The sequence below is a fragment of the Myodes glareolus genome, chromosome 21, assembly GCF_982192425.1.
Source record: "Myodes glareolus chromosome 21, mMyoGla1.1, whole genome shotgun sequence".
NCBI classification, from domain to species: Eukaryota; Metazoa; Chordata; class Mammalia; order Rodentia; family Cricetidae; genus Myodes; species Myodes glareolus.
The window spans coordinates 43,786,437-44,291,789 of NC_142046.1; the positions used below are offsets into that span (position 1 = coordinate 43,786,437).

General features: G+C 38.1%; 3 protein-coding genes and 1 long non-coding RNA gene across 11 annotated transcripts; 1 reads left to right on the forward strand and 3 right to left on the reverse strand.

Annotated features, from left to right (window-relative positions):
* Nucleotides 1–91,228: 91,228 nt before the first annotated feature.
* Nucleotides 91,229–97,639, reverse strand: LOC146890424 (uncharacterized). Its single transcript, XR_014998836.1, has 3 exons — nt 97,527–97,639; nt 94,834–94,936; nt 91,229–91,393 (listed from the first exon to the last, which is right to left on the reverse strand). It is a non-coding gene; the product is annotated as an uncharacterized LOC146890424 (long non-coding RNA).
* Slc4a10 (solute carrier family 4 member 10) lies at nt 97,599–329,326 on the forward strand. Of its 6 annotated transcripts, XM_048426118.3 has the most exons (27): nt 97,599–97,782; nt 197,730–197,811; nt 210,593–210,739; nt 216,375–216,513; nt 228,089–228,249; nt 232,739–232,927; nt 242,513–242,604; nt 243,504–243,593; nt 248,711–248,868; nt 252,567–252,654; nt 256,672–256,818; nt 265,146–265,246; nt 268,350–268,524; nt 269,043–269,176; nt 269,572–269,817; nt 283,656–283,761; nt 288,727–288,888; nt 290,818–290,931; nt 292,055–292,216; nt 299,949–300,200; nt 301,396–301,464; nt 305,778–305,951; nt 306,639–306,761; nt 315,904–315,971; nt 319,439–319,555; nt 320,380–320,418; nt 327,316–329,326. In XM_048426118.3, exons 1-26 carry the CDS (start codon nt 97,735–97,737, stop codon nt 320,390–320,392), a joined length of 3,357 nt encoding a protein of 1,118 aa, XP_048282075.1. In that variant the 5' UTR covers nt 97,599–97,734; the 3' UTR covers nt 320,393–320,418; nt 327,316–329,326. The 6 variants fall into 6 exon arrangements, with proteins under 6 accessions (XP_048282075.1, XP_085537172.1, XP_085537174.1 ...); XM_085681046.2 differs by lacking the exon at nt 320,380–320,418; XM_085681048.2 differs by lacking the exon at nt 320,380–320,418 and having other exon boundaries at nt 242,516–242,604.
* Nucleotides 329,327–333,753: 4,427 nt separating this feature from the next.
* On the reverse strand, nt 333,754–412,867 carry Dpp4 (dipeptidyl peptidase 4). Of its 2 annotated transcripts, XM_087900007.1 has the most exons (26): nt 412,716–412,867; nt 412,138–412,222; nt 388,841–388,936; nt 388,142–388,233; nt 386,916–386,996; nt 380,922–380,974; nt 380,741–380,813; nt 379,914–380,034; nt 376,172–376,332; nt 374,601–374,713; nt 365,368–365,503; nt 363,155–363,199; nt 361,054–361,161; nt 360,739–360,806; nt 359,745–359,798; nt 359,270–359,391; nt 357,713–357,760; nt 357,384–357,482; nt 354,893–354,962; nt 353,344–353,538; nt 349,808–349,862; nt 349,102–349,201; nt 346,292–346,356; nt 336,616–336,688; nt 336,274–336,347; nt 333,754–334,723 (listed from the first exon to the last, which is right to left on the reverse strand). In XM_087900007.1, exons 1-26 carry the CDS (start codon nt 412,719–412,721, stop codon nt 334,628–334,630), a joined length of 2,289 nt encoding a protein of 762 aa, XP_087756133.1. In that variant the 5' UTR covers nt 412,722–412,867; the 3' UTR covers nt 333,754–334,627. The 2 variants fall into 2 exon arrangements, with proteins under 2 accessions (XP_087756133.1, XP_087756134.1); XM_087900008.1 differs by lacking the exon at nt 357,384–357,482.
* Nucleotides 412,868–485,342: 72,475 nt separating this feature from the next.
* Nucleotides 485,343–494,378, reverse strand: Gcg (glucagon). 2 transcript variants are annotated; one of them, XM_048426046.3, is made up of 6 exons: nt 494,243–494,378; nt 491,263–491,366; nt 489,481–489,642; nt 487,734–487,871; nt 486,642–486,785; nt 485,343–485,813 (listed from the first exon to the last, which is right to left on the reverse strand). In XM_048426046.3, the coding sequence occupies exons 2-6, from the start codon at nt 491,352–491,354 to the stop codon at nt 485,807–485,809; spliced, it is 543 nt and encodes a 180-aa protein (XP_048282003.1). In that variant the 5' UTR covers nt 491,355–491,366; nt 494,243–494,378; the 3' UTR covers nt 485,343–485,806. The 2 variants fall into 2 exon arrangements, with proteins under 2 accessions (XP_048282003.1, XP_048282004.1); XM_048426047.3 differs by lacking the exon at nt 485,343–485,813 and having other exon boundaries at nt 486,638–486,785.
* Between the last annotated feature and the right edge of the window lie 10,975 nt (nt 494,379–505,353).

Consider the following 505,353-nt stretch of genomic DNA (forward strand, 5'->3'; position numbering starts at 1 on the left):
CTGTGTTAATGTGTTCAAGTGTACTTTTCATTTTCTTTTCTGTCAGGTTCAATGTATTTGACTTTATGTTGAGATCCACTTGGACTTGAGTTTTGTGCAAGGTGATAGATATGGATCTATTTGCAATCTTCTACATGTTGACATTCAGTTATGCCAGCACCATTTGTTAGAGATGTTTTTCTTTTTCCATTTTACCTTTTTGGCTTTCTTGTCAAAAATCAGGTGTTCTTATGTGTATGGATTAATGCCAGGGTCTTCAATTTGATCCATTGATCCACATGTCTGTTTTTATGCCAATACCAAGTTGTTTTTATTATATTATATTATATTATATATTATATTATATTATATCTCTATAATAGAGCTTGAGGTTAGGATTGGTAATGCTTCTGGAGTTTCTTTATTGTACAGGATTGCTTTTAGCTATTCTTGGGTTTTTCATTTGAAGTTGAGTAATGTTCTTTCAAGGTCTGTGAAGAATTGTGTTAGAATTTGGATGGGGATTGCATTGAATGTGTAGACTGCTTTTGGTAAGATTGCCATTTTATTATGTTGATCCTTCCTACTCAAGAGCATGGGAGATTTATCCATTTTCTCATGTCTTCTTCAGTTTCTTTCTTTAGAGACTTAAAGTTCTTGCCATACAGGTCTTTCACTTGTTTGGTTAATATTACCCCAAAATAGTATATATTTGTGACTATTGTAAAAGGTGATATTTCTCCAATTTCTTTCTCAGTTCATTTATTATTTGTGAATAGGAGGGTTACTTTTTTTGTTAATCGTTAATCCTGCCACATTACTGAAGATATTTATTAGTTGTTGGAGTGCCTTGGTAGAGATTTTGGGGTCACTTATATATACTATCATATCATCTATAAAAAGTGGTAATTTGACTTCTTTCTTGCTGATTTGTATCCCCTTGATCTCCTTTTGTTGTCTTATTGCTTTAACTAGAACTTTGAGTACTATATTGAATACATATGGAGAGAGTGGAAAACCTTGTCTTCCTGATTTTGGTTGTGTCGTTTTGAGTTTCTCTTCATTTAATTTGATTTTGGCTGTCGACTTGTTGTAATTTCTTTTATTATGTTCAGATATGTTCCTTGTATCCCATATTGCTCCATGACCTTTATCCAAAAAAAAAATCCAAAAAAAAAAGAAGGGATAATTGGATTATGGGATAAATAGATTTGTACTTGTGAGTTATTGCTTTTAGACAAACATATTGGTATCGATTCTTATATATTGATACAAAGTTAAATTATGTTGACTATTTTATACATGCATGCTTCATGCTTCTACCTCTGTTTAAAACATTTTTATGTATTTGTATATATATATTGTATTGATATATGTATATTTACCATATTGCATTGTACACTTCTACCTCTGATTAAGATACTTATATATTGTTTATGTATTGATATATATTTACCATATTGCAATGTATACTTGCACATTGTTTATATTTGGAGGTCTCATTGTCCTCATTTATTGCACACTTGTTTATTATCTCAGTCTTTAAGTTAGATAGATATTGAAAATTATATAGATCAACAGTCATCTAAGTTTGTCATTTATAATTAGACTAATCAGGTTCTTTAGATATATAGAGATTATATTCAATATAGATAGATAATCTTCAACCTCTTCAAAGAGCTGTAAAAAATGGCCTTTAATCTAATTCAGAGTTCTATGGTAGGGAGACACAATCACTCCTGGCAACACTGATCTATGCCCGAGAGAATGTTGAGCACCAAAGACACTCCACCTGGAGCCTTTCTTCTTGGCAGAACTGGCCTTTGGGTAAAGAAATGCTCATACCTCAACTACTAACAGAGTTACAAAATATCCGTAAATGGATAAAACAAGACTGTCATATCCTGCCAAGACAGGGTAAGATAGTTTTGAAGTTTCTTGCCTTTAAAAATGGTATGTCAATTACATCAGGCCTTAGCCAAAGTTGGTTGCTTCAACGCTGCAAATGTGACTTTGGGTGTTTGTCCAGGTAGCCAGTTGTCTCTGCGATTTGTTACATGTTCTGGAAGTTGTTTGATTGCACTTCCTAATTACTCAGATAACATTATTTCCCTTCTCAGATCTTCGATGGGATTGAAGATTATATAAATGTAGTTACTTTCCTTTCATGACTTGGCCAAGTTATTTGTTATACAAGACTTAAGCTAGTTAGAATAGGATATTTGTATTTATTGTATATAATTTCGTAGGTTTATACTTATTGTATATAATTGCGTAATAGGCTTAGAACTCTCTTACTTAAACAAAAGGGGGAGATGCTGTGGGAGTTCCTTCAGCTCCTTCAGCCAATCGCCGCTGAGTTACCAGCCCATTGGGGCATGGTCTCTCCCTTTAAAAAAAGCAGCGGCTGTCCTCCACTTTCTCTTTGTCTTCTGGCTTCGTTTCCGGCCCCTGGACTCCTTTCCTGTTCGCGCGGAGGGGCTGTTGTCTGGGACGGTAATCTGTAAGTTTTTTCCCCTTTGAATAAATAACCATTATATTAATCATAATTCCAAACTGGTGTGGGATTGTCTGTGACTTACGCCTTCAATAAAGGGGTGTTGGATTTTGTTGAAGGCCTTTTCAGCATTTAATGAGAGAGATGAATTTTCATTCAGTTTGTTTATGTGGTGAATTACATTGACAGATTTCCATATGTTGAACAAACCCAGTATCTCTGGAATGAAAGTGACTTGATCATGGTGGATGATTTTTTTTTTGATGTGTTCTTGGATTCAGTTTGCCAATATTTTATTGAGTATTTATGCATCACTGTTCATAAGGGAGATTAGTCTGTAATTCTCTGTCTTTGTTGCATCTTTGTGTGGTTTGGGTATCAGGGTAACTGTAGCCTCGTTACAGGAATTTGGCAATATTCCTTCTGTTTCTATTGTGTGGAATACTTTGGGGAGTATTGGTATGATCTCTTCTTTGAAGTTCTGGTAGCATTCTGCACTGAAGTCATTTGGTTATGGGCTTTTTTTGGTTGAGAGACTTGTAATGATTCCTTCTATTTCCTTAGGAGTTTGGGATGTATTTAAATTGTTTATCTGTTCTTGATTTAATTTTGGTATGTGGTATCTATCCAGAAAATTGCATATTTCTTTCAAGTTTTCCAATTTTGTGGAATACAGGTTTTTGAAATAGGACCTGATGAGTCTCTGGGTTTCCTCAGTGTCTGTTGTTATGCCCCCTTTTTGTTCCTGATTTGTTAATTTGGACATTCTTTCTCTGTTTTTTGGTTAGTTTGGATAAGGGTTTGGCTGTCTTGTTGATAGAGTCAACTCTTCGTTTCATTGATTCTTTGTTTTTATCTCTTTGTTTATATTTTGTTGATTTTGGTTCTCAATTTAATTACTTCCTGTTGTCTACTCCTCTTGGGTAAGTTTGCTTCTTTTTGTTTTTAGAACTTTCAGGTATTCTGTTAATTTGCTAGTATGGGATTTCACAAGTTTCTTCATGTAGGCATCTAGTGCTATGAACTTTCCTCTTAGCATTGCCTTCATAGTGTCCCATAAGTTTGGGTATGTTGTACATTAATTTTCATTAAATTTTAGAAAGTCTTTAATTTCTTTTATATTTTTTTTCTTGACCCAGTGGTGATTCAGCTGGGCAATATTTAATTTACTTTAGTTTGTAGCATTTTTGAAATTTGTGTTATTAATGAGTTCTAACTTTAAGCCATGGTGATTCAATAAGATACATGGGGTTATTATACTTTTTTAGTATATGTTGAGGTTTTTTTTGTTACCAAGTATGTGATCAATTTTAAAGATGGTTCCATGAGGTTCTGAGAAGAAGGTATAATCTGTTATGTTTGGATGGAATGTTCTATTGATGTCTGTTAAGTCCATTTGAGTCATGATATCTGTTAGTTCCCTTATTTCTCTGTTAAGTTTCTGTCTGGCAGACTTGTTCAATGGTGAGAGTGGGGTACTGAAGTCTCCCACCATTAGTGTGGGAGTCTTGATGTATGATTTAAATTTTAGCAATGTTTCTTTTACAAATGTGGGTGCTCTTGTATTTGGAGCATAGATGTTCAAAATTGAGACTTCATCTTGATGAAATTTTCCTGCTATGAATATGAAATGGCCTTCTTCATCTTTTCTGATTACTTTTAATTTGAAGTCTACTTTGTTAGATATTAGGATAGCTACACCAGCTTGCTTCTTCGGTCCATTTGCTTGGAAAATTTTTTCCCAATCCCTTACTCTGAGGCAATGTCTGTCTTTCAGGTTGTGGTGTGTTTCTTGTAGGCAGCAGAAGGATGGATTCTGGTTTTTTTTTATCCAATCTATTAGTCTGTGTCTTTTTTATAGGAAAATTGAATCCATTGATATTAAGGACCAGTGATTGCTAGTTCTTGATATTTTTATTTTTCTTGTTGATGGTGGTATTGTGTGCGTGTTTCCCTTCTTTGGGATTTCTTGGTGTGTGATTACCTATTGCCTGTGTGTTTTTTTTGGGGAGGTGTAGCTGGCTTTCTTGGGTTGCAGTTTTCCTTATAGTACTTGCTGTAAGGAAGGATTTGTGGATAGGTATTGTTTAAATCTAGTTTTGTCTTGGAATATCTGTATATGGTGATTGAAAGCTTTGCTGGGTGTAGTTATCTGGGCTGGCATCTATGGTCTGTTAGTTTCTGCATAATGCCTGTTCAGGACCTTCTGACTTTCACTGTTTCCATTGAGAAGTTGGCTGTAATTCTGATGCATCTGCCTTTATATGTTACTTGGCCTTTTTTTCATTTACTGCTCTTAATATTCTTTCTTTATTCTGTATATGTAGTGCTTTGATTAGTATATGGCAAGGGGACCTTTTTTTTTGGTTAAGTCTACTTGGTGTTCTGTAAGCTTCTTATACTTTCATAGTCGTATCTTATTTATTTACTTTTGGATTTTTTGAGATAGTATTTCTCTGTAGCTTTGGAGCTTGTTCTAGAACTAGCTCTTGTAGACCAGGCTGGCCTCAAACTCACAGAGATCCACCTGCCTCTACCTCCCAAGTGGTGGGATTAAAAGCATGTGCCACCACCGCCTGACCTATCATATCCTTTTTTAGGTTGGGAAAGTTTTCTTCTATGATTTTGTTGAATATATTTTCTGTGGTTTAGAGCTGGACTTCTCCTTCTTCTATCCCTATAATTCTTAGGTTCAGTCTATTTATGGTGTCCCAGATTTCCTGGATATTTTTTGTTAAGAATTTGTTGGATTTAACATTTTCTTTGACCGATGAATCTATTTCCTTTATCATATCTTCAGAGCCTGAAATTCTCTCTTCCATCTCTTTTATTCTGTGGCTTATGTTTGCATCTGTAGTTCCTGATCATTTACTCAGTGTTTCCATTTCTAGAGTTCCCTTGGTTTGTGTTTTTTTTTAATTGCTTCTATTTCAATTTTTAAGTCTTGAAACATCCCCTTCTCCTGTTTGATATCTTTTTCTTGGATTTCTTTAAGGGATTTGTTGATTTCCTCCAATTTTTTTGTTTGTCTCTTCCTCCAATTCTTTAAGGAAATTTTTCATTTCCTCTTTAAGGTCCTCAACCATCTTTATAGTTATTTTTAAGGTTATTTTCTTCTGCTTCATCTGCTTTGGGAAGCTTAGGTCTTGCTGTTGTATAACCACTAGTTTCCGGTGGTTGGTGCTGTCTTTTCTTTATGTTCTGAGTGTATGTATTCTTGCACTGTTGTCTACCCATCTCTTCATCCAATTGGCACAGGTGAAGCCTGTGCTTTAGGTCCTCCATTGGTGCAGTTGGTGACTGTGGTTCCATCCATCGCTCCTCCAGGAGCAGGCTGGCCTCTCTCTGGTGCTTCCCAGCTTGGGCCAGGGCTGCTGTCATGCTCCCTCTTTCTCTGACACTTCTGCTGTGCTCCCTCCCTCTCTCTGTCTGACACTTCTGGGCCAGGGTCTTCACTGTGCTACCTCTCCCTCTGATGCTTCTGAACTGTGTATGTTCTTAATATATTTTGGGTATTAGTCCTCTATTAAGTTTGGGAGTTTGTGAAAAATCTTTTTCCATTCTCTAAACTGCCTTTATGTCCTATTGGCAGTGTCTGTTGCCTTTCAGAGCGTCTCAGTTTCACAGGGTTTCAGTTATTAATTGCTGATCTTGATGCCTGCAGTATTGGCATTCTGTTCAGAAAGTCTTCTCCTGTGCCAATGAATTCAAGGTCATTTCCTACTATCTCTTCTGTCAGTATCAGTGTATCTGGTTTTATGTTGAGAAGTTCGACACATTTGATGTTGAGTTTTGTGCAGGATGATAGTTTTGGGTCTATTTGGATTCTTATACATGCATCCATCCAGTTTGAACAGCACCATTTGTTGAAGATGCTGTCTTTTTTTTTCCCAATATGTGTTTTTGGCTTTTTTATAAAAAGTCAGGTGTCTATATGTGTGTGGATTTAATCTGAGTCTTTCATTCAATTTGATTGATCAGTGTGTCTGTTTTTATGCCACTACAATGCTATTTTTTTAATTACTGTAACTTTGTAGTACAAATGAAAATTGAGAATGGTGAGGTCTCCAGTAGTTCTTTTATTGTTTAGGATTGTTTTAGATATCCTAGTTTTTTTGTTTGTTTGTTTTGTTTTTTTTGCATTTCCATATGAAGTGGAGAACTTTTCTTCCAGCATCTGACAAGAATTCTATTGTAATTTTGATGAGATTACATTAATTTTGTAGATTTCTTCCAGTATGATGGCTATTTTTATTGTATTCTGCTGAGCCTAGAGAATAGGCAATTCTTTCATCTTCTGATCACTTCTTCAATTTCTTTCTTCAAAGACTTGAAGTTTTTTTATCATACGAATCTTTCATTTGCTTGGTTAGAGTTATTCCAAAATATTTTATACTATTTGAAGCTATGATGAAAGATATTATATCCCTGATTTCTTTCTCAGACCATTTTTCATATGTATAGGAGGCCACTGATTTTTGTATATGAATTTTGTATGTGAATTTTGTACACATTTGTTGAATGTGTATTCATTCTAGGAGTGTGCCACTAGAATTTTTAGGGTCACTTATGTATATAATCTTATCATCTGCAAATAAAGGTGCTTTCACTTCTTTCCAATTTGTATCCCCTTGATTTCCTACATTGTCGTATTGCTTTAGTTCAGATTTCAATTACTATACTGATTAGGTATGGAGAGAATTAGCAGCCTTGTCTTGTTCCTGATTTTAGGTGAAAATGCTTTAAGTTTATTTCCATTTAGGTTAATGTTGGCTGTGGTATTGCAATATATTGACTCTATTATTTTGAGATAGGTCTCCTGTGTCCCTAGTCTCTGCAGGACTTTTTTTATCATGATGGGGTGTTGAATTTTGTTAAAGGCTTTTTCTGCAGCTAATGAGATAATCATGTGGTTTTTGTCTTTCAGTCTGTTTATATGGTGGATTATACTGACTGATTTTTATATATTGAACTATCCCTACATCTCAGGGAGGAAGCCTACTTGATCTTGAGAAATGATCTTTTTGATGTGTTCTTGGATTTGATTTGCAGTTACTTTATTGAGAATTTTTTAATCTATGTTCATAAGATAAATTGGTCTGTATTTTTTTCCTTTGTTATGTCTTTATGTGGTTTGGGTATCAGGGTAACTGGTCTCATAAAATGAGTTTGGCAATGTTTCTTCTAGTTCTATTTTGTGAAATAATTGAGTAATACTGGCATTAACACTTCCTTGAAAGTCTGATAGAACTCTCTGCTAAAACTATCTGGCCCTGTGCTTTGTTGGTTTGTGTTCTTGTTGTTTGAAGGATTTTAATCAATGCTTCTACTTTACTACAGATTATAGTTCTGTTTAATTTGTTTATCTGATCTTGATTTAGCTTTGGTAAGTGATAAATATTGATATCCATATCTTTTAGATTTTCTATTTTTGTGGAGTATAGGTTTTTAAATCATGTCCTTATGATTTTCTGCATTTCCTCAGTGACTAATGTTATGTTACCCTTTCCCTAATTTTATTAATTGGTATCTTTTCTCTTCACTTTTTAGTTAATTTTGCTAGTGGTTTTTCAGTCTCACTGATTTCTGTAAGATCCAACTCTTTTGTTTCATTGATTCTTTGTATTGGTTTAGTTGTTACTTTCATCATTTTATTGAGTTCAACCCTGAGTTTGATTATTTCTTGCCATCTACTCCTTTGGCATATTGGTTCTTCTTTTTGTTTTGAATCTTCTGGGTTTTGTTATCATAGTAAGTTATCATAAGGTGACTAATACAAGATTTCTCTACCTTTGGGCAGTAGGCACTTAATGCAGTGAACTTGAACTTGCCTCTTAGAAATGCCTTCATTGTGTTCCATAGTTTGAATATATTGTGTTTTAATTTCCATACGTAGTATTTGTTCTATTATATATGCCAATTATATATTATACTATAATTATATATACTAACTATATATATATTATATATAGTATATATAATTTCCAATATGTAGTATTTCCTTTTTAAAAACCTTTATCATGTGTATATATACTGTATAAAAGTCTGTATTAAGGCCTTTTTCTTGTTTTCCAGCTATGCTGGAGTATTGAGGGCCTTCTTTTGTAGAGTTGCTGGGTCCTAGCGGAGACATACTGCCTTAGTTTCTTAATGATTTTCTTGTAAGCTAGTTTCTAGGAGGATTCTGGGATTGGGAAGATTATAGGTCTAGGTGCTTATCTGAGGTAGGATTTCTATTGCTGTGAAGAGACACCATAACCACGACAACTCTTATAAAGAAAACATTTGATTGGACTAACTTAAAGTTTCAGAGTTTTATTTCATTATCTTCATGGTGGATGGCATGTAGGCAGACAGTGCTAGAGAAGGAGCTGAGAGTTCTATATCTTAATCTGCAGGTAGCTAGAAGTGTGACACTGGTTGTAGCGTAGGTGATCTCAAAGCCTACCCTCACCGTGACACACTTCCTCCAACATCAAGGTCACACTTCCTAAAAGTGTCACTCCCTTTGTGTGCCATTTTCTATCAAACTGCCACAGTGTTCACATCTGGTCTTGCCCTTGCTGGGTGGGCATTTTGTCCCTGGGTTACTTTTTCCATTCTGGATCTTAGGAGAGTGTGATGGTTGTTTTTTCCTGATAGGATAATTTGTGTGGACCTGATAGTATAACCCCTGGGGGTTCCAGGTACAATATTTTTTCTGGATATTGGAACATGATACTTATGAATGGGGAAGGCTAGGTGTCTGAGGGGGTTCATACAAGGGAAGAAAGCAAATTCTTCTACCAGGCTCTGCTTATTTAGTCTCGCTGGAATGGAGGCAGGGAGTGAAGGGAGACCACCATAGAATGTCTATTATAGAGCTGAGGTTGATCTGGAGGAACAGAAGGATGGGGTGGATCTGCAGTCTGCCTACCTGCTTCCCTGGTGGGACTGACTCGTGGGTTATCAGGAAGTACCTGTTGGAGTTGGTGGCTGGGATAAAGCAATGAATGGGAGAAGGAAGGTGAGAAAGGACAGGTCTATGGGATCCACAGGACACTTGAGCAGGGAGAAAAGGAAAGAAGCAGAAGTGTTCTGTTGCAGAGCCAGAGATGAGACTTGGAGATTGAATTTGAAGGAGAGGAGGAGTGATGAAGGTCTTTAGTTAACATACCTGTTTCCTTGGTCTGCTTATTTGGTGTGTTCTCAGGGAATGCCTGCTGGTGTTGGAGGCTGGGATAATAGGATAAGTTGGGGGAAGCAAAGTTGTAGGAGAAGGTCTTCCTGATCCAAATCGGGGTGGAGCCAGAGGGAAAAGGGAGACCACAGTAAGTATACTGCTACAGAGCTGGGGGTGAGACTGGGTGGGGAGTGGATCTAGAGGATCAGAAGGAGAAGTGAAAATCTGAAGTCAGCCTGCCTGCTTCCTGCCAGGAGTGATATCTATTCTTTCAAGAAAAATATTTGATGGGCATGACACATTCAAATTATTTACTAATTTAGTTTTTGTTGTTTGTTTGTTTTTTAAGACAAGGTCTCATTGTGTTGACCTGGCTGGCATGGAACTTGCTTTGTATACCAGGTTGTCTTTGAACTCACAGAAATTCTCCTATCTTTTCCTAGAATACTTGGGATTAAAGATGTGCCTCAACACCTGGCTATCTTAAAAAAAATTAAAAAAAATCTTGAACTATATCTAAAATAGGTGCCTTTCCTATATTTTTAAGTTTTCACCTGCTACTTTAAACCTTTCTTGCAGAAGTCTATCTGATTAATGTTTTTAATATACTATTTTCAAAGTGTCATTCTACATCCTATAATTTTAGTGGTTTTCATTATATTTTATTTTCTATGAATTAGTTATTATTGACCCTACTTTTTTCATTTCTGTCTTCTTCCAAAAGTTTCTTTAGTCTGTGTGTCTTATGTAAACACCTTTGCAAGTTCTTTTGGCTGTGTACAAAAAACAAAACCAAACAAACTAACAAACAAAAAACCCTGTGTTAGCTTTGTTGTGTACCTCAGCTCATCCACAGATGATGCTCTCTACTTTATATTTAAAGAAATCCATCTTCCTTTAATAGGGAGAAAAGAAGTGGATTGTGTCATGCTTAAGTCTAAAATTTTTGTGTGTCTAGGAAATGAAGTTACAGCTTGTGAATATTGGGGAAAAATTCATAATATCTTAAGGGTATAGGAAGTCTGCCTTGCTTTGCCCTTCAAATGTTCAACTCTGAACAGAACCTTTCTGGCACTGGCATTTTGTACAGTTTCAAGTCAGCTTGAAACAATGAATGTAGCATATCTGATCAGAAGCAGTTGATCCCCAGACATGTTTATTGATGGCACTACCAAGGAAAACAGCATACTGACATACAATACAAAGAAACTTGGCAGACGTTATAGTGGCAATTCAGTTTTGGCATTTATATTGGTAAAAACAGATTACAAGGCTTAGTGTAGCTCAAACCTTATTTAAGCTCACAAATGTCTGATTTGATCAGTTGGCATTGCAATGAGAGCACCACCTCTATCTCTAGGAATTCCTCTTTGCAGTTTACACTAATGCTGGTGTCTGTGCCTTACTTTGAGTGTGTGTTACATAATTGAATCTTTTTTTCTTCCCTGATTGACCCCATTCAAAAGATTCTACTGAGTCACCATGTCCCTGTCAGCGCAGTTTAAACAATTATAAATGAACAGTGACACTTAGTGGCTACAAATATTCATTGCAGTTCTTTTCTTTAGGATTCTTTATTAACGTGTCCCATAGTAATAAAGTAAATGATACCAAAATTTAGTCTTCTTGGCAAAGTAATATATAGTATTTGAAATGTTGTTGGTTTTGTAGCAGCTGTCATTCCATACCAATCCATTTAGTTAAAAAGCAAACAGGTGGCTCACACATATTGTTTTTACTACATAAATTTTAAAATTTTCTTCACTCTTATTGAAATAAGTGGGGCATTTTTTTTCTGTTGATTTCAGCTTACCAGAGAATATGGAACAGCACCATGAAGGCATTGTTAACAGTCCTGTTCAGAGTGCTTTCCTTCTTTCTAGCAGAGTCTATTTTTCCAATAAGCACTTCAAATTAAATAAGTAACACATGCTTATACCTATGAATCTAAAGAAAAATTCAGACCCATGATTTCCATGTCCTCAGTTAACCCCTTTGTTTTGTGTTGTGTTGTTGGGAGACTGCTTGTTGGTTCCCGGCTGCTCAGCCCTGAAATAAACACACAGAAACTATATTATTTAAAACAGTGCTTGGCCTATTAGCTCTAACTTCTTATCAGCTATCTTTTACATTTGAATTTCACCCATTTCTAGTAATCTGTGTAATGCCACATGGCTGTGGCTTACTGGATAAAGTTCCATCTGGCTCCAGCTGGGCTACATGGCTTCTCTCTGACTCCATCCTTCTTTCTTCCAGCATTCAGCTTAGTTTTTCCCACCTAGCTTCATTCCCTATAGCTCTGCTATAGGCCTAAAGCAGTTCTTTAATTTTCAATGGTAAACACAGCATACAGAAGGAAATCTCACATCACCTCCCCTTTTCTGTTTAAATGAAAAAGGTTTTAACTTTAACATAGTAAAATTACATATAAAAAACAGATATTAAGCAAGAATTACAGTTCTATCTATTTATCTTTTATCAAAACTAAGGAAAACTATATTATTACTATCTGTTCTACTCCATCAAAGATTCCAGAAGGATATAATATTACATATTATATTGCATTGTAAGCAACTTCCAAAACTCTAGAATTGACAGAGACATTTTGCTGCCTGGACAGTCACCCAACATTCTTCTGTACTGTTGGGGCATCCATCTTCAGCCTACAGGCCCATAGTATATAGCAGACTTCCACAAAGCAGGAAATTTCAAGACAGTTCCTCCTATATGGGCAGTTTGTCAATCACTTCTGTGGCCTGCAGAATGTCTTGCAGACTCTTTCATGAATCAGAAATCCCAAAGGACTGTCAAACCTTCTTTAGGCAACTCCAGCAGTCATTTCTCTCTTGGTCTTGTATGTCCAGTTCATTAAACAGTCCAGGTAAGAGCAGTTTCTTCCAAATGGCTAACCAACTCCATAAGGAGCCTCTTCAAAGCCCATCTTCCTCTTGAAGTAGATTGGAGTGATTGGTGCTGCCAGGAGCAGATGTGTCTCATTGTCATGAAAAGTCCTAAGTTCTTAAAACATTTAAATGCCATATTCCATAGGTCTTCGAAAGGTTTGAAGAACACCCATATAATTGAAATATGACTAGAAACTTGACTATTATAGATGACTATTAATTAACATATATTTCTTAATTATACATTATATTTTTAAATGAGCTATACAAACACAATACCTTAATTGAGAGCAGAAAAATACATATAACAAAATTGACCTTAAATTTGTATCAATAAACTAAGATCCATAGCAATGCAAATCTCTATATCATATCCCCCTTTAAATGTAAATAAACATTTATAGACAATATTTGGGAATATGGGTGTAGTTCTTCTCCTGCTTCCTGCTTTTTATTGGGTGAAGTAATCTTTTGAGTGATGTTCAAGGCAACCTTTCAGGAGGTCTTGATTCATCAAACCACATTAGCCTGAAATGAATCCTCAGGTTCTCATCCTCTGTGATAGCAAAAGAAGAACTTTTTTTCCAAAGCAAGATATCCTTAGATTCATATTTTGAAATCAAGATAGCTTAAAGTTTATATGTTGGTTTAGCTTAGCTAAATGTCCCCAGAATCAAATATCTCTCTTCAGTCAAAAAATTCAAAGATAACACAATAATATACATAATCCAGACTCTCTGTGCATTTTCCATCTTTATGTGACCTGTTTTTACTCTATTACTTTTTAATATTTATTTTATTATCCTTTAATCTATGACTGTCTGTACTGTCTCTTTAAAGACTTTGTTTTATTTTTTTAAAAAAACATTTAATTCCTTTCATAACTCTGTGTACTTTTTTTCTTCTCTCTCCCAAGCCTTTGTACATTTGTCCAACACTGTAATCCATTTAGAGGTCTTTTATGTCTGAATCTGTCCTATTGTGTATCTGTTTTACTGTCCACGAGCACTTCTTAAAATGCTAAGCCCTTCTTATGAACCTGAGAGACCACATTATTAGGGGAAATATGGCACTTCCTGATTGGCCTGCCCAGCCCAGCATGGCAGAGCTGTTTGTTTTCTCTGAGAGCCATGTTCAGAGCCCCATTTTTAGGCATACAGTCAATCGATGTTGCCATTAAGCAAGCTGTAGCTCACAGACTCCACTCAAATGCTCTGTAGTCGGACCTCCAGAAAGAGTCAGAGTTTATGCTGGCAGCATGGCCCAGAAAGCCAGCATTTCAAAACCGCCACTTTTTTCCTTCTACTGCTGATCAGGAAAACCTCTCTTAAAGGAGCTGTGCCTTTGCTTGCTTCTAGCAAAGAGCCCACCGAAGAAAATTTCACTACCAAACCATGCTTAACTCTGTTTTTTTGTGTCTAGTATTTCTTTTTAAGCTTTCTCAGGTTTTGCGTGGATTTAGTCCAATACATAGGTGCCAATTTGTTGTAAGGAGATTGCTTGTTGGTTCCCAGCCACTTAGCCCTGAAATAAGCTCACAGAAACTATATTATTTAAAACACTGTTTGGCCTATTAGCTCTAACTTCTTATTGGTTAGCTCTTACATTTGAGTTTAACACATTTCTAGTAATCTGCTTAATGCCACATGGCTGTGGCTTACTGGATAAAGTTCCAGTGGGGCTACATGGCTTCTTTCTGACTCCACCCTTCTTTGTCCCAGCATTTAGCTTAGTTTTCTCCACATATCTCTGTTCCCCTATAGCTTAGCTATAGCCCCAAAGCAGTTCCTTTATTTATCAATGGTAATCACATCATACAGAGGGAAATTACACATATGTTTTGGTACTATGGCATACAGGAAATTAAATTAGTGTGAGCTTTTTAAATGTTTACTTTAAAACCAAGAATTTCTTTCTTTCTTTTTTTCCCCCTTATTTATTTATTTAAAGAATTTCCACTTCCACCCCTCCTCCAAATACCCTCCCGCTCCCCCCACTCCCTCTCCTCCTCCCTCACCATTCCCAAGAGCAGTCAGGGTTTCCTGCCCTGTAGGAAATCCAAGTTCCTCCCGCCTCCCTCCAGGTCCAGAAAGGTGAGCATCCAAACAGACCAGGATCCCAAAAAGCCAGTCCATGCAGACGAAACAAGACCCAGTGCCATTGTCAATGGCTTCTCAGTCAGCCCCCATGTCAGCCACATTCAGAGAATCTGGTTTGATCACATGCTCGTTCAGTCCCAGTCCAGCTGGCCTTGGTGAGCTCTCATTCAATCAGTCCCCTTGTAACAGTGGGTGAACGCACCCTTCGCGATCCTGACATTCTTTTTCATGTTCTCCTTCCTTCTGCTCTTCATTTGGACCTTGGGGGCTCAGTCCAGTGCTCCAATTTGTATCTCTGTCTCTATCTCCATCCATCGTCGGATGAAGGTTCCCACTGGTTCTGCTTTCCTTGCTCACGATCTCCCTCCCTCTGCTTCTCATTTGGACCTAGGGAGTTAAGTCCACTGTTCCAATATGTGTCTCTGTCTCTATCTCCATCTTTTGCCATATGCATATGTGGTGACATGCAAAATATTCATCAGTATGGTTATGGGCCAAGGCCAGTTCAGACACCCTCTCCTCTGCTGCCCAGAGAACAATCTGGGGAACTCTCCTTGGGCCTGGGAACCCCTCCAGAATCAAGTCTCTTGCAAACCCTAAAATGGCTCCCTTAGTTGAGATATAAACTTCCCTGCTCCCATAACCATCCTTCCTCCCTCCCCCCATCCCTTTCCCCCAAGCCATCCCCAATCCTCCCCCTCTCCCCTCTGCCTAACCATCTCCCCTTACTTCCACCCCCACCCCCCGTGAACACAAGTTTGCCTGGCAATCTTGTCTACTTCTAATATCCAGGAGGATAACTATATGATTTTCTTCAGGTTCACCTTCTTATTTAGCTTCTCTAGGATCACAAATTATAGACTCAAAGACCTTTAACTATGGCTAGAATCCACTTATGAGTGAGTACATACCATATTCCTCTTTTTGGGTCTGGATTACCTCTCCCAGTAAAGTGTTTTCTATTTCCATCCATTTGCATGCAAAATTCAAGAAGTCATTGTTTTTTTACCGCTGAGTAAAACTCTAATGTGTATATGTTCCACACCTTTTTTAACCATTCTTCTATTGAGGGGCACCTAGGTTGTTTCCATGTTCTGGCTATTTCAGATAGTGCAGCTATGAAAATAGTTGAACAAATATTTTTCAATTTTGTAGTATGATAGGGCATCTCTTGGGTATATTCCCAAGAGTGGAATTGCTGGGTCCTGAGGGAGGTTGGCTCCCAGTTTCCTGAGAAACCGCCACACTGATTTCCACAGTGGCTGCACAAGTTTGCATTCCCACCAACAATGGATGAGTGTTCCCCTCACTCCACATCCTCTCCAGCATAAGCTATCATTGGTATTTTTGAGTTTAGCTATTCTGACAGGTGTAAGGTGGTATCTCAAAGTGGTTTTGATTTGCATTTCCCTGATCGCTAAGGAGATTGAGCATGACCTTAAGTGTCTTTTGACCATTCGCAGTTCATCTGTTGTGAATTCTCTGTTCAGTTCAGTACCCCATTTTTTAATTGGGTTAATTAGAGTTTTAGTGTCTAGTTTCTTAAGTTCTTTGTATATTTTGGAGATCAGACCTTTGTCTGATGAGGGGTTGGTGAAGATCTTCTCCCTGTCCGATGGTAGCCTTTTTGTCTTACTGACAGTGTCCTTTGCTTTACAGAAGCTTCTCATTTCAGTAGGTCCCATTTATTCATTGATTCTCTTATTGTCTGTGCTACTGTGGTTCTCCTTAGGAAGTGGTCTCCTGTGCCTATATCTTGTAGACTACTTCCCACTTTCTCTTCTATCTGGTTCAAAGTGGTCGGATTAATGTTGAGGTCTTTAATCCATTTGGACTTGAGTTTTGTGCATGGTGATAGATATGGATCTACTTTCATTCTTCTACAGGTTGACATCCAGTTATGCCAGCACCATTTGTTAAAGATGCTTTCCTTCTTCCATTGTATACCTTTAGCTCCCTTGTCGAATATTAGGTGTTCATAGGTTTGTGGGTTAATATCCGGGTCTTCTATTTGATTCCATAGGTCGACTTCTCTGTTCTGATGCCAATACCAAGCTGTTTTCAATACTGTTGCTCTGTAATAGAGTATGAAGTCAGGGATGGTAATGCCTCCAGAAGGTCCTTTATTGTATAAGATTGTTTTGGCTATCCTGGGTTTTTTGTTTTGCCATATAAACTTGATTATTGTTCTCTCAAGGTCTGTGAAGAAGTTTGATGGGATTTTGATGGGGATTGCATTGAATCTATAGATTGCTTTTGGTAGAATTGCCATTTTTAATTTTTACTATGTTGATTCTCCCAATCCAAGAGCAGGGGAGGTCTTTCCATTTTCTGGTATCCTCCTCAATTTCTTTCTTCAAAGACTTAAAGTTCTTGTCAAATAGGTCTTTCACTTCTTTGGTTAGAGTAACCCCAAGATATTTTATGCTATTTGTGGCTATCGTGAAAGGTGATGTTTCTCTGATTTCCCTATCTGCTTCTTTATCCTTTGTGTATAGGAGGGCAACCGATTTTTTGGAGTTGATCTTGTATCCTGCCACATTACTAAAGGTGTTTATCAGCTGTAGGAGTTCTTTGGTAGAGTTTTTTTGGGGTCACTTATGTACACTATCATATTGTCTGCAAATAACGAAAGTTTAACTTCATCCTTTCCAATTCGAATCCCCTTGATCCCCTTATGTTGTCTTATTGCTATTGCTAGAACTTCAAGCACTATATTGAAGAGGTATGGAGAGAGTAGACAGCCTTGTCGTGTTCCTGATTTTAGTGGTATGGCTTTGAGTTTCTCTCCATTCAATTTGATGTTAGCTGACGGCTTGCTGTATATTGCTTTTATTATATTTAGGTATGATCCTTGTATCCCCAGTCTCTCTAACACCTTTATCACAAATGGGTGTTGAATTTTGTCAAATGCTTTTTCAGCATCCAATGATATGATCATATGGTTTTTTTCTTTAGTTTATTTATATGATGGATTACATTGATAGATTTGCGTATGTTGAACCAGCCCTGCATCTCTGGGATGAAGCCTACTTGATCATAATGTATAATTTTTCTAATGTGTTCTTGGATTCGGTTTGACAATATTTTATTGAGAATTTTCGCGTCGATGTTTATGAGTGAGATTGGCCTGTAATTCTCTTTCTTGGTTGTGTCTTTGTGTGGTTTTGGTATCATAGTAACTGTAGCTTCATAAAAGGAGTTAGGCAATGACTCTTCTGTTTCTATATTATGGAATACATTAAGGAGTATAGGTATTAGCTCTTTCTGGAAGTTCTGGTAGAATTCTGCATTGAAACCATCTGGTCCTGGGCTTTTTTTGGTCGGGAGATTTTTGATAACAGCTTCTAATTCTTCGCGACTAACAGGTCTATTTAGATTGTTCACCTGTTCTTGGTTCAACTTTGGTATATGGTACTTATCTAAAAAGATGTCCATTTCTTTTACATTTTCCAACTTTGTGGCATATAAACTTTCGTAGTAAGATCTAATGATTCTCTGAATTTCCTCTGTGTCTGTGGTTATGTCCCCCTTTTCATTTGTGATCTTTTTAATTTGCATGTTCTCTCTCTGCCGATTGATTAGTTTGGATAGGGGTTTGTCAATCCCGTTGATTTTCTCCAAGAACCAGCTTTTTGGTTCATTGATTCTTTGGATTGTTTTCTGTGTTTCTATTTTGTTGATTTCAGCCCTCAGTTTGATTATTTCCAGTCTTCTACTCCTCCTGGGTGAATCAGATTCTTTTTTTTCTAGAGCTTTCAAGTGTGCTGTTAAGTCTCCAATGTGTGCTTTCTCTGTTTTCTTTAATTGGGCACTTAGTGCTATGAACTTTCCTCTTAGCACTGCTATCATAGTGTCCCTTAGGTTTGAGTATGTTGTGTCTTTATTTTCATTAAATTCAAGGAAGACTTTAATTTCTTTCTTTATTTCTTCCTTGACCCAGGGGTGATTCAGTAGTTGACTGTTCAACTTCCATGAGTTTGTTGGCTTCCTGGGGGTAGCATTGTTGTTGAATTCTAACTTTAATTCATGGTATCAGACAAGACACATGTGGTTACTAATAATTTTTTTTTATCTGTGGAAGTTTGCTTTGTTACCGAGTATGTGGTTAATTTTTGAGAAGGTTCCATGAGCTGCAGAGAAGAAGGTATATTCTTTCCTATTTGGGTGGAGTTTTCTATAGATATCTGTTAAGTCCATTTGATTCAATACCTCCAATAATTCTCTTATTTCTCTGTTGGATTTCTGTCTGATTGACCTGTCCATTGGTGAGAGAGGTGTGTTGAAGTCTCCTACTATTAGTGTGTGTGGTTTGATGACTGCCTTGAGTTCTAGAAGAGTTTCTTTTACATATGTGGGTGCCTTTATATTAGGGGCATAGATATTCAGGACTGAGACTTCTTCCTGATGAATTGTTCCTGTTATGAGTATGAAATGTCCATCCCCATCTCTTCTGATTGATTAGTTTGAATTTGATTTTGTTAGATGTTAGAATGGCCACATCTGCTTGTTTCTTAGGTCCATTTGCTTGGAAAACCTTTTCCCAACCCTTTACTCTGAGTAGGTGTCTGTCTTTGTGGTTTAGGTGTGTTTCTTGTAAACAGCAGAATGTTGGATCCTGTTTTCGTATCCAATCTCTAAGTCTGTGCCTTTTTATAGGTGAATTGAGTCCATTGATATTAAGTGATATTAATGACCAGTGGTTGTTGACTCCGGTCATTTTTTTGGGTAGTAGAGTGTATGTGTTTTCCTTCTTTGAGTTGTGCTTGTGAAGGATCGCTAGATTTCTGAGTTATTGTAGGCAGTGTTGGGAATGTTGGATTCCTTGGGTTGTGATTTTCCTTCTAATACTTTCTGTAAGGCTGGATTTGTAGCTATGTATTGTTTAAATTTGTTTTTATCCTGAAATATTTTGTTTTCTCTGTTGATAGTGAATTATAGCTTGGCTGGGTATAGTAGTCTGGGCTTGCATCCATGGTCTCTTAGTTTCTGCAGTACCTCTATCCAGGACCTTCTGGCTTTCATGGTTTCCATAGAGAAGTCTGGTGTAAGTCTGATAGGTTTACCTTTATAAGTTACTTGACCTTTTTCCTTTGCAGCTCTTAATATCCTTTCTTTAATCTGAATGCTCTGTGTTTTGATTATTATATGGTGAGGGGATTTTTTTTCTGATCCAGTCTATTCGGTTTTCTGTATGCTTCTTGAACCTTCATAGGAATATTGTTCTTTAGATTGGGAAAGTTTTTTTCTATAATTTTGTTGAATATATTTTCTGGACCTTTGATCTGCAATTCTTCTCCTTCTTCTACCCCTATTATTCTCAGATTTGGTTTTTTTATTATGTCCCAGATTTCCTGAATGTTTTGTGATGAGAATTTGTTAGATTTGCTGTTTTCTTTGGTCAGAGCGTTTATTTTCTCTATGGTGTCTTCATAATCTGAGATTCGTTCTTCTATCTCTTGTATTCTATTGGTTATGCTTGTTTCTGAAGTCTCTGTTCATTTACCTAGATTTTCCATATCCAGCCAGCCCTCAGTTTGTGTTTTCTTCTTTGCCTCCATTTCAGTTTTCAATTCTTGAACTGATTCCATTACCTGTTTGATTGTTTTTTCTTGGTTTCCCAGGGTATCGTTTACGAATTTACTCATTTCTTCAAACTTTTTGTTCTATTTCTCTTCCATTTCTTTACTCATTTCTTCAATCTTTTTGTTATATTTCTCTTCTATTTCTTTAAGTGAGTTATTCATACCCGTTTAAGAGACTCTATTGCTTTCATAATGACACTGTTTTCCACTTCTTCCGGAATAGGGTGTTCAAGTCCTTCTGTCATAAGATCGCTGGGATCTGGTGTTTTCATGTTGTTTTTCAGATTGTTGGAGGATTTCTTGCCTTGGCGCCTGCCCATCTCTTCTTTCAGATGCTCTCCAATGGCTCTTCCCTCCACTGGGTCTTCTGCTACAGGATTATTGCCCCTTTCTTGCCAGGAATCACTTTGCCTACAGTCCTACCTTGCTGCAGGCAGGCTGTTCAAACAAAGGAACTCCCTCCCATTTGCACTCACCGCTCTGTCCCAGCCGTGCCCTCACAGGCTGAGTTGTAGGATTTTATGCTCCGAAAAAGGGGGAGAGGAAGGGAAGGGGTTCCTGACTGAAAGCAGGGATGGGGTAGGAGGAGAGAGGGTTTATCTGGGGGAAGTCGCCCCTTCGAAATACCCAGGGAGATAAGGATGGCGGGAAAATTGTGTGTTCTCTTTCCGGGCTTGTGTGGCGGGTCAGGAGCACACTTACCCCTCCATTGTATCTTCTGCTACAGGATCAGTGCCACTTGCTGGTCAGAAATCTCCCTGCCTGCAGTCTTACTTTGCTGCAGGCATGCTATTAAAACAAAGGAACTCCTTCCTGTTTGCACTCACTGCCCTGTCCTGGTCGGCGGCTCCCATACAAGCTGAGTTGGAGGATTTTATGCCCCGAGAAAGGGAGAGAGGAAGGGAAGGGGTTCCTGGCCCTCCATTTTATCTTCTGCTACTCCATGTGACTTCTATTGGACGTTATGAACCTCAGTCTTGGAACTGCATCCCAGCCTCCCACCACTTTCCTCAAGCTCAGTCAGGAGTTTCAAGAATTTGTTTCTTTAAAGTTAAACTTTCTCTGAATTTTAACATATTTATAGTTTTAGTTTGAACTTTACAGAAGCTTCGGGGATAGCAATTATGTTTTATTTTTCTGTAAAATGAAAGCATGTTATTTTTCCTGAGGTTGATGTGTTTGTAAGCCTCCTGAGGTACTGTGATTGGATAGCGATTTAGAATATATCCTGCTGGTTTCACATACAACAGAGAGATTAGTAGAAGATATATGATTAGTGGGATGACAAAATACAGCAAGACAGTTACAGAAATAAATGTAAGCCGTGCTGTTTGACTCACACGTGAAACAAATATGGTGGCTTTTTTAAAAGACAGATCTGAATTATGGGTTAAGAAGGAGTACAGTAGTCCTTACAAGTATTGTGACCTCTGTCCCTTTATGTCTCAGTACTGCAAACTCAGGGACTCATGTTTGCTATACATGTGCTGTACCACTGACCTACATTATTATTCCACATTCCTCCTCTCGTAGTTTGAAACATGATGTTCCCATATAGCCCAGACTGATCTTGAACCCCCCATCTCCCTGCCTTAGACTAGTGAGAGTTAGGATTATAGACATGCCTATCATGCCTGTCTTTGGAGTTTACCCAGTGCCTTTGAAGTTGATTTTACATAATACACTAAGAAAAATATGAAACAAAGTTATAGAAGCATTTACTAATGAGTCAATGTAAACCCTCTATCCCCTCAAAGCATCCAAAACAATTAAAATTTTATTTTAAGTATTGTGTATAATGTGTGTATAATATGTATTTCAATGTGAGCATGCCATGTCATATGTGTGGAAATGTAAGGACAACTTTCTCAAAACACCTTTATTTGCAGATGATAAGATTATATACATAAGTTACCCTAAAAATTCTAGTGACACACTCCTAGAACTGATACACATTCACCAAAGTAGTAGGATACAAAATTCACATACAAAAATCAGTAGCCCTCCTATATATGTTGTAGAGGAAGGAGCTGCTTGTTCGTCCTGGCTGGCTAGTTTAACCTGAAATAACCACACAGAAACTGTATTAATTAAATCACTGCTTGACCCATTAGCACTAGTTTCTTATTGACTAATTCTTACATCTTAGTTTAACCCATTTCTATTAATCTGTATATTGCTATGTGGCAGTGGCTTACTGGGAAAAATTTGATATGCCTGTCTCTGGTGGCTCCATGGCGTTCCTTTCTCTGACTCTTCCTCCTTTTTCCCAGAATGCCATTTAGTTTTCCCCACCTACCTAAGTTCTACCCTATCAACAGGCCCAAAGAAGTTTCTTTATTAACCAATGAAACCAACAGAAAGACAGAAGGACCTCCTATACCATATACATATAACAAATGGTCTGCAAAAGAAATAAGGGATACAATCCCTTTCACAATAGCCTCAAAAATATATAATATGTATCTTGGGGTAAAGCTAATCAAGCAAGTGAAAGGCTTGTATGATAAACTAAAACTTTAAGGCATTGAAGAAAGAAATTGAAGTCAAATCAGTATCAGAAGATGGAAAGATCTCCCCATCTCTTGGATTTTTAGGATTAAATATAATAAAATGCCCATTTACCAAAATCTATCTACATATTCAATGCAACCTCTTTTTAGAAATTCCAACACAATTCTGCACAGATCTTGACAGGACAATTCTCAGCTTTCTATGGAAACTCAAAAATCCTAGGATAGCTAAAGCAATTCTGAATAATACAAGGACTGTGGGAAGTCTGAGTATCTCCAACCTCATTCTACTATAGAGCTATATTAATAAAAAGAGAATGGTATTGGCATAAAAACAGATATAGTGACCAGTGGAATCGAGCTGAAGACCCAGACATAACACCACACACTGTTGGACATCTGATTTTGATAGAAAATCCAGAAATACATATTAGAAAATGTCAGCATCTTCATCAAAATGTGTGGTCAGACTAGAGGATATATGCAGAAGAATCTAAAAGCATTCGTCCTGGTCACCCTGCACAAAACCATTCTCCAAATGAATCAAAGAACTCAACACAAAACCAGATATACTGAACCTGTTAGAAGAAAAAGTGAAGAATAGCCTTGAACTCATTAGCACAGCAGATGAATTTCTGAACAGAACATTGATAACAATTAATAAGTGGGAGCTCATTAAACTTACAAACTTTTGAATGGCAATGGACACTATAATTTGGGGAAAGTAGCATCTGAGAGAATGAACAAAGGTTTCCCCCCCCCCACCAATTACACATCTGATTGAGGGCCAATATCTAAATATATCAGTAACTAAAAGAAACTGAACATCAAGAAAATTAATAACTGTATTAAAATGGAGTACAGATATGAACAGAAAATTCTCAAAAGAAGGAACTCAAATGACTGAGAAACACTTAAACAAATGTCCCACATCCTTGTTCATGAGGGAAATGCAAATCAAAACTACTTTGAGTTTTCTTCTTACACCATTCAGAATGGCCAACATCAACAAAAAAAATTCAGCTCACATTGAAGAAGATTATGTAAGGAGAATACTCCTCCATTGCTAGTGGGAGTGCAAACTTGTACAGTTATGGAAATCAATTTGGTGTTTCCTAAAGAATCTGGGAGTTGATCTACCTCAAGGTTCACTGTTGGGTATATATCCAAAGAATCCTTTATCCTACTATAGAGGGACTTGCTCAAGTGTGTTCATTGTTGCTTTTTTTAATAACAGAATTTGAAAGCAACCTAGATGTCTGTCACTGAAAAAATGGATAAAGATAATGTATTACATTTATACAACAATAATAGAAATGGGTTAATTTAAGATGTAAAAGTTAGTTCATAATAATCTTAAGCTATTGGCCAAGCAGTGATTAAACTAATACAGTTTCTGTGTAATTATTTCAGGCCTGGGTGTCCAGGAATGAACAAGCATACTCCATCAACAAATTGGCATGCTAACGTGGTCTGAAACATTTGTGGTTATGCCCACCACCCACTTTGGGTCCAGGTGCTTGTGTACCCACTCAGGGTCTAGAGGAAAGTAGCTGAGATGATACCCATGGCTTGCTTAGTGCTCCCTGACTAAGCAAGCAGTGGGATAGATCTGCTAGGAGTGCATAGGCAGGAGATCATGGTGGCTTCCTGCAATCATACAGAGACAGATCCAGTGCACTGCATGGCAGATTTAGCTTTTATTCAGATAAAAAGGGTTTATATGCTGCATGGTGCTACCCAGAGTTGAGATAGTGAGGATGAGTCTCACCTGGCAGTCTCAGAGGCAGTGAACAGACCTCTGCCTTGTTGGACTAGGCAGAACCAAAATGCAAAACAACCCTAGTCCTAGCCATGGTGTTTAGTATTTTAAGAAGTGGTCCTGGTCAGAAAAGGATTACAGAGATACAATAAAGACAGATTCAGATGAAAAAGACCTCCAAATGGGTCACAGTGATGAATAAATATATGTAGGCTTGGAAGAGTGAAGAAAAAGAGTATAGACAAATGAAAAGAAACAGTTTTACAAAATAAAACAAAGTCTTTAAAGAGACAAACTACAGACAATCATAGATGAAAGGAGTAAAGAAATATAAGCCACAAAAGATGGAAAACACACAGTCTGGATTATATTATTATAATATATATATTTTATAATATATAATATAATATACATAATATTATAAATATATATATAATTATATTATATTATTGTGTTTTCTTTAATATTTTTGAGTGTGAATGAGCTAAGTACAGAGAGACATTTTATTGTACTGGCTGCTAAGCTAAACCAACACATATATTTTAAAGGTATCTTGACTTCAAATTTTGGGTCTAAGGATATGTTGCTTTGAAAAAGAGGCTCTTATTTTATATCCACAGTAGATGAAAAGCTGGGGGTTCCTTCTAGACTAATGTGATTTGATGAACCAAGACCCTCCAAAAGGTCTCTGGAGACCCTGAAAATTACTTCACCCAACAAAAAGCAGGAAGCAGTTTGAATAGAACTATGCCCAAATTTCCAAATTAGGTTTTCTAGATGTACAGAAATATATTTCAGTTGCATAGATAATCTTTAAACCTTTCAAATACTAACAGAATATGGCATTTAAAATGTTTTAATAAGTTAAGATTTTTCATGACAATGAGACATATCTGGTCCTGGCAGCACCAATCTACTTCAAGGGGATGACTGGCATCGAAGAGGCTTCTTATGAAGTCTGCTTGCCATTTGGTCAAAAAAACTGCTCTTGATGGTATGCTGTATAAATTGGCCATGTGGGATCCACAAAAAATTGACTGCTGAACATTTCAAAATATGGATGATCCTTCAGGGTTCCTGTTTCACAGTTGAAACTGTTAGACATTCTATAAGATATAGTGCTGAAGAAAGTAACTGACAAACTGTCAATATAGGTGAAACAGCCTTTAAAATTTCCTGCTTCATGGAAAACTCTGCCAGATACTATGGGCCTGTAGGCTGACGATTGAATGCCCCAATGTTACAGAAGAACTTTCCGTGACTGTCCAGGCAGCGAGATTTCTCTGTCAATTCTAGAGTTTTGGAAGTTGTTACAATGTACTTCCTATTAACTTAGGTAATATTATATTCTTCTGGAGTCTTTGATGGAGTTAAAGAATAGACAGTTATAATAGTTTTTCTTAGTTATGATAACAGATAAAGTAGATATAAATATTGTAACTGTAATTCTTGCTTGATACTTATTTTGTTTTATGTAATTTTAGTATATTAAAGTTAAAACTTCCTTTTTATTTAGACAAAAAAGGGGAGATGATGTGGGATTCCCCTTTGTATGCTGTGAATATGTTTTATTACCATTTTTAAATAAAGAAGCTGCTTTGGCCTAGGGCAGTGCAGGAAAAGTAAATTGAATGCAGGGAGAAAGAAGGTGGAGTCAGATGCCACATAGCTGCCAAAGGTGGAAGACACTGGAACCTTACTGGTAAGTCACAGCCTCGTGGTGATACATAGATTAATAGAAATGAGTTAATTTTAATATGTAAGAGCTAGCTAAGAATAAGCCTAAATCATTGGTCAAACAGTTTTGTAATTAATATAGTTTCTGTCTGATTATTTATGTCTGGGCAGCTAAAAAGAAAAGTACAATCACTGTATACATTAAATTTGCATAATATCAAAAGGTAAAGCAGCCATACTAGTCAGTTATACAGGCCAGGGAGTGGTGACACACACCTTTAATTTCAGGCCTCAGGAGACAGAGGCTGATGGATCTCTATGAGTTCAATACCACCCTGGGCTACATAAGATTGAATCTGTCTGAAAGTGAAACAGAGCTCACACAATGGTGATTCCAGTTCTTGGGATCACACTTCTTTAATCCCAGCATTAGGGAGGTTGAGACGGGATCAATATGGCTGGGCAGAGAGAGATATATGAAGGGGAAGAGATGAACACATTGGAGTGTGGAGTCTGAGGTTGGTGGAGATCATGGCATGATTTTCCTTTTGTTTGTCTGAGCCTTGGTAGAGGTAAGATCTCGCTAGTGATTTGGGTACTTAACTTTTAAGATCTTCAGACTGAACTCTAATATCTGTCTCTGGATTTTTAATTATTCCTGCTATACCATCCTATAAGATGGAACCCACCCTGACCTCTGAGAAGGAATATTCCACATTTTCCCCTTTTCTTCTAAATAAAAAAGTAAGGTTTTATTTTTAACATAGAAAAATTATATATAACAAAATAGTTATCAAGTAAGAATTAGGTTTACATTATCTAGTCCATTTGTATTTGGCATATTTAGAGAAGATACTATCTTTTTTAGTCTAAAGTTTTATACATAATTTACCTTTTTATCATAATTAAGGGAAATTTTAAGTCTAATCATTTAGTCTTTAACTTCCTCAAAGACCTGAGAACGGTGTAATGTTACCTAATAACAGGAAAATCTGGCTGCCTGAACAATCACCCAGAGTTCTTTTGTAATATTCGGGCATCCAACTTTGACTTCTAGGTCTAGTGTATGTGACGGACATTTTTGAGAAGCAGGGAATTTTGAAGGACTATCCTGTCTTGTCTTGGCAAAGTTTTGCAGTTCTCCTTTTTTCCCTACTGGTGCATTTTAGATAGTATCCTGCCAGCAATTGAGGCAAAGGCAGTTTCTTTGCCCAAAAGACTAGCTTTTGCCATAAAAATGCAAACTTCATATGGAGGTTCTTTGATGAACATTATCTTTTTTTTTTTTTAAGTAGATTGGTACTGTCAGGGGCAGACATATCTCACTGTCATGAAAAACCTCAAGTTATTAAAGATATGAAATGCCATATTATGTAGGTCTCTGAAGTATTGGAAGGGCATATATGTATCTAAATATATCTGTTTAACCTTTAAAAACACACCTAATGTTAGTATAAGTTTGATCATCATAGATAAATAACTGTTAACCTGTATTTTTAAATTATACAGTATATTTTTAAATGAGCTGCATAAACAAGAGTAGAAGCATATATTTAGTATAACAAAGTTAACTTAAATTTGTATCAATAACCAAAAACAATGCCATTGTAAAATACTTTTAGATTAGTTGTTGTTTCTTGGATTAAAGTAAATACAATAATCTACTCTCATTACCTATCATTCCTTTGTCACAGTCCTCCTTTTCCCTTTATAAAGAAACTTTTGAATTTAACTTTTATTTAGCTTTTCTTTGACTATGACCAATAACAATGTGTGACCCCCCCCAAAAAAATGTCAAACATCTCTAATATGTTGAATAACTAAAATTTACTCATACTCCTTATCTTGGGAATGTGGGTATTGATCTAGACTGTTTCCTGTTGTATGTGGGTATTGGTATCTTTGTGGAAACCTTGAGAAAATGAGGATAGTTGTTAGGTCTTGGCTGGAGTAGTTTGTGAGACTGGACCATCTCAGCCAGCAGCCTTGAAACTGTTTTGGATGCAGAATTTTGAGGAGACTGTAACAGAGATATTTTGAGACAGTGGATCACCTGGGTCATCGGCTTTGTTGTTATTTGATCTCTTGTTTGAAAATACATAGACTTTTAGAGGCAACATCCATGTCTGTATTAATATAAGTATAGACTGTGTGTTGTATATAAGTTAGCCAAAGATGATTTTTTGTTATGTTTGAGGAGGTCAAATCTATGTTACATGTTGTTTGGTTTTTCTAGGATTATTATTTTATGTCTGCAGTCAGGATTTTCAGGGGGCCTATTCCAATTAAACCTGATTCATATCAACCTGGAATATATACATAGACTTTCATTTCCTGTAGAAATAAAGGCATAATCTCTTTCCCAGTGTAACACATCTTTTGACTACCATTTTGAAGTGAAGATATTTTTAAAATATGTAAGTTGGTTTAGTCCTGCCATTTCCATAATCCAGTATGTTTTACCAACTGTCCTTCCTTCATCAGCACTCAGAACATTCAAAAACAACACAATAACGTACAGGATCCAGACTCCTAGTGTATTTTCCATGTTTGTGTGACTTTTCCCCCTTTATATTACTTTATTCTTTAAAGACTTTATAATTTTAAACTATTTTTCTATTATTGTTTATACTATTTCTCTTTGCTCTTCCAAGTCTAAAAACATTTAAAACACACTGTAACCCATTTAGAATTTTTTTCCAATCTGGATCTGACTTTTCTGCATATTGCAATATTTTCTGTCTGAATGATCAAAATTTAAACCAGCCATGTGGCTTGGTTCATGGTGTTGGCAGGGCTTGCTCTTGCAGCTCTTGCACTGGGGGTTCAAGCCCTCGGACAGAGACTGGGAAAAACATCTCTTTACCACAGCACCATGAGAGACATAAGACTAGGAAGCTTCATGTGGCTCCATTTTTGTGTGTTTAGGACCTTTGTTAACTTTCTTAGATCTTATGTGGATGTAGTTGCTGAATGTTTGGGAGCTATATGTAGGTAGACATTTCTGTCTATCCCTCCTACTAGCTCTGTCTCACCAGCTGCCCTCACCCAAATAACCACACAGAGACTTAATATTAATTATAAATGTGTGTCTAATAACTTAGGCTATTTAGTTAGCTTTTTATAACTTAAATCAACCCATTTCTATTAATGTGTGTGCTGTCCTGAGGCATATTTACCAAATGTATGTGATGTATTACAGAACTATAGTGCAATGTTATAACTAGGATATTTATATTTATCATTAAGCCATAGAATATTTCTATTTTTGTGAGGATTTTTTATGTTATCATTTTATAGCCATATCCATTTTCCCCACACCCTTCCTTAATGCACAATTACCTATTATATGATTATATATTTTGTAGCCTTTTGAGATTGGATATTTTTATTTATTATAATTCTTTGGAGAATCATCCAGATTATAATAGTAATTGAGTAATATTCTATTACATGGAATATGGTTTGTTCCACCCATGGGAGGACATCTCGGTTAGTTCCAGTTTTTATTAATATAAATAAAGCTACTCTAAACATTTGTGTTCAGATTTTGTTTCTGTTCCTCTGGGATAAATGCCCAAGTGGGCATTTGCAGTGTCCTGTGAAAGTTCAATGTTTAGCTATTATGAAAATTTCCAGATTGTTTTCCAGAGTGGTTTTACTCTTAAACACCCTTAATAGTACAATACATGATTGCTCTGGTTTCTTTCTTCCTTCTTTCCTTCCTTCCCTCTTTTTTTCCTTCCTTCCTTTCTTCTTTCTTTCTTTCATTCTTTCCTCCTTTCCTTTCTTTTTATAAAGATTTAATTTTTAGTTTTATTCAAGTATGTGTTTGTGTTTGTACAAATATATGTCATGTATGCAGAGATACTGGAGGAGTCAGAAAGTGTTAAATCTCCTGGGGTTGTAGTTACAGATTGTTATGAGTTGCTCAGAGTAGGTTTCAGGAATCAAATTTAGATCTTCTACAGGAAAAAGGATGCTCTTAATCACTGATCCATCTCTATCTGGTGTCTTTGCATTCTACCAGCTTTTGGTTTTAGCACTTAAAAAATCTTTAGTCCTTCAGTCAGCATATACTGTTATCTCATGTTTTAATTTGCCATTTCACTAATGGCTTATAGTGTTGAACATCTGTATATCTGTTTTGGTGAAATTTCCCTTATTTTTTTTCAAGAATTCTATTTTGACTTAAAATAGTTTCTGACTTAACATATTTTAATATGCAAGTTTTTTGTTATTATGCTTCTTGGAAATGTTTTCTCTCAGTCAAACATATCATTTTATCCTTAGTACAAACTTTTCTGTAGAGCAAATGTTTTAAATTGTTGTGAATGAACAGTTTGCCATTTCCCCTTTTTTTCTGAATTTTTATGACAAATCAACAGGAAGGGGTAAGGCTATAACTTTATACAATAAGTATAATAACTGTATACTATATAAAGACAATAAATACATCAGCAATGTCTAGTACACTTGCATTTGACAAATTCAGAGAAAATACTCTATATCTATTCTATCTTGATGGGTCTGAAAGGTTGTGCCTAATTCACTGTCTAATGCAAATTCTAATTTGCATTTTCAAATTATCTTTTATTTCTCCCAACCCTTTACACTTTACACATCTTTAGTGAGTTTCTTTTCTGAGTCTGGTAAACAAGTAAGCTATAACTGTAACTATCTCGTCTTCAACTACTTCAAGATCTGAGAAGGAAATAATATTAACTATATACAGGAAGTACAAGCAAGTGACTTCCAAAGATTGTGAGAAATGACAGAGACAGCTGACTGACTGGACAGTCACCCAAATGAAGCAGATTAATGAAAACTCAAACAGAAATTGGGGTTCAACCTGAAAATCAGAAAAATAAAGCAGTTAGCCACTGGCTCTTACCTCTACCTCAGTCCAGAAATGATGGTTCTTCCTCCAGGAAGTCTCAGAATGAGATGGTGTCTGAGAGCTGTTTCCTCCCGTTTTGTAATCCTCTCAATTCTGGGATTGAGGGTATGCACCATTACCTCCTGGGTTCTATTGCAAGATAGCTGGCTACTGGGATTAAAGGCATATGTCATTGTGGCTACTGGGATTAAGGGTGTGTGTCATTGCTGCCTGGTCTGTCAGGCTGGCTGTTGTGACTGTTTTGCTTTTCTGATCTTCAGGCAAACTTTATTTATTAAAATACAAATGAAATGGCACTACACCCAAAGTTTCTCTGCAACTTTAGGGCATCCATCTTCTGCTTACAGGCCTAGAATATTCATCAGACTTTTCTGTGAAGCAGGATATTCTGAAGGGCTCTCCTGCTTTGTCTTTACAATGCTTGACAGTCACTCTCTTTTGTGTTCTGCCTGTCCAATTAGTACAGCATACTGTCAGCAGTCAAGGCAAGGGGACTTTCTTGCCCAGTGGCTTACTTTTACCACAAAGAAAGTAAACTCCACATGGAGTTTCTTCAATGCCCATTATCTTCTCTGAAGTAGATTGGTGCTGCCAGGTGCAGACATGTCTTATTGTCATAAAAAAGGAACCTATGTTATTAAAACATCTTAAATGCCATATTCTGTAGATCTCTGATCTGTTTGAAGATGACTTGCTTTTCTAAAATAAATCTGTTTGACCTTGAACACATACCTAATTGACTACAAGTTCAATTATAATATGTGACTAATTACTAACTTGCATTTCCTACATAGTTGGTAATAATAACTTTTAATAACTAAAAATTTGCATTATATTGTTAAATGAGATGCATAGGTACAATACCTTGTTCAATGTACAATTGAACAAGATTGGGACCATATGTACAGTATGTTTTAAGAAAATTAATCTCAAATTTGTACCAATACACAAAATTTGTATACAATATAAAAAAGTTCAATCCAGTGTAAACTTTTTAAAACTAGTAGTTGCTCTCAAAAGTAGATTCAGTAATCTACCTTTTTATCATATCTATATCATCCTTTTTTTCTTTTCAGAGTAGATCCAATAATCTACCCATTTACCTATCTTTCCTGTATTTCCTTTTTTTCTTTTCAGAACAAGAATTCTGAATCTAATCTCCTCTGCTCAGCTTTCCTCCTAATTGTACCTGTAACAACTTGCAACCATGCCCCCCTGAACAATAACAAATATCCATAACCCAGTGAATGAGCAAAAACCATTCACTCCACCTGCTGGGAATGTGGGTGTCATATTCTTAATTTTCCTTGCGGCCGTTCAGGGTTGAAAGCATCTTTAGGGGATCCTGAAAAGAAAAATTTGGGTTAATTGTCAGGTCCTGGGAGAGGTAACTTTTTCATTTGTTGTCCAGTCTCTCTGTAATGGGAAAGTTTAGGGCTTGTCTCAAGTCCTGGCTAGAGTAGCCTGTGAGGCAGGATCATCTCAGCTAGCCACCTCAAAATTGTTCTGGAGCAATTTGTAGTCAAAGCCAATCTTCAGCTGATGTTTTTCACCTTCGTGGTGTTATCATAGTCCTAGAGGAATTGTCATTGTGGGGACCCATCCTCCTTTTGGAGACTTTAAAGGTCACTGTTAGGTGTGCTCATGGTTCACTACAGAAAACTGATAGAAACTCAAACCTGAAATCATATACAGTAAGTTAGATGAGTCTTTTTTTCTAGAATTAGTTAGTACTCTAATATGACCATTAATATCATGACTAAAAGTTTAAGATACATGAATTTATATTTATCTTATAAAATTTGTACCTTAAGAAAAACTGTTAAAGAGTCAATGTAAAACCTAAAGATTATGAGATTGGTGTCAATAAAATGTCCTTAAATATTTGCTTTTCTTCTGTCCCATATTAGGTTTCTCTTCTGACATGAGACAGAGATTTTGGAGTTTATAATAATAAATGATAAATAATAAGTATTCTTGGGTTTAGAGAAGGAGAGAGTCACACTCCAACTCCAAAGCCAGCCTTAATCTTTAACTGCAGTGGGACTAAAATAAGACAATTTGCATTCTATGTCTGTGGAGAATTGAGGAAACAAATATTTGGAAAGATTTACAAAATTTTTCCTCTTGGAAATGTGATATACCCATAAGCCAATTTCTTCTTTTCTTGGGACTTTTTTTCTGGATGATTTGTCCTTTTTTATTCAGATATCTCATATGTCCAGCCATCTTTGGATTCCTTAGTTGGATGTCTTCGTTCTTCTGAAAAGACAGAAACAAAACCCTTCCCCATCCCTAATTTTGGGGAGGTTCTATTTTGGCAAATTATATCACATCAAATGAAAAGCAATTGTTAGTTTTAGTTAAACGACCATGCTGTTTGATGAACTATCATCTCTTCTAATTAAGAGGTGTCTATTGTTCAAATTGAATCTTTATCAATTTTGATGGTATCCATCATTTTTCTTCTCTTGTGAAAACAAAAGCAAAACCCTTCCCCAACATATCACATGTCTTAGTTTCCAATCTGAGGTCAGTACATCTTTAAAGTGTATTGGCTGATTTAATTTTATAGATTTTTTCTACTATTCAATGCCTCTCCACAGCTGTTATTCCTCTCTTATTAGCATTTAGAAAATTCAAGGTTAATAAAGCATTATGAAATCTATTTCTTAGAGTGTTTATCATCCCTTTCTGTTTATTTAATATTACAATAGAGTTTGATTTGATCTTTCTAGAACTGCTTGGCCTGTAGGGTTGAATGGTATCTCTGTAATATGATTTATATTATAATAAGCAAAATAAAATATTTCATTTTTTTAGAGACATAAACTGGAGCACTATCTTTCTTTAGTCGTACAGGTATACCCATGCTGGCCATAACTTCTGCAAATGTGTGATAACTGCATCAGCCTTTTTCAAACTTAAAGCAGTTGCCCATTAAAAACCTGAATAGATATTAGTGGTGTGATGCATTTATTTTAGGTTTCCAAATTCTACAAAATGGAACACATCCATTTGCCAGATTTCACTCCTGAATCCCCTTTGGGTGACTTCCTGCAGCTTGTTGTGTTTGGTTGTATAAAGTACAAGTAGGACATTTCCTTATAGTTTCCTTGGCTTATTGCCACATGATGGAAGTCTTTTTTTTTAAGCCTCTGATATTGACATTACTTTTTAAATGAAATTCTGAGGCCTTCAACACATTTCCAATCAATAGTTGATCAATTTCTTCATTACCTTGTGCTAGAGGAACTGACAGACCTGTATGGGATTGGAAGTGTGTTATGTATATGGGATGATTCCTATTCCTGATTGTATCTTGTAAATGAATAAATAATTAAGTCAATTCTGTATTATCTTATATAAATTCAGTAGTTTCAATATGGAAAATAACTCTTTCTGCATATTGCTCATCAGTAACTATGTTGAGGCTATCTTTAAAATACCTTAGTACCATAAGAATAGCATATAATTTTGACTTTTGGACAGAATCATGAGGGCGTTGTTCTGCTTTACTTAAATTTTCTGATTTGTAACCTGCCTTTCCTGATTTATTTGCATCACCACACAATGTAGGGACCCCAGTTATTGGTGTTTCCCATACAATGTAAGGAAGGATCCAGCTATTTCTCTTTATAAATTGAATTCTCTTGTTCTTGGGCTACTTGTTGTTAATCCCTCCCTAAAATTACAACAAACTCTTTGCCAGGATCCACTTTCTGCACATAATTTTTCAATTTCTTCATTATTAAAAAGTACTAATTTCTGCTGGGTCTTTTTCTGCTAGTTAATGAAGGCACAAATTTCATTTTAGAATTAACTCAGAGACCTTTTCTAAATAAATTTTAATTTTTTAAATTCTGTTTATGTGGTACAAAGATCCATTCCAAGATAATATCTTCCCTCTTCATAAAAATTTCTGTAGGAGAATGCTTGGAGGTTAATATGACAGGAATGCAGTTAAACTTGAGATCCACAAGATCCACATGTGCCTTCTGTAATTTCCTTTCAATCAAAGCCAGTTCTCTCTCAGCTTCATCTGAGAATTTCTGGGATTATTCAAGTCATTCTCATTCTCTAAGGTTTTGTTTAAATTAATCAGTTCATCAAGTCTTATTCCAATATTGGACCCTAGATTGGAAATGTCTCCTAGCAATATTTGGAAGTCATCAAGAATCTGTAATTGATCTCTCCTAATTTTCACCTTTTGGGGTCTAATTTTTTGTAAATCTATTTTATATAATTAATAGACTCTTCTCTTTGTATTTTTTCAGGAGCAATTAGTAATCCCCATTAAGCCAAAATTTTCTTCTTCAAATATTCTATCTAAAGTATCTATATTTTAATCAGATAGTAAAATGTCATTCATGTAAATGATAAGATACAGATTCAGGAAACTGCTTATTTCCAATAACTGCTGTACAAAATATTTGCATAGAATGGGGGTATTTAACATTCTCTGTGGGAAATTCTTCCATTATATCTCTTAGTAGGCTTAGAATTATTTTAAGTAGGCTCCATAAAGGCAAATTTTTCTTTTTCTTTTTTCTTGTCAAGGTATAATGAAAAAACAATCTTTTAAATCAATAACTTAAAGGCCGCCCTCTGGTAATAGAGAAGCCAAAGGAAATCCAGAGTGTAAAGAGTCCACTGGTTGTATCACTTTATTAACAGCAGCTCTTGGATTTGTTACTATGCTTCATTTTCTAGATTTCTTTTTAACAATAAATATAGGAGAATACCAAAAGCTGGTTGACTCTTCAATATGCTAAGAGTTGCTGCTCTACCAGCTTTTCTAAGAAACTTGAAGTTTCTCTGTTGCTAAAGGCCATTTTGCAACCCATACAGGATTGTCTGTCAACCATTTTAAAGGTAGGGCTGTTTGTGCCTTTGGAAGAACAGCAGCTGTTGTGTCCTGTTCTTGAACAACCTTAATGGTCAGTGACTGCTCTTTATAAAACCTTCTAATATCTCAGAAACATACCTTAATTAATGGTTTGCTTCTATGATTGGTGAAAATGTTGATCTGGGTATTTTATTGCTGTAACAAATCATGTCCTCTCAAATTCATTGCTATGTTAAGAATATATGGCTTTAATTTTTCTCTCTGTCCTTCTGGTCTTATACATTTGACCCATCTCATGCTCTGTTTTCCCTGAGATAAAATTCTAATTCCTAAAAGCTGAACATTTACCTCTTGAAGAGGCCAATTTGGATGCCAAGATTCTGGTGAAATTGTTGTTACAGCCACATTTGTGTCTACCAAACCTTCAAAGACAATGCCATTTATTTGTATTTTTATTTTGGTCTTTATTCATTTATAAAAATTTTCCAAAATACTCACTTTATGGTTTCTCCTGATTTTTTTTATTCTCTTATCTATAGCTGTTTTATTATCTAGAGCAATATGGTTCCTTATAATAGGCATTAGGTTAATTGCTCTGGGAAGGAGTTTCCTTTGTGATAACAGATGATTGAACCATATTTGGCATAAGGGCCTACAAGAAGTCCCTCAAGGAGTTTCTCAATGGCAAAGTGTTACCTTCAATATCTCTTGTTGATCAACATTCACTAGTCCAATGCTTACCTTTGGCATACCTTCTGCATAATTTCAGTATTTCTATGATCTGTTTTAATAAGTTTTTCTAAGGCCTGTATCTTGGCACTCATATCAACCAACATTTTTAGAGATAAACCAAGAATTATCAATCCAACAATAAAGATTATTAAAATGATAATTAACATTTTGTCAATCTTTGTTGATTATCCTTTCTTTTAATTGTTCCATTTTTAAACCATGCATTGCATAATTATACAGAGACTTAATTCTCTCCCTTGTTACAGGGTTTCCCGTCTTTTAATGTAGAGAAAATACTCTTATTTAAATTATTCCCCCCTTTCAGAATTCCTGATTTTCTCACCAAATCTGCCAACAATGACAATTCAGATGATGATGAAGTGTGAAGCTGACTGCTGCTGCATAGAACAGTAGAAATGGGTTTCAAGAAAGTTACTTGTTTGTCAGGAGCCTGACAAGGGGGTGCAGGGAAAGACCTCAACCCACCAGGAGAAAAGAAGCTGAAGAGTTGGTCATCTCCCTGGGGGTCCATGCGAATGTGGCTAACTCCTGTGATGTTTGGAGCCCAAACACATCCTGTGTTTGCTGCAGAGAGGCTGCAAAGAAAAAAATTCCAAACTCTTCCCCAAGCTCAGAGACTTGGGGAAAAAGAGAGAGAAACCTTGCCAGCATGCAGTTTCAGCATGTGCTAGTGGCTGCAAAGCCATAGGCAAGGGGCATTTTTTTTGTTAATTAGTGCTCTAAAGTTGGACGCCAGATTTAGTGCAAATTCTAATTGGTCTTAATAAAAACCCAGAGTAAGATATCGGAGGGGATGGTGGTGAAAGCTGAAAGATCAGAGAAGTAAAGCAGTCAGTCACTAAAGTTCTTACCTTTTTGAAATTCTCAGACTGAAAAGCGCTGAGCTTCTGTCTCCTCCCACTTTTTTCCAGTAGTCTCTTTCACTACCATTCCTCTTCCCTCCAACCTAATCACTTACGTTCCCATTCCCACCCACCCAAAGCCCACTCAAGAAAACTCTATTTCCCCTTCCCAGGGTGAACTTGGCACCCCCCTCCATGAACCTTTCTTGTTACCTAGTTTCACTGGGGCTTGTGGATTATAGCATGGTTATCCTTTACCTTACAGTTGTTATTCACTTATAAGTGGGTACATACCATGTTTGTCTTTCTCAGTCTGGGTTATCTCACTCAGCATGATTTTTTTCCAAGTTCCATCCATTTACCTTCAAATTGCCTGGTATCCTTGTTTTTGACCGCTGAGTAATATTACACTGTGTAAAATGTACCATATTTTCTTTACCCATTCTGCAGCTGTGGGACATCTAGGCTGTTTCCAGTTTCTGGCTATTACGAATAAAGTTGCTATGGATATAGTTGAGCAAGTGTCCTTGTGGTATGATTATGCATCCTTTGGGTATATGTCCAAGATTGGTATAGCTGGCTTTTGTAGTAGATTGATTTCAATTTTTTTGAGAAACTGATACACTGACTTCCAAAGTGGCTGTACAAATTTGCACAAGCAATGGAGGAGTGCTCCCCTTGTTCTACATTCTCTCCAGTCTAAGCTGTTGCTTGTGTTTTTGATCTTGGTCATTCTGAGAAGATGGAATCTCAGAATTGTTTTAATTGCATTTCCCTGAAGGCTAAGGATGTTAAACATTTCCTTAAGCATTTCTTGGCCATATGAGTTTCTTTGCTGAGAATTGTCTGTTTAGATATGCGCCTCATTTTTAAATTGGATTATTTCATATTTTTATGTCTAGTTTCTTGAGTTCTCTATATATTTTGGAAATCATCCCTCTGTTGATTGTGGGGTTGGTGAAGATCTTTTTCTATTCTCTAGGCTGCCATTTTGTCCTATTGATGGTGTCCTTTTCCTTATAAAAAGTTTCAATTTCATGAGGTCCTATTTATTAATTGTCAATCTTAGTGCCTGTGCCTCTAGTGTTCTATTCAGGAAGTTGTTTCCTTTGCCAATTTATCTTGTACTTTTTGGTTGGGAATTGAGGCTGTTAGTATTCAAAATTATTGTTGAGCAATGATGATTTTATGGTGTTTATTTCCTTAGTTCTTTGCATAATCACCATCCTGTCATCATTTATTTCCTCTCTGTTGCCTCTTATCCTACTCAATATGAAATATTCCTTCTGGTATTCTCTGTAAGGCTGACTTGGTTGTCATAAATATTTTATGGTGGTCATAAATCATTTTTTAATTATGGGAAGGTTTTATTTCACTTCAATTATGACAGATGATAATTTTTGCAAGTAAAATAGTTCAGGTTGGCCTCTGTTTTCTAGAATTTAAAGCACATTTCTCCAAGGTCTTTTGATTTAAAGTTTCAATTGAAAATCTGGATGTTATCCTGATGACCTGCCTTTATATGATATATGACTTGACCCTTCTCTGTTTCAGCTTTCAGTACCCTTTCTTTTGTATGTTTAGTGTTTTAACTATAGTATAGCACAGAGAGTTTATATATCCTGTCTTTGGTGTTCTTTGTGTCTCTTTTACCTTTCTTAGATTTGGGCAGTTTTCTTATAATTTTATGGCAGTACTGTCTATATATTTTAGTTGGAAATTCTCTCCTATTGTAAGGAGTGGGGCCCCTTTTTCTGACTGCCTGATTAGCTTACACCCAAAATAGTTACACGGAAACTGCATTCATTTAAATCACTGCCTGGCCCATAATCTCTATCCTCTTATTGGCTAACTCTCACATCTTGATTTAACCAATTTCTAATAATCTGTATATCACCACGAGGTCATGGCTTACCAGGAAAGATTCAGTATGTCTGACCTGGTGTCTCCATGGCGTCTCTCTGACTCTACTTTCTTTCCTCCCAGAATTCAGTTCTGTCTTCTCCGCCTACCTAAGTTCTCCCCTATCAGACCAAGCAGTTTCTTTATTGATTAACCAATGAAACCAACACATAAACAGAAGGACCTCCTACACCACTGTCCCTCTTTCTATGAGCTTAATTTATAGATTTATCTTTTCTTGATATTCAAAACTTCTTGAATATTCTGTTCCTGTGGTTAAAAACTTTTTAATTTTTTTGAAGAAAAAATCATCTTCTTTGATTGAATGATAAAATTTCCTCTACATTGTCTTCAAGCCCTTATATTTTGTCTTCTGCAAGATCCATTCTGCTTGGTGAGGGTTTCTACTATATTTTTAGTCTTCTTTTTTTTTTTAAATTCCAGTTACATTTTAGTTTGGGTTTTCATCAATATTCCTATCTCTTTATTGAATCTAATTTTATAACCTGAGTTGATCTTATTATTTCATTATAATTGTTTATTGTGATACTTTGTTATGGCTTCTTGGAATTCTGATTAGAACCTCGCTGTCCTCCAAATTGCCTTTTCTCTTCGTGTAAGTTTTCTTGGCTGCTTGTAAGATCCTTTCTTTGCCTTTAATTTTCAGCATTTTGATGGTGGCATTATATATTTGCAAGAATTCTGTAGAGGAACAGTACTGATATAATGAACCTATATAAACTAAAAGGGAATTTAGTTTAGAGACTTGCAGACTCTGTTCTGGATAGCCCAATAATGGCTGTCTTCTGATGGAAAGATCATGAATTTGATAATTGTTCAGTCTATGAGACTGAATATTTCAGGTAGTCTTGAGTCTGTATTGGAATCCTGAAATACAAGCAGCAGGATAGATGAACTTATCAGTGAGAGAAAACATCAGTAGGTAAAAAGTACAAGTTTCCTTTTCACATATTCTTTTATATAAGGTGTTACCAGAAGTGTTGACCTAGATTTGGGGTGGATCTTCTCACCTCATATTTTGATCTTGGTCTTCAGTTGGTAGAACTATTTGGGAAGGATTAGGAGGTGTGTCCTTGTTGAAGGAGGTGTGTAACAAGGTTGGGCTTTGATGTTTCAAAAGCTGACTCCATTCCCAGTCTCTCTTTCTTTGTCTTCAATTTGGTTAATATGTATGCTCCCAGCTACTGCTTCAGTGCCTTGCCTACCTGCTGCCATGTTTTTTGCTATGATAGTCTTGGACTCACTCTTTGAAACTTTAAGGAAGCACCAAATTAACTCATTCTTCTATAAGTTGCCTTGATTATGGTATAGTATCACAACAATAGAAAAGAAATTAAAACTCTTAGTCTGTTTGCTTTTTTCCTTCTTAGATACATTATGATTAGGTGGTTTTACTTGTTACTCCTTGGGTATTGAAGCTTCTTAGTCTGTCTTCTTGCTATATCTTGGAGTTTCTTGTATTTGCTTTGTATAATATTCAGGGTTTTTAGTGGTACTTAGCATGGGGAAGAGGAATGTACTTATATCTCCTTTTCTTGAATACTGTCTTTTAATATAATATCCTTTTAATATAAAGGATAAAATATTGAAGTTAGGAGTTCTTGGGACAAGAATGGAATAATTTTCTGGCTCAAGGCCTGAGAATCATAGACTGTTGAACGCCAAGCCCTAATTGAGAAATCTGTATCATCCCTTCCTTTTTAGAGTCAGGAGGTATCATGGAACAGGTGGATGAGAAGAACTTGGTAGCTGGAGTAAGGGATAGAATATTGTTAAGTGGTTCCTTTCTGATATGACGTGGCCCTTGCTTTCTTTAACACTTAGCTGTGATTGTCTGCACAACACCTGTGCATGACTGGGCCCATCAACATTTATCATGGAGTAAGGGAGTAAGGAAGGGCCCATGTGACCCAGTCCTCCAAAGATAGATAGGCAATTAATGATCACCAGGGGAGAGTCTTCTGAGGCCTTTCCCAGTTTATGCTATGTACAACCATGGATAAGTTTTTCATAGATGTGTAAGTAACCTCATACCCATGTTGCTGTATGTTACCCTAATTAAAGGTAGAAATTTGCTGAACAAAAATAAATCCAAACCTGTAATATTGGAAGTAGAACTGGAACTTTTTGGGAAGAATTGATAAAAGTGTGAGGGGACTGATAAGGTGATAAGGGTGAATATAATCAAAATACATTGCATGCATCTGTGAAACTTTCATTTAAAATCTCAGATTATGTATAACTAATATATGCCAATAAAACAAAATGAGAATGAGGTAGTTTTGAGGACAAGGGAAAGAAAAGCAAGGAAATAGGTTCTGTCAATATTTAAAATATTAAAGGAAAGAAAGAAAAATAAATTTGTATAATGATTGAATATTTGCTTATTTGTTTAGCTCTCAGCAAACATACATATGTACCACTGTACCTGGCACTGTGACTAGGGTTAGCATCTCAAGGACAAGCATGATTACTTTTCCTATTATCTCAACACTTGGTAGAGGATACTCTTCAAGTCAGCAAATATTTACAGCATCTGTGGTAAGTTTTGAAGAAGTAGAAGGTCTTTAATTCATGAGAAGATGATGTAAGTGAAAAGAATAGTTTGTTGGAAGAAAGAGTGGCATAAAATTATTTTGAGTTTATGGAAAATGGCAAGAATTGGCATAAAAATGAACAAGAAGTTCATATTGTAAACAGTGAAAGATCAGGCCAAAATACCTTCAAATCTTAAGGCCATGCTTTAAGGAGGTTTTATACTTTCTACAAGTAATAAAGTAGTCTTCAAATGACTTGAAGGAACCCCAAAAGACAAAGTGTTTGGACATATATGAAAAGTATAGTGATATGGATATATAATATGTATGTATCATTTTATATATATATATATATATATATATATATGATGTATGTTTGAAGTTTAACTATTAAACCATTAACTCATATGCAGACTAAAATATCGATAATATAGGGAAAGAAGAGAAAATGAATGAAAAATTCCAAAATGACTTGTTTTTTTCCTTTATCTGTCTATATTCATTCTTTAATTTCTCTTCTTTGTGATGGTGTAAAATTACTACTTTGCCTTCATCTGTTTTTTTTTATCTTTTATTATATGATCATCTGTGGCAAGACTGGGGAATGCAGGGGCTGTTGACATGATTCAGTGGGTGGAGGCATTTACTACCAAGCCTCACCACTAGAATTCAATCCCTGGGACCTATGTGGTAGAAGAGAATTGACTTCTTCATGTTATCTTCTGACCTCTGCAGGCACACATGTACACTTGTATGTACACATGCTCCCTTTCTCAAGTAAATAAATTAATATGAAGAAAGAAAGAAATGGGAGAGTAATGTTTAATTAAATATTTAGAGTTACTAGGTAGAACTCTGTAGCTAGGACAAACACACAGTGAATGCTGGAAAAGCTTTTGTTCCAGATCTGTTCTCACAGATCCCATATTCACTAGTTGTTAGTATTGGGTGCTTACATTTGGTAGCACCGGGGCAGTGCAGTAGTCACCTAACAACTCTATTACCCTCTTAACCACATTAGCCTACTAATCAACAGTGATTAATTTTCTTTAAGACTCTAATAGAATTATACACTGACAAGGGCATATTAATTTTAGGAAACAAAACAGTTCACATTTTTCTTGACAAATGGGACTGTATGATTCTAGCTCATTATGTTAGATAAATGTATTTTATTATGCCAAATGTTCCATTACTTTTTTATTATTTTCTAACTCATTATCTGCACCTATGCCCACTTTCTGTATTTCTGGGTATATTTCATTCATGTTTTAAACATTCACTTCTCCCATAATACCTTATGATATTTTTAATGTATTGTTATATTTTTAAGAAGTTCAAATTCAATAGCACTTTATTTTTATGCTGTCTAAATCTTTTATTTAAAGACATCTGGTATGGTTGGCTCAGTGGACAAAATATGACAGTGCTGAAAAGTAGTATTAGCAATTCTTATGACTTTCTACATATTTAAAGATGTTTATGGCAGAAATTATATACTTTGGTAGATGGAGCAGCAGACTAAGAGAAACATTTATGATTGATATGCTGCCGCTTACTTGTTTGTGACCTTGAGAAAATCAGAAACATTTTTATTGTCTCCAATGTATACATAATAGGAATGTTGAAAATTTTAGCCATAATTCTACACTTCATCAAGGAAATTTCTCTTTGCAACAGATGGAGACCACTACAAAAAACCACAACCAATCAAAATTCAGAGTTGTGGAGTCCAGTCCCAATGGATACATCTACAAAACACTTTGAACACAAGGTTCAGGAAACATTTTGGAGGAGGGGGCATGCAGATTTTAAGAGCCAGAGGATCAGGGAGTTTGCTGTGAGATTTTGTTTCCTAGTAATATCAGAAACTACATGCTCTAAGATATCAGCAACATGACTGCAGAAACATGGCCTAACACCAATGACTTGGCATAGTGGTTGGGAAAAACCTGTGAGGTCTTAACCCTACACAAAGAATCATAGACAACTGAGGAGTGCTGGGAGTGAGAGAGGTTGTATTTCCCAGGGAAGAGCATGCCATTTGGTTGTCTGGTTTCCCATCAACCTTGGAAACATACATATGAATAACATATGGACTGAACAGGTTATATTTAGGAGTATGTATGCATATACATATAAGAATGTAATAATTAGTGAAAAAAAGAGGCCATGAATTTGGAAGAGTGTAGGGAGGGAGATAAGAGAGAGTTTTGAGGGAGGGAGGAGAGTACTGCAATTATATTATAATCTCAAAAATAAAATAAAAATGTATAATATGTTACTCCTGCTGTTTCTAAAGTGCTTTATTTGGAAAAGATCCCTGTATGATTAGTGGTAGCTTTTTGTTTTAATTTTCTTTACGAATTATAAAAGTTATGAAAATGAACACTGCGCTGCACTTTTTTTTAACCAGCAATGGTTACTGTTTATTAAGCATATATACTTAATTTTTCCTGTACAAGACATTTGCTATTACTTTATGTACTTAATTAAAAATTGTTTTGTGTGCAGTGCACGTTCATGTCTGTGTGGGTGTTTGTGTATGTTTGGAGGATTGAGGTCAGTGGTGGGTGTCTTTCCCATTGATTTCCACATTACTTTATGAGACTGGATCTGGAGTCTGCTGATTGTCAAAACTGCCGACCACTAAGTTAAAGAGATCCAGCTTTCTGCACTCCACCTCTAGCAGTGGGATCATGGGTGCACACACCTACATTTTACAGTTTGCATGTGGGTGATGAGCCTATGAATTCCATTCTTCATGCTTGCCAGAAAGAAACTGTACTAACTGAGCCATTTATTTCCATAGCCCCTGAATTTTTACTCACACTAAATGTTTCTTAGATATTAAAATATTCTTGGTATTAAAGCTGAATTAAGGGATGCAGATATGATTTAGCAGCTAAGAGAGTGTGCTAGTTTTGCAAAGAACCCAAGTTTGTTCCCAGAACCCATTTTGGGCACTTACTATCTGTACTTCAGTTCCATCTATCTGATATCCTTAACTGGACTCTTTGAACATCTGCACTTGTTCTCTCTCTCTCTCTCTCTCTCTCTCTCTCTCTCTCTCTCTCTCTCTCTCACACACACACACACACACACACACACACACACACACAAAGAAACAATAAAAATAAAACTATTTAAAACAGTTAATGGGATGGGGATGTAGCTTAGTGATAGAATGTTTGCCTAGTATATAAAAGACCCTAGGTTTAATCTTCAGTAACACACACACACACACACACACACACACACACACACACACACACCGAAAAACAAAAGCAATTACCTCTTAATCTAACTAATACTGAGTTAGTATTAATCTAAATTTAAAAAGAAGTTAGAAAGTTGCAACTGGTTTTCTGCATATTTAATTGTTTTTTTTTTTGAGACAGTGTTTCTCTGTGTAGCTCTGACTGGCTTTGAACTCACAGAGATCCGCTTGCCTCTTCCTTCTGAGTGTTGGAATTGAAGTGCTGGTTGCCACCAACCAGCAAAGATTGCATTCTCTTTTTCATAATTATTATTATTATTATTATTATTATTATTATTATTATTATTATTATCTTTTATATAAGAGAAGTAATGGTTGAAGGTAGGGATGGGATTACTTGGAAAACTTCCTGATAATCAGACTATCTCAGGTTCCATTTAGTTTTCTTTAAGACTTATTCTCTTTTGTCTGCTAATAGTTTTAATTCAGAGGTATTAATTCTTCAAATACTGGCTCTCACAAACTATAATAATGAATGAATGATATTATATGAGACACAAACAAGGAAACAGGTTATTTTTTGCTATTAAAGCTTGTGTATCCTGTCCTCTGCTAGATGACAATGTCATGTTGATTAAAATGATTAGAAGTGATCGCTTAGTCATGACTTCTTTAAACTTTGAAAGTCTTCATGTGGTTTTGTTGAGGTTGGAGTAAAGGGATTTGTACCTGCAAACCTAATTCACTCAGATATCCTTGCTTCTGGTGAGTTTCTGGATTTGTAGAGTAATTTATTATAAATATTTCACAGTTTCATGGAAAATTGGTTAAAAAAGGAATAATTTTTACTTGATATGTATTGACTATGGTTGTAAATATTTATGCTTTTGTTTAAGTCAAAGATCAAGGTTCAGACAGGCCAGAGACCTGGATAGCCTGTGATCACTAGAAGGTTTCCAGGTGACATTTTTTTTCTCCCTCTGAAGTGATTTTGAAATGGTGCCTTCTTAGTAGAGGAGCACGGGAAGAGGACTGTTGGGTTAGCAGGGAACACGGGAAGAGGACTGTTGGGTTAGCAGGGAGCACGGGAAGAGGACTGTTGGGTTAGCAGGGAGCACGGGAAGAGGACTGCTGGGTTAGCAGGGAGCACGGGAAGAGGACTGCTGGGTTAGCAGGGAGCACGGGAAGAGGACTGCTGGGTTAGCAGGGAGCACGGGAAGAGGACTGCTGGGTTAGCAGGGAGCATGGGAAGAGGACTGCTGGGTTAGCAGAGGATCAGAGGAGAGGACTGCTGGGTTAGCAGAGGATCAGAGGAGAGGACTGCTGGGTTAGCAGAGGATCAGAGGAGAGGACTGCTGGATTAGCAGAGGATCAGAGGAGAGGACTGCTGGGTTAGCAGAGGATCAGAGGAGAGGACTGCTGGGTTAGCAGGGAGCATGGGAAGAGGACTGCTGGGTTAGAAGAGGATCAGAGGAGAGGACTGCTGGATTAGCAGAGGATCAGAGGAGAGGACTGCTGGGTTAGCAGAGGAGCACAGGAAGAGGACTGCTGGGTTTTCTCTTAGTCACACTATGCATGCCAGATATAGTTTACTTTCCTCAAAGCTGTACTATCTTTACTCCTTCTTTAAATCTGTTGCCTTTCTAAGCATAATACCAAAGGCAAATATCATGAAGAAAAAAGTGATGTTTACTATAAAAATTATAAAGCTTCTGTGTATCAAGTCCAATATAAACAAGACTGAAAGACAACTGGCAATTGGGAAGAATGGTGCAGCTCCTATGGTGATGAAAGGCGAAAATCCTTAAACACCACTCTTAAAGTACAGAAGAGCATGTGGTGTATGCCAAGCCATCTTTCTTTTTCTCTGTAGAGCTAGGAACCATAATCATGTTTATTGTGCAGATGAAGAAATTGAGATTTAGTAATAAATCATAAGCTCAACACCCATTGGGTTGAGTCATTGACTCTGACTCCAGAGTCATGTTCTTAACCTGTAAACTATGCAGTTCTGCATTCTTATAGATTGAAAGGTTTATATCAACTACTTGAATGATGTTCTCTATATAGGGTAATAAGATTTTGATCTTAATTTTCTAAATTTTGACATTAAAGGAAGTATAAAATTTCTTTAAACAACATCTTGTTTTATATAAGACTTTTAAAAGCATCAGTAGATATTTGCAAAAGAAAAATGTCATTCTTTTCATCCCCTTTAATTCCTAGTAAATGCCACACAGTGGGTAATTATTTTGTTTTTAAAATGACCAGTTGTTAATATGTTATTTTCAGGTCATCTTGAATAATGTTTTATTTATAACTTCTATGTGAATTCTCGATAGTCTTATTTACTGACCAAATTATATTTTTCTTTCTTTAATTTTTCATATTTATACTTATCTTCTATTTGTGATTGCTTTTGATATATTTTCTCCCTTTACAATACACTTGCTCATTCCTTTGTAACAGTTTTCAGTGTCCATCCTGGTTTTTCTACACAAATGATCATTCTGCCATTCCACTGGCATGAATATTTTTTGTGAAAATGCAGATTACATAACCTAATTGTTCACAATGGTTTAATTTCATTATTTGTTCAGTAACTTCCATTGTTATATTTTACTTTCTGCAAGCATTATATGCTTTAGTTAGGAGCTTGCTCTTGAGCAGTTGGATCTTTTTCCTTTTTAAAAAATAATCTCTCTTCTAGGTTCAGTCAGTCAGTTTATATTTGGAAGCATGGCACAGTTCTAGATGATTCAATCTGAGAAAGAACAAAAAAAGATCTCTGGCACTCATTTCTTCTAAGCGGAGCTCCAGTAGGTGCCTAGTGTATGGTGGGCTTCTTATCTCTGTTATGTGTATTACAAAGTGCAAAGCGGAATCAGAAACTTGGATTAATAGCATCACATTCTAAGAAAGTATTCTGAGGCTGCAGCACACATCTAAATTATGACAGGTTTTTGTAGTTTGATTTGCTGCAGTTCTAGGATTTGAACACTGAGTGGCACTAAAGCCTAGGTCACAGATGAAATATTAATCCAAAATTTAAGATTCAGGGGTCTCTTGATAGGTAAAATGACTTTGGATAGTATAAATGGGATTTCTCAAAAGTACTTTGAGCATAAATAAAGAAGATATGAAGGTGAGTTTGACAAGGAGTTCCTATGGGAACTGGAATCTGGCTATCCTATTCTATCTGCAAATTGTTAGAGTGGCAAACAGCAAACTGTGCGAAACAAGCAAAGACAGTCAGTTTCTTTCACTTGTTCTTCATTCCCACACTCTTTCTATTTGTAAAGATGAAGAATACACTCTTAGGAAAAGATTTGCAGCTAGAATTTACTTTGAAATATGTGGCCTTATAAATGCTTGTATGCCTATAGTTGTCAAGCACACAGTAAATATGACTTCTAGAATTCAAACCTTAGGGAAGAATAATGTGTGTTCATACATTTTTTTTTCTGAATTTGGTAGTTTTCAATAGTATTGAAATAAAATTAGAAATTGGTTATTAGATTCTGGTTATAATGGAGAAAAATTATTCTTAAGTTTTTCTAGTTCTCAGAACTTTTAATACATGGAAAAATAAAACACAGGGACTGGAGAGAGCTCAGCAGTGAAAGGCATTTGCCATCAAACCTGGTCCCTGGAATTTACATGGTGGACGGTGAGAAGGACATCTCTCAAGACTGTGCTCTCTAACTTACACAAATGCATGTCCTTACATGCACACTTGCACACATGCATGCACACACGCAACCCACATACTGTAAAATATATAACACAACACAGCAAGTTTTCCCCGCACTCTCCCTGTCCTCCCTTACCCCCATTTCCATGTACATTTCTGCTCCCCGTGTTCCTCCTTTTATTCTCACATCAAGTGTTTTATTAACTTCCCTACCACACTCACTCAAAGCCTTTTATTTTCCGTTTCATAGACCTTGTTCTTGTTTTTTGTCCTCTGTCTACACCTAAATATACAACTTTAATATTTAGAATATTTAGAATATTTAATATTTAGAAACCATGATCAGCATATGAAAAGAAACGAGGTATTTGTCTAGTTGAATCCGAATATAATATTTTCTAAGTTTAAACATTATCTTCAAAATTTCTCAATTGTTTTTTTTCCTTTTATTTCACTGTGTTTATCTGCCACATTTTAATTATCCATTCATCTATAGATGGACATGTAGGCTGATTCCATTTCCTGACTGTTGTCGAAAGAGCAGCAATAAACATGGCTGTGCGCGTGTCTCTATGGTAGGGTATAGATAGAGTCTTTTGAGTTTATTTCCAGGAATGGGAAAGCTGGGTCTTATGTCTGTTTATTTTTTAGTATATTGAGAAGTCTCCACACTGATTTTCATAGTGACTATAATTTTACTCTCTCACCAACAGTCATAAGAGGTTCCTTTTTTTTTTTTTTCAAATTTGTGATTTGCTTTCTTGATTTTGACCGGGGTAAGATGAAATCTCAAAGTAGCTTCAATTTACATTTTTTGGATGGGCAGTAATTTTGAATACTTAAAAATTATTTATTGGGTGTTTGTATCAGTTTGATGACTTATTTATAGATTCATAGCTATTTATTGGTGTTATGTTTTTGAAGTTCCTTACAGGTTCTAGATATTAACTTCTTGTTTGAAGTATTGCTTTTACTTGTAAAGACCCCCTCCCCATTCCACAAGTTGTCTGTTCATTCGTTTGAAAATTTCATTTGCTTTTCAGAAGCTTTCCAATTTCAGGTAGTAACTTCATTTGTAAATTCTTGGAGCAATTTCCTGTGTTGGTAGGGTTCTGATTATTAACTGTACTTATGACCTATATCCTAAAGTGCTTTCCCCATGTTTTCCTTCAGTTTAGGTTTTAATTAAGGTTTTTAATTCAGCTTGAATTGATTTTTTTTGTGCAGGCTGAGAGATATGTATATAATTTCACTTTTTACAAGTATGTATCCTATTTTCAGCACCATTTATTGAACAGACTGTCTTTTGCTCAGTATATGGCTCTTGATACACTGTATAAAAATCAGGTGTCTATAGCTGTGCTGGCTTATCTATGGGTGCCCTATGATGTTCACCTGCTCTACATCTCTATTTTCATACCAGTACTGCGCTATCCTTGTCACTATAAATCTGTAGTAGAGTTTGAGGTTAGATAATGCAATGCCTCTATTTATGTTCTTATACCTCTATTTTTAAATACTTGTGAATGGAGGTACTTTCTTAATTTATTCTTAGCAAATTCACTATTACTGTGTACAGAACTTACTCAGTTTTGCATGTTGATTTTGTGTCCTGAAAGTTTAAAAAAACTTCAAAAATAAAAATAAAAAATTAAATTAAAATAAAAAAGATCTAAAAATTTTCTATGGAATTTATGGAGTCTTTTAAACAAAGAATCATGTCATCTGCAAAAAGGGATAGTTTAACTTCTCCTTTTCTAGTTTTATAAATCCATTTTATAGTTTTATTTCATTGCTTTTGCTAAGACTGAGCACTATATTGAATATGAGTGGAAAGAGTGGGTACCCTTGTCTTAGTCCAGTGTTAGAGGAAATGTTATTAGTTTTTTTTATTTAATATACATTAGCTATATTTTTATCACACACATTTTATATACCATCATTTCATTATTATTTATGCCCTGGCAATGCTTAAGCATGCATGGGCAGCCTGTTTATGGTGGTTCTCCAGCTGTTCCTATCCTGGGCAGTCCTAGATGCTTGTGTTATTGTCATACCCAAGGTTCCGCAGTCTTCCTTTTTGCTGTCTATCCAGTGTTTTTTGGACCTTCCTCTTTACTTTATCCCATGCACTCCTCCAAGCAGTGCTGTCTTTGGGTATCTGCCGTCATTCATCCTCATAAGATGACTGAAGTATCTCAAGCCCCGTTGCTTTATCCTGTAAAGTTTACTTCCTTCTGTAGATGGAGATGTTTCTTAAAATCATCATTGCACAGCCTAGCTCTTTGTGTGACACCTAGAATCCTCTTGAGGCATACCATCTCAAACACATTCAGTTGCTGTTCTGAGGAGCATTTCCTTGTCCAGATTTCAGAAGCAAACTCAAGACAAGTGTCCTTATACTTATAATTTTGTTGTTGTCTTTATGTCTTTTGCTGACCAAGCCTTTCTTAGTGCCTGGAATGCAGCCCTCGCTATTCCTATCTGCTTCTTGATATCCAAAATAATTCCCTCCTTTGAACTGATTGTAATAAAGAATCAGAACCTCAAGCAAATAGTTGACTTTGTCTCTCTGGGAAGAACATTTTATATATACATACATATGTACATAAATACATATATGTATGTTTGTTTGTTGAGGTATGCTGTGGGACAATGGTCTGTATTCTGTCAATTATATTTCAAATAAACACTGATTGGCCAGTAGTCAGGCAGGAAATATAGGTGGGACAACCAGGCAGGAAGAAGAGGCGGGTCAATGAGAACAGGAGAATTCTGGAAAGAAGAAAATCTTAGTCTGCAGTCCTGATCTAGCCACAGAACAAGCAAGATGTGACTGCCTTGCTGAAAATGGTACCAAGCCATGTGGCTAACATAGACAAGAATAATGGGCTAATATAAGTTATAAGAGATAATAAGAAGCCTGAGCTAATGGGCTAATCAGTTTATAATTAATGTAGACCTCTGTGTGATTTCTTTGGGATTTAATGGTTGCGGTAACTGGGTAGGACAGAAACCCCGACAACAGAGGTATGTCCCATCTGTTTCAGGATTATTCAGAGCTTTTATCAGGAAAGCACATTGAACTTTACCAAATTCATTTTCTGCATATATTGAAATGGTTATGTGATTTCTGTCTTTAAGTATATCAATATTGATATTATATTTACGATTTATGTATGTAGAATCAACCTTACCTCTATGGGATGAAACCAGCTTGGTTACAATACATGGTCTTCTTAATGTGATCTTTTTGGTTTGCTTTTGGTTAAGAATTTGTGTATCAATATTTGCCAGGGAGATTGGTGTTTAGTTTCCTCCCTCCCTCCCACCATTCCTTTCTTCCTTTCTTTTCTTTTTAAAAAATATGTGTATCTTTATCTAGTTTTGATGGCAAGGTTATACTAGCTTGGTAGAGTGAGTTTAGTAGAGTAATTTTCTACTTTTCTATTTATAATTACAGTTTGAGAAGTGTATTCTAGATTATCTTAGAAAGTTTGATGGAATTCACCAATAAATCCATCTGGTCTTGGGCTTTTCTTTTTGTCAAGACTCTAAATTGCTACTTCAGTTTGAATGTTTGTTATAGATCTTTTTGTTTGTTTGTTTGTTTATAAAAATTTCCACTTCCTTCCCTCCTCCCCATACCCTCCCATTTTCCCCACTCCCTCTCCTCCCCCCCCCACTTTCTCTCCTCCTCCCTCTTCAGTCCAAAGAGCAGTCGGTTTCCTGCCCTGTGGGAAGTTCAAGTTCCTCCCCACTCCCTCCAGGTCCAGGAAGGTGAGCATCCAAACAGACTGGATCCCCAAAATCCAGTATATGCAGAGGAAACAAGTCCCAGTGTCATTATCAATGACTTTTCAGAAAGACCCCGTGTCAGCAACATTCAGAGAATCTGGCCACATTCAGAGAATCTGGTTGGATCACGTGCTCGTTTAGTCCCAGTCCAGCTGGCCTTGGTGAGCTCTCATTAGATCAGTCCCCTTGTATCAGTGGGTTAACGCACCCCCTCGCGGTCCTGATTTCCTTTTTCATGTTCTCCCTCCTTCTGCTCCTCATTTAGACCTTGGGGGGCTCAGTCTGGTGCTCCAATGTGGGTCTCCGTCTGTATCGCCATCCATCGTCGAATGAAGGTTCCCTCTGGTCCTGCCTATCTTGCTCACGTTTTCCCTCCTTCTGATTCTCATTTGTATATATGGAGTTAAGTCCAGTGTTCCAATATGTGTCTCTGTCTCTATCTCCATCCATTGCCAGATGAAGGTTCTACGGTGATATGCAAAATATTCATCAGTATGGTTATGGGCCAAGGCCAGTTCAGGCACCCTCTCCCCTGCTGCCCAGGTAAGAATCTGGGGACCTCTCCTTGGGCCTGAGAACTCCTCCAGAATCAAGTCTCTTTCCAACCCTAAAATGGCTCCCTTAGTTGAGATATATACTTCCTTGCTCCCATATCCATCCTTCCTCCCTCCATCTCATTCCCCCACGCCATCCCCAATCCTCCCCCTCTCCCTTATCTCTAACCATCTCCCCTTACACCCCCCCCCCCCCGTGCATCCAAGTTTGCCTTGCATTCTTGACTACTTCTTATATCCAGGAGGATAACTATATGATTTTCTTCAGGTTCACCTTCTTATTTAGCTTCTCTAGGATCACAAATTATAGGCTCAAAGACCTTTAACTATGGCTAGAATCCACTTATGAGTGACTACATACCATATTCCTCTTTTTGGGTCTGGGTTACCTCGCTCAGTAAAGCGTTTTCTATTTCCATCCATTTGCATGCAAAATTCAAGATGTCATTGTTTTTTACCGCTGAGTAAAACTCTAATGTGTATATGTTCCACACCTTTTTTAACCATTCTTCTATTGAGGGGCACCTAGGTTGTTTCCATGTTCTGGCTGTTACAAATAGCGCAGCTATGAACATAGTTGAACAAATGCTTTTGTAGTATGATAGGGCATCTCTTGGGTATATTCCCAAGAGTGGAATTGCTGGGTCCTGAGGGAGGTTGACTCCCAGTTTCCTGAGAAACTGCCACACTGATTTCCACAGTGGCTGCACAAGTTTGCATTCCCACCAACAATGGATGAGAGTTCCCCTCTCTCCACATCCTCTCCAGCATAGGCTATCATTGGTATTTTTGAGTTTAGCTATTCTGACAGGTGTAAGATGGTATCTCAAAGTGGTTTTGATTTGCATTTCCCTGATTGCTAAGGAGGTTGAGCATGACTTTAAGTGTCTTTTGGCCAAAGTTCATCTGTTGTGAATTCTCTGTTCAGATCAGTACCCCATTTTTTAATTGGGTTAATTAGAGTTTTAGTATCTAACTTCTTGAGTTCGTTGTATATTTTGGAGATCAGACCTTTGTTTGTTGAGGGGTTGGTGAAGATCTTCTCCCAGTCAGAAGGTAGTCTTTTTGTCTTACTGACAGTGTCCTTTGCTTTACAGAAGCTTCTAAGTTTCAGGAGGACCCATTTATTCATTGATTCTCTTATTGTCTGTGCTACTGTGGTTCTCCTTAGGAAGTGATCTCCTGTGCCTATATCTTGTAGACTACTTCCCACTTTCTCTTCTATCTGGTTCAAAGTGGTCAGATTAATGTTGAGGTCTTTAATCCATTTGGACTTGAGTTTTGTGCATGGTGACAGATATGGATCTACTTTCATTCTTCTACAGGTTGACATCCAGTTATGCCAGCACCATTTGTTAAAGATGCTTTCCTTCTTCCATTGTATACCTTTAGCTCCCTTGTCGAATATTAGGTGTTCATAGGTTTGTGGGTTAATATCCGGGTCTTCAGTTCGATTCCATAGGTCGACTTCTCTGTTCTTTTGCCAATACTAAGCTCTTTTCATTACTGTTGCTCTGTAATAGAGTTTGAAGTCAGGGATGGTAATGCCTCCAGAAGGTCCTTTATTGTATAAGATTGTTTTGGCTATCCTGGGTTTTTTGTTTTGCCATATAAACTTGATTATTGTTCTCTCAAGGTCTGTGAAGAAGTTTGATGGGATTTTGATGGGGATTGCATTGAATCTATAGATTGCTTTTGGTAGAATTGCCATTTTTAATTTTTACTATGTTGATTCTCCCAATCCAAGAGCAGGGGAGGTCTTTCCATATTCTGGTGTCCTCCTCAATTTCTTTCTTCAAAGACTTAAAGTTCTTGTCAAATAGGTCTTTCAGTTCCTTGGTTAGAGTAACCCCAAGATATTTTATGCTATTTGTGGCTATCGTGAAAGGTGATGTTTCTCTGATTTCCCTATCTGCTTCTTTATCCTTTGTGTATAGGAGGGCAACCGATTTTTTGGAGTTGATCTTGTATCCTGCCACATTACTAAAGGTGTTACAACTCCTACAACTCAGCTGTAGGAGTTCTTTGGTAGAGTTTTGGGGTCGCTTATGTATACTATCATATCATCTGCAAATAACGAAAGTTTAACTTCATCCTTTTCAATTTGAATCCCCTTGATCCCCTTATGTTATCTTATTGCTATTGCTAGAACTTCAAGCACTATATTGAAGAGGTATGGAGAGAGTGGACAGCCTTGTCGTGTTCCTGATTTTAGTGGAATGGCTTTGAGTTTCTCTCCATTCAATTTGATGTTAGCTGTCGGCTTGCTGTATATTGCTTTTATTATATTTAGGTATGATCCTTGTATCCCCAATCTCTCCAACGCCTTTATCATAAAGGGGTGTTGAATTTTGTCAAATGCTTTTTCAGCATCCAATGATATGATCATATGATTTTTTTCTTTAGTTTATTTATATGATGGATTACATTGATAGATTTGCGTATGTTGAACCAGCTCTGCATCTCTGGAATGAAGCCCACCTGATCGTAATGGATGATTTTTCTAATGTGTTCTTGGATTTGGTTTGCCAGGATTTTGTTGAGAATTTTTGCGTCGATGTTCATGAGTGAGATTGGCCTGTAATTCTCTTTCTTGGTTGTGTCTTTGTGTGGTTTTGGTATTAGGGTAACTGTAGCTTCATAGAAAGAGTTTGGCAATGACTCTTCTGTTTCTATATTGTGAAATACATTAAGGAGTGTAGGTATTAACTCTTCCTGGAAGTTCTGGTAGAATTCTGCATTGAAACCATCTGGTCCTGGGCTTTTTTTGGTAAGGAATTTTTTGATAACAGCTTCTAATTCTTCACAACTGACAGGTCTATTTAGATTGTTCACCTGTTCTTGGTTCAACTTTGGTATATGGTACTTATCTAAAAAAATATCCATTTCTTTTAAATTTTCCAATTTTGTGGCGTACAGGCTTTTGTAGTAAGATCTAATGATTCTCTGAATGTCCTCTGTGTCTGTGGTTATGTCCCCCTTTTCATTTCTGATCTTTTTAATTTGCATGTTCTCTCTCTGCTGTTTGATTAGTTTGGATAGGGGTTTGTCAATCCCGTTGATTTTCTCCAAGAACCAGCTTTTTGGCTCATTGATTCTTTGGATTGTTTTCTGTGTTTCTATTTTGTTGATTTCAGCCCTCAGTTAGAGAATTTCCAATCTTCTACTCCTCCTGGGTGAATCAGATTCTTTTTTTTCTAGAGCTTTCAAGTGTGCTGTTAAGTCTCCAATGTGTGCTTTCTCCGTTTTCTTTAATTGGGCACGTAGTGCTATGAACTTTCCTCTTAGCACTGCTTTCATAGTATCCCATAGGTTTGAGTATGTTGTGTCTTTATTTTCATTAAATTCAAGGAAGACTTTAATTTCTTTCTTTATTTCTTCCTTGACCCAGGGGTGATTTAATAGTTCACAGTTCAACTTCCATGAGTTTGTTGGCTTCCTGGGGGTAGCCTTGTTGTTGAATTCTAACTTTAATCCATGGTGATCTGAGATGACACAGGTGGTTACTAATAATTTTTTGTATCTGTGGAAGTTTGCTTTGTTACCGAGTATGTGGTCAATTTTTGAGAAGGTTCCATGAGCTGCAGAGAAGAAGGTATATTCTTTCCTATTTGGGTGGAATGTTCTATAGATATCTGTTAAGTCCATTTGATTCAATACCTCCAATAATTCTCTTATTTCTCTGTTGGATTTCTGTCTGATTGACCTGTCCATTGGTGAGAGAGGTGTGTTGAAGTCTCTTACTATTAGTGTGTGTGGTTTGATGATTGCCTTGAGTTCTACAAGTGTTTCTTTTACATAAGTCGTGCCTTTATATTAGGGAAATAGATATTCAGGATTGAGACTTCCTCCTGATGAATTGTTCCTGTTATGAGTATGAAATGTCCATCTCTATCTCTTCTGATAGATTTTAGTTTGAAGTCAATTTTGTTAGATATTAGAATGGCCACACCTGCTTGTTTCTTAGGTCAGTTTGCTTGGAAAACCTTTTCCCAGCCCTTAACTCTGAGTAGATGTCTGTCTTTGTGGTTGAGGTGTGTTTCTTGTAAATAGGAGAATGTTGGATCCTGTTTTCGTATCCAATCTCTAAGTCTGTGCCTTTTTATAGGTGAATTGAGTCCATTGATATTAAGTGATATTAATGACCAGTGGTTGTTGACTCCAGTAATTTTTTTTTGGGTAGTAGAGTGTATGTGTTTCCCTTCTTTGATTTGTGCTTGTGAAGGGTCGCTAGATGTCTGAGTTATTGTAGGCGGTGTTGGGAATGTTGGATTCCTTGGGTTGTGATTTTCCTTCTAATACTTTCTGTAAGGCTGGATTTGTAGCTACGTATTGTTTAAATTTGTTTTTATCCTGGAGTATTTTGTTTTCTCTGTTGATAGTGAACGATAGCTTGGCTGGGTATAGTAGTCTGGGCTTGCATCCATGGTCTCTTAGTTTCTGCAGTACCTCTATCCAGGACCTTCTGGCTTTCATGGTTTCCATAAAGAAGTCTGGTGTAAGCCTGATAGGTTTACCTTTATAAGTTTCTTGATCTTTTTCCTTTGCAGTTCTTAATATTCTTTCTTTAATCTGAATGTTTTGTGTTTTGATTATTATATGGCGAGGGGATTTTTTTTTTGATCCAGTCTATTTGGTGTTCTATATGCTTCTTGAACCTTCATAGGGATATCGTTCTTTAGGTTGGGGAAGTTTTCTTCTATAATTTTGTTGAATATATTTTCTGGACCTTTGATCTACAATTCTTCTCCTTCTTCTACCCCTATTATTCTTAGATTTGGTTTTTTAATTATGTCCCAGATTTCCTGAATGTTTTGTGATGAGAATTTGTTGGATTTGCTGTTTTCTTTGGTCAGAGAATTTATTTTCTCTATGGTGTCTTTAGAGTCTGAGATTCTTTCTTCTATCTCTTGTATTCTGTTGGTTATGCTTGTTTCTGAAGTCTCTGTTCGTTTACCTAGATTTTCCATAGCTAGCCATCCCTTGGTTTGTGTTTTCTTCATTGCCTCCATTTCAGTTTTCAAATCTTGAACTGTTTCCATTACTTGTTTGATTGTTTTTTCTTTGTTTCCCAGAATTTCATTTACGGATTTACTCATTTCTTCAAACTTTTTGGTATAATTCTCTTCCATTTCTTTACTCATTTCCTCAATCTTTTTGTTATACTTATCTTCCATTTCTTTATGGCAGATTTTCACCTCCTGTTTATGTTCCTCTATTATTTCATAAAGATCCGCTTAGAGTCGATTTCTTCTATTTCTTCTGGAGTAGGGTGTTCAATTCTTCTAGTTTCATGATCCCTGGATTCTGGTGATGTCATGTTGCCTTTCAGGTTGTTGGAGGAATTCTTGCATTGGCACCTGCCCATCTCCTCCTCTCTGGGTGAAACTCCTCAGCACTCTCTGGATAGAGCTCCTCAGCACTCTCTGGATAGGACTCCTCAGTACTCTCTGGATAGAACTCCTCAGCACTGAAACAGGGATCTGTTATGGATCTTTTAAATTGTTTGTATCTTCTGTCTTTAATTTTAGTTGGTCATATGCACTTAGAAATGTATCCAATTCTTCTAGATTCTTCAACTTTTCATAATTTATCTACTGATGTCTTCTGTATTTTATTGAAGTCTGTAGTAACACCTCCATTTTCATCTCTAAATTTATTAATTTAAAAAATTTTTCTTTTTCTTTTGGTTTGATCAGGAGCTGATCAATCTTGTTAGTCTTCTATATAACCTACTCTTTTTCATCTAATTTTGAATTGTGTCTGTCTTTATTGCTCTAAATGGTTAATTCCTTCATTTAAGAGCTAAAGCAACAAAACATGAGATAATAAAATCTTTCCTGTCATGCTAAAAAATGTTTAGTGAATTGCATGCATTCTTTTTTTACTATTTTATCAATCTGTCCTGATATATGTGTGTACATATAAGTATATCTGTACCTACATATAATCATCTGATGTGTTTAGGTTTGCCTTTTCTTTTTCTAGAACCTTGAGGTATATTGATAGGTTATATAATGATGTCTGTCTGATATGTATTGCCGTATTATATGGTGACTTCATTTAAACTCTCTCTATCCATAAAGATCTATCTATCTGTCTATCTATCTATCTATCTGCATGTATGTTCCTGTTCCATTATTCTTTTCTACCCCTCCTACCAGTGCCTTATATCTCTTCTCCCTTGAAAGCCCTTCTGCATGCTCCTTACTGACCTATGTGGGTGTTTCCAAAGAAACATACATCTGAGGACTCAAAGCCAACATTCCCAGATGAGAGAATGAATGTGACATTTGTCTTTCTGGGCCTAGTTTATCTGTCTTAGAATGAATGTTTTCAATTCTATCAATTTATCTGTGAATTTTACAACTTCATTTTTCTTAACAGCTGAATAATATTCCATTGTGTAAATATACCACATTTTATTATCTGTTCATCTGTTTATGAAATATAGGATGTTTTCATTTCCTGGCTATTGTGAGCACTGGCAATGAACATGGATGATCAGGTATCTTTAGAGTAGAATATGGAGTCTTTAGTGTATATAGCCAAGAGTGTTATAAATGAATCATACGACAGACCTACTTTGAAGTTTTTCTTTTGAAACTTCCACACTTGGTTCCATAGCAATTTTTAGTCCTACAAGCAATGAACATTGTTTTGATTGATTATTTAATTACTAATGTGTATGAAGCAATCTTTTCTGATTAGAATTTATTTAGAGTCTATTTTTTGAATATAAGAACAGCGATGCCTGCTTTTTTCCTAGTTTCATTTGTTTTAACTACCTTTTCCATCTGAGGTGGTATCCATCTTAGATAGTGAGCTGTTTTTCCTGGAGGAAATGGGACCCGTAATAATTGGAGTTGAAATAAGAATATTATTTCCTGTTATTGTTCCAAGGAGGTTTTGGTGTTTTCTTAGACTTCTTTTGAAAAAAAGGTTCTGGTATATTCCCCCATGTCATCTTGTTACACTTTGCTTTCCTTGCAGTTTGTAGGCCTATTTAAATTGCTCACCTGGTCTTGATTTAATTTTGGTATATGTTATCTAAAAAATTGTCCATTTCTTTTACATTTTCCAATTTTGTGGAGTACAGATTTTTTGTAGTATGACCTAATGATTCTCTGAATTTCCACAGTGTCTGTTGTTATGCCCCCCTTTTCATTTCTGATTTTGTTAATTTGAATTTTCCCTCTCTGCCTTTTGATTAGTTTGGATAAGGGTTTGTCCATCTTATTGATTTTTCTCAAAGAATCAGCTCTTTGTTTCATTTATTCTTTGTATTGTAGTTTTCTTTGTCTCTATTTTGTTGATTTCAACCCTCAAGTTGATTATTTCCTGTCTTCTGCTTCTTAATGCACAGTAGAGTGCTCCAAGTAGAGTGTCTTTGATGCTCAACAATTTCTCGGGAATAGAAATTTCCTGGTGTTGCCAGGAGCGATTGTATCTCACTACCACAGAACTCCAAGATTAAATTAAATACCATTTTCTACAGCTCTTTGAAGAGGTTGAAGATTATTTATACAGAATATAATCTCTATGTATCTAAAGAACCTGATTAGTCCAACTATAAATATGACAAACATAGATGACTATTGATCTACAATTCTTAATACCTATCTAACTTAAAGACTGAGAGAATAAACAACTATGCAATAAATGAGGACAATGACCTCCAAATGTAAACAATGTACAAGTATACATTGCAATATGGTAATATATATCTATATATAAACAATATATAAGTATCTTAATCAGAGGTAGAAATGTACACTGCAATATGATAAATATATATATATATCAATACATAAAAATATTTTAAACAGAGATAGCAGCATTCATGCATACAATATTCATTATAATTTAATTTTGTATCCATACACAAAAATCCATGCCAATGTAATTATCTATAAACAATAACTCACAAATACCAATCCATTATCCCATCATCCAATTTTCTTTTTTTTCAAAAAGATCCCTGAACTTATAAAATTCCTCCCCCAACCCTCAACCGTATATTAATTATAATCAATCACTAAATAATGTCCCTAAACCCGAGGACAAATTTTACTGGGAGAGGGGACATTGTCCTCTAGAATTACTTCTAGCTGTCATGGGGGTGACATTCTTTCTGGGGGATCCTGTGAAAGTAAAATGATGGTTAAATTTCAAGATTAATGTCTGGTAAGATTGCAAATAGTCTCTGAGTATTCTGTGGAGGTCTGGCTAGAATGTTGTAAAAGATGTGCACCATTTCAGCTAACCAAGTTGGAACTGACTTGTGCAGCTGGCACCCAAAACAGGCCTTGTAGTAGTGCTATCAGTATCATGATGTCATATCAACCAGGTGGAGTTGTTCTTACGGGGCGCCATCTTCTTACTGGAAACTTCAAAGATTACTGCAGGAAAATTCATTGTTTATTGTGGAAAACTTAAACATTAATTATATAAATGGTATAGGAGGATCTTCTTTCTATGTTTTGCTTTCATTGGTTGAATAAAGAAAACTGCCATGGTCTTTTGATAGGGCAGCCCTTAGGTGGGCATGGTAGACAGAACAAAATTCTGGAAGGAAGAAGGCAGTGTGGCTGATGCCATGACTCTCCTCTCCGAGACGGACGCTGGTTACACTCATGCCGGTAAGTCACAGTCAAGTGGCGATACACATTAATGGAGATGGTTAAATGAATATATAATAGTTAGCCATTAAGAGGTTAGAACTAATGGGCCAGGTAGTAATTTAATAAATACAGTTTCTGTGTGATTATTTTGAGTGTAAGCTAGCTGGGCGGCTGGGAGGAAAAGCAGGCCCTCTCGTACTACAGCTCCTCCTGGGTGAGTCTGCTTCTATTTGTTCTAGAGATTTCAGATATGCTGTTAAGTCACTAATGTGAACTTTCTCTGTTTTCTTTATGTGGGCACTTAATGCTATGAACTTTCCTCTTAGCACTGCTTTCATGATGTCTCTAGGTTTGGATATGTTGTTGTGCCTTCATTTTTATTGAATTCAAGGAAGTCTTTAATTTCTTCTTTCTTTTTCCCAAGGGTGTATCAGAAGTTCACTGTTCAATTTCCATAAGTTTGTAAGCATTCTGAGAGTAGTATTGCTTTTAAATTCTAACTTTAATCCATGGTGATTCTATAATACATGGAGAGTTACTCCAATTTTTTTTTTGTATCTGTGGAGGTTTGCTTTGTTACCAAGTATGTGATCAATTTTAGAGAAGGTTCCATGAGGTACTGAGAAGAAGGTATATTCTTTTGTTTTTGAGTGGAATTTCTATAGATGTCTGTTAAGTCCTTTTGATTTGTGACATCTTTTAGTTCTCTTATTTCTCTGTTAACTTTCTGTCTGATTGACCAGTCCATTGATGAGAGTGGAGTGTTGAAGTCTCTTACTATTAATGTGTGGGGTTTGATGTGCAATTTAAGTTTTAGTAATGTTTCTTTTACATATGTAATTGCTCTTGTATTCGGGGCAAAGATGTTTCAGGATTGAGACTACATCTTGATGAATTGTTCCTGTTATGAATATAAAGTGTCCTTCTCCATCTCTTCTGACTTATTTTAGTTTGAAATCAATTTTGTTAGATACTAGTATAGCTACACCTGCTTGTTTCTTAGGTCCATTTGACTAAAAAACCTTTTCCCAACCCTTTACTCTAAAGTAGTGTCTGTCTTTGAGGTTTGAGGTGTGTTTCTTGTATACAGCAGAAGGCTGGATCTTGCTTTTGTATCCATCCTCTTTGCCTGTGACTTTTAACAGGTGAATTGAGTCCATTGATATTAAGCAATATTAATGACCAGTGGTTGTTAATTCTGGTTATTTATCGGTAGTAGTGTTTGTGTGTTTCCCTTCTTTGTATTGTGCTGGTAGAGGGGTTATCTGATTCTTGTGTTTTTGTGGGTACAGTTAGCTTCCTTGGGCTGGGATTTTCCTTCTAGTACTTTCTGTAAGGCTGGATTTGTGGATATGTGATGTTTAACTCTGTTTTTGTCATGGAATATCTTGTTTTCTCCATCGATGGTGAATGAAAGCTTTGCTGGGTATAGTAGTCTGTGCTTGCATCCATGGTCTCATAGTGTCTGCAGCACATCTATGCAGGACCTTCTGGCTTTCATGGTTTCCACTGAGAAGTAGGATGTAATTCTGATAGGTTTACCTTTACATGTTACTTGACCTTTTTTCTTTGCAGCTCTCAATATTCTTTCTTTATTCTGTATGTTTTGTGCTTTGATTATTATATGGCAAGGGGATTTTTTTTGGATCCAGTCTATTTGGTGTTCTGTAAGCTTCTTGTACCTTCATAGGGACATCCTTCTTTAGGTTGGGAAAGTTTCCTTCTATAATTTTGTTGAATATATTTTCTGGGCCGTTGAGTTGGAGTTCTTCTCCCTCTTCTACTCCTGTTATTCTTAGGTTTGGTCTTTTCATGGTGTCCCAGATTTCCTGGATTTTTTGTGTTAAGAATTTGTTGGATTCAATGTTTTTCCCCCACAATGTGTCTATATTCTCTATAGTATCTTCGCACCTGAGATTCTTTCTTCTATCTCTTGAATTCTGTTGGCTGTACTTGTCTCTGTAGTTCCTGTTTATTTACCCAAATTTTCCATATCCAGAATTCCCTCTGTTTGTGTTTTCTTTATTACCTCTATTTCAGTCTTCAAGTCTTGAACTGCTTCCTTCACCTGTTTGATCGTTTTTTTTTTTTTTTGGCTTCTTTGAGGGATTTATTAAATTTTTCCAATTTTTTGTTTGTCTTTTCCATTTCTTTAAGATGGTTTTTCCACTTCTTCATTAAAGGTCTCCATCATTTTCATAAAGTTACATTTAAAGTCATTTTCTTCTACTTCTGGCTTAGGATGATCAAGTCTTCCTATTGTGTGACCTCTGGGTTCTGGTGTTATCATATTGCTTTTTAGGTTGTTGGAGGACTTTTTGCATTGATGCCTACCCATCTGTTCCTTCAAATGAGTCTGAAACTGTCTTTGCATCTTGGTCCAATCCTTTCTGTGACTGTCTGAGTGTTTGGGAGTTTTTCTTGGTCTGCTCTATACTGTCAATGTCTGTCACAGAAAGTCTCTAGGGTCTTTATACATCTGCTCTCTTGGTCTTCTCTCAGGGTTTGCCCTCTTGGTGCTCTCTTTTATTCTCCTCAGTGTTGTAGCAAGCTCTTGGTCTCTCTTAAGTCCCATCAGTATTGGAGAAAGCTGTGTTTCAGAGTTCCACCGAGATTGCAGAAGGATAGGCAGCTTTGACAGTAGGGTGTAGCTAGTAGTTTGGATGGCTGCTGGATGGGTTTGGGTTTGGAGGGATCCTAGCCACAGGAAACTCCCAGCTGGCTGACTAGGAAAGCCAAGGGGATTGGGGTAGGGGCCAGGGTTTTGTCCCACTGGGGAGGTCCTAGAGAGTGGGGCATTCTGACATGTGGCTGTTCATTCACCTCTTAAGTCCTCTCAGTATTGGAGTAAACTGTATTTCAGAGTTTTACTGAGGTTGCAGGAGGATAGTTGGATTTGAGGGTGGCACCAGTTTTATTTTTATACACTATCATAAACACTTTTAAGAAGAAACTTAGAAAACTGCCAAGATAACACCCCAAAGAATAAAATTCTTCCTAACAAAATTTATCTAAGGAAGCTATAAAACAGCATTGGGTGTTCTAGTCAATGTATCTAAGGGCAAATAATTGGGATCTTAGAGTCAGATATGAGTTAATATGCCTGGTAAAAGTCAATCTCAAAGCAAGCAGGCATGCCGAGCTCCTGTGACAGAAAAGACATTGGATCTTAGGAGACTAGATGATTAGTGAGAGCCAGAAATGAGATAGACAACTTAGAACTAGACAATTGTGTACTCCTAAATTCAACAGACAATTTAATCTTTAAAATGGATCAGATTTAGTTACCATTGAAATAGAGCTGACCTTTAATTTGAAGCAGGTTGATATAGGATGGCCATTTTTACTTTTGCAAGATTTGTTGGTAGAAGTGGAAAATAATAATACAAGGTATGAAGAATGTGGTGTATGCCTAAAATATGTAAGGTTAAATTCCAAATACTTTATGTGTACATTAATTCTAAATAATTTATGATGCAATAATATGCACATATATTTGATTTTTAAATAGCTAATTCAGAGAACTCTTATTAAATCCACTCTTATTTGATTCTTTTTTATAGCCAATTCAGAGATATTTTTATTAAATTTAAGTTTCATTGTAAAATGCTTATCATCAATACACATTAAATTATTGCATTTTTATAAAAGTTAATTTATACAAATAGTGTGCCTATGCTGATTACTTTTTCCTGTCAACCTGACACAAGTTAGTATCATCTGAGAATAAAGAACCACAGTTGAGAAAATTCTTTGGTCAAACTGGCCTATAGAGGCATTTAGTTAATGAATGATTGAGGTGGAAGGGCCCAGCCCACTGTAGGTGGGGTCACCTCTAGGTAGGTGGGCCTGAGCTGCATAACAAATCTAGCTGAGTAAGCCATGGAGAGCAAGACGATAAGCAGTAGTCCTCTATGGTCTCTGCTTCAGCTCCTGCCTCCAGGTTCTGTCCTGAGTTATTATTGTGACTTCCACAATGAATGACTATGATTCAGAAATGTCAGCCAAATAAACAAACCCCTTTGCTTTTGTCCTAAAACTCTCATAACAATAGAAAGCAAACTAGAATAATACCTAGGAAATAATTCATAAATATATTAAATTTTAATGATCTGTTTGAGGACTTATTAAATCTCCTTCATTTGTGACTCCTTTGTTCTTGAGAAATTTTGATGTCTCCCTGAGTGTACAGTATGTAGAATAGGTTTGCATATTAAGTGTTTACTAGTTATAGATCATAAACAAATTTATATTAAAACCATTCTTTGGTATAAATATAATTTTAATATTAAAGATGGAAGCACATTTGCATACTAGTGACAATGATACAACTGTTTATTTTTACATAAAGAACTAAATCTTGGATGAATATTTTACACCACAGGACCTATAACATTTTTCAGAGTTGATTGATATTTTGAATTTACAATTATCAATACTGAGAATGCCACTTTATATATTTATGTGGTGCAAAAATAGCAGATCTGTGTTTAGGGCCATGGAAGAAAATGTTGGTAATTTTGTCTTAATTCAAAGTCAAACTTATTTAATAGATTTTAAAAATTAAATTCAAGCTAATAAGTCAAACAGTAATTTTGAAAATCAAGCATTTTACTGGGTATAGCACTACTTGCATTTAATTCCAGGTTTCAGGCGGCAGAAGCAGGCAGATGTGTGCAGTCAAGGCTACATAGTGAGTGAGTTCCAGACCAGCCAAGGCTACACAGTGAGACCCTGTCTCAGAAAAAAAAAAAAAACAACAATCCCCAAAGATTCTAAAAAGCTCAAACCAGAAACCCAATAAAATCTAAAACAGTCAAACATTCTCATAGTCGTTTCCAATGATAGACTAATTTGACATGTAGTAAGAAATGATAACAGAAGAGTGTCTTTGTTTTCATAAGCAAACTACTATCCTGTAAGAGCAGAGAACTGTGTAGTAAAATCATTGAAATTCTAGCACACAGTAGTCCTGACTCTGAAGTGAGGTGTTTCAGGCAGTTTTCTTTGGCATTGTGTATTGTGACACATGCCCATAGCAATATGGCATATTCTAAACTCTGAACAAAAACTTGAGTGAATCAGGATGAAGCATGGGCAAGCGTTGCAAGAAAACACCTCAGATTCATTATGTATTTGATTTTTGAATTAATGTAAGATCATCACACATTCAAAAATCTTTTGCTGTTGCCAAAATTTTCTAAACCCTGTTGGGAACAAGACTGATCCAAGGCTTTCTCAGAGCCCCCAATGAAAGGACAAAGGAAACACTACTTCTGTATTCTTGGCTGGCATAGGCTTGGCAAGGTCTGATTTGGGAATGAGGCCTGAACTAGAAGTTAAGGTTTCAGTTCCAAAGAACCTGACTTTCCCTTCTGAAGGGCTGTGGTTGTCAGTTCCCTATAGGTATTCTGTGTATTCTGTGTTCTCTTTGCGAACACTGATTTAACTTTTTTGCTGACTTTGGCCCATTCTCACATTACAGTTAGCTAACAAGATGCTGTACTTTAATAAATTTACTTGGCATAAGTCATAGCTTATGCAAGACCTCCTGACCTCAGCTTTCCTATCTTTTCTATCTTCTCATTCGCTGGTCTACTTTCTCTCAGGAGCATGTCAATGAAGAATGATCCTCTGGCCCAGGTCAAACCATCACATCATTGTGTGACTCCTGTATGGATTTATGACATGTGTCTTAATATGCTAGAAGAACTATATATATATATATATATATATATATATATATATATATATGAACTATTTAAGATAGATTTGAAGCGTAACTTACTCAATAAATATATATTTTAAATTTAAAACACACATCTCTAGATCTTTTTCCAAAGATTTTTTTATTAACCATATTGCTTATATTTTCTATTATTACTTTCTAGTAATACTTTCATCTTAAAAACATGTTTCTTTAATTACATGCTACTCACATTGCCTCATTTATTGCAGAGCATGTATACCCATGTAACAGGCAGATTTCTTCATTTCACTGGCTCTATGCTCTCTAGAATAAAATAAACCTTCCCTAAACAATAAACTCACGACCTTGTTCATATTAAGGAAGTAGTGTACAACTGAGGTAAATCTTTATGACTTTTAAACAATTTCATTTTAAGATAGGCTTTCACAAAATTCCATACTTTGGACTTGAAATGGTGATCTTCATTCCTTAGCCTTCAGAGTAGCTGTGTTTATTATATGACTATGCCATATTCAGCACAATCTCTCCATATTCAAAATATATATGCATGCAGTTCTTTATGCATTCAGTTTGCAAATGTCATACTGCATTTGGTAACACTTCTTTTAGATTCTGTATAAAACTTAGTTATTGTAGTTTGATAATTCCTTCATTAGATTATAAGTAAGGAATCTATTATTTGTTTACATTGAAAACTGATCAATTCTGGGGTTGGTGAGATGGTGTGGTGGTTAAAATTGCTAACTTCTCTTGCAGAGGATGTGTGTTCCATTTGCACCATCCACATGGTAGCTCACCACTGCCTGTAACTCCAGTTCTAGATGATTTAATGCCATCTTCTGGCCTACATGAGCACACATGTATGCTACATACATAAACTCTGCTGGCACTTTCACATAAATAAATTATAGATAAAACAGAAAATTTTAATTGACATACCGGAAGGCTACTATTTTGACTGTGTCAATTTTGTAGCTTGCCAGTTTGCTGAAATTTATTAGCTCCAAGAGCCTTTTTTTGTGGATTTTTTAAGGTCTCTTATTTATAAAATCATATTTTCTGTAAATAGGAACACCATGGATAATTTGTTTTACTTATATTTCCTTTATTTCCTCTTTTTAGACTTCAAGCACTATTTTAATAGAAGAGGAGAGAGTAGATTGCCCTTGTCTTGCTTCTGGTCTTCTTTTTGGGAACTCTTTGAGGTTTCCTCTATTTAACATGATTTTGCTACAGGTTTGTTGTAGATAGTCTTTATTATCTTGAAACATGCTCCTTCCAACAATAGCTCCAGCATGACATTTTATCATGAAAGGATGTTGATTTTTGTCAAGAGCTTTTACTAGATGATCATGTGATTTGTCTTTGAGTCTATTTATATGGAAGATAACATTTATTGATTTACATATGTTAAACCTTCCCTGCATCTCTTCAGTGAAATAAATTTGGTCTTGATCTCTCTGATATGAGCTTAAATTCAGTTTGCCAGAATTCTACTGAGAATTTTCCATCTGTGTTCATCAGGAAGATTGGGCTGTATTTTTCTATTATTGTGTATCTTACCTGATTTTGTTAACAAGGTAAAACTGGTGTATAAAGGAGTTTGAAAGCCTTTACATGTATCGTCCTTCTTATTTCTGATTTTATTAATTGGGTCTTATTTACTTTTAGATTAATTTGATTAAAAATTGTCAACTCTTTATCTTTTATAGCAATCAACTCTTGATTTTATTGATTCCTTGCATTTTAAAATGTATGTTTCTATTTTAATAATTTCAACCATATTTATTTTATTTAAAAATTGTTTTATGTTTCATACAATGTGTATTATTTTCTTATTTCTATCTTATTCCTATCTTATTATTATTATCTTATTCCTCCCTCCCACAACCTCTCAGATCCCCCTTTCATGCTCTTTATCAACTTTCAAAAAAGAGAAATAAAAACAAGCTCCCAATACAAAACAAAACGCCTAAAAGGCAACCCCCAAACCCTCAAAAATAAAAATAAACAAAAAACCCCCAAACTGTAACAACAACAAAAATAAAAAGTACACAAAAAAATTTCAAGTTGTTTTATGTTGGCCATCTACTTCTGAGCATTAAGCCCCCCTATAATGTGTTTGATTTACACAGTAATGCTCCATTGGAGAAACCACGTCCCACCCCCCAGAAGCATTAACTATAGATAGCTCTTGGCTAGCGGAAGGATGTTGTGTCCACTTCCTCTCCGTGCTGAAATTTTGTCTGGGTTAAATTTGTTCAAATATTGTGCGTGCTGTACCAGTCTCTGTGAGATCATATGCACATCAACCTTGTTGTGTCTGGAATACACTCTTCCCCTGATGCTGTTGACTCCTCTGGCTCTTATAGTCTTAATGCCTCATCTTCCCAATGAGCTCTGAGCTTTGAGGGGAGGGGTTTGATAAAGGCTTCACATATAATCAGCACTGATTCTGATGATTTTTTTTTCCTATCTATTGTTTTGGGTAAGGTGTTTCTTCTTTATTTTTCCAAGACCTTCAGGTACTTTATTAAATAGTTAATTTGAGATTTTTTTTAAAGTTTTTGATTTAGACTTTCTACTGAACCGGTATTACCTTGCTAACAAAGGCAGAGAAAGACCTAACAAAACAGAAAATTTGAAGCCAATTTTTTCTGATGCATATAGATTCAAAAGAAAATCTCAATAAAGCACTTTCAGACTGAATTCAGAACACATCAAGAAGATTATCCACGAAGATCAAGTTGACTTTATCCCAGAGATTCAGGGTTGGTTCAACATATGCAAATTATAAATGTAATCCACCACATAAATAGACTCAAAGACAGAAAACACATAATCATCTCATTAGACACAGAAAAGGTCTTGGATAAAATCCAAAATCCCTTCATGATAAAAGTCTTAGCGAATATAGGGATACAGTAGATATAGCTCAGCATAATAAAGGCAATATACAACTCCACTGCCAACATCATTCTAAATGAAGAGAAACTAAGCACATCCCCACTAATATCAGGAACAAGATGAGAATGTCCACTGTTTCCACTCCTGTTCAACATAATCCTTGAACTAGATAGAGCAATAAGACAAATGAAGGAGATACAAACTGGAAAGGAAGAAGTCGAAGTACTTTTATTTGTAGATTCCATGATTCTACACATAAAAACCCTAAACTCCACCAAAAAACTCCCACAGTTGATAAACCCATTCATCAATTAGTAATATGCAGTATTAACACACAAGAATTGGTGGCCTTCCTATAGACCAACAGCAAGCATACCAAGAAAAAGAGCAGGGAAACAAGCCTATTTAAAATAGCCTCAAGGAGGAAGAATTGTTGGAACCAGGAGGGTCAAGGACATCACAATAAAAACCACAGAATCAACTTACTTGATCAAGCTCACAGGGGCTCACAAGAGGTTGAGCCTGTATGGGATTGAACTAGGTCCTCTACATATATGTGACAAATGTGTAGCTTGGTCTTCTTGTGGGACTCCTAACAGTGGGAGCAGGGGCTGATTCTAACTCTTTTGCTGGCTTTTAGTACCCTATTCCTAATACTGGTGGCCTGGCCCAGCCTTAATACAAGAAGAGATTCTTAGTTTTATTGCAACTTGATAAGCCATGTTTTCTTGATATACATGGGAGGCCTTCCCTTTTCTGACAAGAAAGGGAGCAGGAGTGGATGGGGAAACAGAGAGAGGAGTAGGCAAGGGATTGAGAGAGGAGGAGGGAAGGGAAACTATGTTCAGAATGCAAAATAAATAAATAAATGAGTGAATAAATAAATAAGCCTCAAAATATAATCAAAGAAGTGAAAGACTTGTATAGTGCAAACTTTAAGACATTGAGAAAAGAAACTGAATAAGATATCAAAAGATGGAAAGACTTCTCATGTTCATACAGTGATAGGATTAATATTGTGAAAATAGCCATTCTACCAAAAACAGTCTCTAAATTTAACCCAACCACATGTGAATTTCAATGCAATTCTCAGAATTGGAAAAAAAATCTTAAATTTTATTTGAAAACACCAATGACTCAGACTAGGAAAAACAACCCTAAGCAACAAACACACTGAGCAAAAAACAAACAAACAAACAAACAAAACAAAAACAAAAACAGGGATGGTATCATCATCCCCAATTTCAAGTTATTCTACAAAGTTATAATAATAAAAACCATGGTATTGCCATAAAATAAAACACAGCACCTGCTCTACACTCCACGCACTATGGTACAGTTCACGAGCCTGGCAAGGTACTGGAGATTGAAACACACACACACACACACACACACACACACACACACACACACACACACACACACACGGAGGGGGGGTCATCCTTGAGACAAGAATGCCAAGAATGCCGCCTTGAATCAAGAATGCCAACTTTATTTTGTTCCAGGTCAGCATACACAGGGTCTCCTTGACTAAAGGCCACACCATAACTCTCAGCTGCAAGCCCACCAGAAACCACTCCCCTGCTATCAGGAACTCCTGAGGGTCTTGTGCTCAGAGCAGCTGCAAACACAGGAAAACAAGTTGACTTGCTCAGAGTAGCTGCAAGCATAGAAAAACAAGTTGTTTACAGGAAATTCAGGGTCTGGGGGTTTACAGCCCCAACACATATTGATAGATGGAATTTGATTGAGGACCTGTATATAAGACTACACTATTATAACCACTTGATGTTTCACAAAGAGGCCAAGAATATATATTAGAGAGAAAGTAGTATCTTCAAAGTCTGTGTTGGTCAAATTGGGTAAGTATATATAGAAGAATGAAACTAGATTGATATCTCACTTTGCACCAAACTCAACTGTAAATGCATCAAGGACTTTAATACAAAATCTATTGCCCTGACTCTGATAGAGGAGAAAGTAGAGAATACTCTTCAACTTATAGGCACATGAAACAATTTTATGAACTAGACCACAGTGTCATAGGCATTAAGATCAACAATTCAAAAGTGAATTGAACTAAAAAGCTCTGCACAGCAAAGGATACTGCCATTCAATTAAGATGCAGCATTACAGAATGCTGTATTACAGAATGGAAAAAAATTCTGCCAGTTCTATATCTGATAAACGAATAATACCTAAAATATATAAAGAACTAAGAAAACTAAATATCAAGAAAATAAAACAGGGATGTGTTCACCTGTGTAGTGTGAGTAAGTCATCGTCTATGTTGGGGTTAGACTTCTCAGTAACACAGCTGCTTTGAGTTCCTCCTTGCTGTGTAACTAACCCCTCTCTGATGCTCTGTATATAAATTCAGTGAACTCATGGGTTCACTGTATAAGTAACCTCTCACTGAGTATCTGTATATAGATGCAGTAAATTTATGGATCCAAAACTCCATCCCAATTAGATCAAAGGAAACCCCTAAAACAACTCAGACTATTGCAAAAGCTAATGTTTTCCTCTTCAGAAACTGATGGTGGGATCCTATTGCTGAAGATGACAACAGCACTTCCATGTTGCTTCAAACATGGAGAAGTCAAGCTGGTTCCTATCTAGAGCCTTTACTCAGCCTGACTAGTGTCCATGATATTTGAAGGTACTCTGATGCTACCAGAGGGGAAATGTAATCTGTAAAAGGAACAGTGGGCCACTTCCCACTGCCCGCCTGGCTAGCTTTACCCGAAATAATTACATGGAAACTGTATTCTTTTAAATGCTGCCTGGCCCATTATTTCCAGCCTCCTATTGGCTAACTCTCACATCTTGACTAACCTATATCTAACAATCTGTATGCCACCATGAGGTCATGGCTTACTGGGAGGATTCTAACACATGTCCATCTTGGGTAGGAGAAGCATGGTGTCTGCCTGCCTCTGCTTTCTTTCTCCCACAATTCTGTTCTGCCTTCCCTGCCTACCTATATTCTGACCTATCAGGCCAAGCAGTTTTCTTTATTAATTAACCAATGAAAGTAAAAGATAGATAGTAGATCCTCCTACATCAGTAAACAGCTATAAACCTTACAATGTACATGGTGACTTACCTACATAATATGCTGGTACAGTACTGTCAAAAACATTGTGTGAGTCAGTGACCACTATTATGGCCCACACCATGAGATGTAACACTGTTAAGGTATTCAAGAACCGAACACTGTTTAGGTATTCAAGAACCTAAGACTAGATAGGCCATGGACCCAAGGGAAAATGAAGTACTATTGATTTGCTAAAGGAACATAGTAATAAAATGACTCCTAAATATATACCCAACACTACTTGGGTGACCAGGAACCTGAGACTAGACAGCTCAGAGATGTATGGTAAAAATACTACCGTTATAAAACAAACAAAATACAAAGCAACACTAAGACAACTTGTAATGATATTCTGCTATACACATAGATCAGTGCCTTGCTCAATCATCATCAGAGAAGCTTCCTCCTGCAGCCGATGGCAACAAATACAGACACTCGCAGCCTGACATTATGCAGAGAATAAGAGACAATGAAATACTCAACCTTAAATGGGATGTTCCTATCAAATCCCTTCCCTCAGTGCTCAAGGAACTCTGTAGAAGAGAAGGTGAAAAGAATATAAGAGCAAGAGGAGATGGAGGACCCTAACAAAACAAAGTGACCCATGTCAATATGACCCAAGCTCACATGAACTTACAAAGACTGAGGCTGCATATACAAGGCCTGCTTAGGTCTGTACCTGTTTCTCTGTGTATATATTATGGCTTCCTGTTTAGTATTTTTATGGGATTGCTGAGTCCTAGGTCCAATGGAAATTCCCAAGCAACTGAGACTATGACAAGACAATAGGGTTATCTACCCAAACCCACAATGGAGACCCCAGGGCCAAGGATGACATCTATACAATTCACTGGACATGGAGAAGTCAAACTGGTGCCTGCACGGAGTCTTCACTCTTATGTTCTAGTTTCTTTGGTGTAGGAAGGTACTCCTCAGGCTACTGAAAGAGAAACATGGGCACCAATTTATCCACAAAACCTTTGACTTACAATCTGTCCTGCCTGCAAAATATGCTAGGGAAATGGTGGCAAAGAACTTGCAGGGGTGGGGGGTAATCAATCAATGTCTGATTTGATCTAAGGGCCACTCCTCAAGAGGGAATCCATACCTGCACTGCCAGGGTAATCAAGTACCAGAGACTAGATAGCCCAGAGACCTGGAGTAAAAACAAACACTGGTCAAGAAAAAGTTTTAATAAAATGACTCCTAGTGATATTTCGCAATATCCATAGATCAGTGCCTTATCCAGTAAAACAAAACACTAGTGGTCAAAAAAATATGTTTTAATAGGATTACTCCTAATGATATTGTGCAATACCCATAGATCAGTCATCATTAGAGAGGTTTCCTCCAGCAACAGATGGGAACAGATGCAGAAACCCATATCCAGGTAGACATTATGTGGAGAGTGAGAAGATCTCCATCAAATCTTTCCTCTCAGAGCTCAAAGAATCTCGCTGAGACTGTAAGAGCCAGAGGGGATGGAGGACACCAGAAGAACAAGGCCCTCTGAATCCACCAAACAAGGCACACATGAGCTCACAGAGACCGAAACATGTGGGGAATTGAGACCACTGATATTGAAAGGTATCAATGACCAATGATTGCTGGTTGATTCCTTTTTTTTTGTTGTCATTGATGGTGTGTTTGTGTATGTGTTCCCTTTTGAATTTGTTGGTCTGAAATTACTTTTTCCCTGAGTTTTTGTGGTTATAGTTTACCTCCTTCAGATGGAGTTTTCCTTTTGGCATTTTCTGTATGGGTGGATTTATGGATAGATACTGTTTAAATTTAACTTTTTCCTGCAATATCATATTTTTCCAACTATTGAGATTGAATGCTTTGCTGGTTATAGTAGTTTGGGCTCACATCCGTGGTCTCTTAGAGTGTGTAGCATATCTGTCCATGTCCTTCTGGCTTTTAGAGTTCCATTGAAAAGTTAGGTATAAGTCTTGTAGGTCTTTCTTTATATGCCTTGGTCTTTTTACTTTGTAGCCTTTAATATCCTTTCTTTCATCTGTATTTTAGTGTTTTGACTATTATGTGCTGAGAGAACTTATTTTCTGTTTCAGTCTATTTGCTGTGTGCTTGTTTTATGTGCTTCTTATACTTTTTTAGGCATCTTTTTTAGGTTAGAAAAACTTCCTTCTATGATTTTGTTGAAAATGTTTTCTGAACTTTTGAGCAGGGAGTCTTCTCATTTCTCTATTTCTAGTTTTCTTAGATTTGGTATTTTCATAGTGTTCCAGATATCCTATATGTTTTGTATCAGGAGTTTTTTGTTTAGACAATTTCTTTGATGTACCTAGTTCTTTTATCATGTTTTCCAATTCTTGAGCTATTCTCTTGCATCATCTTTGGATGCTTGGATCTATAGTTCCTATTAACTTACCTAGATTTTCCATTTTCAGAACTCCCTCAGTTTGTGTTTTCTTTATTGCTTGTATTTCCGTTTTCAGACCTTGAACAATTTTATTTGTTTCCTTCTATAGTTTGTGTTTTCCAGTGCTGTTTTTAAAATTTGAAATTTATTTATTTCTTATTTAAGGATCTCTGTCATCTTCATAATGCCTGTTTTAATGTCTTTTTCTGGTGCTTCAGCTGTGTTGGAATATTCATGGCCTACTATGGTAGGGTTGATGAGATCTAGTGCAGACATGTTGTCCTGGCTGTCATTGATTGTGTTTTTATACTGGCATATAGACATCTACGATTCTAGATGCTGATATCTGGTTTTGTCTTTGTTGTGTACGCATTTTGTTTCTGGGTTTCTGTTTCCTCTCTGAATTTTAGGAGAGTGTAATGGCTGTGCGTTGCCTGGTAGGGAATTTTCTGTGGTTCTGATAGTGATAGCCACTGGGGTTTCCAGGTATGATGTGTTTCTGGGTATTGGGAGTTGACACTAAGGAATGAGTATAGACTAGGGATCTGAGGAGATATTCAGGTGGGAGGAGAGCAGATCCACTGGGATCTGCTTATTTGGTTTCATTGTATTAGGAGCAGGGAGTGAAGAGAGGTCATTCCAGAATGTCTAAAGCTGAGGATGAGAGTGGGATATGGGATCTGGAAGAACAGAAGGAGAGGGCAGCGTACCTGTTCCCTGGCAAGAGTGGCCTGTGGGTTATCAGGGAGTGCCAGCTGGAGCTGGTGGCTGGGGTAATAGGATGAGCTGGGGGAAGGAAGGTTGGAGGAGAAGGTCATTGTGAACCTCTGGGAATGGGTCCAGAGAGAAAGGGAGACCAAAGAAGCTGTTCTGCTACAGAGCTGGGGGTGAGTCCATCTGGAGAAGCAGAGGAGAGGTAATGATCTTTAGTCAGCTTGCTTGCTTCCTGTTAGGAGTGGCCCTTGGGTTAGCAGGAGGTGTCTGCTGGGATAAAGCTACAAGCACAAAGAGGGGGCTCAGTGGGGAGCATCTGTGGCTCCTACTAGAGATGGGGTTAGGAGAAGGCTGCCATAGGTGCTTTGCTGCAGAACTAGGGATAACACTGGGAAAAACCGTTTTATATAAAAGAAATATCGTTTTTATTGTGTGTGGGTATACATGTTCATGTGTTTGTATGAACATGTATGCATAGTTATGTTGAAAGAGCACGCGAGGAGACCCTCGCCCAAGAACTGAGTCCGAGACACTGGATGCAAAAGCAAGAGGTATTATTGTGCACAGGGCCTGTGGGTGCTGCAGTCACATGGAGAACTGAGCACCCCGGGCTGGGTTTTGGGGCAGATTATATAGGATTGGGGTTTACAGAAGCAAGCGTACAGGGATCAAAGAAACCAGATAATAGGTAATAGCTGACCGGACCCCATCCAGGATCAAAGAAACCAGATAATAGGTAATAGCTGACCGGACCCTATCCGGGATTAAAGGAACCAGATAATAGGTAATAGCTGACCGGACCCTATCTTAAAGCACATATGATCCTTTTTTTCAAACATTCCGTTCCCCTTCCCATGCCAGATAATTTCCTGTTTTACAGCCTTTTGGTGACCTTTGTCTTAAGCCTGGTGAAACGACGATACTGCAGCTAAAGCTGGGTTGGGGTCTTTCAATGTGACATCATGAGTGTTTGTGGTGGTTACATCTGTATGGGGAAATATTCCCTCAGTCATTCTCTACCTTATCTTTTGAGACAGTCTTTCATGAAATCTGGAACTCTCCAGTTTGTTAGACTGGCCAGCAGTGAGCTCTTGGGATTACCCATCTTTCCCCCCAGACTGGGATTATAACTACATGGGTGCTGGGGATCCATACTCTGTCCTCTTGCATGTGCAGCCAACAGTTTAACTATTGTATGATCTCCTTTTCCCAGTCCACATCTTTTAGTGACACAATTATTTTTTAAGTGTTTAAGTGTTTTAAAAACACTTCAAATCTATTTAAAATATATCATTTACCCATGTCTCTCTAGCCCTCCCAGATTTACCTGCTCTCCCTCCCAACTACATGTCCTCTTACTACCATTGTCTGCTTTGTATGTGTTCTGGAAATACACACTTAGCTTTTTCTGCTTTCATGGCAAGCATTTTATCCACCAAGTCATCTCCCCAGCAGAAGAAAACCCAGTCTTGTTCCAAGAGAGGAATGGTTAGATAAGGAAGCCAATGCTTCTGTTCAGCAGCACCAGTAGTATAATAACATTTGATCACCATTACCTTATAGTGGTTGAAAGTAGACGTCGGCTTATATTTGGTAGGGAGACATAATAATGAATTAATAAAAGGGAGAATGATTTAAGTTTAAATTTAGGTTCAGATTCAGGCTTAGAATCTTTCAGGAAGACCTTTTTGAGGATAGTCTTTTTTTTTTCTTGTTCAATAATTTTATTATATAATAACAGTTTCTTAGCCTAATTTTACATTTTTTTATGTTTTTAATTTATTTTTCCATTCAAAAATTTACACTTCCTCCCCTCCTCTCATTCCCCTCCTGCTCCCCCACTCATCCTCCTCCCTCCCCCTCCCTCCTTAAGAAAGGGCAGTGTACCCTGCCCTATGAGAAGTCCAAGGCCCTCCCCCCTACATCCAGGCCTAGGAAGCTTTGCATCCAAATAGACTAGGGTCCCCAAAAGCCAGTACCTGCAGTAGAAAAAGGTCCCAGTGTCTTTATCAATGGCTTCTCAGTCAGCCCCCATTGTCAGCCACATTCAGAGTCCGGGTTGATTACATGCTCATTCAGTCCCGGTACAGCTGGATTTTGTGAGCTCCCATTAGAACAGGCACACTGTCTCAGTGGGTGGACCAACCTCTTGCGGTCCAGACTTCCTTGTTCATCAGAGCAATGGACTGAGCCCCCAAGGTCCAGTTGAAGAGCAGAAGGAGGGAGAACTTGAGCGAGGATGGTCTTTTACTTTTATACCTAAATGATAAAATGAAACTATTCAAAGATTTGAAGGAATTGAATTCTGACATAAAAAGTAAAAACCTGGCTACTTGCAAATGCCTCAAACCTGTAATTAAGTATTGGAGTTAACTGTGTGATTTTAAAAATTACCATTATAATTGCCAATTAGTATTCTATTAAGACAGCCAGAGTTGTCTTGATCCTTTCAGTTCTTCCTTCCTTCCTTCCTTCTTTCCTGTCTCTATTTCTTTCTCGCTCTCTTTCGTTTTTGCTTTCTTATATCTTTGCTTTTCCATCTCTATTCATTCCCTTAAATTAAAATATCTTGTTTTTCAATTTCTGCCTCTGAAAATCTCATCCCCTTTGTAAAGGAAGTCTAGCTTCCATTTTCCCCATGGATCTTCCTAGGCAACCTCAGGTAAGGTGTAACCTTATCTTCCCTCTGAATTCGTATAGTGCTTGTGTGTGTGTGTGTGTGTGTGTGTGTGTGTGTGTGTGTGTGTGTATGTACACTTTTATATTCAGGATCAAATTTTTCGTTAACACCACTGTTTATACTTACTATCTTCTGATACTTTTCTTATTCATTTTATCCTGTTTTTTTTTTTGATAGAAAAGTGTTAGATATAGAGTAGAAGATTTGTATTTTTGGTATTGTATATTTTAAAAGAAGACCATATTATAGATATTTGAAATATGTCTGTCTTTGAAATGAGATAAAAATGTAGACAATTTGAAGTGGCAGTTTTATTTATTTATTTTATTTTATTTTAATTAATTTATTTTATTTTTTATTTTTTTTAAGTGGCAGTTTGATGTATGCTAATTATTTATTTTTTAGAATCTAAATAGTGAGTCTTTTATTGTTACAAAATTTTATTTTGCACTCAAAATGTCTGTTTTTAAAAGATACGTTTTAACAATATTTGTAACGTTTTTGTTAAGGAGATGGGTAATATACTTTAATTGATCTCCCATAGTATATACAACACTTGGTTTCTTCAAATGTGGTTTGCAGACCAGTTGCATTGGCATCAATCTGACCTACTGAATGAGACATTTTAGCAGGATTCCCAAATACTCTAGAAACATCTTGACCAGAGAACTGCCTAAATGTTTTATCTTTGCATAGAGTTCTCACAAAATAAATATTTGTTAAGTGAATGAGATTATAGGTCATATATTCTGCCCACAAAAAGTCTTTTCTTAAAAATTAAATTGAATAAAAACTTGAATACGTACTGATCATCCATTTGCTAGGCAAAACAGTCTGTGCTACTCCTCTCAATTGTTAACTATTCCAGTAGCTGTCAAGACACGCATAGTATAGTAGTGTTGTCATAGGGGAGTGCTTATTGAGGGGGAACTGACTTTGAAATCAGGACATCTGAATTTAAAATTCAGCAGCTCTGTCTTACTGTGATTTTTATCTCGGAAGTATAAGACACTTCTTTGAGTTTCAATATCCTATCAAAATATAGTCAGTGCATTTTTAGACCATGCAGACTATGACAATACAATGAAGCCACAATTCTTCTAATGCTTCCTTTAAGTAAGCATCTTCTAACTTGTAAGAGGCAGAAATACAATTTAAACCACAGGGGAACTTTTTGTGATAAAACCACAGGATATGTTGGATAATATCTAGATCTCAGGGATACTTACAATTTGTCATTTATTACATTTATTTTTGTTTATTTTCTGTTATCTGTCTGCATTCGTATCTATTTATTTATCTTTTGAGACACATCTTACTATGTAGCCCTGAGTGGCTTAGACTTAACATATAGAGCAGGCTGTCCTAGAACTTGCAACGGTCCTTTTACCTCTGTCTTCCGAGTACTGGGTTAGCTGTAATATGCCACCATGCTTGGCCTGTGACTTAAAGTCCTTCTCTTTAAGACATTTTTCATAGTGAAGACTAAGCAATCTCCTCTATTGTTGAGGCATGGGAGTCAGATGTATTTCATATCAAGCTTAAAAATGCAGGAGAAGGGCATGTGTTAGACCAAGTGCCTATCCTTGCTCCAACAATCTCAGCCAAAGACTGTGACTCTCTTCAGAAGGAAAGGAGTAACTCTGTCATAAGCAGACAACAGTAGACTCCTAGAGTGAAGCCAAAACATTGATTCTAAGCTTCCACCCCACAGATAGCACAGTTATTTTTTCTCCTACTTTAGTTCACCTGGTTAATGTGGGAGTGGGGTGCTGAAGAAATTCTTATGTTTCATTAATCTGTTTCCGTGCTGTTTTGTGGTCTCTACCAGTTAAACACATTGAGTCATCTTTATAAGACACATTAGCAAATAAATGTAGTCTTCTAATTCTCCACAGGTCAGTTTTTCTCATGCAAATTGCTCCCGTGTGGTACTGTGTGACAGGGCAAACTTGATACTCTCTAAAGAGAAATCTGCTTGAAATCTACTTGTATCCAGGAACCTGAACCTTCAAGTTCAGAGAAGTTCCTTTTCCTGCCCCTTCTAAAGGCTGCCTCAATATGACTGACAGAAATCCTTTGTAAGAATCTTACTAGCAAGGTGTGGGTGAGCCAGCCCCTAAGTTGTGAGAATGGGAGAGCTGTCCCTATGGGTGTCCGTATGGGTGGGGCAGACATGCCCCTCCATCCCCTCTTACCCCTCCTCGCCCCCACTTGAGGCACATGGAAGAGCTGGCCCTAGATCATAAGAGCCTGAGAGCTGGTCCTGCCCCTCATCAGCTACAACACTAGGAGAGTGGATCCTAAACCTGGCCTGGGCAACACAGTAGAGCTGACCCTGAAGGTGTGGGTGTAGGAGAACTGACCCTGAGAAGGTGAAAGCAGGAGAACTAGCCCCACCCCTGCTATCACTGCAAGGGTAAACAGGGCAATGCAGGGGCAATGCAGGAGAGCTCTCCTTGGTGGTGAGGACAAGGGAGAGCTGGGAGACTGACCAACCGTGAAACTATCCATTATCAGAACCAGGATTATGAGTTGGCCCACTCCAACGTCCACCTCATCTGTGATCTGCTGGAGCATGTGAAGGAACTGGTCCTGCAGACCCAAAGCTGCAGGATCTCCACAACATAGGGCAATAGCAGGATAACCGAGAGGAGTACCAGTGAGGGCCCAGCATTAATAGTGTAGCAGAAACCAGAGCCTTCAAACCAGATCAATAACTCTTTGCAGTGAACACTTACAAGTAAAGATAGATGGATCAAAGGGTTTACTATGTTATGCACTGTGTCACACTATAGCTTCCATGGCAAGATTGATTTTTCCTTCTCTCTCTTTTTTTTTCCTCTCAAATTTTATTTTATTTTGGGGTGGGGGAGGTTGCAAGGGCAGAGGGTGAATATGAAGAGACAGGGAAATGAATGGGATGGAGTTGCAGGATATAAGAAACACAAAGATAAGTACAAAGAAAAAAGAAGAATCTTATTATCACTTAGAGGTCTGGTCTGATCTTCATTATTCAGAAAAGGAAATTGAAATATTGAGTATTCTGATTTAAAAACTTCTGCTATCTAGTCATAAATAATGTCTTGTGGTTGACACTAATATATGTGGATGTCTTTTTATCATTCTAGAAAGACACAGTGTGGTAAAGATCAACCTATTCTGTGTTATTTAATGGCACATACCGAATCTTCCATATCATCATATCTGCTAGCTTTCACGAATTTCACCATGACGGCGCTCCTAAAATATAATCTAACTCTTAGGAAAAGGAGCTGCTAGGACTCCCCTCCCACTAGTAATTTTGCTGAAAAAGAATATCCAAATTAAATTTTCCTTTATAAGGCTTATCAATTAAGTTGTAATAATATGTTAGACTATAAAAATATGTAACACATATACATGTGTTGTTTGTTCTTTAATGTGTTCTCTATATATGTAGCAGAGATGTGTGGTGATTATTTTTGTAGGAGTATCTTTTTAAGCAAGATCCTACCTCTGACTTAATGTAGCATCATAAATTTAAGTCCTGCTTGCTCATTCATCCATTTAAATTTTTGTATGTGCTCATTCATTTACTTATACATTAAAGTGTTCATTAAAGTTCTGTTAAGCTTTTAGCACCAAGATAGTTGTGGGAAAACAGGGAACAAAACAAACTCAGCCCATACTGTTGGAGACCATACTGGTGAAATCTTTTGAACAAGGTCCCAAATCAATATCTTCTCCTTTCAGAGTTGGGGGGAAAAAACAGCAAAAAATTTCCATGCTCTCATGAAGAGAGCCGCATTGTTGTTACCTCTGATGTCCTGACCTGACTCTAGGAATTATATTGAGTTTACCATAATGATTCATTCATTCATTTAGCTGAATGGCATTCTTTGCTTCCTGTCTCCAGCAGATCTATGTCTACCAGACCGCAGGAATTACAATTTCATGGTGAGAGAACTGACACCATGATACAGTTTAAAAATATTTGTGTACTTCTTATGTAATCAGGCATTTTAATAAAGGAAATAGCTTTTATTTATTGCTGATCAAATCACTAAACCTACCCTAGCAAATAAATGCTCTACCTCCTATTTTGATGAAAATATCTTGTGCTTATTTTTATATGTCCTTGTAATCATGTTGATTATTGTTACACTGTTGGAACAACTTGAATTGACATAACTAATTCGTTATTTTACCAACTTGCTCCTCAGAGAGAAGACAAAAGGGTATAGAAGTAGGATATAGTAAAATAGTTTATAAAGATAAGATAAAGTATCTTGTATACTTTGCAAGGCAAGCAATAATTGTTACATATTTGAGCACACTTTTCTTTTAAATTCCATCTTAAATTTTTTTGTTTCTCTTTTTCTATCTTCTGGAGTGTGTTGATAATACAACGCTTTTCTATTATTTCTTTCATTTTCTGCTACAGGGCTGGAGAAATGGCTCAGCATGTAAAAACATTCCCGACAGTAATGGAAATAGAGAATGATTGATCTTGGAATGGCTATGGCATGCACACATGCAACCTCCACTTCCGCTCCCACGCACATACAGACACATATACACATCCACCTCCCACTCTATTGAACTGTACCTGTGAAATTCCCCACTTTTCTTGTCAGTAAATATAAGTAAAATACTCAGAATTCAACATTTTTTGGCAATGGAAATGCCATTCTTCTGGCTCAGACAAAAAAACTTAGCAATATCCATGACTCCTGTCTTTGTGCTATAGCCTACATTGTGTCCCCCAGCAAATACTGTTGGCTGTACCAAGGGAAACACATCCAGAATTCCATAATTTCTCAGGGCCTTCATCCTTTCTGTATATCTACATCCATTGTTGTCTTCATCTGGAAATTGGTTCATGAAGATAGCATCATGGTGTACCACTTTATTTCCTTCAGAACTTACTCAAATTCACATCAGTGAGATCCTCACTAGCTCCCACTTAATAATAGAATCCAGATACCCTTATTCTCCTTTTCTGTATTGTGTTTCTTACCTGTGTTGTCATTATCTCATATACTATGTACTTTATTTTTTTTTACTTGTTTGTTCTTTGACTGTTTTCTTTCTTCTTCCAGACTATCACTTTTCAAAGTCTTGTTTTTCTGCTCTCTTCCCAGTTACTAGGATGATGAATTTCAAATATCTGTCCTAGAAAAGCTTCAAAATAACAATTTGCTGAAAAGAAATACATCTTTGTGTACTAAATATATATATCATATTTTAAAAAATAAATAACTTTTTTTTTGTTTTTACATCCCAATCAAAGTGAATCTCAGCTAGCTAAGGTGTATCAAGTTGCAGTGAGACTAGGCTTCTCTTCTTCTATTAAGTTGGACAAGACAACCAAGTAGAAGGAATGAGTTTCAAAAGCAGGCAACAGAGTCAGAGACAACCCCTGCACCCAGTGTTCGGAGTCTCACATGAAGACCGAGTTATGAATTGTAGCGTATATGCAGAAGGCCTAGGTCAGTCCCATGCAGCCTCTGTGATTGTTTGTTCAGTCTCTGTGAACCCGCATGAGCCCAGGTTAGTTGTTTTGTGGGTTTACTTGTGGTGACTCTGACCCCTCTTGCTCCTACAATCCTTTCTCCTCTTTTGTAGAATTCTGTAAGGTCAGAACAGCCTAGATTTATTTGCTTTCCATAGACCTGGATTACTAAGGAAGAATGTAATACCTATTTTAATTTTAAAACAAAAACTAATGATGAAAACAAAGTATTTATCTTACAAAATTTCTTTGTGTGACTTTAATTTTCTTGGCTTTGAATAATTACACATTTTAGCTTTAGATCTTCCTTTTTATTAATATGAAAATTGTTTTGAAATGATACAGTATAGACTAAACTCAAATTTTTACAAATGCTTATATTGGAAACAAAGTTGGGTGGATAAATACAATGTCGGGTTATGACAATCAATCATTTGTTAAACCCCTTCTCTCCCTACCTTTTCTTAGAGAAAGCATCCCTGTCTTTGTGATTGCCCACACTTTGGCCTGTCTTTCCACAGAAACTTCTGGAATTAGTTTTATTATCTTTTACTATTTCTAAAATGGAAGTAACAATAAGAAAGGTACTTCCTAATTTTCAAGTAGGTGAGCGTCCTGTTAGATGTTGCCGAGGGTCAGGTCAGCCACCTGAGTCCAGGCTGGTGTCCAAGGGGCAGGAAGCATTCAGATCTGAGTGGCCTGCCCAGCTGCAAAAGATCATGGTGATGTCTGGGCCAGAGCTGCAGCTGAGGACCATATCAGGGTTTGTGGCCCTAATGTGGCCAGGATGTGTGCTGTTGTCCGATGCACCTGTTCCATTGAAGATTGTACAGACACCAGAGATTGAGGACCCTGTTGGTGTTTCAGGGCCATACTGCCGTGGGAACAGTGGTGACATCCAGACCCAACCACTGTTGAGTGCCATGTTGGGGTCCACAGCTCTACTGTGGCTGGGGTCTGTGCTAAAGTCCAGGTCCTGCATTGCCACCACAGGTCACATAGAGGCCCAAGGTTAGGGTCACAACCATTCCCACCTGAGTCACCAGTCCCTTCCCCAGGGCCACAATGTCTACTAGACCCATGCTGCTGCCACGAACCATGTCTGGGTCTCTGGCCCAGTTACAGCTGGGGTCTGTGTGGATGTCTGTGCCCTGGGTCACTTCAGGAGGCCCTAGGAATCCTGGGAGATGAAGTCAGAGGGCCATGCTGAGCTGGCCACGCCCTTCACTGACCCTGGGAAAGCTGCTCTTACCGTTTGCTGGGCACTCCAGCTAGCCCCTGCATGCCGGGCACTCCAGCTAGCCCCTGCATGCCGGGCACTCCAGCTAGCCCCTGCATGCCGGGCACTCCAGCTAGCCCCTGCATGCCGGGCACTCCAGCTAGCCCCTGCATGCCGGGCACTCCAGCTAGCCCCTGCATGCCGGGCACTCCAGCTAGCCCCTGCATGCCGGGCACTCCAGCTAGCCCCTGCATGCCGGGCACTCCAGCTAGCCCCTGCATGCCGGGCACTCCAGCTAGCCCCTGCATGCCGGGCACTCCAGCTAGCCCCTGCATGCCGGGCACTCCAGCTAGCCCCTGCATGCCGGGCACTCCAGCTAGCCCCTACATGCCGGGCACTCCAGCTAGCCCCTGCATGCTGGAGAGATGGCCCCAACCCCTCAACACAGGCCAGGGTGAACCAATCCTGAGGGCATGCATGTAGTGGAGCTGACTCCACTAACTCGCCCAAGGTGGGTAGCCCCAGGACCTGGACAGACCTGCCTGGCTACTCTCCAGGCCCCCAGCTGGGGCTTGGGTTTACCCACCAAAGCATCTGCACCATCTAGGACCGGCTGGAGCTCAGAAAGAGACTGGTCCTGTGAAAGTATACTCGCAAGATCTCCAAGACTAGTGGCAGCCACAGGATATCCCCAAGGCTCCAGTGACACTGGCATGCCAGAAACCAGAGGCCTTGAACCAGACCAGTGACTCATTGCAATGAACATTTGACAGTAAAACTGATGGGACAAACAGGTATACTACAAGGCACACTGAAGACTCCAGTGCCACCAGGATGAACGAAGAGGTGTTGGAGAAGCAGGAAAGAAAGAGAAGCAAAGAGATTTTTCTGTAGTTATGGATTTTGTTTTGTTTTTGTTGTGCATTGTTGTGGCTTTTTTGATTTTGTTTTTTTTTTTTTTGCTTTTGTTTGCTTGACTGCCTACTTTGATTTGTTTCCTTATTGGGGGTGTGTGGCAGGGATTTGGGGGGAACAGGAGAGACTGGGAGTTGAAGGAATTGGGGTGCATGATGTGAAACTCCCAAAGATCCAAGAAAGAAATTTTTAAAGAAAATAATAATAATAAACTAGATATTAGGTTCACACGTAGGAGGGCTCACGAATGCAGATGCAGAACCATCTGACAGATAGTAAAGACAAACACTTTTCCAGACTCAGTTTTGTTCACATTTTGTTTACCTTGAACTACTTAGTTTCAGTAATCCCAAGCAAGGCGAAAGTATTCAGGAAAATAAAAGTCATCAATGTCTTTATGTCACATGTGCATGATATTTGTGTTTCCCTAAAGTGTGTGTGTGTGTGTGTTTAAAGGAAAGCTGAAATACAAGGGTAGAGCATCACTAGGTTTACAGAACAATAACAATAGATGGTAAGGCTACTTACCAAAGGTTTGGAAATGATTTGATTTATTGGAATATATTTCCTAGCAATATGCTTACACTCAAAAATATGTAAGTTTATTGAGTGGCCAGTGAAAAGCCAGAATATTTTAAGTGCTGACCCTTTCTTCAGGGATCTATTCATTGCATTGTTCTAACTCTAGAGCTAGCCAAGCTCAGGTGTTTTTCCATTCCAAACTCACTTCTCACTCTGTCCTGCCGTCTCCATCTGGACATCCCTAGCCAATTGACTTAGCGAAATAACGCTATTCCCCACTATTTGTTAAGGAATTACTATATACTGTGAAGTATTATAAGTACTTCATTGGTACTAGCTGATTTATTTTTCAGAACAGTATAAACTTGTTTTTCGGCTAATTTTACAAAACTGTGGGTTCAAGAGTTCAAAAAACTCTTGCAAGTTGGCATGGACATTATATTACACATAATACAATGCTCCTTTCTTTCTTTTTCACTTCTTTGTCTTTTCCTTTGTTTTCTCAAGTACTGGGAATCAAAGTCAGGGCTTGCCACATGCTGTATAAGTACTGTACTGCTGGACTGTCACCACCCTCTCCAGCAAAGTCTATGTCACTGCAGCCTCCAAGTTCAGTTAAGGACCGAGCATCTTTTGTGACACATAAGAAACCTTTTCTTTTTTTCAAATTTTAATAATTAGTAAATGTTTTATCTTCAGAAATTTAACAAATGGATAAATATTTCATTATCTTTGACACTACAGGAGAGTTTTTTGGACATTCATGATTTAACACATGTCTAGAGGAAACAGAAGACATGGGAAGACATGTTATATGTGTGGCTAAACAGAGACAAACAGCCTGGCTCAGGTCATTAACACGGCAGGATTTCTCACCCTGACACAGGAATTATCACTCCAATTATTTTCTGTCAAGAAACAGGATCACATGTTCTTTTTCTCAGTCTTTTCTGAATGAAGTTGGAAGAAGCCTTGCTATAAATAGAGCACTATTGCATGCATGATTGTTAAAGAAATATTACATTTTTGGTTTGGCCAAATTCATTAAAAACAAACAACACGTTCTGATTTTGTATCAATGCTGGATGTAGATGTGGAACTCGTAATTCTTCCTGCTAATTAGATTTGGGACAAACATTTTTTGGTAACCTAAACTAATTAGAAACCAGTTACAGCATCATGTAAAATGTTTGCTTTTTAAGACTGATAACCTGGGTTGGAATTATTATTCTGCTTCTTAAAGTTGTATGAAGCTCAACAAGTTGTTTTACCTGGGTGCATTTCAGTTTTCAAATATATAAATTGATATAAGAATGTATTTCTTAGGGTTGATATGAAGGGCAAATTAAATTATTATATAAAATATTTATTTTAGTACTGGATATATCCTGAAGACTAAAATCATGGTGGATCTTTTATTGTTAAACAATGCATAGCATATTTGTTCATTTAGGATGTATATAATGTTTGTCATTTGATAATTACTGATATTTAAGCCCAAAATTTTCTTTTTCTTTTCTTTCTTTTTTTGGGGGGTTGGGGAGAGGGCAGGTTCTCCCTACTTATCCTCAACTGTCCTGGGACTACTCACTGTAGATCAGGCTGGCTTCAAACTCACAGAGATCTGTCTGCCTCTACTTCCAGGGTACTGGGAATAAAGGACTGTGCTTCAATGTCTGGCTCAGATAATTTTCTTTTAAGAAAGATACATGCTGTATTTTGAATAGGAGAACATATGGAAATCAATGTCCAATAAGTAAAACACAAGCCAGTTAATATACATTTCTCAATTAGAAAACACAGAACACTTATTCTCACCTCAACTTACTAGATAAGAATTTTTGGATATGAAATCTACAAATCAATAATTACAAAAGTATCCATAGCAATTCAGATGTAAGATGACTAGGTAAGTTGCAGTGATTCCTTTATATAAGATAGATGCTTTCATGAAAATTGTTAAATGACGTAAAAATTTATACTTATTTAGAATCATTTCGTTGAACCTTTTTAAGCACTAAGCAGTAAATAGAAATATTATTACTTAATTTGAGAGCATATTAAATAATAGCATCCATACTTTGTAGATGGGGTTTCAAGGTTATATAAATAATACCAATTTTTACTAATTCTATTTTCAATCTCACTTTCAATTATTTATTGCTTGCAATTTTCTCACATGAATATGATACTTACATCATTTCCTTGCCTTTCTCCCCACTTCCACTCCTCTCCTGTCCCTTCATTCCTTCTCAAATTTATGACCTTATCTTTTAAAATCACACACACACACACACACAGACACACAGACACACACACACACTTGAGCCTATTTAGTGTACATGTGTTGAGAGCAAACCACTTGACATTGGATAACTTAGGGATCTTGTCCCTGGAAAAAACTCATTCTCACTTCTCAGTAGCATTAAAGTAGCATTAATTGTAGCTTGGCACCTAATGATGGGACCTTGTGAAATATCTCTTGCCTATGATTCCTTGCATGAGGAATCGTGTGTTCAAAGTATATGGTGTATTTAGAAATAGGCTCTTATCTTCAGGTTCTAGGAGGCAGCCAAGGACAATGGCAATGACCTATATTATTTTGGAAGCCTCTTGGAACTCCTACAACCAACAATTTCAAAGGTTTCTCATGACTGGCATTCTAGCTTTTGTTAGTCTATGGCTCTTGAGGTGAGCACTAATAATTTGTATGGTGTCATTCCATTTAAACTATACATACACCACATACCCATGTTCTACCACATGGGTGAATATATATATATATATATATATATATATATATATATATATTCATTTTAAGTAAATTTATAAGACAGTATATTTCCCTCTGACTTTTACAAACTTTCTTTGTGTAAATCTTGTCTTTTCCTGTGAATTACCTTCCTTCCCACCTCAGTCATGTCTGATGAAACATCCTTCTGATTATAGTTTAATAACCAACTAAAATAGTATTTGTAATGATTTCAAGTATTTGGTTCTTTGTTTTATTAATCATTCAGCCTTGCTTCAGAGACAATTAGCTTTGAACTAAATAAACAGAAATAAAAGAAAAACAAATAAGCAAAAATCAAGAAATAAGCCTCAGCTTACCTTGTGTCTGTGTTTTACATTAAGCAGTAGTTTTCCTTTGCATTGGTTTTCCTTTCCATGTGCTATGACTGTAGCAATGCTGTCCATGCCTTTGCCTTTCTATACCATGTATTAGTAATGTTTTGTTTGCCATAAACACACAGTCATGGGAAGTCCTTTTCTATGCCTTAAACTTGAGTTGAGATGATATCTTCCCTGGGGGTGTTTGTCCTCCTTGTCATCCCTGCTTTCACTGTGTTCTGAAACAGGTGGACGCTTTTCTTCTTTCACATGCCCATCACAATCACGTATGGCTTAGTCGTTGTCTTCTTTCCATACTGGAGTCTCCTTGCCTAGCTTTTCCAGGACATGCACACTATTGGCTACATAGGAATTATTCAGTAAATGCTGATTAAGTGAATAGACTGATCTTTGTCTTTATTTATGAGGTGATTATGTTCCTGAGAAGTATTAAAATGTTTAAGTCAAGTTTATTTTTCCCACCATGAAAATTTATAATTTTTTATGATAAATAAAAAAAATCAAAATTTTGCTTGTTAAATTATGACACTATATTTAGATTGAAGCAAGATAGTATTTTCTATAATAAACATGTTATCATTTATTTAAATGTCTTGCATTGTTTCATTTATTCATTTTATTTTATTTTTAGGAGTGGATGATGCAGTAACAAATCCTGGAATTTCAGGATACTAAATGCAGACGGATACTGTTCCAAACAGTAGCATTGTAAGGAAAGCTGAAGATCCATGGCAAAGGTGTCTCTGGAATGGAAGAGAAGAAGAACTGGAAATGAGTAAGACATTTATTGTCAGTATATATTTTTATGTGTGCTTTTTCTCTATTAGTTGAACCTTGTTTTAGGATGAAGAAAGAAAGGCAGAGACAGTGATAGCTATTTCAAACCAATGCATAAAATTTGGAAGTAGAGAGAATGTTTGCTTCACTCCTAGGTAGAGACTTTGAAATGTTACCTCAGTCTTGACACAGCCTGGGTGAAATAGCATAGATAGACCTTAATGGTAATAAAAGGTCTAACCTAAGCATTTATTTAGATGTCTTTTAAATGAGGACTTCCGTTTCATATTTATAAATTAACACTTTTAAAAAATGCAATAGAAGAAATAAACAAAAGGAGTTACCCCTACTACCTTCAGAAAAGTAAAAAAGTAGATAATACATACCAAATATTAGGAGTGACAATCTGGTTTGTGAGATTATAATTGACTCATTTTTTTAAATCTCTATATCAGTATAGATTTTCCTGGCTAATATTATTCTTTAGTTTTATCTCCATTTTCTACTAACACAGTTAAGCAATGCATCCCTACTTAATGATACTTTATTAAATTCTGCACAGCTAATTCTGTGCTTGCCATAATATATTGAAAAGTCATCACTTTAGAGAAGCAAGTACCACAATATATATAATAAGTCTTGATTGAAATTGCCAATGAAATACTATTCTAAAATTATTTAATGGTTTGTCTAAATTGCAGTTTTATATGAGATTTTTCTTTCTGGATTTTCTTTCTTGTTTCTGAGAAAAGAAGCTCATTTATAAGTAAATAATTAGAAAAACATATTTTGAATTTCTCTGACAATTGCAGTAAGATAAGAATAAATATTCAGGCTCTTAGATTATGTAGGATCATGAATATTGTACATAAAATGTATCAATACTATTCACTAGTGGTTTGGTTTCCTATGATGAAGTGAAAAAATTGCTGGGTTTTGATTCCTTGTCCCCCTTTTCTCTATGTAACAACTGTCATCTTTGACAGAATGCAAATTATACTGTATTTATTTATTATAACTATCCATTATTTACTATAGACATAAATTTTTCTTGTTCATAATTTGAGAACAATATAGTAAAGTTTACACATAGCACATTCTGAGTATTGATTATTTCGGTATAATTCTTTAACTTGGTGTGGACAGGATCAGTAAAAGATTATTGTACCCTGCGATCAACTTTGTAATAAGTGTGATGTTGATTATTTTAAGTTAGGAACAGAAATGAAATATTGAGAATCATTTTGCAAAGACAGTAATAATTAGACAAAAGTCTGATAATTGTATAATTAATAAGTTGAACTTTTTTTCTAATAACAGAGAAGGGAAAATTTAACCTTTTACTATGAAAGAAATCCCTTAAGAAGTTTAAATTTCTATAACAAGAATGAGAAAATGCCATTAAAAATCATTTTATCTTCTGATTTTTGTTTCCTGTTCTTTATTTTCCCACATATTATTTTTATTTAATTATGTTGTCAAATAATGTTTTATTTTGTCTCTAACCTGTGACTTTTTGAGAGCAGAGTTCAAATCTTGTTCCCATGTAGTTTCTAGTACATAATAGGTCTTCAGGTCTTACTAATTTGACCTAGTTTGGATCATGATACTGTTTTCCAGACCTCAATTGAGGAAGTAGACTGTGCATGAATTTCTCTTTAGCATAAATTGAGACAAAACTTTAAAATCAGGAAATTAAAATTTTTCAAGTTTCAGGATTGGGAAAAGCAGCTATTAACTAAGAGATGTGTGGGTTAAATGGTCTCTTTAAGCTTGAACTTCAGCCCAACTCTGGAATACATTACTTAGTTTGCATATTCTTCTTCTGGTTATTGACTAAAGTACTGTCAAGTTAGGGCCCAAAAAAATCTCTAAAATTAGTTTAAAAAGTGATTTCCTAATTGTGGATAACAATGTCCTACACTGGAAGTCATGTTTTAGAGTAGGCACTTTTAGCTTTTCCCACAATGGTCAGAAGTTAGTCATTTTTTAAGTTGTTGAGAAAGCATTTTTGGTATCTCTTGAGTTGGTTAAATTCAACGAAGGACTTTAGATTCTTCTTACATATCAGCATAATATGTTTTAAATTGCTAAGGACATTTGTATAGTCCCCAAAGATACAGACTTTTTGGGCCAGACTTAAAGAATGATATAAGCAGGGCTGTGATGCATTATCATATGTAAAATATTTTTGAAATATTAATGTAAAATATTTTAAAACTCTTACCAACCTAATATTCAGATATTTTATATTAAGAAGAACCAAAGCAAGGGACATTGATATCCAAGTTAAAAATGCAATACTAAAAGAAATCTATTATTTTTATTACTTCTCGGAGTATCAGTGTTGTTAGTAATTTCTAGAATCCAATATTTCTTCAAATACAAATAATATTAGATGGTCTGTTATGCAAGATAAACACTGTGTTAATGGGAATGTCTTATTCCCAGATCTTAAAATAGTAAAAGGAGGTAGAAGCTGAGAGTACATTGCATTCAGGATGATTTGTACACTTGGGAGATGAGATGAAATTGAGCTCAGCAGGAGTCTCACGATGCAGGGCATATCAAGGAAGGAAGCACTCCATGGTGGCTGTGTCTCTTTCCTGACCAACAAATGGACTGGTCAGGACATGGAAAGCTAAAGATGAGGGTGACTCTTTTGGTCAGTGCTTTCTGTAATTCCTCTCTGTGCAGTTGAACTCTGGCCAATCCCTACTTTCATTCATTCTTCAGAGAGGAAAATCCCACTTAAATACTGCTGGGTATGACAGGAAAACAGCATGAGTGAGTACAGCACCTCTAACATAGTAGGACTGGTGGACTGGAAATCAGACTACGGTCACAGTTTTGTAGGTGCGTAGAACATTAATTTCCTTCCTTTGTTGAACTCAATCATACAGTTTTTAATATGATGCTTCAAATTCTGGCTGTTGGATTGTTCCAATAGATTTTTATTAGATTTCTAGTCAAGATGAACCAATTTTTAATTATCTATCCCAGTGGTTCTTAACATTCCTAATGCTGTGACCCTTTAACACAGTTCCTTATGTTGTAGTGACCCCAACCATAAGTTACTACTATAAACAGTAATGTAAATATCTGATATGCTACCAACAAATTGAGAGCTATTGATCTAGACCCAAGGAAACTCTATGGTGGAGAAAAAGCTTTGGACTGGGAATTATATAGAATTTACTTCGGAACAGTTTTCAAAAAGGAAACCCCCAGACAAATCATCTCCTGACCTCTACTAAGGATACACAGGTAAGATGCTCTCATGCAAGCAAGTGAGGGTGCTCCCCCCTAGAGCCAGGACCCAGAGGCAGGATAGACCAGATAGAAACAAACACGACTGGAAAAAAAGTCAATGAACTGATTCCTAATGGTACTATGCTATACTCACAGATTGGTACCTAGCTCAGCTGTCGTCAGAGAGGCTTCATCCAGCAACTGATGGAAACAGATGCAGAAACCCACAACCAAACATTAGGCAGAACTCGAGGTATCTGGTGGAAGGGGAAGGAAGGATTGTAGGAGTCAGTGGGGTCAAGGACACTTCAAGAAAACCCACAGCACCATCTAACCCTGGATCATAGGGGCTCACAGGGCCTGGCCTGAATCAACAACCAGGGATCCTGGGGGAGTGGGGACTGACCTAAGCCCTCTGTACATATGTTACAGTTTTGTAATTTGGTCTTTTTGTGGGACTCCTAACAGTGGTTACAGGGGCTTTCTCTGACTCTGTTACCTGATTCTGGTACCTGCTGGATTACCTAGTCTCACTGCAGCTTGACAGCTGGCCATCCATGGGATATCCTCCATTTTTTGAAGACAAACAGAAGAGGAGGAGTGGATGGGGTGTGTGTGGGGGGGTAGGGACTGGGAGGAGAGGAGGGAGAGGAAACTTGTTGGGATGTAAAAACAAACAAACAAAAGATGTTCTTATGCATTTCAGAGTTACTAATACAATTTGGAGTTTCTCTTCTCTTCTGTTTCTCTTTACCATCAGAGCTTAGAAACCAATGACACTGAGCTAGAATTTTTTTTTGTCTTCTTAGTAAAAATTCCATTATCTAGTTGTGAGTGTTTTCTTCCTATTATCAGTTTTATATTACCTCTTTCACTTGGAGTTTGGAGTTGGTTAGGGTATTGATTGATTCACTATCACAGGTTTTAGATGTTAACTTTAAGATATTTTATGAAATAGAAATAGTAGATTAAATGAGGGTAATATTCTTTCTCTACTTTCATTTTGCCAGGCAAGCATTTGATGTTTTTGATCAGCAATGTATAGAAATATGGGATTTCTTTTTTTAAAATGTTATTAATATTATTAATTTATAGTTTGTGTGTATCCATGGAGAGCAGAGTACAGTTGCAAGAATCTTTTCTCTCTTTCAGAGATGTGTGCTCTGGAATGTAAGCCAGGTCATGAGGCTTTTCCTGCTGAGCTATCTTATTGAGCTTGAGCCTTAGCAGCAGGTCGGATGAATCCTATTACCCTGGTACTTTTAGTAGAGTAAGCACCCATGCAATGGTTGTTCCAGCTAAGCATGTCCATAGTTTATTAGTACATATTATAGAAAAATGCTGACTAATAAGAATTTAAATATAATTTTGCTTTTATTTTCACACTGGGAGTTAAGTCAGACTTTTCTTAGTAATATTTTAATTAATTTAGAAAATGTATAATTTGGGTGACTTAGGACTGCTTACTTGAATAAAAATAAATGTTTTAAAGAAGTTTTTATTATTTTATTCAAATAAATTACTTCTGATGGCTGGCTATGGTTATTTGTATGGTTAGGAACATTTGCCCACCCATTTGTTGTATGAAGTCATGTTGAGCCCATATTAGTGAATTTTTAGACAAGTATCTTGTGATTTAATTCCATTGTATAATCTAAATGTCCTCTGAACAAAGCAGTTGCTCATGTCATTACAGTCCAAGCACTAATATTTTCCAATAAAGCAGTAAAAGGTTATTGTAAGAATTGTATTGAAGATGAAGGCAGTAAAAGTGATATATACTTCCACCTGTGATCAGCGATATGTAAACTTTAGTGTATTATTAATATCATTTTATATAAATCCCTACCAATTTAATCTTATAAAAGCAGGTGACTTTTTAAGTTGACAGTGAACTCTAGTCATAATTTTCAGTCATCCTTTTTAACTCCTGAATGATCTTTATTTTTATTTATTTTTGAATTTCATTTTCTTAATCTGAAGTCCAATGGTATATGATTTCATCACTTAAAATAGATACAACCAGAGACAGTGCTAGCTCACATCGGTGATCCCAGCACTTAGGGGACAGAGACAGGAAGCCAATTAACTCAAGGATAGCCTTTTCTACTTATTGAGACTCTCAAAATCTTAAGAGATGGGGATGTAGCCCAGTGGTACAGGATTTGCCTAGCACATCCAAAAGCTCCAGCTTTGACTCCACATTCAAAAAAATAGATCCCACAATTAATTTCAGGGAGCATGTATGAAACCACTCAATGACCATCACCAACTTCTTCCCTCTAACAATAGTCTTTGACTCCATTAACTAATTAAGGCAAAGGAATATATGTGTAGGTTGCTCATCAGATCTGCCATCTTTTCATTGTGCTTTAATATCAAAATATTTCCTTTTGAGAGACAAATTTTAGAAACATTTATCGTATTTTAAATAGTGTATGGTTTACCAACGTTTCTCACAATTTAAACATTGAAAAATTTGTCTTACTAATTTAATGATAACTTAAAATTTTAAATTAGCGAATAGTTGCAGCTCACTGACATAATTATGAGGTCATATCACATCAAACATCATATTAAATGATGAGAGGTCAGTGAACTTCTATTGCGTTGGCATCACCATGTTTGAACTGTTATTTGCTATGGGATTCTGGAAAGCAGTGAGTGCTTCAAGGTGTCAAAATCAGACTAAGCTGGTTAGAGGCCAGCATGAACTCATTTGTGTAAGAGAAGTTAGCCTCTCAGGCAAAATTCATAATGCCCTTTGCACCTGTAGCGTTGTCGGCTGTACTTTATACAAGTATTCAGGTGTGGGCAGTGATTCAGGGCTTTGGGGATCGCTCTTACCGGCCCAGGGATCCAAGGCAGTCCGTGCAAAACCTGGCCAGCAGCCCGAGTGAGTAGGAGCCATGTGACTGTCGTGAGCTGGAGTGTGCAGTTGCCTCCTGCTTCAGAGCTACCTGATCCGAATACTAAGCTGAGCGAGTGCCGGGCCGCGTGTAAGACACCGAAGACACCGCAGAGCAAGGTGCTTTTACCAGAGGTGTTACAGAACATGGATATTAAAGACCAGGGAGCCCAAATGGAGCCGCTGCTGCCTACGGTAAGAGACAACCTGCTGTCAGATAGCTTAACCGCTTTGCCGCAGAACCTGTCAGGCAAGTGGCGCGCGGCTAGGTGCGGGGAGAGTGTACTTTTGGGGTGGCAGATAGCTCCCACAACATATGGACAGGGTCTCCTCCCATCTCCGGAGACTGAAATGCTTAAAGCACAGAGCACATGCTCCCCCCTCCACCTTCTCAATATGGATGCAGCATGGTGATGAAATGTCTCATATTTGTTGCAGTTTGCAGAAATGGTTAGATTTTAACAGCAGGGCCAGTTGTGTCTTTCTCCCTGTTATTGCTGATCTTTCTGTTTCTAAGGCTTTGCGGTGCTGGCTCAAGCCCCTGCAAAGAAGCCCCTCTTTATCCTCTTTAGCCTTGGTACGTTTCTTCTCCATTCATCCTCAGACAGTGAGGTGAGGGGAGATGATGCTATTGCAGCTCTAGAGACTTAGTCTCCGCAGAAAGCTGGGGGGAAAGGAGCATCTCTCTCTCTCTCCTCTCTCTCTCTCTCTCTCTCTCTCTCCTCTCTCTCTCTCTCTCTCTCTCTTTCTCTCTCTCTCTCTCTCTCTCTCTGTGTGTGTGTGTGTGTGTGTGTGTGTGTGTGTGAGAGAGAGAGAGAGAGAGAGAGGAGAGAGAGAGAGAGAGAGAGAGAGAGGTCAGTATCTTTCTCAAGGGGAAATGTATCACAGTTCATGAACGTGGGACGTATACGTTTTGGGGGGAGACAGGCATACTATTCACATTTGAGAGTCAGAAAGGTTGCTAAGCTGTCATTTGGAATTAGCCCATCTGTTTATCTCTGGGTCCCTTTAGCCGCCTGCTTAGATTTAATTTTTGGAGTGATTGATTTGCCTGTCTTCGACACAATCCCTCTGTCTGGCACACAGACTTTGGATTTAAGGCTAGGGCAGTGTGGAGGAGGGTGCAGGTCAGCATTTACTTGATGAAGCAGAGCTGCCAAATGTTAGTTCCAGCCTTCTATCAACGTGATCACTGTTCAGAACAGCAGAAATCTCCGCAGCACCAAACCCACATAAGCGGCTGGTTTTTTTAGCTGTTCGGTTCTGACCCACCTTGCAGACTAGAACGTCTACAAACTGTCTATTTCCAAATCCATACCCATCCTTCGAACGCAGAGCTATACGATATCGTAGGAGGATGGAGCAATTTCTGAGCCACTGATTTAGGGCCTTTGGCTCCAGTCGGACTCTAATGCTGCAAAAAAGATACGGGTTTGCGTCCTGCATCAGCTGTGGCTACTGAGCATGCCCAGTGCTCCCCAGGACGCCCGGTTTGGATAGGGAGGGAGCAGAGAGGTGGGAAGAACAGAACCTAAATTAAGAGCAAGGGCAGTGTCAGAGAGGGGCGAAAAAGTATGTCAGTTAGCCTGCCTGCATAAAACTAGAGGCAGTGTGTGTGTGTGTGCGCGTCTGTTTGAAAAAAAAAATGAGTAAAAGATTTGTGTACACCCTTAATTTGAATAGATACAAAAATGATGGTTTTGTGGTACTCAAAATAAACAGTGTTGATGATATCAGGATTCACTGGTCTGTGAACGACAGGGAGGAACTACCCACAGAAATTACTGGATAGAGATTTGGGAAAGATTAAACTAGAGGGAAAAATCCATTTTGTGTCAGGGAGGGTTGGTGGGGGCTGGGACTTGTCCTAGAAAAGCAGGCTGAGACCAGTTTGGCATGGCGTATGGATTGACACTTGGTGGAGCAGTTAAAGGATTTAAGATCAAATGAGGATTATCCGAGGAATTTAGAAATGGATGACTTTGCTAGACTATATGGGCAACTGGTTTGTGATTTAAATGAGCAAGGGACATAAAAGTTTGGCTAGTAAAGAGGCTCTACAATATTTAGCAGAGAAATTTAATGGCCACATTTAAAAGTTTGCATTTCATAGGTACTGATGGCTGGTGTAGAATAGCTTTACACTAATGTAATGCAGAATAATATAAGTAATATGTTATAAATATATAAGCCTAAGAAATTAGGAAGAATGGTGAATTTTTGGCCCGATTTTACATTTGTCTAGTTTTTAACTTCTCCAATTATTTTAATATAAAAAGGTCATAAATACTATGTGAAGCAGCTTTCATCATCTTTATTTTAAAGATAAGAAATTGAGGCACATGGAGTCTAAATAAAATGTTGAAGATTTTACATAGTAAGAGTGTTAAGACCAGAATATAGGTCTAAAAACTCCTTAAAAAAAATCACCCAATATTTTTAACTTAGACTTTTAATCAGGTTTAGTACAATCAGTTTTTGGGCTCTTTATATATAAATATATATAGAGAAAGCAATAGTTTTTGGGTTTATTTTAGAAAATTTATCAAGTAACTTTGCAAACAATTATATGAGAGGTTATGTGATAAAATTATTTAGGAACAATTCTATGCCAGGGCCTGACACCGCTATTTTTTTTCCTCTAACCTTGTAACACTTAGGTTACATTCCACAGCTGAAAAATGGGAAGACAATGATATATACCTTTTAGTTCAATCTACTTATACTCACTCATTTATTTCTCTGTGTGTAGGGTATCACTTTGCATGCCATGGCACATATGTGGAGGCCAGAGGACAATGTAAGCGTCAGTTCTCTCCTCTCATCATGGGTTCTTGACAGTGAATGAACTCGGGTCCTTCGGGTTGGCAGCAGACACCGTTACCAACTGATTTGCCCCAGTGGTCCAAGGCCACATTTCTAAATGTAGTTGGATCATATTGGAATGGATGGTGGAATTTAGTATCTTTTCTGTGTTTATTTACATTTTCCAAATTCCAAGTTTATTGTTTTATTTGTGGAAGTTATGAGAAAAATCTTCTTTAAAATTATTTTAGGGAGTCGAAAAAGTTAGAAAAATAGAACATGAATTGGCTACATAATATTTTTATCTAATTTGAATCATAATCTAAATTAACATTTTAATTTGAGAACTTGATTAGAGGTTCTAGCAGGTTAGTGCAGCTACTTGTATACCCTTGACCTTGACTGGTCCTCCTCTATTTGGGGAAGATCATCCTCTTAGACCCTATAATTTTTATTTGAAACAAAATTATTACACATTACAACACAGGAAGATGTAGTATAAGATATAAATACTGATTTTTACTTGAAAAGCTACTCTAGAAATGTGAACTATAAAAATAAATATACGTATAGGGTGCTAAGGTTGTGAGGATGGGTGAGAAAATTTAAAATATACATGTATTAAATTTACGGTAATATTTTTGAGGTCAGATTAAGGAAGTAGGATAGTTTAAAATGTAAAGGAAAAAATCTGGGCCATGAATCTAAATATAATCATAAGACTTGGTTATATATTTATGATACCATTTTAGTTTAACCTTTGATGATGACAACTTCAGAAATCAAAACTGTACCTACACTGACAGAAGTGATTCCAACGTTCTGAGTGCGAATGAAGAAATGTGAGTGCCTCTTCCAACATTTGTGTCCAAAGAAACTTACACTCCATTTTTCTCCTGTCTTATAAAGTGTAAGGCCATTTGGCTTTTGGAGTGATGCCTCTGTCAGTCTATGCGGTAAATGTTAGGCAAGATTTCTTATGTAGTTATGTGCAGGAACTTGAACCTAGGATGTCACGTGCCGAGGCAATCACGTTATTATTGAACCACATTCCAGTCCTGTGCTATATTTTAGATAAAAGAGATGTAAGCTGAAGATTTAATGCTTCTTGGTCTTTTGTGTTTTTGGTTTTTTTTTTTTTAATCAAACAGAGTCTTACTCTGCAATCCAGACTGGTCTCAAACTTGAGAAAATTCTGTCTCAGCATTGGAAGAACTAGGGTTGCAAATGTATCCCATCATACCTGGATTTAATACTTTTGTCATAAAAATTGCCTCATATATTACTTGGGGAATATTATTTTCCTTTATTTATATATTTATTTATTTGGTTTTTCGAGACAGGGTTTCTCTGTAGCTTTGGAGCCTGTCCTGGAACTAGCTCTTGTAGACCAGGCTGGCCTCGAACTCACAAAGATTCGCCTGCCCCTGCCTCTCTAGTGCTGGGATTAAAGGCATGTGCCACCATGCCTGGCTGTTATTTTTCTTTAGAAACAAGGAAAAATTCATTTATAATATAGCATTTATGAAATAGTGTGTGCTTTTTATTTTATTATTATTTTAATAGGCTTTATATTTTTATATGAGCATGCTAAATGATGGGTTTTACTATGAAATGTTCATATATATAAATATATATAATATACTTTTCTCACATTTACTCTCCCCTTATCCTCTCTTCTTCCTTCTTTCTCTACTTTCATGTCACAGACACACACACACACACACACACACACACACACGAACATGCACACAATGTTTTATTCTTTTTTGAAAATGACACAATTTCGTTCATATGATTAGCTAAAATTCCATTTTATCATATATTTTCTCTATTTGTCTGTTGATAGACAACTAGATTGCTCCATAATATGTATTATGAGTTATGTCACATTAAACATGGACATGTAAGTATCTCTGTGGTACACTGACTTAGATTCCTTTGAGTAGATAGTGATGAGTGATATAACCAGTTAATGTGATAGAAACACATAGATACACACACACACACACACACACACACACATTTGGTTTTTCAAGACCGGGTTTCTCTGTGTAGCTTTGGGACCTGTCCTGGAACTAGCTCTTCAAGACCACGCTGGCCTCAAACTCACAGAGATCCACCTGCGTCTGCCTCCTGAGTGCTGGGATTAAAGGTGTGCACTACCACTGCCTAGCGTTAGTTATATCTTTAAGTTATTTATGCATCTCCAAACTTACTTCCATGTGGCTGTACAAGTCTATGCTCCCAATAGCAGTGTGCAGTGCTGCCTTTCTCCCTGCATCCTCACCAGTGTTTGTTGTAGTTTTCTTTGTGATGGCTGTTCTGACTGAAGTAACGTAGAATCTCAGTAGAGCTTTGATTTGCACTTTTCTCGTGACTAGGAAAGTTCAAGATGTTGTCATGTATCTCTAATAAGAATTGTCTGTTGTGTTCATTTAATGATTTATTTCTTAATGGGGTGATTGGGTTTTGGGGTACTTTTTTGGGTTCTATTTTATCTTACCTTTATATTCATCTGCTGTTAGATATATAACTAGCAGTGATTGTCCTGATTCTGTAGGCTGTCTCTTTACCTGCTGCTTCTGTTTCTGTGAAGCACATGGTCAATTTCATGCAATTCTGTTTGTCAGTTCATGAAGTTATGTATTAGTTTCCCTTTTACAAAGTCCTTGCTAAAGTCTATGATATCTTGAAGTATCTTCCCTACATTTTTCTATAGTCCTTCTGAGTTTTCAAGTCTTACTACCCTAAGGTCTTTGATCCATTTTGAGTTAATTTTGCGGGGGGGGGGGCAGGGTTAGATTGAGAGATACAGATCTAAGTTCATTAATCTAACCTCATTCTCACTTCATTCTCCATGCGAATATCTAGTTTGCCAAACTCTACTTGTTAATAAGCTGGGTTTGTTTTTTCTGCAATATATTTCATGTATTTTTTTGCACTTTCGTAAATAATAAGATGGATGTAGCACTCTGGGTTTATCTTTGTGTCTTCTACCTGTCCTATTGGACTACATGTCTTCTTTTGTGCCAGTATCATGTTATTTTTTTGTCATGATGGTCTTTGTATGATTCAAGTTCAGATTCTGGGACTCTCCAGCATTGTACTTTATGCTCAGGGTTTGTTTGACTTTTGGAGTGGGTCTCATGATTTATTTTTCGTTTTTTATTTATGAAGAGTTCCATAGTTTTGATGGAAATTGCATTGAATTTATAGGTAGGCTTTAATAATAAAGTGATTTAACAATATTAATTCTGAATAGGTTTTATATTTTTAGAGCAGTTTGTGTTCACAATAATACTGAGTAGACGATGCAGATGGTTTTCCATATGCCCTTTTCCTGTCCACATGTATAGCCACCTCTATTACGATGTTACCCACCAGAGTGGTCCATTTTGTTACAGGTGATGAATGTGTATTGACACTCCTCCATTAGTGGTGGGATTTTTGCTCCCGCCTGTCTGTCTCTGTGCTGGGATTTTGTCTGGCTTGACCTTGCTCACATCTTGTGCATGTTTTTACTATTATTATCTAAATAGTCACTGCCAATTCCTGGGTCATCTCGATTTTCTCTTCTTTCCTAGTGGTTTTATAGTTTTGTGTTTTTTAAATTTCTGAGTCATCTTGAGTTATTTTTTTCTGAAGTATGTAAAGTATATGTTGAAATTTAATGTTTTTCTGTATATGGATATCTAGATGTTTCAGAGTTTTGTTGAAAAAGATTATCTTTTAATTACATTGTATTGCTTTGCTCTTTCATTAAAGATCGGGCAAAATAAATCCCGTGTGTTTGTGGGTCTCTTTCTAGTACCTCTTTTTCTGCTCTCTCAAGGTACTTAATATGTTTCTGTAGCTTTATTGTAAGTCTTGATATTGGACACTCTCAGTTCTTCATATTTGTTAATCTTCCTCAAAAGAAATCTTTTGAAGATTATTTTTTCTCTACAAAAACAGAGAATCAATTTACTGATATTTACAAAATGATTTGTTCATTTTCTTTTGATTGTATTGAATCTGAAGATCAGATTTGGAAGAACATATGTAGCGAGCGCTCTTGTCAGACTATCTTTGGGCCACCAGCCAACAAATAACAACATGAAGACTTATTATTAATATGAAAGCTTGGCCTTAGCATTGGCTTTTTTTCTAATTAGCTTTCATAACTTAATTAACCTGTTTCTATCATTCTACATTCTATCACATAGCTCGGTTACTGGTTACCTTTTCTTAGTATGGCACATCCGACTTGCTCTAAGTCTGCTAGCGAAATCCTATGCCTTGATTTCTCCTCCCAGCTTCTCTCTCTGTCAGGAAGTCCTGCCTATACCTCCTGTCTAGCTATTGGCCATTCAGCCTTTTATTACACCAATCACAGCTTTACATCTTTATACAGTGTACAAATATTTCGCAGATGCTTAGAAAATAATGAGTTTTCCTTCTCGATGGACATGAAGTTTCTCCATTCTTAATTTATTCAGTCATTTGGTTTATTTTGTCACAGCTTTTTTTCTCTTCCTTAAATGGACCTTGTATATATTTTATTAAATTTATACCTAAGTATTTTTGGTATCAATTAGATGTTAATATGTTTTAAGTTTCAGTTGTATCTGTTTAGTGCTGACACTGACAGTAATTAATTTTTGTATATATCTTATATCTTGCATTTTGCTTTACATATTATCTTTAGGAGGAATTTTTGGTGATTATTTAGGATTTTTCTACATAAATAATTATTTTATATCCAAATAAAGAAAATTTTTCTTCCTTTCCAATCTGTATTTCTCTCTTTCTTTTACTTTTATGTTATTGTATTTACAGCAATGTTGAAATAATAGGAGTGAGAGGGGACATCCTTGCCTTGTTCCTGATCTAAGTTGGAAAGCTATAAGTGTCTCATCATTAAGTATGATATTGGTTATCAAATATTGTAGTTAACTTGAGAAAGTTAATCTTTGTCCTTGAATTTTTAGCTTGAAAAGGAGTTGGATTTATTTTAAAGACCCCTTAAAGTTCATAAGAGATGTTGGTCTGTAGTGTCCTTCCTTCCCTCTCCCCTTCTGTCTCCCTTTCTTTTCTCTCCTCTTCCCTATCTTATCCTTTCCCTTTTTTTTAACAAATATATTTGTTTAGTTTTACTATTAGGGTAATGCTATCCTCACAAAACTGACCCTATTTCTTTTTCTTGTAGATGTAGATGTAGATTTCTTTTTCCTTAATAGTTTATTTGAATTTGCCAGGGATACGTTGGTGCTTTTTGTTGTGGAATCATTGATACAACTTCTTAATAGAGTTTTATATTTTTTGTCTTTTGGTAAGAGTACTGTAGAAATAAACTAGAATCTAGAGTCTAGATTAGTCCCCCATTTTTTGAGATAGGGTCTCATTATATAGCCCTGGATGACCTGCAGCTCTCTATAAACACCAGGCTGGCCTGAGACTCAGTTATCCTCCTGCCTCTGTCTCCTCAGTGCTTGGACTAGAGGCACATGCCACCATGCCCAGCAGACTAGTTTCTTGATTTACAAATGATGAACCTGAAATTGAAAGACATAAGGAAATATATTTAAGGACATGATGGTTCTGATAGTTAATAGTGAGAGCTGAGTCTATTATCTGAATCTTTCGATTCCTTTTCCATCATGCTTTATATTATTACATAGTTTCCGATTTAGCACAGTGCTACTATCTAAATGTCACATTGAAATGGTATTTAGGCAAACTTTATGAAGTAATATTACATATTATTTTAGATTGATAGGCACAAACACCTCAATCCTCACGATAGTCTTGAAATGTTGGTGATACCTTCTGTCTTCACAGATGAGACTCCCAGCTCTGAGAGCCAAGGAACTTACCCATTTTCACATAAATGACTACTTAGCTAGAGTTGGAAAATATTTCATCTAATTAAAAAATAATTACATTCCTTCAAAGCTAATTAAAGATTCTGAGATCTAGAAGTTAGAGAGTACACAAGTCCTTTGTGATTTGTGCTGCTCAAACATTTCTGGTGTGGGCTGCCCTTAGTTCTTCATCTGTGAGCTGGATTACTTCTCCCCTTTATGCTGGGATTTTGTTTGCCTTGAAAAAAATCTTGAGTTGGACAGGAAAATGTTTTAAAACAAGATTAGATTACAGCAATAGTTGTATCACTTGAGGAATATTACTTTAACTAGTCGGAGATGTTACCTTTGTTTTTGCTGCAGAATATTACTTTAACTGTGTAAAGGTGTGTTACATTTGTTTATGCTGCCTTTGTTTACTATGTAAGGTGTTACATTTGTTTCACCTTATTTGCCTAAGGCCTCTGATGGGTCTAATAAAAATTTGAATGGCCACCAGTTAGCCAGACAGATACATGAAGAAAGTATCTTCCAGCACTGTGAATGCTATCCAGTAGAGAGGAATTTTCTAGACCAAGACCAGCTTGATTTCTCCATTTCCTGTGATCCAAGTAGGTCGTTTATTCAGCCATATAGTCTCACTGTCTAGTTCTGGTAGACATCCAAGGGAAGGGACAGTAGCTCAAACCAGAGACTTCTAAATATAAATCTCAATAGATAGATGAAGTCCTCATTCTCATGTTTCCTTATTTAGCGTTTATTACATAATGTTTAGCTATATGACATCTACATTCGTAATATGTTGGTATTATATTTGTATATGAACATGTATATTTATATCCTGTTCTGTTGCATGGAGAGGTGGCTTGTTTGTCCCATCTGTCCATCTAGCTTACACCTGAAATAACAACACAGAAACTGTATTAATTAAAACACTGCTTGGCCATTAGCTATAACTTCTTATTGGCTAACTCTTACATATTAGTTTAACCCATTTCTATCAGTCTGTGTATCACCATGAGGTCGTGGCCTACCAGAAAAGTTTCAGCATATCTACCTCCGGTCGTGGTCTCTGACTCTGCCCTCTTCCTCCCAGCATTCAGTTCTGTTTTCTCCACCTACCTAAGTTCTGCCCTATCAACTAAGGCAAGGCAGTTTCTTTATTAATTAACCAATGAAAACAACATACAAACAGAAGGAACTCCTACACTACTGTTCCTCAGTGGATTTTACTTTCTTCAAAACGGTCTGTTTTAAGTGATTTTGTGCTACCGTCACACAGTCAATTGCATTGAATTTCGTAAATATTTCATGAGGAATTTGTCAGCAATACTAGTGACATTAATTAAGAGTTAGGTCTTTGGGGCTGGATAGTGCTAGCTGTTCTGATTAGAAGCTATGCCAACTTTGATAAGTTAGCTACATGTTCAATTTCTTACTCTTCTGTTAAATTGGGAAACTTAATAGTATCTGCCTTAAAGATTTGTGGGAGTTAGTGAAATACAGATATATTTAATATTATTTGGACTAAGGATAAGTAAATGTGGTTACTGCTAATATTATTGATGCCATATTTTTACTTTAGTATGAAAAGCATTATATCAAGGATTTTAAAATTTGATTTACATCATTCATTCAACCATTGGATTCAATAGCTTGATTTAGATAAATTTGTCTAATTTGACAATGAAGTGTGTCAATAATGTAATCTGGCAAATATACAAATATATTTTTTCCTTATTATAAAGTTAAGATTTACTTTTTAGGATAGGTTAGAAAGCATTGGATATATATATTTAAGTAAACATTTTGTTTTCTTAACTTTTTATTGTAGATAGTTTTCTCTCACACAGTGATTATAAAATAGTAAGTAGAGCTTTTATATGTATTTTATGTCTCTTCTCCCAGTATTAACATTTTATATAACTAGATAATTAATCAAAACAGAACATTGATATTGATGCTATTAACTTTGTTTTCTTATATAATGTACCACCAGAACTGTGAAGAAAAATGCCTCAGTTGGTAATGTGCTCACTGTACAAGTGTGAGGACCTGAGTTTGGATCTCTAGTCCCTATGGAAAAGCGTTAACTGTGATGATTTCCACCTGGCATCCAGGGCTGGAGGGGTAGTGACAGGATTCAGGATGCTCACTGGCTAGCTACTCTAGCAGAATTGGTAAACTTCAGGTTACAGAGAGACCCTGTTTCAAAAAAGGAAGAGAGCAATCAAAGAAGACCTCTGGCCTACACACACACATAAACACACACACACACACACACACACACACACACACACACACACACTACTCACCCTACAGCAAAATTTTAAAAATACATCACCAGTTTTCCTACAATACCCTATTAGTTAAATAAGTTTAATACAGAATTCAGAAAACCACACTATACCTCTTTAATCTTCTCTAATTTTTGACCTTGACACTTATGACATATGTAGGTTATTTTAAGATCTTACTATTATTATTTGCTTTTGAGAATGTTGTGCAAGGGGTTTTCATCAAGTTCACCCTCCCTTTCCATATTCTTCCCAGACCCCCAACCCTTTCTTCCCACTCAACTTTGTGTCTTAAAACAAAACAGAAAAACTGATTATTTCTTATTGTGCATTTGTTTGAGGATTTTATAAGATCTGAGTTGTAAATTTTTGGTTATTAAAACCATGGAGGTGATGTTCCCTTTTCTGTGCCTCTTATTACTCGACACATGATGTCCTGTGTTTGATGCTGGTGGTTAACCTTGACTATGAAGGCATTTCTCAGCTTTTGGAATAAAAAGTAAAAACAAACAAACAAAAAAACTTTCCCTTTTGTGATAAAATCCTGGAGATCCTTTGAGATACGCAAGTGCATTTCCTTCAAGTTTTACTGTCCTCATGGAGAATATTTTGTACAGTAAATATTCTAGTATTTCCTGCTTTGATGGTTTTTCTATTTATCTTATCCCCATCTATAAAATGTAAGATCTAGGCCACTTGGGAGTCTGGGGGCCCAGGTTTGTAATTCTAGCTACTTGGGAGACTGAGGGGAGGATTGGAATTTAAAGCCTGCCTGTGCTTCTGAGTGAGTTCAAGACCAGCTGGGGCATCTTAGAGTGAGATTTGTCTTTAAAAAAAAAAAAAAGTTAAAAGGAAAAAAAAAGAGGACAATGAATATAGTTCAGTGGTTGCCTATTTGCCTAGTGCGGGGGGGGGGGTTCCTGTTAGTCCCTTTTCAGATTCCTGACTTTTCACTTTGTTTCCGACATTTAGGCTTAAAATTAGGGATCTATGTAACCATTGAAATGTAGCTATTCATTAGCTCCTAGTGGGATCGTTAGTGGATACACAACTGATTGCAATGACTAGCTCTCCCTAAATCTATTAGTAACAAATAGCTCCATAGTGGGAAGTAGAACCCTGAGCTCCTACTCCATCAACACCTAGCTGTTGATGGGTGCATTCTTATGTATATCTACTGTACCGGTCCCTTTTTTTTTTTTAACTTAAAAAAGTAATACCAGGCACATCCCATCATATCATGGCTGGGATAGGTGACCCAGTAGAAGAAAAGGGGTCCCACAATCAACAAAAGAGTCAGAGACCACCCCTAATCCCATTGTTAGGAATTCCATAAGAATGGCAAGCTACTCACTCATAACATGCATGTAGAGGATCTAGGTCAGATCCTTCCTGGCTACCAGGCTCCCTGATCTCTGTGAGCCCCACGAGTCACAGTCAGTAGATTGTGTGGACCGTGTTCCTGCAGTCATGTCCCTGTCCCCTCTGGTTCCTCCGACCCTTACTCCTCCACTGCAGGATTCCTCGAGCTCTGCCTAATGTTGGGTGTGGGACTGTCTTTGTTTCCAAGTTGCTGGAAGAAGACTCTCTTGTCTCTGATGACAATTCTGTTAGACTCCAGTCCCAGAAAACTCTTCAGGCAGGACACACTGTAGGTCGAAGGTCTCAGTTGGTGTCCCAGTTGCTTCACTTAAAGCCTTGCCTGGTTATAGGAGATGGCTGGTTCAGCCTGTGCTCCCTCCCATTACTGGGTTACTCTCATAGATTCTATGGAGTTTCCATTGCACTAGGTTTCCACCTTGCCTCGAAATGCCCCCCAATTCCAGTCATTTCTCCCAGTATTTTCTCTTTCCCTCAGCCCCTACTTGATTCTTCCTGATCTCACCCCCACCTGACCCAAGTCCACCCTCAAAATCTAGGTTCTATACCTGTTCCAAGGGATATTCTTGCATTCCCCTTTAATTCCTCCTTATTGCTTAGTCTTTATGGGTCTGTGGATGGCAGCATGATTATCTTCTTTACAGCTAATGTCCTCTTATAAGTGAGAACATATGATGTTTGTTTTTGTGGGGGGGGGTCTGGATTACCTCACTCAGGATGATTTTTTTTTCTAGTTGCATTCATTTCCTGAAAATTTTATGACTCCATTGGCTTTAATAGTTGAGTAATACCTCATTATGTAAATATAGCATACTTTCTTTATCCATTATTTGGTTGAGGGGCATCTAGGTGATTTACAGTTTCTGGCTTGTGAGTTCATGATTGTCATGACTGTGTCTTGTCCAGGTGATGACATTTCTCAGCCATTTACCCTATATTTTGACTCATTTTTTCTGCTCTATCTTCCAAAAATATTATCTGACCCTTGAAAGAGATGGTGTATAAATTATATAATATGTATAGATATACTATAATTTTTCATTTAGTTACATGATAGGAGGTTTCCGTATGGTTTTTTTCATGCCACTTTCATTTTTGTTTTGTCTTCCCCCATCTCATCCCTATCTCCTCTACCTCCTCCCTGATATCAGCTCTCCACTCTGTGGAGGTCCAAAAAATGTGAGCCTAATTCCACCTTGACTGTAGGTCAGAGAGTTTAAGGTTGCTCAAAATTGTTGACAACAACCAGGGCTACACATCCTGACCTAGGGTGTGGCTACTTGGTTCTTTTGACATTAAGATGGCCCATACAGGTAGATCCACTCCACCATGACCAATGGTCAGGAAATTCAAGCATCCTTCTGTTCCTTCTTTTTAACTGGACATTTAACTTGGGGTACTTGCAAGGTCTAGGGTGACTTCACAGCCTAAACAACAGGATGCTAATGACTTGATGTCCCAAAGTGTTAAAGCAATTAACTGTTCGAGTAGTCCTTTGTATCATGTTAAAGAAGTCTTTTGTTGCCTTCTTCCCCCTTTTGCACTGTGGTATAAAAGTGTATGGAAAAATTAAATGTGGGTGATGTCAGTATTCACTAGAACTTCCTCCTGATACGATCCTGTGTTCCTGCTTTTATTATTTTTACTCGCATCTTCATATTCTTTATTAACATTTCTGATCCCCATGCCCTTACCCTTGTAAGTGGTATTTTTGTCGAAGGTGGTCACTGATCTACTCCTTTTCTACTTTCATAGTATCTATGTTCTATTCCCTCCATTTCTTAAGAACTCTTCTTCCTAATAGCCTCTTTCTAATCTCCTGAATACTACAGGTAAATGTTGAACACACAGAGTTAGAGATTGGAAGTTCAGATGCACATGTAAGAGAGAATGTGCTGCAATTCTCCCATTACCTAGCCAATATAATTGTTTCAGTTTTAGCCATTTGTCTGTAAATTTCAGTTTCCTTTTCTTTGCAACTGAGCAAAATTTCAATTGTGTATACATACCACATTCATTATCAGTTGATTGATATTTAGGTGAATTCTAGTTTCTAACTGTAATAAAAAGAGCAGCATCGTTGGATAGCATGTGCTTTTGGGTATTTGTCCAGAATTGGAATAGCTAGGTTGTATGGTAGCTCAATCTCTAGCTTTTTGAATAATCTCTATGTTGATTTCTACAGTGGCTACACCCGTTTGTACTCCAAGAGTGAATAAGGGGCGCTCTTTCCCCCACATCCTCACCAGCCTTTGTTATTTAGTTTCTTTACCTTTTCCCCTCTTTTTGTTTGTTTTTCCTTTTATGGCTATTACTGGCTTGAAACTCTCTAGGTAGACAAGAATGGCCCCAAACTCACAGAGATACTGTTGTCTTTTGTTGAGAGGTTAAAGGTATATACCATCAAGCCTATTATTTGATTTCTTGAGGCTGGGGTGAGATAGAATCACGAAGAGTTTTTATTTGCATTTCCTTGGTGGCTGATGATGTTGAACACTAAAAAGTGTTTATTTTTTTATTTTTAAAAATAGAGAACAGGAAAAGTGATTTGTTCAATGTGGTCACATTGGTAAAAAAGACTTAGAGAATCTAGGGAAACCCCTAAATCTTTAGGATCCTGCAATGAAATTAAAGTTTAAGTAGGGGGCCTAGGATGTTGTACCAAAGTAGTCCTAATCAAGCTGTTGTCCTGCCTACCATTGACGCATCATTGTTTGGGTTTTAGTCTTAACCTGTAAGGAGGTCTGACAAGTTACGACTGCATGAGTCTTTTTCCAAGAGACAAGATCCTCCATGAGCTGGGTCTTTTCCTTCCCTTAGCATAAGGTTCCTTGTGAAATTTCCATTTATCTGGGGTCCATTGTTTTAATAGTCTGATAATTAGATTGAGAGATACTTCGTTTCTGCCAGACTTGCTTTTGCTTTAATACCCCAAACTTGAGATGAGGTACTAACTATGTTGTAACAATATAGCAAAGAGAATGCAGGTAGGAATCAATGTTATAACACATTTAGTACCATATAGCCATGCATGACAACTACTTTCCATAATCTCTTGGTTTTTCATTACTTTTGCAAGGACTGACACAATCAATTCCATCTTGTCAGTTTGAGTCACGATCTTATGAAGCTTAGCTACACTCAAACTTACAATCATCTCTTTTCAGTTTTCTCAATCTTGGAATTACAGGTAAACACTGCCATGACCAGAGTGGCTTGATTTCATTTCTGACAACTTCTTCCCTGCCTCTGAACAATACTTTCTGAAGGTATTGTTGATTAACTATCTGAGAGTTTGTTCTCCATTGTCTCTTGATGCTAGGAAAAGACTCATAGTGCATGATCTGATTTGATCCGTGCTGTAGTGGAGGGTAAGTGAGAGATGTTCAGAAGTTAGTACTAATGAACCCTTTGTGCCCAGTGTAAGCAACTGAAGCACAAAAGAGGCCCTTAGGTCAGGCATGCATGGTTTATTCTGTTTGTCTTGTGAATAATGTCCCAGCATTGTAGGAATGTTGTTTGGGTTCCTTTGACAGAAGCTCTGCTTTTGTTGAATGTTAACAGCTTACTTAAGGCTTTGTAGAAACACAAATGTCTCTTAACAGACAGTAGTGAGCTATAAGGTTTCATGAAAACATAACCAACAATGGTTAAACTATTTTGAAAATTAAGTAATTATATAGAGATTTACAGATATCTAAAATATATCAATCTTCAGATGGCTTACACAGTTTAAGAGGCATCTTATTCATAAAGCCAGAAATAATTAGCAATGTTAATAAAAATCAATATTTATCAGTAATAAATAATAGCAGATAAATAATCATTAGCATCATGACACAGATATAGCTTATCTTTGGTTTAGTAAACTAAGTCTATAACACTGACAATTAAAATTTGAAATCTATTTCAAGTTTAGGGAATAATGCTAATTATTACACACAGATTATGTACAAGTATATCTCATACATACAATAATGGAAGACTTATTTTGTGTAATCTTTATACAGAGACAGGGAGGGTCTCTAAAGTCCAGTAGCATCCTATTTTATTTTCAATGACTTTTAAAGTACTCTACTGTCTATATTCCTCACATTATTCATTGATTCATCTACTCATGGTCATGTAGGCTGATTCCATAACATGGTTGTTGGAAAAAGTACTGTAAAGACTTGTGTGATAGGTTTACTTGAACACAATTTAGAATACCCTAGGAAGAGAATCTTCAAGAGGTGTTGTGTAGATCAGGTTGCCCTGAAGGCATGTCTGTAGGGGAATTGCCTTGATTATCTTTTTTTTTCCTTTTTTCTTTTTTGGTTTTTTGAGTTTTTCCATATAATCGACCTGTTTGTCCTGGAACTTGCTTGTTAGACCAGGCCAGCCTCAAACTCACTGAGATTGCCTGCCTCCCGAGTGCTGGGATCAAAGGTGTCCAGTTTGTCTTGACTATCTTAACTGAGGTGGGAAGTCCTAGTCTGCTGAGTGACACCTTTCCCTGGGCTGGAGATCCTGAGCTGGGTAAGTGTAGAGAGGGGACAGAACATGAATGAGCACACATGCATTTCTTCTCTTTCTACTTATGACTGTAGTTGTGATGCAACTAACTGCTTAGGCTCCTGTCTTGGCTTCCCTGTAATGATTAACTGTTACCTGGACTTGTAAGATGAATGAATCCTTTCTTCCTTAAAGTTGCTTTTATCAGGGTACTTCATCAGAAACTAGGGAAGCATCTCAAACTACTGATATTCTTTTTAAAATGTTCTCCAAATGAGATTGATAAAAGACCAGTTAATAGATTATTTTACTGTGTTGCTCTTTTCCATAGCTTTATTTTTTCATAGAAATGGATCTTATCTACTGTTTGTCGTTTAAGGTACTTTTCATGTACAATGCTTTTGTTTATATTATGCCTTAGAAAGAGATGGTTATTCCTATTCAAACTGCTTCTTAAATTTTGTGTTAAAACTATGTTGAAGATGTCCTTGAAGAACCTAAAAGGTGACAGTCCTGAAAAAAAATATGAAATTGCTGAATCTCGCTAATGTTGTCACTTCAGTGAAGCATGATGGCTTGACATAGTGCTCTGATCTAATTATTATTCTTTTAGCATTATGTAGTTTAAAAATAGTTGTTATGAGTTGAGGTTAGGAGTAATCTATGCGAAATCACTTCCTTCAGTAACAAGTACTTAGCAATGATTGTTTCACATTTATTATGGTGTGGTGAGTATACTAGTCATGACCACAAATACCCATTATAAATGCTGTCCTAGAGATAGTGTCAGTTTCTAGCCCGACCTCATATGTTGCTGTGACAGTAGCACTAGTCAGCAAAGAACCAGATTCGCCAGCAAATCTATTTATGTAACAGGCTAACATGATAGCTGATAAATCTCGATGAAAAAGAAATGGTGAACTTCTCCAATGAAGATTCTAATCATATAGTGTTTCCTAAACACATCTTGTTCCAGGTTGGACTGTTGCTTTAAAAGAATTGGTTTTTTTTTTGTTTATTTGCCTGTTTGTTCTTGTTCTTTTTACAGAATTAGTTTTTGTAGGCTATAATTTCATCAATTAATTTTTATGATTTTAAAAATATTGTATTGTATTGTAGTTTTTCTATTTTCTTAAGCCTCCCTATCTCTCTTAACAGTGTAATTCAGGGTTGGAGTTTCCAAATTAATGAAGAATCCCTAAACAAAGAAACTTATGAGGTCTGAGAGTTACTCTAGTGTATGGTTACAAAGATAAAACTTAGGAGGGAAGTTTCTTCCCAAACCCCTTTATAAAATAATAGCATTAGGTTTACCCTGGAGCCTATGAACTCTGAAACTATGAGTTCTTGGCTAGGTTTACAATACCAGGAAAGCATTTCTTCTGTGAAACAGGCCTTAAATCCAACCAGAAAGTGGTTGGTTACCTCTGTAACATTTGAATCCATGGACATACCTTGATATGCCAGTCATTACTGTAGCTTACAGGGTTCACACCCTGATAACTTTTCAGCCTAGCTGCCTGCACAGTACCTTGCACTTCTATGAAAGCTAGGAAACAGGGGACAGACTTCCTGGTCAGTATTATCTTGATTTCTCCATGCCCGGCAACAAGTGTGTGATGTCTTCAGCATCTTCAGTAGGGGTCTTACTAGCAAGTTCTTGTAGGCAACCAAGAGCAATGAACAAAACCTGTATTGTTTTGAAGGATCTTCGGGACACCTCTGATCAGTAACTTGAGGTGACGAAATTTTACACCTGGCACTGGGCTTTTTAAATAACACTAAGGATTCTTGAAAAATCCATTTGCATATATATTCACATAAACAGACTATTAAAGATATTCATATAAAACTATTTAATTGGAGTTACCCTACACAGGGTATAATGCTCCTTTCAGAAGGTATAGGTTGCCAATACATTTCTCTTAAAAAGCACGTCTGCATATATAGGAAATTAGTTGCAAAAGTGCCTGGCAGAATGAAAATTTGAATAATCTTTAGTATGTGAATAGCTCATATGATATAATGAGTTTGAAATTCTAATTGATTAATAATTAATTACCTTTATGGTAATATTTTTTGACTAAGAACCTGGATTTTAAAAAGTGGCTTAAACTCTTGCCAGTTCTTCCCTTCTCCCTTAGCTCTCCCCTCCTCCCCTTTACCTAAACTCACCCCACCCCTGTCCCCCACCCCCATGCTCAGGCTTTTTCCCTGCAATCTTGTTTGCTTCCAATTTCCAGGAGGATCTATATATGGTTTTCTTTGTGTTTACCTTATTGTTTGACTTCTCTGGGCTTGTGAACTATGGGCTTAATGACCTTGGTTTATGGCTAGAGTCCACAAATGAGTGAGTACATACTAAATTCATCCTTACCTGCCTAATGTTTCCAATAGCAAGTGATGAGAGAACAATTCAGAAATAATATTTAATAATCAGAAGCTATTGTGTATTGTAAGGATCTATCTTTATTCCTAAGGGTTGAATGGTTATGCTATATTAATATATAAATTCTCTTATTAAGCACTTGTTAGGCCAGGTATAAATATCTTATTCATTCGCATCAATGTATGACAAGGATTTGGGGAATACCTCTTATTTCTCCCCATTCAATTTTATATGCTTTTACATGTGCTGAAAATCTCAAGAGTGAAGTGCTTTAATAGGAATTTTTATCAAGATTGACAGTTATAAACCAGCCGTTGTGCTGCATTACTTTTATGCTAGCACTGGGAGGCAGAAGGATCTCTGTGAGTTTGTGGCCAACCTGGTCTACAGAGTGAGTTCCAGGACAGCTAGAGCTACATAGGGAGACTCTTTCTCAAACAGCAAAAAAGAACTACAGATATAATAGTAATACTTTTCATATTGTAAATATTTTATAATAATATTTGCTTTTAATATGGTGAGGACTATAGTTTTATCAATATGTATAGAACATAAAAAACTTAAGAATAATTTGCAAGAAAGGAAATGTGATATTTATTAGTCTTAACTTGATTTTGGCTATTTATTTATACAAGTTAGTGATTACCTTGTGTTAATTTTACTTTTAAACTTTTTATTTCTCAAAAGTTATAACGGTTCAAATTATGTGAATAAAGACACAGAAGTTTACCTTTAGTTGTCTTGGATAACTACATTGCTTGGATTGTCATACTTTCAAGAATGTATGATTTTAAAGTAACATTGTCAAAGAATTTTATGTTTGGCTGAACACTTAGTTGGAACCAAGAAAAGTAACAAGTCCAAGAGCCAGTCAAAGTAATAAGCAATGAACACTTATTACATGCTCTGGGTATGTTTAGAAGTTTCATCATAATCTATGTTCCTTTAGGAATCCGTGTTATATGAAACCCTCCTATGTTAGTAGGCATCTGCCTAGGGATGAAGGAAAGGATAATAGCTCCCCCCCAAAAGATGATAGTATTTCAGGATGCGTATGATAATTCATCTTAAAATAAATTATTCTTGTAAGTTTAAAATTATCCTATAAATGCAGGAAATGTGTGCAAAATTCAGCTATTGAACCTAAGGTTTATACCTTGCAGTATGAGTTAATTTCTTGTGCAAGTTTGTGCTATTTTTTGTTTACATATAATGGAACTAACTAGTTATATTAATTAAGATACTTTATGCATGAGATCCAGGATCAGATTCAAGATACATAAAAGTCAGTAAAGGCTATAAAACATAGTGACAGTTTAGTGTACTTTGTTTAGACTGAGTAAATCCATTTGAGACTGGCTGGATTTTACTGAGATGTTCTTCATCCTGAGTAACTCAAATATGCTTGGTAACACCTTTAAACAATTGATTCAGGATTCCAAAAATCAAACAACGTTTTTCTTTATACTTTATTTTTACTAGTTTGACTTATGCATCACAAATAAATGGAAGACATTCTAAATAAAAGCAGAAAGCATCATGCTAAATTCATATTTTCCACATTATTATTCTCAACACCTTGAAAGTTTTCATGTTTATACGTTAGAAATAAACTTCATTCTTTTCTACTCTATTAGTTGAATAGAAAAAGCTATGTATAAATCAAAAGAAATTTAAGAATATATTTTAAAATGTCTATATTAGTAAGTTTATGTTCTGGAATTAGCACTACTGAAAATGTTCTGAAACCAGTTGATAAATGATTTATTTATTACTTGTAATTTAAATTAACTGCTTTAAAAATTTTACAAAATAATACCACAGATACTTTTAAATTTAAAATAATTTTAAAATTGAAAATATTTTTTATATAATTTTTAACAATTTTTGCATAATATATTCAGGTCATGGTTTCCCCTCTCACATTTCCTTCCAGATCCTTCCTAATAATCGATCCATCCAATTCCATTTACTCTCTCTCTCTCTCTCTCTCCTTAGAAAACAAGCTTTGCCTCCCTTGTTATTTGGTGAATATAGTTCAATTTCCCTTTCCTTGGGCAATCTTCCTTCCCTTCTAGTCCCTTAGTCTATACCTAACTCTTGTACTGCTACAGATTGTAGCATGCCTACTGAAGGTTTAAAAGCTAAACTCTACATGTGAGAGAATATTATAATACTTGTCTCTTTGCATATGAGTTATCTCACTTAGGATAATTTTTCATAATGAACACCACAGATATTTTATTTTTATATATAGACAATTACTCATTGAGAGCTTAGCTTTTGAGATATAAAAGCACTTCATAGTCCTTAAAATTCTTCCTTACATGGACTTTTTATCTGTATTGTGTCTTGAATTTTAATTATCTTTGTTAGGAAGAGTTCTATGACAACATACTTTTAAAGGAATTTCTTCATTTATTCATAGCTCTATAATAGGTACTATTCTTGTGAGATTGTCATATCTTTTATTCTGAGATTTCTTAGAGAAAGTATTTGAAAAACCTAACTTTTCTTTTTCAGAAATGATTATAAAAGATGTTCTTAATAACAGATTGTTCACAAAATTTCTTGTGGGAAACCTCTCATTGTAGAGAAATCCAATTCCTCATATTTAACTCTGAAACTAGGTCATTCATCAGATATCCTTCTAGCTACACAGGTAGCATTTGCATGCTCATTGTTTTCATTAGTATCACAAGTCTGCACACAATTAAATGTATTGATTTCAGGTGTTTCAGCCAGCCAAGGTAATTGTGACAGAATATATTTATTTTAATGTCCAAACTGTAAGAAGCTGAACATAAAGAACTTGAAGTATTGATAATGAAGATGGCATGTCCAAATCAATGTCCCACTCATAATTTATGCATGTGAATGTAAAAATACATACAACTTTTCAACGTTATGTTGATGAAAATATTAGAACATTTAGTACAAAATAATTCATATGTTTTAAGTAGTGAAAATGGTTACCCTAATTTGAACCTAAATTTAAACCAGGTTAGAATGTACAAAACCTTATTTTTAGTAACAGACTGCTATGAGAAGATGGAGACACAGCGTAGCTAAGCAGTGTGGTTTTTGTGTGTTTTCTTAGAGAATAAAAGAAAAACAGGCTTTCTTAGATTAAAAACAAAAATATTAATGTGGTATGGGAAGTCCTTCTGTATATGTGTTGCTTTTACTGGTTAATGAATAAAACTATTTCAGCCAGAGGCTTAGCAGAATAGAACTAGGTGGGAAAATTATCTGAATGCTTAGAGAAAGAAGGTGGAGTTGAAGAGAAGCCACGTAGCTGCCACTAGAGACAGCCAGACGGAAATCTTTCCAGTAGGCCATGAGCCTTGTGGTAAAATATAAAATAATGGAAATGGGTCAATTTAAGATATAAGAGCTAGCCAGCAATATGCTTAAGGTATTGGCCGACCATTATTACAAATAATATCGTTTCTCAGTGATTATTTCGTGGTCTGGGAAGCTGGTAATGAAGAAGCAGCCTCCTACTACATTAGTATGTGCTTCTAAATTTACAGTTTTTAATCTTTAAAATACTTTGTCCCGTTGGTTTATTTTGTCAAAAATTGAGTATAGGGAGTTTCTTTTTCTGCTCTTTATTTGTTGCAAATCTTTCTGTCATTCAGTTGTTATGTAGATCAGACAAGTTGGGTGAAGGGAGTGAGTGTGGACCGCCTTTTCCCTAAGGTACTTGCTGCAGCATCGTAGAGCTAACTCTGCCTAGCAGCATGATCGCTGTTTTGCACAAGCTCTTTTCAGGTTCTTCAACAATAGTGCAGCACACACATGATTTTATTTCTGCTTCTACCCACTGAGAAATAATTAGGACAAACAATCTTATTGCCCAAATAAAGAAGTTCAGTTATGTGATCATGATCTAACAAGTTAGTGGCAAAGTCATTAGATAAGATGTCTTGACTCAGAATTTTGCTAACTTTCTGCTGCTTCTCTTAAATGATGAAATATTGTGTTTCCCTCAGTTGAGGGTAAAACTATTTTTTTATTTTTTTATTAATTAATTTTACAATTTTACATCCCACCTGCAGTTTCCCCTTCCTCCTCTCATCCCAGTCACTCTCCCATACCCCTGACTCTGTTCTCATCCCCCCATCCACTCCTCCATTTCTGTGTAGGAAAGGATAGATCTCCCATGAGTATTAACAAAATATGGCATATCAAAGAAATGTGAATCAAAATAACTCTGAGAGTTCATCTTATACCTATCAGAATGGCTAAGATCAAAAACCCAAGTGACAGATCATGCTGGAGAGGATGTGGAGCAGGGGAAACACTCCTTCATTGCTGGTGGGAGTGAAAACTTATACAGTCACTTTGAAAATCAGTGTGGCTATTTCTCAGAAAACTGGAAATCAGTCTACCATGAGACCCACCTATACCACTCTTGAACATATACTCAAAGGATGCTCAATCATACCACAAGGATACTTGGTCAACTATGTTCATAGAATCTTTATTTGTTATAGCCAGAACCCAGGAAAAAAACTATCCTTTCTAAAAACAGGGGTCTCATGCGATCATTTATTCATTAACTTACTCATTATGAAAATATTTTTAGAAATACATAGTGTATGTTTCTGTGTGCTAAGAATTTGAATTTCATTTTCATGTAGAAGTTAGGTGATTTCTTGTTCAGAACATTGAAAGAGTTAATGTGATGTTTATTAAAGTTCTGTTATTGCTAAAACTTGAATAATTGCTAAAACATTCTTTAAAGGCAGGAATTTTCTTCAAATACTTTAGAAAGTGTGTCTGTACATACACACATATTTCTATAGCTAAATCAAACACACACACATATCTTAGAGGTTTAGATTTCAGTTGATGATAACAATGAATGTGGCTCTCTTACACAGTCTCAGAATTAATCACTGCTATATGTTTGGTGTACAAGCTGCCATACTTCACAAGCACTCATAGATAGTACATAATGTCAATGTTCCCCAAATGAGTCTATACTACTATTTTTTTAAGTTAAGTAAGACAATTTAGAGTTTTATTCATGTTTATGTTTGACATACCTCATTTACCTGTTATATATTTATTTCCTTAATGAGCATTAAGGTAAGTTGCTCTTAATTTTTTTAAGTTTACAAATAGTGCTTCCATGAAAACAGTCTATATGCTCTCTAGAGTGGATACTGAGATGCCCAGTTGAATTAAAATCTTTACTAGGTGTTTTGAAACTTTACCTCCAGACTGTCGGTTCCAATTTTTATATAGTCTTTCAGTTATTTTTCACTATTTGCCTTTGCCAAGCGTGCTAATATTAATAATTATTTTTCCCAACCTAATAGATTAAAAACATTGTGCGACTGTTTTTATGAATCTGTATTTCCTTATAGTATATTCTAAATGTTTTAGTTATTTTTTCTTTGTGGATTTCCTCTTAATTATTTTTACAACTTTAAAGCTTGACTTTTTATAATTAAATAATACTTCTTTGTTTACTAATTATATGGTACATTTTCAGGTTTATTTTGATATTTTTTAAAAGGACACCTTTTAGTATGATTTAGTTTAATTTATCAAGTTTTTCTGTTACTAACTTTTAATTTTATTCCAATTTATAAAGATATTCTTCTACATAGTAATTCAAATTTATAAGCATTATACAACCTCAACTAGGCATGTTTTGGGTAGTATTTTAAGACAGAGTTAATAGTTTTCTTTTGTTCAAGTTCATAAATACATTCTGAGTGTATAACATTTTTAAAATAAAAACATTCTGTATCTCCCTGCTGCCTTCCTGTGTAAACCCTTGCACCTCCACTATTTCTACTTCCGCTTTTGTATCACATTCCCTCCTAATTTCACGTTCTCAAAAAACATCCCATGGAGTCCATTTAGTGCTGCAAGTGTGTGAGCGGGTGTAGGGCATCTCCTGAAGTGTGAGTTGCCCTTATGACTTGTGTCCCCGAAGAAAACTGACTCTCCTCCTCCTAGCCAATATTATTTACTAATGGCCCTCAGCTTGAGATATGGTTTTTTGATTCTATGCCTGTTCTATGGTGGAGTTTTATTTGACTTGATATCGATCAGGTTTTGTGCATACACTCACGGTCATGTGTGTCCCGGAAACACTCTTTCGCTATAGGCATACTTTAATATTTGGATATTAAAATCTTTCCTTCCCCTCCTCCATGATAATCCTTGAGTCTTGGGAGGAGAGAGTGCCATATCCATAGCTCATAGGGCTGAGCAGTCCCTTATTCTCCACATCCCCATCAGCTGTGGGTCTCTGTTTAGTTTCCGTCTACTACACAAAGAAGCTCTCTGAGGAAGATCTGTGGGTACATGGATAAGAGGCTTACACGTATATGTTTAGGAGAATAACTGCAGTAGGGTCACTCCTAGGGCCTGTCCTGCTCTTGGATTCTTATCCCCATTAATAATCTGTACTTTGGAGGGACCTTAATCTTATCAGAAAGTGGCTGCTTACTGTCATAGCTTTCACACAGGTGATTGTATGTTGTCAGGACAATTGCTACTGTAGTGCTGTTAATACTCCCCCCCCCCATTATCCAGTACCAGCCTTCCAAAGTGATGAAAACCAGCTAGTAGGGATGATGCTTCCAGGTCATTACCAGATTGGTTTCTCTGTGTTCATGACTCAAGTATGTGTATCTTCAGCAATAGGTCTTAGCATCAAATTCTGGAGGATAACCAATAGCAATGGTGATAATATGAGCAAATAGGAAACTAGAAAGGGACCATTGGTGCAGAGAGGCTTAAGGGAGGGGAGACTGTGGAACACAAGTGCTATGAAGGGATAAAAGGAATAATGGGAGGGAGATTTAAGTGGGAAGGACTATGGGGAGGGGTAATTAACACTAAGATGTTTGAAAAAGTCATATAGAAACCCACTATTTCAGAAGCTTCTATATATTTATTAAATATATGGATAAACAAAATATGTACAAATTTGAATGAATTTCCTCTGTACAGGAGGTAATGCCTCCCTTAAATATCATAGGATGTCCAAAAAATAAGGTTCAGCCCTGGGTGTGTAATATCTCCCTATGATCGTTGGTGGGCTAGTGTTGTTGTCAAATAGGTCCCACTCCTCAAACAATGCAGGTTATTTTATTGCCATTGCTCTTGGTTGCATACCAGAACCCGGTGAGTCACAGGATATGAAGTAATCAAGTTGGTCAGTTCTCCCTACTGTCTTGCTTTCACAGTCCTGCTCCTTCTGGGAATGAAATGCTTTCAAATCAGTTGTGTTGATAGTTGCACAGCCCTGTGATCATGTTAGTGAACAATGGATCATGTGTTTTAAATGGGTAGATTGTATGGTCTGTGCTATTTATCGCAATAAACTGTCAGCATATGAAACTGCCTGGAATTCTAGTATTTTGATACAACTAAATTCTTGTCTGCTCTCCTTACTTATTTTGTTCTGGCCTTTCTATTTTGGGTATGTTTGACTTGCAAAAGCATGAGTTTCTCGAAGTGAAAAATGCAATCGTCTGTTCATGAAGTTTCAGTAGAAACTAGTAGATGAATGTTAGAGCATCATTGTGTCTTGTACTTTTACCATATTTTGCCAAAGCAACATGCTGTCCTCTTGGTTGATAGTGAAGGACAAAAGTACATTGTGTATTCATTAAATAAAAAGGTCCTGTTTCCTCTTGTATTAAATTTAGACATAAGGCTTTATTATCTGAGTAAGCCTTAGGAACAGGTCATATGCTGTCAATGTAAAACCATAGCCTTAACAATTTTAAACTTGTATCATATAATTTTCTTTTCCCACTGCTGCTCATTAAGGCTTTTCAATTTAATTTGTTCCTCTTCTACTGTAATGTTAATGTCATAGAGAGGCAAGCTAAGAATAACGTTTAATGACAGTGTTGATGAATGGAAGTCTTGCTTTGGATTGCATTAAATGTAGAAATCTTTAGTACAGTTTGAAACTTGTTTTGTTTTTGAACATACATCATGGAATTTTACCATATGACATTTTTTTCCAAAAATATATAGCTTTTGCCATTTGGTAATGCTTACCTCTGGATATGAGGAATTCATTAATACGTTTAAGCATTTACCAGTTTCACTTTTGTGTTATAAACTGAATTACTCAAACTGGGTGATTAATGTGGTTTGTCCAAAAATTGGGCAGTCAGTAAAATAATAAAACTTTATCTATCAGGAGCAAAGTATATTTTTCATTTAAAAAAATGAATATTGCATTGTAACTTCAGCAATGGAATTTTAGTTAAACTTGCAATATTTATAAAGCAAACATGGAACCATCATATCTGATACTGAAAATGTTTAAATAATATTTATTTATTATGTGTTTGCATGTACTTGTGCATGCATGTGTATGTTTGTGAGTATGGGTCAGAGGATAACTTGGAGTTGGTTGTTTTCTTTTCACAGATCTTTTTTAATCAGCGAAAAATATTGCTGAAGAATTTATTTTGAAAAAATGGTCCAGAGCAACAATATTTTTTATCACTTTGCTATATTTTGTTAAATTGATTCACAGATCTTTTTTAATCAGCAAAAAGATATTGCTGAGGAATTTATTTTTAAAAAATGGTCCAGAGAAACAATATTTTTTATTACTTGACTGAGCAAGACAACATAAAAGGACTTACATTTTCCTTAAAATTATAATTTGTTATAATTAGTTTCTATTCAAAAGTTTCACCTCTAATAAGTTTTAAAAGACATCAGCCAATAACCTACAGGATGAAAAATTACTCTTCCCTTTTAGAACAGGTTGCTTGCTTATCAAACAATATAATGACAATAATGGTAATGGAAACCAACTACAGTACTTTCTACTTGTTCATAGTCCACTGGTAGTTAACTGAGTCATTCTGACCTGGGGATAATCATATTTCTATATACTTTGCTGCTCAAATAAATACCAATAGATATAAAATTAAAACCAGTACGTTTTAGTCTTGACCAATGTAAGATCTTTCAGTCTTTCATATACATATTTAAAATTTTGGGTGATACAAGGGGTCGGAACTAATGAGAGTTTACCAAGGCCAGTTGGACTGCGACTGAACGAGCACGTGATCCAACCAGATTCTCTGAATGTGGCCGGATTCTCTGAATGTGGCTGGCCTGGAGTCTTTCTGAGAAGCCATTGACAATGACACTGGGACTAGTTTCCTCTGCATATACTGGATTTTTGGGATCCAGTCTGTTTGGATACTCACCTTCCTAGACCTGGAGGGAGGGGGGAGGAACTTGAACTTCCCACAGGGCAGGAAACCCTGACTGCCCTTAGGGACAAAGAGGGAGGAGGAGAGGGAGGGGGGGAGTGGGAGGGTGTTGGGAAGAGGGGCGTAAATGGAAACTTTTATAATTTAATAAAATTACTTTAAAAAAAAATAAAGTTCAGTAGTCCACTAAACTGTAAAAAAATAAATAAATAAATAAAAAATAAAATTTTGGGTGGGGGCTGGAGAGATGATTTGAAGGCCAAAAGCACTGGTTGTTCTTCCAGAGGTTCATGGTTCGATTCCTAGCACATGAGGGCTCACAACTGCCTAGAACTCCAGTCCCAGGGGATCTGACATCCTCTTTGGGCAGCAGGGGGCTTTGCATTCACATGTTACACGACTATACATGCTGGAGAAAACCACCCATACACATAAAGTAATGAATAGAAATAAAACATTAAAACTTATTCAGTGGTTTAGCTGAAGATTTTAAGAAAACATTCCAGAGGATTTTTTTCTTTTTTCACTTTATTCCAGAATTGAATCAGCAAATAAATCATCAGTAGCAATTATCTATTAGTCTCCAAGCTGATAACCTTATTGCTTCAATGTATCATAAACAATGATTTCTGTGGAAAGATATTCTGTCTTTTGAATTGCTTATTGGTGCTTATTAAAAGAGAAAGGGTTGATGAAGAAGGTCATTGCCAGCCTGTTTCTCTTTAGCTTGCAAGTGAGAAGATTCTAGTTGTGAGCCTGACAGTTTAGATGGAGCATATTGTCTTACCTGGTCATCTGTGTGTCCCTGTGAAGGCCCTATTAGATAACGCAATAAATTGCTTTTTCAAATTAGATGAAAAATGATAGCATTATGCTAGAAGTTCATGGTGTTTCTCTTGCACGAACAGTACTTATGGGGTTTTAGTATACTCTAAATTACATATACAGAATATGTAATTGCATGATCTGCCCTGTGTGATATAACTAAGTTGAAGTACCAATAAAAATTTGCTTTATCTATGCATTGGCTTTGTTTGTTTGTTTGTTTGTTTCATTTTCCCCAGAGGTGCTGGTAATATAATCTTGTCAAATACTGTGTTATTTTTAAAGGCATCTGATATGATAAAAGACCTTTATGTGTATATATATTGTGGTGACTGTATATTTGTGATTGCATGAGTTTTTAGTAACATATTGTTTATAAAATTTGTTTTATACTTGCCAGTTTTTTTTCAAACAAAAGAACATAATCTTGAAGAGTACTCTTTCGTGAGGGACTTTACTATACTTGTGAAAAATTTAGGCCTTATTTAGAATAAATTTTTATATTGGTTGTGGTACTAAAACCAGAAAAATCAGAAATAAAAGCCATAGCATTCTAACTCTGATTCTTCATTTGATTTTTTTTTACACAGTATCATTTTCTGAATAACTATATGATGTCTTTGGATATCTCCATAATCTTGGGATGAAAATAATACGAAGAAAAGAATAGGATAGTTAACTATGTGGGGCTGGACTAGCACTGTACTTAAACACCTAGAAGTCACTTGGTCAATAGTATTGACATTGCAACCTTCGTAAGAGTATAATATTGATTAAAAGTAAAACTGAGTAATTTTATGGAAAACATTTTTTTGGACCAGGCTGTTACAGATTCCAGTTCAATGATTTGTTGTAAATACCACCCCCAGCATATTTAGAGACTATGATATCTCTTGCTACACGAAATTATATCTTTTAGATGTGTATAGTACCCATTTTAAAATGTTAAAAGGAAGTGTGTGTGTGTGTGTGTGAGAGAGAGAGAGAGAGAGAGACAGACAGACAGACAGACAGACAGACAGAGACACAGAGAGAGAGACAGAGAGAGCTATGGGGGGGCAATGTGTTCCGTTAAGACTATTTCCATGCTCTCTGTATTTTAGTTCCCCTGTCATGTAGAGAAACCCAGAATGGTAAGGGGCTCCTGATTCCAAGAGAACAAGCAGGCCTGACGCAACTGTCTCTCTTCTAAAAAGTGCCATGAATTAATTCAGATGGGCATATTATAAGAAACTTCCCATCATCAAATCAACCTGGATAATCTACTAAAATGTCCTAAGGTATTTTTAGAATCTTGGATATAGTCTATAGACATATAGACATGTTTGTGAAAATTATGATTTTTGTAGCTCATTTATGAACAAACAAACAGCTTTCCTTCATTAGAACTGTAAATTGTTTTTTAAAGTAATGCTACTTTTAAAAAATAAATCTGTTAGATTAACATTTATTTTAATATTAAGAATATTGTTTATTTGTCCAGTTTTATTTCTCTTTATGAATTGCCCTTTATTTCACACCCTTTATTTGTCTATAACAAATAAAAACTTTCTCATTGTGTCCAAAAGTACCATAACTAGAAAATCAAGGATTTGGAAAGAGAAAAATAATATTCATATGTGGGGAACATTTACTTTTTATTGTCCAAATTCAGTGTTTTTATATCATCTTTTAAAAATTTTTAAATAAAAAATTTAATTGTGTCTTTCTGTTGTTCATGGAGATCAGAAGAGAGGTTCTGATCCCCCTGAGCTGGAGTTAGAGGCACTTGTGAGCAGCTTGACTTGGGTGCAGAGACCTGCACTCCAGGCCTCTGTAAGAGCAATCTGAAAATTGCTGAGCCACCTCTCCAGCCCTTGTCCTCCTAATTTTTTTTTTAAAAAATATTCTGGTTGATATAGCATTAGAAAATGTTATACCATCATTTTGCTTTTGTTGACATGGTTAGGCTATTCTTTATTTATATGTTCAGATTGTTTTTCTTGGTGAATGGATATTTATTTTCACTAGGTTTTAAATCTTTGAGAGGCAGTCTAAGAAGTAGAGGAACTCTCCCATTTTATTTACTAATATTTGTTTTATGTTAATATAGTTAATAATAACTGTATTATTTCTTGAAATATAGTCCTAAAATAATATATTATTTGAAATATTTTCCTAGAAAAAATCTTGTATGGGATTTAATAAGTGACTTATTTTAAAATCTGAAGAATATACACTGCAAGCAGAATTGTGGGAGTGAAGTGGGGTCATTCTGGCATTGTTCCCAAAACAGTAGCAGCTTTTGATGTGCTCCGTTTGCAGCAAGCCCTTAGAACGAATAGATTCCTCCTTTGAATTGATAATAAATGAAATAATCAGAAACTTTAATTTTTCATAAAATTATTTGTCAATGTATTTGTTTTCAGGATTATGTATCAGAGAGGCTACATAGCATGATGATGGCAGGGTAGATGATTAATATAGCCTGGCCATGGGCATGAATACAGTCATGTTTTGAATTGAACTAGCTGTGGTGTTCTGGGTTGCCATCTAAATGTGACATTTAGATTTTAATCTTAGTGGAATCATCTTGTTTGTATAGTTATATTTTGAATGTCAAATACTTTTACAAAAAGAAGGCAGTCAGATAGGAAAGGCCATATGGAAAAAAAGCATATTTCAGTATGGGTTTTTACCATTTGTGGCTTTTGGGACTTCAGTTAAGAGCTGAATATATAGGATTATAACATAAGATTTTCCCAAAAGGCCAAAAATTAAGGTATTTGATGGTTTGAAAAAAGCATTTACTTATGTTTTAAGAATGAACTATATTTTGTACGAGGAAGCTTTCATATTATCTCGGAGCTACAACCGTTCACTCAAGTCTATGAGACCACTACATAAACTAAGAGGACCTAGAGGGCTAGTTCTTCAGTACAGTTTGCCTTCGTGGACAACAAACAGTGTTTGCTCTTATGTGTTTAAATTCATGTTGTTCTCTTAATATAGCCTTTCAAAAGTTCTTCTTAATAGGATATTATTTTATTGAAGTAAGCTATATTTGTTTTGTTTTATTTTACATACAAATGAGTACAAATATTCTCAGGTTTTGAAGATTTTAATGTTCACTCTTTTCCAAAATAATAAAACAGGCAAAGGTATCATATATTAGTGATACAGAACAATATAAATTGAGATTAAAAAGCTGTATTAGTCAAGCACTACTAACAATAAAGTCATTGTTTATAATATCAAAAGTAACCTGTAGATTTCTCATGACATAAAAGTGTATCAAAGAAAGGCTTAGCAGCTTTGAAATGATATCCTCTTTGTTTGAGCACTGGCTCCTTTGGTATGCCTTTCCTTTTGTCACCTGGGGCAATTTTTCCAATACGTAACACATGAGATTTTTTTTTCTGCATTTGGAATAATCAGCTTTTCCTTGTGCTCATTAAGGGGCAAAACTGCAGCCAAGGTATTAGCACAAAGCAAGGTATTAACAGTGCCCAATCTCTACCAAATACCAAGTTCCTTTGTCTATTACCTAATTAACATACTTTAATGAGTTCACCAAGTTTAATGAATACTTCATATAAACTCAGCGTTTTCTACCTCCTCATTTAATCTGACACCTGATGTAACAGATCTGGCTTGATATTATGAATAATTTATGAGTTAGTATTTCTCAGATAACAAATAAAGAATATGAAACATTTAATATGGAAGGAGTTAAAGATTTGCTATTTATTTACTTGAATATACTTTATACTTCCCAGAAAGCCATGAAATGCAGGGTCTAGTTAATAATAGTTTGAAAGAAACAAAAATTTTGTAATTTATGTAAATATATTTCTGTTCACGCTAATCATTTTAAAATGCAATGAACCATTTAATTGTAAAAACACAGTGCTTATAAGTTGTCTTCTATAAATAGACTTGCTTACTTTGACACTATTGAGTTGGTCTGCAAAATCTTTTTAGTTTTAAGATATAAAGAATAAACATCTCTCTCATAAAACTAATTTATTAAATTATTGAAGTCAGAAAAAGTATTAATTCAATGAAGGCAATAACATAAATAACAATAATACTATGTTGGTGAACATAGTCATTGTAATTTGTGTATTCATATCCATATGAAGCATTTCATTTACTACTGTATTTGCTAATGAAACAAATCTGAGAATTGTAAACATTATCTTAAGGTACAATCAGGTATTTTATATCCATTCTTTCACAGTTCCACACTGGAAAAGAGAAACATACTAATAAGTTATCTGATGTTATTTTAGCAAGCACAAATTATCAGCAGATATTGTTGTGCTTAAGGTTGCTCTAAAGCTGGTAAAAAATGTCAAAACTGACATCTTTGCAATAGGGTCTTACAGTTCACTGTAGAAATAAACTAATTCATTCTTGTAGTGAAGTACAGTCTCTAAAGACGTTTATCAGACACAACACGCTGGTGTGGAAAGTCCTTCTGTATATGTGTTGCTTTTATTGATTAATGACTAAGAAACTATCTTGAGCCTTATGGTTTGTTATCAAGAAGTAAACTTTAACATTCACAAATTGGACTAGAAAGACACCATGATTCCCTATTACTGTTTCAGTCAAATGTTCCATATGCTATTTAACCAGAAGCTGATATCATGGATGCTTTAACACACAAAAATGCGCCTATTAGAATGAGCTGTATTCATAACGTTAAGAATATGTACATAATATACATTCTGCCCTAGTTAAACTGGTTTTGCTGTACTTTTGGACTTGTCTTTGGATGGTGGTAGCAGAGATTTTGTATGTTTAGTGTAGTTTTTGTTTTTGTTTGTTTTAAAGCCTGAAATCTAGGACAAAGAGTGTCAAGTAAAGCAGATAAATGATGCAAAATAATTCTTATTGCTTAAAAGAGAATAATAAAGATAATGGTCAAATAAGAAGGTACTTAGGTATTAATGAGTCTACATTTCTTTTATACCTTATTTCCTCCTGGTATTGGAGAACTGAGTGCAAAGCTTTGCATACTCTTTGCCACTGCAGTATACCCATTCTCTTATTTATTTTTTTTTTAAATTGTGTTTATTCTGTGACTTAGGATGGGCAGTCCCAGATCCTCCAGTCTCACCTCCTTGTGATTTGAGATAATAGGCCTGTCACCAGGCATGGCTTTCTTCTATACTTGTAAACTGCCAAAGGGAATGTGAGTTACACCTGCTGTGGAGACTGGTTTCAGTATATATGTTAACTAATAAATAATTTTAACGATAAAACTTGAAAACACTATACTAAATAGCATAGAGAACTTCATGTTTTTCTGAGTCCTGCTGAAGTCTAACTATGGAGTCTGAGTTTGGCACTTAGGAAGAGTATGCTGGGGTGTGGAGAGAAGGTATAGAGATGTGAGTGTGCCACTGATAGGGTAAATGAACTAAATGGATTCACACTAGAGAAGAAGCAGGGAGGCTGTGAAAACTATGTGTAATTATCTTGAAAACTCACACAGACTTAAGCTTACTGTGTGCTCCAAGAGGGCAAACAAGATTCAGAGAGTAAATAAGAACAGTTTTCACCTTCAGATGGAGGCCACAGCTTAGTAAGTAATTAATAAGTGAATTACTTTTTGATAAACTCAGAGAGTGCATAATCCCTTGGTTGCACTGAGGACAGAATGAAAGTACTAAATGGTAGTATTCTACCAAACCCGTGGCGCTATCACATCCGAAGATTTTTCTTTTTAAAATAAATTATAGTGGATTAAGGTATATACAACATGATTTACATATATATATTTCAATTTTTTGTTTTTAAATATATTCTATTATATTTGAATATATAATTATATATAAATGCATAGATAATTATAGTATAATGTATTTTGCAGCATATTGCTTATGTTTTTATTCCCGGAGAATAGAGATATACAATTTCTTCTTTGGGTAGGTTGTTTGCATATTTCTAAGTGGATTAATTTATGCTCACCCTTATTCATTAATTTATGCTCCACTTTAGTTTATGCAGAGAGTGCTAATTCTGTGCTTTAACCTTTGGGTTTATTTCACCTTAATTGGTTCAAAAGATGCCTTAATTCTTCATTAAATGACCAAGTTTTCTATATTTATGTTAGATATTTGTGTAGAAGGACTCTTCCCTCTTTTAGGAAAAAAAATAGTTTCTATCTGCTTCATATTGAAGCATGCCTTCTGTCAGTGTTTAGGGGGAAAATAGCTTCAGAGTAACTTTTGAAATTCTAGAAATAACTTGTATGATCTGAGAAGCCATTGACAATGGCACTGGGACTTGTTTCGTCTGCATGTACTGGCTTTTTGGGATCCTAGTCAGTTTGGATGCTCACCTTCATAGACCTGGAGGGAGAGGGGAAGAACTTGAACTTCCCACAGGGCAGGAAACCCTGACTGCTCTTAGGACTGGAGAGGGAGGAGGAGAGGGAGTGGGGGTAGTGGGAGGGTATTGGGAGGAGGGACGGAAGTGGAAACTTTTATAAATTAATAATAATAAAAAAAGAAAAAAATTTCAACATATCAGATGAAACTGTTTTTATTCTTAAGCTTACTGTCTTCTGAAGAAAGAAGCTAAATTCAATGTTTTCATTACCCAGTTGGGATTATGCAATGTCCTGGAATTTGTGGTCTTTGTGAGTTAACATTATTTATTCAAGAATACTGAAGTCATGTGATGTTTCATTTGTTTTAAGCTTTACACATACACACAGTACAGACCATTGATTTCATTTTGAGTTTATGTGGATTAATGTAATAATTAAAAATGTGCCATTGTACTCCCTTGTGTGACCCCCAAATTCCCAATTTACTCAGGAGATCTTGTCTTTTTCTTCCTATGTACATCCCTGTATATCTCTCTTAAAGTCCTCTTTGTTGTCTAGGTTCTCTGGGGTTGTGAACTGTAACCTGGTTTTTCTTTGCTTTATGTCTAAAAGCCACTTATGAGTAGTATTATATTTGTCTTTCTGGATTAACTCACTCAATATGATTTTTTTCTAGATCCATCCATTTGCCTGCAAATTTCAAGATGTCATTGATTTTTACTGCTGAGTAGTACTCCGTTGTGTAAATGTACCACATTTTCCTCTTCGCGGGAGAGGGTAGAATGGGAGAGTGAAGGAAGGGAAATGAACAAGTTGTATAGCTCAATAAAAACCAAAAAAATGCCATTGTTGCTTTTGGTGCAATTAATTTACCATACAAATACTGTCACATACATTTTTTACTTTATTATTTTTGAAATTAAGATATAACTATGGCATTCATCCTTTTCTTTCTTCATTTCCAAAACTTTCAGATAACTCCCCTTGCTCCCTTTAAAACTCATATAAGTAGCATTTAGATTTAGAAATAATTTTATACTGATGAACAATATTCTGAAATATCAAATTGGTAATAATACATGATATATGAACAGAGTGTATAGTTAATATTTTAAGATATGATTAACTTTCACAATTCATATGGCATAGGCAGAGAGTTTTATTTTATCTTAAAGATGATGTTTATCATCACTGCTGCTTTATATAAAGTGTGGTGAGTCAAGAAATAATTTAGATTGCAGTCCTGATCTCCAGCCGTGTGACTCAGTGGAAATAATAACACTCACCATGAAGCCACAGCTTAATATATTCTCTAGATGCTGCAGGGAAAACACGGTCATTTCAGGATATACATGCAAGGTCTGAAGGGAAATGGTCAACTCATGGTCCTGCTGTCGGTCTGATTCTCAGCTTTTGTATCAGTTCATCTGATTTCCTGAGAAAGATGCCTTTGATTTACTAAACTTTCTTGCCCTTTCTTTTTCATTCCTTTCTTCCCTTTTCTTCCTTTTGAGCATTTAGTGAGTATTTGCTATATGCTCGGAATGAAATATGAGGGAGATAAATGGTGATTTTCCCAGTTCATTACATATGAAATATCTTCTGCTATACTTGAGTTTTGTGGTTTATCCATTCTAGAATGGACGTGACAATGTAATATGACAAGGCTGTTGGCCTCCTCGATCCCTCAACTCTTCTATTCTCTTCTCTGCAGTAGTACGTACTGAAGCAAAGACCTCATGCACGTTAGGCAAGCACCTTATCACTGATGTATTTCCTTAGCGTCTATCTATTTTTTTACTTTGAGACGAGGTCTCACTAATTTTTTCAGGCTGTCTTTGAACTCTCTGTGTAGCCCAAGCAAGCTTCACACATTCCTTCCTTCTACTCCATTTCCACATAGTTGGAATTACAGGCCTGCATTGTCAGTCAGAACTTGGTTTGATCTTATGCTTACATGATTCTCTCCTGGATAGCTTTATTTTCAGACAATAACCAAGGATATGAGGTTAACTTTCTCTCTAAGTATTTTACAATTTGGCACAACCCAGTTTCTTTTCCTTAAGACTGTATAAGGTATTTCTTTTCTTATAAACAAGTCTACTTCTATATCCTTGTATATATAGGTTTCCCCCATACCCCGGAATATCAGAAATATAAAAATTTCAGGCTCTATATTGAAACATTGCTATTCTGCAGAGCTTCTCTTATCCCTTCAGTGTAAAACACTTTTTCCTGCTTTGGGAAGTGATGTGTTAATCTCACTCTCTACTTCTCTAGCACCATACCTATCGTGCCTGCTGCCATGCTTCCCACCATGATGATGATGGACCAAACCTCTGCAATTATAAGCAAATGCCCACTTCAGTGCTTTCTTTTTCAAAAGAGTTGTCCTGGTCATTGTGTCTCTTCATAGCAATAGAACAGTGATTAAGACAAATGGATTGATAATTCATTTTGTTATTTTGTAGGAGATTAAATATATTTTATAGGATATATTGGGGAATAGGGATATATAAGAGACCCTGAGAACAATCCATTAAAGACTTGATGGCTCTTGAGAAGTAAAATCACATGGCCTAAACTCTTTAAGAATGACCACCTTTCTTTTGAGTCAAGTTCTCACAGTGTAGTCAGGCTGACCTGGATCTCATCATATGGTAGATGCTAGCTAGCCTCAGACTCATGCAGTCTTCCCCACTCAGCCTCCCAAGTACTGGGATTACAGCAATGAGCCACTATTCCTGGCTCCATTAATCTCTTTATAGATGCGATAGGCTTTGAATTATTTACAAAGGAAACTTTAATTTTAAAATGAACAGTTCTCTGGCATATCATTTTTAAAATCAGAGAAGCAGCTAAAGAATTCCTTTCAAAATGTGATCTATTACAAAAGACAAAATTTCTAATAGCTAATGAAATGACAGACTTGTCCCTCCTTTCCAAGTTAGAGAACATAGTCTTTTTCAGACTGTTTTTTTCCCTTGAGTTACTGATTTTGAACATCTGTTTTTAGGAATGTCTGAAACAAATGTTTTATGCAGTAGTATTATCATTTTGTATATAGATTTTCCATTAAAGATTATATATAATAAGCCATTTATAATTCAGAAAAATACACCACAGACATCAAGCTTATAATCCAAATGAATGCTTTAATTCTGTTAGTGTTAAAACTCAATGCTAAATTATACCAAGTATCTAATTTTATACTTCCTTAAGTGTAAGAATGCTTTGAATCTATCTTGTTATTTTTTTCTTTTAATTGCAGCCACTCTCACTATTTTAAAAATGTGTGCTCAGATGTACAAGGTAAAAGAATACATTTTAAGATGGTGTGGTTCTGGAAATGAGGACAGTTATTTTAGGTTATCAAATAAAGGTCAAGCCACTCTGGTACTTCCAAAGTCTCAGGCTAGTGCTCATGCCATGAGAAAGTAGCATTATTAGACAGGAAAATTGGTTTGGCATGGGAACTGATGGAGAAATTATATACTAATCAATAGACTACCCTTCCAAATAGCACTCTCAAGAAAGCAGTGGGGAAACTAAAATGGAATTAGCGTATCATTCTTGTATACATGCTGAGAAAATCTGGCCATTTACCAAACTCTTTCTGGCTTGTTGTGTAACCCTGAAATTTTAGTATTCATATCAATAAAAGTCATGTAGCATATTGCCTTCATTTCAGTTGACATGAATACCATATAAACCAGTTCTTTTAGGTCAAAGTAACTTTGTAATAGTGACTTCCATTCATTTGCTTATTTATCCATTTGTGTATGTTTTTGTGCATATACAGGTAGGTGTCTAAAGTCTGGAGTTCAGAGGACAACCTTGAATGGTGTTCCTTGGTGCCATCCACCTTTCTCCTGAAACAGGGTCACTTTCTTGCATGAAGTTTACCAAGTAGGTTAGTCTAGATGGCCATTGTGACCTGAGGATCCAACTGTCTTTGCTTCCCAGTGTTATGGTTATAAGCCAGTGCCACCATGTCAAGCTTTGCTTTTCTCCCTTCAGCAAAGAAAACACAATATTTTATTGCTAAGGTTTGCCATCTTTTCACTACCTCTGCCACAGAAGGCAGATTTCTAGCTTTGACAGAACTCTTTCATATTCACTCAGCTTGAAATCCTAACATACATAAGATCTTAAGATGGCTTATCATCTGCATACCATATATGGGCATCTAGAGTACAACTTAAGAAAATATAGAGAGTTTCTATTCGTTGGGTAGAAGTTACATTTGGTGTCTTAGTTGTGAGATGAGGGATCCTTCGTTAATGGCATATTTGTGCTGGTCTGCTAACAGATCATAGAAAAGTGAAGTCAAGATGGAGAACGTTTCTTGTCTACAGTTCTCTAGCTATCTTGCTCACTCTTCACTTCTAGTAAAAGACAGAGAGAAAAATGAGTGAATAATGTGAGCACACTACTTTGCCTATTGATTTTCTTTGTGTAAAACTGGCCTTTAGTCATATAGCAACATAAAAGACAAATCTGTGGAAAATTTTATATGTATGATTTTTGTTTTCTCCCTGAAAAAAATGTTTTGCTAAAAATCTGCATATGAGGATCATATAGAACCCTACCACAGTAGAAGTTTCCTAAAATGTAAACATATATCTCTCACTTAGGGTTTCTATTCCTGTGAAGAAACATTTGATTGGGGCTGCCTTATAGTTCAGAAGTTTACCCCATTATCACCATGGTGGGAAGCATGGTGGCATGAAGGCAGACATGGTGCTGGAGAAATAGCTGAGAGGTCTACATCTGGATCCACAGGAAGAAGGCTGTGACCTGACTTGAGCTTCTGAGATCTCAAAGTTCATCCCCTAGTAATACACCTCCTCCAACAAAGTTATACCTATTCCAAGAAGGTCACACCACCTTATAGTGCCAATTCCTATGGACCTTTGGTGGTCATTTTTATTCAAACCACCATAGTATATGAAATAAATCTAAATGGAATCACCAAATAATGGGGGGGGCAAAATCTCAACTAAACTTTCTCCATCAAGTTAAACTTTCTGGGAATGTGCTGAGAACATGATACATCTAATTAGCCAAAGGGATTCATGGGAATACCCTCCCCTGCCCCAAATGCATAGTATTTCCTTGGCGATTGGTTGCTCTAGACAAGTTAATGGTAAGGCCCTATTGCTGAAAATAACACCGACACAACTCATGAACATGGAGAAGTTGAGCTAGTGCCTACATAGAGCCTTTACTCTTACTGACTAGTGTTCATGGTCCTGGAATGTCTCTGCATGCTAGAAGAGGAGAAAGGTGAACACCAGCACACCTGCAATCCCTTGCATCTATAATGGTGACCTGCCCGAGAGATATGCTGATACAATCATGGCACAAAAGTGTGAGAGTGACCAACTAATATTTGATCAAGTTTAAGGCTCACTCCATGAGATGTAGCCTATTTCTGACACTGAGACGACGCCAATAACTTGAGACTAGATAGGTCATGGACTTAGGGGAAAATCAAATACTATTTTCCCCAGTGGTCTGTGCTTGCCAGTGAATGCCTGTTTGAGTTGAGGCTTGAATAAAGCAATGAGTAATGGGAGGAAAGCTAGGAGGGGAAAGTCTGGTTGACTATATATAGAGGGTCTCAGCAGAGGGTCTTCTGCAGAGGCAGAAATGAGCCTGGGAAATTGGATTTGGGGGAGAGCAGGATAGATGATAATCTGCAGTTAGCCTACCTGCCACCCTGGTCAGAGTGGCCTGTGAGTTTCCAGGGAGTGTCTGCTGCAGTTGGGGACTGGGATAAAGCAGTGAGGGAGGGCAGTTAGGGGAGAAAGATCTGTGTGACCGACTGGAGCTGTGTACTGAGAGGTAGGGGAGAACAGAAAGCTATTACAGAGCTGGGTTTGAGACTAGGGATTGGCGTTGGAAATGCTGGGGTTTGAATCTATAGTCAACCTACCCCCTTTTCTGGTAAGAGTGGCTATGAGTTCCCAAGGAATGCCTTCAGGGGCTGTGGGCTCCTTTTTTTTCTTTCTTTTTTTCATTTTACTTATTTTTGTTGTTTTTATATCCCAAACAAAGTTTTCCTCCCAGTCCTTGTCCTTTCTCTTCTATGTCCCTCTCCTCCTCTATTTCTCTTCAGTAATTGACTGACCGCCCATGGATATCTGCCAGTTATGGAATACCAAGTTGTAGTGACACTAGGCACCTCCTTTCCTATTAAGACTGAATGAAGCAATCTGGTAGGAGGAATAGATCCCCAAAGTAGGCAACAAAGTCAGAGACAACCCCAGTTAGGAGTCCCACTGTTACGAGTCCCCCAAGAAGACCAAGCTACACAACTTTCACATACATGTAGAGGGCCTAAGTCAGTCCCATGTAAGCTCCCTGGTTGTCAGTTCTGTCTCTGTGAGCCCCTATGAGCCCAGGTGAGTTGATTATGTGAGTTTTTTTGTGGTCAACTTAATTCCACTGACTCCTGCAGTCATTCTTCCCCCTCTTTCACAGAAGTCCCTGATCTCTGCCTAATGTTTGGCTGTGAGTCTCTACATCTCTTTCCATCAGTTGCTGGGTGAATCCTCACTGATGACAGTGGGACTAGGCACCAATCATGTTTGTGTTTTCGGGTATGGATTACTTCACTCAGGATGCTTTTTGTTTGTTTTTTTCTGATTTTATCCATTTACCTTCAAATTTCATGATGTCATTGTTTTTAACAGCCCAATAATACTCCATTGTGTAAATGTACCATCTTTTCTTTATCCATTCTTCAGTTGAGGAACATCTAGGTTGTTTTCAGGTTCTGACTATTACAAATAAAGTTGCTATGAACATAATTGAGCAAATGTCCTTGTGGTATGATTGAGCATCCTTTATATACCTAAAATTGGCATAGCCTGATCTTGAGGTAGATTGATTCCCAATTTTATGAGAAACTCCCATATTGATTTCTAAGCTGGCTATAGAAGTTTGCACTCCCACCAGCAGTGGAGGAGTGTTCCCCTTGCTCCACATCCTCTCCAGCATAAGCTGTCATTTGTGTTTTGATTTTAGACATTCTGACAAGTATAATCTCAGAGTCATTTTGATTTGTATTTCCCTGATGGCTAGGGATGTTGAACATTAAACGATTCTTTGCCATTAAAGATTATTTTGTTGAGAATTCATAAGAAATCATAAGGATATACTTTGAAACATGTACTCTCTCAAATTGGAAAACCTAAAAGTAAATGGGTAATTTTCTCAACAGGTACACTGAACAAAGTTAAATCAAGATCAGACAAACAATTTAAAAAGACTATAAGCTCTCAGGAAATAGAAAGAAATTATTAAAATTCTGCCAATCAAAAGAAAGAAAGCATAGGGCCAGGTGACTTTAGCACACAATTTTACTAGATTTTCAAAGAAGAGTTAATGCCAATACTTCTCAATTTATTCCACAAAATAGAAGCAGAATAAACATTGCAATTCGATTGATAAAGTCACATTTACTCTGATTCCCAAATCAAATAAAGGCTCAACAAAGAAAAAATTATAGACTAAGTTCCCTTATGAACAAAGATGCAAAAATACTCATTAAATATTTGGAAATCAAAGTAAAAAAACACATCAAAACAATCCATGATCAAGTTTGTTTCATCCCAGAAATACAGGAATGGTTCAGTATATGAAAATTAATAACTGTAATCCGCCATATAAACAAACTGAAAGAAAGCACATACATACATTATCATCTCATTACATGCAGAAAAGGCCTTTGACAAAATGCAACATCCCTTCATGATAAAAGTCCTAGAGAAATTAAGAATACTAGGAACATACCTAAACATTATAAAGGCAGTTTATAGCAAGCCTATAGCCAACATCAATTTAAATGGAGAGAAACTCAAAGCAATTCTGATAAAATCAGAAACATGACAAGGTTGTCCACTCTCTTCATGACTATTCAATATAGTATTTGATATTCTTGCTAGAACAATAAGACAACTGATAGATCAACAGGATACAGATTAGAAAGGAAGAAATAAAAGTATTATTATTTGCTTTTGATTATGATAGTATAAATAAGTGACCCTCAAAATTCTACTAGGGAACTTCTACAACTAAGATACATTTTCTGCAAAGTAGCTGGATTCAAGACTAATTAAAAAAAATCAATAGCTCTCTTGAACACAAATGACAGACTGAGAAGGAAATCATGGAAACAACACCTTTCACAATAGCCTCAAACAATATAAAATATCTTGGAGTAATTCTAACCAAGCAAGTGACAGTCCTTATGATTTTTTGAATTTTATTGGTGAATGTTGTTATATTCCCTTTTTGTTTCTGATTTTGTTAATTTGGATATTCTCTCTCTGCCTTTTAACTAGTTTGCATAAGAATGTATTTGTCTTGTGAACTTTTTTCAAAGAAACAACTCTTTGTTTCATTTATTCTTTATATTATTCTCTTTGTTTCATTTCATTTCATTTCTTTCTTTATTTATTTATTCATTTATTTATAAAAAATTTCCACTTTCTCCCCTCCTCCCAATACCCTCCCATTCCCCCCACTCCCTCTCCTCCTCCCTCTCCAGTCCTAAGAGCAGTCGGAGTTTCCTGCCCTGTGGGAAGTTCAAGTTCCTCCCCCCTCCCTCCAGGTCTAGGAAGGTTGTAACATGAGGGGGCCAGCTTGTTGGGGTTTCTGTCCCACCCGGCACCCCAACAAGTTGGCAAGTCCCAAAGAGAATCACTCACAAGATTCCATAAGGTTATAAACTGATTGGCCCATTAGGTCAGGCTTCTTGTTAACTCTTATAACTTATGTTACCCCATTATTCTTATCTATGTTAGCCACATGGGCTCAGTACCTTTCTCAGTGTGACAGCTTACATGTTGCCTCTTCGGTGGTCTGGACAGGAATGGCTGAGAGAGAGCTTCTGCTTCCAGAATACTCCCAGTCTCTTTGCTCCACCCCTACTTCCTGTCTGGCTTTCCCGCCTATACTGCCTGCCTGGCCAATCAGCGTTTTATTAAAATATGATTGACAGAATACAGATAATTCTCCCGCACCAGAAGGTGAGCATCCAAACAGACCAGGATCCCAAAAAGCCAGTCCATGCAGACGAAACAAGACCCAGTGCCATTGTCAATGGCTTCTCAGTCAGCCCCCATGTCAGCCACATTCAGAGAATCCGGTTTGATCACATGCTCGTTTAGTCCCAGTCCAGCTGGCCTTGGTGAGCTCTCATTCGATCAGTCCCCTTGTATCAGTGGGTGAACGCACCCTTCGCGATCCTGACTTCCTTTTTCATGTTCTCCTTCCCTCTGCTCCTCATTTGGACCTTGGGGGCTCAGTCCAGTGCTCCAATGTGGGTCTCCGTCTCTATTTCCATTTCGGATGAAGGTTCCCTCTGGTCTTGCCTTCCTTGCTCACGTTCTCCCTCCATCTGCTTCTCATTTGGACCTAGAGAGTTAAGTCCAGTGTTCCAATGTATGTCTCTGTCTCTATCTCCATCCATCGCCAGATGAAGGTTCTATGGTGATATGCAAAATATTCATCAGTATGGTTATGGGCCAAGGCCAGTTCAGGCACCCTCTCCTCTGCTGCCCAGGGAACAATCTGGGGACCTCTCCTTGGGCCTGGGAACCCCTCCCGAATCAAGTCTCTTGCAAACCCTAAAATGGCTCCCTTAGTTGAGATATATACCTCCCTGCTCCCATATCCATCCTTCCTCCCTCCCCCCATCCCATTCCCCCAAGCCATCCCCAATCCTCCCCCTCTCCCTTCTCTCTAACCATCTCCCCTTACTTCCACCCCTCCATCCCCTGTGCACCCAAGTTTGCCTGGCAATCTTGTCTACTTCTAATATCCAGGAGGATAACTATATGATTTTCTTCAGGTTCACCTTCTTATTTAGCTTCTCTAGGATCACGAATTATAGGCTCAAAGACTTTTAATTAAGACTAGAATCCATTTATGAGTGAGTTCATACCATATTCCTCTTTTTGGGTTTGGGTTACCTCACTCAGTAAAGCGTTTTCTATTTCCATCCATTTGCATGCAAAATTCAAGATGTCATTGTTTTTTACCACTGAGTAAAACTCTAATGTGTATATGTTCCACACCTTTTTTAACCATTCTTCTATTGAGAGGCACCTAGGTTGTTTCCATGTTCTGGCTATTACAAATAGCGCAGCTATGAACATAGTTGAACAAATGCTTTTGTAGTATGATAGGGCATCTCTTGGGTATATTCCCAAGAGTGGAATTGCTGGGTCCTGAGGGAGGTTGACTCCCAGTTTCCTGAGAAACCACCACACTGATTTCCACAGTGGCTGCACAAGTTTGCATTCCCACCAACAATGGATGAGTGTTCCCCTCACTCCACATCTTCTCCAGCATAGGCTATCATTGGTGTTTTTGAGTTTAGCTATTCTGACAGGTGTAAGATGGTATCTCAAAGTAGTTTTGATTTGCATTTCCCTGATCGCTAAGGAGGTTGAGCATGACCTTAAGTGTCTTTTGCCATTCGACGTTCATCTGTTGTGAATTCTCTGTTCAGTTCAGTATCCCATTTTTTAATTGGATTAATTAGAGTTTTAGTGTCTAGTTTCTTGAGTTCTTTGTATATTTTGGAGATCAGACCTTTGTCTGATGAGGGGTTGGTGAAGATCTTCTCCCAGTCAGAAGGTAGCCTTTTTGTTTTACTGACAGTGTCCTTTGCTTTACAGAAGCTTCTCAGTTTCAGTAGGTCCCATTTATTCATTGATTCTCTTATTGTCTGTGCTACTGGGGTTCTACTTAGGAATTGGTCTCCTGTGCCTATGTCTTGTAGACTACTTCCCACTTTCTCTTCTGTCTGGTTCAAAGTGGTCAGATTAATGTTGAGGTCTTTAATTCATTTGGACTTGAGTTTAACTATGTGCTTATTTTTGGAGAAAATTCCATGACGTGCAAAGAAGGTGTATTCTTTTGTGTTTGGGTGAAATGTTCTATAAACATCTGTTATGTTCATTTGGTTTATGACATTTATTAGCTCCAGTGTTTCTTTGTTTTGTTTTGTGTGGATGTAATATCCATTGATGAGAATGGCATATTGAACTCTGCTCCTATCAGTATACAAGGGACAGTGTGTGCTTTAAGCTGTAGTTGTGTTTCTTTACAGACTTGTGTTTAGGGCATAGATGTTAAGAATTGAAATGTCATCTTAGTGGATTTTTGTTTGTTTGTTTGTTTGTTTTTTCCTTTCAAGACAAGGTTTTGTTGTAGCTTTGGAACCTGTCCTGGCATTAGCTCCTGTAGACCAGGCTGGCCTTGAACTCACAGAAATCCACCTGCCTCTGCCTCCCAAGTGCTGGGATTAAAGGCATGCACCACCACCACCTGGGTTTAGTGGATTTTTTTTGAAGTGTGTTTTGTCTTTTCCTATATCTTCTGATTAGTTTTGGTTTTAAGTCTATTTTGTTATATATTAAAATAGCTACACCAGCCTTCTTCTTAGGTACATTTGCTTACAATATCTTTTCCCTTGGTGTTGAGGTATGTTTCTTGGATGTAGCAGAAGGATGTTTTCACATCCGTTCAGTTAGTATGTATCTTTTTATTAGGGACTTGAGAGCAGCGATATTGAGAGATATCAATGACCAAGGATTGTTGATTCTGTTATTTTGTTGCTGTTGGCGGTGGTGGTATGATAATATGTGTGCTTTCCAGTTTTTGATTTTCCTGGTGTGAGATTATTTATTTTCTGTGTTTAATGGATCTTGCTAACCTTAGGTTGGAGTTGTCCTTCTATCACCTTCTGTAGGACTGAATTTGTAGATAGATATTGTTTAAAATTTGACTTTATCGTAGAATATCTTATTTTCTCCAGCTATGGTGTTTGAAAGTTTTGCCGGATATAGTGGTCTGGGGTGGAATCTGTGTTCTTTTACAGTCTGCAGCACATCTGTCCAGGCCTTTCTGGCTTTTAGAGTCTCTGTTGAGAAGCCAGGTGTGATTCTAATAGGGTCTGCCTTTATATGGTACATGACCTTTTCCCTTGTAGTTTTTAATATTTTTTTCTTTGTTCTGTATGCTTAGTGTCTTAATTATTATGTGTGAGGGTACTTTCTTTTCTGGTCCAACCTCTTTGGTTTCTGTATGCTTCTTTTACCACTACAGGCATCTTCTTTTTTAGGTTAGGAAGTTTTTCTATGATTTTTTGAAAATATTTTCTGGGCCTTTGGTCTGGGATCTTTCTCCCTTTCTATTCCAATCATTCTTACATTTTGTCTTTTCATAGTATACCAGATATTTTGGATATTTTGTGTTGGGAATTTTTTAGATTTAACATTTTCTTTGACTGTATCAAATTTTTCTATTATATGTTCAGTGCCTGAGATTCTCTCTTCCACCTCTTATATTCTGTTGGTGAAGCTTGCCTTTGTAGTTTCTGTTTGAATTCTTAAACTTTTTGTTTCCAGAATTCTCTCAATTTGTGTTTTCTTTAGTGATTCTATCTCCTTCTTCAGGTCTGGAAAAGTTCAGTTCACTTCCTTCAACTGCTTGTTTGTCTTTTCTTGGCTTTCTTAAAAGGATTTATTCATTTAAGAATGTATTCATTTCCTCCAATTGTTTGTGTTTTCCTGGATTTCTTTAAGAGATTCATTCATTTCCTCTTGAAGAACCTCTATCATCTTCATAGAGTTGGCTTCAAGGTCCTATGTGTCAGCTATATGGAATATTAGTACCTGCTGTGGTAGCATAGCTGAACTCTAGTGGAGACATACTGTCCTGGCTGGTATTGATTGTGGTTTTTCACTGGCACTTATCAATGCTCTGGGTTTGGAAAGATAGTAAGTCTAGGTACTGATTCATGAATTTGTCTTCGTTGGGTGGATATTTTGTTTCTTGGTTTCTCTTTCCTTTATGGTGTTTAATAGAATGTGATGGTTGTACATTGCCTGTTTTTACTGGCCTGCTCCACTGGTAGGTTCTCAGGGAATGCCTGTTGATGGAGGCTGGGCTACTGGGATGAGTTAGGGGAAGGAAGGTTGGGGAAAGGTCTTTGTAATTCACTGGGTATGGGGTCACAAAGGAAAGGGGCAGTGGGCTTCCTCCTAGAGAGTTGGGGATGAATCTGGGAGGAATGGATCACAGGGACAGTAGGAAAGTATGGCTCTGCCTTCAGCCTATGTGTTACTCTGGAAGTAGTGTCCCTTGAGGGCTTCTGCTGGGGTTGAATCTGGGACAAAGCAATAAGTGGAGGGAAGAAGGTTAGAAGGGAAGTTCTGCAGAATCCACAGGAGATAGAAGCAGTGGGGGAAGGGAAGGCTGCTATTCTGTTCTGCTGCAGTGCTAGGAATGAGACTGGAGGGCTTGATCTGGGAGGGGGCGCAGAGAGAGAAGAGAAGGTCTGTGGGCAGCTTACCTGGTTTTCTGTCATGTGTGTTTGCAAGAGATGCTTGCTGGAGTTGGGGGCTGGGATAAAACAACTGAGTGAGGGGAGGGATGCTAGGAGGGGATCTACACAGATCTTTGGTTTCTGATTCTGTTTTGTAATGGAATTTCTCTCTCTCTCTCTCTCTCTCTCTCTCTCTCTCTCTCTCTCTCTCTCTGTGTGTGTGTGTGTGTGTGTGTCTGCATCTGTATGGGTTTCTTGTGCTTTTCCTTTGCTCCAGCCCCCAACCCGGTTTGCTTCTTCTGCCCTGCTGGTTTGTTTTCTAATGAGAGAGAGAAAGAAAGGGTATGGGCAGGGAGCATCTGGAACAAGTTGGGGGAAGGGAAACAATAGATTCTATGAAAATTAATTTTTTTCAATTTAAAAAAAGGAAACAAAAAGACTGCATATGATCCCTGTTTTCTGGGCACTTGAACCTCAGCTTGCATTTAGTTTTCTGAGAGAGACAAGAGAAGATTTGCAGAGGACATAAATATGACAAAAAAAGAGGAAGTATAAAAACCAGCTCTGATGCTTGCTGCACTCACTGATCATGTGGCCTTTGTTATTGGGCTCAGTGTCCCAAAGAAAAGGCTCAAGCTGACTGCTCACAGAAGAGTACATAGTGTCTGGGAAACTTCTGAATCTTTGCAGACTCACTGTGAGAAATGAGTTCATCCAACTTTTAAATATCTATTTATAAACTATATACACACTAATATACATTAAATGAATGGGAAAACTAAAATTCATTTGACAGTTAACAGTTGCTGATAATGTCATACTTCAGGGTGAAATGTATCAATTTTGTGAAAAAATGTTTAAGCTTTTCTTAGTGAAAAATATAAGTGATAAGGACATAAACACTTTTGAAAATGAACCAGAGAATAAAAACAAAAGTAGTGTTAGTCCGGGCGGTGGTGGCGCACTTCTTTAATCCCAGCACTTGGGAGGCAGAGGCAGGCAGATCTCTGTGAGTTAGAGGCCAGCCTGGTCTACAAGAGCGAGTTCTAGGACAGGCTCTAAAGCTACAAATAAACCCTGTCTTGAAAAACCAAAAAAAAAAAAATTAGATTTCCTTTCCTTTCTCATATTCACCATGACATTTCATATGGGTTAGTAATTTTATAATAAACCTTGTAGTAATGTAGGACGGATGTTGCCTTGCAAATGGGGACATCTATACCACAGAGGACTTACGATGTTAGATTCCTTAGTAAATGTAAGAGACTCAGCTTTGTAGGTATTAGGCTATTTGTTCTATCTTAACTTATTTAGAAATATCAGTGATTCCCAGGAAAAGGAAAATGATTGACTCCACAATAATTTTTGAGTTAGCTCTTGTGGAGTGTGTCCTAAATTCGATGAGAAAGTTGGTGATGAATCCTCTAACATCATTACACCAGTGGGCATATCCTCCTAGGATTGTTATCATTGTCCAAATGTTTTTCTGTGGATTCTGAGGGTTGAACTCAGATCCTGATGGAAGGCAAGTATTTCACCTATGTATTTCATCTCCATCAGTAAAAGAGAGAAACTTGCATTAATTTTGAACAAGTGTCACAAAGTGGGAGAAGAAGGAACAGAATAAACATTTTACCCCCAACTCATATAAAAACATGAGTCTGCAATGTAATTCTATATAACTAGCAATGGTGAGTGCAATCTACTTTAACAGATTTACTGAACAATCCATTTACTTCTCCATACAGGTAGATCCTCTCCACCCTGACAAATGGTCAGGATAGTCAAACATACTTCTGCTCCTTCTTTTGAAATAGGAGGTTTGACCTAGGTAGTGACTGCCTTCAGGATACTTGGTCTAGTGTGGGTTCACTGCCTAAACAACAGAAAGCTTTTTTCGTGGATTTAATAGCTTGATGGCTCAAACTATTAAAGCAAGTAACTGTTCTAGTTGTCCTTAGTATTGAGTTAAGACAGTCTTTTGTCTTCTTCCCCTTTTTATATTGGGGTATAAATATATATATATATATATTTATATATTATTTATATATATCTCACAGGTATAAAACCCTGTGAGACAGGGTTTCTGGGTAGCTTTGGAACCTGTCCCGAAACTCGCTCTGTAGACCAGGCTGGCCTTGAACTCACAGAAATCTCCTGCCTCTGCCTCCCAAGTGCTGGGATTAAAGGCTTAAAGGCACGTGCCACCACTGCCTTTCCTGATTTTTTCTTATCTTTGTTCCTTCTGATCTCCCTGCCCCTGCCCTGGTCAGTGGTATTTTTGTTGAAGCTGCTCTCTGACACAGCTGCCATTGCTAACTAAATTATCCTAACAGTTTAGTGAGCACTGCTGGTGAAACAGGAGCTATCCCAGTGTTTCATTTGGATTTTGATTCCGGTGTTTGATTCACATAATGATGACAAAGAGATAACATTCAGGTGAATAAATGTACACACCACCCGTTTATATTTACCCTGATTCAGAAAGAGAATCATCTTTCTTCCACAAAATACGCTTACATTCAGTGCCTATTTGATGCAAACTGTGCCTGTCTGGTGTTGATGTGGCAATCTATAAAACAGAAATCTGTGTATTAAAGGACTAACAGTTTAGTAAGAAAGACAGATGTTGTAAAGAACTGAAGGATGTGATTCTATTAAGTTTCTTCAGACATAGAGAATATGTCTGAAACAACCAGCCAAACACCTTTAAGCAGGACATTTCTCTAAGTGGTTGAATATTAATGTTTGTCTCTCTTTCCAAGTTATAGCAACTTAATGAGATTTTAATAAAAACCTTTTTAACAGCAGACCTATTCCATTTCAATGATTTTATAAAAATAAAATTGACTTCAGGATGAGAATTATGGATTTGTAATGAGGCAGTTCACTCCAGTTGTAATTAAGCTGGGTTGCTGTCAAGGTCAATGTTATTTACATTATGTGATAAGGGAACAACTCTTCCTTGGGCCTGCCCGGCCTGGAAACCTCCTGGATCTCTTCTGACATTTTTGGATTTTGTTGTCTAAAGAAAACAGAAACGGCTTTCATCATGTGTCTGTCCTTTGGGTACAGGAAGGACAGTTTTGAATCCTGTTCATGCAAGTGTCTGCCTAGAAGAGAGGGTTCCTACTGGTAGGTGAAACAAGAATGGTACCAAGGATTCTCAGAATTCATTTCTTGTCCTGGTAGCTTTTTTTTTCCAAATAAAATTTCTGAGAATAAATATATTAGCCTTGTTTAGTTTTTTTGTTTTGTTTTGTTTATTTATTTATTTTTCTTTTTCGAGACAAGGTTTTTCTATGTAACGGTCCTGGCTGTCCTTGAACTTGCTCTTGTAGACCAGGACGGCTTCGAATTCACAGAGATCTGCCTGCCTCTGCCTCCCCAGTGCTGGGATTAAAGGTGTGTGCCACGACCTGGCTGTTGTTCAGTTTTTATTTTGGGAGATAGTTATATTTTAAACCAAAGTGTAAAACTAAGTAGCATATGAAAATATGATATACTTGTTAGTTACTTGTCTTTAAGCAGGCCTCTTAACCTAAGTGAAGGGACACAGCTTCTGTGAGTTCTGTGCACTCGAAGTGCTGCATTTACAAAATGTGCTTTCTCAGAGGCTCTCCCCCTTGTATCTTTTGAGTGATTTCTACACCTTACTGAAATCTAAAATAGTTAATACTTTGTTTAAATTTAAAATTACTATTTTCTAATTTTTTTACTAAAAATTTATGAAAAACGTGTCAAGCATATACTATTTATTTGAGGCACTGTTTGTTTTAAGATTAGCCTGGCGTGTCTGGATTCTGCTCTTCTGTGCTTTTTATTCTACTGTTCCCTCAATGAAATAATATATTTTCACGTTTTAATTTTTAATTAGCATTCTGTATATTTTATTTAAGAAGCTGGTGAACAACCTTTCATGCTAAACATATAGGCTGCAGTTTGAGGGCCTAATACCCTGTACAGATTTAAATGGTTTTATGAATCCCTTGAAATTATAGAAATCGTACTTTGGGGTTGTCACTTTATGCTTCATTTGGTAGAGAACTGTTGTCGAATTATTAAAGGGACCCATAATCTGCCATAAATGAATGGCTTTCTAGATCAAGCAGATTAGTAAAATGCGTTTCTTGGAGAGATTCTTGTAGCCCTTTATTTTATTTATTTAGGAATTTCAGCTAATGGAAAGATCAAGCTTATGCCCCACTAAGAAGCATGTGGACTTGGTGCACATCACAGATGCAGATGTAGAATGATTCAGTCCTTCTTTACCTACATGCTGGTCTGCCTTTCAGTGATATTTGCCTGCATGCCAATCTTCTCCTTCCTTCTTTATTTTCTATTTAATACCTTATGTGTTATTGAGATACTATAATGTTTGCTTATTTTTGTCAGTAAAGAAATTCACACTGTAACTAATACAAGTCTTTAAAACTATCCTTCAAATTAATGAAATTATTTATCCTAGAAGCTAAGATATTTAATTTCTAAAGTATAGTGGTATAAGTTTTATGCTAATCATTACAAAATGAAATAGACTGTTTTTTTGCTTTGAAAATATTGATATTAGAAGTAGATTTGATCTTAATTCAAATTTTCTCAGACCATGTGTACCTTATGTTGCTTCAGAGAACAACGTTCTGTTATGATTGGCATGAACAGGACAGTTATACTCCATGTTCATATCTGTAGTACTGTGTGAATGGCATGCCTAGGTGTGGCTAATGCTGCTCCCAAAGGATCTGTTGAAATTTTCTTCCTTATTTTCTCATACTGAATTAATCATTATTTCTACTTTATAAATCTCTGTGATGTAATTCCTAATAAGTATAGGTCATTTTGTGTGTGTGTTTGTATGTATGGTATGGTAGAATTGTCTTCATAGTGGTCCCTGCCTTTATTTTTAATAATCTTTTGCTCATTCTTTTTTAAATTTATTTATTTTTATTTTATGTACATTGATATTTTGCCGTGGGTGTTAGGTCCCTTGGAACTGGAATTAAAGACAGTTGTAAGCTGCCATGTGGGTACTGGGAAGTAACTCCGATCCTCTGAAAGAACAAACAGTGCTCTTAATCACTGAGCCATCTCTCCAGCCCCCATACCCATTCTTGTATTAGAAAGTTCTTCCTGAGTCCCGTCACTTGAACTTACTTTCCTAGTGAAAATTTCAGAACAGTTTTCCATTTTGTGAAGCAAAATCAAAACCCTTTAGCATGCCAGATGAGACTACTATTCTCTAGTTTTTATTTCTGGCCTCATATCTTGCACTTCTTAAAGTGTATACAGAGTTACCATAAATCCTCCGTTTATTCTATTTTTGGAACCCAGTATATTTCATACCTTTGCATATGGTGTTTCTCTTTGTGTTTCTCTGCCTTAAAGACTTTGACGACGTTTCATTTACACCGAGTAGCCATTTCTGACTCACCGGGTACGCCTGGTCAATATGCCTCTCTGCTATGTTCTCACAGAATTCTATCGTTCTGATCTGAAAGTTTGTAAGTTTGGGGTTTATTTATACATTTTCTGTAGTGGAATATAGTCTTAAGGGTAGGACTGCTGTCATCTACATTAATTAACAGCAAATAAGTGGATAAGCCAAACACTTAGCTATAATTTTGCTATGAAGATAGTATTTTTAATAAATGAACAAAATATAATAACATTTCCAAGAGACATAAAATATAGCAAAGGTATTGTAATTGTAATTACATTGTGTTTGTAGGATATAGATGAGAAACGAGCCCAGGAAAGGTTATTTGGTGAGGTTGGTCTGCTTAGAATTACTTGATAAGAGTAGATGGAGAGTTTATGTTGACAAGGACATGAGCCAAGGCTAAAAGAGGTCTGAGATCAGAGGATGGAGGACCTTGGGGGTCTGACAGAGTTTGACATGAATGGCAAGATAACCATTGTAGGTCTTTTCCTTTTTTTAAACATAATTTCTTTATTGATTCTTTGGGAATTTCACACCCTATACCCAATTCTGTTCATTTCCCAGTCCCCCCATTTCCAACTTTCATCCTTGCAGTGTCCCTCAAAAAGAGAATTAAAAAAAATTAAAACCAAACCAAACAACAACAACAACAACACCAAAAAACCTCTTTGCTTTTCTGTCTTTCCTGCCTCTTCAACACCTTTTCATTGGTCCTGGTGGCATTGGGAGACTCAGTGTGTCACACACTACACCCTTTTGTCCAGTGAGCTTTACTTGCAAATGTTCATTGCCATGGATCAGTCACTGGTCTGATTCAAGGCCTCTGGTTTCTGGTACACCATCATCACTGGACCCTCACGGAACCTGTTCTCGGATATATCCCGTGGCATCCCTAGTCATAGAAATCCTGCAGATATCCTTCCAGTTCCACAGAACCAGTCCTTTGACTCGCTGTAGCCGATCATAGATTGGGCAGATGTTAGGGTGGGTCAACCCAAGGCCCCGAATGTGGGTTTGGGTGGTAGCTGAGCAGATCAGTTCCAGGTCACTGGAGCCACCCCGACTAGGGCATGGGAAGAAGCCAGCTCTTTCACACCCCTGCCATCAGAGCCAGTTCTCCCCTGCCAGCGGCGAGGGGTGGAGGCATCTCTCCTGGGTGCAGGGGCCGGCTTTTAAGTGAGGATCAGGGCCAACCAACTCTTTTGCTGTAGTGTATAGTGAGAAGCAAGGCCAGCTTTCCCAGGGCCAGAGAAGGGCAGGGCTAGCTTATCATGTCTCTGATTTCATCATGCATGATTCTTATGCCCCACTGTGATAACATGGGTCACAGACATCAACACAGACCTTAACTGGATCATGGACCCACAGATGGCCCTTGGCAGCATCTGGGGTCCAGACTACACTATGGCTCCAGGTGGCAGCACTGATCACTCAGATCAGCATGGCTCTGGCAGGGCACTGTGAGTCTTCAAATAGGGATGGAATATGATAAAATAATCTTCATGAAATATTAATTTAACCCTGCTTTATCACAGTGTCCTCAACAAATACTTTTGTGTATTTACATGTGTTGTATGATATTCGGATGTATTTATTCATTGTGGAATGACTAAGGGATATTTTTAATAGCAATCTATGGTATGCATTTTTAATAAAGATCTGAGCCAGTGAAACCAACCTGAAGCCCTTGATGATAACAAGTGAGAAGATGAGAATTCAGACAATGATAATAAGGCAGATGCCCATGGAGAGATACATGCAATTAATACTTAAAAAGATAAACAACATGATGGTAAAACTTAATGTTTTCAACTTTCCTCAGTTCAATAAGAAGTCAGAAATATTGACTTTGTTTCTTTAAGAAATATCCTGTTTCTTAAAGAAATCTTGTTTTCTTAAAGACTATCAAATTAGCTTTCTCTTTATTCATATTGTTTGAGATGAATGTCATTTATTTCAAATGCTCATTATCACTTACCATCCACCTTAATCCATTTATAACTCTCATAGAAAACATCACAGACTCACAGGCTTCCTCTCCCTGCAGTTGGCTGCCAACATTCGTGCTCATGACTCATATAATTCCTCATTGTCACTTCACATGAGCGTGTACTGTTAAAGACTTAATCATCATGTGGCACTAATCCATGGAAGATCAGATGCTCACAGAATTCTGAAACCAGAATATATGGTTTATATTCATTTTAGAGATGAGCTAAGCCTGGAATATTAAAGGACTTAGCTTGTATAACAGCCTGCTGGTTTTAAGTCTTCTCAATTTTAGTAGAACATGGTTTTCATTAGTAGACCTTAATCTTACATTTTTATTTTCAAGAATATGATTAAAATTTTCTTAAGTAAATACTTAGTATTCATGCTCCTTGTGTCTTATACTGTTTGAACAACCACATTGCCCTTGGGAGCTGCTTCCTCTAGGATCAACTTCAATTCATTCAGCACCTCTAACCACTTGAGTTCTTGTTTGATCTTCAGGGCATCCATAGTTATTCATATACTTCATTTATTAATATCATAACCTTTCATTTTAAATCTTGGAGCTCTTCTTATATCCCCATCTTTTATGTTTTCCTTCTTTCAGCTTCTCAATTCTGTGTTTTTTATCCAAGAATTTAATAGACCTAATACTCAAGGAGAAATCATAGAATTATGCTGATATAAGCCTCCTGAGTCTCTGTAATGCCATACCTATTCTTATTTCTACTGTTGCTCTTCTTATTTTTCTATATTTTATTGAAATATTACACACACACACACACACACACACACACGCTTCTTAAAAATACAATGACTTCCTAGCTAAAATTCACTGCACTGCCGTGTGAACCAAAATTTATAATTGAATGAGGCTCAATGTGTAATAGATGACCAGAGCAAATAGAACAGAAAATTGCTCAGCCTCAGAAGGTTTTACATTTTCCTATTTAGAAAAATGTTTGTGTTTTTTTTTTTTATTTTCTATCAACTATATTCCTCAATCCTCAGGAAGGTTTCTTGACAGAAAGTCAATAGTGTATCATGATTAAATGTAAAGAGAAAAGCAGAGAGCTAAATGCTGAACTCTCCTTCAGAGAGGATTCACAGTAAATGTATTTAGGGAACAGCTGTTGCACCAACCAGAGAGAGTTTCAAAGGACAGGGTGGTGGATAATAGTGTTTATTGTGGCAGAAATGTCAAGGGGAAAAGGGAGGAGAAAAGCTTACAGGGCTTTTAGCATTTCTGGAAGTTAGAAATAGTCTTTGTTTTGTCTTCTTTTGTTTGTTGGTTGAAATGTCTTTAGAGATTTCTCTGGTTTCAGAATTCTAACCATATTTTTGACTTTTGGGTTCAGTAAAGTATAATAGGTCTAGTGAATCTTAGAGTGTTGTAATTAGATTAAAATGGGAGAAATATTTTACTTAGAAACCTTAAGTATTTTTTTAAAGTTTCATCTATAATTTTTGAGATAGAGTAACCCAGACAGCCTTCAGGCCTGTGACTCTCCTGCCTCAAACTCCAAACTGACAAGATTATGTGTGTTCTATCATTCACAACCATTCATTCTTTAAAAAAGAAAATCCAGAGGAAAAGAAAAAAAAGAAAAATTATTGAGAAAAGACAATAGACTCTAGTTATTATCAGAAATAGAAACCACAGCAATTTTTTGTTATTGTGGTAAAATATATAACTTAAATTTATAATTTTAAATCTTTTAAATTAATGAATTCATGTGTGTGTATGCATATGCATGTATGTACAATGATGCATATGTGGAGGTCAGAGGACAACTTGTGGGTGCTGGTTCTTTCCTTCTTGCATGTGAGTTCTAATGATTGAGCCTACGCTGTCAGGTTTGATTTTGTATTTTGAGACAGGGTTTCTCTGGATGTCCTGGAACTCACTTTGTAGACCAGGCTGGCCTCAAACTCACCTGCCTCTGCCTCCCAAGTGCTGGAATTAAAGGTGTGTATGATCATTACCCAGCTCATTTGGTTTCTTTTGGTTATGATGATCTCTCTCTCTCTCTCTCTCTCTCTCTCTCTCTCTCTTTCTCTTCCTCCCCACTCTCTCATTTTGCTGTTTGACCATGCTGTTTTTTCATCTCCGTTCCTTATAGTCTAGTTAAATTCTCCCTATTCTGTGTTTCAGTTTTGTTTATCTAGATGAGTTTATGGGAGTGACTTGGAGAGATGAGTGAAGGGCATATTCTCTGTTGAAAGTAGAAAGCAAGACCATCTTTTCTCATTGGTGAAGAAGCTTTAGAGCATGGTCTTAAAAGGAGATGATGTATTTATCTAGGATAAGGCTTTTAGATAAGCAAAGAGAAAGACTTAGGTAGACACATGACCTTGGAAATCTACATGATTTTTATTACTAATTTCCTTAACTGTAAAATATCTCATAGGTTTGCTACAGGAATTAAATGTGTTTTCCCCACAGGAGGATGCTAAATGAAACGAAGTGTCTTGATGTATGTCCTTTTTCTCATATAATTGAAATTAATGACTGTTTGTTTTACAAATTTAAGCTTAATGCTTTGGGTCACAAAATTTAAGATATAGATTGAAGAAGAATCATTCAGGGAAATGGATGGTGTCACAAGAAACAGTGATAACCTTCTAGAGATGCTGATTTGGGGACAGTAGAAGAGACTATGAGAATTGACAAGAATTCAAGGCTACACTACATTACATGGAAAGATCCTATTTGGAAAAAATAGAAAGAGCCAGTTAGAGGGTCACATGATATGGATAGTCAGCAGCAAAGTTTCATATGGAACCATGAAGAAGCTTAGATAGACACTGATTTATAACTAAATTGGTTAACCCAATTTAGTTATAACCCATAAAACTTATATAGTTTTATAATTCATAAAACTTAATTTTGCTAGATTTTTTTGGTAGCTATCAGTCAGAAGTTACCTATTTAGTTGTGGTTAATAATTCTTTATGAAAAATTGTTTATGTGTTTTACCTGCACGTATGTTTGTGTGCCATGTGTGTGCCTGGTGCTCACAGAGTCCAGAAGAGTGCATCAGATCCCTTGGAATGGAGTTACAAACAGTATGGGCTATCATGTTGGTGTTAAAAAATGAACCTGTGCACTCTAGAAGAACATCCGGTACTCTTACTCACTGATCCATCTCTCCCGCCCCAAGCCTAAGGATTCATTTCATCAGTTCTGTATAGATCTATTAAAAAATAAATTATAGCTACCATTTGTTTTTGTTGTTTTGTTTTGATTTTTTTTCGAGGTTTCTCTGTAGCTTTGGAGCCTGTCCTAGAACTACCTCTTGTAGACCATGCTGGCTTCAGACTCACAGAGATCCGCCTGCCTCTGCCTCCTGAGTGCTGGGATTAAAGGCATGCGCCAGCACCGCCCAGCTTGTAGCTACCATTTGTTGAGTGTTCTCTATGTGCTGGCTCTAGGATAAGTGTAATGCTCTCCTGTATCGTTCTCACAATCATTCTAAGCTATGAGACACTACCAACCCAATTTAGAGATGAAGAAATTGAGGTTTAACAAGACTGAGGAATTCTAGTCTTACATATGTACTAAGTGGCAAGGTTGGAATTTGAGCACAAACATTTCAACTTAAGTATCATTTAGCTTCTAATCAAAAACACATTTTCTTTTTTCTTGTCTTTATAATTACCAATCAGATTACTTGAATAAATATTAAATACATTTACACAAAATATATTATGAAATTTTTCATTGATTGAGATGTAAAGGGATATCTGGAAAGTTTGCAACGAGGAAAGGATCACTGCGTTAAAGTTGATTTGTCTCTAAGCAGAGCAAAACTAAGGGACAGCTGACACATTCACAAAGAGATGCATTATAATCCACAGGATGATTTGAGGTCAAACATATTGGGATTAAATCTGGAAGGATGATATGCTGTCAATTATTACTACATTTTAAAATTTAATGATATTAAGATTCCATCTTAGTAAGACTTTATTCATTCTTGTACATACATTTGGTATCAACCTTATGCTGGAGAGTACAAAGGTTTGCAGCTGAAGAAGGGTACAGTCTCCACCTTTTGAGAGGTTATAATGTGATGATGGGAATGGATGAGCAAGCACTATAATAAAGTACAGGGTCCTAGGCCCAGAACTGCTAGTCCCTAACTTAAATGTGGAGAAAGTTAGCTGGTAGAGGGAGACTTAGTGAAAACTCAGCGGCCTGCGGCTCAAGTGGAGATAATTAAAAAACATAATAAATAAAAGTAAAAACCCAATAAAAACATAAACTTTGAGTGATATAATACTAAAAGGATGAATGTTTTCACTATATAAAACATCTTTTTGAACATATATTTAAACTCAAATCTTTTAGACTGAGTTCTAAAAGATGGGAAGTTTTTTAAAACACACTCTTATGAGTGAAAAATTAACAACTCCCTCAAATCTATTAATAGCAACAACAATAGAAGAAATCTTGAATTAGCACAAAATAAAAGTGTGTGTGTGTTTGTGTGTGTTTGCAGAAATGGGTATATGTGTGTGTGCGTGTATGTGTGCGGAGGTCAGATCAGTCCTATATGTCCTTAGGTACGGCCCACCTTCTGTTTTCATTTCTAATTTTTAAATTAAAATGCTTTTTTTGATTATAGGGACATTAAAGAAAAAACACTCAGTTAGCTATAATGCAGATTATGTAAAATGCAATAACCTTAGACTATTGGTAATGCAAACAAGAATTTAAAGTCATCAAAGACACTTCCATGAGTACAAACCTTTAGACTGTGGCAAACTTATAAGTGCCCATTTCCAGAAAAATTTTAGTTTCTTTTCTCCAGTTGACTTAAAAATATTTGTTCAATTATACTAAGAAAAGTCTTGTTTTCTGAAACTTTAGAAGTTGTATCTCTATGTGAAGACCCATTTCACAGCATCCTGTATAAACAAACTAAATTTTACTTGGATCATCATTTGCTCTTCCACCACAATTATGAATACGTGAATATAGTTACAATCACAGTTAAATATTATGGGGGCAACAAAGCAAAACAAACTGCCTGCAAACCACATCTTGTAGCTGTAATAATGCCCATTGGTTTACAATAGTGTTTTATTTCTCAGTGGTACTTGGTTTTAAACCCATGACTTCACCTGTGATAGGCAAATGCTGCACCACTGTGACTCATTCTCAACCCTTAACATCTAGTGGTTTTGGTTCAGGGGCAGGCCATGCCAGTCAGAAGAACAGGTCAGAGGCCCATGTGTCCATGGAACCCGTCCTCACCCTCAGTTCGAATCCAAAGACCCTCCTTGCTGACACTTTTCCAGCCCTACCCATGCTACCCTGTGCCCAACCCCACTGTAGTGTATAGCACACTATACATAGGGAGAGTGCTTTACTTAGTGGCTACAGTGGTCACATTTTGATTGCTACCCCCATGTGTTCAGCTAGGTCCCTGAGAGCAGGCCAATGTAAATACCTGAATGCTAACATACTCACTTTTATTTATTATAAAAAGGTGAGGAAATAGGAAGGGGTAGCTGGTGAGGCGGCAATGAGGAAATTGTGTTCTCTAAACTACTTCCTGTTATCCTGGTGTCATTGGCATTTTGGGGGATACCTGAGAAAGCTGGGATGCCATCCAAGTCCTGGGATAGCTGGTTGTTTCACTTGCTGTCCAGGTTCTGTGGGACTGGCCTGCACTAGGAAAGTGTAGGTCTAGTTGAAGCAGTCCGTGAGGTTGGACCACTTGGGGCTTTCCACTTTGAAACATACTTGATTAAGGGACACCTCGACCTGGCAAGATGCTGTCAGAGCTGAAGATTATGTTTAGGGGGAAATTTTTTTCTTAGATCCCAATAATTGAGGAAGGTAAGTCCCAAGACCAGGGAAAGGTTGGGGAAAGCCCACCCTCAGGAACAGGCAGTAGGTGGAGAAATGTGGACTGTTAGTTGACAGTACTTCTCTGGAGTGCATCTGACCTGTTTGAGGTATATTAAAGTCAACTCACGACACCAATTTAATAGTTTCATGTAGTAGTTTAGCAGTGGAAGGCAACCTTGGTGGGCTGGAGCTAAGAGGCACCACCAAGTCATACCATACAACAGAACTCATATGTTAGGTTTACTGTGGGGAGATGCAGATGTGGCCTCTGAGGGAGCATGGGGGGAAAGGGAGGGAGGTGAGAAGGTCTTGCCTTTTATAAGGGGATACAGCACTTGCGCATAGGGAGAGTGCTCTATTTAGTGGCTACATTGTCAATTGTTGGCTACTGTTGATGATGTGTCCTGCTAGGTCCCTGAGAACTGATCAGTGCAAATGCCTGAATGCTAACACCCACCTTGTTTGGATAAGATGGCAGGAGTAGGCAAACTGATGACTGAGATCACTAAAATAGAAAGTTGTTTTTTCAAAATCTCAATTATTTGATTTTACCAGTAAAGACTTAGGATCCAGATACAGGGGTAGAAGCCTGCTAGCTCAACGAGGCAGTGAAAGCACCTAGCTGACCTTCCTCCTCAGTCAACATCTGAGAAGCCTCCCCCTCTCCACAGTCTCAAACAAAAATCCTTAAGCTGAATGTCCCCCTTCTACTTCCTGTGCATCTCTCTCTTTGTTCTCCTGACTCCCTCTTACCTTCTATGGCTTTTTCTTAATAATCCTATGTTCACTTCCTGTCAATTGGTTGCTTGCTTCGCCTCTTGACCTATGTTTGAGTTTATTTAATCTTGTTTACAATAAGCAGAAAGCTCTTGAATTAAAGGTGTGTGCCAGAACTGAGCCACACCACAACTGGAAACAGGGTTTCCAGTACATAATGCAAGATTCATGGTGTGATCAAATATCTTGCAACAAGAAACAAAGGGAACACTAAGATCAACACTTAATATATGGGACCTCATGAAGCTGAAAAGCTTCTGCGTGGCAAAGTACACTGTCAGTAGGGCAACATGGGAAAAGATTTTCACCACTCCACATCTAACAGAGGGTTTGTATCCAAAATATATAAAGAACTCAAGAAACTAGACATAAACACTAAAGAACCAAATTTAAAAAATGGAATGCAGATCTAAACAGAATTTGCAACAGAGGAATCTCAAATGACCAAGAAACACTAAAAGAAATGTTTAACTAACATCCTTAGCGGTTAGGGAAATGAAAATCAAAATTACTTTGAAATTTTATCTTACTTCTGTCAGAATGGCTAGGATCAAAAACACAAATGACAGCTCATGCTGGCAAGAATGTGGATCAAGGGAGAACACTCTTCAATTGTTGATGAGAGTGCAAACTTGTACAAGCATTTTGGAAATCAATATGGTAGTTTCTTAGAAAACTGGGAATTTATCTACCACAAGACCCAGATATACCACTCCTGTGCATATACCCAAAGGATGCTCAATCATACCACAAGGACATTTGCTCAACTATGTTCATAGCAGTTTTATTTATAATTACCAGACACTAGAAACAACGTAGATGTCCCTCAATCAAAGAATAGGTAAAGAAAATGTGATCCATTTACCTAATGGATTATTACTCAGTCATTTAAAAATATACCATCATGAAATTTGCAGGAAAATGAATGGAACTAGAAAAGATCATCCTGAGTGAGGTAACCCAGACACAGAAAGACAAACACTGTATGTATTCACTTACAAGTGGATATTAACTGCAAAGTAAGTGATAACCATGCTACAGTCCACACACTCAGAGAGGCTAAGAAACAAAGAGGGCTCAAGGGAGGTTGCAAACAACTTTCCTGGAAGGAGAAATAGAATAGGTTTTGAGATTGTACTGTGAGCAGAAGGTATTGGAACAGTAGGGATCAGGTTGTGGGAGGGTTGGAGTGAGAGAGTACTGGAAGAGAGGACTGGAATTGTGGGGACATTATAAGGGCAATGTAGAAACCTAGTGCAATGAAAACTCCCTGGAACCTATGAGGGTGACCCTAGTGAAGATTCCTAGTAGTGGGGGATAGGGAACCTGAACCGACCATCTTCTGTAACCAAGCAAGACTTCCAGTGGAGGTACTGAGACTCCAACTCAGCCACAAAACCTACAATCTACAGTCTGTCTTGCCTATGGGAGCTGTTGGGGCAATGATGGTGTAGAAATTGTGGGAGTGGTCAACTAGTGACTGGTCCAACTTGAGACCCATGCCATAAGAGACATAGAGTTCACACCTGACACTTTCTGGAGAATGAGGACCCAGAGGCTTGCTAGCCCAAAGACCTAGGACAGAACCAAACACAACTGGAAAAAATCAACAAAAATGATTCCTATTGTAATACCTGCTATAATGTAGACTGAATCCCAGCACAATCATCAGAAATGCTTCATCCAGCAACTGAGGGGTGCGGATGCAGAGACCCAAAACCAAGCATTAGGTGGAGTTCAAGGAATCCTGTGTAAGAGGGGCAAGAAGTCTTGGATCCATTTGGACTTGAGTTTTCTGCATGAGGATAGTTATGCTTTCTTTTTTCAATTGTGTAATTTTAGTTTCTTTTTCAAAAATCAGGTGTTCATAGGTGTGTGGATTAATATTCAGATATTCGATTCAATTTCTTTGAATTGAAACAGACAGGTTCAGCTGTCTGTTTTATGCCAATATCAAGCTATTTTCATTACTGTATCTCTATAATAGAGTTTGATGTCAGGGATGGTGATGCTTCCGGAAGTTCCTTTGTTGTTTTGGCTATCCTGTTTTTTTTTGTTTTGTTTTCCATATAAAGTTGAATATTGTTCTTTTGAGGTCTGTGAAGAATTGAGTTGGGATTTTGATGGGGATTGCATTGAATCTATAGATTGCTTTTGGTAAGATTAACATTTTTATTATGTTGATTCTACCTATCCAACAGCATGGGAGATCTTGCCATTTTCTGATATTTTCTTTGATTTCTTTCTTCAAAGACTTAAAGATCTTGTCATACAGGTCTTTCACTTCTGTGGTTAGTGTTATCCAGTGACACTGAACCCCATAGAAGAGAAAGTAGGAAGTAGCCTTGAATGTATGGGCTCAGAAGATCACTTCTTAAATATAACACCAGTAGTAGCACAGACACTGAGAGCAACAAATAAATGGGACCTCCTGAAACTGAGAAGCTTCTGTAAAGCAAAGGACACAGTCAATAAAATAAACCACAGTCTACTCAATGGGAAAAGATCTTTACCAACTCCAAATCAGATAGATGACTGATCTCCAGAATGTATAAAGAACTCAAGAAATTAGACATTAAAAACCCAAATAATAGAATTTAAAAATGGGGCACATATCTAAACAGAGAATTCTCAACAGAAGAATTTCAAATGGCCAAGAAATATGTAATGAAATGTTCAACTTTCATAGCCATCAGGGAAATGCAAATCAAAATGACTCTGGGATTACACCTGTCAGAATGGCTAAAATCAAAAACACTAGTGACAGCTTATGCTGGAGAGGATGTAGAGCAAGGGGAACACTCTTCCATTGCTGGTGTGAATGAAACTTCTACAGCTAGTTTAGAAATCATTATGGCAGTTTTTCAGAAAATTTGGAATCAACTTCCCTCAAGACCCAGCAATACCACTCTTGGGTATTTACCCAAAAGATGCACACTCACACCACAAGGACATTTACTTAACTATGTTTATAGTAGCATTGTTCATAATAGCCAGAACCTGGAAATAACTTAGATGACCTTCAATTTAACTTAGATGAGTGGGTAAATAATTTGCAGGCAAATGGATGGAGCTAGAAAAAACCATCCTGAGTGAGGTAGCCCAGGGCCAGAAAGACAAACACGGTATGTACTCATCCATAAGTAGATATTGGAAGTAAATCAAAGGATAACCAGGCTATAGTCCACAACCCCAGAGAAGCTAGGAGAACCTTAAGAGAGACATACATGAATAGCCCACTGGGAAGGGGAAATAAGCAAAGTCTCCTGAGAAAATTGGGAGCATGGTGGCTGGGGGAGGGGGTAGAAGAGGAGGAAGAGGGGAGAACGGGATGAGGGGAAGAGAACATGAGGAAATGGCATAGGCAAGATGGAAGAAGGACAGAGAAGAAGAACAAGGAAAGAGATATCTTGATTGAGGGAGCCATTATGGAGCTAGTGAAAAAGCTGGCACTAGGGAAACTCCCAGAATCCATAAGGATGATCCAGGTTAAAACTCTAAGCAGTATTGGAGAGGTTGCCTGAATTGACCTTTCCCTGTAATCAGATTGATGACTATTTTAATTGTCATCGTAGAATTTTCATCCAGCAAGTGATGGAAGTAGAGGCAGAGATCCACAGCTAGTACTAGATTGAGTTCCCAGAGTCCAACTGAAGAGAGGGATGAGTGATAATATGAACAAAGTGGTCAAGACCATGATGGGGAAACCCACAGAAACTAGATCTGAGCTAGTGGGAGCTCAGTGACTCTGGATTGACAGCAGAGGAACCAGCAAAGGACCAAACTAGTCTTTCTGAATGTAGGTGACAATTGTTTGGTTGGGACAGTCTGTGGGGCCACTGGCAGTGAGACCAGGATTTATCCCTAGTGCTGGAAGTGTCTTATTGAAGCCTATTCTCTTTGGAGAGATATCTTTTTCAGTCTAGATATTGAGGGGGTGATCATTGTTCCTGCCCCAAAGTGATGTGCTAGACTTTGTTTACTCTTTTTAGGCAACCTTACCCTCTCTAAGGAGTAGATGGGGGTTGAGTGGGAGGAAGTTGGGGGAGCAGGAGGAGGGAAGGGAGGGGGAACTGGGATTGGTATGTAAAATGAGAAAAGATTGTTTTAAAAAAATAAAATTAAATTTAAATAGCAGAAAGAAGGGGAAGGAGGATTGTAGGAACCAGAATGCTCAAGGTCACCACAAGAAATTTCACAGAATCAGCTAACCAGGATTCATGGGGACTCACAGAGATAGGAGCAACAGTCAGGAAGCCTGTGTAGGACTGACCTAAGCATATATGTTATGGGTGTGTAGATTGGTGTTCTTGTGGGACTCCTTACATTACGAGCAGGGCTGCCTCTGACTCCTTTACCTGCTTTTGGAACCCTTTCCTTTTGCCGAATTGCCTCATCCAGTCTTGATATGAGGGTTTGAACCTAGTCTTATTGCAATTTGATATGATATTTGGTTGATATACCTGGGAGACCTGCTCTTTTCTGAAGGGAAACTGAGGAGGAAAGGATCTGGGGGGTAGGGCAGGTGAGTGGGGACTTGAAGGACAGAGAAGGGGAAACTGTGTTCAGTTTATAATATATGAGAGAAGAATAAATTTAAAAATCTAGTGGTTTTGATTTGGTTATAATAAAGATAACATCATTTCTTTTTGAAAAATAAAAGTGAACTTTTAGAAAAGCTTCAACATAGAACTGAATATGCCAGAATGGTGCAGAAGATCTAAATTTGTCGGAGCCACCGACTTCTCAAGTGTTTTCATCTCAGTTTATTATTTAAAAACTGAGTACAAGACTAAAAAGTGGTGTCTTTGCGTTTTTGTGACAGTATCTTGGCTGTGTATCCCTGAATGGCCTCGATCCTGTGATGTTGCCTCAGCTTTCAAGTGGAGGACAAGTGCACCACCATCTCTGACTCTGAAAATAAAATCTTTAAAGATAATGCTGCCTTTACTAGCTTTTGGCAAGTCAGGAGTAATAAAATCAAAATAAAAAATTATCCCTGTAGGAATCATTTCTAATGGGAAAAACTGGGCAATTAAAAAATATTTAAAATAAATGGCTTAAGAAATTGTTCACAGAGAAATGTATGGAGAGAGGGAGAGAGAAATAGTTCTGGTCACTTTGAATTTTGTATTCTTCAATCTGTGTACCTAGTTTTAGTTTTGTTTTTCAGGAGACAATTTTAAAACAAATCCTTCTATCTTTGTCTTCAGTCCAAAATCTCACTATTATCAGCTGTTTCTTGAGGTTCCCGAAAGATTTCCGACTGCACACTTGTACTACTTCATGTTTAACATTTAAAGTGCTCCTGTGTTTGCCATTACAAATACTATTGCCATCTATAGCTTTGCTCTTATGTGATTTTGCTGTAATTTTTAGGCCACTTTTATAAGAATGCCTTTCCAGCAATTAAAATGTCTATAACCATCACAACACTACTTGTAGGTTGACTTAGGAAGCCATCATTCATTAAGTTCAACACCTTCTTTATAAGTGCATCCTTGCATTCTCCACCAAAGTTGTTAAAGAGAACAAGAATTAAATGGCATATTATTTTGTGGTACTCATTAAGTTGCCGAATGATACTTACCTTGTTTCCCTGCTTGGGCTACCCTTGAATCTACCTTTCAATTTGCAACAGGAATGCCAGTTTTGAAATAGCCATCTAGGCATAGAAAGATATGTTTTAGTGGCTTTAAAAATGACACATGTGTGTTTTTGTGTGGGTGCAAAAGCCAGAGGTCCATGTCAGAAGTCTTCTTCTATTATTCTTCACTTTATTTTCTGAGACAGAGTGTATTCTGATCCAAACACCATTTGTCTAAACTGGCTAAACAGAAAGCAGCTGGGATACTCCTGTCCCTTCTTCCCAGTGCTGGAACTACAGGTGTTCCTTTCCATGCCTGGCCTTGTACATGAATACCCACTGAGCCAACTCTCCAGCCCTGGACTTTAGTCTGTCACCAATCCCATATATATTCAAGTAGATATGAAGCTCAGTAAACTATATTACATGCAGTGAGGGGGGTGAAAAATCAATCACACATAGGTCTTTGTCTTTAGATCTTATTAAAAATGACAAGACAAGAGTAAACCTAGAGAAAGTGAAAATATTTTAATGAATTCAGGCACATAAAATTGAAGCCTAAAAGGTTAGGAAAGGGGTCAAAGGCCATAAACATTGGGTCATGGACCATTTCATGGAAGATGTGATTTATTTAGCTTTGGTGGATAGATAGCATTTGACCCATGGTAATGATAGTGGAGAAAGAAAGGCATGTGCTGTAGCATCAAGAAGAGCAAATGGTATTTTGAAAGTATTTCTAGCTTGCCATCATATGAGGTAAATATTTTATAGGTTTTACTCATCTATTTCTCAAGGGACGTTCCATAAGTTTTGTTATAATTTTCATAATAACATTTTACTGATGGGGACTTCAGTTCACAAAGCTTGAGAATGCGTGAAGTGTTAATAAAGGCAGTATCATGGTACGAACCAAGATCTAGATGTAACAACACGAACAAAGCTTCTGACCTTAAAATACAGAATAATGAGCAGTTTGCATTGGGTTTATGTTCAGCAGACATTCAATAGTTAAAAGGAATGGCAAATTTAATCAAAACCAGCCTCAGGGGCCATCAAATAGGGCATGGCATTCACCAGGGATTTTTGACCAGGAAATGAGATAGTGTTTCAGATAGGTTGAAAAGAACGTTCTTTGTAAAAAACATGACTTGGATTGGCAACCAGGTGGTGGATATTAAGACAGCGACCACATTTATTCCATCATCTCTCTGAGAGGATTGTGAGGTAATTGCCGGCAATAAGAATGGAGGAATGACCATTGCTGTTGTAAAGGGAAGAACCTGGCCGCCTCCCACTGTGTGATTGCTTCCCTACCTTTAACTTACCAGTTTAAGTGATATACTGTATTTTCCTCAATACTGGAGCTAAGAATAGTATTGTTTCTTCTGCTTAAATATGGAATTCTGTACTGATTGTGTGTTTTAGTGTACAATATAATTTGTGTATATTTCATTTAGCTCTCAAAGTAGCCTCCTGGGGTAGATAACATATTATCTACAGCTTAAAAATGAGGAACTGATATGAAGGGATTAAGCCTCTTGTTTAGTGTTACTAATTGGTGAATCAAAGATTTGCTTATGTTTATCTGACTCTGAAGCTGATTATTGAACGTTGTGAAACAGACTTGAATTATACCTCAAACATACTGCATTCCACTAGGTTGGAATGTTGACGTTGCCATCCTCAGATCTTTGAATCTCCTCAATCGTATGTTATCTCTGATTCTTTCATGAGTTTATTTAATACAGCTGACTTTTTCCGTTTCACACTCTAACAAGCCAGCTTGTCCTAGCATGCTCACCAGCAGTCGTGCTGTACCAGGCACAGATCTACCCATTTCACTTGAAATTATTACATTTTAAATTTTTCCAGCAACCCCACTAAGATTATTATTTTATGTAAGAAGAAACCTGAGGCACAGAGAATACATACAGATCCCAGTTTCAAATCTGGGATTTTAATTCACAAATTTGCATCTGTAGTCTGAGTTTAAACCATGACTCTTTTTGATAAATAAAGGGTAGGTCTTCAAGTATTTTTACTTTTTTCTGTGAGTTTTTTCTTTAAAATAATATTTACTTATGGTCTTTGATTTTCATGTGTATCAGAATTAATAAAAACACACAATTATTTTTCATTCCCCATAGCTATTACTTTAAATACAGTTTTAGTGCAATTGGACTGTCTGGAGAATGATCTATGATAGGCATACTTTCTGTTATAAATGAGTGAGCTTATTAAGAATGTAACAAAGCGGGGCTGGAGAGATGACTCAGTGGTTAAGAGTACTGACTGCTCTTACAGAGGACCCGGGTTCAATTCCCAGCACCCACATGGCAGCTCACAACTGTCTGAAGATCCAGTTGCAGGGGGTCTGACACCTTCACACCAATGCACATAAAATAAAGTTAAATAAACCATAAAAAATATTTGAAAAAAAAGAATGTAACAAAGCAAAAGTGGAAGAATTAGTAACAGATAACAATTGGACATAAAACCAGACCAGGAACTTGCAACATCCAGCAGAAATGATGGGAGCTGCCCTGCTAAAACAGTCAAGTGTAGTTCCTGATTGACAGTCTTGGGCAGAGAGCTTTCTTTCCACTGAGGAACGTCTAGCCACTATAGACATTTTACAGCAGGCACAGACAATAACAAATCTGTTGGAAATGTTTTGCTCAGGGCTGTTCTCCAGGATGCAGTGTTATCATTTAAAAATACTATTTAAAAATACTGTTTGATATTTGGTATGATCCTTCCTCCTTGTTATAATGACCAGCTTGCCCCCCAAAAGGGATCTCAGGATACAGTATAACCATGCTTAAGTCTGAGACATGGGGCCCATTTCTCTTCTCAGAACACATTCAAAAAGAGCAAGCAACGTGACATTCTACCAATGTAATTTAAATGATACTATTACTTAATTATCTGTTGTTTCACTTGTCATGTTTCAGTAATGGGTGGTCAAAAATTAATAACGTATTCAGACATAGAGATCTTTTCATGTAATATATATTACAACATTTACTGTAACTATGTTATTGCTTATTGTTATTAGTTTCTTAACCTTAACTCATTTGCTAAATGTTCTGAGAGGTATGTATGTATAAAGGAAAGAAAAGCAGTTCTCACACTCCTTGGTACTTGTGGTGTTAGCTGTCCACTGCAGGCTTTGGAACAAGGCTTTGTTTCAGTGGTATTTAAAGTCAACAGAAAAATCTATTCCAAGAATGAAGTTTTAACCTTAAAACTTATGAAATTTAGCCATTTCCTTTTCTATTCTCAGCACTGCAATGGTGCTTTGTGAAATAAATTTACACATTAAAAGCCTTGTGTATATGCATGATATTGTGGAGCCTTATTACATTGTTCCTTATCAGAAGGTTTGTCTGACAGACATTTGAAAGGTTTCCTAAGGCTATTTTCTTTCTGTTTCAATGAATGACTCACTCTTTCTAGGTCATTTCGTTCTATAAATGTCACAGGGGAAAAATAAAGACTAAACATGCACCTCCCATCTCACTGGGTTATAATCAATCTACTTTGTTGTTGCTTGGTAACTTTGATTCAAAGGGAAGTTGTTTGGCTTGACAATCCTGAATTCATTCACTAAGGAGGGACAATCATTGTAATTTATCTGTATGCTTATTTATCCTAAAATTTTATTGTTCATTGACCACTAATAAAGATAGCACTATTTTGCTTAGCTAAAAATTTAGGTAAAGTCTACTTGCCTTAACACTGCAGTTATTATTTTACATAAATACCATGTGATAATCCAATTTGACAAAACAATAAAACAATTTGTTGGAGAACACAAATAGCAAGAGTTTTGGAGGGAAATTTGATCATTTTGTCTCAAGCCTCCAAATGTTCACATTCCCTCCAGTATTGCTTAAAATATGTTTTTTTCCTTTGACCAGGTAAATACTTTTATGGGAATTCATTTTAGGGAAGAAGGAAATATATAAAACAGTGTAATATATATATATATATACATATATATGTATATATATGCTGATTGTGCTGTTATTTATAAGGTTGAAACAAAACAGAAGGTGTGAAAATGTAGTATCTCATTGATTCAATACCATTTATCCATTAAATATTATATTATAGAAAATACTGACCTGAGAAATGTATTTTTAGTAGAGAAGTATTCAATAAAATTTTTAGTAAATATTAATTACACATTATAAATAAAATATTAGTAATAGTTATTTCTGTATATGAAATTTTTGATTGATTTCCTAGCTTTTTGATCTATTGGTTTTCCTGTGTGTATATCTGTGAAGTATAAAACGTCATTCAAGTGTAGTGGCAATATCACCTAGAAAATTGTAAGATTTTTAATTTTCTTTATGGTTTGACACACTACACAGGTTTACTAAGGGAACTAACAGAATGGTGCTGAAATTAGAAAAATTAGAATCTATTAAAATCTTGAGTTAAAAAAGACATGAGTCATTATTGCAGTTTGTTGTTTTAAGAGTATTGAAACATTACCATTTCATGTAGGAGACAGGTGAAATATTTTTACAGACACGGGCACTTTATACAAACTGATATTTATGCTCTAGTCCATCTGACTCATCAGTAGCAGTGATTATTTATTGTAATAATTATCATTTTTATAAGAAGTGTCAATTTCTTCACAGATGTTTTCACAGATCTTTTTCCCAGATGTTTTTGTTATATACTACATTTTTTTGGTGACCTTTGATTTCAAAACCAACTATATTTCATGCACAATAGAAAGTTAAGATAGTTCCTCATCTTGTTTAGCTTGTAAAAATCAGTTTTTACTAAACCATGATTATTAAGACAAAGATTAAGAAAAAAATCCTTTTTGTATTATGGTTTTTATCTGTCACTAAGGCTGACTTGAGAGGTGATCTGTCAAAACAGTCTGCATTAACATTAGCCCAATTAAAAAGCTGGAAACCTCAATCGTATACACAGTAATTTGTATAGAAGACTCATAATATTAATTTGTAAAAGTAAAGATAAACTAAAAGTAGGTTTTATTATTTATGATGAAACTAGAGCAGAAATATAACTGAAGTATTAGAAATCCCAAAACTTAAGGAATACTTTTAAGTGGAAAGAGTATGTGAGAAACAAATGCATTTGTTCAACTATTATCAGAAATTATTTTCTTCTTTTATAAGAAATAATAAAGTCTATAAGCTTTATATTTATAAAGTGAACATCAGGAGATCATACTTTACAATATGTTGTTTGTTTTTTCAGTGTACATTTCACATAGTTGAGGTTTTTCTCCCAATATATCTCCCAAATGGATATATTGTTTTTCACTGAATATGTTTTATTAATCAGATTTTTAATGCTGTGGCAAAATGCATGGGACAAACAACTTCAAAGGAGGAAAGATTTGTCTTGTACATGCGTTTGGTCCCTGCCCACTTGTCTGGCATGTGGTGATGGAGAACATCAGAGGACAAGGGCATAAAAGGAAAGCTGTTTGCCTTCTAGTAGCCAGTCAGTCCAAAGAGAAAGGAAGGTGTCTGAAACAAGATATGGCACTTAATGCAGGTTGTTTGTCATAGGTTTCCATATCCCCTCACAGTCACCTATCAAGTTATGAACTCAATTATTGACGAGTTCAGGGCTCTTGTGGTCCAATGATTCCCTGCAAACTCTTCCTCTGAGCATTTCTGTCTGGGGGACCAAGCCTTCATACTTGAGCCTTTGAGGACCATTTCATATTTAAACCATAACGATATACTTTATAATCTATTGTATTATATTATTTTGTCTTATCTGTTTGATTCATTTAAATTTATTATTGTGTGTGTATGTATGTATTCGTTCATGTGTGTGAATGAGCATGCCATGGCATAGTTGTGGAGGTCAGAGGTCAACTTTTTGGAATAAATTTTCTCCTTCCTACATGGTATGACTTCTAAGGTTTCCAGGCAGAACCATCTCACTCAACCTAAAAGTTTTTTATTTCTAATATTCAGCAGGTGCATGACATTATTCTTTGGACATTTTTAAACTTAGTTATCTTTAAAAAAAAAACCCTTTCCCTTTTCTTCTCCCCAAAAAATGCAGTGCTGAACTTTGCATAAATGCAAATGTTCAAATTTTCTTTTCGCTGTGACAGATACTTGAGAAAATAAGTAAAGAGATAGCAATTTTACTTACTTATATATTTAAATTAGCATAGAAAGAATTGGATTTCATTATGACATTTACATACACACATGTCAACAGAATTAATTTTTATTTGTAGCCTTTCCACTTTCTTCAATTTCTCTTCATGTCCTGCTTGCTGGATCTCCTTTCCTTCCCACACAGTTCACATAGTCTTCCTTTTTGTTTTCACATCATGGGTTGTGATGAAAAGACTAGTTCTAACTTTTCATTTCAGAGGTATCAGCCTCTATTGGCTATTAGCTAACTCCATGGGCTTTGGATCTAAAGCAATGCAGCAGAGACATCACGGTACCCTAAACACGTGTCCGGAGCTGCTAATATCAAGAAGCAAAAGAACAGATGGGGAAGGGATCAGCACAGTTACACCCATTAAAGAAACCTCTAGTGAACTCCTGAATCAGCCTCGACCTCCTAGTAGTCCTTAGGAGAACTTGATACCTTCCCCTCCAATCACAAAAAACATCCAAATAGTGATACCAGTTGCTGCCAAACCATCAATGCATGAGTTCTGGGCAGAGGACCATACTTTAAATCCAAACCATCAGACAAAATCTTCAAATCAGAACTTAGACATGATAGAATAATTTAAAGAATTTTTGTATTTTTTGCTATCTTACTGTGACAGATAGGACTGATCTGTACTTTTTAAAAATGTTAGTATATTGGGTCAGCTAGATGTTTCTGTGAGTACAGGTATCTGATGCCTCAAACCTGAAGACTGAACTTCTAGTCTTGGAATCCAAGCTGTATTCTGACCTTTTTGTAGGGCATAGTATGTATATATGCACATGCATTCATACACATAATAAATAATAGATATATACATATACTATGAAATGGAAAAATGTAAATTAAATATCAAGGCAATGGCTTTAACTGTGAAACTAAAGATTCAGGATTCTGATTTATGGCTCTGACTCAATTTCTCTACATTTTAATTACTTCATGTGTAAAATGAGAGGTTAGAATTCCTGGTAACAGAAATAAAATAACAAAAATTTGGTAGTTCTAAAAGGTTTGCTCTTCTAAGGATGCTCAACTTTTAGTATTTGGGTTGTCTTTTGTTTGACAGATCAATAAATCAATGTCACCTTCAATTTGTACTCCTTACCTTGCTAGAGTCTCAATGTTCATTACCTCCCTTAAGTTCCTCTGTTGAGAACCCAACCACCCGTATGATGGTGGGGGGAAAAAGTCACAGAAAGTTACCATTTTTTCATATAAAGTTTTAGAGAGAAGAAAACCTTCACTAGACACTGAACCAACTGCCCACCTGATCTTGGATTTCTTAGCTCCAGAAGTGTGTGATATATACTTCTTCCATTACATAGCACCCATTCTAATTTGTTGTATCAGAACTAAGAACTAAATCAACTCTTGCTTTTCTCTTCTGCAATGCTTTGTCTACTCTTCATATCTTTTATGAAATATTTGTCAGAAAAAGACAAATAGAAAAGCCTGCTTTTCTATGATAACTGTACTGCAATAATAATGCTAAGAGTAGTATATTGTATAAATAAATAATTTTTAACAGCACTATAGTGGCATAAAGATATATTTAATTTTTAGGGATTTGGGATTTAGCTCAGTTATAAAGCACTTGCTTAGGAACCTCAAAGCCCTGGGTTCGGTCTGCAGCTTTGAAAAAAAAAAGAAGACAAAATAACAGAGATGTACTTCATTTTAAGGCTTATTTTTATTCATTTATGTGCATATGCATATGTGCACATGTGTGAGTGTACCTATAAAATCAAAGAGGGCACTGGATTCCTAGGAGCTGTTGATGTTGGTGCTGAGGACTGAACTCAAGTCCTCTAGAAGCACAATGATGATCCTAATCCCTGATCTAGACCTCAAGGCCCCAGCTTTCTTAGAGTTTAGTTGGTTAGTCATGTTAACTTACTATTATATGGATCTAAAAATGGACAACAAGTTGTAGGGGACAAGCCTCAACAAAAATACCTCCTGCCAGGGTAGGGTGTGGGGATTAGAAAAATATTAAAGAGGATAAAGACACGAATAAAAATAATAAAATAGAAAACAGCATAGTATCAGAAGAGAGTTTCAGTTAATACTGACAACATCCATGTTTAGTTTTCCATATGCTTTTATACCCCAATACAAGAGGAGGAAGAAGGCACCAAAAGTCTTCTTTAACATGATTCAAAGGACTACTCAGTTCATTGCTTCAACACTTTGAATCATCAAGTCATGAGCATTCTGTTGTTTAGGTAGTGGACCCACACTAGACCAAGTATCCTGAAAGCAGTCACTCTCCAGGTAACCTCCTATTACAAAAGAAGGAGCAGAAGTATGCTTGCATATCCTGAGCATCTGTCAGGTTGGAATGGATCTACCTGCATGGGCCATCTTAATGTAAAGAACCAAGAAACCACATCCTGGGTCAGGTTGTGTAGCCCTGGTTGTTGTTAGCAATAGTCAACAACCTCTGGACTCTGACCAACAGACAAGGTAGAAATAGGCTCACATTTTTGGGCCTCCACAACAAATAAATGATTTTTGATTTAAAATGTTTTATTATTAGATAACAGATTAGGAGGTATGTCTCCAGGTTTTAATATTATAGAAAATATCAAGTATGTTGTCAGGAAATTACTAAGGAAAATTTAATAATATATATTTATTTCATTTTTCTTCAAGAGAATAATAAAAGTTGATGGATGTGCTTATTTCCAATATATTCATTTAATAACTTTATTCAATTATGCAATTTAAGGAAGACACAAGGATTTTAAGCCAAATATTCCTCCTCAAGACTTCCATTTAATTTTTTTGTCACTTATATTGGGTTTGCTTTTTTTAAATTTATTTCTATCTTATGCAATATATCCCAATCATAGTCTCCCCCCTCCCCACTCTCCCAATGCACTCCCCCCCCATGTCCTTCTCTACCAGATTCAGTATTTTCCTTCAGAAACGATCAGTCCTCCCAGGGTTATCAGCTGAACTCAGCATCACAGGATGCGTGAAGACTGGGAACAAACCGTCCTATCAAAGCTGGATGAGGCAACCTAGTACGATGAAAAGGGTTCCAAAAGTAGGCAGAAGAGGCAGACATACCCCAACCCTCAGTGTCAGGAGTTCCACAAAAAACCAAGCTAAATGACTAAAGCAGACCCATGCAGCCTCCGTGAGTGCTGCTTCAGTCTCTGTGAGCCCCTGTGAGCCATGCTTCGTTGATTCTGTGCACCATGTTTTTATGGTGTCCTCAACCCCTATCTCTTGCATTCCATCCTCCCCATCTTCTGTGGGGTTCCCCGAGCTCTGCCTGTTTTGGCTGTGGGTCTCTGTACAATGCTTTTTGATCACATTCACCCACCTTCTCCCTCCCAATACTGCCTCCCAGATTCACCCTTTCCTTTCCCACTCTTAAAATCAAGTCCAGTTTTTATTACCCATATACTCTTGAATGTGGCAGTTAAGATATAAAAAAGAGACATATATAAATGAAAATAGTAACCCCGGAGAATGAGAGGAAAGTACATTGATTATAAAACAAGAGATACAATAACGTAGGAGATTTGGATTACACCTTGACATTTCTCTTGCCCTCATTTCCCATATCACTTTCTCAATTCTATTTCTATCAACTAGACCATGCAACTAGAGTCTTTTACCTGTATGTCTGTTGCCTCTTTGTCTACACCATCATTATGTAATAATAAATAACATCCTACTAACTTTTCTGTCTTTTTCCAGTTTTATTTTACTCAATTATTTGTCTATAGTGGAGCTTGGATAATCTAAAACTACATGACTGGGTACACTGGTGGATTTTATTCACCTAAGACCAAAGTCCAAACCTTTTCTAGGGATCCCAAGGCTTCCCATGCTAGGTCATTGACTTTGCACTTTAAAGTCTAAGCCATATTGTATTTACTGCTTCTCAAATATGACTTCTTAGAATCATCTAGCCTTTAATAGTACTCATTGGAGAGACCCTTTCTGATCCCCAGATTAGGAAGGATAACTTGCCATTGCTCCATATCTCTCTTTAAATTTGCCATCAAAACAAAGGAAGCCCATATGCCATCTCCATTTGTCTTATTTAACTATCTCCATTTCTGTGAAGTCATCTCTTGCTGGTGATCAAGGTCTCAGCATATATTTAGTATCTGATGCATACAAATGTTCACGATTTTCTACATGTTAGGGATGAACTTAAAAGGGAGATGGTATAGGAAGGCTTTATTAAGAAGATAAGTGTCAAAAGATGAATGTATATTTGATTATGAGGATAAATACTGCCTATGTAAACAATATTTGGGTGCTTGTAATTTTTTTAGGTGTACAGACAAACTATCAAGTCCATGTCTAAATGTGTTCATCTGAAAATAGTAATTTCCTAAAGGAAAGGTGTGCATCAGGCTACTAAACAGCCAAATTGCTTCCTCTTTCAGGAGGGGGGTATGGATTGAAAGGTGAATTAAGACTCTCTAATCAATCCATAAATAGTAATAGCAGCAACATCTAAAGTCCACTACTTTTTTAAAATTACTTTTTAAAGTTTTTATTTCTTTACTTTAATTGAAAACAGATTTTTTTCTACATATCTTCTGATTATGTTTTCCCTTCCCTCTACCCTCCCAGTGCCTCCTCTCCTCTCCTCCTCTTCCATCCAGATACACACCTTTTTGGTCTTTCATTAGAAACCAGACATCTAAGAAATAATAATAAATAAAATATTATAATATAATATAATACAATATAGTCAAAACAAAAACTAGCACATCGGTATTGGTCAAAGCAAAAAGAAGGAAAAGAGACCAAGAGGAGGCAAAGAATTAGAGATTCACACATTCCAACCCTAGGAATTTCAGAAAAACACTAAACTGGAAACTTTAATATCTGTGTAAAGGCCTGGTGCAGCCTGGTGCTGTTTCAGTTTCTGTGAGTTCATCTGACCTTAGACCAGGTGGGTTTGGAGGGCCTTGTTTTTTGGGTGTCCTCTCTTACACTCTTTCTGGCTCATCTTCTGCAGGCCTCTCTCAGGCCTAAGGAGAGGGATCTGATGGGGACGTCCCATTTCAGGCTGCGTGTTCCTAAGTTTCTCACTCCCTGCATAATGTCTGCCTGTTTGTCTCCTTATGTGTTCCCATTTTATTTTGTGTGTTGGGAGGGAGCATATACCATGGCATGGATGTGAAGGTCAGAGGACTAGTTGCTGGGTTTCTCTCTTCCCACTTTATGGGCCCTGGGGATTAAACTCATGTCGGTAGACTTGGCAGCAAATGCCTTTACCCATTGAACTTTCTCACTGGTCCCAGATTTCTTTTTCTTAAATAGTGTTTTAAATTTATCTAATTCTTTGACAATTTCACATGTGTATGCAATGTATCTTGATCACATCCACCCTGACACCTTCAGATCTCACCATAATAGATTTCCCACCCATCTTCGAACCTTTTTCTCCTCTGCCTCTGAAATGATAAATTTATTTAGAGTCATTTTGACTGGTTTGCATGATTATATGTGTGTATATATTTGCATGGATAAATTTTTGGAAGATATCCCATCAAATATGAGTAGGACAAGGAAAATTTACTGATTTATTTTCAGTCTATGTTTTTCTAAGGCACTTTTTGTGCATTACGTTACCTATTAGGAAATTTCAGTAGCTTAGTTCACAGGAATATAAATAAAGTGTTGTATTATTATTAATTCAACATGTACTGAATGTGTGGGCTATTTTAACGTAAGGGTCTATATTTTGTGCTCTCATATTGAATTTACTTAATTTAATTTTGGTCTTGGTCTTTTTTTTTCTTTATCCACAAATGCTATTTAATCACAGGGTGAAGGCAAAAACCTTCCAACTATAATCTGGAGCCCTTTATTTCCAGAGTACTTCACCAATCATACAGTTCCCTAAACTGCTGTGCAGTGGTGAACAAAGGCCTTCCTAGTGTCTTAAGGAATAGCGTACCATGATATCTTATACTGTATGCAATACCTTTTACGTAGGCTTCTTTGCTAAAGAACCATCTAGTCTTATGACTTGATGATACTGTATTGATTTTTGCATTCTTAGTTCTGTATGAGAAGAATCAAAAACATAGAAGATTATGTTGTTCTGAAGAATAAATATTAAAGATTCCTGGGAATAAATGTAAATTGCATGCACGTGTTTATATTGTTCACAGTTATCTACTATTTCATGAATAGCAATTTTTCACTTTTAGGTTCTTCTAATTTTGATGTTGTGGAAGGAAGTTTTCTTGAAAAGAGAATACAAATTTACTTATTACATCATAATACTACAACTTAGTTATATGTGGAGAAACCTGAATAATAGTTATGAGTTGACATTTTGACATGGTATTTGCAACAGGCACTTTGAATAATACTTAATTAAATAAAACGTTGCTTATTTTTAAAGTACTGATAAGAAATGAACCTCTCTCTGGATGTGCATCTGTGTAGTAGCAGAAGTGGGAACCTGACGTTGTGCCTGAGTTGGGATGGTGCAGAATTGCTCCAAGCAGTAAGCTGAGTGTTTTCAGACAGCATTCACAGCATCAGCAAGCACCACTGTGTCAGCATCTCTCAGCATGCAGTGTAGGGAACTGCACAGAGGAGACGATGAACAGTGCGTGAGAGCTGATATCTTGACGATGGTTTAAATAGATTCTGGTGGACAGATCTGCTGTTTGATTTCTTCACTAACCTTGGAAATGCTGAAAGCTAGAGATAGCCGAGCTTATCCTTTGTAAGACAGGAAATAGAAAGGTCATGCAGCCTGGAAGCAGTGAGCACTTACAGTCTCTCAGTCATCAGGTATGGTCTTGTGAATTGCAACGCTATTATTCATATGCAAGGTTGTCCAGATCTTAGGAATTTGGAATATGTTAATCAACACAATTGCTTATTGACTCATTTTTCATTTGGAAATTTGAATAGGTAATGATTGTAATAATGGATAAAATATGAATTAAGAAGTGTTTGCACGTGTGTTTGACTTTGTTTTGCTTTAGTCTTTTTGGGATAAAGATGAGGAGTAAAGGAGAATATACTTTATGTGATTAGGAATAGGCTTTATGGCTCTTTCAAGTTTTTTTCTAGATTAATCCTGATTATATTCAGGCTGTGTATTTTACTTGAAATGATAAAAATAACATAAATGAATCAACTGGTAATCATAACCATCTGCCTATAAATACTGATGTATTGCAAAATGGTTGTTATCTGGGATTTAACCACAGTAATCAATACTGTTAGCATTGATAGTAGTGAGGCAAAAAGCAATGGAGTTCACTGAGCTGAAGAACGTTTATACAGGCTGTAAGCTAATTCATGAGATTTAGTTATTCTCTGGACTATCTAAAATCCATTTTTAATCATTTCCTAGATCTGGTGATACTCGTGGAGATTTTAATGTACATCTCTGCTAAGGCATTAACCACATCTGAAAGCTGACTGTGAATTTGTTTTACATAATGGAGGCTTGTGGCTTCTAAGCATCTTGAAGAGTTTTTGACCCAGAGAGATTCAGTGTTTCCTTACTTTCATTTTCAATTTACTCCATTAAACTCATTAGCTGTAAGTTGTAGAAAAGCCTTAGAACATAGAATTTATGAATTTACCTTGTGTTGAAACTCTGCTATTTGTGCATCTCTATCTACATCTATACCTGTATCTATATCTAACCTCTCAAGTTAAAATTCATTTAGTTAGGCTTTCCTCAGAATTGTATTCTCAACAGATTAATATGCCTAACACTCAGATTTTTAAAGAGCTATATTTAATTTGTTTATATTGTTATCCATTTCTGAATAAGTTTTAGGGAACTATCAAATATGTTAAATTTGTTACCGAAAGAATATGAATGTTAAAAATTTCTCAAGAGAACAGTGTTGACCTCACAATCCTGTAGCAAGGCTATTATTTACTTAACCTCATGAGGGTGAAAAATGTAGTATTAAAAATGAATACATTGGAAAAAGTCTGAAACAGTGAATAAATTCAGTTAAAGCTGATTTTATTCTTTTTAATTAAAAACACATTTAAAAATTCTTCCTACTGACATTGGATATAATTTATATGTTATTCTGGCTACTTAGCAGCTTACATTCTTATTAGTTGGGAAGATTGCCATATTCTTAAGCTTGATTAATTTTTAGAATGATTTGCGTATACCTTTTAGATGCTACAAAACCTGTTTAATCTGTTAGAATTTATTTCCAGCATTTGCATGTATTACTCAATAGGAGTACGTTCTGTTTCTTGGCATAGCTTCAGGATTCCTCTAGGCCTTGGTTTCAACAGAATTTTGCTAATATTTCACTGTATTTACGACCTTTAAGAAGAACCAATCATAAAGTATTTGGTTATATTCTTTTAGTGATACTTAAATATCATTAATTTTATTATATAAAAATTGTCTCTAAATTGCCATTCCTTCTACAAATCAGGAAAATTTCTCCGTTACTGTGTCAAAATTCATTGCACTGAAAAGTAAAATGCAGACATTTAATTGGGATGCAGAATGCAGCACATTTAATTGGAATGCCTTCCATTCTTCCTCTTCAGCAAGATGATTTCGAACTTCGAACAGTGGAGTTCCTTATAAATCTTCCCAGGAACAAGAGATCTTTCTTTACCAAGATTACCTGTATCTGCACTAATTTAAAATGCATGTCATTATACATCATAAAGGTCTCTAAAGATTAAACTATTCATAAATAATTGTTTTGTTAATTTTTTCATGGAATAACATAAGAAAGCTCCTCATTTGTAGGATATTGTATTTAGTGTTCTGTGAAATACAGAAAAGAAAAAAGTATTGTTTTCAAGGCATGAATGAGAAAATGAATACACATTAACTCAGATATTTTGGATTGAATCTTAAAACTGGTTTGTTACAATTAATTTTAACTTTATCTGTAAATTGGTGAACTCTAGTGTGAGTTACATATTGCTATTCTTTCCTCCCATGTACTTGTCATTATATTAGAGAAATCAAAGGTATATTTAGTGTTAGATTAATCATTGTGCATGGTGCAGTTTTACTGATAGACAAGAATATTGAGAATTCAAGGCCCAATCGAATTATATAGAAAAACGCTGTCTCAAAAAAAAATTAGTTCGAGATTTATAAGTCAGCATGAGCTTAATTTAAGAACTGAGTTCAACCTAGTCCCTGGCAAGAAGCTATGACAGAAACTGTGAGACTCATCTTTAAAATAGGGCTGTGGCTATAATTCTAGGGGAGGTATGAATAATTTAGTAAGTATGTGTATTATGGAAAGGAATTTTTCTTCTTAGGGTTAAACATTTGTGGTAAAGAGTAGCAAGTATGGGAGAAACTAGACAATTTGAGCTATACTTGGAACAAAAAGTATCTATCTGTACACCTCAGACTGAAAATTCTAAGAACTTTAAAATTTTGAGACAAGATCTCCCTGTATAGTACAGATCTGCCAGACTTTCTGTGTAGCTAGAATAACTGGAAATTTGTTACTCTTTTGACTCAGTCTCCCAATTGCTAGGATCATAATTGTCCACTGCCTCACTTGGCTGGAAAAGCCAAGATCTGCTGAAAAGTGCTGGAGAGTGGTCGGTCACCTCAGGCTCTGAGGAAGGGGACTGGAGAAACTGTAATGGAAACAGGTGTTAGCTTCTGGCTGTTGGACAGTCGGTGTTACTCTCTTCTGTTTTATATCAGCATGCGGGCTGAAAATAGCGGAGAGGTGGGTAGAACAGATGCAAATCCCCTATTTTCCAGTCCCAGACTGGGCAATTTGCCCAGAAGTTCCTCCAAAGTGCTTGGTATCTTGTATTAAAGGCTTCAATTAGAAATACAGGGCTGAGCTACAAATTGACTCTGGCTTGTAATAACTGGGGTAATGTAAGAGACTGTATGTATTGTGGTTAAGTATCAAGTCAGCCATAGCCTTTCTGTTTAAGCTTAGCTACATTGTTATCAGCTGCATGATCGTCATTCTTTCTTTATTCATAACCAAGGGATAGTGATGGTATGTACTTCAAAGTATTCTAACTATTAAATGAGTTAAGATACATAGAATACTTGTAATCGTTTGTGGCATGTAGTGTGCAAATTATTAATATTCTTTTTGGTATTTGACAAGTTGATTTTGTTTATATTACTAGAATATATTCATTGTACATGATTATGAGTTTCAACACGGCATTTTTATGTATGGATATCATGGATGGAATTAGTTTATATGTTTGTTAACAGAAGATTTTGACAAGTAAAATCTGATATATATATAAATATGATTTCTTGTCCATAAAGAGCAAAATCAGGCCATTTGAAAGAAAATGGAAGGAGCTAGAGATAATCATATTATGCGAAAAGAGCCAGACTGAAAGATAAATGCTGAATGTTCTCTCTCATGAATCTCTGTTTGAATCTATATGTGTATATGTAGATGTGGAAGAAGTAGAGTGTCCCCAAAAGAGAGATGCACAGGATGAAGCATAAAGAATATGATATACTTGATTAATCATAAAAGCCCAGTTCAGCTTTAGGAGTAAATTGGAGTAAATTAGAGTAAATTAGATCATCACAGGCAAGGTTTGTTAGAACCCTAGAGCATAGAGTCTGAGCATTACAGTATGATTTTCAAGCTAAGAACATAATATTTTCTCCTGATCTCCTCATTCCTGGGTAAAAATAAAATAAGGAACAGAAGAGCAGCTCTTGCATTTTGAAGTCGTTTTAAGAACTCAGCTCTTTTGAGACTTTGGGAATGAAAATTAAATTCCTGAGTAGATTTAGTAGTTAGTTGACACAGTAGGGTGTAGAAGCAAAATGAGGGATTTTAATAAAATTCTCTATCAAAATTGCATATGAGAGCATTACTCAGTCTCCCCACAAGCACTCAGAAGTCCCAGATTTCATATCCTAAGAGACCTCCTGCTTGTCCCCAATGTGACTGTGTTATTGGTAGGTAATCTGATTTAGTTTTGACTTTGTGTTTGACATTTCCTAACCAAGGACAATCTAGAGGGGTCATTTAATGCTGCGAATACTCATGCCACTGTGGTAAATATTTGGATAAAAGAACTTTGTTTTAGAGAACTTTGATATAGAATTTTCTGTGCTAATCACGGGAGCATTTATATTGCTCATCCAGGTTCCAGTATAATGTTTACATATTTGACATTTAAATAAAATACACCTATCTTCTCCCTTCAACTATTAAATCTTTGATTGTAATTGTGTCTTTTAATTCAGCACAGATTCTGACATGTGTTAAATGATTAGAAATAAACAAATAAATGCATTATGCTTTATTAATTATAGAACTCTAAAATATATATTAGGACAACCAAAAGAAAACATTCCAAACTTAGTGAAATGTTGCATATGACCTAGAGAGTATAGAAATATGTCAGGAATTATAGTGAATAATAACAGCAGCAGAATAACTATTAGTAATAGAGTAATCATGATGAGGATAAACATTATCTTTGCTGATGTGTTTCTCTAAAAATATTTTAAACATAATGTAGTCAGACTCTTTGATATGTTTTTTTCTCCAAAAATAGTATTAGGAGTATTTAAAAAAATAAAAACATCCAAACCTTTTTGATTACCAAAGTATAAATGAGTAGGGGAGAAGGGAGAATAGGAAATGAAAAAAAAAAAAGGTACAGAATATTTTAACAGACACAGAAGGAAAATGCTAAGTGCACTGATCTACTAAGGAAACAGAATTGTAGTCTGTCAATACCAATGCTGAGAACAATCCACTATATAATGAACCATTCTGATACACACACACACACACACACACACACACACACACACACACACACACATAAAAGAAAACTATGGGGTATCCCCAAGGATTAGGCTGTCAAAGTAAATAGTATCTATTGGTTTAAAAGTTAATCGCAACTCTAGATCATCTTATTCAGTCACTTCAGACAGCCAGAGAGCTCTTTTTCTGATTCAGTGAAAAGACTGGTTTTCCTCCAAAGAGATTAAATGGTCTCATTGGATTAGGTATACAAGATTAACTTGAGGACAGAAAGCTTGATATAAAAGCGAAGTGGTAGGACTTTGTGCCTACCATCACCCCTTTATACTTTGGTTTTTTTCTAGATTGCACAAGGGTTTTACATGCTGTCATAATCGCTGAATTTATATGTGCAATTGCCATATTGTGTTCAGAAAACAGTTTCTTTGGTTATCTACTATCTCTGGCTCTCACTGTCTTTCTGCCAAGTCTCCCATAAAGATCACTAAGTCTAGGGTGGGAGTGGTATATAATACGTATTTCACCTCTGAGGGTGAGCCTTTCATAGTCTCTACCTCTTTGCATGTTGTCCAGTTTAGGTGTCTCTGTGTTAGATGCCATCTATGCAAGGAGAAGCTTCTTTGATGAGAGTTGAGTGATGCACTGATCTATAGAAACAGCAATAAGTTCATTAGGATTTTTAAAATACTATCTATATTTAACAGAATAATTGGATTCTTCCACAGGGTTATGACCATGCTAGACACAGATTCTTGGTCTTTGTCAAGTTTGGCTCCATCTCAAGGAGCAGGCCTTAGATCCAATCATAAAGTTGTGTGTCATAGGGTCATAGCCATAGCATCCGTACCTCTATTCCACAAGTAGTCAGACCTTTAAGATGAGCTATTACTTTCAAGGATAGCAGCAGGGTGAGAATGAGGGTTACTCTTCACCTCTGTAGTCTGCATTTCACCTACCTGTTGCATAAAAGCTGTACAGTAGGAATGAAGCTTCCAGGCTACTACCAGGTAGATGTTTCCATATTGTGTGAGTACAATATGCGACATCTTCAACAATAGGCTTTTACTATCAAATTCTAGAGGATAGACAAGAGTATTGGCAATGGCCTGTAATGCTTTGGGGGACATCTATGTGACCCCATTGGTCAACAACTCATAAAAAGGGAAACTATTATAGTACTATGGTTATTATTTCTATTAGGTGTCTCGTTGGGGTACTTTCCTTTTATTATAGTGTAACTCCATTCACCTCTCCCCTTTTTATACATGTATGTGTATATATTTTAGGAAGATTTGGTAGTTTTAATATGACTTTTTCAAAAGGCCTTTAGTGTTAGTTATCCCCCCTATATTTTCTCCTTTTCCTTACTCCTATCAATCATCTACCCCAATTTAAACCTTTGTGTTCTGTTACCCCCTTTAACCCTTTATACCACTGGGTCATATTCCTTTACTTGAGAACATCGTACCCCTGCCTGGCTGGAGTTGGTGAGTTTCCATTAGCTCAGGTAAGCTGTTTCAGTGGGTGTCCCTATCATGGTCTTGAACACTTTGCTCATATTCTTACTCATCCCACTCTTTAACTAGACTATGCGAGCTCAGCCCAGTGCTCTGCTGTGGATCTCTGCCTCTGCTTCCATCAGTTGCTGAACGAAGGATCTGTGACATTTAAGATAGTCCTCTATCTGACTAGAGGGCAAGGCCAGTTCAGACACCCTATGACATTTAAGATAGTCATCAATCCGACTAGAGAGCAGGGCCAGTTCAGAACCCTCTCCTCTATTGCTTAGGGTCTTAGCTGGGGCCATCCTTGTGGATTCCTGGGAATTTCTCTAGTGCCAGATTTCTTGCTAGCACCATGATGGCTGCCTCAATCAAGATATCTCTTTCTTTGCTCTCTGTCTCTGTCCTTCCCCCATTTCGACCATTCCGTTTTCTCAAGTTCTCCTCCCCCTTCCTTTCTCCCCTCCTTCCTCCCCCTAACCCCATACTCCCAATTTTGTAAGGAGATCTTTTCTATTTCTCCTTCCCAGGGTGTATCTATACATGGTTTTTATAAGTGCTCTCCTTGTTACTTAGTTTCTCTGGGGCTGAGGACTATAGGCTCAGTTATCCTTTGCTTTACAGCTAATATCCACTTATAATTAGTACATTCCATGCTCATCTTTCTGGGTCTGGGTTAACTCACTCAGGATGCCCCCCCAGTTCTATCTATTTGCATGAAAATTTCTAGATGTCATTTTTTTTTGCTTGAGTAGTACTCCATTGTGTAAATGTACCACATTTTCCTTATCTATTCTTCAGTTGAGGGACATTTAGATCGTTCCCAGGTTCTGACTATTACAAATAATGCTGCTATAAATACAGTTAAACAAATGTGCTTGTAGTATGATTGGGCATCCTTTAAGTATATGGCCAAGAGTGGTATTGCTGGATCTTGAGGTAGGTTGATTCCCAGTTTTCTGAGAAACCGACATATTGATTTCCAGAGTTGTGGTACAACTAACTTTGCGTTGGAGGAGCAATGGAGGAGTATTCCTGTTACTCTCCAGCAAAAGCTATCGTTGGTGTTTTTTATCTTAGCCATTTTGATAATCCTAAGATGGTATCTAGGAGTCATTTTGATTTGCTTTTCCCTTATAGCTAAGGATGTTGAATATTTCCTTAAGTGTCTTTCAGGCCATTTGAGATTCTTCTGTTGAGAATTCTCTGTTTAGTTTGGTACTAGTTTTTAATTGGATTATTTAGTATTTTGATGTCTAATTTCTTGAGTTCTTTATATATTTTGGAAGTTATTTCTCTGTCTGATGTGAGGCTGGTGAAAATCTTTTCCCACTCAGAAGACTGTCCTTTTCTTATTGACTGTGTCTTTGCTTTACAGAAGCTTCTCAGTGTCAGGAAGTTCCATTTATTTATTGTTGCTGTCAGTTTCTTTGCCACTGGTGTTATATTTAGGAAGTGGTCTCTTGTGCCCATAAATTGAAGACTACTTCCCACTCTCTCTTCTATTACGTTCAGTGTGGTCAGATTTATATTGAGGTCTTTAATCCATTTGGACTTGAGTTTTGTGCATGGGGATAGATATGGATCTATCTACTTACTTCTACATGTTGACACCCAGTTATGCCAGCACCATTTGTTGAAGATACTTTCTTTTTTCCATTATATAATTTTAACTTCTTTGTCAAAAATCAGGAGTTTATAGGTATGTGGATTATTATCTGGATCTTCGGTTTGATTCCATTGCTCAACTTGTTTTTATGCCAATACCACGCTGTTTTCATTACTGTAGCTCTATAATAGAGCTTGATGTCAGGGATGGTGATGCCTCTCGAAGTTTATGGTACAGAATTGCTTTGACTATCCTGGGCCTTTTATTTTTTCTTTATGCAGTTGAACATTGTTCTCTCAAAGTCTGTGAAGAATTGTGTTGGGATTTCGATGGGGATTGCATTGAATCTATACATTTCTTTTGGTACGATTGCCATTTTTATTGTGTTGATCCTACCTATCCAAGAGCTTGGGAGATCTTTTCATTTTTCTGACATCTTCTTTAATTTCTTTCTTCAAAGACTTAAAACGTTCTTGGTGAACAGGTCTTTCTCTTCTTTGTTTAGTGTTATCCCAAGATATTTTATGTTATTTGTAGTTATTGTATAGAGTGATATTTCTTTCTCAGCTTATTTACCATTTGCATATAGGAGGGCTACTGATTTCTTTGAGTTGACCTTGTATTCTGTCACATCACTGAAGGTTTTAATCATCTGCAGAAGTTCCCTGGTCAAATTTTTGGTCACTTATGTGTACTATCATATCATCTGCAAATAGCAAGAGTTTGACTTCTTCCTTTCCAATTCATATCCACTTGATCTCCTTTTGTTTTCTTATTGCTCTAGCTAGAACTTCAAGAACTATGTTGAATAGATTTGGAGAGAGTGAGCAACCTTGTCATGTTCCTGATTTTAGTGGAATTGTTTATTCATTTCTATTTAAGTTGATGTTGGCTGTCAACTTGCTATATGTTGCTTTTATTCTGTCTAGATATGTTCCTTGCATCCATGATTCCTCTAAGACCTATATCACGAAGGGATGTTTGATTTTGTTGAATGCTTTTTCAGCATCTAATGAGATGATCAAATGTTTTTTTTTCTTTCAGTTTATTTATATGGCAGATTACACTGATAGATTTTCATATGTTGAACCATCCCTGTATCACTGGGATAAAGCTGATTTGATGAAGGTGGATGATTTTTTGACGTGTTCTTGGATTCAGTTTGTCAATATTTTATTGAGTATTTTTACATTAGTGTTCATGAGGGAGATTGGTCTGTAATTCTCTTTCTTGGTTGAGTCTTTGTGTGGTTTTGGTATCAGGGTAACTGTAGCCTCATAAAAAGAGTTTGGCAATGTTCCTTCTGTTTCTATTATGTGGAACACATTGAGGAGTATAGGTATTAGCTCTTTTTGGAAGTTTTGGTAAAATTCTTCATTGAAACCATCTGCCCCTGGTCCCTTTTTTTTGGGTGGGGAGGCTTTTGATGACTGTTTCTATTTCCTTGCAGGATGTAGGTCTATTTAAATTTTTCACCTGGTCTTGATTTAATTTTGATATGTGGTACCTATCCAGAAAATTGTCCATTTCTTTTACATTTTCCAATTTTGGGGAGTACAGGTTTTTGTAGAATGACCTAATGATTCTCTGGATTTTCTCAGTGTCTGTTGTTATGTCTTCCTTTTCATTTTTGATTTTGTTAATTTGGATGTTCTCTCTCTGCCTTTTGGTTAGTTTGGATAAGGGTTTGTTTATCTTACTGATTTTCTCAAAGAGCCAGCTGTTTGTTTCATTGATTCTTTGTAATTTTTTGTTTACATTTTATTGATTTCAGCCCTTAATTTGATTGTATCTTGTCATCTACTCCTCCTGGGTAAGTCTGTTTCTTTTTGTTCTAGAGCTTTCAGGTGTGCTGTTAATACGCTAGTGTGAGTTTTCTCCACTTTCTTTATGTAGGCACTTAGTGCTATGAAATTTCCTCTTAGCACTGCTTTCATAGTGTCCCATAGGTTTGGCTATGTTGTGCCTTCACTTTTGTTAAAATCTACAAAGTCTTTAATTTCTTTCTTATTTCATCATTGACCCAGGGTTGAGTCAATTGAACACTGTTCAATTTCCATGAGTTTGTAGGCTTTCTGTGCTTTGTGTTGTTGAATTCTAACTTTAAACCATGATGTTCTGATAAGTTATAGATGGTAATTCTATCTTTTGTATCTGTTGAGAGGTTTGCCCTGTTACCAAGTGTATGGTCAGTTTTAGAGAATGTTCTATTAGGTGCTGAGAAGATAGTATATTCTTTTGTGCTTCAGTGAAATGTTTCATAGATGTCTGTTTGGTCCATTTGAGTCATGATATCTGTTGGTCCACTCTCTTGGTCTGTTCTCTTGTTCTGCTCTCTTGTTCCACTCTGTGTATTCACAACCTGTGCTTCAGAGTTCCTCTAAGGTCACAGGTGGGTTTGGAGGCAGAGTGGGACTGTAGCTTACAGCATTGGGATGTTAGAACAGCCTACCTGCAGAAAGCTTGCCTTCTGGCTGACTAGAGAAGCTATGGCATGTGGGCATACCCAGGGCCTAGAGAGTGTGGTGCCCTTCTGGATAGATGATGACTTACCTCTTAGTCTGCTTTGTGAAGTTGCAGCCTGTGCTTCCAGCACCAATCATTTCTATAGTAGGTTATATGGTCATTTGTTTATATACCCAACAGTGATATAGCTGGGACTTGTTATAAATCTTTTTCCAGTATTTTGAGGAGCCTCTATACTGATTTTAACAATGGTTGTACCAGTTTATACTCCCACCAGCAGTGAATAAGTGTTTACCTTTTCCTACATCCATGCCAGTATATGTTGTCATTTGCCTCTTTGATGTTGGCCATTCTTAGAGGCGGAGATGAAATTTTATTTGCATTTTTCTGATGGCTAAAGATATTGAACATTTGAAAAGTGTTTATCATCCACTTGTATTTCATAGTTTTAGAATTTTCTGTTTGGTTTCATGCACCATTTAAGAATGCTCTGTTAATTTTTTGTGTTCTTTATATATTCTAGATAGTAACTTTCTGTCAGGTGTGTAGCTGGTAAAGATTTCTTCTTCTTACCACTTTGAAGATTGACTATTTTAATGATGGTGTCCTTTTCTATAAAGAAGCTTTTTAGTTTTACGAAGCACCATTTGTCAATTGTTTGCTTTAATTCTTGTGCATTTGGGGTCCTGTTTAGAAAGTATTTTTCTGTGCCTATAAGTTCAAAGATATTTTTTATTTTCTCATGTATCAGATTTTAGATATAAGTTCTTAAGGTTCTTGATTCTTTAAGAATTTAGTGCAGGGTGTTTCCATTATTCTCCATGTAGCTATCCAGTTTTGTCAGCACCAGTTGTTGAAGATGCCCTCTTCTCCAGTGTGCATTTTTTGGTTTCTTAGTCAAAATATCAAGTAGCCAGAGATGTGTGGTCATATATCAGTCTGGGTAAGTTCTATTCCATTAATCAATATGTCTGTTTTTATGTCAATATCAATCTGTTTTTATTACTATATCTCTGCAATATAATTTAAATGCATGGGTGGTGTTACTTCCAGACATTTTTTTTACAGATTCAACACAATCCCCATGAAAAACTCCTTTTCTTTTCTTTCCAGAAAAATCAAACTTTTTATAAAAATATTTACTTATATATTTATGTTGAAGATATTTTCTTCCTGTTCCATTCCTCTTTACTCACCATTTTATAACTAGGTTTGAATTCTTAAATATGAACAGGCAACTCAAGATTTTAACCCTGCTGAAGAAAACTTCTTAAAATTGTAGAAGTCAAAGCAAGTAAAGAAATAAGCCTACTGGGAAGAGAGAATAGAATCTGGGAAGAAAACTTTAAATGATGATACTTTAAATACTAAAAAAGGTATTGCATATATTAAACTAAAAGAGAATGCTCTTTTACAGGAGCATGATGGAAAGAGTATAAATAAGAATCCCTAGAACTTAAAACTCAAACTAAAACAGAGTACAAAGTATAAAAAGTAAAGCTGAGGTAATCACCCCCAAAAGTGAAAGAGGTAAAGAAGATAGAGAATAAGTTAGATGTCACACAGGGTCCTTAATATGACATACTGGCTATATACAGAGAAAACGAAAAAGAGGGGAGAATAGAAACAGTACTTAATAAAGGGCAGATGATGTGGAGTTCTCAGAGAGATGATCCCATTCTGTCTCTTGTCTGTGGTGGTGCTGGAAGAATTCTATACATATGCGATGAACTTTACTTATATATCAAATATTTAAAAGTGTAACTACAATAGAGGATTATGGTTTATGACAAGATGTGTGATATTAACAAATACTAAAACCCTAACCATACATTTGCAAACATTTATAAAAATACTGTGATTTGCTCAAGTTTCTAATACTGTTTAAGTAGATGATCTTACAATCTAGCAAACCCACTTCTGTATGCCTGAAATAACTGAAGCAAGGTATTGAAAACATATTTGCACCCTTGTACACCATTCACATGGAAAAAGCTCAATGTCCCTGCATACATGAATGAGTAAATAAAATACGGTGAATATATATATATACATATATATGTGTGTGTGTGTGTGTGTGTGTGTGTGTGTACATACATACATACAGTGGATACTATTCAGGCTTCAAAAGGGAGGAAACTGTGACACACACTTGCTGCAAATGAATGAACTTTTAGAACATTATGCTATGTGAAATAACCAGTCACAAAGAGATGAGCACCCTACGTTTGAACTAATATGAGGGGTAGAAAATAGAAACAAAGTGAGGTTTCAGGTATGGAGGAAAAATGGAGTTGCTTTTCAATATGAATTTGGGATTGCAGAAAGATAATGTTTTAGAGATCCATTGAACAACAATGTACAAATAGTTCACACTGTAAATTTTAGGGTAAATTTTGTTATGTTTTTCCCCCATAATAAAGAAGCATGTAGTATGTTGACAGGTTGATTTAAGACAGATTTTTTATTGAGAAGGATAGAGATTTATTGACATTTCATTTTTCAGATATGTTTTCAATAACTAAGGAAAGTTTCACTAAACTTAGAATTCACTACATTTGAATTGTGGAAATTTGGCATTTTCTACTTAAAATTTTATATTGTTTAAAATTTTTAATGCATGAATGTTTTGCCCACATGTATGTCTCTTACCCATGTGTGTGCCTGATACCTGTGGAGATCAGAAGGGGCATCATATTCCCTGGAACAAAGTTACACTGGCTATAGCCACTGTATGGGTGCTAAAAAATTAACCCAGGTCCTCTGTAAGAGCAGTCAGTACTCTTATCTCTGAGCTGTCTCACAAGCCTGAAATGGAATATTTTCACCAGCGAAAGCAATGCCTCTGTATTCCTTAATATTTGAATAAATTGGGAAATTATGTAAGTTTTAGGACTCATTTTTTTAAAGTTTTTGAATGAATTCTTGCATTGACAACTACCCATCTCTTCCTCTAATATGGTGTCAACAGTGTCTTTGTCTCTTGGTCCAATCCTTGCAGTGTCTGTGTCGTTAGGAACTGTTCTTGGTCTGCTCTGCACTGTCACTCTCTGTCTCAGGGAGCCACTGAGATCTCTTTTGGCCTGTTCTCTTGACCTGCTCTCTTGGTTTACTTTCTTTGTTCACTCTATTGGTCCACTCTGTGCAGTCATAGCTTGTGCTTCAGAGTTCCTTTCTTGGTCCTCTCTTTGTAGTTGCAGCTTGTGTTTCAGAGTTCCTCTGAGGTTGTAGAGTAGGGGGAGAGGAGGACTTGGGGGCAGAGTGGGACTTGTAGCTTGCAGAGTTCGACGGATGGGCTGGGAGTGTTGGAGCAGCCTACCTAAACTGGTCTGCTGACTGGCTAGATAAGCTGAGGCAGGTGAGGGAGGGGCCCGGGATTTTGCCCCAGTATGGAGGGCCTAGAGAGTCAGGTGTCCCACTGGGTGGGTGTCCACACATCTGCTCTAACTTCCCTCATGACGAACTGTGGCTTGGAAATATGAGTCAAACAAATCTTTCCCTCTCCAAGTTGCTTTTGGTCATGATACTTATCACAGAATATAAAATATACTAAGAGACTCATGAAATAAATTGAGAACCACAGTGAATGTACACCTTTTCCATAAATTAAATGAGACTCAGTTTTCATAAATGACCAGGTAGTTGGGTTTAACTGACTTATGGATTTGATGTACCCCTGATATATCAAATAGTTTAAACTGTTCTTCAGTGTCTAATGATGCTCATTAAAATGTTTACTGTAGGGACAATTGTTCTGAAATGCTTCTAAAGTCATTAAATGAAATAAACCAAACTTGGAGAGATAAATATTGTATGTTTACACTCATATATGGATATCACACGCAGGTGCATATATACAGGCACATGAATACACACAGACACACACACACACCATCAAAACAGAAGATGGACTACTTGGAAAGAGGAAGGAAACTACCAGGGGAGGAGTAAGAGGAGAGAACAATGGGAAGTGAATATGGTCAAAGCAAATGATACACTTTAGTAAGTTTAGTAAGTTTTCATTATGGAGACCTTTGCCTTATTCAACAAATATAAACTGACAGAAAGCTTTAAAACTGTTTAAAAGAATTAGAAATACTTCTAAGGATAAAAGTATTATATATACACACACACACATATATTTATATACATACACATGTATATTTACTATAATAAAGTATATTAATGCATTCACATAATTATTACTTTCCAGAGCTAATTTTTGGTGTGTCAGAATAGTAAATAAAATTTGTTCTTAGCCAGTTTTATTGCTACTAACTGCAGTGAGAAGCATAGGCATTGGTTTCTCATTAATTCCATTCAACAGCAAACTTTTACCTTTGCCTGCTCCTCCCTATTTCTTTTCCTTACCTCGTCTACCATTCAACTTTTAATTCCTATGATTTTGTCCTTGGTTTTAAGCTTCCACATCAACATAAACTTGTGTAGTATTTCCCTCTCTGTGCCTGGCTCCCTTAGCATAATGTCCCTCAGGTTTATTCTGATCTTTGAACCATAACCAAAGTTGAGAACTTTAAATACATGAATTAATACTAATTTGCATCTGGGATATTTTTAGACAAAGGTTCATTTGGTAATGTCTTCATTGTATATCCAGGCAACATTTAAGGGAATTGTGTATGTAAAAACTTCAGAATGAAACACATCAAATCAAACGCAACTTATTTTCAATATAGCTTCTGGCTTATTTTTATTTGAAAATATTATAATTTGTTTGGATGACAGAGGCTATAACTTTAGGTTGAAATACATCTGTAATACTGTGCTTGAAAATCAGGAATATTTGTGAGACATAGACACTGAATCATTAGCATAGATGAAGCGTTAGTTTGGTCCCCTGTCCAGTATGTCATTTCTATGTGATAAATGCATAGCAATTAAGTGGGAAAGTGCTTTCTTGGCCTTTGAATGTGGATGCATGATTTAATTTTTATGTAAAAATATCTGAAAGAACAGGAATATATTCAAATGTGATACATACCTGAATTCATTTTGTATACATAATAAAACAATTTGTAAAATTATAAGTAATAATAAGTTCTAAGTGGACTGAATTTTATTGTGTTCAAAAAATTGCATAAATTGTACCTTTGGTTTTCTCTATTGCTTCTTCTTGCTCAAACTAAGAGTTTAAATATTATAATAAAGAATATACCAATCGCCTATGAATTCTTTCTTCATTTTCATTTCTTTTTAATTTTTTCTCATTCATAGTATGTATTTCTTTTATGATCTCTTCTGAGATATTTCAGAAAGACATAAGACATCAGGTTAAAAAATGTCCTTCTACTGTAGATTTTGCACATATGAAGCACTCAAAAGTTGATCTTGTTAGGTCGAAAACATCTATACTCCTTTATCTTAAGGCCATGTACATTTGTAATAAATGGGTGCCAAACTTCCAATATTATTTGTTGTAACTAAAAGGCATTTATAAATGTAAATAATTCAGTCCTTCTTATGGACATGAGAACTTCCCAATTTTACTTGATACAAAGTGGAATATGTGTGAAATGTACTTTCCCCCATTTATGTCCCTGGCAATGGTGTCTCCATACTGCCTTAGCATCTCTCTTCAGTTCATCTTTTCAGTGGGAAAACATTAAGCATGCAATACTCCCTACCCCACCAGCCTAGTGCCCAATCTTCTGAAAATGTTAAGGAATTAGTAAACAACTCATACAAGTTAACTGGAAGCATATTGTGTTGTCGTAGTCTCTCTCACGCAGTCTTAGCTGCCTTTCATACATCAGAGGGAGATAGTGGCCTTTGGTGCTTTTCTCTCAGGATCCTCTGCCTTAACCATCTCAAATTAGTGTTCATAGAGTTACCTCTTAGAATACTTATAATTTCAACTACAAACCATTCTCAAATTAGCTTTAAATATTTTTGCTTCCCAACTTAAAAAAATAACTGATAAAACATAAAAGACGTGAGTATTAATGAATTACTGTGTAATATCTGATGCTTGTGTTTTGGGTGTTTATTCTTATCTGTGGCTCATTTCTTCATTGCTACTTACTTTGTTAAGTTGGTAAGTAACAAAGCCTATATCACCCACGCCCCAAGGCTGTGTAGTAGGAACTTCTTTACTTGATGATCCCTTCTTTCTCAGAGTGTATACATCAGCTCTCCCTATCCTCCTCCTAGATCTCTGGAAAATGGAATCCCTTCATAGTAGCTTTGCACTTAGATTCTATTTTCTTTTCTGGAACTTGCTAAAATAACATTTTAATTGATTTCCCCCTGCATGTCTTAGTTCTTTATACTGGCATCATTCAGCCATCAGCTATGCAAAGGGCTGACTTGAAAGAAAATCATCACTCTTGTATTGAACACTTTTCTAACCATAATCTGTGTCTCTTTCTGTTATTCACTCGACCTCAAGAGAAAAAAAAAAGCACCAGCTTGGGTTCCGGACCCCACTGGCCCCATGAGCTGGAATTAAGCTATAACTCTGTTGATTACTTACAGTCATCTAGCCTGCTCTAGCTGTCATTTCCTTGCCATTAGTGGCAGTCCAGGGACAGGACCCAGCAACTCTCATGTGTTTCAGTGCTTAGTCATCTTGGTAAAAGGTAGTATGTTCTTTTGAAGATGGTTATGATAAAGACTATAAGTTTGGGTCAGTGTAGCAGGATTTTTGCTTAAGTAGATCTGTATTTTCTCTTATTCAAATCTTCAGAGTTGTAAATTGAATCAAGTATGGAAACTGATAGAGCAGCCATTGCTATGCTTTGATGAGTCTAAGTAGACATTTGGTTTATGCAGCCTGAAACTTCTTCATTCAATATATCAAATTAAAATTTAACAAACTGTCCACTTTCCTCTCTTCTAAAACTCCTTGATCAACAATGAGTGTTTTAGGTCTCTGAGAATCAGACCATTTTTATCACTGTTTTGATTTTGTTTTTCATATGCTAAACATATATGTCTTGTCTTTGATAATTAAGTCCTGTCATGTGTGTCACAGTTCCACTTGTCCTCTTTGCCTTTAAGGATCCCAGTTCAGGGGTAATAACATGTTATTGGACTTAGTCAAAGGCTGTCTTTCCAGCGAAAGGAAGTTGTCACCCGTATCTGATGGTTCAAAGTTGCTGGATGGATAGAAAGAAAAGGTTCTTCTCTTTTACAATACACTCTTTGGTTTTTAAAGATTTTTTTTAACCAGTCACGTACAAGAATTGACTTAGAAACAGATCCCAGAAGCTTTACTCTTTGATGTATTTTTCCTGTTATATTCAGTGTTTATGTTAAAATCAATTTTTCATATATTCACGAGCAGATAAAACTGGGAATAGTTCCACTATTTAGTATTGTGTTCTTTTTCATCATCTTAATCATCAAACTGATTATACTAAATGCTTTCCCCTTATTTTGCTGAATTCCAAATTATTTAGTATGATTTGTGCATGTGTGAAGGTTTATATGGTAGTATCTGTCCAGCCATTCTAAAATGGAAAATATATATAGAGACCAAATGAAGATTTAATGTACATGATAATAATTTATACTCTTATTCAATAAGGTGCCTCACACTGAAGCAAAGTAATTAGGGCTTACATTATCTAATAATTGCCTACTAATTGCTTTCAAGGGACTAGATCAGTTTTTAATGGTAGTAGAATTATTTCACCCTGCCATATCATTTGTGGTGTCAATACTAACGATTTTCATATTTTCCTTGTATAGTTAAAAATGTGATCTTGTTAATAGTAGTTCTTTATCAGGCATAACAGTGACCGTTACTAAACTGACAGGATTTATTTTCTGTTTTTCATCTCACTAACAAATGATACCAGCAGGAATGTAAGAGTATTGTCAATGTAAAATCAAATAATTTATTACTCTGAATATTTGGACAAATCTATTTTAGTTTCTCTTTTAACCCAGTATTTGATAATCTAGCAGACTAAATCTCTAAATAGTAGGTCATATTAAAGTTTACTTTTTGAAATTGAGAATATGTATGTATATATTTAATTTATTTTATTTTTCCTTACTCTATAGAGAAATGATGAAGAAGCAGTTGTGGATAGAGGTGGAACACGTTCTATTCTCAAAACACATTTTGAGAAAGAAGATTTAGAAGGTGAGTTGTTATTTTGATGGGGTGGTTGATATACTTTTCATAGGCATTACAAAGAGAAATGTAAAATTTTCAGTTGTGAAAAATGAAAAATGTTGATATGAAAGTAATTATGGTGTGCTGGTGTGATGTAGATATGATTTTCTGGTACAGTGTAGGATGCCAACAAGCACACCTGAAAATGGTGAGAAGCGTTTGTTCATTCACAGATATTTGTTTGATCCATCCAATATTCTGGAGACTGTTGCCATTTTTTCTATAAAGCCTGTTTCAAGGAATTATAATTAATTACATAATGAAAAGAAAATGTAAGAGGAGACTACATTTTCATTTCCTGTCCTCCCAAACACAAATAATCACAAAAACAATATTAATTACAACACTGTTTGGCCAACGGCTCATGCATATTCCTAGTTAGCTCTTACATCTTTAATTAACCCATTTCTATTATTTTATATTTACCACGAGGCTCATGGTTTGTTACTTCACATCATGCTTCTTGAGTGGCTACATGGTGTCTGCCTGACATTGCCTTCTTTCTCCCTTCATTCAGTTAAGTTTTCCTGCCTAGTTATATTCTGCCCTGCCACAGGACAAAGCAGCTTCTTTGATAATCAGTGGTAATAAAACATATTCATAGCATACAGAGAGGAATCCCGCATCAAGAAAAATAGATATTCATATCACTTGAGATATGCTAGGACAAGAAGATTCTGTTGTCAGAGCAGGTTCTCAAGAGCAGAGAATTAGAACAGTTGACTTTTGATTCAGGTAGCAGACTGAGAAAGAAACTCCATTTCTATGTGTTGTCGTCAATGAGAAGGACTGATAATACAGTGGGCATGGTAGAGTTTAATTGTATACACTCTAACAACAGATTGCAGTAGGTTCAAATGTCAGGTCTCTCCTTTCATTAGCGTAGGGCCTTTAGTTAACTTTCTGCTTCTCTGTTCTCTCAATTGTTAGCACACTGATAGTAATGCGAATACCTTAAGGATTTTTAGAAAATCAAGATACAGTATTTCAAATAATACCCAGGAATAGAGTAGCATAGTATTAGCAATTATCACACTATAATTTAATGCTTATGCAGAATTAATTTTAATTTCTAATGTTTTAACTTTGTTTTTTTCTTGGCTTAGATATAAGGTATATAAGGCTTGTTATTTGAATGAGAGGTAAAACTTAGGGAGTCTTCATTAGAGGTAATCATAACTAATCATCCATTGAGTGTTTTTCAATTTAAGCATTAAAAAGCAGAATATTTTTAGATTTCACAATACAAGCTTTTAAATTTTAGTTAGTTTAAGAATTTTTGAGTCTTGTCTTTAGTTTCACTAATTCCATAACATGATAGTTGATAAAATATTTGGAAACAACTTTAATCAACAGCAACATTGTTGATAATATACATCGTCTATTGAAGATATTTGGAATAGCACACAGGAAATAATATCCAAGTCCAAGAATGTTGACCAAGGTTTCTGTCCTGCCAGGTCCTGCAGTTATTTAGTCCCAAAGAAACACACAGAGGTCTACATTAATTATAAAATGATTGGCCTATTAGCTTAGGCTTCTTATTAACTCTTATATTAGCCCATAATTCTTGATTGTGTTAGCCATGTAGCTTGGTACCTTTTTCGGCAAGGCAGTCACATCTTGTTTCCTCTGTGTCTGGATGATGACTGCAGAATGTTACTTTCCTCTTCCCAGAATTCTCCTGTTCTCCTTGCCCCACCTCTCCTTCCTGCATGGCTACTGGTCAATCAGCATTTTATTAAAATACAATTGACAGGGTACAGACCATTGTTTCACAGCACCCCTCCCTTTTTTTTAAAAAAAAAAAAAACCAAGAACTCTGAATCAAATCTCCATTGATGAACTTTTCTCCTGACCATTATCCAGAACAACTTGCAACCAACATTCTAAACAAAGGCAAACATCCACAATCCATACAATCCATTTTTTCATCGCTACTTCATAACTGTAATTTTGCTACTGTTATGAACTGTAATGCAAATATCTGATTCGCAACTCCCAAACACTTCACAACCCACAGGCTGAGAACTACTGTTTTAATGACTATAATTAAGTCATTTGTGACAAAAAAATTACTCATAGAATTAAAGATGACATTATATTAAAACTTTTAATCGAAATATATTTTCGATTTTAAAATTGAAAAAAAGTCTTATTTATATTGAGTTATTTTTCTTATCCTCCTAACACACCAAATGCAAGCACCTCTGCTATTAATTGGCCTATAATTCACACACAGGCTTATAAGATCTGGATGGACCTGGAATTAGGTAGTGTAGGAGTGATATGCAGGATGATGTAGTTTAGGAGTAAGTGGGAGAGTACCTGTACTGAAGGAGGCAATACTGAAGTTATAGAGGTGGCTGCTACTTCCTTCGTGTAATGGAAAATAATATGACTTTAAGGAGCATATTTAGTTGTGCAGATAGCACAAAATAAAAGTTTTAAATGGAAGAGAATTAGGACCGATATTGGAGACAAACACACTTTATAAATAGAAATATTTTTTAATTAAAAATTCTCTATCTGAAATTTGTTGTTTCCTAGGATTTATGTGTATCTTAGTTACTAGAATAACTAGCATAATTTAGCATTCTGAGTGCAGCTAGTAAAAATGCCAGGTGTATAAAAATATCTTTGAAATCTCAGGTACATATATTTAGTGGAAAATAATCACCTTCTCAACAACGACAGCTTGAACATTAGCTCTTTATTCACATGCATTATGCACTCTGATGAGTGACAACAATTGTAGAACTTTTTTGCTCTCCAAACTGTTTCCTTTGTTTGTTTCATGCATGTTCTGTACCATTTCTGTCTTCTATTATCTAAAACTAAGAGAAGTTTTATGTGTTTATTTTGTACCTTATATTCTTACTAAATCCTCAGAATTGATATTAGTGACATCTTTTTCCATTTTCACTGATTTCCTCCGCTTGGGCATCTTTTGTTTACTGTCTATTGTGTCTTTCCCACTACCCAGCCTCCTTAACACCACCAGCGTGTTCTTTCTGGGCATTATTCTGCTTCATGTGTCAATGCCTAGTGAAGGGTGTCGAATCTCTATTGTTAGATAATCTTGGGATTATGATTAAAACAAACCTCGTTAAAAATTGAGATTAAGCAATTTTTCCTTTTTCTCTTCCATATCAATGTGGGATTAGTACAATCTGAAGTGTGAGACAACAAAAGGAAAATACATTGAAACTTTAAAATTATTTTAATTACCTTCTAATATATATAATAACCAGTTAAATTTGAATTTTGTATAAATACTGTATGTTTAAATAATGAATGATGATAATAAGTATGACAATAAAATGTTTTCATTTATTATTTCATATTTGTTATATATTTGTAATAAAAAGGCAGCAGTCTTAGCAAAAGGATTCCTTGGATGTGATCTTGGTAGTAGTCTTATGTAGCAAACACAGGCATGGGGTGAGGAAAATGCACAGGAAATGTTTACAAGATACTCTCAAACTATCTTTAGAAGTTGTAACTCAAAGCATTTAAAAGATAGTTATTTGGAAGATGGTATATACTTTCATTTTGATACAAAAATAGTAGACTTCTGTATTACAAAATTAAAAAACAGCTGTTAAATTGCTAGTGCTATCCAACAGCGGATGAAGCTCCTTGGCAACATTTTGTTTTAGAAATGAGTTGATTTTAACCCCTGCACCCATTTAGAGGCAGTGGAAACTGGGAGAATAGGGCTGATAAATAAGGCAGACTAACGTCTCATGCAATAGTCAACTTTATTCAGGGCCTCAGACAATTTATACTAATAAGAAAGGTCACCTGAGTAAAGTTCTCTTGCGTTAAGCTGTATACAATCACAAGGACAAGTTGCCCGTGGCATGGGCAAAGCCATGTTTCTGAACAGAGGGATATAAAGGATAGTTATATATATATAATTAAATATCAGCAGCGAGCAATACTGAGTAACCTGCAGTATTCCTGTCTGCTGCACCTGGGAGGAGCACAAAAACACATTTCAAGAACAAGTCTCTGTTTTGAAACAACTGAGATCACAAGACTGGTGTCTTATTTTCTTGTAGTGGTCTCAAGCACTCGGAGTTCTCCCCACATGACCCCATTCCTGGACTGTGTTTCAACAAACTTCAGTTTATTTCAAATGTTAAATGAGAGCTTTCAGTTGGGCAATTTCTAAATTGTTTTTTAGCGCTAAATTTTATGATCTCTAAGTGAAGTTCCAAACCCCAAATGTATGTTCGAAGGAATTTCATATCACTTTTGTTTAATGTTTCAATGCATTAAGCTTCCTAGGCTTTGCATACACTGCTAGTGGAACTCTGAAAAGGGATTTCTTGTTTATATGGGTGAAGGCTTCCCAAGTGTTTGTAATGTTTGTTTTATTAAGCCACAAAACTGGCAAGAGCAATTTGAATTAAAGTAGATGTGAAGAAGTGCCTCATGTATGAATTTTGGTATTGAAAGGGTATGTCTGATTTCATGGATTATCACTGGTTAACTTTCAAAATATTATTTCAAGGTATGACTTATAGCATCGTGCAAGTACATACTTCTTTTGGGATTCTTCATAAGTTTCTAAAGATTTCTAATACTAAATGATTGACTATTTTTAAGGTCTGAATCCCATTTAGTGAGAATTAATAGAACTATAGATCATTTCTTTAGTTTCCCATTGGCCCCCATCACTCTCTAATTAGTGCCTATTATTAAGTGGCAGATACTATTCCTGATATTAGGAATATAGCAGTGAAGAAAAACAAGATAAAAATAGAGAGCCTGTATTCTAGAAATGCTCTTCAAGTTTGTTCTAGACAAGTGTTTAATGCAGACAGCCTGTCCATTTGGTCTAATTCTCCTACCATTTTAGGCCCATGACCTTCGGGTTCTTGGTCACTTAAGCAATTTAAGTTATGAGTTCCATTTCATGGAATGGGCCTTAAATCCAATTTAAAAATGTGGCCTATTACTTCATAACACTTGTGCCACCATTGCATCAGTTTATCCTGCAGCAGGTCATTGTTTTAGATCACAGGATTTGTAGCTATGTGAGATTGATGCTTGCACAGTAATTCCCAGCACCACTATCTCTAGCCAGGGGATGTAGAGCTTTCATTTAGGCACCAGTGACTTCTCTGTTCTTGATGTCAGAAGTAAGTATTGTCCTCAGAACTAGGACCTACCATTAGGTTGTTGAGAGCCACCAAGGGTCTTGGCAATACCCTGTGATATTTGGCTAATAACTCAGCAAGATGGAACTCATTCTTGGCACTGGGGCTTTTACTTGGTGGCATAATATGTCTAATTGAGGCATTGTCTCCTGCATTATATGCTGACTCCATATAATTACTTTCATATATTTATATTTTAGGATGCTTCTCCTTTTAGGCTTCCATATGGTTTTTCAAAAGGCCTTTGGTGATAGTTGTCTTTCCCCAGACTCCTTCAATTACCCTGCTTTTCTTTCCACTCCATATTTAGTCCTCCTCTTCTAGTTTCCCCTTTATCTAACACTACATTTCATTTCTACTTCCTTGGGAGACCCTCTCCTCCTCCTTGGTCCCTTAATAGGTACTTAACCTCTTTGGCTATTTTGATTGTAGCACATATATTGAAAGTTTGAAAGCTAACATTCATATCTAAGAGAAAGCATGCAATATTTGTCTTTTAGGGTCTGGGTTACCCCACTCAGGATGATTACTTCTAATTTCATGCATTTACTTGCAAATTTTATACTTTAATTTTCTTAACAATTGAACAATATTTCATTGTTTAAATATTTAATATTTTCATTATCTAGTCATTAGTTGGTGGGCCTTTAGTCTATTTTGAATCTCTGGGTATTATGAATAGAAGAGCAGTGAAAATGAATAAGCAACTATTTCCTTAACAGGATTTAGAGTCCTTTGGGTATATGTACAAGAGTTATATAGCCAGATTATGCCACAATACCTTTTAAACTAGATGGAGGTCTTGGCTCTGCCTCTTTTTATGAACAACTGTGAGGCTTTCAAGATTTCTGCTTTCTACCTAGTATAGTCAGTCAGTAATGAGGCTTTTCTTTGTAATGAATACAAATATGGACCAAGAGCAGGTAAATGTGACCAGTACTCATTTGATGCTTTCTTTTACTTTTAGCAAAACAAAACATGCAGCAGTCTAATTATATCTCCTTGCTGTTTGCACACATGAATTCATATTGCATTCCTTCTTTTCCTATTGTTTTCCTCAACAAAGACTTTCTATTGCATTAGAATTTTTTGATACTTTAAAATAAACAATGTCTTGGGTTTTTAGACTCTTTTAGAGTCTCCATTGTGTTATAATCACATGCTTATTCAGCTTAATATATGTACTTGACTATTCCCTATGAGTGACATATCTAAATAGTTATAGCAACCCAGTAATTATGTACCAGCTGTGTGGTATAGTCATTTCACAGATAAGACTCAATTCTCTTCGTGAGTAGATGGTTTGACTTCCTTCAGGCCAGATAAAGAAATATTGTTATTAACATTAGCCACCAAATGCATCTCTTCTTTGTTGTGCAACATAACCATTATACATGCTGTAGCCACCCCTACATCAAGAACTGCTTTAGTGATGCTGTTGTTTTATAATTAAAATATTTACAGTTTTGACTCTTTACAACACAATAGTATCAACATAATTTAAGTGTCAAACCAAGGTTTGACATGGTTTGTTCACAGAAGTAATATTGTTTTTATTAAGTTATTCTTAATTGCTCTATGGGAAATAATGTATTTTCTCTTTACTGACACACATGTTAAAAAATAAGCTCTGATCTTTGGGGAAGATATGTTTCCTAGTCCACAAATGTTTTTTATTTGCATCTATTATTCTCAGAATTCGTTGTAAGTTCTATGGAAACTTCTCTGGTATCGAGCTTTTCATTCAACAAAGACCCAACTAGGGAAGGATTTGGATTAAGTTTTCAACTACTTCTTAAAGAAAACACTCAGGCACAATTTGGCAAGAAATTGAGTAGAGTGATCATATTTTTAGCTTTCAGTCTAAATTACAGGGATGATTGGGTTTTGATATGCAAATAATATATTTATTTATTTGTTTATTCATTTTTTAGTTAACAGATATTTTTTAATTTGATCATATTTTTCCACTCCCCCAAATTCTCCCAAAATCCTTCCTACCCACCCAATTTCATCCTTTTTCTTTCTCAAAACAAATAGAAAACAAAAACAAAGGTCAAAAAATCCAAAACAAAGCAAAAAATGAGAGAGAGAGAGAGAGAGAGAGAGAGAGAGAGAGAGAGAGAGAGATTGTTTTGTGTTGTCTAACTACTTCTGGGCATGTAGCGTGCCCTGGTGTAGATGGTATACCTGGTGATAGTCCATGAGAGAAAATTGGTTTGCCCTTTCTTAGCAGGAATCAATTGCAAATAGCATTCTGTTTAGAGTTGACACTTTGTTTTCAATTTCCCTTCTCTGTGCTGGGATTTTGTTTGATTTTAATGTTTTGTACTTGTCTCAAACAGTTTTCCTCAATTAATATATTTCAGTTATGTGGCATGGTTTTCTTATGAGATTTTTAACAGTGCGAGCAGGGGCTGTCTTTGATTCTGATGCTTGCTTTTGGGACCTCGTCATCATACTGGATTACCTCATCAGCTTTTATAGGAGAAAAAGAACCTAGTCTTGCTGCACCTTGGTATATCGTGGCTGACTAAGTTCAATGGAAGGGCTTCCTGTATCTGAAGAAAAACAGTGGAGGAGGAGTGGATGTGGGGGTATAGGGGAAAGGGGGCGAGACTGGAAAGAGGTATAGAGGGGAAACCTTATTTGGGATGAAAAACAACAACAAAAAATTCTACATGAAACTCCTACAACTGAAAAATGCTTTCAGCCAATACAAATTTAACTAAAAATCAGTGACCCTCCTTTATACAAATAAAAAATAGACTGAAAATAAGAAGGGAAGCAACACCTAAACAAGATCTTAAGTAATACAAAATATCTCAGGTAACTCTAACCAAGAAACTGAAAGACTTATATGATAAAAATTTTAGGACACTGAACAAAGAAATTGAAGAAGATATCAATATAGAAAAATCTCCTATGCTTGTGGATCCTAGAATTAATATAGTAAAAAAATTACCATCCTACAAAAAGTGATCTACGAAATTAATACATTTCCTCATCACAATTCCAACACAATTTTTCACAGATCTTGACAGGATTCTGTCCTGCCCAGTCCCACAGCAGTTAAGTCCCAAGTAAACACACAGAGGTCTAAATTAATTATAAACTGGTTGGCCTATTAGTTCAGGTTTCTTATTAACTAATTCTTACATCTTACAGTAACCCATAATTCTTGCCTGTGTTAGCCAAGTGACTTGGTACCTTTATCAGTGAGGCATTCTCATCTTGCTTTCTCTGTACTGAGTGACAACTTGTTGATGACTGTAGACTCTTTCCTCTACCCAGAATTCTCCTGTTCTCATTGTTTGTCTCTACTTCCTGCCTGGTTGCCCTGCCTCTACTTCCTGCCTGGCTACTTGGCCAATCAGCATTTTATGAAAACAATACAATGTAAGTGGCAGGATACAAGACCATTGTCCCACAGCAATATGATAACACAAAAAACTCAGGATAGCTAAAATAATTCTGAATAATCAAAAAATTGCAGGAGATATCACCTCCCCCAATTTCAAGTTGTACTACAGAGCTATACTAATAAAAACAGCATTGCACTGGCACAAAAACAGACATATTGATCAATGTAATCAAATTGAAAATACAACATAAGTCCACATACCTATTGACACCTTATGTTTGATAAAGAAGTCAGAAATACACACTGGAAAAACAGCATCTTCAACAAATGTTGCTGATCAAACTGAATGTGTGCATGTAGAAGAATCCAAATAGATCTCTACTTATTACCCTGCCTCAAATTCAACTTTAAGTGGATCAACATAAAATCATATGTGCTGCACTTGTAGAACAGGAAGCAGTGAATAGCCTTAATTCATTGGCATGGGAAAAGATATTCTGAACACAACAGTGTTAGCACAGGCACTAAGATTAAGAGTCAATATACAGGACCTTATCAAACTGAAAAGCTTCTATATGACAAAGAACACATCAATCAGACAAAGTGGCAGTTTACAAAATGTGGAAAGACTTTTTTTATCAACTACACATCAAATAGTGAACTAATATCTGAAATATAAAAAAGGATTTTAAAAACTAGATATCCAGAAAATAAATAACCAATTTTAAAATAGGGTGCAGATCTAAACAGAGAATCCTCAATAGAGAAAACTCAAATGGCTGATAAACTCTGTAAATGTTTAACAACCTTACCATCAGGGAAATGCAAATCAAAACTACTTTGTGATTGCATTTTGCTCCTGTCAGAGTGACCAAACTCAATAAAACCAATGACAGCTCAAACAGGTGAAGATGTTTCTAGTGGGAGTGCAAACTTGCACACCCACTATTGCAATCAATGTGGCGGTTCCTCTGAAAGATGGATATGGTCTATTTCAAGATTCAGCTGTAATACTCTTGCTTGCTCAGGCATGATCATTGTTGTTCTACTCATAATAGCCATAAATTGGAAACAACCTAGATGTCCCACACAAAAGAATGGATAAAGAACATGTGTACATTTATTCAAGGAGTATTAGTAGTTAAGTCATTAAAAAACTAAAATCAAGAAATTTGCAGATAAGTGAATGGAACTAGAAAAAAACATCCTGAGTGAGGTAACACAGACCCAAGACAAATATTATATGTATTTGCTTATATTTGGATGTTTGCTTTCAAATCAATAAAAATAAGCTACCCAGACTGCTGCCAAGACAGGTTGCTCTACAGAAACTGAAAGCAAGGCTCCGTTGTTGAAGACAATAGCTTCACAACTCATTGAACATGGAGAGACTGAACATTTTCCACTTGGACACTTCACCTCTATGTTCTGTCATTTTTGCTACAGGAACATACTCTGCATATTGCCAAGGCAAAACAAAAACACCAAACCCAGTCACAAACCCTTTGAAATACAGTGGTTTCCTGCCTGCAGGATACGTTAGTGCAACAGTGGCACAAAGCTTGTAGGAGTAACCAATGAATGTCTGATTTGACTTAAGCCCCAATTGAGGAGTTGAAACCCATAATCAGCCCTGCTTGGGTTATCAAGGACCTGAGACTAGATAGCTAAGGAACCTAGGGTAAAATCAAAAGCTACTGCTTTGTTTTGTGTGTGTGTGTGTGTTGTTGTTATTTTTAATAAAGTAGTAAAATGACTCATAATGATATTCTGCTATAAGTTATAGATCAGTGTCTTGCTCAGTCAATATCAGAGAAGTTTCCTCCTGAAGCAGGTGGGAACAAAAAGAGAAACCCACAGCCAGATATTATGCAGAGAGTGAGAGCCCTTGGAACACTCAGCCCCAAACAGGATGGGGATGTCTCCATCAAATCCCTCTTTTCATGGCTCAAGGAAACCCCTGGGAGAGGAGGCAGAGTGTAAGACCCAGAGCAGATGAAGAACACCAAGAAACAAAGTCCTCTAAATCAACGTGATCAGCACACATATGAAATCACAGAGACTGATAGCATGCACAGGGCCTGCATAGGTCTGCTCCAGATGGCGCCTTAGAGTTGAAAGGAGAAATGGACACATGCCCCCATCTATAACCCAGAAGTTAACTCCAATTGATAACCAATTGCAAATAAAAATTTAGTTTCTTCCAAGGGTGTTTCACTGGGGAAACAAACTACTCTTAAGAGTAAGCTCTTTTCAGAGGATTGATCGATAATTACTTCAGGTTTATGCTCTTCACCTATCTTGCTAATGTTTAAACATAATATCGAATTTTCTTTCAGGATTAGAAGAATGCCAGGTTCAATTCTAATCTATTTAGAACTTGGAGGTATTTGTATTCTACCTCAAATAAATATTTTTATGTTTTAAAATTTAAATCACACAACTTTGCTTGATCATAGCCACTAAAACTATATAGATCATTTATTTCTTTAAAGGAAACATCATCAACCTAAGTAATATGTATTGAATATGTAAGAAATCTAACAATTTAATGAAATGACTCCTGAAATGTAACATTACTGTAAGAATTTTAGTTAGGGTTCTCTCTGTGCGTTAGTTAGATAGGAATGCCATTACAAGATGTCACAGGATTGCTTAAGACAACAGGATTTAATTTTCTTACAGTTCTAGATGTAGGGTGCCTATGGCAGGGGTAGGTAGCAGTCTCTCATATTACTTCTGTGTGCCCCTACTTAGAAAGCAACTGATGCCTTAATCTCTCTTCTTTCAGAATGCTGATTGCATCTGGGTTACTTTATAACATAGTCTCACTTTGATTGCCTCTGTGAATGCCCAGGTTCCAAAACTGTCACAATCAGTGTTGAATATTTAACATTTGAGGTTTTGGAGGAGATAAATAGCCCCAGGAATTGGTATTATGACATATGTACTATTTTGTACTTGAGGAAGTTTTTAGAGCTAAACTATAAGTATTTTCTTAAGGGAGTCAAACAATATAATTTTTAAGTTGTGCTTTACTTATACATATTTCCTCTTAATTACTTATTTTTTATTTTTTGAAAATAAATTTCTTTATTCAGATTAAGTGACATGTATAGCTGTGAATAAAGTTACTATAGCTATTTATGTGCAAGTTATTTTTTGTACATAATTAATAAGACATTTAGGTAAAAATCTAATGTACTAATTTGATATTTAAAGTAAATTCTGGATCTGTAGGCTATTCAGATTACAATATAGTCACAATGGTTATTTAGAATGTAATCTAGAATAAGACCTTAAAATTTTCAAAATAATTGCCTCAGTATTGATGCTATACCTAAATATAACAGTCAAAGGGAGAAACAGTTGTTCTAATAATCTTGCTGAAAGTTGATGAGAGTCCAAAACAAGACAGTGAAGAGAATCTGAGATGAATGGATAGATGGTATATTCATTAAGATAGATGACAGATAATTCATACCTGGCAAAAGATAAACATGAGCTTCATGAACTTGTTGAAGATGACATGTCTCTGAGAAGGTTGTTTAAGAGACTGTGTCTGGTGGGTAAGATAATCTGTAGATTGTGAGTTCAAGAGAGCAGTCTGCCATCAAGGTGTGTGTCTTAGAGCTAATAGTGCACACACACACACACACACACACACACAAACATGCAAGGATAGACAGTGTCATCCCCAGCTTTCAATGAGTAAAGCAAAGAGGAATTAATAAAGGAAATACTATGAATGAAATGAAACATAAAGGAGAGACTGAATGACTGAAAAAAATAAAAACATCCTTGTCATTCGTAGGGACACAATCATAATCTTTTTATTATAAGCAGTAATAGAAAATTGGTAAAATAAAATAAGTGTATGGAGAAAGAAGATAATTTCCTAATGAAGAATATAATTATAATTATGGTATGGTGAATAATAACAGATACATTATTAAGATACTTAATAATAAGAATAGTTGCAAAACTACAGCAAAATGCCTACTATTATTAATTTTACGTTTACATCTGTCGTACACTAAGTATCTTTTAAAAAACTATGCTAAAAGAAATACCAAGCTTATACTGTAAGCACTCAAAAATAATTTACCATTTTGAATCGAATTGAACTGAGATTCCCTTAACATGGAAATCATCATCTTCTGTGTTCTGAATTACTGAGAGGTTTAATTTGTGTACTTATTTTGTAATGAAGGTCATCGAACATTATTTATTGGAGTTCATGTGCCCCTGGGTGGAAGAAAAAGTCACCGTCGTCACAGGCATCGTGGTCATAAGCACAGGAAGAGGGACAGAGAGAGAGATTCGGGACTAGAGGACGGACGAGAGTCACCTTCTTTCGGTAAGCCTCATTCTCTTTGTTTTAATAAATTATTCCCCCAGTGCAGAAGTCACTGTGTTTCTATACCACCTATTCCTTCCTCCCAAACTGTTTTAGTATCTTTACTGAGGCTTATACTTAAGATATGCTTCTTTAGGGACAGCATAAGTTCATGGGCAGTCTCTAAACAATATAACTCCCTGCACATAATATTTGTCAAATCTCTTTAGCAGGATCAATCATTTGCCTTTAATACTATTCTACAACAGGTAAAATCTCAGTCACTTTTTGAGACTTCACACTCAATTGGAGATTTGATATTCTGTATAGTGAGGACGTGTGATAAATGTTTCTATACTGAAAAAAAAGCCTCAAAGAAAGAAAACCAGCCCATAATCTCAGAAAATTTAGAGAACAATGAGAGACATACATAAATCTAATCTACAGGGGTAGTAGAAAAAGACAAGATCTCCTGAGTAAATTGGGAGCATGGGCACCTTGGGAGAGTGTTGAAGGGGAGGGGAGAGGCAGGGAAGGGAGCAGAGAAAAATGTAGAGCTCAATAAAATTAAAAAGAAAGAAATATTGTGACGACAAATAATTTTCTTACTTGCAAGGAGTCCAGAGAAAATATTAAAAGATATTACTGTAAGTGCCTCAGAATTGCTCGGAATTTACTTCCCAATGGCATGTAGAATAAGTAGGAAGAACTCCAAGGTGCATGAGGCTTATCTGCTGGGAATCTAGATATTTGATGTTGTATGTTGTAAAGTGTTGTACGAATCAGTGAAACAGAATAATCTGAGCTAGAATTTCTAGGTCAAGCATCAATTTAACAATGTCTTTGAAGAGGTGTTTGAAGTTTGTCGCTCTTTAGAATTCTCTCACTCCAGTACATGCTCCACACCATCAGATGTAATGCTACTTGTTATCTGCCTCAGGATTTTAATAACCTGGCTATTTTAAAAGGAAAGACCTTTTAAAAGTGAGCATTCTTAGGACACAGACAAGTGATAGCTGCTTTAGGTTCACCAGAACCAATCTGGAATGTAATTTCTTGGTGAGTTCAAAAGTGATTGTGAAGTAGTGGCAATGAGGATGTTTGATAATATAAAATATTTTCTAACAACAAATAAGGTTAGATCACTTTAATTTTAAAACAATTTTAGGTGTATGTATGTATGTGTTCATGTATTATATATACATGTTGTGTGTGTGAAATACGTGTGTGTGTAACATACATGTGTGTGTGCATTCATGTTGGGTTCAGAGACTTATTTTTCTGAGACAGGGCCTCTTAGTGAACTTGGAAGTTTACTGGTTTGTCGAAGGCCTGGCCATTGAGCACCAGGGCTTCTCCTGTCTCAACATCCCTGTAGTGCTGGGGTTATTGACTTGTGCTGTCAGGCCTGGGTTATGTGTGACCTAAGGATGTGGACTCAAGTTGTCATGCTTGCTCAACAAGCACTTTTCTGACTACTCCATCTCTATGCCTTCCCTTTGATACTATAGTGAATAAATAGAGTTTTCATAAAAGTGTGATGTAAATAGGTAATACTCCGTTCCTCTCTAGCAAATGGGAACTGTTCAATTTTTCATTGTTAGTTTTGGTGTCACCCTCACTATCTTTGTATAATTAAAAGTTCCATTTTTAAGTAAGACTATGAATGAGTACTTTAGAATGACCAGTTTGAGGCATAAACTTATAGTCAATAAAAATATAAATGCCATTGAGTGAAATTAAAAAAAAAATGATTTTTCCCCTTTAGCCTCTCAAAGAATGTTACAAGAAGATTAAGAGAATTATGTCAGTTACTGCTGGCTAATCTATAAGCAGTAGAAATAAATCTGAGAAAATAAATTCTATTATCCAGTTTTTTAAAATATGGCACACAAAGATAATGTATATAATAATACTATCTTGGGATTAGACAGAGGACTTTTCTAGATTCCGATGGCAAGTTGAATGCACACTTCAGGAGAAATGGAGGAAATATAGAAAACCTGAATGCAAAGAGATATTTTTTGATAAGTAATAGTTTTTTGCTTTTATTTTAACTCCTAATTTGGTGATAGATAATAACAAAATGTTTTGAATTGTTTTTTATTTCCCTACAGTCACTAGCAGTACTCACAGGCACTAAAATGTAGATCAACACTTGCCCACCTCCCTGAACTATGACTCAGAAACACCCAATTAACAACCAACTGACCTGACCCCAGAATCCTCTCTGCATTTTCCAGATCACTACTCTTATTTCTCTAGGAGACTTGCTCCTTCTTCCTAAATGTAATATTTTTCCATTTCTTTAATTTATTTAAAAAAGATCCTTCAACAGGTCCTTGTTCAATATTCTTTTTATATGACTAATGTTTTTATATAGTTTTATTTTATTCATTTTCATTATTATGTAGTAAAACTGTACCTTTGTATATTAAGCATCTTACTCTTGATAGAAATTTAAAGTGTTGGAGCAACTGTGGGTAAAATCATGTGGATACTTTTATTTATGTCTGACAGTGCACATTTTATATTCATGGGTCAGATTGGTCATTGCAGCACTATGGAGTGTGTATTTTTCAATGTTAGCAGGTAATACCAAATACTTTCTCTTAACTGGGTATGTGTTTATACTCTCACTAACAAGGCATGAGTACTTACTTCACTTGACTCTTTCAATTAAGAGTTGATAGTGCTGCGGTGTTATTAGGAACTATTCTAGAAATATGAGTAATAGCACCTCATTGCTTTAATTTACTTTTCCTTACCAACAATTGAATTGGGAAAATGCAATTGCTTCTTGATAGCTTGCTCTGTGAAGTGACTATCAAAGTTATATGTTTACAATTAAATTTTTTCTTACTAATGTGTTGAACTTTGTATATTAGGAATATAATTACTTTGTTGATTTTTCATGATCCAAATAAGTTCTAATAATTGGCATTAATGTTTTATTTATTTTGTAATGATGTCTTCCTTTTCATCTCTAATTTTATTAATTTAGATTTCTCTCTCCATCTTCTTGTTAATTTGGCTAATTGTTTGCCAATCTTGATATTTTTTAAAAGAATCAACTCTCATAGACCATTTCAGTTTTTGTTGTTGTTGTGTTTTATTCTATTTGTTTCTATTTCATTGATTTCAGTCCTGATTTTTTTCATGTTTGTTTCTTGATTATTTCTCTTTTGGGTCTTATTCTTGCAGTTCTACAATTTTATGTAGAACTGCACAAAATATCTACAATTTTATGTAGTCACTTGGTATGAACTTTCCTTTTAGAACTGCTTTCATTATGTCCTGTAGGTTTGGGCATGTTGTGTTTTCATTTTCATTCATTTCTAAAAGGTTTAAAATTTATTTCTTTATTTCTGTCTTAGCCTACATTTCATTCAGTAGTATCTCTTCATTTTCCACAAGTTTGTATACTTTCTGTTATTTCTATTATTGATATCCAGCTTAATCTTTGGTGGTCAGATAAGATGCAGAGTGTTATTTTACAACTGAGGCTTACTTTGTGTCCAAGTATGTGGTAACTTTTGGAGGAAGTTTTACGAACTTCCTAGAAGAGAGTATATTCTTTTGTGTTTAGGTAAAATACATGTGTGGAGGTCTATTTTATTTATGATGTTATTTAACTACAGAATTTCTGTTTATTTTTTTGTCTGGGTGACTCATCTATTGGTGAGTGGGGTATTGAAATAAGCCCTTATCATTGTGTGGGTGTGGATATGTATGTTTAGCTCTAATAGTTTTTCTTTTATTAATTTTGGTGCCCTTGCACTTGGTTCATAAATTTTTAGAACTCCATTCCCCTCTTGGTGGATTTTTTTCTTATATAAGCGTATAATGTCCTTTCATGGCACTTCTGTTCAGTCTTAGTTTGAGGCATGTTTGATGACATAGTAAAATGACTGAACCCACTTGTTTCTTGGGTACATTTGCTTGGAATAACTTTCTCCATTCTTTTATCCTCAGTTGATATGTATTCTTGATGGTGAGGTATGTTTTTTTAGGATGCAACAGAGAATTATATCCCATTTTCCAATCCAATCTGTTAGTCTGTGTCTTTTCATTGGGGAATTGCAACTATTAGTACCTCTCAGTGTTATCAATGAGCAGTGTTTATTGGTTCCTGTTATTTTCTTGATATGGTGTGACTTTTGCTCTCTTTTGATTTACTCTTCTGGGATTATCTATTCTTTGCATCTCAACACTAGAGATTTTGTGTATTCTGTTAGTGAGACTTACCTCTGAGGTTGCTGTTTGACATCTTATATTTTTTGTGACCAGTCTTATTTCAATTTGGGTTTACTTTAGTGATTCTATTATTTCTTCATTAAATTTTACTTTTGAATCTTGAATTGTTTTCATTATTTCATTCATTAAGGCATTAATTCATAGCCTCTTTTAAGCCCTTTAGCATATTCATAATAGCTATTTTGAAGTCTTTGTCATGATTTAGTTATATTGTTCTTCTCAGGACCTACTGCAAGAGGTAGCTCCTGGTAGAGGGATATTGTCGTGACTCTTCGCACTTGTGTTTTTGCACTGGTGTCTAGGCATCTAGAGTAAGGTTGTTTGAGGTGTTTCTTGATGTTACTATCTCATATTTTCTTTTGTTGGGTGTATAGTCCAGTCTTGTGTGGATGTTGCTAGTCTCTGGATTCTAGACAAGTGTAGTAGCTGTTTTGTCCTTGATAGTTCTTTGGAGTTCTTGTTCACTGCAGCTTCTTGGGGGATCCTGGTAGAAAATGTTGGTGTGTATTGGTGGCTAACACAAAGAAATGGAGATGGGCTAGAAGAGAAGGAAAGAGCTAAACTTGGTATCCACCAAGAAGCAGAGTTCCCAGGAAGTAGAAGTATGGTGGGAGGAGGGGCTCCTAGAAGCAGGCCACAGTAGGACGAAGGATAAGTCTGTAGAAACAAAAATGAAGGTGGTAGGAGGAACCCAGAATTCATGTTTTAATTTTCTTATTGGCATATCTTCATGTTACATAAAAAACGACTCAGAGGATATTAGTCTTTAGGCAAATTTCTCTGTATTGCTATTTTTACTTCCACTACATATTTTAGTAAATATAAACACAGATTCTTAATCTTAATTATGTTATATATCTACTTCTATATATCTAGCTCATACTTTTTTGATATATTTTGCTATAAACTTATTTTATAAAACTGTTGACTGAAGATTATATTATAGTAGCCTATTATTTCAGAAACTACCACAAAATCAATAAATACAACTATTTTAAGGAGAAATTTTTATATTAAGTAAGAGAATTTTTCTTTTTGATAGGATATATATTATATAATATATCATACTACTTTAAAGTGTCTACTTCCAATAGATAAAAACAGGCATTGGATAACACATGTTGAATTTCTATTGGAACAAAACTCAAATCCATTTTAATCATATCAAATATTGTTGAATGTTCATGAAAAGACTTTAGTGAATAGAGCATAAAACCCATAAAACAATTTTTATTTTAAAAGAATTAAAAGTCAGAGAAAAGAAGGCATATGTTATTTTGAACTCAAGTAAATAATATCCTTTATTAGGTTATGCTCATTTAGTGAATTGCTGTTTTCGAAGCATTTAAACCATATAGCTATGATAGACACATGTCCTTCTGTATGATTTTCTTCATAGATACCCCGTCACAGCGGGTGCAGTTTATTCTGGGAACCGAGGACGATGACGAGGAGCACATTCCCCATGACCTTTTCACAGAACTGGATGAGATTTGCTGGCGTGAAGGGGAAGATGCCGAGTGGAGAGAGACAGCCAGGTAAAGATTGGGGTTGAGACAGAAGGACCTCCCACACCAGAAGTGAAAGAATATTTTTTTATAAATTAGGTCATCAGAAGAATAGAGGCCCAGTGCCTTGATTCTGCAAGCATCTAGGGACTTTGCAGCTTTCTGAACTTGCTCATCTGGCCTAGGCAGATCCTCTAACGGGTTTTGGGTCAGGATGACATCTGAAGGCAGTAATTAAGTACTGATGCAGAGTCAGCTACAGCTGCGGTCTTAAAGATAAACAGCAACAGGATTTCAGTGCTGTTGGGACTACAGTGGAAATCAAAAGTCATTTGTCTCCATCTTTTCACCTGCTCAATTACACTCAAACTGTTGATATCATTTGATGATTTCACTGTGGGGCTTCTTTAAAAACAAAAAATGAACGTGAAAAGAGGCTTTAGTTACACTCTTCAATTTCACGTAGCATTTGATGAAGAATGAAAATATTTTATCCTGCTTTTCTAGGATAGGAATACATTAAATTGAGTGTTTAATTTTTTTAAAGTCTTCTGAAAATCTTTTTCTATCTTTTGCAATTAATATTTTGATAGTGCCATATAATTGATGAATTACTCTAAAAATCATGCATTAATTTTATGCATTTAATTAATTTGTGCTCATTTATACTTAGTAATTCTTATTTAATAATCATTTATAGAGTACTAAGTGGTAAATAGGACAGCAGCAGCAAAAAACATTAGCTCTTGCTTGCAATAATCTCACAGTCTGGTTTAGACACAATGACATATTTGGAAATGTTGCATAATGAATCTTTTTTTTGCATTTTATTTCTTTATTTACAAAATGTTGCTATCGATCTGTGTCTTGCCACTATGTAAATGTACCTAGTTTCTCAGAAAATAATTGACTTTCTACCTTCCTTGCTATACAACTGAACTTTATATAGTCAATATTGATGGAAATTTGGGGTCTTTTCCAAACAAAATTTACTATAATGATTCATTTCTTTATCAAGCTGCCGTTTGATGCAATATAAAATGTTTTTGATTTGAGGACCACATTTCTGATGCAAGAACCTTTACTTCAAGAGTAACAGAGAATGGGTCAGAATAACTACACAGGATGGATGGCTCCTAAGTCGACTCATTTTTTGTTTTGCCTTATTTTTCTACTTTTAATTTAATATATTTTGTGATTTTTATTCATGGGTATTGTATTTACATCATATTAATATACTCCCTCTTTCTATTCCAACTCCTCCCATGTAAATACAACAGAATTGAGATTTATTTTTTTTAATTTTGAGAATATAATATAATTACAACATTTTGTTCTTTTATTTCCTCCCTCTAAAGCAATGGCTCTCTTCCTTCCTAATGCTATGATCCTTTAATACAACTTCTCATATTGTGGTACTTCACAACTGTAGTTTTGCTTCTGTTATCAACTGTAATGTAAATATCTGATAGTGATCCCCAAAGGGGTTGCCATCACAGATTGAGAACCACTGCTCTAAACCCTCCCATATTCCCCTTCTTTCTCTCTTTCAAATTCAGTAATTTTTTCAGTAATTGTTATTGTATGTATATATGTATATACACATATATCCCTAAATATAACATGCTCAGTCTCTCTCTAATATATATATATAATATGTAACTTATATATAACATTATATGTGTGCATAATATGCATATATGTAAGCACACACACACACTCACACACATATATGTGTGTGTGTGTTTTCAGGGATGACCATTTGTTATTGGAAAACCACTCATTGTATTCTTCCCTGGAAAAGACTATTTCCTCCTCAATCATCATTCCTGAATGATACTTGAAGCTATTTGCCTGAAGTTATTTGTGTATGGTTGAGGCTTCATGGGCTTTTCCCATTTGACTTTGACATTTCTGTTGGTTTCCGTGTTCAGTTCATGTTTGGTCAGTCATGTTATTGAGACTGTGTGGATATAGCTTCTGATGTTACCAGGAAATTCCCTGATTCTCTGGCTCTTACCACCTTTCCCCCTCCTCTTCCACAACATTCGCTGAGCCTTAAGTGTACAAGTGTTTTTCCTATGTATCCCCAGGGACTGTGCTCCACACCTCTGCATTTTGACTAGGCGTGGTTTCTGTAGTGGTCTTCATTTGTTGCAAAGTTTTCTTGATGAGGTGTAAAGACTGCATTTATCTGTGGGTATAAGGACAAAGGTTTAGATGCTTTTTAGGGACTAGGTTGTTTTAGTAAATCATGGTTGTCGGTTTTCCTCCAAGATTCCTGACTTCACTAGTACTAAGTAGTCAGCTAAGCTCCCCATACCAGGCATGATTGTCCTCTTGTTGATCAGCTCTCAAGTCCTGTTAGAGAGCTGCTGGTCTTTGGCTGTGTATTGCACCACTACTGTACACTCAGGGTATTGTCTTTTGGATTTTCTTTACTTTCAATCTTCATAATAAAAATGAGAATTGAAATTGAAACTTTTTTTTGTCTTGAGTATCTCTTTGTTATTAGAATTGTTGGAAATTTTCTACTTTCTAGATCATATAATGGCCCGTGTCTTTGATTCAGAAATCTGCTTATAACTTTCCCAGTCTCAGAAAGCTGGCAAGTGGCAGAAGGAACATTAGAAACATCTATCGCTCTCAGAGTTGAGCGGGCAAGATTTCATTATGCTCTAATAGAGTGACTTGAATGACATGCTCATCCGAAATGACTAGAGTGTGTAGCTCTCTTAAGGAATAAGAGAACTCATCTAGTTAATTATTAGCATCCTCTTTTAAGACCAGGTAGGGTTCATATTTATAGCTGTACTTTTAGAGTCTGAAGCATGGCACAGCTCTTTGAAGTTCATGGACACACTGATGAACAACCAGAATAGACATTTAAGAGAAAGGTGCGTGTAGTTTGGCTGAGAAGAAACACTTCAAGGAAAACAGAATGCACTTATTGGAGATTTAAATTCTACTGCGTTTTAAAGGGACAGAAGTAGCTTTGTTTTTGTTGCCTTTGTTCATCTAAAAATAATCTGAGTTAATTTATGATTCCATCTGATTTTTCAAATGCAGTATAATTCCATTAAATAATTAATATATGCTTTCAACCACTTCTTCTTTTGGTTAGTATTCTAGGTGAGATTATTAGCTTTCTACTCTAATAGCAAAAATAAAAATATCTTTTACCAGCACATTGAAGTTGTCATATACCACATTTAGATAATTTATAGATATTATTTTTTTCCAACCAAAACTTGAACAAAGTTTTAGATTTAGAAGTTAAATTTTTCAATCTTAACTACTTAATAAATGTTTTTGAAAAAATCTGTTTAGTTTAAAACCATAAAAAAGTATATCAAGGCTAATGAAACAGCAAAATTATAATGTCACACTTAAAATTAACGTATGGTGGTATTTATAGACAGTGAGCAAAGCTATCACAGTTGTGCAGTCATGGAGGCAGCAGGCTTCATTCTGTGTTTGCCCTTTAAAAACACTTTTTTTATGAGAAAATAATTTTATTAAATTATAAAAGTTTCCATTTCCGCCCCTCCTCCCAACACCCTCCCACTCCCCCCACTCCCTCTCCTCCTCCCTCTCCATCCCTAAGAGCAGTCAGGGTTTCCTGCCCTGTGGGAAGTTCAAGTTCCTCCCCCCTCCCTCCAGGTCCAGGAAGGTGAGTATCCAAACAGACTGGATCTCAAAAATCCAGTAAATGCAGAGGAAACACGTCCCAGTGTCATTGTCAATGGCTTTTCAGAAAGGCTCCGGGCCAGCCACATTCAGAGAATCCGGCCACATTCAGAAAATCTGGTTGGATCACATGTTCGTTCAGTCCCAGTCCAATTGGTCTTGGTGAACTCTCATTATATCAGTCCCCTTGTATCAGTGGGTGATCACACCCCTCGCGGTCCTGAGGTTTTTTTTTTTTTTTTTTCATGTTCTTCCTCGTTCTGTTCCTCATTTGGACCATGGGGTACTCAGTCCGGTGCTCCAGTGTGGGTCTCCGTCTGTATTGCCATCCATCGTCGGATGAAGGATCTATGGTGATAAGCAAAATCTTCATCAGTATGGTTATAGGCCAAGACCGGTTCAGGCACCCACTCCTCTGTCTAGAGAACAATCTGGGGGATCTCTCCTTGGACCTGGGATCCCATTTATAATCAAGTCTCTTGTAAACCCTAAAATGACTCCCTTAGTTGAGATATATTCTTCCCTGATCCCATATCCATCCTTCCTCCCTGCCCCATCTCAGTCCCCCGAGTTTTCCCCATTCCTCCCCTACTCCCTTCTCTCTAATCCTCTCCCCTTCCAACAACCCTCCCACCCACCCCCCATGCACCCGAGGTTACCTGGGACTCTTGTCTATTTCTAATCTCCAGGAGGATAAGTACATGATTTTCTTCAGGTTCACCTTCTTAGCTTCTCTAGGATCTCGAATAATAGGCTCAAAGACCTTTAATTATGGCTAGAATCCACTTATGAGTGAATACATACCATATTCCTCTTTTTGGGTCTTACTTACCTCACTCAGTAAGGCGTTTTCTGTCCATCCATTTGCATGCAAAATTCAAGATGTCATTGTTTTTTACCGCTGAGTAAAACTCTAGTGTATATATGTTCCACACCTTCTTTAACCATTCTTCTATTGAGGGGCACCTAGGTTGTTTCCAGGTTCTGGCTATTACAAATAGTGCTGCTATGAACATAGTTGAACAAATGCTTTTTTGGTATGATAGGGCATCTCTTGGGTATATTCCCAAGAGTGGAATTGCTGGGTCCTGAGGGAGGTTGACTCCCAGTTTCCTGAGAAACCGCCACACTGATTTCCACAGTGGCTGCACAAGTTTGCATTCCCACCAACAATGGATGAGTGTTCCCCTCTCTCCACATCCTCTCCAGCATAGGCTGTCATTGGTGTTTTTGAGTTTAGCTAATCTGACCGGTGTAAAATGGTATCTCATAGTTGTTTTGATTTGCATTTCCCTGATCGCTAAGGATGTTGAGCATGACCTTAAGTGTCTTTTGACCATTCGAAGTTCATCTGTTGAGAATTCTCTGTTCAGATCAGCACCCCATTTTTTAATTGGGTTAATTAGAGTTTTAGTGTCTAGTTTCTTGAGTTCTTTGTATATTTTGGAGATCAGGCCTTTATCTGATGAGGGGTCAGTGAAGATCTTCTCCCAGTCAGAAGGTAGCCTTTTTGTCTTACTGACAGTGTCCTTTGCTTTACAGAAGCTTCTCAGTTTCAGGAGGTCCCATTTATTCATTGATTCTCTTATTATCTGTGCTACTGGGGTTCTACTTAGGAAGTGGTCTCCTGTGCCTATGTCTTCTAGACTACTTCCCACTTGCTTCCTCCAAGGCCATAATTTTGGAACTGTAGAGCTCCTTTCTATTTGACAGAATCAGAGAATAAAACTTCCTAAATGTTAAGCTGAGTTACTAGTACATAACGCATGCCGAGTTAATGTCTCTAGAAAACAGCTGTTGCTGAATAGTAAAAGACTTTTCTTTGTGTATTTTAATACACAATACAAATAGGGCATATTTTCTCAAATTTAATCCTCAAAGAATTCATGAAATACCTATTTAATGTTAATTATTAGAAGAGAATTCAGTATGCTAATCATGGGTCAGAACAGATCCAGACACATCAAGGGGATGAAAACAATTTTCTCAGGGTGTAAAGCCCTCACCACTGAGAAAAATGCCATGCATTTGGCCTTCAAATTTTGTATTTTATTATTTGTATCATCTGTCAAACCTACTTCATGATCTGAGACTCATATTTGCTTTGGCTTACTATTCAAACAAATGTCAGCAGAGTTTATTTGAAATAATTGACCCACTAGGTTATTAATTGTAATAAGACATTTTGCAACTTACCATAAACTGAAGGGCTAAAAGTCTTTAAAAAGGAACTGGGGTGTCCTAATACCTCTTTATCTGCATATTTAAAGGTTGAAATTGGATGGAACACAGAAAACAGAAATATACTTATATGATATGTATTATTTTTTTAATATAGTCTCCTTAAAACATTCACTTAAATGTCTCTTAATGCTTTTGGCATCATTCTGGAGTTGGCATAAAGTACTGAATCTTGAAAGTGTGGTATTTTTAGTAACTTGATATTTGTAGCATGTATGCTTCTTTTATGGAAAGTGCCTTCTGGCTTCTCTCATAATGTTCACAAACCTATGGTTCCATCAAACCATCCATGCATGTAACTTATATTTGGTCATTTTAGCTACTAAAATGCTTAGAGCTTCCAAGATTCCATTCCCTTCTAACAGAAGCAAGCTCTCAGTTGGAAGTATTTAGTAAAAATGAAACAATATAGCACTTGGATTTGTATTTTAAATGCCATTTCATATACATACATAGATCCATGGACCGAATCAAGAGGCAAGAAGTAGACCACCATGCATGGCTAATTGGTTTTTGATAATGTACAAAAGATATAAAATAATAAGTAACTATTAATGCTCAAAAGCATGAAAATAAATAGGAAAATGTGTAGAAATCACAAGATTTTTCAAAGAATGTGTACGAAATATGTATACAAAAATATTATGTGTATGAGATATACAGATTCACTGCAATTAATCTTTAGGGAAAGAAAAATTAAAATATAGAAATTAAGAAGTCTAGGAACACACCAGGTCCTGTTATGTACATGGATGGTTTGATGGAACCATGGTTTCTGTGAGTGTTCTGGGAGAAGACAAAAGACACACACACCCAGCACACATACACGTGAGTGTGACAAATGCCTTATAAAGTATTCACTACCATTAATATTTAGGAAAAGGCAAACTAAAACTTCTGACATGTAACTATTTAACTACTAAAATAGTTCAGATAAAACACTAACAAAATGATAGCTTCTGGTAAAGATACAGAACACTTAGACTTTTCATATTTTGTGGCTGTGAGAGTAAGATGCTATAGAAACACCCTGGCAGTTTCATATACAAATATGCACATATTTTCATTTGATACAACAGTTGTACTCTTAGGCATTTGCTACAAAGAAGTGAAAGCTTGCATTTACACATTAATTTCTAAATGAAAGTTTGTAGCAGGTTTTTCATAAAAAATAAATTTCAGTAAACTAACTCTGTTATATCTATCCTGCCCACAAAGAAGAATATTACCCAGCAGAAAAAAAGGAATAAACTATTGATGCATGCAACAACTTTGATGAATCTCAAGTGAAAAGCAGCCAGTTCTAAAAACTTTTCAACTGTATTGTTCTATATCCTTGAAATGATTAACAGCAGTGAAGAATACAGTGATTACCAGGGGACAGAGACTGAATGATGGTTGACATATAAAGATGTGGTATATGGGCATTACTTTGTGACTCAGGAGCATGTCTTAATCTTTTCTGTGACAGAAATGACATAGATTCACATGAGGGATTAAAAACATACAAATAATATACATCTTGTCAGCATTCTTAAACACACACACACACACACCATGAGAGGAAAAGAAGCCATGAATTTGAAAGAAAGCAAAGGATGAGCATGAAATGTTTTGGAGGGAAGACAGGGGTGGGGGAAATGATAAAGCTATATTATGATCTCAAAAGAATAAAATTATTAGTAAAAATTAAAATGTTTAAAAGATGATGAAATAATACAGAAGCTCAGTTTTCTCTCTTCACTGGTATCTGAAAGTAAAGTTTAAGTATAAATATTTGTTTTAAAGGGAATTTCATTTTATATAGATGCAACAAACTGTAAGTATGTCTAAAAGGAATTTGTGTTACAATTTACAAATATATAGGTCAATTAACATATATGATCAAGTTAATATCAGGTAAAATCAGTTGTAATCAAATAATTAAAAAACTATATATGATAGAAAGAACTGCAGCTCTAGAAATCATAAATGAGAATACTTGCATAGAACAAAATTCTGTTTTTCCACAAACAGTATTTTTCCTCTGATAATTTTTTATTGCTTTAAAAATAATAGGAATCAAAATTTCCACTTCCTCCCCTTCTCCCACTTCCCCCTCACTCTTCCCCTCCTCCCCTTCCCCCCTCACTCCTCCCCTCCTCCCCTTACCCTTTAGGCCTAAAAGAGGGCAGGGTATCCTGTCCTGTCCCACAAACACTATTAAACCTTTTCTTAATCCATTGCTTTTTAAAAACTAACATGGTTCTTCATTGAAAATCATGGCAGCCCATGTAATACTCTAGTCACCATGGTCTTCTTTCTCCTCCTCTTCTTTCTACTGCTCCCCTTCTCCTCCTTCTCTATCCTCCCTTCTATCTCTGCCTCCCCTTCCTCCTCATCTCCTTCTTTCCCATCCCTCCTCTCCTCTCTCCCCTCCCTGCCCCTTCTTCCCCTTTATCCTCTCTCCTATTGTCTGAAAACCACATCACATGTGAGTAGCATACAAGGTGACAGGAGATTTAATATAAAGTTTCTTTCTCACTGAAAACATCAATTTTAATCTTTCACAGTTGGTAATAAAGAAAAAACATATAAATAATATAAATAATAATAAAGAAGTCAGAACTTTATTCATGATGAGATTGTTTTCACCATGATTTCAAAATTAAATGTATCGGATTTTTTTTCTGCTACAGGAAGAAACATAGGAACTTTAGACTTAAAATGACCAAAATAAATAGAAGCTAAGTTATTCTATACTAATAGAAAATGTCCAGAGACTCTAGGGAAAACAAACTTAAAACAGATTGGATTTGAAAAGATTGCTGGCCAGGAGATATTCAACAATTTATTAATATACTGAATTTTTTATTCATATGAAAAATTGTCCCAGAACACTTGTAAGACTTTATCATGCTCACAATGTAGTTTGTTTGTGTGTGTGTGTGTGTGTGTGTGTGTGTATATATATATATATATATATATATATATATATATATATATATATATCAATTAAAGGACAGATTTCTTATTATCATCTGGGCCAAGAGACTTTCTTCAATAGAGTCTGTTTTAACTTCATCAAAAATTTAGTTTTGTGATATTACCAATCAATGTGATCATGAATTAATACAAACACACATCAAATATGAATATGTACTATATATGGCATATATATGTACATATGGCAACAAATACTTATTGATTAAATGTATAAAAGTCATATTCATTCTCACCTGACCTGGATCAACAGGTTGATCTTCAGTGACAGGGTCTTGCGACAAGACCAGCTCAGAAGATAAGGAGACAGGAAACAGAGAATATAAAGTTTGTGATTTGGAGGTCTTGCCCACAGTCTTGTATATGAAAAGTTGAGTTATCATAATCCAAAGCCAAAGTTTCTCCTAGGCCCTTGCCCCAGGCTATTCCTGGTTCTCTCAAGCATGTTCCTGGTTTTGGAGAAGGAGTTGTGTCCCCTCTCAATATATCAGGACCTCAGGAAAAGCTTTGATAAATAGAATTCTCCATGCTCAGCAATGATCCTAACTAGGATTTTATGCTGGGATAAATAGGTGTGGTCAGGATTTATATCACTTGGGATCTGATGAATTATGCTATAAAATACTCTATAATGTTATTGGCTTAATACTAAGCTTATGACTTATTATAGGTGATCATCATTGGTCAGTGAATGTTCTTCATATGTTTGTGGTTGAAGACTTCAGTTGCTAGAACAGCCTCCATCTTGCACATGACTGATTCACATCTCATGTAAAAAGAAAGGTCAATGGAGTCACATGTTGGCCGCTAAATCTTCTGTCTTGAAGGTGACACATAATTTACACTCTGAACTCACTGACAAGAACATGTTACAGTCATATGGACTCATACAATTAAATGGGAGCCAAGTACTGATGTCCCACTCTCTCAAAATGACCGACACTAATTATCAGCAGATCTGTTAGCTCACAGACTGTAGCAGCAGTTACAGAGGCCTGCACAAGCTCAAGCCACTCAAAAGTCCCATCGAGGAGGAGGGAAGAGGGCAAAAACTCTTCACACTAACCAAGAAGCTATTCAAAATAGATAACTTCCGGGAGAGGGAATTTTTTTCTCTGACGGGCGAATACTGGGTATGTCAGTCATATTCCATGGCAGGCCCCATGCTCAAGAGTAGTTGGCCAACCTAAATCAAACTCTATGATTTTTTTTGTTTTTCATTTTTATTTAAGAGAGAGAAAGAACATAAAGTTTCTTGGGGGAGGGTCTGGGAGGTGCTCCAGGAACAGAAAAGAATATAATCAAAATCTATTTTATGAAATTCTCAAAGAATAGATAAACCATAAAAGCTATGGTGGGTAATCCTGGGGAGTGATGCTAGAGACTGACATACATAAATAGAAAAACTCCTTAGTTGAGTGAAGTGGTCCACACCTGTAATTTCAAGAATTGGGAAGAAAGGCAGGCAGGCTAGCCTGGGCTACATAGTGGGACTCTTTCTCCAGCTAGAACTCCCACACCCCTTTCTCCCAGCAGCAATATACAACATCACAAAGAACAAATCATAGAATAAACAAACAAATAAGGAACTAGAAAAACTATATAGACAAAGTGTTCTTGGAAGAGATATGTGTCAATTGTTTAGGGATAAAATCTGATTCTTTTCTGACTTTCTTGACACTCCTTTCTACACTACACAGTCTAACAAACTCTTTTGGTTACTATCTGCTAATATATTTGATTTTTCTGTCTAGTTTCTCTCTTGGGTTTTTCATCCATTAAAGCTGAGTCATCTTATTACATAAACAACAATATAATATCATATAGAAATTTTGTGTATTTTCTTTTGCAAAGAGGAAGGATGGCCAAAGTGATAAGGACAGAGTCATGAATGAAGGAAAAGGAAGAGGATAGGGAATTTAGGTTAGAGTTCATCAGAAGTGGAAGAATTAACAGGTACTCTGTTAAGATTAGAGAGCAAGGCCCTAAAGCATTGAGTAGTTGATGCCTGAGTAGTAAAACCATTAACTTCCTTTATCTTTCCTATTTGTCTTGATTACAGATGTTCCTAGATATTACTCAGAATTTCTCACACTAAGAAAGTAGTAGTTTCCAAATGGCTCCAGAGTTTTTGCTTCATCATTGGCAGGGACACCTATGGAATGATGTCCAAACTCAATTCTTGGATATCCAAGCCCTACCACTGAGTGTCATGACAAACATAACAAGAATTTTGCCTACACAGTACGTCTCAAACTGCATAACCATCATGCAAATTTATAGGAAAAATTATCTTTCCAAAATATTGAGATTTAAGATTCCCAACTCCAGAAAAAAAATGAGTATTCTTTCACTTTTTTTTCTTAACTACAAACGTTTTTCTATAAAGGAAGGTGGTTTCTTTACTAGTCCTTCAAAAGTGACCACTAGTGAATTTTTATTAGAAATACTTTTGCAGAGCTACAAATAGTAATACAAATTGAATTTTCCTTTGTTTTTGATAATTGATTACAATGAAAATGTTGGTTTAATCAAATCAAAGAAAAAGCAATAGTAAACTGGACTACTTTTTTTCCTTGTTTCCCCAACCCACAGAAACAAGAGATCTTTCTTTTTATAGCCTTTACTTTTCAGTTAAGGGACTTCTGCATTGTGGTATTTAACATATTTACAAGAATATCTGTTTATACAGGTGGTTAAAGTTTGAAGAAGATGTGGAGGATGGAGGAGAACGGTGGAGCAAGCCCTATGTGGCCACACTTTCATTGCATAGCTTGTTTGAGCTGAGAAGCTGTGTTCTGAATGGAACTGTGCTACTGGACATGCATGCCAATACTTTAGAAGAAATTGCAGGTGGGTCTTCTGTTACTTTTCTTTATTTAATTCTGATGATTTCAGCTGCTTTTATTATCCCTTTTCCTGAAAATTCCATATATATGTGAATAGTGAAAAATAAGTTCTCATGATCTGTGTAAGGGACATTAAAATAATTTTCTTCTATCCCTGTATTTGAAATAAAATAAATTGAACATAAGACAAACCTCACCTCACTTACATATAGTGATTGATAACAAGAAAATAGTCAACTTCAATATTTACTATCCTAATAGCATATTAGACAACATACAAAGAAACACAGGAAATTAAAAGCTAAGTACATATGTTGATAGCCAGTGTCAAGTTTCTAAAAGCTAAATCATTTTTCTTGAAGGATCCAGATTCTACTATTTCATGGATGTATAAAGTCTGTAGCGTTAGTGCTTTCTAGACATTTGTTTATAGGGAAACCTGACTTATGTTGTTTTTGAGTAGTGGAATATTTTATATCAGTGTTTTTATTTTTCATCAGATTTTGATATGTTTTTAACAGACTCACATAATTCCTTAAAGAGATTTTGTTAGACTTAGTAGCAGAAAATCCTATTTGTATCTGGCAGGTCTGTTAAGAATTTCTGGTATAATTAAAGTAGGATTTTCTTTTGGAAGAAGTTAATTTAAAACATATCTATTTCTCTGTGTTTCAGGGAACTCAATAAATCCAAACTTCATCCCTCAAAATATTACTTAACCTTTTCAAATCCAAAAATCTCTAGACATAATTTCCTACCATGATTTATTCTGATGTGGAAATTAATTATGTCAAAATGCTTCCTACTTATATTCATATACATTGTAGGCAATTTATGGTCTGTGCTAATCTCTTAAAACTCAGAATTATAAAGATTAAAAATGGAAATATTCTCCTTGAAGTGTGAATGCTTTACCCTGATTCTGCCAATAAGAGTTAGAAGGAAATTAAAACCAAGATGAAGTTAGTATCATGGACAAATTATCAATCATAACTCATTAAAACAACTTTTGCTACTTAAATTTTTTCATTGGAGCATAAATTAATAGCTTGCCCCACTGATTGAAAACTAAAGACTGGTATAGGAATCCATTATTAAAAATCAGGTTCATGCCAGGTATGATGACATATACCTTTAATCCCAGCCCTTGGGAGGTAAAGACAGTTAGAACTCTTTGAGTTTGAGGCCAGACTGGCCTTTATAGTAAGTTCCAGACCAGCCAGGGATATATACTATGACCTTGTAAAAAACAAAACAAAGGCACAAAACTTTTCATATTATGACAATCTTTAGTCTAGGAAGTTAAGTATTCTATTTAGTATCCACAATGCTGTAAGAGTCGGCAGCCAAGAAAAATTTACCGCTTCATATTTCCCACTCCTACCTCTCTTTTTTTTTAAGTTAAGGCAATGAGTTTCAGAGTATTTATGTGGTAAATTTGAAGAAGACAGAGGTTTATAAAGTTTTTGCAAAGGAAATCATGCCTTCTTAGTGTTCTTGGTAATCAAGATGTGTTGATTATAGTACAGCAATAACCTCACGGCGACGACAAATGCTTCTTCAGATTTCAAGCATTTTAACACAAGTACTGTAGATTTTATAATATTCTCATTTATCTTTTTCCTTCTTGTTTCTTTTCTTAACAAGATCCTGGCATTGGGCTTTGCCAGATTCTCTATATTAGACATCATTGCCTGCTGAGTTGTGAGGACTTGACTCTGGGCCCAAAGCCACCATGGTTCATTGTCTGTTCCTAACTTTTCGAGTAGCACTGATAAGTATTATTGTTTTGAAGAGAACACTGTATGAGATGACTAATTCTATTCCTGTCTCTGGTGCTAACTCCACAACGCTTTATTCTCAAGCAAGAATAGTAACCTTTCCAGTTCACTAATATATGCTGTAATGTCGTTGGGTTGTGCCTTAGAGCTGTGGCTAAGGAATAGATGAGTATTTTAAAAAAATGTTTTACTTTCTGCTCTGTATCTGTTTGAGATAAATCTTATCTCTCATTAATTGCAAAAGTAGAAATTAGGGATATTTTTAAGTGTGCAAATAATGTGGCTCAATGGAATTTTAGTAATAATTTTATGACATGTATGGTTTTAATATGATAACTTTTTTCTGTTTAGTATACAAGACTGGGAGTCATAATATTTTATTTCTGGATCTGCCTCAAAATTGTGTTATATTAGTATTTTAATAACTTACTTATAGCTTCTGCTATTATATATAAAATACAGATTTTATATACATTTCCTGTCACAGCAAGTTTTCAAAGTAAGGTCTTATGTTGACAGTTCTTTAGTTCCTTTATTTTGTTTTAATTCAGAGATTTTATAATTACTGATCTCCGAAGAACTGAAATAAGAATTTGCATTTCATCTTTTAATGCCATGCACTTTTCAGAATTGAATGGGACTTTTAATCACAGTGGATGACTTCCAAATACTCCACACACGTATTATTGCCAACTCCCAAATATTCATCTCTAACTTCTACCCATTGTGAGCAGAAAGTGACAGAGCAAACTATACTCTTTGTTTTGAATATGGCCCATGGCCTAGTCTTGTAGGCCTTTTGATCTGAGATTTGGGACATTTCACATGGCTGCAAGTGAAAAAGGAAAAGCATTTATCATGTAAAAATTGTATATGACTCAAATTTCAGTAATCTTTAGAAAGTTTTAATGTAGTTGAAAGGCAGAGTTGGGTAGTTGTGACAGAAATCGTTTATCATCTGGCTCATGGCCGAAAAAAACTTGGCTAAATAACTCAGTTCTTGTACAAAATCTATATGTATTCCATCTCCACTGACAGTGATTGCTTCATGTCAGTCACACACAGGATGTCCATGCCAGGTGAAAATGAACCCTTATAAAGCAAAGTGGCAAAAGCTAATGTTTCTTACTGGGTACGGACAAGGGTATTTCCTTGTTGCTACTGGCGCCACATTATGGCCATAAAGAGACAAGCTGCTGGCTAAAGTACTCACCTATAAGAGGAAAGATACAGAGAACTGTAACTGAAACCAGGTTCATTGTGATTTTCCTCTCCTGCAAACCAATCAGATGGAACCAAGTTCATTTGTACTTTCTGTTGCTGTCAAACCCAACATTAAGCCTAGTTGATGCTGCTATAACCTGAGTGCATTAATTCCTTCAGAATTTCAGATATTTATACCCTGATTAATGGAAATTGCAAAGAAAATTTGCTGCTGGGAAATTCCCTTCTGATTGTCCTCTATTTGCTAACAGTGGGTGCAGGGCCTTAGATTTTTTTCCTGACTGTGACATATGATACATATATTGTTACTTCTGTCTTACAGGTAATAATTCTGTGATTATTTAGCTTTGTGAGGTCACACAGCTAGAATGTTGTAGAGTGTTTCAAGTCACTCATCATTGTCCATTTCTGTTTAGTACAAAAAGAAAGCTCAGTTTTATAAGGGAAAAGTTTGCTAATATTTAAAGGTTGCTTATAATAAAGCCTGCATTCCACAGAATATGTCAGCAAGAGGCAGTTCATTGGCATCTGCTTTGAACCTAGAACTTAATCTTTGATTTTCTAAAGGCAGACTACAGTGAGGTGATATTATTTCACTAAGGAACTTCGAATGCCAATAAAATAAATGTTTATTTTTATTTTATTAAAAAAAACATTTATTTTATTGGCATTCTTGATGCTCTGCATAGAAAATATCAGTGTACTCAGTTTAGTTTTCTGAACGTCTATGTTTTACAGTTATGGTTCTTTGTTATCTAACACATTCTAAGGGTACTGCTATAGTTCCTAACCTCACTTAGAGGAATCAAGAAAATTATCCTCCACTAGAAAGTCATAGAAAACCCACATTAGAATATGTGTGAAGCCAACTATGTGGCTACTGCACACATATAATGTGAGTTATTGGGTGATTAAAAAATATGGAGTATAAATTTGAAGCTAGCCTGGATTGCAAAAAGTGATTAAGTTTTTGTTACTGTGGTTTGCATTTTCTGTTGGTGAAAGTTGTAACCCAACTTGGTAACTGCAGTTAAACGCTGAGTGTATTGGAGCTTTCGCAAATTCCCAGAGGAGCCCTATACCCTATTTAATGGAAATTGTGTGTGTGTGTGTGTGTGTGTGTGTGTGTGTGTGTGTGTGTGAGAGAGAGAGAGAGAGAGAGAGAGAGGAGAGACTATAATAAAATCATTTTTCAATCACAGACATATTAATTAGTTTGAGATTACCCTCACTATATCCCTACCCATCAGTACAAATAATGGAAAAATAACTTCCTGTAATAAAGTCTAGTATATTTTTAAAAAGAAGTATTTAAAAATGAGTGGTTTATAATGAAAATTCACGTTTCCATGTAGCAATCCTATAAAAAATAAACATTTATTTAAAACATCATACATTGAAGTTATAGCCCTATTTTAATATGAGTAATATTCAAGATGTCTGTTTTAAACTGAAAAATGGTGCCTCTTATCTTCTTTCTATCTTCAGATATGGTCCTTGACCAACAGGTCAGCTCAGGTCAACTGAATGAAGATGTACGCCACAGAGTCCATGAAGCCCTAATGAAACAGCATCATCACCAGAACCAGAAAAAACTCACCAACAGAATTCCTATTGTCCGATCTTTTGCTGACATTGGCAAGAAACAATCAGAACCAAATTCTATGGATAAAAATGGTAAATGCTCTTTAATATCTTCCGTATGACCTTGAAGTGTTAAATTGTTTCTAAATATTCAAAACCTTTTATTTGAGGACACTTTATTGAAAGTCATATTGTTTCAGTAGAATTGTTTTCGTGTGTGTGTGTGTGTGTGTGTGTGTGTGTGTTTTATATTGATCTTAGTTTCACCATCCTGATGTGGACATCTTAACAAGGAACTTATTTCTAGAAAGGTTTCTGAATCAGTAAAATAAACCGTAACTAATGCCAACTTACAGAATATAAACATATAAATAGAACCCACAGCTGAGAAGAGTGACACAATGGTTCATGTTGCAGTAGTGGCTTCTAATTAAAACAGTAATGATCAAAATGTATTTTTGTAGAAAAGGAAGCTTTACCCCTCTGGGCCATAGCTAACAGATTCCATTACCAATAATAAAAGGGTCCAGCAGCTCCTGATGGAGCTTCACCTATCTGAAGCTTATTTTCTGCTCTTGAGTGCCTTGCTGTTTTCACTGCAGCATCTTAATGTGCAAGGAGCCCCCTCACTATCTTCACACAGCATCACACTTGATCACCATTATTTTCTTGTGACCCGATTTTTTTGTTGTTGTTTTCTTTTTGGATCTATTTATCCTTTTACCACTTACATTAAGAAATTGCTTCACATTTTCACATCATAGTTTTGTAAAGGAAAATGAAGTTACCATGAGTTTAACATGAATTTGTTACTCTTCCGTCAGTTGTAAATGATTTTTAGTTCTAAAAGACAAAAATTGATGCCTGAGATGGAGCTGGGTCAATTGAGTGCTCGCCATGTGTTCTCAGGACTCCAGGTTCCGTCTGCAGCAGGAGTAAACTGAACGTGGTGGTACAGACCTATAATCCCTGAATTTAGGTAGGACTGAAGAATCTGAAGTTCATGATCAGTTTCAAGTTCATAGTGTTAATGATGAGCCTAGTATATGAGATACTGATTTAAAAACTATGTAAAAGGTGAATTTTTTTTCAAATTACCTATTAAAACAACTGACTGAGGCAAATAGACTATAGTACATGGATTAACAGCACAGAATATTTGTGTGATTTTTTTTCCAATTTCAAAAGTTTCAGAAAAACTTTACAACAAAATGAAGATGAGTTTTCTTTAGAATTTGTATTATGTGGGAGTTTTTATTCTACTGAATCAAATGTACACAAATCAAACAAATACTTCAATGAACAGGTCAGTTTTGTTTCAGAGTATCTTGAGGTCATTAAGTACATTAAGTCTCAAGACAATATTAAATAATAATGAATTATATATTTCTATGAGGGCTGAAATAAATAAAATAGAGACAAAGAAAACATTACAAAAAACCAATGAAACTAAGAATTGCTTCTTTGAGAAAAATCAATAAGATAGACAAACCCTTATCCAAACTAGTCAAAAGGCAGAGAGAAAGAAATTAACAAATCAGAAATGAAAAGGGAGACATAACAACAGACACCGAGGAATTCCAGAGAATCATTAGGTCATATTACAAAAACATGTACTCCACAAAATTGGAAAATGTAAAAGAAATGGACAGTTTTCTGGATAGGTACCAAAGTTAAATCAAGACTAGGTGAAAAATTTAAATAGACCTATAACCTACGAGGAAATAGAAGCAGTCATCAAAAGCCTCCCAACTCTAAAAAGCCCAGGCCTGCATGGTTTCAGCACAAAATTCAACCAGAACTTCAAAGAAGAGCTAATACCTGTACTCCTCAAAGTGTTCCACATAGTAAAAACAGAAGGAACATTGCCAAACTCTATGAGGCTTCGGTTACCCTAATACTGAAACCACACAAAGACTCAACCAAGAAATAGAATTACAAACCAACCTCACTCATGAACATGGATGCAAAAATACTCAATAAAATACCAGCAAACCAAATCTAAGAACCTACCAAAAAAATCATCCACCATGATCAAGCTGGCTTCATCCCAGAGATGCAGTGCTGGTTCAACATATGAAAATCTATCAATGTAATCCACCATATAAACAAACTGAAAGAAAAAATACATGATCATCTAATTAGATGCTGAAAAAGCATTGAACAAAATCCAACACCTCTTCATTATAAAGGTTTTGGAGAGATTTTAGGGATACAAGGAGCATATCTAAACATAATAAAAGTAACATACGGCAAGCCAACAGCCACCATCAAGTTAAATGGAAAGAAACTCAAAGTGATTCCACTAAAATCAGGAAAAGTTGCTTTTAAAGTATTTGTTTTAGATTTAGGTGCTATGGAAGAGGTGTATGTTTTGTTGAAAATCCGTGTGTGCAGAGTTCTTTCTTATACAGGAAGGTTTTTAATCTTACTCTGGTCACTGCTGCCCTTTGGTGTTCTCTTGTTTTGTCTGTTGCCTTAAGTTTCTATATTGACTCCATCTCTTTATGAAAATATATTATCTTCGAATTATTACACTCTATAAAACCAACAAGGACAGTTGAAAGTTTGTTTTTAAATTTCTAAGAAAGACAAAAATTAAATATAAAACTGTCTTTAACTGAATGCAAAGCATTATATTACATAGATACATATATATTGATGCATATGTAAAGTTCATTAAAAGTGTTACGAGCTTGCTATGACATATATCAACTTATATTAGAATATTCTATTGACTATTTTGAGGATGTAGAACTCACATTGAGACAAATACTATATTTAAATTAATTCATATTCTAAGTTTTAATTTAATTTAAAACATATAGTGCATTTTAATGTGAAATTGAAGATTTTATCATCTGAGATACAAATGTAGTGCTTTTTTAAATGGAAGCTTGAGGGCATTCTTATTAGAGTTTAAGAGAGAAACCCCTGGGCAGACAAACTGTAAATTCTGGCAGCTGACACAGGAGGATTATGGAGAAGAGGAGGGAAAAACTATGCTGTTGATATTATTGTTGCTTTTCCAGTGCTCATATTTATTTGGTTGGCCAATGTTAAAATTTTTGATAAGCGATGTTAATAATTTTGACAAAAGGTTTAAGTTACTAGATTTTAAAAACCTTTATAAAATATCCCATGTTTTAATTAATCCCATGTTTATGTTCCAAGATTATGAGAACCTTCTGAACAAATAAGCTTTGTCTTCATTGCTTTTATTGAAAATCAGATAATAGCATATAGATAAAAATATATTTATTCAAACAGGTAATAATTTTGCATGCTGCAATTTCTGTAATTTTTACTGAGGTTAAATATTTGTATTTGAAAGTTTCATTACATTTTAGGGAAAAGGAAAGAAGGTGTGAGATTTACCGGACTGATCATTTATTGTCCTATATAGACCTGCAAGCACTGTTGCTGATTTAACTTTCGCTAAAATTCAGGAGAGTGGACAGAATTCCAGCTGTGAATCCCAAGGCTATGTGTAGATTCAAGGTCTACAGAAAGGACTTTTGGTTTCTTTGTGAAATGGTTTAGTTTTTCTCAAAACTAGGCTCTGAGTGACTCTGTTTCCATCTCTACCGTCAACCTTTATATGAACACATACAATCTTTCCAGGGCATGTGTTAGGGTAATAGAAACTTGGAAGCACTTCTAATAAGATTCATACACCCAATTAAGTATTGTTGTGCAGCATCCTGTCAGCAGTAGTTTCTAAGCCTAGGCTTCTAACACCTCCTCATGACTCTGTTTTGCTTCCTCACACACTTTACATAATTATGTGTGTTGAGAAGTCTGAAAATATGTATAGACTTCACCAATTTAGAAATAAGGCTTCTACCCACAAGCGAAAGAACGCGTGAAAGACCTTTACTACTAAGGTTCTCAGTCTACTTGTGAACACTCTACACTGACAAACTTGAAATAAACAAAGAAATTGGAATCCATAAGCATAAATATAGAAATGACATTCTGTTTCAAAACATGATTAGAGACTTATTTTTATGGTGAAAAAAGATTTAATGGAGTTTTAATGTCCAAAGAGCTAAATGTAATATCCTTTTTTTTTTAAAAAAAAAAAAAAACTCTTCAGCAAAATGTTTTACTCAGAAAGATTGACTCCTCCTCTTTTAAGGCTATAAAGTTAAAATCAATAGGAGGCTCTCTAAAATATTTGATAATCTAACATGTTTGTATTTTAAAATACAAAAGAGGCAAAGATAGAGAAGTAAGTTCTCAACCTTTGTATAATGTGTTTCTATTTTAGGGTTCAAAATTGAAATGCTCTAAAAAACAAAGTGATATTTGCCTAAAGAAGTCTAAAAAACACCTAGAATATGTTTCTGTTTCCTTTATTGAATTGTTCTGTGGGTATGCTAGCTCACTTCTTCTCTCAAAGTTTAAGTATCTAGACACTGCATTTCAAATGTAGGTCTTCCATGCTTCATATATTTCATCAACAAAATAACATATTTTCTTTCTCTTCTCTTTCCAAGTACACGCTTTCTGTTTGTAATATTTTCTTAGTCATTATGATAATTTGTCAATCTCACCTACAAATACACTGATATATATGTACATTTTACATATATATGTAAATATTGTTGGTGTTCTGCACATTCTCCTCAGGGCTAAGATGCAGGATGCTATGGATTCACCATGCATTTTTAATGCCACCATGCTGTGTTTAACTTTCACTTTTCATTAAGCATCAAAACTGTGAGAATTAAAATGACTGATTCTGATGTTTCAATAAAAAGTGACAGTTACATTTGGCAAAACAATGGCAAGAATAATAGAAAATAGTATCTACTTTGACATTAGGACCCTGTAAAATGTACTGAAATGAAAACTATCCATACTATTCAAGTCATTCCTTGAATCTAGAAATATTTTTTCAAACACAAATGTGACTTGTGTTAGGTGATCAATAAATCAAAATAAATTAATGCTTATATTATCAGCTATGTCAGGCATTCTCTTAACACATGGAGAAATTTATATTGCAATTCTATTGTAAAATGATGTTATTTTCCTGATTTCATGTTTTTGATCATTCTTGGGCCTCATGAGTTCTGTAGTATGGGGTATCTCATTCCTCTATTCATTACTATTAATTTCTAGCTCTTTTGTTTCCACATCTTCCCTCCCTACTAGTTAGAACACTTTCCAATTGCAGATTTTCTGGCTGCAAAATCTGAAAGGGTTGCAGGGTTTCCGTTAATTTCTCTAAATTACTGTTCAAAGTCTTAAGTGGAGAACATTTAGATTTAGTAGGATGGGCTATGTATTGAATATTTTGACCTGGGTAGATTGCAGCTCCTAAAGCATTAAACACAAGTGTATTTTTAATGATATTTCTTTGTTTTAGTACCTTAAATTAACTTTTATTTTAATGCTGTACTTTTATTTCCAGATGCATGAGGTCTTTGTGTGTTTAGAAATTCTTTTTTAATATTGTATTATCATAAATAAGATAGCATATAATATTTATCCATCATAATGGTCTACACTGAAAGAGAAAGCTAGAATATTGCTTCTTAGTATTGTTGGACAGATTTCGCATTAAGAAATAACAATATATGAAAAATGTTAAAAGAAAATTAAAATTATATTAATTTACACAATTGATGTGCCTGTTTAAAGACTGTCCTATCACTGGGCTGTGAGAAATTGGTTTTTAAGAGCAAATACATTTCTAAGATAACATATTTAAGGTTTTAATTTTTCATTTGAAACTAATTATTTCCAGACATAACAGTTTTTAACAATTTTAATTGCATGCATACTGTTTCTGTTTTTGAAATGTAACTCACCTAGTCATAATTTTCTAAGTATTTATCTTTCTTTCTCCATGTTTTCAATTTCCATAAATAAGTGTATTGCTGCACATATATGTAACTTTGTCATTCATCTCTATATTTCTTCATTTTGCTCTGTCTTGTGTCTGTCTCTAACAGGCTCATCTCATCTCTGTACCTCCCTCATCTCCTACCCTTTGGGTACTCTAAATGCGTTGAAGGTTCTGAGGTAGTGTAACCAGCTTGGGCTCTAGGATGACAGTACTGGACCCCTGTGTCTGCATCCCAGTTTCCTTCTACTACGTGTGATTTAGACTGGGTTAATCAGTAGCAAATAATGATACTTGTCTGTAATAAATGATTTAATGATTTGAATTAAACCAGATAAAAATTTTGAAACTGCTTTTATATCGCTCATGCACACAATTTACATATATGAGAGAACTGTATGTAGAGACTCAAATACGATTCAAAGAAAATCAAACAGGTGCTAATATAAATGCTATACACTATACACTTTAACTCATACATATGAAATAAATTAGATTTTTATTAAAATATATAACCATATTTTAACAGGTAAATAAGTAATGTAAATGAATTAAAAATGAATGTTAAATAGAAAGAATGATGTTAGATTTCTCAAATGTTTACACTTCAAGAGTCATAGACATCAGTTTATATTAGTGATATTGATATTTCATCAAGCTTTGAATAATTTTCATGAACTGTAGTAAGAATAGTGAGTTTATATCTGTTTCATTGTGGTATCTGAATGCCTTGAGATTTACATACTATAATAGTAAAGGCAATCCAACTTTGTGATGCCATTTGATTACAGTAAGTTTCCATCTTGACAACAGGCAGTGAACAAGGGGAGGAATTAGAAGGAGATGGACAAATATTCGTTTGCTAGCATAATGTCAAAGTAACTAGAAACTTCTCACAAGCCAGCAGCACTTGCAATGTTTCCAGTACCCGAGTGCTGATTTCTGACTTGTTTCCCCCAGAGAGAAAAATATTCTTGCAAATTTTTTTCTCTCTTCCATTAGAAAGCAGTCACTATGTCTGAGAACTGTTATTTTATGAATGACATTTTTCATCACAGAAGTCAGTCAGTCCCTAAATTTATTTATTCATTTTATGTGATAGTATTTGAGTTCATGAAATACATTTTGGAATCTAAGCCCATAATCTTCTGAAAGGTCATCATTAAATAAGTATTAAGCAAAAAAAGGAGAGTGCACTACAAAATTATGAAACCTATTTTACAGTCTGAGAAATCTGGTAGTTCTATGGACTATTGCAAGGCATTCATTTTAGCTTTATTTATATAACAAACAGTGTATGTTTCATCTGAAATCTGTAATTTTCCTAAAAAGCCAAGCTTTTTAAGCTTAGGTCTTAAATGATACCTACAGATTCTCAGTACCCTGCAAGTTGTCAAAACTACTTTATTTATATTATTTTACTTTAATTATTCAATGTATACTTTAGAAGTAACATTACAATTTTACATGCTATTTAAAATTTGAAGGACTTTGAGAGTGACAGATATATTTATGTATCATTCTAAAGTATAGAAGGAACAAGTACTGTGGCTTCTGTACCTGTATCAGACGATGTCTGCTCTGTAGTACACATTTTCTAGACATGTCTGTACTCTGGAAATAGCACGAACTTACTGCCATCTAACACGCTTCCTGCTTGATATCCGGAACTAGGTCACTATTAATATCATTTAAAATATTCAGAGAAGTGTTTTCTAATTCACTATCAACTTTGAAAGGTAATATTTTATAATTTTAATTTAAAATAAAAATAGCATACAACTGTAAATATCCAAATGTGTTTATTACAATTATCATGTAATAGCAATACATTAGAGATCACAAATACAAAATAAAATGTAAGTGCCAATGTTTAAATATAGTTCATAACCTGAATATAGTTTGTGAAATATTGTTCCTGAAATATATGAATGAAAACAGCAACTAGATTTTTCAAATTACAAGTTCTAGCATATTTGCTATCTGATTATCTCATCAAAGTTGTTTTTGCATTGGCTTTACTCTTTTGGTATGTGTTTTCTTACAATTTTAAGCAATTGATATTTCATGTAGTTTCTAACTATATGACAAATTATTATAAGAAAACATATATCTTTATTTATTTTTTTCTATAACTTTAGTCTTATCTCTATTTTACAGAACGGTTAATAAATTTAGTTTTAAATATATCTAATGCTCTAACTCATGAAAATATGGAGAAATGTTGTGAAACTGGTGATTGAAGACATCTGTTAGTAGCACAAATGCATTATGTAAAGGCTTTTTTATAATAACAGTTATTATTTTGGGAATGGTAAATTGAATGGCTGCTGATGAACAGTTCAGTTGTAGAGAACACATTGCAGGTAGAGATGGGAGAATGGAAAGCTCACCTGACTTCCTCTGAAGGATGCGCACTGCCTTGAGTTATGTATTCAAAAGTCAGAATCTATGGCTGTGGTTTGAGGTGAATTTTTTTTAAGATGTCATTTTGTCTTTATCTTTACTACATATATTGTTTTTCTGTATTTGATGGAAGCAGAAAAATATTAAATGCTAGAAGAAAATTAAATTTATTACTTTCTGACAAGGTTATTTTAATCCAGAAATTGTTATCAAAGAAAGGATGATCTTTTACTGACAGGTTTACTAGTCTAAGCAGTAAGATTATAATTATAAATATTCTTATTTTTAAAATAAATAATTTTGTTTTTAATCATACTTGATGAACAGGGAAAATTGATTTTTTTCTGTAACTATTTAAAGGAATTAAGAGAAGTTCAGAGTTGTAGCAATCAGAAAGTATGAGAATAAAGGTGAATTCTGAATAAAAGTGAGACTTCAGCATGGAGAAAGAAAAGTTAGGCACAAAGAGTATTTCTCATGCTTGAGAGCAATAAAAGTAAAAGAGATTTTTGAAGCCTTTGAGAAGAACGTAGATAAGGCTTCAACATTAAATTTTTATTGCTTATTTCACAGTGAAAGTAACAAGTGGAGATGGGCTGAGGATAGGTGGGGAAATTAATAAAGCAGGCTCATTATCATTTGATTGCTCACTCTGGGCAGATCTCAAAGGGTTTGTGCTTATGAGGACTGCGGCATGGTGAATGGCGGGCGTTGTGTTTCGTAGTTATTGTCACATTCCCAGCTCGGTTATCCAGATAACCCACCTCACCTTTCACACAAGGAGGGAGAACTACAGCGTGCTCATATTTTCAATACTGCTCGTGGAAAACCTGTACAACTCTAGTCTAGCGATCTTGATAGCAAATGAGTGGTAGAGCTTATATAACTGGATAATTATAGGCACAAGATCCCATATTTCTAATAAGCTCCAACTCTAAATTTTAGTGCTAAAGTACATAGTGATTTGGATTTCTAAGCATAATGGAACCTAAAAGTATGCCAAATAGTTACTGATATTCATCTTTTCTGATATTGTCAAAAATTCTTCAGTCAAGAGCTTGGAACTTATGCCTTTTTTAATATGTGCAATTGGTTTTAATTGATATTTAGAAATCAATGAGCTTTATGGTTAAATTCAATTAAGTTTTGAAGGCAGCTTCTCTTCAAAGAGAATAATCATTTAGAGTTTTAAATTGATAATTGACTTAAATATTCTTGATCGACTTCTCCCATTTCTATCTGTAACTGATAATCTCTACATTGATATAGTTCTGTTTAACTGAACGTTCATGCTTACATCACGAGCTTATTAAAAGATTCTACTAAGTTCAGTTAAATTGAAGTTCGTCTTTCACCAAGTCTACCTAGAACTGTGTAAGTAATTGTTTGTATTCTGTAATAACAATCTCTTTCAGCAGGTCAGGTTGTGTCTCCTCAGTCTGCTCCAGCCTGTGCTGAGAATAAAAATGACGTGAGCAGGGAAAACAGCACTGTGGACTTTAGCAAGGTGAGCCTTTTTTTCTCCCACCTAAGGAAGTGGCTAAATTGCTAGTAGAATTTGTTACCTGTTGACATGGGCATCTGCATGCCTTTATTTGGGTTGTTAGTCAAAGCTTTAAGTTGTTATAGACAACGTTAGAGTTCAGTTCCCATGCAGGGCTGTGCTTATGTGAGAAAACAGATTGTGTAAGTTTTATGAATCATCATTTGGATTCAGCCACTTGTTGTAATGTATCCTTGAAGTAAAAAAGGACAACTGGACTTCATAGAGAGCATAATCTGTTGCTTTAAAATATTTTTTAGATGTCCCCCCTCAAAAATTCCTATTATGTAGAAAAACAAGTCATCTGATATAAATCTTTACCATTACTGTATAATGAGAAGCGAGTGTAAGCCGTAGAAGGTAAAATAACAGAATTTGAATAAAAACATGCCTAAGGGCTAATTATGTTGAGAGCTACTTCTATGGGTATTATCTAAATAAAATAATTTATATGGATTTATACTAAGAAAATAATGGGATTCTAGGTTATGCACTTCTGACTTGTGTATGCTACAGTGGTTGTGGCTAAGTAACAGCTGAATAGAACAGAGAAGCTCCAGTATTGGTCTAAAATCAGGATGTTGGACGATTTTCTCTGAGTGGCTGATAAGGAAGCAGGGCTTTGGTAAAGTCCTCAGCATTAGCAATAGGGAAAGAAAGTGGGAACGGATTTTGGTCTGAGGTAGTAATCTACATCAAAGTTCTGGAAAAGTAATGGCAATCAGCACCTTGGACCTGTTTTAGTATCCCTGGGACATGTGTTCACGAGCTAGGCTAGCTATGTGCATGCCTTTCCCCTGGTGCCTGGTGGAGAATTGTGGTAGCATGATGTACCAGCTTAAGTCTGTTAATTATGCGTGCAGGGACTGGGAGGCCAGCAAAAGGGGCATACTAGTCCCTGTGGGATGAAACAAAGGCATGAAAAAGGACCTCCACACCAGCAAGAGAGAGAGGTGAGGGCATATTTGGGCTCTATTTCTACAGCAGTTCAAAGCTCATCTCACTGTATAGAGGCATGTAATTCAAATATTAAACTAGTTTAAATGTATTCCATCTGCCACGCTAAATTATATTTTTAAAGCATTATATCATCATTCATCTGTAAGTTATAATAAAACTGTCACAAACTTCCATAAATTTAATTTCTGCTGTTCTTAGTTCAAAATAATATCAATCTTAACAGTGATGACATAAGATTTGACTGTCTTATAACAATAGAAGAGTTGACATTTTTCAAAAACAGTGAGTTTAAAATATGTAGAACATCCTTGAAATTAATTACTTTTAATATTAAAAAACTTATACATTGAATTTTATATATCCAAGCTATTTTGGAGTGTTTGGTAGCCTAACTTTATGACCTTCAAAAATAATTCATCACCATTAAAGAGAAATGGAGATTGCCAATTAAACAGGACAGTAATCTCATCCCTAGGATCCCCTGACAATTAGAACCATAGAAATGGCAAAACTAGATTTTTCTCTCATTAAATCCTTTCTTTCATCATCACATTTTCATTTACTGGCCCATTTAATGGGGAAGTTTAGGCCAGCCATCTGCATCCCTCTGTCTTTTGTTCATCTGAAAGAACGTGCCTAGGGAAGGCTGTGTGTCTAGCATCTATCTATTACGACTTTTGAAGAAGCTCTCTACACTGCAGCATTACTATTGCCTAAAATAAGAATAATGTGTGCTTATTGTTTTGTTGTAGAGGTTCGATGGTATTGCGGTTTGTCAGACTGAGCATAAAGTGACCACTATTTTAAGAGTGTGAATGGAAGTGTCAAAAACATTTCAGACCACACTTAACATGCTGGCCTCCACTGGATCTTCAGTGCCTTTAACAACGTTTGAGAAAGATGTTTCTTGAAGGAATCTAATAAGATTCAAAATAGTTTAGTCCTTAGTTTTAGAGCGATAAAACCAAACAGGAAGCACTCCTAGTTTTATAACCTGGAGCAGCAGAGAATTAGGGTTTGGAAAGCATTGTCGTGATCCATCACTATGAAAGCTTTTCTAAGTGCCAGATTCTGAAAGGGTGCAAGTTAAGATGTTTTCAACCTAATGATTTCAGTTTTCTGGGGGATTTTCTGAAGTTAAGCTAATCTCCACACTACTGTGTCTGTTTCAGTATTTCCAGGAACGTTGTATAGATCCTAAATCTCACTCAAAAATTGAGATATTACAAAGGCCCTTTTCACTTTATATAACTTGATCCTATGTTCTACCAACCCTCAACACATCTTTAGCCTCTACAGTGTTTAGGTCCTCCAGGTTTATTCAGTTAACATAATCTGTTACGTCAGATTATGGCTCTTTCCACTCTGCCTTCAAAAAGCAGGTGTTTCTAAATAATATAAACCTCTTTTTTGTTTTGCTTTGAACACAGTAGAAATGGCTCTTTTTTTCTTTTTCTTTTTTATTGATTTTTATTGGGCTCTACATTTTTATCTGCTCCCCTCTCTGAAATGGCTCTCTTAGGTCAACAGTGATTCATGTATTTCAGATGGTCCTAAAGAAGTGTCCCGTAATTACCCACCTCGAAGAACCTCTCCTTTTTTCATCTTCGTGGTGTGCATGAAGCATATTGGGAGTAAAAAACTTGAGTCACATCGTTTAGTGCAAAAAACGGAGTCCTAGAGAACTTGCGCGTGCCACCTGCTCCAGACTGCACTGTCAGGCACCATTTGCTTGAAAGAACCTCCATTAACTATCGTGCTTTAGTAATAGCTTTAAAACCGAAGCTTTCTCTTTATTTCCACCTCCGTTTCTTTCAGCTCTAGGTGTGTGCCCCGGCTGGGCATTTCCATGGTCATCTCTTTTATCTAGCTGCCTAGGGTTGAACTGTTTTCATCAACAGTTTAAGTCCCAAATAACTAAAATCAGGCTTCTTTCTCTTCGTGGTATAATAGCAGGGACCATACAGTCTAAAAATATGGTATAAATCTAGAACTCGCAAATTGTAGCTTGACTCCTTGAAGGTTCTCTTCAAAGCACTTGAAACTTCCAGGATTTTTCTATGTCCGTTTCAAGTGTCTGAATCCACTAGGGGAGTGTCTTAGAAAGGTATTGTTTTTTTGTTTTGTTTTTTATTGATTTTATTAAGCGCTACATTTTTCTCTGCTCCCCTCCCTACCTCTCTCTTCCCTCCCCTTTAACCCTCTCCCATGGTCTCCATGCTCCCAATTTACTCAAGAGATCTTGTCTTTTTCTACTTCCCATGTAGATTAGATCCATGTCTGTCTCTCTTAGGGTCCTCATTGTTGTCTAGGTTCTCTGGGATTGTGGTTTGTAGGCTGGTTTCTTTGCTTTATGTTTAAGTATTGTAACCTAGACCCTCAAGTACTCTTTATGTAACTCTAAATTAATACACAATAAAATTTGTGGTTCTTAAATACAGTTTTTTGTTTTAATAAGAAGACAGAATATTGCTAAATGAGATTATTTATGAATTGTGAACTAATATAATATAATAATATAGGATTATTCTAGGTATAATTTAATCAGAAAATATAAATATGATTAATGAATTATAAAATATAACACCTTCCATAAATATCCATGTAGTGCAAGAATAATATAATATAATGATTGCAATACAATGATTGACCACAGACACATGAATGTAATTTATTATATTTAAAATGACAAGAAAGCTTTGCTGATATTGAAATCAGACTCTGCATAACTTATTCTAGGTAATAAATATCAGTTATATGTCTGGTTTAATGTGATATAAAATCCAATATAATGGTCACATTTTTGTTAATTAAACTTTTTTAATATGCTATACAATCCTTGACTCAACCAAATTTCAATTTAAAGCAGTTAATTCTATTTTTGTCCTTTCTCTGAGGTGCAGACTTTAATAGCAAAGACTTTTATATTGGTTGAGTAAAAAAAAAAATGAATTAGAAAAAAGTCTTCTAGGCAGAATTTATACTTCAAGCATTACCAATAAATTTCCTATTAATTACAAATTATCTGTTTTTATTTTTAATCTAATATTGGTATTGCATCTGTGTCTTTGTATGTGCGTGCCTGTGTGCACGTGTGAGCACTTGTGTGCATGTGAGGGTGCTTGTATGCTACCGCGTCTATGCGAGGATTAGAGGACAGTATGCAGGTGTCAGTTGTCTTCTTCCGTTTGGATGCAAACGACCAAACTCAGGTCTTAGATTTGCCAGCAAGTGCCTGAGCCAACTCACCTGCCTATATTGGTCTTTGTAAAAAAGTTACGTCCTCTTTTAAAGTTTTGATCTGTTTGTCATAGATTTTTCTACATGTTGAATAAATTTAGTTATTCTTTTAAGCTTTGAAAATTTTGTTAAAAGGTTGTTGCATATTTCTCACAGAGGTCGGAGTGGTTAGATGGAGCCTAAAGGTGAAGAGTAGCACTCAGATTCCTAACACCCACATAAAAGCCAGTCACAGCCACATAAACACCCTGTATATCACAACAACAACAAATTATCCCAACACGTACAATATATAGGAAACCTTCATCCTTTTCCTGCAGACATTACTAATTTAAAGCATTTTAAATATCACAATAAGACTGTGAATTAGCCTTGCTTTCTATGAACTAAAAGGGTAGATTCTACAAAAGCAAAATACATGGCATTAATATTCATTATAAATACAAGAAGAATTTATACATTTATATTGGGGGTATATTGATAGAGAAAAATGGTGGAGCATGTAGCTTATAATATTTGCGAAATAATCTTTCTATGCAAACTTTTAATTTCATAAATGATTCTTTAAGATAAAGTACCACTATACTATTGGTGGAAAGCCGCAAATCCTTATTTTTAATTGTGGTTTGTTTTTCAGTGCTGGAGAGGTTATGTAGAGCTGACCACATGCTAGGCAAATGCTCTGCTATTACAGTTATATAAACTGCTATTATATTTAATCCTTTTAATTAAATATAGCTAAATATAACTGTATTACTGTTTTATTAATTTAACAGTCATAATTTACATAGAACTTATCAGGAATCTTTAAATAGCTGTACAAATGCCTTAATTTGGGAAACATTTTAAATATAATCATTAGACTATAGCTGTGGATTTATAAAGTGCTTTTAAAATTCTTTAATTTTGAGATTATAATGTAACTATATCATTTCTCCCTTTTCTGTCCTTCCTCCAAACCCTCTCATATAACCTTTCTTGCTGTCTTCCAGATTCATGTCCTCTTTTTTCATTAAATGTTATTAAAATGCATATATGTATAAAATATAGGCTGCTCAAACTGTATAACGTTACTTGTGTGCATACAGAGTACGTTAAAACATTTTACTGATTTAAAACTTCTTGGAATAGTATTTTCTAATTTTTAAGGCTTCAAACTAATTATATTGTCTATAAATGTCTTCTTAGCCTCATTGATATATGGCAGAGCGCTTTCTCCTCTCTCTCTCTCTCTCTCTCTCTCTCTCTCTCATTATTCCCACTTTGATTCTTGGTCCCCTTTTCATTAGCATAATTGCATAAAACCAATTACTAGGGCAGATAAACTCCTAGTCCCTAAAAAACAGCATTCCATAAAAAGCAACTCAAATGAGTTAGAAACAAGAAATAGGCCTTGCAGATTTGCTTTAAAGCCACAGCTTCATTTCCATTGAAGCCCCATGCATAAAAATGATATGTATTTAAAGACTCTTCTACATGCATTTTCAAGCATCACCCTTTTCTCTTAGCATTTCCTTTTAGTGGTCCTTTTTGTTTTATCTTCATTCATTTAAATCACAGACATTTCATAGTAGAAATTCAACCATGGATCTACCCTCATTTAAAATGCTATTCTTTTAACCCATTTTTTTCTTTATTCTGTCATGTCTCAGTTGTATGATGAGCAACTTCAACTGAAGAATTTCTCAGGCCAACTGTACAATATGAAAAACATAACACAATTTAGAATGAAAACAAGTGTTAAAGTTATATTATAAAAATATATTTATTTTAAAGTAGCCATATATTGAATATAAAATTCGTCTGTTATATTAAAGTTGTTGACATTATAATTAAACATGATTAAAGCATTTATTTGTGATGCTATCAGGTTGATCTGCATTTTATGAAGAAGATTCCTCCGGGTGCTGAGGCTTCGAACATCTTGGTGGGAGAGCTGGAGTTTCTGGACAGGACTGTCGTCGCCTTCGTCAGGTTGTCTCCGGCTGTCCTGCTCCAAGGCCTGGCTGAAGTTCCAATCCCAAGCAGGTAAAAGTTTCCAAGGAATTTTTATGCTTATGGAATAATTTATCTTAGGACATGGTAATATTTTAGTAAAGTTTTCTGATAGATCCTTGACTGGAAATGAATTTATTATTCATAAACCTGCTGCCTAATGCTTATAAATGTAGGGGTGCTTTAAAAACTATTGTGGGCTTCCCGCCTCCTTCTCGAACTTCATATTTCATGCTTCTCATATGTAGAATTTGGGTTTATTTTACAGCTATTCTACAGTTTTTCAAAGATTATATTGAACTGTATGTTTAAGAAGAGGATCTAAGTGTGTAGTCACACCAGAGAGAATCATGGAAGACTTGGTTTTCGTGGGTTAGGTCTTCAGCATCTATGGAAATGCCTGGTTGGAATCAAAAATTTCATGCTTCTTCAGTACTAGGTCATTCGGTCTCTGCTCTCAGGGTTTGAAGAATCATTGGTGGTCATCCAATGAACGTGGTTGATTCTGGTCAAAAGGTCAAGTTTAAATTCATTACCTGAACTTGTTTTCTACTACCTAAGAATACACTGAAACTAATAGATAAAGATAAAGGTAATGAGAAATGAATTCTCTTATTGTTGATTCCTGCTTTGTAGATACAAGGATGTTCGTGGAGAAAACTATGAGAAAAGAAAGCAAAGAGTAGAATATTGACTTTAGCATGTTAGACTCCTACTGCTTTATCCAGGAAGCTTGTTTCCTTCTCTCCTGAGACCATTTAACCTGATTCCTATGCACATATGGCCTTGGCAAACCATGGCAGAGCCTGTCTGCTTAGGGAAATGGAAGGAGCTGAGAAGTGTAGCTGCCCTGGCAAGTGGGTTTAAAGAATATGTTTTCTTCTGGGAACCTCTGATTAGAACTCAAAACATAACACAAAGTCCTCCACTATTTGGTTGCAGATAAGATATCCAGGCTATAGGGAATAGTAGAAGTAGGGCAAGCCTCACTCATAAGGACCCTTTGGGTGAGAACTCTGTAAGGTCTTTAAGTCAGAGCACATGTCTGAGTGCTCTGAGAAGAAACCTGTTCACTATTAAGGTTATGGAAGTAAATTTCAATTTATCCTATTTGGAGGATATTGATGTACATTTCAGCTTTCAATTAAAAATGGGGAGGTAAACTGAGTATCCTAAAATAGCATACAGTGTGAATAAGGCTATATTTTTCTACATGTAAACTACATACTATTAAAACTGCATACTATATTCTGGATGCCAGGCAGTGGTGGTGCACACCTGTTATAGAATTTTATTTTAACTAAGAAAAGATGTGTTACATTTGCTTATGCTGTGAAACTTTAACTCTGTAAAGGTGTGTTAGTTTTATTTATGCTGCATTTGCTGAATTATGTAAAGATGTGTTGCATTTGTTTCACCTTGCCTGCCTAAGGAACCTGACTGGTCTAATAAAAAGCTGAAGAGCCAATAGCTAGGCAGGAGAGGGCTAGGCCAGGTTGGCAGGCAGAGAGAATAGGAATCCTGATCTAGGCTTGGGAAAGGAATGAGAGAAGAAGAGGAGGAGAAGGAGAAGAAAGGAGAGAATGAGGGGCAGGCCTAGGGCCAGAAGCCAGGTATCCTCCAGCCATCAGACACAAGAAGCAGTGAAAGTAATTTGCATACAAGGAAATAAAAAGTAAATGCATACAAGGAAATAAAAAGTAAAAAGCATTGAGGCAAAATGTAGATAGAGAAACAGGTTAACTTAAGTTAAAAAATCTAGCCAGAAATAGGCAGAACATTCAAAACTAAGTCTCCATGTCATGACTTGGGAGCTGGTTGGTGGCCAAATAAATAAATAAATAAATAAAATAAAAATTTAAAAAAAGCCTTGGGAGGCAGAAGTAGGCAGATCACTGTGAGTTTGAGGCAAGCATGGTCTGCAAAGAGAGTTCTAGGAGAGCTAGCACTACAGAGAGAAACCCTGTCTCAAAAAAACAAACAATAGAGTTCCTGGAAATCTGGGATTCTGATTTCATATGTCATGTTCACTAATTGTAGAGCAGTAGAAACTGTAGCAGTTTCAAATTCTCATTCAGTTAGATATTCTTATTTCACCACTGAGGAAGGTATCTGGAGACCTATGAGTAAATGAGGGCAGCTTAAGACAGTGACATTTCTTGTATTTCAAAGAAAAGAAAAATTCTCAGGAGTAGAGTATAGCCACAATAGGGTTATATACCCTCACTTTGAGAAGTGTCAGGCTTAGGTGATCTCATCCATACTGACACAGCAAGTATATGTAGAGACAATGAAGAAAAAAATGGGACACAACAATAGAGCCACTATGTAGAGAGAGATTCAAAAGACTGGGATATTGTTGTAGGAAGGCTGTTTGGTCGTTCTGTCTGCTTGACAGCTCAGACACGAAATAATCACACAGAAACTGTATTAATTAAAACACCATTTGGCCCATTAGCTCTAGCTTCTTATTGGCTAACTCTTATATCTTAATTTAACCCATTTCTGTTAATCTGTGTATTGCCGTGAGTCTGTGGCTTACCAGCAAAGTTTCAGAATGTCTGTCTCTGGTGGCTCCATGGCTTCTCTTTGACTCTGCCTACTCTCTCCCAGCATTCCATTTAGTTTTTTCCACCTAGTTTTTTTTCTGCCCTGCTCTGCTATGTGCTCAAAGCAGTTTCTTTATTAACCAATGGTATTCACAGCATACAGATGGATATTTATTTAGGAAAGGTAAAAAACAAAAGAAAATTAGATAAATAGAATAAAGAAAACTATCTGGGAACCCCAACTATAATCAGGGGCATGCCATGATTATTAGACAACATATAGTAGATATATCAGAAAATTAATCTTTTAGGACATTATAAATAACACCTGCAGTAGAAACATTAAAAAGAGCAAGATACACAGAGGTTAGAAATCTCAGAAGCATCATAGCTGATAAAAGCTTCTGCCACCACATTCAACTATTTTTGCTTTTTATATATTAACTATGCGTACACACAGAAAGAGAGTTGAATTTGATTTCGGTTCAATTATAACTGATAGAAAATTAATGTTGCATATAACCTCTAAGACTGTCTAATAGATGCTTCATATGAAACTATATAATCTCTAGAGCTTACAGCTAAGAACTATACCTGCTAGAGTTGTCTTTAATACTGTAAACCATTTAACACAGGAACACTACAGAACACTACTGCAAAATACATGGCACTCTTTAATTTTCACACCTTCTCCTGTTCTTCTGCCTAGCTAATTATTAAGTTATAGCAGTTTTATGTTCGATAAGAATGTGTGTACAGTGACTGAATGTTAATAATGTGTTCTCCCTTAATGTATAATACTATATTGCTCTTCTTCCACTTGAGTGGTCTTCATTTTGTGTACTTGTGAGCTTTCCTGCTTCCTATTCAGAAAGATTTAATTTTCCTCTCGTCCTCCTCTAAGGATGTACAATGTTTATAATCCCTAGTCACAGATGTATAGGCTGTGTAGACACTTATATGCAGAAACTCTGGGGTTGAAAACACCCTAGTATACTCATTGCCTGATGATTTTATATAGAAGTCTCAACTGTAAAACATTTCTAAATAATAATGAATTGTAAAAACTTAGGCAAATATTTTACACCAAAGTCATGTTTGATTCCATTGAGATTGGTGATTATGCTCTACTAAGTTTATTTTTAGATTTCTAGGTTGAGTTTTTTTTATTCTTCATTACAGATTTCTGTTCATTCTTCTGGGACCCCTGGGAAAGGGTCAACAATACCATGAGATCGGCAGATCAATTGCAACCTTAATGACAGATGAGGTATTTATTCATGTTTCTAAGGAATATTCTCACAAAATATAGCTAGATTTGGAAGTCCTTTTCATGACAGTTTTCTGGAAGTCATATTTTTCTGTGTTGGATTCCATTTTCCCAAGTTTTCACTACCAACTTTCCTTGAAAAAAATTACCCAAAAGGATAAATTACAGCCAATAATAATAATTTTTTAAAGCTGATATGGTCATAAAAATTGTTAAGCAGTTATATTTTTGTTTTCAACATAGCACTCATGCCTACTCTGTAAGCATGATTTGTATGTTAATAGCATAGAAAATTTGGGAAAAAATTGCTTAACATTCTAAATGAAAAGTAGTAGTTAAGATGCATAGAATATCTAACACCAAAAAAACTAGGAAAACTTTGCACACTCTCTACAATTGCCTGATATATCTATATTTATATCTATATCTATCCATCTATATATACATATATATATACATCTAGATATCTAAATATCTATAGATAGATAGATATTCCTAACTTTGTGATCTTAAAACTATTAATGGAACTGTAGATGGATTTTGCTGATCTCCATTATACAAATATATTTCTTTGTAAAAGAAAAAAATTCTTTTATTTATGTGCAGTTCTAACTTGAATTTTAAAAAACTTTCATGGAAAGATGTTAAGTCTTAAAAATGTAAGATCTTAAAAACCTGAACCCCTGATACCTCAACAACATATCTGGTCCAACAAGATATGAACTAGAACACCAATAAGCATGCTAACATGAAGGAGGGTAATCTCAGGGGCCCCTATCCTTTGACAAACAACAGTTGGCAACAACTATCTGGGGAGAGAGAGAAAAAGAGAGAGAGAGAAAGAGAGAGAGAGAGAAAGAGAGAGAGAGAGAGAGAGAGAGAGAGTTAGTGTTCCTCAGGGCTGACCTTAGTGATAAATCCTGAAAATGTACACACAGGCAACACAAAATAGACTCAGCAAATTATATTAATATATTTATTCATTTATATATGTAACAATAATAATCTTTAAAGGGGGCTGTGAATTTGAGAGGAGCACGTGGAAGGAGTTGGAGGGAGGAGATGGAGAATTGCTACTTATTGTATGTGATCTGCATATCAGCACTTGTGCAGAAGGTGGATAAAAATATGGACAAAAGCTTTTTCATTTATTTACCAAATAGTTGAAAGATATAGTGACATAGAAGTTATTGTACAAGATCAGTGATGGGAGCTAGAGGTGGCATGAGGAGCTTCCCACTTTAGAGAGAGAATGTTTCTGAGCCAACAATAAACAAGGACAAAGGTTTTGAGATGGGAGGATATCTGGATCACTTGGGGCATTTAGATCAAAAAGGCTTAGCAGGAATGAAGCCAGAGACGTAATGGGCTAATTGTACAGGGCATTGGTTTATCACAAAAGAACTTAGACAGACTTGGGAAACAAGTGGAAGAGTTTGAGTAATGAACTGAACCCCAAGTCACCCTTAACTTATCCTTGACTCCTCAGTTTCATATCCACATCCAATCCATAAGTAAACCTTTCAGACTCAGACACTAGGTCCAGAATCCTACCACGCTTCACCTTCTACATGGTTGTGTCTGGCTTTTCCCATCATATAGCTTTTGTGGTTCTCACAAGGTCCCCACCATTGCACCAGCCTGTTGTAGAGACAACCTTTCTGCTTTTGCTTTGTTTCATTTTACTACTAACACAATGGCTAGAGCAATCCCTCTTCTGCTATCTAGTCTTAGGTTGTTGGTCACCCAAGCAGTATCAGGTAGGAATTCCATCCCATGGAATAGATCTTAGGTCAAATCAGATATTGATTGGTTACTCTCTCAAGCTTTTTGCCACGATTGCTCTAGCATGTCTTTCAGGTAGGACAACACTATTGTAGATTAAAGGGTTTGTGTCTGAGTGGGTGTATATTTTTTCTCTTTTGGTGGCATGCAGGTACCTTCCTGTATCAAAGAGGCTAGCACAAAGAGGCTAGGTGTGAAGGCTGTGCAGGCACCAGCTCAACCTTTTCATGTTCAGTGAAGTTATGTAGGTGCTGTCTTCAGTAATATCAGTTAAGGGGCCTTGACATCAGTTTGTGAAAAGAAAACTCCTTTGGCAACAGACAGAGTTATTTCGGGATTCCCACAAGGCCGCTTTGGCTAGTGACTCAATTAGATGAAACCCAGGACTGGAAGCTTCATTTGGTGACAAGAGATAGCAAGTTGGGATGTTCTATCTCACCCATTATTTAATGAATTCATTTAGATCACCTTCTTATATGTATATATTTTAGGAAGTTTATACTGTATCAGGTTTCCATACTACCCCTCAAATGACCCTCACTCAGTTTTGACTCTCTCTTTCTCTCTCTCTCTCTCTCTCTCTCTCTCTCTCTCTCTCTCTCCATACTCTCCCTTGTTGCCCTCTCCCTTCCTCACCCCACTTGATCATTCCTTTCCAGCTCTCCAAATCCATCCATAGCAAGCTATTATATTTCCCTGTCCTAGGGACATCTGTCTGTACCACCCCCCCAAGTCACTTACTCTATACCTAACCTCTGTGATTCTCTGGATTATAGCTTACTTACCATTGAGTTAACATCTAATATCCACAAATATGTGAATAAAAGATAAATATCTTTTTTGGTCTGAAATGCTTCTCTCAGGATTACTTTTTTTTCTAGTTCAATCCATTTACCTGAAAATTTCATGATTTCATTTTTTAATGGCTAAGTCATACTGAATTTGTAAAGGAAATGTGCCACATTTTCTTTATCAGTTCTGTTGTGGGCATCTAGGTTGTTTCCAGTTTATGACTATTATGAGTAGAGCATCAGGGAACATGCCTGAGAAAGTGTCCTTGTAATAGGATGAAGCATGCTTTAGGTATATGACCCAGAGTGTTACAGTTATATCTCGAGGTGGATTGATTCCTATCTTCCCGAGTAACCTCCACATGGATTCGATAGTGCCTGTACACGTTTACACTCCTACCTTTCTCCACATCCTTGTCAGCATGAGCTGTCACTTGTTTTATTAATCTTAGCCAATCTGACAGGTGTAAGATGGAATCTCAAAGTAGTTTTAATTTGTATTTTCCTAATGGCTAAGGATGTTGAACATTTCTTAAGTGTTTCTCAGCCATTGAGTTTCCTTTTCTGAGAATTCTGTTTAGATTTTATTTTCAGACTGGTTTAGTTGTGTTTTTTTTTTTGATATCTAGCTTTTTGGGATCTTTTTATATTTCAGCTATTAGCCCTCTATTTGATGTGTAGATGGTGAGAATCTTTTTCCATTCTGCAGGCTGCTACTTTGCCTGATTGACAGCATTTTTTGCCTTACAGAAACTTTTCAGTCTCGTGAGGTCCCATTTACTAAATGTTGATCTTAGTGCTTGTGGTAGCAACGTTCTGTGCAGAGAGTCTTCTGTGCTAATGAATTCAAAGATAGTCCCATTTTTTCTTCTAATAGGTTCAGTATATCTGGTTTTATGTTGAGGTCTTTAATCCACTTGAAGTTGACTTTTATACAGCATGAGAAAATGGATCTATTTACATTCTTCTTCATGAAGTCATTCAGTTTGACCAGCACCATTTTTTGACAATGTTACCTTTTTTTTCAGTTTGTATTTCTGTTTTTTTTTAATCAAAAACTATATATCCATGGGTATGTGGATTTATGTCTGTGTCTTTAATTTAATTCCATTGATAAAAATGTGGTTTTTGTCAATACCATGCTGTTTTTATTATAATAGCTATGTATACACCTTGAAATCAGGGATGATGATATCCACCCCCGGATACACACACATATACAATTCATTGATTATTTGGGATTGTTTTAGCTATCCTAGGTGTTTTGGTTGCCATATGAAACTGAATTTTTTCCTTTCAAGGTCTGTGAACAATAGTGTTGTAATTTTGATGGGCATTGCATTGAATCTGTAGGTTGCTTTTGCTAAGATGGACATTTTTATTATATTAATTCTTCTGATGTTTTTATAGGTTATTATGCGCTACTCTTTTTCTTTCACAGGTATTTCATGATGTTGCTTACAAAGCTAAAGACCGCAATGACTTGGTGTCAGGTATTGATGAGTTTCTGGACCAAGTCACAGTTCTCCCTCCTGGAGAATGGGATCCAAGTATCCGGATAGAGCCTCCCAAAAATGTTCCTTCCCAGGTAGGTATATCTGAAAACATCCTTTTAAATTCTAATATTTTGATTTCCTTTAAGTTCATATCCCTAAATAATGCAACTCTCCATAAAGTATTAAATGATTTATGTTATCCCAAGAAAGCAAATTATTAATTTACAATATGTTCTTGTTAAGACCTAACACATTGAAAAATTTGGCATTTTGATCATGAGCCACTAAATAGGTCTAATGTGCCTGGAAATATTTCAGGCCTGACATAAAAGATATTACATTAGGGTGATATTAAGTTTAATAACAGCATAAAATATGACCTGAGATAGAGCCCATTATTTTCAGTGTTCTGAAAGTTGGCAAGGATTAGGAAATGAAGATTAATTATGTTTTGTACAAAGTCCCTATTACTGGCTATCACAGTGGAGACTGGGAAAACATTTTCCTCATGATCTTTATGCTTATATCCTTCCTTGTATCGTTTAATTGTTTTAATTCTGTACATGCAAATCAAATATGTGTCTTACCTATCCTATATTACGGAAGAGATAATAAAGAATGGTGTTAATGTCTAGGGTGTGAGTGTTGAAAACGATGGCAAAGCTCTCTTCTCATATTGCCTCGCTCTTCCTGGGGGATTGGCCTCCCACATTCTTCCCATTGCCTTTGGCTCTTGGCCCTGCAGAGTCTGACTTTGTCTGACTCTGATGTTCTGACTGAAGTGAGAAATATGCCTACTGACCCAATCCTGGACTTAGATCTTCAGGGCAGTTAGAAGTTGGCAAACTGAGGTCCAGTGGTGGTGGGGTATGCTTTTAATTCCAGCACTTGGAAGGCAGAGGCAGGCAGATCACTGTGAGTTTGAGGCCAGCCTGGTCTACAGATGAGTTCTAGGATAGCCGGTGCTACACAGAGAGACCCTGTCTCAAAAACAAAAACAAACAGAAAACAAAAAGTCTGAAAACTGGCAAATATATTACTTAATGATGCGTATGTAAAAAAGGTCATTTCAACTCCTCTTATTAATATCTCAGGCTTGTGTTTTTATTTGAAGTCATTCTACCATTGCTAAAGTCTATTTACTTTCCTTAACAACTACCGTTTTGTAGTTGTGTAACTGAAACCATATAACTGTAGTTACTCTGCTAGTAAAGTAAAGATGGTGGCTTAGAGAGTGATTGTAAGGGTTTTCTTATTTCTCCACACATGCACATCTCTACACTGATGTTATTAGAAATGTCAACATGATGGTTTATAAATAATAGAAAAACCTCTAATTAATGATATTTGGGTAAATTTAATGAAACTATTAAAATATTGAGAGTAACACTTTGTAATTCACTATACACCAATTAATCTTGAAAAGTTACAAGTAAATTCATTGTAAACTATTCTGGTTTTGAGGTCGGCATTTTTGAGACAAGATGAGTAGCGGGTTTATATTTCCTATTATTTTTATGTGAAAATAAGAACTAGCAAATTCTGGATATGAGGAGAAAGTAATACATAAATAGAACGTTGAATTAGAAATTCTAGTGTCTAGGTTCTGTCATTGTGTGTTTGTTTGACTTTGAATAAATGCTTTATCCTCTCAGTACTGATGCTTTGTTTCAGAAATGCTCAATAGAATTTCTTTAACAAAAGAAGCATTCTATAGTGACGCCCCTAATTACCAAGCTACTATCAAATGCTAATAACATGGCTATTATAATTTTAACAAATCGGATTTTGATTTTAATTAACTTAAATATGTATAGACACATGGTTAAAGTCTATCAGATTAGATAGTAATATTTTATCCAATGAGTATGAATTATATATATATATGTTGTATACTTCTTTATTATGCAAATATTTTAAAGCTCCATGCTATATCTAAATACTAGATCATATGAGCTATGTTTTATTAAGGGACCAAAATGAATTAGCATATATTACGCACCTTGAATTCACACTCATTTAAATAATGTTAACCTCATCAAATAATTTCTGTTGTTTTCATTCTTTTGAAATGTACAGATGACAGCATTTTTAATACATTTCCCTTTCAGTTAAAAAAAGGAACAACCTGTCATCTCAAGAGATCAGTTTGAAATTCTTCTTTATCCTCCTATGTCAGTCATTGTAATCACTTTCTTCTATGTTCCTGCATCTTCTTTGTTCTTTTAATGTCATGTACTTGGTTGTCAAAATCACAACTCTGTGGGGATTCAAATTTTTCTGTATACTCAAGCTGTTGCAGCCAAAGCAGAAGGGCTTTGGCTTCAAAGTATGACTTCTTTGACTTAGTGGTCATAGGGCTCAAATGAGCCCTTCATGCTCCATGTTCATCATCCCATCTCTCCCAAGGCTAGTCATACTTTGTAAGGCACCGTTTCACAACTGTTCTCTCCCAAATTATTTTCTTTCTTTCTTTCTTTCTTTCTTTCTTTCTTTCTTTCTTTCTCTCTCTCTCTCTCTCTCTCTCTCTCTCTTTATTTCTTTTTTTCTTTCTTTCTTAAAAATTTCCACCTCCTCCCCACCTCCCATTTCCCTCCCACTCCCCCCACTATCCCTCCACCTCCCTCTCCAGCCCTAAGAGCAGTCAGGGTTCCCTGCCCTGTGGGAAGTCCAAGGTCCTCCCCATTCCCAGGTCTAGGAAGGTGAGCATCCAAACAAATTAGGCTCCCACAAAGCCAGTCCATGCAGTAGAATCAAAACCCAGTGCCATTGTCCTTGGCTTCTCAGTCAACCTTCATTGACAGCCACGTTCAGAGAGTCTGGTTTGATCACATGCTCCATCAGGCCCAGTCCAGCTGGTTTTGGTGAACTCCCATTAGATCAGTCCCACCGTCTCAGTGGGTGGACGCACCCCTCGTGGTCCTGACTTCCTTGCTCATGTTCTCCCTCCTTCTGCACCTCATTTAACGTGCCCTCTGTGACCCTCCCTGCTACATGTTTCCTGTTTCTCAGTTTTATTAAAATTTTGAAACAATCAGAAGGATCTTCTGTGAATTCTGACCAGCACTTTCTTCTGACAGTTCAGCATACCCTGCCTTGCTTCTGATGGAAGCCAGCATTCCAGTTGTGTACCAGATCTCACTCTAAGCATCTACTCAAGGATTTGCTCTGTCAAAGCTCTCTCTCTTCATCATTATGTCATTCCTATGATCTCTTATATCATTTTATATACTTCCAAGCCACAATCTTTTAATAAATAACTACTTTGAAATTGTTCCTATTATCAGTTATGTATTTTGTATGTTGTAGAGGAATTATCTATACTATATGTCTCTACTACCTTTTCTCCACTTCTCCCGAAATGTTCCCTCTCCACTTTAATGCACTAATTATTGCCACTAGTGCCATCCACAATAAATAAAAACTGTGGTAACCTATTGGTCTATATTGCACTTAATTCAGGAAGAGTAACATTTAATAGACCTTGTTATGCCCTAATCGTTGGTGTACTTTCTTTGCTTAAGTCCTAAACAACAGTTTTCTGATGTTTCTACAGCCTCTGGGGTCAGTCCTAACCAGTGTTTGTGTAGGAGGAGGCTGCTACTTTGTTCTCAGCTGCTCAGCCCTGAAATAACCACACAATAACTATATTAATTAAAACATTGCTTGGCCCATTAACTCTAACTTCTTATTGGCTAACTCTTATATTAATTTAACTCACTTCTATTAATCTGTATATCACCACGTGGCAGTGGCTTACCAGCAAAGATTTGGCATGTCTGACTCTGGCGACAGATCAATGGCATCTCCCTGTCTTCCTTCTCCCAGCATTCAGTCCAGTTTCTCCACCTACCTAAGTTCTGCCCTGTCAACAGGCCAAGGCAGTTTCTTTATTCATTAATAGCAATCACAGCACACAGAGGGGACTCCTACATCATTTTTGTTTTCTGGTTCTTCCATTTCTCTATGATTTCCTTATGTTGAAACCACTTGGACCATAACCATTTTCTCTCTAATCACATTTCCTGCTGTCTCTACTTATATTCTTAGTAACACAAACAAATCTTAGAATTTTAAACCTTTTTCCAAAATTCCAAACTTATTTTCTAATCTGAACTCAAGTGTTATTCATCTTCCTATCTTATGTCTCCATTTAAATATTTGATAGACATTTAAACATTTTGAAAGTTTAAGCCAAATTGTATATAGTCTCATTTCTTTATCTTTCTCTATTTTTTAATTACAGTTTTAGGACAAGCAGCATATGGTCTGTTTCCAGGAATATCTAAAGGTCTCTGAGTTTTCCTCAAAATCAATTGTAGTTGTATCTTCCATTCTTAGTTAATAGCTAAATACATTCTTATAATTGATCAGTCCTAATCAATCCATTATTTCATCTTATACCTTATATCTATTTTTCCAGAGAATTCTGTTGACTTTGCCTTCAATATTTATTGATACTTATACTATTTCTCACTGTGACCGCCTTGATTCAACCTTTCATCAGCTTTCTCATGGATTTTTGAAATAGCTCCCTAACTGGTTGCTTTGTTCTATGTTCTAGAATCTCTCTTTAACATCATGGCCAAAATAATTCCATGTTTTGTTCAATCATTTCTATTTTTAAAGCCTTGTGAATGTTTTTCATTTCCTGGAGAATAAAGGCCAGAGAGATATACTTATTACTATATAGATAATACTGTCTTATTAAATCTCTATATCATCACCTCTCTTTTCTTGTGGAACTTTATCTCTACTCTTTTCTTACTTCCTGGTGATCTTCAAACCTTCCAGGCATTCTGACCCTCAAGTCTATAGCCTTGGCTAGTCTTTATTCCTTGGTATCCTCCAATTATTTAGCATGCCTGTTTCTCTCACCTCCCTCGAGTTTTCTTTTTTTTTTTTCAAAGTTTATTAAAATACAAAAATCTCCATTTCTGCCCCTCCTCCCAACACCCTCCCACTCCCCCCACTCTCTCCCCTCCTCCCTCTCCATCCCCAACAACAGTCAGGGTCTCCCGCCCTCTGGGTAGTTCAAGCTCCTCCCCCCTCCCTCCAGGTCCAGGAAGGTGAGCATCCAAACAGACTGGATCCCAAAAGTCCAGTATATGCAGAGGAAACAAGTCCCAGTGTCATTGTCAATGGCTTTTCAGGAAGACTCGAGGCCAGCCACATTCAGAGAATCCCGCCTCATTCAGAGAATCTGGCTGGATTACATGCTCGCTCAGTCCCAGACAACTGGCCTTGGTGAACTCTCATTAGATCAGTCCCCTTGTATAAGTGGGTGATTGCACCCCTCGCGGTCCCGATCTCCTTCCTCATGTTCTTCCTCCTTCTGCTCCTCGCTTGGACCTTTGGGGACTCAGTCCTGTGCTCCAATGTGGGTCTCCGTCTGTATCGCCATCCCTCGTCGAGTGAAGGTTCCCTCTGATCTTGCCTTCCTTGCTCACGTTTTCTTTCCTTCTGCTTCTCGTTTGGACCTAGGGAGTTAAGTCCAGTGCTCCAATGTGGGTCTCCGTCTGTATCGCCGTCCTTCGCCAGATGAAGGATCTATGGTGATAAGCAAAATATTCATCAGTATGGTTATGGGCCAAGGCCAGTTCAGGCACCCTCTCCTCTGTCCAGAGAACAATCTGAGCATCTCTCCTTGGTCCTGGGATCCCATTTATAATCAAGTCTCTAGTAAACCCTAAACTGACTCCCTTAGTTGAGATATATTCTTCCCTGATCCCATATCTATCCTTCCTCCCTCCCCCCCTCCCAGTCCCCCGAGCATTCCCCATTCCTCCCCTGCTCCCTTCTCCCTAACCCTCTCCCCTTCCAGCAACCCCCCCCACCAAGCACCCGAGGTTATCTGGGACTCTTGTCTATTTCCAAACTCGAGTTTTCTTAAGTGTCCCTTTCAACCGGGCCTATTTGAAAACTCAGTTTGTAATTGCCACTCTTGCCTTCCCTCACAGTTACCTCAGACAACTTGTGTTCTGTGCAAACGTTTTTCTTTTCCATAAATCTCCTTCTTTCTACATACTATAGAATTAAATTTAACTTTTTAAAATTTCTGTATTTCCTGTGAGAATATATACTTTACAAGCATAATTTATCTACTTGTATACTTTAGGGGTCTTTCACACACACGGGGGGAGGGAGAGGGAGAGAGAGAGAGAGAGAGAGAGAGAGTACATGTTTGTTCCAGGACTTTAATAGCTTCTATTTCTTCCTTTAAAGAAAATATCATTTTACATATCAGTCTCAGTTCCCTCTCTCTTCTATCCTCCTGCTCCTCCGACCTTCTACCCACTCCATCCCCTATCTACTCCCTCAGAGAGGGTGAGGCCTCCCATGGGGAGTCAACAAAGTCTGTCACAACACTTGAGGCAGGACCAAGGCCCTTCCCCTTGTTTCTAGGCTGTGCAAGGTATCCCTCCATAGGAATGGGTTCCAAAGAGCCAGTTTATACACTAGGGATAAATACTGGTTCCACTGTCAGTGGCCCCACAAACTGCCCAAGCCACATTCAGAGGGCCCAGTTCTGTCTTATGCAGGTTCCCCAGCAATCAGTCTGGAGTCAATGAACTCCCATTTGCTAGGGTCAGTTGTTTCTGTGGGTATCCCTATCATCACCTTGACCCCTTTGCTCATAATATTGCTCCTCCCTCTCTATGACTGGACTCAGGAGTTCAGTCCAGGGCTTAGCTGTGGATCTCTGCATGTGCTTCCATCAGTTACTGAATGAAGGTTCTATAATGGCAATTAAGGTAGTCATCAATCTGATTACAGGGGAAGGGCAGTTAAGGTACTCGTTCCACTATTACATAGATGCTTAATAGGGGTTATTCTTATGGATTCCTGAGAATTTTCCTAGTCCCTGGTTTCTCACTAGTCCCATAAGGGCTCCCTCTTTCAAGGTATTCCTTTCCTTGCTCTCCCTCACTGTCCTTCACCTAACTTGACCTTCTGGATTCCTCATGTTCTTCTCCTCCCTCCCCTTCTTCTCACCCTATTCCCCTTCCACCCTCCCTTCCATGTTGTCAATTTACTAAGGAAATCTAGTCTACTTCCCCTCTCTGGGTGGATCCATGTATGTCTCTCTTAGTGTTCTACGTGTTCTATTTTTTTTAAGAATTTTTATTGATATTAATTATTCACAATACATTTCTCAATGCATTTTACTCCTTGAGAAAACACGTGCTTTAGAATGGTTAATTGCTTGTCTATTTTATCAACATATGGCTCTTTAAACTTATAAAGCAAATGTTAACTTATCCAAAGGGGATTATCCCACAAATGACCAGATAATATCACATGTTTTCTGAGAACTATAAAAGCTATAACATGTTTCCATAGGTAATTGGAAGTAAGTAGTGATGGCTACTCTTAGATCATTTTATAAATGTTTTATATTTACTTGTGAAGACAAACCCCTCATCAGTTGAAATATATCTTCTCATTTTTCTTTAAATTTTATTCTAGTGCATTTTTACATGTACCTGTAGAAATTGTAGAAATACTAAATAATGGACTTTTGTAATTGTGCTTAACACACAAAATACATCTTGTAATGTGTGAAACATGTGTCATTCTATCTAAATGTCCCATTGTGCATAAAATACACTAATGTATCACTTTTGTGCTTCACATTCATACTTGTTCTGGTTTGGAATGACAGTCAAGGAGAAAATTTAATTATGCAACTTTAAAGTTCTTTATTATTCTTTTAAGTACTTTAAAATAATAATATGACCAGAGGTAGAATTTTAGGAAATATTTTCTGATTTATTTCAAATATCTCTGTCAGTGTCAAAAGTAAGTGAAATTAATCTGAGGGAAAATAACACTTACATAAAACCTCAGTTGATTTGCCTTTGGTTCATGAAGAAACTTCCTTTTGTAATAGTATTGCGTTTATGAGTCATGAAGACTTATAGCATAAATTTCCCTTTCTAGAAAGATATGATCTAGAGAAATAAAGACAATAATACTTAAAAATAGAAAATTCTATGTACTTTTTTTCTCTCTTTCTTTTATGGTAGAAATTGAATCCAGGGCCTTAAGACATGATAGACAATCACATTTCCAGTGAGCTGTATGTATCCCAGGCCTAGAACACTGACATTTTCTGTGTATCTTTGCAACTGCAGCATATATATCAATGTGTGACACAAACTAGGGCACCCAAAAACTGGTAGGTGTAAGAAATAAAAATGCCCATCACTCATTTAGTTAAACCATACTGTAAAATAGGAACTGTTGTCATCCCCAGTGATGAGGAAGAATAAAAGCTTTAGGGGATTGGATAGATTTTTCACAGAACCTGTCATCTTAGCCCTTCTACACACGACTTTACCGGAGGAAAAAAGGAGTTTTGTCTTTAATGTCTGGCATTGCAACAAAATATGCACCAACAAAACCTTCCCTGCAGGAGAAGAGGAAGACTCCTGCTGTGCCAAACGGAACAGCAGCTCATGGAGAAGCTGAGCCCCACGGAGGACACAGTGGACCTGAGCTCCAGCGAACCGGAAGGTTAGTGGAAACCACTCGTATGGGACTTAAATGTGTGTCATTCTTATCTGTCAGGAATTGTTTCTAGACCTAATTTATTTTATACTTTTAATAGCTATTCTTTGTTAGTGAAATGCCAATTAATTTGATTTCTCTGAAGTAATTATTGTCACTACTGTTAAAACAGAAAAGTGGCTACAATATTCCATCTTATCGTAGCCTCTCATTTTATGAAGCATAAAATACATTCACAGAGTCTTAGAATGAATCTAAGAAAACTGTCACTTGAAGCTTCCAAAACATCTTGTTGAAAGCTTCAGGTTCAAGATGAAAATAAAACTAAATACCAAGAATTAAGTCCTGTAGACCTTAGCTCATCAGATACTAGTAGGGTATATATAATGGTACTGTTAGTGTTTACTATGCCTGTGATTTGAAAGAGCTATTATGATTTATTTTTCTAATCACACACCTTTGAAGAGATGAAAGCTTCAATTTATTTCATAAAATGTTTTTTTATGGGTTTTTGACAGCTTGTCTTTCTACAAGCAATGTGTGAGGAGGAAATCAGAAACCCTTGGGTGGATGTCTCTTCAGGGAACTTGTGTGGACAGCCTCCCTAGAATTAAAGGCATTGCCAAGGCTCTGTAGGAATGGAGTCCCTCCCCTCGGGCCGTTTTCTGTACTGCTTGCAGTATACCCCTGAGCTGACATTCCAGTCCCAGACAACTGTGTATTTTAATTCTGTGTTTTCCCTTTATCGCTGTTTGTCTCTGAGGAAATGTCCTTTAGCATCTCCCTTGGCTTCGTACCTACTTTTAGAAGGTTCAAGTTTCCCTTCTCCCTTCGCTGGAAGCTCTGTTACTCATTCTGTTTGCTTCATGCTTTCAAATACAGTCTTTTGATTTTTGGTGGTGGTATATTTTTTTTTCTTTTTCTCTCAGGTGTAACATGCCACATAGCTTAGATTTTTTTCGAGTTCACCTTCCTTACTGCTTCCTAAATCCTCCCAGGTCACCAATATCCGGTATCTTCGCTTCTCCAGAGTTCTTCCACAGATTCTGTTGCTGACATGACTTGAAGTGTCCATTACTCATCTGCTCTCCTGGAGTTGCTGGTGCACATCTGGGCTGCTCTTGCACTTTCTTCTGTAATGAACTCCCACTTCTGGATTTAGACTTTACCGATAAAAGCACATTTATTACACATCTATATAACAACTATTCAGATTAATGTATGATCTAATAAGTGAATAATTACAAAGCCATGGTTGAATATAAAATGCTATCAAAGCTATAAATATTACTTACTAATTAATAGCTCATAACTATCTCAGATTATTTTTAGAACTAGGTAGGAAATAAATTATAAATGAATGCTAGTAGAATAAATCTACTCTGAACTGTGACTTTGACAAGGTAGCATATTATTCAGAAGTAGAAACTATCCAACATTGACATGCTCATGTTTTACCGTATGACTTACAAGAAGTTTGTATACGTACACAGTCCAGGTGTTCTCTGGAAGTGTCTCTGAGTTTCAGATGTCTCAGAATTTTATTTGTCTCAATCTTTTCTGGTTGAAGAAATCATTAGACAAACAGTGATTTTTACACTCATATGTCATTAGATAGTTACTAATATACAATTATGTCTCCATCGGATCAGAGGAATTAAAGGAAATAAAGGACTCAGTGCTGAGCCTGACCACCCAAGTCATCCCCAGAACCCACATGGTACAAGGAGAGAACTGACTCCCTCAAATTGTCCTCTGACAAATCACAGATATACCCCCAAAAAATTAAAAATGAAAAATCTATTACTTTTAGTATAATTTCAAGGTCAAATAAAGTTGGTTCTTAAGAAAACCATAATTTTTAGGATAACACTGCAAAGAATACTTATAAAATAACAAAAGTCTAATTTTATGATCCAAGAACATTCATTATAATACCAGAATTCTAGAACCTCACAAGTTTTGCTTTATTGCTCATTTGAGACAAGGTTTTGCTGTATGTTCCAGATTGGCCTCACACTCACAAACCTCTGCCTCTGTCTCTGGAGCACTGAGCTTATTGTCACGCGCCGTCCTCTCCAGCTCTAAAATGTATTGTTTTAGTTACTGACTTTCACATCGGAACAACATTGCAGTCTAACTTTAAGATCACATCTTTCTTCCATGAAATAAAATGAATTTTTAATATCAAATACTAAATTTTAATGTTATCAAATATTCAAATAATGAGAATACCTACTTCAATATTTAATATTCTCATTCCTAATACAGTAAAGAACATTAGTGCTCAGATTTTAAACATCAACTTACAATTTAAAGCTCCTGAACCAAAACACAAGCTTTTGAAGTGTTTCAAGGTATCATATTTGGAATAAGTGAATTATTTCCAGAAAAGGCCTTATTATCTTATAATTGATAAGTGTTAGAATGTGTGTTGGCAATAATACATCAAAATAATATTTATATAGTTTTATATATTAGGTTAACTTCTTAGTTTTCTAAAACTAAAAACAACCTCAGAGTCTATATCTCTCTAATGAATGTTGTTATCCATATGCCCATTTAGATTTAGTTGTCCTCTTAGGCAAGGTTTTGTTGAGGTACGTTTTTCTTGGCAGAGGGACTTGGCAGAGGGATTGTAGTTGTGATTGAACACGACTTTATGAATGCTAGTAGTAAAAATCACCTTACAGAGAATAAAGTCATGTTCAATCACAACTTTGCACTGTCTCACTTTCTGCTATGCTAAATTAAGTGCAAAGTATTAGCAAACACTTCCATCATTGACAGTGGGGATCTGAGTTTAGATGGTGTGGGTTAATAAAAAAATAACACAGACATTGGAAAAAACATGAATTTCATCTGAAATTTGATTGATGAATCCCTGAATCTTGAGAAAGCCTGATGGTTTTTAGGCACACTATTTGGGGTATTGTAGTAGTGCAAAGCTATTCCTGTAGGTCATTATACAGCAACTTGGTAGGCTGATATGGGTCTCATCTCTGCTGATGGAAATATTACTGTGACCGGGCAACAGAACAAGTGCACATTTTGACTTATGTGCTTTTTATCTTTGGGTTTCACTGTTGTGTTTTCCCCCATGTCTTAGGATTTTTGGGGGACTTATATTAGATATCAAAAGAAAAGCTCCATTCTTCTGGAGTGACTTCAGAGACGCTTTCAGCCTGCAGTGTTTAGCATCTTTCCTGTTTCTCTACTGTGCGTGCATGTCTCCGGTCATCACATTTGGAGGACTCTTGGGAGAAGCAACTGAAGGTCGTATAGTACGTATTATGCTTTTCTCTGAACTCTGAATCTTAGTCTGTTTTTTGGAGAGAGATTTGATACATGGTCCAGCAAACAAATTTCCTATGAATGTACTGGATGTCTAGTGGAACTGGTGATCTGGGAAGAGAATATCTTAGAAACATTTATTTTGAGTCTTATACAAGGCTACGGCCTGATGCCACATCCCTTGATCTAAAACTTTCCATCAGTTTTAGGTTCAGTTCATTTTTCAAAGATCTTTGTCATGCTTCTATTCAGACACTGATTATGACAACATTTAAATAATTAATGAAGCAATAAAAGATGAAGCAAGAAGGTCTAGCTCATACTTCCCAGTTGCTATCACTGATTTTCTACCCTCATGTGCCATTTTCTCAGCCTTATTTCCCATATTCTGCCTGCATTTGCTAGGCCTAACGCAGTGAAGGGTGAAAACGTGAACCACCGTATCTAAAATGTTTGTATATTACAATGTCTGCCTGCTTAGATGAGGGAATTCATGTTGTTTTTACAGAGTGCAATCGAATCACTGTTTGGAGCATCTATGACCGGGATAGCCTATTCTCTTTTTGGTGGACAGCCCCTTACCATATTAGGCAGTACAGGACCTGTTTTGGTGTTTGAAAAGATTTTGTTTAAATTTTGCAAGTAAGTATTATGACTCTTGACTACTATATGCTTTTTCATTGTTTTTTTTTTCTTCATCCAACATCACTTTTGGAGGTTCTGTGGGGAGAAATGAAATTGGTTGGTATGATTCAGTCTGTCATTTTTGTCTCTCAGTGGAATTGAAGGAAAAGTTAAAAGATTTATGCATATATCATACATTCAATATTTATAATAAATGAGATTCAGTTTTAAGCACCAAGAAGCCTCCATTAATTTGTTCCTTTAGATTTCTCTATAGACAACATCTGGAACTCAGAGACTTGTGGGATGTGAATTTGCTCACTTTTTCTTCCTAAATTAGGCTTATTTAAACTTATTTCAAAGGTAGCAAGCTGCAAAATGACCTTCTTCCCACACTTTCCTCCTTCTCCTAGAGAATATGGGCTTTCATACTTGTCTTTACGAGCCAGCATTGGGCTATGGACTGCAACCCTGTGTATCATCCTGGTGGCCACTGATGCGAGTTCCCTTGTCTGCTATATCACTCGGTTTACTGAAGAAGCTTTTGCTTCTCTTATTTGCATCATTTTTATCTATGAAGCCCTGGAGAAGTTGTTTGAACTTAGTGAAGCCTATCCAATCAATATGCACAACGATTTGGAACTGCTGACACAGTACTCGTAAGTCCAATTTCCGCTCTTGGCTACCAGCCTCTTCTCACAATATTGTTATTGTTTAAGAAATATGATGACCTTAGTCAGCATAGAGTGTGCCTTAAATCGATTCATGACCCGACGTCCTGGACTTTCAGAGATGAATAGGAATTTAAGTCATCTAATCAGCTTCACATCTGATTCTTGGGTTCTTGTTACAGCATCGCTGCCAAGAACATCGTTCTAAAGCTCTGTTTGTCAAGTGTTTCATAAAATAAACACATAATTAACCAAGTCAATATAAATACAGATTGGTTTTGTTTTTCCAGACTGTATCATTTTGCTCATCTTTTAAGTTAAGATTTAAAGTAAGTGAGAGAAACTCCTCAATTCTAAGTTGTAGTAGTTTGATGTTTGAAATTGTGATTTAAAACGGATGAAAACCAGCACACTTAAGGTTTAATTTTGGTTTTGGATGTTCGTGATAAAGCTATTGAAGTGTTAATTGTTGAAGGAGATATTACATCAAGACTGAAGATGAATTACAGCTTTCTAATTTGGTATACTAACTATCAGCAATTGCTCTAACACTGAATCTATAGCATATCCGTGGTCATTAAATGGTACTTTTTATTTAATTTTAGGATTTTTGTTCCACTGGAAGATCACAGAATAGATGTGTGAAGTGATGTGCTCTTCTTCAAGCACTTTAACCTCTGTTCTAGCCACCACTTAGATAGAGCTCAGATACTGTAAATCTTTCCTTATTGCTGGAAATCCATTGTCAAAATTACATAATAATAATAGTTAATTTAATATTATAACTTATTATTATATTATTATTCTTAACATAATAATAATAGTTTAATATTATAACTTTAAAAGAGTGAGATAATGATTCATTTTTTAAATGACATGGTTCTTAGTTTTTAACCTTTTTTTTTTGTTTTTGGCCATTGAAGAAAGCTTCAAACAAGATACCTCTATTTGGAAACAAGAAAATTCAATATTTACATGTAGAATAATTTTCCAAATAAAAATAATATTGATGGTATGATGGTATTGTGAGTAAGGCCATGAAGGAAATAGGTGGATGTCCTGGAAACTCGGGGAGAGGCAGATAAAAGTTGCTAGGAGGCACATGTGGCAATAATAGGACAACTTGGAAGTATCTTTTCTATATTTCTAGACATTAAACTCAGGTTGTCAGACTTGGTGTAAGCACCTTGACCTGCTAAGACATGTCATTATTATGTTCACTGAACAGAAAGTAGAATTTTTGGATATCTCTGTTAGGATACATGATTATCTCTGGTTGTAGTCTCAAGCCAGTGATAATTTAAGTGCTATTCACTGTACTAGAAGCTAGTATAACCATAGTGAATGATACTCTTACTTCAAACACCTTACTATATATGAGAGGACATAGAAGGACATAAGAAAAAGATGATTGATGTGTTGAGATATTGATACAGAATTTTAAGGTGCCAAATGAATATCTCACTTTGATATGAACTTTGGGGAAGGTATTGAGAAGGGTAGGGATATTGCTCACATGGAAATCATTGAGCCCAGGATGTTGGAGAGTCACTAAAGCTTTGAAATATTTTTTTGAAACCAGATTGATAGTGGTAAAAAGCCAGGAAAGTCACCCAGGTCTCACTAATGTGATACAGTTTAAGTACATTATCAATAAACTGTCTGAGAAAGGAGATGGGAAACAAATAAAACAGGTAAAAGCTGTAATAGAAGGGCACCAACTCTTCTTGCAACTTTAGTAGGAGTTTCTTAGGTATTTAAGCTGAAAAACACAGTTGATATCCTTTCATGCAGAGAGAAAAGTCTTGAGAAGCAAGGACTGAGCCCAAGATAATGTAACTAGCGTAAAGTTAGAGAAATGGAGATTATTGTGGGCCTGGAGGTTTAAAAGGTAAGGCAAACGTGCTGCCAGTTGTAGGGTGTAAGGACAAGAAGTACCACAGAGCAGTAGAGGAGAAAAGAGATCCAACAAAATTAAGGGAAAAACTTTTAAAAAATCATGATTAACTTTAAGAAACAATGTTATGAGAGGCAAAAATGAGAAGCAATTTAACCAAAAATTAAGGAAAGTAAAGGTGTTAAAGGATTGGAGAAAGTATACATAGGCTATTTGAGGGTCAAAGAAAGTTGACAACAGGCCTGTCGGGAACGGCAGTGAGATCATTGGAAGGGCAATTTATGACCTAAAAGAATCGCTTTGAAATGAGGCCTGAAAGCAGAGAGAAGGAAGTCACAGAGATGTCAGAGACAGAGTGAATAACTCAGAGTTAGAGTTCTCAAGGTGTCAAAAACCAACAAGGGCCAGACATGTGATACCAATAAATAAAACTAATGGCACATGGGGGCTTGGGAGTGAGACTTGCTCTCACAAGCCTTGCTTAGCATGGTGACAAGTGGCCTAGGTCCTGATTTCCTTGTGTTTCCACCTCTGCCTCTGAAAAAACAAATCTTCCTTAATTATGAGCTTTTGATTAGTCTACAACTGTTAAGTTTCATATGGAATTTTCAAACAGAATTTGTTTTGTTGATTTTCCTGTCCACTCTTCTCCACTACCCTTCTGTTCTGTTCCCCTTGCCTCTTTCCATGCATTGGGTTCCATTGCCCTCCTCCATTCCTTTAGCACCCCTGTTTTACCCCCTCCATGGGGGAACATTAGAAGCTAGGATCTCCATAGAGGAGAGGGCATTTAAAAGGATCTTCACCCTTCCTCCATCTCAACCCTTCCATTCCCCCAAGCTCTCCCCAATCCTTCCCTTCTCCCTTCTCTCTCCCCCTCTTCCCTTCCCCTTCCCCCACCCCCACCCCACTTCCATGTTCCCAACTTTTGTCCTGCGATCTTGTCTGCTTCCAATTTCCAGAAGGATCTATATATGTTTTTCTTTGTGTTCACCTTATTATTTGGCTACTCTAGGCTTGTGAACTATAGGCTCAATGTCTTCTGTTTATGGCTAGAGTCCACTAATGAGTGCATGCATGTACTGGCTTTTTTGAACCCTAATCTATTTGGATGCATACCTTTCTAGGCCTGGATGGAGAAGGGAGGGCATTGGACTTCCCACAGGGCAGGGTACCCTGCCCTCTCTTAAGACCAGAGGGGGAGGGAAGAGGGGGCGTGGGGAAGCGGGAGGGGAATGGGAGGAGGGGAGGAAGTGGAAATTTTTGAATGGAGAAATAAAAATTGAAAAAAAAAAGGATCTTTGCAATTCCAGTTTTCCTTGGAGGGCACAGGCTGCGGTCACTTGCTGTGTGACCACTAAGCGTGAAATGTGTATTGTTCTTTGTGCCCATTGTCCACCCACACAGACCTTTTCACCAAAGTTAAGGAGGTAGAAAGGCTGATTCGGAATGATGGACGGTGATGTTTTACTGTCGATGGCACCTGAAATGAGAATTACAGAAACTGGATGTCAGTTGCCTTGGGCACAGACTTGACCACGTGCTGACACTGTCCAGAGTCCTTATTTATTTTTACATGGTGATTGCTTGCCAAGTGTCCTCCAGTTTAATATACACACTCATTAAACAGCTCTAAATTCTACCATCAGAATTAATTTTATGAACCGAACAGTTTTATTTTTTATAAATACATGAATTTTATTAGGTATTGTCATGACTTGTTTTTTAGAAAAAAAATCAAACTTTGTTGTTATACATCATATGCTTTTAGTTATCTGTCCTAAAGAAAATTTAAAAGCATCTGCTAAGAATAGCTATTTTATTACAAGAATGTTTTGTGTAATCTATCTGCTTCTGTATGCCATTGTAGTGATTTTTTTAAAGTCCTGTCATTAGTTTTTAAGGCTCATTATACTAGTGCCCACCTAAAATTTCCTACATTTGGTATTGCTGGCTTCATGCTTTCATGGGTTTTATTTCAAAAATTCCTAGAAAATGCTATGGTCTGGACACACTATATCTGAGGTTGTGATTTTTTTTTTTGCAAACTGAATGTTCCTGTAGTTGCATATATGTTACACTATATATACCATATGTTGTATTCAGGAAGAAGATATTGGGAAGATGCCAGCATCATTAGGTTCTACATTTCAGACATGCTTTGTATTTGGGCCTTCTATATTCAAATTTCATATACTATACCAACCAAATAACAAAATGTTCTTGATTTAAATAAACAATAACAAAAAATTTCTAGCTTTTCTGGCATCTTAACCTCACAATGTGGTAATATGTAGACCTTACACTTGAAAATACATGGTTCCCTTTTATTGTGCCAAGAGCAAGTGTCAAGATAATCTATTTAGTTTTGAGTATGTTTTACACCAGATGATCAAACTGAATATGTCACATTAGCAATAAGTAATGAGTTTGAGGGAATTATTTTTCTGTGGTAGCTTTAATTTTAAAGAATGGCAAAAACAAAATGTTATACTTGTGTAAGATGAAATGCTTCTTCAATATGTAGTAAGATTCGTAAGGTTGACTACTAAGATAATGTATGTATATGATAAGAAGGGAGAAAGAGGTCACCATGTATAAGGAAGTGAACTATTCAGAGGGTGCTGGCAGTGGAGAGGCTAATACATGAGAACAACATATGGCACCTCTACATGAAATGCCATAATCAAAGCCATACTTTGTATGCTGGTCTAAAAAATCTAATTTTTTAAAAAAGCATACGTTATACTTTGCAAATATGTGAGTTCAAGCAAAATTTAGGGTCTATTACCTGAGTTTCTCATATATATGTAAGACTAAAGTTAAATTAAAAGCATACTTTCCAGGTTTCTTTTTTAAAATTTGTTTAAAATTTATTTTTCTCCCATATATTACATCCCAACTGCAGTTTCCCCTCCCTGCTCACCTGCCAACTTCCACCCCAAGCATTCCTCCTCCATTTACCTTCAGAAAAGGGCTAGCCTCTCAGGGGCATCAAACAAACATGGTATATCAAGTTGCAATAAGACTAGGTACCTCCCCTCATATAATGCTGGATGAGGCAACTAAATCGGAGGAAAAGGAACCCACCCAGCCCTGCCATGTGGTTGCTTGTCTATCACATGTCTGACCTCCAGCACTCCAAGTTGACTTAAAAATCATGACTTTCCCTTTTTGCCTCTTCTAGGCAGCTGCGGAGAATTATAGTTTGCCTGCCTTGGATGTTTTCCTTTTAAACTCTAATAACATAGTCCTCAAGTTGTTAAAAACTATTGAATCTATAAATTTTGAATTAATTTGACACACTATAAGGATCTTAACATGGAATGAATATATGTGATGTAGTTGTATGTGGCTACATGCATGAGCGACACAAGTGGTGTACATACATATGCAGGCAAAGCATTTAAACTCATAAAATAAAATAAATTTTTAAAAAATGAGTCAACTATTTCTCGATTTTTATTAAACACTTGTCTTTGTTTTCCTTCTTTGATTTTGAGCTCAATTGTTTTTTAAACTGACACATACATACTTTTTTCATATAATGTTTGAAAACATATGTACATTGTGTGCTGATTCAAATGTAAATTGAAATTATTTAATCAACATTATTGTTTCTTTAGAGTAGAAATATTTAAACCATTTTTTCTAGTGTTTTGATAAAGAGCAGTGTGTTATCATTATCTACAGTCACTCTACTGTACAGCAGGACAGCATGACTTCTTGCTCCTATATAATAATAGCTTGTTATGATTCATGAAGCTTTTTTATAACCCTGCTCTAATGTTCCCCCAGACTCTGGTAGCCAACATTCTGCTTTCAGCCTCTGTGAGAGTCACATTTTTAATTCCATATGACTGCAATCATGTGGTGGTTTTCTTTTTGTTCCTGGCTTATTTCACTTAGCAGAATGACCATCCATGTTCATAATAATATGAATTATATGCCAGTTTTAGAGAAAGAGTGTCTCACACACATACATATGTATATTAACTTGTATATAATATATAAATATATTAATTTACATAAATATATAAAATTTTATTTACTCATCAGTTGATAAGCACTTAAATTGGTTCTTTTTTGTGCCTCTTGTGGCTATTTTTTATACAATAAATATGAGCATGCAGATGTGTCCTTGACAAAGTGATTTTCTTTGGATATATATACCCGTTAGTGGTACTAATAAATCATATGGTAGTTCTGTTTTTAATTCCTTGAGAAAATCCACATGGTTATCTACAATGATTTTACTAACTTACATTCCCATCATATAAAGAGCTTGCTTTTCTCCACTTACTAACCATCACTTTTGTCTTTATAGTATTCGTCCCATCAGCTGTGTAGGGGCTCTCATGACCAAGAGCTCTTGTGAAGTGTTTTGTCACACACTGGTTGGAAGATGTTTGTTTGTCATCCTTGGAAAAACATTAGCTTAGATCTGTTGTCTAATTCTAAATTGGATTATGATTATTTTATGGTTACCTTTGCTCATGAATTGAGTTCTTTGTATATTTTGGCTATTATTACCTTGCCAGGAACCTAGTTTTTAAACAATTTTTCCCATTCTGTTGATTGTTTCTTCTCTGTAGAAACTTGCAGTGTTTTCATTTTGATTTGTTTCCTACACTTTAGAGCCACACTCCCCAGCTCCTTGCTCATTCCAATATTTTGAAGCATTTCTCTGTTTTCTAATAAAAGTTTCATAGTTTTAGGTTTCCTAATATTTAAGTCTTTAATATATTTTGTTCTGTCTTTTGACTATGGTGAGAAACCATAAACTAAACTATGGTTTAGTTTCACCCGTGTCTTGACTTAAATTATTCAAAGGATAAAACTGTTTCCGGGAGCAATAATATAAAACCATTAGTTTACTATTGATCTGTTTTATTCTCATTGTCCCTCTAATAAGCTGTGAAATGTTCAGGAACAGAGCTGGTATGTCTTCATCTTTCCATTTCCCAAGACCCTGAGAACTGTATAGATATTCCTGCACCTTTGTTGACAGTGTCTGTCTACAATTTATTCTTCATGTCCACTGTTGGCTATTTTACTTCTCTATTACTATAGTTTGATTTATAGGTCCTAAATAAACTAATCTTCCATACTTCCTTTCAAGGACAATGAGAAGGCAGAAGATTACATCATTTATTCAATATTTAAAAGAGAATTCTTTCCTTAAAAACGAACCAAATAACCACATGTTATACACCAGATTTTGGTGAGATAGAAAGACTATTCTTAGAGAGTTCACAGTCTATGAAGTGCTGACCCAATTTCTCTTTGCTTCTGAGCTGACCTAAATTTAAGGATGTATTCTGAACTGCTTAAAGTGAAATTTAATGATGTTTCAATTTACATTAAAATATCCCAGCATTGATATTGAGATAGTTTCATTTTCCTGCCTCAAGAAAATGATGTTCTGACCTAGAATCCAGCTAACATTAAACCAGAGAAACTATACTCTAGAAAAAGCTTCTGCAAACTTTGTTAAGTTCCTCTGAAATTCTGTTTCCCTGTAATTTTATGTTTGCACAAGTTTTGTAAAGCAAAATATATTTGCTGTAAAAAACAAGTTACAGGTTTATGACTTATCAATAATCAAATAAGACAGAGTAGATAAACAGATTTTCTAATGTCATGTTTTTGCTAATTAGGTGATGTATTATTGCTGTACCATTCAGCTTTATATTTCCTGTTGGACACATTACTTTGTGTTTCATATAAAAGTAATGTCATATATATTTATATGTAAAGTTTTGGTCAAATTATTGTGGGTCTTGTACCGTTCCATGTACTGTTGTTTCCTTCATTCATCACAGCTTTGCTGGATGTTTTCAATGTCAGAGCTACTTCTGTCATTGTTAGAAGCTTTTATAATAATTTGTATGAGTGGAAGGAAATTCCCTTTAACCATAAAAATTAACATTCTAATTGCTCTTGTAAGATATTTATTAACTAGCCATATTCGGTTAGTTCAGAATATTTCTCTATTTACAAATGCCATTCTTGGTAATAAAAGGTGTTCTGCTTACACATTTTGCATTTATTAGTTAGCATATGGAAAAAATTCAAATGGAAAGCATGTGTGTTTGTATGTATGTGTGTAAAAGAGAGAGAGGTTTTATTTTATATCAAATCAATATTCTGTGATATGGCTTCATTATTTTTATAACTCAGAATACTATTGAAATAAAAACATAAATATGTTTGGCTTATATAAACATAAGATAAACATGATTCTATAATTTTTATATTGTGAATAAATATATAATGTGCTATGCAGCACTCTTGGGGGCTAATTTAGTCTATAAAATTGCTTGAAAAGACACAAAGCCCTTCCGGTTTAGTGCACAAAGGAGAGGCCTATTATTAACTGCCAAGGCAAAGGACAGCATCTGCAGCCTAGGAACTAAAATTAGTGACATTGCTGAAGGGAGTTCTACCACATTACACTTTCCGGAAGACAGCCATAGGCTCGTGTGTGGGGAAGGCAGATCACCTCCATTAGCCTTGAGAAAGAAAGCAAAGACTTCTGCATGTGGGCATTTAATTACACTGTTTATCTAATCACTTTGTGTCCATTTATATAAACAAGATTGTTGGGAGAACTTGTTTTTCTGTGGGAAGCAAAGGATAAGAGATAGCATGTTTTATAAAAAGTGCATTTTAAGCCAATTGATCTTTTACTACAAGGCATTTTAGACTGTTTTTCAGAAGCCACACGGTCATCTCACAAGATGCAGAAAAAGACTTTGTGACAAAATCCAAAATTCTCTTGTGGTAAAAGTCCTAGAAAATCTAGGCACATCAATATATATTCATTATAATAATGGCAATATACAGGAATCCCACTACCAAAGATATGTTAAATGAAGGAAACTCGAAAGAATTTCTACTAAGTAGCCCTCATAATGGCTTCCTCAATCCAAATATCTCTTTACTTGCTCTCATCTTTGTCCTTCCTCCATCTAGACTATCCCTTTCCCTCAAGTTCTCCTCCCTCTCCCCTTCTCCCCTCCTCTTCCCTTCCACTCTCCCTTCTCTGCCCACCTCCATGCTCCCAATTTTGTCAGACGATCTTGTCTATTTCCCTTTCAGGTGGATCCATGTATGTTTTTCTTAGGGTTCACCTTGTTACTTACCTTCTCTAGAATCATGAGCTATAGGCTCGATATTTTTTGTTTTACAGCTAGTATCCACTTATGAGTGAGTACATATCATGTTCATCTTTCTGAGTCTGGGTTACCTCACTCAGGATGTATATTTTTCTAGTTCCATCCATTTGCATGCAAATTTCAAGATGGCATTGTTTCTTTTTCTAATGAGTATTAAACTGTTGTGTAACTGTGCTACATTCTCTTTATCCATTCTTCAGTTGAGAGGCACTTAGGTTGTTTCCAGGTTCTGGCTTTTACAAATAATGCTACAATGAACATAGTTGAACAAATGTCCCTTTAGCTTGATTGAGCACCTTTTGGGTTTATGCCCAAGAGTGGTGGTATTGCTGAGTCCTGAGGTAGGTTGACTAGAGAAATTCCCAGGAATCCACAAGGATGACCCCAACTAAGACCCTAAGCAATAAAGAAGAGGGTTCCCTAACTGGCCCTGACCTGTAGTCAGACTGATGAATATCTTAAATATCACCATAGAACCTTCATCCAGCAACTGATGGAAACAGAGGCAGAAAGCCGCAGTGGAACACTGGGCTAAGCTCCCAAAGTCCAGTGTAAGAGTGGGAGGAGTGAGAATATGAGCAAAGAGGTCAAAACCATGATAGGGACACCCACTAAAACCGTTTACCAGAGCTAATGGGGGCTCACCAACTCCATCTGGACAGGGAAAGAACCAGCATAGGTCCAAACTAGACCCTCTGAATGTGGATGATAGTTGTATGGCTGGGGCAGACTGTGGGGCCACTGGCAGTGGCACCAGGATTTATCCCTACTGCTTGTACTGGTGTTTTGGGAACCTATTCTTCTTGGATGGATGCCTTGCTCAGCCTAGATATAGTAGAGAGGGCCTTGGGCCTTCCCCAAAGCAAAGTTCCTTACTCTCTCTGAGGAGTAGATGGGGGGGGGATAGGGAGGAGTATGTGGAGGTAATGGGAGGAGGAGAGGGAGTGGAAACTGGGATTGGCATGTAAAATGAAAAAAAGATAGTTTTCTTTTAAAAAAATAAAATAAATTTTTAAGAAAGAATTTCAACTAAAATAAGGAACAGGACAAGGATATTCACCCTCTTTATTCTTGTTCAGTAGATTGCTTGAAGAGTTAGCTAGTGCAATAAAATAAGTGAAAGAGATAAAGAAATAGAGAAAGAAGTCAAATTACCCCCAAGTTCAGATGATATAATGTTCTGTATAAAAGTACCTACATACTCCACCAGGAAACTTCTACAGTTGATAAATTATTCAGTGAAGTAGCAGCAAATACAGTTAACACATAAGAATCAGTAGTTTTTCTATATACAAGTGAAAACATACTGAGAAAGAAATTATTAAGGGAAACAATCCCATTCACAGTAGCATCAAAAATATCCTGAAATAAATCTAACTAAGGAAGTGAAAGACAAATTTATAAAATAAAAATGTTAAGATATCAAAGAAAATAATGGAAGATACAGGGAGATGCAAAGACCTCCCATGCTCCTGCATTTATAGAATAATATTGTGGAAATGGCTATACTACCAAAAGCAAGTTGTAGACTCACAGAAATCTCCATCAAAATTCCAACTCGATTGTCACAGAAATTGAAAAAAATAATCTTAAATTTTGCTTGGAAGCACACCCAGAAACAGAGAGAGAGAGAGAGAGAGAGAGAGAGAGAGAGAGAGAGAGAGAGAGAGAGAGAGAGAATCCTGAGTAATGAAAGAACTAGTAGAGACATCACTAGTAGTCCCGGCTTTAAGTTTATAGCTAGAGAGCTGTAGTAGCAATATAGAGAAAAGCAATAATGTATCAGAGAAGTTGGGCTGACTCCAGGGTTCTGTCATTCTCACAACAGTAGTAATAACCACAGTGATGGCACAGAACACCCTTTTAGTATTTACTTATGATAGATCTTATCTTGGGGATTTTGCCAATATTAATTTGTTTGCTCTATGAACTTGGAGACTGTAACCGCCATTTCATACATGAGGAAACTATAGCTTAGATTGCTTACATATTATGTCCAAGATCACTCAGCTAAATGATTGATTTGAATGAATAAATATGGCTGGAACATCCATTATTGTGAGAATATACCTAAAGAATAGTCTTGCATTTATGCTTCTACATTACTGTTAGAGTCCTCAGAAGTTGGTTTGTGTTAAATTAACAAGAGAATTTGCTCTTCACTCAGGTTTTATCCCCTTACAATGCTATCTCTGTTTTTTGTTTCATTTCTTTGCTTTAGAGTTTAGGTTGTTTCCAAATTATTTGGATTGTGTTCATATCAAGGGAAGATATGAAAATTTCCTTATTTTATCCTTGATTCATATTTAAGAACATGTGAGTCCAGTATTCAGAGGTTCCTTTTGAGCCTCCAAGTATTGTACACAGATCATTTACTTTTTTTCCTGGTTCTGTACTGGGGATTGACCCTAGGCCTCACATTGCTAGAGAAACACTTTACTGAGAGTTGCAGACAGAGTCCCAAAGATAACTGAAACTTTTTATGTAAACATGTACACTGTGAAACCTGCCTGGTGAGCATTCTGATATCTAGTGTGTGAACTCTAGGTAAAAACAAAACAAAACAAACAAAAAACAACAACAAAAGAAAAAAACAAAAAACAAAAAAAAGTGATATTCTTGGCTATTCATGGTGTCTTTATCTATAAAATAAATATTTTACTCTAAAATATTTTCCTAATTTGGAACTGATTTGAGAAAAATGTCATTGAGGCATATGTAACTAATGTTCATTCCTTTTAGATCACCAGTATTATGCTAGATTTCTAACTAGCACTTTCAGGAAACCATTGGTAGCATGTAAATGACAATAGAATACCAAGAATGCAGTGGCACCTTTATGCCCTTGTTCTCACAAACCCAGTACAGTCACTCGGAACAGCAGGGGTTGCAACCCCAAGGAAGTCCATACAAGGCTAGTGAAGTGAAAAGCCACATCACCATATGCAAAGCTGTGAGAAACAGGGCACTGAACAGCAGGAATGAGAGTGGTAGATGCAAGGAAATTGCCATAATAAAGCGCAAGAGTGCAGCACATTTAGAGGGATCTCTTAAAGGAGACAGGTCCCGAAAAAGGGAATAGGGGAGGCATAGAGAGATGTAGATCACTTCATTTGATCTGAGATAATCTCACTTTTCTAGCTATCCTGATAGAAATGGCACCAACTTATATCTAGAAGCAGTTCATCACAGCTGAAAGAGCAAGACTTACGGGGCCAAACAAACAAGGAAACACATCCATTTCTGTTAGTATGGACTTGACTAAGTTACTGCTCCTATACAGTTGTGTAGTATGTTCACATAACCTTCACACACCCTACGGTGTCCTATCTATGTCATGTGTGCAAGATAAGTAGTTGTCACCCTGCATTCTTTAGGAGATGACGATAGGGAATAAATCCACATGGGTTTGGTAAAGAAACAGTTTTTCTCTGGATATTTTTAAATCACATTGATTGGGACTGTGAATGCAGAATCTGGATAAGTAGAATTGACTGCATGCAAGTTTACTTTGAAAGAAAATGAAGAGAACTTTAGCATGGTAGGAATTCACTGATGTTTCTTTCATGTTGTGTTCGGGTGAAAATGTAACATTTGTGGTATACCATCAACGGCTGAGGAAGGATCTAGGAAACAATAAGGATAATGATCATGAGGAGAGCAGCCACAATTCCAGAGAGTGACAGTGTGCACTAAACACCACACACACACACACACACAGAGAGAGAGAGAGAGAGAGAGAGAGAGAGAGAGAGAGGGAGGGGGCAGGGGGGGAGAGGCAGAGACAGAGACCCAGACAGAGAGACAGAGTGATGGTTGAGAGACAGAGACAAATACACACACACACACACACACACACACACACCTCTGTGTGTATGTTAACTTATTCCTCATATTACCCCTAATAGGTGACTGATTTCAACTCTATTTCCCATAAAATGAAAGAAATGTAGAGTGGTTGAGTCATTTGCCCATAGTTACATAGATGATTGAGCTCCCTGACGCAAAAACCTGTATTCTATCATAATGTCCTGAACTTGGGAACAGCCATACTTAAGCACTATCTATTGCTGAAAACCTGTTTTTTTTTTTCTGTTCCCTTAAAACTCTTGTCACTAACTCTCCCCCCCCCCACCAGAAGCCCTCTCCAAGTGAGCTCAGTTAGAGGAACTCTATCTTCCCCTAGTGAGAGCCGACTGTGCCTATCTTTACAGGCCTTCTCAAATAGGATTTTTTTTTATAGTGATAGACTGTATAACTACTTGAAACATGGAACATTTGTGGTAATGAGCAAAGAAAGTTCCTGTAGTAGAGACAGAGGAGCATTTCCTAGGCAGAGAGATACTAGGCACTGAGCTTTCTACAGTCTTTAACTTAGAATTGCATGACAAAGTTAAATGTGACCTTAGGAGCGCTAATTAAATGTCATTTCGTTTTTAGTTAATATGATTGTTCAAATAGCTAAAGCAGAATGTTTGTAATTCTTCCAGGTGGCTTATAACCCACAGTCAAGTAGATGCTGGAATTATCCCTTCTTCTAGGAAATACTGCTAAGTGGTCCAGTATCCCAGCATTCTAGTCTTAATTGTTCGTATAGTCTTTCCAAGAGTGTTTTAGGTGACCTAGCTACTTGCCTGTCAGATGGATGAATGCTTTATCTAGGGAAAATGATTTCTCAGGTATATTCTTTGAATACAGTAAAAAAAAAACCTGCTTATTTCAGAAAAGCAATTGTTTTGCTCTTTCAGATGTAACTGTATGGAACCACATAGTCCTAGCAATGATACACTGAAGGAATGGAGGAAGTCCAATATTTCTGCCTCTGACATAATTTGGGGGAACCTCAGTGTGTCCGTAAGTAAAACATGGCACAAGAAGTCACATCTTGAGTCATTTACTGTAAAGACTTTTATTGACATTTTTAATCACTTATTGCAACTAAGGTAAGAATTTTGAAAATATAAACTTACACAAGTGTGGCGGCTTTGTTTTAAAGTCCCTCCATTTTAGAAATCCATCCACAGTCAGGTTTTCATTCCTTACAAAAAAAACTTCTTCTCGTAGACCTGAGTTGCCCTTCTGTTACACGAACAGAACGAAAGTCAACGGAAGACCATTAACTATGAGTCCTGGTGATCATCACGACAGGGCCCGTTCTGCATTGCCCACAAAGGACCTAGGATATTTCCTCTCACTGCGCGTGCTTCTCCCACTGTCAGAACAGGATGAGGGGAGCGGATGGGCTGATATTTTACTGTAAATACTAGTCTTTGATGAATGTGACAGTTAAAAAAAAACTCTCATATGTTTCTCAACAGATTTCCAACTTCCATTTTTATTCTTTAGTCTACTCAAAAGAAAAGGGAGGGGGCTACCCACACGTTTTTGCCTATAATGCTTAAATCTTGTACCTTTGCTTCATTTTTTTCTCTGTAATTTTTTTCTCACAGGAACATTTCTCTGTTTTTACTTTGTACTCCATGTATATGTGCGTCTCTCATAATCTGTATTCATAAGCTTCAGATATTTCTGTTCAGTGAAAGCATAGAATTTGTATAAAAAAAACAAGTGTTCTGCTTTATAATATATATAAAATTCTCTGGGTAGCCCCACTTTCTTTTCTATTCCTTCCAGTTGTGTACATTTCTATACAAAGTTTTTGCCACATTGCCTACCTTCATATTCACAAATATCTTTATAGTCATCAACCCAAAACCAGGCAAATTATACCTCATTTGATCAAACACATATTATTTCAGTGAGTCAGTTAACAGAACATAGAAATATTTTGTTATATAAATATTATAAGCCTCCAAATATTTTTGTTTAAGAAGAATATGACCTTATATCTGTTTCCATTATAAATGTTCTTTCAGAATTGTAAATCAAATGACTTACCCTTGGTTTACAATTCAATGCTCATATATATTTTATGATCTCTATTATCTCCTGTTATCTCTCCCTTGTCCCCTCCTTCTTTCTTCTTTACCCCCATGTGTGAGACATTCCCTTATCATAAAACAGAAATTAAATGTTGGATTTTGTAGGTTACAGATTTCACTTATCCAAATCAAGGCATCTTGAAGAGTGGTTCCTTGTCAATTTCTTTAGAACAAGCCTTCACTTATTCCTTTCTCCTTTTGTGGTTAACATTTATTCCTTTCCACCTGCATTGCCCTAGAAATGTAATTCAACCAGGTTTCTGGTACCCAGAAAAACCTTTTAAATTGTTCAGTAAAGGAAATGATGATGTAACTAAGAAAGAACAGTCCAGTTTATCAAAAGCTTTGTTCTGGAGTCATGGTGAACGTGTTTTGGTGTGAGTGTTCTTTGTAGAGACCCTGTTTAGAAACTTTATTATTTTATCCAAAGAGCTTCTGTTTGCTCCCTTTTCTTTTATTTCCTTTTCAGCACAAGTTGAAAATAATTCAGTCTGAATTATTCAAAAAGTAATTCATGTTTTATATACTTTCTGAGTATTTAATGCTAAATAGTAAAAATAGTAATATTAGCCAATCCTGAATAATAGCCTTCTAAAAGACAGACTTATTACACAATTGATTGAGTTAGTCATAAGTGAATTATTTTCAAATTTTTTACTTAAGATTTTTTTAATCAATATATTTTGATAGTGTTTTCCCTTTCCCACTTCCTCCCAAATGCTTTCACCTCTCTACCCACCCAACTTTTGAAAGTTAAAGTTTTGGGCTCAACTAGAGGTTTGTAAAAAATACTTTAGAGACAAAGAAAATTTAACATTTTTGACTTATTTTAATTTTTGAAGTTCTCTACTACAGGTCATTGTTTTGAAAGAAATTTCATACTATTTTTTATTAGTATGTAGCAGAGTTTTCAATAGATAATTTCTATTCTTGACCAGAAACATTCTGAATCACAAGAATGAATGTTGCACAAAGGAAAAGCCCTATGATTCTTAAGTCAACAAAATTAATTAATTTATCTTATGCTGTTTTTCTCAGGATAACCATAATTATTAACTAATGTATACATTAACAAAGCACTATATTGATAACTATTATAACAATATTAGTTATAATAATAACTAATTACTTTATAATAAGTAAAATAGTGATACAACATTTAACTTATATATATATTTAGCATATCATATATATTTTATTTTATCACAATATGTCTCATGATTACTAATTTATACCTTGCTAACTCATAAAGGACAAAGAATCAGAATAGAAGGGTTAAATATTAGATAAATACTGAATGATTATGTTGAACTATTACTGTGGGATATTACTTTAACTATGTAAAAGTGTGTTATTTTTATTTATGCTGCATTTGTTTAATTATGTAAAGATATGCTGCTGTTTTACCTTGCTGCTTAAGTAACCTAACTGATCTTATAAAAAGCTGAACCACCAATAGTTAGGCAGTAGAGGGATAGGCAATTCTGTCATGCGCAGAGAATAAGTAGAAGGAGGTATCAGGCTCCAGAGAAGATAACTGGAATGAGAGGTAGGGAGAAAGACAGGAGATACCCAGAGCCAGACAGACAGTCAGACATACAGTAGGACATACATAATAAAAGAAAGGTTAAAAAAAAAAAAGCCTCAAGACAAAACGTAGATGAAGAGAAACAGGTTAATTTAAGTTATAAGAGCTAGTTGGACAAGCATAAGATAAGGCTAAGCATTCATAACTAATCCTGAGTCTCTTTGTCATGGTTTCAGAGCTGGTTGATGGTTCAAAAAAAAAGCCTACTACAAAGTACTTCCATCTCGTATATCTACTATTTAATTCAATTTTACGGCAAGCTAGTATACTTAGATTTGTTTAATGCATTTTAGCTCATGATTTCCAATTCTTATTTAATAAAGCTTATTTTTGTCAACTCGAAGAATTGTTGAAATAGAATGTGTTCATAGAGTAATTAGTAGAAATTTGTTTGTTACCAAGTATCTTTTGCGTACCCATTGCAAGTTAAACCATGCTAGACTAAAGTGAAAGAAAGATTTTGGATTTTGTTTGCGTTTCTAAATTTCAAGACTCATCTCTCTCTCTCTCTCTCTCTCTCTCTCTTTTTCTCCTCTCTGTGTGTGTGTGTGTTTCTATCCTTCCCCCCTCCTTGTGTGTATCACACACAGATAGCAGAAACTGAAAATAAATGTTGAATTTTGCAGGTCACAAAATTTACTTTTTAAAATTATAGACCCTGTCCACTGGAAAACAAGAGAAACTAATACTGTCAGATCTGCTTGAATTAGAATAACTAGGCTTAGTATTGGTGGTCTGTTATAGATAAGGCAGTTGACCGATCTTTCACTGGCGTCTGACTCCTTAGAAGTAGAGGATATGACCCAGCTGCATCCAGGGAATGTTTAGAAGCCTTTCACACCTGCATGCAAGATTACAGGTGCTCACGAGTCAGTGTGCAATGTGTGGGACTCTCGCCTCCTCTGCTTAGACATCCCGGTACACATTGCACTGCTTAGCAATTGTTCCAAGCATTTCTGAACTGGGACACAAAGAAAAGAAAAATGAAAACTTCAGGATTTAGTTATTATTTTTTATTTATTCTGATTTTGAAATGAAAAATTAAAGCTATAAATACTATCTAGAGGATTATTTTGTAGTTTTTCAATAGCCATTTTCTGTGCCTTAAGTAAGCTTAACATGAATAATTGAAATTGAGCTAGCAAGAAAAATCCTGGCAGACCCTTTAGGTAGTTATAAATTATACTGATATATTTCTCCAGAGTCTTTGGGTAGGGCACTTATGTCAAGTGGAGTTTACTGGTTGGTTACTTGTTTCAGATGACATTGTAGCTACTTACTTATCTTAAAATCTTCCAGAGGAGTTAATTCTATGCTGTAGAAGACTTAGGAATTTGAGGTTTGATTCAGTGAAAACACTGTGTCCTTTAAGTTTTCTTCCTACTATTGCACAATTCAAACTTTGTTCAGAATACCTAGATGACTAAAGAAGTCACTGGATTTTTAAGATGTTATTTTTATTTATTTTGGAGCAGAGTAATATAATCTTTAGAATACAAAAGTTTTCCAAGATGACAGAATATTTTTTCCTTTCATAATATTTAATGCTTATATAAAATGTTATTTTGTCTTGAAGTTCTTTTTGACTTTGCTGCCACCTAATGGTTAAGGCAGTAATTAATTTTTTCTTTCTCTTTTTTTAGCAAGAGAAATATATATATCAGAATATATATACATATATATTTATATCACAATAATAAACATGAATTTTGCCTTGCTCATGTAGTAATATTTTCTTCATTTTTTTCTTTGAATTCTATAGTTAACATATCTGACTGAAAGTTCATTTCATTAATTGTATATCACCATTTTCTTGTTGCCTTTCTTGTCTTTCTTGGTAGTTTTAAACAACTTTTTCTAAATCATAGTTGTTCTAATATGTTATAACCCCACTGCAAGAGTGGTGTATGTGGCCAGCTCTACGACAGCGTGATGAGGCTGAAGTACATTGTCAATCTCTCCAGGCCCTGACTTTTTCAGATATCAAATATAAATGAAAACATCTATCTCTGTTGTTGGAGTGGAAAATGATACATTTTAATGCTTTGTCGTGTATCTGATGTTTGTACAAACTATACACTATCAAACTTGCCATGCTTGAAGTACATCTGTTATCTTGAACTTAACAGACGTTAGGTTTAATAGCTATCCAAGTAGAATTTTGAAGGCAAATATCTTATCTAAATTCTTGTGTGACCGATCGGTGGACAGCTGCAGCTGGTCAGGTGTTAGTTTCTGGAAGAAAAGCACTGGACTTTCCTTACCAACTCTGTTTTCCTTCCCGGGCAGGAGTGCAGATCACTGCACGGGGAGTATGTTGGGCGAGCCTGTGGCCATGGCCACCCCTACGTGCCAGATGTTCTTTTTTGGTCCGTGATCCTGTTCTTCTCCACAGTTACCATGTCAGCCACCCTGAAGCAGTTCAAGACCAGCCGGTATTTCCCAACCAAGGTACCTGGGCTCTGATATTCCTGACCCGAACATAAACTAATGGGCAGTTGTTGTGAGATGCCACGTTCTTAAGAACAAAGGAGAGTTAGTGACAGATGAAGGGAACCGCGGAGAGGTTTTGTTGTGAGGGAATTGGCGAGTTAGTGGTAGGCGTGGGAAGGGGCTGGAAAGGAGGCACTTTGGTGACACAGGCATCTTAGGTGGCACAGGCCCTTCAGGTTTTACCTCTAATGGAAAGGGTCAACTCTTCCCTTCCCACTTACAGCTTTGGAAAGTCGAAGCACACATCATATCACTGAGTATCACGTTCTTTCCCAGTAGGCAGAGGGGCCTATTCCAGCCTGACAGGTACCTCAGAGGAGCTACCATTCCACTGTCTAATCCCTGGTTCTCAGCCTTCCTGATGCCGTGACCCTTTAATATCGGCCCCCATGTTGTGGGGACCCCAACCATGAATTTGTTTGCATTGCTACTTCATTGCTGTAATTCTCTACTGTTATGAATCACAGTATAGCTCTCTGTATTTTCCAGTGGCCTTAGACAACCCCAGAGAAAGGGTCATTTGATGCTCAAAGGTGTCATTACCAAGAGGTTGAACAGAGAAACCCTGAAATGCTCTCTAGACAACTGTCTTCTTGTTTTAAAAGCATCAATCCTTTCCCCTAATCCACCATGCTTGTATCTGTATTTGGGAAGTAAACAGAATCAGTTGAGTTCACTACTTAGCCCTGCAAAGTAACTTCTTTGATGTTTGATTCTACCACAAAAGGAGACAGTGGATGAGACAGAAAATAAAACTGAGTAAACAAATATTTTTGGGTTGAGATACCTATTTCAAAAGCATTCTTCTTTGGCAAACGTGTGAAGTTTTCCCTTCCACAGAGAGACGCTTTTCTGTCACCTTCTCCTTGCTAATATGATGGGTTCATTTCCTCCACCTCCACTTAACCTGATCAATACTGAAATGTTCTCTGTATGTTGGAACTTTAATCCTAAGTATTTTGTGCACATGTTGCAAAAGCATACTAATAGAAAATCAATATGTCTGATAATTACTTACGGATAATTACTAAAGCACGTCTTGTAGGAGTTGGGAGGTGCTTCAGTCAGCGCAGTGCTTGCCTTGGAAGTATAAGAATCCAGAGCCTCAGAGGCCTTGTTTTAAAAAACTGGTGTATTGGCGTAATTCCAGAGGCAGTGAGATTGGAGGGGAGGAGGTGAATCCTGCATGTGCCTGTGCCTTGAACCAGGCCTACCTAGTGAAGTTCCATGCCAATGAGAAACTGTGAGGACCAGTGTCTTAGGCTTCTTTTCTGACTTACACCTGTGTGCTGTGCACATGCACACAATGACTTCTTTTCTGACTTACACACGTGTGCTGTGCACACGCACACAATGGCTTCCTACAATGAGAAATCATTCAAAAACTGGTTTATACAGAATTTGCTTTAAATAAAAGAAATTTTAAAGCTTGCCCACGCTGTTTTTGTATGTTACTAATTGTCATGCCTTGAGTAAAGCAATTTTTAAAAATTAAGTAAAACATGTAATTTTATTTAATGGTCCTTTAGATTCATAATATTAAAATGTAACTTGTATGTAAGAGTCCTAAAATTCATCAGATTCAGGCCAGATGACCTAAATTTGTGTTTTAAATTTTCACATACCTGGGATCAAAATAAATACTTTACATAAATACTAAAAGGAAAATGACCACCATTATTTCAGCTCAATAAATCTTTATTCTGAGAAGTGTAGACGAGGAACATGAATATGTACTCAAATTCTAGACTAGCTAACAATAATTCTTTATAATGTGCATAGAATGTAACACTGCAGTGATGGCCCTTGTCAAGTATGATTGAGACTGTTTCTGAGTACCTTGTTGTTTATAGCTCTCCCAAGTAACAACGTTTTCTTTATTTCTAGGTTCGATCCATAGTGAGTGATTTTGCAGTTTTTCTTACAATTCTGTGTATGGTTTTAATTGACTATGCCATTGGGATTCCATCGCCAAAACTAAAAGTACCAAGTGTTTTCAAGGTGAACATAACTAGCACTTAATGTCTATCTACTTTTCTGTCTCTCTGTGTCTATAAATCTTTATGTAAATGATATCTGTGACCCCAGTACGTGAGATTTTCCTGAGAGTATGAACAATATACATTAATAGAATAAGAAATAAATGATATACAGTATCAATAAAATTGTGATTTAATATCAAAATAGAATTATAGAAATGAAACCAGAAGGCAGCTTAAACATTTCCCTCTTGGGTATTACGGTTGGAATGTGTGCTTACATTACAACATGCCTAATGCCAAGGAATCATTCTGAAACTAAGGAACATGCATTATTTTGAGGTGAAACCGTAGAGTGGATGGGGTTTGAAAACCAGATAAAGTAGTCTTTGGATGAGAATGCCAACCATATTATAAAGGCAGGACATGCCCTTGAAGCCAGGAACTTACTGTCTCAGCCTGTTTTCTCATCTGTCAAACAGAACTAGGGACTTAATCAAAGGATTTTTGCTATCATAATGAATTCCTCTGGGACTCAGTTCCAGCATTAACCATGTTTTGAACCTTTTTCTGAACTTCTGATGTGACTGAGTTTCTGTTTTTGGTTTTTAATTTTTGTACAGCAGCCTGTACACATACCTAAAATAAGTTACTATATTATATCAAAACACTCTGTTTATATGTCTGCTTGTGATTATAAACTAAAAGAGTGTTCTATCTTATTTATCTATGATCTTGTTTCTAACATAGTCTTCAATATGCAATTTTAAATTTGCCAACAGTAAATGATAAGTGTTGGTGTTATTTGCTTAATGCAGATACTGATTGTGAATATGTTTTCTAATTAACCTGCTGGAGTTCAAATTCAGCCTCAATTAATTACTAGCCAGTAACCTTAGACAATTTACTATAGCGTTCTATACCTCAATTTCATCTTTATAGTGTTGAGTAAAAAAAAAATGAGTTGAAAGATAACACACTTAGAATGGTGTCCTTAGTGATGTAAGTTCTCCATGAGTTCATTATCATTGAATGCTCAGCCAATCATTTTATAATTAAAATTTCCCTGTTTGTATCTTATAACTTAGTTCAGTTATGTATTTATCAATCTAGGTACTAATATGTATGATTAATTTTTTTCTCAGCCTACAAGAGACGACCGTGGATGGTTTGTTACACCATTAGGTCCAAACCCATGGTGGACAATTATAGCTGCCATTATCCCAGCTTTGCTTTGTACAATTCTGATTTTCATGGACCAACAGATTACAGCTGTCATCATCAACAGAAAAGAGCACAAACTAAAGGTATGTTTTAAGGCCCATTATACTATTAATCACTCTCATTTAGTTGGTAGGAATTGGTGGTCATAGATTCTGCCTGTATTAAATATTCATTTGTTCAGCATGAAATGCTATTTTCAGGGTCATAGTTTTTATTGATTTTCAGGAAACTGTCTCACAGAGGTATAAAAATTTGCTTGCACTATTTGACTAACCTCCAGAATATGAAACCTTACCTTCATAGGGAAAATCAGTTCTAACTTTAGCTTGCTTAGCTTTGCTTTAAGGAAATATTCTATTCTGATGAAATACATTTTATACCAATCTGCCTATGTTTGGGATTCCTCTTTCCTTTATTTGCCACCAAGAATGTTCATTATTATAAGGGACCGTGTCTTCAAGTATGTTTCACTGAATCACATCATTTAGAAATTATTATTTGTTTGCAATGCCTAAAACAAAGAAAAACTTTGGACATAAATACTATAGTTTGTAAGTCATGTCTTTGAGAATTACTGCAGATTTCTAACAAACTTTTAAAACAAATGGATTTTATTTACTGTATTCTGTCCTGCTGTTTTGTAACTGTACGTATTTTCACTATCATTCAATTTGTATGCACTATAAGTATCATTTATACAAATGTTAGGTTGATAAAATATTGAAAGGTTAAAAACAATCAGAATCAATTAAGGAAGATGGGGCAGAAGACAGTAAGAGTCAGAGGAGCAGGAAGGCTACTGTGAGGTAGGGGAACTGTACCTGTGAAACCTCAAGGATAACACCGATAGATGGTTGGCATGAAAGGGGGAAGGTCACCAGGTCCATTACTAGACCAAGAACTACAGGCAGCTAATGATTGCTAGGGGAGGGAGAATTCATATTTCCCAGGGATGAGCCCCTCATTAGTTAACCAGTACCAAATGGTCAGTGTTGAAGTCATAGACGCATAAGCGACACTAAATGGAATCAGCAGGTTATATGTATATACTTATACATTTCAGTGTGTGTGTGTGTGGTATGTACGTAACAATAATAAAGAAAAAGAAGCCATGAATCTGAGAGAGAGGTGGGGAATATGGCAGATGTTAAAAGGAGGGTGCATGGAAGGGTTTGGGAGCAGGAAAGAGTTGGGAAAATGAAGTAATTATATTTAATTAAAACTTTTATAAAATCAAAATCAATCCTTGTAAAATAGGAAATGTACAGTCTTATTCTGTTCTGACATCTGAAGAAATTGCCAGCTGCCTTTGCTTGTCTCTAAAACTAAAAATTATTGCTGAAGTAACAGATATTGTGCTATGTACAATTTTATAAATATATTAGGATAATTAAAATATCTATGAAAACTATTTCACTGATATAACAATAAGCAGTTATAAGAATATACAATTGCTTATAATAAATTATCCTAAGGAATTTGGGGTACATATTAGAGAGAGTGGGCATTCCTCATTCTCTTGAAGAAACTAATAATGAAACTTCTTTTAAATATAATTAAATTTGTGTGTGGTTTTTGTCAAGTAAAATGATTAATTATTGAAGATGTCTATTTCACATTTTCTGTAAACTCTTAGGGATGGCAGCTATTGTGGCTGACACCAGAAACCGCAGCACTTGGGAGGGTGACTCAGGAGGATGCATGAGTTCAAGGCCACCTTGACTACATAGAGAATACAATTACAAGTGAAAAATACCATGAAGTAAATAAGTGCTAGACCATTGGTGTGTTGGCCTGACCAGTTCTCCATGTAGAAAGGAGAGACCCTGACTTACAGTGCTGCTATTTTTCGTGGTTCAAATGTCCCTACTATACTACCAACTGATATCAACTAAGGAAATTTTTATTTGTTTTTATTCACACAATTTGATCAATGCAGAGAAAGATTTAATAAAATTTGCATTCTTCCATGATTAAAAAAAAACTTGGAAAGCTGAGGTTCAAAGTAACCAAACATTAAGAATAACAAAAGACAAGAGCAGTATATGACAAGTTCACAACCAATATCATCACAAATGAGGAAGAACCGAACGCACTCTCTCTGAGACCAGGACCAGGACATGGCAACCTGCTCTGATCTCTCTTACGGGGTACAGCAATATGATAAGAGAAAGAGATAAAAGCACACAAATAGAAAATGAGGTAGAAAATTATCCACTGTGCATGAAAAAAATCATTGAGTAATTAGTTTTTGGATGTGAAAGAAGTGACTCCAAAGTTTCATTAAACTAGGCCATTATGTATTATAAGTTTTGAGTGACTTACAAAATTTGTTTTATTTTTAAAAATAAGGAATCCAGATTATAAGTTTAATAGCCTCATTAAATTGAATATACTTAATTTATTTTTGTAATGTTTAATAGTTTCAGAATTAATTATAAAGCACATCACAAATTATTATTAATATAGCACAGCTAGTCACAGCTCAGCAGAACTCTGTAAAGTCAGTTAAGCATGATGCTGCAAAGTGTATTAACCCCTACTGTAGTGAGGGGCCGGCTTGTTGGGGAATCTGTCCCGCCTGGTACCCCACAGTCGGCAAGACCCAAAGAAAAACATACACAGGACTCCATAAGATTATAAGCTGATTGGCCCATTAGGTCAGGTTTCTTATTAGTCCTTGTAACTTATATTATCTGTAGAAAAGGACTGCGGACAGGCCTGCTTTTCGTCCTGCCCGGCTCCCACACGGCTAGCTTAGCCCTGGAAATAACAACACACAAATTGTATTCATTTAAACACTGCCTGGCCCATTATCTCTAGTGAGTAGTTACTGGCTAACTCTCACATCTTGATTAACCCATCTCTAATAATCTGTATAGCACCACGAGGTGGTGGCTTACCGGAAAAGATTCAGCATGTCTGACCTGGTGGCTGGTTCCATGGCATCTGCCTCATAGCCCTCTTCCCAGCATTCTGTTCTGTTTACTCTGCCTACCTAATTTTCTGTCCTATCAAAGGGCCAAGGCAGTCTCTTTATTGACCAATGAAAATAACACAATAGACAGATAACCCTCCTCCATCACCCTATTCGCTAAAATCTAGAATCACTACACTATACATCTTGGTTTTTTAAAATAAAAATATCTTTACTTTTCTCTTTTTATATGAGTTTGATTTATAAACCAGAGAATATAAAAAGTTAAGGGGAAAAATTGAAAACTCTATATTTCATTAATCTGAAAGTGGCATTGCTTGTGCTTTTCATACAAACCTAGGTAGTTTTTCCTTGGTTAGCTACACAGAACCCCGGGTCCATGCAACATGTCCAGCTCAAAGCAAATATTTTACATAGTACATATACTGCCTGCTGTTTTCCATATAAGAACACTGCATTAAAGACTATGTCAACTACATAAATCTGAATTATCATTTAAATAACTTTATATTTCATTATACTGAAGTTTTAAATTGAACTAAGGACTCTTTAGGGGAAAAAAGATAGAAAGTCATCATTTGGCTTTCAACAGAATAGTGTAGCCTTTGTAATAACAGGCAGAAATGCCACCTTGCTGAAGCCTGGCCGTCTTTCCAGACTGTGAGTTAAACTGCTCTAGGTTTAACTATTCCAAATCTATAAATGATTAGTGGAATCATATATAGAAGAATAGACAGCGATGGATATTTAGTATCATCTTCTCAGCTGTCACATACCGTTGCTCCTTCTAGGCTTCAGACTAGGGAATCACAGGCCTTTGTTCTTGTTCCTTGTTCTTCATACAAATAAATAAGTCTTTGACATTTGCAACTATTGCAAAGTTCTAAATATATCCATCATTTTTCTTCTTTAAATCAAGGAGAGTATTGCTAGCATAGTAAAACTTTCTTTAAGGGTCCTCCAAAGTTCTCGACAGGATTGAATGGCATGAAGAACTAAATTGTTTAATATTTGTCTTGAAAATAAACACAAGGCTATATTACATTATCTCTTTTGTTACACAAATAAATCAGCATCGGTGTAAATGTTAAAATTTCATCTGAAATCAGACAGGACCCATCACATTGTGCTGTCCCCCACCAGCTGTCTGCCGTCCGAGTGCTCTGCGTTCACGTTGGGTGTAGACATTTTCAAAGCAGGTTCCCTCCAGTCATAGCTTAGCAACAAGAGAAACTTATTTCCTGCATAGTGCCTTTTCCTCCTATAAGTTCCACTATAATATAATCTATTGTTGGTTTTCCTCCTGACAACAACGAAAGTTTACTTTCTTAGAAGTCTGCTTACTACGAATAACAGTTTCTTTCATGGCTATTCAACCTGCCTGTTGCTACACTCAATTTTTTTTTTTAAGTTTTCTGGCTTTGGCTTGAGATTCATATTTATAAAAAAAAATGTTTCCTGAATACATTCTCCAATCACAAGCTAAACTACACTTTCAGATTTTACTATTTTTTTTTTCAATTGAAGGCTCATTGTTGGTTGGTTGCAACATTGTCTGCAATTGTTCTGTGAATCATGTTCTTCCATTTCTGTGTCAAACACTTTGTGGTCTTCACTGAATGTATCTGAGTGCACATCATTTCTTCGGGTCACCCCAGTATTCATGTCATTTTCTGTCTCTTCCAAATGTATTGTAGATCCTCCTGAATTTTCCTCACCTTATTGCCAGAACTTCTTTTACATTTTCTTTTACATGGTATCTTTCATGACAACAAGAAAATGTTTTTACAATAACTTTGCTAGTAAATTCACAATTAAGTGTTGCGCTAAGGAGACTCACTGGTTAAGTAACTTGTACCTGAGAATGGGGAGCATAAGATTAGCAAAACTTGAAATCATGCAAGCATGAAAACAGTCACACATATCATAATATGGCCATGAAAAATACTATATATTGTATAGATGTACACGTAAATCCATGCTCTAGATTTTTTTTCCTCTTTTAGAGTTGGAGAGCATAGGGGTTAGCTGAATCCTTTTCAAAGGCATTAAAAACAAAAGCTTGGTTTTGTTTGGGACTTGCTATGTAGAAGTGGAAATAAAGAGAGACATTATTTTGTAGAAAAGAAAGTTTCTGTTAAGATACAGCTCTGGGATTTTCTGCTTGTTTCTGTAGACAGTTCAGGCTTCTTTTGACATCATTTTTAATAAACAGCAATACAATCCCAGATCACCAGAGTAAATGAATGCATTTGCAGCATTCATTTGGCACCGCATTCCCTTGATGATTATGGCATTTGATATGTTCTTTTTTGCCCTCTTTGTCAGCCTGGTTCTTCATGTCAATCTATAGTCTTTTATGTGGTTAACTTGACAGATGCAGGAAATTGCTGCCAAGCTTTGCAATGATTTTTTTCAGCGGTGGCATCTGGGTATCAGATGGTCCTCTTGGCTGGCCTCTTGTCTTGCTGCATGTTGGTTTTAGTGGGGTCTGGTGCAGCCTCACCTGTTGCTATGCTCCCTCTTCCTCCCATATGTCCATTTCCCATGATTCAAGGATGAATGTGAGAATAAAAGCTACAGTTCTGTCTTTATTTTTGAAAAAAAAAAGCTACAGAAATATGTTGCAAGGTGCAGAGTTCTCTCTGTGACAAAGGGATTCTTCCTTTTGGCTGGCATGCCTAATCAGCTAATAATTTGTTTGCGACGAAATAGTTTTTAAAAACATTTTCAAAGAAAGGCAAGAAGGATGCTGATTAATGAGTGGAAATGTCAAACTGCTTTATTTCCATTCAGTCAAATTATTCTTATTGTACAGAATAATTGAGGGAAATCATGTATTCATTTTAAAGATTAAATTATTCTCTCTGAAATAATTATCTTGCCCACTTCCAGAAATCCAAAATTCTATTGTTTTTGTTTATATCATATTTTTAAAAAACTAGTAAGAGCTACAGGATGTCATTGTTCTGAGGAAGACTTTCTTTATATTAGTACATTTAGTGAGTGTGGATGCTTAGAAAGTGTTTATAGAATAAAAAAGTAGAAAAACCTCAGCTCTTTAGGAGCTCTCATCTTTTTTCTTTTGCTGTTCAGCTTCTGGCCCCAGCACTCCTCAGAGATCTCACTCACTTTGGGTAGTATCACAACTTGAAAATAGTTCCGCAACACAACTGCATTGAATCACCTCAGACACAGGAATTTTGGCAGACTAATTCATATTCTAATTCGCAGTCCCTAGGACAAAACACACTTGTAACTGCTTCAGGCATTGCTTTTCAAGGACTTGCAATTTATACTCTAAAACTATAGCTTACAGAATGTTTTGCCAAACTTTTTTTCTGTGCACTTTTAGTTATGCTAACGCCATGAATTGTTTTCCATTTTCTGTATCTCCCCTGGCATTTTATCATCTCTATCAGGACAAGTGTAACTGCTCTAATTATTCTACAATTAAAGTTATTACATTGGATTTTAAGATACATTTCAAGAATGCATGTTTCCTTATAAAAGTCATTCCACTCAGGAAGCAGAGGTAAGCGGGGACTGCCCATGAGTTCAAGGCCAGGCAGGTCTACATAATGAACTGCAGGGCACTTAAGCTATATAATAAGACACTGTAACAAAAAAAAAAGTCAATCTGCAAATTCTATTGATTGTTTCCTGTGTGTTAATAATTGTGCTAGGAAACAATGGAAAATACCAAGCAATGATTTGATGTTATCTGTCCTTAATAAACTTGGTTTTTTAATAGGAGAATCTAATATGCAGTTGGTACTTATGATATAGCACAGGTTACTCTCAATGACTTCTACAATGAAATAATTTAATTATCAACTTCTCTTAGATAGGAAAAGGCCTGAGATTTGTTTTTTGTTGTTTTTAATTTTATTTTTAATTAAAAATAGTTTCTTCTCTCATGTGATTTATCTGACCACAGGTCCTCCTCCCTCCACTTCTCAAAGCCCCCTCCCATCTCTCCTCTCCCCTAGAGTCACACCTACTCCTGTTCCTCTTCAGAAAAGAGTAGGCCTCCAAGAGACAGCAGCCAAATAGTACAAAAATAAAATGCAGTAAGACAAGGCGAAAGCCCTCATATCAAAGCTCAACAAACCAACTCACCAAGAGGAAAAGAGTCCTAAGAACAGGCAAAGAGTCAGACACACCTGACCATTAGGAATCCCACGAAAACTCCATGCTAATAGCCACAACATATACACAGAGAACCTGGTGCAAACCCTTGGAGGCCCCATGCTTGCCATCATGTGATCCCAACAATGCATTTCCAGAACTATATTGCATGGGCTTTCATGAAGTAGTATTAAAAAATAAAAATAAGAACCAGAACACAATATAGATCAAGAGTTTTGCGGCTTCTGGGGTTTTTACACTTTCTACACCCACAGGGCATAGCTGGAGGGGCCAAGAGTGCCTTTGGGTGTCTTTTGAGCTCTTTCCTTGGAAATCTAACCCAATCAGCCCATCCAGAGAGCCATCTCTAACACCCTGGCACCTACTTTTCCTCAATTTCCTTCCTGCACTTAAGTGTGGGTCAGTGAGAGTAAAGTGGAGTTAGAGAGGAGGCAGGAAACATAGATGCTCTTATTTCAAGGGATGACTGTGGAGAAGTCACCAATGAACTGAGACAAAAGTCAGACTAAGTAAGGGAGATTAGGCTCTATGATATTCTTTCCAATAAAACATCTCCTGCTGAAACAGGAGCAGGCTGCGGGAAACAGTACTTAGGGGCTTAGTTCAAGGGCATCTGCCGTGAAGGGACCCCCAGTATTGTCAGGAAGTGGTTTCTATTCACAACCGAGACATCTGTAGCTTGTTGCTGACACCACTCCTTTCTCTTTCTCTTGTGTCTTTAACAGAAAGGTTGTGGCTATCACCTGGATCTGTTAATGGTGGCCGTCATGCTGGGCGTGTGCTCCATTATGGGCCTGCCATGGTTCGTGGCTGCCACGGTTCTCTCCATCACGCATGTCAACAGCCTGAAGCTGGAATCAGAGTGCTCTGCTCCAGGAGAACAACCCAAATTTCTCGGCATCAGAGAACAGAGGGTGACTGGGCTCATGATTTTTATTCTTATGGGTTCATCCGTTTTTATGACCAGTATTCTGAAGGTAATAAAATTACCCCTTATCAAAGAATGAATATATTTAAGGTATCAGTTTAATATAAACATAAATTGGTAAATATTGCATGGCATGGGATAAAAGTGATACATTACTTAAAATTTTATATGATTCTCCTTCACCAAGTATGAATAAAATTTTGTCCTATGTTTTAGAGTCCTTAAGTATGTGAACGTGTAATTTTGTCATAGTTCCTGACAGTAACAATTCTGATTTGTAATTTTCAAACTATGGGAGAAGCTCACACTTCTTGAGCAGCTAGTGACTGAGTTCACTGTAGTCTGGCCCAGGCTAAAGGGCCTATTATTTTGTCAGTATGTAGATTGGATGTACTTTACTATGAGTGAGTGGCACTGGACAATGCCGTGGTCTCAAAGAGAGCTTTTTATTTCGAAGGCTTCACACAGACGCTACATATAAATCAGCACTGCATATAAGAAATCTTCACATTTGAAATTATCAAATTAATTTTGAGTATCAGTAAAGAGGGATTGTTTTGTGATATAAATCTGGCAGATATTCTTGCAGCATGTTAGTTGCTTTATAAATTATCATTCATTTTGAATGCTTAAATATCAAATATTAATTGAATTATTGAATTTACATAGCTACTTGTATCTAATCACTTAAAAGTTGTATTTCTGCTATATAAGTAAAAGGATACTAGATAAAATGAGCTAACCCAATAAAAGAAATTTGAACAATCCACATGTTAACCGATATCTGCCATAACCTAGGACCAAACTGTAGAAGTAAACTTTATTCTTTACCATTAATCCAAATATTTTGCTATTTTAAAATAGAATATAAACTGTCTTTAATGTGGCTAATAGTCAATATTTGTTATGGTGCAGTAATAGTTTATAGTACTATTTCTTAGGAATCATCTGGCTTTGTAGGGTAAGTCTAACACTTAACTGCACTATTGTCTCTTTTAGATATTGAGACACTAAGGTGCAAGCAGTTTATGTAACTGCTTCAGTTACCCAGATAGAAATGCCGGGGTAGAGTCTGAACTATGTCCTCCAATCCTGCATCATACTAGCTTCTAGAGTGTTTTTAATTTTCTCTTTTCCTCCCTCTGTGGTAGGTGCACAACTGAATGACCACATGTTGGAAGATAATGCCTCCTGTTTTCTAATTGTTTTTTTTTGTTTCGTTTTATTTTGTTTTTTGTTTCCAGTTTATCCCCATGCCAGTGCTATATGGAGTGTTTCTCTATATGGGTGCTTCATCTCTAAAGGGAATTCAGGTAAATTACTTTACTCTTACAGGCGTACCTGTTTAACTTCAAGTACAGATGTGAGTCATGTGACAGCAGCCAACATCTGAAGAGACGCTTTCTGACCACATGTAAATTTTTTAAAGTGGCCAGAATTGTAGATGCTAAAGAAGAGTCTCTCACTTATGGGATGTTTATCCAGCCCCAAAGACGGGTAGCCTTAAATTGCTATGTGCATCTGTGCATGTTTGGGTGTGATTGAAGGCGAATGAACAGATATGTGGAAGCCAGAGACAGCCCTGTATTCAGTGCCTAGGTCAGAGTGGCTGGCCAGTGAACCCAGAGATGTTTCTAATCTGATTTCCCAGTACTAGGATTCCAGGCAAGCACTACCATGACTGTCTTTACTAAGGAGGCTCTGAGGATCTGACCTCAGTCTTCATGCTTGTTCAGCCAGCACTTTGTCAGTTGAGATGTCATTTACCATAAATAGATTAACACTATTAATTAGTGTTATTAGTTTCCATCACCCTTTTGGAAAATGAATTAACTTCATTTCAAGATATGTACAAATGCAAACTTTGATAGTTATCAAGCCATGTTTATGGATTCTGTCTACAACATTAGAAAAAAATGCCTATACAAAAGATTTGTTTTGGTTTGTGGTCTCAGGAGATTTCAGGTCATCGTAGCAGGGAAGGCCTGGTAGAACAGCTCTGTCTACAGCAATGGGAATATGGATAATAGTTGGTCACAGGGCAGCAAACCAGAAATCAGAGAGTGTGGGGCTTGAACTATTGGCTTTCTATAACTTTCAAAGACCTGGTCGCCAGGGACAGACTTTTGCTACCCCACACCACTTGTTAAAGGTTCCATAGCAATGCCACCACTGGAAATTAGGTGTTCAGAAAACAAACCTGTGGGGAAACACTTAAGACTCAAACTGTATCTGAGCAGGACAGAAAGACAGAAGGAAGAGGACCATGGCAGGGTAGAGGTAGAGATTGGAGTTTGCTGTCGTGTAAGAACACAGCAAACCGTGAAGAGTGGCAGGAGTGGAAAGGCTCCTCCTCCCTGAGAGCACAGAGGCCATAGTCCTGCTAAGGCCTTCATTTCAGCCTTTTGACCTCCACAACTGGGCAATACATTTTTATTGCATTAAGCCAAAATGTTGTAGGAGTTTGTTCTGCCACCTTCAGAAACAAATACAGATTTCTACTTAAATGGACCTTGAATTGCCTTTGTTGATAGTGCTGCTCTTTGGCCAGCATACTTCCTTTTCTTCATAAGACACTGCTATGGGGCTTACTTACTGTATAGATGTCTTTTTAAGTTAAACATAATATGAAGAGCAGTTTTTGCTATGGTATGGCGACAGTAACTGCTTATCAAAACAGGCTAAGGAGTTAGATCCTGACTGGGGCACAAGGAGCACAAGGTCTCTGTCTCTAAGCAAACTGACCTCCTGCCTTCCGACTCTTAGAGAAGTAGCAGTCAGACTTTGGAACGGTGTAGGCTGTTACAACTGAGACAAAGCTTCAACAGGAGGCCATTGTAAGACACTGAAACACAAAGCATAGGGACTAGGCCTCAAGGAAGGGAGGGCATGATAGGGAGCCGTTAGGTTTTAAAATTTTACTCAGAGATTTAATTTGCTCATTTAAAGTATCATGTATGAAATGCATTTTAATGGAATCAGTTTAGTGTTTTCATTTGTTTTTGATTTTTGATTTTTTTTTTGCCTTTGGCAAAAGTATCAATGACTAGTGATTTTGTCTGTAAGTGGAAAGCATTTATTATTAGGCCTCAGGCTCACATAAATAGAGCAGCAGGAATTTAAAAAACAAAGTGAAACAATTGTGGGTAGATCCCGACAGATTTTCTTCTAATTTCATTCAAATGATTTTTTTTTACCCACGTGGTTTAGAATTAAACAAAAATGTCAAGTTTTAGAATTACTTGGGGTGTGATCCTTTCAAGTGAAATTAAGGAAAAACATCGAAGTCCTCAAGTCAAATTTAATGAGTTATAAATCACATTAATGAAATAGAAAGCCTGGGCACGCACTGACAGGTCTCACGTTGAGAACAGAATTGGTGGAAATTTAAAGGAACAGTTAACATTCCTATTGGGAATTGACGCTAACTGGGTGGGGAAATACTACATGCTGCTATTGGACCACGCTGAAAGCCAAATGCAAAACTTAGAATAAATTTGTCACGATTGTTATTCTTGGAGTAGTGCTAGGCAAGCACATTAGCTGACTATGTCAGATATCCTAAGGAGCCTGCTACTTTGTAACCTAGCAAACTGGAGGACTCTTTATGTCACCTGGCTTTTTGGCACTATTAAGGAACTTACTATGTAAGCTTCTCACTGTGAAATATGGCAGAAAAAACAGATCACAATGTTCTCATGAATGCTGTTTCTGTATTCAAATATATAACCACATCTATATTCATTCCAACATTGCAGGGATCCAAAGTGAAGCAAATGTGCCACTTAAACAATAACAATTGAAGCACCCACTCCCTGAAGCACACTTATGCAACAGCACAGTTCCCTAAATGGATAATGATGGGTGGGGAAAACTCTATAGGAATAGACATTCAGTTGTAAGCTGAAGGATTTTATTCTTTCTTCTTCTGCCATGCACAAAATTGTGTCTGTTTAATGATTCCTGATTTTAAGAGATAGTTATGAAGTAGAAAAGACACACACGCACACGCACACACCACACAGAGGTGAGTCAAGAATGAGGTTAGCAGTCAGTTCTGTCATGGGTTTCAGCAAAAACTTTGGAAGGTTATGAATGAATATTGGTGGATGCTGTAATGTGCATTTGATTGCAGTTTATGTAACTGGGGAACAGTTGTGCCACACATAAGGCAGAGAAGACCAACAGGAAGGTTTATGTTGTTTGGTATCCTGTTTACACCTATCCCATATAAAATTTGATTTTGGCAAACCAGAATGCTCTAGTCCTGACTCTACAGATACTTGTTTATTTGCCCTGTATGGAAAGTTGAAAGATTTGATGATAAGTAGCTGATAGTTATTTTATGGTAGCTGAGCAATATTTTATTTATCAATGTTCTGTTGAAGCTGTGTAGAGTATGTTATCATAAAAATTATGAAATGTAATAGTGGCTGAGAGTGATCAAAACCACTGTTTTCTAAATAGCCACCTCTCACTGAAAGAATTATATAAATAAAATTTGGCCTAAAGATTAAACAGGTGGCTCACAAAATAAAACTAATATGTAGTAAAATCAGTTATTCAGAAAAATGTGTTGAAGTGCCTATAAATATGTGGTTTATAAAAAATTCAAGTTATTTTATTTATTATTATGACAAAATTGAAATAGACATAATCCACTGGCTACACTGGATCCATCTATTAAATTGACCCAAATAAGATAGTTTGCATTTCTTTATGTATCTGCATTGATGTGCATTATATGTAAGCATTCATGCAGGTATTGGTGCAGTTGCATGTACCTGTGTATGCACAGGTTCACATGAATACATTGCATTCATATGGAGGCCCTGAGTCAACCCTGGGTATCTTCCTCGGTCACTTGTCACTTGTCTTCTGAGACAAGTCCCTCAGTGAAGCTGGAGCTCACAGAGTTGCTAGACTGGCTGGCCAATGAGCTCCAGGGATGCACTAGAGTCTCTCTGCTGCCTAAACTATCTCCCCAGCCCCCAAGTATAAAACATAATAAAACACTTTGGTCACAAAAAAATATGTAGGCCAAATCTTTATGTAAGTTGTGTATGTTTCTAAAGACAGCATCAAAACCTTTGTTGGGGACCAAAGTGGCAAAGCCAAAATGGCAGGGTTCTAAGTAGGAATCCAAGGCACTCTACACAACAGCAAGGGTTTGTGTGGCCCTTGAAGGAAGCTGAGGTCTGTGTAGGAGTATTTAACATGTGAAAGGCAAAGCCATGAGGGTGGATGGTGCACTCTGGGAGAGAAAAAGCACACCAAGCATAGAAAGCCTAGAAGACCAGTATTTGGGGACAAAAGGTAGAGATTATGATGTGATAAACAGAAAAGAATGAATTTATCTTGTTTGACATTGTGCTGGTTCTCAAGGTAGCAAAATGTAGCACTGCCTTTACTCTATGCAAACTGTTTTAAATGACACCTTGTTATAGGAAATACAGTATACTGTTCGATAAACAGAAGCCCACACTGTATGTCATTTTCAGTGTCCTGCAGTTTTTACAACTATGTCATTTGAACTTAATATTTTGGAACATACTAAATATCAAATTGTCCTACTGTTATTGTTGTCTTGTTCTTAAAATGCAATATAGTCTGTTTAATCTTTTAGTTATTTGATAGAATAAAGCTCTTCTGGATGCCAGCCAAGCATCAACCAGATTTTATATATCTAAGGCATGTACCACTCCGGAAAGTCCATCTCTTCACAATTATTCAGATGAGCTGTCTTGGTCTTCTGTGGATAATCAAAGTCTCAAGAGCTGCTATTGTCTTTCCTATGATGGTATGAAACTTCCCCTAACGCTTTCTCTTTAACTGGATTTTAGGAAACACATGAACTAAAAAAGCAATAACCGAATAGCCTTGAATCACTTTGAACAGTTACTAGAAAATCTAGTATAAACTTGGGCACTAAAATCAGGCTTGAAAAATATTTTGGATTTCGCTGATTTAATATAGGTTTCCTTTCTTGGTCACTCATAATGTAGTAGTTAATGGAAAGCAAGATGGAAAATGTAAATTTAAAAAATAACATTGGAATACACTAACAAATATGAAAAAATAGGCAAGTTTTTAAAAATGAAATTTAATTGAATGTTTCAGACATATTTTAAATGCATTTATAAGTATAGTAAATTTGAATAACTATGTAATTCAAAAATTATTAGCATATAGAAGAATCTTGTAGTGTTCACTTATCCTAGTTTGAGCTTTTAATTATGCATTTAGGGTGTGTAATCAAATATACTTCATAGTTTAAAATTTTTCTTTAAGATGCCTTTGACATTGAATGAAATCTTAGATTCTGTCCTGGTGATTTGAGAAGAAGGAAATAAAGAGAAAGAAAAATTAGGTCATATTTTATTCACAGGTGTTTTCAATTTTTAGTTTAATGTAAGTCCTAAGGCTCATCTATATTTCCTCTCCTTTTGTTTGTCTACATTTTAAACTATTTTGTTATTGTCTTTAGGTGTTAGCCCTGGTATTTGTGAGGAAGTTGATGGACTTCTTGTTCACCAAACGAGAACTCAGCTGGCTTGATGATTTAATGCCTGAGAGTAAGAAAAAGAAACTTGAAGATGCTGAAAAAGAAGTAAGTCAGAATAAACCTTGGTATTTTATTTAAGAGAAGAACAATAGTGGTGTACACCTATAATCCCAGCACTCGGGAGGCAGGAGCAGGCGGATCTCTGTGAGTTCGAGGCCAGCCTGATCTACAAGAGCTAGGTCCCAGGACATCCTAGGCTGTTACACAGAGAATCCCTGTCTTGAAAATCAAACAAATAAGCAGAGAGCAGGCCAGGGATCTTACATGAGTAAGGCAATTCTGCATGAAAAAATGAAAATTTGTGCATTTGGTTACTCTCTAAATTATAAGGTTTATTTTCTGATTTCTTGATCATGGGTGGGGGGAAATTTTGCTGAATCATAACTGTTTCTGAGATATAGCCATGTGATGTTTGCTTTTGGTTGAATGTTTGAAAGAAAATAATATGATATTTCACTGTTGGTAATGTTTCTTGCTAAGAGGTTTTATTCAGTAGATTTGAATTAAGTTGTTATTCTTTCTTTTGGTGGTGGTGGTGGTGGGGTTCGAGACCTGGTTGGCTTCTAAATAAATAAATAAAATAAGTTTAAAAACTTATTTTGGAAAACTTCAGGTTTTAGTTATCTTCACAAACTACTGATTTATTCTATTCATAAGAAGAAACAAGTTAGATATAAGTTTTATGAAATATATAAAGTTCCCATGTCAGCCTGAATCCTTTTTTGAAGGCTATTTAATCACACCATTTTTAAAGCTCATAAAATACTATAAGGAATGTAAATGAAAATAAAAAATAATAACATTTTTAGCAGAGTGACTGAGCCCAAAGATTACAAACACAAAAACAAAAGAAAAATTTCTATGTATAAACGAAATAGAAAGGAAATATTTTAGGAGACTTGTTCATTCTTTCCAGTATTGTTTTCCCAGGTGTTTACTAAAAACATTCAATTTCTTTTCCACTGAATATTATCTGGACTGCAGATACTTTTCTTCTTTCCTGTAGGGAAATTTATTTGCAAGCACAAAAACAGTTTTAGTTTTGCTCAGTCATTTAGAGAGGGCAGATTGGGCCACAAATTCTGATAAATTTTTGGCAGAGAACATTCTACTGACATAGCTAAACATGTGATTTGTGGACCCTTCCTCCATGGTATCCACATGTAAAGACATCACGAAGGTGGATCTTATTTCTGTATGAATGTTTCAATTTTCCAAAATCTTGTAGAAGGCATGTATAGAGTTATATTTCTAGCAATGTTAATGTCACGTTAAAATACTGTGAAACTGGCACTGGTTCTTGACTTTGCTATTTACTGTATTTGTCTAAGTAGCAGAGCTCCTCTGAAAATAATAACTTACCGGAGCCTGTATGATGGACTGAAATTTACCCCACCTGAAAAACTTCCTAAGGTTTAAAGTTGGAAGACAATATTTATTGCCTATGAATTTTCCCCATCTTCCCAAAGATTATATTACTAAGCTCATTTGTCTAGTAACATATACAGTATGTTTTCTTTATTGCACTGCTTTTATTTTCTGTCAAACATCTTTACTGTTTCCGATAGGATAAGGTAGACGCTCTCTTTTCCATAGAGTACCATCTCTTTCACACAGTGTTCCCCTGAGGCCATTCTCAGAGGGAAATGGTCGTAGAATTTCATTTCTCTTAGAATTTGGGAAATTCCTAAGGAAAATGCTGTGTAAGCCACTGTGCTGTCATTGCCATTTTTCTCTACCTTTCTAGAAAGACAATGTCAGATGCTCCTGTTTGTTCGTGACATGCGGAGAACAAGTTGACAGTACTCATAAATTTTTTAGAACTAGCCACTGTAACTTTGCACAATGATATCCACTCAAAAGGTTTATCTCAGATATGATTATTGCTGGTAGAATTAGTCACTCCTCTTGCCATAACTACTTATAATGTTATATATACATATACTAATATATACGTTATCTATATATAGTACTTACATATGTGTATATTATATTTGCATTTTAGGAGTTTATTAACTCCACTGAGACCTTGTATAGAACTTTTAACCTTTTTATATTATACCACATTATGCCTTACTGTGCTCTGATAGTATTTACTGTTTTGTGAATTTGAAAGTAAAGATTTTAAGAGTAACTAGATATCACTAAATTTCCTAGAACTTATACTTACAGCAAGTACATAAAAATAGAATAAGACTTACTGGGGGAATTTTATAGTTGAATCCTTCAGTTCCAAATATGAGGGGAAAAATAACTTGCAATATATTTACCAGAAGGGTTTAGAAATCCTTAAAATCTCACATAGATTATGACGATGATATTTCATATGATCCCAACTGCATGGAAATAAACAAGAAACCCACTGTTTCATTCGAGGAATAACCTATCCTCAAACATTGAAAGGCAGTTCTAAGTAGTGCAAAGAAGACATCACACCAAGAGTGTGGAGAGATAAGGCAGGACGTGTGAAGATGCTTATGTTCTATTTAGAACTAGCATCGGGAAAGCAGAGCCGGTAGGAGTGGAGGAGGCCCTGTGGAGGATGACACTGAAGCTTAAATCCAAGGTTAATTTTCCACTTGAGGGCCCAGACTTGGGTATCTTCTTTTCTCTGAGCCTATTAATTCCCCTGAAAGACATGACTGTACTGTAGTGTCTTGTACCAATGCCCAGGACTCCAAGAGACTGTACAGTAGAGTGGGTAATGGATAAGCTCTTCAGAAATGTTCAAATTAATTGAGGAACTCTGGTTGTGATATGACAAGACGATAAACGGCAGAAATGTCTCAGCTCCCTGAGACTTGAATTTAAAGCGAGCTCACCTCTGGTCCTTCTGATGATAGTTACAAGCTTGGACCTTTATCCTCCAGGGTTTTGCTATCAGTAGCCCATTTCTGGTCTTATGGCACTGAGAAAACATTCATTTGACCTTAAAATTCAATAATGAGTTAAGCAGAATAAATAGCTACACAGGCCAGTCCAAGGTCGCAGAGCTTCTGTTCCAAATTTTCATGTACTTCATGCATATGCATATACATATGCTTCAGCTTTTAGAAAGAAAGGATTATAATCAGGGTAGAAATGAATATTGGAACCCTGACATTTTGCACATTGCTCTGTGTAAAGGGAAGACTGCAGAATCAATTCTGGATGTCCAAATGTGCTCAGAGTACCAACATGCCTTCCTCCCTACTTAAATATTCCCTAGGACATTGTACTCATGACAAAAGGACTACTGTTAAATGCAGAAAATTCCAGCAGAATGTTTACTCTCAGGTGGAAAGCATGGGTACCGGTGTTAGTTAGGGTTGGAGATGCAATTCCGTGGAAGTAATCATTTCTATACCTTCTTCATTACTGAGGGACTGTTCTAACACATACCTTATAGAGGAAAACAAAAAATAAGGCAAGCGGAGCCTTATGATCATGAAAGATTCCAAGAAAGTGCAATCTAAAAATAAGCACAATTAAAGAAATTAAAACAAGTGCTTTACCTCTCAGAAAGGTAAGAATTGGCTGTGGCTTTAGGAAGCGCATCCTAATTACTAACCTAGAGAAATAGTTTTTATGATTCAACTGTAGAGTGGGACAAGTATGCTCTATCTTCTAAAGCAGCTCTTTCCCAAAATCTGGTTCCAGGGTCTCAGCTGCACCAGCCAGCACCTTGCAATATTTTAAAAATGCAAATTCCCAGGCCTGTTTCATCAAATGATGCATATCAGAGCCAGAAATCTATTTTCCTTAGACCTCCAGGTGATGTTGACATCTGAGATAAACCTTTTATTAGACTCACATAATCTCAATCTCTATAAAACAGCAAAGTTCTCAGTACAAGATTACCATGTCAGAAATTTTTTGTACTTAAAGTAATTTAGGCAGTTACTTAAAGGTGCTGAATTGGGACCAGTGAGATAGCTCAGCAGTACAGGCACTGGCCATCAAGCCTGCTAACCAGGTTGCTTCCTGGAACCCACATATACAAAGAGAAAACAAACTCCTGCAGGTTGTCTCCTGACTGCCACATGTGCTCATCTGCACATGTGTGCACATAAACACACATGCACACAAAATTCAAAAAGTTGCTAAGCCATAGGTTCTGATGACTCCATGAACTTGCTGAATTCTATATGGCCCACCCCAATTTTACGTTCTATGCTTTTATTATTTTATGCTATCAACTCTTTAATCTGTTAGAAAACAGAAATAATAGTTCTTAAAAGTATAATCCTTATTTTCAAATTTATACATATGCAATATCTGAAGATGATGGTATTAGTTGAGGGAAGGAAATGGTAGGAATTTTTTAACTTCTGATTGCCTTATTTGCCTCTTCAATAAAATGAAGTGTTGAACGTGACTCCTGACTCTCCTCCCATTTCTTAGGACACATGAATTGCCAAATCATTAAGTATTTGGCCCCCATAGTAACTTAGGTGTCTTTCTGAATGCTGACTCTCAGCTATTGTTTAAACTTTGAGATCTTAAAGGGCTTCCACATATATACAAACTTTGCCCCCAAATGGATATATAATTTAAGTCAACTCTTTTATTAATGGTAAAGGATGAACCATATGTCAGGTACTATAACAATTATAATTTTTCTACTATTACAAAATAAAGTTCAGACTAAGGATGTAATATCATTCAGTTTATCTAAAAACAGTAGGATCTTATAGATTATATTACCCATTTCAGTTCACCATGGGCCTTTGTCTTTTGTGAAACTGCTTGCTCGCTGTCATGGGAACACCTTATTTATTTCAGTCTTTTCTGCATATCTCACATCATTTCTTCCTACCTGAAGTTTCTTCTTCTCTTCACTGTCTGTTCTTGTGTTCTTTGTGCTAATCTTTAATTACTTTGAGAACTGAGTTTATATCTTTCTTTTTAATTTTATATCTCAATACCTTACAGTTACCTGTCACAGATTATGTAAACATACATTCATTAAGTGAACCTAATTGGTGGTGTACCTATTATTTTTCTTTGATATGTACCTAAAACATAATGCATCTTCAATCAATGCGTGAAATGAGTGCGTTCCTTTTCTGTGCGTCATTTTCTGCTCTTTATTAGATATGGAGTTATTTGTTTTCCCCTTGTTTTTCATACCTTAAAACTGCTTTGATAAACAATTTAATTAAAAGATTGTCTTTCAGTTATAGCATAAGGAATTCTAAAGTCTTTTTGGCCAAACCCTTCTTTTAGGTATTCCTCTAACATGTTGCAGTTGGGCTCCACAATGTAGCTCAGCATATCATTGGCAGTTCCTGTGTAGATGAGGTGCTGTATGAGAGCCATGTTAGGTGCTCCTCCAGTCCTTATCTGCTCAGTTCTATTTGGCTATTTGTCTTCTTGAATGACGAGATAACCTGGGCTGTGAAGATGAAGGTAACCGCACCTGATTTCACAGCTCCTCTATGGGAAGTCTCCATCTTTGCCTCCCAGCAGTGCTGTTTGGGTGCAGCTGTCCCTCCGTCACCACTCCCAGGCCCACCCAGATCCCTTCTGGCACTGAAGACAGCAGCAGCGGCTGCTCTGCCACCCTTCACTTCAGATAAGCATGGCTTGGAAATGCTATCTTTAGAGGTGATGAGTTTTTGTTTGGATAGGATGATGACTAGAATAAAGCCCACACACACTAACGAGCCTCAGAGTGCAAAATAATTATTGAAAGCAATTTGAGAGAAAAGTGGAAAATCATCAGGAAGAGAAAACTGTTCACAAAGCCTTAGCCCCAGTCTTGGCTGCTGCTAATGGGTCTGCCTTTCGTGCTGCCAGGTGACACAGGCACTGGTTGTGCTTTTGTTCTTTTCAGCTTGATTTGCATTTTAGTCTTCAGTAAATCTTGCTGATTTGGCCAGAAGAGAAGCTGTGTATCATCTTCTAGTTAACAACCAAGGGCACATGTATACTTTGTTTACATCCGGGTTTGTCTTATGTAGTCTTTGGGATCACTGATGGTGTCTTTATGTCCCTTCATGTACAGCAACATAAAACGTATAAAAAGTAGTATTTTTCTACCAGAATGGATGGATATGTTCTGTCTTTGACTCTATGGTGTGCATATGTTAATATGTTATGTATATGCTATATTATATCCCATATATCTTGACAAACTAAGTTGCAAGGACCACCTCATTCTAAGCCTCAGTTTGGCTCTCCTTATACTTAAATGAGTTCTTTTAATTAATGGTTTTCTTGTTGGAAATTGAGTATGAATTGTTTCTCATAAGCTCATATATTTGAATGTTCGGTGCCCAGATGATGATACCTTTTTAGAAGATTGTGTAACTTTTAGGAAGTGATGCCCCTAAAGCAAATTGATTGCTGGAGGTTTGAAAGCCAAGCCCCACTTGTTGCTGCTCTCTACTTTCTGACTGCTGGAGAAGGGTGACCAGCTATCTCTTGCTCCTGATACAATGCCTTCCCTGTCATGATGGACTATATCCCTTGTTGAAAGTCAAAATAACCCATTCCCTTAAGCTGATTTTTATCAGGTATTTTTTCACAGTCTGAGAAAAGTCACTAATACAGATGTTTATTGTGGAGGAATAAGGCTGTTGCTGTGACAAACTTGACCATACGGCTCTTGGGTTTTGGCACAGGCTTGTGGGGAAAATGTGGAAGAGTTTAGAATGCAACTAGCAAAAGATCTCGGACTATACACAAAGCTTTAGTGGCTACCGTGGTGGGATTTCAGTAGACTAGAATGTTGAAAGAAATGTGGACAGTGGAGGAGCAACTCCTGATGGTTCAGAAGGGAACAAGGATTCTATTGGGATCTGAATAGAGAAAATTTATTTCATAATATGGCAAAGAACTTGGTTGCATTTAGTCTACCTATGCCCTGAGAATTTCAGAGTACCTAAATTTGAAAATAATAGACTAAATTGTTTGAGAGAAAATGTCAAAAATTGTTCAGGTGTTCATACTGTGTATGGTTATTTCTTATTGCTCTTATCCAGATCTTCATCCAGAGAGCAACAAGTGGAACAAAAAGGTATAAAAATGTCCAGTTTGTGAGGAAAAACTGTAAGCTTAAAATTATATGTAAGATTGTTGTTGATAAGGCTAGTATAGTCATTAGAGATTAGTACCATTAAAGAGAAATCTTGTGCTCTGTACAAGAGAAAAGGTGACCCAAAGGTGAGACTCCATGCACTGTAAGATCCATCTTGTGAAATTGGAAATTCATTTTTAAGACTAAAGTCTAATCTGAGAATATTGCTGAAGGCATTGCCTTCTCAGAAACAACTGTCTGTGTATGTGTTTTTCTAGGGTCAGGATACAAAAACTGATACAGCTGTCTTCAAAGAGGGCAAGGCTTCATCTTGAGCTGGTTGAAGGAGTTGGCAGTACTGTGTGGTAGTGGTTGTATAGGCATGAAAGATACAGGAATAATAGAATTAAATGAAACTTGTGCCAAGGTTTCTGAAGGCCACTGAGGCTAGGAAATTTATCACGGGGTCAGAATCCCTGCAAGACGGCCCCCAAGAAGGGAATGTATGAGGCTGTGAAGTTGAGGTTGCAAAGAAAACCTCATGTGAAAGATGCAAGAACCATGGGATTTCTACATAGCAAAGCCTGCAGCAGGGAGCAGAGCTGGCAAATAAAGAGGCTATGCATACTACTGGTAATAAAGCAGGAGAGGTGGGGCTACCTAAGCCCTTTGAACCACAGATGATTCTGTCATGAGTTCCAAATGCTGGACATGAAGCTATAGCATTTGGTGTTTGCCCTCCTGGGTTTTGGTCTTGCTTTTGTATGATCTTTCCTTTCTGTAGACCCACTCTTCCATTTAGGAATGGGGATGGTTATTCTGTCCCATAGTATGTTGAAGGCATTCAAATTGCTTTTTGTTTGTACATGGGTTCACAGTTAAGGTATTTCCTTGAATCTCAGAGATGACCATGAACCTATGGAAGAATGGAGCATAATGATCTAGTTTAGTTGTAATATGTCCTCTTTAGATTGTATGGTTCAACACTTAGTTTCCAGTTAGTGACACCGACACCGTTTAGAGCGTTGTAAAATCTGAATGGGGTGGAGCCTCGCTGGAGGAAATTGGTCACTGAGACCTTTGGGTTTTATGTTTATAGTTGGACCTCACTTCTTGTTTTCTGTCTGTTTCCTGGCTGCTTATACCAGGTACCTCATGTACCTGATACCTTGCCCTCCCTACGTGTTAAACTGGAAGCCTAAATAATGCCTCTTAAGATGGTTCTTATCAGGTCCTCACGCACCAATCAACTCTTAGTCCTACTAGCAATGTCAATGACAGCACACAAACGGACTTTGAAAGAAATAAATCCCTTACAAAAACACACAAGAAAGTAAACAGGATTATTCCCTTGGATACAAGAAGAGGTGTCTGAGGGGAGCATATAAGCAAGGTTAGCAGCAGAGCTCTTGTGGTCCCGTTACCATTGTTCCACAGCATATAGCCTGATCCTGGAGCATCAGGGTTGAAGTCTCCTCAGAGGGACCTGCCTTGATTAGCAGGCTAAGAGAATGCCGCAAGAGTGAACGAGCCCTAAATCCATGTTTTTATGCATATAAGAAGGTGCCTGCTGTCTTTTTTCCCCAATTCTTTAGAACTATTCTCAAAATGTGGTCTCAGGCCAGTGTGATCAATATCACGTGCAGTTTATTAGGAATGTAAATTTGTGAACTCTCTATTCTCGACCTACAGAATCAGAACCTCCAGATGAAGGACCCATTTACCCATAGGTAAAGTTTTGGCATTGCTTATAGGTGACTCTAAAGTAGAGTTTGAGCATCAATGCTCTAAATATGTAGCCCTCACTTCTTCCTAGTAGAGAATTCGGGAATGTAAATTCAATTTATAAAAAACAAACTCTTACAACATTACTCACACTTTTGTTCTTGTAAAATTTAGGTTATTTCTTAATGTGCTTGGAAATTAACCATGTTTCACATTGAATGACATGAGCGAGATTGTTGTTAGCATTTAAATTACTTTGTGTTATGAGATTTTCATTAATTACTTGTGTTCTTAGTAGCTGAGGCTTTATGAAATGACCTGTGCTAGCATTAATAAATGCAAACAAAGTGGAAGGTCCTGAGGTTAATGAGATAATAAAACATTAATCTGTGTTTCCTCTTTAATGTAAAATGGAGACCCATCAGGTTCACTTTATATACGGTACACTTGTCTTTCCAGGAAGAACAAAGTATGCTAGCCATGGAAGACGAGGGCACAGTACAACTCCCACTGGAGGGACACTACAGGTAAACACGTATTTAAAACACATCATAGAATATGCTGGTTATGCTCTTCATACCATAGGAAAGTTATTGAAGTTGTATTAAAATATAAAATATCTCAAGACCAAGAAATAAATTACAGATTGCAGTAAGTTCTGCCAACACTTGTGTAGCAAAATGACAAAAAGAAGCAGACACAGGGAGTTGTCTTTTCTTTTCATGGTTTATAAGGTGTATAAAAGATCACTTTCATATTCTCAGAAATTACCACCTGAAGACACTCATCATTCACTTTTAGTATAAATGAGGTCAGTATCTGTAAGGCAATCATGAGAAAACATTTTCATTCTGAGAACTTGCTCCTAACAAAAGTCACTTCCAAAAAGATAACTAATTTTTTGGTTAGTCAGTCATGTCTGCCATTTAAGAAAATATTCATGAAGTTCTGCAAAATACAATGATTTTTTGACACACAAAGACAGCAAAGCAAAGTTTTATTAGTTACAATGGAAATTTTTACAAACATTTTCCCTCTCACTCCCTATTTCTCCTTTGTTCCCTTTCTTTCTCTGCTCCCTTCCTCTCTCGTCCCCATTCTCTATCTCCCTTCCTATTTCAAAAGTTTAGTTTGAATAATTTCCTCATAAAGTCTTTTTAAAGTACTATTTGGTACCCAAGTATATAGTCTCACAGTTCTTAGGCTGTGCCAGTAAATAAATAAACACTAAATTTTTTAGGGGGAGAGATTTGCCATGGTACTTAAAAGACAAAGAGGGAAAGAATCTATTGTATCGCAGTCTTACTCCCAAACCATATTCTCTCCAAAAGTTTAGGTGTGATTACCTGTAACTTAAAGGTGAACACAACTGGAAAAAAATATTTTAGTTCTTTTTTTTTCTCATTCAAAATACTCTTGATTGAATTGAATATATTCTTGAGTGAATTCTAGCTTTATGACGTGCCATTCCTAAAGGGTTTTGTAGTTAAATAAGTTCAAAAAAAAAGTCCAAACTGCATACTAGCTTGTAAATTTGTAAAAGAACTTTGCATATGAAATAATAAAAATGTACTGTCACATAAAGCTTACGTTTCTTTTATTCAAAATTTCATAAACCTCTTTGTTCCTAAGACTGTCTCATAAGACCATGATATTCTTGTTTTTCATTTAATGCTTTGTTAGAAATTAGTTGATCTCCTATGCTGAGTTTCTAGGAAGCTCCATCTTCAGGAAGGCTAGAAGAATTAAGGACACATTTTTAGATTGAGCAAGACTGAGTTCTAGTGTATCATTTACACTAAACGTTGGGTTCGTTGTCCTCTTGGAAACAACTACCAAGAGAGTTGACAAGATGCCAGCTTAGGAGTTTGGTTAATGTCATTTTTTACACAGTAAAGAATGTTACTTATACGTACAAAAATAGTGCTTTTTTCATTACAAAAGTTTTCACTTGGTCTGTGATTTCTTTATGCTGCCATTTAATGATATTTCTAAGTCTTGAGAGGTTTTGACACAGCATGAATGTTTTCTATAATTGTTTTACATTTAAAATATAAAAACAGAACAAAGCTAAACAAACCAGCCAACTACCGGCATAGAACCTAATACTGTATGTTCCCCAGTTACGCCCCATCAAGGGCACAGGCTGAATTCATTTTCAAACACAAAATTACTGAGTAAGTGCCATGTGTCCAGCTTTGACTTTTGGGGGAAGCAACTGTTGACCAGTGATCTAGAATACTCTTGTCACTGTATTTAAGTAGAACAGAGGATCAGGATAGAACATAAAAATATGAACAGCAAATGCAGTGATGTAGCTGGCAAGAAAAAGGATAGAAAGACAAAGGAAACAAAAGAGATGGAAGTCTTTTCTTGTTGATTTTTATTGAGCTCTACATTTTTCTCTGCTCCCCTCCCTGTTTTCCCACTCTCCTTCAACCTTCTCCCAAAGTCCCCATGCTCCCAATTTACTCAGGAGATCTTGTCTTTTTCTACTTCCCATGTATGTATGTTTCTCTTAGTGTCCTCATTGTTGTCTAGGCTCTCTGGGATTATGATTTGTGATCTGGTTTTGCTTTATGTTTTAAAACCACCTATGAGTGAGTACATGTGATAATTGTCTTTCTGGGTCTGGGTTACCTCACTCAAAATAATGTTTTCTAGCTCCATCCATTTGCCTGCAAAATTCAAGATGTCATTTTTTTTTGCTGTGTAGTACTCCATTGTGTAAATATAACACATTTTCCTTATCCATTCTTCAGTCGAAGGGCATTTAAGTTGTTTCTAAGTTCTGCTATGATCATAGGTGAACACATGTCCTTATGACAAAATTGAGCATCCTTTGGGTATATTATTGGGTCTTGAGGAAGGTCATTTCCTAATTTTCTGAGAAATTGCCATACTGACATCCAAAGGGGCTGTACCAGCTTGCATTTCTACTAGCAATACAGTAATTAAAGACCCGGATATTAATCCACACACCTTCAAACACCTGATTTTTGACAAAGAAGCAAAAAATATCAAATGGAAAAAAGAAAGCATATTTAACAAATGGTGCTGGCATAACTAGATATCAAGATGTAGAGGAATGAAAATAGACCCATATCTATCACTATGCACAAAACTCAAGTCCAAATGGATCAAAGACATCAACATAAAGCCAGCCACACTGAACTTATAGAAGAGAAAGTGAAAAGTATACTTGAGCACATTGGCACAGGAGACCACTTTCTAAATAGAACCCCAGTAGCAAAGAGACGGAAGTCTTAAGAGGGTGGAACAGCAATTTAAAATGGTGGCAGCATGGGCCTCTTGAGCATCTGAAATTAGAACAGAAAGTAAATGTCTGATATCAGGGATGAATCAAGAAAACTATAGCCCAAATCTATATCTACACAGCTAGAATATTTTCTTTGGATTTTTCGGATACCCATCAATAACTGAGGGATTTACTTTATGCTTCTCAATTTTAATTATTTAAAATATGCTATTATAATAAACAATATGAAATATTCAATCTTCAAAGAAGAGAAATTTAGGCATATGATAGGACATCTTGAACTGTGAGGGCATTTTCAAATGAAATAAGGCAGTGATAAAAAAATCAAACACCGTGTGAGGCATCTTACATGGCACATGTAAAATAGTCAGAGCAATAGAGGCAGAACATGCCATGGTGCTTGCAGGGGCTGTGAAGAGGAGGAAGCAGAGAGTTATTGTTTAATAGATATAAAATTTCAGTTTGATAAGATGAAAATAATTCTGAAAACAGATGTAGTAGTGAGATATACATTGTAAATGCCTTTAATAACTTTTAATTGTACATCTTAAAATGTTTAAGATGAGAACTTTATATTGCATGTACTTTACTGTGAAGAATGTAGGTAAAATATTTCACATAGTTACAAAGTTTTCATACATTCATCTTCTCTACCTGCATGCCTCATTGCTTGTTTATTGTATATTATTTCCTTTTGGGTAAACTCCTGTCTAGAGATGACCCATCCGTGATCAATATTTCTGATGAAATGTCAAAGACTGCCATGTGGGGGAACCTTCTGGTTACTGCTGACAACTCAAAAGACAAGGAGTCACGCTTTCCTTCCAAAAGGTTTGAGTTTTGAAATAATAAGGTTATGTTAATGCTAATGATTTTATGGTATAAATGCATTAGGAAAAGATACCATTGGTTTTAATCAAATTTAGACTTAAGATATGTCAGAAAATTTTTTTCTAAAGGGAGAATGACAATTTTTATAAACATTATCTTCCTTTCAAATAAAAAGTCAGTATCTTCCTTTCAAATAAAACCCCACTCTAAAACTACCACAGTGGGGGGGAAATGGAGCAGTTAATGACCCCAGTGCATGACAATTTTGAACATTCATTTTGGCCCACTCTTTTTTTTTTTTTTTAATGTGGTTTCATTGTATTCCCTCATCACACACTCCGCAGGACCACTGTAGGTGCCAGAACACATTCCCCACTCCCTGTTTGCTTTTGTGACAGCGATTTGGCACATGAAATGGTCACTCTAGTTTAGTTGATTTCTAGTTTCCTGTTTTCAAGTTCCTGACAAACTTCCCTAACCTTACCCCGAACATCCACCCATTTTCATCTGTCTGTGGATGTGTGAGCAGTCTCGTAGCTATGCTGGAGACTTTCAGTGCATGTTAAGGGAAGAATGTGTCTTTAAACAGCAAGGGAGTCCTGGTATTTTCTGCTGAATTTTCCAGGACTTATAAATGAGTGTGAATCTTAGCATGCAGCCATCTTAGATGCTGCTCGGGAGAAGAAAACCCCATGTTATGCTAGTTTGGCTTCTCTAGAAAGTGGTTGATGTTTGGGGATGGTATAATGATTTAATTTATTTATTTTATAACCTTACATTAACTTTTTTTACTTAATTTTTATATTACATTTTTTTGTCATAAGCTCCCCTTCCTAATCACTCTAGAAGCTGATTCCCCAAAGGTAAGACCTTTTCCCTCAAACCTATCCCCTGGTTGCATTTCCTTATGTTAAATGGTGTCTTCTGAAGACCTGGTCAGCCTATGTCATCTGTGTGAGTTTTGGGGAGGCAAAAGACCTGGAGAGTCTTGGACTCCAGCCCAATGTAAGACTGATTTTTATGGTGTTTTCTATCTAATCAGTTCTTTGAGGGGCTCTAAAATATGAGGAAACATTTTTCCCCTTACAGCATACGAACGCATCACGTATCAAACAACAGAGCTTACAGAGTCACACTTAGCAAATAATACCATCAAATTTCTAGATTGGGAAAAGAAAATTTGTTCCTTTAATTTTGAAAATTGCAAATGTTGCTGTGATATATGCAAACTTGCAAGCCTCATGAGACATAATTGGAGCCATGGGCTAGAGAAAGACTACATTAGTCTTGGGGGGAAACCTCCTACTGCTAGTTTTGTCACCCCAAAATGGCATGCTGCTTCAATGTCATCTCTGTAGCAAGCAGAGTAAACAAGGCAGCGACCGTCATCACCCCGGAAGCTGGGGTAGCTGTTCCTCCCTCTCCCCCACTTTTCCTCTTTCATTGCTTGACTAAATTCCTCTGATTGCCTGACTCTAAATTTTTCTAAAACTTAGACTAAAGGACTTTGATAAAAGTTTCTTCAGAGGCTATTGCTAAGAGTTTTGAATGGTGTCTTTGAACAAGGATTCAAAACCAGCTTGTATTCCCTTGCTTTGGTTAAGCAGTAGTAATACTCTTTTGTATTTAGCTTTCTCTCTTCAAAATTCTTGCTATAGTCCCTTTGAATCAATCATTCTTGCAGTAATTTGATGTTTTGTCAGAACTCATGAAAGAAAATCAGAGTAGTAGGAGGAAAATTTGAATCCAATTTAATTTTAAAATCTAAAATCCAGGTTGATAGGCTCAAAGTCAAATGTCAGTCATGGGCACTGGGCAGAAACTTTGAGACAATCAGACTTCAGATGTTTCTCGTTCTGAATTACATGGGTCCATCATGCAAAATCTTCCTGTCTTTTCTTTGTGTTGGGAAAAGGTTTTATAATGTGATGATTTCTGTGATTCTTAAAGTAAACACTAAAGTCAAATATTGCCCTTTACCAGAAAACATAGTTGTGTTCTGTTTTATAATTATGCCTATAACTCATTTTAGGAGCAGAGTGATTCTGGTTAACAGTGTAATATGCTTGAAATGTGTCTAGTTCTAAGTAGGCCCATCATTCATACACTGGTATAATCATGTGTTTCTTGTTTTTTTTTAATCATATATCCACACTGATCTAACTACATTCAAGGCACAAATTGGCCTTGAACCAGTTATGTTCCTAATGTTACTATGTCTAGCACTTTTCTTCACCATTTGATGTGATATAAATTATGTCTTTTAGTTGGTAGTTAGTGTCTTTAATCTTTACAACAGTAGAAACTCTGGAAGAAAGAAAATGACTCCTAGCAATCCTAAAATCACCAATGTTAATAGTGGTGATACCCTTCCAAAGCTATTGCTTCCCATTAGCGTCTGTTGAAAACAGTGAAGTAAAACAAACAAACACTACACATTTGCTTGATGGCAGACAGCCTAATTGTCAAAATCAAAAGAGGTCTAAAGATGAGGTTACTGGGACTCTAATCTTTTGTGACTCACACTGGTTCCACAGACTTTGATCCACCTCTCAGTCAGCAGTTATTTTCCATTCTGTTTCTTTCTATGGTATGACTTGGGAAGCTTAATCACCTGTGCAAAGGAGATTTGCAACAGCAGTATCTCATCAGTGCTTTGTTCACGCTTTGTTTTTGAAAATACAGTATCTAGTTTGACTGGATGTAGAAGCTAGGAGCTGACTACAATTCTAGCTCATCTGGAGGGTGTCTGCTTTGGTCTTGGTTGAAAGTGCTATGCACTCATGACAAGCTCCTCTACAGCATCCCTTTATCTTTTAATGCATGTGAATTTATCTTCATCATTTGATTGCCTTGCTTGGTAACTAACAAGAAAAACATAAACAATAAAATTCTAATAAATAACTTTCAAACTCAAACACTTAAAGTCCAAAAAAAATTGTGAGGTAAAAACTGGATGTAGGCACTCAGCATTTCAAGCAACTATAACTTGTACTTGTGAATACTCTTTCAAGCAAGTTAGGTGGGATAGGACGCTCCTGAGGAGCTCTTCGTTGTCACTCCAAAGACTAGTCCAACTCATCTTGATCTGGCAAAGACTTATAGGACGTAAATTACCAAAAGGATTAGGAAAAATATTTTCCTATTTTCTTAATATGTTGTGTAAGAATTACTTAAAAAAAAACAGTGAATCCAGTAGGATATCTTTTAAATCACAGTAAATACTCTATGAGTCATTTGTATCCTGCAGAAGAGGTGGCTGCTTAAGCTGGCCCTGTAGGACGTTGTAGCAAGGAGCCATTAAAATTTGTACCTTGCTCTGAACAGGCTAATTAGTGGATAGCCTGGCTCTTCTACAACTGTTCTGCCTTAATTGTTTTACTTGTGTGTGATTCCTCTGTGTCAACTGCCGTTAACAATCTCAAGGATTCCATCTACTCATATTTTTTAAATTTACAAAGGTGATCTCATAATGTACTTGTTCTTTCATAATTTTTCATTAGCAATATGTGGTTAATATTTTACAAACCATATTTAACTTTGTAAAATTATATATTACTTAGCTGTAATATAATTTATTTCCTACTATTTCACACTTAGACTATTTCCAATTTTTTGTTTTGATTTTTAAAAGCTTTTATTATCATTATCACCACCACCATCATCACCACCACAACCATCATCATCATCATCATTATCACCGTCATTATTATTGAGGCAGGTTCTTACTACGTAGTCTAACTGGCCTGGAATCCATATGTAGACCAGGCTCTCCTAGAACTCATAGAGTTCTGTCTGCATTTGACTCCTGAGTTCTGGGATCAAAGGTGTGTGCAATCATCTCTGATTCAATTTATATTACTTTTAATTATTTGTGTCTATGTGTAGATATATGCTTATGAGTGTGGGTCCCCAAGGAAGCCAGAAGAGGGCATTGTTTTCCCTTGAACTTGAGTTACAGGTGGTTGTGAGCCACTTTATATAGATGCTGGAAACCACACTTGGGTTCTTTGCAAGAGCAATATCTACACTAATGCTCTTAGCTACAGAACTAACTCTCTTACACCTTGTCTTGCTTTTTTTAAAAAAAAAATTTCTTTGTTTTTTGTTTGTTTTGATTTTTGAGATAGGTTTTTACTAGGTAGTCCCCCATGGTTTCTTTTTTAATAATAAAATAATTATAGTTTATCTAGTTATATGGATAATTATATAATGTAATATAATTATAATACATAATTATAGCAGAATATCATTAGGAGTCATTTTATTACTATTTTTTTTCTTTTGGACAGTAGTGTTTGGTTTTAGCCTAGGTCCCTGAGATATCAAGGGTCAGGTTCTTGGTCACCCAAGCAGTGTTGGGTATGGGTTTCATCTCATGGATTGAACCTTCAGTCAAATCATATATTGGTTGGTTACTTCCATAGGCTTTGTGCCATCATTCCCTAGCATATCTTGCAGAAAGGACACCATTGTAGATCAGAGGGTTTGTGGCTGGATTGGTGTTTATGTTTCCCTTTTGGTAGCTTGCAGATTGTTCCTGTACCAAAGATTCTAGAACATAGGTGTGAAGGCTCTCTGTAAGCACCAATTGATTTCTTCTTGTTCAATGAGTTGCCTCCACAGCTTCCCATGCAGTTTGATAAAAATAGGTCTCTCCAAAACCACATTTACTGCATAATGGACTCCTAGGAACATTTCTTGCAGCGATACCTATAGATGCTGGGGAAAGAACATTTTCAGTGATCTTAAAAACATTTTAATGAATTCTTTGAGGATTTCATACAATGTATTTTGAAGATATTTGCCCCCATCTTTCCCCAAACTCCTTCCTGATCCACTTCCATCTCTCTACCCTCCTACTTTGTCTTCTCTTTTATTTATTAAGTCATGGAACTCTTGCTTGTGCTGGGAGTGGGGCCATGCATCGATGCATGGATGAGCTACCAGGACAGCTACTACTCTTTCTACCTTTCCTTTGTACTCCCACAACCTCCTCCTATTATGGAGATTCCTCCTTTGCTGTGATCTCTTAGGCCTTTCCCTAACTACTAGACAAGTGCTGTCCAGAGCAATATCTGAGTCCACGGAAGAAACTTCCTCATAGATTTCTCAGTAGTATGTCAATAATAGTCTTCTTTTTGCTCATTCTTGAAATATCACTTTCTTATTTTTATGTTTTAGTTATCTTATTTTTTGAAACTATATGATTGTATCCTTCTTTACCTCTCTCTCTCTCTCTCTCTCTCTCTCTCTCTCTCTCTCTCCCTCTCTCTTCTTCCTTTTAAATTCATGGCCTCTTTTTCATTAATAATTACTACATACATATATGTATATGATTATACGTACACACATATATAAACAAATGCAACCTGAACATGATCAGTCTGTATGTTACTTGTGTGTATGTTTTCAGGACTGACCTATAAGAATCATTTTATCTATCATATATTCCTAGATCTTCCCAGAATACCTGACAATATTTATTTATTATAGTAAGAAATAGTACACATGTGATATATGTTTGTTTAAATGAAAGTTTAGTTGATTAGCATTTGGAAAAATAAATGTAGCAAGAAACCAAGGCATAGCGGGAGAGACAGGGCGTTCATCAGACAGTTAGAAAATCCAAAGAAACATTTTCATAGCAGTCTTGAGCAGATTGGAATACTTCTGCCTCCCCAAATTATTTTATTAAAATAGTCATTTAGTAAGTGATTGTTTTATGACATAAAACACAAATATAATTAAAGCAGATAAGGAGAAGACTTATCTGTGAATCTAATTGATATTCTCTCTCTCTCTCTCTCTCTCTCTCTCTTTCTTTCTCTGTCTACCTTTACTACTTAGTGACAAATTGTGTCCCTGACAATTGACAAGTATTTATCAAGAAGTTATGTGATACCTAAGTCCCAAAATATTGTGTACAGAGGAATTACACTAGAGGAGAGACCACTGTACCTCTCCCCTACCAAGTCTCGTATAGATAGGGTAACAACATCCGATTTTACAAAAGACAGAGTATATTAGAAACAGGAATGCCAGAATCAGTATTTCAGAAGTGAGCTACAAGAAGACTCAGAGGCCATCTGGTCCAAGGCTCAATTTAGTGTTGAAGGAAGCCAGTCTCAGAGAGATTAAATCACTGGCTGTGGGTCACACACCTCCCTTAGCTCTGGGAGGTAAGAATGGGCACTCCACCCACACCTCCCTCCCATTCTGTTGGGCTTTACTGGCTTTGTTTGACAGAAGAGGTGGGGACAAGTTACGTCCAAGGACAAGTTAATTTGAAAAGCAGAATAGCAGACATTTGTCATGTAAAAGGAACTTAAAGTAGAAAAAGTGAGTCATACAGATAGAGAAGTTAAAAATACAGAATTAAGGCGCCCGACACATCATGTGCACACTGTCATCTCTTCTCACGGAAGGAGAAAAGAAAAGGGAAAAAAGTTGCTTTGCTCTGACCTGTAAGGAGTATGTGCTGAGAAGTGTGGCAGGCAGAAACCCGAGTGCCATAGACACTCACTCACACCAGCTCTCAGTGCTGGCAGCGTGCCACAGATGGCAGAAGCTCCGGCACTTCTTACCTGATGGCGCCGGGTGGTGGTGACAACTGAGAAGGGCTGTTTCTAGCTTGAATTGGAGAAAAAACAATTTTAAAAGCACACTCTTAGAATATGTTTAAGTTATTGACCACTAAGAAAGATGCTCAGAAAACCCCAGAGAAAACATAACTTGGTTCTTTTATCACCCAGAGAACCAAGAGTGCCTCCACATTCCACTATTTCATTGATGTGAATTAAGGGCCAAAGTTAACAGTGAAAAGTATGTTGATTCTTCTAGTTCAGGGCCTCAGGGGATGGCTGTATGTTGTTCTTTATGCCATAAATAGGGATGGGGCTGCAGAGAAACCTTGAGTGCCTGGGACTTTGCCAGGCACTAGAGAAAGAAGAGTGTTGCCCTTCTGGAAGTATACACTTTCCTTCATCTAAGCTTCATCCACTTGAGCACTATATTCAACCTCTCCCTCCATGAAGACTTCCAAGTACAAAATGGTGAAAATATTGCAAATAACTCAACAAAAATGGTAGTCACATTATCAGCACAATTGTCATTGAAGTTAAGTGAAAGGTGAAGTTAAACAGGCTTCTGGGGTGTGAGTTTATTCTAGAAGGAAATGAAGCATCCCTCCCCTGCTGTGTAGTCAGAGGCTTTCCCTGTGAACACAGCACAGGTGTGTGGAGAGCAGGGAGTCCAGAATAGGAAGTATATGTCTGCACTCCCTACCAATACACCTTCCTTCCCATAAATCAAGGTCCAGTCCAGGAACAAAGGAAAAGCCCTTTCCAGCAGAGCCTGGGAATCCTGGGGCAGCACCTCGCTCTGTCATTGCTAAGTCTTAGGCTACCTTGGTGTGGAGCATGGCTGGCGTTTTCACCAATTGTCAATTATTCATTTGCCCAGATGAGGACCGTGTATTAATCTTGCATGCTTTTAGAACCGTTTGGAAATGTCTGCTTTTTGTTTCTCCGTGTCTGTTTTTGAATTTCCCCCTCTCTGCAGTTCTTGATTTCTAGCTCACAGAGCACAGAGGATTTAATTGCTGCTGTGTCTCTGTGGTGCAGCATGAGAGAGCGATGCCTAAGAACTCTTGTATTTCTTTGGGGTTGATGGGCTTTGTGTCTGAAGAAAACAAATCTCACAGTAACCAAGCTGGATTATATTGGTAAATTTCTCCCTTTTTTTTCCTCCCCCTTTAGCACTGAAAGCCGAAAAGAGAAGAAAGCTGACTCAGGGAAAGGTGTTGACAGGGAGACTTGTCTATGACTTGATCTTCAATTTATTTTTTACATATATATATGAGAAGAGTGTCACAATTATTAATAAAACTGCTTTGATCATGTATTGTAAATCCTGTCTCCTATCCCAAATCCACCTCCACACTGTAAGTAGTGCAGCACTTCCTCCATTTCTGTGTTTAACCTCCTCTGAGCAGTGTGACCCCCTTGTGAGCAGATACAATAGCTAATGCAAGAGTCCCCCTTGTCACTACTGTGAGACAACCACCAACACAGCGTTCTCAGTGTCAGCATAATGAGAGCAAAGTGTTCTTTAAACAAAAAGGCGTATTTACCTAGTTTGTATTTTCCTACCTTAGCAACCGGAAGATACCTGATAATTTTATTCAGAAGACTTTTGGAAAGGTAGTCTTACTTTTAACTTTTTTATGCCTTAGCGTTAGTGACTTATTCTGAAGGGCCCAAATCAAAAGGTTACTTTGCAAACATTTGTAACACTCGTATTTATGTATTTCCTGACTTAATAGGATGCATTTAATACTTAATATCTAACTGATACTCCAAGTTATTTGAGAAAGAAACCTGTTCGTACCTTTTTAGAAGTCCTACCGCAGGAGAGCCCTGCAGTGTCTGCTTAGAATCGTGTTTTACCCATGTGATCAAGTGTACTAGGCGTCTGTGAAATGCTTAGAGAGATTTGGAGAGTTTTTTGAGGTTTGTTTTTCTTTTTAAGTCTTTACCAGAAAAGTGTTACTGAATTTCTCTCCCATTGACAATAGTTGCTTCCCAAATACACCTATGACATAGATACTTATGGAATGCCACACAGTGAATCATCGCATATGAAATACATCCCTGTACAGCTGTTCTGCTGTTGACGGCCATGTTCTGCTTAGAATTGTTCCCTGTCATGTTGTCATGTTAGACCAACAGGTATCCAGCTGTGATTGGTTTTGCAAGTTCTTTTCCACCTTTGAATTAAATGCATGTTGTGGGGAAACGATCTTTGAACTAAAACTCAGATTCTGTTAGAGAAGGTGATGTAAATATTTCAGTCCATATGAAACAATCCAACTTTACTAAGCTTATTGAAATAGGAAGGAAGTTATGGATTTTTGAGTATGACTAAATATAAGATTCACTTAATTTTAAGTAAATGTGAATTGCTAAAAATGAAATCTCAGAGGATTCTTAGTTCCTAAGGACTATCAATAATTGACAACTTATAATCTTTCAATGTCCAAATTTAGAAAAACTCAGAGGCCTGTGGCTTTTGTAAACTTTATGTACTCCATGGAGGTGCACGTGATTGGGCAAACTCCTCTATTAGGAAGCTCATGAAGATGGAAAAAAAAGCAGGCCTACATTAACCGTAACATTTTGATATCTTTTGAAAAAGAAATTTCACACAATCTTTTCAGGAGCCATTTTTTAATGAAATATGAGCTAAATTAAGAGAAGACTTTGCAGTCAGTAAAGTTTGTATTTATAAATGGTGAAGGGAAGCGTGAAACTCGCTGCTGCACACGCGTGTGCTGTGACCCACTCTCCATAACAGCCTCACTGCTTTTGATATCGCAAGTCAATCCAAAAGCAGTCCCCTAGGGTCTCCACATAGCAGCCCCTGCTCTGTTAAAAACAATCAGTGAGTTAAAACCTTCACATGATCACTGGTTTGAACAAGCAATCATCCTATGAAATTCTGTATTTCTGAGTATTTTTATAGTAATTTTGTTCTTCTGTGAATTTTAATGCTATCTCTATCTTAATCTTAATATTTTGAAATTACATAAAATATAAGAAAATGTAGTATTATATATATTTACTCCTAATTTCAGAATCCTGGTCAAAATTATTGAATATCTTGAATGTAATTTATTGCAATGTTTAAGTAATGTGTAAATGTGACTAGGATATTGTGTTTTTCAAAACTAAGAAATGTTATGTGGAAATAAATATTTATCCTACCTAATTTTCATGCTTATTTTAAAGTGTGTGCAATGTGTCCTGTCTTTACTTTTCCTTCATATTAACCAATAAATCAGGTAAAGTATTATAATGGTCTAAGCATATTTAAATTAAGACATCCCCACTGTTAAAAATCATCTGTGACATAAACACAATTCAAACAACTTAACTTTATGAACAGAAAAGAATGAGAAGTTTGTAAGGTTGCACACGCTCCTTTCCCCACAGAACAAGGCATGGGTAATGTTATCTCTATGGCAACTGAAAAGCTCCTTAGTAGGATCACACTAGTAGAACTCATGAATGCCTGCTTTTACCCTGTGTGGAGAAGGTATTCCCTACTTGTACCCTTTAAGTTTGCTGTAGAAGTCAAATGGAATCTCAGTTCTTTTGTGGCCATCAGTAGATTGTTGGGAAGACTGTATTCAGAACTCTGCCTGCTGGAGAATGCCTCTTGACTAGTAGGCTTGCTTGAAATTGCCCCTACTTAACAGCATCCATGTTTCTTCCTAAATATCTTTTTGGGGTGATTCAGACTCCTACCTGTAGACATCCTGTTTGATCACCATTTGTTGAAGATGTCATTTTCCAGTGTGTATGTCTATAGGTGTGTAGATTTATGTCTGGTTTTCAATTTGATCCTATTGATCAAAATGTCTGTTTTTATGCCAATACCCTGCTGTTTTTAGTACTATAGCTCCGTAGTACCACTTGAAATTGGGAGTGGTGAGATCTCCAGCAGTTATTTTATTGTTCAGAGTTGTTCTAGCTATGGGAAGTAGCTCAAACTGTCTGATAGAGACACTTCAGTGATGACTTCCGGATCTTTTAGGGTTCTCTTAGGTCTTAGGAGTGAAGACTTACACTGCTTCCCTTCTGCCCTGCCCTCTCTGTTTCTGTCCAGCTAGAGCCCATTTTATCCTGAGATGCTTTCCTATCATTGACAGACTGATTTCTAACTTTCAGTATGTCTATCTTGTATATTCACTTAAGGAAATACAATAAAATACCATCTGGGTAGCAAACATCTATAATATCAGCACTTGGGACACACGGCGAGGACAACTGCTAGGATTTTGAAGCCAGCCTGGGCTCTCATGGGTTTATAATCAGCATCGCCTAAATAGAGGAAGGTACAATCATTTTGAAAATGAAATAGCAACCTTATGAAAGTCATATAGTCTCTAAGTCATATATCCTCAAAGAGAGGATGGTTGTGGTTAATAATCAGAAATAATTTCTGATTCTTTCCTGGGCATATTTTGATGCTCTGCTTCTCTTTAGTCCTAATGACCTAATTTCTTCTTATTGTGAACTGAGCTTATATCGATGTCCACTTCCTTTCTTATGGGGAGTCATAAATATCTGCCTGACAACCTCATTCCTCCATTTGTTAATAAGTCCCTTGATAGTAACGGTGGTGTCTTAACTGTCCCTGTCAACTCTACAGGGTCTTATTCTTTGCTCTGAATGGCAGAAGTTCTTCTAGAAGCACAAGTAAAATTTTTCAGAAAAAAAATGCTATTGTTCAGTTAAGAATTATAAAGGATACATTATACTAGAGAAACCAGAAGTGCGTGTTGGATACGACATAGATCTAACACACAAAGAACATGGAAGTGTAAGACCAGAATCTATGCAGTGTATGCAGCCGCAAAGGTAGGAAAAACAGCAAAATACTGCGGTTAGGAAGAAAAAACTGGAAAGAAGATGCTAGGCACTACATGTATGCAAGTCTCAGCCAAACAGCAGTTCTGAGGTAGGAAGATTTTACTCTTTTAGGGCTCAAGTGGAGTTGAATTCAGAGAGACTGAATAATGTCCCTAAAATGCTACGTTTGTCACAACTTCTGATCATCTTACCCTGTGTGTCTGATTTCAGCTGAAGGGCACTATATCTCAAGTATGAGATGGAAGGATTTTTGCTCATCCCTATAGGGTGTTTGCTTAGAACCAGAATCAGATTGAGTACCATTTCTTCTCAATATACTATAGTCTCTTCATCACTCATTTTTCTGTGATAACAATGGAACCAAAACTCATCAGCGAAATCCATTTTGTTGCTCGCAAATCACAAAGTGATGATTTTGTATGGAAGTAACTTACAGAGGCCCGTCCCTCCACGTGTGTTGCATCTGAGGATTCAAACAATCCCTGACCAAAATAGTTCTGTAAGTATGTCTGCATCAACATGTATTTTTCTTTTCCTTTTCACAAGGGTAACTTAAGACCATCAGAAAACACAGATATTTGCATTATGGTTCATACTTGTAGCAAATTAAAATTATGAAGTAAGAACAAATATAATTGTATGGTTTGGAGTCACCAACACATGAAGAACTGTATAAAAGGGTCAGAGCATTAGGGAGACTAAGAACCACTGCTCTATATGCATTGAAAGATACCCTGCTCAATAGCCATAAAAATATTCTCTTCCTAGCAATTCAAATTCTTGGGCCTAAATGCTAATATTGCCAGAGAAATATGACATGCAGAGAGATGATCAAATACTACTGAGATTACAGTGGTCTTGGTAATACCAGGCTCTGAGATTTTTATGGGGTAGCCCATGATGTGATGATTTATAAGCCCCATTTGTGTTTCATTCTCAGCCATCTGTATCCCCAAAAACATCCTGAATCTATGCTTCAGGTCACTCAGGACGTATGTGAAAATACTGCTGAAATAATGTCATAAAGTTGGCACAGCAGAATTATCTTATTTTAGGAAAAAAATGCTTGTGTTTTGGTATGTTTTTTCACTTACAATTTATTGAATCTTAAATATTGTACAAATCTAGTAGTCTTATAAGTCAGTGTTCTCACTCCAACTTAGAGCAAATGCAGTAAGTGCCAAGAAGTGGGGCTGCTAATACTCTGATCAAGAAACACGGTGCCCAGAGTGACACAGACTGACTGATCCTGGATCGTCAGCTGCTGCTCAGTTCCTTTAGCACATGTGCCCCTGGGTGCTCTGAGGACAGTTTGTGAAGGAAGGCTTCCAGAGGCTGCATGAGTTCATAAGAGACTTGTCTATATACTGTAGAGACATTGCTAGTTCTTGTGTGTCTCAAACTTACCCTTAAATTAACTTTATCTAGTATTTATATATTAGCTTCTTTATCTAATTTGCAACTCTTATTGAGCAGTAAAATTTTTCCTATGAGAGTCAAATAAAAACTGAATTTGTTCACATTATCACCATTTGAAACCCTCATTGCCTGAAAAATATGTGCTGTGATATTTTTATAACCTCAGACTCCAGAAACAACATATTTAGAAATGAACAAAAAATTCATGGTTTGGGCATTATATAAACATTACACAATCATGAGAAATATTAATACAAACCTGGATTATTATATAATGTGGCTTAGATTAATGAACTCACAAAGAATAGTTTTATTTAATTTGCTTCTATGTTTTCATGCTGTCAGGAACGTGTGTTACCCCTACCTTGATCTAGGACCTTGCAGATGGGTCCTGCTACACATGTGACTGCACTATATTCAAAGATAATGGCCTGGAACCTACAGAGCTAAGCATCAGTGATGCTTTCAGGTGAAGAGTGGGACTTGAGAATTAAATAAGGGGAAACGGGCCAGTAGTGTGCCCCGGAAACAGTATCAAAGCTGATTTCACTGCCTCTGAACGTTGTTCTCATGAGCCTTTAATCTCATTTTTAATTGATAGATGGTTTCCATTTCTGCCAGGTCTGGCGTTTATGCTGCAGGCTCACCTGTCTGTGATAATTCTGCTTACCAAGTGGTCTACATTTAAATGTGAGACCATTTTTAAAATGTAGCTTGTTACAAATAATTGAAATAAAACATATTTTCTAGGTTATTCAAACATTGTTAAGTCAAATTCAGTTTCTGAAATCTATGCTTTCTTTCTATTCTGTCCCCCTCAAAAGCAGAGACCTAAGACAAAACGAACACAAAACCCTAGGAGAACACATCTACTGAACGACCAAATGACTTTGCTGATGTGCTTGTTCTCATGCTCTGAATCCCACATGCTTTCCTGGATTAAATGAAATTATGTCTTCCATAGTATGTGAATGACCGCATCATTATTAACTGATTTCTTAAAAGCTAAGTATTAAGTATGAGAATTGAAAATTCATGGGTATTAGATAAACTCTTATGAATTATTTAACTTTAAACATTTTTATGTATCTAAGTTTTTTTTAAAAAAAAAAGCTGAATTCCTTCCATGTTTACAAGACAGCCTTGGATTTCTAACAAGTTAAACAAGAACCTTTGAACAAATGTGTCCATATGTCAATGCCGTTTAAGTTTGATTCACGATGTAACCCATTACTTCTGAAAAACAGAAGCCTATTTACTAAATGACCATGCAGAATTCTAGTGTGGAGAGTAGAAATAATGGCACACACCATTCTCGTTCATTTTCCATTAAAAAGTCGATGAAGTTAAAATATTTTAATTAACATGCTCAAAGAAATGAAGTAAGAAAAACTGATGCAAGCATTCCTTCATGTTAGAATTTGCGACACAAATATTTTCAACTTTTAACAGGGCAAGTCGATATGTTCCAAGCTGCCTCTTTTCACTAGGAAACGTCAGTGATTTTTCAAAGCACATTTACAATGCTTTCCCATCACCCTTGCTGTGTTTTTGTAGCACCTATAGCCGTAACTGGCACCTGGGGGCCTTGCATTGCTGGCAGTTTCCCTTGCATTTCTTTGGAGTCTATTCAACTGCTGTGGTTTTACTGAGAAGTCAGCGCTTTGCATATATGATTTCCTGAGACTGAATAGTCTTTCTCAGAAACCTGTGCCAGTCTGGCAGTGAACAGCACTTCTTGAAGCGAGCTGACAGTAGCCTGGTTGGGTGGGTATGGTTGGACCTGCATTTCTAGCCATACTCTGTAATCTCCTCTTCCTGCCCTAATGGCATCACTGCCCACATCTTGTCAGCCCCATTAAATAAGGGAACAAGATTTGGACCAGTCTAGTATGGGGGAAAAAAATGAAATTCTTCTCTGGAAACCTATGCAGAGCTCTTGTAAAAATAATTTATATTTGTTGTTTCAGCAGCTGATGTGGAAATAATTTGAAACGATAAACAAAACAGAGTGGAAAAATCCAAATGGCTGTAAGGTATAATCTGTTGTAAAGACAGACATCCTTGCTTAGGACTGCAGGTATGAAACTGGGAAGTAGCCTGGAATTTTCAGTGCGAGCATTGCTGCTGAGATCGTCATCTTGACAGTGCAGCTTTGAGAGAATGCGAACAAACGTGTTTTTAAATGAGATGCAGGAGCTTCGCTGGGCTGCTGTTAGGAGAAGCACTGCTGGAGGAAATGGCTCATGTGGGTATAGATGTGCTGGTGAGCTGCGCTGCTGGCGATCCCATGGTCTTCGTCCGTGTACCACTGCAGAGAGAAACAGTTCAGAAATAGGATGGCGGCTGTATTTTAAAAGGAAAAACTCAAGGGAGCTCCCTGCATGGTGTTAAATGGGAACAGTCTATAAACTGAAGCGTGGTCGAAGAGGGTGTCTAGTTCTTCCCCAGAGCTTTTCAAGACCCGAGAAGTCTCTGGTCCTCTTTTTCAGGTACTGAGAAAATTCACTATGCATTTGGATTTACTGCATAGGAGTTTAAACACAGGTACATTCTAATTAAAATACCCAAATCAACTTTCAAATGTGACTCAAGGGTCACTTAAAACCACAACATAAATGGGAAGGTTTATACCAGCAGGCATACTATTTTAATGGGTGTTAGCAATAATGAAATTTCTCTACACTTGAGTATGTATTAAAATAAATAGTTTTTAAAGTAATTTTTTCCAATATAAGCATCTAAATGGCTAGAAAAATCTATTTAAATGTTAAAGTTTTATATATATATCATAAGTGAAGTCAAATGTATTATTTACTAACAGTTAAATTTTATGCTGGAAATTAAAAGCTCTGTCTGTGTGACATTTATGTAGAAAGAATCTCCAACCTGAGGCAAACACATAAAAACGCATACCTTACTAAATGCTTGGGAAGGCACTGCCAGCCTAATACATATTACTGAGACATAAGTTAAATTTTAAAATCATGCCTCAAGTATTATCTGATTTTGCTTTAAATAGTGGAAAAAAAAAAACACCTCAACCATTGAGAATCTGACCCAAAAAGTATAGCAGTTTTTCTCAGGACAAGATTAAAAAAAAAAAACCCACAAAAAAACACCTAGACCTAGACAGTGGGCACTACTGAAACTGAACACACAGCAAATTATGTGTTAGGAGTGGTGGGCAGGGTTTTCTAGTCAGAACAGAAAAGAAAACTGTGCTTTAAATATAGTATTATTAGTGCAAAACATATTGTGTGTGTGTGTGTGTGTATATATATATATATTTGATCTGAAAAATTATAATATAGAAGACTAAATACCCCAAACATCCTCTGTATAGGCAAAACCAGCCCCAGTCATTTCAGGCTTTATAAACAAGCCTAATTGCTTGTTGCCTGCAGTTGTTCAACAAAAGATTGTGCAGCAATCGCAAGAACTGAAGCGTGGTGATTATTAATATCCCACTGTTGTTAGGATGGCTAGTAATCATAATAACAGGATGGATTTTACATTTCAGCTATTATCATGCTGGCTTCACTTTAGAATTACTCTGCCACACATTTACGGAACAAGTGATTACTTTCAAATCACAACAGGGAGAGGCTGAACCATCACATGAATGGAAGAATGGTGTTTTGACACTCCCAGGATATGTAATACTGTGTTTCTCAACCTCAAACTGTCTAATATTTACTCTGCGTATGACTCAAGGAGATCACATCTCCAACTTCACTCTGGAATGATCAAGCCCTCTTCAGTCCCATCTTCTGAGATGTCCTTGGGAAAAAGTAACCCCCAAGAGGAAACTAGACCCAGCAGATACTTTGTTCCCCCCTGAACAAAGTCTTATTATACCATTGCTTGGAAATCCACACCAGCATCCACCAGGGCTTTGGAGATCTGAGCTGACTGCTGAAAGTGAACATTATCTGCGGGAAAGAAAGGGGAAAACACATCCATAAACAAGCAGCTAATAGCCTCTGGAGCATTCAGATACTGAGGGGAAAAGCACAAGAAGGAAGCGCCTGAAGTCCTAAGACTCAGCATCCCATTTAGCCCAAGACAAGTGAGTTGTGGAAAGCAACACTGTTTTATTGAAGTAAATGTAACAGTCTTGCCCCTCATGCTTTTGTTTTGTCAGTAGTGAAATTGCAAACCTGTCTGTGATACTAAAAAGTCTAATTAACTGAAACTCACCATCTGCTGTTCCATGAATAAGGAGGTACTGAACTTGTTTAAAATTTTCAGCTCTGCTCATGACTGTTGAATTCTGAAATTGGGAAAAAGAATGTCATTATTCAAAAAAGGATCTGCCATAACTGATTTTTCACTTCAGTTTACAAAATAAAATGTTTTCAGCTGGGGCCCCCTTTGATACAAAATATAGCAAACCGATATTCAAGCAAATGCTGTCTCCATGCATGGCAGAATGCACAGCATGCCCTGTGCCTGGGAGACGGGACTGGAAAGGAAGAATGTCACATCTTCCCTGCACATGTAGGAAGAGGGCACCTGTCCTCTAGGCTGCATGCAAAACCTCGTGAGTCCCAGATCACAGATTGGCTGTGTCCTATGCATTAGCAGAGGGCAGAGTCTCATATTAGCAATGTATGTTCCATGGGTTTCTGCTGTAGTTCAGCCAAAAAGTGTATTACCATAGCAACCATGTGTCACATGGTGCCATACATGCTACATTTCAAAGAGCCTGTACATAGCATTTGCAACTAAACACACTCTGCAATATGTCATGTGAACTTTGGTCCACATTGCTAGGTTCTAAATGGAAAGCAAACATTACCTCTCTGGAAACAGATGTTTAAAACCTAAGCAAGTGTAACATATGGGAGGGGAAGAGGTGAAAAAGATCAAGGCTAGTCTCAGAAAAATCAGGGGGTGTTTGGTACTTCCTCGTTTTTAATATTAGAGAAAAATGGTGCTGTTAAATGTTATTCCCAAGCCATCCAGGGTGACAAGATAATGGGTTAAAAGATCTATTTTGTGGTCTGAGTCATCTAGGGGCTTCCATATTAAAGGTCAGAGGTCTTGGATGAGGAAAAAAAAACTTTACAAGCATAAGTCAGATGGTTTAAATTTAGGTCTGATTACAATGTTGAGATGAAGGGAAAATGTCAGACAGAGACTAGGAAGAGTGGGTCTGCTTTGCCTGTCTGGAGTGGGATACACAGAGAAGAGGCAGTGGCATCTCCACAGACTCAAAAGTAGCCAACTTGTTCTTCCTGAGTCAAGGTCTACATTTCAGTGACATGTCTAGTGCACACTTTATACTATCGCTGGGAGTGCTAGTGGCCTAGCCAGAAAGGTCCAGGGCTGCGTGCTAAAGTCTAATCTTTGGTTTCAACACTGCTGAGCTTTGCAACTGGAGACACATGTGCTGCACTCTGAGTCCTGACGTCTGCAAAATGGGAAGAAGAATCATTCCCCTAGGAGCCATCAAACATGGTAGAAGCATTGTTTAAAGTAAATTGTTGATGCTGACTGGAAATTCTGTGACACAGTATTTCTGGAAAATGACATACTGTCTAAAAATTCATTGCAGTTACCAAATTGTTTCCATCGACTACAATTCCTAGAATCATCCTGGACTGGGTAAGCTCAGAGTAAATGCCCCATCCTGTGTATACAGGTTCCCACTCAACCTGGACACATGAAATCTCTGAATCAAATAAACATTACAATTATCAAAAGTTGTTCTTTTTAGTTTTAGATAAACTTCCATCTGATGGAATGTCCCACATATATCTATCCATTTTGAATCCATCTGTCCAGCATGCTTGCAAGCATGCCTCTGGCCATCACAACACTACCCCTTCTATTTGTGCATCTATTCATTTTTATCTAGTCAAACAGCATTCCTCTGTATCCAGCTAAATAATAAGGTCCATAAGAAACATGACCAGCCTATATTGTTGCTTTATCCTTCGCATCTAATCTATAGCTAAATGCTTATCAACTAAATGAGCAAATAAAATACTCAGCACTGGGCATTATCTGATAGAATTGAACTTACTTTTGCAGAGTTAAGTGCAAATGTAGCCGACAGAACACAAAATATTCTCATTCTGTGCTTTGTCTAATTATAGTGCCCTCTTCCAGCTGCTATACCATGGCAGTAGTAGTCCTAGCTACCTTTCCTTGAGTCCTCTGTGCCGGTCATTGTGTGAACAAAGTCTCACACCTGTGTGAAATAGGTCCGTGCCAACCCTGCGCTATATAGGAAGAGACGGATTCACAAAGTAAGTAACTTGGTACTGCAGTCCATCCCTAAGAAGTGTCCTAACTGGAGCAAGCCTGGGGAAACTCCTTTCTGGTTCTCTGTCATATCTTGTAAAATTGCAAAGGACTTCTGACTGTCTTCCAGCAAAGAAACAGTGTGAAATAAAATGTTAACATCCTGGAACTTGAAGTACCTAGCAGTGGATACTCTGGCTTCTGAGCCACAGTGGTCTGGACAACCCTGGAAGTGGTGAAGGGTGTCTTTCCCATTGGCAGGTGATTTATCACCTAAGAGAGCACAGAACTCTGGCTCCAAGAAGAGACAATCAAATCAAACCATCCTTAAAGGCATTGTTACACATCTACATAGCTGGAGATGGGAAGGTGAGATGAGAAGACTCAGGATGCCTTCTGAGTTGCAGGGCCATGGCCCCTTAAGGAGCCTTCTCGGTGATCTCCTCTGCCAGTCTCGGGCTCAGCCTGTGCTGACTTCCTGCCACCTGGTTTCTGCACAAGCTCAATTTCTCCTTTTGCTCACAGATGATAATTAAGTTTAACCCCCAGACCCGACCCAGATAGACAACTGTGTCGCCTCATCTCACCTCCAGCAGCCCCCTGGGCCTGCCTCTCTTGGCAGCAGGAACAGCCAAAGCTGCTCCAACCACCTCCCTGTGCCATGAGATGGAGAAATGTCATTGAAACATAGAGTAATAGTTAGGAGGCATATAAATACACAGGACAGTTAGCAAGGAATGTGATAACTACTGGAGTTTGGACCAAAACAGTTTCTGGCTGCCTTTTTTTTTCTTAAATGGAGTGAATACAGGCTGAAAGAAGACAATTTTTATAAACAAGTAAAACCCTGAGCCTAAGATAAATGTTGTGATGTACACACTGTAGCTGTGATGAACTAGACATGGTGAGAAATGCAACATACTGAGAAAAAGACGAAAACTGTGATAAAAGTGTCATGATGCAAATTGTTTTACATTAACAATATTACACTACAAAGAAAGAAAGACAAATACTTTAATGCAGCAAGAGAAAAATAAAACAAAAGCTTCCCCTGCAGCTGCGAGAGAAGGTTGCCATTTCAGCGCACGTTTCCCTGCTCATTGGGAGAAGCCTCCAAAAGGACCTTTCGATGAGAGAGACAGACACTCTCATTTGGGGGGTTTCAGTGCAGAAAATCACCCTGCACCCTCAAATGCAAGGATGTCACTTTGCCTCTGGAGCCACTGGGGAGCGGTTCCCTACTGGACTGTGTGACCTGGCTTCTCTATTAAAGACACTTTTGCCCACTGTATGGCACACTCCAAGCTGCAGCGGGAACATGCAAAGCCAGGGAAGAAAATGCATGCATTCCTCCAATATATGATTAATGGTTGGGAAGATATTAATTATACTATGTTAACCCACCCAAATTGGATGATCCCCCATTGCCTATCCATGGAAACAGAAATAAAAAAGGAAATGGATGACTAAGTTACAAACCGAATAGTCTATCACCAATGACTAAAAAGGAAGCTGGGAGTGATAAATGGGCAAGGATGCAATGGCGGTGCAGTTGGCATTCTCCTGAGGCTAGAAACTTCCGGAGAGCCCTGCTGCCAGCAACCGTCTGGCAGAGAGAAGTGGAAAGGATCGGTCCAGTGGCAGTGCCGATTCCACAGCATCTCTGTGAGGAGCTTTTCCTTCAAGCCCCAAGAAGAACCATCTGTAGCTGCTTGTTGGATCATGCTGGTTCCTCAGCCACCTTCCAACAAATAAATCTTTGTATTTTTGAAATAAAGGAAGGAGCTGATAAGAGTAGGGAAAGGCTGTGAGAAACAGGAGGTGTAACAATTTCCAAGCTACCCTTCACGCCGTCTACCAACCAGAAGGACAATTTACTCCCTGAAGATAAGGATGGTGACAGCTGCCATGGTTTCAAAGCTCACTTCCCGGCAGGTATGGGGGTTTCCTACAATCACTTTCGTGACTCTGGGGGGCATATCTGGTTATTTAAAGAGGGAAATGAAGCTCAGAGAGGGAAGGTGACCTCCTCAAGCTCAGACTTCTACAAGTAAAGGAAGGAGAGTTTCAATACAGGCCATTTGAACTCCAAAGCCCCAGTCCCTCTTCAGTATGGTCTACAGTCACTTGACACCCCAGTGTAGCTGCTCATTACCACCCCCAGGTTCTGTAGAAGGTCAAGCAGTCGCCGGGTCTGAAGGCTAACAATTTAGCAGCTCAGTAAGCTATTGCCTTGGGCTTTACTGGCTCCCTCTAAGAGTTTCCTCCTGTAATCAACGCTGTATGAATAATAAAGGGCTCCATTTGGGAGGATCATCATTAATACCATTAATACGGAGCAGAGGGCACAGAAAACATTTAAGAAAACCTGAATCCAATCCATGAAATAAGATGTTTTACATGTGTACCTCCATCAAACAACTGCACCCGTGAGATGCCAAGCAAAGAGCTCCCATCAACCCCAGACAGGGGGCTCTACCTCAGGCCTCACAAGCAACACTGGCTGCTTTAAAGATCACACAGCAGTCAACATTTTATCAGCACTCCACAAACAAGTTAAGGTTTGGCTTAAATCTGAAGGTCTCTCTCCCTTTGGCATATTCTGGGATAATAGAACAAATGTCAAATCAGTACAAGATGGCATATTTACAAAATTGCACCCTGTTTTGCATAACCTAACGATGCAGCAGTTCTTAAGGATTGAACGTTTCAAATCTGCTAGCAGAAGACTGCCAAATCTATGACTGTTTCATACACTTGCCAAAAGCCTATCAAATTCTGAGCAAAATGCAAAATAAATCTCCTCTACAAGTTAAATCAGCCCTTCTGTGTGTTCCAGGCTGCCCTCTCCTCTTGGCAGCAAGGATCAGGACTGGGGCCCCACTCCTCCTGCCCTTGGTCTTCTACTTCTCTGTTTATTCTCAGTCTCCATCCTGTCATATTTATTGGTCACCATTTGGTTGGCTCTTCCCAAAGTTATCATGTAAGTCAATGGATTCATCTCAGAGGTCCCAGGAAGCCTTTCTCCCTGTCACTGTCTATGTGCCTCATCGCCCCCTCCCTCATGTAATAATCTGTTGAGAACCTCTCTGGTCTTCCTCATGTCTTCTCCCCACCTTCTTCCCTGGCTCAGATAGTGTCCTCTTCCTTTTAGAACCCTCATCATACATATGTTGCTTACTATTTTAGTGCCTCAGTTTCCCTGTCAATAAAATGGTGGTAATCAGAATAATTAACCTGTTTCAGAGTATTTTAAGGAGACTTGAAGCAGATAATACATGGAAAGATCTTAGAATAGAGTCTAGCTATACTAGCATAATAAATGAATAACAGGTATAGCTCATTGGGGGAATGTAAAATTCTAGATTTCTGACTTCTCTTCTCCCCTTCCTCAGGCTTCTAACATGTAGATTCCCAGGCTCCATCATCACAATTTAGAAGTCTCTCATCTTTTTCATACATATGGGATACTGTACGGTGTTCAAGTTCATGTTTGGCTACCCTTCCTCTTCCCAATGTTTTTACTTTTTCCTTATCTATAAGGAACAAACCTTTGAACATTTTCAAATGCCAGACCCTTTGAGCGAATGAATGGAAGTCTCGTCCGTGTTAGTGCCTTGCAGTTTTGACTGCAGATGGGCTTTGAGAAATTGTTCACCCTTTGGTCAGGCTCCCACACCTTGAGGTGTGTGGAGATACCCCTGCTGGCTTGTTGCTACTGCAGTAGAGTAGCCTTTTTGGTTGTCTGATTACTTAACTTTGTTGCCATTTCTGTCTGTTATGAATGGAGGTTGTGTAGAGAGGATCTGCCCTCCCCAAAATGACGCTGCTCATTAGCTCAGACTTCTCACCTCTCTGGGTCCAGTTCCTTAGGGGTTCCTCGAGATCATTGGAGTCTTTAAAAGAGTTCCTGCCCTGTCACTTGGCCAAAGGTGGGTGGTAATCTTTAAACATTCATAGGGGGTCACTGCAGGTATCACTGCATTGAGTCTAAGCTTCACAGGATCCCTTCATCTTTGTGGTAACTTCTAGAGAACAGGAAATAATGTCCCCACTGGGAGGGGTCTGCCAGGCAGGAATATGACTTTCCAAAGGGTTGACACATGAGCTTTGGGCAGGGCACTCCCTGACAATTCGCCTGGCATTTCTTCCCTGAGTAAAAAAAGGGCCCAAATTCACAAGGTGTGTTCCTCTTGGAAATTTGGGATCCTCTAACATTTAGGTCATGTATCCCCTAAGACCAAACCATCTTATCTGGGTTGTATTAAAAATTATATTCTCTTTCAAACTCTATAGCTCTATGCATCAAGGGCTTCTTAGCTAAGGATATGGACTTAGTTATTGCACAACTGCGCACTTTGTGCCTTCCTAATTCTGGATGTGCTAAGAGACTCCTGACTAAACAGGGAATCTCTTTCAAAACATTTTCTTGACCCAAGGAAATGCACAGAGTGACAAAAACCTTTCGGGAATTATTGAATTAGCTCGCCTGTCTTTTCAAGAGTTAGTGCATGAGAAAGAGAGAGAGAGAGAGAGAGAGAGAGAGAGAGAGAGAGAGAGAGAGAGAGAGAGAGAGAGAGCACAAGTGCGAGCAAACCTGGGAAAGAAAAGTAGAAAGATGATGGGGTCCAGAGGGGCAGCTGGGGCCTTGGAGGAAAATAGCATCTTTGAATAGATTCTTGCCAGAGACAAAAGCACAGGCTCATTTAAAAAACAAAGGAGGGCAGCTTTATTCTAAAGCCTGCTGTGCACCAGAAATAGGCACTTAGATTCAGTTCTCCACTCCGCTTCAGATCCCCACACAGATTCAGCCCTCCATGCTTAGGGGAAGCATCTGAGCAGGGTAGAGAAGATTCCCTGGATGCATTTGCCTCACTTTCTCCTGCCCACCTTAGCTATCACCCTCCCGGATAATTCCTCTGAGTAACACATTGGGAACCTTTAGCTCCCTGGTACTGGCAGTTTTAATGTGTCCATTGCCAGCAATGAATTTCATGCCAAGAAAACCCGACTCCTGGCGTGGAAGGCTTAAACAGTCCTCGGGTGCCATCTGTACAGCGAAGTGAGAGAGTGACTTCGTGCACCCAGTGTGCGTGTGTTGCCATTGGCAGGAGGAAGTGACTTCTATTTACATGACTACCTCATGCAGGGAACACCTAAGGGGAGAAATGAAAGTGGCCACCACCGTGGGGGGTAGAGTCAGGGGAAGGGAGGATTGGTGTGGGAGAGAGGAACCTATGGAAAGACTGGAGAAAGAAACATAAAGTGGCAGAAAAAAACTGCCATCCTATAGTCCTCCATAGAGAGAGCTGGTGGAGAGAAAGTTCTGATACGATGGGTGTGGATTCTAAGGAAGCGAGGCAAGTACCACGGCATCCTTTGCTGCCAGGGTTTGGACTTCACCCTGTGCCTCCAGCCCCATTGGCTCTTCAAATGGTTTTTAAAATGAACGTTTTGACTTCTTATCCACTATTCTCCAGAGATAGGAGTTAGAATCCTAGGCAGCAAACCTCTGCGTGTTCGGGGGCTTTCAGTGCCTGATGGATGGAGCCAAGAAAACCCTCTTTCAGGTTGGATAATCAATAAGAAAAAATTCAAGCATCCAAATGAGAAAAGTAATGGAGAAATACAACTGGTGTCGCAGAATTTCCCTTTAGAACTTTCTTTGTTGAGTCAAGGTAAGTTGTAAGCTCCCGTGTGAGTGTCCTCTCTGGAAGGGCAACCAAGGAGTGAAATGCGGAAGATGCATAAAGTTGAGTAACAATACAGGGTGGGGGAGGGGAGCCCAGCGCAGAGTAACTAACTCAAGACTAAAATGAGAGTTCACAGCCCCACAAAGAAAGCAACGTGATGTTTACACATAGAGATGCTCCTCACACATGCGGGGGACAAATGACAATCCAGGTATAGGGGGCCCATAGCAATGTCACAAAATGGCAGCTACAGGCATACAGATTCTGACGCTTAAACCAGGCTCTTGTGAGAAGGGTCACCACCCAAAGACTGGCTTTAGCTGGGTACACAAGAGAGTGCCATTAAAGCAGTGTGTGTGTGTGTGTGTATGTATGTGCATGTGAGTGTGAGAATGTGCTAGCAGGGTGTGGCATGGACTGGATTGTGGGAAGGCACAACAAGAGTATACAAACTGGGCTGCCGTTATAAAGGGAGCAAGGTCATTTGCCAGCGCATTGTAGTTATGAATAAAGTAAACAATGTCTGAGGCAGATTATGGAATGTGGAGGAGATGGAATGAAAAGAATGGAGTGTGCAGTAGTAGAGAGACTCTGACAGAAAGAAAATACCCTGATTATGAGGATGCTTTTTTGTAGGTAAAGATGTCTAGAATGCCATCGTAATTTGCAGGTTACTTTTCTGACATGTCTCAGAAACATATAAAAACATGCAGATACATGTCTGCCTGCACACACAATCTTAATAATTAAGTTGAAAGTAGCAGGTAAAAGCAAATTACACATACATATATACACATACAAAATACACACATACATACACACATATATACAAACACATTGATGTACATACACACTTACACATATACACACTTACATACATACACATACACACATATGCACACACACACACACACACACACACATACACATCTTGCAAACATAGAGACTTTGAACTTGTTATGTTTTGATCAGATGGTTTCAGACTCCACAGTAGCAATGATGGCATCTTACAAATGTACATATACTGCTCAGAGCGATGTATTACAGTTAGGCCTACGTATTAAGAGTCACAACACAAAAAATTTTGTGTTGACATTTTTCTTGTTTTTCTTTCTTTTGAATTCATTCTCCCAGAAAGAGTTTTGGGCCTATTTGGAGACTGGAAATGTCTGAGATGATTTTCCTTGTTATCAGAAAGCTTTAATCTAGCTTACAATTTTTTTTTTCCTCCACTAAGACGGCCACAGAATCAGTAAGGTTTCAAAAGCGTCAAAGCGGCGCTGTTTCATACGGCTGCATCAGGATAGCATCCACACAGCTTTGCTGTGGCCTCCACACCAGCAGTGGCAGCAAGTGATAGTTGCAGCCAGGTCACATTTCACATGCACCTTTTTCTGGAGAGCAAGCTGCCCGCTGTTTCTCCCACCATGGGAAGCTATTTAGTGATTCACGGAAGGGGCTCAACGGTGCATGCCACCTCACCTGCTTTCAGCAAACTCCGCATTAAAAATTTACATAGTTGGCTAGGAGTCAGAAAATTATGGGCATGCATTTGCCTTTTAACTATTATCAGATCATAAAAATTTTAATATCTTGCTAAAGGCTTTAAAGAGTCTTCTGGGTCCTAAAAGAATATGCTGGATTTGACATGTTTTCTAAACTGAAATTTTTATAATTAAAGTAATTATCTGATGTTGCTTTGTATTTCCAAATGAATGCATATTGTGACCTATATAGCATATGATAACGACTGTAATTATGCAAAATATAGTAGGGGAAGCTATTGGAGAATCTCTAAACCACCTGTGTTTTTTCTTTTTAACAAGAAATTTGTTGGAAATAATATATTTTTTTCTAAAATGAATACAATTAAGACGTTCTTAAGTCATTTATACACAGTTCTATGATTGGTTCAGCTCTTTGTCTCTTACCCTGTAATGGTCAAGGTTGTCTTCTGGAGTTGGGAGACCCATGTAGCGCTCTGTATACACTGAGTCTGTGATGGGAAAGAAGAAGAGAGGTTCAACTCCTCCAATAACAATGTTTCTTACTTCCATTACATCGCTTTACCTGTCCTCCTGTGCCTTAACTCCTGAAAGTATCTCCTCAGCCAACCCTTGCTAACACAGCCTGAGCTGCTGATGCCCACGTCACCCACCCTTCCTCAGGACTTCTCCTCAACACTGACTCTTCTGCACTCAACCCTCAGCATCAGGGCAGGGGAGCACAGACTAGACAGCCTCTGAAGCACAATCAGCAGCAGACCTGCAGGAAAGACAAATGTGCAGAGAGAGCCACTCAATGGAAGTCCTCTATCTAGTGCCTCGGTTATCTTGAAAGTAGTGATACTGAGGTAAACACACGCCTTATGGTGTGATAATCTATCTCCTTCGGGGAATACCTAAAACAATAATGAATTACTAGTGGCTTACTTAAACCTATATTTTAGGCAGGTTGAGATTCACTATGGTAAAAAGAATGCATTTAACAGTCCATATTGACACAGCTGCTTCATCATAATTCATGGTAAGCATTTGTTTCCCCTCACTTTTTGGGGAGGTCTCAAGTTTAGTGCTTTAACACTCGAGCACTGTGAGCAGATTACATTAATATCTGTCTGCTCAGCTGACATAAGTTCCTTTATACATAAATATGGTGGAATAACAGGTTGTACAGTCGGTTTGGTTATTTTGGGTAATTAAACATAATTTTACTCAACTAAAAAAATGAAATTTTATATTACATATTTATCCTAAAAGATCACTGATGGAATTTGCTGCATAAATAGTTTGATTGCTGTTGTTGCTTTAACTGTTAGTGTTTATCCATTGTACAAAGTAGTTGGTTTAATAAAGATATCCCACTCAAGTACATCCTGTATTGCACCTACTTTGAGTCCATCACCCTCCTGTTCCCTTCCTACTGAATACTTGTCTCCTTGGTTTTCCCAGAGAGTTGCCTTTCTACTTTTGTCATATGTATGATCCTTTATATTTTAATGTTGATTCTAGGGTCCACATGTTAAGGAAATCATGTGTTATTTGTCTTTCTGGATCTGATTTCTTTTGCTTCTGTGATGTTTTAAAAGCTGTCTCCTCAAAAGGTCTCAGGTTGGAGTAAATAAATGTAAAAACGATGTATTGCCTCTGTGCTGGACTGTTGCTAGCTTGGGCAAGCATGTTGACATTAATTCCACAAATTCTTTACATTCCTTTATTGCTTAAGTTCAACACTGTAATGCTTCTGGATGGCTGAGGCATAAATTAAAAGCACCCTGAAGAGTATTTGCTTTTCTACTACTACCTCCCTTCCCTCCTAAATGAGTTACAGTAATATCTATTATTTTACTTAAAATGAATACAGACTATGTATAATTTTATGTATGCAGAGAACATTCCCATGAAAATATAATATCTTAAAGGACACTTAAAAATACAAGGTAACAAACTTTTCATGTACATTTTAACATAAAGACTCAAATATTAACAACTTGGCTTGTATATTTGATAGGTGGACAGTGTCTTCAAGAAAAAAATATAATTTTCCCTAGCATCTATTCTATAGATGTTAATGCCTTCTATATGTTAATCCTAGAGCATAATGCCACTTTCTTATCTATGCTAACCACATTTACATGTACATTAAGATCTGAAAATTAAAATATATATATATTTAAAAATATACAGTTACATAATTTAGTTGTGAAATTTTAGAACAATGTCTTGAAACACCACTTACATATTCCTTATTTGCAATTTTGAATAAAATTGTGAAAACTAACACATATATTCACAGCTCTTTTTTGATACTGTGTATTAGGTCATGTGCATTTTCTGAACTTCTCTTACGTGTCTGCAACCTCACAGAGGCTATTCTTTATTTTATTGACCACCAGAGGTCTCTAGAAACAAGCCAGCCAACAGAACAATTAATTCCAAACAAAAGTACCACATGAAAACAACTCCATTGTGTGCAAATTAAATTATAACTGCACCTGCCACGCTTTTAGCAGAAAGCTAAAGATGTTTTGCACATTGGCTTCCCTGCCTTGGAGAGCCTTTCAAAGAGGCATTTTCACAGGACTGGTACTACCGTACATGAGGATATGACTACTAATGACCATTTTCTTTATCAACAATTCTGTTCTCATACTACTACCGAAAAGAACTTCAGTGAGGTCAGAGAGGTGTTATAAAACACTGCATCTCCTTCCCAGCCCTCGGTGCTCACTTCTGCCAAGTCTTTCCCGGGGCATTGTAGTCTCAGAAGAATGATGCTGTGTGATCTAGCTCAAGCTGAGGATGATATTCTAGTACTTAAAGACAGTAGGAAAGCAAAGCGTCCTGGAAAAGCATCTGTTCCCATCTTCTCTTCCTCTGACACCCAACCATATTTGATCTTCACTCAGAAGCTCCTTTCCTCTATTAATATGTCAAGTCCCAAATCAAATTTGAATAAAGATAAAGATTTATTTGAGAAATGTAGCCCAGAGGCTGTTTAAAAATGTTGGCAACAGGTTTGTTGTTAAGAAATTAACTGTGTAGGTACACACAATAGCCCTCAAGCTTGAGTAACAGCAGAATGGATAAGACCACCCTACACATCTCTATAAAGAGCCACAGAAAGGAACCAGCCTATTATTTTCCATAGAAACACAGAAAACTAAAAAAGGAATGACTTTCTCACGGGAATGTTAAGGTCAACACTTAATAGTCCTGTGGCTAGAGCAGCAGTTACATACCATAATACTCCCACCGTGACACAGGTGCCACGGCGATCCCGCACTTGAACACGCCACTTCCCGATCCCAGGACCATCGAGGTTACATACCCTCCATATGACTAGGGAATAGAAATAGTTATTTTTGTGGAGGTAAAGGAATAAGGCCATATGGTAAGCTAGTCGCAGTTCCACATTTCTCACGTCTTTATATACTGTGCCTCTTTAGAGATAGAAAGCATGCTATAGGAGGCTTAAATTGGCTTTAATTGGGCAGTATCTAAAGAACACACTCTGAGAATCCTGGTCCCTTTGCACAGAGATAAGAAAACAAGCGTGGGACATTTAGTGGACTTCGGTGATCATAGATGCTAAAGGAAATAATCAATAAAAACAGTACATCACAAAACCTTTGCTGGTGAATAAGCTTTGCCCCCCCCCATGCCTTTCCTGTTCTCTTTCTCTTTTTTTCCCTCTTCCGCCCACCCCCACCCTCCTTCCCCACTCTTGCTCTAGGCCCTTTATCTCATCGTAATGAGCAGAGGTACACAAGTCTAGCTCAGTAGAGATTCCAGAAGCCTGCTGCTCCGAGGCCCAACACCTGACAGACATGATTTCATCTCCAAATATTTGCATTCAAAAAAATTAACTTGCATGGGCTTCTGCTCACGAAGGAGTGCCTACAAGTTCATGAGCCACCGAGACACAAAAGACAACACACTACTCACCCAGCCCCAAATGGCAATCCGGGAGCTGTCCACAAATCCCATTTTTAAGAATTGTCTAAAACACACGAAAGAGGGTCACAAATCAGTTTTCCACTGTGTATAGAAAACTAAGCTAACCACACAACTGTGATGGCCTAACACGTGCTATCTCCTCCATCGATGACAAAGTAAGAGGAAGCAGGGCAGCCATCAGAAACACCTGGGATAAATGCCCTCCCCGTTAACATCAGAGCTACATGAACAAGGTTTGCATTTATTTGAGTCCATAAAATTCTGTGTGTGTGTGTGTGTGTGTGTGTGTGTGTGTGTGTGTGTGTGTGTGTGTGTGTGTTTCACAGAAAACAAATCCTGGCAGTTTTTTTCACAGCTTTATATAAAAATTTGCAGCCCAGATGCACTTTTCTTTACATAATTGAATCTAAATCTCTCCAGATGTTTTTCAGTTTGAAAGTGGTTGCTCCCCCCGCCCCCCCTCCCCGCAATAGAGGAAAAATTACAAGGGCACAGAGAAGAGCTGAAGAGGGCTTAGAGTTGTTCCTGGACTCTTACCTGAGAATTTAAATACCAAATCAAATCAAAACCAAATCCTGTACTGGGTGTTGATTAGCTAGCACAGCACCATTAAAGGAAAATATGTTTTCTTTGATGGATTAAAGAATATCTTTGCCACCAAACTGTGTCAGAAGTTGAAATCCAGGTTTGAAAAAAAAATGAACTTTGTTTTAGACACCTATTTCATAATCTTAACCTTAGAAAAAAAGTCTTTCTTTCTTACTTTCTCTCTCTCTTTCTTTCTTTCTTTCTTTCTTTCTTTCTTTCTTTCTTTCTTTCTTTATTTATTTTTCTTAAGGAAGTCTACCAAATAGATTGTGTAGTTTTGTGGTGTTACGCGAGCTGTGGAGGTCTTTGCATTAATGGACAGTTGATTCTGTTTTTAATTGGTGATGCATGTTTAAGGCTGCAAAGTCAAGTGATACCAGAATGAACTCAGGGCACTTTTAAACTTTTCTCCACGTCAATTGATATCTTTAAATACAGAGGATCTATCAATAGGGGCTGAGTCATGGTTGCCCAGGGTGATAGACCGCTTCAAAGTAGACAGGTGCAAACTCTCTCAAGACTGGTGGTCATTTTCCTGTCCAGAAAGGGAAAATAAACTAAAAAGTTTCTTTTTGCTGCATTCCATAAAAATGGACCTGACTTTGTACTTGATTTTGAACTTCCTATAAACTTTGGTGCCTGGCTTCTTTCCTTTAGCGTTGTTTTGAGATTCACTTATGTTGCTGTAACAGTGTTCCATTGTATGGGTAATATTGCGGGTCAGTATTATCTTAAATGGGATTTGTTTTATAAATATTGAATTCAGTAATTTTAGCACTTTTATAACTCAGATCTCATAGAGAGATGACCAGTCTTGCTAGATTGAAATTTAATTTTACAATAGTGAAACCTCTAATTTATCCTTTCTTTAACCTAAAATTTCTTCCACTTTTTAAAGAAAACGGTCAGTAATTAACTTTGGCATAAGGGAATTTCATTCACTTAGGAATATTTTTCTAACATCTTTTCTCTTCTTTGGTTAATTTTTCTTAAAGGTATTGTTCTCAATGCACTGGTCATCCATTGATAATTTTGCATTTCTTGATTTATAAATTGTACAACATTGTCTTAAACCACCCATTTATTAGACTTCTCCAAACACCTATGTTATTGGCTGGAAACCCAAAGGTTTTCCAGTTAACCCAATTAACCAATTAACCAGATGGATGCAATCAAACAGAAGAACTGGAATGGACAGGATTCCAAGCCTACCTCACCCTGACAAATTCTGGGTTTGTGTGTGTGTGTGTGTGTGTGTGTGTTTGTTTGTTTTTGTTTTTTATTTTTACTTGAAATAAGAATATCCCTCCCTATACCTTAAAGCCTGTCATAGTATGTTCCTCTCTTTTAGTCCAAAACACTTCAGTTTCTATTTCTCTGTGCAATGGCCAGAGTGAGATGGTTTCCATACTTAATGAAGCCCTTATAATTGTGACTCATGACAGCTGTGCTCTACAACGTTCCAAACATAGGAGAGTCACCCTTATCCTGGCTCTAGGAGCTATTCCTTGGGTTTCATAGTTAGGACTCTCTACATGGTGAATGCATGCACAACTTCAATACCACTTAGTTTTGACTATGAGTGATGGGTTCAACTATTTAGTCAGATGCTCACCTAGTGTGATGGTTAAATGTAAATTTCAATTTGGTTGTACTGAGAAGTGGTTACACGTGTCTATAGGAAAACAGCCATCAGCGGAAGACCCACGCTGAATGTGGGCAATATCTTCCCAACAGCTAGGGCCCAGAGGAATAAGAACAGGGAGAGGAGAAAGCTCTGCCTGCTGATCCACTAGGCTCACAAGTTTTACTGCTGTGATTTTCTCCCTCACCATGGGCCTAGGAGCAACAGAGCCAAGGACTATGGGTGGAAATCTCTGAAATCTCAGTCCAGAGTAAATAATTCCCCCTTTTAAGTTGTTTAGTCATGGATTTTGTAATTTCTATGAAAATCTCACTGACACTGGATATTGGTACAAGAGATAGCTAGGGGTCATTGTTGTTACTTGTCACATCTCATCGTTCAGAAACTTTTGGAAGTAGTTTGGAAGAGAAATCTAGGGAGCTTGTTTGGAGGAGCCAGCTGGAATGATGTTAGCAGAAGTTAATGAGTGGTTGTGGTAGAAAGATTAGAAAATCAGGGTGCAGATAGGAATGTGGGCAGCAAACACTGTTCAATGGGAGTCACATGGGTAAAGGATTTGATTAAGAATTGAACCAAAGGTTATTTGTATTAACTGTAGTCAAGGACTTGTCTATCCTTGGTCCATGTGGGAGGCTGGGTTTAATGGTGAAAGACTAGTTCATTTAGGGGAAATTTTCAGGACTGCCTAGCATTCAGTGTGTGGCGTGATAATCACTGGCTGAAATTATAGTCAGCAAGATACACAGAAGAAAGGGCTGAGAACACTGTAGTTTGTCCCTAACCAATCCAGGTAAGGAGAGTGGATCAAAATCTCCCAAACCACAATTCCAAACAAACCTGTCATCTTGTTCCTTCAAGTCCCTTCTGCCAGACATCCCATCACAGTGACTGAAAATCTACCTAACTTGGTCCACTCATCCCTCAGTTTACCCATGTGTTCCATGGGTCTCCAGTCTCCACTCTTAGATGACGGTAGTGTATATATGCCAACTTCCGTTTTCAAGTTATATACAAAAACAAACTTAGAAAAAGCCTTCTTAAAACTTCATGGAAATCTATAGTGACACATGTTTTCATCTAAATAGATTATCAGCACTAAAAAACCTACAGGAAAGAAGAATTACACATTTGCCCCCCAAAAACCTACCCATTCTTCCCATATTACAACTTGTAAATAGATAGACAGACGGATGGACAGACGGACAGATGGATGATGGACAGATGGACAGACAGATGATAGGTAAGGAAGGAGAGCAGTAAATAATGTTTGAGTTCATCTCTAGTTACATACCTGGCTGCTTCAATTTGATCTTCAACTTCTAATGTTCCCAGTCTTCTGTTGATAGCATGCATGATCTTATCTCCTTGGTAACCACTTCCTCTGCCGTCAAAGCTAGCTACTATGATGTTTTCTGTACTTGCGAGGTAAGTGGCCCAGTTGAGTCTGAAGGCGGCATCTGCTTTTTGACTACAGGGACCAGCGTATCTGTGAAAAGATCCACCGCGTATGACTTTATTCTTTTCCCAAATTAAACAAAGAATTTTTTCCCTATGGACCAAATATATACATCTTTCTCCATCAGGAGCCTGAAAAGCAGAGGCACCTTTGGGTTGTCAAGGATGAGTCTGTTAAATTTGACGACATGACTGTTTATGGCTGTGTGTTTCCTTTAAACACATCCCTAAGATTTGCATTTGAACATTATTGTCAAGCATATTCTACATTTTAAGTACTGGGTAATATTAGAAAGAGAAGTAGTCATTTATCAAATAGTGGGGGGTAGAGGAAATTGTCTTATAAAAATAACAATGACAGTTAGCATAGCTTTGCTTTCCAGTCTATACATTTATTCTTAGGTTGGGGCTTTCCTTAAGGACTCCGACCGGAGCATCACGTGCTTTGCATTCTCCGGATCTTGTGTGCTGTTGCTCATGCTGAGACTCAAAAATCATGGTAGAAAGGACCATAGTATGAAGGAAAACGAGTCCTTAAAACCTCAAGGATAAATACAAACTTGAAATAGGAATGATATTCAGCATTCCAAGAATTTTAACATCCTGTATTTGCAATCTTTACAGCCTAGAATCTGCCACACATGTAGCCATGCGTGCAACCTTTAGCAGCCCCTCAGTGTGCTAAGGGGTGATCCCAGGAGCTCATCCCAGCCTCTTTCAATGTCATCTCGGCACAGTCTACATGACTCCAGGGTACATACAGATCTTCTCTAATAATAGCTCCCTCCTACCTCCTCTGGCTCCTACTCATTGGCTGTCTCCACCCCACAGACCACAGGCGAGTCCTGCACGCGTGCCTCTACCAACACGTTCTTGCCTCTTCTTAGAGATGGAATTTGAAAGAACTTCCATTTCAACAAAATATCACATTATTTTAATTTTAAACTAGATGATGTAGCATTCTAAATTTAAACAGGAGACCGTATTCACGCATTCATATATGAGTAAACATTTTTTTTTTTCGGGAACATGAAATTTCTTGGCCCTGTCAATGATGGAAACTTTGGTAGACCGAAAGTGCCATTCTTTAGCTTGCTACGATGTCCAGAGGAAGGCTGGAGGTGAGGGTTTGGAAATGCCAGTGGGACTTCCTTAAACTTCTGGGAAGCAAAGCAAACCATATGATTATGACAGAGAGAAGTGTCTATCTTGCCCGTTAAGTCTGGAGAAAGCATAGGATGGGATTTGTGAGTAGAAAATGAGAAGAGGAAACAGCGCTCGATGATGCAGGAAGGAACAGAAACAGTGGCTCAATAGTTCAATAATCGGTACCCACAGGGAAGTATGGCAGCTAACTGCTAATTTATCCCCTCTTGGATACTTACACATCTAAGAGTAGAGGATATTTCTTGGATTTATCAAAATGAGGAGGCAAGATCATTTGATACCAAAATCCTAGACAAACAGAAAGATTAATTAGCGTGTTAAGAATAATTATTCATGTGAGATTCAGTCCTAATTTCTCAGTAATGTTGTATCTAGAGTTTAATGATTTGTTAAATTAGATAGAAAATGGAAAAGGTCAGCTTAGGATCATGTTTTTAAGATATAAAACACTCCCTTTGGTTCATAAATGCTAGTTTTTCCAGTGGTAAAACAATTAAGTGATTTCTAATACAGCCATGAGAGCCACCAGCGCCTTGCAAAACACAAGCGCGTTTTCGGATTCCTAATGTTTTGTTTTTCTGCTTCTGTTCGTTGGCATCTTCTCTAGCTATCTAGCTTGTTTATGTTCTAAATTTTCCTCCCAAATGTTTTCCTCTTCTTGAATTTCCTTGAAGCTGTTTAGAATTTGTAGTCGGCCATAACTCTCCTTTAAAATTCTGATTTAATAGCATTTTTTAAAATGTAATTCCTATTGCCATCCCAGACCGCAAACCAGAGACCCAATTTCAGCTCCGTCTTTCACAGAACGAAGACGGCTTCTGTGGAACAAACTGCCTTGCACATTCTGTATGCTCTTGTCTGGGTCCTTTGAAACTTCTGTGCTTAATGACAGCAGCTTAATAAAAAATTTATCTCAAAATAATGAATCAGCTCTCTTTGCTCTCAAAGTAATAAGCCTAATAGATCTAAATAGAATTCCACATATTCAGGAAGATTTAAACTGCAGGCTCCAAACAATTGTGGCCTCCGGAAATGTTTCCTGCATTTACTTTCCTTTTTGTTTCTTGATTGATTTTATAATGATTTGGAGGAAAGATTCAGTAGTCCAATATTATTATATTACATTATATTATATTATATTTCACTAATTTTTGTGCTTTTATGCAATGTGTCAGTAAGAAGAAAATTTTTAATTTTTTCTTATAATTTTAATCAACTATCAAATAACTGTTATCCAAACTGACTGGTATTTTTCATGCATACACCCATCACTATTCAGTCTCTCTTGTCTGGTCAGCACTAGTTGGTTAGAGGGGATTTTTAGCTCGATCTTTTTGTTAATGTGCAATATTTCTATGAATTCTTTCTAGTCCCAAGATCTCACCTCCCTGGTCTCTTCTCTCAGGCCTTGTCTCAGTCCCTACTTTCCTGTGGTGCAAATGACTATAGCCCGATGGATTCCCCTCCCCTGTTCTGTCAGTGCCTATGAAAATTTCCTTTTAACCATGTGGCCTCGCTGGCCCTCAAACCTTAAGGACTCCCCGCTGTGTGCCCACAGAAATAGAATCCCATCTCCATATTTCCTGCAGAATGCTGCACCAGGCTGTCAAAACGAACTCTCTACATTCAAGATGTCTCAGGGACAGGGACCCTGCTGGGTCAGAAGGCGAGGCGCCTGGAAGCACGGGCCCTGGTGATTCTCACACACACTCACTTTGAGCTGCAGGCTAAGTCATTCTGCAGAAGTGGCTCCGCTTTGCAGGCAGGGTCCATCCTGCTATTTTCAAATGACAGGAGTTGAATAATTTTTTTTCATTTCCTCTTTAAAAACATTTTATTTTTTATTAGTCTAAGTTATGTGAGTCTGTGTTTCTGTCTGTGGGTGTGTGCCAGTAAGAGCGGGTGCCCTGGGAATCCGGAAGAGGGGGTTGGAATTCCTGGAGCTAAAGTTTCCTGTGGTTTGGAAACCACCAGCTCTGAGTGCTGGGAACTGAACTCCGGGTCCCTGCTGGAGCAGTACCTGCTCCCAACTGCTGAACCATCTCTTCAGCTCCATATAATCCCATTATGCTAAACTTAAAAATTAAACTCTATCAATTATGATTTATTTCTTCCCTTCATAAGTTGTTGTCTCTCAGTGGGGAAAAAAAATCTGAACAGAAACAAGCATTTCTAGCTCAAATAAACCTAGTGTTCTTTTTTTTTTAACATCTTGATCAATAGTGCCTGAGAGTAATCCATGCTTATTCCACACCCAGTCCTGAGCCAACTAGGAAAAGGAAAGAGAACAGAAAACAAACAAATAAAAATATGAAGTTTGAATACTTTAGAAACAACCTTAAATTTTACCATAATCAACTTAGGTGTTTTCTAACTCTAGAGTTCAAAGATAAAATGTATCAGGTGTGATTTCACTTCTTTACAATTAATGCTTACTAGTGGAACAAACTCATTAACTGGATGAGCTGACCTATCAATAGTACATTTTCCCCAAGTGCGCTCTCAACAGAATAAATTTTATGTACATTCATATTTAAAAACACAAAATAAGCAAAAGTAGTAGTTCTGATAGAGTGTTTCATTGGAAAAAATAACCTTTTAAATTAGATTCATACACAAAACCCCATATTTTCAGACCAAATTGTCACATCATTTATATTTTATTGTGATCTCCATGAAAAACACTATTCCAAAAGAAATTTAACTTACTTGTCCCGTTCAAAACAACGAAGTCCAACATTTTTGAAGGCATTTGGACATTCTGCAGCATGTTATCCAAAGCAGAATTGTCTTCCAGGACTCGTAGCTCTAAACAAGTGTATGAAACAGCAGTAACTCACAACAGTGCAAAGAATTTAGATCGCGTGATGCACTAGTGAGCATGTGTGCAGCGCAGCGACGGGGTTGGGCACACTTCAGGTAGGGAGGCTTGTGTCCAACTCACTGCTAGGACACTAAAGCAAAGGAAAAATCTCATTTGGGTCCTATTGACCCATGCCTTCCTACAAGCCAGCGGAGGGTGAGACGTAGCAAAATACCTTTATCATCGGCGCTACGATGCAGAGTATAGAGGGGCAGACCAGGGCCTGTGGATGCAATCAGTGAGAAAGATGTTTTAGATGAGTACAGCATGCATACATGAGCTTTCCAGCATACCAGCTATTACCGTCTGGCAGAACACAAAAGAGCTATTGCAGTAGATCAGAAGCTTAGCTGCTTCCTCCTCACCCCCACTTTTTTTTTCCTTTTAAAAATAACTGTAATCAAGCAAAGGATGAATTGCTGGAAAGGTACGGGTCTCAGGTAAATGGGGTAGAAAAAGGACCTCTGCCCTGCTGGGCATTTTAGGCAGGTTGCTATCTCCATGCCCAGTTTTCTCATCAGCCAGCTGAAATGAGAGCTTACGCTTCTCTACTTCCTGTCTGCCACCCCACGCTGACCAGACCACCTCTCAAGCCCTGAGCTCTGGAGCCAGCTCCACAAGGAGGAGGCGAGTCCCCTCTCACGCCCTCACGGGCCCACTCAGGAGAGTCTGCAAGCTAGGCAGTGCACCTGCAGTGCCTGACTTGGATAAGCCGCTTCTTTCTGGCATTCGGAAGTGTTTTTCTCGCAAGCTCTTATCGTCACTATTTATCCCAACTGTGACAGCTATGGAGTGGAAGGTAATGTATAGCAAGCTCCCTTGTGAGCTAGTTGATCTTAATGCATCTAAAATGGTAGATTTGATGTTTATATTTGCTTGAAAAACCACAGCAAAGACAGTGCTAGACCTAGGTTTGAATCCCGGCTGACTCCCTGGATAAGTCAGACCAACGTGTCTGCACGCCAATACACCTTTACATGAGAATAATATGTACTTTGAAAAGTTCTATTAAGATTTCAATACGATCCTAAATATTAAATAGCAAAGTAGCTAGTGTAAAATACATACTCAAGAAATGACAGCATGGTGTAGCCATGGTAAAGAAGACTAAAGAAATGCATCATAATCAACAAAACACACCGGTGAGAAACAAACAGAACAGCTTGTGTCAAGTTCCCCTATGCCATTGACTATTTATTCTTTCTAGAATATCTAGATTCCTTCTCTCTTTTGAAATGCAGTCTGGCAACGGCGTTCAAAGGGGGATGCAGGAGACTTCCGTTAGAGTACTTTGAACTTACTGTGCGACTTAAACCTCCCATTGCGCCTTCCCTAAGCCCAGGCTTCTTGCCTCGTAATAAATACTAACAGTAGAGAAGTCAACAGAGGACAGGGCAGGGCGTGCCCTGGGTGACAGGCACCACTCACAGTTTCTTATTAAGTTAAGGGGCAAATGCATAAAATAATCATTCAAAACCTGTAACATGTGAGTTGTATAAGAATAAACTCAGAGGGAAGAGAAGGTAATGTGCACATATCGCATGACATGATTGGATAGAGAAGGGCTGAGGTGTCTTCGAGGGCTCCTATTCTACAAAGGCAAAAGGGTAGAGGAGAGAAGCAAAACTTGGTGCTGGGAAGAAGTCCTTAGGACCACCTCTCTCAGGACAGTAGGGACAGGAGCGCCCACAGGCCTGTCATCCCCTCTTCCCCACAGCCGGTGCAAACTTACCCAAGCATCTCAGCTGATAGTACCTTGCCTCTTTACTGAATGACACTGAATAATACTGACATCTTTCTGGATCCAGGTCACAACTAAGGCACTTCACATTGGTGTGGTCAGTAAGTTGAATTCTGGAAAACCAACAGTGGTGATTAATAGGGAAGAAGCTAAATGATGCCATGCTCTGGTTTCCGTGGACTCAGACTACCAAAACGACCCTCTAGATTCTTTCTCTTTGTCATACAATACATGCAATAACTTGGATCTCCCATTTTTAGGAAATGCCCATTAACCCCTTAAAAAGCCATTGTTTTAGTTATATACAACTAATAAATAGCAGTACTTATAACAATTCCAGTGTAATATCAGTTAGACAAGACATGAGAGAGAGAGAGAGAGAGAGAGAGAGAGAGAGAGAGAGAGCAAGTGCAGGAATAATCTGTCCATAGAAACCCTGATGCATCTCAACAGCACTCTTTCTTACTTATAGAGATTTCTTCCTCCTGGCATTCCTTTATTTTCGTTACTAATGTAGAACCTGAGAGGAAAACAAAGGCAATATATATTGAACACGTTTTATAGAAATGTCCCGTCCATCCCCTGTTCTCTGACCCCAGGCACAGAGACACACACGGCTGTCCTGTGTGCCCTCTGTCTGCACTTGCTGGGCTGCTCCTCCACCCCACCCCAGAGCTACCTCCTTCCATCTTCCCTACCCAGGCACTTCCTTTAAACATTTCACTCTAGGAATTCCGGGAGTTCTTCCTGGATAGATGTGGTAATTAACAACTTAAAGCAGGGCTTTTATATGAAAAATATGTCTGGACAGCTAGCTTGAAATCAACCTCCCCCCCTCCAGCTCCAAGTACCAATCCTGTGTTGTCTTTTCTGTTTTATAGCACACACTGCATGGATGTAGGGGATGAATATTCCAGAGAGTGGCAGGGCACCTTGTGCAAAGTTTTCAGAAACTGCTCTGGGAAATGGTAAATTCCTCTGCGCTGAGGCCAGTAAAGGAAGCGCCCAAGAGCCCAAAGGAGAAAAACACGCCTTTTGCTAACAGCTCATGTATACTATCATAGGCACTTAAACAACGCTTTCCATGTTCCAAAGAGCAAGGCCAAACACCAGCAGATAAAATTGTCTTTCTCAGCCTCTCATAGAGTCCGTGTAAGTCTGATGTTAACGGGATGCCAGAAGGGCCCTGAAGCCATTAGGGGTGGCCCAGAGAGGCTGAAACCTCTCCAGTGCAAAGCAGGTAAGACCAAGAGGTAGAACCGCTTGGTGGCATGGTATCAAGTCTGCTGAGCATATGTGAAAATCATTAAGGCTTCCGTATGTTAAAAAGGAAAAAAAAGGGTTGAACACATTCCAAATCGACGACTCTTTGTGGGAGATTTTCCCGCATTTCTGTGAGAGGGTGTGATTATAACATACGGGTTTCCAGCCTATTTACTGATTATTAGAACTATACTCACAGATAATCGCTGGTCAGAGCTTCGATCCCAATGACTTCCCAGGCTCCTTTGGTAATAAATGTACAGTCCTGATTGAGAGTTTAAATATGAGACTTATTAGACTCTCTTATCAAGGTTCAATAGAGTTATCCATATCAGGAATTCAGAGAACTATGAGGTCACTTTGGGGGCACCAGTGTCCTATTCCGCTGTGTCCCATACACCACTGAAGAATCTGAATTAGTCTATTGGTACACATCGCTCAGTGCCATCAAATGATGTTGTTCTAGTCAGGGAAAGAGGTCCACTTAGGATCTGCTGTATAAGTACACTTACTTCCTTGTCGTAGGAGAAACGGCAGATGTGTCTGTAGCCGTCCTTGTCGCTGATGATCTTATAGAAATAGTTACCATCAGAGGTGAAGTGGGGCTCTGCAGGCCTAAACTAGACAACAGAGCAAAATTATTATTATTATTATTATTATTATTATTACACCATCAGTCTCATCTCAGGACAAACTCCAGGGTGTGGAAGGCCTCTCTAGTACCTGTGTTTCAGTGGAGGGTCTGAAAATGAAAGTCTCCCTAACTAGAAAACACGGAACAGAAGGCAAACTCAGGATCATTTGATGGCGCTACACGTGAGAATAAAGATAAAGATGCCTGCAGTGCATGTTGGACACGCAGACATGTTTCCATCGTTCTGGGGCATTTCTCGTGAGACTGATAATGGAGACTCCCACCCCTATGGACATGCAACCTAGCATTCACTGCTGTTTAAAGAGGGAACGTCCTTGATGTTGCAACTGTACTTTCTAGAAAACGGCTTACTGTCTAACTGTTTCAGGTTGGAAGTGGTTTGTAGTATGGGGAAATTTTCATCCCTGCTTTTACACAGGTTTGTGTCTTTCTTTTTTTAAAGTCAGACACAGTCTATAACCACTTCTAGACTCGATGCCACCAGGAATATCTGTTATAGAGTCCCCATGGAAGCATTCATGTAGTTATTTTTATCCTAAGCCTTTTCATTTTTTCTAAAGATGATCAATAATTTACAAAGAAAAAAATGGTTACATGGAAATGTAGAACAAAATTTTTATTTTTAAAAAAAAGTTCAATAAAAGAGAGCTCTCCAAAAATGATGTTTAAATAGAAGAGCGTCTCTTTCAGCCTGGAAGGACCATGCTGCGTCTTAATTTCTATTTCATCGTTACACTCGGAGCAGGTAGGGGATGGTCTTTTAAATTGTTGGTTCTCTTCGCCCTCGGCGTTTTCTCTCTCATCAGCTCCCATTTGGGGAAGGAAGGAAAAGGCTCGCCTCTTCTATTTAGTGATTCAAAGTGAATTCATTTAGGGAGCAAGCTGAGGCGTGCAGTACACTTGGTGTTCTCATTACAGAGCTCTCAAACACATTCCCCTCTCTAGACCTATGTTCACAGCCTTATCTTTTTAATACATTTCCCTGTTTCCCCTGGATGGAGTTGAGCCTAGAAGAAATGTGTGAAAAGTGGCATCTGTCTGGTTAAATACAGAGAGGAAAAAACATATTTTTTTCAAAGAGTCGTGAGGAAGTGTAGCATGTCTCTTGCCATGGAGGAAACCACTTTTCATGTTGGCAAACCTCTCCCCTCTGCCCAATCAGCGCCGGGAGAAAAAGGACATGTGAATGTATGGCAGCTTCCAGCCCAGCAGAAAGGGGTCGTCTTCCTGGACTGAAGCCTCACCTCTCTCACCCAGAAGCCGGGAAATGTTTACAATGCTTGCGTCACTTTGTTTCCCTTTTAAAGAAGGATTAATAGAAGTCATCATAGAAGTTGGATGCTGGTCAGTTTTCACCTGTCACTCAAGGTGTCATAGCAGCTAGAATCCTTCCCTGCACCTCCCTCCTCCATGCTTTCCTCCCTGGTCTCAGACTTGGGGGGCTGGTAGTGCATGTACATGTGATGTGATGAAAATCGAGCCAAGCTGTGAGTCTCCAAGGGTCACCCTGCTTTCCCAGATAAAGCTCTTCCTCAGAGTGCCTACCAACGTGTGCACACACACGGATGTGATGTCCGCCGGAGAGGTATGCTGTGCACAGTATAGGGTAGGTTCTGGTCCTCGTGGCTGCAGTCCAGGCTGCGTTAAGAAACATTTTCTGCCTTGAAAGTGCAGAACTCAAGCAACGGGTCAAAGAGGACATCCGGCATCCTGGTGGCCTTTTCGGGAGTGGCTGCCTTTCAGATGCCTGGAGAACAGGCTTTATTCTGTCAGTTGTGCCCTTGACCTCAGTGTGCCGCTTGTCTCGCCGTAGGAAGCACAGCTAACACTCTGAGAAATGGGCCAACTCACATTTCTAGCAGTGACAACATAGTGCCTTACTATGGGACAGTTGCACATTAACCAGCTCTGAGCAGCAGTCGGGAAATATTATAAAATCCGTAGCGCAGAACACTTACTCTTCCGACCCAGCCTGTAGTACTCATCTCAACATGCTGCTGTGCCTGGGGAGAAGAAGGAAGATGGGGAATTCCATTTATTTATTAAAATGTGGTCTCACGTGTTCCAGGTTGTTCTCCAACCAACAATACAACCAAAGCCTTGAACTTCTGATCCTGTCTCAGTTTCTCAAGTGCAAGAATTGCCTGGGACCACCACTATGCTCTATGCTGTACTTCCTGCTGGGAATCGAACCAAGGCCTCTGGGCATGCTAATTCAGCATCCTGCCAACTGAGCTGCATCCCTAGCCCCACGAAATGTACTCCGAAGGAAATGATGCTTATGATGACATAATTGGAAACAATCTCTCATTCTATAATTCTATTTATGTTAGTATTTTCTTTGTTCATGTAATTGCATTTGATCATTCACCTCCGTTGCCTGGAGCTCTGACCTAGAGCTGTCCTGAAGCTCACACAGTTGAACGAGGCCCTTTGCTTTCCTTGAGTCCCCCAGCATATTCATAGGCCTTTTATTTCCCAGCTACTCAATCTCGATCCCTACTCTTTTTGCTCTCTTCTCATGGAACTCCCCCGCCCTTACCCTCTTTCTTCAGCTCTTCTGTCCTTTGTCCTTCTCTATGGTTACATCCATAGTCCTGTCTGGAGGATGTTCCAGTGCTCAGCCGCCACCGTCTCCTAACTGGATGTGTTAACACTCCCTTTATTCCTTCTGATCCATTATCCTCCCTGCTCAGCCCCTAGCTCATCGTATTGGACAACAGATAACCCTATTCCCAATATCCTCTTCACTTCAGAATCCCAAAGCAGCTTTCCACCCTTCCAAGATAAATCCAAACATCTCCGCATGGTTCCTGAAGCCAAACCGAAATCTCTAACCTCACCTCCAGCTCAGGGGGTGAGTGCATTCAGTCCCTCCGTGCTCTGAACTGCTCCCCGTGAATGTCCTTGCGCAATGCTCAGCTTGGAGGCACCTTTCTCCCTTATCTATCCACATAGGACATCTTATCCTAGATGACTACACATCCTCCCTCGAGCCGTTTCCTTGTCTTGTTCCACCGGACTCCAGCACAGTATCTGCTATCTTAAAGCCTCTTACGACACAATATCCTGATACTGTGATGAGGCAGCAGAAGCCAAGAGCCTGGGCTTTGCAGTTTGAGTTCAGCTGCGTCCTATGCCTTAAGCAACGTTTAACCTCACTGTGCCCCGGGGTTCCGTTGTGCCTGACGCATTATAAATGTTCAAGGCATAGAAAATCTCACAGCATTTCTTCACAACCTCACTCCCGATCATTTTGGGGAAGTACGGGCTGTCTAGTTAATTTAAAAAAAAAAAAAAGTCCCATAGCTTAGCAGCAAGGTAGAGACATTTTAAACGGTGTTTCTCACATAAAGAACTGCATGAGTCAAGATATGGAGTGTCAGTTGAGTTCTCAGGTGGGAATCTGCCCTGTGCCCATCTAGGATGAGAGCAGGGAGGAGTGTGGAACACCGGCCAGACCATGTTACCAGTATGTAGCATGGCCAGAACTGGCAAGGCGGCACAAAGTAGTCATGGCATGTGCCTGGAAGACTTCAGTGCCTGCCTCTCCTGAGGTTGCTGGCTCTCAAGGAGGTTTTGCTGAAATCCTCAGATTAGAAAAACTTCAAGGTGTCCTGCCTGGGACCATCTGCACCTCAGTTGGTTCAACACTCAGTTTCCCTCAGCACTGCCACCCTCTCAGGCCAATGGTTATTTGTTTGAGTTCCAAATCTGCTTTCTGCTTAGAGATGGTTGTGGTCCAGTACAGGATCTGTCCCCTCCTGGTATTCACTTTGTTCCCACACGCTCAGCCAGTCTTTTCCCATCCTCTATGTTTTATCTCTTTAAACAACTGTTATCAGGAGGCTCTGGTCCTCTGCCTGATACTGAACACAGACATCAAATCCTGTCCTCTGGGTGTCTAGTCACTCCTTCTCCCCTTCCCACATGATCATCTTCACAACCAGCACACGGTGACCAGTGTGCAGAAGAGAAAAGGAAGCACCACCCGGTAGCACGTGTCTGACAAGCAAGACTGACCTGCTGCCTCTGGGCTCAATATGGATTCAGAGAGAAGAGAGACTAAACCACTTACTAAACTTCAACCTTCTCTATCTCCAAGACCAGGAGCCCTTCAGTCCCATGCCCCCATGCTGTTGGAAAAGCAGAGCCTCCAGTGAGATCTTACCAGGGGACAGTTCCACGCTAGGTTGGTCTTATCATAGTCACAGATGGCCATCACGGAGTAATTCTGAATCCTCCTGAGCCACTGCAGAGAAATTCGCTCTTCTGTAACCCATGCTACATCACACAGATAGTGATCCCTGGAGAGAGAGAAGGCGAGGGGGACGTCTCAGACACTGCGCAGCTGGGGAGAGGGCACAGTGGATAAAGGGCTTGCCTTGCAAGCATGAAGACTGGACTTCTGACCCCACAATCCAAGTAAAATCCCCGCAGCTCTGGCTCTGCTCATAACTCCAGTATTAGAAAGGCAGGAAAAGGGGGATTCCTCAGGCAAGCTTCTAGCTAGAGTAGCCAGAGTTGGCCAGTTCTGTGTTCAGTCAGAAATTCTGCTCAATAAATAAGAGTAGAGAATGTTGTGGAATATTCCAGTACACTGTGTAGGTTATGCTATGATTGGTTTAGTAAAGAAGTTAACTGACCAACAGCCAGACAGGATAAGGTTAGGTGGAAAAGCCAAACAGAACAAGGGAGAGAAGAAGCGTCGAGTTTAGAGATATATGAGCCCATCACCAAACAAACAGGACATGTGGAAAATGAGGTAACAAGCCTTGAGCCATGTGGCAAAACATAGATATATGGGTTAATTTAAATGTAAGAGTTAGCTAGTAATAAGCCTGAGATATTGGTCAAACATTAATAATTAATATAAGCCTTTAAGTGATTATTTGGAAGCAGCTGTGAGACGGGGCAGAACAGAAAAAATTTTGTTTACAAGAGAACAATCCAAAAAGATGCCCCATATCAACTTCAGGTTTCTACAAGTGTGTCTCCACTACATACAAATTGTAGTGTACCAGCATGTACACAACACACATGCACACACACATAAAAGAAATATGAGCTTGTGCACACCCTTAATCCCAGCCCTTAGGAGGCAGAGACAAACTCTGTGAGTTTGAGGCCAGCCTGATCTATAAAGCTAGTTCCAGGACAGCCAAGGCTACACAGAGAAATCCTGTCTCAGGAAAAAAGAAATGTGAATTTTTTCCCAGACCTCATTGCAAATGAACATTTTACTCAATAAAGTATATCCAATAAGGAAAACAGAAGACACAACCTAAGAACACACACATGTGACTGAAACCATATGTTTAGGACTGTTAAGAACTTGGCCACTGGTGGGGGGGGGTCAAATGTGAAACTTCTCCATCCCCACTCTGCTGCCTGAGAGTAATACCACGAGGTCAGGGACACTGGCAGAGATGCCAGAATCTTCTGGTAGTTTAACTTGACCCCTGTCAATGGTGTTTGCCCGGAAAGTCGTTGTTGCTAAATCAGTACCATGAGCCTCCAGGAGCTTGTCAGAATTCAGGGTCTGAGAGCTCTTCTCACCTACTGAGAAGAAGCCAGGGTACCTAATCTAACCCAGAACTTCTGGGCTAACCCAGTGAGGAGTTGTCAAATGAGCAGGAGAATTAACTCTTACCCAGGGCGAGTGATCTATCCTTGCAAAGAACAGGGAAGAAACAAAAACAAGACACTGAAAATGAAGTCTTTCAAAATTAATATTCTAGACCAAAGATTAAGGAATTTTTAGTTTTCAGTCTTTGTGTTCCACATGTCCTTGCTACTAGGATGAAACCATAGCTCATCCTTTTATCAACTTCACTTTCAGATGGCGTGGGGGTGGACTCATCCCTCTACATAGTTTTCAAATCCAAGAACTATAAGCCAAAACACATTTCTCAAGAGTCAAAACATGGCCCTAATGAATGAAATACTCTGTAGTATTTTTACCCAAAGTTATAGAACCAGGTCTAGCAGGCCATCCTCCCCAGTCCATACCTTCAAGTACTTTGGGGACTGTGCCCTGGTTGATAGTGGCATGGGAGGAAGTTGGAATTTACAGTTTGTTCTTCTGCTAGCCTCCCTAACATTTTTGGCTCTGGATGGTTTCTTTCCTTGGATATTTTTGCCCATCCTCGGTGTGACTTCAGCGACTCCTCTTATCTCTTCTCTCCAGTGTCTGATAAAAGCCTTGCACCCTTCTGTCAGGAATTCACAACGAGTATTTTATCTGACTTTTTTTTTCTGATCCCATAACTTTGCTCTCCTGTGCTCCTTCACTCCCTTATTTGGCCTCCCACAGGGGTAGCCATCCCTCCCTTTGGTTATCCTGTGCTTCTGGCTTGGCTGCCAGCTCCTTGAAGCGGGGGCCCCAGGAGTCTTGTTCATAAAACAGCTTGCTGAGTTCTCCTGGAACGCAGCTCTCAGGAAGGGCAAACTTCATGTTCTGATTTCTTAGGACCCACAGTCATCCTTCCTCCCAGAACATTCATCTGTTTTTCTCTCCCTTCCTCTCCTAGGCTCTGAAGCCTGCAGCAGATGTTAACTGAGCACCCAAGAATAAGCACTTTAAGCCTCTTAAAGCTTCACATTTCCCCTTTTATGGCATGGATGCTCTGGAGACCCTCTGGGTCTCGTGTTATTTCACTGCAGGTTTCAGATGCTGAGGACCTGTGCAGCAACCCAGCAAGCATCACCTTTGTTTACATGATGGTGCCTTACTGTTCAAGTTTCCTTGTCTTGCTGGCCCTGTTCTCCTGTGCATGCCCATCTCCTTCACACTCGCCTATGTTCTCCTAAACACACCAGTTTCCCCAGTTGGTCTCTCTTTCTTCCACTTTGACTTTTATTCTGAAATGGCTGCCCTGCCCTTACTTCTCTAGTTCTTAGCTGAAGCCCCCCCCCACCCCCCACATCAGTAGGATTTTCTCATTTTCTCAGAAAGCTGCTGCAGCCATTAGTACCATGAGCCTCCAGGAGCTTGTCAGATTGCAGGGTCTGAGAGCTCTTCTCACCTACTGAGAAGGGGCCAGGGCCCCTTATCTAACCCAGCTGTTCTGTGCTCACCCACGAGGAGCTGTCAAATGAGCAGAAAGAGAGTTAACTCTTACCCAGGATGAGTGATCTATCCTTGCAAAATAACAGGGAAAAATCAAAAAGGGGACATGGAAAGTAAAGTTTTTCAAAATTAATGTGTTAGATAAAAGACTAAAAAACATTTAGTTGGGGCTCAGATAGTAACTATTTCTCAGTCTTTGTGGTCGACATGTTGTCTGTCACACAGTCACGGTATGGGAGCAGCAAGAGACAATGCTGACGCTAACAAGAGTGGCCGTGCTTCAGGAGAAAGCTTCAGTTTCCCTGCCATAGGTTCTTCTTTGACAAAAGTGTAAAACCATTCAGAGCTGTGGGTGACATCAATATGAATGTCAGCCAAGATGGAGCTGAATCAGGGATCCTCGTCTGTCAGTTCTATCTAACTGGTTCATTTAGATTAGACAGACAAACAAATACAACAACAATAACAACAAACTCTTTGGAGGATGAAATAGGCAGATGGTTGAGAGAGTTCAAAGGTGGCCTAGGCCACAAGGGAAGACCGCGTCTCAAAAAACCAAAATCAGAAGAAAACAAAAACAAAACCCTAAGTAGGATCTGAGGAGATTGTGGGAACCCATTCATTAGGGAGAACAAGTCACTTGACTCACAGGTACACACCAGCACCCAGAAATATTCTTCCTCTTTTTAAAAGTGTTCTGGTGGCAGAGAGGCAGCTGGGGGCAAGAGAATGCTTTCATGATCCCTTGTCACCCATGGTAGGTAACTTTAGCTATGAAAATCATATGTTCTACCTCAGACTTGAAAGTCCACACTATAATGCAACTTTTGCCATTTGAAAACACTGAGTAATGGAATGTGGGAGAGTAGCCAGGAAACTCATGTGCATTGGCCATCTTCCCTGTCCCTTTCTAGATAAAGGTTATTGGACTTGGACCTGATACCTTAGTCACGGTCAGTGGCCCAGAATGTACTCTGCACTCTGAAAGGGTTCGGCTGAGGCCTTTTACCATGACAGGAGACAGTCTGTTTGAAACACATTTTATAACCATACTTCCTTCTAGTTACAGCCTGGAGCCAGTATCACACCACAGGAAGACACTGAAGAGTCATGAAAAAAAAAAGAAAAAGATGTAAATGTATAGATGACTTCACTGAACTCTTGTCTCAAAGGTTAAAGTCCCCATTGTAAATAAAAAAAAAAAAATCCAACAGCGGGATTGCCAACTATCTTTTGTAGGATAACATTCCGACTGAGGAGGAGGGCAAATATGGAACAGATTTCCCCTCTTGTGGTAACTGGGAAATGCTGGGGGAAAGCCCACACCTGCAGCGCCAAGCCTTCTTGAGAGCCTAAGTCTCTTGTCCTAGGTTAGGCAGAGTAACCCAACAACACAACACACATTCAAGGCTTTGGCGATGATGCAGAAGGGGAATTTGGTTGGCTTGAATGTTGAAGCAGTGAAGTAGTTTCTGGACTTAACACTAAGAGTGTTTACTCATGTGAACTTGATTCTGTGCTGGGAGCTGCCTGAGTGCCTCCCATAGACTCCGGACCACTTTGTGAGGCAGGTCCCTTTGTGGTTCCTTGCCTAGCTGAGGAGGAAACATAGGTGCAGGGAGGTTAGAGAACTTTCCCAGGATCGCCCAATCAAGGAATTTTGGGACCAGGATTCAAATCAAGCAGATGCCTTCAGATTTCCCGGCTCATACTTGCCCCTCCTATAACGAGTTTGCCTGTCCCATTGGGAAGTTCTACTAGTCTGTTCCATTCTTTGAGATTCCTCGAGTGTACAATTCCTTTCTCAATAAGATCTATTTATTCCTTGAGAGTTGTGAACAAGCTACATTTTATGAAGGAAGTCAGCTGACTGCTCGCACAGTGTAACTTTGGAACATCCTGCTGTGGCGACTCTAGCAACGTGATTTTCTTATCCTTGCGAGGCGGGGGGTGTTTCATGAAAGGCATTTAGGTGGCACCTCTGCCTCTAGCTGTGTAGATGTTTCATTTGTACATTAATGATATTTAAAATAAGCCCTGCTTTGCTAACTGGAAGGAAAAATGGAGAGGGAAATGCTACCCCGAGCAACTGCAGACTGCGGAGTGATTAAGTCAGTGAATCACCAGAGGAAACAGGCGTACTGCCAGTGCCGGCCGCGGGCTCCATGCCACCCTTTGCTCTGATAGGGATGCCAACCCTGCCGGGTCCACTGACAGATTGCTGAGGAGAGGGAAGGGTGGGGTGAGATGCAGCCGCATTGAGGGGAACAGCATTGTGTAGAACACAATCCCTCATTTGTCTGCTTCCTCACAGGTGTCACTAGTTTGCTGGTCGGGGGCGGGGTGGGGATGGAACACCAGCCCAGTTTACCCCTTGCCTGGCAGCCTCAGGCTTGGAAGAGACTAGTGTGCAGACCAAGGGTCACCCAGCGTTCAGAGAGATAGAGGGAGTCTTTATCTACTGTGTCCCTTGGGACGAGGGAGAACAAGGGCAGGGTAAGTCACAAGCTGGGTGTGATGGGCCCCTGAGGCCATCCAGCAAGTATCAGGAGGGGGGTCACCTCACTTAACAAGTCCTTTCCAGGCCTGTAGTTTTAGCTTACAGAATTTGCAGGTGGACAGTCGGAGGGAGGAGAAAAGAGGGACTTGGTGCGTGGGATGATTTTGAAAGTTGTCCTTGGAGATGGCTGTGTAAATTCATTCCTGTGCCACACACATGCACTATTACCTGGAAAGCCCATCTTTCTTATCCATCCATCCATTCTTCTACCAATCCACCCATTCAGCCATCCAGCTTCTCATTGGTTCAGTTCTACAAACCGTACTAGACAATGTGTCCCAGTCACCCTGCTGAGCACCAGTTGCTATTGCAAAACCGGCCCTTATCCCACACGCCTCGTCTTGCTTCATTTGGCCCTGGAAACACAACTCTAAAAAAAAGTTAGGAGTTTCACCTTATACCTACTGTATCTTACTTTCTCTCAAATATTTTGAGCTCTCAGTTTCTCATTATGAGTCGCCAATGCACACCAACAGTTCAAATGACCTAATTAGCTTTAAGTCTCAGTTTATGAGGGGGGTAGAGAAGCTCACCCTGTCTCATGTTCTAATTCCTAACAAGAACACAAACCAGGCTCATCCACTAATAGAACTCCACTTGCTGGAAGCTCTTCAGTGGAGGTGTATGCTGACAGAAACAGGTGAGGAGATCTGGGCAGAGGAGGGAAGGGTGAGGCTGAGCTTGCTGGGTAGTACACTAGTAAGTCACAGAGGAAACCATGGCCCAAGGGAATGAATGCCCTTTAAGGATAGCTTGTCAGGACTGCCTTGGTCCTGAGGGGGCTTTTACTGAGACCAGGAAGTGGTATCTCATCAAGTGCGAGAATATTTTCCCCAGGTGAACCCAGAGTCTCACAGCTATATTTGAGATTCTCTGAGCAACACTTCCCTGTGGCGTTCCCTAAGACAACTCTTTGGATGGATGGATGTTCTACACAGAATAGCCCCAGCCAATGAGGCAGCCCTTACCAAATCTTTGGTTTAAGGAAGTGTGGAAGAAGAAGTAAGGCGATGAATTCATGAAGAGCAAACTCAAAGTCCTTAGACGGGGCTAAGACCTCAAAGCTCAGCACTTTCCCGTTGTGCTTTGGAAGGTTTTTTTTTTTTTTTTTTTCAAGAAACACTCGTTTACATCATCTGTAAAATGACCTTGGATGCAATGCCACAGGGCAGGGCATTGTGAGGAAGAAACGAGAATTTAAGGGCGGATCAGTAGCTCAGCATATTTAAATCTAACTATTCACTCGTTTTGTTCTAGTGGCAGGTCCCAAAGAATCCTGGGAAGTCTTTCACAGTACCTCCCTGCACTTCTCACCCCGCCCCCTACCCTAAAGCTCCCCAGCCCAAAAGCTTCCCTTTCCCCAGCATCTCCACCTATATTAACCTGTCTTTTTGGCCACGTGATCCCTTGATCTTCTGTTCTTGGCCTCTTGGTCTACGTCTCCTCTCTAGATTCACTGGCCTTCTCCCCTCTTCTCTCTCTCTCTTCTCTTCCTCTCTTGCCCCTCAGTCTGCTGGCCATCTTCAGCCTACTTTTTTCTCTCCCTCCTCTGAATCCCTCCTGATGACTCTGACTGTTTTCTCTCCCTCTTATCTACAATAAAATTCTTCTCCTCAACCATCCATGGGAGGGGTCAAGTCCATGTCCTCATTTTCTTTCAGTAAGCAAAGGTTTCTCTCCTCCCAATTCCCATTTTCCATCCTAACTTGCTGTGTGATTTAAGCAAACTATTTTCTCTCTGTAGTCCCCAGCTCACTGTCAGTGGAGTTCTCACAGTTCTGGGGACCTCCCCAGGATCTCTCTACTTTTTCAGGAACCTAGAGGAAGGAGTGGGGGCAAGACAGAGGCTTGTCCAACACAAGCAGCCATCTTCTGTTGATTCCCTAGAAGTGTACCACACTATCATGTCTCATTTAAATAAAGGCTTTCTGGTCCTTCAAAAAAAAATCTGTCAACCACTTATAAGCTCTACTGTTGGTAGTAAATGAGACTGTTTTCTGAGCTGCATCTCTCTGCAGAGAGGTCTTAGTTACAGCTTGCAGCAGGCATGTCTCAGCTATTCCTGGGCAGCCTCATGCACTCCCATGCCTTGTGGGCTCCAGCTCAGCACCTTCTTCTCCTCTGTCCTGCTGCAATCAACCCCTTTAGTGCATATTCTGCAGGAAGGTCTCTTTGATCCCTCTGGTCATGGAAAACCCACCTCACCAACTTGGAATGCCTCCAACCTGTTGCTCATCTCTCTGTCACTTCTCTCCCCTAGTAATTCATATGAAAACTTGCTATATCTCCCTGACTAGAAATGCTAGAAGGGTCTAGGACCCCCTTCTGCATACCTGGGATTGTAAATCACACTTTTTCATCATTTGAGAGGTTGGTGAGTTGAACCAAATAACAGATTTTAGAGCCTTTGGGTATAGTTTTAGACCTTGGAAGAAACTCAGGAAAAATGACTGGCTTTAAAATTTTTACAGATAAGATATCTTGCCTGGATAAGCAAATTCATACAGGTATTTCTAAACACCGTAGTGAATTACTGAGCACAGAGTACAGCCTGCACCCAGCTTGATAGTGTCAACTCAGGAGAACAAAGTTCTCCCCATTGCCCTGATGGCATCTCTGGGTCCCTGAGGGCACCAGCTGTAGTCACAGAGAAGACAGTTCCTCATCATTCAGAGAGACAGATTAAACAGGTCCTCCCAAGGTGAAGGTCTTTTTTTATAACCTCTGGACCTCATTCTCTTATCGGTATAAGAGACACATCATAATAGCTGTTGGGAAGAGAGTTACTTAAGACAACTTAAGGAATGACAGAGAACATGTGTTAACACCCATGTCTAGTGCACAGTGTGCGCTCATCACATAATAGTTGCTACTTAAGCCAAACCTGCATAAATAATAGCCTTAAATAAAGAGCTACGTGGCAAATTATACTTGCTCTGGTTTTTATAGGAAAAGTTATTCAGGTCAAGTGGTACTTGGTGGCAGGATCTCAAACAATATTTAAGCAAGTGACATCATGAGGGATAATCAACTATAGGGATTCCCAAATGTGACCCACAGTTTCTCTGCATTTCTCTGGGTCTTACACTGCAGGGCAGACGGTACCTCATCAGCGTTCAGTTCTTTTTTGAAAAGTTTTTAAACTACCGTTGGGAGGCATCCATGAGTTTCTTCATAGATGAGTGTTGCTTACAGGCTGGCAGGTCGCAAGTGGGCACCACCAGCCTGCCTGGAAAGAGCATGTTGCCATGCCAGAACCCCCACATGGTCCTTATTATGCACCACCCTCTGATTTCCCTTGCTAGATTCCATTCCTCCCTGTACTATCTCTAATGTTTCAGCGCATACCTTATACAAGACTATGGGTTTCCTCTGCCAGTAGTAGACGCAGAGGGTATCCCACAAAGGGAGTCCACCCTACCCTTGCATCTTCTCCTCTGACCCCCCCACCCCAACTAGGCCCCACATCTTTGCCCACCTTGGCTTTATTCACAACGTTTATTACCATCTGGCATTTCAGACTGATATCTCTTTGTCCACCTGGCATTGTCTGTCTCCCCCAGTGACACCTGCCCTATTCATTGTGCATGCCCATCATTAGAACTCTGCCTAGTCTGGAAACAGGAAGAGTCTCAACAGGAAGTTGATGGATAAAAGAACGAATTAGTGCTTCAGTATGATTTTATGATTGATGTTGCTGTTTGTACCTGAAACTCTCTACCCAGCAGGTAGGAAACTGGCTACACCCAAGGATTCAGGTGAAGTGTCTTACCCTGTCGCCACGGATACAGGAGCAGGGACTTGGATGGAGGCTGCACTAGGGGTTGAGCTGAGAGAGTCTATATTTACAATAAAGAACTTTACAGTTGGATTCACAGCTCCTGCCTGGGAGAAAAAAAAATCACAGAGTTGATAATGATTTTTTTAAAGCCTCATCATTACATAAATTTAAACTGCATTATATGTTTGATTTAGGGCTATAGATTTATAACAATTGGACACTGTCAAACAATTTAATAGAAATAAAATAAATATAAGGAAAACCCTTTATGTGTTCAGGTGAAAATATATATTCATGTGCACATGCATGTGTGCATGTGTGTGTTTATAAAACATGAAGGTCTAAACACTCATAATTAAATCATGCATATTTGTTTGTTTATGATCTGTGTGCTTTGTGCCAGGGAAGACAAAGGTATCATTTGCCAAATTATCCTGGTTCCATAGGACAAAAGAGTTTGGTGGCTTTACTGTGGCTATCACTTGTATACCATCACAGGCTCAGTCCCCCAGGAAAACCAGCCTGAGCCCAGAGCCAATTGGACTAATTAAGCAGGCGTCAACTTCGCTCCAAGTCCAGGTTAATGTGCTGTGCTCAGCAGTCAATATTGTGACAGAAGTCTGTAAACCCTTTAAAAATGTACGCATAGATCTTCTATTGACAGATTAGTTAGAAATAATATGATTTTTTTAGAGAATGTTTTATGCAGCCTTTTCCCCCAGTTTCTCTCATCAAAAAATAACATTCTCTGAAAACACATCTCCATATTTAGTGGAGCATCTTTTTTCCTTTTCACTTCCTCTCCATTCTTAAAATGGCAGATCTTCATAAGGCAAATTAAGTGAGTTGGTAAAAATAAAAATTCCTTTTTTCCGTATCATTTATGGCAAAAAAAATACGTTGTTAGCTTTTCCCGTAGACGACGCTGTGGCCGTTTTTATTATGGTACTGAAGAATTCCTGGCTCCCTTCTAAAGCCCTCTCCTGGCTTCTACTGCCTAACAAAACTCCTTGATTTTAATCCACACCTCGTGGACAGCGGGGAACAACCTTGTAAACCTGGATGTTACACGACTATCACAAATGCAGGACATGAAAAACTCACATTAGTGCCAAACCTGTACCAGAGCCACTGAGACTCATCCCGTACTGTACCCTGTTAGTTAGTAACGCAGCCTGACATATAACCAGGCTTTGCAACTTCAATTCGGGCTCATTCCAACTTCTCCAAATGAGACGAGCTTCTGATTCAATTACAGCCTCTCTTTTCCTTCATTCAAGCATTTCCTACCCCTCCCCTACCTCTTTCAAAAGCATTTTCACCATCTTTTTCTGCTTGTCATTTCTTAAAGTTTTTGGAGAAATTACAAAACCTTAAATCACACTCTTTCCTGGGATAATAAAAATACTTTAAAATTGCCAGATGCTGTTGACTTCAGCAAGAGAAATCACAGCAAGCTGTTGAAGAGAGACTGACAATATTTTCATTAGCAGGAAGGGATTAAATGCAACCATTCTCCTCCCATCAAATCACAGAACCAGTACCCGGAAGGGGGCACAGACCTTCGGATATGGAATCCACACAGTCCTAGGATACTGCAGTGACTCATCAGAATAGAAGGAATATTCAATGTGTGGGACTCCGGTGTCATTAAACTGGGCATACGCTAAGAAAGTGCTGTTTGGAGACCACCACAGTGCGGAGTAGGCACCGAAGACTTCCTCTGAAAAAAAAAAGACATAAATTGTTCTGTTACAAGAAAGCTGATAAATTGGCTTTGGCATTCAAAATATTGTTCTCATTAGCTTTAGTAATTATAGCAGAGTTCAACTAATGAACCATTTCGCATTTGCTGAGATTCCAAAATCAAAGTAATACAAATGAATAAAAATGAGACCTCCAAGGATGCATCTAGATCGTAAAAATAAGTCACCCATTGGACCATTTTAGAATATTTTAGTATGCAGTATTGGATAAACGCTCTATATTTTTTCTTTATCTTATAATCCTCTAAATTTATGCCTCAAAACATACCAAAAGTAAATTTTGCACAGGAGGCTGATTTTCCTTTCTAATTTTCAGTCAACACGCCAGCATGCTCTCCCTCACTGGGCTGAGTTTCTACCGAGTCCACGAGGTACTGGTGGGTGCTGCGGAGCTCTGGGCCATCAAACCAATATGGTGCCCAGAGTTTACTACTCTGGCACAAATAAGGTGTGGAAAGGATGGATTTAGAATGGAGAGCACTCCACAGACCCCTACAGAGAGACATCTCTTTTGCCCAGCCTTGAAACTGAAAACTTTCTGCCTTAGCCCCCTCCCCGATACATAGAGAAGGGGATAAAAGATAGAGGCAATGGTAGGAAAGGTACAGCTCTCAAGGATATTGTTGGACTCATCTCAATCTCTGACAAAGGCAATTCCTCCCGATGACTATGATGAGGCCTATCCATGGGACGTTTGACTCAGGCTCTTAAAATGCCCAAGTCTCCATCGCCGATAGGAGATGTACATCTGGACTCCCTCCAGAGACCCGTGTCTTAGTATGGGTCTCCAGGCTGTGGTGCTGCTAGGAAGTGGTGATGATTTGGATGTCTGGATCCTCTTGAAATGATCTATGATCGTTGGGGTTGTGACCATGACAAGGATATTGGGATCTCGGGCCCTTCCTCTCTCTTTGCTTCCTTGCATTCATGGGTTGAAGAAACCCTGCTACCCACTCCTGCCAAGGTGTGCCACACTGAGACAGAAGTAAAGCAACGTGGCCCATGGCCAAGTGAACATGAATAGTGTCTCCAAAACCAGGAGTCAAAATGAACTTTTACTCCTTTAAAATATAACAAAATGTGCATTTTGTTACAATGATAGCAAACCAATAAACATACAGGTAGACAGTGGAAAGTTCCAATCCACTTATCTCATCACCATGGAAGTTAAAAAAAAACAAAACATAGATCCTAGAATCTAAGGATTAGGAAATTATGTATGCCAATTAGTTTTTGAATAACTAAAACTTCTTTGAAGGTAGCTGGAAAATATATTTATTTTTGTTTTAAATTCTGTGTATGTGGGTAATATATATATATATATATATATATATATATATATATACAGTGTATACACATACACACACAGATTATGTATACACACACACACACACACACACACACACACACACACACACACACACGAGTGAAGGTAGCTAAGGAGGCAGAGGTGCCGATCCCTGAAAGAACTAGAGTGACAGCCAGTTGAAAGCTAGCTTGGGTAAGTGCTGGGAATGGAACTTCAGTCCTTTGCAAAAGTCAAACAAACAAACAAACAAACAAAAACCACTGAGCCATTGCTCCAGTCCTCCGAAAAATACATTTTCAGTAACCGCAACAGCAGCTGCAGGACGGAGAAGAGTAGCGGTAATGAAATGTAACAATCGTCTTTGTGAGTAGCTGACATTTGACGGGTGCCATGTGCCAGGAATTGATAATGGTTGGCATTTGTTATACCAGGCACTCATTGTTATAACCCACTTTACAGTTGATGAAAACAAAACAGGGCTAAAAAGAATTTTAAAGAAATCACCTGAAATCGCAAAGCTATTAACAGAACCACGAATTGACCTGTCGGGATTGGGAGCACGCCTGCCATCTTGTATTTATTAAACAGCTCACACCTGTCTCTTCAGAAACCCTAGCTAGCCCTTGGTGTGGCAGCCTTCTCTCCCTCTGACGGTTTCAAACCCGAATACATTTACGTAGTGATTTGGATTTTTTTATTAACACATTCAACTTGGTCTTCACAGAGATTCCTAAAAGAATCTGCTCATAAACCCTTTTATAGGGAGGGAAACTGAGGTAAATTAAGTGAAATGCTTTACCCAGGAACTAGAACTTGAGCCTTAGGACTCTAACTCAAAACTTTTCCCATCAGAAATCCTTCATATGCTGAGTTCATGCCTCGTTCCTTAGAACTTTTGTCTACTGGTTCTCCTCCACAACACACCTGCAAGGTTATACAACGCTGTAACTAGGGTATGGCTCTAGTTTTTAGATCAGTTTCAGACACTGGAAGAGGTATAATTGGGGCCACTTTTAAATTCGTACTTATTTGTAATGCAAAGAATATTTTTCTCTAGTTAACAATGTAGTGAAAGTGTATTCCTTTGGAGGCCGGGAGGACATTGGTCTGCATCCAGTGGCTCCTCTGTGAACAAGTCAGATGAAATCCTCCTGTTACAATTACCGAGAGAGGATGGGCTGGGTTGGTTAGATTCTAACCTCAGCGACACCCAGCTGTTTCTAAGAAGAGCCACAGGTTGGGAAGGAGGCAGAACCTGCTCCATGTTGGAGGTCCTGGAAGACCCTCAGTGGTAGGCTGTCTGCCACTTAAAGAACTTATCATTGCATTGTGGTTTTTAATCAAACACTTACTCCTGGGCAATAGAAACGTGTCTTTCTCTTGATCTTATTTCTGTTTGTTGTCCTGTGTTACACATTAAATTAACTTGATTCTGGCTGAGTGGGAATCAAGGGGAAAGCACGGAGCTAAACTATGTTTTAACTTTGAAGAAGAAATAACAGGATGAAATAAAGATGAGTCTTTCCAGCAAATATGAGGCACCCTTGTGAATTATTTGGAACGGCCTCAAAATGGCCTTTATTTTGGCAACCAATACATGGAAAATGCATTCTTAATAGTTCCTAAATCTCTTTATCCTAAAAGACAGAATATTCCTTTTTAAGTTTTTTTTTTTTTACTTAACTTTTCAAATCAAATTATTTTTGCTTTCTTTAAAAACAGGAAGTCATGATTCGTACCAGGCTAGTCTGAATGAACGCAAATCCTTTCAAAAGCAAGCAATTTCTTTCCTTCTATTTGACAATTGCCGACAATATTTATCTCTTTTTTTTTAATATTGTGGAAGATTTTGCTGCAGACAATAGTTATCTCCCTTTTAATATTGTGGAAGATTTCACTTTCCTTGGAAGCTTCTGGGCTAGGAAGGCCTCCTTGGAGAAACATTTGATATTAATCTGAGTGCTGTTAGGACATGGTAAAGCTAGACAAAGCAACACAGAAAGGCCCTTTGTGGTAGAAAACCAAGACAAGCAGGGCATTGTGAGACAATGGGGGCAAGCACGAGGGACAGTTCGGTGTTCTGTGTCACTGTGAGGTCCCAAAGAGATCCCACAATATGTTTAAGTGCACAACTTATTTTGAATCATACTGAAACGCCCCCGGTTTTCAGTATATCAGTGTTGAAGTAGTTGAAGTTGTAAACTTTCTGATTAGAGATTTAGTGTCTACCTTCATAAACCCAGTCAGTTATCCCATTATATATTGCATCTTCGCTTCCTGACGTTGTGATCCTCTGACTAGGTGAATTTGGCTCAATTTTAACGTAGATATCATTCTTCCAAACATATGCCTAAAAAGACGATAAAGCATATTGATATCAGTAATCACATTGCAGTAGGTCTTACCTTGGAATCTTAGACTACTATGGAAATAAGAGGATAACCACAGAGGGTCTATTTAAGTAGAAACCTCATTCCTAAATTATGGGCACACAATCCATGATCTTGTAATAATAAATAAAAAGTTCCTAACGTGGTGAGCAAGGAGGCTTGCAGCTGCCACTGTGTAAATGGTAAGGTGTATCTGAAGAGTCGGCACAACCTACATGAGATGATTTATGTTTGTGCTTCTTGCTTAGGATGTTAGAGGGAATGTAGCTGCATTCCTAGAGAGGGAAGTGCAGCCACAGAACACACCCCATCTTGCTATTTAAATTCCTTTCAGCTTCTAACATTCCTCTAGGACCATAGAACAGGAGATATATCTACAATGATTTTGAAGAGAGGCTCAAAAATATCCAAGCACAAGGGGAATGAAAGAGTTTAATAAGCATTTTTTTTTTGCCAGTGAAAAAACAACTCTATAAGAGATTCCTAGAACTTTTAATAATTCTATTTTGTTGTGCTAATAAAATGCTGTTCTGGATAATGACACTATATTTCTTATATAATGAATGAGTGGGCCTTCAAAGTGTTTACTTTATATCAAGCTGAGTAGTATCTGCCTATGTAAAATTCCAGCCAACTTTTTTATCACAACAGGAGAAATGTACTAACCAATTTATGACCTTCTGGTGACCATGTGATCCACTGTGTGTTATTTGGAATCTTCTCTTCTGTGATCAGCTGTCTGGAGAAAAGATAAGAGGATATAATGCCCAAAGAATAACTCCCTGTGAGATAGCCTTTAAAATTACATCAGAAAAGCCTTGTAGTCTTATTAGGAGAACTCACTGACCTTTTATCCAAGTCATAAACACTGTATGAAGCTGTGTAGGAGTGCCTCCATTGCTGCAACAGAAAACAGGCATCTCAGTCTTCTGTGACCCTGATAGGTCGACCATTTGCTCAAGATGACGGGTATGATAAGAGGTTATTGAATAAAGTTCAAATTTCAACACACATTATCATTCCTTAAATTCTTAGAATTTCAGAATTGAAAGTATCTTGAAATCATCTAGTACAGTGTCATGAAGACTTTATTCGCTTTTGCATCCCCTCCTCCATGGGTCATTCACAGGATCTCTGTGGACCACAGTGTTAGTTTTAATATTGAGGGATACTATTCTGAGCATAGTACGGTAAGGATGTCTGTTCAGAAAAACTCACATTTTCACCTGTCACCCACATCCACATTCTAAAATATTTAGATTTTTGATTCTGTCAGTGGTGAGGACAAGGAGGTATCCTTAATGCTTTGGGCAATGATAATGAAACTATCTAGAGTTGTAATTTTCAAGCTATCTGGAAATATATTTTAAGATGAACACATGTGTATCTTCAATTTTAAACAGCCAAGCAGCTGAAAATGAAAAGCAAACTAAATCCAAGGTAGCTAAAAAGAAAGAAGAAAGACGAGTCTGAAGCAGATGCACACAGTGGGGAAACTCCACATGGTCAAATGTTGGGTCTATAAGACAATTAAAACCTTGATATAGTTAACATAATGGAAAAATAAGAAATCGCTATCAGAAATGGAAATGAGACATCACAACAGACCTTACAATCATTAAAAGGTTGAGAGACCATTATGAACATTTTTTTCAATAGGTCATAAAAAGTAGAAACAAGGAAATTTCTTTGATATAGTCCTACATCTAATAAACATATGGAATCAATAAGTAAAAGTAAATGTTTACAGAAACTTTATTCAGAATTGTCCAAACTTGGAAGCATCTAAGGCGTCTTTCAATTATGGGTGAATAGATTAACAGACTGTGATATAGAATGCAATAGAATACCATTTAGTGGTTTAAAAAAAAACTGTCAAGCAGTCAGAAAGTTTACATATTGAACTAACAGTGTGACTTCCTAGAAAAGGCAAAACTATGGAAATAGTAATGACTGGTATTAGGGAGGATAAAATAGGTAGAGCCCATGGGACTGGTCACAGTGAGACCACTCATCCCTAGAACTCCTCAGTGTTGGATACATACTATACACTGTCACAATTCACAAAGGACTCCAATGGAGAACTGTAGACTTGAATTCATACCGATGCATCAGTATCAGCGCCTACATTGTCCCAAATGGGTTTTCTCCAGTACAGGATGTTTATAGAGAAGACTAGGAAAGGACCATGAGACAGGATGTAGAACTATGACTTGGAAACAGGAGCACTAGGATCTCACATTCCATTTCTATAGGGCAAGCAGTAACAGGAAAGGAACCCTGTATATTTTCATAACATTATATTAATTAATAGAAAATACATAGAGAAATATGCTAGGCTATAGGAAACTAAGCAAAAATAAATAGGGGATATATGATTTGTATGAGCACACCCTCACATTCATGAAAAACTGCATCTATATGTGTTTGTGGATAAAATTAAAGATACTTTTGAAATTCCTTGTGTGTACCTTTGTATTATCTAGCAGTTGCATGCACAATAAAGTGAGTCTTATTCTCATTAGATAGCTAAACTGTGTATACACCATGCAGTACTGTTTCAGAAATCAAACTACAATACAATTCAAGCTCCGTCAATAAGGAGGAAATTGGCTACATGGCAGCAGCGCTGAGATGCAGCCAGGCCAGGCCTCCTAACCTTACCACGTATCACTTCTCACTCTCCTACGCCCTCATGTCAACACCTATTTATTAAATTCCCATTTTTTTGTAAGTCATACATTCCTTTCCTGAATCCTGGATTATTTCAACACACCCCATGCTTGTTTCTTGGCAACCTTAAACATAATATTTCCCAAAGCCAAAAGGTGTGGTAAAGTCTAGAAATACTAAGAAAGACTGAGATCACCTCAGCATCATGACAAAATCCTCATGAGGTATAAAATGAAGTAGGTTTATCAATCTACTTAGTCTATAAACGCTGTGTGCTCACCTACTATCAATCTACTTAGTCTATAAACACTGGTGTGCTCACCTACCAGATATTGCTCCCACTAAAAAGATCCTACCTGAGCAAGGAACATGAGAACATGAACTATAATACAGAAATCACAGTAAGATGTACCAAGAGTAGCAATGGAGGCAGGCAAGAAAATGTGCAATTCTAATTTGGCTCTGGATCAAGCCTGTCGGAAAGAGGATCCTTAAGCTGGGTTCTTAGTGGATGATGGCCATGGAGAATGGGAGAAAGACTTCCCTAAAGCAGAAGCTAAGATGCAAAGATAAGAAAGGCCAAGTTTAAGGTCCTAAGCTCCAGCATCTCCTACCCTGGAATCCAAAGTTTCCACTTTATGAGGTCAGACAAGCTGCTTTCTAAACTTGTTTTATTTTTTTGAGAAAAACCAGATAACAAAAGCAACAATGGCAGGTGCCTATGAAGTACTTCCAAGACTGTGAGGCATGGTCAGTGCGCGATAGGGAGCACAGCTCCGTCTCCAGAGTGTGTGGCAGCGAGGAGAGGTGCTAGGAGAGCATCTGCTCAGATGGCAGGACACCTATTCACTCGCTCATGCATTCAGTTGCTCATTTGCCTTTATTTGCAACTTATAAACAGTGATTGAAGATATGATGGAGCAGGATGTGGAAATACACTGGACCATGCATGGCTAAGAAAGTGCAATAAAATTAGCCTTTTTCTTTTTGTGAGTGAAGGTGTTTGTCAAGATGTTGATGCTATTGTTCTCAAATTCTACTGGATACTCTCAGAAGTGAAGAAGAAGAAGAAAAGGAAGACACAGTCCCCTGTTTGCAGCTACCCGAGAATTCAATGTTTTGCAATGGAGCATGCGTTCACCTAATATATATTTCTTGAACATCTACTATGTGGTTCAGTCCTGAGGGCTGGAAATACAGCAGTGCCATAAAAAATGGGGAAACAGGCAAGAACTATGAAAGACAATAAATAAGCAAAAAAAATAGCAAAATGCTATAAATGTTAGGAAGGAAATGAAAGAGGGTAATGTGATGGAGTGATGTGGGGGTATGGGGTAGCTGGAATGATGGGAAGCCATATTAAAGTGATCCAAAACAGCCTGGAAAGGAGCTAATAAAGACAGAAAAACTGGAGGATTCTGGAAAAGAAGTCTCCATCAGAAAGCAATAGCAAGTACTTTGGTTCTTGGATGGGCATGCGAGTGATGCTTGAGAAAAAATCAGAGTCATGTGACTCTGAAGCGAAGCAGGAGAAAGGAGTGCTGGTCAGACAAGACGAGTGTGGGACAGGATGCGCCAGATGGAAGACTGAGGTCCACACACAAAGGCCCTGCTGTGCTATGCATGCTGCTCTTGTTTGGTGTAAGGGATGTCATTGGAGGGTATAGCTTAGCATAGGTACAGCATAAACTAAGTTATAATGTAAAGGAAACACACTGACTACTGCCTGAGTGGATAGAAGGATCTATAAAATGCAATGAAATGAAAAACATCAGTTATAAAAAAAAAAAAAACCCACATTGCTAATGATGGTGTCTGCGCCCAGCCAAGGAGCTAAAGCTAACAGTGCACCACATCACACTTGTCAATGCAGACTAAACAGTACCCTGAGCTGGTTTTTTTTTTCATCCTACTTCTGGTTTACCTTCATGCATTAGTTTTTAACATTCATAACTGTCATCCATCAGTTTGCAGCTCTCATTGGAATAATCTACGCCATTAACAAGTTAATCCCAGAAACGTGAATTGACTGGTGACAAGAATAAATGTGGACACCAGGACTTTCACATTTTCCACAAGTGAGTTTGTTTGGGGCATTTAAATATAAAGCACCGAGTTAGGCACACCACCACATAAACTGAGAATAGCCATGGAGAAGTGACACGGGCATCTGATTTGCTTAGAATTGATGGGTTTAGCAGAACGTAGAGTCTCCATAAGCAGGAAATAGATCACACTCGGTGGATCCAAGGTAAACACTATGACAGGGCGACACCATCCTGAGATGGCAAACAGAGAAGGGAGTGTGACTTGGCCAGAGTCCAGCATGGTTGGTCCATGAGATAAGACCACTCAACATTATTTAGCCCAGAAAAAAAAGTCAAGGGTAGGAACCACCACCTTTGTATTCTGTTTTTCAGTATAGAGTATTTCTAGAGGTTTTCGGTCCTTCCTCCCCACTTTAAAACTCTCTATGCTTGACAGCTGTTATCAACTGCAAAATAACCCAAAAAGCTCAGATAAAGGTACAGTGTGACCATGGAGAGAATGTGTGACTTAATGAGAACCTTTGCAGATGCCTGAGAACTCTACATTCCACAGGTGACTGGGAGCAGCTGGATGTTCTCAGTAGGACTTGTGTGATTTTTTTTGTTCATTCAAGACTGGCTTGAATAAGGTTGGGACATTGTCAGAGTCTTGTCCAGACTCTCCTCTGGAAGATGGGACATTAACATCTTTAAAACAAGTACTTACTATATATGCATAGACTGAGAAGAGGGGGACACGTGACCTGATCACTGTGTGTACAATTCGGACACATAAAGTTACTTTAAAATCATATCAATTCCTATGATAAATTTTACTAAGCTCCGTTGTTTGTCCTCCTAATGTATTAATTATGTCTTTTAGCAACTGAATTCATTACATTTTTTTAAAGACACTTGGTAGATTTGTCATTTATAAAAGAGAACATATATTTGATGCAGACTGAATGTGTTTTTCTGTCAGTGGTGTTACTAGATATCCCTAAATAGGCCTCTACTTAAAGTCGGTTATAAAACAGTGTATTCATTTTAAGATGTCTCATAAGACTCACGCTCAGACCCACAGGGGTTTCAGGTTCCTGCCTATTCCCTTGATGTCTAAACTGGTACAACCCCTTTGGATGTCAGTGTGGTGATGTCTCAGAAAATTAGGAAACAACCTTCCTCAAGACTCAGTAATACCACTTTTGGGTATATATCCAAAGGATGCTGATGTAGGTGGGTCTTCTGTATTTCTGTTGCTTCCACTGGTTAATTAATAAAGAAACAGCTTGGCCTGATAGGTCAGAACAGAGGTGGGTGGAGTAGACAGAACAGAATGCTGGGAAGAAGGCAATGAGCCAGACACCATGCAGCCAGCCGCCAGGTCAGACATGCTGAATCTTTCCCAGTAAGCCACGACCTCGTGGTGGCATACAAATTATAGAAATGGGTTGAATCAATATGTAAGAGCTAGCCAATAAGAGGTTGGAACTAATGGGCCAGGCAGTGTTTAAAAGAATACAGTTTCTGTGTAATTATTTCGGGTGTAAAGTAGCCAGGGAGCCGGGATTCCAGCGGGAACACAGCCCGCCACTCCTTTTGCAACAGGATGCTCAATCGTGCCACAAGAACATGTGCTCAACTGTGTTCATAGCAGCACTGTTTGTCATAGCAGAGCCTGGAAACAACCTAAATGCCCCTCAATCGAAGAATGGATAAGAAAAATGTGGTACATTTACACAATGGAGTACTACACAGCAGAAAAAAATAACAACAGCTTGAATTTTGCAGGAAAATGGATGGAGCTAGAAAACATTATTTTGACTGAGGTAACCCAGACCCAGAAAGGCAATTATCACATGCACTCACTCATATGTGGTTTTTAAACATAAAGCAAAGAAAGCCAGCCTACAAACCGCAAACCCAGAGGACTTAGACAACAATGCGGACACTAAAAGAGACTTAGATCTAATCTACACAGGAAGCAGAAAGTATAAAAAGACAACTGGGAACATGGAGACCTTGGGGGAGGTTTGAAGGGGGGAGGGGAGAGGAAGGGAGAGGAGCAGAGAAAAATGTAGAGCTCAATAAATATCAATAAAATAAAAAAAGATGTCACATAAGCAAAGAATTTTCTTTACCTTCACATAGTTGTATTCTAAGAGAACGAACCGTCCGTCAGGCGACACTGAATAATCACTGATAGAATCTCCAAAGGCTTCCTGTTGGTCAAGGGGAAGAAAGGAAACTGAATGGTTTGGATGCCTTCCCTGGTCGTTCGCTAGGTAGAGGAGCCCTGCACATAGGGACTGTGCCTTGAGAGTGTCCGGTGACGATGAGATAGCACCGTCACCCACACAGATGGCAGTCGTGTTAGGGGGACAACGATGACAGCTAGAAAGTCAGAGAGGGAAGGACTGGCTGAGGGAGTATGGTTCGGGGCACAGACAGGACTCTGTGAACAGGATGGGCAGCTTGGACAGAGGGACAGCGTGGGAGAGAAGGCACATCTGAGTGTGTTAGAGGGTTGCGTGTAATCGTAACCCAGCTTGGCTGTGCCAACATGGAGGAAGACGGGAGGGCATTAAGTCACAAAAACATAGGTCAAGCACTACAAACTAAGGATTTTTGGTATGTGGAGGTGACTGTGCCATATCTACTTTATTTGTCACGGGACACCCTGGTGGCATGTGGAGGATATCAGAAGGAAAACAGGGGCAATTGTGGCCGTCTGATCTCCAGACCAGCGACAGAGTCACAGGAGGAATAGAAATCTGTGGAATAGCTGACATGCAGAGGGACTCAATAGTGTTGCGTAGATAATTATAGAGGATGGTGGGAAAGTTAAAGACTATAAAGTTTCCAGCCGAAGTGACTTGGAGAACCAAGTGATTATTTCCAAGATGGGAGTTGAGTAAGAATATGATGGCTTGAGACACTGGGATACTGACAGGGAGAAAACTAGTTTAGCGTGGGATGCTGAGTTTAATAGGCACACAAGGGCTATGGAAGGTCTAGCAGGTTCTGGGAAAGTGAAGTCTCAATCTTGAGACGTTAGTGTTAAGGTATGTATGAGAATCAAGCCCGGAGGGGAAACAGCAGTGCCAGGAAGTACAAGCCACATACCCAAGGTGAGGAAAGGCAAAGCCTGAGGAACACTTACATTCAAACACACAGGCAGAGGAGGAATCACCAAAGGAGACTAAGAAGTAACCAAGGCGGGGAGCATTTCAAGAAGGAGAGGAGGATCCACTGGACCATGTGTTGCAGAGTCCGACAGGGTGAGAAATGAGTCCTCATGATTTGAAAGGAAATGAAAACAGTCCCCAGAATTCCAGACATGAACTAAGTGTGTGACTAAACATACAAAGGTACTGTTCTTCAAGAAAATGGAGCTGTTTCCATGTTCAGCATTGACTAGCAAGATATTGTTTTCTTGTTTGTAGAGGTATTCATAATCTAAAGAGAGAAAATGGCTGGATCAGTATTACAAGTTGCTGCCAAACACTCCCATAAGCTAAATTTTTAAAAATTAAGCTCACACAGGGCACATAAACTCTCTATGCTGGGCAAATCGAAACAAAGGACATTGTACTAACATCTGTCCAGTGTCCATCATTCATGTCAAGTCTTCAATTCACACTGAACTCTTTACAGCTGAAAACAAAGTACTTCAGCTTCATCCTGTCTGCCTCTTTGCTTTCTTTCTTTCTTTCTTTCTTTCTTTCTTTCTTTCTTTCTTTCTTTCTTTTTGTTGTAATTTTTTTGGTATTTCTGAGATAATTTCTCTGTGTAGTTCTGGCTGTCCTGGAACTCACTCTGTAGACCAGGCTGACCTTGAACTCACAGAGATCCAGCTTACTCTGCCTCTTCCTCCAGAGTGCTGGTCTTAAAGGCATGCGTCATCACTGCCCATCTCCCCCCGCCCCCTAACTTCTAAGCAAGAACAAATACTCTGTATGAGTTTTGAAAGCGAGGACTGTCTCTTCTCACTGCCCAAAGCACTCGGCAGCCCAAACTCACTAGAAAGAACACAGATATAACACTTCCATCTCGTGGACCTTACCTGACACCCACCGCAAGGAGTAGGACTTGATTCGAAATGTATTCTTTAAATAATCAGCTAGCAAATAAGTTCTGCGGCTATCAGCTGCCGCATCATCTGTTGAGAGGAAAATAAAAAGGGGAAAATATTCAGTAAGATAGAATAGCTAAGTTGGGAATAAATTAATATACCTGATCACAAAATGTACAAATAAGCTCACAGAATACAAACTATATCTTGAAAGATTTCAGATCATGTAAGTGGGGTGAGAATTCCTTTAAGTATAAAGTACATGTGTTCATGATTATACAAGTGAGGTTCATTGACAATGTCTAGATCAGCAATATCAATGGAAATGCAGTAAGTGTATCTCCCAGCAGCCAGAGCTGAAGACAAAGATAATTTAATTATAATGGCATATTGTATTTAGCACAACAAGTAAAAATATTATCATTTCAGCATTAACCAGTATTTAAATGTTACTAATTAGACTTCCCATAATCTTTTTCATACTAATTCTTAAAAGTATGCTACCTTACAGCACATTTCATTTTAACTGTGTTCATTTCAAGTCAATAGGTACAAGAGGCCAGCGAGTACTGTAGGGGATGCACAGGGCCAGATCACCCTTTGCTATGGCCTTCAGATCATTTCTCAGTTCTGTTGTTCTCTAGAAACCTTTGGTATATGCTAATCATTCCCATGAGAGATCTTGGTTTCTATCATTACTCTTTCTTAAACTTGGTGGGATTCATGGGGTTCTATATTCTACTAGTAGGGACCCACATTCAAAGTCTGAAGTCATTTCTTCAATTTGTTTTTTAAAGTAAGTGTGTGTGTGTGTGTGTGCGTGTGTGTTGTGTTTGCTTGAGAGAAAACACACACGTGCCTTGAGATATGACTCAAAGTGAGAGCATGCCCTGCAGCAATTGGTCCCCTCATTCCCCGTCTTCCTCCATACTGGATCTGTGATCTACGTCTTCAAGCTTGGTAGCAAGCACCTTTACCCACTGAACCACCTTGCCAGTCCCTAAAATCGTTTTTTATTATCTTTTTTGTTTATCTCTTCTGTCTCCTCCCACTTCTGCGTAAATGCCCTTGTTGATTCTTCCTGAGAAATCTGTTTCCAAGTGTCGTGATTTCAGGTTCTCCATTGCTACCCCTCCTCCATACCACCAAGAGAACGCCTTTCAGCCTGGTGATCGTGTCCTCAACCCTCTCTGGATTTCTCTGTTGCTTCCAGGAACACCTGAAGGTCTTTGCTCGACACTAGCAACCTTCTACCATCTGACAAAGCACTCTCTCCAGCTCGTGCCCACGGCCTGCAGATGCCATCTTATCCAGGCATGTGATCTGCCACTGAACACAGGTACCGTCTTTGGCTTTCCCACCTCTGCTCCTCGTCCTCAACCAGTTCCTTGTAGTGGCTTCGGCTGCTTCTGTTCTCTGTCTCTCAGCTCTTTCATGAGGACTTCCATTCTGTCCCATCTATCTTGCTTTTCATGTTCTTTTCGCTCTTATCACTTACTGACTTGTGTTGAGAGTTATTTTTAATAAAACTTATTCTTTAAAACGTTTCTATATGTATACAACGCATCCTGGTTGTTGTTTCCCACCCACCCTTGCCAATTCCTACTCTTCCTTACACGTCCTTATTCCATGGTCACATCCTTTGTTTTGTGGCCCACTGAGTTTAACCATCTAAGTGAGCAAGGACATGAAACTATCCACTGAAGCCTGGGGGGTAAACCAATGGATGGCCGGCTCAAGATAAGGTACTCCTCCCCTCCCCCAGAACCCATCAGTAGCCAGGATGGGTAGGACTCCATTGATTCCTTTCTCATCCATGACTGGCCATTGCCAGGTCCAGTATTGTGAAAGCTACTGCAGTTCTTTTAAGTTCCAGCTTGAAATGTCTGTGCCACAGCATTACACAGCCCACCCATCTCCCAGTCTTCCGGATCTTTCTGCAATGTTGCCTGGTCCATCAAGGGGATGGCATACAGACCATGTTTAAGGCTGCACACTCAACAATTCCCTGTTCTTAGCATTTTAAGCAAAGAGGAATCCCTGCATTCACCCCCTATGACATAATTGTTTGACATGGGGCAACCAAGCTCTGTCTGATTAGATTCGATACCTTTGACCTCAGTGAGAGCGTCTCTCTAAAATTAACTGTGGCAGTGAGAAAGATTTTTCTTCTGTGTTCACCGTGCAGTTTTCTTAATCAGGTCATATCCTTTTTTCAAGGCAGCATTTTGGGGAAGGTGGGGAGGGGGAATTTTGTTTTTTGTCTGGGTCTTGCTTCAACACACACACATACACACATTTTATCACTTGATGTGAGATTGAGTAACACAAATATTACACACAAATTGAAGGAACTAGTTTCTCTGACCCCAAGACTGATAACAAAGAACTTAATATCTTTCTCTGTACCCTCAACTTTTCACATACAGAGAAAGCGCCACCCACAGTACCAGTCACGCCACAGGCAATTCCAGTAAGAGCAACTCACAGCTCGTGGGAAAGTCACCCTCTCATAGAAACCGTTCTTTCAAATGAAGTTCTTAACGGTTGCTCCTGTTGGCCTGACCCAGCAATGTCTTGTATCTGGCCGTTAAACTTTCTGCTTCCATAGATAAAATTGCTACTTTTCCTTATTACGTCACTGATATTGTTTAAACTGAATTTGTTAGATAGGTTGAAGAGACGTACAAAACCCGTTTGCTTTTCAGCTCAACCCTGTGTGTCTCCCTGAAAGTTGCAAAGATATTTGGGTTTATCAGCAGAAAGACAGCTAAAAGGAGAAATATGCCCTTGAGTTTCCTTCAAGCAAGAAGTTAAGCACTGTGCTACTAGACACATTTTTAAACCCCTGCAGTGGTGAGGAATGTCACAACAGGATTTGTTCACTAATGCTCTCAGCTGTTTGTGCCCACCCAGCTACTAGTTCCTACCTCAAATAGTTAATAAACAAGTTTTACTTGGTAAATACCACTGAGGACATATTTGCTGATCCCAAGAGCTGTGAGTCTGAAATGAACACCAAACACATCCCCAAATTAATAGAAATTGAAGTATAAACTATAGACATTCACAGTCTTATTTCTCTCGTCTGGCATAATTTGGTATGCACCCACAGAAGGGGAGGAAATGTGTATGTGTACAGACACATACACGGATATATGATGAAAGAGACGCTACCATAGAGCATACATCATTGGGTCTTGGCTTTGTAAGAAGGGAAATAAATGAATACCCGATAATGGGTTACCCAGTTCTATTTTGTTTAAGTGATACTTAATGAGAATTTGCTTGTCCAGTCTTTCTCAGGTTTGCCCAGGTTCCTCATTTAAAATACTAATGATTTTATTCATAATTATACTAATTAATTAATTGATAATTAAAATTAATAACTGAGTCCAAATTCCCTTGAGATTACCCTGCATCCAGTGAGCTACCACTTCATCCATGCTGTCTTCCCCAAACGCTTAGCTCTCCTCTGGCGTGGCTCAGTGCCTTCTCTCTCCAGCCTATGGCTTCCTATGTCATGTATCTACGTCTCCCTCAAGTTCACCTCTGCTCATGATGCCCTTTGTGGATCTACACACTGATGTTCCAGGCATCGAGGAGGATGGCTCACTGCTGCAATGGCCCAAGACCTCCCTGCAGGGCCCACACCTGCCTTGCCTTGGGTTGGGTTCATTTAGGCGTTTAGCAAACTGCTGAGTGCAGTTCTATACATTCACAAACAGACCCACAGCAGCAAACCCGGAGCATGGCCACACTGGAGCAAGTAGAACAAAAGATGTTCCTTGTGTGTGTATGTGTCTTTCTTTCTTTCTTTCTTTCTTTCTTTCTTTCTTTCTTTCTTTCTTTCTTTCTTTCTTTGTTTCTTTCTTTCTTTGTTTCTTTCTTTCTTTCTTTCTTTCTTTCCCCCTTTCTTTCTCCCTTTCTTTCTCCCTTTCTTTCTCTTTTCTGACTTGCCATTTGATAAGCAGGACACATTGGAAGACAGTTTGGAAACATCTAGATAAGCGAGTTCTGTGAGATGTGAATGCCAAGTCCAGGTTTTGACCTTTATCAAGTTCACAGTTCGCTGCCAAGGCACGACCTATTCCGTCACACTCGTGTAGGCCATGCCCGTGTTCGTGTTTCTCCTTCCTTGTCTCCTTGCTCCCTGACATGGCACTGCTGCAGCGACAGATGAAGGTCCTTGGCTGATCGCACAGTTTGTGTGGTGCGACCCAGGACATGCCGTTCATTTGACGTATTGGTTCAAAGCGTTGTGCCAGCCAACGAGAGCAGTTAATCATATGTTACCCATCAGCTCATAAAGAAACTCATTCCTTCTTTCGTTTAGAATTTTAGAAAAGATACTGGATGCATTTGGTTTTACTTCCTTGGCTGAAAATACTAGGTTGAATCGTGTGAAAATGCCAGTTGCCACTCATAAAAATCAGAATAGTAGCATTTAAAATGGATTGTCTTAATAATAAGATCTCACCAAAGGGTTGGGGTGGTGTAATGAATCCTAGCTTCAGGATCAGAATTACTTCTCGATGAAAAGTAATTCCAGAATGATACGATCCTAATAAAAGAAACTACAGCTTGCAAAGCAGCCTTGATTTTGACCAATGGTCACAGTGTGTGTAAAGTATATTTCATTTTTAAATAATTATGTTCATTCATCATTAATCTTTTATCTCTTGAACTCTGATTTGTAATGGATCTACTTTGCAAAGTAAACTTCTTTGGAAATTAAATAGCTAATGAAATACTTCTCAAGAGAAATATGCTCCTTAAGACTCGCAAATGCATAAAGTTGGTAATAAAAAAAAACAGGCAAAAGAGGTATCTGGTTATAGTTTATGGGTGCCATATGGCAACCAGTCAACATTCCGCACTGATGTTTCTTTCTGTGACGATTACAAAGAAATAAAACAGGTGTTACTTCAGAATTCACGCTTGTAAAATATCAGCCTTGACAGACAAAAAAAAAAAAATTCAGTAAGAAGGAAGAAGCAATTAATGGCCAGGCTTCTCAGACCCTGAGACTGGGCTACCCAGTCTCATCTCCACTGAGTCACAAAACACCAGAAAAATGGCATAGCAGGTGACCTTGAAAGTCGAGGACCTGGTTTTGAGCACAGACTTACTTATCGCATGTGGGCTTAGGGGAACTACTGAACCCTTGCTGTAACTTAGGTCTCACCCATTGTACCAGTTTTAAGAGGTACAATCTTGGAAAGAGGCAACTAAGTCCTGAAGGTTTTACTCTCAAGAATGCGTTTGAGCCTTATACACGGGGTGGGAGGAGTGAGTCCCTCTCCTTTCTAACATGTGCTGGTGCTGCTATTTAAAGATGTCTCCTACCCAATGCTAACTATCACCCTGACCTTGACTTTCCCATTTTCTAGGACTATGAGAAATAAATGTCTATTCTTTGTAATCACCCAGCCTTAGATATTTTGTCATAGCAGCACAAAATGACTAATACAGAAATTGGTACCTGAGAAGTGGAGAGTTGTTAAGCAACGTTGGAACTGGGTGATGGATAGATAGAATCTGAACCACATGTCAAAATGTGCTTCCTGCGGTTGCTGTGAATATAGCTTTAAGAGCAATGTTAGTGATGGCTCCAAAGAACAGGGCTTCAGAGAAAGCCTCAGCCTTTTTGAAATTACTCTAAGTAGTCATGTTAAGAAGGGTGGGAGAGAGAATCAACTAACCTATTCTCGTAGAAAGTCACAGGGACTGAACCAACAACCTGCATGGGACTGACCTAGACTCTCTGCATATATGCTCTTCTTGTGGAACTCCTAATAGTGGGAGCAGGCCTGTCTCTGATTCTCTTATGTTTTTTTGGAACTCCTTCCTCCTACCAGGTTGTCTCATCCAGCCTTAATGGAGAGGAGGTGTCTAGTCTCGCTGCAACTTGACATGCCATAGCTGGCTGATATACATGGGAGACCTGCCCTTTTCTTAAGAGAAATAGGGGAGAGAAAGTGGGGGACTAGGAGAAGAGGAGGGAGGGGAAACCTCGGTCGGGCTGTAAAAACAAAACAAAAGGAAACAGAAGAAAGGAAGGGGGAAGGAAGGGAGGACTGTGAGAGAAATAAGGAGAGCACAGGCCACTCTAGCAAAGTCTTAGACAGAAATGAGGATCATCTTTTGGGGGACTGGAGAAAAGACCATCTTTTTTAGAGTGGCAAAGAACTTTGTGTCTATGTTTTATGACTTTCTGAAAAGTAGAATATAGGAGCTATGATCATAAGTTGGTGAAAGAAATTTCTAAGCAAGGTGTTCAGGGTATTTTGTGCGTTTTCTTAACTATCTACAGCAAAATTCAAGAATAAAGACATGAACTTCAGAGAGAGATGACAATAAAGGGAATCAGAGCTTAAATAGTTGGGAAATGTTCAATGACTAAGTCATAGCGATGAAAAGTGCATATTCAGACAGAATGTCAAGGGTTCGGGCAAAGTGATTATTTGATACAGAGGTTAATGTATAAGAAGGGAGCTTGAGACTGTGAGCTCCAGGCTGTTTTATGGTGCTTAAGATGAATCCCACAGAGTGGGTAAGACATGAACAGTAGAAGTTTATTTGACTAATGGTTCTGGAGACTTGGAAAGTTCAAGATTATCGGTTCATGTTTTGTAAGCACCTTGCTGGTGAACTATAGAAAGGCATAAAGTACCACATGGCAACAAATTCTGCAAGAGAGGGCAAGGGTATATGCAACTTCCTTTTATAGTAAACGTACTTTTTCAAACACAACAATCATCCACTTGCAGGGTAGAGCCCTCACTGCCCAATGCCTACTGTAAGGCTCATCCCTAACATTTCTGCACTGGAGTTAAATTTTCAACACATGAAGTTGAGAGATCACAAACCATAGCATTATTCACGAAAAGGCTAGAAGAATGATTTTAAACACATGTTGGGGATTATTGGCCCTGCCCTTTTCATCATAGATGTAGGCGTGTCAAGGCAAGAGACCATAACAAAACAGAAGCCTTGCATGTCCACAGGAACACAGTGTTTACTACCATGAGTTGCCTTGAATCTATACTCACTGAATTCTGGTGCAATGTTCTTCTGCTGCCCCGTGGGTGGCTCTAGGAGTGTCTCAGTGGTCATTTTGGAAGATACTGGTCACACTCTTTGGTGGCATATATGCAGTACATGCAACATCACCTCTACAGATAGCACTATGCATGATCTTTGGAGGCGTAGCAATCACTACTTGGTCTCAGATTATTTCAGAAAGCCATGGGGCCTGTACAGAGAGCTATCTTGGTAGCATTGCTTTAGAAAGTCACAGTAGGACAAAGTTCAGAAGAGCAATGAGATTGAGTCTGCCAATGAGATTCGAGAGCTGGGCTAGTATGGGGGAACTAGCTTGAAATGCCATCCTGGGGAAGTCACAGGCACAAGACTTCAATCCCTAAGAGATGCTATGTGGGTTGTACTTAGCACAACTGAAGACCGGCCCAAGTGCATCTAAAAGTAGTAAACATTGAACCAAATGTTTTTCCCAATACACAAAAGAATTAATGAGGCTTTCCTTGTTGGGTTTTGGGCTTCCCAAAACCTATCATTCTTTTCTTGCCTTTTTACTTTCTTTTGAAATAGGAGCAACTATCACATTTCTATCCTGTCATTGTAGTTTAAAGCAGGTAACATGCTTGATTTCAGTTTCACAGCTGGAGGAAGCCTACGTCAGAATGAGTCTTCTCTTGAGCTCTATCATTTCTGATTTAAATGAGGCTCTTCACTTGGCACTTTTGAGAGGATGCTAGAATTAGCTTCTGGAGTTAAGCAGGGTACTGGATGTAAGAAGGGTGGTAGAATGCTTCGGTCTGAATGTCCTACAAAAGTCATGCATTAAAACTCAATCTCTGTTGTGGTGTTAAGAGACAGAACTTGCAGACATTACATGGAGAGAGAATCCTTGGAACACACAGCTCTAAATGGGAGATCTCCATCAAATCCCAACCCTCGGAGCTCAGGAAGCCCAACAGAAGAGGAGGCAGAAAGAGTGTAAGAGGGAGAGGGTGGAGAATGCCGGGAGAACAAGGGCCTCTTAATGAATTATGCAAGGTGCATATGGGCTTACATGGACTGACACAGCAAGCCCAGGGTCTGTGTGTGTCTGCCCCAGATCCTCTGCATGTATATTACAGTTTTTAGTATAGGACTCCTGAGTATGTCCACAAGTGGGTCTCTAATTCTTGTGCCTGCTCTTGGGGCTCTTTTCCTTCTGTTGGGCTGTCTTGTCCTAGCTTCAATGTGATGAGTTTTGTTTTATCTTATTATATTTTATTTTGTCGTGTCTGGTTGTTATCCTTTAGAAAAAGCCTGATCATTCTTTTCTAATGAAAGGCAATATCTTAGGATCCCTATTGCTGTGAAAAGACACCAAGATCACAGCAACTCTTACAAAGAAAACATTTAACTGAAGTGGTGGCTTATGATATCAGATGTTTAGTTCATTGTCATTGTTGGGAACATGGTGGTGTGCAGGCAGACATGGTGCCAGAGAAGTTGCTTTGATATACAGGCAACAGGAAGTAAACTGTCTCACTGGTCTTGGCTTGAGCATATAAGAGACCTCAAAGTCCACCCTCACAGTAACACACTTCCTCCAACGAGACCACACCTACTCCAACAATGCCATACCTCCTAATAGTGCCACTCCCTTTGGGGACCATTTTCTTTCAAACCTCCACAGACAGAAAGGGAATGGATTTGGATGGGAAGGGAAGGAAGAGAAACTGGGAGGAGTAGAGGGAGAGGAAACTGTAATCAGGATACAGTGTATGATAAAATATCCATTTTCAATAAAAAAGAAGGAAATGAAAAAAATCTGAGACAGGGCTTGTAGAAAAGTGACTGAGTCATGAACACTCTGCTCTCGTGGAGTAATCAAAACCTTATAAAAAAAATACTGGAGTGAATTAACTTGTCCTTCTGCCCTTCTTCCTTTCTGCTATTGGGGAGATATCACAAAGGCCTTTGTCAGAGACTGAATTCTCTGTGGTGCCATGGTCCTAGGCTTCTCATCCTCTTTAATTGTAAGACAATTTTGGTTTCTACTAATTATCCAATCTTTGGTATTTTGTTACAAGGACACAAAAATGGTTGAGACAGACATGCAAAGACTCAAGTTTCCAATACACAAATTTGGCATAATATCACTTTAAGGCTTAGGGGAGTTTTCATTGTTGAGATGAGGTAACATATCTAATTTGCTTTATTCAAGACTTAGTTTTAGGAAATTCTACAGCTATGCCACTGTGTATTATTCAGTTGTTCCAAGCATTCTATAGAAAGTCAGGATGCAAAAAGAGAGAGAAACACACACACACACACACACACAGAGAGAGAGAGAGAGAGAGAGAGAGAGAGAGAGAAAGGAAGGAAGGAAGAAAGAAAGAAAGAATGAACTGAAAAACTGTTCTCTGGAGTACCTAGTAGTGATGCTGAGACTAACAATTCAGCTTCAAGAAAATAACAGTCAATTAAATTTCACTATGTTCTTAATGGAGGCATGTGACAAGACAGAACAACTTAGAAACCCGAGATTCTGCTCAGCTTGAGATATACACACACTCTACTTTAAGCAATGCACCTAGCAACCTCGGACCCCCACCTACACTGAGCTGCCTACACAACTTGCTCCAAACAATGGAATCTGTTTTTATGTCTAAAATAGTCATCAGTGATTCCCCTTTCACGGACAGATCCTGTGCTAATATATCTTTAGATCTATCTAGGTATGGGGATGAGAAGGTTGATCCAGTTCAGACTGGTCTGGGCATGTGAAATAAGACAGTCTAGCCTGTGAGTGAACTTTTAGAGAAAAGGCCCTATTAGCACCTTACATCTTTGCATAATTGGCTGTGCGCAAGAGTAAAATCAGAAACATCACAGGAAGGAATGTGCTTGGTAGACAAAGGGTTACGCAACCCAAATCTGTCCATTAAAATATGAAAACTTATTCCCCCCTCCTTCATAGTTAGCTCCTTCTCTTAAACTCCATAAAAAGATGTTCCAAGAAATAACCGGGGCTCTTGAGTAGTCTCCCATTTAGGTGCCTTGCTGTCTCTCTCTAGGAAGCCTAAAGTTTCCTTGCCAATTTGCAATCTGTGTGTGCCTCCCCACTTCCCAATTCTTTTACTAAAACATGACACTTTAAGCATAAAAAAAGACATCAAGATCCTGGAAAGAGTTAGGTTCGTTGCATCCCTAGAGTTTTGAGCTCAGAACGTGTGTGTTCTCCAGCCTTAGACACAGTTCCTCCCTACGCTCAGCGTTTCCTTAGACTTTCTCCTGTTTGTGCATCTGTGCAACCAATTTTTATGCTATGTCTCTTGTGACTTCTAGGTTAGCATGGAACCTTAGTAGATACTCTTTCACCTTACCTAGAAATAAAGTCTGCAACATCTTTATCTGGAGTTGCAGTTTTTTCTTGAGTGACTGAGTGGGCAATAATTTTATGTTCTTTGATCAATAAGTTGTCTGACCTTTGTTGTAGCTATTCAAGTCGGCCTTTATAACTCGAAAGTCATTACAGCCAACCTGTAAATGAATGAATGGTGCTATGTTTGCATGCGGAGGGTTAAATAAGTGCAAATCATACACTTCTCAAGATTAGATGGACAGATACTGAGATTGATGTAGATGACCTAGAAGCATTAAGAACATAGTCTTTTAAAGACCAACAGAGAGCAAATGGGCCCCGTATTTGGGTCATGATAAAGCAATGCTGCCACTGGTGTGGAACAATGAACCATGTTAACTGCTGCAAGGGAAGGTCCACGAGGACTCTCACACAAAGCCAATGTTACAGAGGGTCACAGGCTTGCTTATTCCTGTTGGAAGTAAAACTAAGCTTTATTATGATTATAGCTACTCTCTCAGCCCTTGATAGAACTCCCCTAGGAATAAACATAACATAACAAAAAAGGCCTAAACTAATACAACAGGTGTGTCTATGCCTTGCTAAGCTGCCGGCCAGTGTGGGCCAGTGTAATCTGAAGCGATAAGAAACTGGTGAAGGAGAAAACTTAAGTATCAGGATAAATGACTCACAGAGCATATCAAATTGCTTCAACCTGGGGAGGGGGGTAGTTCCTCTGATGACAAATAACTGACAATAATTGTGGAGAGACATTGACGAAGGGTGTCACCGTGCAAACCGGGGATGATCAGCTGGTATTGGAAAGACTATCCATCATTTAGGGAAGCTGGAAAACTCGAATACTGACTCACTGAAGAACTTCCCAGAAATATTTATAATCACAATCAACAAAGCTCCTCTTCGGGACAGATGTTTCTAATCCAAGATCCAAGGAAAAGCAATCATTGGAAAATGTCCCATAGAAATGGTTCCTTTTCCAGTGTTTACCAGGCAAAATTTTAGCACCATGGGGCACATGGTAAATATTATTATACTTCAAGCCCCGGGACTGTTAAGAAACCAAACACTTGGGAAATGTATCCAGAATCACATTTATGGCTCTGCTAGCCTTCTTTTGGTGTGCCGGATAGTTCAAGGCATTGTGTATTTTATTACGTCACTTATTCTATTCATCTTAATCTTACCCAGTGTTAAAGATAAATAGACCAACACACAGAGAGTTGTGACCAAAGTGCCATGACCAATAAACACCCAAGCCACAACTGAATGGGCTCCAAGGGGTGCGGTTGTGACTTTCTTTTAAACCACTCTAAACATCGGGGCAAGTAAGTGCCCGTGCTAAGTGCTATGAGAGCAGATGCTGTGAACTGGTGGGAGCGGGTTGGACTTTATGGAGGTGTGAAGTCAGTGCTTGCAGCTGGCTGAAATAGACAGTCAGTTCAAAGCGGACCTCTCCCCGGAGGTGGCATGAAAGGTGGCTGTTCCCTTTTCACAGAGAGCAGGCTCTGGGATGTCGTAAGGAGAGCAGCTCCTGGGCGGATCTGTTCCGCCGGCATTCCCTCCTCTACAGAATCTTCGTCTTCTTTTCTCTGAACTCTCAAAAACTAGTTCGGTAATTCTCAATACAGATTTCTTCCATTTTCTTTTAAGATTCCTAAATTTTAAAATTACAGAATGCTGAATAATGCATGCCCTGTGATAATAGGTTTTTGAAGAGGATAAAATGACCTAATGAAAACTCCACAGCTTCTTCTTCATCTAAGTCCCACAGGGACTCATTTTCTACCGGGCTCATCGCTGTGCACTGGGCCCTCCTGTTTGCTTCATCCTTCCCTTGGAGCTCAGAGGGTCGGGGAGTCTTTCCTCTGACAACCCCATGGCCATCCTCGGCCTCACAACCTTGGTTTCCTGACTCGCAAAGGCCATGGTCATTGTCTCATCTTTTCCCTTTCGAGCCTTTCAATTTCTCTTCACTACTTACTTCTTCCAAGTCCTTACATGTGCATGAGGAGGATCCCTCATAAGGAAACACTTGCCAGACCTTGCTACTTCTTTGAGCCTCTTCCTGATCTCGGGTGCTAGTGATAGCCTCACAAGCACATCTTTCATAGTCGCTGTAATCTCATCCCACCTTCATTCACTCCATCACCGTTCAGCCCAAACACGCCCCTTCTTCCCCGTCTTCTTCTGCTTATTTTCTACACCAGACATTTGACCAATCGATCAAGACATTTTGTGTTATTCTTTGACTACACAACCTAAAGTCTCTTCTTTCAATTCAGATTCTAATTGCACCAATGGAGTGAATGTATCTTTCTTCGTCAAACCCAGCCAGCACTACACAGAGAGGAGTTTGGCATGATCTAGCGTAGGATGACTCAAGTCTGTATTGATGAACCTATTATGGAAGAAATGAACGGGGTACCCTATGCTGTCCTCTGACTGCCGTACATAGGCTGTGGCACGAGCATTCACACACATGAATAAACAAGTGTTTAAAAGGATTCCTTTTGTGCTGTCTCTCCTGTAATCCATTGGATACTTACTCAACATATACAGTGCAATGCAATGTTTTAGGTACTAGAGATATAACTAAAGAAAACACAAAAAACTGACTTTCTGGAAGCTCCCATTCTAAAAGGGGATACATGGGAGCAAAGAAGTCAGCAATGGCGCCAGCTAGGTGATACTAAGTACCATGGAGAAAACAAACCAGGGAAAGAGGGGTGTTCGCTTCACGATGTTTCTATTTTTACCAGGAGAATCTGAAAGGCCGATGGACAAGAAACATTTGAGACAAGACCTGAAAGTGAGCAAGGTAGCATCATAGAAACTTGGATTAATAGTCTCTGTAGAAAGGGGAGCAAGAGGCATGAGCTACACAGAGACAGGAGGGAGCTCAGACAAGTGGGTCTCAGACTTGATGGCCAGCTGACTGCTGCAATAGCCGTTTTCACGTTAAGGAAATAGGAACCCACTGAATGGTTCTGAGACGAGAAGGAGATGATTTGCCTGTGTTTAAATATGACCACTGCATGTGTTTTCTATTGCTGCTCAACAAATTACCACAACCTCAGTGGATTAATCACCGATCCCAGCTCCTAGTCCCCAGCATACCAGCTCCGAGTTCTATAGGTCACTGAGTCCAGTCGACCACAGCTGACTCTTCTCCTCTGAGTTTAGGGAGTGTGAAATCAAGGGTTGACAGGCCTGGGTTGGAATTTGGAGGCTCTGAGGAGAAACTGACCCCGAGCTCACCACATTGTCATCAGGTTTGTTTCATTGGGATTGCGAGGCTGGAATTTTTGTTTATTTACTGACTCAGAGCCAGGGCTCCTCTTTCCTCTTAGAGAATGCGCACATTCCTAGAGACATGAATCTCCATCTTCCAAGTCAGCAAGAGCAGACAGAAATCCTTCTTGGACCTACAATCTCTAACTTCTTATGTTGTGACCAGTCAGATGGTGTTAACAAAAAACCATGGGGTTTTGAAGTAAGGAGGCAGAGAAAGGGAAGCGTGTTTTTGTTTGAAGATGTGGGAGATTACTTGTGACTGAATATAAATGAGCAAAATAATAATCCTCCGGACAAAGAGAGAGTTAAACCTCTGTCTTAGGGATGGGATACATGGCCCAAACGGAGGGTGTGATCTTAGATAGGAACTGGAGACTTGGTCCAGCATCCTGAATGAGTGCATAGACGGATTGGTAAGAACTGAGTTATCTTCGACAGGTTTGGGGTTCTTATTAAAATAGCAGGCAGGGTCTTAACCTGGGAAGCACAGGGGAGGTTTGAGGGGTTGGTCATACAAGGAATCCTCCATTAAGGGAGCAGGCAAACCAGGGCATTTCCAGAAATGGTTTCCCCAGAGACACAATAGACCATAAGTGTGTTATGATTTAGGAGCAAAGAATTACTCTGCCTTGGGTTCTGTATATTCTCTTTGATATGGCTAAACTACTTTTATTTTTATTTTTTTAGACAGAATTGTTGCTATGCCTGTTAATCCCTCCCCCAACACACACACACACACACACATACACACACACTAAAACTTGAAGGAGTTGAGACATTAGCTAGGTTCTTTGTTCATGCATAACTGTCACAGTTTCTAGGGATTTGAGGTTATTTTACTTGCTTTTCCTTTGTTTATTTTGTTTTTATGACCATTAATTATTTTTAGTCTTACTTTTCCTAACTTGATTTTTGTAGATCTAATTTTTACCATCTTTTAAATATTGGCTCATTTAGAAACTGGTGAGATGATTCTGCAGTTCAGAGACTGGCTGCTCTTCTAGAAGACCCATGTTATATTCCCAGTACCCACTTGGTGACTCTCAACTCTCCTTAACTCCAGTCTTAGGGGATCTGATGCCCTCTCTGACTTCTTTGAGCACAGCATGCCTATTGTACAAAGATATGCATGCAGGCCAAACATCCATACACAAAAAATAAAATAAATAAATAAACATAAAACATTTAATGCTCATTTTATATCGACTGTTTCTGTCAAGGTTTATGTCTGTCAATTGGATCAAATGTGATAGTTCTTATGTACTCTTACGAGAAACTAGATGGTATTTTTCTTTAAATGTCTCTGACTTCCTCTATTGCCTCAAATTTATATTGTAAATATTGTGGAATTTGGTTTTTTCCTGTTTCCAACTTATTTGGAGGCCAAGATAAGGAAAGTGCTGGAGTCAACATGTCCTTGGGGAAAAGGAGCATCAAAACATAGTCTTACAATCAACTCAGGTAGTTAGGGAAGAAAGTGAGAAGAGGGTTAGAGCTAGCCTGATGCTTGTCTTTTTGCTGAACACATACATCTTCCTAATGCAAAGAAGATAGGGCAGTAGCAAGATGGATGGCAATGTGCACGACCCATCTCTCTTCGGTCTTTCAGAATCTTTACTTGCATGTTCCCTTTTCCCTAAAAACGGAGTTCCTCTTCAGCCTTAGAAAGGCTGGCACTTATTAGTCTCGCACAATCACAATGAACTGTTTTCCCTGCTGATAGTCTATTTAAACAGAGAAGGGACAGCATTTTAGCTGATAAAATTGAATGCAACTCTGCCTCAAGTCAGGAGATTTCTATAAAAAGTTTCCCCACTGATGCAATGGGCCGTAGAGGAAGAACGGCAACCCCTCCTTCCCTGAAAGCCCAGTGAGCAGGTGGTATAGCTATATACACTATATATAGTACAGCTGTGCTCAACCAGAACAAAGGATGAGAGATCCCGCAGACTGCACGCTGGAGAAAAACTGCCAAATGACGTGAGGACGACAGATTTGAAAGGTGAAAAGACCTTGAGAATGTTGTCTGGCCGTGACACTAAGGAACTAAAACACTGCCTAATTCTAGACTTCCAGTTAAGCAAAATGCTGATAAGAACACAATGCTAAGAGTCTGCATTTTAAACAACTGATTAGGTTCTGGTTTCCTACAGACAAAAATATCCCACTTAATATAATCTTCATATCGAATCCTGGGACTGTAAATTTTTGGGAACTGAGCAAATAGGTGTGACCTGCGTGCCTGGAGTCAGCGTGGGGATTGCGATGATGGAAGAATTGTATTCAGGCCCAGCAATCATTAATCTTTCTTTCGCGCTTGGCAGGTTTCCATATGAGCTTTCCTGGACAGTGCTTGACATTTGCGTTTGAAGGCTCCCATGGCACTTTGATCATTTACTAGAAGAGCTCTCGGGTCTCTTATTACAGTTAATGTTCAGGTTTCCTTTAATATTGTGAACCATTTGAGGGCAGAGGTCAGGGCTATCATCTTTACATTCCTCCTGACACAGCCCTTTACAATATCCTCCAAGGATATTTGCTGAGCAGGAAAACAGCAAAACTGGGCTAGGAGAAGGTTGTAGAGAAGGCCCCAGCCTGGTCTTGGGAGGAGAATTTGCCTGAAGCACTTCTCTGCAGATTAGATGGGGCAGGGGAGGGGGGGAACTCTCCACTAGGGCTACTAGGCCAAGGGCTCTAGGAACCCTAGGCTCTCCTCCCTGCATTCCTCACATTCCTATGCTGTCTTACCTCTAAAATACAACTCACTAGGGCCAACCAGTTTATTCCATCTCCAGGACACCATCATCTCCCCTCCCACGGGTACAAACTAGCCCTTGCCCCCAAACACTGTCCACATAGGAATCAGAGACATACTTTCCGGTGTCACTAATATGTCAAACGTGTCTTTAAACCCTCCAGTGGCTCAACATCCAATAGAGAAACTAAGAGAGACTAACAGAGAAACGCCCTTCTGTACACATCATCTCCCCTTCCCATTTTGCTTTGGTCACAGTTGTTTGCTACCATCTGAATTAATTCTGACAGCTGCCCACAGTGCACCTTCAGTAGACTATAAAGGCCCAAGGAAGGTGGTCCTTACGCACATCTCTTGGGATCAGAGTCCCCACGTTCTCAACAACTGTCCACATTACAAACGGGTTGTTGGGTTGACAAGGACTGCCATACTTTAGGACTTTAGGCCTGAAGAGGTGCTGCTCATGCTTGAACTAATGATATTGTCCGGAGTAGAAGAATACATGAGTATAAAAAGCTAAGACTCACCCAGGAGACTCGTGGTGTGGAGCTTAAGTAAGGAGGGCATGAATAGGGGCCCGATAACTCAGAGTAGGGAATGTGAAGTCGGGGAAGGCATGGATTGTGGTACCACATTTGTGCGCTGTTCTTCCTACTTCATTTTCCTCGTTTACATATTCTGAGCTTCCAGAAGCTAAGAACAAGATCACTACAAGCTTTGGCTCTAATTTAAATTACTTTTTTGCAGACTTAAGATGGGTAAATTATACAGTGTACACTCACGGGTCTATTTTTTTTCACACAGTGAACCAAATATGAAGAAATGTATACATCAGTGTGCACACTCAAGGAGAGAGAAGGGTCTATAAGCTAGAGAAGCTTCATATGAAACTATACTTTTGAAGTACAACATAAAACTGAAAACTCTATCTATGCTTGGAAACTAATAAAACAGCTCAGAAGTGCTAAGTTTGTGGTTTGGGGTTATTCTCAAATTGAGAGGCCACCTTCTTACTGAGGTTGCAAGGGAGCGGTGAAGACTGCAGCTAGAAATATTTACAAGATATTGATTTACAACTATGAAAGGATTAGCATTCAGCCATAAGGCAATGATTAAACATTAACTCTGAAAAACTGGCCATCAAATCATTTATTTCTGAGGACTGGCCGGCTCACGAGAGGCTCTAAGATTTGGATTCCCAACACCTACTACTTACTTACAAGCCCTTAAGCTTTCCATACCCTAGTGTCTTCAAGGCTTAAAAGATATGGATCCCTCTCACTGAAATCAGTTATTCTGTGAAGATTAGGTGAAACAACATAACTTGTATCAGAGACAAAGCAAGTGCTGGTGATAAATTGGGATAAACTGTTACTATTAATGCTACTTAATGTAATACCACTCAGTGAAGTCAGAGTGAAAACCAGGGACACTTAAGGGGAAGGAAAAGACCCCCCCAACACACACACACACACACACACACACACACACACACACACACACGAGTCTGCATCAAGATTCACCAGCTGAGTCAAGAACACAATTAACAAAGCTCACTGAAAAGGTTGTCTAATATAGAAATATTCCTTTTCTACAGAGATCTTTTCCAATAAGAATTCTTAAGTAGTCACAAACCTTGTTGAAGTCTTAAGCATATGTACCTTTCAAAATGATCTTCACTCTTATCCTAGATGAGAATCTATAATGTTCTGGATATTTTACAAATAAGCCTATAAACTTTTTAACTCCCTGTGCAACCTTGTGTACTGGTTTTTATCTTATCAGCTGTAATCCTGTCCAGCGTACCCGGTAACAGCCCTCTGATCTCATTGAGTTCCTTGGCAACCCTTTGAGATGTAACTTCAGAAAACACCAAGATCTTTTGTAAGGCTATGGCAAAAAAGACTTAAGCCCATCTCCCTCCTGAGACGCTCATACCTACGCTTAGGTTTATCCTGTTCTTTCCATTAACCCTTCTACGTTAAAAATCGCTTCGTAATGAACCTCAACTCTTTCTCAGACTGGCATGTCCTGAAATGTTTCTGCAGTGAAGTCAAGGATCCCAGCTTCACCTCAGTGAGTAGTGGGCTCTGAAAGGAATTCCTCCTGTCGTTGCAGGTGGCATCATGCAGCTGTGTCTCCTGGCTCACTCCCACTCCTGTTGTCAATAAGACCGTTCAAAAACACAGATGCTAGCCTGAGGTATTTCAGGGGTTAGAGCATGGGCCTAGCACGCATGCGGCCCCCTAATTTAATCCCAGGGATTCTCCAACATCACCTAAGGTTATTGGGTGGGAAATAACTGAAACGATAATTCTTGAAGTAGTTGCCTGCATATAATGTTAGATAGGGATAGAGGCCTCTGGAATAGGCGTTTTTCCTCAGAACATTTAGGATGTAGACATTATCAGTGGAGACATTATGTTACAGCTATGTAAATTAGAGGCTGTAATCATTATGTTAATAAGACCCAGCTGATTTTATAATTGATCCCAAGCTAACAAAATGACAGTGGGATTTAGCAGTTTCAAGTATCAGCTATAGGCATACAGTCTGTGTGTGGCTATCTGCTCTACAGAACACTGAGAAAGCTTCTGAGTTTCCTTGTCGTCCATCCTCCAAGAGGGTCCAGTGATAGGCACCTTCTGCTGTTTATCAGGCTCTCCCCACGCCCTTGTATGGGGTTCTTCTGTACTGCTAATACCAAACACTAGAATTGATGTTGTGATGGCCACTTCTGAGAATAAATCATGGCAGGCACCAGGCCTTCCTGCTTAGCCCTTCTTGTGTGATTCCTTCTAGAGAATTCAACTGCCTTGCTGACTTCCGAGGATCTCATCAGGGAAACTTAGGTCTCTAGTTAAGCACAAGGTGAGGGACTTTGCATAAGATCCTCTATTTTCGGGTTAACTTTTCAGGTGATAGCCTCAGGAGAGACCCTAAACCAGTATCTCAAGGTGATCCACACCCAAATTCCTCACTCATAATCTAGGAGAGATAATGTCTGTTGCCTCAAGATTTGGAGAAATTCATTCTTCCTGAAGAAGTAACTTTTTTTTTTTCCCAAATGGAAATGGCAATAGTACTGCTTTGCCCAAGAGTTCTCTTACGGATTAAATGAGAAACACTGGGAGACCCTCAGCCCAATTCAAGGCACAGAGTGAACACTTGCTGAGTATTGTTTCGTACTTGCACACTTCCACCGCAAACTGCTTCTGCGTTGTTTACAGCCACCTCCTCCTGGGGCCTCAGGACTTATCATTAAAAAGCACACCACACCAGCTCCGATCAGTCCCTGAAGGTTGTTATTCTTTGACCATTAACCAGGCAAACAATCTTGTCTCTCTGGGTTTCTGACCCCTTTTGAGAGGAGAGGAAACAATTTTCAAGGCAAAGACAAAGTTAAGGCACGTCCTATAGCTAGGGAAATGAAAGCCCGAGTTGTTGGCCAGAAAAAGACCAAGCGCTGATGACAGGATCACTCAGAAGGGCTGAGGACGGTCAACCGAGCTTTTACAGAGCAGTGTGTGTAGATATTGTCCTCAGACACACACAAAGCTTTCTTTCAGACTCATTTCTGTTCTTTCAACTGGGAATAGATCCTGGATTTTCTCAGGCAAACTGCATAGATGTTATCTGTTTTCTCTGGTTCCTCCTTTCTCCTCATATTTAGGTTTTCTTTTAATATGGGGGGCGGGTGGATGAGGAATGATGTTTTGCATGAATTAAAAGACGGTATTAAGAAAATATACTGGGGAACAGACAAAGGAACAAAAGAAGAGGGATATTTCCATAATTAAACAGAGGAGTAAAGCTATTTGACAACTGAATATCTCAAACATCACACTAAAAAGCGAAGTAATCACAAATTATGAATGAAAATATTTCATTTCCACTTGGCTGTGGGCTATTCGATAGGTAACATGTTGATATGTTTTGCTGGTGATTCTTGGGAAACACAATGTACCATGTCTCTAACAAAACAAGTGAAAGTTTAAAGAAAAGCTTTACATGTGCTCCACATTTACCAAGCAGTGAAGCTTTTTGTTTTTGTTTTTTCCTAGAGAAGAGCAAGCTTCTCAGCTAACTTCTGACTTCAGGAAGCATTTTATCTTTACAAATAAAAAGACAATATGCTGAAGTTCCTCCACCCTTGTTCCCCGTGTTTACTACATCTGGTTCTGTTGACATCAGCATTTCATATGGAAACACTTGACCATATCGTAAGCTAGCCTCTCAGGGGAAGAATTTGGGTTTGCCCTTTTTGTCCAGTCCTTTTAGTTTTTTAATATCTTTGCTTTGTACACAGTCGAAGTCTCTTTTGTTTTCAATGAAATCTCCCTCGCCTCTTTTCTTTCTCCCTACTTCAAATCCTCTTTGTCTCTTTCATTCTACACTTCTCCCCTCCTATTTCTTCCTTGCCTGAGGTTGTGTGATGTTAAACCTTGGGCATGGGGTGGGGTGGGCAGACACCTCATCATCTCATCAAGATGAAGCTGGGTTCATCCCTGACAGTGTGGCACAGCCCAGGAAAGGTATTGCTGACCTAGTGGAAATGCTACATGCCTGGGCTCTCATCTCTGCCCCTTATGATAAGGTAAGAGTTGAAACAAGATGACTTTCATTTTCTATCTCAACACACAGGAAAATTCGCAAGTAGAGAGAAAGAGCAATGTAAGCGTAAACAAGCTACCAGGAAACCAGGTTTCTGCCAGGTCCCCAGGAGGCATTCTCGGCTACCCTCCCCCACACTTTCTCGAGGTTAACCAGTCACAAAAGTAGAATCATTCACATCTGAGTAGCTTCCAGCTCCCAAACTGTGAACTGTGCCTTGTTTGGGGCCCAGTTCCTTGCTTTCCCTTCCAGCTTTTTCTCCCACTATCAATCCCAGGAAACCAGGCATGCTAGAAACTCCCCCTCCCCTCCATATATTAAAGGGGACTGGAGAGATGGTTCAGCAGTGGGAGAGAGTGCTTGTTGCTCTTGGAGAGGGTCAGGGTTTAGTTCCCAGCACCTACAGGATGGCTCACAAGCATCTGTACTTTCAGTTCCGGGGAACCGGACTTCCACAGGCACCAAGTATCCAACTGATACCTGGAACAGGCAAACACTCATAGATAAAGTAAAATACATAATCTAAGTATATATAATTCTCCATAGCTTTCTGTCACCTAGGGATTAAAGCCCATTTCTTGCTTCTTGCTCCCACCTACACCTTCTTCTCTGGCCCTCAGACCTTTAGAATCCTAGAGCACAGAATATGATCGCTGTGTGTTGACACACGAGCCATGCATGTTTTCTTACTCTTCAGGCTTTTACAGATTCCCTAAGAGAACTCCTTCCGGTCCTTAGGGCAGCGTGCTCAGGCCTCTCTAGTTAAAACCCTAAGAGTCAGTGAAAGGAGACATGCAGGTCTCTCAAGAAGCCTTCTGCAGAGGAACATCCTTGATATTTTGTTTAGAGAAGAGATTGGATGCTGTCCATTGAAAAGGCAAAACGGGCCCTCCACAGTCTGCATACTCTAGCCAGTAGCATAGAAGTCTTATAGTTAATGGTAATTGGAGCAAGCCCTTTGGAAGGCAAGTTCAAGATGGATCCCTTTTCCATCTCGGATGGGCTTATCCATAGGCCGCAACCCCACTGGCTTCCCCTGAGGAAGTTCTATAGTTACAGTATTTCCTGGGAAGCTATGATGTCTCTGTTTTTCAGAAGAAAAGACAGCTTTGAGATTATTTGGTTCTAGGTATGGCTCATCTTTTCCTCACATTGATTTTTGAATGTTTTATTTAAATTTTACGTTTTTTTTATTTACTTAATGATAGGGTCCCATGTCTTACAGGTTGGCCCTCTCCAGTAGCTGAGGACAGCCTTGAACTTTGGATCTATCTTAGCTCTGAGACAACAGAACTACATTGACTAAAACAGAGGTAACCACTGATATCTCCATTCAGTATCATCAGCAGTGGGTTCAATTATTAACCTTTGGTACCTTTGCTCCATCATGGAATGGAATGCTTTTGATGGCTCTACATAGAAACTTTCAATTGTTGCCTGGAAATCTAAGATCACTTGACTACATTTCCACCCAGTGCGGTTGGTTCAAAATGTACACCGTGTGCCGTGAGCAATGCAGGATGGACCGCGAGAGAAGAGCCCAGGGAGGCCCGCGTTAGCTCTTCTCAGTGCTCCCATCCAACTGTGGGATCCCATTATCTGTTTTGTACTGAAGCTAAAGCAGAAGGTTCTGGCGAGCTGAAACGCATGCAGGTGTCTTTCAATGAAATAATCCAGTAGAAGCTGATTGATTCCAGCTTACTATGTCATGCGCAGTGGCAATTTAGTGCTGCAATGTTTCTAAAAAAAATGATCAAATAATTGCTTTTCTACAACCGAATCTTACAATTGACAACTCTCATCGCACCTGCAGAAAAAAAAGTCTGGATTTTCTTTCTTTCTTTCTTAATTTCTTTCTTTCTTTCTTTCTTTCTTTCTTTCTTTCTTTCTTTCTTTCTTTCTTCCCACAGCCTTCTAAAGTCATCAATTCGAGATTAAGATTTTTGCAACTACATTTAATGAAGAGAAACCAAGCCTCTCTTCCAGTTTCAGGAAGTGCGCGTTTGTTTTACACGACAAAACGAGGAAGCCTCAAGGCTTACAACCTAAACATTGGAGCCCCCAGAAGCAGCGAAGGCATTTGGAATCTTGTCAGTCCTATAGCGGGGATACACTGGTCCAGGCCCCCTATAAGCTAAGCCCACTTTGCGTGACCATATGTCACCTGACCCCAGCTCCAGTTACTCTAGCTTTTATAAAAAGATGTTGCAAGTTGTCTACCTTTGTTCAGGAGAACCACGGGCACAGTGATGATGGTGACAAGCGCAGCTACACCAAGCAGTCCCAGGAGAACCTTCCACGGTGTCTGCAAGCAGGTCAGATTGTGAACAATTAGAGAAAAGCCTTCGTCCCTCCTCTGGGAAGAGGACTGGGACCTAGGCCCCTTCAGAAGCAGAGGGGTTTGCAGGGGCACGAGGAGACGGATGGGGTTTGGGGTTCACTCTGGCAGGAACCATTGAATTTTGGCCCCGAGCATGATCTTGTGATCTTGTTGGCATCTCTCCTCCCACCCACCCGTCTGAAGCCAAGTGAGGGTGCCGCGTGCGTTCCACGGGTGATTGTCCCCGACCTCCAAGGCTCAGTGCCTGGGTCTCAGTAGGACGCTCCACGGATCTAAGGGAGAAGATGGTGCGGAGGACGGGACGTTCCTTCACCTGTTAACTTGGCCCCGTGGCTTCCGCCTAATGGCAGCTCCAGGTTGCCTCCAAGGAATCTGGGTCAGTTTGGGGAGAGTTTGGTGAAACAGCACCCATAACCCGAGCCAGGGGCCGGGGAGGTGCAAAGCTGGGGGCACTCACCTTCATGGTCGGGCGGCTCCTCTGAACTGAGCTCTGGTGTTTGAGCGCAGGCAGAAATTACCGCGCGGAGACGGACGTCCTGCGCCGCTGCTCTGCACGCAGTCGCCCTGCGCTCGCCGCCAAGTTTCGGCCCGAGTTAAACATTAGTTAGCGCCAGGCGGGCTCAGTGAAAAGACTTCGGCGTGCAGAGCGGGCGCGGGGCAGCGGACGGATCGGATCGCGGGAGAACCACAGAGCGAGCCAGGGAGTGGCGGGCAGGACGCCTATGTGTGTGTGTGGGGGGGGGGGGAACACAGAGGACAGCGATCCCCCTTTGCTGAAAGGGACATTGCATATTGGGGTTTAACTGCTGCTTCCTTGCGGGGACGAATGAGGAAACCGAGGTCCAAGGAGGCATGGGGTTTGGCAGATTCACAGTTCACTGCAGAAACTGACCACCAGTTCTCTTTCCGTGAGAGGTGTGTCATGCTGAGAGGAGTTGGGTGTCCCGTGCTGTCTGGCTGGCAAAGGGCAAGAAAGGGTGATTGTTCACTTTTGAATGGCACTTCAGGCCGAATATCTGCATTAATCCTCCCCAGGGAGATTCCACTAGTTTTGCAGCGTCTTCTAATCAAGACACGAAAAATAATGCTTACTTGGAAGTTACTTAAGCACTGCTCTACGGTTTATTGTGCTATTTTACAGGGAGGGTGGTTATGCATGGGGACATTAAGTCACTCCACCAAGTTACTCCGCCGTGAAGTTTTGGAGCTTCAATTGAGAGTGCAGGACACAGCCAGAATACCAAAATCATTTGACTTTAGGTCTCCGTGTCTCCACAATGTAAAGGAATCCATTTCTTTATAAATCGCCATCCGTGGCAGGCCATACAAACGGACTAAGGTACGCAAATTGTCCCCTTCATTATGTCTCCCGACTGCCCCGTCTGTTTCCACCTCTCTCTCCCAACACCCGAAGAACTTGAATCAAGACTTATTTGGATCTTGAGCTGGAACTGAAGAAGCAATCTAAAAAGGCCTCCAGGGAACAGTATAAGATGGACGCCTTGCTGTCCGTTGCTCTCAGCACTTGGGGCACTTACAATAGTGGGGGGAGTTATAGCAGTAATATCTACGTCAGCTCTGGGCTGCACTAAGAGCCATTGGATCGCATCTACAGAATAGATCATCTTGTTTCCTGGGATAAATCTTCCATTCCTACATGATTGCTTCCATACTCGGTGCACATTTTGAGAGACTTTCGTGTGTCAGGCTTTTGATGGTGTTTTTAATAAATCCTTAGTCAATCAACTGGTCAATACTCGAGTTGGCATAGATCTTCTACCCCATCACTCTTTCCCCACACAGAATGGAAAAGCAGATGTACCCCTCAAGGTTCTGGGTCTTAGGAAGATTTCTTGAGTAGAGCTTTGATCGTAGCAGCTATCCCCAAAGAGCTGTGATAGCTTTGTTTGCTAAAGAAAGATGTCTCTTCCCTCCACTGTTCTTGGTTACAGGGCGCTCTCCACAAAGCCACTGAAGGAAAGTGAGACATTAACCTGATGGGAGAAGGCACAGCGGAAACCAAGTTCTCTGCACCAGTGTTTGTTTTGGCCTTGTGGTATCCGGTGGGCTTGTCTCTACCATAGCACGTGGTGGTCTGAGGTGTCTGCCCGGGTCCACTTTATCACTTAGAAGATCAAGTAAAACTCCATTCATCATGGAGAACCTGTTTTTATAGCTAGTTGGTGATACTCAAAGTGAATCTTCTAAAGGTTCTCATTTGCATATAGGTACTCTGCGTGTGAAATGATGAGGATTTAATCCAATGTGATTCATTCTTTATAAAATGGAGAAACAGAGGCACTCGCAGAGGGAAATGGCCTAGAGAGGGGGAAGATGGTCACCTATAAGCACAGAGGCCTAGAGCAGATAGATATTTTCCTTACAGTAAGGAATCTTCAGTGTAGGACCCCTTGAGTTCAGACTTCTCGCTTCCAGAACCAGGGAACAAACCACGATTGTTGTAACCATCAAGTTTGTGGTAGCTCGTCATAGTAGCTCAAGAAAACGGATGCACGTGACGTTTCATGGTTGTGCCTTCAGACGCTCCTATAACCCCCGGAGCAAGGCAGTTGCTGAAATTCAAATAGAAAGCAGTCATTTGCCATTGTAGCCACCTTCAAGGAGGTCCCCTAAGCTTTGGCATAATTAATTATAACATAGTTCCAGTTCAGTCAGGGCTACACAGTGAGACTCTGTCTACAGAAACTGGCAGGGCTGGAGAGATGGCTTATGGCTTAAGAGAGCTTGCTGTTATTCCAGAGGACCTGAATTGGAATCCCATCAGTCACATGGGATTTCACAGTTATGTATAGCTTCATTCCTAGTGGGCCCTGTATCCTCTTCATGCCTCTTTGGGAACCAGATATGACCATGGTACACAGACATACATGTAGACAAACCGTTCGTGCACATAAGATACAGTTTTTTAAAAAGAAGTTGATAAAGATGTTTTTAACTCTGAGGCATTTTTCATGACTCTATTATTGGGCCTAACTGCTTTGGCTTTTCCGCTAAGGACTGCCTCTACTGGGACATAAAGCGCGAGCTGCACGGAAACTCGTGCGATTGCATAGACTTGCAGAACTCTCACTACAAGTTCTATTCAGAAGAAACAGCCTGGCAGGGCACTAAGCAAAGGGGTGGAGAAGCACACCGAATTACAGTGCAGAGTGTCTCCAAAATCCGGAGTTTTGGGGAGCATTGTTCTTCTTTGTGGTGGATACGGAGGCTGCAGTGGCTTACCTTCCCTTGCAGAGGGTATACCCCGACGTGTCAACTTTTCAAGTGCAAGGGGCCTTTGAGTTAGTGAGGTTCTTGAATAGTGGCCATGATCTATGCCCCTTACTCAGGAATGTACTTCAAAATTTCCATATCAGTGTGGAGGGATGGAACCTGTCTTAGTAAGTGTTGACAGAGGCTGTTTGCTCGGTCCCAGCCACTCAGACCTGTAATAATCACACAGAAACTATATTATTTGCAATACACTTTGTAACATGAGGGCTTGTTGGGGTTTCCATCCCTCCCGGTACCCCACAGCTGGCATGCCCCAAGGAAAATCACACACAAGACTCCATAAGATTATAAACTGATTGACCCATTAGGTCAGGCTACTTATTTGCTCTTATAACTTATGTTACCCCATTATCCTTATCTACGTTAGCCACATGGGCTCAGTACCTTTCTCAGTGTGACAGCTTACACGTTGCCTCTTCGGTGGTCTGTGCAGGAAATGGCTGAGGGAGCTTCTGCTTCCAGAATACTCCCAGCCTCTTTGCTCCACCCCTACTTCCTGTCTGGCTTTCCCGCCTATACTGCCTGCCTGGCCAATCAGCGTTTTATTAAAATATGATTGACAGAATACAGACAATTCTCCCACACCAACACTTAAGAGTATTTTTTAGGTAGCTCTTACATCCTAAACTAACCCATCTTCATTAATCTGTGCATCATCATGAGGTTGCGACCAACCAGCAAAGTTTCATTGCGCTCTGGTGGAGGCATCTGTCTCCTGTGGTGCCTACATGGCTTCTCACTGACTCTGCCTACTCTTGCTCTACATCTCTGTTTGGATTTCCCACCTGGCTTTACTTTGTTAAGCCATTGGTCAAAAGCAACTTTATCATTAACCAATAAAAGCAACACATATACAGAAGGACTTCCCACACCAAGTGAGGATTTCTATTGCTGTGAAAGAGGCACCATGACCACAGTAACTCTTGTAAGGAAACATTTAATTGGGGTGACTCGCTTACAGTTCGGAGGTTCAATCCATTATCATCATGGTGGGGAGCATGGCTGCATGCAGGTCGACACAATATTGGAGCTGAGTTCTACACCTTACAGGCAATAGGAAGTCAAGTGATACACTAGACAGTATCCTGAGAATAGAAAACCTCAAAGCCCACTCCCACAGTGACTGGCTTCCTCCAACAAGGTGACACCTACTCCAACAAGTCACAGATCCTAATAGTACCACTTCCTTTGAGACTGTGGCGGCCAGTGACATTCAGACTACCACAGCACCAGCATCTCCCTGTAGGCTCCTCCTCCATAATATATCTTCATAGTATAAAGAACAATCACAGGCAGTCTGTAGGCATTGGAGCAGATGAGGAAATAGATTCTCCTTTGGAACCTGTGAAGGAGCAGAGCCCTCCTGACATCCTGATGGTCCCAGCAGAAAATATCTCCGATTTGCAGTCTCTAAAACTATACTAGAGTAAATTTGGAACAACAGCATGGGGGAGGGGTGATGGAGGAGAAGAAGTGGGTAGGAGAATCACCAAAAGCAAATTCTCTTTGAAAATGCCAGAAGGAATATTAATTCTTTGTATGTTCATTCAAACAAACAAATACATAAACAAAGCAACTCAGTTTGTGGTCGTTCGTGGGAAGAACAACAGGGAACTATCAACAGACTATATCAACAGACAACACTGTTGTTTGTTTTTACGGGTATTTTTTATGGTTGTAGGTATTTTGCTTGAATGTGTGTCTTGCATTATGTACATGCAGTGCCTGTGCAATCCAGAAGAGGGCACTGGATCCCCTGGAACTTGAGCTAGGACCACAGGTTGTTAGCTGTCTTGTAGTGCTGGGAACTGAACCCAGATCCTCAGCAAGAGCAAGAACTCTTAATGGCTAAGCTGTCTGTCCAACCACCATAGAAGTGTTTTAATTACAGAGAAAGTCACATAAACCCGGGGCTGGTATTTAATACTCCAGGAAGGTCTAAGTATACCCTTTTCCATAGGGGACCCCAAATTTTATATGTACTGAGAAAAGCTTAGGAGAGTATTTAAATTATGTACAGTGACAGCATCCTGGGTCAGAATCATTTCTTGAAAAGATCTATTTCCATTCAGGGACTGTGAATTTTTGAGTCTGGAAACTTCCTCATAGACTGACTACCATGACCCAAAGAGTTTCCCCAAAACTCTTGTTGAAATATAATTGGTATCAGGCTAGTGATAACAGTTGGGGCATTTAGGAAGTGATTAAGATGTTGGGGCACTGCCCTCATGAATATGGATGTGAGGCCATTACTGTGGGAGTAGGTTAGCAGCTGCTATGAATGGACTAATTATAAAAGAGGGTGGGAGGCTCTGCCCTCCTCCCTGCTCCCACTCTCGCCATGTGACGCCCTCCACCATTCTCCTGAAGAACTAAAGTTCCTCCCTTTTGTCCTCTGCCTCCATCTTGGGTCTTGTGTAAGCTATTTCCCGTAAAACATTCCAGTCCTCAGAAATGGCTAGGGGTAAAAGTAACAGGGTAGCCATTTGTAAAGTACAGATAATGGCAGAATGTCCCCACCCAAAGGTCAGCAGATAAGAAAACTTGACATGCAACAGGCAAGGTTTGAAAATAAAATTTGTGAAAAGTCCCTAGGCACAAGCCAATCAGGATTGAACCCATCACCCCACACCCTGCTAATCTAACTTTTCTGCTTTATGCCTTTAATAATGCCCTCTAGAAGGGTTGTGTACTTCCTCTCCTCTCCCTGCTGTGCTGATGAGGTCCCTGCCAACTTGCACTCATGCATGATAATAAACCTTGCTTTTGCATTTTGGTGAGTTGTTATTCCTGGTGATCTTTTGGGGTCCCCATGGACAGTACATAACACTGTGATACAGCAAGAAGGCCTTCATCACTCCTTAGTGTCCAGAAATGTAAGACAAATAAATTTATGAAGTTTATAATTTTCCAGTCTGTAATATTCTAGTATAGTAGTACATTTCTGCCTGGTATAGAAGATTTTTCTGTTCATGTCTTGCTTTCATTGGTTAATGAATAAAGAAACTGCTTTAGGCCTGATAGGGCAGAACTTAGGTAGGCAGAGAAGACAGAACTGAATGCTGGGAAGAAGGGCAGAGTGAGAGACACCATGGATCTTATGCCTGAGACAGATGCTGGTTTGAATCTTGCCGGTAAGTCACAGTCACGTGGCAATACACAGATTAATAGAAATGGGTTAAATTAAGATGTAAGAATTAGCCAATAAGAAACTAGAGCTAATGGGCCAAGCAGTGTTTTAACAAATACAGTTTCTGTGTGATCATTTCGGGTGTAAGCTAGCTCAGTGGCCGGGACAAACAAAGAGTCCCTCTCCTTGTAATATCTGCCTATCAGGACTCTGACTACTTCTGATTGCTTGAGTCAATCCCTGACTTAAAATGTTATCATATATTGACTCCATTGTTAAGTACCTCATTACTAAGGTGTAGACATCTCCTAAGGTCTACTCTTAGCAGCTGGTCTCCAAAGTGACACTACTGTGTATTGCAAGGAGACTGCTTGTTTGTCCCAGACACCCAACCCCAAAATAATCACACAAGAACTGTATTAATTAAAACACTGCTTGGTCCATTAGCTCTAACTGCTTATTGGCTAACTCCTACATCTTAATTTAACCCATTTCTATTAATCTGTATATTGCCACGTGGCCATGGCTTACCAGTAATTTCAGCACAACTATCTCTGGCTGCGGATCCATGGCATCTCCCGACTGCACCTTCTTCCTCCCAGCAGTCCATTTAGTTTTCTCTGCCTAGCTCTGTTCCCCTATAGCTCTGTTATAGGCCCAAAGCAGTCCCTTTATTCATTAACCAATCAAAGCAACACATAGACAGAAGGACCTCCCACACCAACTGTGGTTCTGTGTCAGGTGTCTATTTCAAGGAGGCATGGCTTCAAAGAGGGATCTAAGACTCCAGTCTTTCCTTTTAAATTTTGCTCTCTAGGAATGAGGAAAGCAGCTTAGCTCTGCCCCAGTGCTCACCACTGTGACCCTCAGCCTCATTATAGGGCAAATATTGGGTACGGGTTTAACCCTTCAAAATCTATGAACCAACAAAAGCTTTTCTATTTAAAATTTTAATATCTCAAGTACTTTGCTATTGTGACAGAAAGCTGCATAGAATCATAATGATTCCCATTTGTCATGATTATTATTATAGGTCAGACACTCCGGAACACCACACTGTCCATGCAACTCTTATGGTAACGGCTCCTGTGAAGAACCTGAGTCTTGGAGTTGAGGTTATCTAGAATAAACAGCAAAGCAGCTATAAAAACAGAAGAAATAATTGCTGTAGTTTTTTTTTTCTTTTAATGCCTTGCCTCTCTGTGGCTGAGCCCAAGAGGTACAGGGGCAAAAGAAAATGGGTGACAATGGCATTTGTATACGCGTGACTCCCAAGGGGGTGGGCGGGAGCACAAATAGAAATGAACCAAATAAACAGCACAAACCAAGTTAGGGCTTATTGTTTACCAAACAGTCTCCTTAAGGAGAGTGGAAATGTTTCACCTACTTCCTTACCTGTCTCTGCCATTCTTCTCCACTGCTTGAAAAGTTGCTGGGGCCTATCAGTAGTCGCTGTCATTGAATAAATTGAAAATAAATTAGTATCAACCTCATATTCTTCTGTGTGCGCTTAGGGTGGAAACTGGAAGCCCAGACGGAACAGGAAAGAGGAGAGGGGAGAGGCTGTCTGGCTGCAGGAGGTAGGGGGAAAAGTGATGGGAACACAGGGGCTGTGGGACACCTATTGCTCCTTACTGGACAGTTGCCTCCCTCCAAGCAGGGAGCGCTATAGTTTATCCCTGAGAATGAGATCCTGATGCTCATGCACAGGCCACCTAGCAGATCTCCCGTGGCTCTCGGATCAAAGCTCACCTCTCCCTGGTAACCTTCAAGTGCTCAGTAAACACCTGGTAAACCAGCCACAAGCCAGTCTCTGAAGACCTTTGTGCTCTTCTTTTGATGGTGCCCTTTGGAGAGTGTGTGGGCTTTTTAATTTGAAGAACTTGCTTACTTCAACCTCTGCCTTAAGAAATAATTACATGGTTCATGAGAAAATATATTAAATCCTTAGAATCGGATTCTTCAAAGTGGCTGTAGCTATGAGGCCAGCTGTTCCCTTGTGTTGTCTGGGCTGTAAACACGTGGGGGATGTGCTGATGTGGGAGATGTTTATGAGGTGTTTATGGTTTGGCATTAGGGCTCAGGTGGTAGGGGTGGGTATAGTTCCTAGGATTTGGGGAGAGAAATAAAAAGGATTAGTGAAAGTGTGCTGGAGCCGGGGACTAAATTAGAGTAAAAACTAACCAACCAACCAAATGAACAAACAAACAAGAAAAGAATCCTCTGCTTTTTTATTGAGGGGGATGGAACCTTTTTTTTTCTATTCTATTTTAATTGGTAAATCACATAATCATAAAGATTTATAAAAAGACTTCTTGAGGAGGAGTTCTACCCGGAGAGGTGAGTGGGTGCTAGCCTGGGCGGCCAGCCTGGGAAGAAAGCACAGCCCCTCCCCCACTCAGCTTCTGCAGCAGGGTCTTCCATGTTTCACCGGACCCCTCCCTGCCCCCACTGCCCTGCACTCTTGTCTCCTGGGCCCTGGGAAGACCAGGTACCCCTGTAGCAGTGCCGAGGAGTTCTACCCGGAGAGGTGAGTGGGTGCTAGCCTGGGCGGCCAGCCTGGGAAGAGAGCACAGCCCCTCCCCCACTCAGCTTCTGCGGCAGGGTCTTCCCTGTTTCACCGGACCCCTCCCTGCCCCCACTGCCGCTGCACTCTTGTCTCCTGGGCCCTGGGAAGGCCAGCTATCCCAGCTGCCGTGCTGAGGAGCTCTATCCAGAGAGTGCTGAGGAGTTCTATCCAGAGAGTGCGGAGGAGTTTCATCCAGAGAGGTGGAGATGGGCAGGCGCCAATGCAAGAATTCCTCCAACAACCTGAAAGGCAACATGACATCTCCAGAATCCAGGGAGCACGAAATGAGAAGAATTGAACACCCTACTCCAGAAGAAATAGAAGAAATTGACTCTAAGCGGATCTATATGAAAATAATAGAGGAACTTAAACAGGAGGTGAAAACCTGCCGTAAAGAAATGGAAGATAAGTATAACAAAAAGATTGAGGAAATGAGTAAAGAATTGGAAGAGAAATATTCCAAAAAGTTTGAAGAAATGAGTAAATCCATAAATGAAATTCTGGGAAACCAAGAAAAAACAATCAAACAGGTAATGGAAACAGTTCAAGATTTGAAAACTGAAATGGAGTCAATGAAGAAACCACGAACTGAGGGCCGGTTGGCTATGGAAAATCTAGGTAAATGAACAGAGACTTCAGAAACAAGCATAACCAACAGAATACAAGAGATAGAAGAAAGAATCTCAGACTCTGAGGACACCATAGACAAATTAAACGCTCTGACCAAAGAAAACAGCAAATCCAACAAATTCTCATCACAAAACATTCAGGAATTGTGGGACACAATAAAAAAACCAAATCTAAGAATAATAGGGATTGAAGAAGGAGAAGAACGGCAGATCAAAGGCCCAGAAAATATATTCAACAAAATTATAGAAGAAAACTTTCCCAATCTAAAGAACGATATTCCTATGAAGGTGGAAGAAGCATACAGAACACCGAATAGACTGGATCAGAAAAAAGCATCCCCTTGCCATATAATAATCAAAACACAAAACATACAGATTAAAGAAAGAATATTAAGAGCTGCAAAGGAAAAAGGTCAAGTGACTTATAAAGGTAAACCTATCAGGCTTACACCAGACTTCTCTATGGAAACCATGAAAATCAGAAGATACTGGATAGAGGTACTGCAGAAACTAAGAGACCATGGATGCAAGCCCAGACTACTATACCCAGCCAAGCTATCATTCACTATCAATGGAGAAAACAAAATATTCCAGGATAAAAATGAATTTAAACAATTTGTAGCCACAAATCCAGCCTTACAGAAAGTAATAGAAGGAAAATCACAACCCAAGGAATCCAACATTGCCATCACTACCTACAATAACCCAGACATCTAGCAACCCTTCACAACCACAACTCAAAGAAGAGAAACACACAAACTCTACTACACACACACACACACACACATACACACACACAAGTAATAATCAGAATCAACAACCACTGGTCATTAATATCACTTAATATTAATGAACTCAACTGTTAGAGCCCGCCTTCCAGTGGATATCCACACCCGACCCAGGCGCGCGCCTTCCCGAACTCAGGCCCACGAGAACGGATGATTGTCCTGAGGGTTAAAAACAGACATACACAAAAAAGAGACCTTTGCTCATTTACCAAGAGTAAATGGCAACTTTATTAAACTCAAGTCGGGTATTTATACCAGTGGGCAACCGGGATCAGAAAGGGCAAGGCCTCCTCCCAACAAAAGCAGGAAGGAGAATAAAGGCCCCAGTAAAGGAAAACTCCTCCCACCCAGAGGGGGCTGGGGAAACTGGCCTTTGTGGGAGTTTTTCCCCAGGCAGGTGGTCGAGGGTTCAAGGCAATGTCAGACAGGTTAGATGGGCCTTGGCACCTGAGCTTCTTTGAGGCAGGTTGAGAAATTACCATTTTAAAGTAAAATAGATCCCTCAGGCTAATGTACCAGGCTGTAGCAGAACCAAGGACGGAACTAGCAGGAAGCTTAGCTGGTTAGCGTAAACATTATTTGCATCCAGTATTTTGGTCTCAAGGATCAGGGAGGACAGGGTCCCACAAGTCCCCCTTTTATATAAAATATGATGACTAGCACCTTGTCTTAGGTGGTGATGGCCAGGCAGACTCTTTACCCGTCGTGGAAAAAGTATTCCAGGTCAAAATACCTTTCTGTCTTAGGTCAGAGTCTCCTCCCATTCAATCCTTACTTGTCTTTGGTTACTAGTCATACATTGAGTCCAGCCAGATTATGCTGAAAGATATTTTGAGGCGAATGCCAAAAGGACTTGACCTGAGTAGTCCTGACTCCGGCTTCATGAGATCATGAATTTCATGCTCCAGCATATACAAGCATTCCCAAAGGAGATTGTGCTTTGGCACAATCCTGGAAACTCTGCTCAGAATAGAGCCCCTTTAAGTAAGGTCTCAATAGCACTGGTGTAAGGTCCCTGGAAAGCTAACTAGAATAAATGACAGCCAATTAGTAAATTTTGTATTTCAGGGACCATGAAAAACAGTAAAAATCCTATTCTGTGACCAGCAAAGGTCAAAAAACCATATCCAATCTGTCAAGATTAACCTCAGTATCCAATTCTTAATTTGAACAACCATGGCATTTTGCAACCTGCCTTGAAGATACCCATAGTGCTCAGCAGAAATAGCTGACAGGATAAGAAAAACTGATAGCAAGCAATAACTGACAAATCAAGGGGAAATCCAGCAGTACAGCAATTGTACAGCAATAACAATATAGCAATGTACTGCAATAACAGTACAGCAATAACTGATAGAACAAGGGTAGGAGCTGGATCACTTTTCAGGAACCCGCCAGCTCCGCAGCAATCAGGTCAGACAGCTCCATAGCAGAGGCTTTGTCCTCAGGCCTCTGGACAGATGAATCCACATCATGAACAGTACCCAGATGCATGTCAGCATTCCTAGAAAAAACATAAACAAAACTCTTCTCCCAAATTAACATTTAAGAGTACTAAAAAACTCAGTGTAAAAATTCAGCACAGTCAGTACTGGAAGTAGGCTGGTCTTGAACTTAGAGACCTGTAGGTCTCTGCTCCAAAGAGCAAATTCTATTGGCCTGTATCATAGTAACCGGCCTAAATATAGGGCTGAATAGTCAACCTCAAAACATCTTTTAGAATTAGTTCCGCCTGGAACTTTTCCAGGGGCAGAAAATAATTATCTGATCCAGTACGTGAGCATTCACACAACTGGACAGAATTATAAAAATTGCTACCTTTATTGGGGCACATTGCCTCCCGCCAACATTAGAGAAATAATTAATAGGATCGACATATCTGGCTACAGATTTGGAAATCTTTGTCAATCATCAATCCATATAAAAAATATAAGGACTTCATAAATTAGTCCTCCAAAGAGCAATTAATAAAATTAAAATATATGTAATAAACCTAAACTGAAAACTCTCAATAGACAAACTTAAAATGACTGAAAGACATTTAAAAAATCCTCAAATAATAACATCTTTAATCATTGGAGAAGTGTGAATCAAAATAACTCTTGACTCTACCTTATCCCTTTAACATGATTAAGATTAAATACTGCTCATAACTTTTACTTAAGAGAAACTCCTCCACCACTGGTGGAAATGCAAATTGGCACAGTTTGGATTTTTAGAAAATTAGGCAACAAACCATCCCAAGATTTAGCTAACCTCTTTTGGGTCTGTAAAACCTTTGACTCTATCACAGTCTCCACTTAAAACCGCTGAAGCTGTGCTGCACAGCAGGGGGCGGGACACAGACCCCTCTGCTCTGTTTGCAAACTGTCACCTGAGTTTAGGTGGGCGGATTTTAACTATTCTTTGTACCACCAAGGCCTGGCTATTGTCGCTTTTTGTGGGCTGCCTCTGTTGTCCAGGCAAGCCCTCCAAGCCAGCCCAGGTGCCAGAACAGCGCCGCGCCCTGTGTTGCCCTGTGCCTTCCTCCAGTAGCCCTCGCCCAGGAGGTGCCGGAGATCGCCGGCAATTCTACCAAAAGCAATCTATAGATTCAATGCAATCCCCATCAAAATCCCATCAAACTTCTTCACAGACCTTGAGAGAACAATAATCAAGTTTATATGGAAAAACAAAAAACCCAGGATAGCCAAAACAATCTTATATAATAAAGGAACTTCTGGAGGTATAACCATTCCTGACTTCAAACTCTATTACACAGCTACAGTATTGAAAACAGCTTGGTACTGGCATAAGAATAGAGAAGTCGACCTATGGAATGGAATAGAAGACCCAGATATTAACCCACAAACCTACGAACACCTGATTTTTGACAAGGGAGCTAAAAGTATACAATGGAAGAAGGAAAGCATCTTTAAAAAATGGTGCTGGCATAACTGGATGTCAACCTGTAGAAGAATGAAAATAGATCCATATCTATCACCATGTACAAAAATCAAGTCCAAATGGGTTAAAGACCTCAACATTAATTGGACCACTTTGAACCAGATAGAAGAGAAAGTGGGAAATAGTCTACAAGATATAGGCACAGGAGGCCACTTCCTAAGTAGAACCCCAGTAGCAGAGACAATAAGAGAATCAATGAATAAATGGGACCTCCTGAAACTGAGAAGCTTCTGTAAAGCAAAGGACACCGTCAGTAAGACAAAAAGGCTACCTTCTGACTGGGAGAAGATCTTCACCAACCCCTCACCAGATAAAGGCCTGATCTCCAAAATATACAAAGAACTCAAGAAACTAGACAATAAAACTCTAATTAACCCAATTAAAAAAATGGGGTGCTGATCTGAACAGAGAATTCTCAACAGAAGAACTCCGAATGGCCAAAAGACACTTAAGGTCATGCTCAACATCCTTAGCGATCAGGGAAATGCAAATCAAAACAACTATGAGATACCATTTTACACCGGTCAGATTAGCTAAACTCAAAAACACCAATGACAGCCTATGCTGGAGAGGATGTGGAGAGAGGGGAACTCTCATCCATTGTTGGTGGGAATGCAAACTTGTGCAGCCACTGTGGAAATCAGTGTGGCAGTTTCTCAGGAAACTGGGAGTCAATCTCCCTTAAGACCTAGCAATTCCACTCTTGGGAATATACCCAAGAGATGCCCTATCATACTACAAAAGCATTTGTTCAACTATGTTCATAGCAGCACTATTTGTAATAGCCAGAACCTGGAAACAACCTAGGTGCCCCTCAATAGAAGAATGGTTAAAGAAGGTGTGGAACATATATACACTAGTTTTACTCAGCGTTAAAAAACAATGACATCTTGAATTTTGCATGCAAGTGGATGGACATAGAAAACGCTTTACTGAGTGAGGTAAGCCAGACCCAAAAAAGAGGAATATGGTATGTATTCACTCATAAGTGGATTCTAGCCGTAATTAAAAGTCTTTGAGCCTATAATTCGTGATCCTAGAGAAGCTAAATAAGAAGGTGAACCTGAAGAAAATCATGTACTTATCCTCCTGGAGATTGGAAATAGACAAGAGTCCCAGGTAACCTCGGGTGCATGGGGGGGGTGGGAGGGTTGTTGGAAGGGGAGAGGGTTAGAGAGAAGGGAGTAGGGGAGGAATGGGGAAAACTCGGGGGAATGAGATGGGGGGAGGGAGGAAGGATGGATATGGGATCAGGGAAGAATATATCTCAACTAAGGGAGTCATTTTAGGGTTTACAAGAGACTTGATTATAAATGGGATCCCAGGTCCAAGGAGAGATCCCCAGATTGTTCTCTGGACAGAGGAGAGGGTGCCTGAACCGGCCTTGGCCTATAACCATACTGATGAAGATTTTGCTTATCACCATAGATCCTTCATCCGACGATGGATGGCGATACAGATGGAAACCCACATTGGAGCACCGGACTGAGCCCCCCATGGTCCAAATGAGGAGCAGAAGGAGGAAGAACATGAAAAAAAAAAAAAAAACTCAGGACCGCGAGGGGTGTGATCACCCACTGATACAAGGGGACTAATCTAATGAGAGTTCACCAAGGCCAGTTCGACTGGGACTGAACGAGCATGTGATCCAACCAGATTTTCTGAATGTGGCCGGATTCTCTTAATGTGGCTGGCCCGGAGCCTTTCTGAAAAGCCATTGACAATGACACTGGGACTTGTTTCCTCTGCATATACTGGATTTTTGGGATCCAGTCTGTTTGGGTCCTCACCTTCCTGGACCTGGAGGGAGGGGGGAGGAACTTGAACTTCCCACAGGGCTGGAAGCCCTGACTGCTCTTAGGGATGGAGAGGGAGGAGGAGGGGGATGGGGGGAGTGGGAGGGTGTTGGGAGGAGGGGCGGAAATGGAAACTTTCATAATTTAATAAACTTTGAAAAAACAAAACAAAAAAAAGACTTCTTGATTTTTGTTTGCCCCTTTTATGAATAACTAAAATTTAAAAAGTACACAGTAATGATCAGAATAGAATGAGAAGTACATCATTTTGGTTTAGAAAGAATTGTAGCAAATGCACATTTCATAATAATATATATTGGTGTGACAAGTACAACATTCTTTTGCCCTAAGAATCTGCCTCCTTCCAAGTATGACATTGTCCTTACTTATCATACAATCCCAACATGTACATATGATTCCAGTCCGATCACTCCCATTGCTCTAGATCAGCAGAATATTTTTTGGCACGCTGGTTCCACATCCATGGCAGAAATACTGTGTTCATTCCAGGAGAACGAGCCTCTGAAGTGTTAGTACTGTGACTCAATATGTACAAAAACCGCATCTGACAATGAGACCCCAGACTCACAACCTTTCCTAGAAATCTGCCCAGATTGGTGAGTGAGGGATCGTCAAGTGGCTGTCAGCATCCCTGTCTTTGACCTCTGCTTCCAACCCAGGTGATGTCAGAAAAGATCCCACGTGCTCCTCACATCAATCCTGTAGATGTTGTTTCTAGCCTGCTTCCTGTTTCCCTGTGCCTACAGGCTCCGTGAGGGAAGACCTCAGCCTTTCGCATTTTTAGTAGTTTTCATGCTCCCCTGCCTGCCTTTGAGTGCTGTCAAGTCCCATGCAAGGAGGGTTGATTCCCATGTAACAAAATGTCATGAAAAGGCAAGCTTTATGCGTTCTCAGCTTGGTGTTCTTCATTCATTTCCAGAGTGAGGGTGAAGCTTCCGGTGTCTCACCTATCTCAAGACAGCATTGCTAATACTTCTTTTCAGCAGAAAGAATAGCTCAACAGCTAATGTTTTGGTCTCTAGTTCCTCTAACCACCCAAAAACCTGTGCTTACCTTAAGGATCCCATTCTTTTATCATTATACTCTCCCCCCCTCCGTGTGTGTGTGTGTGTGTGTGTGTTTAAATTCTCTTTTATGTATGTGGTTGTTCTGACTGTATGTATGTCTGTGCGCTGTACTGGCAGAAGTCAGAAGAGGACATTGCATCTCCTGGAACTGGAGTTATCTGTGAGCCACAGTGTTGGTGCTGGGACCTAAACCCAGTCCTTTGCACAAGCAATAAGCGATCTTAATCACCAAGCCATCTCTCCAGCCCACCAAACTTTCTTAATAATTCTGATGATATATATCTAGGCCATTGCTAAAATACTTGGTGAAAGTCTTCAAAATCAATCTGATACAAAAAGGCAATGTTACTGAATTTATCGAAAGTGTATTATTGCCGGGCGGTGGTGGCGCACGCCTTTAATCCCAGCACTCAGGAGGCAGAGGCAGGGGGATCTCTGTGAGTTCGAGGCCAGCCTGGTCTACAGGAGCTAGTTCCAGGATAGGCTCCAAAGCTACAGAGAAACCCTGTCTCGAAAAACCAAAATAAATAAATAAATAAATAAATAAATAAATAAAAAAAAGCATATTATTGATTAAGCCAAGAAGGTAAAAAAAAAAAAACAAAACAAAAAAACCAAAAACCAAATCCATGTCCTGGTAAATACTTTTGAAGCTTTCATTAGAGATGATGTTTTTGTCTTTTACAGTAAAGACTTTTTGCCACGTTCACCATCACACCAGCCTGAAAGCAGTCACAGGAAAACTAAAACTGACCCCAAGGGAAACTGAAAGACCTCCTGCACTTACTGAAGAACCACTGTGCCAGGCAGTGTACCAGTCTCCAAAGGAGTCAGGCATGATCCCCTTATCAAAGGGTTTACAAGCCAACTTACAACTGTAATTTACCCGAGGTTAGCAAGCAAAACTCAGGACCAAACACCAGAAATCGTCAGGCTTTGCTGGTCTTCCTGAAGGGTTTTCTAGGGGTAAGGAACTGGGAGGTCATAGTGTTTATTCTAAATGAGGTAGTCTTTCTGGATCCTTCATCTAAGTGCCTCATCTTCTATTTCCCTTCCAGCTCTTGCTATCTCTTCTTCAATCTTCCTCCCAAGCTGAAGATCCTCTGTTGTAATACTTTATCTTCTTTAAAGTCCTGGCATCTTTCTCTGTTTTTATATTATCAAATTGCATTTTTTGTGACAAACCAGCCTGAGGGAGGTAGATAGGACCGAGTGTGTGTTTTGTCAGAGCCTTTGCAGCTCTGAGGTCCTTCTTGACGCTTAAATCCTGTGCCAAACACACCCTGCACAAACTTCCTTCTCTGCCCTGAGTGTATTTTATGGAAATTCTCTGTGGACTTCCTGTCTATCTTATTTTGCTTTCCAGTAGGACAGTCAAGCTTTATCAATGTCTGTATTTTTAAAAAAAGTCACCAGAGCTGGGCTGAACTAACTGCAACCACTGCCGTCGGCATAGTGAGACAGCTGCCTCTCCCAGGGGCTCACCGTGCCACCTGGAAGGCACCGAAGTGAAGAAAGTGAAGAGTTTACATTCAGACAAGCTTGGCTCTGCCACCCAGCAATTATCTACCCCTGGCTTTTAAGTTTTACAACCCAGTTCCCAGAGCTGTGGAGGTGTAATGATCCCTGAGTCATCGCAGCGCGACCCCGGGTTTGACATTCCTCCGTGCACCAGTCCTTTCTCCGGTAGCTCTCTGGCTGGTATCTGTCTCCTAGATGACAAGCCCCAGATGGTCCCTACCTGGTTGACTCAGAGGGCTATCAAGTGCACCTTAATCATGACCGGGACAAATTCCCTACTCATCAGATGCCATCCTTTCCTAGAATGTGCCGGCTTGAGAAAGAGAACCGCCTGCACACTGCCCAAGCCGGAAACACAGCAGGTCTCCTTCAGAGACAGCGCTGGACCCCACACATGGACCTCTTTCATGTCTCTCTGCTGCATCCCTCTATCCTTCGCCTTGACTCGGGCCTTCCTCTTTTCCAGGTTGGATCAGTGCCCAGTCTCTTCTGACTGGCCCGTCTTCCTGCCATTCCCCTACAAGGCAGCTTCTGTTACTTCCCTGCTTAAGCTAGTGTCACACTCTGCAGCAGGATAAAGATTGCTCAAATCCCTTGAGCTATTGTCTGCCAAGTGTCCTCAGAGCTTGTTCCCAACCTACAGTCTTCCCTGCCTCCTCTCTCTGTCTCTCTGTCTCTGAATGTGAGTGTATGTGTCTGTGTGTGTGTGTGTGTGTATGTGTGTGTGTGTGTGTCCCTCTCCTCCCTCTTTTCCTCCCTCCCTTCCTTTGAGACAGGGTCACATGCAGCTCACATTCTCCTGAAAACTTACTTAATAAGTGAAGCTGGCCCTAAACTCCTGATCCACTTGCTTCCACCCTCCAACCTCTTGGATTAAGTCCTGTGTGTGCACAGCTTAAACTACTTGCGTTTCTTAGAACTGAAATGCAGCTTCTCTCCCCTTTGCTTAAAAACTTTAAAGTACAATGTCTCCCTACCCGCTAGAAATTTTGTTTTCTTTGACTTTAGTAGACATTAAGGGGTCAGAGGTCATGCCCTTTAAGAAGCTGTGACACAGTAGGGTGCTTCACCTCATTGTACCCAGAGAGCCTTGTGCCAGAATAAACACACACACACACACACACCAACAGCAAAGTATCCCTTACTGTCTAAAGTAGCAGTACAATATTAATTAAATGATGCCTGAGACTCAAGCTCACAATGCTGTGTTCTAGGCCCAAGCTCATTGCATGTGTGGTGCTCAGTTTTGACCACCAGCTTGACTAGATTAAGAAAGACCTAAGGGTACTCATTTAGGTGTCTCTGGTGGTTTAACAAAAGAGAAGATTCACCTTGACCGTGAACGGCATCATGCCGCGGGGGCTGGGGTTCCAGAAAGGGAAAAACAAAAACAAAAACCAACAACGGGAAATGGAGACAGCCAGACTGTCAGCCTAGTCCCAGCATTTCCTCCACACACCCCCCCACCAGGCTTCCTGATCTCCTTGAAGCTGAGCAAGATTCTGTCACCAAAGCTGCAAGCCATTCCTGCTGCCTCGCTTCCTTGCCACTCTAGACTCTCCAGAACCACCAGCAGAATACACCTCCCCACTCAAGTTGCTTTTGATCAGGGATTTGGTCATAGGAATGAGAAGTCATTAATCCAGTGTTATCTCCTTACATCTGCGCTGTAGGTGAGACTGTCTTCTCTACTTTCGACAAGAGGAAGCTGTGTTGCAGAGAGGCAGCTGCCCTCCCCCGCACTCTGCAAATGGCACCTGGACCCAGAAGTCTTGATCTAAAGCACACAGAATTATTTGCTATGCATTTTTGTCTGTTTACTGACGTATACTTGAAATAAGGATTGGAACATACTGACCTGCTTATTAAGAGTCTCCAGGCTCACTGAATGAGTAAATGCTGACTCATTGTGTCTCTCTTTCCCAAAAGGGAGGGACTGAGTTTTATTCAATTTCTTTTCAGCACAGGGTACATTATAAAAACGATACGCCCATCTCTCTGCCTGGTTTCATTGCTAGTAGAGATCAACCTGTTCAAAGATTTGGAAGGTTTGCCTGTGTGCTCTTCCAAGCCTTGGCATTGGCTGTAGCACACCATCTACATTGGACTCTGGGTTTTCAGTGTGTCGAAAAGAACATCTGGTTAGCTGCTACTTCACAGCTGGAAAAACAAGTTTCTCTGGAGCCAAACAATTCCATACTGGAGAAAAACAGGGAGGAAACCTTTAGCCTCCCATGAGTCTGTGGGTGGAGGGCTGCAGCATCAAGTTCTTGGAATTCCTTGAAAAAGATAACACAAAGGATTCTCACACAATGTGGAGGTTATGGACTCAAAAATGACTGAAATGCTGAAAACTACAAACCCACAGGCTAAAAGTAATTGCAGGGGATTTTGAAGAGGGGAAAGACAGGTGGATCAACATTGCAGAGTGCAGAAGGGTCGCACATGAATGGGATTCCCTTAAGAGGATGGAAGACAGATGTGCAGAGAGGGGAGGAACGGACAGCAGGCTTTAATTTAACAGGATACAAGACTGCTTCAACATGAGCAAAACTGTTTGAAAGGGAGTCCTTGCATCCATGTGATCCAGGCAGAAAGACACGTAGCAATGTGTCGGGGGGGGGGGCATGGAGGTGGCACACGCATTGTGTATTTTTCTCTCCTAAATGAACACCTAAAACTCTCAGTACATCTGAAAATTATTATGTTCTTTCTATAGGAGACGTTGGACGGTTTGAGGCAGTGACATACACACGCCAGGTGGTCAGTCTGGTTTATCTAGTTAGCAGCATTTGAGAATCCTGTTGGTTAACAGGCAGAGCTTGGTTGGACCCAAGGCCTCTGGAGATTTATGACCTTGGTAACTTGCTTCAGGCTGTGCCACCCTGGTGTTCCCAAGCAACCTCCTGCACTTAGTTACCCGAGGTTTGAAGTTCTTCTACAGGGCTGTAGATGGCTGGGCAAATACCTGTGGAGTCTTCATTTGTATTATAACTGTTTTCTTCATTTCTAAGGTCTTGCCGTTTCAGGAATAAAAGAAACATCAAAAGAGATTCTAAAGTCAGAAAGTCCTTGACTAGAGAGAAGGGACAGAGTTGGTTTCCCTGGTGGACTTTTGTCCAAAGGGGACTATGGGAAGCATGTATTCAACAGCTTGTTTTGCAGCTGCTATTTGGGTTGTTGGGAGGGGAGGTGTTTTATATGTGTATAGCATTAATGGGTATCTTTAGGGAGAAAAGGGCTTATGGGAGTTATCCTCTCCAATCATGCCATGCATGTTCATCTTTCTTGTCTAGGAAGAATGCTGGGTTTTACTCTGTTCTCAGCATATGGCCTAGAACATGGTACAGTATAAAAATGTTAAACCCGTATTTATTTATGGACATTCCCTTTATGGGCAAGGTGGGTTTCTTCTGGTTTCTCTTTGTTAAATTTCCTTCTCAGAATTTTTAGGATCTTAGAAGGCATGTATAAACAGAAGAAGCCTGGTGATTTAAGATACCTTTATTGGTAAACGTGTAATATGACATATCAATATTATTCATAGAAGGTATAAATGGGAAGAGGTTTTGTCTATGGAATTCTGGGTATTCAAGGTATAGTTATAAAACTTTGGTCTCTTAAAGGCCTCGACTCTCAGTCCTAGCCTAGTTGTCTCCTCAGAGGCTCAAGGGCACTGCACGCACACAACTGTTCTTGAAATGTTGTTAGGTCCTCTGGACATGCAGTTGCTTTGAGAGGAGTAAATGAGGCTTTCTTATTTTCCAAGAAAATGACATTTAACCACCTGGGCTGGCAAAGTTCTCAGGGCCAAGTCCTTAAACTTTCCCTTTTTTCCCATGAAGATTCAGAGTTTCCCCTACTCATTACGGCTGGTAGACAGTTTTCAGACAGTTTGCCTCCTTAGCATCTTGAAAGGTATTGATTAGTAAATAGGTCATTTATATTTAGTGGTTTCTCTTTGAAGTTTTATTTAGTTTCAAATAAAGTTCCCTTGAAACTATACACAATCTTTCAGGCAGTTTGTTTATTCAAAGAAACTTTGAAGTCTGTTGAAACTGTTTCACTGTTTGTACTGTAAAACAAGTCAGTCTTTATTGTTTTAGTGAAAACCATAAACATATAGAGTCATAGTTCTGAGTCTCTCTTATACTCAGTCATCCCTGTGAAAGCTCATTGCTGTGGCTCGGTGAATACTTCTGATTAAACATTTAATAGAATGTATGCTCTGTGGATGCTGCTTGCTTTGAGCATCCATTAATGACTGAGTTCCTATTGCTAATCTCTACTAAAGATAAAAGGGGAGAAGGAAAAATACATATAAAAGATATATTTAAATCATAAAAAATTGCTCCTCCATCAACACCTTTGAGCTACCAAAATGAACAGTTAATATAGAACAACTACCATGCCTAAGGTTTGTTCATAAGGCAACAATTTTACAATCTGTCAAATATAAATATAACATTACAGTCCTGGCATAGTAAAGTTAAGAAGTTTGAAAGTTATTTTAATATTTCTTTAAAATGCGATGATGAACCAGTGACGAATGAAAAATGATTATTCTGTACACAACAACTAAATAGGAACGTGATGATTATGCAAAATATCATTTTCTATAAAGCCAAATTCAATAACATTTTACCAAACAACACTCCATTATGTCCTTTGAGTCAGGTGTGAGTTGAGTTTAGAAGACTCAGGGTTTATTTCTATTGCCTTACTGAAGAATGCTTGTTTATTTTGGCGTAGGCTACTATAACACAGTACCATAGACTGGTGGCTTATATGCCATCAGATTTAGTTTGCATTCTTCTGGAGGCAGAGAGTCCAGAGTCAGGGAGGTGTTATGGTAAAAGTAACATGCTGCGGTTCCCCGCGGGGCACAGCAGCAGAAACACTGCAGGTCCCTGAGTGGCTGCATCCTGAGACCATGCAGGCCACGAAGGCAGCTGGGTCCCAGGCAGGAAGCCTCGTGGTGGGTGAGAGACTGAGATGAACAAGCATGCCATGCAGAGTGAAGCTGGATATTTATTTAGTGGGTTATGGAACAGAAGGGGAGAAGGGGGAAGAGAAGAGAGAGGGCACCGAGAGGGAGAGAGAAGAGAGAGGGAGAGAGAGGGAAAGAGATGGAGAGAAGAGAGAGAAAGAGATAGAAAGAGAGAGAGAGAGAGAGAGAGAGAGAGAGAGAGAGAGAGAGAGGAGGAGGAAGGAGAGAAATGGGAAGAAGGGAGAGACAGAAGCTGCCTCTTAGAGAGGGAGATGAAAAAATAAAGGAGCTCAAGGTAGAAGCTGAAAATCAGCTTGTCTCAGTGGACAGGAGAGTGGGCATGGCTTGTCTCTTAAAGAGACAGAGCAGACCACTACAGGAGGGAACCCTCTGTAAAGTTGTGGGTGACCCTGCTGTGTCCTCAAACAGCAGGAAGAGAATGACTGGCAGGTCTTTATCTCCTGTTAGTGGACAGGCTCTCATTCATTCTGTCTTCCCCAAATCTCATGTGCAGATGCATAACATGCAGATGCAGCTTTTGATGAGAAGTTTGAGAGACACAAACATTCAGTTCATTGCAATATTTCAACAAGAAAAGTTTTAGGGGCTGGGAAAGAATTTGCTGAGCAAGAAATTTTGCTGTAAAATTTGAGTTCAAATTCCTAGCCCCCACATAAAAGCTGATCATGTCTTTGTGCACCTATAAACCCAGCATTGGGGGTGGAGGCAAGAGGATCCTGGGAGCTCACTGTCAGCCAGCCTAACTGAAACAGTGAGCTTCAGTTCAATGAGAGACTCTGTCTCAAAGAACAAAACTGTCTTAGACTTTCAAACACCACAACCACTGCCGCTCTTATAAAGGAAAAACATTTAATTGGCTTGCTTACACTTTCAAAGGTTTAGTTCATTATCATCATGGTGAGACATGGTGGTGTGCTGGCAGACATGGTGCTGGAGAAGTAGCTGAGTGTCCTACATCTTGACTTGCAGACCACAGGAAGTGGTCTGTCTCACTGAGTGTGGCTTGAGCATATATGAGACCTCAAAGCCTGCCTCCAAAGTGACTCACTTCCTCCAACAAGGCCACACCCCCTAATAGTACCTCTCCCTTTGGGGGCCATTTTCTTTCAAACCACCACAAAAACAAACCAACAAGGTAGAGAATAATAGAGGAAGACACCCAACAACCTCCTCTGACATCCTCACGTGCGTGTTTCAGCGTGTATGGATGGGCACACGTACCTGCACATACATGTGCACCCACACATGCGCATCTGTACTTCCCATACCCCCACACAAATCCATATACCTCACATACACATACACCATACCACACAAAAAAATGTTTTAAATTTGTATGCTGCTCTGTACAAGAATAAGATAGCATATAAATTAATAAATGTGATTGATAATCATTGTAATTAACTGTTATAATGAGAATTTGAAGTAATGAAGCATTTTGAGGTTATGGCTGCTGTCCAAAAGTTGTCTCCTCATTTTATATTTGGGTCTCAGGTTCATTAATTATTCACAACTCGGAATTAACCAAAACAGTTAACACTCTCTTTTAGCTACCATTCATCTAATAAACAGTCTTAATAAAGGAACTAATTAGTATCTGGTGGCATGGGGCAGCACAGACATAAGGAGGGACCTAACAGTATCACTCATTCCAGAGTCAAAGTAAAAATCAATACTGTAGAATGTCTGCATTTGCCCAGAAAGATATGACTTCACTATTGACTCTATAATGTCAGGCAATGGCCCTTGAGCTTTTTTGAGATAAACACCTTAGAATGCCTGGTTGCCTCATTACTAGATATTTTCCTTTGAATTGTTGAAGGTTTTTAAAAGGATGAGTTGCCCTTTAGGGCTGTGAGAAGGCCCAGTTGTCTTTACTGGAGATTGACATTTGCAATAGTTTTCCCACGGAGTTCTCTAGGACAGTCTTGGACTATGTCAGTGGTTGGAATGCTTTCTTCTAGGTGCAGGATACCTAGAGCTGGTACCTTTAGGAGAAACTTAACGTTTCTGGAATCTAACCTCCAGTGTATTTTCCCTCCAGTCCCCAGAGCTGACCCTTCCATTTTTCAGTCTACGGTATTATTTAGGATTGACACTTCCAGGTCCCTGAGCTGAACTCCTGGCCTTCAGACCCTCATCCACCTCATCCTCTATGGCTATCATTTCTCTGTGCTCTGCTCAGAAAGATGTTCTTCAAAAAGAGAGGTGTGAGTCCCTGCCTTCTCATCTCTTGCATATGTTTACACTTAAGTTCCTTTGAAGAATCACTCCATCTCCTCACCATCCCCACTTCTTCCTTCTTGTATCCAATCGTTCATCTTCACTCTTATCTCACCTAGGACTCTCTTTCAGAAAGCTCCCCAGCCGTACCTTCGAATTCCAACAGAGCTAACCCTACTCATTCTGAAGCCTTTGCTTATATATTGCTCCCCAGAATCTGTTTCCTTAGTAACTTCACCCTTTTATTCCCATATCACCATATTTCCACTGCCTTTTTGCTTATCCAAAACTTACCCACTCTGTTGACCTCTGGATGAAGGAATCCCCAGTCTGTTTTAATCACTAATATATTTCCAGCAAACGCTACCTACTGCAGAATAGATACTAAGTATATTCATGCCTAATGAATGAATGGATAAAGAAGCACATAGATACACAAGTATGTTTTAGGTAGAGCTTCTATCTTCCAAGACTATGCGGTCTGTTTTACTTTTGGTATGCTACAAAACTGTGAAGAATTAAAAAAAAATTTCTTTTAATTAGATCTGGGTTCATGTCCCAGTTTTACAATTTACAAGCTGTCAATTTAGGTAATTTATTCAATCTTCCTAATCCTGTTGCATGAATCAGCTAGAAACAAAAGATACACACACACACACACACACACACACACACACACACACACACATTTATATATATCCTGGGTTGCACCAAGGTTAGAAACATTAGACGAATACCCCAATGGACAAAACTGTTGACTTCTTTCTTATCTGTTGCCACTTGGTTTGCTCAGTCTGTGGACTAGAGATACCCTTCTCTATTTATAAGATGAGAAGCTTATGCAATTTTAAAACTACATTGAATATGGCAATATACTATGCTCACATTTACTTATGATAGTTTAACAAATAAGGCATGATGGTACATGCCTGTTATTACAGCTCTGGGGAGTTGGAGGCAGGAGGAAGGTGAGTGGCCAGCATAAGAAGACTTTGTCTCAAAAACAAAAGCCAGCATTGGTGTAGGAGGTTCTTCTGTACATGTGTTGCTTTCATTGATTAATAAATAAAAAAAACTGCTTTGGGCCTGATAGGGCTGAACTTAGGTAGGTGGAGAAGACCAAACTGAATGCTGGGAAGAAGGGCGAAGTGGGAGACGCCATGGATCCTCTGCCTGAGATGGACACCGGTTAGAATCTCTGGTAAGCCACAGCCACATGGTAATACACAGATTAATGGAGATGGGTTAAACTAATACGTAAGAGTTAGCCAATAAGAAGTTAGAGCTAATGGCCAAGCAGTGTTTTAATTAATACAGTTTCTGTGTGGTTATTTCGGGTGTAAGCTAGCTGGGCAGCTGGGATAAACAAGCAGCCTTCTCCTTCTCCTTGTAACATAGCACATGATATCAAAAGAGTATATATATATATATATATATATATATATATATATGCATATTATTTATAGATCATATCTATAATAAATAAAAATATTTGTAGTTCATGTCTATAAAATATCTTACCCTGTTGTAGAGGCAATCATCACACTTAGGATATCAATCTGGGGATATAGCTCGACAATAGAGCACTTGCCCAGTATGTACTGTCTGTCCTCGGGTTCATGTCCCAGCACTATAAAATAATTGGATTTTGAGCTAAGCATTGCGGCTCATGCTTTTAATACCAGTACTTGTAAATTGAGACAGTGGGAAGGAGTTTGTTGCCAGCCTAACTACAAGTGAATTCCAGGCCAGCCTAGGCTACTCAGTGGGACTCTGTGCCAGCATTCTCCTTCCTCCTTTCTTCTGAAAAGACAGATCACAATGTACAGAGTTCAGCTCGTGCTGTTTAAATTTTCGCTCACCTTTAATTCTCAAATGGCATTATTTTAGTGCTTCTCATCAATAAACTTAAAAACCTACATTTTGTATAAAAAATGGAAAAAGTAGAAGTTGTTTTCTTAGTATTCTTACACTTAAACTAATGGCGTCCGTTATAGATTTAACCTTTCCCCTGATGCGGGATAATTGTCTGTATTCTGTCAATCATATTTTAATAAAGCGCTGAATGGCCAGGCAGGCAGTATAGGTGGGAAAACCAGGCAAGAAGTAGAGGTGATGCAATGAGAACAGGAGAATTCTGGGAAGCAGCGAGGTTCCTCTGCCATTCCTGTGCAGACCACTGAAGAGGCAACATGTAAGTTGACAGCTGAAAAAGGTACCAAGCCATATGGCTAACATAGATCAGAATAATGGGTTAAGATAAGTTATAAGAGCTAATAAGTAGCCTGACCTAATGGGCCAATCAGTTTATAATCTTATAGAGATCTCTGTGTGATTGATTTTCTCTTTGGGATTTGCCGGTTGTGGGGTACCAGGCGGGACGGAAACCCCAACAAGCCGGCCCCCTCACACTACATTCCCCTAAGTATTTGTAGTAACTATTAATCTTACATCACTGGGCAGTGAATTAGGAGATAGGCAGGGAAGGCTTCCAAGTTGTTTTGTGGCTATTTTTCCAGAAGAGAATAAACCCTGAGGGAGGAAAACGCAGTGTACATCAGCACAGTCTATTTCCTCAGAGATTCCAACTCAAGGGCTACTCTGCAGTGTTTCCTTTGAAGGCTCAACTGTGGCTAATCATGGCCAAGTGTTTTGATGCAGCTGATCTGACTCCTAAATGAAACTGGATCCTGACAAGAAAGTTCAAGAATTATTGTCGGCTTTTTTTGCATAACTTAGAAGCATCTACAAAGGCATATGTACTACTGCCCTGGCAGACATGTATACACGAGCACAGTGTAACACCTCCATCCTCCATGCTTGGCACGTTAGCGTGGATGTTCATTTTTATAGCCGCTAACTTATTAGCTGTGGATTACGTTGTCACTTTGTGTGTTACATTTCCAAGCATAAGAAGTGTGAGCGAGTTCTAAGACATGTGAAATGAAGGATCAGCTCGGGAAAGCTGGTCTTGAAGGCACCAGAGAGGGGAGAGAAAGACTTCATCATGTGGTTTATACAGACTGCCAATTTCTTGATTGACAGCTCTCTGTATGGCAAGTCTTGAGGGATTGGGTATTTAAATCTTAATTACAAAAAAGTGTTACAGAATACTAAAAATCATTCAAGGAAATTGGAAGCCTTATAATGCAGCATTCCTCTATTAATCCCTTATACAGAATAAATTTGATTGACATGATCCATATAAATTCTGTAAAGGAATTTAGGTAACTGGTGAAAAATTGAATGGAAAAATTTAAACTATGTGCTAGAAATGTACCCTCTTCTGTAAATTAAATTGCCTCAAAAGTGCATACATAAAAATAAAACAACTAAAGTGAACTTGCTCAAAGCTATATTCTTAACTGGCCTAAATAACAAAAATCTCATTAAGACAGTTCAAACAAACAAACAAACAAATCAATACAAATAGTTGCTGTTTTTAGAATGAAAAATCATAAAAATTTACTATAGGAAAAATATTTGACTTCAGAAGATATAAATCAAGAAATTGCCTAGAAGAAAATTTAAAATAATTTTTGAGGAATATTCATGAACACCATGTCCTATTAATTATTTAATTCAACAAAACTAGATAAGTAACTTTTTACCAACCTTTTGCCACACGCATAGCATGTAGACATAATATGAGCAGAACTAAATAGTTCTGGGAGAAAATCTCATGAAAGTAGGCATTAGCATTAAAATCTCATAAAAGCATATAAAGGACTGGGCATCCTCTGTTTTTGGACTCAGCTGTGGGCACTTTACGCCTTTCTCTGCTTTGCTCTTTCTCTGAGAAGACTAACAAACGTGAACTGTATCACTTGTTCTGTGTTTGCTAGAGTTCTTCAGATAAGTGAAATAAATATGACTCATGTATTATCTGCCTATCATCTATCTATTTGTCTGTCTGTCTGTCTGTCTATCATCTATCTAGCATATCTATCTACCTATCATCTATCTATCATCTATCTATTAATATCTATTCTATTTCCTATCATCTACTATTATCATCTAACTATTATCTATCATCTATCTATCTGTCGATCTATCTATCTATCTATCTATCTATCTATCTATCTATCACAGTCACAGTTCTTCCCTTTGATTTTTGGTTGGATTTAGCCACTGGGGCCTTGGTAGCATATCAAAAAAAAGAGAGAAATATGGGGTATGGGGTATTGGGTGAGGCAGCTCTGATCACAACCTGTATTGACACACAAAGTCACAACTCTACTCCACTTACTTAAGCAAAGTAGCCATTTAGATGCACTTTTTTTCCTGATAAACAAACCACAAAAGCAAAGAATTCCATGTGGATTCCCAAAAGACTTCATAAGGGATGGTTCCTTGAGTTGGGCCCTCTTGGAGGCAGGGACATCCAAGGAGAGGGGAAAGGTTTCAAGAACGATTGCACAAATGCAAACTGTGTGAAAGGAGGAAGCAAGCAGAGATGGAGGAAGCTGATTGTGAAGGGTGTTGGCATGGAATTTAATTGAAAGAGTAGCAGATGTTCCGGTTTGATGACTTGAGCCATTCTGGAATTACCTGAGCAGAGGGACCCTCAACTGAAGAACTACCTCACTGTTTTTCAGTCCATGAGAAATTATCTTGATATCAGGTGATTGGTATGTTTTGTGCTATAATCATGTGTGCCACACGCATGCACACATGAGTTCACAGGAGCTTACAGGATCATGAAACACAGAAATGTATCTTTTTGCAAGATACATTTGACTTAGTCAAGAAAAGTAAACAAAGCCTTAAGTGATCTTCCTGTCACAAAAGTGAGAGGAGTCAAGCCTGCAAGGAACACCACAGCCCACAGCTTCTCTTTGTACCTTCAGGGAACTCTGTGTTCTGAGCTACTCTTCTTCCTCATCTTCCCTCGGGCATCATCATCTCTGAGGTAGAGCTGGGCAGCAGAGCGAGACAGTGGATTCTCAGCCTAGGGAAGAATGTACATGATTCGTTCACCTGATGTCTTCTTCATTATCTTGGCTTTTCCAGAAATGCAAATTGAAACCACTTTGAGATCGGCAGCCTAATGCCTAGCATCAAGAAAAAACATGACAACAAACACTGGTAGGGACGTGGGGAGAGAAGAACCTTTATTCACTGTCAGTGGGAAGGTAAATGTTTATAGCCCTTCTGGAACTCGGTGTAAAAGATTCTCAAGAAACTAGAATTAGGGATGGAGAGATGGCTCAGTGGTTAGGAGCACCAGCTGCTCTTCCAGAAGTCTTGAGTCCAGTTCCCAGCAACCACATGGTGGCTTAAAACCATCTATAATGAGATCTGGTGCCCTCTTGAGACATGTACATGTTAGCAGAGCATTCTATTCAAGATAGATAGATAGATAGATAGATAGATAGATAGATAGATAGATAGATAGATAGATAGATAAGAAAGAAAGAAACTAGAACTAATAGTACCTATCTGACCCAGTTATATTGGGAATATGCTCCAAAGACTCTGCAGTCCATCATAGAGATACTTGTACCTCATGTTTGTTGTTAGGATATTCACAAAGCAAGAGAACGGAGTCACCCTAGATTCCACCAACTGATGAATGGGCCCTTTAAAAGTAGTGTCTGTACACAAAGGAATTTTACTCAGCCTTAAGGAAAGCATGAAATTAAAAAAGTGTGCAAGAAGATACATGGGACTGAAAAATATTACGGTAATTGAGGCACCCCAGGCTCAGGAAGGCAAATCCAACATGTTCTCTCTCCTATGAGAATCCTGACTACCAATTTCTAAATATGTATATCTATATGGAAAAGAATGCAGGGAGAAGTCAAGGGAAATTGAAGAAGATGGTAGAAAGGAACTGATGTGGGGGTGGTGTAGAATTAACCCAAATTAAGGAGGTTTAAAAGTATAATAAGGAAAGCAGATTTTTTTATAATTTAAAAATAAAATAAAACTTGTCTTTTCCCACATTTCCTCACATGTGCTGTTGCAAAAACATCTCCCTGAATGAATTAACCCTTACAAACTTCTTTAAAGGCATATAGTAAATATAATTGTCATATCCTTAGATGGGGTTGCTAAAATAGCAATGCCCCTGATTAAAAGTCAACGATAGGCAATTTCTTTACGAACTGCGGCAGGCGTGGGTGACTGCTCTCCTGGTTGATGCTGTAATCGTCCCATTGCCCTCTCCTAGAGGCGAAAGTGATGCTATTGATGGGGAGACAGGGAAATTCTGACTTCTTGAAGGTATGAATGGCCTATAAGTTTGCCATTGGTAGAAAGATACTTTGGGCAACAACTCTGATACAGTGAGTGTGTTGTGGGGATGAATTGTAAACTGTGCTTTCTCAGACCACATCTGCCTTAGAGAGAATGATATTCGAGGCACCAAAGTGGTGAAATCTGGTTATTTCTGCTTTTTGTTTGTTTGTTTTCAGAAGTCACTGAAGCTGCTGTTGATGTATAGGCAAAGCTATGGTCCAAATCTTTTTATGGATTTCATGGTGATGGCTGATCTTCCACATTGACACAGCGTGTGTTGATGTCTGATCTTTGGCTTAGCCACTTAGCCGAGGTTTGTGTGCTCTTTCCCATGAGGTCTTAAGAGTGACTCCAGGCTTGGAACGTTAAGAAGATATCCAATTACAGACTCTCCTTCCCTTTGCTGAGTCCTATAGCTAGGTCGGGGGTGGTAACAGGGACAAATCCTTCGGGATGCTCCTCTAGCTTTCTGAGTAATCTGTGGAGGCAGTCACTGAGGTTAAGTGACAGTGAGAAGGAGAGCCATTTGGTGGGCAGAGTATTTTCCCCACCCAGGCACGAAGTGGGCTCAGGTACAGAAACGCACCACAGAGCGCGATGTGCTGAGCTACATCTGCTGTGGTCTGGCTACGGATTCTGGGCTTGAGCAGCCATCCTCATGCTAGTTTGAGTTAACAGATGGCCGGGCCTAGAAGACTTCCCACAAACTTCCCACTGCGGGGTCAGAAGGCTGACCGGGGAAGTAGAAAAGTAACACAAAAGTAACACAATGCCTGCAGACACAGTTCTGTTGGTACCCAGGGCACTGAACAAGACCCCTGGGATGGGGTGAACCTTGTGACTCATACGCTCTCCATCCACTTACATTTGCACGCCACTTCCTTTAAACAATCACCTTAGACTAAACTGCGTGACAAGAATAAATGCTCTGTTATAAAATATATTCCTTCTCAGATTACGTGACCATTGTACAATACCTGAATGCCTTGTGCATGACCTCACTTTACCCTGGAGCATGCACGACTCCTGGCAGGGAGAAGGTAGAAAAACCTGTCTTAATATGTATTTGATATCAGGAACCAGCCTTATATTCACACTTCAGTAGGCCAGACCAGACACATCTTTAAGCCCAAAGGCAAGATGGAGCAAGGTCAGAGCCTTTCTTGCTGGGTATTAAGGAGCCTTTATCAGAACTTGCTATACTATTCACAATAATTCACACTTCAGTAAAGTCTCTTTGCCCACGCTCCACGCTCTACCTCTCTGTAAGGAGGGTCACAATGACGTCACTTCTCCAGAGTCAGAAACTGGGGTCTGGCATTCAAAGACAAAATGTGGCCTCTGATTCGAATGCCATATATGCCTAAGAGATTAAAGAACTGAAAGACTGCATTTGGATTGTTGTCGCTCTTTCTTAAATATTGTTCCCAAAGCCAGGCCATTTGCTCTCTTCAATTCTTTATTCACTCCAAGAAACAACAGCAATAATAACAGAACACGCATTTCCAGTAGTTTTACTACAATATGAATTCATTCTTCTTTGGGACTGAATGATTCGCTATCTTGAACATGCACCACAGTATTGTTTACCCATTCATCTGCTGATGCACACCACCGCTGACTCCATCACATGGCTATCACACACAGCACCAGGACGAATACGGGCATCTGCCTTTGATTTTTTGGGCTGTGTATCCTAAAGGGGTATATCTAAATTACATGTCAGTTCTACCTTAAGCTGGTGGGGCACCCTCATGCTAATTCCCATGAGGATTGGAGTAATTTACCTCCCCATCCAGTGTGTAAGAAGCCCTTTCTTCCACACTCTGCCAAGATCTGTTGTATTTTGGTTTCTTGAGAACATCCGTTCTGACTGGGTGACATGGAGCCACAGTGTAGCTTCTCATTTCCTTGATAGGAAAAGATGTTGAGTAGTGTGCATGCGGACGTGCGGACGAGTGTGCGTGCGTGCGTGCGTGCGTGCGTGCGTGTGTGTGTGTATTTACCCTTTGCACTTCCTTTGAGAGCCATTTGTTCCTGCCAATTGATTGGTTGGATTTTTTTTTATTCTTTTGGCATTAAGTTTCTTTTACATGTTCTGGATATTGATATATTTATGAACAGTTTGTGTGATGTAACGTTGGCAAATATTTTTTCTTATTCTGCTGGTTATATATGAATTTTGATAATTGTTTCCTCTGTGGTGTAGATATTGCCATGTGATTCCTCTTTGTCTATTCTTGCTATTATTTCTGGCTTATACATTTGTTCTGAATTCTTTCCCCTATGTTTTCTCTAACAGCTTCAGATTTTACATTAAGGTCTTTATTTTTTTGTGAAATGATATAAGTATCTAGTTTCTGTCTGCTATAAAGAATATCGATTATTTTGGCCCAATTTAGTGAAGCTGCTTTCTTTTGCAACATATATTTTTGATACCCTTGTGAAGAACTAGAAGGCTACTTCTGCCCGGCTTGTTTCTGAGTCTTCCATTCATTAGTCTGTGTTGCCGTGTAACAATACCTTGCTGGTTTTGTTACCATGGCTCTGTAGTAAAGCTGAAATCAAGTATTGTGATGCCTTCAACACTGTTCTTTTTGTTGAAGATTTCTTGGTCTATTTAGGATCCTTTGTGCTTCTGTGTGAATTTTAGGATTTCTTGCCTGTTAATGTGAAGAATATTGCTGTAATTTTGATGGGAACTGCATTTAATTTGCAGATTCTTATGAACAGGATTGTTACTGCTATGTAGAAAAGCTACTTATTTTTCTTCTGTAGGTTTTTATAATCCTGCTCCATTGCTACAAAGTTAATCATGTCTAAGTGCTTGTTGGTCCAGTCTTTAGAATATTCTAGATACTGGATCATATCATCCTTGGTCTTTCACTCTACGGAATTGCTTTCATTTCGTTTCTTGGCTTTATTGACAAGCTAAGAAATCAGGCATTGAACTGAATAAGAATGGGGAGATTTAACACTTTGACTCATTTGAGTTGAAATGTAAAAACATTTCTCCACACAGTGTGATATTGATGATGCTTTTTCCATACATAGCCTGTTATGTTGGGAAGTTTCTTCTGCTCCTACTTTCTCAGAACTTTTAGCATGAAGGGATATTGAATTTGGGAAAGACCTTTTCTGCATCCTCCATGATAAAATGTGTGATTTTCCCCCGTGAACCTGATCATTTGTGGATTTTATTGAGGACTTTTGTGCCTCTGTTCATTAAGGAATTTGATCTATAATTTTTGTGGTGTATCCATACCTAGTTTTAGGAAGGATGATGTTGGCCCCAGTGAGATAATTTCACCGGAGAGCACGCAGACACTCTTGAAGCTGAATGGACACTCTGGATTGCTGCACAGTGACCGCATGGGGAACTTGCCAAACCATGTAACCCTAAGCCTCACCATTCTTTGCTTTTTTTTTTAATGCATAAAACCCACAACCTGGTTGACACCCTTCAGTTAGCAAGAAACAAAACTGCAGAAGTCAAAAAGCAGGTTGCTACATTTAGACACTTCCCCAATCCTGAAACTATGGACTAGTGTTTTGTTGGATTAGGTTTTTGTTCCTGTTTTGGCAAGTGTTGGGGTCTACCTGTTTGGTTCTAAGGTCAGAATGGTGCTTCCAACATGGGGTCAGTTGTGCTAAAAATTCCCAGTTCCTTTAGATCAGAATGAGTTGGGAAATGTTCCTTCCCTTTCTATTCTATAGGATAGTTTGAGGACCATGGCATATTTCATTTAATTCTGGAAGAATTCAGCAGTCAATCTGAGGAAATACTCTCCGCACTCTGTTGTTGTTGTTGTTGTTCTGTAACTTTATGCTTAAAAGGATGTGGAGAGAATTCTTTTCTAGTCATCTTTATTTGGGGCTCTAGATACCTCCCTCCTGTACTTAAACATCTTTATTTTTCTCGGCATTCATGATTTCTCTAGATGTGTCAAATTCTCAGCTCTAATTTCATTGACTGAATCTTCTAGGGTTTTTTTTTTTAATTCCACATCAGTTCCCTACCCTACATGTCCAATTAAGAGGTTTTAATCCCATCGGTTATGCCCCAAAGGTCTTGATGGTAATTTTTTTATTTAAATAAATTTTTAAATCTTATCTGCAATTCCTGCTCTTCCTTCTCCTGTCTGGTCTAGTCTCCTGGAGACACCTCACGTTGAATTTTTTGCGTGATTTGTTGAACGTCTCGCTCTCAGTCTTTTTCACTCCCCTCCAGTGTTTCTGTCTTTTCCATGGGTCTCTAATAGTTGGATTTTTTCCAAATCTTAAATTGACGTATTTGACTCACTCTTCTGTTTATTTGAGTCCCTTTTTGTGGTCACTGATCATTCTTAAGGGCAGATTTTTAAATTCCTTGTTTACTATCTCAACCATTTCAATATTTTTGGATTCAGTTATTAAAGAGTTATAAACTATAGGCGGGATCATATCACCTTGTTGCCATATTTCTTGTGTTACTGAACTATAAATTGGTGCATTTGTTGAAGTGGGTGTCTCTTCTGGCTTTATGGAGATTCTTGGCAAGCAGCCTTCCCTTGAAAACTCAGTCTAGAATGCCACTCAGAGAAAGAAGAAAGCAAACTACCGCAACAGCAACACCACCGAAACAAAGCAGATAGAGAAATGCAATAAAAAGCAATCAAGACACTAGCTTACTACCATCAACCATAGAAAAGAATGTGGGAAAACAATAGAAATAGTTATGAAGCTGATCAGTAATAGAGATAAAAGCAGTAGCAGTAACGATAGAAGAATAAAATAAAGGTGGAAGAAAGAAAAAGAACATGAAATAAAAAGATTACAGACTAATGAAAAATATGAAAATAAAATTCAATGAAAATAAAGACAAATAATAAAAATATGAACATAAAAGGTTAAAAATAAGAAAATAAAGTAAAACCAATGCTAATATATTGTTTTGAATACTTGTTTGTTTATGTATTTATTTTTGACAAAGACTTGGAGAAGCACCTGGATTTTAGCCTGGGGTGGGAGGTGTGTAGTGAGCTGTGGCTCGTATCTATTGTGCCTTACCAATCAGTTCCACAACCTGGCTAAGGACTTGGCCAAAGTATGTCGTCACCATTAAAGCTAAGTTCACTTTCAGATTTTCTCTTCTTTGCTGTTGGCTCTAACCAGTTTAGAGCTCGCAGCTGGTTGTCCTTTAATCCAGAGACCTTTTGGTCTGTAAACCCAGAAACAAAACACGTTTAAGCCAAAGGGTATCCCCTGGGTGTCGTAGAGAACGGAGGAAACAGCACTAATATCTGTGCTGCAGATACTGAGCGGCGGAATCATACTTTGTCTGATGGTCTCAATGCTTTCATATCCTGTTGAACCGGAAACCACCTTGGGAGAGCCAAGATCGCAGGAAGCAGCTGACCTGCTGTGAGTGGATCATAGCTCAGTTACTCCCCATACCAAGTGCCACACAGCCTGCAAGCAGCCCGTGAGGCCAAGCCTCGCGTTTTGAAGCTTTCACGTTTTTGTGTTCCATGGACCTGGCTTGCACCTCTCCACAGAGGGTGGGGCTGCAGCCTACTGCGCCCCCAACAGTCACTCTCAGCAGCTCCACATCTGATCCTCCTCTCAACACCATCCCTACTGAACCTGTTATTGCTCCCCCCCCCCCCCCCCCCCCCCCGCAGAAACTGTGGCAGGTTACTCCCAAGCTGCCCAGCTTGAGGTCGTTTCTTTTTTTCAGTTCCCCGTAGAAACCCAGTCAAACCACGGGCCCTCTCTTAAGATGGTGCCTGGCTATCTCGTCCTCTGGAATGGGCAAGGAGTATAAATTCGAGAGGTTTCTCCTTCCCTGCTGGCCTGCCAGGCAATAGGGATCACTTGTTAGGCTAAATCCCTGCCCCGCCCTAGATTCACAGCTTGTGAAACTGGATTTGTCACATGACTGGAACGGCCAGTTTGTTGTCATTAGGGCTTTCTCTGCCTTTCTTTGTGGTTGTGGCTTTAGGTTCCCCTCCCAGGGAGTCAGTTAGAGCTGGGGACAGCTTCCTTCTTTTCTCCGCCTTGTTCAGTTCCCAGTGCATTTTAGCTGTCCTTCCATCTTCTTGAGTTGAGTCCTGATGCCCTCCCTCTTTCACGGTCCTCTGAGTGCAGGATCTCTTTTGTTCCCCCAACCCTTCCCCAAGTGAAGTCGCTTGTACATATGGAAAGGTATCTTGTCAAAATTGAATTTTTCCTCCTTGTTTTTCTTCTAAAAAGAAAAGAGTTGTGCTACATAGAAAAAGATAACTCACGAGCTTTCCCGTCTGACTTTCTGCCCCTGCCCTTTTCTTGCTACAGAGCTGGTCTTGGCTATTGACTACTTCTCTTAGATGTCAAAGACACTCTTCTGTGGCCCATGAGTCAATAGTGAGAGGGTGATTTAGGCTCTGGAAACTGAAAAATAGTGGTTAGAGCTCAAGGGTAGGAAGGGAAGAGGAAAGAAAAAACACAGTAAGAAGTCTGCCTGGGGAGAAGAGAAAAGAAAATTCCTCTGGAAGGGTGTTAGAGCAGTGGTTCTCAACCTGTGGATCAAGATCCTTTGGAGGTTACACCTCAGATGTTTACATTGCAATTTGTAACAGTAGCAGAATTACAGTTATGAAGTAGCAAGGAAATAATTTTGTTGTTGGGAGACACCACTGCATGAGTAACTGTATTAAAGTCTTGCAGCCTTAGGAAGGTTGAGAAGCACTGCCCTGAAAGGTATAAGAAGGAAGGTTTGCTAGGGATTTTAGAAACAGAATCTCCTGAGAGCTATAGCACAGAGGGATTTATGCTTGGCTGCGAGCTGCAGAACAACCTCTGAGTAATAGTCACTGAGCCAATACGGAGCATTGTTTTTAGGACACACACACATACCATACATGCACACACATGCACACACACATATACATGCACACACATGCATGCATGTGCCCAGACACCCACACAAACAAACACACTCATGCACATGCATGTATACACACGCATTCACACACACATGCTCACATACAATGTTCTGGCATAAGTGGTATTGATTGTTATGGAAGGTGCATGATCAACAGCATTTGGTGGTATGTACCCCTCTTTGTCTCCCATCACTATTGGTGTGTCTCTCAGGCACCAAAATAGGTATTTCAGCTCTAGTTAAGTCATCTATATGATTGCTGCATGAAGGGAAGGACAAAGGGACTGTGCTGGTGCCTCTTAGGTATTTCCCAGGAGTGACTCCAATTCATTCACTTAAAAAAGAATCATGGCTGACAATCTCTTTACATGACTGCAGTCAGGCAAAGTTTTGCTCTATTCCAGCAGGGCATCCTGTTTAAGAAGAGGCTTTTCCGGAAAATGGACGTTGAGTGAATGATTAATAGACATCCCAAGAGAGGAATAGGAATTTAAACGTTGTGTTATGGTTAAATGCTTTAAATTCCATTTGAAAAAAAATTAAGTTAAATCTTGGATCTGTCCTGTATTTTATTGCCTATGGCACAGACATGAGGTTCAGCCACAGGAGCCAAGGTTCATTGTTCCTCTTGCTACTACAACGGCCATTAAACATCTATTTCTGGTTGCTTCTCTACACTTTTCCCACTGAAATACTTTCTTTCCCCCTGCATATTTACTTGTAAGACTGGAAGGTATATTGTGCTTAGCACTGCTTAAAAATACTGTGTTTTCTAGTGAATGACCTTGAACTCTCACTTCCAAACCCTGTGTGATACAGATTTTTAATCATATCTGTTCTTTCACCTTCGTTTTACATTTTTAGATGGTAATGACAACCTTTAATAGTGCTAAGCCTAGTATCAGTGACATAGACCTTTAACCCCAGCACTTCGCAGGCAGAGGCAGGAGGATCTCTTGAGTACAAAGTCATCCTGGATTATGTAGTGAGTTCTAGATTAGTCAGGCTGCGTAGTGAGGAAATAAAGTAAAATCAAAAACGTTGGTGCTCCAGGGTTACTGTCGGGACCAAATGCTGCTCATCACACAACATTAGAAACGTTAAGCACTACCTAAGTCAGAACATTTACTCTATGTGTGTGTGTGTGTGTGTGTGTGTGTGTGTGTGTGTGTGTGTTACAGAAGCAATACTCTGCATTGGGCCATTGATTCATTTCTTGAACTCATTCTTGTCTGAGTTTCCCTTTCTACCCATAGAAGAATTTAGGAAATACCCTGTTGCTTCATGAGTCTCTTATAAAGTGGTCATTGTTGAGATGAGGGAATGTTATCTGCAGCCATCTTGAAGGCTGTGTTTTCACTGTTATTAAGTCTCACTGTAGACCGCGATGCTCACTTCTTATTTCATGGTAGTTTTGGAAAGCTTCAGTTCTAAAGTATAAAGATTAAATTCCCACTCTCCTTGCAGGATGTTAATTACACATATGCGGTGGTTTAAAAGAAAAGGCCCCCAAAGGGAATGGTACTATTAGGTGTGACCTTGAGGGAGGAAGCGCATCACTGTGGGGGTGGGCTTTGAGGTTTCTTTTTCTCAACCTTTAGTGTGACAGTCAGTTGACTTCCTGTTGCTTCTGAGTGAAGAAGTTGGACTCTCAACTCCAGCGCCTTTTCTCACTGCCATGATGATAATGGACTGACCCTCTTAAACTGTAAGAAAGTCACTCCAATGAAATGTTTTCTTTGTAAGAGTTGCCATGGTCATGGTGTCTCTTCACAGAAATAAAAACCCCTAACCAAGATAACATGCTAGAGACAAAATAACAAAGTGATGCATATTGATTACTGTAAAATTGAAAAAGCATAAAGAGGAAAAAATAATCTTGTTCGTGTTCATAGAGTTCTGTACACAAGTTTATATGTGTATAAGCATATATGTGCACATGTGTGTGTTTTAAGGAAAACATTCTATTTGAACACTTTTCACTTTAAAAGGCACAGTTTTTAATTAATTTTTAATTGCTGCATAGTATTTACATAGAGAAGACTATTATTCTCTCTAATAGTGATTTTAGGTTTTGTTGTTTGGTATTTAAATCACTTTCACAAATACAGGCAAGGCCAAAAGCAATAGTGAGATTACAATACTTAGTACCAGCTTTATTTACCAGTTTGAGATTTTTGAATTTAGACATCACCCTTATGTCCTCTATAGGCTCTAAAGACAGCATCCAAGAAACTGTCCTATCTTGCCTGCATGGCTTTGGTCATCACTCCTGAAGCATCTGGTTTTACCCTCTGTAGCTGGTAGAATTCAATGAATGCATGGCTCTATGATTTCAGGGACAATGTCATAAAGGGCCTTGCATTTTATGCTTTATAGACGTTTAGAAGACATCTAACTACATGGGGCTGCTGCCTCTAAGCATAAGTTAGTCATGTGCATAGTGTTCACAGTCTACAATGAAGAATGGAAAAAAGAGGGAAGGAAAAAAGGGACACAGGCAGAGGGACATTTTAAGGACATCTTGTGTGGATGACTCTAGCTGATCTTATGCATTCCAGTAAGAAAAAAACAAGCCAACTTGAACACTGAGATCAGCCAAGCTTCCATATGCTAGGCCCAGTCACTGTGTAGTTGATCCCAGGTGTGTTGCCCATTGCTTCTTGCTTCAACCTTAGCAAAACAACTTAAAGGCAGGCGTTATTAATGACTTGTAGTGTCAGAGTTTCAGTCCATTGCTGGCTGGATTTATTGCTTTCCTCTCAAGGCAAGTGTCCTCAGACAATGCCCCACCTAGGGACCAAATGTTCAATGCCCGTGGAAGACATTTCATATTCGAACCCAACATTCCTCTTTGGGCTTCCAAAGTCTCAGGGTTTGCTCATAATACAAGATCCATTTATTCTAAGAATCTTAACAGTTGTTCGAAAGTCCAAGTGTAAAGGTTCTTCTGGGATTCAAGGCATGGACGACATAAAAGAAAACAGATGCTTAGGAGATTATAATGGCACAAAGTTCATTCCCAATCAAAATGAGCAGGCATGAGTGGAAAGGAAGAGTGGGATCAATATAAGACTGAAATTAGTTAGTGCAAACAGTACGTCCTTAGGTCTATGGCTGGTTGGTATGATACACAGGGCTTGGGCATGCCTTCCCTGTGGCTTTACTGATGCCAGCCCAGAACACTAGTCTCTTGGGCTTGCTATTGCTTGCAGATGTCTTCAGAGACTATTTATACTCCAGGCATCTCTAGCTACATTGCCTTTGTCGGGCGGTCTTGTCTGCTACGTCTTGCCTCGCTTCTCAATGTTTCCTTTGATATTATGTAGTGGTTTGAATGAGAATGGTGTCCATTGGGTCATAATCCCCAAATGATGAAACTATTTGGAAAGGATTAGGAGCTGTGTCCTTGTTGGAGGAGGTATGTCCCTAGGGGTGTTCCTTGAGGTTTCAAAGGCTCACTCGTTCCCACTGCGCTCTCTGTCTCCTGCTTGCGAGTTGAGATGAGAGATCTCAGCTGTTCCTGTCCCCGTGCCTGTGCTATGTCATCACAGATGCTAACCCTGTGAAACTGGAAGCCCACTTAAGCATTTTCTCTTATAAGTTGCCTTGGTCATATTTTATCACAGCAATAGAAAAGTAACTAATACATTGTACAAGAGGAAACCTTCATGGTCCTGTTCTAGTGAATTCTTAATGCCAATAGAACCAGCATCATTGTCTTCTCCTGGCATTCGTATGTAAAACCCTGTGGGAGCAGAGCATATTGAAGGTACTCTCGACTAAATTACAACCCTTGAAGGAGTTTATCTTTTATGCCTTTAGAACATGGTGGGGTAAGGTTTTGCTGATTCCTGAAAGGCCCCAACGCATCTTTATTACTGTCCCAGTGTGTATCTCCTTTTTTGCCTTTTTAAGACTTGATTTTAAATGCACATTTTTACTCAGCATACACTGACCGTTGAAGTAATACACTTCATTATACATTCCTGTATACACACACACACACACACACACACACACACACTTTCACTCATCTCTTATGCTTTCTTATTTTCCTCCTCCTCCCTTTCTCTTTCCATGTGCCTAACAGACCCTTTACTTTGCATCTCCTTTCCCCTTTTCAGTGGTATGAAAGAAAATGACTCCCATAGGGAATGGCACTAATAGAGAAGGTGTGGCTATATTGGAGTCGATGTGGCCTCACCAAAGGAAGTGTGGCACTGTGGAGGCCAGCTTTGAGAACTCATATGTGCTCAAAGCTACGCCCAGTGTGTCAGATCACCTCCTAGCTACGTACAGGTGAAGATGCAAGAACTCTCAGTTCCTTCTCCAGCACCATGTATGTCTGCCTGCATGTCACCATGCTTCCCGCCATGCACCAAATAACAACACACTAAACATCTGAATGTAAGTGGGACCCAATTAAATGCTTTACTTCATAAGAGTTGCCATGACTGTGGTGTCTCCTTTGAGAGAAAGGATGGGTCTTAATGTCTTCTCTGTTACCATGACAGAATACCCCCGACAAAAGCATATAAAGAGAGAGAGAGAGGGCTTATTTGGGCTTTCAATTCCTAAGAGCTACAGTTCACCATGACAGGGAAGACATGGCAGCAGACATGGAAAGAACGGTGGCCATACTGGAGGTTGGTATCACCGTCTTCTCCCAAGTCAAGAAACAGTCAGGTCCCCTTGGAACATGTCTGCTTCAAGGCCTGTCCCCAGTGACCCATTTCCTCCAGGCAGAGAGGCTCCACTTCCTAAAGCTTCCACAAGCAGGATCACCAGCTGGGGATCAAGTGTTCCAACATGTGAGCTTATTATGTCCGCTTCACATTCAAAAGACAAAAGCACACACTTGTCTTTGTGAAATTAATTCATTTCACATAGCATCGTCTCCTTTTTCATCCATTGTCCTGAAAACACAATTCTGTTCTTCATGGTCGAATAAAATGGCATAGTGTATGCATGCATGCATACACACACACACACACACACACACACACACACACACACACACATGCACACACTTTCTTCCACATCCATCTGTTCATGGACATCTAGGTTGGTTCCCTGACATGACTCTAGTATCATATCCTTTTCCGTGGCTCTAATATCTCCAGTAAGCATGACTTGTTTTGTTCATTTATTTGTTTTGCTTTTCCTGCCCAACATGGTTTGCCTGAGACAATTCTCCACTCTCTTGTACCTAAAAGGCAAATTTTAGGGGACAAGCAAAAAACAAGGCGAAGAAGAAATGATGAAAGAAGAAGAGAGACAGGCTACTTTTCTCCACCTTGTATTCTTTCCGAGGAAGAAAAAGGGACCACAAGAATTAGGACACTCCTTTCTCCCTAACCCTCTCTCCCTTTTTTCTCCTTTGTAAACAAAGTACAAAAGGCACCTTTTCTGGATCCTGGAGAACGAAAGAAAGGACAGTCACCTTCCTTCAAGATGTAGAAGGAAATTGGGACTTTGGCAGAGGTGCAACAGTGTGTTCCCTGCACTGCCCAGAGACAGAAAGCTGTGGGAACCTTTAGGCACGGGTACTTTGTTTTGGTACTTCATAATCATGGGTCCCTCTGCTCTGACAAGACAGCCAGTCAAAAATGAGCAAGGCCAGATTGGGGCAAAGGGACAGCAAGTATCTTTTCTGTGTTACTATCTTGTCTTTCTGATTCCCTGTACAGGAGTCCCAGCGTTCACATGGTCAAGCTGCACAGTGCCCTTTGTGTGTAACCATACCATCTATACCATCTAGCACAGCTGATTCTAACCTTCCTAATGCTGTGACCCTTTAATACGGTAATGCTGTGGTGACCCTCGACCATAAAATTATCTTGTTGTTATTCATAACTGTAATTTTACTACTGTTATGAATCATAATGTAAATATGCAATACGTAGGGTGTCTGAAATACAAACCCAAAGGTGTCATGACCCACAGGTTGAAAACCACTGATTTACAGTATGGCACACTCTATGTTCTTTGAGGTCAAAATTCCTTTAGATGTTAGAGCAGCCTCAAGACTGGCCCTGTCACGTTAGAGAGGGTACTCCTCTACCTTGAACATGAGAGGTTCTTAAAAATATATCAACCGAAAATATCCTGGCAACTCCTGCAATGCATTTTCCTGACCATTCTCCTGCGGGCAATTTGAGTAGACATTGCAAGCACCAATTGGAGACTTCTATAGAAAAGACATGAAACACACTGACTGTGCTGGTTCTGTGTCCCTTGCTGCCAAGTATCTAACCCACAAAGGAGGCACTCTTCTTAAGGATTCTGTCAAGGCCTGCCGGCTTGCTGTGCACCGTGGGAGATTCCTGGAGCGCCTCCTCCTTGCTTTATTATTTATTTATTATTTTAACTCACTTAATTCTGCTTTCTGCTTTCAACATCTCTCTGCTCAGATTATCCACTTTAAACAGGCACCCCACTGACATTCCTTTGTTCTCTCCGAGACTGTGGGTGCTGAGAGATTTTCCACAGTGTGTGCTACCTGGCTCACCTCGGTGCAGAGTCGACTTTGCCTTGTACGACTTGAAAAGCCCTTTATGTGGGTGTTGGTTTCTTAAATGTGACGTGGTCCATCTTATTATCACTTCTAGTTTGTTTTAAAATAGAATGTTTTGCTATCACACCCACTAAATCCATCCAAAGAATGTCTTTCTCTCCCCTCCAACATGATTAAGAAAAGTCACCTCAGGAATTATTATTTTGCAGAGGGGAGGGGTGGATGGGAGTGTTTTGCATGTGATTTGGTGTCTGAGTGTTGTTGTCTCTGTTTAGTCTTGTCTGTCCTTGGCCTACAAGGCACAATATTCAGCCATCAACCACCTTGGCAGTCTTATGGCTACTTCTGGAGGGTCCAACACGGCAGGTTCATGGTGCAATAACAAATAATTGGTAGCGAATACGTACTTGTTGCTATTGTCATGTATACTAATGCTCCTTGGAGTGTGTCTTGAGAAATGCTGGCTTGGGCAAAAGAGATGTCTGCAGTTTAAATAGCTGACTTTTGATTTAAAGATTCCACTAGGTACCAGCTCTACCGGGGAGCCCTTTTCTGGTTCCGTTACCTGTGTGCTTCTATTATACCACTTACCATGGAGCACAGTGCTTGAGATACCTGTCTGCTACCTGCTGGTTGCTCACTTTAAGGACGTTTATCACAAGTTTAGCTTTGAAGAATTCCCAAACGGATGGATGCGGAACGCTGGCAGAGCCCTGGAGCAGTAAGGTAGTGCCAGGACTTCTGAGTAATGGCTATCGTGTTGCTCCTCTTGCAAGTTGTCGAAGAGGAAAAAAAAAATGTTGATAGGTCCTGTCATTTTATTTCACAAACATAACTGGGTGGTTACATGGAGTGGAAGATTGTCAAAATATTCCAAAATGTTTTAAAACTGTTTCTACTTATTCAGTTTTAGAGGCCAATATCTTAGAACATTCACCAGTAGGCGGCTCATCTCTTTGTTTTTTCTTAAGTCCTAATTTGGGGTTTTCTAGCTAGGAACTCATATTTCCTTGTAACTCATTTCTATTCCTAGTCTTTAACATCTTAGCAATAAGAATGGTCCCCAAGGGAACCTAAAATATATTTTATTAACCTTTCTTTATGACCATGTTTAGTTTAGTCTGGACATGGTTCAGACAAAAGAAAAGGGCAGAAAAACACCCTTTTACACTTAAAAAGAAAGCATTATTTGACAAGATTCCTTTGGGAAACACACTGTGGTTTTATTTCCATTTTCGTTTTTATTTTATTATGGTTTATGTTTCTCAAGTAATCAGTAGACGACTTAATATAGAAAACAAGTTTGAGAGAATTTAAAGTTTATTTGACAGCTGGATAACAAAAAGAAATGTAAGAGATAGTTTAAATATTTGGGGATATTTATGTTCTTAGAGAGTATGCAAAGTGTAAGTTAATGCTTACATGCCTCTGAGGTGGTTCCTGCATCAAAATAGAACTGAAAATAAAGTCAGGGGGAAGATGGCATCAGTTCGAACAGCCAAACTCGACACTAACAAGAACAGAAAAGATAATTCAACAAGTTCTGCATGAAATAAATTCACCATGGTAGGAAAACTGTTTAGTTTGAGAACATTCCTACATTTTCAAAATAACTCATCACATCATTTTGTATAATGGATGAGTTTCTCTCAGTGGTCATGGTTTCATAATTTGTAGAACCTAACAAAAAAAGCCTAACCTTCTAGTTAGAGGTTTTATTTTTATAGTTCTTTTCTAGAATGCTGTGGCATATTAAATTACATTGGGTTGAACATTTTAAATTCCAAGAGCTACTGCTGCTAAAGACACTCAGATAAGCAGGCAGAAGGGACAGAGTCACGGGCTTCCAGCAGTCACCAAGTCAGAGGGATTGTGTATGGTGGCAGAATGGATCATGACCCTTTACCAGTGAAAACATATGATTTCATTAGTTAGAGGTCTGGGTCTCAGGTTTCTGCTTCATAGAAACCCTAGCATAAGTGATAAATAAGTCTTCTCTTCTTGGGACTTTAAGGATGTGGTTCTTGGAAAAATAGCCCCTTACTCTGAATTGGGGACCATTCCCATTGGTGGGAGTGATCAACACTGTGTAGTCTCAGCAGGTCCCAGGTCCTGGGGGAAGGGGTGTCAAGCTCAGAGACCTACGGGTTGCTACTTGAGGTTTGATGCTGATAGATGCCTCAAAGATGGTCAGAAAGCAATGGGACAGGAGAGGCATGCGACTTTCTTGCTAGTGGGTCGTGACAGTTATAGGGTAGAAACTTGGGCTCTTCGGTTGACCCTGGGGAGGGACAGGTGTTATTGTAAGACTCTTTGTTAGGAGATTTTCCACTGAAGAAAGAGGGTAGGGATGAAATGGACTGTCACAGCTATAGTAATGTTATTCTTGTTTCTGTGGCTGGGTGCCAACCCCAAACACAGTGGCAGAAAGGGAAAAAAAAAGAATACAAAAACCCAATTTTATTATTATTATTATTTATTTATTTTGCTCAGGGATTCTTTGGACAGGGCATAATGAAGGCACTTTGGTTTTGTAAAGTCTGGGTTCTATTCAGAAGGCAGGGTGGCCAGAGTCTAGAATCACCTGGATGCTTGCCACTTATATGTGTAGTAGTTAACCCTGGTAGTTAGGTAGCCCAAGCCCCAAAGTCAAGGCATGCACAAGAAAGCCTTCTAGGAGATGAGGCCCATTGGGGCAAGAAGGGCAGTGCAGTGCTTTTCTAAAAAGACACCCTTTATTCTTTCTCCCCATGACAAAACAGTGAGAAGATGGCAATCTGTAAAACAGAAAGAGGATGCTCAGTGGAGCCTGACCCGAGGACACCTTGATATAAGCCTTTAGCATAAGAACTGTGAAAAATAAATGCATGTTGTTCAATACTCTCTGTTTGTGACATTCTATTACAGCAATCTTAACTAGCGAAGACAGTTAGCACCTGAAATCCCTAGCTCTGAATTTGCATGGTCAGAGGGTTAAGCAGGACCCAGCTTTCAGACCGATGAGTGTACACAGGTCCCATATGCAGAGAGAGAGGGGGAAACCCTGAGTCGGCCATTGGCTTAGACATCTTTGTTATGAGTAAGCTCATTTTCACATTGTGCTGGGTCCCAGGAATTCATTATATTACTAAGAAAGAAAGGAGCAGAATGAGGAAGGGGAAGGAAAAAGGAGAAAGGGGGAGAAAAAAGGAGGAAGGGGGTGGGTGCAAGAGGGGCGCGGGGAGAGAGCTACTCAGAAGATACACGGCGTTTTTCTTCTTTTTGACCATATCTAGGAAGTCGGGCAACATTACTTATAGTAGACTGCAATTTGCTAGAAGTGCGTGCTCGAGGTGTTCCATATTCAGAGGGGAGAGAATAGATTAAGCTGCTTGATGGAAGGATGTCAAGGCTCTGGGAGAATATGTGGGAACATAAATATTGCTACGGCCATTTTTGGAAAATACAATCTGCCACACATGCTCTGTATGTATTTCTGCAGGTGCCACCTCCTGGGTTAGTTTTTATTTTGTTTCTTGTGTAATCGAGTGTTAAAATTAAAGCTAGAGACTGAGACGCCAAGATAGAATTGATGTGGTATTGCAAAGCTAGATCACAGTATACATAACTTTCTCTCTGGGACTTGAATCTCTACAACTTCTTTCCAAATGGGAAATGGTAATGCGAAGACCGGCATCGAGGGATATCTTTGGAAAGAACATTTCTCCCACTCTAGTTTACCCAAAGTTTAGTAACAAGAAACCTCTGTGAATTCACTTGGAGGGTCTTGAATCACATTTCTCATGGCTGGAACGCTCAGAGGCTTAGAGCCTAGCAATGCTTTAAAAAGTCAAGAGGATAATGAGAAGAGAATAAAATAATATCGCAGAAGGGATATGGCTCAGAGGTGTGAAGCCCTGGGTTCAACCCTTAAGACTATAAATATGAATTGCAATCTTTGCTTTTTATTAAAGGAAATCTTATTTGACTAAAATTTATCATTTATTAATATTTATTTAAACTAACTGTTTTATATTTTGATGACTTTAGTGGCTGAGAGTATTAGTATTTTTTTTTAATATTTATTTATTTATTATGTATACAATATTCTGTCTGTGTGTGTGCCTGCAGGCCAGAAGAGGGCACCAGACCCCATTACAGATGGTTGTGAGCCACCATGTGGTTGCTGGGAATTGAACTCAGGACCTTTGGAAGAGCAGGCAATGCTCTTAACCTCTGAGCCATCTCTCCAGCCCTTTTTTTTTTCCGATTATTAATATCGGATATGCCAATGTCACTATCGATTCCACATAGAGATCGATCGATACGCCTAGCAACAGGCGCAAGCGGGATTCCAACCTGCGAGTATTAGTATTTTTAAGGACAAGTTTATTAACAGACCAAGCAAGACAGAGAACTCTGGCTCACCAAATTCATCATAAAGGCTTCAACTGACTCCAAGATATCCATAAGCATTTTTTTTTCTCCAAACCCAAAATTGACACATTCCTAAAGCCTCTCAGAGGGAGGGGCCTATTCTAACATGCCCAGGGCAGTCTCAGAGGGAGGGGCCTATTCTAACATGCCCAGGGCAGTCTCAGAGGGAGGGGCCTCTTCTAACAGGCCAGGACAATCTCAGAGGGAGGGACCTATTCTAACATGCCCAGGGCAATCTCAGAGGGAAGGGCCTCTTCTAAGAGGCCCAGGGCAATCTCAGAGGAAGAGACCTATTCTAAGAGGCTCAGGGCAACCTCACAGGGAGGGGTCCACTCGTACAGATCCAAAGCAGTTTCCAGTCTGTCCAGAAGAGAGACAGGGAATGGTGGTGCAAGGGAGCAGCTTTTCCTATGCAGATGGTGATAAGTACATTAAATATCAAATCCAGGCAGGCTAGGGCACTTCTAGCTCCAGAATTCAAAGGGCAGAACGAGAATTTCCTGGAACGCACAGGCATTTGAGTGAGTGAGTCGGTGCAAATTGGTTCTGAGTTCCCATAGTATCCTAAAAAGACCAAGAACCAAAAGCCTGGAGCTAAAATTGACACTAGGTACTTAGGGGCTGCAGAAAGATTCACAGGGAGCCGCTGACAGGGAAGTCCAGACAATTGCTCTGCCGGAACTTGAGAATTTTCTGTGTGGCGGTGGCATCTATAGGAGATAATTAAACCACAAAGGAGGTAGCGAATGCATTTTAGTGAGTCCTGAGTTCTGAAATGGGGATATGTGTGCACAATCCTAGATAGTTTCCCCATACTGGTTCTTCTGTAGTCAGATGCGTCTTCCTGGGACCGGAGGTCAGAGAGAACCTGCGGGATGCTCATGGGCTCTCCCACATGACGCAGACTCCTTTCTAAACACGTTCCAGGCCCAGAATACTGAAAGGTAGTCCTAGGTACTTCTCCATTTGGCTTTAACTCAGAAACTGACCAGTAAGCCTCAAAGTAGCTTCAGAAAGTCAGGACAGAGACCTGAGGTCTGAAGAGAGTAAGTTCCTACAGTCAAGTGATCATACAAAGGGCAGGAGGAAGTCTCATGCAGAACTGTTCAGTTCAGTTTCTAACCGTGTAAGTAATTAACTCTCCACACCTCAGAGGCGACTGGCGGCCCCTCTAATCCTAACATAGACACTTGAGTCAAGTTCTGGGATGTGTTCAAATATTTAGTTGCTGGTAAAACAATGTCAGACACCCTGCATAGGTATAGACATCAAATAGTTCAGGTGATTTTTTTTTCCCACTGGGCAAATTTGTTCAATGTCTGTAGTACCTGAAACTTAAAGCATTTATTATCACACAAGAAATCAGAGACAGCAAGTCAGGATAATCAATCAAACAATCCAACAAACAAACACAAAAACAAAATTTGATTCTTTTATCTTCCTTCCATGAGCCATTTAAAATCCTTCCAATGGGATCCCACTTTTTCCTATTCCTTACCCAGTTACCTACGTCCATCCCATTAAGTTCAATATTTGCCTCTTTCCTACATGGGACAAGCAACTCTAGGGGGTAATGCCCAATCTCCCACAGAGACTGTAGCTTCCGTTAGCCTACAGCTTGATTGACACAAATCCCAACTTCTCTCATTGCCACCATATCCTCAGTCAAGTCATTCCCATGCAGATGCAGACGACTGCATTAGCCATCAAAGCCACGCATGGTGGGGTACTTTTAGCTCCAGAAGTATAAAGACAGAGAAGTCATTTCTAACATGTATGGGCCCCCTCCAGTGTACTCAGCTTAGCTCATCAGCCTCTTGAGTTCTGGCAGACAGACAGAGCCCCTTAAGCCTGACATTCCTAGCTAGCCCTTGGCTACTCACACATGGACTTCAGTTCCATGCTCTTAATTGAACCCTTGAGTCTTTGGACCAAGCCATCCTGTTGCCAAGGATTTCTGTTTGGGGACATGCCTGCTGTTGCTGTCCTGCACGGTTTTCTCGGGTTGGAATTCTAGTCTCGACTCTGTTAAGATGCTGTATAACCTTAAACAGTTGCACTGACTCAGTGAATCTCAGTTTATTCATTCACACAATTGGGATTAAAAACAAGGATGCTGCAAACAGATAAATGAATAGATGTGACAGCACCTTACTAAAAATTATAGCACATATCGTAGATGTGTGTGGAGTGTTATTAGTATTACCAGGTTGCCAAGTTAAAACTGGGATTTCCACTCTTCTTATTTGAGCCTTTGCTCTTTCTTATCATTTCTGCCTCCTCTGTCCCTCGGATAGATCCCTCATCTTCAGGACCTGACAGAGTATATGGCAACATCCATCTCCTCTTTGGACCATTGTCTAGGGACAGTGTCTTCCTGCTGGTCCGTACAAAGCCAGCTGCTTCCTTCCACCCCAGATGTGCTTCCTATGCCTTCTCTGTTGGAGAACTCTTCTCTCTGGCCTAACTTCCTAGTGACTACAGAAACCTGTGAAATTCCAGTTCAGCCAATGCTCTGCTCTTTTCTTTCCTTGGAACTGCCATGAAGAATAATCAGGAGAGCAAAGTGCTCTGGCAGCCACATGGAGACTGTTTTCAGGATGGAGAGAGCAGCTCTGGCCAAGCTGCCAGCATCTCAAGGAAGGTAAGACCTTAGTATTGATCACTGAATTCTGCAATGTGGAAGTTGCTGTTGAGATGGGGTCTGAAGTGTGGTTCACATAGGTTCAAATTGGAGCCAGGAGCCATAGCTAAGTTAGAATCAGGCAGCTCTTGAAAGGATAATACCTGGAGAGAGATAAAAAGAGCTTTGTTAAATTAGAGAAGTGAAAGGCAAGAGAATCATTGCAGGAAGAGTAGAAGTAGAGAAAGAACATGTCTGCAGTTGTGACTTAAGTAGGTCAGAGCAGATGGGCTGGGCAGGGACCCACCTTGGAGGCTGATCTTGGGGGACGTCAATAGCTCAACAACAGTATTTGCAGGGAAGTGAAACACTTGTGCACACAAGAAAGGGAGTGGGTGGCTGTTTCAGTTAATTGCAGAAGAGGCAAAGCTCTCTGTTATGAATGAGGCATTGGAATTAGAAAAAAAGAGAAATCAAGGGTTAGTTCCACATGACAGTGTTGGTCGCCCTCTTCATAATCACAGGCTTGTATCTGTATTGCTATCATCAGTATATTTTTTTTCTGGATATCCATACCGGCACAGGCACAGAGTTAGTAAAATGCCAAGCTTAGCCAGTCAGGTGTTATTCAGTATAGTTCAAAGAAAGCAAGAAATCTGAGGGCAAATGTGAGCTGGTTAGTGAGAGCGGTGAGGCTGAAGGAAAAACTAATGAAAAACCCAAATGTCCCATTAATTGATGGTTAATTGTTGGATAGAGGGATTGTGGGTATTAGGGTACAGCACCTGAGCTAAAAAAATTAATTTTAAAAGTTATTAGTCAGAAAAGTAAACAAAATTGAGACCATAGGACATTTGTAATAATGGTTAGAATCAAAGGGCATATTCATAGAAATGAGTGGTCAACGGTGTGTGTTTGTGTGTGAACATCCTCTATCTATAAATAGATAGCTGCCTCTTCCAAGATTTGAAATACGAGACACTCAAAAGCATTAGCAGCAGGGATACAGAGCTCACCAGGAAGTAGGGAGGAGGAGGATTAGAAAGTATGGAGCTTAATTATCTTTACAGATAACCGGGAGTAACCAAGTAGGTGCTGGTGGCAGTGACAGATGGAGGTGTGGACGAATCCAACAAACTCACTTCCCTCTAGGATGACGGGCAGATCCAGCTTAACACGGTCCCCTAAGTACTAGATGCCAGCAAACTGGTTGTGAAGGATCATTGATTTTACTCTCAAAATTGTGTTTCAGTTTTAGCTAAATATATTAGAAAAGAAGCCAAGAAAGGAAGAATTTGTAGTGATTATAATTCAGTTACCACGATACAGTTTAATAAATCATCTCAAAGTAAGGTCTAGGAGCCTCTCTCTATGCATCCCTATTTTTTTTTTCTGATCACAAGTATTTTCATAACAACACTAAGATGTCATTTGCTGTTGTTTACCCCTTTTATCCTCTGAGTACAGTGGAGATGTTGGGAAGCTGTGTAGAATGAATGCAAGGATTGAGTGCAGAGGCAATTGCTGGAATCCATCCACTGCCCAGGGAGGAAGAGATGAGGGACAACCAGGCCAGGCCGTCCTCTTACTGTATTTCCTTTGTCCTATAAAAGTTATATTTCACATAAAACTATGTTTCTGTTAACTTATAGTGGGACAATTCTTCTAACTTAAATAAATAGTTTCAAATTTATTTTAATTTAGATTATGTTAAACACGGACAGACATTACATACACAAATACATACCAGTATTTAAGAGAGCAAAGGGGACCTGACGCCAAAAACTTTAAGGACCTCTGACTTTGGCCACTTGCTAGAAGATGAGGGTGATGGGCCAGTTTCAGAAGGTTGAGGCAGGATCCTGCAGGGGCTTCAGATCACTGGGATCTGCCAGCGAGATCATCTCTCAGTGGCTCGGACTAGGAGGGCATGTAGGAAAGCTATTAAAACATCCTTTTGTTCCCAGCAGCTTTCCTAGCCTGGAACATCATGAAGAGTATTCATTTTATAAGTAATTATTCTGAAAAACTGAGCAAAACATGAGTCTATATTAAAAAAATGGTGTCTCTTTGCTGTCTCTATGAAGTCTAGTTGTTAGAAAGGCTTTGAGGTTTGTTTCTTTTTCTTTTTTTATTACAAGCATGATATAGACCACTATAGAAAATGTAGAGAATTCTGAAAAGTCTCAAAAAACATGAATTTTGCTGGGCGGTGGTGGCACACGCCTTTAATCCCAGTATTTTGGAGGCACAGGCAGGTGGTCTCTGTGAATTTGAGGTCGGCCTGGACTACAGAGTGAGTTTCGGGACAACGAGGGTTACACAGAGAAACCCTGTCTCAAAAAAAAAAAAAAAAAAAAAAAAAAAAAAACACCCAAAACTAAAACAAAACAAAACCTAGAAAACTCCATGAATTTTATTGCCCAGAGAGAATAAGTTAGCATATTAAGTTTCCTTTCTATTTTCAACAAAGTTGTTATTATTAAAATAAATGATTGCTTTATGCCTGCTATCGCTATTAGCATTTTTGGTGGTTGTTTTCTGGTTTGGTAATCATTTGGCATTATAATGTACATGGAGTAAAATCTTCTATTTAAGTTATAAAAATAAATTTATACTGCAACTGTTTATAAAGAGTTACCCTACATTATCATCTTTGATATTGAATTCTTGAGTATACCCTTCCCAGAATATTAATTTATTTTACATACAGTCACTCCTAAAAAACAAAAAACCAAACCAACAAACAAAAATTCCAACCTCAACATATATATTGATTTCAAAAGTGTTTCTTTTACTAATGAAGAAACATAGCAAAGATATAACTTCTTCCAAATTGCCTATACTTTTAATATTCTTGTTACTGTTAAATTTATTGATAATTTTAAACAAAATGTATGTTTTCTTTTCTTTTTTTAGCATAGTTAAATGAAGTTGGATTTTGTTTGGAAAAATGTAGGTAGGAAAGATATGGAAATGAAGATGTCATTGAATAGAAATGAGGGAGACAGCAATATTGAAATGTACTTTAAAATAAAAAATGAAATAGTATGATTTGATAATAAAGATGGAGAAATAAAAAGAAGTCTTGGAAAATACAGCCTAACACACCCGTAAATAGTGTTTAAGTTAATAGTCTGACCAATAAGCAGCGACACTGGTAAATGTTCGATAAATGTTGTAAAAATATCATGGCTTAAAAAAAGCAAAAAAAAAAAAAAATTCTAAAAAAGCGGTTTTGTGAGATAAATTGGAAGAAAAGATGTATGCTGCCATCTAGTGGTGTTTCATATAGCTGCACACATATTGTTCCACGTTTCCACTGGCAAAAATCAAACTTCTTCAAAGATTCCAGGAACGTAAATCATTCATTAATAAAATATTTCATACCTGTTACTCCAGCACTAATTTAAGAAAAAAATAATTTTAGTGCTGATAAGATGTTTGCTACGTCCTCAGAGATTAAGGTAGCCTGTGTCATTTCTGAATTTAACGTGCAAGAAATTACAATTCCAGACATTTACATAAACAAGCGTGCCAACCTGTCATACTTTTTTTAGTAACACAATGAAACAAAAGGACAATTTGAATAAAAGCACGCTGATTGAAAATTCATATATGGGAGCAGAACATGCCAGTTATAAGTTTTGAATAAAGAACACAATTGGAAAAACCAGTTCTCTAGATTGAGGTGCCTATGGAGGCTCTGTGCTTGCCCTGGGCTGTAGATAAGTATTTGTTGGGCTCACTGAAGAATGCCCCGTCCCCCTAGCCTCCAGGTAGGTCACACACGTGACCATTGTCACACTGGCCATCTCCACACTCATTCTTTGCCTGCGCGTGTCCCAATCAAACAAATCAAAATTACTACATTGGCACAGGAGCTGATCTACAAAGCAGCCCAGGGATGAAGCCCACCCTCTCCACTCCCTGCTTGCAGCAGTAGCTCCCTGCTGTTAAATTCTTCTCCCTCACTGAGCTACTTGGGCCATCATTAGTCTCCTTTGGGGCGTGGGAATGAGATAATGGGAACAAAGCATTTCTGGCTGGAGTGGAAGCCTAAACTGTGGAAGCTTCAGGTGTCCATGAATGTAACTTGAGCCTCAGAATAAACAAGTGGGACAGAGTCCAAGGACTCCCAGTAGGAGATGAATGCAGACTACCCTGATGTGCCCCGCTGTGGCTGTATTCAGCCCTGTTGAGACCTACTCTTTGATTTCTCAGTATCTGCCTAATGAGTCCTTCATTTTGCTGAATCATACGCAAAAGCTTCTCTATCTTTTGATCCTGAAGAGATTAAATAAATAAATCATCCGTATTAAATCGATCATCCGAAGAGACAGATCATGCCTCGATCACTCAGGGGCTGTACCACTTTCAAGTCTAGTCTAAATTCTTTTGCATGACCGATGAGATCTCTGGGGACCTCTCAGTGCCCCTCCATTTCCCTTTTCCCCACTCATCTTCACCCTCCCTTCTCTCTATGCCCCAGGCAGCCGAAGTATTTAGATTCCACATTGTATGATTTACCAGTCACTTGATCAGACTATTCTTTTTCCAGAAGATATTTCTGTCACCTTTCTTTCCTCGGCAGCTTTGTTTGACCCTTTGCGTACAAGTTCAAGCCCTTTTGGTCTCTCGGGCTTGGAGAGTTTCCCTGGCATCTTCCCACCCTTCATTCCATGTCCCTGCTACAGCTTTGCCAACTCTGCGGAAAGATGGCATCTTCATTTGGAAGAGACCAAGCTCTCTGATGGGTGGATGGTGTCTGTCTTCCTGTTGCTTTGTGTCGAACCTAGGATATGGTGAACACCTACATATCTGTCCAAAGAACTAATGAATATACACAGAGACCATGTCTGTTATTTAAGTGAGAGCAAGTAAGGCTCGAGTGGGCTGGGCAATGTTTCCTGTGGAGAGGCTGTGTCTAATTGACCTCCTTTCTTCTTCAGCTGCGATTTGTAAAGACTTTCATTTTATGGGAGCTGCTGTTTCAGGTTTCCGAATGAGACTCCGACTTCCAGTGTGCCTCTTCCTTAAGTCAAAGCCAAATGTACAGGAATCGGGATAAAGATTATCTATATTTTGTGGACATGGGTGGTCCAGACACCCACAAGGAGATAAATAAATGTTTGAGGTGGGTCCCTCAATGATTTTTCAATGGATGCCAACTTGGCAAGCTTGACTGGGCCCTACCAGTGTGAGGAACCATGATTTTGGTATGATGTTGGGGAATTTGTGGCTTCCATCTGGTGGTTATCTCACAAAACGGAGAGCTGAGAAAAATCCCATACTGATTAAATCATAGAATCCCACACTTGGAAGGGACTTCATGAGATGATCGGGCCCGCCTCCTGAAGGTCAATGCATAAATCATCTTGTGCAGATGGCTGTTTATACTATTTTTAAAGCTCTTTCAGGATGGAGATTGCACAGCTTCCCTTGGTAGTCTGATCTTCATGGTCAAGAACTTCCCTTTTTAAAAGCCCAGCTTCTCGCTGCCGTTTGGCTCATTTCCTCTTTTTGTCAGCTCACTGTGAACGTACGGAGGACATGTTCAACCTCCCCTGCTAATTATCCCTGGCCCACATCTCACACCCTCGCAACTAATTATTAAGAGCTACGCTGTTTCCCCTCCTAAGCAACATAATCACAATTCCTTTATTTTTTAGGAGACTTATGTCCCTAACCTATTATTTTTGTAGTTTAATATATATATTTGCCATACAATCATCCCCTAGTTCACTGTATAAAACTGGAAATTGCACTGCCGTTCATTCATGTCCTGATCAGCTGTCAATGAGCAGCAGGGCTCACTCACCTTGCTGTTTAGACGGCAGCATTTCTTTCTTTTTTTTTTCTTTTTCTTTTTCTTTTTGTTTTGTTTCTCATGTGGATTTTGCTCTGTAATAAATCTCAAGTCATTTACTGTCAGTGTCCCATGGGTACTCTGTCCTATTTGTGTTGGCTTCTTCCTCAGAAAGGCATGTCCCTTGCCTGCCAAAAGGATTTTTTTTGCAATTACGATTAAGACGCTTGAGCTGAGGAGCCGATTATCCAGGTGAACTCAGTGTGGACACAAATGCGGGGATAAAGCAGAGACAGAGGGGTCTGGGTCAGGGAGAAAGGATGGTAGCAGATGCTGGAGTGACAGGTTTGGAGACAGACAGGGGTCCACCAACCAAGCACCACAGCCTATTCACAGATGGGAAAGTTGTGGCTATTGAATTTTTTGAATTTCCGTGGAGAGCAGGGCCCTGCTGCTATCTTGGTTTCAGCCAAGGGGGAAAAAACCAGTTTGGCTGGTTTACTCTTTTTTATTTATTTATTTTTCCCTTCAGGACTGGGCATTGGAACTAGGGCCCAATGGCATGTTAGGCAAATGCTCTCCCATGGAGTTACATCCTTGGGTCTCCCCCTTCCTTTTGAGATATGGTCTCAAAGTCGCCCTGCCTGCCTTTGGATTCATTTCTAGCTGAGGCTGTTCTTGAATTTATAATCCCCCTGCCAAAGTCTCCCTCTTGATAGCTGGGATTACAGATTTTCACCACTCGATCTGGTTCCATTTGGGCTTGAGATCTGGAGAATTGTAAGGGGATAAATTAGTGTGATTTGAAGGGCAAAGTTGTTGGAAATCTGTTAGAGCCATGGGAAGAAACAGGGTCCATTTATGGTGAAGCTATCTGTGCTTGTTTTGGACTTAGAGGTTTTGTTGTGTGGGGGCCTATGAAGGCTTATTAGTTCTATCTTTCCAGAACACAAAGTCATAGCAAAAGTAACAGATGTGTACCAGACAATTAGTAACCTCACTACTTCTTACAGTTTATTTAAGATAGTTAGTTCTTCAAGTCCGCTTACTTATTAAACGAGTTCCCTGTAGGTGAATGCTCCATGAGCTTGGAATGACCCAACAGTGCCTATCAGGGATGTGAGAGATGGATTAAAACGGCCACTTTTCAGTTATGTGCTCACAGGGGTGACATTTGAGCTACTAGCCTGAGTTTGAGGCTGTTTCCTCTCCCCCGGACCTGCCGACCTGCTGTGCCATCGGGTTCTGTGTCTCTAGGCAGAGTGCAAAAGTGTGAAGCATTTGAAGCATCCATCAAGTACTGTCAAGGGAGATGTGTTACTATGGATGTGACTTCTTGGGGAGGGGAGGAAATGCCAGCTTCCTAGAAATGCCTTGTATTTGTTCCAGATGTCAGATGGGAATGTTTCAAACATCAAAAAATAAAATTACGATTGTTAGAAAAGTGAGAGGGATCACTCACTCAAAAACATCCTTTGAGCAGGGAGAAGCCAGCGCTCTCTGCCTTGGCAGGAACTTGTGATTTCCCAGGGGAAAAGCACTTCAGAGGAGAAAGGATTCTAAATTAGTTTTCAGTAGAGCATGGCTTGAACTCTGCTTCTGCCCCATGGAAGTTTCTGTCATTGTGCTGCTTGTAAGTGGGACTTTATTACCTGTGCAATTTGACGTGTGAGGCAGGGAGGGACAGAGCTTTATTTCTGTGTGATTTTTTTTTCTAAAAAATCTTTTCTTTTTATTTACTTTTTAAAAACAGTCTTTTCTCATTTTACATACCAATCCCAGTTCCCACTCCCTCCCCTCCTCCCGCTCTCCCCACTTCCTCCCACCCCACACCCATCTACTCCTCAGAGAGGATAAGGCTTCCTATGGGGAGTCAACAAAGTCTAGTCATTTGGGGGCAGGAACAATGCCCCCCCATATCTAGGCTGAGCAAGATATCCCTCCAAAGAGAATGGACCCCAAAAAGCCAGTTCAAGCACTGGGGATAAATCCTGGTCTCACTGCCAGTGGCCCACAGACTGCTCCAACCATTCAACTGTCACCCACATTCAGAGGGTCTAGTTTGAACCTTTGCTGGTTCCCCTGCTGTCGATACAGAGTTACTGAGCTCCCACTGGCTCAGGTCAGCTGTTTCTGTGGGTTTCCCCCATCATGGTCTTGAACCCTTTGCTCATAATTGCTCCTCCCTCTCTTTGACTGTAGCTTGGGAACTTGAATTGGCAGAATACTGTATCATCACATGGCACTGTAATTATCTCTTATATTTTGTTTTCTACAATGTCATACAATATCATAATTATTTGTTCTGTTTTGTAACCTTTCTTTGCATTTACACTTTATTATTTTAAAACTTAGTACACACACATCTTTCACCATAAATTATGGGTATAGTCATTTCATGTAAATATTGGCTATGATTTAAATCACACAAATGAACAGTTATATGGCAATCCAAATTTGAAGATTCTCTGTATTGGGTTCACAACTTACCAGAGAAGGGAGTTCTCCGCTTCTACAAGCAATAAAGCCTAGATGTTAAGCAAGATCAAGAGTTACAGAAATTTTTAAAGTATAATCAAAGGATCCTACATCTGTGAGCTCCTTGCCTTTATAGCACTCCAAAATGCATAATTGTTGAAGCATGGTACTTAGTACAGAATCACCGCACCACTGGGAAATCTGGCTTCTTTCGTCACCATGCCCCTCATTGTAAAGTTTCATCTACTCTACTCAGAACCACTTTTTCTTTCCCATCCTGTTGTATGTTGTCTTGGGCTGCCACAGTAGGGACAGGCAAGCACCATGAAAAACGACAAAAGCTTCAAATCAGGGTGTCCCCTGTTGTCTGGGGAGAGCAGGCTGTTAAGTTGGACTCTGCCCCTGGTTTCTGCTCAATTGCTACATACTTAGGCAAATCACTATTATCTTTTCCCTCCAGTTACCCCATAATTTCAGAAAACAATCTGATTCCCATTTTCTATTCAAATCCCTAACCTCAGAGGCAACCACCAAGCTACTGCCAAGCCACTGTATGCTTTGGACGATTCTTAAACTCTGTATAAGTAGAACCACACAATGCTTGCCATTTTGTGCTTATCTTCTCTTTGTGACACAGCATTTGTTAGATTTATTTGTGCTGCGTGTGGTTTCTGCCCTGCAGTATCCCATTATGTGAACTTATATATTTTTCTCTTCTCTACTATTTATTGGACTTCAGGTTGTTTCCAGGTTTTGGCTATAAAGAAAACCATGGAGAATCTTGTTTTATATTCATTTCTTGTGTGTATGGGGTAGGGAGATGTGTCACGGTATACCTGTGCCATGGTATACCTGTGGTGTCATGGTATACCTGTGGTGGTCAGAGGATAACTTGTCTCTCCTTCCACAAGGTGGTTTCTGGGAATGGTACTTAGTTTATCAGGCTTATTGGCAAGTAAGTGCCTTTACCTGCTGAACCATCTTGTTCGCATCCCATTTCATGGTTATTTAGTTCTTCATCTTGTGCCTATAGCTTTATCCAGTATCCTATGGAGAGTGAGTTAGATTATTTATTTATTCTTAGTTTTCATAAGTTGATGCTTAAACATCTAACAAAAGAGCCCAATCATTTCCCTAAACCCCTGCTTTATACTACCAAGAATGCGTGAGCATATCAGCTGTTCACACTTTGGACCCTATTTGTCTGTTTCTTTTGAGGGTTTGGCATAAGTACAGAATGCAGTAATTCCGTTTTAGTCACATTTTATGGAGAACTGATGGTAATTTTTATCAAAGGCTGATGTACTGGATATGGAGTTAATGACAAAACTTTTTTGTTTTGCTTTGTGAAATGACTTTAGTAGCTTTCCTAATTGTGAACCACCCTCAGAATCTTGAAATAAGTCGCAGCTGATCTTGGTGCATTGTTAACACTTTCCACTTGCTTTTGAATTCCACTTAAAATCAATATTCATCAGTGAAATAAATCCATGTGATTTCCTTTATTTTCTCCTCTTTGTCAAGTTTTTTTGTTAATGTTATATTTGTATGCAATACTTATAGCTATAATATTTAATATATCTTTTTAAAAACTGACCCTAAAACAATTTGCACAGCTCATAATTTCTTACTCATTGAAAATTTGAAAAACTTGACTAGGAAAGTATTTGGACTTGGTGCCTTTCTTATGAAGTAGTTTTTGTTTGTTAGTTTGTTTGTTTGTTGTGGTCTGGGGATCAAACCCCGTGCTCAAACATGGTGACCAGGTGCTCCACCACTGAACTATATCCTGACTCCACGGTTTAGTTCATAGATTAAATGATACTTCCATTTAATCTACAAAAATGGTTTACTCTCAGGTTTTTGTTTTAAATCATCTACTAGTGTAATTTCAAATAATTTACATTATCTTAAATGTTTTACAAATTTCATCTAAATTTTCAAATACACTTGTTTATTGATTTTAGCACTTTCTTAATTGTCTTAATTTTTATTGAAATAATTATTTCCCGACTCAATTAGTTTCACAGACCACTTCCCCCTTTCCATATAGATAGACTAGTCTTTTTCTATTTCTTTGTTTCTCTCTAGACAGTCAAAACCTTTTTAGTACTATTGTTTTGATTACATTATTTTATACTTGATTTATTTCCATTTAAATTTTCAACAATTGTAAATACTCTTTTTATGTCCACAAATGAGTTCACTGTATTTATTGAGACAGCCATACAAGCATTCCTTCCATGTCTGCTAATGGGAGACACATCAAAGCCTTTGTGATGTATTGGAGGCTGTCCAGGGTGACTCACAGAATCCCTTTAAGCCACAATGGTCAGTGCTCCACTGTTCCTCTCACACTTGCTGGGTTTGAGTCTTCGATGTTTTGGATAGCGGGTTTTCATCTATATTTTTTAGCCCTATGCTGTTTTCCTTTCAGGTAAAATCCTTCTGAAAATGTTTATATGAAAATTATCCTGGTATTATAAAATGAAATAGGAAGTATTCCTTTCTTTTTCCATGTTTTGAAGAATCAATGTAATTGTTTTTCCTTTTTAAGAAATGTTTAGAAGATTTTACCTGTAAAGACATCTGGACCTGAAGATATTTTTTTGAGAAAGTTTTGATGTGAGAAATCTAATTTCCACAATGGAGAGATATTAAGGTTTTTCTATGTTTTATATGTTTATTCTACTATTATTTTTTAAGGAATTTTTCTATTCATCTCATTGTCAGGTTTATTAGACACAAAACTTGGTACAGTATATTTTCATTGTAAGATCTGTAGAGATATACACTCTTGTTACAGGGAGTGGGAACATTTTTCTTTCTTTTTTATAGTAGGAGGTTGCTCATTCATTTCCCGGTCGCCCAGACCCAAAATAATCACACAGAAAAGGCATTAATTAAAACACTGCTTAGTCTATTAACTCAGGCTTCTTACTAACTAACTCTTGTATCTTAAATTAACCCATCCCTATTATTTTGTATTTTACCATGAGGCTTGTGGTTTACTGGTAAGATTCCAGGGCATCTGTCTCCCTTGGCAGCTACATGACATCTCCCTAACTCTGCCTTCTTTTCCCCAGCATTCAGTTTAGCTTTCCTGTCTAGCTCTATTCTGCCCTGCCACAGGCCAAAGCATCTTCTTTATTAACCAATGATGATAAAACATATTCACAACATACAGAGAGGAATCCCACATCACCTGTCGTTTTCTGTCTAAGTAAAAAGAAAGCTTTTAATTTTAACACAGCAAGATTACATACAACAAAACAGTTATCAAGAAAGAATTGTAGTTACAATATTTAGTCCATTTACATTTGGCAAATTGAGGAAAATACTCTATCATTTATCCATCCTTGTGAATCTAAAGTTGTATATCTAATCTATTTTTTATAATTACAACTGTCTTTCTTCACTATCATCAAAGACTCCAGAATGATGTAACATTACCTAAGTAAACAGGAAGTGCACTGTACCAAAACTCTGGAATTGAGAGAGACAGCTCACTGCCTGGACAGTCACCCAAAGTTCTCCTATAACACTTGGACATCTGTCTTCAGCCTACAGGCCCATAGTATCCATCAGACTTTTTATGAAGCAGAAAATTTGAAAGACTCTTTCACCTCTATTGGCAGTTTGTCAGTCATTTTCTTCTGTGTCCTGCGGAATGTCTAGCAGACGCTTTCATGCAGCAGGAACCCTGAAGGATTGTCTCACCTTTAGGAAAGTTCAGCAGTCATTTTTCTGTGGGTCCTGCATGTTCAGTTTATATAGCATAACATCGAGCAGGTCAGGCAAGAGCAGTTTCTTTGCCAAATGGCTAGCAAACTCCATAAGGAGCCTCTTCGATACCCATTATCCCATTGAAGTAAATTGGTGCTTCCAGGAGCAGATGAGTCTCATTGTCATGAAAAGTCCTAAGTTATTAAATATTTTAAATGCCACATTCCGTAGTCTTTGAACGGTTTGAAGAATACCTATCTAGCTGAAATATATCTCTGTACATCTAGAAAACCTAACTAACATGACTAGAAGCTTGACTATTATAGATGATTGTGAATTAACTGTATTTCTTAATTATACATTGCAATTTTAAATGAGCTGCACAAATGCAATACCTTAATCAAGAGCAGAAATAAACCTATAACAAAATTGATCTAAAGTTTGGATCAATAAACCAAGATCTATATCAATTGAAAGTATTCATCTCTATATTATATCCTCCTTTAAATGTAAATGAACATTAATAGACAATTATTTCTGCTGATTGGGGTCACTGTTCATCAGGTCTTTTATGGGGTATCCTGTGTGTTAGGTCAATCTCAGCCAGCAGTCTGGAAGCTGTCATGGATGTTGGACCATCTGGGCCATTGCTTCAGGGGTCTTTTTTTGATCAAACCATATTACTTGATAAGGAATTCACAGCTTTTTATCCTCTGTGGAAACAAAAGCAGAACCTCGTTTCCAAAGCAACATATCCTTAGTCAAATTTTGAAGTCAAGATACCTTTAAGATAGTTATGTTGGTTTAGTTGACAGCCCGTACAATTAAAATGTCTCTCTATACTTAGCTCATTCTCAGTCAAAAAAATTCAAAGAAAACACAATAATATACATAATCTAGACTCTCCATGTATCTGTGTATTTTTCATCTTTACATGGCTTATTTTTCTTATTCTATTACTCTTTTATGTTATAATTGTCTATATTCTTTTTCCTCTCTCTCTCAAGCCTATGTACATTTATCCAACATTGTGCCTCATTTTAGTAATCTTTTCCATCTAAATCTGTCTTTATTGTATATCTGTAATTATTTTTTTTTGACCAGGAGTGCTTTTTTAAAAAATGCTAAGCAGGAGTGGCTAAGACCAACTCCACGACCCTGCCTGCTGACTCTGCCCAGTCCAACATGAGGGAGGCATGTTCACAGCCTCTGAGGGCCATGCACACCACCACAGCTCCAGAATAATAGTGGGTCTATGTCACCATTAATGACCCCATAGAAGTGTTCGGTCTCCCGAAAAATCCAGAGCTGTTTGTGCAACTAGCAAGAACCAGGAAACCCTCCCCAAAAGAAGTTGTACAGCCTTCACTGCCAATGCTGAGGCAGGAGCTTCAGAGTCCCTGGTTGCCACCAGCAAATAGAGCTCATCTGAAGAGAAAAATACAGCTACCAAGAAACTGTGCTAAACTCTGTTTTTTTGTGTGTGTGTCTAGAATTCCTTTTTAAGCTCTCTCAGTTCTTATGTGCATGTAGTCAGCCCACATTGGTGCGTCAATTTGTAGATGAAGGCCGCTCTTTCATTTCTGACTACCCAGACCCAAAATAATCACACAGAAGTTATATTGATTACAACACTGCTTGGCCTATCAGCTCAAGCTTCTTATTAACTAACTCTTACATCTTAAATTAATCCATCCCTATTATTTTGTATTTTGCCATGAGGTTTGTGGTTTACTGGTAAGATTCTGGGGCATCTATCTCCCTTGGCAGCTGCATGGCATCTCCCTGACTCTGTCTTCTTTCTCTCAGTATTCAGTTTAGTTTTCCCACCTAGCTCAATTCTGCTCTGCCTCAGGTCAAAGCAACTTCTTTATTAACCAATGATGATAAAGCATATTCACAGCATGCAGAGGGGAATCCTACAGCACTTTTTGTCTGGTTAGGGATTTATTATCTTATTTACCTACTCAGAGAACTAACTTCTAGCTTCTCCTCCCCTTTCCCATTTATTTATTTGTTGTTTGTTTATTTATTTGATAGAGTTTCATTATGTACTTGTGGCTGTCCTGGAATTCAGTAGGTAGACCAGGCTGCTGACCTGGAACTCACAGAGATTTATCTGAATTTGCTTCCTGAGTGCTGGGATTAAAGGCATACTCCACCATGTCTGGCTTTTCAATATTTCTTTTTTCATGGTTTTCTCATTTCCTTTCTCTTGCTTTTGAGATTTGCCTTCCCCTCTGTCTTTATCTTTTTCTCTAATTTTGATATAAAAGTTAATGAATACTTTTTAGTATTTATTCATATATTTGTGTGGGCCCATGTGTGCCACTGTATACGTGGGGTGTGTGTGTAGGCCAAAAGACAGCTTGCAGGGTCTGGTTCTTGCCTTCACCACTTTTGTTTCAGGGATGGAAACTATGTGCTATTGTTCAGGGAAGGAATTCAACTCCAACTACCCAATTTTTTCCTACTTTTTGGGGATCCAGGATAATCATTCCACGTTTTCTTGTGGTATAGTAATGGACTGTCATAGGTTGGAACATAATTTAGTGGTGGAACTCCACACCCACCTTCCTCTGAGGCTCCATGAAACTGTTGACCAAGGGGGACAAGGACTGTGAAGACTGGCTGTCACCCTCCCCGTCTTCTGGTGTTCATTGTTTTCATTAAGAGCACAGCTGGTCTCTCGGTTTGACACACCAGGGCTTTTCTTTCTGGGTGTTATGTCTTCCAAACTGTAGACTAGATCATAACACCTGGGGACAACAGACATATTTTCATCAGACTGAGTCCAGTACCATTAGGTCATTAGCTGCATGATCAGTGCCTGTCACTGGTCAGTGTTTCAATGTGCTCACAAAGTTTGTCTTCAGTAGCCTGCTGTGGGCCAGTATTTCCACTAACTCATGGTCACTTCTTTTCAGTATTTAAGTATCTAACTTCTCCATGGAACAGATACCCCTGTTTCATTATTTCCACTGTTGACCCCTGAATCCTGAGGAATTGTTTTCCCTGGAAAACACAAACACTCTTTTTATTTCCAGTTCCTGGCATGTTGAGTCAAGATGATACTGTTTTCCTGACTCTTAGAGCTCTGTGTCCCCATCATCACCAAGACTAACACGCTTCTCTGTCTCAGATTCAGGCTCCAGCCTGTGTTGGACTTCACTTGGCATCTTCCAAATCAAGCCATCAGGAGCACAACTTACAATTATTCATCTAGGCTCTCTCAAGTCTCCCATTCTTCTCCCGTGAATGGTGACACTAAGAGCTCCTTTGTTACCTAAACTGTATTTAATTCATTAATTTTGTATTTAATTAATTATATGTGTGCATACGACAGCACTCACGTGGACGTCAGGGGACGACTACTGGGAATCAGTTCTGGTCTTCCATCATGTGTCCTGAGGATCAATGTCAGGTCTCAGGCTTAGCATCCAGCACCTTTACCCATTGGGACATCTTAACCAGCGGCTTCATCACTTTGAAGCACCCTCTTTATCTTCAGCTTCCTTGATGACATCCTTGTATGAGATTCACACACGCTTTGTATTTTATGAAATTTTCAGTTTCTTTATTTTGGCTCTGTATATCTTTATGCATAAAATGTTTGTTTTAATAGTTGGTTCAATTTTCTATTCAGTTGGGTGACAGTGTTGCACCCAGAATCTGAACACCCCCCCACCCCCAGACCACCAAGAAACTGGATCTGATGCAAAAGCAAAGAGTCTTTTTATTGCGAGTTGGAATTCCGTTCTTCTGTTCATCCAACGCAGCAGTGGTGGAGCAAAAGAGATCCCAGGAGCTCTAGAGCAGGGCATTTATTCTGGGTACAGCATGGGCGGGGTGGGGGAGGTGAGGGGAGCCAGGGGGTCTGCAGGGTGCATAGTAGCAAACTCAGGATTGGTGTCCCTCAGGGCTGGGGGTACCTGTCCTGAACTGATTGGTTAGCTACAGCTGCAATATAGCTGCTACATCTATCTGATGGAGGTTGCTGCGGTTACCACACTCCATCTTTACCTGTAAAGCCCTCCTGGAGCCTGCTAGCCTAACTTCTGATTGGTTCTTCACCATATGGGGACATCTTGTGGTTTTTCCAGTAACTAGGGCAAGGTCAGGGACACATCCTGCCACCATGCTGAGTCAGGGGCCTACATCCTGCTGGGTCCTTTCTTCATCCTGCCATGGCTGCAGGATTGTCTTAAACAAGGTCTGGGCAAGAGCATGGGCCCTTCACCATTAGCCTTCAATTTGGTTCCGTTATGTCAGTGTGATACTTATATTTGGAATGGTGTCTGCCTTCTTCCCCTGGTTTTTATCTGAAATACAATCGACACTCATTTGTCCCTGATTCCTTATTTACAATATTCACCTTCTCTACGAAATATATTTGTAGCCTCAAACGCGGTAAACACAGCACTTCCATGGCTATTTGCAGGCATGGTAGATTGGTGAAACTTCAGAGTCATCAATATGATTTCCCAGCTGAGTTCATAAAAAGGTAAAGCTTGTGACCTGGGTACCTGTCCCTTTAAGAGACAAGCCCCACCCACTCCCAACTCCCCCCTTCTGGCAAGCAGTCTCTCTCTCTCTCTCTCTCTCTCTCTCTCTCTCTCTCTCTCTTTCTCCCCTTCCCTGTTCTCCCCCACCCATAAACTACTAAATTAACTCTATACACAAACTCTCTCTCTGCATGATGTGTTTGTCTGTTTCCCATGTGCAGCCGTCTCCCACCCACCAAGAGGACCCACAGAGGCCTCCGGGTGACCTGCCCCGTTCTCACAGCTGCCCCTCATGGGATCGGTCCCCGCCATCGCCATGTCTTTATAAATGATAACACTTCGCAGTTTGATTGTTTTGTTGATTACGCCTCTGTTTATGATGCTGCCCAAGCATGACGGGACTGAAACATTACTGTCCGTGCTCCTAATCGCAACAGGTGGCTGTGTTTGTGGATTCATGAAATGACCGCTAACTGTTTGAAAAGCAGCGTGCTAGAAAGCGTTGTTCCACGACGGAAAGTTATGAGCCATGAAGCCCCATTTCTCAGGATCAAGAAATTGTCAAACCTTTCTTAGATGGCGCTGGCTGCCTCACATGTTTGGAAATGTGACGCAACCCGGGAAATGCTGAGCACTGAAGGCCAAAGAGGCAGGCTCTACTAGCAAGAGACTGCAGATGCAAAAGAGAAAGAATTAAATACCCGCTAAGAGCTATGCAGGAAAAGGGTTATGTGGGAGAACTAGGTTTCAGTGGTGAGGAAGATGGCTTGTTTCCCAAGGAAATTGGCACAAACTTATACAAGGAAAATGGTATTTGAGTTGACAAGAATGTTAACAGAAACTTGTGAGAAATTAAATCTGCATTCTTGATAGGAATAATAGCTCTATATTTATGGTCTTGTTGTAGAACACAACTACCACATTTGTAATATAATATAATATAATATAATATAGTATAATATAATACAGTATGGTATAATGATCATTGACTGTGTTCTCTGTTTCCTTTCTTGCTGGAGGTTATTAATTAGAATATTTTATGTTCTTCCAATATGCTAAATTGTCTTTGTTTGCGGTACTTTCCCCACTGACCCTTTTATTGCTGCTTTTCCAGCTACACAGATATATTCTTCAGATTTATTTCCACTATATTCTCTTTCTTAAATTGTGTACTTGCTCTTGTTAAGCTATGTTTGTAACACCTCTAAAACAACATTAAGTAGCAGTCAAAATAGCAAGCATCTTTCCTTTGTTTGCAACTCTATGGAGGAGTTGTCCAATGCTTCCCGCTAGCTGGAAACTCTAAGCTAAAACATGTTTTAATAGCTTGAGAAATATTGTTTCATGGGGAGCAGGTTGTGAGTTTAATATCACCCCCCAATTTTGCTACTTGTGGAGATGCTATTGAGTTTTTTTGAATCTATTAATATAATAAATCATATTAAAGAATTTTAAAACATAAAACCACTTTACATTGATATCATGATTCTTCCTGGTCACGACATACTATTTGTTCTTAATCCACTTGTTTCAAGGGCAGTCTATATAGTTTATTTTAGTAGACAGGTACAAAGGTTTTCGAAAGAGATGATCCTTTCTAGCCATGGTAGCATTCTGTTGTCCTCGAAAGAGCTGTTAGATTGCGGAGGTTTCCTTTTCCTTTTTCTTTTTTTCTTTTTCTTTTTTTAAAAATTTACTTATTTATTTATTTATAAGAATTTCCACTTCCTCCCCTCATCCCAATACCCTCCCGCTCCCCCCACTCCCTCTCCTCCTCCCTCTCCAGTCCCAAGAGCAGTCAGGGTTTCCCGCCCTGTGGGAAGTCCAAGTTGTTCCCCCATCCCTCCAGGTCCAGGAAGGTGAGCATCCAAACAGACCAGGATCCCAAAAAGCCAGTTCATGCAGACGAAACAAGACCCAGTGCCATTGTCAATGGCTTCTCAGTCAGCCCCCATGTCAGCCACATTCAGAGAATCCGGTTTGATCACATGCTCGTTCAGTCCCAGTCCAGCAGGCCTTGGTGAGCTCTCATTCGATCAGTCCCCTTGTATCAGTGGGTGAACGCACCCTTCGCGGTCCTGACTTCCTTTTTCATGTTCGCCCTCCTTCTGCTCTTCATTTGGACCTTGGGGGCTCAGTCCAGTGCTCCAATGTGGGTCTCCGTCTCTATCTCCATCCATTGTCGGATGAATGTTCCCTCTGGTTCTGCCTTCCTTGCTCACGTTCTCCCTCCCTCTGCTTCTCATTTGGACCTAGGGAGTTAAGTCCGGTGTTCCAATATGTGTCTCTGTCTCTATCTCCATCCATCGCCAGATGAAGGTTCTATGGTGACATGCAAAATATTCATCAGTATGGTTATGGCCCAAGGCCAGTTCAGGCACCCTCTCCTCTGCTGCCCAGGGAACAATCTGGGGACTTCTCCTTGGGCCTGGGAACCTTCCTTTTTCTTTTACTCTGTGTGGGAGCAATGTTTGTGTGTGTTCCACATATTCTTGCAGAGCATGTGTCTTTTCCCATCAGAATTTGTAGGTCAATCTAAACCTATAAAATCTGTCTGGTCACATTGCTCATTTCTTCTATTTTTTTTTAACTTTTGCTCCATCTCAGACCAGAAAGCATAGGAATCTATAATTGCGGTGTCTCATATTTTCTCCCAAAGTCTGCACATAGTTTCTGCTTTATAGACATGAGCAGGGTACAATTAGATGTAGAAATATTAATCATCTAAATTTTCATGACAAATCATAGCAGGATTTTGACGTGCCCTCCCATCCCTTCTTTCTTCTTTGATTCTCATTTGTCTGATGCTGAGAGAATTTCTGTGTTGTTTTATACGCACACATAACAACTGATGCATTCAAGTTTGTTTTGTATTACATGACTCAGTGATTTATTTTTCATTATCCGTTATTATTTGTCTATGGATCTTCAGGGCAGGTTCATATTATCTGATTGTAATCACTTGCAGTCTTTTGGGCTTGACTCCTGTGACCTTCACACTGTTTCCTCTTCTTTTTACTGTAGCCAGGTGTCAATATTTATTGTAACCAACACTTCTTTTCTATATAAGTGTATTATATGGTTCTGAAGGCTGTGACCTAACTAGAACACACACAAAAATGCTCTACTCTCCAGGGTTTGGAGAGTATTTATATTTGTTTCAAAACACTATTATTTTTATAAAACACACACACACTTTACATGGAGCCTATTAGGTCACCTGTGGATACACAGGATTGCAAGTAAATAATTTTCATAAAAGAAATCATGGTGTTGTCATTGCATTGTCTTGAGCTCCTTTTGCTAGAACTGCAGAAAGTTCCTTATTCCTTATTCCTACCAGTGGAACACTTTCACCACCAACACAGATATCTTCTGTTAAACAGACATGCATGAAAACAGACAGAAACCCAACTTTGAGTCTGTGGTTATACAGCTTGTGAGCCTCTCACTGTGAGATGCTTTAGAGGAGAAAGGGATGGTTTTGGTTTTGGAGAAGCCAAAAGACAGATGCACTTTCCTGCCCCGAGCACTAAATGACAACCATTTTAAGATCCTATTATTACTGAGGCCTCATTGTAAAGCAAATACAGAGAGTTAAAAAAATGGAGATATAACAATGATTAGATTGCTTTAATCTTTTTTTTTCTTCACATGAGAAACTTGAACCCAAAGAGTTAAATGACTTCTTGGGATCCTTCTGCCAGCAATAACCTCATTTAGATAACTGTGGTCTTTTAGTTTCTAAGTCAGGAGAAGTTTTCTATTATATGTCATACATGAGCAAGTGAATGAGTGAAAGTCAGAGGTTTTTCTCCAAATCCACAGCTGCAGATCAATTACACAAGTAAATTATCATACCGCAAACTTTGGCGTAAGTCTACCACACTTCAGTGCCATGGAAATGGAGAAATAGGGGTTACCATGGTGCAAGAGGAAAGCTCAGGCAGGCCAGTCATCATCAGGGTCAGTCAGGACACTGACCACTGGTGTGGGAGAATTGTCTGTATTCTGTCAATCATGTTTTAAATAAATGCTGATTGGCCAGGCAGGAAGTATGGGAGGGAAAACCAGACAGGAAGTAGAGGTGGAGCAAAGGGAACGGGAGTATTCTGGGAAGCAGGAAGTTTCCTCTGGAGTTCTGCCCAGACCACCAGAGAGGCAAGATGTAATCTGCCCCCCTGGAAAAGGTACTGAGCCATGTGGCTAACATAAGTGAGAATAATGGATTAATACAAGCTACAAGAGCTAATAAGAAGACTGAGCTAGTGGGCCAATTAGTGTATAATCTAATGTAGACTCTGTGTGACTTTCTTTGGGACTTGCCAGTTGTGGGGTACCCGGCAGGACAGAAACCCCAACAAGCTGGCCCTTCAATGTTACAGACCACAGTAGAACTGGGAGAGCAGGAAATAGGATATTATGGGAAAACTCAGATGTCTATGGTATCAGGTAGACAAGTATGTGAGTGGGCCAGAGGCAAGTGCTTAGACGTGTAAGTATACAGGCAGGGTAAATGAGGATGAGTCCAGGTATGTATTGGGCGTGCATGTGTGTAAAGGCATAAATATTGAACTGGGAAACACCTGGTTTCCAAAAGTGGATGCAGCTATTTGGCCCCAAGAAAGTTTTGACTTTGGAGTCTAATGCCGCCTGATGACATTTTTTTTTTATCAAAATAAAACACACATAATTATTTTCTATGATGGATGGATTGTTCAGTGTTAGTACAACACTACTGTGAGTACTGCACAGTCATTCAAAGCATGACGCTGTTGAACACATTAGATCTGAGTTAAGAGCCACCAGCTGAGTAGTAATGGGTGCTAGGAAGGAGGGACTGAGAAAGAGAAAGGAGACTGCAGTAAAGAAGGATGGGATTTTTATTTAAATCTATCATTGATACATTGAAAGCGGAGTGCATTTATGACAAAGGACTCAAGGAAAAAGTTCTCTCTGCAGGTTCACCAGTGCAGCTACCAGGCTGTCATGTCTTCTGTTATTACAATGCAGGTGTCATGACTGTCATGATTTATATCACACAAGAGAAATCTCACGGCTACACATCAACAGGTGGGAACTTTAAAATGAGAAGAAAATACGAGAATCCAGCACTTTCTTATTGTAAAGTTGTTATTTTATCAACGTTCTGGCAATACTTTATTTCATTTACAATCTTTTAGCTACACAATGCTAAAGGGAAGTGTGTTCACCCACGTGTAAAGCAATACGGCTTCAGAGTATAGCTCTCAAACGGATAGAACTTAAAATCTACATCCCAAGTGGCTGGCTGGAGATGTTGTGAAGATGCTTGTGAAGGGTGACATACTTATTTCCTATGGAAAAAAATAAAAGGAGTTGTTTAGAAAAATTATAATAACCAAACACTGTAATTAACTTATTCAGGAGATAGTTCAATGTCATTTAATAAAAAATTGTTTACCAACCTCTTTATCAATAAATTCCTCAACATTTTTACTTGAATTCATTTTCATTTAAGAATTCTTTAAACTATACCAAGACATTATTTATAAATAATTATGAAAATTAAGATTACCAATAAATGGCATTTGATTTGATTTTTATTGTACCTTTATCTCTCCCTCCCTTCCTTCCTTCCTTCCCTTCCTTCCTTCCTTCCTTCCTTCCTTCCTTCCTTCCTTCCTTCCTCTTTCTTTCTTTCTTTCTTTCTTTCTTTCTTTCTTTCTTTCTTTCTCTGTTGTTTTTTTCTTTCTCAGTGCTGGAGACTGAGTCGAGGATCCTGCATATGCTTGGAAAGCCCTGTACCCACTGAGCTGCATCCTGGCACACAGCTATGTTTTAAACTGAGTACATAATGCGACATATAATGACATTTTACCCAAGTGCTAAACTTATAGCCTTATTGTGGTATTAATATGTAATGACTTAATTCTTCTCCATATTTTATTCATATTGAGGTTGCTGGTGCTTTGTTTATCATAGTCACCCAGAGAATGTTTTGTAAATTTAAGAGTGGATAGAAACTTCAAGGGAAAGTTAAATAGGATAGTACTCTTAAATGACTTCAGTGTTCATCTTATAGATTACACAAGATGTTTCTGCATGCCAGAACAGCTAATGGCTGTGTAACCTACACTTATGAAAGTTTTGATTCACTTCAGGATGAACTGAAAAGCGCTTACTTGTCAGTGATCTTGGTCTGAATCAGCCAGTTGATAAAGTCTCTTGTGGCAAGATTATCGAGAATTGTGTTCATCTCATCAGAGAAGGAGCCGTCAGCATGTCTGCGGCCAAGTTCTTCTACAATGGTGACTTCTTCTGGGAAGCTAAGAAGAAGAGGGTTGACGTTAGTACTTGATTACCTTAAGTAAATCCTGGTGGATTGCTGATCGTTGGTGAAGTGTGAGTTGTATTTGAGGACTTTGATTAAAAACCCCTCATACAAACCCACACAAAGCGGAGAGCATTGAAAGATAGAAGGTTTTATACCTTGGACCTGAAAGCATGCTTATGTAGCTTCATGTCCCCTTTCAACAATGCAGGGTTGGCTTAAATAGTTTCATTAGTTGGCAACACAGATGCCATTGTTTAAACTAGTCATTTCCCCGATTCAAAACAGATGCCTTGGGTCACGTAGAACCAGTGACTGTGAAAGCAGCCTTACGAAATGTAGAAGTAAGGGATTAAAACTTCGCCTATGGTTGCATTTCTTTTTGGTACTCATTTGCCACCGTGGAGTTTTGGGTATCTGTTACAGATTGATGGATATCCATCAAGATGTACCACTGGGTGCGGAGGCAGGATGGTCTGTGTTTACACGTCAGCCTCCCTCCCATTTTAATCTTTCTCGGCAAGCATGTTTTAATTCTGCTGAAAAATAGAGTTGAACATAAACTTTCTCCCGCTTCCAGTTCAAACGCAAATCAAAATGGTCACAGGAAAATGAGATGTTTCAGGAGGATGTGTGTTTAAGATCTAAGCATGTAGCTAAAGAACTTGCTCCTATTTTTCACCTTGAATATTGCATGGCTATCTATATGATGACCCTATAAGAGCTAATACATGGTTAGATGTGGTCAATGTCTCTACAAGTTTTAGTATTTACTAACACATGAACAAATATGAAACTCCAAGTCAGACCATGATCATTTTATTAAATATTGAAATGTTCTTAAGTTTTCAGTGCAATTTTTAAAAATTTTTCACAGGATAGTTTTCTACCCCCAAATTTCTACAATTAAGGAAAAGCATCGAAAAAGAAACTCGAGACTTACTCTCGCCGGCCTCTGCCTTTCACCAGCCAAGCAATAAATTCCTTTGCTGCCTGGCCTTCCAAGTAAGAGCTCACATCGCTGGTAAATGTCCCTTCAGCATGCCTCTCAAACTCATCGTGACGTTTGGCAATGTTGTTCCTGAAAGAAATGCGAAAGTTAAATTGAGCTCTGTCTCCTCGACAGTGTGGTCCTCCCTGAGAAGCGGTGGGAACTTCAGGCTCATGAATGAAGAGTGAGATGGCTGAGGAGTTTGGGAGGTGAGGACGGCTAGATGATTATTCTGAAGTTGCATCAATGATCTGGCTAGAAAATTAGTGGGAAAAGTCTAACGAGGGGCTAAAAAGTCCCTCCCTTTTCTAGGGTGTCATCTCTACCCTCTCTGCTTCCTCATGCCATTGGTTGTTAAAGCTTTGTTTAGGTTCTGCTTTATCCTCAGAGCAGGAAAGCTGTCCACTAGGCAATGCATTTTCAAACCAGATTAGGAACTTGTTAGAATTGAACATTCAGTCAGAGTTAGTTAACGGATTTAAGGGCAAACAAGGGATGGTTTTGAATCATTATGATAACTATTTGATAACAAATTAAAGAAAATACATGAACCAGCAGGAAAGGAGTGGAGGTATGCTTTTATCTCCTGTCAATGTGTGCAGGGACCCGGGGGAGCCAGAAGGAGCTGCTTGCTGGCTGTGCATTGCCCTTGGAAGGTTCATCATAGATGAACAGACAGCCGAGGTTATAGGTGGCCTTGTGTTATTTTTGCGTGTTGCATCATTCCCATTATGAGGTCAGATCCCCACTATGAGGATGAGAACAATTGTTTTCAACTCTATAAATTTGTGTTTTCTCATAGTTCAGACACCTTACCTATAATCATTGGCAGGGACTCAGTAGCCCCCCCAAGCCTGCTCTGGCCACTGTGGCCATCTTCATTGCTGCTGAACTCTCTGCTTTAAGGTTATCTATGCACCGTCACCTCTCCTCATTCCCTCTTCCTCCCCTTTCATCCCAGCCAGACACATCCATGTCCTTTTCCTGGATTTTAGATTTCTTCAGCTACTTGGTATGCATAACTCCCTTTCCCAAGTGGGCCATCCTCCAAAGAAATTGTGAAATTCCACCATCTCTGTGAAACTCTTGTGGATAATTTTCTCCAGTAGCCTAGGAGTAGCAAAGCCCCCAACACTCCTCAAACAAAATCCAACATTAAAATGTATGCCTTGTGATGGGTTTGTGTTCCTGTTTGCTGCCTTCTCTCTTTATGCTCTGTGACTAGCTAGGCTGTAATTTTAAATGTGTGTCTTGGATTTTATTTTACAAGAGAAAGAATACATCTATTTTCATACTTTACCAATGATCAACTCAGCTATGGGATAATCTTAATGTGATTATAGTCATTGGCTTGAACCCCACAAAGGCACATTAAATTTGCTCTAACTTTAAGTAAGAGTTAAATTTCCAACCTAGCAGGTCACCAAAAGTTAGTTTCTGGTTTGAAGGTAAAATAGATGAGAATAAATATTGCTAAGACTAGTGTTTGTTTGTGATAATAAAATATCTATGTTACATGGGTGTGTAGATAAGGAAATTGAAGAAGCGAATCGTGAGAGTTGTAATAAAAAGTAGTAACTCTAACCTCGAAATCATCCAAATTGAATAAGTCTATTTATTGAGCATGATAACCTCAGAGTTAGGAGAACTTCTTGATACGCATTTGTCTACAATATGGGGAACAGGTTTAGACTTTTACCTGTTCCTCTTGGTGTTCATCAGCCACTGCACAAAATCTTGGGCACGGCGGGAGTCCAGGTATTTGCTGTAGTCACTGGTGAACGTGCCCTGTGAGTGGCGCTTGTCTTCATTTATCTGGTCAGGGTCCTGCAGCGGGTCTGTCTGGGAAGCTGGGAATGATCTGCAAGCAGCCATGATTAAGCAACATAAATAACAGTCCAGGAGCAAGGACCCTAAGGGCAGATACTCCCTGATATATGCTCTATAAGCAGGCTTATTGAGAGGATCCCTCACTGTCAACTAGAAGGCCCCTTGCAGTGGTGAGGTTGGTGCTTCCGCAGACGCCTTAGATTCTAAGGGACCTGAGAGGGTCCCTAGAGGGACTTCAGCTGCTTATGGGGACAGCTCTAGTGTATTGGAAGATACTTTTTTGAATTCTAGCAACAGGTTTCTCAAACGTTTTCTGAAACAGGATGAAACGAATCTTTTCCCAACTAATTAATCTGCTCATGATTATGCTAATATGACAGAGGAGAGCAGTGACTTGAATATTTTAAAAGTTTAAGACTCTGAAATCATTTGTTTGGGCAGCAGGTCCATGCCCCCAATTTTGTCTTGCACATAACAATGTTAAAAAAAATAGCTCAATTACTTAGTTATACGATAGCTAAAGATTGGAGAAAGGGACAAAAAAACACCATCTGCTAGTTTGAAAATTCCTGGTGGATATTCCTATGTAACTGGTTGGCATGGTAAATATACAGGAATATCAGTGTAATAACCACAAATGATATACTATTTTTACTCGTTGAATTAAAATTACTAAATATCAGAGAGGATAAAATATTTCTCTACTGGTTATGGGAAATGGCATGAACTTCCAGAACTCTTCTGGAAGGCAAATGAGCCAGATCTTTGTATAACTCTGGTTTAAACTCACTCAAACCCTTTGACGCAATAATTCCATTGCCAGAGATATATTGTTATCACCCCCAGAAAGTATTAAGAAATATGGGGCCAAGTGCGTGTGGAAACTCCTGACTTGTAACTTCCTTCATGGGTAAATTTTAAGACTTCTTAAATGACCAATAGAAGATGAAGAGCTAGATAAATATCATATATTTATGAAGTGAAAAGTATTCAGCTCTTATATATAATACATGTAATGAATATTATAATAAAAGAGAAAGTTAACAATATAATTCCAAGAGGAAACAATGACTTATGGCCATATAACCTGAGGGATATTTGTATAGTTTGTAACAGGTAGAGGGGAGGGGCTTAGGGAAAGGGTAGGAAGAAACTGATATAATGCTATTTTAATTAAAGACTTAGTTAATTAAAATCCAGGGAAGCAACACAACAATTTTACATATTTCGAATTGTTTTCTTTGGATAGTAGTAATTTGAATACTTAAAAATTTTGCATAATTTTAACATTTTGCATTTTAGACATGCATGCTTTTTACAATCAGCAAAGACTGATATTAGTTTCAAAGACATAAAAGAGAAACTTGAGTTGGAATATTTAAAACAATGTAGATTGTTGTGTGTGAGTAATGAGTGCTTACAAAACCTTCTGAAGACTCCAGAGGACTATAGTTTCCCGTTTTCATGATGAACATACACTCTCCTCTGTATTCGAGAAAAGCCTGCCTTTATTACCACTGTGTCTTCAACATTTGAAAACTGTGCAGGGAGGCCATACCTCTGAACCATTAAAACCCTCCTCACCAACCTCAGTTCTCCAAACTTTGTTCTAACCATATTGACAGGCTCGGTCGAGTCTACAGATGAGTACCTGGGTTTCTCCTCCATGTCCTGAAGGGAATGCTGCCAGCTGCCTTGCACCAGCATTATAAAAAATCCAGCCACAATGTAAATGCTCTTCATTTTCTTTTCTGCCTGATGGAGCACAGAGTAGGGGGTAGGGGAATGACAGGAGAGCAGGCAGTTCAGATGAGTTAAGTTTTGACTAGGTAAAGATTATTTATCTACAAAAAAAGGTTATCCTGCCAATTTTACTCTATAGTTTCAATTCCTATAGTTTCAGTTCCACCTTAACTTCAAGTGGAATCTATCTCTCCATGAATTTTGATAAGCAAAAAAAAAAAAAATCACACAAAGGATATGTTCTACTATTAGGCTTTTTCATTAATGTAGGACAGTTCTGTTAATGTTTAGAAGGCTGGCTTCCAGACTTGAAATAAAAAAGTGTCCACAATAAACATTTCAAATACCCTCTGAGGATGATACGCTGCATATGGTTAGCCTGAGCGGCACCTTATCCGTAACACCACCCCCTTCACTATCAGTCTGGCTTTCAATTAATCGTCCTTCACTTCCAAGCATTTACATTATACTGCATTTCAACCATCTTAAAGCTGCCTCGGGCTACAACTTGGCATACCAGCTGTCGGTTCAGATGTATTATTCATTTATATTTTAAATAGTGTAACTTGGTCTAGACTTTGTAATTATAAAGCGGCCAACAGATTTGAGGTATTTAGGGTGCTTTGACCTGTTCTAAATTAAAGGAAAAAATCATTTTAAAGACAAGCAATTTGCAATAAGAACTAATGCTCCTGGCAACTTGAACAATCACAACTAAGAAATCAAAGATTTGTATCCTAGGGAAAATTAAGGCTTGCTTTTGAAGGCCCTGAAGTCCCTGGGTTGTCTGGTAATTAGGCTCAGTCTGGGAAATGACATTTCCCACTAATGACAGACACTATAGGTCTATCTGTAGCATACACCTGGTTTCTTGTCTGTTTGTGAAAAACGAATACCCCATGAAGCCAAAAGATACCAAGTATGTGATGATGAGGATGGAGACACGCATGAATGTGGACCAGGATGCCTCTACAAAGAAATCTCTTCTGTTTTCTGAATTGAAACCTTGAGTCCACTATGTGGCAAGGCTGTTCTCTGCCACTTTCCAACTCCAGCGTTTTATTTTTGAGAAGTGGGAATTTCAGCCCAAGTTTCATTATGCTTCTCCATAAATAAATTAAATGAGTATTTTTAGCAAATGACATTTGGTTTGGAATAAGGATTTTTACAAATATTATCATTTTAGAACATCAATCTTTTCTTTAGCATCTCAGCCATATTTACTATCTGTCTTTGGCAGTAAGACAGAGAATGTCATACCTGCAGTGGTAATGTTCTGAAATAATAATAAAAAAAACCCTTATAGATGAACTGGCCAATCAGACAAAGCAATGTAACAGAAACTAGGCATTCATGCCTCTTGATCATCAGCATCAGATGACTTTGGCACATTCCATTGCTTTAGCTGAACCAGTTAGCAAAGTTCTACAAGCTTGTTCTATTTTCAGGTAATGTTTTTGATAATACCTCTCACTGGTCACATCTTTTTATAATATTGAAGAGTTACAGCAAGCACTTCCCTTTAGGATTATAACAGTATTGGAACGCCTTTTGTAAAGACTGAACAATGCCAACTGAGTCCTAGAGAAATCCTTCAACCCAAAGTCCCTGAAGGTTATCCGATGACCTGGTCATGTTTATCAGGGGCAGACTTAGAGCTCTTAACACTGTGAGAACGTATGTCTTCTGATGCAACCCAAAGAATTCTCTTAATATAACTCACTTTTTGAAAGTCAACAAAATTGTGAGGAGACATAATATGATTAATTAGTCAGTTTAATACTTCTGTTGAGGATTAAACGTATTACTTTAAAATCAAAATTTTATTCAGTAAGGAATCTGCATTTATGTCCCTTCTCTTTTTGAAGAGAGAGTATGGTATTTTTGAAAAAAACAAAGAAAACTACCACAATTTTCCAATCAGAATCAAAAGGAGACTATCTCTACAGTACTACCCCCTCTAAAAAGTCTTAGAAAAGACAATCTATTTGTAGAAGAGAAAAGATCACATTACTTTCCTAGAATATAGTGGCGTTGTAGGATACATAAATACTTTCTCCTTCCTTGTCCCTTTTCATAAGGAGTCCCCAGAGTGTATTCAAACACCCTCTGCTTGATGGCTGCCTGTTGCTGGCATTTGTGAACTGGGGCTTTTTGTTTATGAAGTCAAATAGGGACTTCAGAAAATCTGATTTGTTTTCCTAAAGAGATGTATAAGATTCCATTCCAGAGGTAGCTACTTTAGATTTTATTTATAATCATAGGTCTTTAGTATGTTATAAATAGCTGCTAGTTTATAACTCCTATGAAGAAATCCCCTGTCACTGAGGATGCGTGTTCTCTGTACCAAGGATATCCGCATTTATTTGCAAGGGTTGATGCATAGGCCCTTGATATTTTGAAATGTGTATTAGAAATTTGGATATTTGAAAGATGATATTGAATAACTTCTTTTGGAAAACAAGAGCTTTTAACTGATAAAGAAATTGCTGCTTTGGTCTCATAATGCATACTTTCCTTATGAAATTAAAAAGCCCCTTCTGTTCAAAGTAGTGTGTGCATCTATCAAATCCAAGGGAAAAATACTTATTTTTCAGAGTGTTTACTTATTTGAATATGCTGTTCTCATCGTAACAAGTGCATTGGTTAAATCTTTGTTTTTCTATTTTATGACTACATTATTTCTCTAAGTAACTGGCGAATTCATCATGTCAAAGTAGGTATAAGTCTAGTCAATAACATTTTTATCTAAATTGTGTCCTTCATATTCCGACCAATAAGGTAAAAGATGATAAAACAATATTTTCATTCATAATACTTAATAATACTTAGCTGCCCAGCTTCCCCCAGACAGGCTTCACTTGCTAGCCGCGCAGGACGCCTCTTACCTTGTGTGACTGAGCTGAGAGCAGGTGCGGATGAAGGGAAGCTACTTGGGAACTTCGGAGGTGTCCTCTGCCCAAGCTCTGCACTTCTGCACCAGGGTGCCGTGCTTTTATATATTCCCCGGGCTGTTTAGCCTCGCAGAGATTGTGCTGACAATATAAATTTCTCATCTGTAAGTAATGGGGTTTTGTTCAAATGATTTCACTCGCCCACTCGCTTTGCTCATCTGCCTTCCCCGCTGATACTGGGTTGAGACCTCAGAGACCCGGAAACTTTTTATTTACTCTTGTGCCCTTCTGTTTGGGAATGGAAAGGGCAGTTTGGAAATCTACCCCCCAATCTCCGTCGGGCATGAACAACCACTTACGTTCTCTGAAGTGAATTTTGACGTCAAATAAGCCGAGTCTCGTTTGAGGGTCTTATAGTCCTTTGGTTTGCTATTTGGCCATCACGAGTTGCTGAATAACGGATTGATCATTCATCTAGGCAAACAAATAACTCACCAGCACACATGTATCGATAAGCCTCTCGCCCACATTATATGGAATAAATTTGTGTTCTTTTTTCTGGGGACTTTTAAAATGTCAATTAAGATGTAATGAGCACCATATTAATGAGACACAGGAGAATGCAAAATGAGACTAACCAAGGTGCATGAAGCTAAAGGTTTTAAATCTAGTTTTATTGAGAAGGGGTGGGACAATAGAATACAAAAGAAAGATCTGTGAGGGAAACTTTTGAGATGGGTTGCAGGCTGTTACAGTTTCCCACTTCCGATATGTATATAGGGCCTTACTAATTATAGTACACAGCAGATACAATTCTGGTCATTTCAACAGAAGGAAATAGAAAATGGAAAATAACCAGGATATCCTAACAGACAGTATGAAACTCCTGCAAGTATAAATAGATTTTTCCTTCTGCTGTCATCAATAACCCGTGTGACCTTGACCAAGCCACACATTCTCTTTGGGACTCTTTTGCTGACTTGTAAGACACGGACAGTGGTTGAGCATTTCTCTAAAGCGAAACTCATATTCTACATGACAATATCATCATAGCGTTTGCCAGCTAGATCTCAGTATCCAAATGTGTCAGCTCCATGCTTGATGACTTACATGAAAACAGACCATTGATGCAACTGGAGAAGTACTCTGAATAAACTTAGTTCTTCAGTGAGTACATTAAATTAACTGGTGGATGTTGGTATACATTCAGAAACAGGTATCAGGCTCCATGTCAGTTGGGAGACCTTACTGAGGGGTTTTGTGTTAGTCACCATTGACGATGCATAGCCCTGGTACCTAGAGTGAGATCCAAATATCAACATAAATGAGACCCTATTAAAAACGGAAAAAAGCTCATGGCCCAGATCTGATTTGCAGAGTCAGAATCTGCATCTTATCAAGGTCCCTAAGGAAGCCTACAGGCAGGTGAAGCTGAAAAGCACAGCTGAATAAATCGTCCATCTCAGTCTCTCATTGGTGCTGCTGGCCGATCCCAGGACAACTCTTGGCAGAACCAGCAGATGGGGTGAAAGAGCAGAGAATGGTGTCCAGCTCAGGGTCCAGCAGAGGTAACCCAAACGTAATGATGAGCTTGAACGTGTGGTACGGTTTAGCACCGATGAAATTGCTCTCTATGGCTACGACCTTCAGGTGTACGACAGCCACACCTTTATTAAATGTGTGTCACGCCTTTTAGCCTCTTGTCCATTTTCCTCATCATTTCCTCTCCTCTCAATTTCTATCTCTCTTCTCCCTTTGCAGACACTATCAGTTTGTGAAGCACTCATAACAGGGAGTTCTGCAGAGGATGTCTAAGATGTCTAAAAGCCATAATTACAACACCAGAATCTTGCTAAAACCTTCCCTTGTTATCTCACCACACAGTGCGTCTCTTCTTCCCACCTTATTTGACTTCTGTTATGTTAGAAGTAAACATCTCAGTTTTTTTTTCCAGGAAAATTTCTCTATCTCTATCTCTATCTCTATCTCCAATCTACTAATTCTGGGTCATGGAGGTAAGAACACCATGAAGATAAGTCTTATGATAATCCAGGGGTGTTCTGTATAGTACACTTCTCTTCCCTGATACGCTAGAATGATCAAATCAGCTTCTTAAAAGGCATTTTGTTATGAGACAGTGTAGGTGCTAAGATAATCATTAAACTCAATTTGAGCGTACAGATCCAATGATAGCTTTAACATCAGTCTCTACTTTGCCTTTATTTCCCATTATTGCAGTTGTTGAAATATTTGATGTTGGGAAAGAAAAGAAGTAGATATGTATGCCTAAGATTAATAATAAAAAGATTGCCTTGAAACATAGTAGCTCTGTGTTTGGGAGGGTGTTGCCTAGAATTGTTCGATTGGTGGTAACATGGAGAACTTTGGTTGCCAGTAGCATTCTGTATTAATAGAAATGATTTACCTTCCTGGAAGGTTGGTTTTAGCTATCTGTAATAAAATAAATGGTTATATTATGAAATGTAATGAAAGATTTTTCCATAAGTGTTTAAGGTAAAACAGGATACATAATTAGTAAAATTTTAGTGTTATTTTTCTGAGGCTTAGGATTAAAGGACAACTTCCATTGTTTCAATCTATGCAGGGACACATACCCACATGTTTAGAAGACCCAATGCTTGTCTTAATTCCTCTGTTATACTGTCTTGAGAGTCTTATTAACAAGGCTCCACACTTTAACTTTGTACAAATTATACAGCTTGTCCTGCTGAGGACTTCACTTTGGCCAGAAGTCATGTGGAGTGTGAGGTTGCTGTACACTGATTTTTGACAGCTTTTGAGAATATTGAGATTTAAATATTTGGGCATAGTTCATAATGCATTCTGGCATCAAGTCTACAGGAGAGAGGGATATATTGCATTGTTTGCAGAATACAATGTGTTATGGTCCCCTTTGGGGGACGAGTTTTAATGTTTAAAAAGTTATCAATACCTAGAAACCCTGACCCAGCAAGATTAAAGCACCATTTTGAAGTTTAATTCCACGACTGATGGCACATATACTTGTAATGATGTGTGGAAGATTCTGCTGTTGTATTTTGCATAATCACAACATGTTAGCAATTATCTGAGGAACCATCCATATAGCATCGTCTACAAACAGTGCAGGTGGTCTCTATTTATCAATGCAAAAGACTCCAAGAGAGATTGTTAATTGAAACAGACAGAAGCGCTGAATAACCACATATCAGACTACTTTTTGTGTTACAAGGAGAACAAATACAAGTTTATTTACTCATAATTGCATTAAAGCTGGAGAAACCCATGAGCTACTGATGAAAGTTTACCTGTCTGTAGGATACAGTGTGTGGCTGTACGGTACTCAGTGATAGGGCATGAAGAAATCATCTCATTACATGACAGTTATTATTCTTTGACTATTTGGTTCAAACTGTTACACAAAACAACAAGAAAATTCAACCTACAAGGAGTAATAGTACAACCACATTAGGAAGAAGAAGGCTTGTAGTAAATGTTGAAAGAAGTTTTATTTATCTTATTTATTAATTAAAATAATTGAAAGATCCATTAGCAAGAGAAATAATTGATAAATTATGACATAAATATATGCGGTTGAATACTATTCAAAAACGAGGCACCAACAATGTTTACACATAGCAATGTTGATCAATTACATGGACAATGTACACAGGAAGAGGCCGGACACACAAACGTCAGTGCCATCCTGTGTGGACCCAGACATGCAAGTTCAAACACAGGAAAAAACAGTTTTTGCTTTATTTATTTATTTTGGTTTTTAGAGACAAGGTTTCTCTGTAGTTCCAGAAGCCTGTCCTGGAACTCGCTCTGTACACCAGGCTAGCCTTGAACTCACTGAGATCTGCCTGTCTCTGCCTCCTGAGTCCTAGGATTAAAGATGTGTGCCAAACCACCTGGTTCAAAACTGAAGTTTTATTAAAGGCCCGAACTGTGGCTATTTCTTGGCAGAGATCAAGAGACGTTATCTTGAATAGAACTTTCTGATAAGAAGAAAAGTTCTTTCTTTCAATAATTGTCAAAAGATCCAAACCAAAGTTAGCGATTTCAAGTTTTGTAAATTTTACACACACACACACACACACACACGTGTGTAAGGGTTAGGTAGAGGCATAGATAACATCTCAGGCAACGCTGGTAATGTTCAGATGAGTGATGAACATATGGAATGTATTATGTGGATCTACTTACATAGCATATGCATGACATTTCCCATACCAGGCAGTTAAAATAAAACGATGATTTATAGCTGCCTGTTAGGAGTGAGACATCAGCACCAATACACCAATTGTTTGGGAAATTGAGAGCTTGACCTCTCGGTTACTGAGCAGAAATGAGGTAAAATGCATGGCGTTCTGAGGCACCTGGTGGCAAAGAACCATATATGGGTAAGAATTCCCTTTTCTGTGGGAAGGGTTTTGTCAAAATAAGATTCAATGATTTAAAAAACATACGTGTGATGTTTGGGAGAAATAGTATGTCAATTGACTTTCTTTTAGATTTGAAAGTTAAAGAAAAGGTTGAGGGTTATATAAAAACAATGAAAAATTTTAAAATCAGTTTGTAGAATATAATGGCCAGATGCCCTTCATATCTTCATGAGTGACCCAGGGGATTAAGGGATGAAGAAACAGCAAGAAAAGAGTTTCCAGGGGGTTTCTAAGTGAGCCAGAGGGTGTGCGAATCCCCTTCCTGAGAGATATTTAAGAATCAGTTCGTGATCGTCCATCTGGAAAGATTTGGAGGATGCCTGTGGAGGATGGGAGGCTCCCTAATAAGATGGATGGACAGTTTCTTGCCCCGAGGCTCTGAAGTAAGTAGACAACTTACTTACCATCCATGCAGGGGACCGTGTGGCATCATGGCTTAGCAGTCGTTGATTTTATCTTTTGTAAGATACCCTGTATAATGAGATGTTTAAAATTGTTCTAAGTTTCAGTTGTTATTTTTATTCCTAAAGGGAACAAGAAGAGAAAGAAAACAAAAAAAAATCACATTTGTACAAAAGAACCTTATTTCATAATGTATAAGCAGAATATATGTTTATGTGTATAAATACATATATCTCATTGAATACATGTGCTATGCTGCTACTATTTTTTGCATATTGTAGCTATAAAAAAACAAACCATATGTCATTACATTTATCCAACCTCTTGCTCATCTGGAAAGATTTTTTTTTTCTCTTCAAGCTTCTCAGCGTCTCTAATGTGAACCAATTAAAACATTGTCATTTTCAAAGTCTTCTCGGAAAGGAAGTAACTTCAGCCATTAGAAAATGTAACATTTGAGATCTGAATACTAAAAGCAGGCCTGCGAACATGTAAAATGAAGTCATCAACACTGTTGTCTGTTCATTGCGCTTTGTAATCAGCTTTGCCCCGCCTGGGACTTGCTCGACTTCGCCAAGTCACATGTAATCAGATGGACTGTGAAGATGGGCCCAGCTTTCTGGTGCCGCTGAGCGCTAAAACGATGGAGGACATTGTATAAAGCCATAGCCCCTTGCCCGGTTTTAAACAGAGCTTTGTTTATTGGAGTTCAGTTTATCATTTCGTTGTTTTACTTTTTTCAGACCTGGAAAATGGTTTTGTATGTTTTCATCTCATAAAGAACAACTGAAGTCATTTGTTCTGTGGTCAATGTCACATCTAGGGCTGAAGTCCTAACCATCGTTGTCTGATAGGTCCCTTGGAAGGACCCTTCTTTGCTACTGTGTTGCTGGAAACATAGAGGCTGATCTCTCACTTCTGTCTCAATAAGAATCCCTTTCCATTTTTGTCAAAATCCTACTGATAGACCACAATGGGATATGAACTGTTGGCTTTTCCTAAAGTTGAGGAGAAACTCTTCTGCTTTCTCGTCTGTCTGCTCTGTGCTCCTCAGCGCCCTTTCCCATAAGCCCAGCCAATCCAAAACCAACAACTACGACTCCTACATGTGTTTCTGGACCCCTCTGTCATAGCTTCAAGATGCTGCACTGAATATCTGCATTCATGGTTTCACTTAGAAATCTGATCTAACATTTTATTGTCCTCAATAACTGTATCATCTGGAACAGTTGTCATTGATTAAACTGTTAAGTTAAAAATGCTAAATTTGAAAGCACGTTTTGTTGCAAAATGTAGTATTCGTTCTAATGGCCAGCACGCAACACCGAGACGACATGTTTGCTGAATTTATTTTTGTTTTTCACCTGAATTACAATAGACACGCAGATGTAGGCCAGGTCTTTTCAATGGTAATAATTTGAGTGGAATGTGAAATGTTCCCACTGACTTAGGGCAGGCTTTTTCTTTCGGTTGATGACTGAGAAGCAAATTCCTAGGAATAGAAACAGCTGCCATTTATTCTGTGTAACCCTTCAGCTGCTTCCAATCTATTCTAGGTCTAAATCCATTCACAGGTGTCAGATAGCCAAGTGCAAGATCTTAAAGTGTTACACAGTGGCTACAGGGAAGTGCCATTTGGTGTTTCTGAGAACACTCAGGGAATTGTATGACCACTCTGCCCTCAGAACATGGTTACCATTCAAAGAAGCAGGCTCGCGCTCTTCGGCATCCGCTTTCTTGTTCTCGCTCCTGGTCTTTGAACACTGCCAATCTATACTGTCTTTATATAGATTTCTCTTCACATTCCACACTACTAGAACCGATCTCAAGCATCCGATAATGTCTGACATCTTTTGCCTTAAGGTTCATCTATATTGTAGCAGGAACCAGCAATTCATTTTTTATAATTGAATAATAGACCAGTGTATGCGCAATATGGTGTTTCACATCCTCACTTCTCGTTTGATGAGCATTTGGTTTGCTTCTACTTTTTAACTATTATGAATTAAGCCATTTTGAACATTCGTGGACAAGGTCTGGCGTGGATATATCTTTAGTTATTTTGTGCAAATTACTAGAAGCAGAAATTTTAGGTTATGTGCTTACTCAAGGTTCACCTTTCTGAGAAAATTCCAAATCCTTTCCCAAGTGGCAGAGGAAGCTTTGTTTTCAGTTACTGAATCACAATGTTTGGTAGATTATTTGATTGATTTTTCTGTCTTCAATAGCTGAAGATTTCAAGGAGGGCGTTAGAAGCACCTAAGAATGAGGTTCTGGTTTCTGTGGTCTAGACTGAAGACAGTGATGGTTAGGGGCAGGACGAGGTTGGGTGTGCAAAAGTCTCTTTGGGAGGCAGATATCTGAAGTTAGTTTCTATTACCTGCCAGGCTCAATTACTCTGACTGCTCAGAGAGTATGAAACGTGGTTGTGGGATGAAAGGAAATTGGGGGTAAGTCTTAGTTTCTTCTTAGTTTTATATCAGTGGTTCTCAACCTCTGGGTCATGACTCCTTTGGGAGTCACATATCAGATACCCTGCATATCAGATAGTCATATTATGATTCATAATAGTAACAAAATTAGAGTTATGAAGTAGGTATGAAATAATTTTATGGTTGGGTATCTCCACAACATGAAGAACCGTATTAAAGGGTCTTAGCATTAGGAAGGTTGAGAACCACCACTATAAGCAGAGGTAGGGTTAAAGTAAGTAGAACTTAAATCTTAACTTCTTTTATTGTAACGGAAAATGGTTTCTGTTTGCTTGCTTGTTTGTTGCTCGTATACTGGCCAGAAGAATGGATCAAAATAGGTATCTCCATAGCATTAAAGAGCCAAATACCCAGGAACTATCCAGAATGCACTTCCTCCTACAGCAGACTCTCTGCTGTAAAGAGATGACCTGGAAGTTCTTGTAGATTATTTATTTATTTATTATGAAGATTGAGATAATATAAAACATAGCTTATTAAAATTACCTAGGTGAGATTTGCATAACAATTCCACCCTTTAAAGTGAGTTGAGCAATGGATTAACCACTTTTAACCAACACCTCTGTCATCTGCCAAATCAAATCATTCCAAAAGAAAAGCTCACATCCTGCAAGCAGTGTGCCATCCCTTTCCCTCCAAACTCTTTGACAATCACCAATCTAAAATGCCTTTTGGGATTTACCTATTCGGAACGTTCTGCATATGTGAAATATACAAATAGCCCCTTGTTTAGCTTCTTCCATTTGGTATACATCACTACTTCTTTATATTGTGGTTTGTGAAGCTCCTTCTATGTTTAAGTAGTATTCTATTGTGTATATGTACGCATGTGTGTTGTGTGTGTGTGTGTGTGTGTGTGTGTGTGTATCAGTCTGCTCAGCCCTTCACCCACTGATTTGGTAAACGTTTGGGCTGCTTACATCTATTGGCTATTATGAAGAATACTGTAGTGCCCATAGCCAGCGGCACTTAACTGGGGTTTTAATTTGTATTCTTCTAACTGCTAAGCTTGTTGAGGACTTTTGTATACTTTCTTTAGATAAAGGTTCATCAAAGATTTTTCCTCAATTTTAAAATTGAATTCATCTTTTTGTTATTTAATTGTAAGAATTTTGTATGTGTGCATATGTACACATATAAATATAAATATATGACTATGTCTGTATAATGTATATAAACACATAAACATGTATATAAGTATTTAGATCTTTTCCAAAAACGGATAGCATTTTAAAGAAAACATTATCTATTTTTAAAAGTTATACTTGCTAGCCATATAGTCATAGTTTCTTTAACTTTGGATATTTCCTGAGAAATATGACACGACTGATATGACCATTTTTCTATTTATAATATTCATTATACATTGTAAAATTTGGTAAATTCATAATTATTTTTAAACATAAAACATGAATTAATAAATAAAGCTCATCGTGAATCTGCTAAGAGAACTTTCTACTGTGTTTTTCCTAAGAGTTGACTTTTACACTTAAGAAGATTAGGTAAATAATATTTTATGGCTCTTGTTACTCTAAGTTGCAAAAGCAAATAATAAATGTTAAAGGTACTTTGACAATTTGTAGGTATGCATGACTTTTGTTAAAACAAAATTTGATTGCTACTAACTAAAAAGGCAGTCAGACCTGAAAGGCATTTTCCAGCGACTCCTGTGAAGTTTTATTTTTGTCTTTCTTGAAATGTAATCTGAAGAAATGAAACTTCAGATTTGCATACTCAGGCTTCTTTCCGATTGGAGTCTATTCTTTGACAGTTGGAGTGTGGTTGTCATGATGGAGCCCTTTTGGAGACCATTCTTAAGTGATATCATGAAAGTGTTCCCCCAGCCCTTCCCCCACCTCTATTCAGGTGGCTGTGGTGTGGGAGTTGGCAGCAGCGCTGGCCGAGGAGTGTGCAGTGCAGGGGCGATATTCACTAGAAGACGCCAGTGGAAGAGAGATGGCAAGAAGATTGGAAAATCGGCATCATTTGGAGTTGAGGCATGCATAAGGTTTACAGGTGAGATAGCTTGTGTTTTGACACACACAGTTTTGCTCTGGCAAGAAACAAGTTCTGCAATGGCCACCACGTGACAGAGAAGTGTAAAGCTTCATTTTAAGATCAACCTATCCATCTTTATTGAACAACTACTTTACGGACACTCCATTGGCTGTTCCTAAATTCTAACAATTGATAATAAAGAGCTAACTACAAAGGTTGCACCTATATAGCCACTAGATTGTTTGAATTTTATGTTTGGTGGAGGATGTCATGCATAATCACTGCATCTGTATTGCTCCTGTCCTACTTCTTCTCAAATTCCTCCCATGTATTGAATGTTTGACTAATGACAGTAATCTGAAAAGGCTTTGGACTTCATTGTTCTTTTTCTAGCGTGTCTAAAAAGAGGTACTGACACTATCACATGACAACTTGGGAGTAGTAGAGAGTTCACAGTACCTGAGTAGATGAGTCTGGTACATAGACTTTACTTTGTAATCACAAACACATATATCTCCATTTCAAAATTACAGTTTTTTTGTCTTAAACAGATTGATGGACATGGAGCTTCAGTTATAGTTTACACTCAAAGGAAATAAAGCACACTAAATTTAAAGGAGAAGCAGATACCTGTGGGCCATTTAAAACCCATTCTTCTGGTTTCTCTTTTTGGAACTAGGAAGGTCTGGAAAAATCAGGCATGTCTTTTTGTAAGCAGCTGTGGGAGACAGTAGTTCTCATGGCATTAGATGCTCCTCTTTGCTCATCCATCTCCCACCATTAATTTGAGGAGACCGCATTGTAAATGACCATCCTTGGTCACTGGGTGTGTTTACTCCTTCTAATTGCCTACATGGCCACAAAGGCTACTTTGACAGGGAACTCTAGGCCAAGTGGTCTAGTTGTTTATCGAATAGATTTTCAAATAGCATTTGAGTTCACCAAGGACGGTGGTAGATGGTGGTGGTAATGGTAGATATGGTGATGGTGAGCGTAACCCATTAAAAATAGTTTTCTCCCAGTGCTGCCTAGGTCAGATGAGCTATTTCCACATCAGTGTCCCTAGGGAATCTATGATTGCTGTCCAATGGAGCGTTTTCTGGCTGTTCCCTAAAAATGGAACTTTAAAGAGACTCATTAATGTTCCATACTCATTTGAAAGCCATGGCTCTACCCCTATGGCACAGAGAGGGAAAGAATGACCGAGCCTTAGGAAAAGAGATCTATCTAAACAGGAGAACTAGAACACAGCTATTTGGACTCTGACAATTCGGAGGAGCACAAGCCTCATCTGCCACAGTGGGATCTCAGAAAGTTCAGTTAATTCATGTTGAATCATCAATGACAAAAATATGGCTCACGACGTACGATTTCTGGAAGACTCATTCATCGAGTTGTTTCGCATGACTTCACATTGTCATCTGAATTTAAAAGTCGGAACCAAAGAAATTTCCCGGAGTTGAACTTGAGATCTAGCAAAGGGCAGAGACAGGAAGCCATGGGCAGAATTGTTTTATAGTGTAAAACAAACCTTTAGTACTCGAACTATATTTATCAGATGAAATACATTTTTAAAATTAGTATTTTTAAAGGGTAAAGATTTCTATACTGTGAAGAAAAATTTGAGAAAAGAAGTATTTATAAATAAAAGCTGCTGGGTTCCTCAATAGCACTTCAGATACTCATTTGACGTCTCGAGTCTGAACATTTTGTGCCAAATGTCCTCAGTATGTGGCGTCCCTTTGATGGTTCATCAAGAGGCCGC

Bases quoted from the DNA above. Each gene is read 5' to 3' on its own strand.
- Dpp4 (XM_087900007.1), bottom strand. The intron at 388,234-388,840 runs GTAAGGTCCACG...TTCTCTCTTTAG, and splicing joins CTCCTTGCGGTGGGTGTCAG to ATTATGAATACCTCTACAAA. The intron at 349,863-353,343 runs GTATGTAACTAG...CGTGTGTTTTAG, and splicing joins GATCAAATTGAAGCAGCCAG to ACAATTCTTAAAAATGGGAT.
- Slc4a10 (XM_085681046.2), top strand. From the start codon at position 97,735: ATGGATATTAAAGACCAGGGAGCCCAAATGGAGCCGCTGCTGCCTACG. The intron at 269,177-269,571 runs GTAAGTATTATG...TCCTTCTCCTAG, and splicing joins ATTTTGTTTAAATTTTGCAA to AGAATATGGGCTTTCATACT. The intron at 269,818-283,655 runs GTAAGTCCAATT...TTGCTCTTTCAG, and splicing joins GAACTGCTGACACAGTACTC to ATGTAACTGTATGGAACCAC.
- Gcg (XM_048426046.3), bottom strand. From the start codon at position 491,354: ATGAAGAGCATTTACATTGTGGCTGGATTTTTTATAATGCTGGTGCAA. The intron at 489,643-491,262 runs GTACTCATCTGT...GGCTGCTTGCAG, and splicing joins GACATGGAGGAGAAACCCAG to ATCATTCCCAGCTTCCCAGA. The intron at 487,872-489,480 runs GTAAAAGTCTAA...CATTTCTTTCAG, and splicing joins ATGAACACCAAGAGGAACAG to GAACAACATTGCCAAACGTC.